Source organism: Aquarana catesbeiana, linkage group LG12 (assembly GCF_042186555.1).
Source record: "Aquarana catesbeiana isolate 2022-GZ linkage group LG12, ASM4218655v1, whole genome shotgun sequence".
In the NCBI taxonomy this organism is placed as follows: Eukaryota; Metazoa; Chordata; class Amphibia; order Anura; family Ranidae; genus Aquarana; species Aquarana catesbeiana.
In genome coordinates, this window is record NC_133335.1 from 34638700 (window position 1) to 35053699 (window position 415000).

Sequence of the window (415000 nt, forward strand, 5' to 3'; positions counted from 1 at the left end):
TTATTCTACTCTGTTTAGTTTGTTTCTAACTTCTCGACTGTAACTTCTGCTGTTCTGATGTAGATAACATAAGCACATCTGGCTCACGCTATAACCGATGTGACTTTGTCAAGGAGTGTTTGTGTTGCGTTTTATCTCGATCGTCAACAGACGAGACGTATGCTTCTCAGTTCTCTCCTGTGACTAAATGTCCTTGAAAAGATATGTCTGAACTTCAATTAGAAAATCTAACAAAAACAACCACCAGGCACTGCAGGCAGGCAACAGTGATTGTGCTGATACAGAAGATGAGACCCCAGCTGGGCTAAAGAGTCCTGTGTGACTGTGTATATTCTCCAATCGCTAAGGTGCTGCTGCAGCTGTCTTTTTCTCTTAATATTCAACTGGGTGTGGTGGACTGGTCTGGACACATGTTGTATGTATGTACATCTATAGAGAAAACAAAACGAGAGCGCACACTGTCATCCGCCTTTTAAAAACACTTGCAGCTAATGCACTCACTGACATTTAAAAGGCAACGAATCAAACAGTTTTTTTTTTTTTTTAAGTCACATAATAAACCTGGACTAGGTAACACAGTTAACCCCTGCCCTTGATCGCCCCCTAGTACTCTTTCCCCTATTTTGTAGACGCTATAACTTTTGCGCAAACCAATCAAGATACGCTTATTGCAATTTTTATTACCAAAAATATGTAGAAGAATACACATCGGCCTAAACTGAGGAAAAAAATTTAGCTTTTTTAAAAAAAAAATTATAGCAAAAAGTACAAAATATTGTTTTTGTCAAAATTGTTTTTTATTTTTTGCACTATAAAAAAAAACGCAGAGATGATCAAATAACACCAAAAGAAAGTTCTATTTGTGGGAAAAAAAAGGATGTCAATTTTGTTTGGGTACAACCATTGCACAACTGAACAATTGTCAGTTAAAGCGACGCAGTGCCGTATTGCAAAACATGGCCTGGTCATGGAGCAGCCAAATCTTCCGGGGCTGAAGTGGTTAATTAGGGACAGACCTGTACTAGTACTTTATTTCACTTTGAAAAAATAGACCTGAAACAGGTGTATCACAGTATGCTTAGATAATGTGGCCCAAGCAACTTTTGATGTTTTCCTGCAACCTTATAATGGTGCAGGAAGTTTTATTATTTGCCCACATTATGTGTACTCAGATTATTTTGGATAATTACAATGTCAGCATAGACTACAATTATTTAAAATTGCAGGGAGAGAGGGAAAACAGTATGATCAAGAATTGTAGTTTTGTTACCCAGAGAAAAAACTAAATTAAAATGGCACCATTACCTTGGGTTAAAGCGTGTGACTGGCTATATAAACCTGCAGAACAAACAAACCATGCACAGACATGAAGTGATAGCTGGGTCAATAATGATTCTATTGTTCTGTAAATGACTAGAATGAGAAGAAGTACTTTTAAAGAATGAGATCAAGTTTGTTTGTACCTGGTATATGACAAGCCGATTGAAGCAGCTGAAACTGAAAAGTTTCTCATAGGCAGACTGCGCGCAGCCAGTCACTGCAGTCAGTGTTTGCCAGCGCTCTCGAGTAAGCGTGGTTCCGCCCACGCACAGGCGCACTCTCTGCTCTGCTGACTGACGTCAGTTCCGATATCGGCGCCATATGCATTCCACGCTGGTTCCCAGCGGCGGTTCCCGGCTGCTTTTCCTCTGATCAGCCTGTTCAGGCTATATTAAAAAATCGAGATAATCCAGACTGTAGATCGCGGGGGGGGGGGGGGGGGGGGGCGGGCGAATCGAAATCGCGATTCTATGTACGATTAATCGTGCAGCTCTAATATATATAGTAAGGTTTTATCAGCCACTTTACAGTACAGTTGATTAAAAAAAGTTTAAAATTCAGTTATATTTGCATTTTAAAGAAATGAATGACTTTGACCTTCGCTAATGTGCAAAAGTTTAAATTCAGTTATATTTGCATTTTAAAGAAATGAATGACTTTGCCCTTCGCTAATGTGCAAATGAGTGCATAAAAACTCCCCGCCTCATCTAAAAAATAGTGTGTAGTCTATGAAATACTTATGCAAACAAATGTGTATAGTGAACAAACCTTTGTATTAAAACTCCTTGTCTAGCTGCTGAATCTAATACATTATTGTTGCTTTTATACTACATTTATTTTAAAGTGACCAGCACTCAGACTTTTTCTTACAGTAATGTCATTTAAAGTGCTTAAATAATGTTCCACATCAACAAGATTTATAACGTGCACCAAAGCTCTTAGGTATAAACATTAAAAGAGTAAACTGCACATCAATGTGCTTTATAAAGTGCTCTGCAGTGCAAGAACAATGTCCAAAATCACCTCAACAGTGTCCATAGAAAAGTGTCCCACTTTCTTATGGTGGATGGTGTGTTGAATCTTCAGCCCTTCAAAGCTGTGCCCTTCACACTTTCCCCAAAAAAAGTGACCACTCGCCAGAATTATTTGACCCGATACTAAAGTCTATATATATATATATTTTTTTTTTTTAAATAACAGACATGTTATACTTTTTGGGTCTCTCACAGGAGCTCCTTGCCCCTCCCTCCTGTTGAGTGCCCCCACAGCAAGCTGCTTGCTATGGGGGCATCCGAGCCGCAGCTCCGTCCTCCCCCCCCCCCCCCTACTTTTTCCTGATTGGCTAACTGACTTTGACAGCAGCAGGAGCCAATGGTGGCGAGCCATTTGTGGACATCACTGGATAGAAATGGGGCTCAGGTAAGTATTAGAGGGGGCTGCTGCGCACAAGTTTTTTTATCTTAATGCATAGAATGTATTAAGATTAAACAAACCTTCTGCATCTACAACCACTTTAATAAGAAGGTCAAACAGCGCTTAATTCAAACCAAAGTTTCCTCCAATTCCTTCTCCAGACAACACAGGAGATACACTAGATAGCTTAAATTTTCTTTAGGATGTACTTTTAAGCCTCGTAGGACATATGGGACACAAAATCGGATCATCGTATACCTCTTTATTAAAACACATCAATAGATGCATTTAAAGTGGTTTTAAACCCTGTTCATGAAATCTGACCTGGGCACATATTGGGCAAATGAGTGCTATTTGTCTCTGGTGCTCCGTTCATCTGCTATCAGCATGATAACTTTTGACAAGTTCTCCGACACATGAGCTAGCAGCAGCTGAAAATTTGTTTCAGGGAGGGAGCTTAGAGGTAGATTAGTAGGGATGAGCTTTAAGTTCAGGTCGAACATGAGTTCGATTAAAAACATTGGCTGTTCGCCGAACAGTGAACTATTTGGGGTGTTCACGGCAAATTCAGGTCTGGTATGCATTTTAAGGGGAACCCCGTGCCCCCCCAAAATCCATACCAGACCCTTATCCAAGCACGCAACCTGGCAGGCTGAAGGAAAAGAGGGGGGGACAAGAGAGCGCCCACCCTGAACCGTACCAGGCCACATGCCCTCAACATTGGGAGGGTGCTTTGGGGTAGCCTCCCAAAGCACCTTGTCCCCATGTTGATGGGGAAAAGGGCCTCATCCCCACAACCCTTGCCCGGTGGTTGTGGGGGTCTGCGGGCGGGGGTCTTATCGGAATCTGGAAGCCACCTTTAACAAGGGGACCCCCAGATCCCGCCCCCCCATGTGAATTGGTAATGGGGTACATTTGTACCCCTACCATTTCACACAAAGAGTGTCAAAAAGGTTAAAAAACACAAAAGACTGTTTTTGACAAGTCTTTTATTAATTTCTTCTTCTTTCTGCTTCTTCCATCTTCTTTCTTCTGTTCTTTCTTCGGTGTTCTTCCTCTTCTTCTCCATCTTCTTCTTCCTCCGCTCTTCTCGTCCCACATCTTCCTCCGGCTTCTTCTCCGCTCCGTCCGCACGATCTGCCTCAGTGGGAGTCTTCCGCCGTGTGACACTTCGGTTCTTCTGACACTTCTTATATAACAGAGGGCGGAGCCACCCAGTGACCCTACCCTCCTTTGATGCACGGGGACTTCCCTTTGGCTTTCCCCATGTTGTCAGAGGGGGCGGGGTCACCCGTTTACATATCCGGGTGACCCTACCCCCCTTTTAATAACCCCTTAATAGCCATACCAGACCTATGGATTTTGAGGGGGACCCCCCACACCATTTTTTTTAAATTTTGGCGCAGGGTTCCCCTTAATATCCAATATTAATATAGGTCTGTTGAAAAAGGGGCACGGCTTGCTAACCATCCAAGCGCGCATGCCAGGAAACGCGTCCACTGCTGATGACGTCATCCCCCTGCAGCCAGCAGTCTCATATGCTCCAAGCCTCGTTCTGAGGCCACTCCTCTGTGTATGAAGCCGGCCTATTATACCCGGAAGAGCTGTCTATACCACCACGGCAGAGACTGTCTACAGGCACAGGACTGGAAGCGCCATCCTTGACATTTACTACCATGCTTGTTTTTACTACTAAAATGTGAGTTTACCTTTGTTTTATTAAAGCATTTTTATTCATAAAAACGACTGCACCCAGAGGCGCCTCTCCACTTGTTGTCTTTCAGCCTCGAATATGGTTTCTTTCTCATCATGATGGCAGCCCTGCTTGCTCCTTCTGGACGTTTTTACCCCATACCCCATTTCATAGCAATACATAGACCATAGGTTTGTGCTTGCCATATGGATTGTCATTTTTTTCCTTTTTATTTATCGAATTACTTTTGATACATTATTGGTGTAGATCTGATCCTGTGGACTTTCTGAGTTATTGCACCTATACTTGCCCCCTTAATATCCATAACTGGTATGGAATTTAGGGGGACCCCCACGCATTTTTTTTCTTTAATTTTGGTTTGGGGTTCCCCTGTGGGAAATTCCATGCCGTTTTTATCAATTAACTTTTATGTGTATTGCCAGACCGACAATTCATTATAGCCGGCGCTAGCGATAGTAGTTTTACATGACTTTTTTTCCTTTAGAAATGTCATTTTGCTGTCAGGCTGTTCTAAACATGTGCCCCTTTACAGGCATACTATAGACACCCCCCAGGTATGAAATTTAAAGGAATATTACACTTTTATTGTTTCACTTTAAGCATTATTAAAATCACTGCTCCCGAAAAAATGTCTGTTTTTAAAACTTCTTTTTGCATTGATACATGTCCCCTGGGGCAGGACCCAGGTCCCCAAACACTTTTTATGACAATAACTTGCGAATAAGCCTTTAAAATGAGCACTTTTGATTATTCATGTTCGTGTCCCATAGACTTTAGCGGTGTTCGCGTGTTCGAACAAATTTTTTGCTTGTTCACATGTTCTGGATGCGAACCGAACCAGGGGGTGTTTGGCTCATCCCTATAGATTAGCAGAGAGCTTGTCTATTCAGACTACAGCTCTGCATTTTCCTTCGTTCCTCTGCCTATGTCAGTGGTTCTCAACTCCTGTGCTCAGGACCCACTAACAAGCCAGATTTTAAGTATTACCTTGGGAGGTGCAGACTAGAATACTGCAATCACTGAGCAGCAAATGCCCAGACTCCCCTCCCACTCCTAAATGAGGAAGAAAGATTTCTAACACGATCTGCACTTTTCAAAGCGTATATAAAAGGGAAGACTGTAGATTACAATTAAAATTAATGTAGGATGATTTGTTTAATCTCTATGTATCATCTAAGGCTTTAAAACAAATGTAGTATATTTGCATTTTAGTAACTCAGTGCAGCTTTGTATTAAGTAGGGAACACAGGCACCAAATTGTGTGTTTTCGGTGGCACTGAGCATTCAGAGATCACGCTATAATGACCCAAACATTGCTTGTAACTTTTGCATTGTGCAGGTCCATTAATTTTCGTCGCTTCCAACCCCTGGAAGGCCCCCCTTCCTCAGCACAGGCCAAACAGAGCCTGCAAAACATGAGTGCAGGATGCCCTGCTAGCCATCAAGCCATTTTTTGTGATGGCTTTGTTTGCCTTTAGTTAGTGATACTGCAAAGATCATTGTATGTCTCATCCCAGAACTTCTGATTGCAACTCATCTGCCCAAGCTTGCTTCTTTACGGACAGATGTGCTTAGTTTCTCTGGAATCTGGCTTAGATTAGTCACAATTTTCATTATCAGTACTCCTAGAACAGCTAAAACGTGTTTATTATACTCTGCAGAGCACAAACTGATTGCAGCATTCATTAAACCTTAATAAAACAAACACTTTGAATGAAAGTCAAGAAAATGTGCAGCTGGGTGTAAATTTCATGGCGTATCTGTAAAAACAAAAGAGGTGTTAAAAGGAGCTGGGAAGTTGCATCTTGAACTTCTCAAGCACAGCAAACTTTTTCCTAGACATGAAAAGAGATGGATAGCCCAAATATTAAGGTCTTATTTATAAAAATAAATTGGAATGATCCTTTAGATCTTATTTTTGCAGAATTTTTAATGGACTGTGGATACATTTTTTAATGTGTTTTTAAAATATTTTATACAAAGTTATTTTTTTTTTCTTTTTTTGCAGGAAGTAGGAACTAAATTACCTTTTAGAATTTTTCTTCAAGGGAAATACTGGAAGGATGAGGTGGATGGAAACTGTTGTTCAGGATTATACCACCACATATTACTACCATTACTCTGTACTGTAAACTCTTGAGACCTTTTAATATCTACTCATGAATGTTGGTAAAACCTATTTTATGTAAACCATCAGGTAACTGAGTGGTGAACAGAGAATTTGAAGGCCCTACTGTTGTTTTTAGAGGGAAGAGATTGGTCATTGTGGATAATTTTGCCAGAACAATTCTTGGAGTACTACATAATTTCTTGTAATAGTTATATTTTTTTGGTTAAATGTACAAATGTCTTTTATTGATTGATTGCAGGAGGGGACAGATGTTGCTTTTGTGACAAAGCAAATAATGTATTCAGGCTTCATTGACCTATATTGATCAACAGTTTTGGGACAGTTACTAGCTTCCATCCTCTCCACCCTTGCTGCTGTTGAGTCCATGGGCTTAGAACCAGGCATATGCATGTTTTCACCTAATATCCATAAAAATAACTCATCAAGGTCCAAGTGTGTGGTAATGTACCGGTAATTAAATATGAAGGAAATAGGAGGAGTCACTGGAAGAATATATAGAATGCACACTCTAAGAAAAAGAATGATTCCATCTATATAAAAAAAATGACATACTTTACTAATTTATTAGTTAAAATTGAAAATAAAAATAAAAAATCTTGACAAAGAGAACACATATATTCCAACATGTGGGCACTGAAACCTTTTACACCCAAAATACTTAATGGTGTATAAATATTAAAATTCACATGGGTACAAAAAATGTATAGTATATTCCATATCAATGCTACATAGCAAATATAGTGGATATAGTCCTCTAATTTCTGGAGTTTATGGGCTTAACACCAGCCGCTATATACTTTTCCAGAATATCAACCAGAGGTAAATGGTATCGGTGTATACAAGATCCAAGGTTTCCAAAAGAATAGGGCTTGTTTCAGGCTGGATCGTTTTTCAGTTCCTCTAGTGTACTGGCTAGAACACCACAAGATATGGAGACTGGCTCTGCACTATTATGTTTAGATAAATGCCCAAACAGTTGGATGATCCTGGTTTTGGCTATGGCATTCTCCTTGTCTGTGTATCCACCTGCAAGGTGATTGATGTAGTCAGTCTCTGGGTGGCGACCAAGCCTGATATAAGCCAGCCAAGCCTGGAGTCTCATGCTTGTGATAGCATGTCTACTACCTGCTCAGGCTACCAGTTTGTGTCAGTTTGTGCATGCCCTGGCGTGATACCTGGGCACTGTAGCATTGTGTATAAGTCCTAAGGGCAACCAAAACCTGGTAGGCATGCTTGCCTGAAAGGGAAAGGGGGCTGCTATAGGTGAAGAACACAGAAGCCAGATATATAGTCTGGCCACCTGTGTTAGGGGTAAGCGTGGCACCGAGAATAATATCAGAACAATACGTGTACCTAGTGAAAAACCAAGAGCTGTTATGCTTGTCCATGACTAACTGTGGTGGAGCCAAGCCCGGAATATCCAACCATTTTTGCCAAACCAAATGAAATTTACAAATTTACACCAAATTTACAAATATACAGCAACATTTTCAAATTTGGTGACGATAGGCAAGTTTTACCCGCAATATTATTTAGTTAACATAGTCTACCCATTAACATAACATATGGATGAAATTTCCTCTATGCATAGTACATTTAGGACATATAGGCGTGTCTCTTACCCCACCTAAACAATTTATCAGGGGTCCTTTTAGACCGAATGAAGCATAAACAATTGGGTGAGCTTATGTTGAGACTGACAATGAAATTAAGAGGATGGATTCTAAAGCCATGTCCCATTGATCTCCATTAATCTCTCCTATAGCATCTGTACTTTGCGCCCTAAATTTAAGTGTATAGTACAAAGTAAATGTATATAGTGTATTGGCAATGTTTATACCTCACTTAAATGATTAACGATAAAAAAAATAAGTGATTAAACCTTTGTCTATATGTGGATAAAAACGAACGTTAACAGTGCGAAAAGATTAACAATTACATTTATTTATACAGAAAAGAAACGTTAGAATAATTAGAACTTATCAAATATCTCAAGTGATGTTACAGGTACAGTGTTGCCTAGGCTGCAAAGATAATTTAGGCCAAACTCAGACATGGTTACATTGGGCATACACAGGCTGTCAATATTTTAAGACAAATCCTACGATAGAAAAGGTTAGGGAAAAAGTAGAGAGATAAGGGAATACTTAACATAGACATCCTGTTGTCTCGATGGTCTGGAGTTGAATAGAGAGAGAACAGTTAGCTCTCCCCCTATTTTATATGCATTCCCCATCAATCAACAGATGCAACACATTAATTGGTTCAGAGTTGCATCAAATTCTGATTGGCTACCTCTGAAGCCTAATGTTCATTGGTTCACAGTTGCCTCAAATTTTGATTGGCTACCTCTGAAGCTTCCTAAATGTTCATGCTCAGGTTTTAAAGTTCTGGTGCCATTAAGTCTATGAATTAATGAACAATTCCCTTTGATCCCCAGCCCAAACAGTTCTGACATTTGCATGTCAACGGCCCCCTGGTGAGGTGGAGCCTTGATGTCTGCAAAGACTCTTTGTAAAACACAAGGGATTCAATTAACACCTGGGGACATTCAATAGTTCCCTCGAGACAGGAGATAAAGGATTTTTAAAAGGTAAGCTGGGCCCTTATTTTATCATGATATCACAACCTATATATATCATCTTCCTGTAAAAATATCTACCTACATACACACACATATATATATATATATATATGTATACACACGCATATATATATACATACATCCAATGGGGCATGGCAATTTAATTAGAGTCCTTGCAATGGTTCCCTTGGAGCTCCTTGATATAAATATGGATTTCAAAATCTCCACCACAGTCCTCCCTGAAGTTCATTCTTGAACTTATGTCCTCCTTCTATGATTTTGTACCCACCCACAACAGCTCAGAAGCCCTGACCCTTCCCCACCACCACCACGGCCTCCTCTTCCTTTCTTGAACACGCCGGAACTCCTCAAGGTAGGCTTGAGACAGTAAAGAAATCCTGGTGCCTTTGAGACTTCACATCCAAACCACGAGTGTCTGTACTGCAATGTTTCACCTGCCCTCTGCCTTGGTAGAGCGGAACGCCAACATTGATGGCGGGATCCTGGCATATCTAGTCCTATAACTTGGTAAGACCGTGTAATGGTTGCACCAATTGGATCGGACCACGAGACAGCACTTCTCAGCATGGTGAAGGAAAGTTCAGGAGAGTCTTATTCATGGCACATTTGTCTCAAGAAATGACTTGGTTGTCTTCCAGTGGTGGTTGGGCTGGCCTCCGGATAGTCGTGCATGAATACAAAAAAGAGACAGGAGAACGTCAGTGTACAGTTATTGGAGGAATGCCAGACAGGAGCAGCGGTGTGGCCATTAAAGCTAAATACTTATAAGGGGTGTAATGTGGACGAGTAAAGTGGGATCCCTACAGAGTCCGAGCAACAGCCAGTATCATCCATGGCCCTTGATGGTAGGGATAGTCTACACTGCCTGCTATTGCCAGGTCCCTGGGTTCACCACACCTGCTCACGGGGCTCGGGTTAAAGCAGTAGGTGGACTAGGGGAGGTAGAATTACATTAAGACATCATTATCTTGAGGAGATAGATGATAGAAACCAAAAGAAAAACTTAGCATAATATTAGAGAAGGAAAAGGAACGGAAGAGAGGTGAGTAATGAAAATGAACAAGAAAAAAACAGTAAAAATAATAATGAAAAAAAAAAACTACAGATTTAATGCTGCTCCAACCAAGACTGTTAAAGAGCATTGAATCTATTCAAAAATAAAAATAGAATACATTAGTTGCCCTAAAAACTATTGCTGACAGTTACAAACGAAAGAAAAAAAAAAAAATATATATAATGGTACACAGCTATTAACAAAGAGAGAGTAAAAAATGATTGAAACTTTTAGAATTTAGGTAAACCCGACTGCACGTTATTACACAAATTGTTATAGGCTTCTCCCCAAAACAACAAAAAGTTAAAAAATATAGTTCTAGGGTCCGCTTTTAAATGTGCACAATACTCTACCTTGGTCTCTTAATAGTTACCCACATCGGGGCAGCAACAGGGTGGAGTTTACTAAAGCTGTAGCCCTTGACTGTACCTAAATGAACTTTTACCATTAAGAAACCCTAGCTTGAGATATTTGGATTAACCTCTTTTGATCTTGAGATCACCCAAATTGTCCACTTCACTCCTCCTAAGACCTCCTGATTTCCAGCTCCCTTGTTACCTCCTCCCATGCTCAACCTCAGGACTGCTCCAGAACCTCTGGAACTCCCCACCCCAATATGCCAAGCCAGGCCCTACCCTATCCCTAAAAAAAACTTATTCCGGGAAGCCTACCTCACCTCCACCTAAAATGTTACCTCAGCCAGCTCCATATTCCCAGCCGCTATTATTTTTGTACCACCCTCCTCCCCTTAGATCATAAACAGGGCCCTTCTATTCACGCCCTGCACAAACTGTTGGCACTATCTACCTGTTGCCCAAACTACCCAACTTTTAACTCCTCCCCGAATCCCAACAGAAGTTTCAGTAGGTGTAAAGGGATGTCAGGTTTGCTATAAAACCTTTCCTCAGGGGTGATCGGGGTACAACCCGATGTTCCTGCTATATCCATGCCAAGGGCAAGAGGAGATGTTCAATAAACTCCCCGAGGTAGTGTACCCTGCTAAGTACAACTTAACCTGATGCTGAAAACAGTGCATCATTAGACATGTGATACCAGCACCAGTACCCTGGTCTCAGGTCTCAAGTATTTTTAACTTTGTTTAGGACCAGTTGGAACACTACCCCGGCATCCATTAGACATGACCCCCTCCTGTGCCAGCATTGTTGTCTTTTCCCATAGCACAACACCTTCCTTTCTCCAGCACTCATCAGTACCAGTCATCTGAGGCTGTCCAGACTCAAACCACAGAACAAGATGGACTCCAGGGTGTAACACAGTGGAGTCTGATAGGATAGTACCCAGATTGACCGTGATATCTGCACAATGTTCCATCCCTGCCATTAGGGGTGAGAACAGTGCAAGTTCGATTTTGACGATCCTGGAACTGAGTCATCCACCAATCTATTACGACTCATAAGCAACATGGATACTACCCCCACCTGCCTGTCTTTGCAAAGTGATGCTGGACAGAGCAAGCTGGCTTTCCTAACCCCTTCCCTAATATGTAGCACAAGACCTCCCAATGTGGTCCTGAGTATCTCCAGCTCCATAGTGTTTTAAGGTACCCAGTGCCCCACCTCCAGCTCCAACGGCAGACTTCATTAAGCCCCTCTTTATCCGAAGTATGGGAAATAGTCTGAATACCTGGATTGAAAACTACTTGCCAACAGGTACACTCAATTCTTTATAGAGGCTGCACACCTTCTCCCTCCTTTATCAATTTGGTAATCAGACCATGTTATCCTTCACCCATACAAAATAAACTGCCTACACTCTTCAGACAGGACTCACATGAATGACGGGCATAGTGTAGCACTGGGTCTTCCTGGCATGCAGAACACAGACAACTAGTTAAGGTACACAAGGAGTCTAGGACAGGAAGGACACCTATGGGTATTAACTGAGGAGAATACAGCATGCCCACACATATATCGGAAGTGACGGCCCTTGGAACAGACAAGAGCTGGGAACACCCTATACAATCTTCCTGCACAACTTTTCTCCAGACTCAACCAAAACTATACAATATGAGGCCAGACCTATACACTCTCAACTCGTATGCCATCAGGCAGGCCCTCGTACTACACATCTGAAGGTAAATCTAAAGGAAACTGAACAACAAAAAAATTGCATAATGTGTATCCAGCTAGAGGAACTGCTGCTACCAGACACAACTGGCCAACAGGCCAAGAAAAATCCCTTGCAGCACTGAAGCGCCGGGATCACGGAACAGTAGGGGGTACAATTCGAGCCGACCGGTGTGCCCTTGAAACCCACAGATATTAGTGACAGATACGCCACATAAAAACAGACAAACCGGAAACTCTAGGAGAAAATAGGATTGCGTGGTGACACGGAAGGAAACACATGTGAACTACACTTGGGGACACACAGATAGCTAGGCACATTAACAGACCTTAGCCTAAGGCAAAGAGCCATGCTTGAAGAGAAAGCACTGGCTGGGCGTGTATTGGATCAGAACATACAACACACACTTAGGTAGTCCAAAATACAGCCAAATGGGCTGACAATCAGAAGCACCAACTAGGTAATGGCGCTGAAACCAGAAAAAAAAAAATTGTCTATGGAGGTTGTGACATCCTTTTGTTCTGAAACCCAATTATCGAATCTGAGGGATAAAACACCAATAAAATTTTAATAATAAACATTACATTTTTCCTCCTAGAAACAAAATAAACCAATGGTTATATACCTGTAACAATACATTAGCATATTAAACAAATATACATTACATTAACGGTGCACTTTTTAAAAATACCAAAAATTGTTGAGATCAACTTATTATTATGTATTACTTAATACATATTAATAACACGTGGATTTTTGTTTTATGGTATACCAATTATTCCCCCCAAAAAATGTATGCACCTTCTCAGGATTTTGGAATGGGACCCCTGACCCAGGTGGTCCATACTTCTTACACCTAGGCCATGTGACGAAGCGTGCAGAGTACACTTCAAAATCACATCTTGTGGTCCTATATGGATTATGTTTACCGACTTTTTCACTGGAACTGGATAGACAGAACCTCGCGATGTGATCTTATCTAAAGTGGTACAACATCTCCTAACAAACAGCTTTGTTTTAGACGACTGAGTGTGTTTGATGGCTACAACTGGCTTAATAGCTGGCTGTTTACAATATATAGGGGCAATTTTTAAAGAACTCTTACCTTCCAGGGATTTATTCTTGGTACATACCTTAGGTGTGGAGGATGTCCCCCTGAGTTCAGACATCAGTTACTCTGTTATCTCCTCTTTCTGAAAACTGAGCAAACGGCTCCTGGCAGCCGACAAATAATGATTTTGTTTCACCTTCTGCATCCTTCAGTCTTTTTCCCAACTGATGAACGTCCTCCTGTAATCTTTTGTTTTCTAGTACTAATTGCTGGTGGATAGCCTCAGAATTTGCACTGTTCAACTGATCAGTGACAATGCAGATCCTTTGAGGTTTCTGTTACTCCCAATCTGCTATATTCCTTTCAATAGCAGTTGCAAGTGACAACAAAGAGGAGAGGGGCTTATCTCTCCAGTCTGGATTTGCAGTCATCAATTTTTCTCTGATGTTTCCTCTCAACCTGGTAATGAAGCTATGTATCAGTACGGGTGATAGGGCACTCTTAGTAATGTCCTCACTAGCTGATTCCACGGCTTGTTTAAAGTGATTGTAGTATGTCATACAATCTTCCTGTGGACCTTGGATCACTCCTGACACCTTGGCCCAAGACTGGGGAGGATAGACTGTTTTAATCAACTGCGCCAATTGCTTAGTGAGTATATCTCCTAGATGGCTGGAGTCAACATACAGGGTCCGTGGAATATAAGTTTTACTGAGGATTTCATCCAAGTCTCCATCTCCACAAACCCTTTTCATTGTTTGAAGCATATCACCCCAGTTTGCATTGTAGCTTGCCTGGATGTCCAGCAGCTCTTTGGCAAATTTAATGGGGTCTGTCCTTGGATGGGGAATAACACTCAGAAATCCCTTCATCTCGGAGGGAGTCCACGGCACATGATGTGTCATCTTTCCAGTGGATCTCCCACAGTTGTCATAAACCACCTGTTCTCTTACAGGATAGACAGATATGTCATCTGAAAAAGATATCAGTTGTGGATTGGTCTTTTGGGATTCTGTCACAGAATCCCAATAAGACTGGGGAAGATTGTTGCTGCCAGGTGGGGGCACTTTATCCAACTGCAAAGTGCCCTGGAGGGTGGCATTAACAGTTCTTTGGTACACAGGTGTGCCCACATTGGGTGATATACTTTCTACCTTAGACTGACATCACACAAGTCCTTGCTGTGGGGAGCTAGTTACTTGGGGGTCTAAAGGTACATAGGCCGTGTACTTTGTAGCAGAACTGCCGTATTGCTTATAGCAGCAGAATTGCTAGTTAACTGCTGTCTAGGGGAGAATGCTGGCTCGCAGCAGGTAAATGGGGGATTACTATATTCGGGAAGTTCTAACATCAGAGGGGATGAAAGTATCCCTTTTTATGGTATATGGTCTCGGGAACTGGGGAGACTTTTCTCCCTTGATTCCAGCATTCCCTTCTCTTTCCTTTCAATGCTTCACCGGAAGAGTTTTTATGTGATTCATTGGGGGTTTTAAATGGGGTGTTAAACTTGGCAGCAAGTTGTGGCTTCCCCTTTTTGTCATCTGCTGATAGATGACAATTCCTCATAATCAGCTTCTGAGTATCTTGCCAACAAGGAACGGGCGACTGTATAAGGCCCCAATCCTGACAATTCTTCATCGTCCCCCTGTTCATCACTGTCACTACTCTGGGGATGTGGCTCTAGTGGCTGTCCCTGCTTGTCCCTACTTCTCCACATTTGGTGTGTTTTCTCCTTAAAAATATTCACATATTCTACCATCCATGCACTCCACGCATTTCTTTCGTTTTTTTTGTGTCCTCTTCCCGCAGTGATTGTACCACAGGGCTCTTAAAAGTACCTCTTTTGGAATACTTTTTCCCAGTCCAGCGATCCCAATCTTGATTTCACAACCCAAGACCCATATTTACTATAGACCTTGAACTGATTCCCCAACCTCTTATAGGTTGCTTTCCCCCACAGGTAGCTACTCTCTGGCCAATGATTGGGTTGACGGGTCCCGCCCCTGTCAATGTTGCTGCTTTTTTTTCACTACTTGCCAGAACAATATTTTCCCTGTACTGGCTATAGTCCTTCAAAAAATTAGCCTGGAGATTTCCCAAACTAAATAATAGTTCAATCCCCCCGTGGACTTTTCTGAAGTATTCTAAAAGAAATGCTTAACGAAGGGCTATTACTTCTGTTATCTCAAGAATGATTAGCACAAATTTGGATAATCAGGACCCTATGCGTGCTTGTAGTACAGGAGGCAGTTAACTGATGAACACCTAATTGCAATATGATTTGTAGCAGTTACAATATAGCCAGTGTTTACAGATCTAATAACAAAGCTTACAATCCCCAGTTAGTAGTATACACAGAAAGAGAGATTCATACACTTCAAGCTTAGTGTGACCTAGGCCCACAGGTGCATTTCAATCTCAAATATTGGGTAGCGTCTTGACCTAGACTCATGCAAGGGTCAACCAGAAGTGCTTGTTGGCAGAAAGTCCCAGATCCTAATTCTTTTCACTGCCTTCAAGCATCCAATCAGAGCCCATATCATTCACGCTGACACCCTCCTGCAATTTTGGCCCAACCGAGCAGGATGTCTTCTCATACATTCTCAGTACAATTTTATTTCACTTATACTGTTCATATGAGTCTCATCAAAGTATTAGTACAGACAAAAGGTTTTATATATAAACAATGTTCAAAGAAGCTTGCTAGTTTGGGTGTTCAGACAGGGGAGGCAGACATACAAACAAGGACATAAAAATGCTTACCGTTTTTGGAGTTAGACTTGTCCTCCACACACAAAATCACAAATTGCCTAAACATCAAGCTTCCTCACACGGGGCACCATATGTGTTGGCAATGTTTATACCTCACTTAAATGATTAACAATACAAAAAATAAGCGATTAAACCTTTGTCTATATAAGAATAAAAACGAACGATAACAGTGCGAAAAGATTAACAATTACATTTATTTATACAGAAAAGAAACGTTAGAATAATTAGAACTTATCAAATATCTCAAGTGATGTTACAGGTACAGTGTTGCTTAGGCTGCAAAGATAATTTAGGCCAAACATGGTTACAATGGGCATACACAGGCTATCGATATTTTAAGACAAATCCTAGGATAGAAAAGGTTAAGGGAAAAGTAGAGAGATAAGGGAATACTTAACACAGACATCCTGTCGTCTCGATGGTCTGGAGTTGAATAGAGAGAGAACAGTTAGCTCTCCCCCTATTTTATATGCATTCTCCACCAATCAACAGATGCAACACATTCATTGGTTCACAGTTGCCTCAAATTCTGATTGGCTACCTCTGAAGCTTCCTAAATGTTCACGCTCAGGTTTTAAAGTTCTGGTGACATTAAGTCTATGAATTAATGAACAATTCCCTTTGATCTCCAGCCCAAACAGTTCTGACATTTGCATGTCATCGGCCCCCTGGTGAGGTGGAGCCTTGACATCTGCAAAGGCTCTTTGTAAAACACAAGGGATTCAATTAACACCTGGGGACATTCAATAGTCCCAAGGAGACCGGAGATAAAGGATTTTTAAATGGTAAGCTGGGCCCTTATTTTATCATGATATCACAACCTATATATATCATCTTCCTGTAAAAACATCTACCTACATACACACGCGCGTATATATATATATATATATATATATATATATATATATACATATATACATCCAATGTATGGCATGGCAATTTAGAGTCCTTGCAATGGTTCTCTTGGAGCTCCTTGATATAAATATGGATTTCAAAATCTCCACCACAATAGATACAAGAAATCTATAAAGCTGGGTCCTCATTTTGGGATTTTTAGGGCAATTCAAATGTTTTCAATAAAAGCATATTTGTTTAATATCTTAAGAAGTAGCATATAGTACAAACATTGATTCAAAGGTGATCAGAAAATACATCATATATATGTGACATAAATTACACAAAGTTGTTTGGAGCAAGTGACATATTGAGATATGCAAAGGTGTTATCCCCCAACTACTTGCTTCTGAAGAACCACCTTGGTGGTGGACTGATTGATAAATCCAGTAGTTGGGGTATTTGTGATCACCTTTGAATTATTTTTTGTACTATATGCTACTTCTTAAGATATTTAATAAATATGTTTTTTATTGAAAACAATGTTTGAATTGCCTTAAAAATCTCAGAACGAGGACCCAGCTTTCTAAATGTTTAAGGGATGATGGCAATTACACCCACAACCATGTAAGCTTCCTTTGTTAGATACAAGAAATCAACCCCTTCCTAACCTGCATAACTTCTTTGACAAGCGGAAAATTTGTTTTACATAGGGTAGAAGTGTGTTGAAAAGGGTAAATGTTATGGTCATCATATTAAAATAAATGACTGTCAAGCCATAGCCATGCACTGGAAAAAAAGTTGCACGTCATCGTCGTCTTTTTTTTTTTTTTTTTTGAAGCAGCATTCAAACAGCATCATTCTACTGTTTTTATCAAGCCACTTATGAGAGTTGCGTTTGCCCTAATTTCTAAAAGTTTGGGGCCCCTGGGGAGATGCACATTTTTGGCTATAGCTGTGTATTTGTAACTGGACCATTTCCAAAGTGAGATTAGACCTCTGCACCAGCTGTACTTTCTGTGATATGTGAACTAGCTGGGCTACCTACCCAGGTTAACACCTAGCAGACATGAAACCGTCAAATGCTGGAATTTATATTTGTTTACCTTTCTTTTAACCAAGTGGCTGTTTAATGGTTGCCCCTGCACACCTATACTGCTAATATCTTTATCATATGCAGTACCTCTGTGACCATGTTGTATTTTGGTAGTTTCCCCCTGAACCCTTTTTCCTCTCCTTTCTATCCACCCCTTAACACACACCCCATCCTAATGTTCCTTCTCTTTCTTCCTCTTATTGGTAGGCTTATTAAGTGTAATAGTTCTTATTTGTGTTTAACGACCTTTTATTCTTTGACTGTTCTGGTATTACATAGAGCCATGCTATGTGACTGGCTATGGGGACTTTGTTATGTCTTTTTTTTTGTACTCTGAAAACACTTCAATAGGAAGAATAGGAAAATAATTAGGTACTGTCTGTTGTATAAATACGTCTCGGAGATGTAATATCTTTCTGGTTCAGCGAAGGCACCAATTACTAGGATTAAAACATTATTTTTCCATCTCCTCATTTTCACGTAAGCCATTATCTCTGAAACTTTCAAAATTCCAATTAGAATCTATTCATCAGAACCTTTGGAACACAGTGGTCTGTCTAATCAGAAATGTTTGAAATGCCTGCTCTACATGTTGTATGTGTAGATATATATTTAAGTGACTTGGGAAGGGGTGCCTAACACATGTCAGAAACTTAAAGAAAAAATAAGATGCTTAATACAAAAAATAAGTTAAATTACAAAAAAGCCAGACCTAGTAATAATTACTGTGCAAAATCTGCATGACAGATGTCATTAAATGCGAAGATGGCCTTAAAGCAGAACTAAGCACACCAATTTAACTGTTTTTGAAAACAGTTACATTCGTGGAATTTCTCTGGTGATAATTTTCACAGTTCTAGAGTACTTATGTCAGCTCTCAGCCAAATTATCAAGCCGTCAAATGGCTGGTGTTCTAGCTGATCATGTGCACTACCATAGCAACTGAAGATCAAACTGAGGTGGCAACTGAAGATCAAACTGAGGCTAAGATCGTAGCTTCATTGCCTGTAAACCATAGGAGGGTTTAGTTTCACTTTAAGTAACAAACCTTTTCCACTAAAATATTGTTTGTGGAGGTGATTTATAATAAAAAGATCCACAGCAGCCTTGCAGTTCCAGGTGTGATTTTTGTTTTTCCTAACGAAGAATGAAAATTACATTTTTTGCTGTTACATCACCACTGTGGCAACAATGAGGAGAGAGACCTAGTGGATTTTGTAAAATGACAAACAGCAGCGGTAGACTGGAGCTTCCATAAATTGGCTTTACCTGTTACATATAACATACAGAGAAAGGGAGGTCTAGGTCTTCTAAACTTTGACATCACGTGTATACCTGTTAAATATGATGCACTGAGGTTCATATGAAGCGTTGGCCGACGTGGTGTTTAGAGGGTCCAAGTCGCCTTATGTTTTAACTACATCTATGAGGTTGGTTCTACGTGCATGGGGTAACTGCCCATGGGGAGGAATTTGGGGGTCCCTTCCCACTCTCGCTCCATGGTCCTCTGTGGAGAAATCCTAATCTGCCCCACTTTTTTGTTTTTGAAGATCCAGTTGTCTGGACGAAATTTGGGATTAAAAAGATTAGTGATATCACCACAAATGGGTAGTTAAAATCTTTTGACGAACTGAAATCTCTATACCAGCTACCAAATAAGCATTATTTTCATTATATATAGTTAAGACATGCATGCTAAGCACAATTTGAACACTCTTCAGCTCCATTCTCGGTTTCCACTCTCAAATTCATGTTAAGGGAGGTTGATCTTCACAAGCCTCTATCTACCATTTATAAGTTCCTCTTCCCTGAGACTGATCGACTCATGAGTGTGTGTAGGTCTAAGCGGGTGTCAGTGGTCCCTGATTTGGACACGGAGGATTGGGAGGATGTCTGGGATGCACCCTTTAACAGATTAATTTCAGCACGTGACCAACTGATCCATTACAAATTTCTCCACTGTGTATGTATACCCCCCAGCGAAGATAGCAAATATTTTTGGCCTGGTCACCTCTTCTTGCCTGCAGGCTTCATGCATATCTTCTGGGAATGTCCTGGTATACATAGTTATTGGAAGGATATTTTGTTGTGTGTAAAGGAGGTAACTACCATGCCTTTAAAGTGGTTGTAAACCCACTAAAAAAAACAAAACAAACCTGCAAGACAAAGGCATAATGGGCTAGTATGCATAGCATACTAGTTCATTATGAAATACTCACCTTAGATCGAAGCCCCCGCAGTGGTCCCGCCACACTGCTCTGCCCGGCGTCATGTCTCCCGGAGTTATTTCCGGGTATCACGGGCTCCAGCTGTGACTGGCTGGTCGATGACGTCACTCCCGCCACATATTTGAATAGAGGGGAGCTACTAAGGTTTGATAAGGTTTTGGGGGGTGGCTTCTCCTCTCACGGTTACAGACTAGCTTTAGATATGTTTAGTGCTATCTTCTCTTATATATGAGATTTTGATATCTACCTCCATTGACTCTGTTTGGGCAGGTCAACTGTATTCCTGCAATAAAAATGATTGCACCCCGCAGCATACATTCCTTGAAGGGTGTGGGTCATTCTCTATAGCGGACCATTCATTTTGCCTAGTTATGTGTGGGGAGGTTTGTGTCTTAACTGAGGGAGCTGTATGGGTCAAGGTGCCATATTCACGGGCATTGTTCACGCTCAATGTAATGCACTTCTTTTTTGTGTCATTCTTATTTTTGTTTAAATTTTTCTTTTGAGGACGACTTGCTGTATTGTGGTTGGCGGCCCTTTTTTTTTTTTTTTTTTTCTTTTGTGTAGTATTGTGCCTGTTTCTTGGAAATAAAAATAATTTTCCCTCAAACATATTTAATGCACTGAAAGCAGGAATGCCAGGTATTTGTACAATTTGACACCACTAGTGTTCCTTTGCACAACATGTCTCTCTTAATTTACAGTAAAGTTTTAGCTGATGAGTAGGTCAAACAAGGTGAAGCCAAAGGAACGAGTGCTCAAATAAATCAGATGGGGCAGTGCCTGTGTCCAAAAGACTGCTCCATACCATGATGAACTTAAAGCGGAAGTAAAGCCTTTGAAAAGACAAAGGCATAATGAGCTAGTATGCATAGCATACTGGTTCATTATGAATTACTTACCTGAGATCGAAGCCCCTGCACCGGTCCTCGTTTGCCTCCGACGACATCGCCATCTATCCCGGAGTGACTTCCGGGTATCGCGGTTCCGGCGCTGTGACTGGGCGGAGCCACGATGACGTCACTCCCGCTGCCACTAACGGCATGATTGCAGTTAGAAACGGCACGCCCAGTGCACCTGCGCCCGATGGCTACGGCACATGTGCCGTAGATATCAGTGCCGCTATTTCTGCAAATATCTCCTAAACCTTTTAGGTTTGGGAGATATTTCTTGCACCTACAGGTAAGCCTTAATCTAGGCTTACCTGTAGGTTAAAGTGGTTGTAATGGGTTTACAACCACTTTAAGCTGGGGTGTTTAGTGAAAGGTCAAAGTGAGCCAACACATTTCAGGGATCTGCATCCTCTTCATGAATAAATAAACATAACTTGACGCTGTTATAGAAGGGATACCTCAGTAATTAGAACTTTTGTAGATAGAGGCGCGAGCATCTATGCATAAAAACATCTAGTGGTGCTGTAGATGCTGTGGTAGGTGCGTTTGTACAGTGAGTCCACTTCAGACAAGAACTATAGTGAAGGACCTGGTAACCCATTTTTATTAAAAAGAAAATACAAAGTTTGTTAACATGCCTACGCAGGGATTCTTCTCTAGCAAATACTAATAATGAAAGGAAATACCAAGCTACCTGCCCCTTAAGGCTCACTCCGCCTCGGTTGCAGTGCCTCGCTGCACTGGCCCACTCCTGGCCTCCAAACAGGGTTCCCCCACCCCCCTGGGTTTGCTTGCTCTCTCAGGCTTCCAGACTTTCTCCAGCCCCCTGGACCCACTAGCTGCCTCAGCTTTCTCAACCTCCCAGACCCTCTCTTGGTCTCCTAGGCCCGCATAGCTGTCCTGACTTTCCCAAGACGTACCCCTCACAAGAGATGCATTCTCTGATAGAAACATCCAGGTCTCCTGACAGGGCTCTGTCTCCAAACGGCAGCAACTGCCCTTAAGATCTCACCAGACCATCATTATAAGGGCTGTGTGCATCTGGATACACAACTGCAAAGAAAACACACACGGAGGGAGGGGGGCGCATAAGCCTAGTGCATTACCCACAATTTAATAAACAAAGAAAACAAAAAGCAAATGATTACTCACAAGAAGTGACAGGCATGGCAACAAATCTGCTGGTCAACCAGTGTGGCAACAGGTCACCAGACTGTGGCAATGTGTGGATACTGATGCATTTCGGGGATGCATCCCCTTCCTCCGAGCTCTTCTGTCCTTTGTGCCTTTGTAAGTATTCATTCATCTTTTTGGTTTCTTTGATCAATACATTTTGGGTAATGCACTAGGCATTTGTGCCCCCATGTGTGTTTTTTTTTTTTTGCAGTTTAGTTTTGTATTCCTTAGTCTGAGAAGGGAAGCATTTCACCAAAGGAAGCACAGACTCCACACAGTATCTTGAGTCCTTTTGCGTGCCGGAGCAGTTGTTTGTTTTTCTATGTGTGCACCCCTCCCAAGACCCTTTGAAATCTTCAAACTATGGAGCCCAATCCAGGACTACCAAAATCCAGGGAAAGTTTTTATTTTCTGCTCATAATATATACTCTGGAGTCCTACATGCTCCACAGATGCAAACCCAATGTCCCTTTTCCAACCATTTTCTAATCTCACAACATGGCAGGGCCTCACAATGTCACAATGCTTACCCACAAAATGTGTGTGTTCCATTTAACATTAAAAAAAAAAAAAATCAATTGAAATGAATTGAAAAATAACTACCCGCAGTTCAGTGACTCTATACATGCGATTAAATATCAAAACAGTCAGTTTTTTGAAGAATCCTTACAAAATATACAAAGGTTACACCAAAAATGAATGTTTAAAGCTCAGTTCCACCTAAACCCCAACCCCCAGGATTTATTTTATTTAAAAAATTGCTTTATATGTATTTTTCTGTTCAAGGGGTTTTCAGTCCATTCACATGACTTCCTCTGACAGTAGGCAGGCTTTCATGATGAAGAAAATATTGCTCACATAGTGATGTGATCGCTGTTCGCTACTAGATTTTCTTCTGAGCTCAGGTCCACTTGATGACTCATAGGGGGTGGACCCTTGTCAATCTGAGCTCACTGGAAGTGAACCGGAAGAGAACTGTTTGCTTAAAGCGGAACTTCAGTCATTTCTTCTCATTCAAGTTTTTTTATTATCATCATTGAAAAAATAGTACAGTATAATCAGCATAACAAAAAATCAGTACAATATATTTCACAGCGAATTCAAAATATGTGATCACAGTCTATTATTATTATTTATTATTATTATACAGTATCTATTGGTTGTCTTATTACTGTGGTGAACAGCACTAACAATATAAGGAAATAAAGTATAAGTAATATAATGTAAACTCTTAACTTTGACTATTTCAGTCATTTTTTCATCTTTCCATCTATTAAATCTTCTGCCCTTGTTGTTTTAACTTTGGATAGTAAAACTTTTTTTTTCTGCCAGTAAATACCTTATACAGGCCACTTCCTGTTTCTTGTCTGATACAAAGCCTAGACTTCTCACATCAAGCACAGCTCTCTCTCTCACTCTTGTGAGAGTTTGCCAGGAGGGGGGGTGAGTCAAACGAGGGCCAATGAGAGCTGCAGAGCTGGAGGTGAGCCTCTGTGTAAATCCAGAATGTGAACAGACAGCAGCTTCAGCTGCCCACAGTTAAAATGGTTACAGCCAGACTCCGTAGAGGGAGATTTCTGCAGAATATTTGGGAAGTACAGAATCAGAGTATATATAAAATATGCAAAGTGGTTGGTGGGAAGCTTCAGAATGGTAAAGATGTTTCTTTCTCGGACATCACGGGACACAGAGCCACAGTAATAATGATGGGTTATGTAGGTACCACTAGGTATTGGACACTGGTCACACCCTAATCAGGAAGTTCAACCCCCTATATAATCCCTCCCCTTCCAGGGATTTCTCAGTTTTTACGCCAGTGTCTTAGGTGTTGGACGTGTAAAGATGTCCTGTGCTGAAGCTCCAAAGGGAATATCCTGATATCCTATACTGGGGCAAGCCAGGCGAAGCGGATCCATTCAAAGTGTCCTTTCATGGCCGAATTGGATGGTACCCGGGCCTCGTGTCCGAAGAAACAAGGTTTTACCTGTAACGCTTCTCTTTTTAGAGAGCTGGACCCCACAGATCAGAAAATGGCTTTAAACCTCCTCATTTCTGGCTGGGTGCTTTACAGGGCCAGAACTGTGGATCCCCCTATTCATAGGGGGCCCCAGTCTCTGGCGGTTTTTTTCAAACGGAGCCCACCGTGAGAGGTGAAGATTGGGTCTGTGTATACAGAATCCTGCGGCTGGATAAGGTAAGAGGAGATTCCACAGAATTTTTGAATTCTAGTGGGTTTTCTCCTTTAAGGTAAATGCATGCTATGCCTATTGTGACCACCGTGGGCTGCCAAGAGCACATACCTTCTCATGCTGTTTTCTGTCTCAGCATTCGACGCTGCACAGGCTCTTTCAACCGGCTCCAGGTAGGATGGATGGGGGGTTTTCTCATCTGAGATTTTCCCCCCAGGCTAGGGGGAGGCTACAGGTGTGCTGTAAGGCAGTTTTACACCGCACTGACACCGCCGCCAGGCCGCCATTGCAATGCAGGCCCCATCACTGCCGGCCTCCTCCTTCTTCCTCCATCCCCAGCCTTCCTCCATGCTTGTCCAGGAAGGGTTGGCTCGCGCGGGAAGCGCTCGTTTTTTGAAAACGAGGGGGGGGGGCGGGGAGTCAGCTCAGCGTGCTCAGACGCCCACAGTGCCAGAAAGCATGGCTATTTAAAGCACACTTTACAGGTGCTCTGAGCCTTGGAGGGACACAGAGCTGACAGTCGCATGTAAGGTGGGACACAGGCATTCTCCTAGGCTGCATTTACTAAGGTAACACCAGACTGGGCATTTGGTAGCAAGGCTTTGCCGGACTACATTGCTCAGCAGTCAGTGTTCATTTTTTTTTTTTTTGGATACCTCACACCTTGTTGCTTTGCACTATGGGTAGAAGAGGTTCAAGTACCCCCAGAACCAGAGACACTAGGGGATCTCGGTCAGGTTCTGAGGACCCCCTGTCTGCTACACCCTCCCCCCCTGAGGGGCCAGGGAGAGCCGTTGGGGTCAGTGGCTGTACCTGCTTTCGGCACTTCAGCCCCTGTATACATTACACAAGAGGTTTTTTCCTCAATACTGGGTTAGAGGAAAGATTAATGGCCGTGATTACAGCTTCACTCAGTGGAAGAAAACGTACTAGGCCTTCCTCTCTTTCCCAAGACCCTCAGACAGAGGAGCTCTGGGATAAAAGGAGATGAATCCCCTTCAGAGGATCAGGATGGGATGGATGATTCCTCTTCGGAGGAATCAGGTGGAGAGGGACCCTCTTCGACTTCCCAAGAGGAGAAAGTCTTAGTACAGATCCTTACTGGATTGGTCCTCTCCACATTTAAGTTGCCCGTACCTGAATCTTCATCTTCTTTGGGGTCGCTGAAACCTTCTCAAACAGCACATGCTTTTCCTGTTCATAATTTACTTGAAAAGCTCCTTTATTCTGAGTGGAATCACCCAGATAAGCGATTTCTTACGCCGAAAAAGTTTTCAACACTTTATCCTATGGAAGAAAAATTTATTAAGATGTGGGGGATGCCGGCCATTGATGCGGCCATTTCCTCTATAAATAGTAGTCTGACTTGTCCTGTAGACAACGCTCAGATGCTCAGGGATCCTGTAGATAAAAAGATGGAATCCTTATTAAAGGATGTTTTTTCCTTAGCAGGATCAGTGGCCCAACTTAAGAGACCATGTTAAGCAGGTCATCAAAGTATTACCTGAACAACAGGCCCAGGGGTTTGCTAACCTTCCAGCGGCCTTATGTTATGTTGTTGACGCCATCAGAGATTCTATCATGCAAACCGCTCGCCTTTCACTTGGGTTGGTGCATATGCGTAGAATCTTATGGTTGAAAAATTGGTCAGCCGAAGCACCATGTAAGAAGCTCTTGGCTGGGTTTCCTTTTCGTGGTGCAAGGTTGTTTGGAGAAGACTTGGATAACTATATCAAGAGAATTTCTTGTGGGAAAAGCACTTTCTTACCTGTTAAGAAGAAGAGTAAGCGTCCCTCTTTCAAACTGACTCTTTCCCCAGCGCCAGGGGCATCAGCCTCCAGGCAGTCACGACCGTCTCCTCCGTCTGGGGCAAGAAACAAGAGTCAACCCCAGGGACAAAAGAAGTCCTGGGGGAAGAAGTCTTCTAGACAAGACACTAAGGCCTCTTCATGAAGGGGCGCCCCCGCTCGCTCGAGTGGGGGGAAGACTGCTGCAGTTCTCAAGGCTCTGGCAGGAGGACTTCCAGGACAGATGGGTAATATCCATGGTAACCTTAGGGTACAGGCTGGAGTTCCAAGAATTTCCCTCTCCTCGTTTCCTCAGATCAAGTGTTCCCAGAGACCCAGAGAAGAAGCAGTCGCTCCTTCTAACGTTAGAGCGACTTTTGTCGCAAGAGGTCATTATGGTGGTTCCCACAAAGGATCAAGGATTGGGCTTCTATTCAACCTTTTTACGGTCCAAAAACCAAATGGGGGTGTCAGACCCATTATGGAATTAAGGGATCTGAATCGATTCCTAAGAATTCAGTCCTTCCGCATGGAATCAATTCAGACAGTAGTCTCCATCCTGCAGGGAGGAGAATTTTTGGCATCGATAGACATCAGAGATGCATATCTACATGTGCCCATTTTTCCTGCTCATCAGAAGTTTCTACGCTTCGAGATAGGAGGGCGCCATTTCCAGTTTTTGGCTCTGCCCTTCGGGATAGCCACTGCACCTCGAGTGTTCACGAAGATCTTGGCTCCTCCTCTGGCCAGCTTAAGGGCTCAGGGTATAACTGTCATAGCATACCTAGACGACCTGCTCTTGATAGACCGGTCGGTAGCTTCCTTGAACGGGAACTTGAGGACCACGGTCAAGTATCTGGAACATCTAGGTTGGATCCTCAACCTAGAAAAATCTTTCCTCAAACCAGTAAGAAGACTGGAGTATTTGGGTCTGATCATCGATACAAGCCAGGAGAAAGTTTTTCTTCCTCAGGCAAAGATTACTGCTTTAAGGGAACTGATTCTGACAATCAGGACCAAGAAGGGTCCTTCTGTCCGCCTTTTGTATGAGGCTGCTGGGGAGGATGGTGTCTTCATTCGATGCAGTTCCCTATGCTCAGTTCCATTCAAGACTACTGCAACGCAGTATTCTGTCAGCCTGGAACAAGAAGGTTCAGGCATTAGACTTTCCGATGCACCTATCGCATGCGGTGCGTCAGAGCCTCAATTGGTGGCTCATACCCGAAAACCTGCAGAAGGGGAAATTCTTTCTACCGGTTACCTGGACGGTGGTAACAACAGATGCCAGTCTGTCAGGTTGGGGAGCAGTTCTGGAACAGTCTGTGATCCAGGGGCTATGGTCCAAGACTGAGAGGACCTTACCCATCAACATTCTGGAGACCCGGGCGGTATACCTAGCCCTAAAAGCCTGGACTATCAAGCTACAAGGTTGCCCGGTCAGGATCCAGTCCGACAATGCCACAGCAGTGGCTTATGTCAATCATCAGGGAGGCACCCGGAGCCGAGCTGCTCAAAAGGAGGTGAACCAGATCTTAGTCTGGGCAGAGATGCATGTGCCATGCATATCAGCAGTTTTCATTCCAGGGATAGAGAACTGGCAGGCGGACTATCTAAGCCGCCAGCAGTTACTCCCAGGGGAATGGTCTCTGCACCCCAACATCTTTTTGGGCCATATGCCAAAGATGGGGGGTCCCAGATGTAGATCTCTTTGCATCCCGATTCAACAAAAAGATAGACAGATTTGTGGCAAGGACGAGGGATCCTCTTGCATGCGGGACGGATGCGTTGGTGATTCCGTGGCATCGGTTCTCACTGATTTATGCATTCCCGCCTATTCTGCTACTGCCATGACTCCTTCGCAGGATCAGGCAGGAAAGGAAGTTAGTACTTCTGGTGGCCCCCGCTTGGCCCAGAGGGACTTGGTATGCAGAAATAGTAAGGATGATGGTGGGTTCCCCGTGGACCCTACCGGTACGCCCAGACCTGTTATCTCAAAGTCCAGTGTTCCATCCTGCCTTACAAACGCTAAATTTGACGGTTTGGCTATTGATACCCACGTTCTGAAGAGTTGTGGGCTTTCCGGTCCTGTCATATCTACCTTGGTCAATGCAAGGAAGCCAGCTTCCAGAATGATTTATCATAGAGTCTGGAAAGCTTATGTATCCTGGTGTGAATCCAGAGGTTGGCATCCCAAAAAATATGCGATAGGTAGAATTCTTGATTTTCTACAATTAGGATCAGAGATGAAGCTGGCCTTGAGTACCATCAAGGGCCAGGTCTCGGCCTTATGAGTATTGTTTCAACGGCCACTTGCTTCGCATTCTTTGGTCCGAAACTTTATGCAGGGGGTGATGCGTCTTAATCCTCCGGTTAAAGCGCCCCTAAACCCCTGGGACTTGAACTTGGTTCTGTTGGTGTTACAGAAACAGCCTTTTGAACCAATACGTCAGATTCGTTTGGTGTTGCTGACAAGGAAACTAATTTTTCTGGTAGCCATCTCTTCTGCTAGAAGAGTATCAGAATTAGCAGCTCTTTCCTGTAAAGAGCCTTATTTGATTGTACACAAGGATAGAGTGGTATTGCGCCCTCATCCTAGTTTTTTACCGAAGGTGGTTTCAGATTTTCATCTAAACCAAGACATTGTTCTGCCTTCCTTTTTTCCAGATCCCTGTTCTTCGGAAGAGAGATCGCTACATTCTTTGGATGTAGTAAGAGCAGTCAAAACCTATCTGGAAACAACTGCTCAAATTCGCAAAACGGATGTTTTGTTCGTGCTGCCAGAGGGTCCCAATAGAGGACAGGCAGCGTCAAAAGCGACCATTTCTAAATGGATTCGACAATTGATTATTCAAGCTTACGGTTTGAAACAGAAGATTCCTCCGTTTCAGATCAAGGCACATTCCACAAGGGCTATTAGTGCTTCTTGGGCAGTGCATCACCGGGCCTCTATGGCTCAGATCTGCAAGGCCGCAACCTGGTCTTCAGTCCATACATTCACCAGATTCTATCAGGTGGATGTGAGAAGGCATGAGGATATCGCCTTTGGGCGTAGTGTGCTGCAGACAGCGGTACAGGGTCCTCAGGTCTGATTGCACCCTACTTGGTTGTGATTCCTCCCGCCTCAGTTGGCATTGCTTTGGGACATCCCATCAGTTATTACTGTGGCTCTGTGTCCCGTGATGTCCGAGAAAGAAAATAGGATTTTTTATAACAGCTTACCTGTAAAATCCTTTTCTTTTGATGGACATCACGGGACACAGAGGTCCCGCCCCTCTTCTAATACACTTATATTGCTTTGCTACAAAACTGAGGTATCCCTGGAAGGGGAGGGATTATATAGGGGGTTGAACTTCCTGATTAGGGTGTGACCAGTGTCCAATACCTAGTGGTACCTACATAACCCATCAGTTATTACTGTGGCTCTGTGTCCCGTGATGTCCATCGAAAGAAAAGGATTTTACAGGTAAGCTGTTATAAAAATCCTATTTTTTATTACAAATTATATGAGCAGACTGCAGTTCCTCTTTAAGGTCTGCTTACTGCTTTGCAGTGCTTACACAGTGGTTGTGCTTAAGGCTTCATGTACACGGGACGTTTTTACAACCTCTCCTGAACTATTTAACTTAACAGATAGTAACCAACATTTAAAACTTCAGTTTTGCCATATTTAGCGGCGTTTTGCCGCGTTTGCGTTTAGAAGCGGTTTTTAATTTTTGGCTATTTGAAAAAAAATAAAACGCCTATACACAAAATGCGGCTAACTGTGAGTTACCGCGTTTGGCGCTTGAAATGCCTGTAAACTCATCTTCTGAATGTATTCTTTTACTTTCCAAAAAATGCCTCTAAACTCAACTGCCTAGAAACTACTATAAACTACCCTGTGTACATGGGCAGATAAGATAACACAGAGGAGAGTTCAGGGACAGCTGAAAAAAGAAACCCCAGCTGCTCCTAAACGTCCGTTTAGCAGCAGCGGTGTACATGAGGCCTTACTGCTTCGAGTCAGCTTAATGAAAACCATGCACTTCCTGTGTGGCTGATTTCTTATCTCAGCCATGGTTAAAAGTGAGACAAATTATATTCACTCCAGAGTTTTCTTCAATGTGTTATCTACAAACCTTTACACTTAGTAGAATAAACACATGAGAGAGCAAGTATGTAAAAACAATTTAAAAGTAAAAAAAAAACAATATTGTAATAATGTGTATTTTGCCTTTAAAAGCTACAACCAAGCATTACCAAAATTTACTCCCAAACTTCATTAAAGCCCTCTAGAGCAGTAGTTGTCAATCTCAGTCCTCAAGTACCCCTAACAGGCCATGTTTTAAATCGGTGTCAGTGGCTTGGTGTTTATGGTAGCTACTTTATTTAAGGAAAATTCCCAAAATAGGCCTGTTGGAGGTAACAACGCTGCGCTAAAGCATATCCCACAATTTTTTTGCTTTTATCATATTCTTGTTTTGGAAAACGCTTTTATTGCTCTTTAGTTTTATCAACAACCTTGTACAATTGTTTCGACTGGGAGCTCAGTTACTAATGGCATAGGCAAAGCCCCTAGAACTAATCTCCCAAGCGCTCTTTTTTTCTGCACACAGTGTGTGGGGGCAGGCTTTTGGGATTCAAGCAGGTGCCTGTTCTACTTGTAATTTAATGTTCCAAATATTGTAATGTGCAGTATGCCACACCTGTCGTGGATATTCCACTATACGCTTGCGTAGGGGTGCAACGGATCAAAAAACTCACAGTTCGGATCGTTCCTCGGATCAGGAGTCACGGATTGGATCATTTTCGGATCCACAAAAAAAAAAAGAAAAGTTAATTGAATTTACAAAAACCTGTGAGAATTCCACCACCATATAGTCCCCACTGTAATATCCACGTCATCTCCCCACTGTAAAATCCACGTCATCTCCCCCACTGTAATATCCACATCATCTCCTCCACTGTAATATACACGTCATCTCCCCACTGTAATATGCATGTCATCTCCCCACTGTAATAGACATTTCCTCCACTGTAATATCCACATCTCCCCCCACTGTAATATCCACATCTCCCCCACTGTAACATCCACATCTCCCCCACTAATAGCCACATCTCCCCCCACTGTAATATCCACATCTCCGCTACGATTGTCTGCTTGCTTGCAGTTGAGGCGGGTGATGATGACGTCAGCGCGCCGCTCACCTAGGCTGCCACAGGGGTATACCAAGATGGTTGCCGCTCCAGAGCTAGGCCGAAGCCGCGGCCTGTCCTAAGGCCGAGGCAGCGGAGCGCTCCGCAGATCGCATGTGTGCCAATCCGAACAGGGTGAACCGTTCGGATCACGGATCGGTGATGATCCGTTGCACCCCTACTCTTGCGCTATTAAACGCCCTTTCAGCATAATGGTATAATGCATCTTTAAACAACCCATGTCTTCCTTTTTCCCCAAGTAAACAGACATAGTCACTGTCTTAGCTCCATCGCTCCTCCAACTGCCTGCCCAGCAGTGCACTGGTTCTTTTATTCAAAGATAACAAAAGCGGAAGCCCTGGCCCCAACAGCCAATCGCTTTCTTCACAGGATATGACCTCACAGAATATGACCAGACAGACAGGATATGACCTGGCAGGATATGAGTTTACACAACAGCCAATGACTACCGTTTCTGCTGATCAGGGATTATCTGCAGGTGTATGCCATGGCACCCCAAATATGTTGATCAGGCATACAGGGGTGACATGAGCGCACATCCGCCTAACCGACAATGTCTTTGCAGAGCGAACACATCCCCCCCAGACAGACGTCTGTGCATTGCACAGGAGCCCTTTCGCCGGCGGACATATCCTCACTCTGCAAACACCTCTCTTCAACCTCAGGAAGTTTTCCACTACCAGACGGATCTCAACCAGCGTCAGTCTGCCCCACTCAGCTCTTTAGAGCGGGTTGGGGGAGAACTAACACTGGGAGACACTATGACTATACATATTAAAATACATCTTCATAAAATTTCCACAACACTCCTGATTTTAGAATGTGCTGTTATGCATCTGGCATAGCTGCTGACAAGTCGCTGTTCTAATTTATTATCCTACAAAAGACTATTAACTTTAAACTGGGTTATCAATACATAATGAACCCCATTACCATCTTTCATCATATGATGAAAAGAATTTGCAATGGTGATAAATGTTTCCCAATCACCTAAAATCCCATCAGAGATAAGCAAGAGATGTTGATTTGCCTTTACTTAATATATCTTGCGGCCAGATACTTCAAACACGCAGCACTTTCAAATCCTCTTTAAAATCGGGAACTCTGTAGACCCAGTAAAAGAAGAATTTCCCATCCTTTTCAATTTGTGGGAAACCAAACTATTTCCATCAAGATCCTCACAAGCAACTACAAAGAGAGTCTGTGGAATTAACGTCTTTGCAAGTTTATATAACTTCCTGGGAGAGAGACTATAACCTAGCCTGTAAAAATTTACAGAGAGAACCAGAACAATTAGTCCAATTCTGCTTGTTATCTTGCCACTTCTGACGTCTGAAGTGAACCTCTGAATAAAATAGTAAAGAATAACCACTTTTGTTGAGAAAAAAAAAACATTCCCCTCTGGGTGCTCAATGTACATTGCAGGTATTTTAACAAACTTTGTTGCAGATTCCCACCTTTTGTTATTCTGAAGAAATCCCTGTGTGTTTCTCTGTGCCCATGAGCAAGTCTAATGGGAGTGGTTTCATAATTATCAATCAGGTGCTTCCCTTGCAGGCTCTAATGAGAACAATTGCAGGGTCTGCATCCCTTACATTTTTGTTGCAGGGATGCCAAGAATCTGACTTTAATCTTAACGCAGACTTTTGGGACAAATGGTGAGCCAATCACACAAGCTGGAAATTATGTTTTCTGAGGGGCTTTCTGTGTACAGAACACTTCCAGGTAGCCATATTGTATTGCATTTTACAGAAAATGACAGAGCTCCAGTTTGAAAAGGAAATGTCATGTTTAATAGCAGTCAATTACAATATGACTTGTGTCTCAATTGTATATACTATATTATTTTTTTTTTATTTGCTTTTTTCCCATGAAAGTTGGGTTACCCCCTTTAAATACTGTAAATACAATGTTTCACAATGTTTAGGGGGTGATGTCAGCAAATTATAGATCAGTTTACAATTATAATTTTTTTTATGCACTCCCAAATTTAGAGGCAAACTGTGTATCTCTTATCTTTTAAAGCAGGAAGGAACTGTTTTCATCTGTCAAGTAGCCTATAGCTTCTGGAGTACATTGTCAGCTGTTGATGTATGCTGAGTAAAGCTATAACACATTTAACCACTTGCCCACTGGGCACTTAAACCCCCTTCCTAACCAGACCAATTTTCAGCTTTCAGTGCTCTCACACCTTGAATGACAATTACTCAGTCATGCAACATTGTACCCATGTGAAATTTTTGTCCTTTTTTTCCCCACACAAATAGAGAATTCTTTTGGTGGTATTTGATCACCACTGGGTTTTTTTTTTTGTGTGTTATAAATGAAAAAAGACCGAACATTTTGTAAAAAAAAAATCATTTTTCTTCGTTTCGGTTATAAAATTTAGCAAATTTGTAATTTTTCTTCATAAATGTTGGCCAAAATGTATACTGCTACATATCTTTGGCAAAAATAACCAAAATAATTATATTATTTGGTCTTTGTAAACGTTATAGAGTCTACAAACTATGGTGCCAATCTCTGAAAATTGATCGCACCTGATGCACTGACGGCCTCTATCTCCTTTCTTGAGACACTCAAGCCAGGACAGTACAAATACCCCCCAAATGACCCCTTTTTGGAAAGTAGACATCCCAAGTATTTTAGTAAGAGACATGGGGAGTTTTTTGAAGTTGTCACTTTTTCCCACAATTCTTTGCAAAATGAAGATTTTTTTTTTCACACAATTGTAATAATAACAAGTTATTTCTCACACACATGGCATATGCATACTTCCAATTACACCCCATAATGCATTCTACTATTCCTCCTGAGTATGGCAATACCACATGTGTGAGACTTTTACACAGTCTGGCCACATACAGAGCCCCAACATGCAGGGAGCACCATCAGGCGTTCTAGGGGCATAAATTACACATTTAAAGCAGAACTTCAGTAATTGTTTTCATCTTTCCATCTATTAAATCTTCTGCCCTTGTTGTTTTAACTTTGGATAGTAAACCATTGTTTTTCTGCCAGTAAATACCTTATACAGGTTCTTGTCTGGAAAAAAGCCTAGGCTTATGACATCATGCAAAGCTCTCTCTCTCTCACTCTCGTGAGAGTTTGCCAGGAAGGGAGGGGGTGAGTCATAAGAGGGCCAATGAGAGCTGCCGAGCTGGAGGTGTGCCCCTGTGTAAATCCAGGAAGTGAACAGGCAGCAGCTTCAGCTGCCCACAGTTAAAATGATTGCAACCAGACTTATGGAGGGAGATTTCTGCAGCATATTTGGTAAGTACAGAATCACAGTATATTTAAAAGAATATGCAAAGTGGTTGGAGGGAAGCTTCAAAATGGCAAAGATGTTTTTATTACAAATTATGCAGACTGCAGTTCCTCTTTAATTTCTTGACTACCTCTTACACTTTTGAAGGCTCTGGAGCACCAGGACAATGGAAACGTTCCACAAGTTTTTGGAAAATGTGGAAAGAAAATGAAAACGTATTTTTATTTTTTTTTTAACAAAAAGTTGTCCATTTATAATAAGATATTTCTAACACAAGCATGTACATAGTAAAAATTACACCCCAAAATACATTCTGCTACTCCTCCCGAGTATGGCGATACCACATATGTGAGACTTTTACACAGCCTGGCCACATACAGAGGCCCAACATGCAGGGAGCACCATCAGGTGTTCTAGGAGCATAAATTAAACATCTAATTTGACTACCTATTACACTTTTGTGAGAAACTGATGGGCATTGTAGTGGCATGGATGTGGCACGGATGAGTACTGATGTGGCACGGATGAGTACTGATGTGGCACAGATGAGTACTGATGTGGCACGGATGAGTACTGATGTGGCACGGATGAGTACTGATGTGGCACGGATGAGTACTGACGTGGCACGGATGAGTACTGACGTGGCACGGATGAGTACTGACGTGGCACGGATGAGCACTGATGTGGCATGAATGATCACTGGTTTTGCACGGATGATGACTGATGTGGCGCATATGAGCACTGATGTGGCATGGATGGGCACAGATATATATGGCATTTTTATAATTTTTTTTTTTTTTTTTTTTTTTTTTTTACTAGTAATGGCGTGATCAGCGATTTTTAGGGGACTGCGACATTGCTGCGGACAGATTGGACACTTTTGACACTTGTTTTGGACCATTGACATTTGTACTGCGATCAGTGCTATAAATAGCCTCTGATTACTGTTTAAATGTCAATGGCAGGGAAGCGGTTAACACTAGGGGACGATCAAGGGGTTAAATGTTCCCTAGGGAAGTGTGGGGGGAATGGACTGACAGGGAGTATAGAGAGATCACTGTTCCTGATTACTAGGAACAGCAGATTTCTCTCACTACTTCCCTGACAGAATGGGGATCTGTCTGTTTACATTGACATATCTTCGTTCTGGCTCTGAGGAACAATCGCGGTTCGCCGGCGGATATCGCAGCCGCTGGCCACACGCATTGGCTCCGGCGTCGTCCTGCACGCATGCCCTCTATAGCTCTTAGGCTTGGTTACTGCCAGAGCTGCTAAGTCAATAAATCACTTAAATAGAAGCTGTCTGACAAACGTTAAAATATTTTAAAAAGCTACACATTATGCTGCGATCTAAAGAAATGAAAGAACAGATGAGAAACTAGAAAAGGTACAATTTCTGGGGAAATTGTGAAAGTGTTCTTGCCTCTACAACTGGAGTGGGCGGAGTAACTGGGTGGAGTGGCTTGAGTAACTGTTGTGTGGTTGGAGTGGCTGGAGTAACTGTGAAAAGTGTTAAAAAGCTTAATATTTTAAAAAGTATAAATAGTAGTAAAAAAGTTGAAGTCTCATCATTAGCTGAAAGAGCTGAACATTTTTTTCAAAAATTATGATTTTTTTTTTCAAAAATGATTTTTTTTTTTTCAAAAATATTTTTTTTTTCAAAAATATTTTTTTTTTTTCAAAAATATTTTTTTTTTCAAAAACGATTTTATTTTTTTCAAAAATTATTTTTTTTTTTTTCAAAAATTATTATTTTTTTTCAAAAATATATTTTTTTTTACATGGGGCGGTCATAATGTTTTGGCTGATCATGGGGTTGTCAGCTTTTGTCACCTCCCACTCTAGTTTTGAACATTTCGCCATTCATTCCTATGGGACCAATTTCGCCGCAAAAACGTCATTTCGTGGACCATTCGGCGAAACATTCCACAAAGTAATAACACACCAATCGGGAACAATCCGCTCGTTTCGGTATATTACTTGTCTCTGTAGAGTAAAAACTGTGGGAGGAGTCTACAAGCATTATCAAGTCTAGCAGATGAAGTCACATGCATTTGGGGTGTCTCAGCATCTTGTGTTTACAACCACTGTTTCCTAGCAACGCTCATGCCCTGTTTATGCTTCCCAAATACTACTTCATCAAAACTGCCCCATCAGAATTACCCCATCAAAACTGCCCCATCATATTCCTCTATTATAAATCAGTACATGGTGTGTCTGTCCCCTCCCCCGGGCTCTGTAATCAGAGCTGAGATGCTCCAGCCACCTCCCCCCTGTGTATAACAGAAGCTTTGGTAACCATGGCAACAAAACAAACACAGTACATGCTGATTAATGGCTAAAATTTCCTGAAATGACCTCTAAACAAATGGCCGTATTTTAAAAACTATACATCCTACAGCGAAGATCTTTATATTGTGAGAATCACAAGACCCAGACCTAGATTTTGATACATAGTATGTCTCTGAAATATTAAAATTGAAGGCACTGTCGCAGTTTAGAAATTGCCCTTCAAATTTGAAGGGGCTAGAGTGTAGTTTCAATGAATGTCAATGGACGGCGTGAGTTGCAAACAAATGGTCATATTGTGAAAACTATCAGGACTATGGCTTAGCCGTGGACATGTTTAGTGGCAGCAGGGATAGCTGAACGTTTTGATATAAGATTTGTGTAGGTGGGCTTAAAAATGAGGGAGTGGCGGCAGTTTAGAAATCATGTTCTGATTTTCCAGCTTTTGTCACCTCCCACTCTAGTTTCCCCATTCATTCCTATGGGACCAATTTCGCCGCAAAAATGACGATATTTCGTGAACCATTCGGCGAAACGTTCCACAAAGTAATAGCACACCATTCGGGAACAATCCGCACGTTTCGGTATATTACTTGTCTATGTAGTGTAAAAACTGTGGGAGGAGTTAGGGTGGTAAATTTGGCTATAATAATAATATATATGTGAGATAACAGTAATTAAGTGTTCTTGCATAGCAAGACCACTTACTGTTATCTCACATATATATTATTCTTATTATTATAGCCAAATTTACCACCCTAACTCCTCCCACAGTTTTTACACTACATAGACAAGTAATATACCGAAACGTGCGGATTGTTCCCGAATGGTGTGCTATTACTTTGTGGAACGTTTCGCCGAATGGTTCACGAAATATCGTCGTTTTTGCGGCGAAATTGGTCCCATAGGAATGAATGGGGAAACTAGAGTGGGAGATGACAAAAGCTGGAAAATCAGAACATGATTTCTAAACTGCCGCCACTCCCTCATTTTCAAGCCCACCTACACAAATCTTATATCAAAACGTTCAGCTATCCCTGCTGCCACTAAACATGTCCACGGCTAAGCCATAGTCCTGATAGTTTTCACAATATGACCATTTGTTTGCAACTCACGCCGTCCATTGACATTCATTGAAACTACACTCTAGCCCCCTCCAAATTTGAAGGGCAATTTCTAAACTGCGACTGTGCCTTCATTTTTAATATTTCAGAGACATACTATACATCAAAATCTAGGTCTGGGTCTTGTGATTCTCACAATATAAAGATCTTCGCTGTAGGATGTATAGTTTTTAAAATACGGCCATTTGTTTAGAGGTCATTTCAGGAAATTTTAGCCATTAATCAGAGTGTACTGTTAGTGTTTGTTTTGTTGCCATGGTTACCAAAGCTTCTGTTATACACAGGGGGGAGGTGGCTGGAGCATCTCAGCTCTGATTACAGAGCCCGGGGGAGGGGACAGACACACCATGTACTGATTTATAATAGAGGAATATGATGGGGCAGTTTTGATGGGGTAATTCTGATGGGGCAGTTTTGATGGGGTAATTCTGATGGGGCAGTTTTGATGAAGCAGTATTTGGGAAGCATAAACAGGGCATGAGCGTTGCTAGGAAACAGTGGTTGTAAACACAAGATGCTGAGACACTCCAAATGCATGTGACTTCATCTGCTAGACTTGATAATGCTTGTAGACTCCTCCCACAGTTTTCACACTACAGAGACAAATAATATACCGAAACGAGCGGATTGTTCCCGATTGGTGTGTTATTACTTTGTGGAATGTTTTGCCGAATGGTCCACGAAATGACGTTTTTGCGGCGAAATTGGTCCCATAGGAATGAATGGCGAAATGTTCAAAACTAGAGTGGGAAGTGACAAAAGCTGACAACCCCATGATCAGCCAAAACATTATGACCACCCCATGATCAGCCAAAACATTATGACCGCCCCATGTAAAAAAAAAAAATATTTTTGAAAAAAAAAAAATATTTTTGAAAAAAGTAAAAAAATAATTTTTGAAAAAAAAAATCATTTTTGAAAAAAAAAAATATATATTTTTGAAAAAAAAATATTTTTGAAGAAAAAAAAATTATTTTTGAAAAAAAAAAATATTTTTGAAAAAAAAATTTCTTTTTAAAAAAAAAATATTTTTGAAAAAAAAATATATTTGAAAAAAAAAATATTTTTGAAAAAAAAAAAATATTTTTGAAAAAAAAATTATTTTTGAAATAAAAAAATTCATTTTTGAAAAAAAAAATTACCTTTGAAAAAAAAAATTACTTTTGAAAAAAAAATCATTTTTGAAGAAAAAAAAATCATTTTTGATTAAAAAAAATTCATTTTTGAAAAAAAAAAATTACTTTTGAAAAAAATGTTCAGCTCTTTCAGCGAATGATGGAACTTTTTTACTACTATTTATACTTTTTAAAGTATTAAGCTTTTTAACACTTTTCACAGTTACTCAAGCCACTCCACCCCACCCAGTTACTCCGCCCACTCCAGTTGTAGAGGCAAGAACACTTTCACAATTTCCCCAGAAATTGTACCTTTTCTAGGTGGTCTTGCTATGCAAGAACACTTAATAAAGTAATTAATATGTATCAGTCTGGAAAGGGTTACAAAGCCATTTTCAAATAACTGCCGACTTCAGTTAAAAAATTTCTGTTGACTGATAAGACAAGAGTTTAACTTTTTTGAAGGCTTGTGTCCCGTTACATCTGTAACAAAGTTTTTCATAAAAAGAACACCATAACAACATTTTAACATGGTGGTGGTAGTGTGATGGTCTGGGGCTGTTATGCAGCTTCAGGACCTGACGACATGCCATAATTAATGGAAACAGAATTCTGCAATCTACCAGAAAATCCTAAGGCTGCATTTACACCTGAGCGTATCGTTTTTGCTGCGATTTTGTACAGGTCAAAAGGTCACCATTGTAAAAAGCAGAAAAACGCCTGTAATCTGCCTAAAAAGAACTCATGTACTTTTCTGAGCTTCCAGCATTTTGCTATGGGCGACAGATGTGAACAGGGGCCATTTAAATTAATGGGATTTTGCTTGTTGGGCATTTTGGAACTTTTGAGATTTTATGAGCTGAAAAGGCTCGGGTGTGAATGGGCCCTTAACCACCTCCCACCCAGCCACTGCACATAAACGGCCGGGTTGGCGCTTCCTCCTTCTGAGTGGACGTTCCTGTTTCCCTGGACACGCCGCATCTCGAATCTTCAGGAGGGCACTGTGATTGCCCTCCTGATCGCACGATGGCTGTGTGTAATCACCCGGGGGGGGGGGGCGGGGTGTTGGGGGGTGGTGATGTCAGAAACAGAAATTTGCCTGTGCCGACAGGGCAGCACTGCACAGCAGGAGGGCTCTGTGATTGGCCCTCCTGATCACATGACAGCTGTGTCCTATCACAGCTGTCATGTAATATAAATATAAAGACGTTGTAACGGCTCTCATCTCTTTTTCTTCTCACATAGAGCCTGTCAGTGAGGAGAGGAAGAGAGATCTGTGCTGCAGTCGGAGGAGCAGTGAGTTTTTTAGCTGTTTATCTGCTTTTTACCCACTGATCACCCAGCTAGTGTCCCCAAACACAGTGAAAACACCTGTCCCAGGTCCCATCATCTGGCACAGCTGTCCGTCATCATCTGGCACAGCTGTCCATCATCTGGCACATCTGTGTCATCATCTGGCACATCTGCCCGTAATAATCTGCCACAACTGTCCATGATCATCTGGTGCACATCTGCCACATTCCCAGTTATCAACATCTGCCTGTGAACATTACTAGAGGATAGGCCAGATGCTAGCAACAGGGTGTCACATCCACAACGAGTCAGGGTCCCACACTAGCATCCCAGACCTTCTACTGTATCCAACATGGATGCCCAATACTTCAGTAGAACCTGTAATTCCCCCTTTTACAGCGCAGCCAGGCCCTCAAATACAATCGGAAAATGTAACACCAATTTATTAACATTTATTTTTTACTGATGATCTCCTAAATTACATTGTGGAGCAGTGTAATCTGTATGACATGCCAACATATAGCAAACAATCCAGATTCCTCTTATGCTCATCCTTTTGTTTGGAAACCCCTCACTGTGGAAGAATTGAAAACTTTCGTCATCTTGGTGTGCAGCCACTCCTTCCTTTTTACAAAATTCCTTTATAGAATGGTTCTCTAATTTTGTGATCTGCCCTACTACTGAGCCAATAGCAGAACTTTCATACTATTCCCATTAAAACACTTGGGAGTGCCAAGTTGCATTGCATGGGAAGAAAGCTATTCCAATATTAGTATCAAACCTCTTCATTTAAAAAAAGCTAAATGTAATGCCAAAAAAGAACCCTTTGGTTATGTTCTGAACCAACTCCATACCCAATGTCGTAGATTTTCAAAAAAGTGAAGGGAAGGAAAACATTTTGAATTCAGTGATGACTTTACAACACTCGGGCCCATAAAACAAAATGGAATTGAGAGTTTAAGACACCTAATAATTCAAGCACAGCAAAGGGAAAATTTATAGTTTTATTATTGTTTCTATCCTCAAAACTTTGGAATTAGCTTTCCTTTGTCTGTCTTTGTTACACGTTAGTAGAGAACATCTGGTCCATATTTGGTTGATGCGGATTTTTCATCCTTCTTTCTTTGGAGACTGAATTGTAAACTTTTTTTCAGGAAATTCTTTTGACCCTGCACCATTGTCCTAGTAAGTCTGGTGTAAAGCCTCATTCCAAGCATCATTGGGTAATTGTGGTCCCCAGTGGCTCATTTCACAAACTTTTACTTTATGGCACATGTGACACTTTTGCCATTGTAGGGCACAACCCTTCATAAATAACACACGCCTCTAGTGCAGAGCAGCGGAACTAATTTTTGAGACAATGGCGGTGATAGTTAAAGGTTAACTTTTGTGTTATTAATGTCTACTAATTATCTGTGCACAGATTTACAACTTGCTTTTTCTTAAATGTGTACTAGATCAGTGTACAACCACAGAAACGTTTATCCTACTGCTTCCGGCAGCATTTTTGGAGTGCACCGCTGTAGTGTTCTAGAATTCATTCTCTAAAGCTTTACTGGAGCATGCCTTTTTGCTCCTTTTGTGTATTTTTTTTTTATACTATATTTTTGGTGACAATATAAAGAATTTGCACAGAGAAAGAGCTGTCATCCAGTCAACAACAATGATGTTTGTATTAAGAAGTTGCATAGTACAACTACTCCAGAGTGTCATTTCAGACAACTATAAAGGAGCATAGAGGAATGTGTTACTTCAAGGAGCAACTGCCTGGGGTGGGATCTTCTGTCACAGATCTACGAAAGGGGGATGACCAGTGCCATCTAAAAGATGAATGCATGTTGCTGACATCGATGCTAAGGGCCTTCTGTCAAGTTTTTTGTTTTTAAGAAAAAACTTAGAAAAGTGAAAAACAGGGGAGTAGAGAAGAGAAGGAGAGGAAACTGAAGAGAAGAGGGAAAAAAGGGGGGTGATGGGTTAATGGGAATTACCCACTTGATCTAGTACAGCCTCAATTGGTAGTGTCGCGCTTGAGGAGTTCTTTATAACTATCAGAGAAAGTGAATTGGGTCCAGTGGAACCATGTCTTTTTGAACGGGCCTTTTGTTTCCTCAGAGAGGAGGTAAGTTCCTCCATCTGCATACTGTCATTAACTTATTTCAGCCATTGGCCCACAGTAAGGGGTGTGGTTGATTTCCAGTGTACTAGGATACAGGCCCTGGCTGCATTGACCAAGTGCCGCACTAAAGAGTGGCAATATTTCTGCTTAGAAAGCGAACCAAGATGCAGTAGGCAGGTAGCTTGATCCTGGTCCAAATCTGGGTCCGTAAGGTCCTGAGTCACGGCAAAGACATCTTGCCAAAGGGGGCTGATTCGTAGACATGACCAGAAAACATGGAGTAGCGTGCCTTGTGACGTCCCGCACCACCAACAATTTTTGGATCTACATTCGGAAACGTGCTTTGCAGTCTCACTGGGAGCCTGTACCATTGGGTTAGGAACTTATAGCCAGATAGAGGACTTACAGTATCTTACAAAAGTGAGTACACCCTTCACATTTTTATAAATATTTTATTATATCTTTTCATGTGACAACACTGAAGAAATGACACTTTGCTACAATGTAAAGTAGCGAGTGTACAGCTTGTATAACAGCGTAAATTTGCTGTCCCCTCAAATTAACGCAACACACAGCCATTATTGTCTAAACTGCTGGCAACAAAAGTGACTGCACCCCTAAGTGAAAATATCCAAATTGGGCCCAAAGTGCCAATATTTTATGTGGTCACCATTATTTTCCAGCACTGCCTTAAACCTCTTGGAGGGTCACCAGAGCCACTGTAGTCCTTTTCCATTCCTCCATGAGGACTTTACGGAGCTGGTGGATGTTAGAGACCTTCCACCTTCTGTTTGAGGATGCCCCACAGATGCTCAATAGGTCTGGAAACATGCTTGGCCAGTCTATCACCTTTACCCTCAGCTTCTTAAGCAAAGCAGTGGTCGCATTGGAGGTGTGTTTGGGGTCGTTCTCATGTTGGAATCCTGCCCTGCAGCCCAGTCTCTGAAGGGAGGGGATCATGCTCTGCTCTGCTTCAGTATGTCACAGTACATGTTGGGATTCATGGTTCCCTCCATGAACTGTAGCTTCCCTGGTCTGGCAGCACTCATCAGGCCCCAGACCATGACACTAACACCACCATGCTTGACTGTAGGCAAAACACACTTGTCTTTGCACTCCTCACCTGGTTGCTGCCACTTACGCTTGACAACATCTGAACCAAATAAGTTTATCTTGGTCTCATCAGACCACAGGACATGGTTGCAGTAATCCATGTCCTTAAGCCTCATACACACGATCGGATTTTTCGACGGGAATTGTGTGATGACAGGCTGTTGGCGGAAAATCCGACTGACTGTATGCTCCATCGGACAATTGTTGGATTTTCTGCGGACAAATGTATAGCAGGTTTTAAAATTTTCCACAGACAAATGTCTGTTGCCGGATTTTCCGAGCGTGTGTACACAAGTCCGTCGGACAAAAGTCCAAAGTACAAACACGCATGCTGGGAAGCAAGGACGAGCCAGAAGCGGTCAGTCTTGTAAAGTAGTATTCATAATGGAGAATTAACATTTGTGACGTGGCAAATTATGAAATCTCGAAATGCAGCGCATATTCTCTTCTTCTTTAATGGGATAATAATGAAGCTGCTTTGCTGGTGATACTGATGGAGTTATTGCAAACACATTTTCAAAGGCTTTTTTTTTCTAGTAATATCAGGAATAATAATATTATGCTTTTTTTTTTTTTTTTTTTTTTTTTGGGCAAGTTACCACAACCCTATTATCCCATAGCTTTTAAGATCAAAGACTATGTTGGTGTCCCTTGTCAATTTTACATTTTATTTTTTTAAATGTAACTGTCTACTACCAAACTGTCATTTGAAGTAAAACACATAGTCAAGTATTATTCTCCACAATTTTTTATTGTGCATTAAAAAAAGAAAACAAATAAAATTAGACATGCTATCTGCCAATAGAACTTAACCAAAAAGTGCATTCTATGCATCCAAAAATATAGAAAATTAAACAAATCAAATCAAATCATTATTCAACCAAAAAATAAAATAAAAGCCTCATGCATGTGCCCTGCTTTTAATATAAGGGGTCAACAATGCCAAGAGTTGGTGAAAGCAGGGGTCCGTCATCCGGAGATAATTCTGACAAACATCTGGATTATTCTAGTGGAGCTCCCTCAGCAAAGGCATATGACATAATTGCGCACGATTAATAAAGCAACCAATTTTTGGTCCAAGAAATCCTCCTCCTCCTCCTGTTCCTGGACTCGACTTGGGTCAAAGCAATAACTCCAAGGCCAATAATAAATAACACGTTATCTCCTCCGATTCTGCAACATGTCTGGTTGACGAACGGCCGTTCAGAAACTAAATGAAAAGCTTGAACTGAAAAGCACAAAATGAAAAGCGCGAATCAACACTCACCAAACTTCTACTAACACGAAATTAACAGAAGGAGCCCAAAGGGTGGTGCTAAAGAGCTGAAAAACCACATAGTACGTTAGTACATTCGTGTTTGTTGACCGACAATTCCTTGCCGTTTTTGTATGCAAGACAAAAACCAGGCACACGCCTTCGGACAAGGTTTTGTCTGCGGAAAATCCCATCGTGTGTACGAGGCTTTAGTCTGCTTGTCTTCAGCAAACTGTTTGCTGGCTTTCTTGTGCATAATCTTTAGAAGAGGCTTCCTTCTGGGACGACAGCCATGCAGACCAATTTGATGCAGTTTGTGGCATATATTCTGAGCACCTGACAGGCTGACCCCCCCACCCCTTCAACCTCTGCAACAATGCTGGCAACACTCATACGTCTATTTTCCAAAGACAACCTCTGGATATGACGTTAAGCACGTGCACTCAACTTCTTTGGTCGAGCATGGCGAGGCCTGTTCTGAGTGGAACCTGTCCTGTTAATCCGCTGTATGGTCTTGGCCACCATGAGCCCAGTTAGCATTATAGAAAAGCTGTGCTGTCAGATCAGACCTTCCTCCTGCTGACTTCATGTCACTACTTTCTCCTGCAGTGACATAGGTCAGCAAAAGGAAATGGGAGATGCAAGAGAATATGGGCATGGATTCTCTTTGTAGTGTCTATTTCCACATAGACATGGTGAAATCATTTGTAGTGAATGAAGCGGTGAAGGTGGCTTGAGGAGTAAGTATTCTTTTTTTTTTTTTTTTTATTTAAAGGTATGACTTTGGTTGAAAGAAAATGAGTATGTGACAGGGTTCCTTTTAAATTTTTAACATTGACATATACTGTATAGAGGTTTAGAACTGCAGCAACTCTTTTAAAGAGATGGATCTCTGGGTGTAACATTTTGTGGAGTCTGACATTAATCTGGCTAGTATTTTCCAGAAGGGGGATTTATCTTTTTACCTTTTTGTATGGGAGTCATTAACCCAAGGGCTTTATTTGCTGTGCTTCTTGTCATTGGTGTTGCAGAGTAAGAGGCTTGTTTGTATTACAATTTCAGTGGGATGAGCCCTCTGGGGTTTTACTTGGCAATCGGAATGAGCGATTGTAGTTTTAAAACATTGACTGCCTGACCTTCTGCTCACCCGCGACTTAATAAATCACCTCCTCTGGGTGTTAACACTCATTTTACTGAATAACTGGACACTTCAAAGGCAGAGGTGGACCCCCAGCTTCAGGCTAGCCTGAGAGAAGGAGGTAGAGCCACACACAGCCTATAATCTATGTAATGGACTGCACAGTCAATCTTCCAAGCAGCTCCTTTTTCTTTTTAATAATTTGTGAGTTCAACGTGCACCATTTTCTTATATTATATTCTGCTTTGCTGTAATCAAATTGTTTTCTTCTTTAAAGAGACTCTGTAACATCTGTAGGACTTTTATGAAGTATTGCACAATAATGACCCTCCTGAAATCTCCAACCAATTACCGTATTTGCAATAATTCAGCTGGTAAAGGTTATATTTTTACCTTTTATTGTTGACTAAATTGATAAGTGTAGCAAAGCAAGTGAATTTGATTACATTTGATACATTTTTGTAGGCTTGCGCATGGTTGTGTAAGGGTTGTCATATATGGCCTGACCAGGGCCGTCTTTAATATTGATTGGACCCTGGGCAAAAAAATTTTTGGGCCCCCCCCTCCATCCAGTTTTGCTCTCCACCTGCTTTGAGGCATGCAATAAATAGCAGCTAGACTCAAAATCTGTTTATTGAATCAGATCAGGCAGCGATTGCGATTGGTTGCCAGAGGTTACAGTGTATCGTTACCGATCACTGATTAGTTGCTAGAGGTTATAGCACATGATTTATGCTTTGGTTGCTAGAGATTACTGTACATCAATACTGCTCACTGATTGGTTGCTAGAGGTTACTGCACATCATTACTGATAACTGATTGGTTGCTAGAGGTTACAGCACATCATCTCCTCACTGCCTGTACACCATGGACTGAGGAGGTGAGGGGACCCATCAATAGCCAGAAAACTTGAGATCCTAGGACTCCTGGGATCGAGCTACGAATAAGCATCCAAATGATGTGAAACGCGTTAGCAGTCTACCACCCTGTACGTCTCTGCTATTGACTGTATGTTTTGGATTTTATTGAAATAAAGATGTCCTTATCCCAGAGTGCAACTATCCAGGATTTCTTTCTACCTCTCTGCAAACCAGCAAAGCCAGCACCTGGAACCAGTTCTTACTAGGGCGGTGTGATTCCAGAGCAAGAGTGTGTTTGAGCTGCATCTCCTGTTTTCCACTCCTGGGATCAGTGGCAGAGCTGGGGGGAGGGGTGGGTGTGATTAATTTCCAGCATGCCCCTTTATCTCCCCAGTGGCAGCATTCCGTATAGGTAATGGTGGATATGACCTCAGGGGGCATGATATACATATGAATACTGCTTCTATTTACATATGAATGCTGCCGGTCCGCTGCTATTTACATATGAAGGCAGCCGCTATTTACATACCAATGCTGGTATTTACATGTAAACACACAGTCTACAGGTGAGTCATCTGTACACAACAATAGGGAAGAGCTGGGCAGCATTAGTAACAGAACTTCACACTGAGATATCAGACACAGCACTGGACTAAAACCTCAAGGGACGAGGGAATTTAAACTGGGATAGTTGGCAAGTATGGGGCAGCTGCTTTGGGCCCCACAATAATGACAGGGCCCAGGGCAGCTGCCCCTTCTGCCCTGCCTTAAAGATGGCCCTGGGCCCGACATGCATGCGATACAACCAATTCAGACATTGCTTGTGATAGGAGGGGTAACAAAGCAATTAGGACCACTTCCAGTTGTTGGAAAAACGTATTACATTATGCAGTTTTTACGATTTATTGGAAAATCTTTAACTGATTGCCATTTCTTCTTTTTTTTTTTCTTATTGGAAAGGAAAAATAATTTTGTATTGTGCATGTAAATGAGTCAAGAAGAAAATTTGTGGAGGCGTCTGATTTGGCAGGGACAGGCGGATTGCTCACCACCCAATTGTTCTCATTAACAGATGCCGTCTGTAACCATCTATTGTATCATACTGAGCTGCTGTTGAAGTCTTGGGCAGGTCTAGCTCATGTGTTTTGTAATGTATTATAAACTTTAAAGCTGGGTGGCTTGCTCTGTTGTGAAGTCTTTTAGTCTTTCATAAGGTTTGATTCATATAGCTTGCACTGCATTTAGTGTGCGTTAACTTACGCCAAACACACTTGAGTTGACGTGCATTGATTTAATGTGTTTTTTTTTTGTTCACATTCTTAAAGCGGAGGTCCAGCTGAAAAAAAAATAAATAAAAGTCAGCAGCTACAAACACTGTAGCTGCTGACTTTTAATAAGCACACTTACCTGTCCAGGGTGCCCGCGATGTCGGCCGCCCGAGGCCAATCCGTCCATTGGATCAGTTCCCGGCGTCACCATTCGAACTAAGGGAAACAGGCAGTGGAGCTTTGCGGCTTCACTGTCCGTTTCCTACTGCGCATACGCGAGTCGCGCGGCGCTTTGTGAATGGCCGGCTGTGTTCTGGGACACACACAGTTCCCAGAACACAGCGCGCCCCATTCCCCAGAAGACAACGCGAGGAGGAGAAGAATGAAGATCACTGAGGAGTAGGAAGTGGCAGATTAGGACGATCTGCCTAGCAACAGCCATTTCTGGTAAGTAAAAAAAATTTTTTTTTCAGATTTTTAGGAGCATTTTTATGTAACTTTTTTTTTTTTTTTTTTTTTTTTTTTTTAGGGTGGACCTCTACTTTAAAGCAGGACTTCATCTAAAAGAGGAAGGTCCGCTTATCCTCCTCCCTCTTCCTTCATATTTGGCACTTTATTATTTTAGGTGGAATAGTGGTTACTTGGTTTTGACAGGTACCTTCCCCCCCACTTCTATTCTGATTACCGTGGTGATCTGAGCGGAAGTTCAGCCCCCCTTCTCCCCCCCCCCGCAGCCTTATGGGACACATCACAGATTCCAGTAGACTGCAGGACCATTCAAAAAAGCTAATCGCTGCTTGCGTGTTTCCCTTAGTTAAGATGCTGGCGCCTTGACCCAAATTCGATTGAAGAATTGGCTTGGGTGAGGACAGTGTTTGTAGCTGCTGACTTTTAATTTTTTGGGGAGAGCTCCTCTTTAATTTTTCTTTTCTTAACAAGCACTGCAGTATGCTGTGACATGTTGGAATTCATTACATTGCAATGTATTTAAATGCAGCCTATTCCATTTTCACCCAGCGTGCAATATAGCAGTGCATTGATGTGACCTAAGCCTATTGGAAACCGTCGATTTTTAAATCATCATTGCATTAGACCTGCATTGAGCAACACAACATTTGGGCTCTTAAAGTAGAACAATAGCAAAACTTTTTTTTTTTTTTTTTTGTTTGGATGGAGTAAAGGAGGGTTATAATCCCTGTCAGATTTTTTTTTTTTTTTGCCATCTGTATACCACTGGGAAAATTTACCTTTGCTTCCTGTTGCATAGCCAAAACAGAAAGTGGGAGGAAATTCCTTAAAATTAAGGGACCCCCCAGGTCACCAGAACTAGTGTCCCCATTGGAAGATTTTCCCTCTATTACTTTTCTGGGGACAACCCAAAAGTTGTGATTTTTCCTTTATGTTCATTTTCAACTATAATGGTATCCAGGACAAATAGAGAGGATGAATCTTAACCACTTCAATACAGGGCACTTCCTGCCCAGACCAATTTCCAGCTTTCAGTGCTCTCACACTTTGAATGGCAATTACTCAGTCATGCAACACTGTACCCAAACAAAATGTTTATATATTTTTTTTTCACACAAATAGAGCTTTCTTTTGGTGGTATTTAATCACCACTGGGTTTTTTCTTTTTTGCGAAATAAGTGAAAAAAGAGCAGAAAAATGTTTCTATGATAAAATTTTGCAAATAAGTAATTTTTGTTCATAGATTTGGGCCAAACTTTATACTGCTACATATCTTTGGTAAAAAATAACCCAAATACGTGTATATTATTTGGGCTGTGTGAAAGTTATAGTGTAGATGGTACAAATCAATGAAAATTGATCACACCTGATGCACTGATGGCCTATCTCATTTCTTGATATCACTGGGAATTACAGACCAGTTAGCCTAACATCAATAGTATGCAAGCTCCTGGAGGGGGTGATGAGGGATTATATACAAGATTTTAGTAAAGAAAACAATATTATTAGCAATAATCACCATTGATTCATGAAGAATCGTTCTTGCCAAATTAACCTTCTATGAGGAGGTGAGCTGCCATCTATATAAAGGAAAGCCGTAGACATGGAGTATCTGGATTTTGCAAAAGCATTTGACACAGTTACCCATAAACGTTTACTGTTAAAAATAAGGTCTGTTGGCATGGACCATAGGGTGAGTACATGGATTAAAAACTGGCTACAAGGGCAAGTTCAGAGGGTAGTGATAAATGGGGGAGTATTCGGAATGGTCAGGGGTGGAAAGTGAGGTCCCCCAGGGTTCTGTACTGGGACCAATCCTATTTATTCATAAATTGACCTGGAGGATGGGATAAAAGTTCAATCTCTCACACATTACCAACTTACTAGCAGAAATACCTGGATGTCACATCACTTCCTCAAATCAACCTATCCAAAACTGAGCTCATGATATTTCCTCCCTCAGGTGCCACTTCCCCTGATTACTCAGTCAATATCAACAGCTCAACTATCAACCCATCCCCCCACGCCAAGGTCCTAGGTGTAATCCTGGACACTAAACTAACCTTTCGGCCCCACATTCTATCACTATCCAAAATTTGCCGCCTCAACCTCTGCAACATCTCCAAGATACGCCCCTACCTAACCAATGTCACCACAAAGCTTCTAATCCACTCCCTGGTCATTTCCCGCCTCGACTACTGCAACTCCCTCCTCATTGGCTTACCTCTAAATAGGCTATCCCCACTTCAGTCCATCATGAACGCTGCTGCCTGGCTCATCCACCTCACAAACCGCTCAGTGTCTGCTATACCCCTCTGCCAATCCCTCTATTGGCTGCCACTAAATTCAAGATACTAACTATAACTTACAAAGCCATCCACAACCTGGCCCCCAGCTACATCTCTAACCTAGTCTCAAAATACCAACCTAATCGTTCTTTTCGCTCCTCCCAAGACCTCCTGCTCTCAAACTCTTATGTCACCTCATCCCATGCTCGACTTCAGGACTTCTCCAGAGCCTCTCCCATCCTTTGGAATGCTCTACCCCAATCCGTCCGATTTTCTCCTACTTTATCCACTTTCAGACGATCCCTGAAAACTCATCTCTTCAAGGAAGCCTATCTGGCCCCCACCTAACAACTGTACATTTACAGTGGAGAAAAAAGTATTTAGTCAGCCACCAATTGTGCAAGTTCTCCCACTTAAAAAGATGAGAGAGGCCTGTAATTGTCTTCATAGGTATACCTCAACTATGAGAGACAAAATGTGGAAATAAATCCAGACAATCACATTTGTCTGATTTTTGAAAGAATTTATTTGCAAATTATGGTGGAAAATAAGTATTTGGTCACCTACAAACAAGCAAGATTTCGGTCTCTCACAGACCTGTATCTTCTTCTTTAAGAGGCTCCTCTGTCCTCCACTCATTTCCCGTATTAATGGCACCTGTTTGAACTTGTCATCAGTATAAAAGACACCTGTCCACAACCTCAAACAGTCACACTCCAAACTCCACCATGGTGAAGACCAAAGAGCTGTCGAAGGACACCAGAAACAAAATTGTAGACCTGCACCAGGCTGGGAAGACTGAATCTGCAATAGGCAAGCAGCTTGGTGTGAAGAAATCAACTGTGGGAGCAATAACTAGAAAATAGTAGACATACAAGACCACTGATAATCTCCCTCGATCTGGGGCTCCATGCAAGATCTCACCCCGTGGGGTCAAAATAACAGGAACGGTGAGCAAAAATCCCAGAACCACACGGGGGGACCTAGTGAATGACCTGCAGAGAGCTGGGACCAACGTAACAAAGGCTACCATCAGTAACACACTACGCCGCCAGGGACTCAGATCCTGCAGTGCCAGACGTGTCCCCCTGCTTAAGCCAGTACATGTCCGGGCCCATCTGAGGTTTGCTAGAGAGCATTTGGATGATCCAGAAGAGGATTGGGAGAATGTCATATGGTCGGATGAAACCAAAGTAGCACTATTTGGTAGAAAAACAAATCGTCGTGTTTGGAGGAGAGAGAATGCTGAGTTGCAACCAAAGAACACCATACCTACTGTGAAGCATGGGGGTGGCTACATCATGCTTTGGGGCTGTTTCTCTGCAAAGGGAACAGGACGACTGATCCGTGTACATGAAAGAATGAATGGGGCCATGTATCATGAGATTTTTAGTGCAAACCTCCTCCCATCAGCAAGGGCATTGAAGTTGAAACGTGGCTGGGTTTTTCAGCATGACAATGATCCCTAACACACCGCCTGAGCAACGAAGGAGTGACTTCGTAAGAAGCATTTCAAGGTCCTGGAATGGCCTAACCAGTCTCCAGATCTCAACCCCATAGAAAACCTTTGGAGGTTTGAAAGTCTGTGTTGCCCAGCGACAGCCCCAAAACATCACTGCTCTAGAGGAGATCTTCATGGGGGGAATGGGCCAACATACCAGCAACAGTGTGTGACAACCTTGTAAAGACTTACAGAAAACGTTTGACCTCTATCATTGCCAACAAAGGATATATAACAAAGTATTGAGATGAACTTTTGATATTGACAAAATACTTATTTTCCACCATAATTTGCAAATAAATTCTTTCAAAAATCAGACCATGTGATTGTCTGGATTTGTTTCCACATTTTGTCTCCCATAGTTGAGGTATACCTATGATGACAATTACAGGCCACTCTCATCTTTTTAAGTGGGAGAACTTGCACAATTGGTGGCTGACTAAATACTTTTTTGCCCCACTGTATCTACTCAATCAGCACATCACCCACAGTTATTACCTCTTGTATCTCTTGACCTTTCTTCTTAGATTGTAAGCTCTAAGGAGCAGGGCCCTCTGATTCCTACTGTATTAAAGCGGGGTTCCACTAAAATTTTTAACTTAATCTTACCCCCTTCAGTTAATTGCATAGATGTTGAAATGCCGCACGACAAAAAATTTTATCACTGTAATTACCTTTATATTGTACTTTATTGTGGCACTTTCTGTCTCTCCACCCATGGGAGTAGGCGTGTTTATTGCCTTTCTCCGGCGCCACACTGTCTCCTGCGAACTTAGTGTCAGGCTTACCAAGATTCAGTGCGGAAACAATGATCATGCGCGTGAACAAGCTGTGAATGAACAGCATTCACCGCATCCAGGAAATCAATGCCTGTGGGCTTCACATGCCCACAAGCAAGATGGAAACAGCCAGCATCACATTTTTTAAGTTACACTTCAGTACGAAAACAGACAGAGGCGGAAATATTACACCCAAACTGTGAGTATTATTTTGGGATTAGCAAAGTGTCTCAATGACCCAAAAAAAAAAAAAAAGATTGGTCGCCGGACTCCCGCTTTAAAGTGTATTGTATTTGTACTGTCTACCCTCAAGTTGTAAAGTGCTACGTAAACTGTTGCCGCTATATAAATCCTGTATAATGATAATAATCTCTGTATTTGCGGATGATACTGAGCTAAGCAGAGCAATAACTTCTCCGCAGGATGTGGAAACCTTGCAAGAAGATCTGAACAAATTAATGGAGTGGGTTACTACATGGCAAATGAGGTTTAATGTGGTAAAATAATGCATTTGGGTGGCAAAAATATGAATGCAATCTACTCTCTAGGGGGAGAACCTCTAGGGGAATCTAGGATGGAAAAGGACCTGGGGGTCCTAGTAGATGACAGACTCAGCAATGGCATGCAATGCCAAGCTGCTGCTAACAAAGCAAACAGAATATTGGCATGCATTAAAAAGAGGATTAACTCCAGAGATAAAGCGATAATTCTCCCACTCTAAAAGACTCTGGTCCGGTCTCACCTGGAGTATGCTGTCCAGTTCTGGGCACCAGTCCTCAGGAAGGATGTACTGGAAATGAAGCAAGTACAGAGAAGGGCAACAAAGCTAATAAAGGGACTGGATGATATTTGTTATGAAGAAAGGTTGCAAGCACTGAACTTATTCTTTCTGGAGAAGAGATGCTTGAGAGACCTATCACATTTTTGAAGGCCCTGGAGCACCAGGGACAATGGAATTACCCACAAAATGACTCCATTTTGGAAAGCATACACCCCAACGTAGATTCTTTGAGGCATAATGAGTCTTTTGAACGCTTACTTTTTTTCCACAAGTCTTCGGAAAGCTTGCAAAGAAAATTAAATTACACCCCAAAATACATTCTGCTATTCGTCCCGAGTATGGCGATACCACATGTGTGAGACTGTTACACAGCCTGGCCACATAGAGTGGTCAAACATGCAGGGAACACCATCAGGCATTCTAGGAGCATAAATTAAAAATAAAATTTCCTAACAACCTATTACACTTTTGAAGGCCCTGGAGCAGGGGTCTTAAACTGGTGGCCCTCCAGCTGTTGTGAAACTACAAGTCCCATCATGCCTCTGTCTCTGGGAGTCATGCTTGTAACTGTCAGCCTTGCAATGCCTCCTGGGTCTTGTAGTTTTCCAACAGCTGGAGGGCCACCAGTTTGAGACCCCTGCCCTAGAGCAACAGGACAGTGGAATTACCCACAAAATTACCCCATTTTGGAAAGCAAACACCCCAAGGTATATTGTATGTGGCATAATGAATCTTTTGAACATTTCATTTTTTGGGGAAAACGTGAAAAGAAAATAACGTTTTTTTTTTTTTTTTTACACAAAGCTGTCAATTTATTTGATTTTTCTAGCACACAACATGTACATGAAACAGGCAGAGAAAGATCACCATGACCCCTCTGTAGATGCACAGCATAACAAAGTCTTTTTGTTTGTTAAAATGATACCCGGAAGCATCATCAATATATAATTTTAGAATGATTAATGGCAAGTAAGCATTTTGTGTTTTAATATCACTTTTATCTGGCTTACCACCTCTCCGAAGATTTGATCAAGCCTTCAGTGGTGAAATATGTTAAAGTTTATGCAAATGTTTTATTTTCCTGAAAGAGTTTGGCTTCACCCCTTCCTGTCTCTCTGTTGTTCCTTTAATGTGCTGGACAGTCTTCCAGATCAGTAAGGACACTTTTATAAGAACAGCGAGAGGCTGTGAAAAAAAACAAAAAACTATTGAATAATTTGGCCATCCTTTTAAAAAGGTCCTTATAGATAGCTTCACTCCCAAACAGCCAATATACAAGAGCATATGTTTATTTGGAAACGCACAAATCCTACTCAGTTGCTCATTTATCCAACAAGCCCATCTACTTATCAATATATGTCTGACAACCCTCCTGTTGCTTTCTGTATTGCCTGTGACAGCTGTTGGAAGGTGTGGGTAGCCTCTGAACCAAGGAAGCTGGGTTAATACATGCATACCAGTGCATCCTGTGATTTGAGGCACCCAGGGTCCTGAATAGGGTTACTGAAGCAATGTGCCTACACCTAGAGATACCTACCATGTAATCCAACACTTCCACCTAACAAAATTGACTTATTTGCACATTTCACTAATGGTGTTTGGAAGAAAGAGGTCCCTGAAGTAAATAGCGAAGTGGTTGCAAGAGCAAGATTAGTGTTTTTTACTCTTTTGTGATGTAATGGATAGGGTCATCACCTAGAGATGGATGTGCCATTTTTTGTAGAATATGTTTTTTAATGGCCCATACACATGACCCGAAAATCGGACGACAGATCGTCCGACTTTTTTCGCTTAATAGTTGCAAGTAGAAATTGAATAGGTTACTAAAGTCACGACAATTCTCGTACGACAAAAAAAAAAAAATTGTAAGTGATGGCATGTGTTGTAATGTATTTGTATTGTACTTTCGGATGACAACTGTACTGACTAACGAAAATCGTACGATCTGGTATCATACGAGGAAAAATTTTGTGATTGTCCGATCGAATAATATCCAATGAATTGTCGTGATCGGCTCAGGAAAGCTCTGTACTAACGATCCGATCACCGTACGATCGCGTCGAAAGCGGTATTTTTGTCCGATTTTGGGATCGTGTGTACGGGCCATTAGGTGGAGTCAGCTTTTTGTATTCATAAGAATGAAATTAGAAACTGGCTCACTCCTCTTGCCAACAACAATAAGGTACATATTATGTGACTGTACAATGTTTTCTATAGCAGTGACTTAATTTGCTCTCTGACATTGTGACGATGCACAGTGTACCCGTAGGAAAACCACCACCATTTCCTTCAGTCATACGCTCTTATGTTATATTACAGACTTGGAGCATTAGGAAATATTTGTAATACTTGAAATCCAGGTGAAGAAATTCAGGACCCAGAAGCTCCACTTTATTGATCAGGAGATAGTTTTAGGGAAAGATAAGAGCCAAGCTATTAAGATTTTTGTGGTATCGTATAAGGAACATTTTTGTGCTTGTCCGATCGAATAATATCCAATGAATTGTAGTGATTGGCTCTGGAAAGCTCTATACTAACGATCCGATTACTGTACGATCGCGTCGAAAGCAGTATTTTTGTCCAATTTTGGGATCGTGTGTACGGGCCATTAGGTGGAGTCAGCTTTTTGTATTCATAAGAATGAAATTAGAAACTGGCTCACTCATCTTGCCCACAACAATAAGGTACATATTACATGACTGTACAATGTTTTTTTATAGCAGTGACTTAATTTGTGTTCTGACATTATGACGATGCACAGTGTACCCGTAGGAAAACCACCACCATTTCCTTCAGTCATACGCTCTTATGTTATATTACATACTTGGAGCATTAGGAAATATTTGTAATACTTGAAATCCAGGTGAAGAATTTCAGGACCCAGAAACTCCACTTTATTGGTCAGGAGATAGTTTTAGGGAAAGATAAAAGAGCCAAGCTATTTAGATTTTTGTTTATTTAAAGGACAAGTTCACCTTTTCAGAAAAAGGTTTAAAAAAGTGCTTTTTTTCCAGCAGATCGCGGGTACAATCTCAGTCTCCTGCAGACTCTCAGCATAGCTGTCTGCTCGTACCTCATACGGACAGGCAGTTACCTGAGAGGAGGAAGAATTAATGGACTATCAGACCACTCACCAGTGCACTGGTAGCTCATTGAGCCCTACAAGCTATCAACCGCAATGGCTGATGGAACTTGTAGGCATTCATTTACAGTAAAATGTGAATGAACGACATGGCCATGTGGGCAGAGAACCCCTGCCAGCTGTTACAGGGAGAGGGGGATGAGGGGAAAGAGCTGTGGGAGCTGGAACATGTTGCATGTTCTACCCTAAAAATGGGTGGAGCATGTAACATGCTATGAAAGTGAACTTTAACAAATTTTCCATATTGTTTAAAGTGACACTAAACTCTGGTTTAAAAAAAATAGATTCAAGTATTTATTCTTTATCAAAAAAAGTACCGTCTTTTGCTCTCAGCCTTCTCCAAATCTCAAAGTTCCTTTTTTTGTTGTAATGCTTCTGTGGTCTGACTTGCTGTTGATCGGTGGCTACCTTCTCCATGGTCCCACTGTATGTAGGAATGTATCCACCCTCTCTTGCTCGTTCTCAAGATGAACTAGGACCAATGGGATTTGTAGTGTGCATAGAGTAGTGCACATGACCACAACTGATAAGCATTGGCTGTGAGGGAGAAGTTCAGGAGCTTAATGAGGATGTTACAACGAGGCAGAACCCAGTAAGAAATGACTTCATGAAGAATCAATTACAGGGCCATTCAGTAGTGGATGTGTATAGATTATTTTTGAAGAATATGGATGTCGTTTAGTGTCACTTTAAGTTTCTGAAGATGGGAAGGATGCTGATATTCAAAAAGGCTGATTTCACAGTTAGCTGGTAAGGTTGAGGCTGCATTCATACCTGAGTGTTTCAAAGTTGCGCGTTTTTACCGTGATTTTGCCTCGTTTTTGCTGTGATTTTGTACAGGTCAACAATGTGAAAAGCAAAAAAATGCCTGTAATCTGCCCCAAAGAAGCTCATGTTCTTTTTTGAGCTTAGGGTGTTTTTCAGGCGTTTTGCTTCAGGTGACAAAACAATCAAATGTGAACAGGTGTCATTGAAATTGATGGGATTTTGCTTGTTAGGCGTTTTACGAGCTGAAAACGCTTAGGTATGAATGCGGCCTGAATAAAGACACCGGTTCATCCAGTTAAACCTGAGTTTTTGTGTGTCTTCTATATCCCTGTACATTATGTTCAAAAAACATAGTGAACGCATCTACACACTCTTCTGACACCACCAACTGCGGAAGGGAGCCCTGCATCCTTACCATCCTAGCAGTACAGATCCCCTTACGCAGTTTCATATTGAACTGCTTCTCATCCAGCTTCATTGTGTGACCGCATGTCTTTTTTAAAGACCTAAGATTAAATAGTTTTCTCCCAATGCTAGTCACCATTCAAAGATTTGTATACTGCATTAAAGTGGTTGTAAACCCACTAAAAAAAAACAAAATAAAAAACCTGCAAGACAAAGGCATAATGAGCTAGTATGCATTCGTGCTCTCCAGCCATATGAATAGCCAGGCCAAGATGGTGTCACTCACTCACATTTGCATGTGCGCTGGTAACAACACTGGCCGCTACACCTGTGAATATCTCCTAAACAGTGAGACTTATTATAGGCTTTCATGTCGGTCAAGGTCATAAAGCGGAGTTTACTGCCAGGAATAAAAATAATAACACAGTTTAATAAAATAATATAAAATTACAATTGTATTGCAAGTAGCTAAAATATACTGCAGGCTAGTTAGGCGGTGGTCAATGAAGACACTAATCTCAACATTGACAAGAATTTTAGAATAGAATATAAATATCATATGCAACTACATTTTTTCTGAAATTGCACTGGAGTCAAGGGGTCTGTTTAGACACTAATAATGTTTACTAAAAGATAGTTTCATAGTAGGTAAGGTTGAATAAAGACAATAGTCCATCCAGTTCAACCTGTGTAGGTGTACGTGTGTCAGTGTCTATAATTATTTCCCATATCCCTGTATGAGACTGAATAGATTTTTCCTATGCTGGGATCGTCATTGAGGTATCTGTAAATCGCCATCACATCTCCTCTCAAGTGTCTCTTCTCCAACAAGAATACATTTAGTGTTTGCAGTCAATCCTCGTAATTGAGGTCCTCCAGTCCCCTTATTAGTTTTGTTGCCCTTCTGTGGACTCTCCCCAGTTCCAGCACATCCCTTCTGAGGACTGGTGACCAGAACTGGACAGAATACTCTGATCAATTCAGAGCTGTAGATAAAAATAATAATTTAGTCCATAGTTTGTAGATATCTCCTTAAAGCACACCTGTGATTGCAATAAAACAATGAATCTGACACAATCTATAGCGGTTGCCTACAATCCTAGAGGAACACCTAAAAAAACCCAGAAAAAACAATATACAGTGGGGAAAATAATTATTTGATCCCCTGCAGATTTTGTAAATTGGCCCAATATTATAAAGAAATCAAGGGTCTATAATTTGTATCATAGGTGTATTTTAAATGCTAGAGACAGAATATCAACCAAAAATGCAGAGAAAACACATGATACAAGTGTTATAAATTGAGTTGAAATTCAGTGAGTAAAAAAAGTATTTGATCCCCAAGCAAAACATGACTTAGTACTTGGTGGAGAAACCCCTTCTGGCAAGCACAGAGGTAAGATGTTTCTTGTAGTTGGTTACCAGGTTTGCACACATCTCAGGAGGGATATTGGTCCACTCTTCTTTACAGATCTTCTCTAAATCCTTAAGGTTTCTTGGCTGTCACTTGGCAACTCGAAGTTCCAGCTCCCTCCATAAATTTTCTGTAGGATTTCTGACTAGGCCACTCCATGACCTTAATGCGCTTTTTCTTGAGCCACTCCTTTGTTGCCTAGGTGGTATGTTTTAGGTCCTTGTCACGCTGGAAGACCAATCCACCCTCAATCAGTGTTCTGGCTGAGCGAAGAAGGTTCCCATCCAAGATTTTACAATACATGGCCCTGTCCATTGGCCCCTCAATGTGGCAAAGTCGACCTGAACCTTTGGCAGAGAAGCTGCCCCAAAGCATAATGTTTCCACCTCCGTGCTTGACTGTAGGGATAGTGTTCTTAGGATCATAGTCAGCATTTTTCTTCCTCCAAATGCCGCGAGTCAAGTTAATGCCAAAGAGCTCAATTTTGGTCTCATCTGACCACAGCACTTTCTCCCAATCCTTCCCTGAATCATTTAGATGTTCATTGGCAAACTTCAGATGGGCCTGTAAATGTACCTTCTTGAGGAAGGGGACCTTGTGGGTGCTGCAGGATTTTAATACATGGCGGCGTATTGTGTTACCAAGGGTTTGTTTGGTGACTTTGGTCTCAACTGCCTTGAGATCATTCACAATCTCATCCCGTGTACTTCAGGGCTGATCCCTCACTTTTCTCTTGTATTTCTTCCATTTGCGAATAATCGCTCTAACAGTTATCTCCTTCTCACGAAGCTTCTTGCTGATGGTCTTGTAGCCCATTCCAGCCTTGTGCAGGTCTACAATCTTGTCCTTGACATCCTTTGACAGCTCTTTGGTCTTGCCCATGATGGTGAGGTTTGAATGTAAGAAATAGATTCTGTGGACAGGTGTCTTTTATACACATAACGAGTTGTTGTTAGGAGCACCTTCTTAAATTGACAGGACTAATCTGTGGGAGACAAAACTATTGTTGGTTGGTAGGGGATCAAATACGTATTTTACTGATCTGCAACTTAATTTTTAACATTTGTATTGTGTTTTTTCTGCATTTTTGGTTGATATTCTGTGTCTATCGTTTAAAATACATCTATGATAAAAATTATAGATTCCGGGCAAACTTACAAAATCTGCAGGGGATCAAATAACTATTTTTCCCACTGTATATAGTGCATTTGGTGTTTGAAAACAACATAGTATTAGCTAGCATGGACTTCCAACAGGCAGAGTCTATTGCCTAGAGGAAAACCATAGCAGAAGAATAGCACATTGGACATGGGTCACGTAGACAGGCTGTACTATGTGTAGACTCCAGCAGATGTTGTTATGTTAGTTTTCAGAGCCAGAGCGAGAGGAATTAATCACAACCTCTTTCTGGACACACACATTTCACCAAGAATAAATCTTTCCCGTTCTGTTATTTAGCCATCACTGTAACATTCGTTACAGTGATGAGAATAATCATCTGATTATAGAACAGAAAAATATTGTCTCCTCTTTCCTAAACAACCCACAGTCATGCAAACTGCAGTAAATTGTACAGATGTCTGCGTTCTCTCAGCCGTCACAAACTCAAGAAAAGGAAATGACAAAACTGCATTCTCTGGAGAAAGAAAAATCACAACAATAAAATGATAGAGCTGCTCCATATTGTAGAGGTCTTTAGATTATATGCATTATCCTTTCCCCTGTTCCTTACATAGACAGACCTGCAGATGTATTGTGTGAGAACTGACACGCTTCTGCTCCCAGGTGCTGCTTTGTAGTTGCTCAGTTAATGACCAATAACCAGTTCGATTGGAACAGAAGTGTTCCAGCTCCTAAACTACTCACCTGAAGATCTATGAACCAGGGGCGTGGATGTTCTACATAATCACACTAACCATGCCGTGATCCAAATAATCTGGAGTACCTGTATTTTAGAGGTATAAAAATTGGATTTATAAATATATTTCAACATACTAGACTTGATAATAAACCTTTGTGTCATCATCATAAAAACAGATCCTCATTGTAAGGGTGGACAGACTTTTTGAAGGGGGTGGGTGATGGGTGAATATTAACTTTTAACTGATCCATTGCCTTAACTGAGTGTCTCATTCCGGTTATTGTCATTTTCAAGCAGCTGCCCTGCTACTTTAATTCCTGCGTTTATTCTCATCTTCTGACTAGCACCTGTTTAGACCTTAAAGTATACATAAAGGCAAAACTTTCTATTTAGTTTTGGATGGAGTGGAGAGGCATTAGAACACTTGTCAGTTTTTTTTTCATAAAAATGTTAGTGTAAGCATGCTTGGGGCACAATATAAGAGAAAAGCACTCACACAATATTCTGATGCACAATATCCACAAAACTCATTAGTACAAATGCAGAACTAATTCCCAGTCAAATATAGACAGCATGTGCTTAACCCAAGTTTATATAAATTCAAACAAAAGCAAAAGTTCAAGTTCATACAACTATGAGAAAAAAAATCAAAAAAAATTCTTGTGCAGGTGTAATCAAAAAAATTATAAGTGTGAATTCTTCCAAGTGATGTTCACACCACCTCTGTGATAAAAAAGTGAACGCTTACCAGACTTTGTGAGTGGTCATGAACCGCATAAAAGGTATGTCATCATAGAGGACCCACTAGGAGAAATACAGGACTCCACCAGTATCCACAAGCAGCATAGAAGGTATGTGACCACAAGGGCTCCACAGTAGACATAGGGCTCCACCGACATCCACACAGAAAGGTTTTTTGAAAGGAATTGTTTGCTGCTCCAAATTGCAGTGGGAATTTGGATATGTGTGCACAAGGTTCTGCTTACCACTTAATGAATTAAGATTTGGCACAACCAAAACAGTCTCACTCAATAATATATATGACATCCGGGCAACACAGGCAACCCATAAGAGGAACACTGTATGGAAACTATTAAGAACATGTCCAGTTGGCTTCAGATATTCTTCAATTTGTATTTCAGAGTGCTTAGTAATGAAGGAGATGAGCTTACTCGCTAAAAGAGAGGACTAGTATGACAAGCATTTTTACTCATTTGGCAAAGGGTACAGCAAAAAAGCTTTTACTGGAGCAGTATTTTGTTTCACAGGAGTCCTAAGGAAACGGAATATTGCTTCCACAGGTTTTTCTCTAGCAGATATATCCTTTGATGATCTTAGAGTGTTTACTACCTCTGAGGTTTCTTGATGTACCCATTACTTTGCTGAATCAATAAATGTGAGTTCTAGTCTGCTGTCATTGTTCTACTGACTGTTCCTGCCTTGGTGGCTGTTTGGTTTGTGGATATCAGGCATGGTGAGCCTTGCTGCATTTCTGTGAGCTGAACCCAAAATGTATATCCAGGTGGGCAGCTCTTATTGTCCAATCTTTATTATCCTTTTGTGACCAATTTTAGTAAGCGAAAAACTTGTTTTACACAATTATGCCAATACAGAAAACATTTCAAGCCAAGAAAGAGAGATAAAAGGACATTCAAAGCAATAAGCTATGTTGATGACTTCCCAAGTAAGATACTGTGATAAACATTTATAGACTTTCTCCAAACAGGACCATCTAGTACAGAAGATTACCTGTATTTTTTAAAGCCCTCTGCTATAATCTAAAGATGTATGTTGTAGATCTGACCCAAAGCTTGCCAATACTTATTCTGTCACATTTGTTTAATTGTGACTGAAAAAATCCACAAGGTAAGTGTGCCACTTTACCACCATCAATAAATCTGTTATGTAATAAGTATTCTCATAAGAACCATTTTCTAAACCCCAAAACAGATGTGTTGGCCAAATCAGGTTTTTTTGGGGGCTTTTTTTCCCCTTTATTATATTGTGCTGATCCCGCCAGTAACACACTTAAAGGAGACAAAAAAACCCATACATAATCATCTATGTGGCTGCAGTATCGATCAAATGCTACAGCTGTTCCCCCGCAAACTCTAAGACTGAGAACCGAGCAATCCCGTGACTCCTGAGCACTCAGTTCTCTGTCTTGACTGAGCAGAGAGCCACAAACCAGCATAGCACACTCCAAATCCCAGATTTCAATGTCCAGTGTCAAAAGCTTCAGTAAAATTCAATCAAATCAGGAGGGTAACTATACAGGATCCTGCAGCTTCCGAAGTAGATCTTTGATGATCCAATGCAGCTCAAGCAACAAGAAAACCGGAGGATAGGATCCTCATTAGTAAGACCGTAATAATTTATTCTAAGAAAAAAAAGCACACTTGTAGTTAAAATTCTTACCATTGAGCACGAGAGGTAAGATCACCGAGATGGAGACACCCCAAGGCTGTGTGTGTGTGAACTGGCAGTTCTCGATCTCCTTGCTGGCATCAAGGAGAATCACTTTGATAGCTGTCAAAAGCCTCCAAAAAGCAGGGTCCAGCACCATTACCCACTGCCTCCTGGCAACCCCTACGTGCTGATGGAAAGAGGGGGCGGTACAGGGGGTGGTAACACGTTTTAAAGGAAAATTCTTCTTTCTTATACCAACATTTATATAAAGCTGAAGTTTATACTGCCTAAATTTTGCCCTCCTTTGTTCCCCCTCCTCTCTCAACATGCTAATGAAATGTTTAAATAAAACCTTTCCATTTTCATCACATACCTTTAATTGAAACCAAGTGTTGTCATCACTGGATCTGCGTGCTTCTCTCTCTCTGCAATGCAGCTAGACCATGGCTTGTGAAAGGGACCTGCAGAGTGCCGTACATAGCTTCCTGAAAACATTATTATTATATAGGATTTATATAGCACCAACAGCTTACACAGCGCTTTGCAATATAATGGGGACAGTACGATTACAATACAGTTCAATGCAGAAGGAATAGGAGGGCCCTACTCATGGAGCTTACAATCTAGGGGGAGGTGGTACAAAAGGTAATGGCTGCAGTGGATGATCTGATGAAGGTTACCTGGGTACAGTTCTTATGGTGGAGGTGGTGTAGGCTTCCCTGAATAAGTGAGTTTTCAAGGATCGCTTAAAGGCGGACAGGGTAGGAGCTGAGCCGACATACTGGGGCAGGGAGTTCCAGATGATGGGAGAGGCTCTGGAGGCCTGGAGGCAAGCATGGGAGGCGGAAACAAGGGAGCTAAAGTGCAGGAGGTCTTGGAGGGAGTGGTGAGCATCACAGCACCTTTGCCTAAGTACTCCTCTCAAGAACCCTCAGCCTTGATGCAAGCAGACAAAAAGGGAGCAAATAAGAGGAGTTCTATGTTAGAGTTTAGATACACTTTAATTTACTCTAACTGGACTACTCTAACTGGACTATAGTTCTCGTTAGAGATATTGAAATGAAAACACAGCGCTGTGTATTTAATCAAGTTGTAGGTCAAGGTAATGTCATACTCGTAAATATGCATGATACAGCATGTTCCTAAAAAAAAATCATCTTTGTGGAAACATTTTCTTTCAAATAAACACAACATTTTACTTTTCACCCTGATAATGTTTTATGTTCTTCATTATATGCCTATTATGTAAGTTGCAGGGTGACAGATGAAACAGTACCCCCCAAACCGATGTTTCAAGAATGATAGATGTTGCTTAGTTGTATCACCCACTGGTTTCTTATGTGTTTCAGAAAATGATATTGTGACATTTCTCCTCCAGAATTCTGGTCCTTCAACTTCCTCCATTCCATTTGCTGCTTTGTCTACAGAAAAAATTGTAAACGTAAATTGCAAAGGTTCCTATTGGGAAGCTGGTAACTGATGCAGACTTTGGAATCCCCATCAGATGTTAGGAGACTAAACAAAACATCTATCCAACACTGAAATACCAACTTTTGCAGAATTTAAAACTTTAAAGCTAAACTTTAGGTAAACTGATAAATTTGCCATTGAAGCATGTGTAAGCCAGTTTACCTGCCAAAGTGTTTGTATTTGCATTCATCTAGTCCCAAGGTCTACTTAGCTCTGCCATACAGCACAACCAGCCTCAGTTCATAAGTCCGCATCAAGTCAGTTTGATCTAGAAGGCTCCTTTTAATGACAGCAGAAACAAGTCTGTTTTTAGCATTCATATTTGATTTTTTTTTATTATTGTACAGTATATTGATATAAATTAGTGTCTCTGTCTTAATGCCCATCTCCAGTGACATCTCTGCAACATTCTATTTTTATCCCAGGCTAGCTAAATGGGGCATCCCTAGATGGTGGGGTTGTGACAGCCAGGGTGCACATAAAATGAGTTGACTGGTACTGGCTGTCACATACATCCATTTATGATTACCTGCTGCATCATTGTTTTTCTTCCTTTTCCTATAGGCTATAAGTTCGGTGGTCTGGAGACTTGTCTTTCATCCGGTGGAACTTTTTAGTCTTGCAATAGGCCGGAGTCTCCGAAACATCATGAAAGAGATACCCAGCCAATGGCAGCTCCCAGTTTTCTTGCTGTTGTCGCTGATTTGCATCAGTGTGTTGGTCGCAGCCTACACCAAGAGGAAGAACCCAACAGCTGAACCACACCGGACTAGACCAGCTATCATTGGGCCCAACAGTGTTCAGGGTGCAGAGACCTCTACTACTGTTACCACTCTCCGAAAAAACAAAAGAACTAAATCTACAGAATAAGAACATTACCTACAGATTCATTTTGGAGGCCAGATATGTTTGTTTTCCAGTATTTTGTGTTTTATACAGGCAGGTAAAGTCATGTTTTACACATTCAGGAAACAATTACTTCAAATATGAGTTTAACTGAATTTTTTTACTCAAGGCCAAAAAAGTAAAATGTTTAATGACATGTATAGTGTATTTGCCAACAGAGATACAGTTTTACGGAACTGTACCAAGTGCCACCAGACATTGACTAAAATAAGCAGAATTTTTAACTTGTCAGACTGGCATTTTCTCTGGAAATGACCTTTGATTTGTATTAAGCAGAAATTTTTAACTTGTCAGACTGGCATTTTGCCTGGAAATGACTTTTGATTTGTATAAGGTGATAGTCCAGCAGATGGAATATTTAGCATTGTGGCTTTGGCAGCTGGTTTGTAATTCTGATTTATCCTAAAGGATAAGTATTTTAACATTTATTAAGCAAGCTTGTTCTTCTTGTATTAGTGGAAGCCATTGTATGGTGTATAATATATACTTGGTGTAACATGAGAGTACAATATACTACCTTAGAGGTTAGCACTTCTGCCTTGCAGCACTAGGGTCATTGGTTTAAATCTCAACCACGACACAGCCTGCATGGAGTTTGTAGGTTTTCTCTGTGCTTGCGTGGGTTTCCTCAGGTTTCTCCCACAATCAAAGACATGCTGGAAGGTTAATTGGCTCTTGTCTAAAATGACCCTAGTGTGTATGTATGCATGCATGTGAGGTAGGGACCTTAGATTGTAAGCTCCTTTTGAATATACAATATATGTGAAGTACTGTGTAAAGTGTCAGCACTATATAAATACCTGTAATAAAAAAATTAAAAAACTTCGCAAACACCCAGTGGCGGCTGGTGCTCAAAATTTTTGGGGGGGGCACAAACAAACGGAAAAATTCTGAAATAAACATCAATTGCAGCCTCACTATGCCATCAAATGCAGCCACTGTGCGCATAAAATGCAGCCACTGTGCCATCAATTGCAGCCACTGTGCCATCAATTGCAGCCACTGTGCCCATTAAATGCAGTCACTGTGCCCCATAAAATGCAGTCACTGTGCCCCATAAAATGCAGCCACTGTGCCCCATAAAATGCAGCCACTGTGCCCCATAAAATGCAGCCACTGTGCCCCATAAAATGCAGCCACTGTGCTCCATGAAATGTAGCCACTGTGCCATAAATTAGAGCCACTGTGCCCCATCAAATTCAGCCACTGTGCCCCATCAAATGCAGCCACTGTGCCCCATCAAATGCAGTCACTATGCCTGTCAAATGCAGCTACTCTGCCCATCATATGCAGTCACTGTGCCATCACATGCAGCTTTTGCCAATCACATGCAGCCTCTGTGTCCATCACATGCAACCTCTGGGTCCATCAGATGCAACCTCTGTGTCCATCACATGCAGCCTCTGTGTCCATCACATGCAGCCTCTGTGTCCATCACATGCAGCCTCTGTGTCCATCACATGCAGCCTCTGTGTCCATCACATGCCGCCTCTGTGTCCATCACATGCCGCCTCTGTGTCCATCACATGCCGCCTCTGTGTCCAACACATGCCGCCTCTGTGTCCAACACATGCCGCCTCTGTGTCCAACACATGCCGCCTCTGTGTCCATCACATGCAGCCTGTGTGCCCATCACATGCAGCCTGAGTGCCCATCACATGTAGCCTGTGTGCATATCACATGTAGCTTGTGCGCCCATCATATGTAGCCTGTGCGCTCATCATATGTAGCCTCTGTGCCCATCATCATAACCCACCCCCCCCCCCGCCCGCATGCCGCCTGACCAAAAAAATGGCACCCCAGTGATCTTTGATCTCTACCATGTTGTCCAGGTAGATCTCTACCTTTCAAAGGTTGCCTATCCTTGCTTTAGTGTATTGCCAGGACACAAGTCCCCTTTAAGTAGTGGTTTAGTATTAGGAGGTAATAGTTGGTGAAGAGGGTTCATTGTGTAAAATTCATAATTGTATTTTGTGCTAAGAGCCTTGCACCCAGTTGTCCTGCACCTGATTTCCAGAATTGAAGATTAACACAGAAGATAGATCTTATGGAGACAATTTCTGTTAGACATATTACTTGTGTCTGCATCTTGACAGGAATTAGTAGGTGCAGTTCAAGCTGAATCAAACTGGAACATTTCTCATGCGTAGATATTGTAAAACAATTCTTAGAATTTGATGATGATGTATCTTTTACAATCCGATGATAATGGGGAAATAGAGGTCTAATGGAAAATTCCTGTTCTGTAGCTTCAAAGAATCCCTTTTATGTGCAGAATGATGAACATGACGTCCTTTTAAAGTGTCTTTTGATCATTTATTATCCTAGATGTTTTGCTCAATTCAGGCACAGGATTGTTTTTACTTTTATTAATATAACTTTTGATAAGTGCTATGAACTTAGAGTTAACAATACTATGCAGTGTGGAGAGGGGTTATGAGATTCCAATATCATTTTCGGTTTTAGGTACAGGAGGTAATGAGATGGGCTGCTGGGGTTGTTTTTTTGTTTTTTTTTTAGCTGAACTCCAGAAGAGACTTTTTCTTCTTGCCTTCAGTAAGGGTTCGAACCTAAAAACTCAATCAGATGTTTGATGCTTTCTCTGCCCATATTGGAGAGATTTGCTATCACTTGCGGAGAGTGAACATGCTTCCAATGAGACAATAAAGTAGTGTATGGCTGGCATGCAGTCAACAAAAGCCCGCAATTTGTATCTAAATGTTAGAAATAGTTTATAATTAGATTCTTTGTGCCGACTAGCTAGATCTACCATTTGGGTAATTTTTTGGATGGCCGTTAGTCCCAATAATACATAAAGAGCTGTTAGATCCCATTAGGGAAATCTCTGAGTTCTTGTTCTGATGGTCATTAAATAAGTAATATAAAGAAATGACTAAGGCCTTATAGGCTGAAACACGTCAACTGTTCTTATTTGCGTTTGGTCACTGTGGCTTGTCAATAAATATTATACTTCTTAAGAGCAATCACCGGAGTGCGGATCATCTTTTCCTCATTTACCTACTCAGCCAGCGACTGTGGATCAAGCACCTGGGATCTCTGCTTTCTATGTGATGTATGGGTAGTAGCACTGACTTTTTTGTTTATATACAAGCTTAATACCCCTCCATATATTTGAGTAATGATTGAAGCGAGAAAGGGTATGTCTCACAATAGATATTACTGTGACCCCATGTAGTGCTCTTTAGTTATTTTAGGGCAACTTTTGGCCCGTGAAGGCCAGCATGGTTTAAAAAAAAAAAAACCTTTAATGAACAACAGTTTCACAATATGTTTGACACCTTCCTCCTGAAGTGTTGAGTTATGTACATGCCTAGAAATACTGGATGAACCCTTTGCACACTGCTATACCCTTTCTATTTTTTATTTATTTATTTCAGGTACTTATATAGCGCCGTCAATTTACGCAGCGCTTTTACATATACATTATACATTCACATCAGTCCCTACACCCTCAAGGAGCTTACAATCTAAGGTCCCTAACTCACATTCATACATACTAGGGACAATTTAGACAGGATCCAATTAACCTACCAGCATGTCTTTGGAGTGTGGGAGGAAACCGGAGTACCCGGAGGAAACCCACGCAGACACAGGGAGAACATGCAAACTCCAGGCAGGTAGTGTCGTGGTTGGGTTCGAACCAGCGACCCTTCTTACTGCTAGGCGAGAGTGCTACCCACTACACCACTGTGCTGCCCTTTTAGCAAACTTTGCAATACAAAATAGGGTTATTTAGTTCATACATATTGCAATGCATGTTTAAGCTAGCCAACTGCATCAAATAATCCCTCCTAAGTCCTTCTGTGCTCTGCCACTGCAAATGCTACTGTGGACACAATGCCAACATGGGACAAACAGACACAAAATCGGGAGAGCTACAAGGTTTAGGTCTGCCCACTGACCTGCAGTACAACAGAAACAAGATATACTTGTGCTCAGATCCCAATAGCTTGTACATGCATATGATCTACCAGGTGCTAAAGTGTTTTTAGTGTTAATATGTGCTCACACCCCTTTAGCACCTGGTAGATTACATGCATGTGCAAGCTATTGGGATCTGACCACAGATGTATCTTGTTTTTTCCGTATATGCCTGGGGCGCAGGTTTGTCATCCTGGTTGTGGTGTTTTCCATGCCCTCTCCAATCATGCCAGGATCAGCCATATCATTGGTTTACCGTTGTTGTGTACTAACCAGTGTGGACACTTCCATACCCGTCACATGTAAGACCAGATTTGTAGTTCCTGTTCCCCTCTAATCCAACTGTCTTATTCTGCCCCCATCTAAAGCTGGGTACACACAGATCGAAATTTGTCTGGCTTAGCAGGGCCCGGCCATATTTAGATCTGTGTGCAGCCCTCCCTGTTCGACAGAAGCTGATTGTTAGTCTATTGAACATACCCACTGAAAAACTTCAATTGGTGGCTGCAGCACCAACAAGAATTAACAGACTGGTGAGGGGCAGCAGCAGGGAGCATCAAGCCCAATGGCACTGGCAAGCAAGGTGAAAGCCTCACCCCTATACTCACAGGGCATCCTTCTTATCCACCTCTGGCCCCTGTTCACAACATTCCTCCCCACTGACCTCACCCCTGCTCATAGTACATCCTCCCAGCATACAGTATTAAGAGAGTCAACTCTTTTCTATCATGATCATCACATTCACTCCATCAGTGCAGACAGCTTCATGAGTGTCTCCTTCGCTGCCTCAGTCCCCTGTGACCTGCACACTATAGTCCATTCCAACAACTTAGCTCTTCAAACTTGCTGACATTTAAGGCAGTGGAGCTGTGCCCCAGATGTGTGCGCAACTTAACATTGTTCACACCAGAGCATTTCCCTTCCTGCATCAGGAGACAGAGTGTCAAACTTTCCTATTAGTTCTGGAATATTTCTAAGCCTGATAAAGGGCATTTTCTGTTTTTCAATGGAAAATGTGCTCTTTCAACTTAAATATAAATGAGAGAGGCATATTATCAAAATAGTATTTAATTGAAGATTTTGTACTTTAAGCCCAACTCTGGGCAAATTTTTTTTTTTCCATGCAGTGAGGCTGTGCTTGCACTGCACGGGTTACCTGCTCATTTTTTCTAGGGGAGAGGAGAGAGGAGATATACTTAATCCTCCAAGCACAAAATGGTCAGGCACCCCCGAGCCCCAGCGGTCTTGCATAGTGGACTGTTCCTGACATCATTATGCCCAGAGCAGGCTCCATAGACCAGGAAGAGTCCACCACTGGACCGTGGGGGAGCACCATTTTCCAGAGGATTGAAGGATCGGATGAGTATAAGCTTTCTGCTCACCCCTAGACAAAATTAGCAGTTGGCCCATGTAGTGCGGACACAGCCCCACTACATAGGAAAAATCTTTTTTTTTTGCCTGGAATTTGGCTGTAAGGGGTGTCAAATATTAGATGTTGCACACTTCGTTTCCAACATTCTGGCTAATATTGGGCACTAGATATATAGGGACACTATGGAAACAGAGTTGTGTTCAGATTCTTTTTATTTTTCATAACGGGTAAAGACTTTGGTTCTTGGCAAAAGTTTTTTTTTTTTTTTATTATTTATGTTCAATAACACTTGCTACTCTTGCTACACTTGACAAACAAAGACCTATTACGGTATGTTCGTATATTGTCGTTATCATCGTTCCCACAACTTTTTCTACAAACATCTCTCATCCAGATATTTACTTAGGCCTCCTTACAGGCTGAATTGTTTGTGTTAGGAAAGTCACAGAACAGCTTTGTGGATACAGTTGCATCAGGTTGGAAGAACTGGGCAGCAGCTAATGACAACAAAAAATATACATTCTTTCTTGTAAATATACAGGCCTGATTAAAAAAAAAAGTGATCCAAGTTGTGAAAGTTGCCTGAGATAAACTGAACTGATTAAGTTATGTGTAAAAACACTGTTGCAACTTTATATTCAAGTGAAAAAAGTTTTAACAATTCTAAATTGAAATTTATAAAACATTAAATATTTGTACAATCTTTCACTACAAATAGTTTTGGAAATGGCATATTAAATGTGCTGTTGCTCTGCTGGTGAAATTTAGGTTGCAAAAAGAGTATACTGTATGCCTTTGAAGACCCTCCTGACCATGTGTAAAGTGGGTTTTTACTTTTCAATTGATTCTATTTTTTATCTCAATCTAATGTATAAAGTGATTTGTGAAGATAGAAAGAATTTATGCACTTGTTGGATGCAAAAAACACACAAAGTAACAATTATATATATAGGAAAATGGTGTTTGCAACGTATATGGAATTATTTTGGAAAGTATATGCACTTAAGTTTGTTATGATGGTTAAGTTGTTCAAACTCACAAAAGCTAACAGAAAAGAGATTGGGATATGTGACTCACAAGGTAAAATATTGGGAAATAGAGCCGGGATAAGGTACGAATTAGATATAAATTTAGTTTTTTTAATAGATATTCCTTACAACTTTTTATATATTTCCCATCTCTATATGCAAGCTGAAACAATTAATATAGGATCCTGGAATGCTAGGGGGTTGGGGACTACGGCTAAAAAAGTGGCAGTATTCTCCATGCTGGAGAGTTATGGGGTAAAGCTGGTCTGTCTACAGGAAACACACCTATCTAAATATACTGTATATCAATTATAGAATAAAAAATACCAATGTCACTACCACTCGGTATACTCTTCCTATAGCAGGGGGGTAAGTATCATGGTGAGAAATGGGGTGAATTTTTCCTCTAGACAGACCAGCATTGATGAAAATGGCCGTTATATCTTCCTGCACTGTTCAATTGATAATAGCATGTATATTGTGGCAAATATCTATATTCCTCCACCATTTAAAATGGATGTTATGTTTAAACTACATGAATTTCTGCTAGACAAAGAGGAAGTACCGATCATTGTAGTGGGGGACTTCAATGAGGTACTAGATAGAAAACTGGACAGGTTTCCTGTACGAACCCTCTGAGTCCATGGAGAAGGGCCGATTGAGTCAATTTCTTGAACAAGTTGGGTCTAATAGATATACGGAGGGCCGAAATCCGGGAGTCCAGCAATATTCTTGCTATTCAGCCTCGTACTCCACTCTCTCTAGGATAGATATGGCCTTGGGAAATGATAGAGCTTTACAGATTACAGAAAAGACTGTATATTGGCCAAGAGGGATATCAGACCACTCTCCATTAGTGATCACATTGAATTTAGGGGGGAAAAGAACCCAGAGAGAATGGAAAATAAACCCATACTGGTTTGAATTAATAAAAAAAACGGACAGGGTCCTCCCTAAATTGAGAGAATTTATAGAATTTAAGGTACTGTGGCGGCTGGGATACTATGGGACACCTTGAAGGCTTTTCTTAGAGGTGTCCTAATACAACAGGTGGCCAAATATAATAAAGACGCTAGGATATGGGAGGCAAAAATCCGAAGGGAGGTGTTAGAGGCCGAAAATAATTATACAATAGATCCAACACCCGGGAGAGAAAAAATGTGGTCAGATAAACAACAAGACTATAAGATAGCAATTAAGCAAAAAGTCAAGAGTAGAAGACTCCTTCAACGGCAGTCTTCTTTTGCAGAGGGGAAGAGTGTAGAAAGGATGCTGGCGCAGTTGGTGAAGTCCAACTCCCCACCATCTACTATCCTCTCCATCAGGTTTCCTGGAGGAGAGATTATATCTAGTACCACAAATATAGTGCAATTATTTAGGACTTATTATAAAAAACCTCTATACAGCACAGAAAAGGGGTGTAGAGGGTGTAATGGAGGATTTCCTGGGAAACTTGGAAATTCCGGCCATTACACAGGAGGAAAGAGAGGATTTGGAAACCCCAATAACACTTGTAGAACTCCAGCAGGCAGTAGCTAGTATGGCAAACCTAAAATCACCCGGTCCAGATGGGCTTCCGATTGAAGTGTATAAATACTATGGAGATATATTAATCCTGGAACTGCTAAAAACACTGGGTCGGGCAGCTAGGGAGGGACGATTGCCCGCCTCAATGTTAGAGGCAACTATTATAGTCTTACAGAAAGAAGGGAAGGATCCTTTAGACGTAACCGCATATAGGCCTATTTCTCTCTTATGCTCTGACGCCAAAATCTTGGCTAAGGTTTTGGCTACTAGGCTTAATATATTCCAAAACTGATCCACCCAGATCAGGCTGGATTTATATCCAACAGATCCACAAGTATGAATATTAGAAGGGCATTTTTAAACTTACAGACCCCAATGGAGAAAGAGGGATCAAGAGCTGTATTATCACTGGATGTGACTAAAGCTTTTGATAGCGTGGGGATATATTTGGAGGGTGTTGGAGAAATATGGATTCTGTCCCTCCTTCACCGGTTGGATAAAAATGCTCTTTAAAAGGCCCAGTGCTAGACTTAAAATTAATAATGAACTTTCAGATAAGATAGAACTGGAGAGGGGAACGAGACAGGGGTGCCCACTGTCACCACTGCTCTTTGCGTTAGCAATGGAACCTTTGGCTATCTCCATAAGAACGAGCTCTGAGATAAAGGGCTTTCAGAGGAAAACGGGGGAAGAAAGAATCGCGTTATACGAGGACGATATTTTGCTCTTCCTGGGAGATACAGGGCATTCACTGATAAAAGCAATGAGCATAGTGGAGGAATTTGGTAGTTTTACAGGGTTAGAGATAAACTGGGAGAAATCTGAGCTTCTACCAGTAGACCCCATTAGTGATCCAGTGATTCCAGGAATACCCCAATTGGCGGTTGTGGATACATTGAAATACCTGGGGATTGCTCTTTCGAAAGACCCTAACCAATATATTACTAAAATTCTTATTTCTCTGTTGGCCAAATTTAAACAAAAATTGGGCATTTGGAAATGGTTTCCACTGTCAGTAGCAGGAAGATGTAGTTTAATAAAAATGATATGGATGCCACAATTGCTGTACATACGACATAACTCCCCTGTTTGGATATCCAAGAACTGGTTTAATAAAATCAAGAGCCTTTTTAGGGAGCTAATATGGAAAGGGGGGACAAGCCAGGATCCGACTCCGTACACTTCAACTCCCAGTGGGGGAAGGTGGATTTGCGCTACCCCACCTGAGCGTTATTTTTTGTCATCACAGTTGCAGCAGTTAATGGGCTGTGCTGTCCCGAATGGAGGTACCCCAATGGAAGAATAATACTAACAGGTGCTCTACATAATACAATAATTGAAGCATTAGAGGCGGATTCCTTCTGCTATAGATATCCAACAATTAAAATGATAATTAAAATATGGAAAACGGTTAAAAAGCAGATGAGATATAATGGGTTTACTGAATACACAACCCTTTGGTGCAATAATAATCTGCAGGAAATCCTCCAGATAGGAAAAGTCAGAGAATGGGAAAAAGGAGGTATCAAAAGGCTAAGACAACTCTGTGGGTAATATTTTTAAAAAATTCCCGGAACTGAAAAGTGAATTCAACATACCGCAGTCCACATTCTTCACCTACTTACAGCTTAGGCATACCCTTGAAGCCCAATTCCGGATACAATCCTTGGAATGGAAAGAAACACCCCTTTTTCAAAGTATACTTCAGGTAGGCTCTGCTAAGGGTCTAACATCTGAAATATATGGGCAAATAAGTAAAAAAGCTAACGGGAGGGGAAACTCCACACTGTAAGAATAAGATGGGAAGAGGACATAGGGGCAATAACATGGGAGCAGTGGAGGAGAATCCTAGAAATGGGACCAGTGGTATCGGTCTCTCCCCCGCAGAAGATATCTCACCTGATGTAGAGCTTATTATACCCCCAAGCGGCTGTTTAAATTTGGGAAAAGATCTGATAATAAATGCCCCAGATGTCAGGGGACTGGCGATCTTGTACATATGTTGTGGAGATGCCCCAAGCTGTTCCGAAATTGGGAAGGAGTGATCAACATCATGAAAGATATATTCAGAACCACATTAGAGATGGAGCCCATAGTATGTATACTGGGGTATAGGAGGGAACGGGGAGAGAGGAAGAGTACTTCTATAGCAATTTTGAAATGTTTGTTTCAAGCTAGGAAAATGATTGCATTGGGATGGCAATCGAAGGCTCCCCCTACAGTTAGAGACTGGATCGGGCAATAAATGAGACCCTATGTAGAGAAAGAGTAGTGTATACAAAGAGAGGTAATTTAATGGAATTTGACAGGATGTGGAGGCCCTAGCTGTAAAAAATAGGTCCCCCCATATAAAGTGTAAAAAGTATAACAGAGTTGAAAAACAACCAGAATAGATAAAACAATAGGAAAGGGAAATGTTAGATAGTGTGGAATTAAAGAGATAACTAATTTTAATAAGGTATAATAATTTTAATAAGGTAAACCACGCGAAAGGCAATAGTTGATAAACCCAATATAGGAGTTTAGACATAAGCTCACTTAAAGGGGAGGGGGAGGGTTGGAAAATAGGGGTGGAATTAAGGTTTAATAATTGTGGGAAGTGGGTGAGGATGGGGGGTGAGGTTGTTCCCTTGCCCAGGTGGTTTTTATTTATCTATTTGTCTTCTCTTAGTATAATGTAGTCCCATTCTTGCTTATTTATTTATCTTACTATGTAGATAAGATTAGGCCTATTTGTATCCTTTCTTCTCTCCTTTTATTTTTACTGAAATGTTAAAGTTTTGAAAATTGAATAAAGAATAAAAGAAAAAAAAAAAAAAAAAGAAGATAGAAAGAATTTGATCGGAGCATATCACAGCACCATAAAACCACTTCAGCCCCCCCCCCGAAAGATTTGGCTGCTCAATGACCAGAGCAATTTTTACAATTTGGCACTGCGCTGCTTTAACTGGTAATTGCACGGTCATGTTATGTTGCACCCAAACAAAATAGAGCTTTCTTTTGATGGTATTTGATTGCCTCTGCGATTTTTATTTTTTGCGATATTAACGGAAAAAGATCGAAAATTTTGAAAAAAAAAAAGATATTTTCTACTTTTTGTTATAAAAAAATCCAATAAACTTAATTTTAGTCATACATTTAGGCCAAATGTATTCAGCCACATGTCTTTGGTAAAAAAAATGTCAATAGTTATAGCGTCTACAAACTAGGGTACATTTTCTGGAATTTACGCAGCTTTTAGTTTGACTGCCTATCTCATTTCTTGAGTTGCTAAAATGGCAGGGCAGTACAACCCCCCCCCCCCCAAATGACCCCATTTTTGAAAGTAGACACCCCAAGGAAATTGCTGAGAGGCATGTTGAGCACATTGAATATTTTTTTTTTTTTTTTGTCACAAGTGATTGAAAAATGACAAAAAAATTACACAAAGTTGTCACTAAATGATATATTGCTCACACATGCCATGGTTATATGTGGAATTACACCCCAAAATACATTGTACTGATTCTGAGTACGGGGATACCACATGTGTAAGACTTTTTGGGAGCCTATCTGCGTACAGGACCCCGAAAACCAATCGCCGCCTTCAGGCTTTCTAAGGGCGTAACTATTTGATTTCACTCCTCACTACCTATCACAGTTTGAGGCCATGAAATGCCCAGATAGCACAACCCCCCCACCCCAAAATGACCCCATTTTAGAAAGTAGACACCCCAAGCTATTTGCTGAGAGGCATGTTGAGTCCATGGAATATTTTATATTTTGCCACAATTTGCGGGAAAATTACAAACTTTTTTTCTTTTTTTTCCACAAAGTTGTCACTAAATGATATATTGCTCAAACATGTCATGGGCATATGTGAAATTACTCCCCAAAATACATTGTGCTGCTTTTCTTAAGTATGGGGATACCACATGTGTGGGACTTTTTGGCAGTCTAACCATGTACAGGACCCCGAAAACCAATCAGTGCCTTCAGGCTTTCTAAGGGCGTAACTATTTGATTTCACTCCTCACTACCTATCACAGTTTTGGAGGCCATGAAATGCCCAGATAGCACAACCCCCATCCCCCCCAAATGACCCAATTTTGGAAAGTGGACACCCCAAGCTATTTGCTGAGAGGCATGTTGAGTATTTTGCAGATCTCACTTTTTGTCACAAAGTTTTGAAAATTGAAAAAAGGAAAAAAAAAGTGAGAACTGCAAAATACTCACCATGCCTCTTATCAAATACCTGGTGGTATCTACTTTCCAAAATGGGATCATATGGGGGGCTTTGTGCTATCTGCACATTTCAGGGCCTCTGTAACTGTGATAGATAGTGAGCCTTTAGAAAGCGTGAAGGTGGTACTTGGTTTTTGGGGTCCTGTACACTGCTAGGCTCCCAAAAAGTCTCACACATGTGGTATCCCCATACTCAAGAGAAGAAGCAGAATGTATTTCTGGGTGTAATTTCACATATAACAATGCCACAATATATATATATATATATATATATATATATATATATATATATATATATATATATATATATATATATATATATATATATGAAGGCCAGTATGGTGGCCTGAATTTATGGGAGGAGCCCGGGGGGTATTTAAGCAGCCCGCTCACCTGTGGTGCTTGTCGGTTTCCTGTGCGCGATATACGTCACTAGGCCGACGATTCGAATGCCAGCGTCCGCTAGTTCTTGTCTCGCAAGTTCCCGTTTTCGCAAATTTCCGTGCTCGAGAGTTTCGAAGTCCGTGTTACCGATTCGTAGTTCGTACCGCGCGTCTGGCTTGGCTGTCGCAGGTAGGGTCCCGTCGGACTTTGTTTTTACACATTGTTAGATATCATGTCACTAAACCGTGATATCAAACTTACGAGTCACTCGCAATTTTCAAACGTAACCGCATGCAGACCACTAGCACTTTCGTTATGTTACCATTTCTCGTAATTTGAAAAAACCACCGCGACATAGACGTCGCTTCATTTCAGGCATGTCTAAATTATTACCAGGCGTCAGCAAAACAGCCGCAGCGATTCGCAATTTCTTATCGAACCACGTCGGTTCGATACCAATCATTTTTCATTTTTTGAACATTTCTAAATACATTTCTAACATTTCAAACCATTTCAATCATTTCTCATTTCAGTCACGTACCGCGCTCCGGTTCGAATCCAGTCGCATCTAAAGATGCACCGATTCGCTCCGGTGTGCCCCAGTAGTTACGGCCTCATTTCAGTACATGCTCCAGAGTCACGTCATTGTCAGTCGCTTTCGACTCACCGAGTCGTACCTCTGTCATGGTTTTCATGCCACGTATCACGCTCCGTTACGAATTCAGTCGCATGGAAATGCACCGATTCGTCCCGGCGTGCCCCAGGTATTGGCCACATTTCAGTACATGCTCCAGAGTCCGATTCGCAGTCAGTCGCTATAGCGGCATGATCGATTCGCGCCTCTGTCATGGCAACAAATGTTACACCTGCACTTACCGCGCTCCGGTTCGAATCCAGTCGCATCTTCGATGCACCGATTCGTTACGGCGTGCCCCAGGGCCCGGCCTCATTTCTGGACATGCTCCAGAGTCCGTTCGTTGTCAGTCGTAGTTTGCGGCTCACCGATTCGTGCCTCTGTCATGGGAATCATTTCAACTGTCACGAATCACGCTTCGATTCGAATCCAGTCGCATCCATGATGCAACGATTCGTCCCAGCGTGCCCCAGGTTTTTTCGGCCACATTTCAGTACATGCTCCGGAGTCCGGTCGTTGTCAGTTGCAGTCGCGACATGATCGACTCGTGCCTCCGTCATGGCACGTGCCTTTACCATGACAAATCATTTCATTCATTTCATCATTTCAATCATTTCTCTGTCACGTACCGCGCCCCGATTCGAATCCAGTAGCATCCGAGATGCACCGTGTCGTCCCGGCGCGCCCCAGTTGTCTTGGCCTCATTTCATTCGTACTCCACAGTCTGACTAGCCATCTGGTGCAGCCGAAAAAAAAAAGAAAAAAAAAAAAAAAAAAAGAGAGAGAAAAAAAAAATATATATATGTATGTGAATATATATATATATATATATATATATATATATATATATATATATATATATATATATATACAAAAAAAAAAAAAAGGTGTGTGTGTGTATATATATATATATATATATAAATAAAGTAGTATAAATTAAACGTTTTCGGCCCCAGCCAACACCTGCATCAGGACTTGGTTAGCTATTAGTTGCGGCATAACCAATTCGTGCCTTTGCCAGGACAAACATTTCACGGTTACATACCACACTCCAATTCAAATCCAGTCGCATCCGTGATGCACCAATTTATTCCGGCATGCACCAGCGTTTCTTTGCCTCATTTCAGTACATGCTCCAGAGTCCGGGCCGCAGTCAGTCGCAGCTGCGGCACGACCGATTCGTGCCTCTGTCATGGCGAAACCTTTTTCATTCATTTCACTCTAAGGCATACATTTCATTTTTTTTGCCGCACCCCGATTCAAATTCAGGGCATCTGTCAGACATCGATTCATCCTGGCAAGCCCCAGTTGGCGCAGCCTCATTTGCGCAGTCATGGCACACCGATTCGTGCCTTTGTCATGGCACAAACAGTTCACTCATATATTTAATACCATGCACCTGTCGCTTAAACATGTTACAATGACCTTTCAAACCAGGTAGTCAAACATTCCACCGGTTCTCATCTGTCATTTCCTCTAGGTCAGTCGACAAAAAAAAAAAAAAAAAAAAGGGGGGGGGGCCACACCCCGTCTTCCTTCGAAGCTCAGTCATGGTCCCGATTTCATTCGTTGAACCCTTCGCCTCGCAACTATACCCCCTCATAGTCACTGCACATCCAAGTATAAACTTCTTGCAATCATCGCAAATACGCATCCAAACACAACTTCTTGCATGTTATTGCAAGCTTGCAATTGTTGCAAGCACACATCCCATCATGACTTCTTGCAATCGTTGCAAGTACGCATCCAAACAGAACGTCTTGCAATCGTTGCTAGCACACATCCTAGCACAATTTCTTGCAATCATTTCAAACTCGCATCCGGTCACAAAACTTCTCGCAAACGTTGCAGGCATGCATTCAAGCATAACTTCTTGCAATCGTCGCAAGTACGCATCCAATTACAAACTTCTCGCAGCCATTGCAAGCACACATCCAAGCTTAACGCTTGCAGTCTTGCAAGCACATGCAGCAATACGAACTTTTCACAGTCACCACAAACACATCTCCACCGACAGGAACTCCCTTGCAATCATTGCAAGCACACATTCAAGCACAATCTTACAATCATTACAAGACACGCATGTCAGCATAACTTCTTGCAATCATTGCAAGCACGCATCCAGTCGCAACTTCTCGCAAATGTTGCAGGGACACACCCAAGCACAACTTCTTGCAATCATGGCAAGCACGCATCCAAACACAACTTTATAATCATTGCAAAACACGCATCCAAGTATAACTCCTTGCAGCCCGTGCAAGCACATGCAGTAATACGGACTTCTTGCAGTCACGGCAAACACATCTCCATTGACACAAACTCCCTGGCAATTCTTGCAAACACGTATTAAGCACAACTCTTGCAATCATTGCAGGGTTCGCATCTTAGCATGACTTCTTGCAGTCAGTACACATTTCCAGTGGCACACAATCAGTCACACATCAATCTTCAGTGGCACTTAATCGGCCACTTATCTCCGGTGGCATTTCATACGAGCCACTCATCAATTTCTGTATCATTTCTCGCTTAGGTCAGTTGAGTTCAGGTTCCACCCCGCACTAGGTATCGTATTGCCACACACAGCTGGCTCCGCATAACATCATCAGGCTATACCTAGCCAACATCCAGCATTTCTCGCCCTCACAGGACCCCAGAGAGTCATCCGTGTTTACGGCTCATACAGTAGAATCCTTTCTATATGGCGTCCAGAAGCATCAGACCACAGCTAACGGCAAACGTTGCCCATCACAACTGCCATCTTCAGGGACATGTCAAAACCTCAGACATTCCCCAGTCTAGTCAAGCAGCCATCTACCGGGCCCTCTGAGCTTCTACGGCCTAACAATTCACTTTTACTGGCACAGGCAGCCAGGTACTACGTACACACAACTTGACTCGCTGGTAATACCATTATGTCCTTCAGCTTGTAGTCTCTAAAAATTCAATAAACCGGAACCAAGGTCTACAATAACCTCCTCCGAATTAACGAACATCACGCAGGCCAGCCTCCCCCTTGACAAACTGACCCGTATCAGGTTAGTTCCCCAAGACTTCTCCCATATACGGGTGTGTACTAACAAGTAGCTGCAGTCTTTCCTAAGAACGCGGACCTATCAATGTCGGAAGGTCCCGTACTACGTGGATCGGTGTATCGATGGTTATACCTTAAACTCTAGGGTCTTATCACCTACGTCGCCCTTGTCACCCCAGGTAGCAACAGATGCCACAACCACCACAGGCATCGCGGCAATTTTTGGCCATCATAGGTTTACAAGTACATGGCCCCCAGAGACACTCCTAAACCCCGGGTTTACCCGGACTTCCTCCCTCTTCAAATTACACCCAGTCATGGCAACCGCTTAACTCTAGGGTCTTATCTGGACAGGACAGGTCGTGGCTTTGCCACCGACATCCGGTCCGAGGCGAGCCTCTTAATGAAGCCAGGTCCGCATCGCTCTGTTAGGTCCTTCTTGCGCAGGCTGGTGTAATTAGCTTGGTAACACCAGTTTAATGTCCACTGCACGTTCGTTCCAGGCTGCCATCTTCTGGGACATGTCTAATATATTAACCAGTTCACTGTTGGGCCTTCTCCCCAGTTTGGTCATACAAGCAGCCATTTACTCGGCCTACCACGGCTTCTGGCGGCCCAGAAAGTTCACCCGCAGCAATCCCGCAGGCCAAGTTCTGTGTAGTTGGCTCGCTGCCAAAACCATTTCATCCTCCACCCTGCAGTGTCCAAACCCAGCAATCAGCTCCAGGACAGTCATCCATCTCCATAAAGTAAACAACGTCCGGTGGCCAGTAACCATACTCGACCGCCTACTGTCACTCCTACCGGAACACCCAACCTCTAGTCCCCTATTACCTTTCCGGGCAACCCTCGAGTGCCTGCCAGTTCATCAAACACCTGGGGGTTCTTCTACGCTGCCTACACCTCGACCCCAGTCAGCACTCCAGTCACTCTTTAGTATTGGGGCAGCCTTGGCAGCATTTCGGCATGGGTCCCAGACCACGTCATCTAGAGACTCAGCAGGTGAAACTCTGCCTACCTCGCCTGTAGGTCCCCACTCCTTAGGTGGAAACGACACAAGCATTCACCAAACTTGCTCAAATAAATAAAGCCAAAACTAATATAACCACACCCCTACCTGGATGTTTTTGCCCCCTTATTCTGGCATACCGACCAGCAGACCAAGGCACACTTTCAGGTCCATTTCATATGATGAGTCCACACTTCCAGGTCTATTTCCGATGGTAAGTTGTGTGTTAACTACAAATGTTATCTATGTCCATATCGGACATAGGGCTCCACCCATAAGTAGGAAGGCCAGTATGGTGGCCTGAATTTATGGGAGGAGCCCGGGGGGTATTTAAGCAGCCCGCTCACCTGTGGTGCTTGTCGGTTTCCTGTGCGCGATACCCACTCTCCCATCCCCATTTCAAGGCATTCATTTCATTCATTCATTTCATTCATTTCTCTCTACAGAATAATCATTTCTTTAACTAGGGTATGCCCCCTTATTCTGGCATACCGACCAGCAGACCAAGGCACACTTTCAGGTCCATTTCATATGATGAGTCCACACTTCCAGGTCTATTTCCGATGGTAAGTTGTGTGTTAACTACAAATGTTATCTATGTCCATATCGGACATAGGGCTCCACCCATACATATATATATATATATATATTTGAACAATATATCATTTAGTGACAACTTTGTGTAAAAAAAAAAATTGTAATTTTCCCGAAACTCGTGGCAAAATAGAAAATATTCCATGGACACAACATGCCTCTCAGCAAATAGCTTGAAGTGTCTACTTTCCAAAATGGGGTCATTTGTGGGGGTTTTGTGCTATCTTGACATTTCATGGCCTCCGAAACTATGATAGGCAGTGAGGAAGTGAAATTGCCATTTTACGCCCTTCGAAAGCCTGAAGGCGGTGATTGGTTTTCGGGGTCCTGTACATGGCTAGGCTCCCGAAAGTCTCACACATCTCAAATCTGGATCTCGAATTATAGAGATCAATTGCGCTCATGCAAGTGTCAGCCAACACGGATAATCCTCTCCCCAGACTCCTCCAAACACTGCTCCTCTCCAATGTGCCTGGGCTGTTAAAATAAAGGATCTCACAAGGATATAGATCATCTGTCTCTGGGTTGTCTCAGGTACATAGGATAATGGAAGAAAGAGGCTTCATGGTGTAGTACTTCAAACGTATATTTATTAAAAGATATGTAGCACTTACAGTATCCCACAAACGTGAGTACACCCCTCACATTTTTGTAAATATATTATTATATCTTGTCCTGTGACAACACTGAAGAAATTACACTTTGCTACAATGTAAAGTAGTGAGTGTACAGCTTGTATAACAGTGTAAATTTGCTGTCCCCTGTTATCGCTCTCACTCTCTCATACTGGTCACTGGAAGCTCCACATGGCACCTCAAAACTCTGAGGATCTGAAAAAAGAATTGTTGCTCTACATAAAGATGGCCTTGGCTATAAGAAAATTGGCTAGACCCTGAAACTGAGCTGCAGCACGGTGGCCAAGACTAGCGGTTTAACAGGACAGGTTCCACTCAGAACAGGTCGACCGAAGAAGTTGAGTGCACGTGTTCAGCGTTATATCCAGAGGTTGTCTTTGGGAAATAGATGTATGAGTGCTGCCAGCATTGCTGCAGAGTTTGAAGGGGTGGGGGGGGTCAGCCTGTCAGTGCTCAGACCATACTCCACACACTTCATCAAATTGGTCTGCATGGCTGTCGTCCCAGAAGGAAGCCTCTTCTAAAGATGATGCACAAGAAAGCCTGCAGTTTGCTGAAGACAAGTAGACTAAGGACATGGATTACTGGAACCATTTCCTGTGGTCTGATGATACCAAGATAAACTTATTTGGTTCAGATGGTGTCAAGCGTGTGTGGCGGCAACCAGGTGAGGAGCCAGCACTGGGGAGCTACAGTTCATTGAAGGAACCATGAATGCCAATATGTACTGTGGCATACTGAAGCAGAGCATGATTCCCTCCCTTCCGACACTGGGCGGCAGGGCAGTATTCGAACATAACGACCCCAAACACACCTCCAAGATGACCACTGCCTTGCTAAAGAAGCTGAGGGTAAAGGTGATGGACTGGCCAAGCATATCTCCAGACCGGAACCCTATTGAGCATCTGTGGGGCATCCTCAAATGGAAGGCGGTGGAGCGCAAGGTCTCTAACATCCACCAGCTCTGTAATTTTGTCATGGAGGAGGGGAAGAGGACTCCAGTGGCAACCTGTGAAGCTCTCATGAACTCCACGCCCAAGAGAGTTAAAGCAATGCTGGAAAATAATGGTGGCCACACAAAATATTGACATTTGGACATTTTCACTTAGGGGTGTACTCACTTTTGTTGCCAGCAGTGTAGACATTAATGGCTGTGTTGAATTATTTTGAGGGGACAGCAAATTTACACTGTTATACAAGAGGTACACTCACTACTTTACATTGTAGCAAAGTGTCATTTCTTCAGTGTTGTCACATGAAAAGATAGAATAAAATATTTACTAAAATGTGAGGGGTGTACTAACTTTTGTGAGATACTGTACTAAAAAACGTTGAAAATCACAGTGGTAATGCAGCCATGGCTCTTGCCAACAGGCTGATACGTGGTGACTTCAAGGAATGCTGCTCCACCCAGGGTTGCAGTGCAGCGATGCAGCATTTATAGAGTTAATGCAGGCAGTGAGGAGGTGACACATCGCTGGATCCCTTTACAAAGGGGCGGCAAGAGCTGACACACGTCTAAACTTGGCCGTGTTATTTGGAGTAGTGAGCCGCTTTGCAAATGCTATATAACCTATTTATCTCTACCTCTTCTGTGTGGCTAAAGCCAGTATCAGCATTGTTTTCTTATATTCATCTTATTTCTGTCTGCACCCCTTCATGTAAAACACAGCCTCCTGGGAAACTTGAGGATCTCAAATCTTGTGAGAATGCATTCGTGTGATATCACCGGCACCTAGACAAATTGGGGTCTGTGATAAGTTTTTCTAGGTACTACTGTCTATTTTTTTGTTAACTTTTTAGCTAGTGAGTTTACATGGGGGGAGGGGGATAATAATAAAGGTCTAGTGATAGCTGGCTTTAACAACTTGACCTCTGGAAGGTTTTAACCCCTTCAGAGCCAGGGCATTTTTTGCTATTCAGCACTGCGCTTCTTTAGGTGCCAATTGCTTGTTCATGCAACACTGTACCCAAATTATATTTGTTTTATTTTTTTTTCACACACGTTTTATGCAGAGATTTTGGAAGTGAATTTTTTATTGTGCAAATAAATCTTTCTTATGCCCTGTACACAGTGACACGACCAGTTTTTGAAGGTTTTTCCGACGGCATTCCGCTGAAACTGTCTTGCATACACACGATCAAACCAAAGTCTGACCGTCAAGAACGCAGTGACGTACACCACATACAACGGGACTATAAAACGGAAGTTCAATAGCCAGAGCGCCACCCTTTGGGCTCCTTCTGCTAATTTTGTGTTGATCTCGTGTTAGTAGAAGTTTGGTGAGAGACGATTTGCGCTTTTCAGACTTGTGTTTTTTTAGATCGTTTAACTGCTGTTCAGTTTGTGCTTGTGGGGTTTGTATCTGCTTTTCAGTGCGTGTAGTCAGTTTGCATTTGTTTTTTAATTGCGTTCTTGTCCGCTCATTGTTGATTTTCAGCTCGCTCTTCACAGGCCTTGCTGTTCTTCAGTGCGTTCTGTTAAGTTCATTCTGACCAGCCGACCGTTTTGATGTCATGTTGCGGGTATGTACTCGTCATAGAGTTTGTGCTATGCTGGGGTTTGGTGTTGGGGTTGCTCCAGCGTGACCAATTCTCTCACATGCCTTTGCTTCGTGAGTTCCGTGAGAATAACCCTGATGATTTCAGGAACTTTCTCTGGATGACAGACCCCATTTTTTCACTGTTTGTTGGCTTTGCTGACCCCTTATATCAGCAGGCAGGATACCTGCATGAGGCAAGCCATCACTCCGGAGCAGAGGCTAGTCGCCACATTCCGGTACTTCGCAACTGGGAGAAGCCTACAGGACCTCAAGCTCTCAACAGGCATCTCCACCCAGGCTCTGGGGATCATTATCCCAGAGACCTGTTCTGCTATTATTCAGGTCCTGCAGAAGGACTATATTAAGGTAAGTTTTCTCCTTTAACATCACATTCTATGTATTTAATGTTTGCTAATGTATAGTATTTCTTTCATCATTCCCTAATTACCATGATTGTAATATGTCGTGAATGTCCCCTTTGTTCTCATGCATGCTGTAATCTTTTAATGCTCCTTTTTTGTCCTTCATGCATATTTGCCTTCACTAACCTCCCCAGCATGCTATCCTGGGCCCAAATACACCTAGCCGAGTCACTTAACAATGTATATTGTCAGCTCCATTGTAGTGCTTTACCCTAAACACCCCCTAAAATGTGTCCAATTGTTATGTGTCCTTAAATTAATTTCTAAGCCCCCCCCCTAAAATGGGTCCAAATGTTGTGTGTCCTTAAATTAATTTATAAGCCCCCCCCCCTAAAATGTTATCAATGGGCCATCAGAGGGGAGGAGGAATCTGATAAGTGGGCCTTATATTTTTGTCTTTAACCTCTTCAGATCCGCGCTATTGCCAAATGACGGCAACAGCGTGGACCTACATTGCCCGGACTATGTCTATTGACATTGTCCTGTGCATGAGCGGCCTGCGTGCCCCCAGCAGGGCACGCGCGGTGATCAGCGAGTCTATGAGACTCGCCTGATCAGAGTAAGGGGTCGGTCCTGACCCCTTACCACATGATCAGCTGTCAGCCAATGACAGCTGATCATGTGATGTAAACAGAGCCGGTAATCGGCTATTTTTTCTCCTCACGCTAACAGCGTGAGGAGGAAAAAAAAGGCGATCACCGGCGGCCGTGAGAGGGACATCAGTCCCGATCACGGCGATCATCTGCCCCCTGCCAGTGACACCTAGCAATAGGCAGTGCCGCCTACCAGTGCCCACCAGCGTCACCCATCAATGCCCACAGTGCCATCCATCAGTGCCCACAGTGCCACCCATCAGCGCCCACATCAGTGCCAGAACAACAGTACTGCACATCAGTGCCACCTATCAGTGCCCATCAGTGTCACCTACCAGTGCCCATCAGTACTGCCCATCAGTGTCACCCATCAGTGCCCCCCATCAGTGGCACCTATCCGTGCCACCCATCAGTGGCCATCAGTGCCGCCTTATCTGTGCCATCAGTACCGCCTTATCCGTCCCCATCAGTGCTGCCTTAACTGTGCCTATCAGTGCCCACCAGTGCCGCCTCATCAGCGCATATCAATGAAGGATAAAAATTACCTGTTTGCAAAATTTTATAACAAACTATGAAACATGATTTTTTTTTTTTTTTTCAAAATTTTCCATCTTTTTTTGTTTAGCAAAAAATAAAAATCCCAACTGTGATTAAATACCGTTAGTGAAATTATACATGTCAAATAATAATCAGGTGATATTAATCATAATAAATGAAAGGAGAATGCATGAAAAAGTCCCATCACACTTAGTGCAAATAAAAAGAAAAAAGTCCATAAGCATAATAAAGAAGCTGATCCAAAAATCGTGATGAAAAGAATCCAATCTCCCAATAGTTAAATGCACCCGAGTGAGTAATGAGGCTCCTTACCGACTCAAAAGACCACACCGGTGGTCTAACCAAGCATAGGGGATATTAAGGTCTCCCACCAACCTATACCGGCATCTGTATATTCGGCATGAACAAACGGCAATTGGGATATCACGGCGTCTCCACAGGCTTCCCACTGTGCACAAACTTCCCATCAATCTCGGCAAAGGAGAACAACGTAGTGACGTCAGCGTCACAGGCCTACGCGTTTCGTCACTATAGGATGAATATATGTGCAAAACGATAGTTCGCTTCGGAAGGCAGAGAAAGATTGGAGGAGTGTCCGTGTTTGTCATGACTGGTCTCGTGTGTGATTGCGTCATGGTGTTCCTGCTGGTGGCTCACAGGGGCTGAGCGAACTCCATAGGAAAGAAGAACTGCTGGTGAAATCCCACCACAAACTCAATGTGCATTCCACCTCCTTCATCACCTGGCACAGCAGGGTTGTTTGGTGGCTAAACCAATTTGTGTCTGACCCCTCCCCCTATCCTCCCTCAACTCCCGGAGGGGGAGATGTTTGTGGGACCTGTGAGGGGATCCATCTGAGGCCCTATGCTGCACACATTTGGAGGATATGTTTGATTATATCTACATCTATATCGTTTTGCACATATGTTCGTCCTATAGTGACAAAACGCGTAGGGCGTGGCCTGTGACGCTGACGTCACTACGCTGTTCTCCTTTGCCGAGATTGATGGGAAGTTTGTGCACAGTGGGAAGCCTGTGGAGACGCCGTGACATCCCAATTGCCGTTTGTTCATGCCTATCTGATTGGATTCCCTTGTAAGTGTACTCCTTTATTTATTAAACTCTCTGCTTGGAACGATTACACTATGGGAGCCTTCTTTGTTTATATTTCCTGAGTTATGCAGATTTAGCCGAATACACAGATGCCGGTATAGGTTGGTGGGAGACCTTAATATCCCCTATGCTTGGTTAGACCACCGGTGTGGTCTTTTGAGCCGGTAAGGAGCCTCATTACTCACTCGGGTGCATTTAACTATTGGGAGATTGGATTCTTTTCATCACCATTTTTGGATCAGCTTCTTTATTATGCTTATGGACTTTTTTCTTTTTATTTGCACTAAGTGTGATGGGACTTTTTCATGCATTCTCCTTTCATTTATTATGATTAATATCACCTGATTATTATTTGACATGTATAATTTCACTAATTGTATACTTGGATTGTTTTGGTGAACTACATAATTTTTTGTGGCACTGATTAATGACACATTGCGTTTTGTATTTATTTTCAGATTTTTATTTGTTCTGTAAGCTTTTTTATAGTTTTTCACATGATTTTTCACATTATTGCTCATCTTTAGCGCTGCATCATTTTTTATTATTTGTATCTGGAGTTTTTGTGTCTGACTCTTTGATGCTGGCTGCTTTTGTGTTATCGGGTTAATTCTCAATTTAATATAGTACTCATTATTTTTAATTAGGCTTCTAGTGCAGCGTTAACCCTTGTTGGTTTTTATACATATCTGATTAAATACCACCAAAAGAAAGCTCTATTTGTGGGGAAAAAAATTATAAAAATTTCATTTGGGTACAGTGTTGTATGACCGCGCATTTGTCATTCAAAGTGCGACAGCTCTGAAAGCTGAAAATTGGTCTGGGCAGGAGGGGGGTTTAAGTGCCCAGTAAGCAAGTGGTTAAATACTCCTTATAATAAATGTTATACTGATGTTGGCCAAGAATGTTTGTGTCTAATCTGCTTGCAATGTTATGTGCAAATGTACTTTATAATTTTTTTTCTTGTTTGACTCCACAGTTTCCTTCAACGCCACAGGAATGGCAGGCTGTGGCCTCCCATTTTGCCGACCGTTGGGACTTTCCCAACTGTGGAGGGACTATAGATGGGAAGCACGTCCACATTGTGCTACCACCCCATTCGGGGTATTACTATTATAACTATAAAGGGGTTTAATAGTGTAGTGTTAATGGCGGTGGTGTCAGCACAATATGAATTCCTGTATGTGGACGTGGGGAAGAATGGCCAGATGGAGGAGTCTTCGCCCAGACGGAATTTTACCAGCGTCTGCAGAGTGGTGGCCTGGGATTGCCACCTAATGCGGATAACGTGGAAGGACTCCCCTTCGTCTTCATTGCAGATGAAGCCTTCGGTCTGGGCAAGCTCCTGATGAGGCCATTCCCCTAAAGGACTCTCACCCCGGAGAGGAGGGTTTTTAACTACCGGCTGGCCAGAGTGAGAAGAGTTGTTGAGAATGCCTTCGGGATAATGGCCAGCCAGTTCCGCCTGTTTCTGACAGCAATCTATATGGCGGACTACAAACTCAATCATATCCTATCATGCTGCATACTACACAATTATTTAAGAAAAAAATTTCCACAAATTATACAGCCTCAGTTGGGCCTGAGGCCAGACTTATTACCGAGAATCCTCTGACGGGCCTGGATACTGGCCGTACTGGCTTGGCCCCCCAAAGCGCCCGTGAAGTTCGGGAGAAATATATTCATTATTTTACGGGTAGGGGGGCCATTGCTATGCCAGACGATATGTAAAACTTTTTATAATAAAACCAAAACAAAATCTGTTAAAATCTCTAATTTTCTTTATTGCCTGTGTTTGTTTTTGGCTGTATCCTAGGTTCTCCTAGTGCACTTGTAGTGCCAAGTGGATTTTCCTTTAGTAAATAAGCCCCATTGTCACTGTAAAGGCAAAATTACTTAAAAAATGTTATTGAGCATTGAAAGAAGAAGCCATACATTGTTGATTATCACATTTTTTACTGTGTGCACATTCACACATGTGCGTTATAAAATTTTGGTTGACAACATTTTTTTTGTTCAATTTTTTTTATTTTTGTTCTAAATAGGCATGTTTAATAACATAACATACAAAACTCTGGAACTTACAAAGTTCAACGTAGAAAAACAGAAGGCACTATCAGACATTCTCGTGTCCAAAGTGTCTTGATATTGCCTTCATCAGATGGGGTGATGTCACCCCTGTAAAAGCCACATTTTGAATATGCACACAAATTGGGATTCAAAGTGGGTTTTTCCCTCCTGATCCCATGCCTAATGTCAACATGTGCTATCTCCCATCATGGGGATCAATGGATGTGTTTTGGGGGTGCAACCCCTTCCTCTCATCTACTTCATTTGGGAGGAAGGGGTTGCACCCACCAAACGCATACATTGATCTCCCCTGATGGCAGATAGGACATGTTGACACACTGTGTGCATCTTCAAAATTTGGCTTTTAATAATTATCAAAAAATATTTTTTTGAAAAAAAATTATTAAAATGGTTGCATTATGAAGATTTTTTTTAATTCTCCCCAACACATCAATCATGTTCTTCATTTGTTGCTCCATAAAATGTAGTTTATTTCTTATGATGTCAATTTCATGATTCCATGCCATGATGTCGTGGATGAGCCTTTGTGCACTGTCACTTGTGAAATGTTGAGCTTGCTCTTCCACAACCAGCAAATCACCTTAAAAATTTGGAAAAAACATGTATTATAAATATGCAGGCATACATATATTACCTGAAGCTGGGCTGTCAGACACTCACCTGTTGTGATGACAAGTTCACCAAGTTCCTCCGCCTCTCCTTCCTCCAGATCCTCAGGGTGTGGTATTTTTTGGAGTTCCCCTTCTTTGTCAGGTGGGGGGTTCCTGGTGACCTCTGTTGAGTGGTGTCCTCCGAGGCTTTGTTCCCCTATGAGAAGGAAACAAAAGGTATACTTTGGCACGCAGAGATTTAGGCATGACCAAATGTGTTTAACCTGTATCTGCCCAAAACATTGTATTTAATGAGCGAACGATGTTTACTACGTACGATTACTGCGCCCAATAACCTGAAACTTGCCATTTTAAAATGTCTTACAGTAAAGAAATTCACATGGCGCAGCATGCAAGTAATAATAATAAGAAGAAGAACACATGACAAGTACTTACTTTTTCAAAGCACTTTCTTGATCCTTCTATACTGATCCTGCGCTCTCAGTTTCAGGTCTGACCAGCGTTTCCTCAATTGCTCCTTGGATCGTCGTACCCCAAAATTCTTCTGCAGACTCTTCACAAGTTTAATCATGATCTTGGCCTTTCTTACATTAGGGTTTAGATATGTCCACCATCTCCACCATCTCTACTAAGGACATATTTGAGGCCTTAAATCTCCTCCGGGATCGTGACGTTTCTGGCTCCGGGCTTTTCTCCTCTTTACTGGAATTACTAATAACAGACACCTGCTCCATCTCTGCCATGTTGCTCCTACTGCGAGCCGAAGAGAAGGGGCAGGGAATACACTAGAAAGAACGTCAGGGGAGGGCAACGCATGCGCAGTGTATATAAAGTACATGCGTGTGTCGTACGTACGTTCGGTGTGCCGAGGAAGGAGGACGAATCAGTGGCCTATACTGCTTAAAGATTGAAGCCTATATTGGGATAAGATTATGAGAGTTTAGGCTGACAGAGTTTTTGTCTTGTCTTACAGAAAAAATTAATCAGTTTAAGGACCCATAATTTCCAGTTTCATTGACAAGTACTGGGAGATGAGGAATCTGTGGGAGGTCAAACACAGTTTATATTACAATAAACAAGTAAGGAAGGCAACGCTGGAGAAACTTCTGGGATTTGTGACGACTCGGATCCCAGGTGCAACCATCAAGTTTTTGGAAAGTGAAATTGGGATCTTGAGGAACATGTATAAGACGGAGCTTAATAAGATCCAGGCTTCCCTGAGATCAGGAGCAGCAGCAGATGATGTGTATGTACCCAGGCTATGGTACTTCAACAAACTGCGGTTTCTGGATGACCAGACTGAAGCCAGGGAATCTCTTTCGACCCTTCCCTCCACCCCAGCAGAGGCTGACGAGGAACAACCTGAGCCTTCCATCCTGGAAGAAGTGGATGCACCCAGCTGGAGCCAGGTATATTATTTTTCTACATATTTATTGTCCTAATATTAATGATGTTAACTAGATGTGATAATTGATTATATATTGATTTGATCCAAAAAATTATGTATACATATCAATTGACAGTGGTGGCCAAAAATGTGTGTGACCAGCTTGAAAAATGCTGGGGTCAGAATGATAGTCTTTTATATGTATTAACATTGAATTTGCAAGTCATGAGCTGAAAATTGTGTGTGATTGATGAACCAAAAACTAAAACTATGTCCCTTTTTTATACACGGGATGAGCTCAGCCAGGAGGAGGGTCTGGAAAGTGGCAGGTAGGAGGAGGCCGGGTCCAGTGACAGCCAGGAGGTGGCTGGGCCCAGTGGGAGCCTCACTGAAATCCCAGGTGCCTCCCCTCCACTTTCAAACAAAAAGGCCCAGGAAGGTGACGATGACGGATGAGGCAGCACTGGGCCTCATTAGGGAAGCAACTGATGTCCTCAGGAGCCCCCCCCCCCGACTCTGAAGAGGCCTATGGCTGCTATCTAGCAACAAGATTAATGGAATTGGAGAAGGGCCAATGCCTCCTCTGTGAGGGAATTTTTACTGAGGCCCTTCAGAAGGGGCTGAGGGGCCAGCTGACTGGGAATAGCCACATATATGATCTCACCCATCCTCCTCCTCCTGCCACCAGTCCACCACCAAAGCCACGGCCTCCAAGGAAGGCTGCAGGGCAGCGTGGAGGGAAGGCTGCAGCAAAGAGAAGAAAGTAATGGCCTGGGTTCAGTCTGGTCTGACAGAAGACGCAGGCTGGTGTAGTACCACAGCCTGGGGACATGTATGTCATCTGCTGCTGGTCCTGATCTCTGGGATTCCTGGACCAGATTTGCTCCCTATTATATGGACTCCTCAAGATCCCAATGTTCTTTTCCACAGACTTGATGTGTGCCCTAGGGGTCAAAAGGCTTCGCAAATTCCTAAAGTTTTTCCAGTGTTGCCTTCATCTTTATTTTGTTACCCAGAATAAATGGATATTTTATTTTCAGAAAATACTTGCCTATGTGTTTTTCTTCAAAAAGGACAGTTTGTGAGTAGGCAGGTACATTTCAAAAAGACAATGTCAAATTAACAAGGGACACCAACCAGCCTCCTTGAGGTTCAAACAAAAAAAGATAATGTTATTGTGGTAACTTGACACACACAAGAAAATAATTTTTAAATAATCCTAAAAAAAGATCTTGATAAAATAAAAATAATAAAAGATGACCATAAAAAAAAATTGGAAACATTATTATTTAGATCGGGCTTTTAAAAAATACAATATTATTCATGAGATCAGGAGAAATAATCCAGAAATCAGTTTGTGAATATGAGCAGCAAAACAACTTCATTCTTCTAACATAAAGAAGAAAAGAATGCGCTGCATTAAAAGATCACAGAATTTGCAGCGTGAGGAATGTGCTAGCTCCAATACGAACACTAGTTTTACCACACCGAGCGCTTCCGTCTCGTATTTGCTTCAGAGCATGCGTTGTTTTTGGTCCGTCGGAACAGCATACAGACGAGCGGTTTTCCTGATAGGAATTGGTTCCATCGGAAATATTTAGAACATGTTCCATTTCTAGGTCCATCAGAATTTTCGAAAATAAGTCCGATGAGGCATACACATGATCGGAATAGACGATGAAAAGCTTCCGTCTAACTTTTTCTGACTGACATTCCGCTCGTGTGTACGCAGCATTACAATACTTCACTATGAGTACTCTTTTCTTTCATTGAGCCTGGTGAATATTCTGGCTGCCCCAAACAGCAGCATTTTGGAGACCTCATTAAGGAAGCCAAAGAGACCTGGTATTCCCAACACCAGATATATGCGTGCTTGACCCCCAGACTGAAAAGTTGAGGGTCCATTTTCTCTGGTGAGTGGGGATACAAGAGGAGAGAGTGGGACACTGCTCGACATGTTTACTTGAAGCACTTCAGCCCTTTTTCTAAGGATTTTGGAGCACTGAGCACTTTATATGTGATTTTTTTTTTGAAGAATTAGGACTTTTTTTTTTTCATGTGTTTTCACTGTTAGTCACTGTTATCTATTTTGGACTGTGAGCGCTATATTATTGATATTTGATTTATGAGTGACTTAGCACTTTGTGAACAGCAGCTGCAGGGTTTTGTATTTTATTAGTTTATCAGTTTTTTCACATTGCGCGAGTATATATATATATATATATATATATATATATATATTTTCCTATTTGATCACCACTGGGGTTTCTATTTTTTTGCTATATAAACCAAAAAATACTGAAAATATTGACATATGAATGGTGTGGCGGTGGTAAGGGATACTGACTGGTGACACTGCACTACTCTGGTGGGGGTGATCTGGGATTTTTTTTTTACACTGGGATTGCTTGTTACCGTGATGATTACTGTAAAGTCAGTCGTTTGAACTGTCATGAATGGCTTTCATCAATGACTCACTATTTACTATTGTGATACTGTGATTGGCCCACAGCTATCACATGGTACAGGGTGCTGTGATTGGCCCAGGTACAATGTTATCACTGGTGACCAATCACATACCGTAGTAAAGTAAAATCACATAATTGGATTCCTTTCACACAGTGTACATGTACACAGCAATGTATTGGTACGTCGCTGGGCCTTGGGGGTACATTTACTGCTGGTGGTTGGCAACTGGATAAAGTGATTGTAAATCCTTTTTATTTTTTATAACAAACATGTTATACTTACCTTCTCTGTGCAAAGGTTTTGCACAGAGCATCCCTGATTCTCATCTTCTCGGGTCCCCCACTGGCACTTCTGGCTCCCCCCTGCTGAGTGCCCACTATAACAAGCTGCTTGCAAAGGGGCTCGCTCATGAGCCAACTCTGTGTGTCCATAGGCACACAGAGCGTGGCTCAGCCCCCATTTCCTCCTCACTGGCCAATGGCCCCTGCTGCTGTTTCTGAGCCAATGAGAAGGAGGAGATACGAGAGAGCTGCTTGAAATTGGACTCAGATAAGTAAAGGGGAGGGGGCTGCGCTCAGAAGGTTTTTAACCTTTACACAGAGCATGCATTAAAGAGAAACTGCAGTCTGCTTACATAATTTGTAATAAAACCATCTTTGCCACTCTGAAGCTCCAACCACTTTGCATATTATTTTACAGTATCTCACAAAAGTTGAGTACACCCCTCACATTTTTGTAAATATTTTATTAAATCTTTTCATGTGACAACACTGAACAAATGACACTGATACAATGTAAAGTAGTGAGTGTACAGCTTGTATAACTTGTAAGTTTGTTGTCCCCTCAAAATAACTCAACACACAGCCATTAATGTTTAAACCGCTGGCAACAAAAGTGAGTACACCCCAGAGTGTCAATATTTTGTGAGGCCACCATTATTTTCCAGCACTGCCTTAACCCCCTTGGGCATGGAGTTCACCAGAGCTTCACAGGTTGCCACTGGAGTCCTCTTCCACTCATCCATGATAACATCACGGAGCTTGTGGATGTTAGAGACCTTGCTCTCCTCCACCTTCCATTTGAGGATGCCCCACAGATGCTCAATAGGGTTTAGGTCTGGAGACATGCTTAGCCAGTCCATCACCTTTACCCTCAGCTTCTTTAGCAAGGCAGTGGTCATCCTGGAGGTGTGTTTGGGGTCATTATCATGTTGGGATACTGCCCTGCAGCCCAGTCTCCACAGGGAGAGGGATCATGCTCTGCTTCAGTATGTCACAGTTCATGTTGCCATTCATAGTTCCCTCAATGAACTATAGCTCCCCAGTGCTGGCAGCACTCATGCAGCCCCAGACCATGACACTCCCACCACCATGCTTGACTGTAGGCAAGACACACTTGTCTTTGTACTCCTCACCTGGTTGCCACCACACACACTTGACACCATCTGAACCAAATACATTTATCTTGGTCTCATCAGACCACAGGACATAGTTTCAGTAATCCACGTCCTTAGTCTGCTTGTCTTCAGCAAACTGTTTGCAGGCTTTCTTGTGCATCATCTTTAGAAGAGGCTTCCTTCTAGGATGACAGCCTTGCAGACCAATTTGATGCAGTATGCAGCGTATGGTCTGAGCACTGACAGGCTGACCCTCCACATCTTCAACCTCTGCAGCAATCATATGTCTATTTCCCAAAGACAACCTCTGGATATGACGCTGAGCACGTGCACTCAACCTCTTTGGTCGACCATGGCGAGGTCTGTTCTGAGTGGAACCTGTCCCGTTAAACCGCTGTATGGTCTTGGCCACCATGCTGCTGCTCTGGCAATCTTCTTATAGCATAGGCCATATTTATGTAGAGCAACAATTCTTTTTTTCAGATCCTGAGTTTTTTGCCATGAGGTGCCATGTTAAATTTCCAGTGACCAGTATGAGAGAGTGAAAGCGATAACACCAAATTTAACACACCTGCTCCCCATTCACACCTGAGACCTTGTAACACTAATGAGTCACAAGACACCGGAGAGGAAAAATGGTTAATTTTGCCCAACTTGGACATTTTCACTCATTTTTGTTGCCAGCAGTTTAGACATTAATGGCTGTGTGTTGAGTTATTTTGAGGGGAAAGCAAATGTACACTGTTATACAAGATGTACACTCAATACCTTACATTGTATCAAAGTGTCAATTCTTCAGTGTTGTCAAATGAAAAGATATAATAAAATATTTACAAAAATGTAAGGGGTGTACTCACTTTTGTGAGATACTGTATATATACTGTGTAAAAATAATATAGTAGCGCTGATTAATAAACACATCAATAAAGTGCTAAATACGCAACAAATAAATAAAAATAAATCTCTCCAAGAGCAACTCATTAAGAGTAACTCATAAATAATGTTCAATATAAAACCTTAAAAAGTGCATCCTATCAAAATTGTGTACAGATAATGTTTGATAAATAAAGTCAAATAGTGTTTACCATTAAACAAGGCTTTAAAATAAAATAATTTCATTAAAAAATCAAATCATAATAAAAAGCATCCAAAAAATCAGGTGATTTGGAGAGATAATAAGTCTCTAATTCAAAGTGTGAAAAAAGGTAATCCTATGTGGACAAATTCAGAGTGTAGAGAAAGGTGATCCTATGTGGACAAATAAAGATGAGGGGGAAAGGGACAAATGTGGGAGTCCAATTTACAGATATAGGATGGTGGTGGTGAATTTCTAGAATCCTCCCCCAGTGGTACTAGCCTCTCACCTTATGGATAGACCCCAACGGGTCTAATGATGCATCGATAAAGACTGTTGCTGAATCTTCCTCACTGGATCCAAAGAATCATTGCAGCTTTTCTCCAGTCTCCACGATCATTTCCTAGAGGTAAGTATCTCCCAACCTGCGGGATTAAAGGCAAAAAAGAAGACTCTCCATAGTGTAGTAGATTAAAAAATATGTTTTTTGTATTTATTTAAAAAAAGATCTTTAACAGTAAAGATGATCTTTCAGCAATTAAAAATGGCATAGACAAGCCAGGCACCAGAAAAATGTGTCAAACAATGTAAGGACTTCCGGTCACAGCTGTAACCGGAAGTGACGTCACCAAGCTACACCCGACGCGTTGTATCACAACACACGTGACTTCATCAAGGGTAAAGGTGCTGGGTGACGATGGTGAACTTAAATAACAATAGTATTCATGGCCGCAGCCTTATAATAGGTTAAAATTAGAATATATGTAGATAAGACAAAGGAGCAGAGGGATCTGGGAAAATCAGAATAATAAATCAATTGAAAACTCACACTAATCTGATTTCATGATAAAAAGACAATGGTATAAAAGCAAACAATGGAGGACCAGAAGATCAAAAAGTAATAGATTATGAGACAATAAAAGTAAAATAATATTATAAAACAAAATAAAGATAAAAATAAATGAAAATAAAAATAAAGCTAAAGATAGAGATAAAGATAAGGATAAAAAGAAAAATAGAAATAAAAAGAAAAAAAAATGAAAATAAAAATAGAAATGGATAGAAATAGAGAAAAAAAACAAAAAACATCTTGCATCCAAAATTTTCAATAATCGGAAATAAAACAATTCAAGTCAAACTCAATGTTAAGACCCAGGGGAGCAAGAGATTGCATTTCTAATATCCATCGAGATTCTGATTTGCTAAGAGTAATTACTTTGTTGCTTCCTCTCCAACGAGGCCTGTATTTTTCTTGTACAGTGGGTTTTTATTGAATATAAAGATCAACAAGAAATAATGGTGGACACACCATGTTGACGTATTTGCAAAAATTTCGGAGTACAGAGAATATGATAGTACTTGACACGACAATTTATACACTTTCCTGAAGGTTCAGGGGTGGTCGGATGCGGCTTACAGATTTTAATAATATGATAGCACAATTAAGTGCACTTATGTGTGCTTAAGCTTACAGAGAGAATCGTAGTGCGTTGGTCGGTAAATAAACTTAAAATACAACATATCAAATTAAGCTGCATGGGGTTAGGTAACACATTCTCTTATGTAATAAAAGCATTTGCTCAACATGTATCCAGTCTCCACAGGGACTGGGCTGTGGGTTGAAAAATCAGAAAAGAAGAATATAAGAGGTGGGTGTATGAAGAGGGAAGGCTAAGAAAGGAGCAGAAGGAATGATACAGGGGAAAAAAGAGGAGTAAGGGGGGGGTCCCCGGGGTGGGGGGAATGGAGGCACCTCAGAGCGAAAGTAGTGCTGGGTCGAATCTAGAGGGATGGACATGGGTCACCCAGGGTTGCCATGTCCGGAGGAATTTGTCATGTGTATCGGATAGCATGGCTGTTAACTTTTCATCAACCATGATATCATTTACACGATTTTTGACTGCTTTAAAGCTGAGAGCCAGCTTTCCATGCTTTTGCTATGGTCAACTTAGTTGCAGTTAAAAATGTGCGACGCCAATTCACGCTCAGATCATAGTAGCTCCGTAATCGGTTTCCCAAGAAGGGTTTCAATACCCAAAAAAATAAATATATACTGTGATTCTGTATTTGCGAAATATGCTGCAGAAATCTCCCTCCACTGAGTCTGGCTGCAATAATTTTAACTGTGGGCAGCTGAAGCTGCTTCCTGTTCACTTCCTGGATTGACACAGGGGCACACCTCCAGCTCTGCAGCTCTCATTGGCCTTCTTATGACTCACCCCCCTCCCTCCCTGGCAAACTCTCATGAGAGTGAGAGAGCGAGCTGTGCATGATGTCATAAGCCTAGTCTTTTTTCCAGACAAGAAACAGGAAGTGGGCTGTATAAGGTATTTACTGGCAGAAAAAAAAAATTTACTATCCAAAGTTAAAACAACAAGGGCATAAGATTTAATAGATGGAAAGTTGAAAAAAGTTCCGCTTTAAGGTAAAAACCTTCAGCCTTCAGAACCACTTTAATTAAATGTCTTCAAGCCTTCAGCCAAGAAAGTTTTATTTATTTATTTTTTATTTGCATGTATTTGTATTTTCTGTGTATGTTTTAGAACCTCTTTTGAGCTTTTGTTGCTGTTAGGGAGATTTCCCTTCACGTAAGCTGTCCATAACCTGTAGATCTCTTTTTAACAGACTCCTCCATCTATGCCAAATAGCGTGTGCATAAATCCCTCTGCTGGGATATTGTATTCTGACAGTTGCCACTGGGGACAACAAACATCTCGTTTTATAAACAACGCTTGGTGTTTTTTCTTGGACAAAAAAAAAATGTTGGTTTTCTGTTACAAATAGAATATATTAATATTTTTCTTTGGGTTTGGTTGTAGAAGGAATGTATTTATTAATGCTGTTCAAAGACCATTATGTGGAATGCTATACAGACAGCCCCTCGGGTATTTGCTTTCAGAGATGTTTGACATCCGTATGTTTACAGTCCTCACAAGACCATGACTGGCTTTCTAAACACTCTTTAGAAATATTAGAAGCTTGTGTTACTATTGATTATTGTGAACACTATATCACATTGCCTTTTTCACGATATTCTGGTTATGTGTGGAGATTCTAAAGATCCTGGAGTCAATGCAACTCATCTCTCTGGATAAAATTTGCACACTCCAAAGTGAGATGATGGCAACACAGTTTTGCGTTGCTCCCAGTTGAAGGATGAAGTGTCATGAGCAGCTAGCGGTCTTATTATTTAGGCACTCGCTGCATTCAAACTGCCCATTATATCATCAATTCAGACAGTATCTTCAATTTATCCAAGGAAACATGACTATCCTTACATCCCTGGAAAAACGTGATGCATCTCTGTCGAGCAGTCACAGAAATTTTAATAATTTTTCTCCAAGGAATTACTCAATTTTTTTCATGTCATATAGGCCAAATTCTCTCTTGCCTTGCTTCAAAAGAATTTGTTGTCTTCCTCCAAGAACAGCAGTGAAAATTCCTAAATGAAGCAGCTATTAATTTATTTGCATCAGTGTAGGGTTTGCATAATGATTGCCCCACTGGGACAAAGAAGCCGTTGGGTTAATCTGGCCTGGGGGACTTGAATGCTTTGTGAGAATTTTGTCAGAATTTTGTGAGAACTTTGATCTATGTAGATTGTTCCCCAGTGATACAAATGTATCATTCTGGTCTGATGCATTTTAAGGTGTTAATCAAAAAAAAAGTAATGTTTTCTATGCACAGATGTTCTTCCTGGTTATTTTACAGCTGTGATCTTAACTGTCTTCTCTAAACCTGAAGCCTTTGCTGATCATGAGGTGAATAGTAAGTAGAGTATCTTTTTTAGCAGGTAATGCACGGTTTGCCCACAATGAACAATTTCCATTTTGTAACGAAGTAGTATAGCTAATGAAAGTTTAGAAAGAATAGCATGGATACACAGAAAAGATATTAACCACTTCAGCCCCGGAAGGATTTACCCCCTTCCTGACCAGAGCATTTTTTGCAATTTGGCACTGCGTCGCTTTAGCTGACAATTGCACGGTCGTGCGACCTTGTACCCAAACAAAATTGACGTCCTTTTTTTCCCACAAATAGAGTTTTCTTTTGGTGGTATTTGATGCGTTTTTTATTTTTTGCACTATAAACAAAAAAAGCGACAATTTTGAAAAACAAAAGGAATATTTTTTACTTTTTGCTGTAATAAGTATTCCCAAAAAATATATTAAAAAACACAAATTTTTTCTTCAGTTTAGGCTGATATGTATTCTTCTACATATTTTTGGTCAAAAAAATCACAATAAGCATATATTGATTGGTTTGCGCAAAAGTTATAGCGTCTACAAAATAGGGGATAGATTTATGGCATTTTTATTATTAATTTTGTTTTTACTAGTAATGGCAGCGATCTGCGATTTTTATCAGGACTGTGACGTGGCGGACACATCGGACACTTCTGACACTATTTTGGGACCATTGTCATTTATACAGTGATCAGTGCTACAAATGGCCAATGATTACTGCGATTAAGAGTTTAAGTGTGTCCTAGGGAGTGATTCTAACTGTAGGGGGGGATGGGCTCACTACCACATGACAGAGATCATTGCTCCCGATGACAGGGAGCAGTAGATCCCTGTCATGTCACTAGGCAGAACAGGGAAATGCCTTGTTTACATAGACATCTCCCTGTTCTGCCTCTCCGTCTCACGTTCGCAGGCTGCCGGCGAACATCGAGTTTGCGGGACCCGCAGGCATGCTCCGTCGGCGGTGTGCGCCCACAAGGCTGCAAATTCAAAGGGACATACGGGACATACGGGTATACCCATTTGCCTGTACAAGCCATTCTGCCGACGTATATGTGTGTACGGCAGTTGGTAAGTGGTTAAGTAAGCCGAATTGGACATTTTTTAGCCACGTATTGGCAAGATGGCTACTGGCTTGGTTCAGGAAACCTTAAAGTGTTACTAAACCTAAAAACTTTTTTCAACTTAATGCATTGCTTGCATTAAGATAAAAAACGTTTTTAGTTTCTTTGTGCTCCACCTTCCCTGTGTGAAGGGGAAGAGAGGGGAGAAGAGATCAGCGCTGGGCAGGACTGCATCTTTTCTCCCCTTATTTCCTCGTTACACAGCATTAGAGTGGCAGCAGTAACCATTGGCTCTCACTGCTGTCAATCAGAGGAAGTGGAGGGCGGGCCTAAGTCCCGCTGTGTAAGTCTATGGAGTGCGGCTCTGTAGACACACAGCTCAGGAGCACGGGGTCTACCCCTCCCCATAGCCAGTGGCTGGCTATGGTAGTCCTGCAAAAGAAGAGGAGGAGCCAAGATCACTGCTGGGGACCCCAGATGAGGAGGATACCACTGCACAGAGCAGGTAAGTATAACATGTTATTTTAATAATAAAAAAATATATAGTTGAGTAACACTTTAACAAAGAATGTGCTGTTGTGATCCTTAACAAAAAACTGTCAGATTCCAGGTTTCATGCTCCTGGTGATAGCTCAAGATGACAACTAAAGTCCCACTGTAGGCACATATGGACTTAGGGTCAAAAGATTTCATCAGCACAAAACCATAATCTGGCTGGTTGCTCATATCTACAGTACTGTGCAAAAGTTTTAGGCAAGTGTGAAGAAATGCTGTAAAGTGAGAATGCTTTGAAAAATATGTATTGTAATTGTTTATTTTCATCAATAAACAAAATGTGAACAGAAGAAAACAAAATCAAACCAATAGTTGGGGTAAATACCCTTTGGCTTCAAACCATTATCAATTCTTTTGCTTGCACACGTGCACAAAGTCAGGGATTTTGTAGGATTAGAATCAGGTGTATGGTTAACTAATTATACCAACCAGGTGCTAATGATCATCATCAATTTCAGATGCAGGTTGAAGTCATTAACTGAAACAGAAATAGCTGTGTAGGAGTCATAAAACTGGGCGAGGAACAGCCAAACTCTGATACTAAGGTGAGGTTGTGGAAGACAGTTTCATGTCACAGCAGATGGAAGACACATCATGCTTACTTTCCTTCAACATGGGAAGATGTCCAGCCATGCCATCAGCACAGAACTGGCAGTAACCAATGAGACCCATGTACACCCATCTACTGTCCAGAGAAGTCTGACCAGAAGTGGTTTTCATGTAAGAATTGAAGCCAAAAAGCCATACTTCCAATGTGGAAACAAGGCTAAGCAACTCAACTGTGCATGACAACATAGAAACTGGGATGCAGAAAATTGGCAGCAGGTGCTCTGGACTAATTGGTCAAAATGTAAAATATTTGGCTGTAGCAGGAGGCAGTTTGTTTGCCAAAGGACTGGAGAGCGCTACAATAATGAGTGTCTGCAGACAACAGTGAAGCATGGTGGAAGTTCCTTGCAAGTTTGGGGCTGCATTTCTGCAAATGGAGTTGTAGATATGGTCAGGATCAATGTGTCCCTCAATGCTGAGAAATACAGGCAGATACTTATCCATCGTGCCATACTATCAGGGAGGCGTGTGATTGGCCCCAAATTTATTCTGAAGCAGGACAACGACCCCAAACATACAGCCAATGTAATTAAGAACTATCTTTAGCGTAAAGAAGAACAAGGAGTCCTGGAAGTGGTGGTTACATAGTTAAATAGTCAGGTTGAAAAAAGTCACAAGTCCATCTAGCTCAACCATAAAATGGGAAAAAAAAAATTATACAATCCTTCAGTATATACACAATAGTATACCCACAGTTGATCCAGAGGAAGGCAAAAAACCACCAAAGCATGATCCAATTTGCTCCAACAGGGGGAAAAAAATCCTTCCTGATCCCCCAAGAGGCAATTGGAAATTTCCTGGATCAACTTTACCTATAAATTAGTATTCAGTTATACTACGTACATTTAGGAAAGAATCCAGGCCTTTTTTAAAGCAATCTACTGAGCTGGACAGAAGCAGCTCTTGAGGGAATATATTCCACATTTTCACAGTTACTGTGGAGAAAACTTTCCGGATTTTGAGCTATAATCTCCTTTCGTCCAGACATAAAAAATGCCCTCTTGTCCTCTGTGATGACCTTAAAGTGAATAACTACACTGAATTAAAGTGGTTGTAAACCCTTACAGACCACTTTTACTTATTAGTATTATTTATTTGTAACAACCTACCTGCCGAATTCCTTCAAAAACTGTGCAAGTATATCTAGAATTGATGCTGCTTTGAATGCAAAGGGTGGTCACACCCAGGGGCGGACTGACCATTCGGTCACTCGGTCGCCGACCGAGGGCCCAACGTCAGGAGGGGCCCAATGAGCGGCTCAGTCAGCAGCGGAAAAAAGCCGCCCGCCGCACCACACGAAAACTCCGTCCTCCCAGATTATAACAGCTCCCGGCGCCGCGGCCAGCCCGCTGCCTGAGCAGACCTTAGGCTGAGAGAGGCTCTGTCAGCAGGGGGAGGGCGGGGCAGGGAGCTCCACTGACGCTCTGACCCTGCCCTGCCCCGCCCCTCCTCATGTAGTCTGAGTCTGTTCCTAATTAGAGCGTCTCTCCTGCACTTCTGAGAGCTCCGCTCTGGACCACAAAGATCACCGCCCCTACCGACGAAAGCTCCGCCCCCTAACGACAAACGCTCCGCCCCTACCGACAAAAGCTCCGCCCCCTACCGACAAAAAGCTCCGCCCCTGGACCTCTGAGAGCGGGAGGTGAGCCCGACTGGTCAGGTAGGTCCTTCTGCCTACCGTATATACACGGCCTGTAGACCCCTTTTTTTCCCCTAAACCATCCCTGGAAATGTTGTTTAACCCCCTGTATAGCTGTGCATTGCTGAAAGTTTAAATTTTAAAACTTGCTACCTGGTTATTTCTTGTAGTCGCATTCGCAGTCTCTGGTTATCTCCTGTAGTCGCATTCGCAGTCTGGTTATTTCCTGTAGTCGCGTTCACAGTCTGGTCATTTCCTGTAGTCGCATCCCCAGTCTCTGGTTATTTCCTGTAGTCGCATTCGCAGTCTGGTCATCTCCTATAGTCGCATTCACAGTCTGGTCATTTCCTGTAGTCGCATTCGCAGTCTGGTTATTTCCTGTAGTCGCATTCGCAGTCTGGTTATTTCCTGTAGTAGCATACGCAGTCTCTGGTTATTACCTGTAGTAGCATTCGCAGTCTCTGGTCATTTCATGTAGTCGCATCCCCAGTCTCTGGTTATTTCCTGTAGTTGCATTCGCAGTCTGGTCATTTCCTGTAGTCGCATTCGCAGTCTGGTCATCTCCTATAGTCGCATTCACAGTCTGGTTATTTCTTGTAGTCGCATTCGCAGTATCTGGTTATCTCCTGTAGTCGCATTCACAGTCTGGTTATTTCTTGTAGTCGCATTCGCAGTCTCTGGTTATCTCCTGTAGTCGTATCCCCAGTCTCTGGTCATCTCCTGTAGTCGCATCCCCAGTCTCTGGTCATCTCCTGTAGTCGCATTCGCAGTCTCTGGTTATCTCCTGTAGTCACATCCCCAGTCTCTGGTTATTTCCTGTAGTCGCATTCGCAGTCTGGTTATTTCCTGTAGTTGCATTCGCAGTCTCTGGTTATTTCCTGTAGTCGCATTCGCAGTCTGGTTATTTCCTGTAGTAGCATACGCAGTCTCTGGTTATTACCTGTAGTAGCATTCGCAGTCTCTGGTCATTTCCTGTAGTCGCATCCCCAGTCTCTGGTTATTTCCTGTAGTCGCATTCGCAGTCTGGTCATTTCCTGTAGTCGCATTCGCAGTCTGGTCATCTCCTATAGTCGCATTCACAGTCTGGTCATCTCCTATAGTCGCATTCACAGTCTGGTTATTTCTTGTAGTCGCATTCGCAGTCTCTGGTTATCTCCTGTAGTCGCATTTGCAGTCTGGTTATTTCCTGTAGTCGCATCCCCAGTCTCTGGTCATCTCCTGTAGTCGCATTCGCAGTCTGGTTATTTCCTGTAGTCGCATCCCCAGTCTCTGGTTATTTCCTGTAGTCGCATTCGCAGTCTGGTCATTTCCTGTAGTCGCATCCCCAGTCTCTGGTTATTTCCTGTAGTCGCATTCGCAGTCTGGTCATTTCCTATAGTCGCATTCACAGTCTGGTCATTTCCTGTAGTCGCATTCGCAGTCTGGTTATCTCCTGTAGTCACATTCGCAGTCTGGTCATCTCCTATAGTCGCATTCACAGTCTGGTTATTTCTTGTAGTCGCATTCGCAGTGTCTGGTTATCTCCTGTAGTCGCATTCACAGTCTGGTTATCTCCTGTAGTCGCATTCGCAGTCTGGTCATTTCCTGTAGTCGCATTCGCAGTCTCTGGTTATTTCCTGTAGTCGCATTCGCAGTCTGGTCATTTCCTGTAGTCGCATTCGCAGTCTCTGGTTATCTCCTGTAGTCACATTTGCAGTCTGGTCATCTCCTATAGTCGCATTCACAGTCTGGTTATTTCTTGTAGTCGCATTCGCAGTCTCTGGTTATCTCCTGTAGTCGCATCCCCAGTCTCTGGTCATCTCTTGTAGTCGCATCCCCAGTCTCTGGTCATCTCCTGTAGTCGCATTCGCAGTCTCTGGTTATCTCCTGTAGTCACATCCCCAGTCTCTGGTTATTTCCTGTAGTCGCATTCGCAGTCTGGTTATTTCCTGTAGTTGCATTCGCAGTCTCTGGTTATTTCCTGTAGTCGCATTCGCAGTCTGGTTATTTCCTGTAGTAGCATACGCAGTCTCTGGTTATTACCTGTAGTAGCATTCGCAGTCTCTGGTCATTTCCTGTAGTCGCATCCCCAGTCTCTGGTTATTTCCTGTAGTCGCATTCGCAGTCTGGTCATTTCCTGTAGTCGCATTCGCAGTCTGGTCATCTCCTATAGTCGCATTCACAGTCTGGTCATCTCCTATAGTCGCATTCACAGTCTGGTTATTTCTTGTAGTCGCATTCGCAGTCTCTGGTTATCTCCTGTAGTCGCATTTGCAGTCTGGTTATCTCCTGTAGTCGCATCCCCAGTTTTTGGTCATCTCCTGTAGTCGCATTCGCAGTCTGGTTATTTCCTGTAGTCGCATCCCCAGTCTCTGGTTATTTCCTGTAGTCGCATTCGCAGTCTGGTCATTTCCTGTAGTCGCATCACCAGTCTCTGGTTATTTCCTGTAGTCGCATTTGCAGTCTGGTCATTTCCTATAGTCGCATTCACAGTCTGGTCATTTCCTGTAGTCGCATTCGCAGTCTCTGGTTATCTCCTGTAGTCACATTTGCAGTCTGGTCATCTCCTATAGTCGCATTCACAGTCTGGTTATTTCTTGTAGTCGCATCCCCAGTCTCTGGTCATCTCCTGTAGTCGCATCCCCAGTCTCTGGTCATCTCCTGTAGTCGCATTCGCAGTCTCTGGTTATCTCCTGTAGTCACATTCGCAGTCTGGTTATTTCCTGTAGTCGCATTCGCAGTCTCTGGTTATTTCCTGTAGTCGCATTCGCAGTCTGGTTATTTCCTGTAGTCACATCCCCAGTCTCTGGTCATCTCCTGTAGTCGCATTCGCAGTCTCTGGTCATCTCCCGTAGTCGCATCCCTAGTCTCTGGTTATTTCCTGTAGTCGCATTCGCAGTCTGGTTATTTCCTGTAGTAGCATTCGCAGTCTGGTTATTTCCTGTAGTAGCATTCGCAGTCTCTGGTTATTTCCTGTAGTAGCATTCGCAGTCTCTGGTTATTTCCTGTAGTAGCATTCGCAGTCTCTGGTTATTTCCTGTAGTAGCATTCGCAGTCTCTGGTCATCTCCTGTAGTCGCATCCCCAGTCTGGTCATCTCCTCCTGTAGTCGCATTCGCAGTCTCTGGTTATCTCCTGTAGTCGCATTCGCAGTCTGGTTATTTCCTGTAGTCGCATTCGCGGTCTCTGGTTATTTCCTGTAGTCGCATTCGCAGTCTGGTTATCTCCTGTAATCGCATCCCCAGTCTCTGGTTATCTCCTGTAGTCGCGTCCCCAGTCTCTGGTTATCTCCTGTAGTTGCATTCGCAGTCTCTGGTTATTTCCTGTAGTCGCATTCGCAGTCTGGTTATTTCCTGTAGTCGCATTTGCAGTCTTTGGTCATCTCCTGTAGTTGCATCCGTAGTCTCTGGTTATCTCCTGTAGTCATTTATGATGTCTATGGCTATGCATATTTATTGAATCCATATTAAGCACTATATTTGATTGGCTGTTTGCTTCTGCTTAGGCCTGGCAAACACGCACAATCGCACATGATGATGACTTCATCATCATGTGCGTGATTGTGATTGTGCATGTGTGCCAAGCAGAAGCAGCCAAATATAGTGCTCAATATGGATTAAATAAATAGTGGGAAGAATGCCCCTTACATTGGTGGTCAGTGAGAAGAATGTTTCTTACATTGGTGATCAATGGGAAGAATGTTCCTTACATTGGTGGTCAGTGAGAAGAATGTTCCTTACATTGGTGGTCAGTGAAAATTATATAAAGTTAATAAAAATAATTTAAAAAAATAATGTAAAGCACCCCCATGATCCCCGCACATGCTCTATTTGAAAAGCTTTATGTAGGATGAGCACATGTATGTAAACATGTGTCTATAGACGCAAATGCTGGACTCGGGAGCCCACTTGCAAGGTAACCCCCCCCCCCCCCCCCCCCCCGGAGAGCGCTTCTCCTAGGGAGTTATCTGATGTGGGGAGGAGCTGCGAGAGCCACCCCCAGATGTCGAGGTTCAGGGCCACTCTGTGCGAAATGAGCTGCACAGTGAAGGTAAGTATGATATGTTTGTTATTTAAAAAAAAAAAAAACGAGCCTTTACAATCACTTTAAGTCCTCATGCACACGGACGTTTTTACAGCTGCTTTTTTGAGCTTTTTTCGCAGCTTAAAAAGGCCTGTCTATGTTAGTCTATGGCTTCATGTCCACCTAGGCATTTTTTAGCTGCAAGTGGCATAGGCGTTTTTAAGCTGTAAAAAAAACCCAGGACCAGTGGGTTCTGAGAGACGTTTTTCAGCTGTAAAAACGCTCAAAAATGTCATTCACCAACGTTTTTTAACGTTTTTGATCCATTGAAAAAAAAAAAAAAAAAAAATTTGAAAGAAAAAAAAAAACGCTAAAAAACGCTAACGCGGAAAAACGCTAAAAAATGCTATTGCAAAAACGCTGAAAAAAGCTGAAAAAAGTTTAAAAAAATCACTGCAAAGATACTGGCGTTTTCATAACGTTATTTTAACAGCCTGTGTGCATGAGGGCTAATTTTGGAAAGGTACCGTTGTTGCACTTTCTTTAATGTAATTCTGTGACGAACGCATGTAGTGTGGGCAGTGCAAAATGTAGGTGGTGATTTGTGTGGGTGTGGCTTGAGTGTGGGTGGGAACACATGAGCGGGGACAGGGGGCCCCAGGATCTCCTACTGCCCGGGGGCCCCATGAGTTGTCAGTCCGCCCCTGGTCACACCAAATATTGATTTGATTTGGATTCTACTTCTGTTCATTTACTTTCCATTTTGTCAATTGATAAAAATAAACTATTAACACTTCTATTTCTGAAAGCATTCTTAATTTACAGCATTTTTTCACACCTGCCTAAAACCTTTTCACAGTACCGTATGTAAAATTGTAGCTGATTTGGAGAGTGGCAAAATCTCCTGTGATCCACGTTTCTCTGACTTTAAAACATTCAATCTAGAACCAGTTAGTTAGGAAGGCTATGCTATTTAGCTTTGATTAATCTGCAGAAACTACTCAGCATGGGTGTGCATCTCACCAAGGAAAAAAAAAAAAGACATTACATTATTCATAATTTGTTGTTATAGAAGCCCTTCAAGTAAAACTTCTAGTAGCAAGTACGTCTGGTATTTTGTTATTTCTTCAGCTTTGGGTACCTTTATTGTCTTGAGCTTGCTCTTCCTTTCTGTAACTTTTATAATATACATGGGCTTCATTCTCTCCTCTATAATCATGAATTTATTCAGTTTCCTAAATGGTAAACCTTAGGAAAATGCATGAGTTTTTAATTATGTTATGTTAATAAAATTGTGCTTCATTTTACCTGATAAAAGTCGATCCTGTCTTCATGTATTTGGCACCGCAAAAATCCCCTTATTCTCTCCTGCTGCATATATCTTTGTTGGGATGAGGTGTCTAACCTAGGGGTGTTGTATCATCAACCGGACCAACTCCATATTTTATGAATTTATTCAGTTTCCTAAATGGTAAATCTAATGCCGCGTACACACGGTCGGACTTTTCGTCTACAAAAGTCCAACGGACGCCGACGGACTAAAGCTGGCTGGTAATCCGATCGTGTGTGGGCTTCTCCGGACTTTCAGCAGACTTTTTCAGCCTCAAATCCGACGGACTTTAGATTTGAAACATGCTTCAAATCTTTACGTCGTAACTACGACGGACCCCGAAATCCGCTCGTCTGTGTGCTAGTCCGACGGACAAAAACCCATGCTAGGGCAGCTATTGGCTACTGGCTATGAACTTCCTTATTTTAGTCCGGTGTACGTCATCACGTACGAATCCGTCGGACTTTTGTGTGGTCGTGTGTAGGCAAGTCCGTTCGTTAGAAAGTCTGCTGCAAGTCCGCCGAAAGTCCGCAGGAAGTCTGTCGGACAGGCTGTCGGACTTTTGTAGACGAAAAGTCCGACCGTGTGTACGCGGCATTAGGAAAATGCATGAGTTTGAACAAGTCAACGATATTGATACCCTGAATCATACAGGGCTGTGTTTATAGAACATAAACACTATACTAGATTGACTTTGGTAGCTCTCTTTTTGCAGAGGTGTGGAATATGCTGTTATAAAGTATAACACATATATATTTTTACATGTCTCTTGTATTTTTGGTAAAAAATAAAAAAGTGTTTTTATTGCTAACAGCAGAGAAAGGGCATACGGTGGTATGGAATGAAACTTTGCTCAGCACCAATGCATCTGAAAACATAGATGCATCCTGAAGGTAAGTGCAACTCAAGCTTGGAATGATTTGCTTTATAAGGTAAGCTGCATAATTTCTTGCCATAATACTTAACCCTTTCATGACTAAGCCTATTTTTGACATTTGGTGTTTACACGTTTAAATCCGTATTTTTTTGCTAGAAAATTACTTAGAGCCCCCCAAACATATATATTGTTGCAATATTTTATGTCACACATTATTTGTGCAACGGTGCTTTAAACGCAATTTTTTGGGAAAAGGGACACTTTCATGAATTTTTAAAAAACGAAACAGTAAAGTTAGCCCGATTTTTTGTATAATGTGAAAGATGATGTTACCCCGAGTAAATAAATACCAAACATGTCACACTTTATAATTGCACACACTTGTGGAATGGCGACAAACTACGGTACCTAAAAATCTCCATAGGCAACGCTTTAAATTTTTTTTATGGTTACCAGGTTAGAGTTACAGAGGAGGTCTAGTGCGAGAATTATTTCTCTCGTTCTGACGATCACAGCGATACCTCACATGTGTGATTTGAACACCGTTTACATATGTGGGCATGACTTCCGTATGCGTTTTCTTTGCTGCGCGAGCTCGCAGCGACAGGGGCGCTTTAAAAAAAAAATTTTTTCTTATTTTATTTATTTTAATGTTAATAAATTGTTTAAAAAAAAAAATTTGACCCCCGAACCCTCCTTTGCACTTCAAAGTATTCAGATCGCCGTTTTCGGCGATTCTAAATGCTGTATATGTTTATTAAACCGGCACCATTGGCAGCCGAGTAAACGTTTACAATTAGGAGGCTGGAATGAAGCCGCTTACGACTTCGTTCCAGACTGTCACTAGCCGCTGGAGGCGGCGGATTGTTGATCGGGCCTCCTGGTGGAACGGGAGCCCTGGTACAAGCGGCGGGATGGGGGGCATCCCCTCCCGCTCCTCCGGTATAACAGCCGAGTGGCTTTTAGCCACATCGGTTGTTATCGCTGGAAAGCCGATCGCCGGCTTTAAAAAAAACAGTACCGGGATGATGCCTGCAGCTGCGGGCATCATCCCGGTATAACCCCCGAAAGCCGAGTACGCACATCTGTGTACGTTAGGTGGCAAGGGGTTAAAGTGGTTGCAAAGGTTGTATGGTGCCAGCCATTATCTCTGATTGCCGCCAGAGCAGTACAATGTCACCAGACAAGTGTTGTCAGTCAGTGTCCTCTATCACCGCAGTCCACTTGGTGTGCCTGATCACCGCAGTCCACTCACAGTGTCTCTGATTACCGCCAACCAGCCATATTGTTCCTGATCACCGCCAACCAGTCTTATTGTCCCCAATCACCGCCACACCAGTCATATTGTCCCTGATCACCACCATACCATGTACATAATCTGTTAAGACAGCAAAAAAGTCTCTCAACTGTGGTATCGACATATTCAGGAGAAGTAACAGAATGTGTTTTGGGGTGTAATTCTAAGTATGCCCATGTTATTAAATTGGCAACTTTGGCAAAAATAATTTTCTTTTTCTTTCCGCATTTTCCAAAAACTTGTGGCAATAAAGTTAAGTCTTCAAAAGGCTCACCGTGCCTTTTAAAAGATCCTTGGGGTGCTTAACCTCCAAAATGTGGTAATTTTGTGAGTGTTTCTACTGTCCTGGTGCTTCAGAGCCTCCAAATATTTGATAAATAGTCAGGAAATTAGATGTAGTTTATGCCCCTAGAACACCTGAAGGTGTTTCCTTGTGGATTTTGGGCCCCTCTTAATGGCTAGGCTGTGTAAAAGTCTCACATGTGATATAACCATATAGCATTAGCTGAATGTATTTTGGGGTATAATTCTAAATATGCATATGTGTGTTAGAAATATTTTATTAATTATCAACATTGTGTAAAAAAAATGCATTTTCATTTTCTTTCCTGCCTTTTCCAAAACCTTGTGGTGAAAAATGATTGAAAAGACTCAATATGCCTTTCTGAAAATACCTTGGAGTGTTTGCTTTCCAAAACAGGGTAATTTGTGGGTGTTTCCAATGTCCTGGTGCTCCAGGGCATCCAAAAATTTGATAGGTGGTCAAAAAATTATATGCGTAATTTAGGTTCCTTGAAAGCCCAAAGGTGCTCTTTGGATTTTGGGCCCCTCTATGCATCTAGTCTGTGAAAAAGTCTCACACATTTGGTACCCCCATACTTGGGAGGCAAAGCAGAATGTGTTTTTGGATGTAATTATAAGTATGCCCATGCCGAGTGTGAGAAACAACTTGTTAAAATAGCAACTTTGTGAAAAAAAAAAAAATTTCCACTGGACTCGCTGATGGGCTCCCCCTCTGTCAAATCAGTGTGCGTGCCCCCAGTGTCTATTGCACGAAGTGATGTACAGGGACGTTGTCTCGCGAAATAAAGCCGACCTGCTGCGGTATATCTGCGGTAGGTGGTCGGCAAGTGGTTAATTTAATTTTTTTAAGAAAAACATTTTTTTTTGTGGAGGGGGGGGGGAGTTTTATATGTCTCTTAAAAAAAATGTAAAAATGTAATTTGTTGCATGACTAATTGTCATTCAAATTGTGACAGATTTCAGAGCTAAAATCTGAAAATTGGCCTGGGTAGGAAGCGTGTGAAAGTGTTTGGTACTAGCCTAGGTTCACATTTGTGCGAACACAGACATCGCATGTGATTTGCACCCACATTGCGGGGCCGATCACATGCGATGTCTGTGCAATGCCAGTTCGGCCATACAGTTGTATGGCTGAACTCGCATTGAATTCTCACAAAAAAGGTGCAGGGACTTTTTTCCCCCCACAATGAAATCGGATCACACGGGTGTTCTTACCTATGCAATCCAATTCCTGTACGAGTTCGCACTGCAACCTGTGAACCTATCAGGGGGTGTCATTAACAATGTATTGACACCTTCAGTGGTTCGCAGAGGACAGTGTGAACTGCCTGTGGGGGAGATACGATGCGGGAACTGCCACTGTAATCGCGTCGGTTCCCGCATTGCACAAGTGTGAACATAGGCTAAATGATCTATTGGCAGGTAAAACTGTTTCCTTATATGTATTGTAGTTCATGTGTGTGTTTAGCTTTACAGGAAACATACTCTAAGAGGAAACGGATGGATGAATCCCACTGCTGGGATATTGTATTCTGACAACTGCCAATGGGGACATCAAATATCTTGTTTTATAAACAATGCTTGGTATTTTTTCTTGGACTCTTTCTTGGGCTCCTGTTACAAATAATATTAAAGTGGGTGTTAACCCACTAAGTAAAATGTACAGTATCCTCTCTGTTTATTCATGTAATCTGCTCCTGTGTCTGGGCAAAAAAATGCAGCTATATACCTGTTTTCAGATCGCCGATCAGTGCTCACATGACCTGCCGCCTCTCTCGGCCTGACAACTGCAGCAGGCGGGACTGAGGATCCCCCGCTGCAGCTGTCAGGCCAGGAGAGGAGAGAGGCGGCGGGTCACGTGAGAACACTGAAAACAGATATATAGCTGCATTTTTTTTATAAGACATAGACACAGGAGCAGATTACATTAATAAACAGGGTACTGTAAAATTTAACAGCAGGAGGGGAGGGGGCGGGCATGGACATGGAGATGGCAGGCGGGGGGAGGGGGAGGAGAGCACAGAGGAGGACAGAGGTGAGAGCCGATGACGGAGGCATGTAAACTGACCATGGTGTCAGGGCTCAGCAGCCATGATAAACTGTTGTCAGTTTTACATAGGGGATGGCAGAACCAGGCAGGATCAGACAGGTATTTCAAGTGTTACGGGGGGGGGGGGGGGGGGGGGCCTGTTCTGTGTAACATGTTTTAAAGGAACAGGATCTTTATTTTTATTTTTTTTAGGTAAACAAACACTTTAATATTTTTCTTTGGGTATGGTTGAAGAAAGATTTTTTTTTAAATAATGCTGTTCAAAGACCATTACATATACATTTTGTAGAAGGCTATTTAGACAGCCCCTTGGGTGTTTGCTTTCAGAGATATTTGACATCCGTATGTGTACAGTTCTCACAAAACCCTAACTGTCTTTCTAAACTCTCTATAGAAATATTAGAAAGCTGTATTATTATTGAATATTGTGAACACTATATCACATTGTCTTTTTCACAATATTCTGGTTATGTATGGAGATTCTAAAGATCCTGGAGTCAATGCAACTAATTTCTCTAGAAAAAATATCAACGCTCCAAAGTGAGATCTGTATATCGGCAATGCAGTTTTGCATTGCTCCCAGTTAAAGTGAAGTGTCATAATTAGCAAGCGGTCTTATTATTTAGGCGTTTACAGCGTTCAGACAGCATCTCCAATTTATCCAAGGAAATATGACTATCCTTGCATCCCTGTAAAAAGTGTCTTCATGTCATACGGGCCGAGTTCTCTTTCTAGGTCTTGATCTGCTTCAAAAGAATTTGTTGTCTTACTCCTAGACAAGCAGTGAAAATTCCTAAATGAAGCAGCTATTAATTTATTTGCATTGGTGTAGCTCAGAGCATGATGATTGTCCCACTGGGAGGAGGAAGCCATTGGGTTAATCTGGCCTGAGGGACTTGAATGCTTTTTACAGAGTCTTGTGGGAACAAATGTATCATTCCTGTCTGATGCATTTCAAGGTGTTAATAACATTAATGTTTTATATGCACAGATGTTCTTCCTGGTTATTTTACAGCTGTGGTCTTAACTGTCTTCTCTAAACCAGAAACCTTTGATGATCAAGAGGGGGTAATGTATCATTTTGATAAGGCCGTTTAGTAACGAAGTAGCATAGCTAATGGAAGTTTAACAAGAATAGCATGGATGAACAGAAGAGATATTAAGCGAGCCAAATTAGAAATTTTTAGCCACTTGTTGGCAAGATGGCTACTGGCTTGGTTAAAGCGGAGTTCCGCTTTAACTGCTTTGTTTTTTAAAAGTCAGCAGCTACAAATACTGCAGCTGCTGACTTTTAAAATACCTGTCCAGGGTGCCCGCGATATCCTTACCCAAAGCCGATCTGTCCCTCGGCTCTCGGGTGGAAGCGCCGCCATCTTCTGTAAGGGGATCAGGAAGTGAAGCCTTGCGCTTTCACAGCCTGGTTTCCTACTGCGCATGTGCGAGTCACGCTGTGTGTCCTCACTGGTCCCTGCTGTCTTCTGGAACCTGTGTGTCTCCCAGAAGACAGCAGGGGGGAGGAGGGGCCGGACATGATCGGAAGTGGGAGCAAATACCTGGATTATACAGGTATATGCTCCCCCACCCCCCCTGAAAGGTGCCAAATGTGACACCGGAGGAGGGGAGGAGTCCGATCAGCGGAAGTTCCATTTTTGGGTGGAACTCCACTTTAAGGAAACCTTAGCAAATAATGTGCAGCTGTTGCCCTTTAAATAACCTGTCAGATTCCAGGTTTCATGCTCCTGGTGATAGTTCTAGATGAAAACCAAAGTCCCACTGTAGGCGTATGTGGACTTGGAGTCAAAAGAGTTTATCAACACAAAGCCCTCATCTGGCTGAGTTCTCTATAGTATGTCACATTCTAGCTGATTTTGAGTGTGGAAATATATCCTGTGAACCACATTTCTCTGCATTTAACACCACCTCACTAAAGGATAAAAAAATGACTTTTTTCATATATTCTTGTTAAAGTGATACTAAAGTCTCATTTTTTTCATTTAAAAATAACAAACATGTCATACTTACCTGCTCTGTGCAGTAGTTTTGCACAGAGCAGCCCCGATCATCCTTATCTCGGGTCCCTCTCCGGCACTCCTGGCCCCTCACTCCTGCCAAGTTCCCCCACAGAAAGCAGCTTGCTACGAGGACACCCGAGCCCAGCTGTTGCTCTGTGTGTCTATTCAGACATAGAGCCATGGCTCGGTCCCGCCCCTCTCTCTTCTGATTGGCTCACTGACTTTGACAGCAGCGGGAGCCAATGGTGCCCCACCACTGTCTCAGCCAATGAGGAGAGAGAGTCCCGGACAGCTGAGACTCTTGTGCAACATCGCTGGATCGAGATGGGGCTCAGGTAAGTATTAGGGGAGCTGCTGCACGCAGAAGGCTTTTTATCCTAATGCATAGAATGCATTAGGATTAAAAAAAAACCTGGATAAGGGAATCTCTTTTCTTACACGTATGGTTTTATATTTTGAAATTGACAAGCACTGTCTTTTTTTATTTTTTCTGATATTTCTCTTAATTCTTATATTTTTGATCTAATATAAATGGCATATGTAATCTATGATTGGAATACCTAGACCCCCTTATGTCTTTTTTGCAATATTTAAAATGATTTTGGTGTAAATATTCCCGATTTATACAGCTTTGCCCCCACCCATTCACAGTTTGTGCCCATCAGGGGTGGATGGGTGGTCTGGAGGCATGTTTCATTAAATACACCAACGTTTTTGGGGTTCTAATGTTGGCTATTTAAGTGAATCTATATTATTATAAGTCTTATTTTCAGATAAAATTCCTGTTGAACATACAATGACTTATATACTCATTTTTTTTATTATTCAAGATTTGACTGTTTCCCATGTATAAGCCTACAGATTGTTATGTATATCTCATGTAGACCTTAATAAAAATATTGAACGAGGATAAAAAAACCTTTTGACTTTAGAACCAATTTAAGAAGTAAAACTTAGTTGAGTAGTTGAGAGGATTTCTATTATTTTGTTATTTCTTAAAATTTGGGTGCCTTTATCGTCTCCAGCATGCTCCTTTATGTAACTTTTATGAAATGCATAGGTTCATTTACTAGAGGAGTAGAGGCTGTTCACCTTGCAAAGTAAATGTTAGTAAATGAGGTAAATCTGTGTTCATGTTGAATATTCAGTGATTTGCAAGGGAAATTATAGAACAAAAAAATAAACAGGTTTTTTTTTTCTAGCACATGACTGGGTGTTCAAAATTAACACAGCTTCACATATTTTAACTAACAGTCACTCCCTGTTAACCAACCTATTTTTTAATACACATGTATAAATTCCAAAAGGTACACATTTTTTTAAGTGTTGTTCTTTGCAATTTATCTTGGATACAGCTTTGCTGTGCAAGTAGGATTTAATTGTATTCTAGTACAACTTTGTGTTTTTTCCAAGAGGAATAATACACCTCTAAAATAACTGGCAAATCGCATTTCCCCGATTTGTGTAACAGTCACACAGCCCACAGACTAGTTTGCCAAGTTGTTTAATGTTTTAATTGCTTACCACATTCTCTCCTCTGTAATCATGAATTTATTCACACACTCCTAAATAATAAACCTTATTCTTACTCATGCATTATTAAATACATGAGTCTGAATGAACCATAAATATTGCCGCCCTGAAGCATACCGAGCTGTGTGTATAGAACATACTTGCCATCTAATTTGTTAATGTGTTTTCAGCACACAAATGCTGGATTGACTTTTCTAGCTCTCTTTGTGCAGAGGTGTGGAATATGTTGTTCTACAGTATAACACGTAGGGGTTTATTTACTTAAAGTGGAGTTCCACCCAAAAGTGGAACTTCCACTCATCAGATTCCTCCCCCCCTCCGGTGACACAGTTGGCACCTTTCAGGGGGAGGGGGGTACAGATACCTGTATATTACAGGTATCTGTACCCACTTCCGGCATAGATAGCCGCAGAATCTGCGGTTATTTACGCCACTTCCTGCTCCCTCCCCGCTGCCTGCTGGGAAACACACGGGTCCCAGAGGCAGCAGGGAGCATCTGTATTGCGCGGCGCGACTCGCGCATGAGCAGTAGGGAACCGGGAAGTGAAGCCGCACGGCTTCACTTCCTGATTCCCTTACCGAAGATGGAGGCGGCAGCACCCGAGGACGGAGAGACGCTTCGGCCTCGGGTGCCGACATCGCGGGCGCCCTGGACAGGTAAGTGTCCATGTTTTAAAAGTCAGCAGCTGCAGTATTTGTAGCTGCTGACTTTTAAAAAGATTTTTTTCGGCGGCGCTCCGCTTTAAGGCAAATCCACTTTAAACTATAAGTGCACTTGAAAGTGCAGTTGCTTTAGATCTGAGGGGAAGATCTGAAATAAAGGGAAGCTCTGCTGATTTTATCATCCAATCATGTACAAGCAAACATTTTTATTTTTTTTTCCTTGTATGTCCATATCAGATCTACATCAACTGCACTTCCAAGTGTGCTTGCAAAGTGGATTTGCCTTTAGTAAATAAACCCCTTAGTTTTACATGTCTCTTGTCTTTTTGGTTAAAAAGACATGCGAAAGGTAACCGGGCATACAGTGGTATGAAATGGAACTTGCTTAGGATTGATGCATCTGATAACAAAGAACCATCCTGAAAGTAAGTGCAACTCGAGCTCGGAATGCTTTTGTCAATAAGGTAAGCTGCAGTATTTCTTGCCATAATGCTTCATTTTTTTATTTTTAGTGATGTCATCATGTAGCTATCATCATAGACCATCTGAATTCATCTGGGTGGGGTGACAATGATCTCAAGTGTGTGGATAGTAGTAACTCATATTAATTGCCTTTTGGACCTCTCACCTTATATTGGGGGGTCAGGTTCAGATGCGTACCCAGCACCATGTACTCAGAGATTCATCATCACAGTGTGTATGTTGTGTAAAGCATTTATGTAGACAAAGGTGTGTTTTGCAATCTGATTTTCTAAGTTCTTTGTTCATATTTGGCATCAGGGCCCAGGAATGTCGGGGGTTGACTTTAGCTTGTACTAAGGCTTGTATGAAAAATCTACTCTTTATGAGTCCTTGTAATAAAGCAGACCTCCAGGCAGACTTAAAAGATGTGAATTAAAGTGGTTGTAAAGGCTCAAGGTTTTTTTATTTTCATGAATTATTGGCATGAAGGTAGAAAACCTGTGTGCAGCAGCCCCCTAATACCTGAGCCTCATCTCGATCCAGAGATGTGCACAAGAGCAGCAGCTCCCCTGGGCCTCTTTCTCATTGGCTGAGACAGCAGTGGGAGCCGTTGGCTCACGCTACTGTCAATCACAGTCAGTGAGCCAATGAGAAGAGAGTGGGGGCAGGGCCTAGCCACACTCCATTTCTGAATGGACACACAGAGCAGCTGTCCGGGAGCGAGTTTGCTTGGGTGCCCCCATAGCAAGCTGCTTTCTATGGGGGCAGGAGGGAGGGGACAGGAGCACCAGCGGGTGACCGGAGAAGAAGAGGATTGTGGCTGCTCTGAGCAAAACCACTGCACAGAGCAGGTAAGTATGACATGTTTGTTATTTTTATTTTTTTTTTTTATCTGCCTTTAATATCACTTTAAAGTGATTTGTAAAGTCTTTTTTTCTTTTGTTAAAATAATAAACATGTTATACTTACCTGCTCTGTGCAGTGTATTTGCACAGGGCAGCCTGTATCCTCCTCTTTTCGGGTCCCTCTTTGGCTCTCCTGGCCCCTCCCTCCTGATGAGTGCCCTAACAGCAAGCAGCTTGCTATGGGCGCACCTGAGCCAAGCTGCAGCTCTGTGTATCCATTCAGACACAGCGCTGAGGCCCGGCCCCGTCCTCTTTCTCTCCTCATTGGATGACTGACTGTGATTGACAGCAGCAGGAGCTAATGGTGCCACGCTGCTGTTTCAGCCAATGAGGAGGGGAGTCTCGGGTAGCTGAGACAATCCTACAACATCGCTGGATAGAGAGGGGGCTCCAGTAAGTATGAGGGGGGCTGTTACACACAGAAGGCTTTTTATCTGCATTATCATAGAATGCATTAAGATAAAAAAACTTCTGACTTTAAAACCACTTTAATGTAGTTCTGTAATTATTAATTCATCCCTAAATGTATTTTTAATGTAAGTACCCAAAATGTATTTGGTACCAGTTCCTGGCTGAGATTGTCTGAGGAAAAAGCAGTACAAGGAGCCAATCAGTCAATGTCAAATCACAATTTGGGGGGGTTGAACAATACCAGTCAGATTTATTGAACTCCAACAGAGAAAGTCAGGTCAGGAAGGTCTGTACTGTAAAGGGAGGTAGAGCTACAGATGGTGAATCTCAGAACTGGATGGACAGATTAACCACTTTCCGCCCAGCCAATGTATATATATGGTTGAGGGAATGCTCTCTAGTGCCAGGACGACGTACCCATACACCCTCCCAGCAGCATGGCATGATCTGTGATCGCTGTGGCTGATGGGACACAATGGATCATCGATCATGCTATCGGGCCGCCATGACCACATTGATCAGAATTACAGTAGTAAACAAGTCTGTCATTATTATTATTGTTATACAGGATTTATATAGCGCCGACAGTTTACGCAGCGCTTTACAACATTAGGGCAGACAGTACAAGTACAATACAATTCAATACAGGAGGAATCAGAGGGCCCTGCTCGTTAGAGCTTACAATCCAAGAGGGAGGGTCAAGTGATACAAAAGGGTAATAGCTGTGGGGGATGAGCTAATGGAGAAAATAGTGCAGTTGTTAGATGGAGGCAGGATAGGCTTCTCTGAAGAGGAAAGTTTTCAGGGATCGCCTAAAAGTGGATAAAGTTGGAGACAGTCTGACAGATTGGGGTAGGAAATTCCAGAGGATGGGCGAGGCTCGGGAGAAGTCCTGGAGGCGGATATGGGAGGAGGTGATGAGGGAGCTAGAGAGCAGGAGGTCTTGGGAGGAACGGAAATGGCGATTAGGTTGGTATTTTGAGACTAGGTTAGTGATGTAGCTGGGGGCAGAGTTGTGGATGGCTTTGTAACTTATTGTTAGTATTTTGAATTTAATTCGTTGGGCGAGTGGTAGCCAATGGAGGGATTGGCAGAGAGGGGTAGCAGACACTGAGCGGTTTGTAAGGTGGATGAGTCTGGCAGCAGCATTCATGATGGACTGAAGGGGGGATAGCCTGTTTAAAGGTAAGCCAATGAGGAGCGAGTTGCAGTAGTCTAGGCGAGAGATAACCACGGAGTGAATCAGGAGCTTTGTGGTTTCATTGGTTAGAAAGGGACGTAGTTTAGAGATGTTGCGGAGGTTGAGGCGGCAAGCTTTGGAAAGTGATTGGATGTGGGGCTGAAAGGAGAGTTCAGAATCCAGGATAACACCTAGTACCCTGACATGTGGGGACGGGTGGATGGTTTTGCCATTGCTCTTGACAGAGAAGTCGGGGGAAGAGGAACGTGGGGGAGGAAATATTATAAGCTCAGTTTTGGACAAGTTGAGTTTGAGGAAGTGGTGTGACATCCATACAGATATGTCGGTTAGTAAGTTAGTGATGCGTGAGGAGACTGATGGAGTGAGTTGAGGGGTGGAGAGATAGATTTGTGTGTCATCAGCATAGAAATGATATTGAAAGCCGTGAGAGGCTATCAGCTGACCCAGGGAAGAAGTGTAGATTGAAAATAAGAGGTCCAAGAACAGAACCTTGGGGGACCCCGACAGAGAAGGGAAGAGGAGTGGAGGAAGTAGAATTGTAAGAGACACTGAAGGTGCGTTGGGATAGGTAGGATGAGAGCCACTGAAGAGCACAGTCACGGAGACCGAGGGAGTAAAGTTTTTTGAGGAGGAGGGGGTGGTCAACCGTGTCAAAGGCAGCTGAAAGATCCAGAAGTAGGAGTACAGAATAGTGTCCATTGGTTTTTGCAGTTAGTAGGTCATTTGTGAGTTTTAAAAGAGCAGTTTCTGTGGAGTGTTGAGGGCGAAATCCAGATTGAAGGGGATCAAGAAGGTTGTTTTTAATGAGGTGGTCACTCAGTTGGTTGTAAACCAGGCATTCAAGGAGTTTAGAGGAAAAGGGGAGCAAGGAGATTGGGCGTAGGTTGTTAAGATTGGTAGGGTCCAAGGACGGCTTTTTGAGTATGGGGGTGACCAGTGCATGTTTTAGAGCATCGGGGAAGATGCCAGAGGTGAGGGAGAGATTGAAGATGTGGGTTAGAGAGTGTAGGATGGGGTCATTCATGATGCCTTGCTTACTAATGTGTGATCTCATGTGATAGTTGTGACCAATCACAGGAGTAAATGAAGAGACAAAGTATGTACAGTATAGTGTAAAACCGTGTATGTATGTATAGTGTAGATCAGGGGTCTCCAAACCTCAGCCTGATTGTGTGTTTTGGTCGCCCCACAGCTCACCCAGACTGCCAACATAGCATTGCCGATCTGCTGCCTTTTCAAAGCAGCTGTTATTGGCAGTATGTCTGGCAGGTCTTGCAAATAAAGCCGCTCCCCCCACACCCTCCCATGCTGCCGCTGTGCTGAGGATTAGCTTCCGGGGCCGCCGATGTCCTAGCAACCAATGACTTCATCAGCGCAGCACCTCCTGGCTTCCAGCCCGCTGTTGGTATTAGAGATACTTCTGTGTGTGTAGCAGTAGGTAGGAGTCGGGAGGTGTAGGAAAGCTGAAGTCTGCTTGGGGCAAATGGGCATAAATGTACTAAAGACATGTACAGGAGACTCTGCTGGAGACACTGATGATGGGGAGACTCTGCTGGAGACACTGATGATGGGGAGACTCTGCTGGAGACACTGATGATGGGGAGACTCTGCTGGGGACACTGATGATGGGGAGACTCTGCTGGGGACACTGATGATGGTGACACTCTGCTGGGTACACTGCTGATGGTGAGACAGAGCTGTGGAAAGGCTCTGATGGGGACACAGACATGTGGAAAGGCTCTGATGGGGACACAGACATGTGGAAAGGCTCTGATGGGGACACAGACATGTGGAAAGGCTCTGATGGGGACACAGACATGTGGAAAGGCTCTGATGGGGACACAGACATGTGGAAAGGCTCTGATGGGGACACAGACATGTGGAAAGGCTCTGATGGGGACACAGACATGTGGAAAGGCTCTGATAGGGACACAGATGTGCAAAAACAATCCATGTAAAATATATTCATTTATTAAAATTTTATTAATTCATTTATACATAACTGATTTTTTTTCGGCCCCGAATACTTGTAAAATCTACAATGTAGCCCTTGTGTTAAAAAGTTTGGAGACCCCTGGTGTAGGTGATAAAATCGCCAGTACAGAGCCATAAAACACATTCACGTGGAAAATACAAACTGGGACACAAATCGGTGGCCATTTTAATGAGTCCGGACTTGTTTGTTTGTATTTTCCATGTGGATGCATTTTATGGTTCCGTACTGGCGATTTTATCATTACAATACTAGACTATACATACTTTATCTCTGGGCTCCGTGTGGTTACCTTTCCTATTTAGGACCTCATTCTGGCTATTAGAGGTTGGATTATAGCGGTAGATCCCATGGACATCTGGGCTTAGCTATTATACTATGTATATTAGCTGTCTGGTGAAAGCATACAAGTGGAGGATTTTTGCACATTTGGTGACGGAGTGGGGGGTGCCTTTTCTGCACTTGGGGAAATCAATTTGTAGTACTTTGAGAAGATTTGTGAATATACAGATTATGGGACATTTAATTTTGTACTAGATAGATATAGATATATATATATATATCTATATCTATCAAAAACAAAATGTGCATGGAATGCACACAGGGGTCGCCCCTTAGGGTGATTCGTAGAAAAGATATAAAAAAATACAAATATAAATACAGTTAACAATATACATGTGCGTTTACAATACACATATCAAATTATACGAAGTCGATATGTCAACCCAGTACTTACACCCCGTAGCCTATATCTTTAAAGGTCAAACGGATGATTTTACAGCACATATCCCGACATGTTTCGGAAATTGGTATGTATTATTCCTTCATCAAGGGATTTACAGTTGGGTGATCAATCTTTATCTGCAATATAGATTTAAACATAGTAAAATAGCAACGTAGTGTATGAGGCTACTACAGAATATTGGTTACTTCAAAACTCTTTTGAAATGTTTGGGCAGTTATACTTACATAGAAGGTTCATGAAAATTAGAACATAGCAAAACAAAGCAAAAAACAAAGGATTGGAACAGGCTGGCTGGAAAGTCCACAGACACGCAGGGTGGGCAGCTTCGAGTGCAGGGCTGAATGCTGACACACATTCACAAGAGGCACCTGATAGAAGTCTACATAGTAAAAATCATTTTTACTATGTAGACTTCTATCAGGCGCCTCTTGTGAATGTGTGTCAGCATTTTTACTATGTAGACTTCTATCAGGCGCCTCTTGTGAATGTGTGTCAGCATTCAGCCCTGCACTCAAAGCTGCCCACCCTGCGTGTCTGTGGACTTTCCAGCCAGCCTGTTCCAATCCTTTGTTTTTTGCTTTGTTTTGCTATGTTCTAATTGTCATGAACCTTCTATGTAAGTATAACTGCCCAAACATTTCAAAAGAGTTTTGAAGTAACCAATATTCTGTAGTAGCCTCATACACTACGCTGCTATTTTACTATGTTTAAATCTATATTGCAGATAAAGATTGATCACCCAACTGTAAAACCCTTGATGAAGGAATAATACATACCAATTTCCGAAACATGTCGGGATATGTGCAGTAAAATCATTCGTTTGACCTTTAAAGATATAGGCTATGGGGTGTAAGCACTGGGTTGACATATCGACTTTCTATAATTTGATATGTGTATTTTAAACGCAATGTATATTGTTAACTGTATTTATATATTTTTATATCTTTTCTACGAATTTAATAAAAATAGCACTTCTGTGCATTTTATACATATTTATTCTCTATACCCTACTCCATTTTTGCCTTTAAAGTCCTAAGGGGCGACCCCATGCACATTTCACTTTTGATATTTAATTAAGGATGTTTGCAGTATTTTATACATAATCAATGCTCATTGCATTCTCTATTCTATATATATATATATATATATATATATATATATATATATATATATATATATATAATTTATTTATTAGTAGAATTTTTAGCACACTTATGTTTTTACATATATTATGCTTTATTAACCAAGACTGGCAGTGTTGCCTGTACTAACCCTGGCCTGTTTATTGACTTGCTGCCTGGACTGATCCTTTCTCTGTTTGCTGAATATGTCTCTGTTGGCCAGAATTGATACATCTGTACATCCCGCTGACTACGTTCCTGCGAGACACCAGGCCAGTGAACATGGCATTTCTGGGGGCAGTCATGTACCAGTAGGCTAGGTTTGCTTGGTTTATAGCAGGGGTAGGCAACCTTTCAGAGGCTTAGATCTCCCTGGACAATAAAAACACAGCATAGTGTCCTGTGATCCCCCACAGTAATGTCCTCTGCACCTATTCACATCATTCCTCCCACAGTAGTGTCCTCTGCCTCTTCCCCATACAGTAGTATCTTCTTCATCCACATACCTGTGTCCTGCACCCCTTCACATAGTGCCCCCCCCTCTAGTGTTCTCTGCTCACCCCCCCTCATAGCAGTGTCTTCTGCCCCATTCACATCACCCCCCCACCCCTGCCTGCCCCTCCAGCTCTAGCAGTGTACTGTGCCCCTGAAAGCAGTGTCATAGCCTGTGATGTGTGTTAGAAATATCTTATTTAGGCCCCTTTCACACTGGGGCGGTAGGGGGCGTCGGCGGTAAAACAGCGCTATTTTTAGCGCTGTTTTACCGCTGTATTCGGCCGCTAGCGGTGTGGTTTTAACCCCCCGCTGGCAGCCGAAAAAGGGTTAAAACCACTCGTATAGTGCGGCTATAGCTGCGGTATTGCCGCGGTATAGCCGCGCTGTCCCATTGATTTCAATGGGCAGGAGCGGTTTAGGAGCGGTGAATACACCGCTCCTTCACCGCTCCAAAGATGCCCCTGGCAGGAGATTTTTTCTTCTCCTGCCAGCGCACCGCTTCAGTGTGAAAGCCCTCGGGTTTTCACACTGAACAAACAGCGGAGGCTGTTTTGGGGCGGTTTGCAGGCGGTATTTTTAGCGCAATAACACCTGCAAACCGCCCCAGTGTGAAAGGGGTCTAATTGACAACTTTGTGTTTAAAAATTAAATACATTTTTATTCCTGCATTTTCAAAGAACCTTTGGTTAAAAATTACAATTTCTTACTTACTGTGCCTTTCAGAAAATACCTAGGAGTGTTTGCTTTGCAAGATATGGTCCCTCATTGGGTGTTTCCACTGTCCTGATGCTCCAGGACCTCCAAAAATGAGTTGGGTAGGCATGAAATTAGATGCATAATTAATGCGTAATTTGGGGCTCCTTGAAAGTCCTAATGTGCTCTTTAGATTTTTGGTCCCTCTATGCATCTAGGTTGTGAAAAAGTCTCACATACAGTACTGTGCAAAAGTTTTAGGCAGGTGTGAAAAAATGCTGTACATTAAGAATGCTTAGAAGTGTTTAGTTTATTTTTTCAGTTAACAAAATGGAAAGTAAATGAGCAGAAGAGAAATGCAAATCAAATCAATATTTGGTGTGAGCACCCTTTGGATTCAAAACTGCAATAATTCTTCTATGTACCCACAGTGCTTGTGCACACAGTTTTTGAAAGAAATCAGCAGGTAGGTTGTTTCAAACATCTTGAACTACCCACAGATCTTCTGTGAATGTGAGCTGCCTTAAATCCTTCTGTCTCTTCATGTAATCTAAGACAGACTCGCTGTTTTGAGATCAGGGCACTGTGGGGGCCAAACCATCCCTTCCAGGACTGCTTGTTGTTCTTTACGCTGAAGATAGTTCCTAATGACATTGGCTGTATGTTTGGGGTCATTTGCCCTGCTGCTGAATAAATTTGAGGGCCAATCACACGCCTCCCTGAGGTTATGGCATGATGGCTAAGTATCTGCCTGTATTTCTCAGAGCATTGAGAACAGCAATGATTGAGGAAGTTGAGGCAGTGGTTGGCCAAGGATGCTTAAAGCGGAATTTCACACAAAAGGTTCCATTCTCTCCCCCCCCCCCTCCTCTTTTACACTTGACACTTTTTTTGTGCGGGGGGGGGGGGAGCGGGTACCTGATTTCGGCAGGTACCCACTCCCCTACTTTCAAACAGATTGCTGCAGCAATCTGAGAGGTAGCCCCCCCCCCCACTCCTTCTACTGTCAGTTTTCCTTAGTGAAGATCCTGGCTCCTGCACCCGGAGCCGATGGAAGAATCGGTTCGGGTGAGGGCAGCGCTGGATCCAAGGGCAGGTAAAGTGTCCTTGTAGCTGCTGAATTTTACATTTTGGGGGGGAAGACTGGATCTTTTTTTTAATGCAGCAAATGAAAGACACATCATGCTTTTATTTCCCTGCGACATCAGAATCTGACCCACTGTCTCTTCCTCCAGTTAGATTTTTATATATCTAATGTGCAAAGTATCTTACATAGCTCTTATTGTAGCAATAATAAACTATTTACTCTCCTATTAGGGTAGAAATACAAAATATTAGGCCTCTTATTTGTGGCCTATAATTATAGAGTTATTATACAGTTCTTGAAATGTATCCATTAATTTACAATGTGCACATTTTCCTTCCAGCTGCACAGGGGACATGACTACTTTCAGTGTTGTCTGCAGCCAGGTCAATAATATCATGGACATCTTTGTTTTTGGAAGATTGTTGCCGTTCCATTGCTCATTCTGGATTTATTGAGCTTACCATAAATTCGTCTCCGGACCCTCATGGGGCCTTATAAACAAACGCCGCAGGCAATCGTTTTATGATTATATTTAGCCCAGATTTTAGAGGCTTCATCTCCGGTCACATCAACCGGATAGATTTTGTAGAATTAAGAGCAGCTATTTTTCTAATAAAATTACAAATGTATTATTCTATCCTTGTGTGGAGCATTATCACAAAATCCCAAACAGAATAAAAATAATACAGAGTACCTTGATGCACTTCCAGTGGCCTTAGAGAAAGCGGAAAAGCAGAATTTTCCCATCAATGAAAAGTGTACTTGGCAGAGGAAGATGCTGGAAGCTTTTTGGCTAACAGAAGCCCTGTGCTGACATTTTTGATTTTTCATGAAACTGCAAGTGGCTGTTATGGCTTCAAAACTTTCTAAGTCACTGACCTGGAACAAATATATGTAGAACAGGACTCGTCTTATCACTTGGTTTCGCTCTGCACATCCTTGATTTAGGATTGAAGCCAGGCACCTAGCATTTTCAGGAAGTCATCAGCAATGTCAGCCTCTAAGTTTCATTACAGGTTTTTAAGATAATAAAAAAATCTCCCGCAATAAGGAGTCTGTATGTTGCCTATAATTAAGCATAATTATGTATTTTGTAATGCAGGTATTGTTGTTCATCTATGTAGCCTGCACAACATCAGCAAACCTAAAGTAGAAGTTTAGGCATTATAACATCTACCTTGTAAATGTTGTCCCCATCACAATGCATACAACAAATCATAAGGTACGTGTCTTTTTTTTTGCTTAAATTTCTATGCAAACATGACTGCGAAGCCCTGACCCCTCTGTGTAATATGCAGGGCCAACAACATGGCAGAATTTCCTGCAGCAGAAACATCACCCACTGACATCTACTGTTCCAGGCATTGTCGATGGAGGAGATAGTTTCCCCCCTACCCAGCCACGCATCACATAGGCATTAAACCCTTCCTGCCCAGCCCCAGCGTCCCTTTAATATGGTCTGTATGGCCGGAGGACGGGAAGGATTGGCAATCATGTAACCACTGTGATTGGCTGTCACCGTGGTCACATAATCGGGAGACGGTCCTGCTGCCAACCGATTTTAAGTGGGGACCAAGGGCTGTCTTGGCAATAAATGCACTCTCAGCATTGAAACATCAGCCACCCAGTGATGCGTATGTGCAGCCTGCGGGCGTTAAAGCCCATTTTTTTACTTCTGCACATAGGTGTTACCCAAGCAGCAAAGGTTAATGCTCTCAGCTCACAGGTTGTTACAGGATGATTTTTATTCATTTAATTTAATTTTCATTTATTTTGTAACAATAGCTTCCAGCATCCTGTGCATTTTTTACATTTTTTATTATTGAAAATGCCTGAAAGCAAATTCTTTTGCTATTTTATAGGAGTGTCTGACACTTTTCAGCTTCAGCAGCCTGATATTTCTAGACTTTATATACACTATAATACTACTAAAACAGCCAGCAGGTTGTTTATAAACGGGCCCCCAAGTTTCATAACACCAACTACATTTTCCTTGTGTTAGACTCAAGCATAAGACAGAGCCAGCTCAATTGCTTTATAACAAAAATCGTCAAATTTTAATAGATATTTTATATATAAAGATTTTCTTACTAAAAAAAAAAAAAAAGTCCAGACACAATGCAGTATTAGAAGAGGATTTTTTCCGCAATAAATAGTCCACATAGTAACTGTCCAGAGCAAATGCTGTGGATAGGAGGCAGATATACAGTGATTGCATGAAAACATATAGAAGGCTTGGTGCTAGAATAACTTATACCTCATTAGAATATAACTTTATTTTTTTGGCAAATAACTTTTTACTTCATGGCAGTTTAAGGCACTTTATACAAGTCACAGTGAAAAGCAAGTCACTTTGAAGAACAACTCCAGTCAGAGCAGAAGTGAGCTTTTTTTATCACATTGCCTGAAAGAAAGGCTGTCTGTGTTGCCCACAGCAATCAATCAGGTTAAGAAAAAAATGGAAGGTGGATGCTGATTGCTATGGGCAACACGGCTCTTCTAGTCAGATTTTTGTTTTAATTTTCTGATTTGCCGTTGACATGTGAACTGGAAAATCTGATTGGTTGGTAGAGGCCAGCCAGCTTTCCTATCAGTCACTCATAGACATGAGACGCCATGACACCTACATGTGAAATAAGAAACTTTTCTGGATTGCAGCTGCTATCCAGAGTGTAAGATAGAAAAAAAAGCAGCTGAGACTGAGTAACTATGGACAACATAGGCACTTTACTTTGCTTTACCTTTCATGCAGTCATTTTTATTTATTTAATAATAAATAGATAGCATTATTATTTGTCTGTTATTCAGTTCATAAATGGTATTTTTGGAAGAAAGGCAAATGCACAGTGACCAATCTTTTTCTAGTTAACCACAGTCACTGAACCAATGGAGCTCTGGTTTCTAAGGGGCTGATGTATCAACAATGGAGAGAATCCAAATTTTATTTTTCCACATATGGGGAAATGATAATAGGAAGCTGGTTGCTGAGGGCAACAAAGAACTTTTCCTATAGCACACTTTTCATGTTTGCACAATGCACGTTCCCTTATTGCTTCATATAGCTTATACAAGGGCATTTTGGGACTTGGTAGTTAATTTATATTAGATTTGGTTCAGATGGGTGCTGAGAGCCCTCGGATCTGGGTACAGCTGTCAATCATTGTAAATAGGTGTTTTTACATCAGTTGAATGGAGAGGGTTTCCAGGGGCCCCTTGGTGACTCTGTCCACTGCTGGTCCAATACCTGGTTTGTACAAGCCCCAGCAGATGTATATGTAGAAATCAATGTGGACCTGCAAGGGTCCTCTCCTTATATGTCCAAAATTAGGTGGTCTGATTCTGTAGAAGAAAGTCAGCTACTAAGATGCAGTTGATAGAACAGGCTTCTGTAGTATGTAGGGTTCTGGACTGCATATTGGATGCTGTTCTGTTACAGCAATTAGTGAATGTACAAGTGTCAATGTGGATTGTTTCTAAAGAACAAGTTCCTCTTGAAAGTGTGGAATAAACTTCAATGCACATAGCCTGAATAAAAGCTTTCAGGGTTTGAGTTCTGCTGCAGTCTTTACCCCAGCAGAACTCTGGTCAGAGTAGAATTTAGGTCACAAACAATAAAGTCATGGCAATGAGTAAGGATTTTTTTTTCATTCTAAGAACACAGTTATCCCGAGATTCAACGTTTAATGCCACAAATGTATTTGTTCTGAATGAAAATAGGAAACACATGTTTGTTGTACAGAATCTGGAAAATATACAGATAATTTTTTTTTAAATGACTTCTGATTATTCCTCATTTAACTCTTTATGCAGGAGGGACAGGAGCACTGCTGCTTCTGAATGCTTTGAAAGGTAAGTTAGACCTACATTTTTTGGGTTCACAGTTTACATAACAGTGGATGCTGTTATTTGCACATACCTGTATGTAACATGAACATGTGGCTACAGGAGATGGCAAAAAACATTTGCACATGTAAGTGGATTGTGGCTTGGTTGCAGGGTCCATTGTACATATTCAGGTATACTAACAATTGAAAGTGATTTTGTCACTTGATCTTAAAAGGCCACCCCCTTCACAGGTTAGTATCTTCATCTATCTCCCCTTCTGCCCTGTTCTAACCCATGTGTAGGCGCCATGTGAGTCTGCAATGCACATGAGTAGGTAGCAGAATGTTTAAAACTTGGGCTTGGAGCACTTAATGGTAGTTTGCATGATCTAGATGGATGGCGATTCTATGTTGCTTACACTGCAGAGGCGCCTGAGATGGAGGACTTATTCATGGAAATCCTTCTTTAAAAGCTAGTATGTATGAAGTAAAAAGCTGGGTTTTATATTTATGGATAGATATGTACCTTTTCTGATGTCCTGAATTCTATGTATATGAGAATAGTGGGAGCCTTATTTATTTTCTGTCCAGTAATGTCACTGTGTTCCATGTTTCCGTCTCATATGGTTAGTAACATGGAGGAATAGGATGTACTTAAAGAAATCAGCAAGGTTTGAAGGAGCGAGCCCCCACATCTCATCATTCTCACCCTGGCTTCATTACATATCCAATCCATGTCCCAGAACAAGGATGTAGTTGGTAAACTGAACACTCCAAATCGCATACTTTTCCAGATCTGGCTCACTGTTGAAGCAAGGGTGAGGATAACAGCTCCAGGTTCTGCACATTCAAAAACAAGGTAGCCCATATTTCTATTCTGACAGGTCCCATTTTAGTTTTGTAGCAAGTGTTAATACAAAGCTCCCATCACCATACCTTGTGGGGTCCCACTCACTATAGATGTTACATTCACCAGATCTAAGTATAAATCATGCCTTAGAATCAACCAGTTTGTCAAGCTGAAATCCTCCTCTGATCAGCTTCAACCGGTATCCACTACACCATGGGTAGGCAACCTTGGCCCTCCAGCTGTGGTGAAACTACAAATCCCATCATGCCTCTGCCTCTAGGAGTCATGCCTGTGATTGTCAGGGTCTTGCAATGTCTCATGGGACTTGTAGTTTCAAAACGGCTGGAGGGTCGAGGTTGCCAACCCCTGCACTACACCTTAAGCATAGGGAACCTCTCCCACAGGAGTCCGATGTAGAAGGACCCTCCCGTCGTCAGAAGTACCCAACAATAGAAACAAACAGTCTCATAGCGTAACTCTGTAAATTTATCGATCCCACGAATCCCCCTTCAAGTAATCCCCCCTTACAATGTTAAAATTCTTTAAAAGCATGTAACACTTTGGATCATTGCTCAGTCTGAGTGTGAGGCTCTCAGCGCTCATAGAGTGACTGATCCCAGGTTGAGCAACACTCTCACTGACCAGCACTGTAGCTCCGTGGTCACACCCTAACGCACATCATCATCAGAGGGCGCCCGATCAGAGGAGAATGCCCGGCTGGACTAAGTGGTTGATTCTCAGGCGTGATTTAAACTTAGATCTGGTGAGTGTAACATCTATAGGGAGTGGGACCCCATGAGGTGTGGTGATGGGATCTTTGAAACAACTATGATCATCGTTTCCTGCCCTATATAAGAGTTGAAATTAACTCTTTGGACTCACTTGGATGAAAGGAATCATGTGACTTTGTGTTTGAGATTTATTATTGCAGCGCTGCTAAAGCTTTTTCTATTTTGGTAGACAAAGCACATTGTATGGTTTTATGTGAAATCTATTAGGAGCCGCTACTCATATTACTATCTTTATTGATAAATGTGCACTAAGGGAAGTGATAGTGTACACATATTTATGTGACATAATTGCTTTTGTTTTATTAAATGTTAATACAATCTAAACTATCTGAATAATCCAGGCATGGTAACATTTTATAAAATATTTGTATATCAGTAAAGTAATTCTGTTGTGAGAGATGCATGGGGGGCCGACACTACTGGCCTACTGAACATGCTTGATGTCTGGATCCTTCTACCGTGTTTCCCTGAAAATAAGACATGTTCATTTTGGCTACAAAAGACGCATTAGGGCTTATTTTCAGGGGATGTCTTATTTACCTGGTTGATCCTGCCAGTGCCGGTGTCCCCCTGTCTTCTCTCCCTGTCTGTCAGCTCAGGAGTCTGTAGCATTAGCATTAAGAAATCCTGTAATTCGCTCTGTTACAGGATTATATAATGTGCAATATGTGTGTTTGAGTAAACCCGCCGGAGCTCTCTTCCCCACTCCGAGCACTGCAGAGGAAGGGCCGAGATCCCCCACTGACATCAGCCAAAGAGGAGAGAAGGAGAGCAGCGGGAGGTCACGTGAGCGCCCAGCAGTGCTGTAAATAAGGTATTTTGTACAATAATTTTACGCAAACACACACTGCACGTTCTATAATCCTGTAACAGAGCGGATTACAGGATTTCTTATGACTTTACAACCACTTTTACTGGGGCTTATTTTAGGGGTAGGGCTTATATTACAATCATCCTGAAAAATCATGCTAGGTCTTATTTTCAGGGAAATACAGTAACTAATCCTCTGATTCCAGTACTTTGAGGGTCACTAACTCGGAACATACAGATAATTTCTATATCACTTCACTATCTAAGGTAATGATTCTCAGTACCACAGCCAGAGGGTCTGTATAAAAGGCAGGCAGCTAGCCTTTCAAGATAGTCAGCAATAGCAACCTTGGTTTCTCCAATAGATGGGTTGTATGTATAAGAACTAATGAAGCAAAACTTGCACTCTGAGTTTATGGGTCTATTAGAGCATTTAAACAGGGGTAGATAAGGTATAAATTGAAAACAAGTCAGTCCTATCAAGGAGCCAGCAGGAAAATAATAAAAGGAGGTTCTCATAGGTTACACATTCCCTTTTTAAATGTTTTAATTAAAAGATGCCCTTTATCTGCATTATCTTATACCTATAGCTCACTCCTGAAGGAAATCACATCCTATTGATTAACCAAAAAAGGAATTCTAATCCTGCGCTATTCAACCTGGAAATCCACTGATTAAATGAGGTTCACTAGGTTTAGGTTAGGTTTAGCTGCTCTCCCAGAAGATTGGCAACAAGGTCTGGGCTGCAATCTGTAACAGAAGATAGGAAGGGAAAAGACAAGGGAAGCACTCCCCTAGTGTAAGACTTCCTTTATTGATAATACAATGAAAAGGATAACAAGATGAACTCACATGGTTCCAGTGAAAACATGCCTGTCACAGAAATTGTAAGCCAGAGTAATCTCATCCACCGAGCCAGAGGGCTGCTGCATGATGTAATGCTGCATGCAGCCTGGGGCTCTGAGCCAAGAGCTGCTGTGGGAGTCAGGACAGAGACACTCAACCCACTAGAGCCTGTGGTGGTAGCGATGGAAAACCAGGATGGCTATGAACACCGGACCTAATGTGCCGAGGTTCCCTCTCAGCCTTCTATAATCAATTACCATTGATTATTAATCTATTATCTACCATAGGTACCCCCAAGGTATAGCTGCTCCTGATGAGTGGAAACAATCAACAAAAGGCATCAAACTTTTCCTATTGTTATAATGTTATGCCACATTAACCATGTGTCTACTATGGGTTTGATTTGTTTGGTAATGAACCTGCAGTACACTCACAAGTGTATAAAAATAGTAACAAATATAAAATTGATTGATGATTCAACAATGCTACTATATTATGAATTTTATTGTGCCATGTTTTTATCATGCCTAATAATTCTGCCAATTGCATATTGATCTACTATTAATGTTATCTATTGCACTACACTCTTTTGTGTTTATAATAAACCATTCTGAATGTATTGATTGATTCAATCTACCCAAGTTTTTTTTTTTCATATAATGTCCCAGTGTCCCCTCTTTTCCCCCTTTCCCCTTTCTTACCAATGTGCCAAGGGGGTCACGGAACACAAGTCCGTGTACTCTGAGTTACTGAAGGAGGACACGCCCTAGGAAAGACATTGCAGTAGTCTTAGGCTGCTTTCACACTGGGGTGGTAGGGGGCGTCGGCGGTAAAACAGCGCTATTTTTAGCGATGTTTTACCACGGTATTCGGCCGCTAGCGGTGCGGTTTTAACCCCCCACTGGCGGCCGAAAAAGGGTTAAAACCACTCGTGTAGCGCGGCTATAGCTGCGGTATAGCCGCGCTGTCCCATTGATTTCAATGGGCAGGAGCGGTTTAGGAGCGGTGAGTACACCGCTCCTTCACCGCTCCAAAGATGCGGCTTGCAGGAGATTTTTTCTTCTCCTGCCAGCGCACCGCTTCAGTATGAAAGCCCTCGGGCTTTCACACTGAACAAACAGCGGAGGCTGTTTTGGGGCGGTTTGCAGGCGGTATTTTTAGCGCAATAACGCCTGCAAACCGCCCCAGTGTGAAAGGGGTCTTAGTAACTCGGAGTACACAGACTTGTGTTCTTTGATCCCCTCGGCACATTAGGTCCGGTGTTCATAGCCGTCCCAGTATTCCATCGATACCGCCACAGGCTCTAGTGGGTTGAGTGTCTCTGTCCCGACTCCTGCGGCAGCTCTTGGCTCAGAGCCCGGGGCTGCATGCAGCATTACATCATGGAGAAGCCATCTGGCTCAGTGGATGGGATTACTCTGGCTTACAATTTCTGTGACAGTCATGTTTTCACTGGAACCATGTGAGTACATCCTGTTATCCTTTTCACTGTGTTATTAAAAAAGGAAGTTTTACACTAGGGGAGCGCTTCCCTTGTCTTTTCCCTTCCTATTCTATTGATTGTCTATTCTGCAACAGTGTATGTGGGCAGTATCAGCCTGGCACAGTGGAATTGCCCATTCTTTCATCATCTCTGCTAGTTACAGGTCTGTGATTCCTCACATACCCATAATAAATTACAGGGGACAGATTGCTTGTGCCTTTAGAACCAGTCATGAGGAAGGTTGGGTTGTGTGAGGCAGATCAGGCTACAAATCTTCAGATAAATATAAATGTGTGTAATGAATTTTAGCTCCTGTTTTATTTGGTTAAAATTTTACAGTCTGCTGGTTTTGCCATGTTTCTTTTGTTTAAATTAGCCTGGTATTTTGAGGCACTACCCCTCAGGGAACTGGAAACATGAGTGTCTCTGAACTACAAAGGCTCCAACAATATATACACCAGCTGTTTGTTTTTTTTTTTTTAAGGCTCATTTAGCTTCTGGGATTTGTCCAGCCCTACTAAAGTGGGCAGTATCTCTAAAACAATCTGCAGTGTATTAGAACCAAAGACTCTACTGGGGCAGACTACAAGGTAGCTGTAATGTCATGCTCTTATGTGTCTACATGGCAGACGGCGTGGCTCTCTTCTTGGGTACTGAGTGGTCCACACTGAGCAATAAGTCTTTCTGATTCTATGTTCAATAGAAGACAGGTTTTGGTTGCGTGACTGACAAGCTCTCCTGCTATTTAGCCTTAAAGGAATCATGCCAATAGCAGTCACTTTTCAGTGCGACACCTAATTGTTTAGATTTGTTCAACCACATTGTGCACGGTACACCAGAGCAAACAAACTACACTTTACTGAAATCAGACCTCTGAACAGTGACTTCTGCTTAGTTGCTTCTGGGTTACTTGACAATTCCCCTTTACCGTGTTGCATAAGTCAGTTCATGTCAGATATAGAGAACTGATGGGTGATAGTTTGGCATTTTTCAGCACGGTGGAATGTAACCTAAAGTTGCGATTGTTCATTTTTGTAGTCCTTTGAGGTTTTTTCCAATGATCGGGGCACTGTGTGCTAGGAAAATTATTTTCCTCTTCGGGTGACTTTTAAACTGCAAGGTTGTATATGGTCCAGATTTCCATTTCTTCTGATGCTGAAATGATAGTTGCAGTTCTAATGCGTTCCAGCTGAGAACAAGGTCATTTTAAACAAATCCATCAAGATGAGTTGTTTGTTGTTCACACTGTAGTGATTGTAGGATAACTGTGTCACTCAGTCTCGAATGCAAACACTCAGAGGATCGGGATATGGCTGGCTGATTTAGCAAAGCTTTCCTATGCATAATTAATCTCTTTAAAAGCTATGCAGTAAATTTAACACAGATTCTCAGCAATACAAATACAATACAAGAGGCTTGTTTGGTATATTGGCTTTACATGTCATAAAAGGTTAACCCCACTAAATGCCTTTCAGTAGATGGGGGTGAGGTAAAAAATGTGCATATAAATTTTTACTTCGTTGTCCCCTACTGGTTGAATTCCTCACTCCAGACAGTCCAGCTTTTTCCTGAGCTGCAGCCCCCTTTGTTTTCATGACCTGGAGCCTTAGATGCCCAACCAAAGGGAAGTTCCTAGCATGTGACTGTCAAAGGACCCTGTCAGGACAGCTGAGGCTTCCAGTCTCCCTGAATAGTTGGGAGTTGTGAAGAAGGTGCTGCAGAGGTGGGTGGGCCTAGAACAAGCACTGTATTCTGGGGGTTAGCCAATGGCACCCTCAGATGTGACAGATAAACTTAACTGCCATTCTTCAATTACTGGGTTAATGTTATATTACTTACAGAGTACATATGCACCGTGTATATAGTTACTATTTTGAGTGGAACTACCACCAAGACATTGACACTTTTCCCCTCCAGGTAGCTTAACACGTTGTAGGTTTTAATTGGATTAATCCTTTGAGACATATTTCTCTGGAGCTCTCAATATCTCGCTTAAACTTCTCTCATTCTATATGAAACCTTTAATCTTAAGAGAGTTTTGTAATTTTTCTCTGCCAAATCACAAGGGTCCTCCCTCCACCCAATCCTCAGAGAAGACTGGTCAGGATGGCATGTATGAAATCACTTTTTGTAACAAGGATGTAAGAGATACTCCCGGTCTCTTTCCATCATCCGTTCAGTAGCTCTCACTGTGAGCTTGATTTAATATTATAAGTGCTTTGAGAGGGTAATGATGGGAAGCAAATCCTTCTTTAAATGAAGCAGCAAATTAACTTTATTAAGGTTTCAAAGTACATGGACTACATGGATGCTTTTAGGGCAACGCCCCAGGTGATATATAGCACACCCGCGTCACCCCACACCCACTGAAAAGCAAAGTGAATTAGCCCTTTTCTCTTGTTTTGCAGGTCTGCAGCACATTGCATTGTGCACCTCTACTGGTGCTGGCAGTGGACTGTTGGACTCTCTACGGACAATTCCCTCCAGTGTTGTAGGACGTACCCACTGTCGTTCTTCACTTCTCTACACAAAGACTGGATATGAGGTAAGGACAATTCTTTAGAATGTAAAATGCTTAGTGTCACTTGTGCCTGAATGGGTGACACTTTTAACGGGCGGCTGTGTCCGCTATCTGGTTGTCGACCTATAAGCAACAAGTCATTAATCAAGAAGTGTCTCCGAAACTCACTTGTCCTAAATGACATCTTCAAACCTAGAGAGAGGAGATAAATCATTACAATTATTCAAAATGTAGTCGTAATGGATTAGCAATACCTGTAAAATATATATATTTTTCACTTGTAGATCAAATTACTTATAATACCAGATTGGAGGGGTAGAGCAGCGTTTCTCAACTCCAGTCCTCAAGGCGCCCCAACAGGTCATGTTTTCAGGCTCTCCATTATTTTGCACAGGTGATTTGATCAGTTTCACTGCCTTAGTAATTACCACAGCTGTTTTATCTGAGGTCAATCCTGAAAACATGACCTGTTTGGGTGCCTTGAGGACTGGAGTTGAAAAACACTGGGGTAGAGCATTCAAAACATGGAAGAGTGATGGCAAAATAAGATCAACCAAATGGTACATCAGTTCTGCCCCTCCAATTCTGCTCTGAAAGAACGGCACCCATGGGCTGTTCCTTCAGAGCGCATGCACCAGTGATTTCCAGTACATGCAGCTGGTGGCATATCTCCTAAACTGTACAGGTTTAAGAGATATTTTCAATACCTATAGGTAAAAGTTTGCAGAGGAAGTTTACTTCCTCTTTAATTTCTGAAATGATTTGTTTTGGTTTTTTTGTATGTATGCATGGGTTGTTACTGACATGGTAAAAATTTTATGTCGATAGCACCTAGAAAAATGGTGACGTGTTTAATACCTATTTTACCCGCTGTATGTCTCAAGCATGTTTGAATCCACCTACCATTACAAGCATCAAATACTCTTTGGGTAAAATAATACTTCCTAAGATTCATTTTGAACTTTCCTCCTGCTACTATGGAGGTCAAGTCCCTGTGTTCTTGGTCTTCATATTAAAAATATTGCCCACCAGAACCATATTCACAGCCTTCATGTATGAAAGGTTTCAGTCATGTCTCCCCCTTTCCCTTCTTTCCTCCAAACTGTATATACTGTATAGTCTCTCCTGATATACTTTATCCCCCAGGCCTTGTTTGATACAACAGGTCTATATGTAGTTATCGCTGCCCAACAGTAACCCCTCAGCCGTGTTTGACTGCATTTATCTCTTTCAAGTGTGTGTATATAAAGTCCTAATTGGGTAATATTTGCACATTTGTTAATTAAATTGATTTGTATAATCTATGACCCCTTGATGTAAGTATTTTTAGACTGTAGTGCAATCAAACACACCCTGCACACAAATGATGCTGATTGCCAACCTTCCCATCTGCAGCTATACTACTCATTCCAATAGTGTTGGGTGGCCTGGAGGACATCCAGCAAAGAACTTTTAGAGGTCAGATGTGTTGAGATGACTGGAAAAGGAATCTATAGAACTTTAGGACCCAAACGGATATATGTTAATAGTAATACACTTTAACGCACCACTACAGTAGTGGCAATGTACATATTGTGTGTTCACAAAAAAATAAAATAAAAGGTTCATGTCTGTTTTTGCCTTGGCATGTGTTAACAAGCTGCATTTGTGCATTTTTTCCTTTATTAATTTTAATTGTGCTCAGCTTGCTTTATCATTCCAAATCGAGTGCAATGTACGTTATTAAACACATTGCTGCACTTTATAAAAGGCCCATTTACACCTGAACTGTTTTTTTTTTTTTTTTTTTGATAGGTTGAGAAGTTCATTGCAGCATTCCACATGCTGTAGTGTGTATGGGCCCTAAATGTGTTTTAAAATTGCATCCCATAGTGTGAATATATCCCTAACCCCTTATCTACTAAGGTAAGTTTATAAACACCCTGGTATACAAGGGTTTAAACAAGCTCACGTAAGCTTTGGTATTCATTATTTCAGTCAGCAATCTGTTTCAAAGTAAAAGTGAACAGGGTGGCTCTAGAGTTGCCCAATCACTTTTACAGAACCATTATTGTAGCGCCTGCAGTTATTGGTCTCTCCCAGTCTCCTGGTGAGCTTGGGGGTCACAGTAAAATGCCCCAACATTGACAGCAGCATGAGCTTGGAGCACATATTCCCCCCAGCCCCCCCCCCCCCCACCTCTGTGACGAATGAACCCAGGAGCGATGTGTATTCCATCATTCCCCGGTTACTGCAGTTGTGAGAGCAGCAAACAAGCATGATCTGTGCTTGATGCAGTGGAGGGCAGAGGTTGCATTAGGGTTCTAATAGATCCCAGATGTTACCAGCCCATGCTATCACATAAGGGCCCTTTGTGGTAGCAACAAAGTTAAATGAAGTAAAATTACCGTGTCAAAAAAAAAAAAAAAGAAATTAAAACGTAAAAGCACCCCTGTTGCCTGTGCACACACACCCATAGGTAGACAAAGATAAATTATTTCAGAACTTTTTCCACCTTTAACCACCTCACTTACACCCCCTTCCTTCCCAGGCCATTTTTCAGCTTTCAGCGCTGTCACACTTTGAATGACAATTGTGTGGACATGCTACACTGTAACCATGTGACATTTTTTATCATTTTATTCACACAAATAGAGCTTTCTTTTGGTGGTATTTAATCACCCCTGGGTTTTTTATTTTTTCCTAAAAAAAAAAAAAAAAAAAGACCAAAAATTAAGAAAAAAAAAAAAAGGATTTCTTAGTTTCTGTCAGTAAATTTTGTAAATAAGTAATTTTTCTCCTTCACTGATGGGCGCTGATGAGGTGGCACTGATTAGGAGGCACGAATATGCCGCACTTATGGGCACTGATAGGTGGCACTGTTGAGCACTGATAGGCGGCATTGGGCACAGATAGGCGGCACTGATGGGCATTGATGGGGAGCACTGACTGGCATCACTGATTGCTGGCACTGATTGCTGGCAGTGGTGGGCTTACATTGCTGGCACTTAATTGTAATCAGGGCACTGATGATCAGTGCCCTGATTACATACCTAGATGTCCTCTGTGAGGAGATGCCGCTGTTCGGCTCTCCTCTACTCACACTCTGTCAGTGTGAGGCGAGGAGCGCCGATTACCGGCATCTCTGTGTTTACATGTGACCGACTGTGATTTGACACAACCGATCACATGGTTAAAGAGCCGCGGCGCGCCATGTCCTAGCAACACAGCGCGGCTGCGTGCCCCCCGGAGGCGCTTGGAGGGCTCTCTTCAGATAACCCCACAGATTCTTAATCGGATTCAGGTCATGGCTCTGACTGGGCCATTCCAAAACTTTAATCTTCTTCTGGTGAAGCTGTTACTTTGTTGATTTAGATGTATGCTTTGGGTTGTTGTAATGCTGAAAGACGAATTTCCTCTTCATGTTCAGCTTTCTAGCAGCAGCCTGAAGGTTTTGTGCCAATATTGACTGGTATTTGGAACTGTTCATAATTCCCTCCACCTTTACTAAGGCCCCTGTTGCAGCTGAAGAAAAACAACCTCAAAGCATGATGCTGTTACCACCATGCTTCAGGGTGGGTATGGTGTTCTTTTGGTGATGTGCAGCGTTTTTGCGCCAAACATATCTTTTGGAATTATGGCCAAAAATTTGAACCTTGGTTTCATCAGACAGACCACAACTCATTTTCCCACATGCTTTTTGGGGGCTTCAGATGCGTTTTTGCAAAATTTACCTGGGCTTGGATGTTTTTCTTCATAAGAAAAGGCTTCCATCTTACCACTTTACCCCATAGCCCAGACATATGAAGAATACGGGAGAATGTTGTCACATGTACCACACAGCCAGATATTCCTGCAGCTCCTTTATGTTGCTGTAGGCCTCTTGGCAGCCTCCCTAACCAGTTTTCTTCTCATCTTTTCATCAATTTTGGAGTGACCTCCAGTTCTTGGTAATGTCACTGTTGTGCCATAATTGTAGGCTATGACTAAAAAAAGGTCAGGAAAGACCTACTAGAACAGCTGACCTTTATTTGGGGTTAATCAGAGGCGCTTTAACCACTTCCCTTCCCGCGTATTGTCATGACATCCGCAAGGTGGCACTCATCCCGGGCGGGTGTCACCAAGAGCTGATGCACGTGCCCAGTGGCCGCGATGTCTGCCGGGCACACGCGATTGCTCATGACAGAGCAGAAATGTGGATCTATGTGTGTAAACACACAGATCCACATTCTCTCAGGGGAGAGGAGACAGATTGTGTGTTCCTTGTTTTTAGGAACACCGATCGGTCTCCTCCCCTAGTCAGTCCCATCCCCCCACAGTTAGAACACACAGTTAGGGAACACCTTTAACCCCTTGATCGCCCCCTAGTGCTCACCCCTTCACTGCCAGTAACATTTACACAGTAATCAATGGCTATTTATAGCACTGATCGCTGTATAAATGTCAATGGTTTCAAAAAAGTGTCCTATCTGTCTGCTGCAATGTCGCAGTCACGATAAAAATCGCAGATCACCGCCATTACTAGTAAAAAAATAATAATATTAATAAAAATGCCATAAATCCAATAACCTATTTTGTAGACGCTATAACTTTTGCGCAAACCAATCAATATACGCTTATTGCGATTTTTTTTTTTTTTTTTTACCAAAACTATGTAGAAGAATAAATATTGGCCAAAACTGAGGGGAAAAAAAATTGTTTAACCACTTCAATACCGGACATTTTCACCCCCTTCCTGCCCAGGCCAATTTTCAGTGCTGTCGCATTTAGAATGACAATTGCACGGTCATGCAACACTGCACTCAAATGAAATTTTTATCATACCTCGAGATGGGAGGAGAGGACGTGAGGACGTAGTGTCTGTCACGGAGGGAGGAGTTCCAGAGTGCTAGCCAGCCGCCGAAGCGGAGAGAGACGCCGAAGCCGCGGGAGGCCCGCAGACAAACAGCGGGATGAGATACACGGTTCCCCCGCAGGAGGAACGATAGTGGTACCCGGCTCAAAGCTCTGCAGGCCGGAACGCTGAAAGAAGAGCAACTAGAAAGCGGCTGAAATAGAGCGCCAAGGAACGACAACAGACATGGCGAGATACTGAACCCCCCCCGCCTTACTGGAACCCCTGCTCGTCCCCCCGCCCGGCTGAATAAAAACCCCCCCAAAAGGCTGTAAGTACCTCTTGATCAATGAGAGGGGAAGGAACACAACAAAGAAGGGCAGAAATCAAAGGTAACCATTATAGGTCTAATAATACAGTGATGACATGCTTGTGCTTGTAACAGTCGGGTCCTCTCTGAAACACAGCCATGCATTCGGTATACATCTGATTACTAAGGTATGAGCCTTTAAACATATGATACTGAACAGAAATATAAGTCTGGAGGAACAGTGATCAAAGAAGCTATAATAGTGATCAAAGACGGTGTCAGTAACATGTGTGTGTTTGCCTAAAATAGTTTGGATATAGAAAAGTGGTTTAAACGGCACTAAGGGGAGAGGTTCAGTCAACTGGATGGAATTCTAGAGACGCTAGTTGTATAGATTGGAGACAAGGTGTGATCGGTGGGTGCATGGACTGGAGTACTAATATACACAAAGCTGGAGGAGAGACTGAGCAAGAGCGGTAATAGAGAAATCTAAGTAATATATAGGACTGGGTTAGAAGGAACAGTAGACTGGCAGGCACACTCACAAATTGTGACCAAGCAGACGTATAAAAAAAAAATAGAGGAAGAGCCAAGCAATAGCGATAATAAAGAAGTCACAACCTAAAGTAAAAGGGAACAACATACTGACTACCAGAAATAAACAGGAGAAACGGAGAGGTTGGGCAAGAATCTGGAGGTTTTTTCAAAGTGGACTAAAATCGTAACCGATAAAATAGCATCTGAACCTAGATTAAAGGGCCGGTAATCGGATAGGGGAGAAAATCAAACAGGAGAAAGACATTTGAAAAGATTGGGGTGCATGTTATCCCCAGGCACTACACTCTCCCTCTCGCCGCCCCCCCCCATACTCTATATATATTCCTCCCTACCTGGACTAAAGATCCATGTCCCCCCACTGAAGTGGAGGGAAGATTGGAAATCAAGACTGGGGAAGCGAATAAGAGGGACAAGAAAGAGAGATAAAACGAGCAAAAGTTTAACTAAAGTAACAAGGGGGAACCCCCCTAAGTCCCCGAAAGATGAACCAGCGGTCAGTACATTAAAACAATACATGACACAAGGAGTTAGCCCAAGGATTACGGACACTGAAAGACAAGGTCAAAATAAAGTAGAAAAAAAAAAGGGGGGGACCGACAAAAAAACAGGAGAGACCCCGGAACATTCTAGAGAAGATTTGTCTACAGACGGAGACCAGGATCTCAGTGGAGCTGAAGGTGGTCCATCTGGGACACCCCCACTAACCAAGGGAGAGATGAGCGAGATGCTTCTGTGAATGGAAAATTCGATAAAGAAAGAATTTCAAAATCTGAGAGGAGACCTGGGACACATATTAGAAAGAGTGGAGATTACGGAAAAAATTACAGAAGAACAAAAACAAGAATTAGAAACTCTCAGACAGCAAGTTAAAAGAACACAACAAAATCAAAAGATAATATTATACAGGTTGGAAGACCAGGAGAACAGGAGTAGACGAAAGAACATCAGGATTCGCTCAGCTCCAGAAAAAGAAGGGGAAGATCTGAAGAAAATGATTAATACAATATTTGGGCCCTTGTTAGATAGAGGAGGGGAGGACTGCTTAAAGATAGAGAGGGTACACCAAGTGGGATATGCCCGCAACTCGAGGACAGAACGACAGGGATATTGTTGTTAGATTTAGATTCTATGAAGACAAATGGGAAATCTGGAAGAACCCGAGAGGAAAACCACCTATAGTGATCGAGGGAGCGGAAATTCAGATCTATGTGGATTTAGCTCAAGAAACCTTATCAAGAAGAAGACTACTTAAGCCATTACTGGATACAATGAGAATACAAAATATTAAATATAATTGGGGATTCCCGGCCTGTCTGAATGGACATAAGGGAGGGAGATCTGCTAGACTACGTTTTCCGGAAGACCTAGAAGAATTCTGCAAAAGATTGGACATACAGGTCCCAGAACTACCAGGCTGGACGACAGAGGACTAAGGGGCCTATTGTAGGAGGCTAGCCCATATAGGATTGGGTTATAGTAAAAATAAATAAATAAATAAAAAGGGTTTTCCGCTGGGGAAGGGGGGGGGGGGGGATTGTAAAAAAAAAATGAGGCCGTAATAAAGAGTATATAGGGACCGGCTGGACCACCCCGCTCTAATAGCCAACTTGAGTAGGGGTGGAGAGGAACACTCGGAACTCCACCTTAGGACAGTGTTTCTCAACTCCAGTCCTCAAGGCGCACCAACAGGTCATGTTTTCAGGATTTCCACTATTTTGCACAGGTGATTTGATCAGTTTCACTGCCTTAGTAATTACCACAGCCATTTCATGTGAGGGAAATCCTGAAAACATGACCTGTTGGTGTGCCTTGAGGACTGGAGTTGAGAAACACTGCCTTAGGATATAGGGATTCAGAGAGGGCTCGGATGGAGACCCTTGATGACCTTAGGGGCCCTGAGGGGCCAATATGGGTAGGGGGGGAGGAGAAGGGGGGGGGGGAAGGGGGGGTGGGAATACAAGGTGCAAGCAGAAAATAAAAATATGGGGAATAACTCGACATAAGCTAGAGAGGCGTAATAAACAGGAATCTGACAAAAATGACAACACTTAAATTTTTGACATACAATGTAAAAGGTCTGAACTCACCCTCTAAAAGATACAAAATACTAAAAGAATTGAAGGGATATGGGGCAGGAGTAGTATTATTACAAGAAACCCACCTGACACATAAGTCGAATATTAGATTGTGGTCTAAGGATTTCCCGACGTGGTATTATGGAGACACAATTTCCAATAGATCAAGAGGAGTGGCAATAGGATTGGCAAGTGATGTACAATTCAAACTAGAAGGAAGAATGCATGACACGGAGGGGAGATTCCTTTTTTTAAAGGGGACACTGGGAGAATTAGAATGCACTATTGCAAGTATATATGCTCCTAATAAAAATACAGCAAAATTTCTGTTAGGTACACTGGAAAAATTATTAAATTTTAGGAAAGGGGGATTGATTGTAATGGGAGACCTCAATGTATGTCTAGAGCCTGTAGTGGATAGTACATCCGGTGTGCAGGGGACGAACAACGAACAGCTAAGAAGGGTTAGACAGAAGCTCTATGAGAACCAATTGGTAGACATTTGGAGGATTAGGAATGGTAAATCAAAAGACTATACGTTTTACTCCCCTGTACACCGGACGTACTCTAGGTTGGACTACATATTGTTAGAACATGGTTTATTGGAAAGGGTAGTAGACACAAAAATAGGAATTACTACACTATCAGACCATTCCCCCGTAGAAATGGAAATGCGAATTGCACAATTACAGAGACAAGCACCCCAATGGAGAATAAATGAGGATCTATTATTAGACGAGGGTGTGACCCAAAGGGTGGAAGAGGAACTTAAACAATATTTCAAGACAAATGAAACAGGAGATGTCTCGGGGGGTGTGGTTTGGGAGGCCCATAAGGTGTACATAAGGGGAATACTAATAAAAGAAGGAGCTAGGAAAAAAAAAAGAAAGGAAAGATAAAATGGGAATCCTTTCGACAGAAATATTTAACATTGAACAAGAAGACAAAAAACAGAGAGGACTCCATAAGGAAATATACCAAAGGTTGACAGAGAAGAGGGAAGAACTGAAAAGCTTGATAGACCAAGAAACAAAGGAGAAATTCTTCCTAACAGCGAAAGAGAGATATCACTGGGGGGATAAAACAGGGAAACATTTAGCCAGAATGCTCAGGGAAAAAAAAATCTCGTAATTTCATTGGCAAGATACAGTCAAAACAGGGTTTAATGGTACATGAGACAAAAGAAATAGGGGAAACTTTTAAAAACTATTATAAAGATCTGTATACAGGGGATCAAAACGGGGGGCAAACAAAAGGAAAAGAAAAGGTAAGGAAATTCTTAAAGAACGCTGGGATACCTAGGATCCAGGAGAACGATAGGGAGACCTTAGAGAAATCAATCTCGGAAGAAGAAGTAAAGGAAGCATTATTAGATACAGCACAAGGGAAAAGCCCAGGGCCAGACGGATTTACCGCATATTATTATAAAAAATTTAAAGATATTCTGATACCGAAGATGTGCCAGTATATGAATGGGCTGGGAAAGGAATTCGAGCTGAGTAGGGAAGCGCAAACGGCTACGATCACGGTTATCCCAAAGGAAGGAAAGGATGTGACCCTTTGCTCTAGCTACAGACCAATATCGCTATTAAATGCAGATACGAAGATCTATGCAAAAATATTAGCAAAAAGGATGAAAGGACTAATGAACACAATAGTTCACCCGGACCAAGTAGGGTTTGTAGCGGGAAGGGAAGGGAAGGACCACGGGGTGAGAACCTTGCTTATACTCCAAAAGATAAAGGAGGACGGGGCCCCCGGTCTACTTCTGTCGAGCGATGCCGAGAAGGCGTTCGACAGAGTGGACTGGGGGTTCATGTTTCAAACACTAGAAAAAATGGGAATAGGTCCAAAGATGTTGAAAAGAATAAAAAGTCTATATAGTCAACCAAGAGCAGCAATTAAGATTAATGGAGTTCTCTCGGATTTCTTTGAGATGAAGAGAGGGACAAGACAAGGGTGCCCGTTGTCCCCACTCCTTTTTATTCTATCCCTAGAGCCGCTCCTCGCAACAATTCGCAACGATCCCGATATTAAAGGATTTAAGGTGGGTAATGAAGAGCACAAGTTATCGGCATTTGCCGACGGCGTGCTCTTTTATATACCGTGTTTATCGGCGTATAACACGCACAGGCGTATAACACGCACATTCATTTTAAGAGGGAAGTTTCAGGAAAAAAACTTAAATTTTTAATAAGGAACTTTGAAGCAAAATAAGGGTCAGTGCCCATCTGCAGTCTCGCCATTGTCATCAATGCAGCCTGATCAATGCCCATCTGTAGCCTCACAAGTCCCATCAATGCAGCCTCATTAGTCTACATCAATGCAGCCTCACCGTTGCCATCAATGCAGCAGCCTCGCCATTACCATCAATGCAGCAGCCTCACCACTGCCATCAATGCAGCCTGATCGATGCCCATCTGCAGCCTAGAGGGGACAGGGTAGGGGGCGGGACAAGTGCCGACCGATTACATACAGTGAGAATCTCCTATGATAGACAGAACAGTGGTCCAATGGCGGCCCAGGAAACGGGACTTTCTATTATAGAGGCCGCCAAGTAAACAGGAGATTCTCACTGTATTTAATCTGACGGCGCTCATCCCGCCCCCCTCCCTGTCCCCTCAGAGGCAGCTAAAATTGAAGTATTGGCGTATAACACGCACACGCTATTTGCACCCGATTTTCATGGTGAAAAAGTGAGTGTTATACGCCAATAAATACAGTAACTAAACCTGAGAGTACACTGCCAAAGCTGATTAGAACATTTAAGCAATACGGAGAGTTGGCAAATTTTAAAATTAATATGGGAAAATCTGAAATCCTAAATATAAATTTAAGAAAAACAGAAGAGGAAAAGCTGAAGAAGGAGTTCCAATTTATATGGAAAAAAGAAATAAAATATTTAGGAATAAAAATTAGCTAATTCCCTAGAGAAAATATATAAAAGAAATTATATCCCCCTACTGGACGAAATTAGGAAAGAAGGAAGAAAGTTACAGAGCAGGTCAATATACTGGATAGGACGTATAAATGCTATTAAAATGACTTTGCTTCCAAAAATTACGTATAAATTCCAAATGTAACCTATTGGACTACCATCGTACTTCCTCAGAAAGCTCAAAACAATGCTAACAAACATTATATGGAAAAACAAAAAGCCGAGAGTCTCCTTTAAGACACTAAGACAAGAGAAAAAAAAGAGAGGGTCTGGCAGTGCCGGATGTTTTAACATACTACAAAGCTATAATCTCGTCACGAGCGATAGAATGGGCAAGGGATAATCAAGAAAAAAGATGGGTGAATATAGAAAAATTTTATAGTAAGGCACAGTTAGGGGTAATTATTTGGAATCCCCCCCAACACAGAACGATAGATGAAAAAACACATTTGTTAACACGGGTAGTATTAAGGATATGGGACACAATTTATAAGCAGTTAAACAAAATTTACAACTCACCGTTATTAAGATTAAAAGATAATGAGTTTTTTTGCACTTGGGAAAATAAGTATAGGGGGGAATTGGATAAAGAAAGACAAGGTGGAGCTTAGGGAGATAGTAAACAAAAGGAAAATTAGGACACTTCACGAGTTAGAACAGAACACAGAAACATGGGTGATTAATGGATGGAGGTACTCACAATTAGAAAGGTTTGTTAAAAAGTTACCACAGCCAATAAGGTCAGGAGAAGAACTGACGGGGTTGGAAAAATTATGCACCTCAGAAATCACAAAAAAATACTATCTCAAAATTATGCAAATTAATATTAGTAGAAGATGAAATAGAGATACCCACATTCATTAAACAATGGGTAAAGGAGCTGGGGACACAGACAGAGTTAAACACGATTAAAAAGATTCTGAACCTTACCCATAGCTCGGCAACAGACACAAAAACAGCGGAGACGAACTACAAGTGCTTAGTGAGGTGGTACGTAACACCAGATAGGACCAGTAAATATCAAAAAGAGGTGTCGGCAAACTGTTGGAGGGGATGTAAGGAGGCGGGGACAATGGCACATTTATGGTGGAGGTGTCCGATAATTCAAGAATATTGGGAACAGGTATTAAGCACTGTCAAAGAGATTACTGGGAGAGAGGTGAAAAAAGATCCATGGTTGGTGCTCTTCCACGGCATTGATGGGAATGAGAAACAATATAAGGCATCGTTGGTGCCACACTTAATTAACGCAGCAAAAAAGTTAATCCCTAATAATTGGAGGAAAAAAGAAAGCCCGCAGATATGGGAATGGATAAATGCCGTGGAAGAAACCTATAGCATGGACAGGATTTATGGTAATAGGGAAGAAATGTCTGAGGGGAGAAAAGACAAATGGAAGTGTTGGAGAGAGTTTAAGAGATCATGGAGTTACACAGAGAAAATCAGGATCTAGCTGAGTTATTTATGGAAGGGTTATTGCACGAGGGGGGGGGGGGGGGGGGGAATAGAGTAAAAAAATTAGGGGATATGGGGAACTGAGATAATATAATAAAGGTTGAATTTTTAAATACTAATCCTAGAAGAGAGAAGGAAGGAGAGGGGTTATATAAGGATAAGGGACTATAATATATGTTGGGAACTGTACCCTTTCCATCCCTTGTATTTTTTTATATTGATGTGAAAATTAGCCACAGTGGTGTGAAAAATGGAATAATAGAGACGTATATGAACGGAAAAGTTGATTGTTGTCTCGCATTCAAGAAACTGAGTAGCAACAAAAAAAAAAAAAAAATGAAATTTTTATCATTTTTTTTTCCCCCCACAAATAGAGCTTTCTTTTGGTGGTATTTGATCACCTCTGCGTTTTTTTGTTCTTGCGCTATAAACAAGAGTGACAAGTTTGAATATTTTTTACTTTGCGTTCCTCAGTTTAGGCCGATATGTATTCTTCTACATATTTTGTTAAAAAAAAAAAAAAATCGCAATAAGTTATAGCATCTACAAAATGTGGGATAGATTTAACGCATTTTTATTATTATTTATTTTTTACTAGTAATGGCGGTGATCTGCGATTTTTATCGTGACTGTGACATTGCGGCGGAGACACATCAACTTTCAGCGCTGACGCACTTTGAATGACCATTGTGCGATCATACAACACTGTACCCAAATAAAATTTTTATCATTTTTTTTCACACAAATAGAGCTTTCTTTTGGTGGTATTTAATTTTTAATTTTTGGTGGGATTTTTATTTTTTGCTAAACAAAAAAAGATGGAAAATTTTGAAAAAAAAAAAAAATCATGTTTCATAGTTTGTTATAAAATTTTGCAAACCGGTAATTTTTCTCCTTCATTGATATGGGCTAAAGAGGCGGCACTGATGGGCACAGTTAAGGCGGCACTGATGGGCACAGTTAAGGCGGCACTGATGGGCACAGTTAAGGCGGCACTGATGGGCACAGATAAGGCGGTACTGATGGGCACAGATAAGATGGTCCTGATGGGTGTCACTTATGGGTGGCACTGTTGATGAGGGACTGATGGGTGGCACTGTTGTCTATTGTTAGGTGGCACAGTTGGGCACTGAGGAGCTGGCGGCAGCTCTCTGATCGGGACCGATGTCCCTCTCATGGCCGCCAGTGATCACGCTGTCAGCACGAGGAGAAAAAATAGCCGATTACCGGCTCTTTTTACATCACATGATCAGCTGTCATTGGCTAACAGCTGATCAAGTGGTAAGGGGTCGGGATCGACCCTTTACTCCGATCTGTGATCCAGCGAGTCTCATAGACTCGCTGATCACAGAGTGCGCCACACGCCCTGCAGGGAGCGCTCGGGCACGGAAGGACATCAATAGACGTTTCCCGGCAAAGCAGGTCCACGCTGTAGCCGTCATTAGGCTATAGCGCGGATCTGAAGTAGTTGAAGGTGGAAAAAGTTCTGAAAGGATTTATCTTTGTCTCATTTTTTTTTACATCACAGAAACCTGACATTTTAACAGGGGTGTGTAGACTTTATATCCACTGTGTGTATATATCTATATATATTATACACACAGACAAATTGCACCACACGTTAGCTATTGTCCTTAATGACAGAGTGAAAGCAGTAATTCTTGGGCCATTGTTAAAGGTTAAGGGTGCATTCACATCTACAAATGCACCCTGCCTGCAATTGGATGTAATACTCCCAGAGGGGGTTCCCGCAATTAGGCAGCCCCACTAAAAACAATGGGAAGCTGTCAGCACCCACTACTAATCACGCCCACTTGTATGTAAGAGCTCATGTAGCAATCACATGTGAGTGAACAACCCTGGACGTGGACTGATTGTGTCCAGGGCCGATCACTGCTTGAGAGATTACACGCGGGTGGGCAAAGTTAGCTGCGAGAGCTCACAACCTTTAATTGCTTTCAATGGGGCTGCCTACTTGCAACTAATCAAGGGGAACCCACTGGGTTTCTCGCATCTAAAACTCTAAACGGATAACCTGTATGGGCTTTTAAAAGTGTTGCATATGGACAATTTTGAGTACCCTCATTTTTTTTATATTTAAAAAAAAAAAAATGGGTATTGTATTGTGTTTGCACTAAAATTCATTTTATTTTATTTGTCTCTGAAAATATGTGTTTGATACAGTAGCACAAATAATGTGCAACATAACAAATTGCAACTGCCAATCAAAAGCTATACAATTGTTTTTGAGAGTTAAAGTAATTTCCAGAAAGATGTTAAAGTGTGTGTGTGTAAAATTGCTCCGGTTAGTTTAATAGATATACAGTACTGTACAGCATTTCTTCACACCTGCCTAAAACTTTTGCAAAGTAAGAATGCTTTCAGAAATAGAAGTGGTAAGTTTATTTTTACTAATTAACAAAATGGAAAGTAAATGAACAGAAGAGAAATCCAAATCAATATTTGCTGTGAACACCCTTTGGCTTCAAACCAGCATCAATTCTTCTGTGTATACTGGGTATAAATGGCACACCATTTTTAAAGGAACTCGGCAGGTAGGTTGTTGTAAACATCTTGGAGAACTAACCACATATCTTCTGTGGATGTAGGCTGCCTCAAATACTTCTGTCTCTTCATGTAATCCCAGACAGACTCCATTATGTTGTGATCAGGGCTCTGAGGGAGCCAAACCATCACTTCCAGCACTCCTTGGTCTTCTTTATGTTGAAGATAGTTCTTAATGACTTGACTGTATGTTTGGGGTCGTTGTCCTGCTGCAGAATACATTTGGGGCCAATCGTAAGCCTCTCTGATGGTATGGCATGATGCAAAAGTATCTGCCTGTATTTCTCAGCATTGAAGACACCATTGATCCTGGCCAAATCTCCAACTCTATTTGCAGAGATGCAGCCCCAAACTTGCGAGGAACCTACACTATGCTTCACCGTTGCCTGCAACTCATTTACTCCAGAGCACCTGCTGCCATTTCTCTACACCTAAGTTTCTATGTTTTCATGCATAGTTGAGTTGCTTAGCCTTGTTTCCACATCGGAGGTATGGCTTTTTGGCCACAATTCTTCCATGAAGCCAACTTCTGGCCTGACTTCTCCAGACAGTAGATTGGTGTACCTGGGTCCCAATGGTATCCTCCAGTTCTGTGCTGATGGACATCTTCTGATGTCGGAGAAGCATAATGTGTCTTTCATCTGCTGCATTAAGTTTCCTTGGCCAACCACTACACCTATGGTCCTCAGTGTTGCCAGTTTCTTTGTGGCCTTTCAAAAGAGCTTGAGAAGCCCATCTTGAAACTCCTAGTCTGCTTTGATATTTTTGGCTGGGAGAGACCTTGCTGATGCAGTAAAACTAGCTTGTGTTGTTGCAGTTCTCAGTCCTGCCCTAGTGTATGACCTATGGCATGAAACTGTCTTCCGTAACCTCACCTTAGTATCAGAGTTTGGCTGTTCCTCACCCAGTTTAAGCCACCTACCTTCCAAGACACCTTGTTCTTCTATTCACTTAAATGACATTGACTGTATGTTTGGGGTCAGTCGTTGTCCTGCTGTAGAATGATTTTTGCGGCCAATCACACACCTCCTGTATGATGGATAAATCTCTGCCTGTATTTCTCAGCATTGAGGACACTATTGATCCTGACCAAATCTCCAACTCCATTTGCAGAAATGCTGCCCCAAACTTGCAAGGAACCTCCACCATGCTGTTGCCTGCAGACACTCTCTTAGACAATATTTCACATTTTGAGTCATCAGTATTCTGCACCCCCAGTTCCTATGTTTTTATTTTTTAGTCACTTCGCCTTATTTCCACGTTGGAGGTATGGCTTTTTTTTTTTTGCAATTTTTCCATGAAGACCAATTCTAGCCAGACTTCTCCGGGCAGCAGATGGGTGTACCTGGGTCCCACTGGTTTTAGCCAGTTCTGTGCTGATGGCACTGCTGGACATCTTCTGATATTGAAGGGAGTAAGCATGATGTGCCTTTCATTAAGTTTCCTTGGCTGATCAGTGCATTTACGGTCCTCAATGTTGCCTGATCAATGGTGTCCTCAATGCTGAGAAATACAGGCAGATACTTTTTCATCATGCCATACCATCAGGGAGGGGTGTAATTGACCCCAAATTGATTTTGCAGCAGAACAATGACCCCAAACTTACAACCAATGTCATTAAGAAATTTCTTTAGTGTAAAGAAGAACCAAGAGTCCTGGAAGTGATGGTTTGGCCCCCGCAGAACCCTGATCTCAACATCATCGAGTCTGTTGGGATTACATGAAGAGACAGAAGGATTTGAGGCAGCTTACATCCACAGAAGATCTATGGCTAGTTCTCCAAGACGTTTGGAACAACCTACCTGCCAAGTTCCTTCAAAAACTAAATGTACCTCAAAGAATTGATGTTGGTTGAAGGCTGGTCACACCAAATATTAAATTTGATTTGGACTTCTGTTTGCTCACCTTACACTTTATAAATTGGTCAAAATAAACAATTAAAGTATTTTTGAAAGCATTTTTACTTTATAGTATTTCTTCAAACCTGCATTAAACCTTTGCACAGTATTGTATATGTGAATGGAATGAGCTTGGCATAGTGCATGGCATAAAATATATATATATATATATATATATATATATATATATATATATATATATATATATATATATATATATAAAAAGACTTGTTTGGAATATAAATGTCCAAAGAATGGGTATAGGCTTCAGGAGTCCATAAACTAGACAAGAAAAGATGTGACAACAAAGGGGGTTTATTACATGTGGACATAACTACTACATGAAATAAGGTCAGCACAGCAGTCTGTTCTGTGTGCAGAATAAGGAAAAATCTCTAAAATGTCTTTTCATCTTTTGAATTGTTCTTTTACTACAGATAACCACTTTATGTTCCCATGCGATATTTGCTAATTAATTGATATTTTTTTTCCCATTTCACTTAACGTCTATTGCTCACACTTATGAAATGTACAGCCTGTAAGTTATTGATTTTTGTGTTGTTCTGTGTGTGAAAAGTCTATTTATAAAAATGATTACTTGCCATAATACAAGTTATCACTGTAACTGAGTGCCTGAAGCACTCTAATGATTGATCTTCACATGGGCTTGTACAAAGAGATCAGGAAAACATGACAGTTTAGTGGCTTCTGATGACTGGTGTGGGAAATGGCCCAAAGAACTGGTTGCACAGGAAAAAAATTCTCCAGGTAAAAACTGTGGATTTTATTACAGCTACTTTTATTTGATTTGCCGCTAACTTGTACTTGAGCATTTCTGGTCTGTTAATAAGGGAAAGATGATCTGCATGGAGATCCTGAAATGACCTGTATAGCTGCATTGACCTTGTAACTGGACCCTATTCATTATATGCCAGGTGTGTGTATCCAGGGAGTCATACCTGATGTGCTGCAGGCCTCACCCCAGTGGCTGGCCTTCATGCTGCTGCACGCATCCTTGTCTGTTTTATTCTGATATTTCTCTGTCTTCTGCGGACTGAAGGCCTACAACGAGCAAAAGAGAAGAAAGATGTGTTGTGAGACTATGCTGTATTTTTTCCAGTCTGTGGGTCAGCACTTACATACAGTTACTTAAAGTTAATTGCAGCTGTTGCAGCCCTAAGCTTGTCTTAACTCCTATGACGGCTGCAACATAACACCTAAGTCATTGATTATCTATTCTAGAAGAATGCTGACCACTACATCATTGCCAGTTAAAGGGTTAAATGTTCCAGTGCAGATCCTTCATTTGTCACGGTCTTTGCAGACTGCATACAATGCTAAACATACGGCCTCCTCAGTCTGCACCTCACGGCTTCTTTTTACATCCTGCTGTGCTAGATGGAGCACCTAGGTTACAGTAGATAGGTTGCCCAACCTCCCAAAACTGGGAAGTTGTTTTTAATACAGCAGCAAAAAAATGTGAGCCTTTGTACAATTTTGTATTTACTGTGTGTTCATACTGGGAAGATTTCTTCTCACTTTGTGCCTTCCAGTCCAAGTGATAATTGCTACTTGTGTAAGGCCTCATGCATACTGGAAGTTGTAAAAAAAAAAAAAAAAACAGTAACATTAGCTGTAGAGTGAATTTTTCTGCTTTTTTTTGGCATTTTTTAGCTGTAGCGTTTATTAGCAAAACTATACTATACAAGAAAAGCTTATGGCTCAAAAGACTCTGAACTCTCCTTTTGGCCCCACATCCAATCACTTTCCAAAGCTTGCCGCCTCAACCTCCGCAACATCTCTAAACTATGTCCCTTTTTAACCAATGAAACCACAAAGCTCCTGACTCACTCCCTGGTTATCTCTCGTCTTGACTACTGCAACTCCCTCCTCATTGGCTTACCTTTAAATAGACTATCCCCCCTTCAGTCCATGAGGAATGCTGCTGCCAGACTCATCCACCTTACAAACCGCTCAGTGTCTGCTACCCCCCTCTGCCATTCCCTCCATTGGCTGCCACTTGCCCAACAAATTAAATTAAAAATACTGACAATAAGTTACAAAGCCATCCACAACTCCCAGCTACATAACTAGCCTAGTCTCAAAATACCAACCTAATCGCCCTCTTCGTTCCTCCCAAGACCTCCTGCTCTCTATCTCCCTCATCACCTCCTCCTATATCCGCCACCAGGACTTCTCCCGAGCCTCGCCCATCCTCTGGAATTCCCTACCCCAATCTGTCAGACTGTCTCCAAATGTATCCACTTTTAGGCGATCCCTGAAAACTTTCCTCTTCAGAGAAGCCTATCCTGCCTCAATCTAACAACTGCACTCCATTAGCTCATCCCCCACAGCTATTACCCTTTTGTATAACTTGACCCTCCCTCCTAGATTGTAAGCTCTAACGAGCAGGGCTCTCTGATTCCCCCTGTATTGAATTGTATTGTAATTGTACTGTCTGACCTAATGTTGTAAAGCACTGCGCAAACTGTCGGCGCTATGTAAATCCTGTATAATAATAATAAAAAACGCTGATAAACGCAGAATAGTCTGTGGTTTTTCATGCCAGAAAATGCCCCTGCCAAAAACTGCTGATAACAGCCTATGTGTGCATGGACACATACATGCTGTGGAGTTTCTTGGTTGTAGAAAAAAACGTCTAAAGCCAAAAACAGCAGCTGTAAAAATGTGCAGTATGCATGAGCAAGTGGCTGAAGAGCTGGTCTAGTAAGGAGGGGTTTGGGTTCCTGGAGGACTGGGCCGACTTCTCAGTCAATAACCAGTACTATAGAAGGGATGGACTGCACCTAAATGAGGAGGGTGCAGAGCAGCTGGGAATGAAGATAGCCAAAAAGTTAGAGGGGTTTTTAAACTAGGCGATGGGGAGGGTCCAGAGTTAGAGATAGTCAGCACGGAACATAGTCCAGAGGGTAGTATTGGGGGCATTAGTGGTAGGTTGACCAAAGCACATAAACCCAAGGTAAGTATAGTAGAAAGTCCTAGTTGCAATCTCGGAACACCCAATAAGAGGATAATATGCAACCGGTCTAAACTACGTGGCATGTTCACCAATGCCAGGAGCCTGGCGGACAAGATGGGTGAACTAAAGATACCGTAATACGAGGAGGATTTGGATTTTGTGGGAATTTCAGACGTGGTTCAACGGCTCTCACGATTGGCTGGCAAACATTCAAGGGTATACCCTTTGTCGCAAGGATAGAGAGGTTAAAGGGGGAGGGGTATGCCTATATATCAAGAATAATGTACAAGTGAATGTGAGAGATGACATCACTAAGGGAGCTAGGGAGGAGGTGGAATCCTTATGGGTAGAGCTCCAAAGGGATGAAGCTAAGGGGTAAATAATACTGGGAGTATGCTATAGGCCCCCTAACCTGAGGGAGGAAGGGGAGACAGATCACCTATCACAATTTGGATTAGCAGCAAGGATGGGAAGTGTTATCATAATGGGGGATTTTAATTATCCAGACAGACTGGGCGGAGGGAACCGCGCATTCATCTAAGGCTCGCCAATTCCTATATGTCTTGCAGGACAATTTTATGGGTCAGATGGTAGATGCACCAACTAGAAATAAAGCGTTACTGGATCTACTGATTACCAACAACACAGACCTGATCACGGATGTGGAAATGCAGGGCAATTTAGGTAACAGTGATCACAGGTCAATTGGCTTCAGTGTAAATCACACGAATAGGAAACATAAGGGGAATACAAAGACACTGAATTTCAAAAGAGTCAACTTCCCTAAACTACAATCCTTGCTAGAAGGCATAAATTGGGATAAAATCTTAGGAACAAGGAACACGGAGGAGAGGTGGGTTTGGGTTAAGAGCATATTAAATAAGGGCGAACAAAAGTCCTTGCTGGCTTAACTCCAAAGTAAAAATGCATATAAAAGCAAAGGAGAAGGCCTTCAAAAAATACAGGGTTGAGGGATCATCATCAGCATTCATACTTTATAAAGAATGCAACAAGAAATGTAAGGGTGCAATAAGGACGGCTAAGATAGAACATGAAAGACACATAGCGGAGGAGAGCAAGAAAAATCCCAAGAAATTCTTTGAGTATGTAAACAGTAAAAAAGGGAGGACAGACCATATTGGTCCCATAAAGAATGAGGAAGGACATCTGGTTACGAAGGTATTGAATTTCAAGAAAAAGCAGAAACCCCCCCATGGGTGGGTGGGACTCTAAAAGTGACCAAGAAAAAGAAATTATATTGAAAATATATTTATTTAATCACATGTAAAAAGACTTCAAATTATGAAGCGGCAAAGAAATACATCAATAGAAAATAAAGGAATTGGGCTCATCCTAATTTAGCCTACATGTGTCTGTATATCACTATGTAATATAATTCCTTATTTCCTATTGATGTATTTCTTTGACGCTTCATCATTTGAAGTCTTTTTACATGTGATTAAATTAAATATATTTTTGATAAAGTTTCTTGTTCTTGGTCACTTTTAAATTCCCACCCACCCATGGGAGTTTCTGCTTTTTCTACCAATTTGGGATGCGGTGACCTTGAACCTATGACTCCACAGATTTTGGAATTCTCTTTTTTTAAGGTATTGAATTTATTTTTCTCCTCAGTCTTCACGAGGGAATCGGGGGGCTTCAGTTACCAAAACTGCAGTGTTTATCCTCATGACACATCAAGAAGCACCTCCATGGTTAACAGAGGACAGAATTAAAATTAGACTTGGGAAATAAATCACCAGGGCCAGATGGCTTGCACCCAAGGGTACTTGGGGAACTCAGTCAAGTAATTGCCAGACCATTGTTCCTAATTTTTACTGACAGTCTACTGACTGGAATGGTACCAGCTGATTGGAGAAAAGCCAATGTAGCACCAATATTTAAAAAGGGCCCAAAATACATCCCTGGGATTTACAGACCAGTTAGCCTAACATCAATAGTATGTAAACTCTTGGAGGGGATGAGAAGGGACTATATACAAGATTTTAGTAATGAGAACAGTATCATTAGCAATAATCAGCATGGATTCATGAAGAATCATTCTTTCCAAACCAATCTATTAACCTTCTATGAGGAGGTGTGTTGCCATCTAGATAAAGGAAGTAGGGCTGCTGAAATTAATCGCAGCATCGATGCATCGCGATTCGGGTGTCCCCGATGCGGCATCGATGCATGCGACCCGAAAAATCGATGTCTGGCCCCGCCCTCTCCCGGGAGAGCGCTCCGTACGTAAAGCTGTTACTAGTGTGTGTATTTTCCGCTCATGTGACTCTCGGCCGCGCCTCCCTCCTCTGAGTCCCCTGATTTCAGCCCCGCCCACTGACTGGAGCTATCAGGTCAGAAGAGAGGCGGGCGGGGCTGACATCAGGAGAGACGTGAGAGGAGGGAGGCGCGGCCGAGAGTCACATGAGCGGAAAATACACACACTAGTAAAAGCTTTACGTACGGAGCGCTCTCCCGGGAGAATTCCCTGCTCAGGAAAGATGTGACAACCGGCAGAACACCGGCGGCTGGAGTGGAGATCGGGGGGAGATGGTGAGCAGGCAGATCGCCCTGCTCATTACAGGTTGCCACCAGCACCGGCGGAGCAGCATGTAAGTACAGAGGGGGAGGGGGGGCGCTGTGACACAAGTCCATATCATACAATTGTCTTCTATGTGCATTCATCACACCACAACTCTGCATTATTGTCCCCAGTCTGTGACCATCTCCTGTGCCATGTCCCCAGTCTGTGACCATCTCCTGTGCCATGTCCCCAGTCTGTGACCAACTCCTGTGCCATGTCCCCAGTCTGTGACCAACTCCTGTGCCATGTCCCCAGTCTGTGACCAACTCCTGTGCCATGTCCCCAGTCTGTGACCATCTCCTGTAGCATGTCCGCAGTCTCTGATCATCTCCTGTAGCATGTCCGCAGTCTCTGACCATCTCCTGTAGCATGTCCGCAGTCTCTGATCATCTCCTGTAGCATGTCCGCAGTCTCTGATCATCTCCTGTAGCATGTCCGCAGTCTCTGATCATCTCCTGTAGCATGTCCGCAGTCTCTGATCATCTCCTGTAGCATGTCCGCAGTCTCTGATCATCTCCTGTAGCATGTCCGCAGTCTCTGATCATCTCCTGTAGCATGTCCGCAGTCTCTGACCATTTCCTGTAGCATGTCCGCAGTCTCTGATCATCTCCTGTAGCATGTCCGCAGTCTCTGATCATCTCCTGTAGCATGTCCGCAGTCTCTGATCATCTCCTGTAGCATGTCCGCAGTCTCTGATCATCTCCTGTAGCATGTCCGCAGTCTCTGATCATCTCCTGTAGCATGTCCGCAGTCTCTGATCATCTCCTGTAGCATGTCCGCAGTCTCTGACCATCTCCTGTAGCATGTCCGCAGTCTCTGACCATCTCCTGTAGCATGTCCGCAGTCTCTGATCATCTCCTGTAGCATGTCTGCAGTCTCTGATCATCTCCTGTAGTCATTTGGGGGCAGTCTGGAGCTCCTCTTTAAGTTGTCTGCACTGTTTACACTTTGCTACATGCAAGGAGTGTTGTCTTTTTTTTAAGAACAGATAAAATTTAAAAAATGGAGTTCTTCTGACTACTTAAATTTTTTGGATGAAAACCGCGCGCAGTAATCGTGATGCATCGTTAATCGTGGACCTGATAATCGTAATCGAATCGAATCGTGAGGCCAGTGAAGATGCGCACCCCTAAAAGGAAGGCCCCTAGACGTGGTGTATCTGGATTTTGCAAAAGCATTTGACACAGTTCCCCATAAACGTTTACTGTACAAAATAAGGTCCATTGGCATGGACCATAGGGCGAGTTCAGAGGGTGGTGATAAATGGGGAGTACTCGGAATGGTCAGGGGTGGGTAGTGGGGTCCCCCAGGGTTCTGTGCTGGGACCAATCCTGTTTAGTTTGTTCATAAAAGACCTGGAGGATGGGGTGAACAGTTCAATCTCTGTATTTGCAGAAGATACTAAGCTAAGCAGGGCAATAACTTCTCCGCAGAATGTGGAAACCTTGCAAAAAGATCTGAACAAATTAATGGGGTAGGCAACTACATGGCAAATGAGGTTCAATGTAAAATAATGCATCTGGGTGGCAAAAATATGAATGCAATCTATACACTGGGGGGAGAACCTCTGGGGGAATCTAGGATGGAAAAAGGACCTGGAGGTCCTAGTAGAGGATAGGCTCAGCAATGTCATGCAATGCCAAGCTGCTGCTAACAAAGCAAACAGAATATTGGCATGCATTAAAAGGGGATTAATTCCAGAGATGAAACAATAATTCTCCCGCTCTACAAGACTCTGGTCCGGCTGCACCTAATTGAAAAAATAAAAAAACAAAAAGATCTCCACACACCTGCATGCGTTAAACTACAATTGTTTATTTGCCTAAAAAAGCATAATACATAGAAAAAACACCAATCCCTATGTCCCCCTATAATTTTGGCCAGAGGGAAAAAACCCCAAAAAAGGGGTTCTCCCCTATGGTCAACCCCTGCCCAACAACTAAAAACACACAAACTGCCTAAGTGATGTGAATGGAAAAGACCCCCTCACAAAAGGAGGGGGGGGGGACACATGATCACACAGTCTGCAGACCTAATCCCTCCCCTAATATAAAAACACCCCCTTTATATATACCTAAAAAACACATTGATCACCCATAGGATCAAGCTCATGCTAATAATTCCTAACGTGGAGCAGTGTGTTCCCGGAAAAGCGGGTTGTATGTTACTGCCCCACACTGGAATGGAGCACAGCCTGAGATACACTGGATGATGTCCACCCTAGAGACTCCCCATCATCAGTCAGTCAAGTAGTTGAATGCATGTATGATACATCCTGCTAATAGTCTTATCCTGTTGGGTAGTGTGTAGTTAAAGAAGAGGATGCGTATTCAAATACTCTTTTTTGAGGGGGTCTTTTCCATTCACATCACTTATGCAGTTTGTGTATTATTAGTTGTTGGGCAGGGGTAGACCATAGGGGAGAACCCCCCCCCCCCCCTTTTTTTCCCTTTTCTGGGTTTTTTTTCCCTCTGGCCAAAATTATAGGGGGACATAGGGATGGGTGTTTTTTCTATGTATTATGCTTTTTTAGGCAAATAAAAAATTTTAGTTAAACTCATGCAGGTGTGTGGAGATCTTTTCGTTTTTTATTTTTTCAATGTTGATGCAGTCTAATTTTTGATCACACCTCCCGAAATTCATTCGGTGAGTGCTACTATCTTGAATAGGTGGGATTCCCATCTGTGCTCTCTTTTTTGTACGCACCTGGAGTATGCTGTCCAGTTCTGGGCACCAGTCCTCAGGAAGGATGTACTGGAAATGGAGCGAGTACAAAGAAGGGCAACAAAGCTAATAAAGGGTCTGGAGCGTATTAGTTATGAAGAAAGGTTGTGAGCACTGAACTTATTCTCGCTGGAGAAGAGACGCTTGAGAGGGGATAGGATTTCTATATACAAATACCGTACTGGTGACCCCACAATAGGGATAAAACTTTTGCAGAAGGGAGTTTAACAAGACTCGTGGCCACTCATTAAAATTAGAAGAAAAAGAGGTTTAACCTTAAACTACGTAGAGGGTTCTTTACTGTAAGAGCGGCAAGGATGTTGAATTCCCTTCCACAGGCGGTGGTCTCAGCGGGGGGCATCGATAGTTTCAAAAAACTATTAGATAAGCACCTGAACGACCACAACATACAGGGATATACAATGTAATACTGAAATATAATCACACACACACACACACAGGTTGGACTTGATGAACGTGTGTCTGTTTTCAACCTCACCTACTATGTAACTATGAGGCCTGAATTACTGGGGCAGAAGAGGAAATTCTCCCCAGTGAGGTTTTTAACCCTTCCCCACTCTAGCCAAACCCACGGCTCCCTTTACATCTGTGCAGTCATGTCTGTTAATATGATTGGGTTGTAAACAAACATATCACCTGCACTATTTTTTTTAATGCAGTGCACCACATCACACAGTCGTGCGTTATCTTGTGCTGCTGTACACTGCAACACTGGTTCTTTAGTGCGCCATTCAAAATGAATAACAATTTGGTATGTGCAATGTAAGTGTGGTTACTGTAACACACGGGTGCAGTTGGCCTTTTTTCCATCTTGCATTAGCCAAATAAGCTCACTGTAGTAGTGGCTGAGAGCATCTTCACAGCAGGATGCAGGACACACTGATCTTATAAGGTGCAAGTTATCTATTAACGTACCATGGAAACACTGGCACCCAAACATTCAGGATAATTGACCCCATATTTGTGCTCAGCCTTTCAAAAATGCTCTTAAATAATTGAAATAATGAGTAGGATTTCTGGGAACCAGCTTCTGTGCGCATCCATCAGGGGGCCACATGTGAGCACTGATAAAAGGAGTATATTATATTAAAACAAACAGCACTGAGTAAGAACACACTTGCTCACTGTCATCTGATCCTCCTTGTATCCCCCTGGCCGTGGTCCATGTCTAGGTGAATACATGCCTTTTTATCTCTGATCAGTCCCACATGGCCACCTTCACCTGGAAAGCTGCACAATACAAAGTGACAAGAGCTTGTTGTAATCACGCTCAGATTCCTGAGAAGGGCACAGAGGGCACCCGGTATCCTGCAGATCCAGGCTAGATGCTTTAATTTGAACTCCAGGCAAAGATATACACTTTAGTTATGCATTTATTTAAAATTTCAAAGGAAGTTAAAACAAAAAGGTATTGCTAGTATTGTTGCCTGAAATTGTATTATTGTGCCAAAATCTGCAGCAGAAATCAGACTTTTTGGCTCTTGGTGCATAGACTTGTTTTCAAGGACTAGGTTGGGGGCTTATTCATAAGGAAGTACAACAGCTAAAGTAACCAGGAGAGAATACCATTTATCAAAGCTGCCATTCCTGACTCTTCAAGGTTATATAATCCTGTGTTACATACCTAGTGAGCGACTAACCCAAAACAAGCAAGAAACATGTCAACAATGATGTCCTGTACTACCTACCCCCTGCTCACTTTAAAAGAAAAGTTCAGGATTTAAAAAAACAAAACAAATATACTCACCTATGTGCATCGATCCAATGCTGCATCTGTCCCCATGCCGCCTTTGCAGTGAGTACTAAGCGATCAAACTGTTGGGGCTAAAAAAAACCCTGTGTAATAACAATAATCAAACGCCGCAGATCACTCCGCGTACACACAAGCGGGCTTCTCGTCGGACTGAACTCCGAAGTTCAATAGCCAGTAGCCAATAGCTGCTCTTGCGTCTTTTTCGGTCCGTTGGACTAGCATACAGACGACCGTTTTTTTCAATAGGAATCAAGTCTGTCGGAAAGATTTGAAACATGTTCTAGTTCTAAGGTCCGTCAGATTTTGAGACAGAAAAGGTCCGATGAAGCCCACACACGATCGGATTGTCTGCCGGATTCGTTCCTTCGGGCCTTTGCCGACGGAAAGTCCGCTCGTGTGTAGGCGGCATTAGTCTCCTCTGCTCTGAGCAGAGAGCCAAGACTGTCAGTCGCGGCTCTCTGCTATCCCTTGCAGCGATCACTGGTGCACTGGGCTGCGGGAGGGGCTGACTCAGGGCACTCATAATACATTGACACTTCTTACATTGAGTTCTTCAACTAAAACCCCATACAGAGTTACAGGGAGAGAGCTGGAGGGAGAGATTTCAGGAGCCTGACATTGCACCTACAATCCACGGATCGTGGATACAATCCTTGCAGGCTCCTGAAAAAAACTGGATCAAGCTCAAGCCATCAACTTGCCATTTTGCCAAGCTAACTTTCTATGCTTTATTTGATATACGAATAAAAGAGCTTTTTTTGAATGGCAATTTTGAAGTCTTGTTGCAGGCCAATTTTTATTGTAAATGCTATTTTGGTATCTTAAAAATGTTTGAGATAAAGAATTATCTAAGGGTGAAGCTCCTTCTTACCTGTTTGTGGTCTCTGTGCAGAAGCTGACACATTGTGGATCGCTGGGTTTGGAACATGTACACCGGGGATGTGACTGGGACTGCACTGGACTCTTCTCTACTGCTCGCTTTTTCCGTACATTTCTTCTGTAACTGGAGAGTCCGTATGGCACTATTTGCCTGCAAAACACAGAAAGAAGAGGTAAGGTGGGTGACAACAGCTCTTACAACAAGCAAAAACTTTGTTTTTTTTAGTTCTGAATAGACAGTACCTTTGACACAAGTTGTCCTGTAAGGCATGCCGCCGCATCACAACCCCCCCACCCCCCGAGTGCTGCCCGCCTGGGCCAATACTTGCTCCTGTAACATCAGTTTTTACTGTGCCACCCTGTCTGGGGTGCACAACTTTTTTTTCCAAAAGCATCCCAGATGTCTTTATCCTGTACAAGCACACTGTGGACTCAATATTATGGAGAGTCATACTTTGCAAGTCTGCTGGAAGCTGCCATGTGTACAACTCCTCATAGGAATGAATGGGGCTGCAGTATGCATGCATGCATGCATGTACAGGATGAAGAGAACTCAATGGGCACCAATTTGGGGAAAAAAGGCTGTGTTGCTCTGATCATTGCTTGGGGAAAGAAGAGGCAAGTATTGGACCAGGCAGGCTGCAAGCACAGAGTATGCCTTAAATTATAACTTTTAAAATGAAAATAAAAGTAGTTAAAAATCATTTGCACGGTTAGCAGATTTGTCACCTCTGACATGCACCACTTTTGGATGACCTAATGGCTTAAGAGAGCTTTACATACGTCCATAAGATTGTAGAAAGCATTCAGTATTCGCAGTTTTTCATTCTTTTATGAAAAGTTGGAATAGATTAAATGTTTCCAATGCAAGCTTTGTCGCTTACTGGAATATTTCCCCCCTCTTCTTCTGTTCTAGTGAGAATGAAGCAGGGCAATAACTTCTCTGCAGGATGTAGAAACCTTGCAAGAATATCTGAACAAATTAATGGGGTGGGCAGCTACATAGCAAATGAGGTTTAATGTAGAAAAATGTAAACTAATGCATTTGGGTGGCAAAAATACGAATGCAATCTATGCACTGGGGGGAGAACCGCTGGGGGGATCTAGGATGGAAAAGGACCTGGGGGTCCTAGTAGATGATAGGCTCAGCAATGTCATGCAATGCCAAGCTGCTGCTAACAAAGCAAACAGAATATTGGCATGCATTAAAAAAGGGATTAACTCCAGGGATAAATCGATAATTCTCCCGCTCTACAAGACTCTGGTCCAGCCTCACCTGGAGTGTGCTGTCCAGTTCTGGGCACCAGTCCTCAGGAGGGATGTACTGGAAATGGAGCGAGTACAAAGAAGGGCAACAAAGCTAATAAAGTGTCTGGAGGATGTTAGTTATGAAGAAAGGTTGCGAGCACTGAACTTATTCTCTCTGGAGAAGAGACGCTTGAGAGGGGATATGATTTCAATGTACAAATACCGTACTGGTGACCCCACAATAGGGATAAAACTTTTTTGCGGAAGGGAGTTTAAGACGACACGTGGCCACTCACTAAAATTAGAATAAAAAAGATTTAAACTTAAAGTGATACTAAAGGCTCGTTTTTTTTTTCTTCTAATCCTGTTCCGTTAATGTAGTGTACTGTGTGTTCACTTACTTTTTCCTTCATTTTCGTTTGTAAACGCTTCTTTTTCGTGTCTGTTTTTGCCACTTCTCGTCTTAGAAGGTTGCCCCATCAGCAGAGACATTCTGTATGGGGTTTACCTTGCGTCCCCTCCACTGGGACTATATCCCTGCGGGGAGACGTGATCTGCGTTCACAGGCATGGGAGCTGCGGGCGTGTCTAAGACGTTGCAGCTCTGCCTCCCATGCCATTTTATTGAAATGAGAATCAGGATCTCATTAGCACAGCCCCGCCTTTACTCGTTTTTTTTTTTTTAAAGAAGTGAAAGTGTCTCTAGTCTGCAGTTCGTCGGTTGCAGACTTTCAGAGAATGTCAGCAGCAGCTGCAACAACCTACAAAGGCAATTTTTAGCAAAAACAAATTGTAATTATTTATTCTTTTATTTACATAGTAAATATGTTATGCGGGGATGGGCGTGGCTGCTGGGAGGTGTCTGTGCACCGAAGGCTGTATTACACTTTGAGAACAAGGCTGTTCTCGTTCATGCAGCCATCTAAAAAGTGGCACTGCGCATGCCGCCAAGCATAAAAGGGAAATGTAGTTCCCATTAACATATGACGTAGCAGCAGGGAGCGCGCTCCAACAACCAGAGGCTAAGACAGTCGAACGAGACTGTAAAGGAGGAAGTGCCAAAAATAGGCATCAATAAAACAGGTATAATATACATTTTGGCTAAAATAATATATAGATTACCGATCTATGCAGCATATAGATCAGATATATGAAAAAATATAGGTACCTTTACAACCCCTTTAAACTGCACAGAGGGTTCTTTACTGTAAGAGCGGCAAGGATGTGGAATTCCCTTCCACAGGCGGTGGTCTCAGCGAAGAGCATCGATAATTTCAAAAAACTATTAGATAAGCACCTGAACGATCACAACATACAGGGATATACAATGTAATACTGACATATAATCACACACATAGTTTGGACTTGATGGACTTGTGTCTTTTTTCAACCTCACCTATTACTATGTAACTGTAAAATGTGGATTTTTCCCATCATTTTCTGTCCCACTGACAAAGTTCTGGTTTGAGATTCACTTGACGGAATCAATTTTTTTGTTTTTAACACAAATATTTTTCAGTTAATACATAACTCGATTGAATGGCTTTTCTGTCTGCCTGAAGTCTAAGTGGTTCTATACCCAAAATGATTTTACCATAACGCATTCACTGCATTAACCCCTTCCCGCCGCCTCACGCCCCTTTAAGCTTCTAAATGCCCAGAGGCAGACATTCGCGTAATGTGACCACTGTGATTTGTTGTCACAGCAGTCACATGATCAGAACGCTCCCGATCGCAAGTATGCATCGGGAGCTTACTTGTCACCATCTGTGACTGTGCTTAGAGCAGTGTTTCTCAACTCCAGTCCTCAAGGTGCCCCAACAGGTCATGTTTTCAGGATTTCCCTCAGATGACATGGCTGTGGTAATTACTAAGGCAGTGGAACTGAACAAATCACATGTGCAAAATAATAGAAATCCTGAAAACGTGACCTGTTGGGGCGCCTTGAGGACTGGAGTTGAGAAACACTGGCTTAGAGTGCATGCTTCTCACCCACTGAGGAACCACATATATGCGTACCATCGGCAAGAAGAGGTTAATGTAAAAAAATTGTGTACATCTTGCTGTCCTCCCCCACCTCCCCAAATATTTGATCCTCAATTGATCCAGTGCTATGCATGGCTGCATCTCACCCCCCCCCTTTCCTCTTCACACAGGGACTGGGCCAATGGCTCCTGCCAATCAAATGCTGTGAGGAGGAAGCAGGGGCAGGGCCAAGCCCCGCAATGTGTGTCAATGGAGCACGGCTCCATCGACACACACAACTCTGTAGCAAGCATGCACTGTGTGCCCCCATAGCAAGCAGCTTGTTATGGGGGCACACAGAGAAGAGGAGCCGCCCAGATCACAGCAGGGGGAACCCAGAAGAGGAGGTTTGAGGGGCCACTGTGCAAAACGAGAGCAGGTAAACATAACACGTTTTTCTTATTTTGATATAAAAACATTTTTGCCTTTTATTATTACATTCAGGTTTAGGTCTCCAAGGTACCCGCTGCTCCCACACCTGTGTTGTATTATTGGACACTGCTTTTTATACATTAGGCTTTCTACACAATTTTGTAAAAATTCTTCTTAGTGTGATGAGGACAGAATGCCAATCATTTACTCATTCAGTTTCAGTGACCTGCTGAAAATGCTAAACAAAAGCAGATGTGGCTGTTGATAGCAGAGATAAATGGTAGTGGTGGAGAGACGGACCAAACAAATTTATCAGCTTCACTCTTTAACTAGGACAATCCATCTCTTTAAATATTAAGTCTGTCTTAACAGAACAGCTCGTCTTCACCACTCTGTAAAAGGGCCAATTCACACCACAATTTTGTGTTTCTGCATGCATGTTTGTGATGCATTTTTTAAGCGTTCCAGTGCGTTTTTTCTCTTTTTTTGGGGTGAAAGTTTTGGGGGTTCTTTGATTTAATGCACTCTGAAGTATTGCCGCATTCCTTACACAAAAAAGTGCAACGTGTTCTACTTTTGTTGACTGCATTAGAACACATTGCACTGGTGTGAACTTGGGCCATTGGAATCCGTGTTTAAAGTGGAGTTCCACTGGTGTTTCTGTTTATTAAAAGGCAGAAGCTACACTTTTTGTAAACACACACTCACCTGTCCCACGGACCAGCGATGCGAACCCTCGGTTCTCTCTCCATCATCACTAGTTTGGGCACCCGGCTGTGACAGCTTGCGGCTTCACAGCCGTGTGCGCACTGCGCATCCTGAATGGCAGAGCAATCTTCTGGGACCTGTGATGTGTCCTGGAAGACTGCAGGGAGGGAGAGGGAGAGGAGGAGTCGCCTAGGCGGTGCTAGCCGAAGTGGGTACCTGTAAAAACTAGGTACCCAACCCCCCCCCAAAAAAAAAAATGAGATGCCAAATGTGGCATGTCAGGGGGTTAGGGGTCCTTAAAATGGAGTTCCACCCAAAAGTAGAACTTCCGTTTTAACTACTGTTCATGCGTTTTTTGATGCAGATTAAAAACGCACTGGACTGCATGTGGTGTGAACTGCCCTAACATTACCACCCTTCGCTGCAGCTTGGTCTATATACAGCTCTTTGCTAAGGCTACCAGTCTCTTATGAGCAGTTCCAAATGCGTTCAAATTAAACACATTAAAGTGGAAGGCAAGTCGAAACCTAACTAGGCATAAATCTACTCCCACCCCCATTCTAAGCCTATCCTGTAAAAGCAAATATGTCTATACTAAACTATTCTGAAGCCACTCCAGTCTGGTCATGTGATCAGGTCCCAGCGCTGGCTTCAGTGTAGAGGAGGGACAGCTGACAACAGATGCCCTGTTGTAAGTCTATAGGTGATATCAGCGCCCTGGCTCTGCAGCTGTTGTCAGAGATTTCTCCTCTACAATGAGGCTAGAGAGATCATGTGACTGGACCAGAGCGACTTTAGAATAGGCAAATATAGGCATCTCTCCTTTTACTGGGTAGATACAATAGTAATGGTGGCCATACACTAGATGGAAAAATCTATCATTTGGACAGTTTGTTTATCGTCTAGTTAATGGGCACATATCCAAAATCAGTTGTGATATTTTTTATCTGAAAGATCTAAGGAAAAGTTTGGAAAACTTCAGCCAAACGGACGATAAATTGAAAGGTTAACCACGTCAATACAGTGCACTGTCACCCCCTTCCTGCCCAAGCCATTTTTCAGCTTTCAGCGCTGTCACACTTTGAATGACAATTGCGCTGTCATGCAACGCTGCACCCAGATGAAATTATTTTTTTCCCCACAAATAGAGCTTTCTTTTGTTGGTATTTGATCATCTCTGCGTTTTTTATTTTTTGCGCTATAAACAAAAGAAGAGTGACACGTTTGAAAAAAAACACAATATTTTTTACTTTTTGCTATAATATATATCCAATTTTTTTTTTTAAATAAATTTTGTCCTCAATTTAGGCCAATATGTATTCTTCTACATATTTTTGGTAAAAAAAAAAAAAAAATAATAATAATCGCAATTTGCACAAAAGTTATAGCTTCTACAAAATAGGGGATAGATTTATAGCAATTTTTTTTTTTTTTTACTAGTAATGGCGGCGATCTGCAATTTTTATCGTGACAATATTGCGGCGGACATATCAGACACTTTTGACACATTTTTGGGACCATTCACATTTATACAGCGATCCGTACTATAAAATTGCACTGATTGCTGTATAAATGTGACTGGCAGGGAAGGGGTTAACACTAGGGGGTGATCGAGGGGTTAATTAGGTTTCCTAGGGAATGATTCTAATTGTATGGGGTGGGGACTCACAAGGGGAGGAGACCGATCGGTGTTTCTCTGTACTGAGAACACACATCGGTCTCCTCTCCTCTGACAAGACGTGGATCTGTGTGTTTACACACACAGATCCACGGTCCTGCTATGTTACCAGGCAATCGCGGGTGCCTGGCAGACATCGTGGCCGCCGGGCATGCACTTTGGGTCCCCAGTGACACGGCAGGCGCGCGCAAGTGGGCCAGGAAGACGAGGGCATCATATGATGCCCTCCCAGAACGACAGCCGCGCCGCCGCCTGGCCATCATATGACAGCTGGCGGGCAGCAAGCGATTAATCGCCTGAACAGTTTGCTCTGGGCTTATGTGACAAAGCGAATGAAAGATTGATTCATTTATGTCATCTGAATGATTTATCGACCATATTTCGGTCATTACATGATGGCAAAATCGTTTGCTCTCACGACCATGTGTTCGTTTTTGGAAAACTCGAACGATTTTTCGACAGGTATGTCTAGCATTAGCATGAGGATGGGAGTAGATTTAAGCTTAAGCTGGCTATAGATGGACTGAAATTTGGCCAGTTCAACGGGGACAAGCCAAATTTCGATCTATCTATGAGCAGGTTGGATGTACAGAAGTCAATTTAAAACTAGCATGTTGGGTTTTTTCTTCCCCAATTAGTGCCTCCAGCTATAGCCAGCAACACTGACATGCCAGGTGGGGAAAACTCCTTGCCAGCCGAATACAATAGTGCTGTGTGCGGCACTTTTTTTTCATTAAATCCGCAGGTTGAACAAAAGATAAAATAAAAAATTTGTATGGACTTGCCATCCACTTTTAAAAAATTACAGACCTAGACCTTAGAGATTGACTGTTATTGAAATACAGGCAGACTGTTATAAGCTTTGTTTTCCATGTGATTCACATAACATGGCTTTTTGGATGAACAGAGAAGGAAGCAAGTCCAGACACCCCCCGTGTTGACAAATCTGAGGGTCCTTTCACAAAAGCGTTTCATCTGTCCACTTTTCATAAATCCGTTGACGGATGAAAAACGGACATCAAAACATTCCTATGGGCAAACGGATGTAAACAGATGACCATCTGTTTAGGTCTGTTTTTTTAAACGGAACAAGTCTCTATTTTTAACAAGAAAAAAAAACGCGCTAGGTCAAAAGTATATACATTGAAACATATGTGAAAATAAATTAAAAATTCACAATAACTGTAAGACAAAAATGTAGTCCAAAAAGCAGCAGCTCGATATGTGTTAACACAAATAAACTGTATAGAGGGAAGAAAGCTGCGCTATTAAATGGAAAGTCCATACAATTGCTCTTGGATGAACGGTGACCAATTCAATCTAATGACGAACACCAAGGTGAATAACACGATATATCACACGTGCCACCACCTTAAGGAAAACCTGTTTACCAGCTGGCAGGTAAATCAGGCAGTTGATGATTGGATGATTAGATTGAATACCAGACCACTCCTGACACCACACGACCTTACATAAAGGTGAACACAGGAGGAAAGTAGTTGTGACAGTATCACGCTATGGATGGCTTTTCTTCCTCTATATATGGCTGGGTCTCGTGGTCTATGTAAGGTCGTGTGGTGCCAGGAGTGGTCTGGGTATTCAATCCAATCATCCAACCTCCAGTCCATCAGCGGACCTCACTTATGAGTAAAGGCCCTGGCTGGGTATAAGCCAACTGCCCGATTTACCTGCCAGCTGGTAAGCAGGTTTTCCTTAAGGTGGTGGCACGTGTGATATGGGCCTAATTAGCCATTTTCCCTCCCCGGTGTCATGTGACTCATTAGTGTTACAATGTCTCAGGTGTGAATGGGGAGCAGGTGTTAAATTTGTGGTTATCTCTCTCACATCGGTCACTGGAAGTTCAACATGGCACCTCATGGCAAAAAACTGAGGATCTGAAAAAAAGAATTGTTGCTCTACATAAAGATGGCCTAGGCTATAAGAAGATTGCCAAGACCCTGAAACTGAGCTGTAGCACAGTCGCCAAGACCATACAGCGGTTTAACAGGACAGGCTCCACTCAGAACAGGCCTCACCATGGTCGACCAAAGAAGTGGAGTGCACGTGCTCAGCTTCATATTCAGAGGTTGTCTTTCAAAATAGACGTATGAGTGCTGCCAGCATTGGTTGAAGGGGTGGGTTGGTCAGTGCTCAGACCATATGCCTCACACTGCGTCAAATTGGTCTGCATGGGTGTCGTCCCACAAGGAAGCCTCTTCTAAAGATGATGCACAAGAAAGACCGCAATCAGTTTGCTGAAGACAAGCAGACTAAGGACATGGATTACTGGAACCATGTCCTATGGTCTGATGAGACCAAGATAAACGTATTTGGTTCAGATGGTGTCAAGTGTGTGTAGCGGCAACCAGGTGAGGAGTACAAAGACAAGTGTGTCTTGCCTACAGTCAAGCATGGTGGTGGGAGTGTCATGGTCTGGGGCTGCATGAGTGCTGCTGCCACTGAGGAGCTACAGTTCATTGAGGGAACCATGAATGCCAACATGTACTGTGACATACTAAAGCAGAGCATGATGATCCCCTCCCTTGGGAGACTGGACCACAGGGCATCTGTGGACCATTCTCAAACTGAAGGTGGAAGAGCCCAAGTTCTCTAACATCCACCAGCTCTGTGATGTCATCATGGAGGAGTGGAAGAGGGCTCCAGTGGCAACCTGTGAAGCTCTGGTGAACTCCATGCACAAAAGGGTTGGAAAATAAAGGTGGCCACACAAAATATTGACACTTTGGGCCCAATTTGGACATTTTTACTTGTACTCACTTTTGGTGCCAGCGGTTTAGACATTAATGGCTGTGTGTTGAGTTATTTTGAGGGGACAGCAAATCTACACTGTTACACAAGCTGTACACTCACTACTTTACATTGTAGCAAAGTGTAATTTTTTCAGTGTTGTCACATGAAAAGATAGAATAAAATATTTACAAAACTGTGAGGGTGTACTGTACTCACCTTTGTGAGATACTGTATATATCTCTCTATCTATCTACACACACCATTGATTGTAGACTCTATAATATGCACTGATTTGGGTTATTTTTTACCAAGGATACGTAGCAGAATACATTTTGGCCTAAGTTTATGAAGAAAGATTATTTGTTTGTAAACTTTTATAACAGAAACTAAGAAAAACATGTGTCTTTTTTTGTTTATAGAGCAAAAATAAAAAAACCCAATTGTGATTAGATACCACCAAAAGGAAAAAATTGGAAAAAAAATTATATAAAATTTAGTACAGTGTTGCATGGCTGAGCAATTTCCAGTTGAATAAATAGCCAAAAATGCCCTGGTCATGAAGGGGGTAAAACCTTCTGGTGGTTAAGAAAATGATGTATGGAGGAGTTGTCGGACCAGGAAAATGTAACCAACTGCACCTCTTTCCAATTTAGGCTTTTTTTTTTTTTTTTTTTTTAATAGACTGCTGCACCAAATAGTTCTGACACACGTATAAAGTGATATTCCAACACCACTTCCTGCATTTTTCTCTGCATTTTTGTAGATTTATTAGCATAGCTAATTTTACAAAATCCATTTGTTCTAGTTGAATAAGTCATTGTGCCTGAACAAACATTCTTGTTTGCTTTCCTACAATTATGGAAAGATCTGAAGTGACCTCCATTCTCTGATCCAGGCCAAGAAGGGCTGAAGCTTTATAGCAGTCTATTATACCATGAACAAGCATTAATTAGAGCCATAAAAAAAAAAAATTCAATACAAACTCTTTGCCTTTGGTACAAATTCATCTGCTGTTTCAATTAAAGTTTCTGGCCAGATGTTAGCACAAATATCGCACAGAGATTTTACATGTACAAAGAACTGTATACGAGAGACCTGTGATGATGGAAATGATTCACAGGTTGTTAATGTTTATTCTGCATGAGCTGGAATCCTTCATAGAGGGACAGGTATACCAGAGCAAGTCACGTGTTGTAGAACAGAGAAAAAACATTCGTTTTACATTACACTTCAGACAAATGTGAAAATTCTGAATTCAAAGCATTTTTCGTTAATATAAACTGCTTCAATACTTGCACCTGTACTCCCCCGATGGACCACAGCAACTTTTGAACTCTGATGCCGCGTACACACGGTCGGACTTTTCGGCTACAAAAGTCCGACAGCCTGTCCGACAGACTTTCGACGGACTTTTGGCGGACTTGCGGCAGACTTTCTAACGAACGGACTTCCCTACACACGATCACACAAAAGTCAGACGGATTCGTACGTGATGACATACACCGGACTAAAATAAGGAAGTTGATAGCCAGTAGCCAATAGCTGCCCTAGCGTGGGTTTTTGTCCGTCGGACTAGCATACAGACGAGCAGATTTCTGGGTCCGGCGCAGTTACGGCGTAAAGATTTTAAGCATGTTCCAAATCTAAAGTCCGTCAGATTTGCGGCTGGAAAAGTCCGCTGAAAGTCCGGGGAAGCCCACATACGATCAGACTGTCAGCCATATTTTGTCCATCGGCGTCAGTCTGACTTTTGTATATGAAAAGTCCGACCGTGTGTACGCGGTATAAGAGTTTTTTGTGTGTGTGTGTGTATATGTGTTATATATATATATAATGAAGCTTGAGCATTAATTTACATGAGAGCTGGTCCAGCAGCTCCTAGGACAGAGGGGGGATCCAGTCACCCCCCTTAAGTACACCTAACATAAAAAAAAAATGTTTTACACACATCCAAAAGGTCTATAAGTGGTTAATGTAGACATAAACCTGACTAAAATGTAGCCACATTTCTTTACTTCTCTAAATGACTTGCATTATTTGAAATAAAATAGTTGCTTTCATCCTTTGTTACATCTCAGTACTGCTGATCTTATGCAGCCCGCCAGTGTTGGCCACATGCCATTTCTCAGGGCGGATTTCATGGTGGCGACAATAGAGGCCCATACCTTCTCAGTCTCCATCAGTATCTCATGTGACAGATGACAATGGAATGGAAATTTTGGTATCAAAATTGCAGGATGCACTTTGCCTAAAACTACAGTTTTAAGAAATATTTATATTTTTATAGATACAATTATATTCGACTTTTTAATTAATATCATAAATTTAAATTAATATGAATTTATTGTTGGCTATTATTGGCACCTTTAGTGCAAGAAAGGTCAAGAAAAATGCAGTCTGCAGTCTCTAACCAGACATTATACAAGAGATCAATGCAGGATCACCAGTGTCCATGAAATGCGGCTTCACCAGTGCCTGTTAGAAGCAGCCTGCCTGTGCCCGTCAGATGCCACCAATTCTCACATGTAAAATTTTTTTTTTTACTAGAAAATGATTTAGACACAAACACTATATAATACCCAATGTTTTCAGAAAAACATAAAAGACAAAGTCACACCGAGTAAATAGATATCAAACATGTCACACTTTAAAACTGTGTACACCTGTAGAATGGCACCAAACTACGGTACCTAAAAATCTCCATAGGATGTACAAAAATAGGATGGCAGCACTCCCATATTGGATGCAAAAATAGCAACTTTTGAGTAGATAAAATCCTGAGACAAAAAGCAATGACATAGGCAAGGGCAGGGGCAAATCAAGGGAGTGCTGCCATCCTATTTTTGTATATCGTCTGCTGCAGTGACAGGGCATGCACCCCATCTGATGTGTGTTCATTCATCGGCAGTTCAGCTATCCACAGCTGGAGCAGTTACTTCATTTTTTTAAAAATCTCCATAGGCAACGCTTTAAAAGCTTTTACAGGTTACCAGTTTAGAGTTACACAGGAGGTCTGGAGCTAGAATTATTGCTCCTGTTCCGACGTTCTCATCGATATCTCATGTGTGGTGCGATCGCCGTGTACATTGCGTGCGGGACTGACACACGCATTTGCTTGCAAGCATGGAGGGATGGGGACAAGTTTTTTTTATTTATTTATTTTCATTTTTGCACTGTAATTTTTTTTAAATCACTTTTATTGCTATCATTGCTTGTGATAGCATGGGCTATGACAGCATCTGATCAAACGGAGATCGGTTTGATCAGATGCTTGTACAAGCAAGTAACTGTTTGTCAAAAACAAACCAAAACTGGAAGTGACCAAATCCTTGTCACTTCCAGTTTCAGACATCAAACAGTGGGAGGAACAACATCAATTCCTCTCACCGTGTCCCAGGAACCAGACGCCACCGGTCACAACCTTACCGAGCCCCCTTGATCACTCAGTAGAGTCCGGTAAAGGCGGGGGGGGGGGGGGAGAACCGCCTTTCGCTGCCTGTAGAAGTAATCCAGCGGCTGCTCTCAGATTACTTTTATTTTGTTCAAAATTGCTGGCTCTAAAAGATGATATCTTGGTCATTGCTGCAGCGATGACCGAGATATCACCCTTGCAATCCTTGGTTGGCAAAGGTAAAGTACTGAATTAACCACTTGCCGCCCTCCCCCAGTATATTTACAGCAGCAGGAGAACATTAATAAACCTGCATTATCACCCTGTCACATGTACACACTGAACTAGAGCAGCCATGCAACATGTTCCACTGTGACAGCATTGGAAAGCCAGACTTCAGAAATGTCATGCAGTCCTCGCCAAAGTACATGTAGACTGAGGCTGCAGGAGATCAGCAGCACCGAGACAGGCACAAAGGATGAACACGAGACGAAAGCAGGATATGGCGATTGTTTATGATACTGCTTTAGCAAACTAGATGTCATTCAGTTACAGTTTTATCTCCATTTAAAATTGTTCTTATATTGTAATAATCCTCCCTGAACCCTTTTTCGGCTCTCCCCAGATCCCCTCATCTACAATGACTTTTTTTCTTCTTCCTACAATCTAGGGGTGCTAGTCCATGGATAAGAAGTTTCATCCAAAGCCGTAATTATTCAGTGAGGGATGAAATGTCAGTTACACAATAGTCTGCTGATACTGCTACAATCAAGTCAAAGTGTATGTAAAGCAAAACCACTTTCTTCATATTTGGATAGAATAGTAAAAGGATTAGAGACCTTTGTTAGGTTTTAATTGCGGTCTGTGCCACACCAGATATTTAATTCACCTTCTCTTTTTGTCCAGGTGGTTTTTGTCACCAGAACAAGAGGTGAGGTTAGATCTTTCAATGGAAACACCTGTCCAGGTGACAGTGATCTAAGAGGGGAGATTTTTTGGTGTATAGAGGAATGGGGGCATATGAGGATCTTCCTGCTCCAACCAGGGCGATAATCAAAATATGGATTGCGGCTCGGCGCAGGTTTTCCCAGGTAGACCGCTGGTCTCTGGTCCAGCCTTTCTGGGGAAACCCTAATCTACCCCATTTTAGGTCGATGCCAAATCCTCAGGTATGGGCAAGATTCGGCATCAAGACATTAAGAGATATCATGCCTACAGTTATCTTGCTGACATTCTCCCAACTCGGAATTATGCTCTACCTGGATGGATGTTTTTCCTTTATGCCCAACTTTGTCATGCGGCTAGGGACCAAATTCCTACACCTCCAATTTTGCAACTAGACCCAGTAGAGGACCTCCTGTCCTGTGGTGATCTGAGGAAGCCTCTCTGCTCTCTATGGTACCCTGCTTCCCATGGATACCCTAAAAATGGACAGGCTCTGGGAAAAGTGGAAAGCTGATATCCCGGCACTGGAGAGGGATGACTGGGAGGACTGTTTAGATCAAGGCCCCAAGCTGGTCATTTCTGCAGGGGACAAACTCATACAAAGTAAGTGTCTCCACAGGGTATATTTTACCCTGGTACGTATGTCTAGAATATATCCTGATAGAGACCCACACTGTCCTAGATGTCTGGCGCACCTGGGCACCTATTTGCATATGTTCTGGGACTGCCCCAGGTTATCGACCTTTTGGACAGGGGTATTTGAACAACTGAATGTTCGTCTTGAACTGGCTGTCCCTATTACGCCTGAACTAGCTTTGCTGGGTATTCATGATGATGTCCAAAGATTGCATCATAGTAAATTGCTGATCTCTCATTTGCTTTTCTATGCCAAAAAAGAGATATTATGCAAATGGACCTCCTCTGCCCCCCCCCCCCCCCGATGTATCCACCTGGGAATACAAAGTTAATGCTGCCCTTCCTCTCTATGAATTGACATACATTTGTTGTGGATGCCCCTGGAAATTCAACAAAGTATGGTTGCCATGGACAGCAATTTAATCAACTGGGTGTAGCGATCCGTGACCCTGCAGCCTCCCCCCTTCCTTTACCCCTATTTCCCCCCCCCTTCCTTTACCCCCATTTCCCCCCCTTCCTTTACCCCCTCCGCGTCGGTTCCCCTCCCCCTTTTCATGGGATCCAATACCTGAACATAGGTTTAAGAAGTGTATCTTTTCCTGTATTCCTCTACGGTTCACACTGCTAACTATATATTGCATATGTACCATGTGAAATGATTACACTGCTGTTATATACTGTATTCCTTTTATTCCACAAACTGAATGTATTCCTGCTATATTGTACTGTATACTTTCCTTCAATAAAGCACTCCTGATTTTTTTTTTTTTTTTTTAACAAAGAAGAAGAGGGGAGATTTTCTTTCACTTCCTGCTAGGTCTCTTGGTAGGAAAATCTGAGAGACAGACCACAAAAAAACACAAGTATTACTACTTTAGCCAAAGATATATACGTACTCTTGAATAGGTTGGCAGGGTTAGGACTGCTCCTGGGGAGGCAATAAAAGAGAGCTTCTAAGGTCAGATGTGCTCACGAATGGAAAGGCAGACGTCTCTCCAGCCCATTATATGTCCATGTATATTCTCATCTTTCATAAAGAAATTTAAAATAACTCAAGAAAATATCAAAGCAGTTTAAGCTCAGCAGAAAATCAAATAGAAAAAAGTTTCCTTAACAGCAAAAATGCAGTCTGAAATTTAGACAGTCACGCTATATTCTGCAATAATATAAAATGAACAATAGCTACCAGGCATGAGCTCTAGCTATTTTCAAACAATGACCCTAATATAGGGTCCTAAATAGAATGTTTAATTTTTTGGGGGGTTTTGGCACACACATTGGTTAACTAGATCCTGGGAGGAAGCCAGCCCTGTCCAAAATGTAAAACAAAGGTTGTCAGCAGTAGAAGAGAATCTAGTGGGGGATTCAATTTAAGGCTGAATTCCAGGAATTCAGCTCTTCGAAGGCACACTTTGAGTTAAGTTCAACATGGTGCATGACATCTCATGGGCCCAAGGATACACTCCAGACTGTGAGAGGAGAGAAGCACACAGAGCAGCCATACCTGCCCCCCACTCTGCTGCCCATTCACAGAAGCAGGAAGGGGGAAGAGGTGAGCAACCCTACTGTTGAAAATTCTGAAAAGGTCCAGCGTTAGGCTCCTGGAACAACAGCAATAGCTGTATCCTGGGAGTTGCATAAAGCAAATGTATATAATAGAGATAAGTCCAGGAGAGGTCATGCACCTAGCTGGACTCAACTCCTAGTGTGCTTTCACTTTTTACAAAGGATCTGAATTCCTGGAGTTCAGCTTTAACAAAAACAGAAAAGGCACACTTGTGTGGGCTAGTGTGGCACGTAGGTATGTTAGATTGCCCCCTACAATTGTTCCTCTTGATATGCACTATTGTCAAACCCGCTTATAAGGAACACGACTCACACTTGCAGCTTTGAGCCTCACCAGTTTTCTAGTGGAGTGCCCTTGTAAAGCTTCCAGCAAACTGGGAAAGAAACTATTGAAACCTGCATACAAGACTAGGGGAGGAGTTAGGAAAAGCTGGGGAAAGAAATTTCAGACAAGGCCAATGAGGTAAGCAAGAGAATTGTTTAAAACTGTAAATGGCTATCACAGGAAAAGCCTTTTATTACAAGTACTATAATTGATTATTTTCCTTCATTCTCTACTTTACAACTGGAACTAGAACAATAGAATAATTAAAGAACCATTAAAAAAATACAATGTAATCTCTAATACTGTGAAACAACTGTATGGAACAGCACACTCCATCACTGAACAAGCGTAGTAATAAAGCGATTATTTAATACCAGAACAAGTTAGGTCAAATGTCTTCAAAAATAAGCAAGCACCAAATCATAAACCCATCCTTAGCCTGGAAACTGTAAGAGGTCCAGATCTTTCCATGTATTCATTATGCTTAACTAAAAAAAACTAGGCATCCATGTGTGCTTGCCTTGGAGTGATGCATGTTATTATAAAGTGCTGCTCAGATGTTTACAGTTCTGTTTTAAGCTTCATCATATGGACAAGGTTAAGAACCGACAAATTCCATCCTGGTGCTATAATGCCAATCATCAGAGTGGAATTATGCACATTCTTTGATCAGGGGATAAAAGACACCTTAACCCTATCTAGAGCAAATAAGTACCAGGAGAAGTGGAGAAACATTCATATGAACTCCATGTTATAACTGTATTCTCTGTCTACTTACTGCTAGGAATACAATGAAAACTGTCCAGATCGAATGTTTCACAATAAATCCTTAACAGTTACCTTCACCCATAATAAGAACAATGTTTACCCTTACCTTTTGCATGTTAACTGCATATTAAATAATTTTTAAATATCTCTTGTAATAAAATAATGGGGAGATGCAGAAATGTGTTAGTCATCAGTTTAAATGGGAGGAAGCAGGGGAATACTGTGGATGTACAGAATTGTTGACAAGCAATACAGCAGCTCCACATTCATTCCTGTTATGATCGCGACATGTTCAGTGGCTCATTGGTTAACCTTAAACCTTTAAGGTTTTGCTGAAATATTATTTACCACTCAATATTCCCCAGACTGACCAATTTATAAATAAAATAAAAAAATTATGTAAATGTATTTTGAGTCCTTCAACAATTCCCTGTACATCAGGGGTTGCAGAAGTCAATGAGGGCTCTTGAAGGGAAAAAAGGAAGGGTTGACGTGTCATCCGTGGCCTGCGGAGAGGTTAATAGGGAAACAGAACAGGGAGGTATAGTAATCATGTAGACACACATTTGGACCCACGGATAAAAGCCCGTCAAGTACAAACATTTGATATTACATATACCAGTGCCAAGACCACTCACCTATTCAAGAGGGGATGAACAAAAATCTGCAAAGAACATTTCAGATCTAACATCAAAACACTCTCTAGATACGTCACCAGAGTTAACCAACTCTTAAGGTAGATGCATATATCCATAAAATAACATTAACTATTATAATAGACAGAGGCATATCAACCAATCAAACCAAGAGGCAAAGAGGGGAGGAAAGGGAAGTAGGAATGAAATAGGAGGGGGGAAGAAAAGAAAAGGGGGGGGGGTTAATGAAAAGGGGAAATAGAAAATAGAGGGGAAAAGAAAACAGGAGGGATGAGGGAAAGAATAAGAAGAGGGATGGAAAGAAATAGAAAAACTATTTATCACTCATTAACAACTTGTCATCCTACCACCTTCAACTCTCTACTTCGTCTTCCACTGCTTCCACCCACAAGATCACCACTCTCTGCAAACATAAGACCGACACAATTTGTGAGGAGATCTCTGCTGTAGAGATACCTTCCCCACTTAACACTCCATGACCACAGGTACAATCATTCTAGGTGTAATCTTGGACTCTGAACTATCCTTTCGGCCCCGCATATAATTACTGTCCAAATCTTGCTGCCTCAACCTCCGCAACCAGTGTTAATTTTGTCGACTAAAACATTTTAGTCGACTAAATGAATACTATTTTAGTCGCCTAAAATATGACTAAAACTAAAACAATTGAGATGACTAAAATAGGACTAAAACTAAAATGGCATTTTAGTCAAAAGACTAAAACTAAATTGAAATTTTACTTCAAAATTAACACTGGTCTGTAATGCATGTTCATACCTCAATACCTTAAATAATAACATATGAGGTTTATCGCTCAAGCAGTATATAATAAGTTTGCAAATTGTAGACAAATGTTAACTAATGCATTACAATGTAATTACACCTATTAGATTTTAGACGACTAAAATTAGTTTTAGTCAACTAAAATGTACTGGAGATTTAGTCGACTAAATACAACTAAATCTAACACAATTGCAGAAGACTAAAATGGGACTAAAACTAAAATGCCATTTTAGTCCTGAGACTAAAACTAAATCGAAATTTGCTGCCAAAATTAACACCGTCCACAACATCTCCAAAATACGCCCCTTTCTAACCAATGACACCCAAAGCTCCTAGTTCACTCCCTGGTTATCTCTTGCTTTGACTGCTGCAACTCCCTTCTCATTGGCTTACCTCTACATAGAATATCCCCCTTAAGTCCATCATGAATGCTGCTGCAAAGCTCATCCACCTTATCAACCTCTCAGTTTCTGCTACCCCTCTCTGCCAATCCTTCCACTGGCTTCTGCTCACCCAACAGATTAAATTAAAAATACTAACAACAACTTACAAAGCCATCCACAACTTGGCCCCCAACTACATCAATAGCCTAGTCTCAAAATACCAACGTAATTGTTCTCTTCGTTCCTCCCAAGACCTACTCTCTAGCACCATCATCACCTCCTCCCATGCTCCCCTCCAGGACTTTTCCTGATTCTCTCCCAATCTGTCTGACTATCTCTTACTCCTCTTCAGAGAAGCCTATTGTGCCCACACCTAACAACTGTACTTTTATTTTCTTCATCAGCTCGTCCCCCAGAGTTATTGCCTTTTGTGTCACTTGACTCACCCTCCTGGATTGTAAGCTCTAATGAGCAGGGCCCTCTGATTCCCCCTGTATTGTATTGAATTGTATTGTATCTGTACCCTCATGTTGTAAAGTGCTGAACAAACGGTTGGCGCTATATAAATACCATAGAATAATAATAAAAACTAGTATGTCCACAAGAGACACACACAAAAATGGGGGGGGGGGATGCCTCCCCAGCCCTCGTCAAAGAATAGCCATCTTTTCAGGTGAGAACAATGCCTTCTAAGCCAGTTTCAAATGTTTTTAAATAGATTCCAATTACAGGAAGACCACTGGTACACCTCGGTGTGTGCCCCAAGGGGGATATATGTCTTCATAAACAGGGTTTACCAACAGGACTTATAACCAAAAAAGTATTAGGTAGAAACTATACAGTCACCAACCCATCTCAAAAATGCCATCACACAGAACCACCAACCCATGGGTCCCAGTTCCCACATACCAAATGCCATATTTTTTTTTTTTCTTTTCTTCCATTTAGTTTTTGAGTTTTTGTTCTTTTAATGGCCAGAACTAACTTGTGTGGTTGTTTGATTAAATTCTGTATGTTATGCATATGCTTGCCTATATGTTTTTATGTTATCTAATGATCTGTTCTCAGATTTTTAGAATTGAGAGAAAGTCTTGCACAAAATAGATCATATACAAACAAACACAGTCCTGAGGAAGCAGTCTGTGACTGCGAAATGCGTTGACCATGTAATATGTGACATTTGTATATAAAACAAGGAATTGTTCATCTTTAATTGTCAAGTGATACATTTTGTCTATTATACCCATTTACTGGGAAACTTTTTATACTATGTTCTTAATAAATGATGATTTTTCAATTTGTTAGTTATTATTGATTACCAATGAGCCATTCTAGACCACCCATTTTTGCAATTTTTCTTCTGTGCCTAGATCACAAGACTGACTACATAAAATTGCTAATCCTATTGTTAGGTAAAACATTTCACATATATACATTTGGAACTGGATTTCAGTTCAAAGTATCTGAAGGAAGAACTATACTTGCCCCACACACTGGCTAGATTTATTTTTCACTTACATGCATTGAAAAAAAGGTGAGGGGGGGGGGGGGTCCACCTGGATACACAATGAAACGAGAAACATTTTTTGTCATGAGGAGCAATGTTCAGTGAAGCAGACTTCCAATGCACCTAGGTGCATGGAACAAATACACAGGTTTACCGGTGCTCAACACCGGCTTAAAACTATTAAACTGTCATAAAACATAGTCCAAGGAGATATTTGAAAAACACAAAATTAAATTGTGTGTTTGTGTATATATACATACATACATATACACACACACACACTGTATATATTAGACTTTTTTTCTGAGATGCTTTGGGATGTGGGAGGGAAAATTTCCCAAAATGTGCAGAACTTCACTCCTAAATAAAACCAGAGCTGATGTCCCCATTGAAAACTCTCACCTCTTGAGGTGACAGCTCTACAAGTTTGTACTTCCCCTTCATTTCTGTCTTGGTGACAAAAAAAAACAAAAAACAAGAGAACACATAAACAGCAATATCAATATAAAGTTCATAGAGGGTTTAAACCTACTCTATCCAAAACTAAAAAAGAAGGGTTTGCCTTTGCACACAATTTCGATATCTAGAACAAATGAAAAGTAACTGTCCAGAACTCAGCCTAGTTGGAAATAAGCTCGTCATACAACTGACACTCCAACGAAAAACATGTGGACTTCATAAGAAAAAAAAAAAATTCCGATACCTTGTCCCATTAATGTTCTCCATAAATGTGGATGATAACAGGAGGAGGTCAGTGCAACAGACATTCCAAGATCAAGTTATATTAGCCTTGAGGCTTCTTCATGGTCTCTTACCTCAGGGCAACATTCTTTACACTTCCTGTTACTCTCACTATTGTTTTCCCTCTCTCACTGAATATGTAAAATTATATAATCTGTGGTGTAAATCAGAGCCACCTAAAAAAAAAAATGTTTGCATTGATTTTCTTCTATTAGAATTATCAGTGGTATTTGCAAACCTTTTATTTTAAGGTTATGTGCAGTGAAATGCATGTAATCCGACTTAAGGCGCAATATTACAATCAGTTTCAGTAAATTGTTTATTCCATCAACTTTATGATTTTTCTTCAAATGGCTAAGATGTCACTGGGATTGATTTGCTAAAGGCAAACTACAACTACAAGTGCACTTGCTCCAGAGCTTAGTAAAAGAGGTAAAACTTCACTTTGCAAAGAATACTAAATTACATTGCAGTAAAATAAAAAACAGAATTTTTGTTTGTACATGATTGGATTATAGAAACCAGCAGAGCTTCGCCTCAGATCTAGATCAACTGCAATTAAAGCGGAGTTTCAGTCCCCCAAATACTTTATTTAACCTCTTCTTGTCCGTGCTATAGCCGAAAGATGGCTACAGCGTGGACCTACTTTGCCGTGAGGGCATCCATAGACGTGCTCCCCCTGCAGCGCACGCATCGCGCGATCTGTGATAAGCGAATCTATGAGACTCGGCTGATCACAGATCCGACCCATTACCACAACCAATGACAGCTGATCATGTGATGTAAACAGAGCCGGTAATCAGCTATTTTTTCTCCTCGAGAAAAAAAAAAAGCAGATCACCGGCGGCTGTGAGAGGGACATAAGTCCCAATCGTGGAGAGTCTCTGCAGAGGCTTCTGAGCCACCTACCACTGCCCACAGTACCACCCATCAGTGCCCACAGTGTCACCTATAAATGTCACCAATCAGTGCTTCATCACCAGTGCTGCCTATCAATACCACCCACCATTGCCCCCCACCAGTGTCCATCAGTGTCACCTACCAGTGAGTAGTGACATCTATCAGTGCCACCCATCAGTGCAGCCTCATCAGCGAATATCAATGAAGGAGAAAAATTACCCATTTGCAAAATTTTATAACAAACTATGAAACGTTTTTTTTTTTTGTTTTGTTTTTTTTTAATGTCTTTTTTTTGTTTAGCAAAAAATAAAAACCAAAGTGGCGCTTAAATAACACCAAAAGAAAGCTCTATTTGTGTAAAAAAAAAATGATAAACATTTCATTTGTGTACAGTGTAGCATGAACACGCAATTGTCCCAGATCTCGGAAGCAGACAGGTACCATGTCATCTATGGACATCTGAAGCCCTCTTCCCTTGATTTCCGGGATTCGGTGCAGCTGGCTACCCAGCATGCACCTCCCAATCTCACGTTTGCACACTGAGCATTTCTCTCTCATCCCGAGAGGTTGCCATAGCAATGGTGGCATCAGCAAATGTTCCTGCCCCGTTGCTAAAGCAACCTGTCAGTCATGACATCCCGGTCTTCCTGTTCGCATCATTTCCAGTCTGGAAATAAAGCGAGATTTTGACACTAGGGGATTCACAAGGACCTGGGATAGCGGCCTCATGTATCCCAGGAGCCCTTGCAAATCGCCTAGTGACGTAATCCCCTAGGCGGCCACAGCTGGAAGTGCTGCATAACAAAAGTGAAAAAAAGTTATTTACAAAAGGAAAAAAAAAAAAATCTATTGCCATTTATTACAGCATTCAGGATGGACATGACAGTAATTGAGCCTTCAAAAAACGGGTGGAACTCGCTTTCCAGTGTACAGTATACTGCATTTGCCTTCAGTAAATCAACCTCATTATATTGCTATAAGTCAGAGCTGGAAATGTCAATTCAATCCTTTTATGCATCAAATACAATGAAAACAGACACCAGACTAGCTTCAGATATTGCACACAAACATTGAAATCTTACACCCACATGGATGAGCATAAAAGCACCACAAATCATAACAAAATGACAAACACCACACAGTTAAAGTGCACATATTAAAGGATTACTTCTTAATTGAATGTGTTTCTAAACTGTTGGTTTCTATTGTTTTAGATCCTGTTTTCCCATACAGTGAGCAGTAAGCATCAAGTGTAACTATCTCAGAGTAAAGAGTATTTTCACCATGGACTGGCATTTGATTGAAAGATCTGCTCCTATCTAAAGCAATTTCTACATTGGGAGCCTGAGTAAACCACATTGGAGATTTCTTAGTTTATCAGTTGTCAGCTTATCATCACAGTTGTTTTATAGTATTCCTTGCTAGACCTCCAGGCTTATTTGACAAGCAGTCCCGTGCAGTCAACAAACCAATCAGAATCCTTCTACTACGAGTTTGACTTTACCAAACTTAATGCCTACTGGGTACTAGGGTTACTGTACCTTGCACATATTATTCTAAAAAAAATCGATGTCATTCTGTAATTCTCCTATTGATACTTTCTTATCTAACACTGTAATGCTAAGGCAGGCCACACATTATACAATTTTCTTGTATAATTTTGCATTAGACCTCATATTATATGGTTTTGGTAAATCTAAACACTTTCAATTTGTATGCAATCAGGCAGCCCCTGGCACTACATAGTTCAAGGTAAATCTAAAAGAAATTGAACATGAAAATTGATATAATTTATGACCAGCTTTACACTGTAATTAAAATTTTCTTATGTTTTGCTGTTTTTCCCCTTCCTCTTCATAACGTTAATGAATGATGTTATAATTTAAAGATGAAGTCAGTGTATTGGTAGTTTTGTGTAGTTACCTGTGTGATCTCTCTGGAAGCTGGAAATTATTGTAGTAGGTACCCCTACTACCTAACAATGATCTCCACATTCTTCCAGGTCTCATACCAAGCAGCTGCTCTGCTGCTTACTGAACACAGGAGGTCACTTGCTCTGCATTGGCGCCATTCAGAGAATGTTTTCCATTCTTTCAATGAATGCAAAGCATTCTCTTATTGCATGAGGTAGAGAGGCAAAGCAGAAAAGTCACAATCTCTACTTCATCCAATCAGAGAACACTTTGTATTCATTGAGAAAATGCAAAGTGTTCTGTGAATGGTGCTTGGGCTAAGTGGCAATCTCCAGTGTTCAGTAGGAAGCAGGGCAGCCACTCAGCATGGGGCCTTTTTTCTGGAAACAGCTGGATCAAGTAAAAGGGGTTTACGAAGGATCCGGCCTGGAAATTCACAGAAGTTTCCGACACATATTGAACAGGAGGTATCCACGTTTTTGAGGACACAGTAGAGGCCTGGAAGTAGGATCCTAGCGACTGCCTGCTGTTTAGCCCCTTGTGTGACTGCATCAGTGTTGCTGAATTTGGGGTTTACCAAAAGAGAGGTTTCCCTGAAAATCATAAACTGATCAGAGTGTGTCCTCCGATTTTCACACTAAATTTAGAGTATCCCAAATCTTCCCTGCACCTCAACCAGCATTAAAGTGTAAAAAGACATCCCTGACCTGGTCATCTGGCTGCCTGTATACCTTAACTGGAAGTGAACCAGGGGCAAATCAGCAGGACCTGTTAGGGATCTGCGATACATTTACTTTATATGTACTTAGCTTTTCATATTACAGTAAGGCCACAATAAACAGATATAAACATATCAGCCTCTGTGAAATGCGGAACAGCCTGCTTTCAACTGTATGGCACTTACTTGTGTAAAAAGTCCTAAGAGAAAAATACTGAGAAAATGTACAGGAATGAGAATTGGGCAATTGGGGGACAAGATGTTTGGAAGTACAACAGAGAGTAAACCATTTAATTAACACTGTCTCTCTCTCTCTCGCCTATGCAAAGCCACATTTACATAAAAAGGCCTCCACCCAAACGAATTTGAGTTTGGCTGGTAGGATGATGGGAGCAGCCTGTGTTTAAAGTGCAAATGCCTTGCATTGCAGCTCAGCCATATAGAACCCTATCGTCATCCCTCACTCTTCAGGATCATCAACAGCATACCAGGTCTGAGATGAGGATGTCTCATCTGCTCACACATGGGGTTTGCACCCTGTCACATTCTAGCTCAACTCCAGTACTGTAAACATTTACCACGGCTGGCCCCAGACTTAGGAAGCAATTGTTTTATTCTTTGTCATAAGAGAAATATGGGGGTTTCCTTCTGAAAATACTAATCAACTGGCTGTGAACTCAACCTGAATGTTTTAAATTTCTGATCTTTAAAAATAATACGTTCATGGGCAAGTCCAACACAACCTCTAACACACCGGAACTGCTGGGAAGTTCATTTTACCTTCTCCTGGGATCACTTCAATGCGGAGAGCTGATCAGGTTAGTCAACTTATGACTGAGAAAGCTGGAGTAAGAGATAGAACACAGGAAGCTGCATTGCTCAGCCAGAAAATATATATATATATGCATAACCTGTCTGGCTGTGCAGCGTGACAGCAATGTGTAAATCACAGGACTGGCTGAACAAAATTACAAATCTTTTTAAAGTTAATTCTGTATACAATAAATGTTTCAACTGAGCCTGGAACTCCAAAGCTGTCTGGTCTGTGGGATTACCTTTAATGACTGCAAATGTGGCTCAAGGCCATGCAGACTCTACAGAAGGACCACATGCGATTCTCGTAGGCAATCCATAACCAAGAATCCCATCACTGTCATACTCTGGTCAGTTTACCACCCCAATAATCCTGGCTCAAGTTTCCACTTGTGGGCACAGAGCTGAATGACAAGTGTGTATAATGAGCTGTCACTGTATTGGAGATGTTGTTTCATTTCCACCTCACTTTACATCCCCAGAGCAGACATGGAACATGAGATGACAGATGAACTGACCTGTGACACTGCCTCTGCAAGCTATGAAAATATATACAGTGGGAGATTGTAACGTTATTTGAAATAAGACAGGGTGCTAACAAACTAACATAGCGATCCTTGTCAGGTTGTGTAAAACTAATGTGTCTGCTGCTGCTGCGCTTACTGTCCCTTCTCTGCACACTTGGTTCTCAACCCAAAGCAGGCCAAATGTCTCCCTCCATACAACTCTGGGAGAAAGATTTACAAGTTAACTTTTCGCCAGAACAATGCCAATAAACATTTTAAAGTTTAGAATATGTACCAAACTCCAGGAAACCAACTAAAAAATAATTTCCTAATGGTGCAGAACTTCAGCAGCTAACCACAAATGTTACCCAACTGTCCTTGGTAAATACTGGTGATGCAATTCAGCCAAAGGCTCAATCCTTCATATGTTTTGGTCCTGTCCAAAACTCAGACCCTTCTGGGGAGTTCCCTATTCCAGATGATCAGGCCTGTGTTCTACTGAACTATTCTACCATCCCCACTAAAACTTAAGAAGTCCACTTTTCATCTCCGGAATGCTGCCAAATCTTCCATCGCCTTGAGATGGAGAGATCCCTTTTCTCCCTAGTATCCCTGTGGATATGCATAGGATTCCTTTCTTCTCAAAACAGACGTGGCCTGTCCTGAAATATGTTGTACTATTGGATTGTTTTAATAGGCCGGTAAAGCCCTTCTTCATGAAAAATCCTGATCCATTGCAATGCACCTTAGTGCCCGCCTGAGAAAACCTAGACAAACCCTCACCCCCCACACTTTGTCTTCCACACCAGGTCTTTTCCCCACCTCACCCCTTTTGCTTCCTCTCTATAACCTTCTTCCCCTAGCCACCCATATATCTATCCTGAGACCCCTTAATACCCTTCCCCACTTACCACCCTCCCATCTCCCCCTCTTCTTCCTCACTTACCTACTCCCCATTCCGAAAATAAATGGATTAAGAATTTTGTTGCCCTCCCATAATATCTGTAGACAGAGTATTACATCATAACAAGTCTCTCCAGGTAGCCCATGGGACAGCAAAACCAAGACAGCATTGCCTTTTTTTCCTTTTTAAATGTTCTATGTTGAGTACACTGATTGCCATTTTGCACCCTGTTTCTATGTAAAGTAGTGACTTTAGTAGTAACATTTACAAAAAGAATAATAATAATAATAATAATATTGTATAAAAGAATTGTGACCAGGCTTCCACACTCTCCCAAGAATAAGATGAGAACCCGATTGTTATACGACGCATGTTTTTTTTTTTTGTAACTAAAACCAGTTTTTGTTTTTTTGGGATAGAACATGGAAGGTTAGGTTTCTATTGCTTTAGGGAATTTCTCACTCAAGCAGCTCAATTTCCTGCTCTACATGAAATCATTACAAAGGTGAAGATACCCAATAAAGGGACCCATCTGTATATAGAAGCATGAGGGTCCAGGGAAAACTTAGTCACGCACCTGGAAAAAGCACCATCATATGCTGTATCCCAATAGTTCCCTAGTTTGTTCCAGGTCAAGGACTTCTAAAAATTGTGAAAAAAGGATTAGGATGAAGGCCTAGAAGCCTTCACCTTCAAAAACTGTCAGCAATTATAGTGCGGCTGGGACAACTTACAACCATCACAAGCTCATGTATGAATTAAAAAATATATATATAAAATGTCTCTCATAATATTAAGACCTAATTAATGTCTACAGTAATAAGATAATCATATTCTATTGTTTTATATGTCATGACTATTGGTGTTAATGATACGGTTGTGCTCCTCAAAAGTTTGCATGCCCTTGGAGAATTGGTAATTATAAAATGTACCATTTTTAAAGCAGACCATCCATCATGTTTTCAACTTTCCATCTATGAAATCTTCTGCCCTTGTTTTAACTTTGGATAGTAAAACATTTTTTTTTCTGCCAGTAAATACCTTATACAGCCCACTTCCTGTTTGACTGGTCATTAGCCTTTTGACATGCACAGCTCTATCCCTCTCATGAGAGTTTGGCAAGAAGGGAGGGGGGATGAGTCATAAGTAGGCCAATGAGAGTTGCAGAGCTGGAGGTGCGTCCGTGTGTCTGTGCAAATCCAGGAAGTGAACGGGCGGCAGCTTCAGCCGCCCACAGTTAAAATAGCTGCAGCTAGACTCAGTGGAGAGAGGTCTCTGCAGCATATTTGGCAAGTAAAGACTCACAGTATACAGTGGGGACGGAAAGTATTCAGACCCCCTTACATTTTTCACTCTTTGTTATATTGCAGCCATTTGCTAAAATCATTTAAGTTCATTTTTCCCCCTCATTAATGTACACACAGCACCCCATATTGACAGAAAAACACAGAATTGTTGACATTTTTGCAGATTTATTAAAAAAGAAAAACTGAAATATCACATGGTCTTAAGTATTCAGACCCTTTGCTCAGTATTTAGTAGAAGCTCCCTTTTAATCTAATACAGCCATGAGTCTTTTTGGGAAAGATGCAACAAGTTTTTCACACCTGGATTTGGGGATCCTCTGCCATTCCTCCTTGCAGATCCTCTCCAGTTCTGTCAGGTTGGATGGTAAATGTTGGTGAACAGCCATTTTTAGGTCTCTCCAGAGATGCTCAATTGGGTTTAAATCAGGGCTCTGGCTGGGCCATTCAAGAACAGTCAGAGTTGTTGTGAAGCCACTCCTTCATTATTTTAGCTGTGTGCTTAGGGTCATTGTCTTGTTGGGAGGTAAGCCTCTGGCCCAGTCTGAGGTCCTGAGCACTCTGGAGAAGGTTTTCACCCAGGATATCCCTGTACTTGGCCACATTCATCTTTCCCTCAATTGCAACCAGTCGTCCTGTCCCTGCAGCTGAAAAACACCCCCACAGCATGATGCTGCCACCACTGTTGGGACTGTATTGGACAAGTGATGAGCAGTGCCTGGTTTTCTCCACGCATACTGCTTAGAATTAAGGCCACAAAATTCTATCTTGGTCTCATCAGACCATAGAATCTTATTTCTCTCCATCTTGGAGTCCTTCAGGTGTTTTTTAGCAAACTCAATGCGGGCTTTCATGTGTCTTGCACTGAGGAGAGGCTTCCGTCGGGCCACTCTGCCATAAAGCCCCGACTGGTGGAGGGCTGCAGTGATGGTTGACTTTCTACAACTTTCTACCATTTCCTGACTGCATCTCTGGAGCTCAGCCAGAGTGATCTTTGGGTTCTTCTTTACCTCTCTCACCAAGGCTCTTCTCCCCCGATAGCTCAGTTTGGCCAGCCCTAGGAAGCGTTCTGGTCATCCCAAACGTCTTCCATTTAAGGATTATGGAGGCCACTGTGCTCTTAGGAACCTTAAGTGCAGCAGAAATGTTTTTGTAACCTTGGCCAGATCTGTGCCTTGCCACAATTCTGTGTCTGAGCTCTTCAGGCAGTTCCTTTGACCTCATGATTCTCATTTGCTCTGACATGCACTGTGAGCTGTAAGGTCTTATATAGAGAGGTGTGTGGCTTTCCTAATCAAGTCCAATCAGTATTATCAAACACAGCTGGACTCAAATGAAGGTGTAGAACCATCTCAAGGATGATCAGAAGAAATGGACAGCACCTGAGTTAAATATATGAGTGTCACAGCAAAGGGTCTGAATACTTAAGACCATGTGATATTTCAGTTTTTCTTTTTTAATAAATCTGCAAAAATGTCAACAATTCTGTGTTTTTCTGTCAATATGGGGTGCTGTGTGTACATTAATGAGGAAAAAAATGATTTTAGCAAATGGCTGCAATATAACAAAGAGTGAAAAATGTAAGGGGGTCTGAATACTTTCCGTCCCTACTGTATATAAAATATGCAAAGTGGTTGGAGGGAAGCTTCAGAATGGCAAAGCTGTTTTTATTACAAATTGTTTGAGCAGACTGCAGTTCCTCTTTAAAGAAAACATGAGTGAGCAGGCAAAACACATTTCTTTTATTTCTTATAGGATTCATATTCAACTGTAGATCATAGCAGAATGGCACAATCATAAAACAAAACATGGCAACAAGTAAACAAATAAAATGCCCCCTGTTCAAAAGTCTGCATCACCTTTGTTCTTAATACTATGTATTTCTCCCTTTAGCGTTAATGACAGCATGCAGTCTTTTATAGTAGTTGTCTATAATGCTCTGAATTCTTGCAGGTGGTATAGCTGCCCATTCATTTTGGCAAAATGCCTCAAAGTCATGGAAAGTCTTTGGTCGTCTTGCATGAATCGTACGTTTGAGATCTCCCCAGGGTGACTTGATGATGTTAGGTTTAGGAGACTGTGATGCAGACTTTCCAGCATGATAATGACCCTACGCACAAGGCCAAGTTGACCCTCCAGTGGTTGCAGCAGAAAAAGGTTGAACAGAGCTGACTTGTTGATTCAAGGCTTTGGATATATTTTATATCCTTTTCCATCTTTATAAAGTTCCATTACCTTGTTATACAGGTCTTTTTACAGTTTTTTTCTGCTCCCCATGGCTCAGTATCTAGCCTGCTCAGCTAACAAACTAATTGACTATTTATACATAGACACTATTGGCAATTTTAAAAGCCACACATATGGGAAATGAACCTTTAACTTGTGTGTCTGTACCAAGGCCAAACATACCAGGGCATGTAACTTTTGATCAGGGTCATTTGGGTGATTTCTGTTAGGAGCCAAACGAATAAATGGCTTCATATGATCACTATCCTTAACCGCTTCCCACTCGGCCACTGTACATAAACGGTCGGGTGCCAGTTTTGCCGTTCTGACTAGACCTACCCGTACATCATGTCAGAACCGGGGCCACGCAGCCAAACAATGTAAAAATAAAAATAAATAACAAAAGCGCCCCATCCCCCCATGCTCATGAGCAAAGATGAATGTATGCATTGGTCCCGTACGAATACGTAAACTGCAGCTTACATGTGAGGTAATGCCATGAACGTCAAAGTGAGAGCAATAATTCTAGCACCAAACTGCCTCTAACTCCAAACTGGTAACCCATAAAGGCTTATAAAGCATCATCTATGGAGATATTTTAAATACCAAAGTTTGGCACCATTTCAAAAGTGTGCTCAATTTTAAAGCATGATATGTTTGGTATCTATTTACTAAGAGAAACACCATATTTAAAATTTTACCAAAAAATGGGTTTTATATGGTTTGTGTACATTAAAATTAAAGGATTTTTGCCATAGTGTATAAAACTGCGTTTGAAAAACTTCTGCGCAAATACCGTGTGACATCAAATATTGCAAACCCACCATTTTATTCTCTATGGCTTCTGCTAAAAAAAAATATTATATTTTATATATATATATATATATATATATATATATATATATATGTTTGGGGGGGGGGGTTCTACGTAATTTTGCTAGCAAAAATACTGATTTTTATTTGTAAACGAAAAGCGTTAGAGAAAAGCAAGTCTTTACCACTTGGAAGATTTACCCCCTTCATGACCAGGCCATTTTTTTTCAATATGGCACCAATTTACTTTAACTGACAACTGCGTGGTCATGTGACACTGTACCCAAATAAAAATTTATGTCCTTTTTTTTCCAAATTTTTTTCCCCAAATAGAGCTTTCAAAAAAGACCGACAATTTTGAAAAAAAAATAAATTTTTTAGCTTTCTGCTAGAAAACATGTCCAATAAAAAAAATGTAAAATAAACTAATTTCTTCTTTAATTTAATCCAAAAGTATTCTGCTACATATTTTTGGTAAAAAAAAATCCCAAGCAGCGTATATTGATTGGTTTGCGCAAAAGTTATAGCGTCTACAAACTATGATATATATTCTGGCACTCTGCTCCTACATGTAAAAATCATCATTTTTTTGGTAGAAAATTACTCAAAACCCCCAAACATTATATTTTTTAGCAAAGATGCTAGGGAATAAAATGGTGGTCATTTCATGAATTGAAAAAAAAACAAAACATTAAAAAGTTTTCCCAATTTGTTTGTATAATGTGAAAGATGATGTTACTCCAAGTCAAGATACTCTTTAAAATTGCGCACACTCGTGGAATGGCACCAAACTTCAGTACTTCAAAATCTCCATAGGCCGTGCTTTAAAAATGTTTACAGGTTACCAGTTTAGAGTTACAGCGGAGGTCTTGGGATTGAATTGTTGCTCTAACATTAGTGGCGATACCTTGCATGTATGGATTGTACGTCGTTTACATATGTGGGCGTGACGTACGTTTGCGTCTGTGTGCGAGCATGCGGGGATGGGGGCACTTTAAATTTTATTTATTTATTTTTTTATTGGTACACTTTCCCTTAAATTTTTTTTATCACTTTTATTCCTATTACAAGGAATGTAAACATCCCTTGTATTACGAATAGCATGACAGGTCCTCTTTATAGAGAGATCTGGAGTCAATAACCCACATCTCTCTTCCAGGCTGAAAAGCCTGAGATAAAAAAAAAAAAAACAAACACACACAACGATCTCAGCTTTCCAACCGAGTACACGGCAATATTTACAACTGCCAGGCCGGACATGACGTCATAACGTTGTGCCCGGGTCTCCAAAAGTCATAGAGACTGTCGGGGACCACCTGGTCACCGGTATTCTTCTTTGGTTCACTGATCGCATGGGCAAGCCGGTAGAATCACCGGGGGGGGGGGGGGGGGGGCGCGTCCCCTCCCGCCGCCTGTAAGAAAAATCAAGCTGAACAGCCGCTATGATTGTTCTTATAGTGCAGGGAATCGCTGGCTGAAATGATCAATACCGGGATGATCCCTGTAGGTGGAGGCATCATGCCGATATAACCACTAAAACTGGGGGACGTCCATGTATGCCCTCCTGGTGGGAAGTGGTTAAATACCACCAAAAGTAAGCTCTATGGGTCTCAAAAAAATTATAAAAATTTCATATGGGTGCAGTGTTGCATGACTAATTGTCATTCAAATTGTGACAGCGCTGAAAGCTGCAAAATTGGCCTGGGCAGGAAGGGGGTGAAAGTGTCCAGTATTGAGGTGGTTAAAGCGGGGGTCCACCTATCTATCGTTTTTTTTTTTTTGAGTTCATTCACAAACTTTTCTTCTCAGCATTACATACTCACATATTGTGTGTAATATGTCCGCCTGTCTCAGATTTCGTCGGAAAGAATAACTTATATTATTCACTGCAGGCGGTTTCCATCTTCATTGTGGGCATTTGAAGCCCACAAGCATTTATTTCCTGGATGTGGTGAATGCTGTGCTCCCAGCATTCACCGCTCGTTCCTGCACATGCTCAGTGGCATCCTGGGAAGCCTGAGACTAGCTCCCAGGATTCTGTGCGGAGTCTAGGAGAGGCTAGAAACACGCCTACTCCCACGGGAGGAGAACCAGGAAGTGCAAAGAAGAATAGAAAAATAAAAGGTAATTACGGCGATTTAAATTTTTTTAAACGGCATGTCAGCATCTAGGCAAGGAAGAGAATACATACAGATATTGTTCAAAATTTGGGTGGAACCCCGCTTTAAATAAAAAACAGTTTTTGGCATGATCAGTCAAATTTTCAATATCAATGCCAAAATTTAACGATTTATACCAGGGTGTGCAAACTTTTGAGCACAACTGTATACTGAATACTCATTCTGTTGGAGCAACCAAGAAAGACATTTGCTGCTTTTTAAACAATTCTTTTTCTAATTTTGTTTTTTCTTTTTATAAGAAATTTATGTAAAAACTGAACTCTGTGTTCAAATAAGGATTCCTGCCAAAAAGTCAGCAATAGCAGCTCCTTCATTTTAGCTACACTGGTGCCACTTAAATAACCATTTTGCAATGCAATACTTGCTTCCAAACTGCCAAAGACCACAACACAATATCATTTCAGAACTCTTTTCCAGGTCTCTACCTTTCAGTAAGTGACTGGCTCTGTTTATTTTAAATAGATCCCCACTATAAAATAACATCCTGCTCTTCCAACCCCAAGGGGGGGTGATTTACTAAAATGCAATAAATACCCACATTAAGTGTAAGGGGTAAAATAAAAAAAAAAAAAACATTTTTGCTCGTGCATGACTGGATGATAGAAGTCAAAAGAGCTTCACCACATTCACTAAGCTAAAGGAAACTTCCCTTGCAAAGTGAACAACAGATTTGCCTTTAATAAATCAACCCCTAGGTGTCCTTTTAGCAGCTTACTAAACCCATGCATACTTTGTTCAGATGGTATTTATTTAAAAAAGTGTACAATGTGCCGTCCACATTAGCCACAGTTGGGAGAACATGACATATTTCAGACAGGTTGGGAAGGATCTGCTTGGGAGGACTGACTCCGTTTTATAAACCATTTTACTATGCTCTTATTCAGGGTTTATATTAGTAATGTGCATCGGCTTCTCTACCTTCACATTCCTGCAATAATTTATAAAAAAAAAAAAAAAGACCTTAACGACTTACATGTAGCGCCTGAGGAAATTTCACACCCCTGCGTGCACAGATACAGAGAATGTTCCCTACAGCAAGACAAGAAGCAGAATCTGTATAATTAGGATTCTTTGTACTCATTTACTAAGAAGGTGATGTTCATCTTCACCTCCCGGGAACCACCGATGTTGCCCACATAAACACTCAGTTCAAATACAACTAGAATTTCCAAAACGTCTTTCAGGACAGCACCCGAGAGATCATGGCTCCTCCTCCCACAGGAAACACCTCATCAATTAAGTCTTTAAATTGGAGCCCTCCACGTTGCCTCGTCAGTTTTTTGTGTTTCCTCCAGCTGGAGGAACACCTCTGGTGGGAGCCATGATCTCTCAGGTTTATCCTGGGAGACACAGGTTCTCACCTGTTAGGTCTTTTTATGGCTAGGAGAGTGAGCCTCCCACTTGCCTCTCAGATGGATGGTCCCGTGGGCTCCCTCTCCCTCTTCCGTGCTCGGGGAGAGCCTGTACGTCTGGGAGTGCTGCCTCCAAATTTTTTGGCCAGACAGGCGGCCGCCTCTGTTCCCTGCGGGCTGCATTGGAGGAACGAGCGGTGGCGGCCGCCATGTTTCTGGTGGCAGAAGAGCGCTTCAGCCACGTCCTGTAATGGGAGGAGGCAGCACTTCCGGGTCGGCTCGCGCGTCATTTCCGGTCGCAAAGCGCAGTGGGAGAGGGCAGGGTCACCTGGTGCCTTATTTCCGGTTCCAGGTCAGCGCAGCGGCGTTTTCGAATCTGGAACCGGTCGTTTCACCACGCACCGCAGACAGCTATGGATAGCGATGCAGCGGATAAGGGGGCAAGCCAAGGCGCCAGCAAGGCTAAGGTAAGGGACTGTGTCCTCTATTACCCGGGGCCGTTTTCTCCTGTGGGGGGGTTACTCACCCTTTCCCCCCCCTTCCCCCACCACCCCCCCCCCATGGGAATATATGTTGCAGTGGCTAGATTTAGTATATCTGCCCTACAACAGGGGATTAGGTGGTGGTGGCTTGCTGGGCACATGGAAAGTGAGATGTTATCTTCCTTAGTGCACCTGGGTGTCTTATTTGCGCTGTATTGCAGCCTTTTAAGCGTGGTTCCATGTCTCTTTTCTGTTTGTCCAGGCCAAAGGTTCTGCCCAACCAGTCAAGAAAAGGTGCCCTGTCTGCAAAGAGAAATTAAGCGATGCTTGGACCAAAACGCTTTGTGCAGAGTGCATTACAAATTTGGTCAGAGAGGAGACTCCATCCGTATGTGGCGACTTGGTTTCAATAATAAAGGATGAGCTCCGGGCCACCTTTCAAGCTGTTAGGTCTAACCTAAGGGAGGAACCAGGTCCCTCTAGGGATTCTTTGGTTCCCGCAGCCATCTTCAGAACTCCAGGGCGGCTCTCAAATAATTTTTGGGGGTCCGATATTCCAGGACGCTTCCCAAGGGTCCGTTTCCCTCGCTCCAGATGATACAGATTCTGAGGAGGGGGAAAATGAATCAGATGCTGCTTCTAAATACAAATTGTCACTAGAAGAGGTGGGAGGACTCCTGAAGGTAATCCATGCCACTTTGGGGATAGAAGAGGAAAAGAAGGAACTCTCCCTGCATGACCGCATGTATGCTGGTTTAGGAGATTCAAAAGGCCGTTCTTTTCCAGTCCATTCAGTTATCACTGATATGATTTAAAAAGAGTGGCTGGAACCTGAGAAAAAGCCTTTCTTTTCCCGGGCTCACAAAAAAAGATTTCCATTTGAGGAAAATCCAGATTCTATATGGAATAAGGTTCCAAAATTGGACTCTGCCTTTTCTCAGGTCTCTAAGTCTACGGACCTCGCCTTTGAGGATATGGGCACTCTGAAGGAGCCTATGGACAAAAGGATGGATCTGCTTCTTAAAAGAACCTGGCAATCAGCGATGCACAATCTGAAACCAGCAATGGCAACAACCTGTGTTGCAAGGAACTTAGATCACTGGGTTAACCAGTTGAAAGCCCATGTCATAGCAGATTCCTCAAAACAGGAGATTCTAGACTCTTTTTCAACCCTGTCTGCAGCAATATCATATATTGCGGATGCGTCTGTGGAATCTATCCGCATGTCAGCAAGGTCAGCAGCTTTAACTAATTCTGCCAGAAGGGCCTTATGGCTGAAGACGTGGCCAGGGGATGCTGCATCTAAAAATAGACTGTGTGGTATTCCGTTTGCAGGTGATCTGCTATTTGGTTCAGAGCTAGAGTCCATTCTTGACCGTACGGCAGATAAGAAAAAGTCGTTTCCGGTTAAGAAAAAGCAGGTGCAAACCCGTAAGCGTTTCTTTCGGCCCCAAAAGGTCAGCAGGAAGGAAAAACGCAGGGCAAGAGGAAATCATGGTCTTCTCAGAAGCCCAAAGGTAGGGGTGGAGTCCTCTTCAATCCTCCTGCGGCCTCCGCAAAACCACAATGACTCCTTCAAGGTCGGGGGAAGACTCCAGGAGTTTCTTCCTCAGTGGAGAGCCATTTCTTCAAATCAGTTCATTGTAAATATGCTCTCCCAGGGGTATGTGATAGAATTCACGGAAGAACCTCCAAAAAGATTCCTGGTGACAAACGTCCCAAGGGATGCAGTCAAGGCTTTCGCCATGAAGTCCCTAATTCAGGAACTGAAAAATCAGAAAGTCATTGTTCCGGTCCCGGCAGGGGAGTTCTTCCAGGGGTTCTACTCACATGTTTTTCTGGTTCAGAAACCTTCAGGAAAGTTCCGTCTTATCCTGAATCTCAAAATGCTGAACAAATCAGTAGAGTACAGAAGGTTTCGGATGGATTCAATATTTTCAGTAAGAAACCTCCTGTATCAAGGGTGTTATATGGCATCAATAGATTTACAAGATGCCTACCTCCACATTCCTATTGCCGCCAGGTCACAGAAATATCTGAGGTTAGCACTGAAAGAAGGGAAGAAGGTGGTACATCTACAATTCAGAGCACTCCCGTTTGGTCTGTCATCATCCCCAAGGGTCTTCACGAAAATAATGGCCGAAGCTCTGGCGCCTCTGCGTCTAGCGGGGATCTCAGTTATTCCTTATCTGGACGACCTGCTGTTTTTCGCCCAGACCAGAGAAGGTCTTCAAGAAAACTTGCTCAGAGCCCGTGTTCACCTAGAATCCATAGGGTGGATTTTAAACCTTCAAAAATCAAATCTGATTCCCTCACAGGAAGTGTTATTCCTGGGTTTCCGTATCAACTCTTTGGAACAAAAAATTTTTCTTCCAGAGGAAAAACAGAAAAAGTTGGTACAAGTGGTGTCACTGCTACAGTCCAATCAATTTCTGTCCATCAGGAAGGTCATGTCAGCATTGGGAACCCTGACCTCTTCCATACCGGCCATCCAGTGGGCAAAGCTCCACTTCAGACCTCTGCAAAGTTTCCTGTTAAAAACCTGGAATCACCAGCAGGATTCACTAGATTAGTGAAGATCCCTACTTCAGTAAAAAGAAGTCTTTGGTGGTGGAAGAACCAGACAAGGTATTCAGAGGGTCTGTTATGGTCCTTCCCAACTCAGGTGAGGTTGACAACCGATGCCAGTTCCTGGGGTTGGGGGGCTCATATGAGCGGCCGGTGGGCCCAGGGCTCGTGGGCCACAAAAGATGCACTGTGGTCCTCAAATTGGAGGGAACTAAACGCTATAGAGATGGCCTTACTGACCTTTGTGAAAGAAGTCCAGGGGCAGCATACTCAGATCCTGTCAGACAACGCCACGGCGGTGGCTTACATAAACAGACAGGGGGGAACCAGAAGCAAAGTTCTGCAAAGCCTGGCAAAAGGCATTCTGAGTTGGGCAGAGCTCCATACTCTATCCTTATCCGCGGTCCATTTAAAAGGGACCCTAAACAGAGTAGCGGACTTCCTAAGCAGGAACCAGATATTGGAAGCGGAGTGGCAATTGAATCCAGAAGTCTTCCATTTAATGCAGAAATGGGGGCGCCCAAGAGTGGATCTCTTTGCCACCCAGGAAAACTCGCAAATGTCTCGCTTCTTCTCCCTGAACAGGAACGAGGCATCACTGGGAGTGGATGCTCTGGCGCACGATTGGAAATTTCACCTCTGTTATGCATTTCCCCCGTTTCAGCTTATCCCTCGGGTCATAGCAAAAATCAGGAAGGAGGATACAATCGTGATCCTCATCACGCCCTTCTGGCCAAAAAGGCCTTGGTTTTCATCCCTTCTTCAGATGCAACTAAAACCATACTGGCACCTTCCGTTAAGAAAAGACCTTCTGTTACAAGGTCCTCTGCTTCACCAGGAAGTAGCAAAACTAAAGCTCACGGCCTGGCTACTGAGGAACAGCTCTTGAAGAGAAAAGGTTTCTCGGATAGTTTGGTAGCTACCCTCCTACCCAGTAGAAAGAAGGTTACAAGAGCAATATATTCCAAAGTTTGGAAAATCTTCAACTCCTGGTGCACAGCATCTGACAGATCACCAAAACAAACTTCTTCTGTTCTTGAGTTCCTGCAAGAAGGGGCGGACAAGGGCCTAGCGGTCAGCACCCTCAAGGTTCAAGTTGCTGCGCTGGGGGTATTCCTGGAAAAATCCATTTCATCAGAACCCCTAGTAATAAGATTCTTCAAAGCTCTTACCCGGTCTAGACCAGTGGTAATCAAAAGCTGTCCAGCATGGGACTTATCGGTTGTTCTACAGGCCCTGACCAAGGAACCTTTTGAACCCATGAATTTAGCCTCCCTGAAATTAATTACTTTGAAAACAGTTTTTTTAGTGGCTGTTACAACAGCTCGAAGAGTCAGTGAGCTGCAAGCCTTATCAATCAGGGAGCCTTTCTTTTCCATTTTTTCAGACCGAATTGTTCTGAAGACGGATCCTAATTTTTTGCCGAAAGTCGCTTCGATCCAGAATCGAACTCAGGAAATAATACTTCCTACCTTTTGTTCTAATCCATCGTGTAAGAAGGAAGAAGAATTCCATACCCTGGATGTTAAAAGAGCAGTCTTGAGTTACTTGGAAAACACTAAAGACTTTAGATGTTCAGATGCTCTATTTGTTTTATTTTCCGGTAATAACAAAGGAAGACAAGCTTCTAGAGGAACCATTGCCAGATGGTTGAGAATGGCTATCTCAGAAGCCTATTCCCTTACAGGTCAAGAGAGTCCAATGAATGTCCGGGCTCATTCTACAAGAGCTTCGGCGGTGAGTTGGGCAGAAAAAGCTGGCGCCACCCCCGAACAAATCTGTAAGGCAGCTACTTGGACAAGTCTGACAACCTTTGCCCGTCATTATAGGTTAGACCTCATGACGGCTGGAGACCAGGCTTTTGGAAGGAAAGTCTTACAGGCTGTTGTCCTACCCTAAATGGAGTAAGTCTCGATTATCCTCTCGGGTGCTGTCCTGAAAGACGTTTTGGAAAATTGCAAGTTAGACTTACCGGTAACTTGTTTTCCAATAGGCTTTCAGGACAGCAGTAACCCGCCCTTTTTTTATGTTAATGCTGTAATACTATGATATAACTGTCGCTTATGTGTTGCAGCTGGGGCTGGAGTTCTCTACAAACAACTGACGAGGCAACGTGGAGGGCTCCAATTTAAAGACTTAATTGATGAGGTGTTTCCTGTGGGAGGAGGAGCCATGATCTCTCGGGTGCTGTCCTGAAAGCCTATTGGAAAACAAGTTACCGGTAAGTCTAACTTGCAATTTTTCAATTGTATTTAAACACTTTTTTTTAATGGTGCCACAGAATTGGTTTACAACAAATGTTCAGCTTATTGTTTCTTGGTGTAAAAGATTGCTTGAACAAAATGGTTTGAGGCTTAAGAGTATGTTATAATCAAAAAAGACAATGGCCTCCTTTCAAAAGAAAATAACAGAAAGTTATCCAACACTACCCTCATGGTTTGACTTTTCATACATTTGATTGGATTGTCAAACATTTTGTCTTGTGTCTGTGCCACTGAATGGAGAAATGTCATTAGCACACCAAGGAATCCTCAGAGGGGTCCAAAGATTTATTTACATGGTACACATCCAGCCACGTTTTGGAGCCACGCAGGGCCCCTTCATTAGGCACTTACTTGACGAAGGGGCCCCTGCATGGCTCCGAAACATTGACTGATGTGTACCGTGCGACCATGTAAATAAAGCTTTGGACCCTTCTGAGGAATCCTTGGTGTGCTAATGACATTTCTCCATTCAGATTGTCTGTGGTTTCCAGCCGATGGTCATTACAGCACCCAGCATCCTTACAGCCATTTCCATGAATCTTGCATAGGGAATATTGCAACTGGACTTGTTATCTGTGCCACTGAGGTACAGGTTTTCCACACTATCAGTTAGAATACATTCCCACCAGGTGAGTTCAGCTGCATCGATTACCGAAGGCTCAGTGCAAGGAAACATAAAAAAACAATTGTTCTCACTATTCACAAAATGTATTGATTGTCATAATGGACTGGTTTTATCAGTAACTTCTGCAGTGGGGCAGGTCCCCTGTGATCCAGGTCTGATTTGTGTAAATAAAAGCAAGCTTTTCAGTCCCTAATCCTCCACGTTGCACTAAAGGCCCTCTCTGACATGCGCCAGGACAAGCTAGCATCTCATATTGAGCCACCTCCAGCCTGTGGTATATCCCCAACACCCAGTAGTGAATAAACAATATATTCTTTAATCAATTGTAGGGTTTTCTTACATCCTTACCCCACCTGCCAGTGGTTGCTTGACCAGGACAAAGACAAACTTACAAGGACAAAATGAAAACAAAGCAAAAATAAATAGTGATGGCGGGAGGAAAAATAATAATGCAGGACAAGAAGACAGGGACTCCCCCCAAGCATCTCATGCCACAATCTCACTGGAGAATGAAGGGGTGAGGAAAAAAAGGGAAGGAGGAAAAAGGTCACTCTAGCAAGGTTCACCACCTAGCACGTTCATGTGACAACACCTGTAGGTCTGTCTGTAGTTTGGGTAAGGCAAGCAGCTTATGGGGAAATGATTCAACATTTCATTTTGCCGCTGCCTGCTCTTCCACCTGGCTGTAGAATTCAAACCTGATGGGGTGAAGCTCTTGTATTTGAGCCAAGCTAAATTGAAAAGTAAAAGTAAAAAAAAAAAATACATACAGCTTAAATGCATCTCCAACGCATGTAATCTAAAAGGACTGGGTTTTTTTTTTCCAGGCCTTGAAGTCCCATTAAAAGGACTGTATTCCTCCTGTACTGTATTTTTATATACAGTATATACAGTGGGAAAAATTATTTGATCCCCTGCAGATTTTGCAAGTTTGCCCACTTACAAAGAAATGAAGGGTCTATAATTGTTATTGTAGATGTATTTTAAAGGGGTTGTAAAGGTAAAAGTTTTTTCACCTTAATGCATTCTATGCATTAAGGTGAAAAAACTTCTGACAGAACCGCCGCCCCCAGCCCCCCCGTTTTACTTACCTGACGCCTCGAAAGTCAGCTTCGCGTTCCCGACATCTGTTCCTCCGCTCACCCTGGCCGCTGATTGGCTGCAGTGGATGGATTGAAAGCAGCGCAGCCATTGGCTCGCGCTGCTGTCAATCACATCCGATGACGCGGCGCGCCGGGGGGCGGGGCCGAGTGATACAGCGAGCGGCTATAGCCGCCGGCTGTATCACGGGAGCGCGCCCGCAAGCACTCACCACCGTGCGAGAGAGCTCGCATGAAGGTGGTAAATGCTTGCGGGGAGGAGCTGAGACAGCCGCCGAGGGACCCCAGAAGACCAGGTTCGGGGCCACTCTGTGCAGAACGAGCTGCACAGTGAAGGTAAGTATGACATGTTTGTTATTTTTTAAAAAAAAAAAAAACACCTTTACAACCCCTTTAACTGATACAGACAGAAAATCAACCAAAAATCCAGAAAAAAGCGCATGATACAAATGTTATATATTGAGTTGCAGTTCAGAGAGTAAAATAAGTATTTGATCCCCTACCAACCAACAATAATTCTGGCTCCCACAGACTGGCTACAGCAGGGATATGCAATTAGCTGACCTTCAGCTGTTGCAAAACTACAAGTCCCATCATGCCTCTGCCTCTGGGTGTCTTGCTATGCCTCATGGGAATTGTAATCCTGCAACAGCTGGAGGTCCACTAATTGCATATCCCTGGGCAACAGTATGTGCTCATGTGGTGCACAGATTAGTCCTGTCAATTTAAGGTGCTCCTAACGACAACTCGTTATGTGTATAAAAGACACCTGTCTACAGAATCTTATTCTTCCATTCAAACCTCTCCATCATGGGCAAGACCAAAGAGCTGTCAAAGGACGTCAGGGACAAGATTGTAGACCTGCATAAGGCTGGAATGGGCTACAAGGCCATCAGCAAGAAGCTTGGTGAGGAGGTGACAACTGTTGGAGTGATTATTTGCAAATGGAAGAAATACAAAATAACCATCAATCATCAGGATGATCATGAGATAAGTAAGGGATCAGCCCAGAACTACACGGGATGAGCTTGGGAATGATCTCAAGGCAGTTGGGACCACAGTCACCAAACAAACCATTTGTAACACATTACGGATTGAACTCCTGTAGCGTTCCCAAGGTCCCCCTCCTCAAGAAGGCACATGTACAGGCCCATCTGAAGATTGACAACGAACATCTACAGTAAATGATTCAGAGACGGATTGGGAGAAAGTGCTGTGGTCACGTGAGACCAAAATTAAGCTCTTTGGCATTAACACAACTCGCCGCATTTGGAGGAAGAAAAATGCTTACTAAGACCTTAAGAACACTATCCCTACAGTCAAGCATGGAGATGGAAACATGCTTTGGAACAGTTTCTCTGTTAAAGCTACAGGCCAACTTTGCCGCATTAAGGGGCCAATGGACAGGGCCATGAATTGTAAAATCTTGGATGAGAACCTTCTTCCCTCAGGGAGAAGATGGGTCTTCCAGCATGACAACCACCCAAACCATGCCACCAAGGCAACAAAGGATGGCTCAAGAAGAAGCACATTAAGGTCATGGAGTGGCCTAGCCAGTCTCCAGACCTACACTGTTTTTTACATTCAGCTGTCAGCAGGGAACCCAGCTGACAGCTGATGACTCATTGGTTAAGGACACATCGGCCGGCTTCCTGGACCGCTCCTTAGCAACCAGCTTTATACAGTGTTTTTAAAGGTGAAAAAAAGCATCAAAAACGCAACACTTGCATTTTTGGTCTGACTCCATTGAAGTCAAGTACGTGCAAAACGCAATCTGCTGCGGGAAAAAAGTCCCTGACCCTTTCCAAAAAAGAAAAATTCAGCACTGCAAAATGTAAAGATGTGAACTACATCCATAGGAAGCCATGTTAAATGGAATGTGGTACGTTTCTACAAAATGCAGAAAGCTCATAAGAACGTAGGGTAAGTTCAGGTTTTGCAGATTTTAAGCAGGATTCAACAACCCCTATGCAAATCGAACCAGTGCAGAATCACTCATTGCTAGCTACTAGTGCCAAGAGTTTTATATGTTAATTTTCATTAAATCAGATTTTACTTATTGTGGTGGTTACGACAATGATATCACCAGTTTACTCGCTGTCAGTGTAAAGTACATTTTTTTCCCCCTTCCTTAGATATGTACTCCACCTGCCACAAGATTAACTGTAAGCATCTCACAAAGTAGTTTTTTTTTAATAGCATAGGGAAGGGTCAAAACCCCTGTCAATTTTTTGAATACAGTGCCTTGAAAAAGTATTCATACCCCTTGATAATCTTCCACATTTTGTCATGTTACAACCAAAAACAAATGAATTTTATTGGGATTGTATGTGATACACCAACACAATGTGGAACTTGTGAAGTGGAAGGAAAATGATAAATGGTTTTCAATATTTTTTACAAATAAATATGAGAAGTGTGGTGTGTATTTGTATTCACCCCCCCCCCCTTACTTTGTTACCCCTAACTAAATCTAGTGGAACCAATTGCCTTCAGAAGTCACCTAATTAGTAAATAGAGTCCACTTGTTTGTCATTTAATCTCAATAAAAATACAGCTGTTCTGTGAAGCCCTCAGATGTTTGTTAGAGAACCTTGGTGAACAAACAGCATCACGGAGGCCAAGAAACACACCAGACAGGTCAGGGATAAAGTTGTGGAGAAGTTTAAAGCAGGGTTAGGTTATAAAAAATATCCCAAGCCTTGAATATCTCACAGAGCACTGTTCAATCCATCATCGGAAAATGGAAAGAGTATGGCACAGCTGCAAAACTACCAAGACATGGCCGCCCACCTAAACTGACAGGCCGGTAAGGAGAGCATTGCATGCATCAGAGAAGCAGCCAAGAGGCCCATGGTAACTCTGGAGAAGCTGCAGCAATCCACAGCTCAGGTGGGAGAATCTGTCCACAGGACAACTATTAGTTGTGCACTCCACAAATCTGGCCTTTATGGAAGAGTGGTAAGAAGAAAGTCATTGTTGAAAGAAAGCCATAAGAAGTCCTGTTTGAAGTTTGCGAGAAGCCATGTGGGGGACACAGCAAACATGTGGAAGAAGGGTTCTGGTCGGATGAGACCAAAATTGAACGTTTTGGCCTAAAAGCAAATCGCTATGTGTGGCGGAAAACGAACACTGCACATCACCCTGAACACACCATCCCCACTGTGAAACATGGTGGTGGCAGCATCATGTTGTGGGGATGCTTTTCTTCAGTAGGGACAGGGAAGCTGGTCAGAGTTGATGGGAAGATGGATGGAGCCAAAAACAAGGCAATCTTAGAAGAAAATATATATGTGCTCACTGTGCTAATGAAAAACACTTGTTTGTGCTGCCACTTAATATTCAATAAACATGCAAATGTGGTGAAACAAATGTCAATGTAAAAAAGACAACTAATTACACAGTAGCGCACCAATTAATCTACAAACCTCCCAAATAACAACATTGTGAAATGGTAAATATAAAACACCCATACATAATAAAAAGTGTCCATATGGTATATCCAAAAAATATATATGCTCCAACATATGCAAATCAATATGGTAATACAGTCCAACTTAACCACTTCAGCCGCGAAAGGATTTACCCACTTAATGACCAGGCCATTTTTTGCGATGCGGCCCAGCGTAGATTTAAATGAAAATTGTGCGGTCATGCGACGCTGTACACAAACAAAATTGATGCCTTTTTTTTCCCAAGAAAAGAGCCTTCTTTTGGTGGTATTTGATCATCTCTGCAGGTTTTATTTTTTCGCTATAAACAAAAAAAAAGAGTGCCAATTTTGGAAAAAAAAAACAATATATCTTTTACTTTTTGCTATAATAAATATCCCAAAAAAGTAGATTAAAAAAAATGTCTTCATCTGCTTAGGTCTATGTATTCTTCCACATATTTTTGGCAAAAAAAAAAAAAATCACAATATATTGATTGGTTTGCACAAAAGTTATAGCGTCTACAAAATAGGGGATATATTTATGGCATTTTTATTATTCATTTTATTTTTACTAGTAATAGGGGTGATCAGCAATTTTTTGCGGGACTGCGACGTTGCAGCGGATACATCAGACACTTTGTTGGGATCTTTGACGTTTATACAGCGATCTCCTCATAGCTTCCTTCGTACACATGGAGTCACCATCTTAGTGTTGCCGTGTAGCCATGCCCTGACGAGTTTCGTCACATTAAGTCGGAAGTGATGAGACGTGGCTGCAGGGCAACGCTCAGACTGACTCCATGTATACAAAGGAAGCTATGAGGAGATTGCAATACTGAGTCACCTGGCATGTTTGGAATTTTAACAAGGCAATTTTTAATCTTTTATGATGCAAGTGCATTACTTTTAATAAACCGATAACCTTAAGGTGTTTTTACACTATTGGAGGCTCTGTCTCAATTTCTATCCCCATATGTGGAGAGTGTCTTTATTGATCTGGATGGAGATTGGCGTGTATAAGCGGCTCTTCAATAACATCTAATAAGGCGATATTTGCAAGATTCGATAGTGAATGGCAACAGCATCTGGTGAGCTTTATTCTTAAGGAAATGGAATTGACACACATCACTTTGGTGAAGGATTTTTGTGGCTCAACAAGATTTTGTTTCACAATTTTTTCATCACTTTAAGTTTACCATATTGATTTGCATATATTGGAGCATATATATATTTTTTTGTATATAACATATGGACACTTTTTATTACGTATGGGTGTTTTATGTTGACCATTTCACAATGTTATTATTTAGGAGACTTGTAGATTAATTAGTGCTCTACTGTGGAATTATTTGTCTCTTTTTTACATTGCAAATGAGGTGAAACAAATGTCAATCTTAGAAGAAAACCTGTTAGAGTCTGCAAAAGACTTGAGACTGGGGCGGAGGTTCGCCTTCCAGCAGGACAACAACCCTAAACATACAGCCAGAGCTACAATGGAATGGTTTAGATCAAAGCAGATTCATGTATTAGAATAGTCCAGTCAAAGTCCAGACCTAAATCCGATTGAGAATCTGTGGCAAAACTTGAAAATTGCTGTCCACAGACGCTCTCCATACAACCTGACAGAGCTTGAGTTATTTTGAAAAGAAGAATGGGCAAAAATGGCACTCTCCAAGTGAAACAAAGCTGATAGAGACATCACCAAAGAGACTTGCAGCTGTAATTGCAGGGAAAGGTGGTTCTACAAAGTATTGACTCAGGGGGGCTGAATACAAATGCACGCCACGCTTTTCACATATTTTATAAAAATGTTGATAACCATTTATCATTTTCCTTCTACTTCACAATTACCGTATGTGCCACTTTGTGTTGGTCTATCACATAAAATCCTAATAAAATACATTTACGTTTTTGGTTGTGACATGACAAAATGTGGAAAGTTTCAATGGGTATGAATACTTTTTTAAGGCACTGTATATCCTTGCTGGACAGATTCACCCTCTGTTTGCCCCAGTGACCATTATTTGTTTTTACTCTCTTTATTGTTATCCATCACATCTCAACAAATACAGTTCAGTACAAATTCGTTAGTGACAGACTTTCTTATATCAACATTAGCCGTAGTCAGCAAGTTTATATTTAACAAGAATAAAATAAAATAAAGTATAAGGAGGAGGGGGAGGATAGTCTAGGGCTGTGTTAAAATTTCCTGTTGAGACCGTGAGGACTGATCTCGTGGTTGGTACCAGTATATGCTACATTGAGGTTTACAGGTCCCCGGGGGCGGCGACCAGCAGTAGCCCCCGCCCGCCGAAGACCCTCCAACCTGAGCAAAAATGATCCTCCGGACCAGGGAGAGGTAAGCCGCGGACCGCCCGGGTCCCACCACTGGGCTCGTCTTCCGGAGGAGGGGGGCACGGGGCCTCCACCTGTCCTCCCCCGGCGTGCCCTCGGGACCGCGGGCCCGTCCCCGCCCACTCGGTCCCCCCGGCCAGGAGAGCAGCCTTTCCTCAATTTTAACCGGTAGGTTATGTTGGGAGACTATATTCTTATACGATCAACAAGCAGTACCGTATATAATATCACTTGATAGGGTAAGAGAGGTAGGGGTAAGAAGAGGAAAGAATAGAAAGTGGGGGGGGGGGGGAGTATTAGGGAAAGTGGGTGGGGTAAGGAGGGGTAAATAGGGTCAAACCTTAATCGCTCGTGCTTCTCCGATCGCCAACTCCGGACCATCCGCCCCCAGGCAGCCCCTTGGTTCGGGCAAAGGCATCTGAGTCCATGTGCGGTCTACCTTTCAGTCCTAAGGAGAAACCGTGGTGGGAGCTGTTCAGGGTGGGCTCAGTGGCCCAATGTGGGATCCGCCAATTTTAGTAGGGAAATGTCCAGGCTAGAGGGTACATAGGAAGTATCATGGAAGTGTTCTTGCCATATTGACCATATGGCTGTGTGCTTAACTGTAGTGTTTTTGCCCACTGCTACCCATTCCTCTGCTTCCCTTATTGCATTTACCCTGCATATCCATTCCTCTTTGCTCGGAATCTGCTCTTTCTTCCAGAAGATAGGCAGTAGGCGCTTAGCTGCGTTGAGCAAATGGGGTAGTGCGCTTTTTTTGTAGCGACTAACTGGTATAGGGGGGACATGCAGGAGGAAATGTTCCGGGTAAAAGGGGATCTCTATCCCGAGGATATCTTTGATCTGGTCCTTAATCATCAGCCAATAAGTCGTTATTCGTGGGCACTCCCACCACAAATGCAGGAGGGTACCTCGGCCTCCGCATCCCCGCCAACACCGATCCGAGCTAGCAGGGTAAATCTGCGCCAGGTCAGATGGGACTCTGTACCAACGTGTTAGTAATTTGTAATTTGTCTCTTGCATTTTAGAGTCCAGCGAGCTGGAGTGTGTGAATTGGTACATACATGTTAGTTGGGACTCGGAGAACCCCTTCCCAAGGTCTGTCTCCCATGCTCTTATATAGGTAGGTTTAGAGGCCGAGGCCGAGGACCCCAGTAATTGATAAAGTTCAGAAATCATGTGCGGGACCGGTTCTTCCAGTATGAACAGTCCCTCAAAAGGTGAGAGTGTTGTGATGTCTCTAATAGTGTTGCCGTGTACTGCAAAAAAGTGGTGCAGTTGTCTGTACTTCCAGAAATTTAGATGTGGGCTACCTGATCTATTTCCCAGAGACTCAAAGGGCAGAAGCTTCCCACCTCTTAGTAGCTTGCCACAGCTGGCATTCTTGTCATCTACCCAGGCCTCAAAGAAACCTGCGCGTTCCCCCGGTGCAAACCAGAGGAATCCGCCCAATGGGGCCAACGGGGACACAGGGGGGGCTAAATTCAACCTTCTGTTTACTTCGTCCCATGTGTCAAGCGTAGATATCGTTAATGGGGACGTAGAATCTGATAGTCCCCTGTGTTCCCGTGAGAGCCACCAGTGACCATTATTAATGAGACAGAAAGTGATGGGGAAGCCACACTTTTGGAGTGGTCACTAAAAACGAGAGGAATAGGCAATTCATCCAATGGGGGTAGATGTTCGCAATGGTATAAGATGGGAATTCCCCTTACTTTGGTGACATTTCCTCTCATTTTCTATTGCATTTCCAGAACAAGTGAAAGGTAATTTTACCCAGTAGGACACAGACATTGAAAAATAATCTGACAGGGGAGGTAGGTTAATCATTCTCTTTTTCTATCCAAAACGTAAAAAAATAAATAAAAGTGGCTACACATGGAATTTGATTTGGATTTCATTAACAAAAATGGTAAAATTGCAAAAGTCAATACTTAGGCCGACCAGAGACGGTTCGAATCTCGGCCAGCTTAGGAAGAAGCGGCCGAGATTCGAACTGTGTGTGTGCAGGCTGAATGTACCAAGTTGATTGATTGCTCAACCAGACAACCAGTCTGCCGGATTCACTTGCAATTATCGCTAGTGGCTTCTATAGCCGCTAGCAATAATCACTGTCTTCTCCCGATGGGATTCCTCTGTCAGCACTGTCTGTGTTAATGGGGGAATCGTGCAAATTTCTTTCTTATCCGTGGTTGCAGGAAAGAAATGTGCACCGTCCATAGCCTGCCTTAGTAGAAACTCTGTTGGCTGCAATTACAACTTTGCGCATCTGGATACTACCCTTTTTCCTTGAAAAATTGCTCAGGTTGTTAAATCAGTATTATATATAGTTGCCCGCTCCTTCCCATGTACATATTTACATTAAGCTTATCTCTTTCACAAGTATATCTAAGAAGCATTTAAAAATCGGAACTCTGAGATCCATCACTCGTCCCGTCTCTCCAATGCTCCAGGTTGTGGGTGGGCCACTGTAAGACCGCTTAAGTGTCTGAGAGAAGAAGTTTCAGTGATGGTCAAACATGGAGGAAAGTTACCATAGCAAGGAATACTCACAGATACCATAACAGATCAGCACCACGCCAAGCCTGCAGTATCAGTCTCCCAGGTTTACACTCTGTATTCAGTGGCAGAGATAGAGAAAATCTCACATACATGTACCACCGCACACTGAGGTCTACCTCTATGATTAAGCCCAATGTGGGTGAAACATGTCACAGAGGAGTGAGGTATTTGAGCTAAAGCTCATCTTTCATTTATCTTATACTGGAGTTGTATACAGTGTGCAGCGGTACCTGTATGTTATATTATTATGAATGGGATATATTACACCCAATTCGTCCACCCCTAAACTTAAAGAAGAACTGCAGTCTGCTCACATTTATTTTTATTTTATTTATTTAAGGTACTTATATAGCGCTGTCAATTTACACAGCGCTTTACATATAACATAACATAATTTGTAATTAAAACATCTTTGCCATTTTGAAGCTTCCCTCCAACCACTTTGCATATTCTTTATATATACTGTGATTCTGTGAATTTGCTGCAGAAACCTCCCTCTGCTGAGTCTGGCTGCATCCATTTAAACTGTGGGCAGCTGAAGCTGTCTATTCACTTCCTGGATTCACACAGAGGCACACCTCCAGCTCTCCGGCTCTCATTGGCCCTCTTATGACTCATCCCCCTCCCTTCCTGGCAAACTCTCACGAGAGTGAGAGAGAGAGCTGTGCATGATGTCATAAGCCTAGGCTAATGACCAGACAAGAAACAGGAATTGGGCTGTATAAGGTATTTACCGGCAAAAAAAAAATATGTTTTACTATTAAAAGTTAAAACAACAAGGGCAGAAGATTTAAATAGATGGAAAGATGAAAAAATGACTGAAGTTCTGCTTTAAGCATTTAACTTGCAGTACAGGGGGCTCCCACTGCAAAAGCATATTTGTCTGGTGCCCAGAGTGGTGCTTTATTGATACTTCATATTGCTACAGAAAAATAATTATTCCTCGTGTGACCCTGGTAGTTCTGCCACTGGTGTATTTATTTTTTTTAATTAAAAAAAAAAAATTCAGAAGCCCCGTTTGGGGGGCTTTGGTGGAATATCAGGGGTCTAAACAGACCTCTGATGTTTCACCTTTGAGACATAGAAAGGAGATAGAGGACACCTCAATCTCCATCTCTGCAGCCTCAGCAGGACAGAATGAATGAACAAGACTAGCTCTGTACAGAGCTTGCCATTCATTCATAAACCAAAGCATAGTAAAAACTACTTACTATGCCTCAGCTATGAATGATAAAGAAAAAAAAAAAAAAAAAAACAGTCCATGATCATTGACCGATCACTGACTCTAGTCATTAAGACAAGGAAGGGACCGGTAAATGATACCCCCATCCTGACAGCATCTCCCACAGCAGCCGGTGGGAGGGGGAAACCCGGCAGAGTTGCGGGGGGGGGTGGAGTTGGATGGGGCCAGGGGAGCACACAGGGGCCCGGAGCAACAGGACAGGGATAGGGAGGGGGCGTCCTTCCTATCCAGGTGTACTGGGGGGCCACATGGGCCCCCCATAGAGCATGGGGCCGGGTCGTAATCGCGACCCCTGCACGTATGCCCCTGTATAGCAGTGTTAAGTAAGTAAAATAATTAACAGGGTAGAGTGGACTCTAAACATTAATGTAGGACATTTGTTATTTATTTAGTTTTGCATAGAGCAGGAAGAGTACTGTTGGATTTTTATTGTTGAGACTGAAAGAAGAAAGTCAAAAATGTTAACGGCTCCCAATAAAGTTGCAAGAGGAGGGAAATACCTGTCAGTAGTGGGAATTTTCCACATTATGAAGATAGCCCCTTTCATAGCCTATCATGTTTTGGTGACAGAAATTAGTAAAAACCCCAAATTGGATATTAATAAAAAGCTGGCTTTGTTTTGTCTAAGATTCCATGTTAATAGCAATATGAAGTCTTTTAAGTTACTAATACAGATCTAAACTATGGAATTAAATGTTGGGCAGCTGTGTAGAATACATTAATATTCAAGTAAATAAGCCCGGAGCATTGCTGATGTACTACAAGCTCCCCATGCAGACATGAAATTTAATAATTCAACCAAAAAAGCAGATTTCACTGTATACTTTGTAACACCATGGTTATGACACCTGGCCTACAAGTTTACAGCCACCATGACTAATATACAGTATCTCACAAAAGTGACTATGGTGTGGGTAAGCCGGTGTTCTGTCAAAATAGCCAACTCATCAAAATCTCCAACTACAGTATCTCACAAAAGCGAGTACACCCCTCACGTTTCTGTAAATATTTTATTCTATCTTTTCATGTGACAACACTGAAGAAATTACACTTTGCTACAATGTAAAGTAGTGAGTGTACAGCTTGTATAACAGTGTACATTTGCTGTCCCTTCAAAATAACTCAACACAGCCATTAATGTCTAAACCACTGGCAATAAAAGCGGGTACACCCCCTAAGTGAAAATGTCCAAATTGGACCCAATTAGCCATTTTCCCTCCCCGGTGTCATGTGACTCGTTAGTGTTACAAGGTCTCAGGTGTGAATGGGGAGCACCTGCTTACATTTGCACCTGTGTTAAATTTGGTGTTATCACTCTCACTCTCTCATACTGGTCACTGGAAGTCCAACATGGCACCTCATGGCAAAGAAATCGGAGGATCTAAAAAAAGAATTGTTGCTCTACATAAAGATGGCCTAGGCTATAAGAAGATTGCCAAGACCCTGAAACTGAGCTGCAGCACGGTGGCCAAGACCATACAGCAGTTTAACAGGACAGGTTCCACTCAGAACAGGCCTCTCCATGGTCGACCAAAGAACTTGAGTGCACGTGCTCAGCGTCATATCCAGAGGTTGTCTTTGGGAAATAGATGTATGAGTGCTGCCAGTATTGCTGCAGAGGTTGAAGGGGTTAGCCTGTCAGTGCTCAGACCATACGCCGCACACTGAATCAAATTGGTCTGCATGGCTGTCATCCCAGAAGGAAGCCTCTTCTAAAAATGATGCACAAGAAAGCCCGCAAACAGTTTGCTGAAGACAAGCAGACTAAGGACATGGATTACCAGAAACCAGGTCCTGTGGTATGATGAGCCCAAGATAAACGTATTTGGTTCAGATGGTGTCAAGCGTGTGTGGCGGCAAACAGGTGAGGAGTACAAAGGCAAGTGTGTCTTGCCTACAGTCAAGCATGGTGGTGGGAGTGTCATGATCTGGGGCTGCATGAGTGCTGCCAGCACTGGGGAGCTACAGTTCATTGAGGGAATCATGAATGCCAACATGTACTGTGACATACTGAAGCAGAGCATGATCCCCTCCCTTTGGAGACTGGGCCGCAGGGCAGTATTCCAACATGATAACCACCCCAAACACACCTCCAAGACGACTACTGCCTTTCTAAAGAAGCTGAGGGTAAAGGTAATAGATTGGCCAAGCATGTCTCCAGACCTAAACCCTATTGAGCATCTGTGGGGCATCCTCAAACGGAAGGTGGAGGTGCGCAAGGTCTCTAATATCCACAAGCTCCGTGATGTCGTCATGGAGGAGTGGAAGAGGACTCCAGTGGCAACTTGTGATCCTCTGGTGAACTCCATGCCCAAGGGGGTTAAGGCAGTGCTGGAAAATAATGGTGACCACACAAAATATTGACACTTTGGGCACAATTTGGACATTTTCACTTAGGGGTGTACTCACTTTTGTTGCCAGTGGTTTAGACATTAATGGCTGTGTGTTGAGTTATTTTGAGGGGACAGCAAATTTACACTGTTAGACAAGCTGTACACTCACTACTTTATATTGTAGAAAAGTGTCATTTCTTCAGTGTTGTCACATGAAAAGAATAAATGAAAATGAATACAATATTTACAAAAATGTGAGGGGTGTACTTACTTCTGTGAGATACTGTAACAGTAATGATCACTGTTGTAAGCAATCATTTTTATAAATAGCATCCATTCATTCATAGCCATTTATTGTGTACTATTGTGAAAGCTTCTTATGGTCTACATTGTAGCAAAGTGTTGTTTCTTCAGTGTTGTCACATTAAAAGATATAATAAAATATTTACAAAAATGTGAGGGGTGTACTCACTTTTGTGAGATACTGTACCAAACTATTCTACAAAACCATTAACTGACTGTAAGGGATTTTTTTTTCTTGAGGGTAACCTCAGCCAATATAATAACCAACTTCCTTTTTAAAATTACTGTAAGGTTGTGCCTTGCTCTGTCACCATAGGTGTGCGCAGCCCATTGCATTAGGGTGTGCACCACAAAGCTCAAACACACACTACTGATCACTCACTGTGTTTATTCAGAATGGCCTCTTCCTCCATTCACCCTAAAACATCCCCACAGCAACAGCCGCCAGGAGAGGAGAGGAGGGAAGCCAGCAGCGGTGCAGGAGGAAGTGGGGGGAGGCTAGGGCAGTAGGGGAATCTATGCTGCACAGAGTGATTAGGGTGTGCCTGGGCACACCTGGCACACCCTGTGCGCACGCCTATGTCTGTCACCTACAAAGACTGAGCCCAATTAGAAGAACAATCAGTAGGTGGAGAGGCAGACTGAAGCTTGAATTCTACAGAAAAATTCTCGCTGTTCAGCTCTCTATAGCTCTAGATCTATTCATTTGAATAATTTTTTTTCTTTACGGTAGCCTATGCTTATGCATTTTTTCCATCATAGGTTGAGTAGGAATTGCCCAGGTTTATGACCTTTAGGAGTCAGCAAGAGCCACATAGAGTCTGACCCTCCTCCATCAAATTTGTAGACACAGGAAGGAAAGATCCTGTTATTTAATGCAAAACAGTCATGAAAAAATAAGCCTGCTGCCAATGTTGACTTCTTGTTAAGCAGGCATAGGTACATTGTGATTTTTGTCAGTTCAGCAAGTAGTAAACTAAGCAAGATGGCCTTAAAATATGCACTTTCAAAGAAAAGTTAGCAATGGCCATTCCTGTGTTGGGGGTGATTTCTGCTCATCATTTTGAGCTGCTAACCTAGGACAAGCTGAAATTTTCCACATTTTGTCATGTTACAACCAAAAACGTAAATGTATTTTATTGGAATTTATCTGATAGACCAAAACAAAATGGCACACAAATTGTGAAGTGGAAAGAAAATGATAAATGGTTTTCAATTTTTTTTTTACAAATAAATAAGTGAAAAGTGTGATGTGCATTTGTAATCACCCCCCTTTACTCTGATACCGTTAACTAAAATCTAGTGGAACCAATTGCCTTCAGAAGTCACCTAATGGAAAAAAAAAAAAAAATCTCAAGCTTTGAACATCTGAAAAGAGTATGGCACAACTGGAAACCTGCCAAGACATGGCCGCCACCTAAACTGACAGGCCGGGCAAGGAGAGCATTAATCAGAGAAGCAGCCAAGAGGCCCATGGAAACTCTGGAGGAGCTACAGAGATCCATAGCTCAGGTAGGAGAATCTGTCCACAGGACAACTATTAGTTGTGTACTCCACAAATCTGGCCTTTATGAAAGAAAGGCAAGAAGGAAGCCATTGTTGAAAGAAAACCATAAGAAGTCCTGTTTGCAGTTTGCGAGAAGCCATGTGGGGGACACAGCAAAAATGTGGGAGAAGGTGCTCTGGTCAAATGAGACCAAGATGGAACATTTGGCCTAAAAGCAAAATGCTGTGTGTGTCAGAAAACTAACACTGCACATTGCCTTGAACACACCATGCCCGCCGTGAAACATGGTGGTGGCAGCATCATGTGGGGATACTTTACTTCAGCAGGGACAGGGAAGCTTGTCAGAGTTGATGGGAAGATAGATGGAGCCAAATACAGGGCAATCTTAGAAGAAAACCTGTTAGAGTCTGCAAAACACTTGAGACTGGGGTGGAGGTTCACCTTCTAGCAGGACAACGACCCCAAGCATACAGCCAGAGCTACAATGGAATGGCAAAGCATAGTCATGTGTTAGAACGGCCCAGTCAAAGTCCAGGCCAAAATCCAGTTGGGAATCTGTGGCAAGACTTGAAAATTGCTGTTCACAGATGCTCTCTATATGTGCAAAGCTGGTAGAGACATATCCAAGACATGCAGCTGTAATTGCAGCGAAAGGTAGTTTTCTACAAAGTATTGATTCGGAGGGGGGGGGGGGGAATACAAATGCACCCAACACTTTTCAGATATTTGTAAAACATTTTGAAAACCATTTATCATTTTCCTTCCACTTCACAATTATGTGCTACTTTGTGTTGGTCTATCACATAAAAGCCCCAAAATACATTTACATTTTTTGGTTGTTAACATGACACAATGAGGAAAATATCAAGGGGTATGAATTATTTTTCAAGGCACTGTATTATCTATAGGCAGATGGATACATTTGTAAAAGCAAAAAAAAAAAAAAAAAAAAACACATACACACACACATACACACACACATACACACACACACACACACACACACACACACACACACACACACACATTGCTTTCGGAAATAATGAAACAAATATTTTTTTTTTATCAATAAATAACCTACAAGGCACATAAACTGAAAAATCTCTAAAATCACAAATTGGTGCTTTCAGGTTTCCTATAGCCACTTAAAGCGGGGTTCCAACCAGAAATGGAACTTCCCCTGAAATGATTCCTCCCCCCACCGGTGCCACATTTGGCACCTTTCAGGGGGGAGGGGGAAGCAGATACATGTCAAATCCAGGTATCTGCTCCCACTTCCAGGCATAGATCGCCACACTTTGTACGGCAAACTATGCAATGTCCGGCCACTCCTCCTTCCCCCTCTGCTGTCTTCTGGGAGACACACAGGTCCCAGAAGACATCAGGGACCATTCAGATTGCACAGCGTGACTCTCGCATGTGCAGTAGGATACAGGCTGTGAAGCCGCAAGGCTTCACTTCCCGTTTCCCATAGTAAGGATGTTGGCACCTGCACCCGGAGCCGAGGGATGGGCCGACTTCATGTGAGGACATTGCGGGCTCCCTGGATAGGTAAGTGTCCTTATATTAAAAGTCAGCAGCTGCAGTATTTGTAGCTGCTGACTTAATTTTTTTTCCCCCCAGGCGGAACTCCACTTTAAGGACCAGAAGGATTTACCTTCTTAATGACCAGGCCATTTTTTGCGATATGGCACTGCTTCGCTTTAACTGACAATTGCGACATTGTACCCAAACAAAATGTATGCTTTTTTTTCCCACAAATAGAGCTTTCTTTTGGTAGTATTTGATCACCTCTGCGTTTTTTATTTTTTGTTCTATAAACAAAGAAAGAGGGCCAATTTTGAAAAAAAAAACCCCAAAAAACACAGTATTTTTCACTTTTTGCTCTAATAAATATCCCCAAACAATATAAAATAAAAAAACAAAATTTCTTCCTCAGTTTAGGCCAATATACATTATTCTACATATTTTTGTTAAAAAAAAAAAAAAAAAAAACGCAATAAGCGTATATCGATTGGTTTGCGCAAAAGTTATAGTGTCTAAAAAATAGGGAAAAGATTTGTGGCATTTTTATTTTTTAATTTTTTTACTAGTAATGGCGATCTGAGATTCTTAGCGTGACTGCGACATTGCGGCGGACATATCGGACACCTGACATTTTTTGGGAACCAGTGACATTATTACAGCAGTCAGTGCTAAAATATGCACTGTTATTGTACTGACACTGGCAGGAAAGGGGTTAACATCAGTGGCAATCAAGGGGTTAAATGTGTTCCCTGCAGGTGTGTTCTAACTGTATGGGGGGTGGGCTGCCTAGGGAACCACACAGATCCATCTTCCTGCATAGCAGAAAGACAGGATCTGTGTGATCTCCCTTGTCAGAACTGAGATCTGCCTTGTTTATACAGGCAGATCCCCGTTCTGTCACTCCGCCCCACCTGCTGATTTGCTCCCCCACTGGCCAGTGGGTGCACAGATGCGCCCACAACATAGAGTTCCCAAGCTGACATACAATGAGGGCGATTTGCGGGAACGAGCTGACTTGCTGTAGTACAATGACAGCAGCTGGTCGGCAAGTAGTTAAAATAGCATAATTCCTCTCTAGTATGGATGGGCCGAACTGACCCCTGTTCGGTTCGCACCAGAACTTTCGAACACTGCAAAAGTTCGGACCCGAATAATGAACCCCATTAAAGGCAATGGGACCTGAACGTCAAAAATCAAAAGTGCCCATTTTGAAGGCTTATATGCAAGTAATTGGGCATACAATGGTTATAGGGGTCTGGGTCCTGCCCTGGGGAACATGTATCAATAGAAAAAAAGTTTGTGAAAAACTATTTTTGAATGAGCAGTGTTTTTTTTATTTTTAAAGTGAAATCCTAAAAATGAAAAATTCCTTCCAATATAGTGCCTGGGGGGGTCCCCTTAGTCTACCTGTAATGTGGCAGATCTGTACCATGTCTAGAATCTGCTGTAGCTATAATTGCATTTATGAAGCCAAAAAAGAAAAAATGACATTTTCCCTGCAAGCTGCCTTTATTTTGCTCAGCAAGAGCTGGGGAGTCAGTGTGTATGATGAGGCCACAATGTAGAGATTTTTGGATAAATTCTGGTGCCACTTTGAGTTTGGATAGAAGTAACGGGTGCGTAAAAATTGGTCTTTGGGTGTCGGTGGCGCCTTCCCTCCGTAACCCTATAGAGGTTAATCCCAGACAGATTTAACGGTGTTGAGAACAAGGTTCCATAGGGGACATGCCATCTTTTTCCTGGACTGTTTTTTTTTTTTTTCCTGAAGAGAGTTAATGACTTATACTCTATGTTTGGGATCACTGCCATGCTGCCGAATTATATGGGACCATCCAGGCATCTCACTGGTGGCACTGCATAATGAAGTATCTTCCTGTAATATTCAGCATTAAGGAGACTGTTACTTCTGTCCAACTCCATGTACAGACATGTAGGCTAAAACCTGCAAGGAACCTCCATTATGCTTAAATATTCCCTGCAGAAACCCAACTTTGACTTTTTTTTTTTTTCAAACTCTTTCAGCAAAATGCCTTCGGTCACATTCAAATATTACATAATAGCATATATCAGTGCAGAATCCCTGCAGACATTTTTCTGCACACTGTTTTTTGTTTTTGTACATAGGCAAGTCAACTGGCCTTGTTTCCACATCAAGGGGGTGGCTTTTAGCCAAAAGTCTTCCATGGACCCAGTTCTGACAAACATGCCACTCGACTAAGTCTGAGCCAACATGCCACTGGACATCTGATTGTGAAGAGAAGTCTGCATGATGTGTGTCTTTCATCTGCTCCAAAATTTCCTTGGCCAACTACTGCATGTTTGGTCCTCAATATTGCCTTTTTCTTTGTGCTTGCACAGTAGAACTTACACAACACAAACTATAAACACCTCTCTTCCTTGAAGATCACTGCAGGTGAGAGACAGAGTTGATGCTGTAATACCACCCTGTGTCTGTTTCTGGGCGCAGACTTGCCATTGTGAAAGATTTTTTTACATTGAATGGTCTTCAGCAATCTGGTTTCTGTCAATTTGTTAGTAGAGTATGGCTTCTCTCCAAACAATTTAATTCCCCCCCCCTACAAAGCAATTTTGTTTTCTTTTTCTGTATTTGTATGTTATTTATCAATAACCTTGTACGTTAATATTTAAAAGACAAAACTATTCAGATCATTATTTTGGTGAGCATTCTTGTTTACAATAATATAATATAAAATTATATTATATATATATATATATATATATATATAAAAAATATACACATACACACACACACACACACACACACACACACACACACACACACACACATACATACATACATACATATATACTACATACTAGCGATTGGTCCTGGAAGGCAAGTATGTTACCCAATTATTTGGGTTGTGGTCCCTTTACAAAGGAGACAATTTGAGTAAGGTTTGGCGTACTCAGGGTTTCTCACCCGTGCAAGGTGATGGGTACTGGTTAGAAAGGGGAAAACTGACTTGCACTTTTCCAAAACTGTTAACTCATTGCATGAGATCCAGAATTTTGAGGGTCAGAGAGACTTTGGGTGGAAACGAGCCTCCAACCCTGATTACAGGGACTTGATCTTAACAGGGTTAACCTTCTTGCAGGAGAGGTCTGAAAAGGAAGCAGTCAGCAGGTGTCTGTGAGGTGGAGTGTGAATCAGGACATACATATGAGAAAGAGTGGAGGACTTGGTTGTGACTGTGCTAAGCATCTTGCCTTTGGACCCCTGAGGCCAGCGGAGACGCAACCCTGTTTAGGAATACGTTTTCCAGCAGTTAGCCAAACGTTTGATTTGTACCAAGAGTATGGAATGTTTTGTTTGTTTTCTACTGCAATTAAGCTTGTCTGATGATCCCAGGTTCCCCAATATTATATACCGGTATACATATACACACACCCTTGTATATATTTTCTAACCATACATAAAAGTACACATATTACTTAGAAAATCAGCTCAGACATCCATAATTAAAAAGCCATTTGTTATACACAGATAATTTGCTTTCAAATAAGGAACACTATACGATGTAGTAATGCTTATCATTAAAATCCTTGCACACGATTTATTAACACATAAAATATATTCAATGAGGTTTATTATGACAGCTAAAGCCTCATAAACCATTCACAAACCCTAGAATCAATGCCGTAATCCTATATTAGGAGAAGGGTCATATAAATGTATGCATTCCGTCTCTACAAAGTAAAAGTACAGAGGTTCACATTTCAGTCAGGTTTAAATTTCTCTGCCCCGGCGGTCTGGAGGAAACCTCTCCATAAAGCTTCTGCTCTGCCTATTCATGCTGCGCATGTTGGAGCTGTAAAATCGCACGTAGTGCAAAGTATACTGTTACTGCATTTTTTAGGGCTTCCATCATTTTGTCTAAATCCTTTCATTCCACACTACAGAATATCAAGGAATTAACACTTAAGATGTTAGGTCCAATGTATAAGAAAAAAAAGTGTGTACTTCCTCAAACAACTATATTTCAGCTGGCATTGTTCTACTAGAATCCACAAAAGAAAAACAAACAGCCCATTGGTTGCTCTAAAGTACAACTCCAGTTTCCAAGAAAAAAAAGCAGCAAAAACTGAAAACGCTTTTGCTACAATACTCACCTTTAGTCTGGCAATGTCTAGCAGGTAAAAAAAAAAACAACCAGTCTCAATTAACTCTCTTCTTTAGAGTCTAGACTGCCAAAGCTCACTTCCTAGGGGTCATAACACCAACCTGGCCTCGGGTACTACTAGTAGTGAACGCTCCTCACACATGACCATACAATGCAGGATTAAGAACTGCACACTGCCAGCTCTTGAAGGAACTAGAATGACTCATGACGTCACCAGACCAGCCAGAAGAACCTTGGGAAGTAAAGTATATACAAATTTCCTAATTTTAATTGTGGGAGCATAATAAAAGCTGGAGGTCTACTTTAAACAAGCAATGATTTCCAAAAATAGACACACCATTAGTGCTCAAGTGTAAGAGATGTGTCAGAATCCATGAAATCAAACCGAGGCAGAAGTACAGTTAAATCATACTTGTTAAATAATTAAAAGTAAATAGAACAAATGTAGTCAAAACATAGCCAGAGTTCAGGAACCAGAACGGATAGTGAAACAAGCTAAGCATCAGGGAGCCAGAGACGAGCTTAGTAAAACAGCAAGCAGGATCTGGAGCCAGAAGGGATGTCAGCCAAGCAAGTCTTTTAACAGGAATGCAGAAGAGCGTCTCTGTGATGTTGACCAGGCGAAGGCAGAGATCCTCTGGGCTGGACAGCTTAAGTAGGCAGGACTGACGAGCAGGATATCATCAACAGCTGAGTAACTGTGGAGAGATAGGAGCTACAATTAGCCGACAGCTGAGCGGCCAGTTCTGAGAAGGAAGGGCTGAGCCCAGCCCTGACAAGATGCTAGGCTAAAAAAGCCTCTCATACACTATATTACCAAAAGTATTGTGATGCCTGCCTTTACACGCACATGATCTTTAATGGCATCCCAGTCTTAGTCCATAGGGTTCAATAGTAAGTTGGCCCACCCTTTGCAGCTATATGAGCTTCAACTCTTCCAGGAAGGCTGTTCACAAGATTTAGGAGTGTGTCTAAGAGAAAGTTTGACCGTTCTTCCAGAAGCACATTTGTGGGGTCAGGCACTAATTTTGGAGAGAAGGCCTGGATTGCAGCCTGCTCATCTAACTCATCCCAAAAGTGTTTGATTGGGTTGGGGTCAGGACTCTGTGCAGGCCAGTCAAGTTCGTCCACCACAAACTCGCTCATCCATGTCTTTATGAACCTTGCTTTGTGCACTGGTGCGGAGTCAAGTTGGAACAGGAAGGGGCCATCCCCAAACTGTTCCCACAAAGTTGGGAGCATGAAATTGTCCAAAATGTCTTGATATGCTAGACGCCTTAAGAGTTCCCTTCACTGGAATGAAGGGACCAAGCCTAACCCCTGAAAAAACAACCCCACACCATAATCCCCCTCCACCAAATGATTTGGACCAGTGCACGGAGCAAAATCCATAAAGACATGGAGGAGGGAGTTTAGGGTTGAGGAACATGATTGGCTTGCCTTAACCTGACCTCAACCCGATAGAACACCTTTGGGATGAATTACAGCACAGACTGTGAGCCAGGCCTGTTCTCCAACATCAGTGCCTGACCTCACAAATGCACTTCTGAAAGAAGGTCAAACATTCCCTAAACCTTGTGGACAGCCTTCCCAGAAGAGTTGAAGCTGTTATACCTGCAAAGGGTGGGCCAACTCAATATTGAACCCTACAGACTAAGACTGGAATGCCATTAAAGTTCATGTGCATGTAAAGGCATCCCAATACATTTGGTAATATATAGGGTTGTCCCGATACCACTTTTTTAGGACCGAGTACAAGTACCGATACTTTTTTTCAAGTACTCGCCGATACCGATTACCGATACTTTTTTTTTAATGTCACGTGACAGGTTTTTTTTTGCAATTTTTTTTTGGGGGGGGGTGAACGTTGTATGTGTGTGTGTTTTTTTTGTTTTTTTTTACAATTTTTATTTTTTACAATAATATTTTTTTATTCTTTATTGTTTTTTTTTTTTTTTTTTTTTTTTTAATCAGCCCTGTTGGGGGGCTTTGGTGAGATATCAGGGGTCTTAACAGACCTCTGATATCTCCCCCTTGAGACAGAGAAAGAGACAGAGGATAGAGATTCCCCAGTCCCTTTCTCTGCAGCTTCAGCTGCACTGAGAATGAATGGAGAGAAGACAGTGGCTTCTCTCCATTCATAAACTGACACATCGTAATCACAGAAGATTACAATGTTTCAGTTATGTGAATGGACAGAGTCAGCTGACTCTATCCATACACAAAGGAAGGAGGGGGAGGATGGAGGAACTGAGGGGGAGAACAGAGGGGACAGATAAGGAGAGAGGAATGCAGGGGACAGCGGAGAGGCACAGAGGAACGGAGGGGGCATGGAGGAGGATGCAGTGACAGTCAGCTGTGAGCGATCACCGCTGTATGTCACTAAAGCTGGTGAAAGCCGCTGGGGGAGAATCTTGTAACTCCCCCACGCGCCGATCACAGCTGACTTCCAGGTATCGGGGGAAGCATCGGGAGCATTTGCCCGAGTACAAGTACTCGGGCAAATGCTCGGTATCTGTGCCGATACCGATACTAGTATCGGTATCGGGACAACCCTAGTAATATAGTGTATGTTTATCCAATTTTTGTGATGCCCATAGATTTTCTACGGGCTTGCAGCTCCTATTAGACCAGGAAAGTCTTTAATTCCAAAAGAAAGAGTGTGCCGGCCTAGTGCCATACCCTCTTACACCACCTAAATGCTAAAGGTTTCTTAAAATAGTAACAAGTATTAAAATCATAGGCTAGCAGACTTGCACCTATTGCATTCTGCTGCGAGTGCTAAAAAGGTGTCAGCATCCCCCCTTACCCCCCCTCTTTACTTACCTCATTAAATCCAGCGCTGTGCTCGTCTGCAGCTCTTCTCTTACCTCTCTTCCGGGTCTCACTGCCATTGGCTCCCAGTGTGTCAATCAAACCCAGGGACGAGGGAGCGAGGGTCAGGGCCGAGTCCCGCTGTCTGTCAATAAACACAGCAGCGGGACTCGGGTGCGAGAGCCCGCATGGGAAGCAGCTTGCCAGCAGGGCACTGGACAGAGAGGAGGGGCCAGGAGCGCCAGCGGGGGACCCAAAAAAAAGAGGTTCGTGGCCGTCCTATGCAATTCCATTGCACAGAGCAGGTAATAGACATGTCTGTTATTTTTTTTATTCACCAATATAATCACTTTAATGTAAAAAATGTTTAGGCATCAGTATTTCCCCTCACCCCTCCATTTACTCTGAGCCCTCATTCAATCCAGCGCTGTGCACATCTGTAGATCTTCTTTCCTCTTGTTTCCTGATCTCATTGGCTTTGCTGGGGCCAATCTGCTGACAGCCTTAAAGATTTACTGCTGCTTAGGGTCTCTGGGCTTCAGCAAAATGGCAGCCTCCAGCAGGAAAAAAAAAAAACAATGCTGGAGGCAATTTACAGCACACACTAAGTTTGGTACCATAAGTTTTAATGTGGAATGCATATTTCTTGCTAAAAAACATTTTTTATTAAGTAATGGGCAACGTTCCACTTTAAGCACCAATTTCCTCCCACTGTAAAGCACCCTTGTGTGTTTTTCAGCTTCAATAGGAGACACAGACCAGGAGCTTTTGACCTGAAAAGCAAACTTGGGCTAGACAGACCTTGTACCCTGTGACCTATATATGGTCACAGGGTACAACATCAATGCAATTTTTTTTAATAAAGCTGTGCTCTAGTTATGAGACTAGCACTACAGGGATCCTGGAGCAGCATTATCCCCAGGAAGGGTTAGTGTTTCAACCCCTGCATTGCTCAATTATCTATCTCAGCAAGACAGTTTATACATTTAAGCATAGATATGCCTTAAAGTGGAATTAAATCCAGCTTGCCGTATTTTCTCTACTGGGTTAAGCCATGGGCAGAATAGAATCTATGTAAGATAGAAATAGAGCCTCTGACCCATACAGATCCCACTCCAGGCATAGACCAGAAGTATAGAAGAAGAGGACAGATAGTGAATTAAAGGTCCTGCCCACCAGGTAAATATTTTAGAGGGCTTAATGGTACCTTTGTATTGGGACGAGCAAAAGTGAAGGAAGAGTAAAACTGAGTTTAGCTTCCACCTTAATATACATCTGACAGAAATGCAACACCTATAACAAAACACTTGGTGCCTGATGTGTGCATGATAGCGCTGGACCAATAGAAGTGAAAGTTGGTTCTAATGGATCTATTGTATAAGATCTATTGTAAGCAGATCCATGGTCGAAATATACTATAGGTGGACCCTGTTCTGGTTCTAGGCTGCTACCTCACTAATAGCTATAAAGGAAGCGCTCACTAGTCAGTAGCAAGGGAGTGCACACCAGTTAGTTTTTTATCAAGCCTCAACACAGTTCCTCTAGTTTATTCCGCCATGGTTTTATTAAAGGAGTTGTAAAGGCAGAAGTTTTTTTTTTTTTTCTATCTGAATGCATTCTATGCATGAGATGTGACTCGGCTCAGGTGTCCCCCATAGCAAGCAGCTGGGGGCTGCTCTATGCAAAACCACTGCAATAGAGCAGGTAAGTATAACATGTTTGTTTTTTTTTAAACAAGACTTTACAATCACTTTAAAACTGGAAACCCAACTTTCTTTTTTTTAAATAGCAAACATTGACTTGCCTACCCTGTGCATTAGTTTTGCACAGGACAGCCTCGATCCTCCTCTCCTTCGGTCCCCCACCGGCACTCCTGGCTCCTTCTCTTCTTGGTGTGCCACCATAGGAAGCCGCTTCCTATTGTAGCACACCTGTGGACTCGATCCTGAGCCATGGTGTCTGTGTCTATTGACATAGGCAGTGCGGCTTGGCCCTGTCCGTGCTCCTATGTCACAGAATTTGACAGCAGCAGGAGCCAATGGTTCCCGCTGCTATCAATCTGCCCTGTGAAGAGACAGCGGAGAGAACCACTGCTCTCCGACACAGCGCTGGATCGAGTTCGGGCTCAGGTAAGCATAAGGGGGGGGAGCTGCACATAGTTTTTTTTTTTTTTTACCTCAATGCATACAATGCCATAAAGGGTAAAAAAAAAAAAAATATTTGCATCTTTACAAACACTTTAAGCCCTGAAAAAGGGGGAGACTTTTTTTCCTCTGAAACGTGTTGCCTGTTTTTGATGCTCTTAACCATTAAAGGTTTCAAAAACTTTCAAGTGAGAAGAACTTTTGTACCAGGCGTTCCTCCATGCACATCCATTAAAAAAACTCAGTCAGCATGCATGCATATGTATGTATTGACAAAAGATAAAAAGCAAAGTGATGGTCTCATCAGTAGTATCCTGTGTGACAGACAGCGTCAAACCCTGGCCATCCTCACCCACTTGTGACAAATGGCTGGTCAAACTCACGACAATGACACACTCAGCCTCACCCTGCACAAAGATTTTCCAACTTGCAGGATCACAATCTAAGTGCCAGCAGATACAATCACTAGGTTTAAATTTATCACACTGCCACCAGATTGGGTGTTCACAATAGTAGTGATAACACTTATGACTTAAACGTCTAACACACACTGTCACCACAGTCAGGTATAGCTGGAGATTTACACTATGGTAGTTCTCTTCAAAGAATCAGGGATTAAGTTCTGCGTTGGTGCATTAGAGACAATATTAACACTTATCAAAATATTTTTTAACCACTTGAGCTCCAGAAGATTTTACCCCCTAATGACCAAGTCATTTTTGCCAATCAGCACTGCGCTACTTTAACTGGTGATTGCTCGTTCATGCATCGTTGTACCCAAACAAAATTTTTATCTTTTTTTCACACAAACAGAGCTGTCTTTTGGTGGTATTTGGTCACCACTGGGGTTTTTGGGTTTTTTTGCGATATAAAAGACAGCAAATTTTGAAGAAAAAAAACAAAAAACAAAAAAAAAAAAACTAGTATAAACAAACAATATTTTTTACTTTGTTATAAAACATAACCAATTAAAAAAACCTCAACTTTCTTCAAAAATGTTGGCCAAAATGTATTCTGCTACATGTCTTTGATGAAAAACAAAAAAAAAACAATAAGTGTATACTGATTGGTTTGTGTGAAAGTTATAGCACCTACAAAACTATGCTATATATACACTGGATTTTTCTTTTATACTACTGTCAGTGATCAGCAACTTCTAATGGGACTGCGAGGGTGGAAGGCAATCTGACACTAACTGCCACTGACATCACCAGTGACATATTACAGTAATCGGTGAGAATACTATACACTGTCACTGTACTAATGACACTGGCTGGGAAGGGGTTAACATCTATGGCGATCAAGGGGTTATATGTGTGCTGCTTTTACTACTAGATCTTTCAGCTTCTTATCCCTGCTTTGTAGATCGCTCCCTTTGTACAGAGTTCTGTGTTGTCTATCAACATAGAGCTATGGGCTATGATTGCACACAGGCTATCAGCAGGTCCCAGTCAATGGCCGGGACCTGCTGACAGGCTCTCACTGTGTACAATCACAGCGGGTGCTGAGCCAGGGGTGCACATGCTCGTCCACAGTACATCGCAGGCGGGCAGCACGTGGTTAATAATAGAAAAGGTATAAGGTTGCAAACAATATATGTACATAAAAAGGGCATTAGGAAGGAAAAAAGACAGTAATACAACAGCAAAACAAAAAGGTTTTAAGAATGAAAATACTTACCAGAGTCCTGCTTTGCGTGTTCAGCAGAGTCCAATTTAAAAAAAGCATAAGATTGGTCAGTGGCTCTCATAGATCTTAGCTGATGTTCCTTGTTTGATGTTAAAGGAGAGCCCCAGACTGCTAATTCAGCCTCTTTTCTGGTCTATGAGGAGGGTGTTGACAGAAATTATCTGACCAAATAAGGAGGTCTAAGGAGTGGCCGATGGCAGGTCACAGGTTTATGACCATACAGCTGCCCTCCCACTGATACTGTTTTCTATAGGTATTATTATCCTTAAATACCTACAACTTACCGTCTTGTATATTATTGTCCAGCATTAAATTTCCTTTTGAATGAATACAAATATGATGGGTATCAGATGGCTATTTCATCTATGAGAGATAATGGGCCTAATCTGCTCTTGGTACCTCCTCCTAGGATAGTGGTGATTGGATTTACAATGCTGCTAATTAACTGATACAGGTAAATATATTCCTATTCTGGTTGTAGAATTATAAACTCAGGAGTTATGAAATGGACTAAAGTTTGGATTCTTTGGCTAAGAACAGCCAGTCAGGAATGCCTAGTTGGCCATTACACCAGCCGTACCATTTATGATAGGTGATGATTCTGAGTCCAGGACAGATATCCGTTAAGATTCTAGTTACTCAAGCTTTAAAGCTTGACAGTTTTATGATGGCCATTATAGTAAGATTAGGTTGTGGATTGTCCTGTTAATGGGGTGTAGAACTCGTAAGGTTATCTGGTTGCCCTGCTTTGTTTTGATGTTAATTAATAGCGTTGAGAGGGTCTGCAATGTCCTCTCAATGGACGGATAAGAATGGTTTTGGGATGTAGCTGAGAGTTTGTTAATTGTTTATGTAGCCAGGTCCTGAAGAGGGGGGGTCACTACTACAAAAAAATAAAATAAAAAATGTAATGACTGACTATGATTTTCAAACAACATGGCTGCCCCTGGCCTGCTCAAACAGCTTTTTGGGGTGCCCACTCTACATTAGCATCACATCCTTCTCCTCATGAATGATCTAAACTATTATTTTTCAACATTTAGGCTGCATTAACACCTGAGCATCGCGGGATTGGGTCTTTTGTTGCACATTTTTATGAGCACTTTTGTACAGCATTTTTTAACCTGTTTGGAGTTTTGCCATTTTTGTATTAGCCAATAGAGAAAAACTATAATCTGTTACATCATTTGTTATGAGTTTCTGCTTTCAACTGATTCAAACATGCATCAATTTGCCCGAATCAAGCTACAAAAGTAGCTCTACAACTGGTAAAACTTGAGCCTGGGAGAGTGCATTAAACTGACTTGATGAAAATAATTTTACATCAGAAGCTCCCTTTTGCATCAGACCCTCCTATTACAAGAGAGCCCCTCCATTACATCCGAGTCATCACCAATCACACAGTCACCCCATCACACCAGAGCCCTACCTTTCTGCTCCAGCATAGCAGCAGAGGGCAGGAGGTGGATGAGGCCTGGAGGAGGCCAACTTCCATCTTCCCCTGAATACTGGGAGCAGCCCTGCATGCCGTCTGTCCTGGATCAGTCATGGGTTGCCATGGTGTGGATGAGCCGGTGTTCTGTCAAAATAGCCAACTCATCAAAACCTCCAACTACATTATCTCACAAAAGTGAGTAAACTCCTCACATTTCTGTAAATATTTTATTACATCTTTTCATGTGGCAACACTGAAGAAATGACACTTTGCTACAATGTAAAGTAGTGAGTGTACAGCTTGTATAACAGTGTAAATTAGCTGTCCCCTCAAAATAACTCAACACACAGCCATTAATGTCTAAACCGCTGGCAACAAAAGTGAGTACACCCCTAAGTAAAAAATGTCCAAATTGGGCCCAATTAGCCATTTTCCTTCCCCGGTGTTGTGACTCGTTAGTGTTACAAGGTCTCAGGTGTGAATGGGAAACAGGTGTGTTAAATTTGGTGTTATCGCTCTCACTCTCTCATACTGGTCACTTGGAAGTTCAACATGGCACCTCATGGCAAAGAACTCTGAGGATCTGAAAAAAAGAATTGTTGCTTTACATAAAGATGGCCTAGGCTATAAGAAGATTGCCAAGACCCTGAAACTTGTCTGGAGCACGGTGGCCAAGACCATACAGCGGTTTAACAAGACAGGTTCCACTCAGAACAGGCCTCGCCACGGTCGACCAAAAAAGTTGAGTGCACGTACTCAGCGTCATATACAGAGGTTGTCTTTAGGAAAAAGACGTAAGAGTGCTACCAGCATTGCTGCACAGGTTGAAGGGGGGGGGGGGGTCAGCCTGTCAGCGCTCAGACCATACGTCGCACACTGAATCAAATTGGTCTGCATGGCTGTTGCCCCAGAAGGAAGTTTCCTAAAGATGATGCACAAGAAAGCCTGCAAACAGTCTGTTGAAGACAAGCAGACTAAGGACATGGATTACTGGAACCATGTCCTGTGGTCTGATGAGACCAAGATAAACTTATTTGGTTCAGATGGTGTCAAGCATGTGTGGCTGCAACCAGGTGAGGAGTACAAAGACAAGTGTGTCTTGCCTACAGTCAAGCATGGTGGTGGGAGTGTCATGGTCTGGGGCTGCATGAGTGCTGCCGGCACTGGGGAGCTACAGTTCATTGAGGGAACCATGAATGCCAACATGTACTGTGACATACTGAAGCAGAGCATGATCCCCCCTCCCTTTGGAGACTGGGCCACAGGGCAGTATTCCAACATGATAACGACCCCAAACACACCTCCAAGACGGCCACTTCCTTGCTAAAGAAGCTGAGGGTAAAGGTGATGGACTGGCCAAGCATGTCTCCAGACCTAAACCCTATTGAGCATCTGTGGGCATCCTCAAAACGGAAGGTGAAGGAATGAAAGGTCTCTAACATCCATGATGTCGTCATAGAGGAGTGGAAGAGGACTCCAGTGGCAATCTGTGATCCTCTGGTGAACTTCATGCCCAAGAGGGTTAAGACAGTGCTGGAAAATAATGGTGGCCACACAATATATTGACACTTTGGGACCAATTTGGACATTTTCACTTAGGGGTGTACTCACTTTTGTTGCCAGCGGTTTAGACATTAATGGCTGTGTGTTGAGTTATTTTGAGGGGATAGCAAATTTACACTGTTATACAAGCTGTGCACTCACTGCTTTACAGTGTAGCAAAGTGTAATTTCTTCAGTGTTGTCACATGAAAATATATAAAATATTTACAAAAATGTCAGGGGTGTATTCACTTTTGTGAGATACTGCATGTCACTTTCGGTGGCCATTCGTGCATTTGCACCCGGCAGAATAACAGAAACCCCCAGCAGCTGCTGGAGAACTTGAGAAGTTTTCAAAAAAGGTTAGTGACCTACCTTGCGCATGCACACTGTGGCGATTCGTAGATTAGAGAAAAACTCGTTGAGTTCTCCAATAGCTGCCGATGGTTGTACATTTTTTCGAGTTGGCTATTTCGACAGAACACTGGCCACCATCACCATAGCAACAAGTTATGCCATGCAAGTTGGTTCTGGGGCATCATGGTTGTTATGATGCTGACAGCTGGTAAAACAAGTAAAACTGGGTCCCCTGCTCATAGAACCCTGGGTTGAAAAACACTGATCCAAAGAGCGGTCTGGTGAGGTGTTCTTGACTAAACTATGGTACCACAGCAAAGGTGAAGGACTTGACTGTGCTTTCGGATAAGGGTGCATACGCATAGTTCACAAAACTGCCTGCTCAGAATTAAAAAAACATTTACTTGAGTTCAGCTTTAACATGTCAGCACAAGCGCCATATAATAGTAATTAGACCATTAATGCTACAAATAACGCAACACTTTGTCATAAAGTTCTCAATTAAAAAGGATGAAAAACTTATTATGTTTTCTAATGATCAGAAGGACTGCCAATTTGCCAAACAGTGTGTGTTTAAACAAGAAATATTTCACCCGAGCCATGTTTCATTTTACACAAACATACATGTATATGTGGTGAAAAATGATTTTAGTGAGTAGAACTGCTTTCACAAATCTGTGCCTTACCTACAACATCTCTTTTAAAAAGATTTTTTTTTTCTTGATTCATACCTACCTAGGTAGACTGATGCTGCATCTTACCCCCCGGCGCCTCTACACTGAAAACTAAGCAATCAAATACTGCTGATCGCTCAACTCAGTCACAGCTCTCTGCTCTTCTCCCTCCTTGCTCACTGGAGCACTGGGCTGTGGAGGGGGCGGGAGCGGACAGCTCAGGCTCTTAACGGCTCACCGAGAGGCTGAGCCAGGTGTCGGTCCAGGGATCTAGGCAGATCCCGATTTCGTGGTCATAATGAAGCGGAGCCTGGACCGACTCTATGATGTCAGCAGAGAGCAGACTTCACCGATGGGCAATGATAGGCAGCACTGGTGGGCACTGATAGGCGGCACTGATAAGTGACACTGAAGAGGCACTGATGGGCACTGATTGGCAGCACTGATGGGCACTGATATTAGGAGTAGATGGTGATGGAGTGCCCGCATATGAAAACGATGGTCAAACCACACATGTGAGGTATCGCCGCAATCGTTAGAGCGAGAGCAATAATTCTAGCCCTAGACCTCCTCTGTAACGCAAAACATGCAACCTGTAGAATTTTTTAAACGTCGCCTATGGAGATTTGAGGGTAAAAGTTTGACGCCATTCCACGAGCGGGCGAAATTTTGAAGTGTGACATGATGGCAGGTCCCTAAAAACAGCAGTACATTGCCCAAAACATCAAACTGCCTCGGTCAACTTTCCTTCTTCCCACAGTGCACCCTGGTGCCCTCTCCCACAGGCAAGCAATGCATACACTCTGCACACGCTCAGTTTGGCATGTATTGCTAGAGAGTTTTTTCTTCTTGGGAGGGTGCATGTAATCATAGGACAGTCACAGGAGAATGAAAACTCCTCCTACAAGCTTTAACCAGACACTGATAGAAGTCACAAGACTGCTATATACTGCTGATGAAAAAAAGGTATTTAGTAGTGTTTATGTACTAAAATGCTTGCATTTCCATGTTCTGTGTACTGTGGGAGACCAGATATAGTGAATGCAATTTTCAGGCTTAAAATGTGCATTTTACCATGTGTGTGAAAAATTAATAATATACCTTGGCAGCAAAATGATTATTACTGCAGGTTCTCATTTAATATACAGTACCTTGCAAAAGTATTCAACCCCCTTGGCTCTTTACCCATTTTGTTACATTACAGCCTTTAGTTCAATGTTTTTTTAATCTGAATTATATGTGATGGATCAGAACACAATAGTCTAAGTTGGTGAAGTAAAATTAGAAAAATATATACATTAGGCCTCTTTCACACGGGGCAGATCAGTCATGATCCGCCCCGTGAACATCCGCTTGCTCAGCGGGGATAGCTCCGCCGATCCCCGCTGAGCAGGAAGATGACAGGTGCATCGCTGCACGCTGTGCAGCGATGCACCTGTCAGAGCGCCGCTCTCCCCTATGGGGGGATCGGATGATGACGGTCCGTAGTGTCCGTCGTCATCCGATCCGATCCGAAAACGGAGGAAAAAGTAGGTTTTTCCTCCGTTACACTTTTCGGATCGGAGCGGGTCGGATGTCAGCGGACATGTCACCGCTGACATCCGACGCTCCATAGGGATACATGTATGTCCGTTTTTCATCCGAAAACGGAAGGATGAAAAACGGACATACGGATCCCTCGTGTGAAAGAGGCCTAAAACTATTTTTCAGAAATAAAAAACTGATAATTGGCATGTGCGTATGTATTCACCTCCTTTGTTAAGAAGCCCATAAAAAGCTCTGGTGCAACCAATTACCTTCAGAAATCACATAATTCGTGAAATGATGTCCACCTGTGTGCAATCTAAGTGTCACATGATCTGTCATTACATATACACACACCTTTTTGAAGGGCCCCAGAGGCTGCAACACCTAAGCAAGAGGTACCACTAACCAAACACTGCCATGAAGACCAAGGAACTCTCCAAACAAGTAAGGGACAATGTTGTTGAGACGTGCAAGTCAGGGTTAGGTTATAAAAAACTATCTAAATCTTTGATGATCCCTAGGAGCACCATCAAATCTATCATAACCTAATGGAAAGAACATGGCACAACAGCAAACCTGCCAAGAGACGGCCACACACCAAAACTCACGGACTGGGCAAGGAGGGCATTAATCAGAGAGACAGCACAGAGACCTAAAGTAACCTTGGAGGAGCTGAAGAGTTCCACAGCAGAGACTGGAGTATCTGTACATAGGACTACAATAAGCCATACACTACATAGAGTTGGGCTTTATGGCAGAGTGGCCAGAAGAAAGTCATTACTTTCAGCAAAACACAAAATGGCACATTTTGAGTTTGCGAAAAGGTATGTGGGAGACTCCCAAAATGTATGAAGGAAGGTGCTCTGGTCTGATGAGACTAAAATTTAATTTTTTGGCCAAAGAAAACGCTATTTCAGGCGCAAAACCAACAAATCACATCACTCAAAAAACACCATCCCGACAGTGAAAAATGGTGGTGGCAGCATCATGCTGTGGGGATGTTTTTCAGCAGTCAGGACTGGGAAACCGGTCAGAGTTGAGGGAAAGATGGATGGTGCTAAATACAGGGATATTCTTGTAGCAAAACCTGTATCACTCTGTGTGTGATTTGAGGCTAGGACGGAGGTTCACCTTCGAGAAGGACAATGACCCCAAACACACTGCTAAAGCAACACTTGAGTGGTTTAAGGGGAAACATGTAAATGTGTTGGAATGGCCTAGTCAAAGCCCAGACCTCAATCCAATAGGAAATCTGTGGTCAGACTTAAAGATTGCTGTTCACAAGCGCAAACCATCCAACTTGAAGGAGCTGGAGCAGTTTTGCGAGCAGGAATGGGCAAAAATCCCAGTGGTAAGATGTGGCAAGCTCAAAGAGACTTATCCAAAGTGACTTGGAGTTGTGATAGCCACAAAAGGGGGCTCTACAAAGTATTGACTTTAGAGGGGTGAACAGTTATGCACACTTTTTCTGTTATTTTGTCCTATTTGTTATTTGCTTCACAATAAAAAAAAAAAAACAACATCTTCAAGTTGTGGGCATGTTCTGTAAATTGAATGATGCAAATCCTCAAACAATCCATGTTAATTCCAAGTTGTGAGGCAACAAATCACGAAAAATGCCAAGGGGGTGAAAACTTTTGCAAGGCACTGTATGATATGATATCTACCTAAACTTTGAAAGCGTGCCAGATTTCAGAAAGTGCGTATTTGCATGGACATTGTATGTTGGGGCTACAGGAGCGTTTACTATAATATCACAGCAGTATACATTTCTCTTTAAGGAAGAGAAGGTATGTCTACATCAGCCCAGGGGGTTGATCTAAACAGTGCATATAGTATACACATGAATATTTATGAAAAACAGGCAATTAATAGAATTAGTTTGTACCCTGCAGCAAAATGTTGATTTCTTGTAGTGGAGACAACCATCTGTTCTGCATTAATGGTGATGCTAAAATGTTTGGACGTCGAAGATAACCTTTTCTGATCAAGTGTCAGCTCTATTCAGCCAATAGTTCTCTTATCAACATAAAACAGATGTTTTCTGATTTGTAAAATCAGCCTGAAGTTTTTAGTAGAATTTTCGCATTACAGTTGTAACAAACAAAGGTTTCGGGTTAAGATAAGACATCTCTTCTCGCTGCCATCCAAAACATCTTAGACACAATGTAGGTCATCCCTGAAATAATTTTCTTAGTAAATTACCACATACAGCTGTCAACAAGAAAGCCGCACCTAAACAAAATACGCCCACCGCTTGTCTTCATAGATTTTTATGCAAGTGTAAATATGAATTCTTGGAATCTGTTTACTCACGTACACTACATAAATAAGATTGCCATGACCCTTGGCTTGGATCCTTCATTCATAAAGGAGTTACATTTTTTTTTTCTACATAGTTACTTGAGCGCTAACAGTCTGTCAATACATTCCTTGCCTGGGGTTGTTAAACATGCAGTCATGTTTTAGATTCGGATTATCTCCAAACAAAAACAAGCAAATCACTAAAGAGGTCTGCAATGCTTGCATAGTACCAGATGAACCACTGGATTATCTGTCCTATTTGACCAGACCAGGAGCCCAAGTAGAGTCCAGAGGAAAATGCCTTGGTCCTATGATTTCCTCAAACCCATTAGTATGTTGCACCTATTGGCTTTGTCATTGCTTCTTTCATGCACACCAAGAACATCATACACATCAGTACAGGATGATGATGATGATGACTTAGCACACACCTCGTAGGAGCTGCAGATGTCAGGGTTTCCCACTGCTGCACAGCCAAGCACACCAAGTCACAGAAAACAGTCCTTGAGCTTTGTTTTTGTTGTTTTATTAGGGGTTAATAACTCGGATGGGAATAGAAAATTTATGGGATGCCCACTTGACTGTGACAAGAAAAAAACAGGGACAACTCCTTATTTACAGTTCCACTTCTGAAGAAAACGCTAGCCCACCTGGCCACCTCTTCACCAGCCCACCTGCCTGACTCTCTCTCTCTCTACACCAGTGCACCTGACTGACTCTGGAAATCTCCCAGGGCAAGGCCAAAGACTTAAAGAGGAGCTCCAGGCGCCATCAGAAAAAGTAAAAGTCAGCAGCTACAAATACTGTAGCTACTGACTTTTAATATTAGGACTCTTACCTGTCCCTGGATCCAGCGGGGTCTTCACACCAGCCAAATTCTTAATCAGCTCTTGGGCACTGCCGCCGCCATTTCTTGTAAGGGAAACCAGCAGTAAAGCCTTGCGGCTTTGCAGCCAGCTCTCTACTGCACATGCGTGAGGCGCACTGCACTTTGTGAATGGCCCGGCGGTGGGTTAAGGAGGAAAGGGGGCCGAACTCGCACGTGACTTCTGGCTGATCTCGTCGTGGAGAAGTGGGAGCGAGTACCTGTCAAAACCAGGCAAACAAGCACAGCCTCCCCTTTTCGGTGGAGCTCCGCTTTAAGCACACCACTGTCCTCAAGGGAGACTTGCTACATGTGGCAGTCTCCCCCTTCCCTTTTCAGCCCTGCACAGTGCTGAATTACTCACTTTGTCCTCTTGCCTCCAGCTTCTTCTGTGGTATAGTCCTTTCCTGGCCAGCACCTGAGCCTCGGCCTGAGGCAGAGCACCCCCCAGACTAGGGGTTCACCCCAAGGGCCACTGACAGACTCCTCATTACTGCATCTCCAGCTTCCACTCAACTCCCCTGGATGGCATGGCTCATCCATTTTTAAGGGTTGGCTTAGTCCCCCGCCAAGTCAACCACCCAGGGATTGACTGAGCTCTCTGAATCATGCAGGACAGCCCTCCTAGCCTCCGCCCACTAACTTCTAGAAGATTCTTCAAACTTCCAGATCCAGGGGGAGGTACTAGAAAGCTGCATGTACAAGTACCCACCTCTGAATTCTAATAATCTTGACCAAATTAAGACTCACAGATTTACAGCATGAGTCAGAGTTAGATTTTCCTACACTACACTACTAGTAGCACACACTAGAGGGTGCTACACATGTAAAGCGGTTGTGTTTACTACAACATGAGGCATTTGCAGACATAGAACTAAGATAGCTAAGAAAGTACCAAGGTATATTACTTTTCACTCCTACCCACTCAATCCCCAAAGGGCACTTCTATTCCAAAAATTCCACAGTAGGTCCAATAATATGCTAACATTCTCTGTTGGCCATTTTCCACTGGACTATGTAGTCTAATGACAATTCTATAAGAGATAACATGCCACCTCCATTAGTACATTCTACCTTCAATTCATAATAGCAATAATTCATTCATAAAACATTAGCATTTGTTTGTTGTGACTTAAGACGTACGCATTGATGGGACAGGATGGCATTTAGGTAATTGTAATTCCAGAAGAAGGTTGTCCTTTGTGTTGGGGAAGGTGGGGAGGGGCGTGGCAGTGGCGGAATCTGAGTGATAAAAGTGGTGTGGTGTGGTCTGTACATAAAAAACATTGCTATTCACATACAAGCATGATCTCTTAATACAACCCTATATACAAGGGGAGACCATTTTGTCAAAACCAACAAAACCTTGCATAAAGTGACAATCACTGTGGTACCGTATAATGGGAAACCATGGAGAAAAAGTGCTGGAATGAAAACAGATAATCCACTAGTGTGGAAAATTTCTAGAAATTTCATTCCGGTTGTGGTACGACAAACCTTTCTCTGCCATCTACAAGAGCACCCTCTCTCAACCAGGGTTCCTCCATAGGTTGCTATGGGTTTTGAGAAAAGAGCAATTTAGGTCTCTCACATTGGTAACCAGTGAAACCAATTATCTTTTTAGTGATCTGTAACGGAGGGGGGGAATCTTCCCATTGATCACCAATGTAATTCTTTCCACCGACCATCACGCTAGTGTATTATAAGCTGTAGATATACTGTAGTAATTATTACCAGGGGTTTCCCCGAGTCTAGAAAGTTATTTTATGGTAAAAAAGTTAAGAAAGGCTGTACTAGAGGGTGCTAAGTAATCATACTTAAGCAAAATATGTTCCACAGCCAGGGTTCCTTTAAGTGAAGGCTATAACTCCACAACAAGATTTGACAGGCAAGTTGTGTCCAGAGAGGAGAAGACTATATGGAAAAAGTACCTAGAATTACACATAAACATTTTGTTGGTTACATTTAAAGGCCAACACCACATCAGGTTTCAGGTTACACCCATAGAATGTAATATGAAGTATGGTCACATATAACACCCCCCTTACCTGAATGCTGGGGTCCTTCTTGATGTAGCTCCTTGAGATTTACCCTCAGTTACATAGTAGGTGAGGTTGAAAAAAGACACAAGTCCATCAAGTCCAACCTATGTGTGTGATTAGATGTCAGTATTACATTGTATATCCCTGTATGTTGCGGTTGTTCAGGTATGGACCTGGGCCTGGGGATGAATATTGCAGAACAGAATCGAGGGTGCAACGCTCTGCAGGCTGCATTGCAAAAATTTAGTAAATGCACATTTTTTAATAGATCAATGTTGCAGAATTTACAACATTTTGTATAACAGTGAACTTAGCTTTTAAAGTAGACTTCATAATTATACGTTTTCTTACTTTGAAACAAAACCCTGCTGTTCCTAATCTCCCTCTCATTATTATGACTAAAGAATGACTGCACTGTGCAGTGAAGAAGATCCTGATTGGCTTAGAGTGCTATACACCCTTCCCCCCAGTTTGAATCCCCCCCTTTTTTTTTTTGAAAAGTAATCCTTTTCTGAGCGAGTCAATCATGTATACATATCAGAAAATTGAAATGTCTTTATTTGCATTGTATTTCTCCCCCCCAAAAAGATCCAAGGACTACAAGAAGTGAATATTAAAACATTTAGGTGCTTACACTAGTTGAGAAGCTGAAAACATTATTTAATTCATTTTTAATAAATATTCACAGCAAACCCCCCATCCATCCATGTCTCCATGCTTTATTATGTTGAGAAATCACTTTGAAAAAACAACCCCCTATCATCTCTAGCTGCGGCCACCTCAAGAAAGGGCAGATAATCCATGTAACATTTACTTCTTGGAAGCTATGAGCCCTTAGCTCAGGTATGCAGGCAGGAGGGTGTACATAGCTGTCTACGCCAGAAATCGGAAACTAAAAATATGTTAAAAAAAAAAAAAAGCTACTAAAGTTAGTAGCTTAAATGATAAGTTCACCTTTCATAACGAGTTACATGTTACACCCATATTCAGGGTATAACATGTTAGTAATGCACTGCCCCTGCGAATCCCCGCTGTGACAGCAGACCAAGGAACTTCTTCCCTCCCTCGTTTATTGTAAAGCGTTGCCTAACCTGTTGGCGCTATATAAATCCTGTAAAATAATAACTACTGTGCTAGTGAGAAATACACAGTGGTTTACTTTTAAGTTCATGTAACTCCAGTTTAATCCTCTACTTGTTTATAAGAGTTGAAAAGGTGCTTTTTTTTTTTTTTTAATCTAAGTTAAAAGAAAAGAAAAAAAAAATAGCATCTCAATGGCTGATCAGGACATGAAAGGTCTTTGCATTAGGGGCCCAAATTCAAGTTCTGCAACAGTGTAGCTATCGATTTCATTGTGCCTTGGCCTGCGGGCTGCACTATATTAAGTTTTGTTAGCAGCATCTGGTGCTGCACCGCTATTATAGCAAACACAGTGGTTCCTTTTATGTGAATAAGGGTTGAAGGATTATTCATGGGTTCCACATGATTTATAAAATATCTGTCACATATCATGCGCTTTTTTTTTTTTTTCCAATAAAACCTGGGCATCTCAGATTTTATTAATCACAGCTTTCACAACCAATGCTTTCATTGGTTTCTGAATACCCATAACTTACAACGTAAAAAACACAAGAAAACAGAGGTCTAAAAAGTAGATATTTCAAAGTTGACCTCCAGGGAGACACAGAAAAATGTGATTTCAAATATAGCAAGTGTAAATACCCAGATCTGTGTTGATAGGCTCCTGAAATCTCTCGATCATTGGCACTCAGATTGGGAGAGGGTGGGGCAGCGCAGTAAGCCAATCAGCACCCTATTCTTTGCACAGTGATGGCAGTCTAACCCTGTAATCACACTTACAGGAAGTGAGAGAAAATAGATTAGCTCGGTGTGTTGTGTCATCATTATCCAATCAGAAGGTGGGGGTGTGTCCTTGACCAAACTGTACTGTTTAATTGAACTGCAGTTTAGGGACTTGCTTTGCTGACTTATAGGCACTTGCAGGACAGAATCATAAACAAGTAAGACAGTTCACATATGCCCTCATATCTTAACTGTTTCAGTTGATTGCCTGCAATTTAGATGAATTATCACTGTCACAAGCAAAATTTGTTGTTTTTATTTGCCCCCCTTTCCATTAGTTTAAACTTTACTATGTCCTGCCACATTTTTCAAGTTTTACCAGTGGAACATCTCCCAAATAACCAAGGGAGATGTTCCGCTCTTCTGCTACCTATCCTGCCTACTCTGTGAAGGTAAGTACTGTATACTTAACTTTTTTCAGTCGGCTCTGGTCACGTGATCTTGCAGCTCCGTCTACCCTGTGTCAGTGAGCGGCAGCTGAAGGGGAGAGGAGGGAGCACCAACAATTATGAGAGCCTATAAGTGATATCACCACTCCCAGAAATCTCACCTGTTTATGAGCACTCCCTGACACAGGATAGCCAGTGCTGCAAGTTTGACCAGACGGGAGTGAACTGTAAAGTGATTGTAAAGTCAATTTTTTATTTTTATTTTTTTAATTACAAGCTTGTCGTATCAGCTCTATGGAATGGTTTTGCAAAGAGGGGACCGAACCCCCTCTTCTTGGGTCCCCTGCCGGTGCTCCTTGCTCCTACTTTTCTCAATGGTACCCCATAGGAAGAAGGTGCCCATGGGGTACCACCTGTGGGCCACTTCCTTGTCACAGAATCCATAAAGGCGTCTTGAACATCTGGTTAATAGAAGCTAATTACAAGATCACGTCTCCTTGGTACATAGTTGCAGCCAGAATATCTAAAATAAATCTCCTTTAGATGCTTTAGAGCATGGGTCTTTAAACTATGGCCCTCCAGTTATTCAGGAACTACAATTCCCATCATGCCTAGTCATATCTGTGAATATCAGAGTTTTACAATGCCTCATGGGATGTATAGTTCTGCAACAGCTGGAGGACCGTAGTTTGAAGATCCCTGCTTTAGAGGCTGTGGCCCGGAGGACTCAATGGTAGACATGGTGGATCTATCCCAAACCTATCCCAAGGTGCTTCTGGACGAGGGTGCACACGGTAACTATGATTAAAACCCAAAAGTGGAACATCCGCTTATCGGATTCCTCCCCCCCTCCGGTGTCACAATTGGCACCTTTCAGGGGGGAGGGGGGTGCAGATACCTGTATAATACAGGTATTTGCACCCACTTCCGGCATAGCTATCCACAGAATCTGCGGGTATTTACGCCACTTACCGTCCCCCCCGCCCCCCGCTGTCTGCTGGGAAACACACGGGTCCCAGAGACAGCAGGGACCATCCGTATTGTGCTGCGCGATTCGCTCATGCGCAGTAGGGAACTGGGAAGTGAAGCCACAAGCCTTCACTTCCTGATTCCCTTACTGAAGATGGAGGCGGCAGCACCCGAGGACCAAGAGACGGTTCAGCCTCGGGTCCCGACATCGCAGGCGCCCTGGACAGGTAAGTGTCCATGTTTTAAAAGTCAGCAGCTGCAGTATTTGTAGCTGCTGACTTTTAAAAAAGAAAAATTTTGGCAGAGCTCCACTTTAATATGTCAAAAAAGGTACTAGTAACTCTTGAACGAACCTATTAATAATAGTCTCAAAAATACACAAACGTTGATTTTTTTACATGTTCCTGGCAGATAAAATATATTTCGCAACTGCCTGAAAGATCCTGGGTGTAGACATATTTGATAAGGCGTAAACTTGCTTAGATTATGTTAATCGAAAAACTGTTTACTGTAGGACAAAAAGACAAATTTGAAGGAGTTTGGGATCTTTGGCTTTGCTACTCACAAGCCCCATCCTCATAAGCACTGATTAGTGAGCAGGAGGGGGGGGGGGGGGTTAGGGGCAGCTCTGGTTGTCTTAATTTCTTAGATTGTAAAATCTAATGAGCAGTGCCCTCTAATCCTTTTTCGTGGTAGGGAGTTTAACAAGACACGTGGCCACTCATTAAAATGAGAAGAAAAGAGGTTTAACCTTAAACTATGTAGAGGGTTATTTACTGTAAGAGCGGCAAGGATGTGGAATTCCCTTCCATAGGCAGTGGTCTCAGCGGGGAGCATCTATAGTTTCAAAAAACTATTAGATAAGCACCTGAACGACCACAACATACAGGGATATACAATGTAATACTGACATATAATCACACACATAGGTAGGACTTGATGGACTTGTGTCTTTTCAACCTCATCTACTATGTAATACCGCCTGTATTGAATTGTATTGTAACTGTACTGTCTGCCCTCATGTTGTAAAGCGCTGCGCATACTGTTGGCGCTCTATAAATCCTAGCAATAAATTACACTCTTTCTTGCTTCCTTTCTGTTTTCTCTTTATTTTTGTGTATACATATTTTACACAGTGCCTACTTCGGCCTTAGTTATTAGACAGTAAACAATATACTAACACTGTTAGCAATTCTCTACCTCATGTTTGGATAGAAAACTTTGGTCTCTGTGCAAACGTTCATCAGATAGCTTGAACCCTTGGTGTGGTCCTTTTCAGGACATGGTATAATCTGTCTACTATGTTTATAGAGCGTATCCTGTTATATAATGCTCTTGTATGACCTTTTTTATATTTTTTGTATCTGGAATACATTCCGACACCCCATGGGCGATGTGTAGGACATGTTCTATACTTAGGATTGTACTTTTATTAAGAAAAAAAAAGAACATTTCAATAAAAAATTATTGAAAGAAGGATATTTCTAATACATATCATGGGCACACTAATGCCGCGTACACCCGGTCGGACTTTGACCGGACTTGTCCTACGGACGCCGACTGACCAAATCCGGCGAACAATCCGATCGTGTGTGGGCTTCCCCGGACCTCCAGCGTACTTCTCCAGTCGCAAATCTGACGGACTTTAGATTTGGAACATGCTTCAAATCTTTACGTCGTAACTCTGCCGGACCCACAAATCCGCTCGTCTGTATGCTAGTCCGACGGACAAAAACCCACGCTAGGGCAGCTATTGGCTACTGGCTATCAACTTCCTTATTTTAGTCCAGTGTACATCATCACGTACGAATCCATCGGACTTTGGTGTGATCGTGTGTAGGCAAGTCCGGTCGTTAGAAAGTCTGTTGAAAGTCTGCCAAAAGTCCGTCGAAATTCTGTCGGACGGGCTGTCGGACTTTTGTAGCTGAAAAGTCCAACCGTGTGTACGCGGCATTAGAATTACATCCCAAAAACACATTCTGCTACGCTTTCTGAATAAGGTGATATCACATGTGAGACTTTCACAGCTTAGCCACATAGAGGGGCCCAAAATCCAAGGATCACCTTCAGGCGTTCCAATTAATAAATTACACATCTAATTTTCTGACTACTTATCACATTTTTGGAGACCCTGGAGCATCAGGACATAGGAAACACCCACAAAATGACCACATTTTGGAAAGCAAACACCCCACGGTATTTTCTAAGAGGCCTGATAAGTCTTTTGAAGACTTCAGTTTTTGCCATAGGTTTTTGGAGAACGCAGAATATTTTTTTTCTCCTTTACACAATTAAAAAAAATGTCAATTAAATAGGATGATATTTCCCACATAAGTATGGGTATACTTAGAACATATCCCAAGTATGGCGATACCTGTGAGTGTGTGAGTCTTTTTAAATGTATGGACTGATTATGTATCAAAGATTGTATCTTCTGTATCATAAAAATCAGCCACCACTGTATAGAAAAAAATGTACTGTAATGATCGCCTTTGTAGAAGTAGTCAGGGAATATAGTTTAGTGTAGTGTCACCTATAGCAGTCCCTGTTCCTATAAGCCAAGCATGCCTAACCTACTGTTACGTGGCTGCCCCCAGGAATGCCATGTTCACTGGCCAGGATGTACAGGAATCTGAAAAAAGGAAGAACAAAAGAGACCCTGTTGCAAGATAGTAGTAAGTGGGACGTGCAGGTGGGTCAGTTGAGGCGGAAGGCACAGACATGGTCAGCAAACAAGCAAAGGATCAGTCCAGGCAGCAGGCAGAAACGTGGTGAAACAGTCCATGGTCAGTGCAGGTGAGAGGCAAAGGCAACACTTCACTGGTGTTCATTGGTCTTCACTCTCCCCCCACCAGAATACACTGATCAGCACTTTCAGCCATTGACTGATTCTAGCTACATAGATCTTGCAACACTGACTGATGTCGTGGTGATCAGAGACACTGACTGACTGCACTGTTGAGGCATGTTCATACATTAGGTTGGGGGAGCAGAAAACTTTGAAGCAGCGGCTAAGGGTGTACATCTGCCAATGACCAGGGACACCGAGAATTAGGTTGGGGGAGCAGAAAACTTTGAAGCAGCGGCTAAGGGTGTACATCTGCCAATGACCAGGGACACCGAGACTGGATCGGCAGTGATCAGGGACACCGAGACTGGAGCAGCACTGATCAGGGACGCCGGGACTGGGGCGGCACCGATCAGGGACACTGGGACTGGGGAAGCACTGATCAGGGACACTGGGACCGGGGCGGCACTGATCAGGGACACCGGGATTGGAGTGGCACTGATCAAGGACACCGGGATTGGAGTGGCACTGATCAAGGACACCGGGACTGGAGCGATCACAGTAGTAAACAATGGCTGTATGACAGTAATCACTGATTGGCCACAACAATCACATTGTATAGAGCCAATGACAGTGGCCCTGTACCCCAATCTGTGATGCGCTGTGTACAAAAGTGCGCATGCAGAAGGCCGTACCTATACGTCCTCCCAGAATGGTGTTTATTCTGCTCAGCAACAAATGTACAGTGGCTGGGCAGGAGGTGGTTAAATTTTAAATGCAAACATGAACTTAAGCTTTAGGCTCCATGTGACTGCGCTGACCAATTAAAATCCATCTGGTCTGTCCTGGCAGCAATGAACAGAGGAGAAAAAGCAGCTTGGATTTCAAGTTCTTGGACCAGTGGAGTGGCTTTTGGGAGCCCTGACAGCTCAGAATCGTGGGAGGTAAGTACAGCAGGGACTGGGGGTGGGGAGGGTTCCAGTGTTAGGTCAACTTCACAGATTTCTTGTAAAAGGTGAACACTTAAAAAAAAAAAAAAAGCAGGAATCGCAATGTGTTTTAGGAATGCATTGATGCACACAGCAGCACTTATTTACAATGCACACGAGTGCACGAGCATTATGCTCAATTGTGTGTTGTGAATGATCCCTTAACCACTTGCGGACCGCCCTATAGCAGTTTTACTGCTAGGGTGGCCACATTGCGCATACTTCTGGGTATCGGGCGCGAGGGTCTTTACACATCGGGAGTTGGTCAGCATGTCCCGCTGACCCATTGTCTGCCGGAACCTGCTGATCATGCTGTACTCAGGCAGAATGAAATGAAAGCGTCAAAAGTATCAGTTAGGTGTCCAATTTGTCTGCTGCAATATCACAGTCACGCTAGAAGTCGTTGATCGCCGCCACTATTAGTGGAGAGAAAAGAAAAAATTCCATTAAAATATCCCCTAGTTTGTAGATACTATAATTTTTGTGAAAACCAATCAATATACGCTTATTGGGATTTTTTTTTTTTTTTACCTAAAATATGTAGAAGAATATATATTGGCCTAAATTGATGAAGAAATTAGAGAAAATATAGTTTATTTTTTCCATAATTCCCAATTCTTTTTTGTTTATAGTGCAAAAAATAAAAACCACAGGGGGTGAACGCATACCACCAAAAGAAAGCTCTATTTGTGGGGAAAAAAGGACACCAATTTGCATATAAAAACAAAGGAGAAGGCCTTCAAAAAATACAAGGTTGAGGGATCATCGTGAGCATTCAGACTTTATAAAGAATGCAACAAGAAATGTAAGGGTGCAATTAGGGCGGCTAAAATAGAGCACGAAAGACACAAAGCGGAGGAAAGCAAAAAAAGAAAAAACCCAAGAAATTCTTTAAAGGGGTTGTAAAGGTAAACATTTTTTCACCTTAATGCATTCTATGCATTAAGGTGAAAAAACTTCTGACAATACCGCCGCCCCCAGCCCCCCCGTTTTACTTACCTGACGCCTCGAAAGTCAGCTTCGCGTTCCCGACATCTATACCTCCGCTCACCCTGGCCGCTGATTGGCTACAGTGGATGGATTGGAAGCAGCGCAGCCATTGGCTTGCGCTGCTGTCAATCACATCCAATGACGTGGCGCGCTGGGGGGCGGGGCCGAGTGATACAGTGAGCAGCTATAGCCGCCGGCTGTATCACGGGAGCGCGCCCACAAGCACTAACCACCATGCGAGGGAGCTTGCATTAAGGTGGTTAATGCTTGCGGGGAGGAGCTGAAACAGCCGCCGAGGGACCCCAGAAGACCAGGTTTGGGGCCACTCTGTGCAGAACGAGCTGCACAGTGAAGGTAAGTATAACATGTTTGTTATTTTTAAGAAAAAAAAAATTACCTTTACAACCCCTTTAAGTATGTACACAGTAAAAAAGGGAGGACAGACCATATTGGCCCCATAAAGAATGAGGAAGGACATCTGGTCACAAAAGATGGGGAGATGTCAAAAGGTATTGAATTTATTCTTCTCCTCAGTCTTCACAAGGGAATTGGGGGCTTCAGTAAACAAAACTGCAGTGTTTATCCTCATGACACATAACAGGAAGCACCTCCATGGTTAACAGAAGACAGAATTAAAGTTAGACTTGGGAAACGTAACATTAGTAAATCATCGGGGACCGGATGGCTTGCACCCGAGGGACCAATCCTGTTTAATTTGTTCATAAACAACCTGGAGGATGGGGTAAACAGTTCAATCTCTGTATTTGCGGACGATACTAAGCTAAGCAGGGCAATAACTTCTACGCAGGATGTGGAAACCTGAATAAATTCATGGGGTGGGCTACTACCTGGCAAATGAGGTTTAATGTAGAAAAATGTAAAAAAATGCATTTAGGTGGCAAAAATATGAATGCAATCTATACACTGGGGGGAGAACCTCTGGGAGAATCTAGGATGGAAAAGGACCTAGGGGTCCTAGTAGATGATAGGCTCAGCAAAGGGCATGCAATGCCAAGCTGCTGCGAACAAAGCAAACAGAATATTGGCATGCATTAAAAAGGGGATCAACTCCAGAGATAAAACGATAATTCTCCGCTCTACAAGTCTCTGGTCCGGCAGCACCTAGAGTATGCTGTCCAGTTCTGGGCACCAGTCCTCAGGAAGGATGTCCTGGAAATTGAGTGAGTACAAAGAAGGGCAACAAAGCTAATAAAGGGTCTGGAGGATATTCGTTATGAAGAAAGGTTGCGAGCACTGAACTTATTCTCTCTGGAGAAGAGACACTTGAGAGGGGATATGATTTCAATTTACAAATACAGTACTGGTGACCCCACAATAGGGATAAAACTTTTTTGCGGAAGGGAGTTTAATAAGACACATGGCCACTCACTAAAATTAGAAGAAAAGAGGTTTAACCGTAAACTACGTAGAGGGTTCTTTACTGTAAGAGCGGCAAGGATGTGGAATTCCCTTCCACAGGCGGTGGTATCAGCGGGGAGCATTGATAGTTTCAAAAAACTATTAGATAAGCACCTGAACGGCCGCAACATACAGGGATATACAATATAATTACACACATAGGTTGGACTTGATGGACTTTTGTCTTTTTTCAACCTCACCTACTATGTAACTATCAATTTTATTTGGGTACAGCTTCGCCCCGCGCAATTGTCAGTTAAAGTAACGTATTGCAAAAAATGGCCTGGTCAGGAAGGGGGTTAAATCTTCCAGAGCTGAAGTAGTTAAAGGTGATCTGTTGATTTTCAAAGTTTAAAATATTCATGTGAAAAGAATCGGCTTAATATAAACTATCATTGTACTCTAATGAACATAAACCTTTTTTCTCTGCAAAATTTAAATCAGAGATCCACTTTAAAAGCTGGTTATCCATGGATTTAATCAGAAATCAGCCAAAATCTGCCTCCTGCCCGCCATCCCTCCATAAAAAAAAAAAAAAAAAAAAAATCGAAGGAGTCAGGTGGAAAAAAAATTTGATGGCAAAAAAAAAAAAAAAAAAAATTGTGAAAATCCATACCAGACCCTTATCCGAGCATGCCGCCCAGAAGGTCAGGAAAGAGAGGGGAGGTGGGTGCTCTGGGGCAAGGGGAGCTCGGGGCCCCCCCACCCCAAAGCACCTTGCCCCCATGTTGATGAGGACATGGGGCCTCTTCCCGACAACCCTAGACGGCGGTTGTCAGGTTGTTTTTAGCCTGCAGGCTGAACACAGAAAAATCTATATGTATGGCCAGATTAAATAAAAAAATAAATAAATTAAAAAAAAAAAACAATCTGGATCGAAAGAGTTAGCATTAATGCACGGATGATAGCTAAAGAGCACTGCTGGACACACCCTAAGTAACTATAATTAAGCATGGAACACAATAATTAACTACAGATTAATTCCATTCATTTAATTATAGATCACAATCTCAGCTGAATCTGGAATGCTACAACACAGTGTGATAAATTCAAGCTCCCCTAAGGATACACAACATGTTTCCTAATTAAAGTGGTGCTTTTACCCTTCACATTCCATCCCATCAATGTACAGAACACACACATGGAAGTGTTGGATAAAGCAGCTTCTACTGCGGTTGTAAAACACAGGGGAGCGGAACACAGCGCACATGGAAACGATGACCATTTTACTGTAACCAGATCTCCAGTGTAAGAAGTATATGCGAGCTAATACAAGCAGTATTATTAAACACTAATCATCTGCATTTAAAAAAAAACGTATCACCTACTAAAACTTCAGAGAAGAACAGAAAAAATCTGCACTTAGGTGCTAAAAAAACAAAAAAAAAAAAAACGTTGGGTGAATAGCAGTTTGCACTATGTCCTGATACAAGACATTTAAATAGGCAATTTCTTCGTATAAACGAAAAAAAGACCCAACATTTTGAAAAAAACACTAATATTCTCTACTATGAAAAAAATATCCAATATTTTTTTTAATGGTGGTGATCAGCAACTTAAAGTGGGACTATGATAGGGTCAGATTGCCCACTACACTAATTGAGGCTGGGGGGGGGACTGGCTAACTGACACAGGTACAGTGATTAGTGCTAAAAAAAATAAAATATACACCATCACTGTACCTTTAAAAGCAATTAAATAATATACCTGCATGCCATTGGTATGTCAGAATAAAGCAAAGAAAGTATGAAGAGAGAGAAATGCTTGCTCACTGTACAAAGATATTTTAAAATGGCCTGGACAGATTTGTTGGTATATACCAGGGGTATGCAATTAGCGGACCTCCAGCTGTTGAAAACTACAAGTCCCATCATGCCTCTGGATGTCATGCCTTTGGCTGTCTTGCTATGCCTCATGGGATTTGTAGTTCTGCAACAGCTGGAGGTCCGCTAATTGCATATCCCTGGTATATACTGTACAAATGATTATAAATCAGTGGATAGTAGGGATATTTCAAACAAATTATTTTTACTACAAGCTTCCAGCGACACTACACTCAGATGTGAACAGGCACAACTGAAAACAGTGGGAATTGTGGATGTTGAGCATTTTGGAGCTTCATTCTACAAAAACACTCAAGTGTGAATGGGGCCCTAAATGTTTTTTGTAATCAGTATCACAAGTCTTCAATCTTGTAACAAGTCAGTCAGCTTGTTTGAATTGAGAAAAGAAGAAGAAAGCAGAGTTTTCTGAGAAGATCAGAAATAAAATTATAGACCAGCATATCAAGGGTAAACGCTAAGGCACCTTTTCTAAATATTCTAAAGGTGTTTAAGATGGGAGTGAAGCCAAGCACCCTGGACGTGACCTCAAAGAAAATCAACCTCAGATTGAAAAGAGTGGAAAACTTCTAAAGCGGTACAAGCTGAACTCCAAGGTCAAGGTACCTCAGTGTCTGATCGCACCATCAGTCACTTTTTGAGCAGCAGGGGCTCAAAAGAAGACAGAGGATGACTCCATTATTTAAAGAAAAAGTATAAAGACAATAAAACCAACACAGAAACTAAGGGAAGACAACGAAACCACTAGAGATGAGCTCTCCAGCAATCTGTGGGATCTATGAGATAACCAACTGAATTAAAAAAAAAAAAAATCTACAGACTGCCTATCTGCAGCGTACGAATGCTACCAGTGGTTTTCTGCAAAATACACAGCTTTCTTTAAGGACTCTAATATAGAAGGCTCTTTAGCAGAACGGACTAAGACAGATGAACTAAACCAGCAAAGAGATCTTAGTGCAAAATGCAAAGGATAAGGCAGAACATCGCATTGCTCAACTGCAGGAGACCAGGTCTCATAAATCCACATCTACTAAGCTCACAGCACGATCTTCTCGCTCCAGAAGGTCAACTTAAAGTGACAAGCTTATAGAGGCCCGCGCAAGTCTGGAAGAAAATAAAGTTCCTTTGCCAGAAAGGAAGTTGAAATGGAAGCTCAGAACAAAAGCTTGCCAAGCAGAGATGGAAGCTCAGAGCAAAGCTCACCAAGCAAAGGTGGAATCCCAATAAAGATTCTGCAAACGGAAAGGGAGGAAGCAGCTATCCTAGCAAGGCTGAAGGTCCTTGAGCAAGCAATAAATGATAGTACTAATTCAGACTATTCTATTACAGCAGAAATGGAAGATCCAATTAAACGCGCCAGTAAATATGTGCTAAGGCATAGTGTTTGCAATGATACAGAATCAACTCCTGTACCACCTACTAACATTACGGTTTTGTTAACACAGAGACCTCCAACCCACACGAGCCTGAGCCTCTTCAAGTCCACAAAGCCAGTGCATTCAAACAGCTAACCACTTCACCTCCTTCCAACTTTAAGGTGACTGCCAGCGATAAGTCACAGTTCAAGCAGCCTTCAAAACCAAGCTAAATGCTCTTGCAACATCCTTTTATCCTGGTAAACCTCACCCTTATTCACCAGAGAACTTTCACACCCAAGGGGTCCCACAAGTTACTTTTGCACCAAAGAGTGAGAGATCAGACCTGTCTGACTTTGCCAGATATATGATTCGCCGAAAGCTGATTAAAATTAGCCTCGCAAGGTTCGACGACTGTCCAGAGAACTATAGAGCATGGAGATCAACCTTCAAAGCTTCTATTGTTGATCTCAACCTTACTGCCAAGAAGGAACTTGATTTGCTCATAAAGTGGCTAGGACCAGAATCTGCAGATTGTGTCAAAAGACAGAGCAGTACATGTTGACTACCCAGATGCAGGTCTTCCTGCTGCATGTGCAAGACTTGAGAAAACCTATGGTAGTTCTGAAGCCATAGAAAGCGCTCTATTCAACAGACTGCAAAACTTACCAAAAATAGATAGCAAAGATCATTGCAAGCTTCAAGAACTAAGCTACCTACTCATGGAGCTAGAATTGGCAAAGGCAGACCCTCGTCTACCTGGGCTGAGCTACCTGGACACCGCCCATGGTGTGAATCCAGTGGTGACCAAACTGCCATACCACCTACAAGAGAAATTGGCACAGCAGGGCTCAAGATATAAAAAAATATATAATGTAGCTTTCCCTCCATTCTTTTGCAGGTTCATCAGTGAACAAGCCTGGACGACAAATGATCCCAGCTTCAGCATCAGTGAGTCTAGCTTTCCTGCATCAGCATCATGAAGGTATGATAAAGCAGCTAAACAGAGACTTGTATAGAGCAGTATCTGCTAAAAAGACAGACATCTCACCTCCCTTATCCTTTCCCGCTCACCAGAGTGATTCAGGTGCTAGAGATAAAGATCCAAATCGTCAATCGTCAGCCCTATTCACAAAAAAACCTCTAAAGAAATGTTGTGGGCTTAGGGCAAAGACTGTCCAAGAACACATGGAGATTCTCCAGAAACTTGGAATATGCTATAGGTCAGTGATGGTAAACCATGATGCTTATGCACTCTGCAGTGTAGTGGAGCATCATGGGAAATGTAGTTCCAAAACATTTGGGGTGCCAAGGTTCACCATCACTGCTGTGCTTTCTATGTCCATTTTGCTAAAAACTGTAAAGTTGCCATCAGGTGCACAGAGTGCAGTAGTGACAAACATGTTACAGCAATGCATCCCGCTCAACTTCCAGACAGTCCACAGCCATCTACACTGAACCCTGCAACAAATCATGGCGGGGAGCAACAAAGCCATGCTCCAGCCACTACAAACCTCACTTCTTCATGTAATGAAGTCTGGAGAAGGATTAAGACACAAATGCTGTACCAAGGTATGTCTAGTCAAAATATATCCAAAGGATCAACCTAAGAAAGCTACCAGGATGTATGTCATAATAGATAAACAGAGCAACAGATCCCTGGTTGAGCCCAAATTCTCTGAGATCTTTGGCATAAAGGGTCATACAATACCATATACTCACAACACTTGTTCTGGTCATGTAGAAACCTCTGGCATGGGTTCATGGTCTACCATATCAAGGCAAAGAAGGGCATACCCTTGCCAACATTAGCTGTGTGACCAAATACCAGACAACAGAGAAGAAATTCCTACTCCAGAAGCTGCGTATCACCATTCCCATTTGAGGTACCAGATTTCTGATATTTCTCCAATGGACGTGGATAATGAAATCTTAGTCTTGCTGGGAAGAGACATTCTCAGAGTACATAAAGTACGCCAGCAGTGTAATGGATCTGACAAGCCCCATATGCACAAAGACTTGATCTAGGCTGGGTAATTGTGGGCGATGTATGCTTGAATAGACTGCGCACACCATCTGAGATCAACTCCTTCAAAACTCATGTGTCAAGGAATGGGCATGCATCTCAGTTCAAACAATGCCCTCATCATTATGAAGTAAAAGAGAAGCTTCTTGACATCATCCAGGTATCTGATGTTCTTCCCATTCCCTGTGATGACAACTTAGGTAGCACAGTGTTTTGTACTACACATGACGACAACAGAATAGCCTTGTCGGTTGAAGATAGAGAGTTCATCGCAATAATGGACAGTGAATTCTTCAAAGATTAATCTAACAGCTGAGTTGCACCATTACCTGAAGAGAGCCAGTTGCCATAACTGCTGACATTGAACAAATGTTCCATTGCTTTATAATAAGAGAGAACCACAGGAACTTCCTAAGGTTTCTGTGGCATTGTGATAACAACAAACAATGAAGTGATTGAATATCGCATGAAAGTACATGTTTTCGGAAACAGTCCCTTGCCTGATGTTTCAACATATGGTCTACGAAGGACTGCCCTTTATGGTGAAAAGGAGTATGGCGCAGATGCTTGACACTTCGTTGAGGGAGACTTCTATGTGGGCGACGGACTCAAATCCTCACCCACAGATGAAGAAGCTATAGACCTGCACCAAAAAGGACTCAAGGTATGCTTTCTGAGGTCAACCTCAGACTTCATAAGGTTGCCTCAAACTGTGCTGCTGTGATGAAAGCCTTACAGCCTGGCGATCATGCCACAGGATTTAAGGATTTAAGTCTGGGAATGGACATGCCTCCTGTTCAGAGAAGTCTGGGCTTACAGTGGAATCTATTAAAAGGACACTTTTGACTTTCAAGTCAGCTCTGCAGACAAGCCATTTACCAAACATGGTGTTCTGTCAGTGGTGAACAGTCTATATATTCAACTGGGATTTGTGGCTCCCATCACCATACAGGGTAAATCCTTAAGACAGTTATCAGAGACTATTCAAGATTGGGATGCGCCACTATCAGACGAACAGTCAAAGTGGGAGTCCTGGAAACAATCTCTACATTCCTTAGATGGAATTGACATACCACACTGCTACACTTCAGCTTCCCTTGCTACAAGTCAAAGAAAAGATATTCACATCTTCCCAGATGCATCCACTGAGGCCATAGCAGCTGTTGCCTACCTCAAAATAAGAGATTCTCTCAATCAAGCCCACGTAGTGTTTGTGTGGTAAAGCTAAGTTAGCACCTAAGCCTGAGCACACAATTCCCAGGCTTGAACTTTGTGTGACTGTGCTAGCCGTAGAAATTGCAGATTTTATACTGCGTAAGCAAGACATTCAAGTAGATAACATCAAAGTTGTTTTGGGCTACATATACAATCGGACAAAACGCTTTTATGTCTATGTCAGCAACCGTGTAGAAAGAATCAAAATCATCAAGGCCTGAACCATGGCATGTTCCATCGGAGAATAATCCTGCAGATCATGCCACTAGGACAGTATCTGCCAGTGTCTTTGCAAATTCTTCTTGGTTAACAGGACCTGAATTCCTGCTGGATCATACAGGAAAAACTGCAGCTGAGGTCTTCAGTCTTCTAGATCCTGACAACAATCCAGAGATTCGTCCTGAAGTCAAGACTCTTGTCACCAGACCTGAACAAAGATTAACCTTGAATTGTCAATGCTTTGAACGTTTCTCCAAGTGGTATGAAGAAAGAGCGTCTAGATCAAAAAAGTTGAAATACCAAGTAAAAGTACCATCATCCCAAATGTCTAGTACAGAAACAAAGGGCAGGGGGTATGGAGCGGCCGCAGTTAGCTGCTTCTGTCGGCCAGTATCTCAATACCCCATGCATGGAAGAATACGCCCCTGGGGGGGGGGGGGGGGGGACTATTGCGGTACTAGGTATAGTCAAGTGTTCAGTGCAGAAAGAAGGAGATAATAATATAAAAAAATTACATTTTAATAGAAAACATGATTAAAAGATTGTAACAGTGTCACATACAGTTGTAATTAAAAACGGAAGCAGTAAATACAACCAATTGGATTACAACCCATAGTGATAGTGGACACAAATAAAGCTTGGATTCTCGACCGGTTTCGCGGTTATCACCGCTTCCTCAGGAGAGCAATATCTGTGGTACAACATACAATAATTATAATAGATACATAACACAAGAAAAACATTTGTCGATGCAGCAAAAACGTTAAACAATACATTAAACACTTACATACAATTTAAGTAGAAAAAGGATGAGCTCACCCGTTCAGTAATTCTCTGTGGGTGTGTAAGGCCCCAAGTGGTTCCCCCTGCGGCGGACACAGGGGATAACAGACAGCCTCTAGATGGATAAATTTTAGATGGTAGGATTATAGGATTATAAAAATCAATAGACTAGGGAATCAGTCGAAGGGAGAGATAGAATAGGGGGGTGCCAGAAGTGTGCCTCTCAAGTTAAAACCAGTGTGCAAAAAATAGGAAACGAGGAAACAGTGAAGGTAGATAGCGGTGGGGGGAGGGAAACATTATTGCACTTTATACTGACATTATTGCACTTTATACTGACTAAAAACTATTTTACTTTCAACAATCAATTATTTCTACAAATACAAGGTGTTGCAATGGGGACGTCGTGTGCCCCAGCATATGCAAATTTATACCTAGGCGGTTGGGAGCGACATATCCATGCCCATGACCAATATACAGAATTCCTAGACGATATCCTTCTATGGTATCGCTTTATCGATGACCTTTTCATGGTATGGACGGGTCCCAGAGACAAACTTCTACAATTTTTGCGTCAACTGGACAACAATGACCTAAATCTCAAATTCACTTTCAAAATTGAGACTGAACAAATCCCCTTCCTAGATTTACTGATTATGAAACAACCTGACGGAACGCTAGGCACCGACCTGTATAGGAAACCCACGGCTGGTAACACCTTGTTATTTGCCACCAGTGCTCATCCGAATTCCCTGGTACGGAGCATTCCTTATGCCCAATATTTACGGTTACGCAGGAATTGTACACATCATAGTGATTTCATACGCCAGGCTAAAGCATTACGCGAACGCCTCCTACGACGAGGTTATTCTTCCACCAATTTGCGCAAAGCATTTAATAAGGCCCTATCACGTCCACGGACTTCTCTATTATTTAAAGGCAACAAACCTTCTCCCCCCTTAGAAACTGTAAGACTTATCACGACCTATTCTGCACACCACAATATACTCCGTAATATTCTAACTAAACACTGGCATCTCTTGGCTGATCATCACGTACTAACCAAATATATTAGACATACACCGGAAGTGGTCTTCCGTAGAGCGCGGTCACTACGTGACCGACTAACTGCCAGCCATTATAACCCCACCAAACCTACTAGGAGTGGCCCCAATGGCACCTTCCAGTGTGGGGAATGTCCCCGGTGCCCTTGGATCCATGAAAATCAAACTGTGGTTTTACCCAACGGCGAGACTTTGGTCCTACGGACCTTCGCCGACTGCAGTACAAGAGGGGTGGTCTACCTTATGAACTGCGTATGCAAAGCCTTCTACGTGGGCAAAACAATTAGGGAACTTAGGCAGAGAATCGGTGACCACTTATATGACTCAGAAAATGGCAAATTGACAACTATCGGCCGACACATTGGCCTACATCATAGATTCGACAATTCCGTGGTTAAATTTTTGGTACTGGAGGTTGTCCAACCCAATCCCAGGGGTGGCGATTGGGATCGCTCGATACTCCGGAGAGAATCCCTGTGGATTGAGCGACTCAACGCCACCATTCCCCCTGGCCTAAATGAATCAGTGTCCTATAGGGCCTTCCTATGAGGTCTCGATGTGGTTCTTTCCCCTATTCTTTCTTTCCCTCCTTTCCTCTTTTTCTTCCCCTCCCCCTACCCCCCCCCCTTTCCCCCTCCTTATCCTTCTCTCCTTTCCCCCCCCTCCCTTTCCCTTTTCCCCCTCTTCCCTTCCACTGTTTCCCCCCCCCCCTTTTCACCCCATCCATTGGTCACTATCTCCTTCCCCCCTTTTTTCTTTCCCCTCCCTTCCTCCCCCCTTCCTCTTTTTTCCCCCTCCCCCCCCCTGCTTCCCCCTTTTTCCCCCCATAACCCCCCCCCTCTGTTCTTCTCTCCTTCCCCCCTTCCTCCCTCCCCTTTTCCCCCCTTTCACTACTGGGCCCTAATACTTTCTATGATACCTTTCTGCTTAAAGTGAATTCCCCTATGCTGCTGGTATTGACTTTCTGTTGCCTAGATACAACATTATATACCGTTCTTTTTGTTCATTTTTATTATACTGCATTTTGTCTTATGTGATTTGCTGTGCAAGGATGACCTTCCCCATGATCAGGTTTTTGTGGTTCTGTTCCGCCTCGAGTTCTTTTTCTCTGTGGCGGACACATGTTCGCCCTGGCAGCCTCAGAGCTGCTTGTGTCTCCATGTCCGGGAACTTGTTTCCCTTTGACAGGAGCGCGCGCTTGCGCAGTAGCACTTAACACTGCACCTGCGCAGCGCGGACGAACAGATCCGGTGACGTCAGGGACCGCCTCTCGCGCCGTCCCTGACTTCCGGGTTGGGGTGCTCTTATAGCGGCCGGTTATGGCCGCTATGTGAGCCTACAGCTTCCTGACGCTGTGCCAACTGAGGACCACCGCTGTGGGTAAGTGCTATCGCGCCCCCCCCTCCTCCTGTATCTCCCTCGCTCTCAGGCAGACCTTCCTCCCTGTCTGCACCTCTGCTGAATTCAACATCACTGCATGTAACCTGTTTATACAACGCTCCCTGTATATGTATTTATTGTTATACTAGAGTACCTCTCCGATACTCTTGCTATTCTACACTATTTCTAACTTGCAATTTTAACCCTTTCTGGTTGGTTTTTCTTGACTGGTGGGTTAACTTTCCATATTACCCCTGTGATATGGTAATTTCATTACAATTTTTGATTGCAGTTGTCGTTGTGACCTCCCCCTGCATACACCAATATTTCTAGCCCACCTGGGGGGTACCTTTAGTGCCAACCTAACAGCGGCTGGCGACTCTATCTCGCTCGCTACATGATCCTCTGTTATATGGTCCTCATCCATTCCAGCACATGCGTCTACAATATATTAGTACTTTAGGGGTGAGTGCCAGCTCTTTACCTTTGTGTGCAATTCTTCTTAACCTGGTTTTTTTCCCTTTACACCTTTGAGTAGTGGCTTCTCCCTCCACTGACCTCACCGTCCCCCTTTTTCCTTTCCCTTTCTGCCCGTCCTTTCTGTCCCCTTTCCCCCTTCCGTCCCCCTCCCTTCCCCCCCCCCCTATATCCTCCACCTCCTCCTCCTTTCCCCTTCCCCCCTCCCCCCCCCTCTCTCCTCCCCCTTCCCCTCCTTTTCCCCTTTCCCCCCCCCTCTTTTTCCCTCCCTCTTTCTCCTTTCCCCCTCCCCCCCTCCCCCTCCCTCCCCTCCTCCTCTCTCCTTCCCCTCCCTCCTTCCTCCTCCCTTCCCCCTCCCCTCTCCCTCCCCCTCCCTCCCCTTTTCTTCTTCCCTTCCCCCCCTTTTTTTCCCCCCCTTTTTTTTCCCTCCCCCCACCGCTATCTACCTTCACTGTTTCCTCGTTTCCTATTTTTTGCACACTGGTTTAACTTGAGAGGCACACTTCTGGCACCCCCCTATTCTATCTCTCCCTTCGACTGATTCCCTAGTCTATTGATTTTTATAATCCTATAATCCTACCATCTAAAATTTATCCATCTAGAGGCTGTCTGTTATCCCCTGTGTCCGCCGCAGGGGGAACCACTTGGGGCCTTACACACCCACAGAGAATTACTGAACGGGTGAGCTCATCCTTTTTCTACTTAAATTGTATGTAAGTGTTTAATGTATTGTTTAACGTTTTTGCTGCATCGACAAATGTTTTTCTTGTGTTATGTATCTATTATAATTATTGTATGTTGTACCACAGATATTGCTCTCCTGAGGAAGCGGTGATAACCGCGAAACCGGTCGAGAATCCAAGCTTTATTTGTGTCCACTATCACTATGGGTTGTAATCCAATTGGTTGTATTTACTGCTTCCGTTTTTAATTACAACTGTATGTGACACTGTTACAATCTTTTAATCATGTTTTCTATTAAAATGTAATTTTTTTATATTATTATCTCCTTCTTTCTGCACTGAACACTTGACTATACCTAGTACCGCAATAGTCCCCCCCCCCCCCCCCCAGGGGCGTATTCTTCCATGCATGGGGTATTGAGATACTGGCCGACAGAAGCAGCTAACTGCGGCCGCTCCATACCCCCTGCCCTTTGTTTCTGTACTAGACATTTGGGATGATGGTACTTTTACTTGGTATTTCAACTTTTTTGATCTAGACGCTCTTTCTTCATAGTATACACAGGGTGGATAATACACCCACACTTTTTTGTGCCCTTGGGTGAACAGCAACACCCATCGACACATTTCTCTAGCAGCGCCTGTATATACTCGTTGTGATTTTGTTTAACTATTATTATTTGTATTTTCTAGCTTCGACATTTTGTCATTACAACCGACGCTAGGGGTCGCCGTTGGTAGTCAGGTACAATATGGATGTTCTAGGCACAGATTGGTCGGGCTTTATGTCCAACCTTAAAACCGCATGTTTGAATGAACATAAAACTGATGATGATATTTCAACTTTTTTATGCGAATGTCCAAACTCCTTAAACGTAAGTCACACTTACACTGGCATATTGAATACTTTAAATTATACATTAGTGAAAAAATCTGCCCTTTGGGCTTAAGGGGCCAGATTTTTCCCACTCTTAAAGATCCCTCAGTGGACTTTAAGAAAACTTGGGAAGATATCCTAACTAAAAACAGTCTTGAATTGATCGGACTACTTATTACTCAGTATACCCTTGATATGACCTTGCTTGACAGCGACATCAAACGACTCAACACCGAATACTCCCATTTGACTGACAATATGGTTTTCAAAACCAAGTGGAAAGAACTTAGAGAACGCTTGGAAATCATGAATAAGGACATTATCATTAAAAAACAGATTAAATTTGGGAAGGACAAAGCTGCCTTCACTGAGGGCCTGGCCTACCACTGGCCGGGGAGAGGCCGGGGTAGACGAGGCCCTCCTCGCACTAACAATAGAAACTTCACTACTGATATTGAATCAGATTCATCCTTATCCTCCACTGTATCCTCCTTAAGTATCACCCAACCCAATACTTCATCTGCACTCAACTCATCACGCAAGAGACTTCGTTTTGGGGGTAACACCCCACCAACGAACCCTAAAAAAGACAAAAAAGGCCCTAAAGGCCCGAGATCCACTCAAGCACCCCCTACACAAATTTCACACGATACCAACATCTCCGTAGAAGGGGCCACCGGCCACTCCACACTGCACGGCACAATCCCTAAAATTCTAAATTCTACTTTAATGACAAACAAATATACGAAAATCAATGAGGACGCCATTTTTTTAGATCTGAAAAAACAACAGACCAATCTAGATGCTTACGTCCTGAAACCCTCACTGTCCCAACCAAACCCTCCTCTCCAGACCACACCGACCGTAACGTCATAAACCTTACCCCTTATACCTTTAGCAGCGAGGAAATCTCGTTACTACAGTTAGGTCTGGGTTTCTGTCCCCTGGATCCACTCAAGGTCACTGAAACAATTAAAGATTTGTATCTTTTTGCACGCAATTTAACATTCAGGTTTATTTACGATAAGGATCGTGTTAACCTAGGACTGGAACGTGAGCTCGCGGAGCGTACCAAAGGCTTCTCTATGGATGAGTTTAGGGCACTCCGCGATCTGATGCTCTTATTCGATGAAGGTGACACTGGAGACCCCGCGTCCTCACAAGATTGCGGGGCCCCCGATACTGTCCCTTCAAACGAACCCGTAGCAGGGATAATTCCCCCTACCCCCCCTGCATCTAATAGGTCTGGTCTTCCAGTTACCCCCAAACAAATTCCTTTACCCAAGTCCTTCCGTTTACGATCCCGGAGATTCCCTGATCTGAACACCTGCCCTGAGATATGGGCTTTTCTGCGAGCCACCATCAGTGACCTCAAGAAACAAAAATGGCCCGATTTCCCCTCAAACCTTGATCCCAGTCAGATCCGAGCTCTTCGGTCCTTGCAGCAACGCTCCGATGTCGTGGTCAAACAGTCGGACAAGGGTGGAAACATTGTCTTGATGACCAATCACCAATACGAATCTATGTGCCTCGCTATCCTCAGTAACAAACATTGGTATAGACCCATCCCTGCCACACACATTTCCTCCTTTGCACAGGAACTCCGGGCTCTTTGCACTGAGGCCTACATTATAGGCCTCATTGACAAAGACACCCTGGAGTTCCTGGTCCCCAAATTTCCCTGCACCCCTACCTTCTATTCCCTACCCAAGACCCATAAAGCCGCGCGTATCCCACCGGGAAGACCCATAGTGTCTGGGATAGGCTCTCTAACAGACAACGCAAGCAAATTTGTTGACGCTTTTCTAATGCCCCATGTCCGCAGCCTCCCGTCCTATATTAGGGACACTACCGACCTATTGCAACACCTTGAGGGAATCCAGATCCCTCCGGATGCCCTGCTTGTGGCTGTTGATATTGAGGCTCTTTACTCCAGTATCCCCCACGAGCAGGGCGTACGGATGGCTGGTTCCTTCTTAGCCGAACAAGATACAACTACTTGGCCGTTGAATCAGTTCATACTGACATTATTGCACTTTATACTGACTAAAAACTATTTTACTTTCAACAATCAATTATTTCTACAAATACAAGGTGTTGCAATGGGGACGTCGTGTGCCCCAGCATATGCAAATTTATACCTAGGCGGTTGGGAGCGACATATCCATGCCCATGACCAATATACAGAATTCCTAGACGATATCCTTCTATGGTATCGCTTTATCGATGACCTTTTCATGGTATGGACGGGTCCCAGAGACAAACTTCTACAATTTTTGCGTCAACTGGACAACAATGACCTAAATCTCAAATTCACTTTCAAAATTGAGACTGAACAAATCCCCTTCCTAGATTTACTGATTATGAAACAACCTGACGGAACGCTAGGCACCGACCTGTATAGGAAACCCACGGCTGGTAACACCTTGTTATTTGCCACCAGTGCTCATCCGAATTCCCTGGTACGGAGCATTCCTTATGCCCAATATTTACGGTTACGCAGGAATTGTACACATCATAGTGATTTCATACGCCAGGCTAAAGCATTACGCGAACGCCTCCTACGACGAGGTTATTCTTCCACCAATTTGCGCAAAGCATTTAATAAGGCCCTATCACGTCCACGGACTTCTCTATTATTTAAAGGCAACAAACCTTCTCCCCCCTTAGAAACTGTAAGACTTATCACGACCTATTCTGCACACCACAATATACTCCGTAATATTCTAACTAAACACTGGCATCTCTTGGCTGATCATCACGTACTAACCAAATATATTAGACATACACCGGAAGTGGTCTTCCGTAGAGCGCGGTCACAACGTGACCGACTAACTGCCAGCCATTATAACCCCACCAAACCTACTAGGAGTAGCCCCAACGGCACCTTCCAGTGTGGGGAATGTCCCCGGTGCCCTTGGATCCATGAAAATCAAACTGTGGTTTTACCCAACGGCGAGACTTTGGTCCTACGGACCTTCGCCGACTGCAGTACAAGAGGGGTGGTCTACCTTATGAACTGCGTATGCAAAGCCTTCTACGTGGGCAAAACAATTAGGGAACTTAGGCAGAGAATCGGTGACCACTTATATGACTCAGAAAATGGCAAATTGACAACTATCGGCCGACACATTGGCCTACATCATAGATTCGACAATTCCGTGGTTAAATTTTTGGTACTGGAGGTTGTCCAACCCAATCCCAGGGGTGGCGATTGGGATCGCTCGATACTCCAGAGAGAATCCCTGTGGATTGAGCGACTCAACGCCACCATTCCCCCTGGCCTAAATGAATCAGTGTCCTATAGGGCCTTCCTATGAGGTCTCGATGTGGTTCTTTCCCCTATTCTTTCTTTCCCTCCTTTCCTCTTTTTCTTCCCCTCCCCCTACCCCCCCCCCTTTCCCCCTCCTTATCCTTCTCTCCTTTCCCCCCCCTCCCTTTCCCTTTTCCCCCTCTTCCCTTCCACTGTTTCCCCCCCCCCCTTTTCACCCCATCCATTGGTCACTATCTCCTTCCCCCCTTTTTTCTTTCCCCTCCCTTCCTCCCCCCTTCCTCTTTTTTCCCCCTCCCCCCCCCTGCTTCCCCCTTTTTCCCCCCAAAACCCCCCCCCCCTCTGTTCTTCTCTCCTTCCCCCCTTCCTCCCTCCCCTTTTCCCCCCTTTCACTACTGGGCCCTAATACTTTCTATGATACCTTTCTGCTTAAAGTGAATTCCCCTATGCTGCTGGTATTGACTTTCTGTTGCCTAGATACAACATTATATACCGTTCTTTTTGTTCATTTTTATTATACTGCATTTTGTCTTATGTGATTTGCTGTGCAAGGATGACCTTCCCCATGATCAGGTTTTTGTGGTTCTGTTCCGCCTCGAGTTCTTTTTCTCTGTGGCGGACACATGTTCGCCCTGGCAGCCTCAGAGCTGCTTGTGTCTCCATGTCCGGGAACTTGTTTCCCTTTGACAGGAGCGCGCGCTTGCGCAGTAGCACTTAACACTGCACCTGCGCAGCGCGGACGAACAGATCCGGTGACGTCAGGGACCGCCTCTCGCGCCGTCCCTGACTTCCGGGTTGGGGTGCTCTTATAGCGGCCGGTTATGGCCGCTATGTGAGCCTACAGCTTCCTGACGCTGTGCCAACTGAGGACCACCGCTGTGGGTAAGTGCTATCGCGCCCCCCCTCCTCCTGTATCTCCCTCGCTCTCAGGCAGACCTTCCTCCCTGTCTGCACCTCTGCTGAATTCAACATCACTGCATGTAACCTGTTTATACAACGCTCCCTGTATATGTATTTATTGTTATACTAGAGTACCTCTCCGATACTCTTGCTATTCTACACTATTTCTAACTTGCAATTTTAACCCTTTCTGGTTGTTTTTTCTTGACTGGTGGGTTAACTTTCCATATTACCCCTGTGATATGGTAATTTCATTACAATTTTTGATTGCAGTTGTCGTTGTGACCTCCCCCTGCATACACCAATATTTCTAGCCCACCTGGGGGGTACCTTTAGTGCCAACCTAACAGCGGCTGGCGACTCTATCTCGCTCGCTACATGATCCTCTGTTATATGGTCCTCATCCATTCCAGCACATGCGTCTACAATATATTAGTACTTTAGGGGTGAGTGCCAGCTCTTTACCTTTGTGTGCAATTCTTCTTAACCTGGTTTTTTTCCCTTTACACCTTTGAGTAGTGGCTTCTCCCTCCACTGACCTCACCGTCCCCCTTTTTCCTTTCCCTTTCTGCCCGTCCTTTCTGTCCCCTTTCCCCCTTCCGTCCCCCTCCCTTTCCCCCCCCCCCATATCCTCCACCTCCTCCTCCTTTCCCCTTCCCCCCTTCCCCCCCCTCTCTCCTCCCCCTTCCCCTCCTTTTCCCCTTCCCCCCCCCTCTTTTTCCCTCCCTCTTTCTCCTTTCCCCCTCCCCCCCTCCCCCTCCCTCCCCTCCTCCTCTCTCCTTCCCCTCCCTCCTTCCTCCTCCCTTCCCCCTCCCCTCTCCCTCCCCCTCCCTCCCCTTTTCTTCTTCCCTTCCCCCCCCTTTTTTTCCCCCCTTTTTTTTCCCTCCCCCCACCGCTATCTACCTTCACTGTTTCCTCGTTTCCTATTTTTTGCACACTGGTTTTAACTTGAGAGGCACACTTCTGGCACCCCCCTATTCTATCTCTCCCTTCGACTGATTCCCTAGTCTATTGATTTTTATAATCCTATAATCCTACCATCTAAAATTTATCCATCTAGAGGCTGTCTGTTATCCCCTGTGTCCGCCGCAGGGGGAACCACTTGGGGCCTTACACACCCACAGAGAATTACTGAACGGGTGAGCTCATCCTTTTTCTACTTAAATTGTATGTAAGTGTTTAATGTATTGTTTAACGTTTTTGCTGCATCGACAAATGTTTTTCTTGTGTTATGTATCTATTATAATTATTGTATGTTGTACCACAGATATTGCTCTCCTGAGGAAGCGGTGATAACCGCGAAACCGGTCGAGAATCCAAGCTTTATTTGTGTCCACTATCACTATGGGTTGTAATCCAATTGGTTGTATTTACTGCTTCCGTTTTTAATTACAACTGTATGTGACACTGTTACAATCTTTTAATCATGTTTTCTATTAAAATGTAATTTTTTTATATTATTATCTCCTTCTTTCTGCACTGAACACTTGACTATACCTAGTACCGCAATAGTCCCCCCCCCCCCCCCCAGGGGCGTATTCTTCCATGCATGGGGTATTGAGATACTGGCCGACAGAAGCAGCTAACTGCGGCCGCTCCATACCCCCTGCCCTTTGTTTCTCCAAGTGGATAAGGCTTGTACGCACTATTGCAAGTTTAGTCCATATTGCTCACTGCTACTACACCAAGTCCAATGATGCTGATGGTCAAGGCTGGCACTTATGCCAAAAACCTTTTTCTGCAAGGGACATCACTGAAAGTGAATTGATCATAATACATACTGAACAACAGAATGTCTTTAGCACAGAAATGAAATGCATCAGTGACAAGCAGAACATTCCAAAAAAACAATCCAATTGCCAACTTGAACTCATTAATTGATAGTCATGGTATGCTAAGGGTTGGCGGACATTTAAACAAAGCCAAGTTGGGAGAGCAAGAACAAAATCCTCTTATCATACCTGGTCATCCATTATCTCTCCACTTTGCTCATACGGCACTACCATGAAAGGGTTAAGCATCAAAGTAGACATTTCACAGAGGGTGCCATAAGAGCTGCAGGCCTTTGGATTGTTGGAGCAAAATTACAGATTTCAACTATAGTGGACAACTGTGTCCAATGCCGCAAACTAAGAGGGAAACAGCAACAGCAAATGTCAGATTTGCCAGCTGACAGGTTAACCTCCCTGGCAGTATGATTATTTTGGATTTTAGGTGCTGAAAGCGGTACAATTATTTTGCATGGAAATTTGGCGCTTTATATTGTAGGCCTGTAATTCTTAACAATAACACACTTAGATCTGTCCAAACAAGAGTCTAGTAGATATCCCGGGTATGATGAAGTTTGAAACACAAAAACATAAAATATAATAAATAAATATAAATAATTAAAAATAATAATAATATAATAATAAAATAAATTTCCCCACGATTCACTATCGCTCAATTCTGCAAGTGTTCTAATTTACTATCGGCCGCAGACACAGCGGGGGACATCGCAGGATCCTGGGGACAAGGTAAGTAACGCTGCACCAGGATCCTGCAATGTAATCCTGAGTGTGGCTCGGGGTTACCGCTAATGGGACTGAAATTTAACCCCGAGCCACACTCGGGAATACCGTCAGGGAGGTTAAGTACTGACCCACCTTTCACTCACATTGGTCTAGATGTTTTTGGGCCATGGATGGTAACAGCACGCAGAACCCGAGGTGGCCAAGCAAATAGCAAACAATGGGCAGTGCGGTTCACCTGCATGAGTGTGTGTGCGGTACACATTGAAGTAATAGAATCCATGGATGCTTTGAGTTTTATCAATGTTCTAAGGCGGTTCCTTGCCATCAGAGGGCCAGTGAAGTCATTAAGATCTGACTGTGGAACTAACTTTACTGGAGCCTGCCGAGAGTTACAGCTCGATTCTAAGCCAATCCAGGACTTTTTAGCTGAAAAGGGCTGTACATGGGTTTTAAATCCTCCTAAATTTTTCCCACATGGGTGGCTCATGGGAGAGAGTGATAGGCATTACACGTAGGATACTGGACTCTGTTAATGGACTTGAACTACACAAGGCTTACTCATGAAGTGTCTGCCATAATCAGTTCAAGACCACTTGTTCCAGTGTCTACGGATCCAGAATCCCCAATCCTTCTTACTCCAGTTACTCTTCTGTTCCTGTTCCACCTGGAGACTTTAAAACAGGAAACTTATACTGTGAGCAATGGAAGTGAGTACAACACCTCGCCAACTGCTTCTGGAACTGCTCACAGGACTTGTTTTACTCTTTGCCTTTTGGAGACTGAAATTGCTTACCTGGGTTTGTTGGATCCAGTTTCTACCACAAGAAGAATGTGCCTTAAACTTTAAAGTGACACTTCTTGATGTCTTGTTGCAGTTATTGTTGCTGCATATATGCATATTCTTTCTTTTTGACTTTCAGGTCTTCAACACAACTGCAAATTGCACCATTGTTTATTTGCATTTGCATAACTACCATTATGATGTAACATAGTGGTTTTTACAATACCAGATGGGGAGTGTAGGGTGTATTTCCTGTTCCAGCTTCATTATGCTTATGGATAAGAAGAGATGGCCACTTGTCTAGGCCTTTCATGCAATCTGCTCGCATCCGGAAACACATTGCCATGTTTTAACATTCAAATATCGTCTTTCAATCATCTGCCACATCTTGTTGTCTGCTGTACCTCATGCTTGCAATAAAGACCTACGCTGATGGGAAAAAAGACATGTTTTTCAAGCTATCTGATAAAGATTGTCCACGGTGATTATATCTTCTTATGCCAGGCATAGAGGTCTCAGCAAGGAATAAGTCACGATTACAACAGTTGGAGTCAGAATGTGTCTTTATATCAAAAAGCACATATTTCCGAAACATTGTAGCCTTTAATATCACTTTAAACAATGCACCTCCAACAATGTTACATTTTGTGTCTTTATTGTAATGGAGTTGTTACAAAAAGCTGTTACACGTAGCATAGTAAATTCTTATATTGTAAATGAAATAAAAAAGCTGCACTGGGAAAGTACATTTATGAATATTTTATATCCACATACATACAGACACCACCATTCCAAGCAAGTCCCAACGTCCTGCTTTGTGTTGGCCAAGTATGTTTCACTAAACCTGAATTGTTAAGACATGTCTGATGAATGAAGTAGATTTGACACAATATCTGTGTTCATTTAAGAAAGCTGTCAATCTTAGTCAGGACCCACTAAGGCAGGCTATCAACTTGTCATGGGAGATCTTAGAAAGCAACTAGATCACACCAAAAAGTGTCAGGGAGAACAGACAGACAGCCAATGTGCCTCCCCGAGGGACAGCAAGGTAAGGTTGCAGAGCAGAGACATTACCTGTTAAGGGATGAATGTACTTTCTCTGCTTTGAAAACATCACCCTACCAACTGCACAATGTGAACATGTAGGTGCGCAGGGATGAAGACACAGATCTGTCACCTATAGATACAGCTCAGAGTCATCAAGCAAAGTCTGAGCTCTCTCCACTGGGAAAAGGGAATACTTCAAAACCCTGCAGGTAGAGAATGGCACAACATGTAAATAAACAGTTTTAAAAATTTTAATATTTAATTTTCCTTCCATACCCAGACTCAGAATTCCAGAGCCAAAACATGGGTTTGTTTTACTGTAGACAATCCATTTTCAACCATGGTTTTGTGGAACTCCCATTTGATGGTACCTGCTTAGCCCTGGAGCCTATGCCACTTGGCAGAGCCAGCAGCATGACACCAGATTTTTTTTTTGTAATTCCTTTATTTAACCAACAGTTGTATTATACAAATTAGGTATAGTTAAAGCTAGATACAATGTCGTAAGTATGCTAGCAACAAATATTAACTATAAGCATCAACTTCAAAAAGGCAGCTCAACAGGTTTAGAGCATACACAATGTGACAAGTTCCACCACATGCAGAATATTCTTAACTGGGAGGGCGTAATGGTAAGTATCTCCAACGTACCAGAGATCTTTTTACCTATCTGCAATCAAGGCATTTGGACCACTGTAATGGGGGGTAGCCTTCCAACTGTCTGCCAATAAAAGAGGCACTTTTCCCACTGACTTCCAATGAATTGGTTATAACAGCAGTCCCAAGACCTAGAAAGGATTTCAAGGTTTCCACTAGGGTAAAACAATTTAAAAATAAAAAATGATGGCAAGTGAATACTCACAAAAGGCAACATGCAAAAAGGGATGCACAAAGAACCCAAGCAGCAGGGTGGTGAGCTTGAGGATGTGTATCAAGACCAGTGGCGGTTGGTGGTTTTTTTTGGGGGGGGGGGGCAAACAACCACCCATTCCCCCCCTCCCCGAGCAGCACCCACCCTCGCTGTTTGCCGGTCGGTCCAGCACTTACCCCATTGTGGCCGATGGCAGGCAACGTGGTGCAGCGGCTTGGCTTTGAGTGTCCTCCATACCGGCTACCAGCTCCTCCCCTCCTCCTCCTAGGCATCCAATAGGATCACCTGTCCTTTCAGTCAATCGGGTGACCGGTGTCAAACCTCGCTTCCTGATTGGCCGGGAGGAGGATCAGTGTCACAACAGTGAATATTGATTCGCTGTTGTAACACACCTGGGTGGGCTCGGTCGGTGCAAACTCTCTGCGACCTGAGCCCATCCTATATTAAAGCCCATTAGAGCCTCTGGCTCTAATCGGTGCTTCAAAAAAATAGAAAAAAAAAAAAACAGCCCGTCCAGATTGGAATCCATGCCCCCATGTCCTGAAAAGGGCCGGACCCATGGATAGGGGAGGCGGTAGCGATTGATGGGGGGGGTGCCCCTGATCAAGATCCAGGCATCACTCAAAGAATCCAGGAATCAACAAGCTAACGTGTTTCAAGAGCTAAACCCTCTTCTTCAGAGCACAGCTCATCTGTATGCCACATCACCTTTTAAATTGGAACTCTCCAACCAATGCTTGACTCCCAAAACACCAGTACAGCTTCTCGTGTTTGGTCTAGGTCTAATTTTTGTTTTGGTTTTGTTTTTTTTATTTCTAGACCAGCATCTATAGCCTCATTTCAGCTCATTTATTGAAAATTACATGTGTGTTGGGTTCCTTTCCACTGACTAGGAGGGCAGGGAATATTACTCTTCCGGGTGTGACAACTACAATGCGCTCCAAGCTTGTGCTTCAGCGGTCACGAAGGGGCGGGCCTAAGATTTGTCATAGGATGAAAATCAACTGGCACACTTCCGGGTATGAGTCCTGGTACGTGTGCAAAACAGGGTGAGCATACATTTCAACACATCTATTGCTGCTTACCGGTATATACACAGAAAAGGTTCCACACATTTTTTAATTTACAGTCTTAAAAGGGAACTCAATACATATGGTAAGACCACACATGAATCCCTTGTACAACCCCAATTCCAGAGACGTTTTGGACACTTGTGGCTTACCAATACATAAGAATGCATTGTAAGCCTGGTTACCTTAGATGACTTCATACTATAAGAATGCCTTTACAAACTGACCAAATGACCAAATCTCTTCAGAAATCTGTGCTATTTTCATTAAAAGGTAATGTTGCTTTCCAGGGGGTTATGATTGGTCAGTGCTACCAACTACTCCTGTATACTCTACTCCTGTACAGCCAAAACTTGGAATAATAATGTTTCCTGATAGAACTGCGACAAGCACGTGTCTGTCCTGATCATCTGCCAAGACGTTATAGGAGAACAGGCAGGGACTCCCTGGCTTATTCTACCTGCAGCAAAGTTTCTTTATATATTCTGTTGATATTATTATATTTGTTACTTCTGTCACTATATCTGTCATTACCCAATTAAATGTTATATATCTGCAAAAGATTTTTTGTGATCTCTTTGCACATCTTGAAAATAAACCCGAAAGCAAAGTAACAATTGTAAGCTCTTCTGAGCAGGGCCCTCTTAATCCTATTGTATTGTATTGTATTATATTATAACTGTATTGTCTCCCTTTTATATTGTAAAGCGCTGCGTAAACTGTTGGCGCTATATAAATCCTGAATAATAATAATAATAATAATAACAAAGCCGTGTAAAAGCTACATAAAAACAAAAATGTAACGATCTGCAAATCTCATAAAACCATATTTTATTCACAATAGAAAACATATCAAATGTACCATTTTAACCACTTCAGCACCGGAACAATTTACCCCCTTCCTGACCAGAGCGATACGGCACTGCGTCGCTTTAACTGACAATTGCACGGTTGTGGGACGTTGCACCTAAACAAAATTGACATCCTTTTTTTCCCCCTCAAATAGAGCTTCCTTTTGGTGGTATTTGTCCACCTCTGCGGTTTTTATTTTTTGCGCTATAAAACAAAAACGAGCGACAATTTGAAAAAAAAAAAAGCAATATTTTTTACTTTTTGCTATAATAAATATCCCCCAAAAATATATACAAAAAACACATTTTTTCCTCAGTTTAGGCCGATATGTATTCTTCTACATATTTTTGTTAAAAAACAAAAAAAACAAACAAAAAAAAAAAACACCACACAATAAGCGTATAATGGTTTGCGCAAAAGTTAAAAGCATTTTTATTATTTTTTTTTTTTTTTTTTTTTTTTTTAGTAGTAATGGCGGCGATCTGCGATTTGTATTGTGACTGACATTATGGCGGACACATCGGACACTTTTGACACTATTTTGGGACCATCGTCATTTATACTGCGATCAGTGCTATAAAAATGCACCGATTACTGTGTAAATGACACTCACAGGGAACAGGTTAAACACTAGGGGGCGATCAAAGGGTTAAGTGTGTCCTAGGGAGTGATTCTAACTGTGTGTGTGGGGGGGGTATGGGCTTCCACTGACATGACAGCGATCACTGCTCCCGATGACAGGGAGCAGTATATCTCTGTCATGTCACTAGGCAGAACAGGGAAATGCCTTGTTTACATCTCCCAGTTCTACCTCTCCACACCGCAATTGCGGACTGCTGGCGGACATAGAGTTCCCTGGACACGCGGGCAAGCCACAGGCGGTGCACGCGCCCGACAGGCGGCACATTTAAAGGGATGTACAGGTACACCCATTTGCCTGCCTGTGCCATTCTGTGTGCGGTGGTCGGCAAGCGGTTAACAAAAAAAAATATGCTGGCAAAGTAAGTGGTACTAACAAGAAAGAGCTAGAGGAACATTTTGCAACTAATTAGCAACAGGTCAGTAACATGATTGGGTATAAAAGGAACATCTTAGGCTTAATGTGCACAGGACGTTTTTACAACCTCTCCTGAACGATTTAACTTGACAGATAGTAACCCACGTTTAAAACATCCATTTTGCTGCGTTTAGCCGTGTTTGAGTTTAGAAAAAAAAAAAAATTTTTTTTTTTCAAAATAGCCATAAATGAAAAATGCCTGTAAACAAAACGTGGCTAAATGCGAGTTACCGCGTTTTGAAGCATTTGGCGCTTGAAATGCCTCTAAACTCAGTGTCTGAACTAATTTTTTTGCTTTCCAAAAAAGGCCTCTAAACTCAGCTGCCTAGAAACAACTATAAATGACCCTGTGTACATGTACTGATAAGATAACAGAGGAGAGTTCAGGAGCAGTTGAAAAAAATGCCCAGCTGCTCCTAAACATCCGTTTACCAGCAGCAATGTACATGAGGCCTTAATTACTTGCCGACCAGCTCACGCAGATATACTGCGGCAGGTTGGCACTCCTGCATTTTTATAGCACTGATCAATGTAATAATGTCACTGGTCCCCAAAAAGTGTCATTTGAGGTCAGATTTGTCTGCCGCAATGTCGCAGTCCTGTTAAAAATCTAAGATCGTCGCCATTACCAGTAAAAACAATAACAAATAAATAAAAAGTCCCTAAATCTATACCGTAGTTTGTAAACGCGATAACTTTTGCACAAACCAATTTTTTTTTTTTTTACCAAAAATATGTAGAATATACATCGGCCTAAACTGATGAATAAATGTGTTTTTTTATATTTTTTTGGGATATGTATTATAGCAGAAAAACTTTTTTTTTTTTAATATTTTGGTCTTTTTTTGTTTACAGCACAAAAAATAAACACCGCAGAGGTGATCAAATACCACCAAAAGAAAGCTTGATTTGTAGGTAAAAAAAAAACTGGTGTTTTACCTGCTGCTTAGTTGCCATTTGCTGGAGAGCAGTGCCCATGAGCTAAACTTTGCATCTCAGCACCTGTAAGAATATATGGCATTCAGAAATATATTCAGGAAGATAACTTGTCTTTGCTTAACAAGATGATTCAATTTGCTCCAGGGTGTCACTACAGTTGAAAACCATGACGACGTTTAATCCAGGCCTGCAGGTAGTGATGCCAGGACATGCTTTTGAGGTTTCCGGTTATGCCTCCATTTACTTGCAAGTGAATCTCTCCGTTTCTAGAACTTGGGGTAGGAAGGCTGGAGGAGGAGGAGGAGAGGTGCAGTGGTAGAGGCGAGGGTGCAGGAAGTCCAGGAAAGACCTAGTACAGGGGAGATGCTAGAAAGACGCAATACAAGGGGAGCTAGAAAAGGAGGGGAGACACAGTGGAGGGAATGTTGGAGGTGCATCTTAGGAAGGGTGAGGGATTAGGGGAGGTGCAGATTTGCAATGGGGGGGTTGGGGGGTGCTGCAGGGAAATGAGGGACAGGTAAAAGAGAAGCACTACACACTCGCACACACATACTGAATACAAAGTTCATCAGGAAAATAATCAGTTAAATTCTTTCATGTTTTATAAACTGATTCCCAGACAGGAATACAAGGTCACTTCATAGTTTGCTAGCCATACAGCACTGAGATTTGCCTTTTTTTTTTGGCAGAGTATTAATGCCATTTCAAACTTATCATTACTTCACCCATCAGCCACACTCTAATAAGCATGGGAACAGTCATTAGCACATCCTATACAGTTCTTAAAATTCTTTTGAAAATTAAATTACATTTACCTCCATTCATTTCTCTCTGTTTTCTCCCAGGAAATTCCAGCACCGGACAAAAAGCAGACATAATAACTTTCCATGTTCTGGCTTAGAAAAGAAGCTTCAGGAAATGCTACATTACATGTGATGATATGATACAAGTACTTGTTGTAGCTGCACTCATACTGAGCTAAATGAGTTTAAGAAACATTTATGGGGATGCGTGGAACTGATACATCCATTTCAACTTACTACCTAAAATGCATAAGCACTTCCAGTATAAATACTGAACTCACTGAGTGAAATGTTAATCATCTGGAAAGCATTTAACTGCAAAATGTCAACATAATTTTTCTCCGATACGAGTTTACTATAATCTGTGGAAAAGGGTGAGGGAGTGAGAGAGAAGGGGAGTGAGAAATAAAGAGAAATAAGTAAAGAGCATGCGCCAGAGAGAGCCTAGGTTCACATTGCTGTGAGTTAGAAATCATGTGAGTTCAGCTGAACTCGCATGATTTCAAACTGGCAATGCAGTCTGACTTTGGGGGCGATTTGACAGATATCTGTGCGGGTTCATGCACAGATCTCTATTCAAATTACCAAAGTCCCAAAAGTAGTACAGGAAATCGGTAGAGAGAGAGAGAAAGAGAGAGAGAGAGAGAGAGAGACACATACACACGTTTACCCTTGTGAACGAACTTCCGTTTTTTTCACAGAACCCCGCCTGCTTCCACAATCCGCTCCCAGAAAGCAAGCGCGGATGACTGCCAGAGACCTGAGAGTGAGAGCAGCACTGTGCATTACAGGCTAGCCAGGCTGAGGCCTCCTGAGCCCCGATTCCCGATGAGACGACCGCGCACCAGGCGCCCAGAGCAGAGCAGGCTAAGTGTACTGTAATACCAGTGGTACATTACAATTACAGCAGGCCTGAGGCCCCCACCGCCCCCCTCCCCATCAGACCACCGTCCGTCCAGAGCACACTGTGCATTACAGGCCTCCTCTGACCACTGGCAGTGGCTTCCAAGATACTGTGCATTACAGGCCATTACATAACAAATGTGCGGCGCTAAGACCAAACAGTGAATAACTAGATGAAATGCCGTATATACTCAAGTATAAGCCGAGTTTTTCAGCACTTTTTTTGTGCTGAAAATGCCCCCCTCGGCTTATAATCGAGTCAAGCACATTTCTGCAGCATAGAATGACATTTTCCGAACCGACTTTGGGGCCCCGTATCTCTAGACCACTTGGTGCTACCACTTCCACTGGGTTTGCACACCAAATTGGGGTTCCTAGCACCAAGTGGCCCCGAGATATGGGGCCCCAAAGTCGGTTCAGAAAATGTAATTCTCTGCTGCAGAAAAGTGCTTGACTCGAGCATAAGCCGAGGGGGGGCATTTTCAGCACAAAAAAAAAAAAGTGCTGAAAAACTCGGCTTATACTCGAGTATATACAGTAGTTCATCTAGTTATTCACTGTTTGGTCTTAGCGCCGCACATTTGTTATGTAATGGCCTGTAATGCACAGTATCTTGGAAGCCACTGGCAGTGGTCAGAGGAGGCCTGTAATGCACAGTGTGCTCTGGACGGATGGTGGTCTGAGGGGAAGGGGGGCCTCAGGCCTGCTGTAATTGTAATAATATACAACTGGTATAGCAGTACACTCAGTCTGCCAAGCACTTGGTGCTAGGAACCCCAAATTTGGATATGTTGTAATGCTAGTTCCACTGGGTTTTCACACCAAATTTGGGGTTCTTAGCACTAAGTGGCCCCGACATACGGGGCCCCAAAGTCGGTCAACTGTGTCCATCTGCAGCAATGTCATTTCGGGACCCTTTGGGTCCAGAGACCCCAAATTTTTTGCTGCAGCTAGGGGGCATCTAGTAACCCTTAACTACTGAGTTTGAAGTTCAGGGGACCTATGGCTGCAAATGGGCACAGTGGGGCATGCAAATGGGCACAGTGAGGCTGCAAATGGGCATTGTTGACCCTCTTTTCCACTTACAGTAGCTGCGCATTTCTCACCCTAGGCTTATACTCGAGTCAATAAGTTTTCCCAGTTTTTTGTGGTAAAATTAGGTGCCTCGGCTTATATTCGGGTCGGCTTATACTCGAGTATATACGGTAACTATATAAAGAATATTTATTTATGTATATTTTTTTCACAAATCTACTAAAAAATATAATAAATTAATATGTTAAATTAATAAAATATATCCTATGGAACGAATCCAAAAACGTGCAAGTGCTCCGTGTGCTGCACAATATCCTTAATATACATGTTAAATAAAATTCGACAGTCCATCATAAAACCATAGATAAAAGTGATGCTGGTGCCTTCATGCAGTGCACACACAAGCATCATGTACCCCTCCACCAGATGTAACCTCACTTTAAGGGCTTTGTATAAAAGCCTGTCATAAATGTTAACAGCATTAAGAGATCCTCCTGCGATTCCTCCTTCCTGTGGTAACTATTTGGCTTAAAATGCAGATCGAGAACAATGCCTTCCTCCTGGTTACCAGCAACCTCCTCTCATATGTCACATGTAGAAACAAACAACAGTGGCTTGCAATAGTGTGATATTGTTTATAAAAAGATTTATTACAACTTAAACTCCACAAGAATTACACTCACATTTCATGATAAAAAAAAAAAAACACGCATTAGTAAACTCATGTGTGATGGGGTGATAGTGTCACCTAAAACCGGATCTGCAGCCCCGGTCAGCGGCGTTCACCGCGACCTAAGCCTGTGCTCCAGAGCACTTCCTGATTCCTTTCACATCAGCTGATCAAGCTCCTTCTACCTGTTTCATCACATTCTCGTGACTTCTTCTGGGATTCCTCAGACAACCACCACCCAGCACTGTGCAACAATAGAGGCCTCCTCAGACCACCGTCCAGAGAACTGTGCAGCATTACAGGCCTCCTCAGACCGTCCAGAGCAACCAAATCTTTATCTGTGAGTTTGTTCAAACCTTAATACATAAATAACATATTTGATTTTTTTACTCCAGGAGTATATAATGAGTTTGGAAATGCTGGAGAAATGCTTAAATAATGCATTACAATTAAACTAAACACATTCGATTTTAGTTGACTAAAATTATTTTATTTGACTAAAATGTACTGAAGATTTTTTTTTTTTTTTAACAGATAAAAAAAAAATGTACTGGAGATTTTAGTCGACTAAAATACGATGATTAAAATGGGACTAAAACTAAAATGGCATTTTAGTCCTAAGACTAAAGCCTCGTACACACGATTGGATTTCTTCTCGTCTTAGCCCAGGTTCACACTGAGCTGGGGGAATGAAGCAGTGCGAGTTCAGCTGAACTCGCATGATTTCACTCCTGCATGTCAGTCCCGATTTCAGCGGCGATTTCACAGACATCTGTGTCGGTTTCTGCACAGATGTCAATGGAAATCGCAAAGTAGTACAGAAACTACTTTCCTGTCGCATCATGGCAGCATACATTTCGGGTTGTGACTCCGCCCCTCACAACCTGATAGGACCCACCTCAGTATTCTCCTTTTTTTCCCCCCTCACCTGTCCGGGACTGGATGGATCGCTCAGCACCATATGCCGCTCTAGCTCCAGCCAGGTTCAAGCCTTTCCTGGGTGGAAGTCCTTGCCTGTACAGCCTCTAAACAAGCTAGATGGAAGGAACCCCACTGATGGTCTCAGGGGTATGTTGCCTGGTACTGTACAAGCTTTAAATAGGCTTAATATTACTTGCAGTGGTCTCCGTTTTTTCCTTTCTAAACACTTGTGGGTTTCTCTGGTATCTGTAGTCCCACACTGTCATCCCAAAGATGGCCCCTGCTCAGCTAACTAAAGGAGCTGCTCAGGGCATGAAGAAGTCGCTCAACTCAAAGAAGCTGCTCAGATCATAGACAAAACCGCTTTAGGTCACCCTCTCGACACCGTCACTCATACCACAGAAGGTCCTCTCCTCACAGAACATCTTCGACTAACCATCGCTTCTGCCCGACCGCAAATGCTTGTTGGGTCTGTGGCACCAAAGCCCTTCCAGACAAATTGGTCTGCTTCGTGCTTCGATGCAGCTACTGCAGAAAAAGAGACAGATGCCAGAGAGGTGACTGACCTCATTAGAGAATTGGTAAGAGATTCAATTCAACAAATATCAACAGCTGAAGCAGATAAGCTTGCTCAGACTGCCTCAATAGTTACACCCAGCATATCAAAAACAACAGATAGCTCATTTGACACTGAAGAATTAGAGGCCTCAACAGGATTTGACTTTACCCTGATAGAGCCTTTCGTTAAGTCTGTGAAAGAAGCAATCGGATGGGAGGAGCCTAAAGAAGCCCCATGGAAAACAAACAAAATATTTTCCAAACCTGAAGGATACGGAATCATTCCCATTCATTGGTGATTTGGAAGAACTGATCAAAGATGAGTGGCAGAAGCCAGAGAAAAAAAACAACAAACAGTCTCAACAACAGACTGACAAAACTCTACCCACTAAAAGAGCCTAACGTAAATACGTTAGTGTCAGCCCCAGTGGTAGACGCATCACTAATGCGTTTAGCCAGGCATGTAACACTACCTCTCGAGGATGCAGTAACATTCAGGGATGCGTTAGGCTCTTTTTAAAATGGAGGTTGATTTTCCAACTATGTGGCAACAGGCGGAGCTTGTAGGCCTGCTATCGCTTTAGCAGCCGTGGGAAGAGCCATCTTGAGCTGGACGTTTAATGTTGAGGAAACTGATCCTGGAGGTAGCAGAACAGGAAAGAATGATCACAGCTCTTCAGGAACTCAGTCTCACAGGGGACTTTGTGGCAGAGGCCTCGGTGGACACAATCAGGTCCTCCTCAAGGCCAATGCTGGCCTCCGTGACTGCCAGAAGGGCCCTATGGCTTAAATCCTGGACAGCTGATGCTGCTTCAAAAACTGGTGTAAGATCCCATACGATGGAACAAACCTTTTTGGAGAAAAGCTAGACACAGCCATATCCAACGTTATGGGGGAAAATCGTGCCTCATTCCTTCAGACAGGAGACCAAAACAACAGAAACCGCCACAATTCAGGTGTAATCTTCCAGAAAGCTACAGAGAGGCCAAGTCATACAGACCTGGAAAGGAGTTTAGGAAAAATCGGAGGAAAGGAGGTCTGGAGTTCTTAAAATTTCAAAAAACAAAATCCTCCTCTACAGGAGAACAGCAAAAGTCTTTTTGATGGTGCGTCCATTCAGCCTGCGGTGGTAGGAGCCAAGCTCAGGAAGTTCACGAAGGCTTGGGCAGAGAACATAAGAGATCCCTGGATGGCGGCTACCTTTCAGTTTGGTCAAAGGTGGAAATTCAAAAACTGAATTCCTAAGGACCAGTTTTATGCAACCAGACTTCCAGCTTCAAGAGAAGGGAGAATGTTCTTAGTCAAGTACATTCAGGATTTCCTTCAGAAACGGGTGGTAGTAGAAGTTCCATTGCACCAGAGAGGGAAAGGATTCTACTCTCCACTATTTCTAGTAAAGAAAAAAAAAGAGACAGGAGATCTGTGCCCAGTATTAGACCTAAAGAAACTCAACAAGAAAATCATGGTTGAATCTTTCAAGATGAAGGGTCTTCAAATAATCCTTTGCGCGATAAATCTGGAAGACTGGATGCTAGCCATAGACTTATCCGATGCTTATCTTCACATCCCCATACACACTACCTTCCAAAGATTCCTTCGATTCTCAGTAAAACATCAACACTTTCAGTTTCAGAGTCTACCATTCAGAATTTCCACCGCCCCTAGGACTTTCACTAAGGTCCTGCTATGGTGATAGCCCTCCTGAGAGAGAGGGGTCTAATGCCCCGTACACACGATCGGACTTTCCGACAACAAAACCGTGGAATTTTGTCTGAAGGGTGTTGGCTCAAACTTGTCTTGCATACACATAGTCACACAAATGTTGGCCAACAATTACGAACGTAGTGACGTACTATGTGGTTTTTCAGCTCTTTAGCGCCACCCTTTGGGCTCCTTCTGCTAATTTCGTGTTAGTAGAAGTTTGGCGAGTGTTGATTTGCGCTTTTCTTTTTGCATTTTTCATTTAGAGCTTTTCAGTTTGTTTCTGAACGCCCGTTTGTCAACCAGACATGTTGTGGAATCGGAGGAGATAACGTGTTATTTATTATTGGCATTGGAGTTATTGCTTTGACGTTTTTTTTTTTTGGTTGAATAATGATTTGATTTGGTATATAGCATGTCTATGTTTTTTTTTTTTTTTTTTTTTTTTTAATGCACAGTAAAAAAAAAAATTGTAGAGAATAATACTTGGTTATGTGTTTTACTTCAAAATAAGTTTGTATTTTTTTAAATGTAACTGCCTACTCCCAATGTAAAATTGACAAGGGACACCAACCTAGTTGTATCTTTGATCTTAAAAACTATGGGATAATGGTGTTCTGGTAACTTGCACAAATAAAAAAAACAAAACATAATATTATTCTTGACATCACTAGAAAAAAAAAGCCTTTGAAAATTCATTTGCAATAATTCCATCAGTATCACCAGCAAAGCCGCTTCATTATTATCACATTAAAGAAGAAGAGAATTGTGCGCTGCATTTGGAGATTTCATAGTTTGCCACGTCACAAATGTTAATTCTCCATTATGATCGTTAGTTTACAAGACCGACTGCTTCTGAGCATGCGTGTTTGTACTTTGGACTTTTGTCCAACGGACTTGTGTACAAACGATCGGAAAGTCCGACAACACACATTTGTTGGTGAAAAATTTGAGAACATGCTAGCCAACATTTGTTGGAGGAAAGTCCAACAACAATTGTCCAATGGAGCATACACACGGTCGGACTTACCGCCAACAACCTCACATCCAACATTTCCCGTCGGAAAGTCTGATCATGTGTACGGGGCTTAAGGGTTTAATCACTACCTAGACGACATCCTCCTCTTATCAGACAGTCGGGAATCTCTAATTTCTCATTGGGAAACACCGATTGGCAAACTACAAAGTTATCGAATGGTTGATAAACTGGGAAAAGAGCAACCTTCAACCTACGCAGAAGATGATCTTTCTGAGAGCAGAACTAGACACTTGACTTAACAGAGTACAACTTCCAAGAAAAGGTAACTCTCCTAGTCCAGAAAATTAAAAGATTACTGGCAGCATTATCGATTCCAGCCAGAGCATGCCTCAGCGCTCTAGGCTCAATGTCAACAACCATACTAATTGTTCAGTGGGCCCAGTGGCACACAAGGACATTTCAGAATTCATTTCTGAGGCAGTGGAATGGAGTGTTGATGTCTCAACCAATCCTTATTTCCAATCAAGTCAAACAGTCCATATGGTGGTGGACCCACATACACTACCTCAAGAGATTCAGGAACATAGTTTCCCCTCCACAAGAAGTGGTCACTTCCGGCACCAGTATGAAGGGATGGGGAGCCCACTTTGGGGAGCACTTTCGGGACCAGGCAGTCCAGGGTCTCTGGCAGTTCCAAACGTACTGGAATTGAGAGCTGCCTTTCAAGCCCTCTTAGCATTGCATAATATATATATTATATATAAAAAACACAGTGGGGACGGAAAGTATTCTGACCCCCTTAAATTTTTCACTCTTTGTTATATTGCAGCCATTTGCTAAAATGTGTTTTTGTAGAGTGAAGCTCCAAAATGCTCAACATCCACAATTTCTACAGTTTTCAGTTGTGCCTGTTCACACCTGAGTGTAGCGTCGCTGGAAGCTTGTAGTAAAAATAATTTGAATGAAATATCCCTACGATCCACTGAGTTATAATCATTTGTACAGTGGGGACAGAAAGTATTCAGACCCCCTTAAATTTTTCACTCTTTGTTATATTGCAGCCACTTGCTAAAATCATATAAGTTCATTTTTTTTCCTCAATGTACACACAGCACCCCATATTGACAGAAAAACACAGAACTGTTGACAGTTTTGCAGATTTTTAAAAAAAGAAAAACTAAAATATCACATGGTCCTAAGTATTCGGACCCTTTGCTCAGTATTTAGTAGAAACACCCTTTTGATCAAATTCAGCCATGAGTCTATTTGGGAAAGATGCAACAACTTTTTCACACCTGGATTTGGGGATCTTCTGCCATTCCTCCTTGCAGATCCTCTCCAGTTCTGTCAGGTTGGATGGTAAACGTTGGTGGACAGCCATTTTTAGGTCTCTCCAGAGATGCTCAATTGGGTTTAAGTCAGGGCTCTGGCTGGGCCATTCAAGAACAGTCACGGAGTTGTTGTGAAGCCACTCCTTAATTTCAGCTGTGTGCTTAGGGTCATCGTCTTGTTGGAATGTAAACCTTTGGCCCAGTCTGAGGTCCTGAGCACTCTGGAGAAGGTTTTCATCCAGGATATCCCTGTACTTGGCCGCATTCATCTTTCCCTCGATTGCAACCAGTCGTCCTGTCCCTGAAGCTGAAAAACACCCCCACAGCATGATGCTGCCACCACCATGCTTTACTGTTGGGACTATATTGGACAGGTGATGAGCAGTGCCTGGTTTTCTCCACACATACCACTTAGAATTAAGGCCAAAAAGTTCTATCTTGGTCTCATCAGACCAAAGAATCTTATTTCTCACCATCTTGGAGTTCTTCAGGTGTTTTTTAAGCAAACTCCATGCGGGCTTTCATGTGTCTTGCACTGAGCGCCACTCTGCCATAAAGCCCCAACTGGTGGAGGGCTGCAGTGATGGTTGACTTTCTACAACTTTCTCCCATCTCCTGACTGCATCTCTGGAGCTCAGTCACAGTGATCTTTGGGTTCTTCTTTACCTCTCTCACCAAGGCTCTTCTCCCTCGATAGCTCAGTTTGGCCGGACAGCCAGCTCTAGGAAGGGTTCTGGTTGTCCTAAACGTCTTCCATTTAAGGATTATGGAGGCCACTGTGCTCTTAGGAACCTTAAGTGCAGCAGAAATTTTTTAGTAACCTTGGCCAGATCTGTGCCTTGCCACAATTCTGTCTCTGAGCTCTTCAGGCAGTTCCTTTGACCTCATGATTCTCATTTGGTCTGACATGCACTGTGAGCTGTAAGGTCTTATATAGACAGGTGTGTGGCTTTCCTAATCAAGTCCAATCAGTATAATCAAACATAGCTGGACTCAAATGAAGGTGTAGAACCATCTCAAGGATGATCAGAAGAAATGGACAGCACCTGAGTTAAATATATGAGTGTCACAGCAAAGGGTCTGAATACTTAGGACCATGTGATATTTTAGTTTTTCTTTTTTAATAAATCTGCAAAAATGTCAACAATTCTATGTTTTTCTGTCAATATGGGGTTCTGTGTATAAATTAATGAGGAAAAAAATGAACTTAAATGACTTTAGCAAATGGCTGCAATATAACAAAGAGTGAAAAATTTAAGGGGGTCTGAATACTTTCTGTCCCCATTGTATATATACACACACAGATTTTTTTTTTATTATTTATTTATATTAGGTGAGGTCGAAAAAAGACACAAGTCCAACCTATGTGTGTGATTATATGTCATTATTACATTGTATATCCCTGTATGCTGCGGTCGTTCCGGTGCTTATCTAATAGTTTCTTGAAACTACCAATGCCCCCGCTGAGACCACCGCCTGTGGAAGGGAATTCCACATCCTTGCCACTCTTACAGTAAAGAACCCACCACGTAAAAGGTTAAACCTCTTTTCTTCTAATTTTAATGAGTGGCCACGTGTCTTGTTAAACTCCCTTCTGCGAAAACGTTTTATCCCTATTGTGGGGTCACCAGTATGGTATTTGTATATTGAAATCTGTGACAGACCTAGCCGGGAGAGAGAGTTTTGGAGGGGACTGTATGCTAGCCTTGCCTCTCGATCGTGGGCCCTGGCATTTGGGGGAACGGTGATCTTTGTGAGCTATATGCCTGGGGACCCTTGAGGCTGTATTACTGTGGATTCAGGTCCTGGTCCCCCAGGACACACAGACTCTGGGGACCCTGGATTTGCCATATTAGAAATAGTGGCTGATTCATAATGCTTGGACAGATACTGTTAGGAGATGCTGATGTAAATTCCAACACCTGTCTGTCTGTTGTCTGCTAAAATGTGTATTGTAAATAAGTCTACTATGGGATCTAAGAGTCATTAGATCCCCATTGTTGTTTGTGTTAATTAACTCTGCTATTGTGTGAAGAAGAGTCTATGTTGATTGTGTTTTCTGAACTGCAAGACGGCCAGTCTGGCCTAAAGGTCATGTCTGAGTCATCTAGGCTGTCTAAAGGGATTAGTTAATTAGCCCATGTTAATTAGGTTTCTGGTCACAGGTGTATGTTCAGAGTAATATGAGCCGGAGGTATGCACCTCCACTTTTAGTGTATAAAAGGGCCTGTATTTTCCAATAAAAGATTCCTGGTTGAACTTACATACAGCCTGCCTGGTGTTTGTTCTGAGCTATCACAACTGGGTTGGAACGGCACATAGCTGTAGTTCTAATCCCAGAGCATTGGATGACCGAGCAATCAGATGTTGCGATCTGCAATCTGATTCTATAGCAGCAGAGGAGTGTCGGGAGAGTGGAACCGAGCGAGCGAGCAAGGGGCTTGTTACAAAATCATAACCCCTCTCAAGCATCTCTTCTCCAGAGAGAATAAGTTCAGTGCTCACAACCTTTAACTAATATCCTCCAGACTCTTTATTAGCTTTGTTGCCTTTCTTTGTACTCACTCCATTTCCAGTACATCCTTCCTGAGGACTGGTGTGCAGAACTGGACAGCATACTCTAGGTGCGGCCGGACCAGAGTCTTGTAGAGCGGGAGAATTATCATTCTATCTCTGGAATTAATCCCCTTTTTAATGCATGGCAATATTCTGTTTGCTTTGTTAGCAGCAGCTTGACATTACATACCATTGCTGAGCCTATCATCTAATAGGACTCCCAGGTTCTTTTCCAGCCTAGATTCCCTCAGTGGTTCTCCCCCCAGTGTATAGATTGCATTCATATTTTTGCCACCCAAATGCATTATTTTACATTTTTCTACATTGCACCTCATTTGCCATGTAGTTGTCCACCCCATTCATTTGTTCAGATCTTTTTGCAAGGTTTCCACATCCTGTGGAGAAGTTATTGCCCTGCTTAGCTTAGTATCATCCGCAAATACAGAGATTGAACTGTTTACCCCATCCTCCAGATTATTTATAAACAAATTAAACAGGATTGGTCCCAGCACAGAACTCTGGGGGACCCCACTACCCACCCCTGACCACTCCGAGTACTCCCCATTTATCACCACCCTCTGAACTCGCCCTTGTAGCCAGTTTTCAATCCATTTACTCACCCTATGGTCCATGCCAATGGACCTTATTTTGTACAGTAAACGTTTATGGGGAACTGTGTGAAATACCTTTGCAAAATCCAGATACACCACGTCTACGGACCTTCCTTTATCTAGATGGCAACTCACCTCCTCATAGAAGGTTAACCTCCCTGGCGGTATGATTATTTCAGATTTTTGATGCTGAAAGCGGTACAATTATTTTGCAAGGAAATTTGGCATTTTATATCGTAGGCCTGTAATTCTTAGGAATAACTCACTTAAATCTGTCCAAACAAGAGTCTAGTAGACATCCCGGGTATGATAAGGTTTGAAAAACGAAATAATAAATTATAATATAATAACTATAAATTATAACAAATAATATAATAATAAAAATTATTCAATAATGTAATCAAAAACACTAACATTTGCTCAGTTGCAGAATTGTCGCTGTCCTTACTTTCAGTGTTTGATGACGGATTTCCCCACAAATTACTATCGCTCAATTCTGCAAGTGATTCTAATTTATTATCGCTGTTTTCTAGCTGGTCTAAAACCACTTTTGATGTAAAGGGACGGTTTTGGTTGCTATGGACAATCTCCAGTTTCCAGGCAAAAAGAACAGTATTTATAATACAAAACTGCATGCAGGGCACTGGACAGACCACTAGGGACAAAAGGGATGTGAAATAAATTGATAAAGTAATGTAATCTGTAAGATTACAGTGTACTGTATATGTATTGTGTGTTTTACTTTTTGAATTTGTGCGTCGCAGGGAACGGAGCTCAGCTCCGTGATAGATCCAGTGGAGGACGGCTTGCGCACAGTGCGGGGAGACATCGCAGGATCCTGGGGGCAAGGTAAGTAAGCTGTACCTGGAACCTGCCATGCAATCCCGAGCGTGGCTCGGGGTTACCGCTTTTGGTGCTGAAAATCCACCCCGAGCCACACTCAGAATACCGTCAGGGAGGTTAATAGATTGGTTTGGCAAGAACAATTCTTCATGAGTCCATGCCGATTACTGCTAATGATACCGTACTCATTACTTGTATATAGTCCCTTATCATCCCCTCCAAGAGTTTACATACTATTGATGTTAGGCTATTTGGTCTGTAATTCCCAGGGATGTATTTTGGGCCCTTTTTAAATATTGGTGCTACACTGGCTTTTCTCCAATCAGCTGGTACCATTCCAGTCAGTAGCATTCGGTCCCCCTCTTCAGAGGCAAAGAGGTGTTACTACATATGGACAACAAACTGGCAGTAGCTTATGTCAGCAGACAAGGGGGTACCAGGAGTCGCTTTCTTATGGAAGAAGTTCAACCCACCCTCAAATGGGCACAAATATACCTGAAGGATCTGAAGGCGGAGTACGTTCCTGGGGCACAGAATCATCTAGCTGACAACCTAAGCAGAAAATTCTTGACCCGGGGACCACTCATTGGATATCAGGCCTTCTCTCTCATAACCAAAAACTGGGGTATGCCAGACATAGACCTGGCAAGCAACCCTAGAGAACATGAAATGTCAGAGATACCTTTCGAGGGCTGCTTGCCCATCGGCAGAAGGGATAGATTGCCTACAACATCCATGGAACTTCCAGCTGGGCTACATTTTCCCTCCAACTCCTCTGATAGCCAGGTTCCTATTCCGACTCAAGAGATCAACATCAATAGCGATAGCTGTGACTCCCTTCTGGCCAAGGAGGCCATGGTTCACAACACCCATGGGGATGAACACAAAGAATCCTCTGCCTCTTCCAGTCACACCAGATTTAGTCTTTCAGGGCCAATTTCTTCACCCGTCGCCAGAGAAACTACATCTGACAGCATGGAGGCTAAAAGGTCTAGGTTCCTAGATCAGGGTTGTTCCCAAAGAGTGGTAGAAACTCTACTTCAAGCCAGAAAAGTCACTACCAACAACACCTATAAGAGAATCTGGGAAAAATGTATTTCATTCTCACAACAACAATGTAGGGACTCATCACTAGGGGTGGCACAAATCCCTGAATTCCTCCAGTCTGGTCTGGAAAAAGGCCTAGGCTCAAATACCTTAAAAGTTCAGGTCTCAGCACTATCGGCCATGACAGGAGTAAAGTGGGCTCAAGACCCTCTTGTCATGCACTTTCAAAAAGCCTGTCTAAAAATAAGACCTACTTTTCTGGCATGGGATCTATCAATTGTGTTGGAAGCACTGTTCTCACGAACCTTTCTTCCCTTCCAAAGCCATTTCCTTATGGGACTTAGCGCTTAAGGTCACAATCCTCATTGCCATAACCTCAGCGAAAAGGGTCTCAGAGATGCAAGCGCTACTTGCCAAGGAACCTTATTTATTTAGTCATTTATCCAGACAGGGTGGTCCTAAGACCTTCAGGCCGATTCATCCCAAAAGTCGCCTCTTCGTTTCATTTTAACCAAGAGATGAGTCTCCCAGCACTTCTTATAGTTCAAGGTTATCCGCATCCACTGGATGTTAAAGGCAACTTCTCGGCATACCTTACGGCAACTAGTATTTTTAGGAAGACAGATAACCTTCTAGTCATTCCCCACAGCTTCAAAAGGGGACAGGCAGCCTCCTCTCAGACCATAGCTTCTTGGTTGGTGAAGATCATCAAAAAAACCTATTCACTACAGTAAATTCAAATACCTGAGGGCCTAAAAGCTCACTCCACTAGGGAACTTCATGGGCAGTGTACTACAGAGTGTCCGCGTAAACAATATGCAAAGCCGCAATTTGGTCTTCCAAAAACAGCTTTATGACCCACTATAAAGTAGATTCAGCACAGTTGTCCACTGTGGATTTCAGGAGATCATTCAAGCCAATGCATCAATTGTTTGTTAAATAAACTTAATTTCTTCTTGAGCCCACCCATTTGGCGAATTATTTCCCAAATGTATGCTACCATGATGCGACAGGAAAACAGAAAATTGTATACTCACCTTTCCGTATTTTTCCTTTCCTGGCGCATCTTAATGGCAGCATACTGATGTCCACCCTTCTAAGTTCTGAGGTGATAGATACAGAGAATACTGAGGTGGGTCCTGTCTTAAAATTTAGAGCTATTCAGTCCTATCAGGTTGTGAGGGGTGGAGTCACAACCCGAAATGTATGCTGCCATGAAGATGCGTCAGGAAAGGAAAATTCCAGAAAGGTGAGGATTATACAATTTTCCATTTTTTTAAATCGGTGCGGTGCCGCAAATGCGGCATCGCACAGATTAGGACGGTGCCATTGCTGGCAAATGCCGCCGATTTGACATGTCAAATTGTAGGTCAAATTGCACCAGTGTGAACCAGGGCTTAATCTGGTGATCCTTACAGTTTTGTGCAGCCTGAATCAGAGAGTTGACAACACTGCAAGACTGCTGATGAAATTTTAGCAGCATTGCCATCACCTACTTCCCACAGCACAAGCACTTTACGAATTATGCTGGGAGTTGAGGAGGAAGTGACGTGGCAGCACCCTGTAGCACACACCTCTAACCAATAACTAGTGATGGGCAGGGCCATCTTAATAGCTTCATGGGCCCTAGGCAAAATAATGCAGTTGGGCCCTTACCAGCCTGCCCCAATTTATGCACCTACTTTCAAGAAAAAGTATAAAAAGTTGATAGAATTAAACATATATTTATTAGAGCGTTCAATAAAATCAATTTTAGACAATTAAACATGCCATAAGTTAAAGACTAATCAGCACAAAGGGCAAAATACTGGGATCAGGAGGGCACAGTACAGGTTCCAGGAAGCTGCACAGAACACTGCCAATCCCAGGACAGCTTAATAAAAAGCAAGACTGTCCCATCAAATCTGGGACAGTATGCAAGTAGGATATAATACAAGCTTTTCATGGGGCCCCATGCACCTTGGGCCCCTGGGCAGTGCCCAGGGGTGCCCATGCATTAAGACAGCCCTGGTGATGGGGAATGGAACAAGACCACACGAAAACCCCAAAACAATATTTTGACTGCAGTGTTGGATGGATGCTCAGCATGCACTACACCAACATAACTTTTCATAGTAACATTTACTTTGAACTGGACCTAGCATGTATGCCAAAATGTTTCATTTTTGTCACTTTACATTTTTCAGTCCTACCACATCGTTCAGTGACAGTAAGCATTCAGACGTTGTATTCATTCAGAGCAGGCAGACGCGGTGGCCTTTGCTTTTAAGGTTTTATAGCCTTAATTTTAGCGCATGTATTAATGACAAAGGTGGATTTCAACAAATGCTGCATGACATTGCAAAATGATTAGCAAGGAAGAAGTTAAAAAGAGAAAATTGTGTGTCCATGTCCTTTTTTAGAGAACCCTGCTGTTTTATGATGTACACACAGATAAGGAATGTGTTGCTGTCAGGCAGCAGTAGAAAATTGCTCTATAATTAGTAAGCAAACTAAAATGATCCCAAAGGAGCTGCATTCTAGAGCATGTAAAATTTAAATAAAATTTTCTTTAAAAAAAAAAATATATATATACATATATATATATTTTATTATTAATAATAATAATAATAATAATAATAAATAATAATAAATTTTCACCAGCAACTTTAATTAAAAGCAAGAAGCCTCTGGTGTATTTACCTACCCTTTTAACACCTTCTAGAGTATTTCATGAGGTTGGAAAGCAAAGTGCTCAGCTATGCAAATGCTGCCTTTGGCAAGTTAAGGCTAGCAGTAGGGTGTTCACATTTCTCTTAAATCAGCCATGTGGGCTGAATGAGATCAATAACTTGATTCCCCTATCCACACTAAAGAGCATGAATGGAGGAATCTCCCCTGCTGGCTGGCCGAATGCTTGGACAGCGACTGCTTTTGATTGGATGCGATCACGGTTTGGTCGACAATTTTCACCCAGCTCTACATTTGCACGATTCTGGCTAAAATGAGATTCACAATTTTTTTGCTTAGAATAAAGATGACCATTTTTCTCACGATTCTCACGGCGTAACATCATCTTTCACATTATACAAGAATATTGGGCTAACTTTACCGTTTAGTTCTCCTTTAATTAATTGAAGTGTATTTTTTCCCCCTAAAACAAATGTGCTTGAAAAGACTGCTGAGCAAATGCAGTGCGACATAAAATATTGCAACGACCGCTATTTTTTTTTTCCCTAGGGTCTCTGCTAAAATTATATATATATATATATATATATATATATATATATATATATATATATATATATATATATACACACACACACATACATATACAATGTTTGGGGGGTTTTACATTTTCTAGCACAAAATACTGATTTTAAGCAACAAGTGTCAGAAAAAGGTTTAGTCTTTAAGTGGTTAAACTGACCTCATTTACTGACTGAAGTTCATTCCTTTGATCTAAAAGATACTTTGTAGTTATCTCCCAGTGCTGACAATGTTGATAAACATTTGTCCTCTGCACTTAAATGAATGAATCGTGTAAATGCTGCATAGGGATCCTGAGGGAGGTTGAATCAAGATCGCATTTTTTTAATGCCGATGGGGCCACCCACAGCATGAAATTCGAGTTGTGTACAAGAGCTGGCCTGCGTCCTGCTATGGGTACTTTCAGCCTGGGTTCACACTATAGTGATGCGAGAAGCAGCGCGATTCCAGTGTGGGTTCCCGCATCGCATCTCTCACGCAGGCAGTTCACACTGTCCTCTGCAAACCGCTGCGGGTGTCAATACAACGTTAACAGGTTTGTGTTAAGGTTGTTTAACATGTTCATATTAAAAGGTTGAACGCATAAATGTACACTTGGTCTGTTGGGAGATCACAGACCTCCTTTGCATCCTTTTTTTTTGCCACTTTCATATATTGTCTGAAAAGCGGACACAATCTCCTTGCAAATATTTCCAGGTTCCAATTGACTGTCTTCCCTTCTTGTGTGTTACATACTAATGGGGCTGTGATACACCCAGTTTTATGATATCGTGCTGTAATTGCTGCAATAAAACTAAGTCATGGAAATAAAATAATAAAATACTCCCTTTGGCACAAAAACACCGCCTAATAAAAACATTTATCTCTAACTTATTTCTCGGTTTCAAAAAACACAAAAAAGGTGAGCAACCTAAAATATGGTGTGTAGAAAAACTGCTGATAAAAAAAAAAAAAAAAAGAAAATGACAGCTAGGAACAGACAGCTTGATGTGAGCAGCACAAAAATTTGCTGTGATTTTTTTTTCCTCTCTCAAACAAGCCAAGGTTTCATCATGAAAAAAAAAAAAAAATAAATCAATCACAGATTGTTAAGTTACTTAGATCTACTTGACAATACTTCCATGGTCACCAGCCAGCTGCCAACAGTCTGTAAAAAATTGAGAGGACAAAATGGTGGGACGCTGATGTGGTGCTATATTGCACCGAACCATCCTACCTCTAAGATACTGCTGTTTGCAAAAATTTGCAAAAGGAAAATGCCTGAGACAGGCAATATTGTGAAAAAGTTCAATACTGTTACACTCTAATCAGCTAAAAGGTTTCCTGAGCCTTTAAATGCTCTCAGTCTGGTTCAGTAGGTTACACAATCATGGGGAAGACTGCTGACTTGACAGTTGTCCAGAAGACAGTCACTGACACCCTCCACAAAGAGGGTAGGTCACAAAAGGTAATTGCTAAAGAAGCTGTGTCTACAGAGTGCTGTATCCAAGCATATTAATGGGAAGTTGAGTGGAAGGAAAAAAAGTGTTGAAGAAAAAGGTGCACAAGCAACAGGGATAACCGCAGCCATGTTTCAAGCCACTCCTGAACCAGAGACAACTTTATTAGTGTCTTACTATTTGGGCTAAGAAGCAAAAGCACTGGACTGTTGCTCAGTGGTCCTTTTTTCAGATGAAAGAAGATTTTGCATTTCATTTGGACATCAAGGTCCCAGAGTCTAGAAGAAGAGTGGATAGGCACTGATTCCAAGTTGCATGAGGTCCAGTGTGAAGTTTTCACAGTCAGCGATAATTTTCTGAGATACTGAATTCTGGGTTTTCATTAGCTGTAAGCCATAATCATCAAAATTAAAAGAAAGAAATGTTTGAAATATACCATTCTGTGTGTTATGCACCTATATAATATAGGAGTTTCACTTTTTGATTTGATGAAATGAATTAAATTTTTGGTGATATTCTAATTTTTTTGGAGATACACACGCACATAGTATCATTTCATACATACTTGTCCAAGGTGAGAGCATCAGTTTCACCCATGACAGAACTGATGGAAAATTTTTTACAGGGTATAAAACAAGTGTGACATTTACACTCCTGGGTAACAGGGCAGCTCCCAGAGGAGCACGTTTAACATGTGGTCACATTGCTTATCTGATGTACAGATAAGATTAATAGGAGAATAGTGCAATAGGAATAAAGTTCACCTGTGAGATAAAAGTCAGAAGGGTGACAGGCTGTCCAGCTGTTACCCATAACAATAATAAAAGGAAAAGGCGGCATTTTTGTTCTATTCTGTCATTTGCGTCTTAGTAATTAAATTTGCCCAACATCTTCAAACAGCATTTTTAAGCTCAATATCCCCTAATGCCCAGCCACCACTGTCAAACAGCCTCTTTAAGCCTGTGCTAATGGGAATCGGTTCACGTCGGGCACGTTTATCATTCTTATACAAGTCTATGGGAATGCAAAACCCTCTTTCAACAGGTCAGATGTTGGTCAGCTAAGGTTCAGATGTTCTTGTGAATGATTTCTGAATGGTCTCAGAAGCGTCGCAGATGGATGCCATTGACAAACCCAAAAGGCATTGACATGGACCCTTAGGGGTTGATTTACTAAAACTTGAGAGTGCAAAATCTAGTCCAGCTCTGCAGAGAAACCAATCAACTTTCAGGATTTTTTTTTTTTTTTAACCAAAGCTCAACTTTTCGTTGCCAGGTCTGTAGTTCGTATATCGGGGAACTGGGGAATAGAATATTGAGGAACTGGAGAGAATGCAGAGAAGGGCAACCAAACTGATTAGAGGCATGGAGGAGCTCAGCTATGAGGAAAGATTAGAGGAACTGAATTAATTCACTTTTGAGGAGATTAGAAGGGGATATGATCAACATGTATAAATACATAAGTGGTCCATATAGTGAAGTCAGTGTAGTTATTTACCTTAAGGTCATCACAGAGGATAATTTAATCTTCAAATAGGTAAAGGCTTCTTCACAGTAAGAGCTGTGAAAATGTGGAATAGACTCCCTCCAGAGGTGATTCTGGCCAGCTCAATAGATTGCTTTAAAAAAGGCTTGGATTCTTTCCTAAATTCAGATAATATAACTGGATACAAATATATTTTATAGGTAAAGTTGATCCAGGGAGTATTTGATTGCCTGTTGGGAGATCAGGAAATCATTTTTTACCCCGCTGGAGCAAACTGGATCATGCTTTATTGTTTTTGTTTTTTTTTGCCTTCTTCTGGATAGGATTGTATATATGGATTGAGTGTGTGTGTTTTTTTATACTATGTTGCTTGAACTGGATGGACTTTTTTCAACCAGATTAACTATGTAAATATAAGAAGCCGTCTAAGAGTGTTAAAAGAATCCAATTTCCTACAATGCGTAGGAATTGCATGACCTGAAGGCTGAATGATATATAATCCAAACTCGCTGTTCATAGCGCTGCAGCCTCTTGATGACATACAAGCCCCCTTGCATGCTTAGGGGGGTGAAGAGAAGGAGTTGATTATGTAGGGCTTGTACCCAAAAATCAAACGCCGCCCTCCCATTCATGTCCTCCATGCTGTGGAAAAACAGTATAGACATTCCGATTCTATTTTCCTCATGTTGAATCAGGAGTAATATATAGCCCAAGAAAAGCTAGCCACACATCTCACAATCTGCCCACACAATATTCTTTAAAATGTACAGAAGATCAAAATTTTATAATAAAATATAGAATAGATCATATAAATCTGATTGTAATATGTATAGACAGCTTTAGACCAGAGACGCACATAAGAGCGAAGGATGCAAAAGGTGAGAGTCAATCATTTGTACGTCTAATACAAGCTGAAAAGATTTTGCAATCATTGCAAAAAGCAGACATCACTTGGAAATAATCAGTCCAACAGAGATTTTCTGCTATGGTCTTTTTTTTTTACTAAAAGGAAACCTTAATTAGGACAATTTGTACCTTGTCCTCGCTGAACTTTAACCGCTTCAATATACAGGGCATTTTCACCCCCTTCCTTCCCAGACCAATTTTTAGTTTTCAGCGCTGTCGCACTTTGAACGACAATTGTGCGGTCGTGCTGCGTTGTACCCAAACAAAACTGACGTCCTTTTTTCCCCACAAATAGAGCTTTCTTTTGGTGGTATTTGATCACCTCTGCGGTTTTTATTTTTTGCGCTATAAACAAAAGAAGAGCGACAATTTAAAAAAAAAAAAAACACACAATATTTTTTACTTTTCGCTAGAATAAATATCCCAATTTTTTTTTTAAAAAACCCATTTTTTTCCTCAGTTTTGGCCGATACGTATTCTTCTACATATTTTTGGTAAAAAAAAAAAAATCGCAATAAGCGTATATTGATTGGTTTGCGCAAAAGTTATAGCGTCTACAAAATACGGGATAGATTTATGGCATTTTTAAAAAATAATTATTTATTTATTTTTTTTACTAGTAATATCGACGATTGCGATTTTTTTTCGTGACTGCGACATTATGGCGGACACATCGGACACTTTTGACACATTTTTGGCACCATTCACATTTATACAACGATCAGTGCTATAAAATTGCCGGGGGAGGGGACGCACAAGGGGAGGAGACCGATCAGTGTGCCTCTGTACTGGTTACACAGATCGGTCTCCTCTCAACTGACAGGACGTGGATCTGTGTGTTTACACACACAGATCCACGGTCCTGCCCGGTTAACCGGCAATCGCGGGTGCCCGGCGGACATCGCGCCCGCCGGGCACACGCACCGGGTCCCGAGCAACACGGCGGGCGCACGCGCCCCCTAGACGGCCGGGAAGCCCAGGCCATCATATGACGTCCACCCAGGATGGGAGATCCCATCTGTGGACGTCATTTTACTTTACGCCGGTAATGAAGTGGTTAAAGACTAGTTTCACCTTTTTTTTTTCTAAATTCCAGCTCCCCTATGCACCAATATAGCACTCATGTACTTTTTTTGCAAATATATCAAAGCTTTCCATAAAATCTACAGACACTCACCTAATGCCGCGTACACACGGTCGGACTTCTCAGCTACAAAAGTCAGACAGCCCGTCCGACTTTCGATGGACTTTCTAACGACCGGACTTGCCTACACATGATCACACCAAAGTCCGACGGATTCGTACGGGATGACGTACACCGGACTAAAATAAGGAAGTTGATAGCCAGTAGCCAATAGCTGCCCTAGCGTCGGCTTTTGTCTGTCGGACTAGCATACAGACGAGCGGATTTCTGGGTCCGGCAGAGTTACGACGTAAAGATTTGAAGCATGTTCCAAATCTAAAGCAAGATTTGCGACTGGAAAAGTCCGCTGAAGGTCCGGTGAAGCCCACACACAATCGGATTGTTCGCCGGATTTGGTCCGTCAGACAAGTCCGGTCGAAAAGTCCAACCGTGTGTACGCGGCATTACTGTCCTCCATCCATGATTCAAAACGTATCTATTGCTTCTGTCTTGCATCCTTACAGACTTTAGGTTATGACACAGGAAGATAAAGCAGGAGGGTTGGGACTTTGAATGAGGTGAGCAAAGGAGGCCAGGGGGACAGTCAAAAATTGCATAAAACACTTTATTGATACATAGTAGTGCAATGGCACAATTGGAGTTCAAGTATAGATTGTAATGGCAAGTCATATAACAGTCACATCCTAACTGATACATCACAGACATGGTAAACAGCCCCCAAAAGGATGCAAGGCAAATAATCCTAATCTGGAAAAAATATATTCACTGGAGTAACATAGAATCATAAAGTAATAAAAAACTTGTAAGTATATGATTGTCTGGTGCATGGCGTAAGCCCGGGAGCTGAGGGAGGAGCTCAGAGGGAGGGGCCGGGAGAGGCTCAGACACAACACAAGGGTCCCCAGAGAGTAGTGGTTCACACTGGTAATAGGTGGGGATAGGGTCCTGAAGTAATAAGAGTAAAAATGTATAAGGTGTAGCCCCAAACTATGGCTGGGGCCCCTGCTCACAACAAAAAGTACAGAAATATCCCTGTGGAACCCCCCCTTACCTAAGGATGGTGAGAAGTGGCCAACCGGATCTGATCTCACACAGGAAGGAGTTGACCAGCTGGTCTCATTAGCACACACCCAGCATCATCCACCCTCCCATTCCCAGTTGCACGTTTTTTTAAATTCAATCAAATCAGTGATCACCCTTCTCACTAAATAGACAATCAGATTGCATAGTGTATTGCCATTTTTATACAGGTACATAGAAGGAAGGTAACAGAAACACTCAGCTGTCAAACCCCTATTACATCCCTGCATAACGGGAACTTGCATTCCCACATGCGTTTTTTTTTTTTGGGGGGGCAAGGTGGGGAGGGGTTTTGGAGCATTTACACTCATCACGCATAGGGCAGCCTATCCACCTGAATGTGCTGCCCTACACACAGCAATCACCCCAAAGAATCTTCAGAACTTTTTTTTAGAGCAGAGCTTGGTGCATTTTTACTACCATTTTTGGTGCAGCACATTTCTGAAATGCAAGGAAACACACAAATGTGAATGGAGCCTCATTGTTCTTGTGTTATCGCACCAATTTCACTTTCTGGCCCCAGTCACATCTAGCATAGTGGGAACGCACATTTTGTGTCTCGTTTTTCCTTTGACAAGCATAGGGCAGCCCGTTGATTTAAATGGGCTGTGTTATATGTGGTTTATGGGATATGTTTGGCGTTTTGCGAGATGTGATAGGTGACAGCTGAGTGTTTCTGTCCACTCCCTTCTATGTACTTGTATAAAAGATGGCCATACACTATGCAATCTGATTGTATATTGTGTATTTAGAGAGAAGGGTGATCATCACTGATTTGCTTGCATTTCATTTAAAAACATGCAGCTGGGAATGGGAGGGTGGATGATGCAGGGTGTGTGCTAATGAGATCAGCTGGTCAACTCCTTCCTGTGTCATGTCCCAAAGTCTGTAAGGACGCAAGACAGAAACAATAGATATGTCTTGAATCATGGATGAAGAGCAGTGAAGTAAAAAAAAAAAAAAAAAAAAGTACATGAATGCTATATTGGTGCATGGGGGGGCTGGAATTTAGAAAAAAATACAAAATAAAAACGTGAACTTAGCCTTTAAGGCCCCATTCACACATGTGGTTACGGCAACTGTGCAAATACCTGTAGCAAGAATCTTGCTGTGTGATTACATAATAATCCTGTCAGCCTTTTTACAGGCTTCCCAGCTGCAGCTGCCCGGAACTACCTGTGATTCCAGCATCAATAATCCTCCAATTCTCGCTGCAGACATTCACAGGCCAGCCCTACCACACCTATGAATGGGGCTTTAGAAATGCTGATCGCTTGGGTGATTTATTGATCTAAAGAAGACATGAACCTTGAAACAATGCATTAATGTTGTTGAGACTTTACTGTGTAGGTTTGCTCTGGATTAAAGACTTAAAGGCCGCCACGCAATAGCATCATCTAAATTTCTTTTAGTAAAAACTTTATTAAATAAATCTGTGGCAATCTGACTGCACAAGCTCAGAGCTGAACCGGGTAATTGATGCTATAAGCAGTCAGCTTGAACTTATCCCACAGCAATATCCAGCATCCCTGCAGCCTCATATAGAGCTTATGCAAATAGCGACTGTAAGAACATCACTAGTGCATATCCCGATTAGTGCTTCTGGTTCTGAGAGACTGGTAATAGGCCCTGTGCAAAGGATTGTGGGATGAGTGAAGGAGATCAGCACACTTTCCACTACCAAGAAATAGATACAGTTGAAGGGGTGTTCCAGATGGGAGGGGCTATCACTTCCAGATACAGCTTTTTGATTCACATGTGCATTCTGTATCTAGTGTCCACTGTCTTATGTATGTGGTGAGTCAAAGTGCAGATTCTCACTTTACCTCCAGAAGGTACAGCCCTCTATGTACTGTGGCTTTTCTGCATGTGATGAGCCTAACCGTAAGAGAATTCTGTGCGACGCTTGTGCATTACAGTTATGGGGTGCAATGCTAACCTTCCCCTTGGCCTGGAACCGTGTAAAAAGCTCCTGGCAGAAGAATCCTGCTCCATGGGCTCCACTGGGTTTCAAATAGTGTAATATACTTGTAGCGTTACCCCCGTAGGGCCTGCTAAATGTTGTGGCCCACCTGTCACCCTGCCCAGTCCAGCATTCAATTCCCAGACACTCCAAGACAATGAACATTCTGTTGGCTTTGTTTTTTTGTATTTGAGGGAATCGAACTTGGATGGGGTATGGGAAATATGGGATGCCCAGAAGAAATAATAGCAATTCACTTGGGACAACTATGTACAGTCAACAGCTTCGCTCCATTTCTCCTCCTGCACATCACTTCCTCTATAATGTTCCAGGCACAGCTAGAACATGGTGATTAGGCCTGACACTGGCTCAGCCAAGCCTTAGCAAGGGCATTTTGCAGGCAGAGAAAGTAGCAAGTACTGGTGGTAGCTGTCCTATCTTTGGTTACTAAGCCCAGTAACCCATCTTTAGGCCTGCCAACCCTTCTGGCTGCACCTGCCTTTCTCCACTGTCCTTGACAACATAGTCCACTCTACTGGCTCCGCACCCATCCCAGACTGCATGCTCCCAGTCCTCCCGACTGTGCTCGACACTCACCAGCCCTCCTGGCTGCGACCAGTTGTTCCTCTCCTTGAAGACTTGCCCGGCAATGCTATCTCCTGCTGTCCCCTTTGTTCCTCCTTTGTCCCTTGTCCTAGATGCCTTTGTGGTTTTTTGAAAGGCCTCGTCCGCACCCGAGCCCCAGGCCCAAGGTCACCCCCTCCCCCCAGGCTGGGAAGCTCCCTCAAAGGCCCCTACAGCCTTGCATTCCATCTTCAAGCTCTGAACAACTCCAACAACTCCTCCCCAGCTGGGCTGACCCTGGGTATTTAAGGAGGCCTGTCCCCTGCCAATCCAGATTGGGGGATTGGTCAGGGCACCTTAGAACACCCCATGCATCTCCACCTCTCCTCACCTCCTCTTTCTAGTACCTTTCAGAAAGCTCTAGAAAGAAGAGGAAGGTCTTACTGATGTTGCCTGTGAGTCACCATCTGCTATCCTGAGCCACTCCCACAGCCCAGCCAGGCCTGCCTAAATTTTTCAGAGAATATGAAGGATAACACAAAAACATTTTTTTTTTCACTAATGGTTAGTGTAATGGAAATTTGTAAGTTATGTATATAATTGTATTGTATTTTGTATGTATTGCACACTGCCCTCACTGTGCACACAGCACTAATAATGTTTTCAGTACATGTTTACATTCTTTTGAATCCTGATTAGAATTAGCCTGCCTATGTAACGCCCCTTGTTACCATAAACGTACAATTGTAATATTAATGTGATACCTACGTAATCATGTGCATAAAAACCTTCAATTGCGTCATAATAAAGCAGAACAGTTATTTGGAAAGATGCTGAGCGTATCTTTTGTGTCTGTTCCCTACTGCAGTAGTTATTATTAATTTGGAACCACTAATCAATATGAGGATAGGAGTTGCCTATCATCAATTTAACCGAGTCACATATACACACACATACACACACACCTCACAAAAGTGAGTACACCCCTCACATTTTTGTAAATATTTTATTAGATCTTTTCATGTGACAACACTGAAGAAATGACACTTTGCTGCAATGTAAAGTAGTGAGTGTACAGCTTGTATAACAGTGTAAATTTGCTGTCCCCTCAAAATAACTCAACACACAGCCATTAATGTCTAAACCACTGGCAACAAAAGTGAGGCCCAATTAGCCATTTTCCCTCCCCGATGTCATGTGACTCGTTAGTGTTACAAAGTCTCAGGTGTGAATGGGGAGTAGGTGTGTTAAATATGGTGTTCTCGCTCTCATACTGGTCACTGAAAGTTCAACACGGCACCTCATGGCAAAGAACTCTGAGGATCTGAAAAAAAAAATTGTTGCTCTACATAAAAGATGGCCTAGGCTATAAGAAGATTGCCAAGACCCTGAAACTGAGCTGCAGCACGGTGGCCAAGACCATACAGCAGTTTAACAGAAAGGTTCCATTCAGAACAGGTCTCACCATGGTCGACCAAAGAAGTTGAGTGCACGTGCTCAGCGTCATATCCAGAGGTTGTCTTTGGGAAATAGATGTATGAATGCTGCCAGCATTGCTGCAGAGGTTGAAGGGGTGGGGGTGGGGGGGGGGGCAGCCTGTCAGTGCTCAGACCATACGCTGCACGCTGCATCAAATTGATCTGCATGGCTGTCGTCCCAGAAGAATGGCTCTTCTAAAGATGATGCACAAGAAAGCCCACAAACAGTTTGCTGAAGACAAGCAGACTAAGGACATGGATTACTGGAACCACGTCCTGTGGTCTGATGAGACCAAGATAAACTTATTTGGTTCAGATGGTGTCAAGCGTGTGTGGCGGCAACCAGGTGAGGAGTACAAAGACAAGTGTGTCTTGCCTACAGTCAAGTATGGTGGTGGGAGTGTTATGGTCTGGGGCTGCATGAGTGCTGCCGGCACTGGGGAGCTACAGTTCATTGAGGGAACCATGAATGCCAATATGTACTGTGACATACTAAAGCAGAGCACGATCCCCTCCCTTCGGAGACTGGGCCGCAGGGCAGTATTCCAACATGATAACGACCCCAAATACATGTCCAAGACGACCACTGCCTTGCTAAAGAAGCTGAGGGTAAAGTTGATGGACTGGTCAAGCATGTCTCCAGACCGAAATCCTATTAAGCATCTGTGGGGCATCCCCAAACAGAAGGTGCAGGAGCACAAGGTCTCTAACATCCACCAGCTCCATGATATGGTCATGGAGGAGTGGAAGAGGACTCTAGTGGCAACCTGTGAAGCTCTGGTGAACTCTATGCCCAAGCGGGTTAAGGCAGTGCTGGAAAATAATGGTGGCCATACAAAATATTGGGCCCAATTTGGACATTTTCACTTGGGGGTGTACTCATTTTTGTTGCCAGAGGTTTAGACATTAATGGCTGTGTGTTGAGTTATTTTGAGGGGACAGCAAATTTACACTGTTATACCAGCTGTACACTCACTACTTTACATTGTAGCAAAGTGTCATTTCTTCAGTGTTGTCACATGAAAAGATATAATAAAATATTTACAAAAATGTAAGGGGTGTAACTAACTTTTGTGAGATACTGTGTATATATATATATATATATATATATATATATATATATATATATATATATATATATATATATATACATACACACACATACATATACACACACACACACACACACTTTTTTATTTTTTTTTTACAGTATCTCACAAAAGTTATTTGCAAAACAACTGGATAAAGGAATATTCCTGAACTTTGGTTTATCTCATGGTTACTGTGAAATTATGTGAATGCATCAATACAGTGCATTTTATCTTGCAGAGCTTTAATGTATTGAATGAGTTTACAGTCTCATTCTACATAATTAAGCTCCATTTCTTGCTGAATAAACTAAATATTGCATCTTAAATTAAAAAAAAAAAAAAACCCACACTATCTTTTGATAGATTTTTTACTCCAAAAGCATTTTATTCAAATAAATGTAATTGAAAAAAAAAAAATAAATAAATAAATAAAAAAATTTTTTAATTTTTTTTTTTTAAAAAATCATTGATTTATATCCACCCTGACATTTTGTCAGGTTACAACCAAAATCGTAAATGTATCTCATTGGGATTTTTATTGATAGACCAACACAAAGTGGCACATAATTTTAAAGTGAAAGAAATCGATAAATGGTTTTCAATTTTTTTTTAGAAATGAATACCTGAAAAGTGTGGCGTGCATTTGTATTCAACCCCCCCCCCAAGTTTACATACCCTGGTAGAATTTATAATTTCTTGGCCATTTTTCAGAGAATATGAAGGATAACACAAAAACATTTTTTTTTTTCACTAATGGTTAGTGTAATGGAAATTTGTAAGTTATGTATATAATTGTATTGTATTTTGTATGTATTGCACACTGCCCTCACTGTGCACACAGCACTAATAATGTTTTCAGTACATGTTTACATTCTTTTGAATCCTGATTAGAATTAGCCTGCCTATGTAACGCCCCTTGTTACCATAAACGTACAATTGTAATATTAATGTGATACCTACGTAATCATGTGCATAAAAACCTTCAATTGCGTCATAATAAAGCAGAACAGTTATTTGGAAAGATGCTGAGCGTATCTTTTGTGTCTGTTCCCTACTGCAGTAGTTATTATTAATTTGGAACCACTAATCAATATGAGGATAGGAGTTGCCTATCATCAATTTAACCGAGTCAGCATGGCGAGCCAGCCAGGAGGGGATTCCAGGTGACCCTGAGTATCCGAAACGAGGAGCTTGAGACGATCCGGGAATTTCTGATAATCAGCCGGGTGAGGTAAGCCTTTTGCTTACATTTGAGTTATCAGACTTCCTTGATCGGTACGGCGTTTTCGGGACAAAGGGTACCCATTTTACTCCCCTTAATCGAACTGTATTGATTGGTGGTTATATGTTATCTTTGTCCCTGTCTATTGTCCATCGGAGTGTTATAGATAAGAAAGGGAAGAATAGTGCTGTTCACAGGTATATGTAGTACATCTGCTAGATAAAGTAGTTTAGAGACAAGAGGGTATAGGCACAAGTAGAGAAGAGAGAAGACTGGCCAGTCATTATGGGCATTGAATTAAGTAAGGGAATGAAGGGTAAGAGACCCTCAAAAATGCCCAGCGCAAGAGGATCGCTATATATGAACCAAAGGTGCGGTTCCGCCTATGCTGAGCCCCTAGATTAATGGTTAGAGTGGACATGGATCCACAATGGGTAACTGGGTTACCAAAGGCCATAGGGACTAAGAATCATGCAGAGTAAACAGCTAGAGAAACAGCTATCTATGTGAGCAGGATGGATCAAGGGTGACATTAAAACTAGACAGAAAGGGACATTTTCATGTTAAGTTGTGGGATGAATTTGGGGTCAGGCACTACAACTAGTAAAAGTCAGAAACAGAAATGAGAGGTAAAACAGAATACTTTATATGTTGTCAGAGAGGGAAGATGGGATGAGCACTCTGGCTGCCCATCTGATCATAGAAGCTAGATATAAAAGATATCTGAACAAAATAAGGAATGCAGAATTTATGCAGGGAAATATTAATGAGAGTTAAAAGAAAGTGAGAGAATGATATGCATGTGTTGTGCACAAATGGGAAAAATGTAAGTGATTTTAGAGAGATATTGGTGTGTGTGCGAATGCTGGGACCTTTAGTTCTATTGCTTGTGTGTGTCATGTACGCAGATGTGACCCCCTCCTTTGCGCTCTCATGAAAGAAATGTGGCTGAGATGAGAGGTCAGTGATAAGCTGGAAGGACACCATGCCAATTCCAGTTTTTTAGACAAAACATTTATAACAAAATGTGCCGGGTTAACGAATCTAATGGTAAACAATGTGATCACAATTATTTTGAATCTGTTTTCCAGACATGGTAAAATGAAGGTTACATTTAACCGTGTATTACACAAATTGAATATCCTTTGATAGTGGAAACAGTGCATTTAAAAAAGGGAAATTAAGTAAAATTAAGTAATAATGAGTATTAATTTCTAATAGGAGTTTAACAATTTTATTATTAATATAGATATATTGAAACTGGTTTAGACAACCTTTGGTTGGAAATGAAATCCAGGTTATTGGGGAAATTTGTAATGAATGGGATTAGTTTAGATTAAGATAACAATTTTGTACATTTATACAATAAGCCCTTATTGAGAGAAAAAAAAGATTAAGATGAGGTTGTTATTTTGAATAAAGCTGCCATAATATTTAACAAAGCCAAGATGGATGGGATACATAAGAAGTTCTTCTACAAAAATGAAATTTTAAGGTTTTTGATAATAACTTGATGTGTGGTCCATGATGTAAGAGTAATAATAAATAAAATTTAAATATAACAGACCCATCGCATCAAGTCCACACACCCTGTTAGGATAGATGCCACCTGCAGCGAGTTGTTTTATAGTTTTTGATGCTTTCTGGTCCATCATACAGATTGTTGATCCTTTTGTTTTTGTTTATTTTTATTTTTGAAATCCAAAGCAGAATGTGTGGATTGTGAAATGATGTGCCCCTTTTCCTTGTAAGTGCAGTGGTATAAGCAGAAGAATATTTTGGATTTATGGGCATCTCTGCATGACCGCAGGGTAATGTTATCATTTATTATAATATTGCCAGGAAGAAGTTGTCTTTTGAAACATGAAACTGGAGTTCTTACACAAATAGCGTGATAAAACACAAGTCATTGTAATATATTTATGCAAGCTGGACCCAGTAATGAAGGGTTCATCCCGATATATCAGAGCTGCAGCTTTTATGCAAAGGTGCTATTAGACAAAGTTAGATATTGTTTTGGTCAAACATTTAATTTGTAATGGTCCAACATTCTGTGCAGCAAATATACAGCTAACTAAATGTTTGTCTAATGAAAGGTTTAAAATATGAGTTTGTTTATGTACAAATCTAACAATGAAAAATGCGTACATTTGAATCCAGACACCTTATTGCCTCTATTGGAGGAGGCTGGAGACAAAGGAAGACACATGTGTTAAATTGATGGTGTAGGAATCAGCTGCTGTGAGCCCAGTGCAGGACACACTCCCTGAAGACCCAGATATTACATTTTTTGTAGATTTGAGTATGCAGTTTATCACCCAGAAGGATACTCTGTATTCAAAGTCATTGGATCCTTTTTCCCCAGCTCAAGAAGCAGAGCTCCATGTTTTAGCAAAGCCTGTGAGCTATAAAAAGAGTGTATATTTATATAGATAGTCGAGATATAGAGAGCTTTTGGTTCCATTTGAAGGGCCAGAAGTTTGTTTTTACTTCGGCAAGTAAACCAACCAAGCATGCCAAGTTAATTTGATCGGCTGTTTTCAGCCTTCCAGGTTCTTGCTGAGGTAGCCATATTAACTTTCACACATGGAAGCAGACCAGGTGACTAAGGCTGCATTTACAGCCCCGGACACTTGATGGGTCTGTGCAACTCACAGATTCCACCCTAGTTCTGGCCCAGTATAGCTGGGATTAATAATTCAACTTTAAGGACCCCAGAACGAGAAGAACAAGTGGTCCACAGGGGGCAACTTCCTATGAAACAGGACTTTGGAAAAGGTGATCATTTATGTCTGCCAGCCACTCTTTTCCCTCCAGCTTGACACATGGACCGTGTCATCAGTCACAAGCAGTTATGGCTGCCTTAGTAAATGAGCGTGGGATAGAGCCAGGGATCACCACAGTTGTTTTTATAACATACCACTTCTTGTTTTACCTGTTACCAAAGGTGTTACCAAAAGCTGAACATCCCTCCCAGAGATTACAAAAAAGATATATCCAGATGCCCAAGTTAGGATCTTACGAGTATGCATTTTGTCTGTATGGACATGTTTTTTGGATGTCCAGTGGCAAATGCTACTGCAAAGGCCACAGTAAAAAGTGTTATCAGAAGTAGTTTGTAAGTACAGAGTGCCAGAAAGTACAGAGAGTAACAGAGGAAATCATTTTTTATAGGAGAGTCCTTAATAGAAGTTTTGAGGTTTTATTTTTACACCCCTTACTGTCTACAATGTAGCGGACAAAGTAGAGTAAGAAACTAGAAAACTTTTGCCTGAACGTTTTCTTATATTTTATCAAGCCCCTAAGGGGGATGTTGGACTCTCTCCCTATGGGATTTGGTTTGGGAGTGTGTTACTCACTTGCTTATATTTTGTCTCAGCAGCTGAAGTCCTCCATTCGGATCTCAGAGAATGTTGCTGATCTTTTAAGGTTTTTTGACAAACTCATTTATGTGTTTTCTCCCCAATTCCAGATCCTAAAAGTTTGGAAGGATCTAAAACTAAAGCCAGGTGACTTGTGGATTGTTAAGAGACATTTATATATAAGGAAAAGTTTGGAGACTCAATACAGCATCTATTTCATGTACAGTTTTTGCAAAACTTGAAGGAAAAGTCACCTGGATCCACACCAGACACTGCAAAAATGACTAAATTAAAGAAATCTCTGTGTTTGATTTGTTTCCCTCTTGTGATCACAGTCTAGGGGACTTTTTGATTCAATTACTTTAATTGTAAAGGATATATATATATTTGAAAAGTAGTTCAGCCATGTTGAAGTCATATTTGTCTTTTGTACGTCTTCCATTTTATGTAGAATTGTCTGTGTTTACATATGCTGATAAGTCAGCATGCCCACAATTCAGCTAGAAGGCCATTCTGGCCACAGTAGTGTACAGCCAGTACTCTGTAAATATGTCTTATCAATCATTTGTTTTTCACAATGAAAAGTCATTTGGTAATGAAAAAGTTGCTCAGCTATTATTTTCTCCACAATGGAGTTTTTTTGCCTCTTTGGCCAGGACTACCTCCACCTAAGCGTGTGGAGGTTCCAGGTTAAAGGTGATAGCAGGTATGGTTAGTGATCAAAATATTGATCAAAAGAGGGGAGACTGTAATGGAAATTTGTAAGTTATGTATATAATTGTATTGTATTTTGTATGTATTGCACACTGCCCTCACTGTGCACACAGCACTAATAATGTTTTCAGTAAATGTTTACATTCTTTTGAGTCCTGATTAGAATTAGCCTGCCTATGTAACGCCCCTTGTTACCATAAACATACAATTGTAATATTAATGTGATACCTACGTAATCATGTGCATAAAAACCTTCAATTGCGTCATAATAAAGCAGAACGGTTATTTGGAAAGATGCTGAGTGTATCTTTTGTGTCTGTTCCCTACTGCAGTAGTTATTATTAATTTGGAACCACTAATCAATATGAGGATAGGAGTTGCCTATCATCAATTTAACCGAGTCAGTTAGTGTTTGGCTGAAGCCATTTATTATCAATCAGTTGTGTTTACTCTTTAAATCATGACAACATAAATTGGCACAAAGGGGTTTGAATGGCTATTAAAAAGGTAACCATACTCACCTGTGATGTGTTTGCTTGTAATTAGTGTATGTGTATAAAATGTCAATGAGTTTCTGGACTCCTGACAGACCCTTGCATCTTTCATCCAGTGCTGCACTGGATTCTGAGTCATGGGGAAAGCAAAAAGAATTGTCAAAGAATCTGCGGGAAAAGGTAGTTGAACTGTATAAAACAGGAAAGGGGTATAAAAAGGAATTGAGAATGCCAATCAGCAGTGTTGAAACTCTAATCAAGAAGTGGAAAATGAGGGGTTCTGTTGAAACCAGATCATGGTCAGGTAGACCAACTAAAATTTCAGCCACAACTACAAGGAAAATTGCTCGGGATGCAAAGAAAAACCCACAAATAACTTCAGGTGAAATACAGGACTCTCTGAAAACATGTGGTGTGGCCGTTTCAAGATGCACAATAAGGAGGCACTAAGATGGGCTGCATGGTCAAGTCGTCAGAAGAAAGCCATTACTATGCAAATGCCACAAAGTATCCCGCTTACAATACGCCAAACAGCACAGAGACAAGCCTCAAACCTTCTGGCACAAAGTCATTTCGAGTGAAGAGACCAAAATTGAGCTTTTTGGCCACAACCATAAATGCTTTATTTGGAGAGGAATCAACAAGGCCTATGATGAAAGGTACACCATTCCTACTGTAAAACACAGAGGTGGATCGCTGATGTTTTGGGGATGTGTGAGCTACAAAGGCACAGGAAATTTGGTCAAAATTGATGGCAAGATGAATGCAGTATGTTATCAAAAAATACTGGAGGAACATTTGCATTCATCAGCCTGAAAGCTGCGCATGGGACGTACTTGGACATTCCAACATGACAATGATCCAAAACACAAGGCCAAGTCGACCTGTCATTGGCTACAGCAGAATAAAGTGAAGGTTCTGGAGTGGCCATCTCAGTCTATTGTCGCAATATCATTGAGACACTCTGGGGAGATCTCAAACGTGCAGTCCATGCAAGACAGCCCAAGAATTTATGGGAACTGTAGGCTTTTTGCCAAGAGGAATGGACAGATTTACCATCTGAGAAGAGAAAGAGCCTCATCCACAAAAGACTTCAAGCTGTCATTGATGTTACAGGGTATTAAGAACTGGGGTATGTCAACTTTTGATCAGGGTCATTTGTGTAGTTTCTGTTGTCATTATGATTTAAAAAGAGTAAACACAGTTGATTGATAATAAATGGCTTCAGCCAAACACTAACCATGAGTGAAAGAAAAGTTTGTGTGTGTGTCATCATTCACACACACACACACACACATCTAGTAATACCACTTATACGCTGATGACACCCAAACCTATCTATCTGTCTACTCCACACCTCACTCCCTCAGTCTTCTCTCGCATTACTAACTTACTAATTGACATATCAGCATGGATGTCGCACCACTTCCTTAAACTAAATCTCTCTAAAACTGAGCTATTAATACCCCCCTGCCCATCAAAATCAACAATGCAACCATCAGTCCCTCCCCTCACGCCAGGGTACTAGGTGTAATCCTAGACTCTGACTTGTCATTTCAACCTCAAATCCAATCGTTGTCAAAAGTTTGTAGAATTCACCTCCGTAACATCTCTAAAATTCGCCCCTTTTTAACAAATGAAACCACCAAGCTCCTCATTCACTCCCTTTTTATCTCTCACTTTGACTACTGCAACTCCCTTCTCATTGGCCTACCTCTCCATAGGCTATCCCCTCTTCAGTCTATCATGAATGCTGCTGCCAGACTTATCCACCTTACCAACCGCTCAGTGTCTGCCAACCCTCTACTCCAATCCCTACACTGGCTCCCAATCACCCAGCGAATTAAAATTCAAAATACTAACCACAACATACAAAGCCATTCACAACTCTGCCCCGAGCTACATCACTAATCTTGTCTCCAAATATCACCAAAATCGACCTCTCTGCACTTCTCAAGACCTCCTGCTCTCAAGCTCTCTCATCTCCTCCTCCCATGCTCATCTCCAGGATTTCTCCAGAGCCTCTCCCATCCTCTGGAACTCGCTACCTCCATCTATCCGGCTATCCCCCTACTCTTGCTACCTTCAGGCTTTCCCTGAAAACTCATCTCTTCAGGAAAGCCTATCACGTCTCCAACTAATCTACCACTTCCACCAGCTCATTCCCCACAGTTACAACCTTTTGTACCACCTGCCCCACCTTATTAGATTCTAAGCTCTTCTGAGCAGGGCCCTCTTAATCCTCTTGTATTTTATTATATTATAACTGTATTGTCTCCCTTTTAAATTGTAAAGCGCTGCGTAAACTGTTGGCGCTATAGAAATCCTGTATAATAATATAATAATAATAATCTATATCCAGCAGGATTATTGTAGCCCTGCAGCCAAATTCAAGCTTAACTGAACCACCATAGAATAGATTTCTTTATTTTATTCAGTTTTTTTTTTCTTACTTTTTATAATAAAAGTTAAAATAAAGAAAGACATTTTTTTAATGCTCTGTGCTTTTGTTATAGCTTTATTTTACATTGCGTTTCTTGTACATCTGGGCCCCGACCTCAGTCTTGTTTAAAGCTCCATTCACGTTTTGTAGCGCAACTTTGGAGAGTGATCCAATTTTACATTCTCTAGAGCAAAGTTGCACCAAAAGTCGCACCAAAGTAGTGCAGGCGAGTGCCATTGAAAGGAAGGGGCTGCGACTTGTCATGTGACTGATGTCCAAAGTTGCATGACAAGTTGCATAAGTGTGACTAAAGCCTTAGTGTACTGTAGGTTAAGAAATATAAACAAACATTGTATACTTTTACAATTTATTGTCTGAAATATTGTTCAATATATTTAATGGCAAAATAAATTTGTGTGGTTTATTTGTCTTAAGGGTGTGTCAGAGTGGTTGAGATATTCCACGGTTTAAACATTTTAGTTCAAGAAAAATTTATAAAATTAGTGGCTCCTAAGGGAGTGAGCTACAATCCCATTTCAGGGGAAAGGTAGTGGAAGAAGCATCTGTGCCAGCAATGTGAAGCTCCGTTCTTAGCTTTAATGGCAATCTAAACTTCAAATTGAGACGTTCTAGCATTCTCTACAATCTGACATACTCCACAATCAGGTCAAACACAGTGTGCAGAAGAGTATGCACTTAACAAGCGACTGGAACCTCCTTTTGAAAAAAGGCATGACTCATTCTTTCCCACGTGAAAATATGAATAGTGCGTCAGTAGAAGATACATTAAAATTCCCTCTTTATCTAAATGAGGAGAGGTGGTCCATGAGATATAGTGAGCTCATGATACAAAACATAAACCTGAGTGTTTCTAATTATGCGTTGGCCATTTGTCATTAATTATTGCTCTAGACCCCATTACACTGGCGCCAATGTGAACAATTCAAGATTAATGTTAGGAAGATAGGTGGAGCTGTGATACTGTGTTAAAAAATGGAAAAAAGGTGACAAAGACATGCAAGACGTGTAAGGCATCTTTCACAAGAAGGGTCTGATCAGGTCTGCCTGTCTATTCACCCCTTCGAACCAATGGGTGTAAATGCTGTTCATTTTACACCCACCTACCTCCTATCCAATTGAGTCCGCTAAAAAGAAACGGAAGGGGATCTGACCTCCTACATCTAGGCGGATCTGATCAGAGGGTAGATGGGTGTAAATGGACAGTGGAGTTTGTGTACATCCAGCCGCTCATAGGGTTGAGTGGGCTTTTTCCATGTCTGCTCTGAAGATACTGAGCAGATATAGACTTGTCATTCACTTGCTCTGCTCAGCAGGGGATCAGTGGATAGGTCCATCCAACGGATTACACCCGTGTGAAAGGGGCCTTATTGTAGAACTGGATGACACCAGAATAGTAAATGATTCCTGGATAATGCAATGTACAGTACTATATCATGACCAGTATGCTGTGGAATACTTAAAATAAAAAATCTTGTGCTTTTGGCTCTGCCAGGTATAAAAGCCAAATTATACTCAATGCTACTCACCTGCCCTTAGTAGGAAAACTATGGGCCAGTGGCGGCCCGTGCATTAAGGGCTCACGGGCGCCGCCCCCTCTCTCCAGCCACCCCTCTATCACCAATAGGTAAATTCATGCATTGCATGAATCTATGGCCGCTGCTGCCACCCCCTATTCAGGCGCCCCGCCCCTTTTCGGGCGCAGGGTGCCTGAATTACATTGACAGGGAGTGGTTTTGAAGCACCTGATTAGAGCTATAGGTTCTAATAGGCATAAAAAAAGGTGACCTGCGAGCGCCATGCTGGGTGCTCGCAGGTCACTCAGCTGTGTTAGGAAAGCGAACATTCATTCGCTTTTATAACACTAAACCGCCTTTCCAGCAATCAGGTCCTCGGATCTGTTACTCGTCACCTGATTGGCTGAAACGACAGGCGCTGTGATTGGACGCCAGGCGTCCAATCATTTGCACAGGATGGGAAGAGAGGACGGGAGAAAACGAGGAGCTGTCCCACCAAGACAGGTAAGTGCAGACGGCAGGCCGGGGGGCACACTGGCAGCATATGATATTGCACAATGGCTGCGTTTGATGGGCACAGTGGGAGCAGTTGATGGGCACAGTGGCAGCATTTTATGTGGCACAGTGGCGGCATTTGATGGGTTTTTTTTCAGAATTTTTCAGATTGTTTGCGCCCCCCGAAAAATTTTGAGCACCAGCTGCCACTGGTAAAGACACAATGGCCATCTGTATGCATAATTATTACACCATTTATTCTATCTGTAGGAATACAGGATCTTTTTATGTGATGAGAAGAGTGCTGAAATGCAACATTTATGATCTGCATATTGTGCGAGATGTCTCACAATAGAAATAAGTTCTAGACAAGAACCTTGAGAAGAGGAAAAAATCACTTTCAAAGAAGAATTCCTGGGAGGAATTACTACCAGAATGAGAATATAACCTCACTAGGCAATTGTGCTACTCTGTTCAGGTGCCGTACAATTGTATTAGCAAATAGGAAGTTAGATAAAATATGTTAGTGCCCAATTGGGGTATAGCCGGAGAGTTTTGTATGTAGATTACACATGTTTAACAGGACTTGCTGTATTGTACTTCATATTGTAGGTGCCTCAGTCCATAATGAACATATTTCTTCCTACTTACACCAACATTTAGGTCCATTTCACAACACCTCCAACGATGCAACTGTGAGCTCCCCTGTATGTACATGGTGTACCCCTCAACCCTGCACATGGCACACCCCTCAACCCTGCACTCTGTACACAGCTTACCCCTTAACCCTGCCCTCTGTACACTGCTCACCACTCAACCCGGCCCTCTGTACGTGGCACACCACTCAACCCTGCACACAGCTCACCCGCGCACTCTGTATATAGTGCAATCTTCAATCCTGCACTTTGTACATAGTACACCCCTCAACCCTGCCCTCTGTATGTAGCACAACCCTCAGCCCTGCACTCTGTACACAGCTCACCCCTCAGCCCTGCCCTCTGTACACAGCTCACCCCTCAGCCCTGCCCTCTGTACACAGCTCACCCCTCAGCCCTGCCCTCTGTACACAGCTCACCCCTCAGCCCTGCCCTCTGCACACAGCTCACCCCTCAGCCCTGCACTCTCTATATAGTACAAGCTTCAACCTTGCACTCTGTATTTAGGGCACACCTCAACGCTGCATTCTGTACATAGCGCACTCCTGAACATCTGGTATGTAACAATGCCCCACTGCAATTTTGACACATACAATTAGATGCAAAGGGCTGGCCATGCACATTTTCTCTGAGAAAAAATATGCCCTGCCTAAAAAGGTACAAATAAACTTTAATAAGACACACTATAACCCATAGAAGCCAGACCTCACATATCATTCATTTTAATTTCTTATGCGTCAGTGTTCTTTGCTTGCTAAATGAGCCTTCATTTTCAAAAAGGATTTCCCTGTCTTCATCAAAATGTTTCTTTCATCGTGAGCTAGAACCTCAGACTCTCCAGAGAGTTTACTGATTGTAAATCATTTATAGGAAGCTGGTTTCCCAGCACGCAACACTGCATAGAACATATCAACATCACAGTCAATGACATTAGGCTTCATCTGTGGGTTTAAAGAGAAATGATGTATAGCACAGAGAAAGAAAAAGATCAATGGTCTGAATACTTAGATCATGTTCATCTGGGGAACAGCTGACATCTTTAATTACATAAAATTATGTAAAATCAGTTGCTCGAGAAAACCAGTTACAATAGTACTTATGCAACAATCTGAATGTTCAGGACTGTACACCCAGTCACTAAAATCTAATAGTAGACTTAGTTTCTAACGTCAATATTTTTAAATCTTCCGTTTTCATTAGATTACCTGGTGCTCATTTCTGGCCCTTTTTTTTATAGGGAGACAACACTCTGACCTTTTCTTCCAACTGCTTTTCTGTGTTATCATCCGGTCACACATTTTTCCCAATGAGGACTAACCTTTAATGGTACACAATATCACACTAAATGTCATTTAGTTGGATAAGCACTTATTTTAAAGCAAACATTTGTATCATAACCAGTAGATCTGGGTATGGTGGAACATCAGACAGTGCTGTCACAGTGAAGTCCATAGGGGCTGAATTGTATATTGCACCTGCCTTTTTTTTTGCTTTTGGCAGTTGAAAGGCGCTCCGGGAGAGTGAAATGGAGGTCTGTGTTAATATGAACCTGTTCCTCCTAACTTTAATTGTACAGATGTACTGCCTCAAAAATAAAGTGGTTTGAGAAGAGGATGAGCTGCCATTGTATAATTAAACAGATTTGTCGGTTTTACATTGGGAGTAAATTTGTGTTGGAAGTTCACCTGTTCATTAAACAACTCTTGAACTTCAAGAATGCACAAACGTAGATGAATAATGGCATCATCCTTATGCTCCAGCATTTGTTATCAGTCAAACTATGCTAAACAATAGGTAAATATTTTCGACTTAGCTACTAGTACATTCCGTACATTCCACCCTTCCGTAGTCTGTATATATATTTTATCCACTTTACAGGTGGTCTGAAGAAACTGACACAGAACACCATGTTTTCAAGAGCTGACTTATCACCCCCAAAAATCAGACAGTTTCTCAGCACATGCGCTTCTGTACCCAAATCTCAAGCATGTTTTAGCGAGCCCATGAAACTTTGGCAAGCTATCTGAATATTAAGCATGCCGTTCTAGAACAGTCTCTGCTTCCAGAGGGTAACAGCATTCATTGCTTCACATGCCAAGCGTGCCTTCTCCTGCAGCTATAAAACATCAGAAGGCAAGCACCTTGAATCATCTTTTTAAGGGACAGCTGGCTTCCTGTTCTCATGAGTGGACAGCAAAACTGGTACCAAAATAAAGAAACTTCGCTTTGAAGATGTATAGAGTTTGAAAGTCTCAGCAGGAACTCAGACTACTAAACCCTGTCTGCTCATCCTCACAATGAAAACTAGTTATCCCAAAACAAAAATAATCTGAAATATAAATAGCCAGATTGCTGATATTATTCACAAATACCCTTGCCCTAAAATATGAATATTGCAAGCCAGTATCAATCAGCGCCTCCAAAAAAAAAAAAAAAATTTTACAGGAGATGCTGCAATTTACAAAACATTCTGAAACCACTTACATGCATAGACTTTGATAGGAGATACTGCACAATTAGATCAAAATAGACTTCAGTCATCAGTATTGAAACGTCCATATAAAAGCACAGCAAATACGTTTTTATAGACTTCAGCAAATAAAAGATGTAGCCGCTCAGGAAATCACCATAAAAGCACTGTACTTAGCTGAATCAAACATGAGGGCCATTTGAGGGTCAAACATATGCATTCCTCCTAACTGGGCAGCTAGGTGTTTGGACGGGTCTGTTTCTAGTCACAGAAGGAAGAACCAGAACATTCAGAAAGGAACTGGCACCTCCAGATTCTGTACCTGTTTACCTCTTAAAGGGCTCAATATGCACAAAATCAGCACAGCAAAAATAATAAAAACTAGAAGTTAAGAAAACCATAAAACAATTAAAAAAAAAACAAAAACAGTACAACAAACTTACAACAAATCAGAAAATATAAAATAAACCCATAATATATTAAGAAAACACAAAGGAATGTCCAACATACCATACTGTGCTGCTATCCATAATACATATCAAAATTAACAACAAGAAAATATATTCAGAACAAAATTAACTTATCAGAGAAGAGGCTCTAAGAGAACCTAATTTCTGAATGAACTTACATTAATTGATGGTTAAGCCCTGGGGGACGCGTGTATGCAGCTCGTACATCCAATAGGTCTCACTAAAAAGAGTTTATTTTTCCTGTTCTTGCCTCTGACAGCAGGAAAAAAATCTTTCTATTACATGAAAATTTAATCCTGCAGGGCTTCTGAGATGTTCGCTCAATTAATGTTTTGACATGTTAGAAGGGTTATTAAACAGGATTCAAAATGCAGGACAAATGTTCAGCCACTCAATCCTACATATATTTTATGTTCAATCTCAAACATACTGCAAGATAAGCCTTATAATTACGTAATTATGAGAAATTCTTGTACTTCTTTTGGGCATCAGGCTTCTTTTGGGCATCAGGCGTCCTGCGATTTGTGGAGTTTCCGAATCGCGGGCCGAATCACAGCGATTCTGCCCGCAAAATGGAACGCCATGGTGTGAATGGAGCCTAATAAAAATCAAACTATTCTCTTTTTTACTTCCACAAGTCCCCTTATTTAAGCCATGCCTAATTTTTTAGCAGACTTTCTGGGAAAAACATCCCACCCATCAGACAATACCTTGTAATAATACAGGTAAATCTTTACTGTATATTAAATCTCAATTCTAGGCACAGGAAAAAAAAAAAAAACACAACCCTTGCAGTGTAATCTCAATTCTCTCTCTGACAGGCTCCCTCCATCTACATGTCCGGTTTCCTGTAGACTTCTATCTAATACTTGCCCTACCACGGTCGCTTGCTTACCTCCTCGCATACAATGCAGGATTCATATCTCTGCACTGTAGGTGATGACATTTAAGCTTGGTACACACAGAGGTTTTTTGTGATGAAAAAACAACAAAAAAACAAACAAACTGAAGAGCTTGGGAGGAGATGTGGTACTAAAGTGTCCAATGTTAGTACAGCAATCTCCCCCACTGAGCTATTGTGTTGACAAGAGGAAGGCCCTCCCACCAGAACACACCAGCCATTGGCTGAGAGCGCTGATCAAGTGCTGACCGGCAGGCCTTTTTCAGTCATGCCTTCAACAGAATCTGGCTGAGCCGACGGTTTCTGTTGGACCTGCTGCAGTACACACAGGCTGAATGTTGGCCAGTTTCTATTGAACCGGCCATTGCCACCGTATATTCAACCCGTGTGTACGGCCCTTACGGCACAGCCCACAGGCAGGAGCAGTGGAGTGTAGTGGAGGCCACCGAAACGAGGGGTAAGCTATGCAATCTCTTCACCCTAAAGTTGATAAGCATTTAACCCTTGCAGTTTGGGGGGGGGACTGCAAGGGTTTTTTTGATCCTAAAGTTTAGCTTTAGCAACAGATTTATATTACTTACTGTAAGATTTTCAGAAGTGGGGCTGAAATACCCTCTCATCCCACAGATTTTTTTTATCCATTGCGTCTTGTTGGTAGCAGCATCATGCCATGGGGGATGTTTTTCAGCAGCAGGGACTGGGAGACTGGTCAGGGTTGAGGGAAAGCTGAATGGAGCAAAGTACAGAGATATCCTCAATGAAAAACTGTTCCACAGCGCTCAGGACCTAAGACTGGGCCAAAGGTTTACCACATCGATCCTAAGCACACAGCCAAGACACAGGATTGGCTTAGGGACAACTGTGAATGTTCTAAAGTGGCCCAGCCAGAGCCCTGATTTGAACCCTATTGAACATCTCTGGAGAGACCTGAAAATAGCTCTTTACTGACTGTCCCCATCCAACCTGACTGAGCTTGAGAAGATTTGCAAAGAAGAATGGCAGAAGATTCCCCAATTCAGGTGTGCAAAGCTTGTGTCAAAACATTCACATCTGTAATTGCCTCCAAAAAGTTCTTCAACGCCTTTGAGTAAAGGGTCTGAATACTTAAGTACATGTAATATTTCAGTTTTTTCTTTTTAATAAATTCACAGACTTTGCAAAAGTTCTGTTTTTACTTTATGGGGTACTGAATGTAGATTAATGAGAAAACATTTACGTTCAGAGGGATTCTGTTGAAGGAGCATGGCCAAAAAAGTTCTGCCGATCAGCACTCTCAGCCAGTGTGTTCTGGCCTGGGCTGTCCCCCTGTCAGAACACAATAGCTCAGTGGGGAAAAAATTGATGTACTAAAATTGCATAGTTAATACAGTGGCTTCTCCCGAGCTCTTCAGTTTTTTTTGTTTGTTGGGTTGAACAAACAAAAACGAATAGTGTGTACTGGCCTTTAGGAGTCCAAAGGCTTTATTGGTGAATTGGTTACAACAAGCAGGTCAAAAGACAACCAACGCATTTTGTTGACCACACAATCCCCCTTCATCAGGGCATAATGAATATTAAAACAGGCTCAAATATACTCCTAAACAGACTGTTCTGCAGGCAGAGGACGTTATAAACAACAGTCAGTGATGGTGTTCACAGAACACAGTAGCTGGTGTTCTATTGTGAACACAAGTGCTGACTGGTAAATGACAATAAAAAAGAAAAAAAAAAAAAAAAAAACGAAGCATGCCCCATCAAGGCTCTGCACTTCTGGAGATAAAATATATGAATATAGTTTTGCTGTCCAGCATATCAGTCTAGATTAACGAAAAAAAAAACAGTGCCATATCTTATCTCTGACCCAAACCTTTTTTTTTTATACACATGGTTTCTTTGGGTCACATGTAAGGGAAGTGGGAGGTGAATTTTGAAGAAAAAAAAAAAAAGCAGTGTTTCACTGCATTGTTAGATTGTCAACAGGGATCATGTATTGAGAACTCATGTGTTCAAGCTCATACAGCCTCCACCTGTTAACAGCCTGGTCACAGCAAGCATATAGTGCACATGACAGCACAAAGCTCCTACAGACTATATATGCATAACTATGGACCCCGATACATGCACTTTAATGCTTGGAAAAAGATAGTACATACTTTGGTGGAAAATGCAATGCGATTTAAGATGAAGATCTACATTCTCTGGTCAGAAAAGTGGTTTAAACACCAGTGATTTGTGTTTTTACAGCATCCCCTTTTTGGCTGATCTTATTTAGTGTAGTTGTCTGAAATTCATATCTTTTACACGCAAAGAACTAATTTTTGTTGTGATGGAAGAATAAACAGGGATGCTTATTCTCAGAAGGTTAGACGCTATGTGAAAGTAGAAACATCCTTAACCCAGAAGCCACCATACAGCCAATAGCAGCAATCAGACCATTGCACTTTGGCCTTCTTTCAAATACCCTGATGTCTTATCCTACTGCTTTCTCATGCACATTCCAAGAGTCCAGTGTTCAAGATATAGAAGGCAGAATTAACTGGTGAGGAACTTGTGCCAAGTTGGCTCAGTGCCCTGCTTGTCACTCCCATGACTAGCTGACCCAGGCCTGGCCTTAGCGATAAAGAATTTATCCAAAGATCACAACACTTGCTCTGCTCTTTATTCACCTTACCTGATGAACTATGCCTTGCAAGCCTTTCCATGCTATTCACATATTTATTATGCACAAAGCCATATTATTATTATTATTATTTATTATTATAATAATACAGGATTTATATAGCGCCAACAATTTACGCAGCGCTTTACAACATGAGGGTAGACAGTACACTTACAACACAAATCAATACAGGAGGGATCAGAGGGCCCTATATTCATCTGTGTAGTTAGATAACATTTTGAATCAAAGTCAAAGTCAAAATCATTTACTTTTTTTTTTTTACATGATGGTTCTACTGAGTAAAAAGTAATGGAAAACCTAATTGGTTTTGGCTCCTGCTAGTTATATTTCCTATGTTTTTTCCTGAGCATCTCCAAATCCCTCAACGTATTTATACACACACACACACACACACACACACACACACACAGATGTTTTCCAAGCTACTTAAAGCGGGATTCCGGCCGTAAAAAAAAAAAAATAAAATAAAAGTCAGCAGCTACAAATACTGTAGCTGCTGGACTTTAAATAAGTACTTACCTGTCCTGGGTGCCCGCGATGTCGGCCACCCGGGGCCGACACGTCCCTCGGCTCTCGGGTCCCGGCACCGCCATCCTAACTAAGGGAAACAGGCAGTGGAGCCTTACGGCTTCATGGCCCGTTTCCTACTGCACATGCGCGAGTCGCGCAGCACTTTGTGAATGGGACGCGATGTGTTGTGGGACACACACAGTTCCCATAACACACTGCGCCCCATTCCCCAGAAGACAACGCGGGGAGGAGAAGAGACAACATCACCGCGGCGTAGGAAGAGTAAGATTAGGAAGACTGCCTACCAACAGCCATTTCACGTAAGTAAAAAACATTTTTTTTCCCTTTTCCTTCATTTTTTGAGGTATTTTTTTATGCAATTTTTTTTCAGGGTGGACCTCCACTTTAAAAGCAACAGGTTCACTTTAATCCCCCCTTCCCAGCAGTATAATCTCCTTTACTTTGCACCCCCCCCACCCCCATTCACTCAGGTCTGTTCAGCTACTTGGAGTAAGAAAGCCACTTGGTGCAAGCTACAATTTATTCTAGTGATATTTCACACTGGACTAAGGGCTCTAGCCCTGTGAAAGCAATGATGCCTGGTGACTGGTCTAGTGGTGGCACATAGTGTGTCACACTTGTTCACACCTAGAGATCCTGGGTATAGTTTTTTTTGCTAGTTACAACCTAATGGAATGAATAAGAAGTAAAGGAAAGGCAAGTATATTCTACTTGAGAGGGTGGGGGACTTGTTGCTTTGCCTTTGCCAAAGCATGGGTTTTTGTTTAAAACTTAAGCTAAAGGATTTTCTTTATAAAAATGTCTCCCAGCTCAAACTGCAATACTTAGCTTCAATCCGGTGCTTTTATTCTTCAGTCCATTTTCTCCTCTACAAGCTGCTCAGTCTTCCAGGTTGAAGGACATCCAAAGTCATTCAACCTGGAAACTGAGGACATACTGTGAGTGCAGGGTGTCATGAGCCCGTCACTACAGCACTGGGAACTACTAGATTAACAACGTAGAATTAAACAAATCCATATGTTCTCACAGCAGTAAACATACATAGTGTAGTATCAAGGTAGTATCAGAAAGTTCCAAGACTAGTGAGAACAAGAGCAAATGTGAAATTCTGCCTGAACCTGGGCAAATCTGCCACAGAGATGTTTGACATCATTTGGCAAGTTTACGGCGATGCTGCAAGGAGTCGTTTGAGGTGTTTTGATTGGCATGCACGCTTCAAGAGCGGAAGAACATCACTGGAAGATCTTCAACGAGTTCAACCCCTGAAAATGTTGAAACCATTCGGCAACTCGTGCATGATGATTGTTGGAAAACAATCACATGTGCCCAGAAAACACCTTGAAGGCAGAATTTCACGTTTGCTCTTTGTTCTAACTTGCTGTCCACGACGAAATAGCAGACGTGGTAATGCACGTGGTCAGAATTGCACTAATTGCACAGCTTCTGATGTACACGGGACAATATCTTTTGGCACATAGACTTATGAAGGTCGGTGTTCCCTGTTGTGCGTCTCTAAACTTTTTGATACCACCATTAGCTCTTAGTATCTGCAACATTATGGAAAAACACCCAACCAATTAGCGTAACAGGTCTTAAACATTTAGGTTGGGCAGCTATTGTAGCGATAATGGTTCCCACAACCAACTATTCTCTCTGTGAGAAAGAAGTGTAAAATTAAAGAGGAAGTAAACCAAGTGTAAAATTAAAGAGGAAGTAAACCCTGATGGGCTTTACTTCCTCTATTTCCCTGCAAAGGTAAAGTAGCCCATTATGTGTCACCATGCATCGCATAGTAGCCCATTATGTGTCACTTACCTGAAACCGAAGCCTGCGATGTCACCGCTGTCCCCATTAGCAATGAGCGTCCATCTTCACCCCTCTTCCTTCCAGGGCCGCGAACTCCAGCTGTGTGACTGGCCAGAGTCGCGTGATGTCACTCCCGCCAGTCACGGCATGACCACTTTAGAAACGGCCCTTTCTAAAGTGTGCATGCGCCATAGACATCAGCACACAGCTTTATTGTAAAATATCTCCTAAACCGTGGAGGTTTAGGAGATATTTCCAGCACCTACAGGTAAGCCTTAATATAGGCTTACCTGTAGGTAAAAGTGGTTGTACAGTGTGTACAACCACTTTAAATACAAATGATAACAAACATCTTAGGACACGGCTATAGTAGTTTTCACAATAATCGTAATCTACAATAGTGTCCAAAAATGAGCTAATTTATGTTACGAAATAAATACAGCAAGCTGGAAATCAACAGGAGAACATTTGGACAAAGCACTGTGCCATGCGTACTTTATTTTTATAAGCCTGACAATGCACAGCAAAGACTTTAAAATTACCCTGCACAACAGTGCAACATGCAGTTGTGATGAATACATATAAAAAGGATGGCAGAGATGAGAAGGGAAACAAAACGAACATGGCCAAGGCTGTTACTGATACAGATCAAACATAAGCCCCTGTGTCCAACTGTCGTACCAACGGATTACAAAGAACATTTAAACAAATATTTGGGGGACCCATGCATACACATACAGCTGTGCTGTATCGTACTGTAGCATATTAGATCTCAGTTTCTGCTAAAGTTTCCCCATTTTGAGAGTCACCAGAGTCACTAAAGAAAATGGTAAAATGATAAAAAAAATTCAAAAGTCAATTTCAAATTCTGAACATCTGCTCAGTGAACTTGTGTCTTATATAAATCTTTCCAATGCTGCATGGAATCGACACTCAAAAGGGCTTTTGCTGGTACTTCAGTCTCTTGCCAGGTTTTTCTATGTGATATGAACCCTGTCACAAGCATCGTTTTCCAAGGAGTGTGGACTTAAACTATACATGACTGGCTCTCGAAATGTGATCAATGCACCACAGCAGCACTTCAGAAGAGGGAAGCACACATGCTGTCAGGACCAGCAAGGAATACAGGAAACTGGAAGTGACGTTAGAGTGGGCGGGTCTTGTTTCGGAGCATGCTCAGTCGCTCCTTCTTCAAACCAATGGGCGGTGATCCGAAACATGTCCCGCCCACTCTGACATCACTTTGCTTCCTGTATTCCATGCTGGTGCTGACAGCACAGCACTCCATCTGGGATTAGAGACACAGCGTGCTGAGTAGGTCTAATGGGAGTGGTTTCATAATTATCAGTCAGCTGTAGCGCACTAATAAAGAAAGATGCTGGGCCTGCATCCCTTTAGACATGTTCCTATTTGGAGTATCTCACCAAAAGTTAAATTTTTGTTGCAGGAGATGCTTAAAATCTGACTAAAAGGCAGACTTCTGGGAAAATTGGTGAGCCATTCATACAAAGCAGGAAATGATGTTTGTGGGGAGTGGTCAGTACACATTCTGTGTACAGAACAACTCCAGGTAGCCATATTGCTTTGCATTTTCAGAAAATTACAGCAGCTGCAGATTGAAAAGAAAAAGGTAATTTTTAATAACATTCAATTACAATATGACTTGTGTTGCAATTGTATACGCTATATTTTTTCTTTATTTGCCATTTTTTTCATACGAAGGTGGAGTTACCCTTTAAAAAAAAAACTATTATTAACACATCTGCTTACTTGCTTTCCTCTAAAAGCATCAAAAAACGGTATAATCCTACGTAGCTTTCCCCTTGTATTTATGTTCAATTTGTGTATTAAAGTTTTATGCAACATGACAAGAAAATAAAACACAATGTAGGGCAGTAATTGCAATAGGCATAGTCAAAAAAAAAAAATTACGTACAAATCCTCTGACAGTACAGTAAAATGATGACATAAGGAGAAGGAAGACATTGGGGGTTATTTACGAAAGGCAAATCCACTTTGCACTACAAAACATTTTTTTTTTTTATATAAAATATTTTACACATTATTATATATATATACACATACACACATATATACACACACACACACACACACACACATACACACACACACACATTTTTTAAAACTACCATAGTGCCAAAACAGTGAGTTTACTTCACGCCAGACATAGTTTTCAGGGCTTTCCTGCCCACTTTTTTTAAAAAGAAAGTCAAAATTCATACAGATATGTCTTTCCACTCAGGGGGTTTTCACCATGAGTCAAACAAAACATTCAGCCTCCTGGCTCTCTTGTGGCAGCTTTACAGCTCCAAGTACTTCTCCAGGATCCTCCTGACCATCAGTACCTTTTGGTCCTCCTGATCATGAAACACGTCCCAGTGTTTATGTACAGACACTGCACCCTAGATCTGCGTCTTCCTTACAGCTTCCTAGCTGCTCCGTTCCTCAGACTCTCTCTCAGGTTAGAGCCTTGGCCTGTCCCGACCTGGACACCATGGTGCACACCAGCACCTCTCATGGCTCCCTTCACACATGAACCCCCTCAGGCGGGTGGGGCTAGCACACACCTGTGCTATTAGTGTGCTCACATCCTATAAAATCTGGCCTAGACCACCATTTTATCCAGTGGCACGGGGTCACCCTGCTACAAGAGGTAGAGAGGAGAGAAGAGATGAAGCAGTGCACATTGCTGATTCTTCTCCCCCCCTCTTCCCCTTTACATAGTGAAGCGGGAGGGCAGAAAGACATACAACTGCATATATTAAAAAACGTTTTGGCTTTAGAACCATTTTAAAGTCGAATATATAATCCCAGTCTTTTTTCCCCTTTTGGGTGATGTGGTGACATTTTCAGCAATCGCGGACACCAAACATTTTTTTACCTGTCTGCAAGGGGGGACTCCTTCCAATGATCACAAAACGTAAGAAGCATTCTTTCCAGTGACCATCACGCTAATGTACTGTGTGCTGTAGATAAAGCTTATTGGCAAAAGGTTCCCAGAGACTAGAAACATTATTTTAAGGGTTTCTCCATGTAAAAGGAGAAGAAAGGGGGCTTTATTGTCTCTACCACAGTCCAGGAGACACACACACTCCCCTAGTTTGAATAAATGAAAACACAATATTTTTGAATTGTGGAAGGAAATCCAAAATACCAGTAAGTACCGATACAAAACATGTCAAGAAAATCAAAACTTTCTGCAGATGGCTCCCCAGAGGAAAACTAAAAACAGCAACCCAATACCACAAGACATCAGTCTGTGCAAAATATTGTTGGTTAAACCCACAAGTAGTTATTTTCACCACAATGTTATCTTTATATTGGCTTTTAATAAAATAGATTACAACAGCAAATTCAATCATTTACAGGTTGTGTGAAAGGTTTATTGTAGTAATTAACACTTCTGGCAGTTTATTTTATAGAACTCTGTACTTAGACCTCAAAGAGGGACATGACTTGAAGGACAGTTTGGAGCTATGGTTTCAGGCTACTAGGAAGCTCTCCAAAAGAAGCCACCAACATATTCTAACATATTCTATAGCACATCTGTCACAGATATAATTTAGAAAGTTGACACTTGCAAAAAAAAAAAAAGGGAAGGAAGAAGGAAAATCTAATCACAAATATTACAAAACATGTTAAAGAATAATCTACATTAAAAGTGTTACTAACCCACAACAGTAAAATCTGTCTCTATATGCAGAATAGCATGCATGTTCTACTCACTGTGGACTTAACCGCTTTAAGACCAGCCTCCGTCATATGACGGCGGCACAATGGCTCTCCTGCGCAAATCGCCATAGCTGTATGGCAGCTTGTGTAAGCTCAGTTGTGGGCGGGCAGGCGCGCGCCGCCACACGTATCGGGAGTGTGCCCGCGGGTCGGGAGGACTCGATGTCCACCTGCGGCCCAGGATTCACTTGTACACAGGCAGAACGGAGAAATGCCTATGTAAACAAGGCAATTCCTCGTTCTGACAGGCGACATGACAGGGATCTACTGTTCCCAGTGGTCGGGAACAGCGATCTCTGTCATGTCCCAGTAAGCCCATGCCCCCCACAGATAGAAACACTCATATGGAACACAGTTAACCCCTTGATCGCCCCCTAGTGTTAACCCCTTCCCTGCCAGTGACATTTACACAGTACTCAGTGCCTATTTTTAGCTCTGATCGCTCATCGCTGGTCAGTAAGTAAGCTTGTTTTTTTCCTTGGATTTATTCTTGGCCTTGTTTATATCCCATCCTCACTCTCACTTCTCCTACATATCACATATGTGTGAGTTCACCCTTTACTTGTCTGGTGTCCAAATCGAAAACTGGCCCCTCAAGGCACCCATAAGCATGAGATCATCTCCCAACCTGGCCTGCAGCACGTTCTGCATACAAATAAACGCTAGTAATTTAGGAAGGTTTCTATTGCTGTCTGTGTCACCATCAAGATGATTTCTCCTCACAACAGAGCAAAAGTGATAGGAAATATTTTCAACAGGGACACGTGCAAAAAAGTAAACATAAATAAAAATTGAGTGAAGATGGGTGAGAGGTTCTGACAATAACAGCATGCCTTATTTATTGTACAGTCCTCACAGGGAAAGGAAAGAAGAGAAAACCTCCAAAATGGAGGACAGACCAAAAAAAAAGACATAAAATTTTAACTCCTCCATACTTTATCCCAAACAACAAAAAATTTGGTTGGAGTTAGACTTTAATGTAATTTATCAAAGTGCAATTTTAAAGTATTATTCTAAATCATACAAGAAGGATTAACTGATGATATGTGGATTAATGGGCTGATCTGATAACTTATTTGAACTGTTACTTAGTGTAATATCTCTTTTTATGCACCCATTAGTTGCATGGTAAGACTTTTCATTGTTTAATGATAGTAAGTGTCAATCCTTTATCATGATTATTTCTACCAGCTAGAGCTAAACATAAATAAAAAAAGGCTAATAGCAGCGCTTACATAACGATTGGTCATGAACTGAACAATCTAAACCATATATATTACAGTCCGTGTACACATTTAATAGCTAACATGGATGATCCAGGAAAAGAAAGTGTGCCAGTCCTTCTAAAGTCTATGGAACGTAATCATCAAGGATAGTTGTATTCATTCCACAATGTTTCACATCAAACGTGCTCAAAAAAGAGGGGGGGGGGGTGTGCAAGGGGACCCCCTCTTGCAAAAACTCTTACCGGATCCAACCTTGATTTTTAGCGTGTTTGTCATAAACCACAGGAATCACCGTCAATGTTCTCCCTCGGTATGCAATCGAAACAGCTTACAGAATGTTCAGTGTATTTCAAAGTTTTATTAATAAAAATAGAGGAAGGAGATGTCCCCCCTTCAGGGGGGTATCTGATGTTGTCATGAGTGACGAAACGCGTCTGAGTGGAGCCACATGACGTACGTAAACACACCAGGCCGTTCAGGGAAAGCTAGAAGGTTCCTATTGAAAACAGCAGGAGACGCTGCTAGCCTGTTATTGGCTGATGTGATTTGTGAACATCGCTCGTCTATTTTCTATGATTGTAAGTTTACACCCTGAAGTGGGGACATCTCCTTCCTCTTTTTTTATTAATAAAACTTTGAAATATGGGATTACGCTATGTTTTGCTTCTCTCTTTTTGTTTTCAAACACTGAACATTCTGTAAGCTGTTTCGATTGCATATCGAGGGAGAACATTGGCGGTGATTCCTGTGGTTTATGACTAACACGCTAAAGATCAAGGTTGGATCCGGTAAGAGTTTTTGCAAGAAGGGGTTCCCTTGCACACCCCCCTCTTTCTTCGAGCACGTGATTACGTTCCATAGACTTTAGAAGGACTCACACACTTTCTTTTCCGGGATCATCTATGTTAGCTATTAAATGTGTACACGGACTTTAATATATATGGTTTAGATTGTTCAGTTCATGACCAATCGTTATATAAGCGCTGCTATTAGCCTTTTTTATTTACGATCTAACAGTGTTTTTTCTAGTTTTAGAGGCACCATTTTAGGCGGCTGCTGTTGCCATTAATTTTGGTTGTTGATATTCACGCTGCTTATAATATTCATTTCTCCTAAGCGCTCGTTTTAAATGTGACATTAGTCCCTGTCAGATTTATTTTTATTTGTATTAGAGCTAAACATAACTGAATGCCACAAAAATACCACATAAAGTCAAAAGGCATAATTGTAAAAAATACAGCAGACTTGGACATGATTATTGAACTGTTGTATCATTACAAAATGTTAAAGTCAAAGTAAGGGTATAGTACTAAATACAATTTATCACCAACAGCCCCAAGAAAAAATACTAACATAGAAACAAGGATTTAACATTGAACATTTTATTATGCTCTGAGTAATCCAAAAATCATTAAAAGTTTTGTGATACACGGCTGTAACAGCTTTGAACAACCCTCTTTTTCAGGCTCTTGCTGATCCACTGGTCTAGTTGCTAAACTACAGATTCAAACAAAATCATCCAAACACAGTTTGCTGTGCACAACATATGCAAGGGATTTGCTTACATAATCTCTGGGGTCTGCAGGAAACTACAATTCACAGACATAATGAGATCGGAGTTCCTACCCCAGCACTGGCATACTGAGTGCAGAAGCAGCTACAACAGACTAGGAACATTTGCACTGTCTCCAGCAAGGATGGTTGCGGACCTTATTAAAACAATAAGAGTTTTGCACTTGGGAGTGTGACGGGCCACTTGGCACCTAGCCCGGGTGCCTCCATCAAGATACAGCTTCCTCCACTCTGGAACCAGGTATTATATCTGAATATTGCATTTAAGAACTAGAGGACACTAGCTTAGGTACAAACTGGAACTGACTTCATTGCAAACTCACATAGAGGAGATACCACACAAAATCAGATAAGAGCTTGATACATTATCCTAAACAATTAAACAGTAATATCATCAGTACATCTAATGACCAGCTAACAAACATCTCACAACAGTTTGGCAACGAGGTGAAGTGGACACAGTACTAGCAGGCGGATAAACAATAGGTGACTCAATTAACAATGGGAATTCACATCTAGGAGGCACACAATGGGGAATTATACAATGAGAGAAAGATACCTTAATAAACAGTTTACACATAACAGCAGGAGACCTCAGCATCAGGTTGTTTAAAGCCGCTTTTATTCTTCTGCTTAGAGTCTGAGTCTAGGAGGGGGTTGAAGCAATCAATGCTGGTTTGGGTACAGAGGCCCCAAGGAGGTCCTTCAGGCACACACCTTCCAAAGAATAGAGCCCCCTCAAAAGTAAGGGCCTATGGTCAGTAAGCAAGAGGCTACCCTGCAGTCCCCTCCAAAAGCCCCGGCCCGGTTGGGTCTGTCACAGGGAGCCTACATTTTTCTAAATGCTGTCATGGTGTTATAATGTAGGCGCTCTTACCGGGATCATTTAAAGCCCACATCCAGGCGAAAATTTAATTCAAAATAGTGCATTGTGCATCTTTTACCTTACTCCTCAGTCTTGCCCCCCCCCCGACCTTCCTAAGCCACTCTGCAGCGCAATTGATCAAAGTCACAGTTTCATCTATAAACCAAGCCTATTTCCTACCTTGGGGACTAGACATTTCCTTGCTTGATATCTTGAGAATGGATCCCCTCCCTGCCCCACTGAGTTCTCCTTGCCTCTGGAGCCTAAGAGAGAGTACCCCACCACTGCAAGTTTCACCTCCACCAATAGAAGATGTCCACACCATACAGGCAGTGATGTGGACGCCCAAAGAAGTACCCCAGGAAGTAAAGATAAGAGAGAAGGGACATTATGTGGTTATAGTTTCAGATCAGTAAAATGTGCTTTTTTTGTAGTTCAGCATTTTTCTTAAAATTTCGAAAGTGCATACAAAGACCTAATCTCATCAGGCAAGTTATTTCAAATGCATACAAAAGGATACTGAATAGCAAAGATAACAATACAAAAAGGCTTGGTAGCCTTGAAGTCGTAATTTACATAAAAATTTACATAAAACATTTACAACAATGACATTAAAGTCAGGGCAGGAGCGAGGGCCCAATGTGTGCACAAAAGTGAGGCAGGCTATCACAAGATATTAGAGAGGCAAAAGACAGAGGATAATATAGGAGAAGAGGAAAGGTAGAAAAGAGACCTGGAGGAAAAATAGGGGGGGGGGGGGAATAGAGGCAGTCTGGATTATCCCACTCCAAAAAAGCAAACTGTGGCCAAATGGGCATTTTTTATTATTACCAGCGATTAGTTAGGCAGGATGGGAGGGGCTGCTAATATCCTGGAGTTGGGCTTCTCCAATGAGTCTTAGACCGCACGAGATTAAGGCTGAGTTCACACTATTGTGAATTGAATGCGAGTTTCCCCGCATCTAATTTGCATGTCAGGAGATTGTGACTGGCTCACACATCTCCGGGGCAGCCCTGGAGTGAATTTCACAGGAGTCCTGCGTGTCTCCTGGTCCATTTCAGGACCAAATTCAGCCAAAAATTTGGACCAAAAATAGGACCTGAAACGGTGAACAGGGATGCACCAGACCCCTTCTGTGAGCCGTTCTGTACTGCAGTGTGAACTCAGCCTAAAAAAAGGGAAAGGTCCACATTCTTATTCAAAAATGTATTTCCTTCATGATAAAAAAAAAAAAAAAAAAAGTGAAGAGATCCTGTCATTTAAAATATAACCTAGTTCCACAATCCTTACCAGAAACTGAACTGGAATGCTAGTTTAATATTAGAGTATAGAGTATAACACAACATTTATTAGACATTTCCCTAGTATATTCTCTCCTTATTCAATTCTCTTTGTGTAAATAGGCTGCTGGCAAGGAAGTGAAAGCAGCAAAACAAAAATGTAATTATATACAGTGGCAAAATGGTCTATAAAAAGGAGACCGATTAGTACTGTTGCCACTTTTCCTAGAAGTGGGCACCCAGCCAAAATGACTTCCAAAGCACAATGCAGAATCCTCAATGGAGGTAAAGAGGAGCCTACCTAAAGTACCAACTGAAAGGGTTGAAGAGATCAATGGAATTGCAAAACATGCCTTTTCATGAGTCTACCATACCCAAGTCTTTGAATAGGCAGGGTTGTCTGTGGCAGAACACCATGGAAGAAGCTGCTGCTCTCAAAATATAATAAATAAATAAAAAATTGCTACGCACGTGAAGTTTGCCAAAGGGCACCTTGGCAAACCACAATACTATTGGAAAATGTTTTGTGGACTGATGAAACAAAAGTTTAATTGTTCAGTAAAAAAAGCACAGCTTACCAATATCAAAACATCATCCCAACGGTGAAGTATGGTTGAGGGAACATCATGATTTGGGCTTGCTTTGCTGCCTCAGGGCCTGGATCACTTGCCATGATCAAGGGGACAATGCATTCCAAGGTTTACTAAAATCTCCTACAGGAGAATGTCAGGGCGGCCATCCACCAGCTAAAGCTTAATAGATGTTGGGTGATACCACAGGACAATGTTCCTTTTAGAGTGGCCTAGTCAGAGTCCAGACCTTAACCCCAAAGAGATGCTGTGAAATTACGTCAATAGAGCCATTCACACCAAACATCCTACAAACGTATCCTTTTGTAAAGATGAAGAGTCCAAAATTCCTCCTGAACACTGGGCAGCACTGATCCAGAGCTACCAAAAGTGCTAGCTTGAAGTCATTACTGCCAAAAGGAGTTTTGGCCAGCTATTAACTCCAGCATTTGCTTTCTCCTCCAGCACTGTGAATGTTTAATGGATATGTTCAATAAAAGACACAAGACACAGACAATAAAGACACAAAAAGGAGAATGGTTTGTGTGTTATTCGCTTAAGCACATTGTGTTTGTCTACTGTAATGAGGATCACATTTTTTGGCAAATTACTGCAGAAAACCAGTTAATTCCGGAGGGTTCACATATTTTTCTTGCCACTGTATATGTTTAAGTTAACAAATTTTCAATCAGAAAATAGGCTTAATATTTCCCAGATAGTGATTATTACATTGCCATCTTTCATAACATTTCACAACCATGACAGAATATATTAGATAGAGAATATATATATATATATATATATACACACACACACACACACACACACACACACACACACACACACACACACACATATATACACATACACTCTAACATCTGAGTGATTTCATGACTTTTATTACAGATTACCTGACAAGAGAGTGTACAGTTTTTTTTTCCCCCACCTATTTTATTTTTTCTTTACAACCTGTCTAGCCGTGAAAGTTCAAAAACTAAAATTTAACAACTCATGAGTGCAACTCGCAATAATAAAAAACTGCATGTATTAAGGCAAACCTAGGTGTGTGCCGCCTAACTCTTAAAAATGCTTTTTCTTGTCAGTCATCCTGAACTGATAGCGTTCATACTTTGAGTTACTGCTCAGGAGCAGGAAGTCACATCAGTACATTGACATCACTGGCTGCATGCTTGTTCAAGCAGTACAGTACTGGAGCCTGAAACAACCAAGGAACTAAAAAGGACACAATCACCAATGATGAACATCATCACTATAGTTTTTGCTTAGGGAGGGGGGGGGGGACACTGTTCTGCAGTACTACCCAAATGCTAAAGCTTTCTGAAATATCTGAGGATCTCTCATTGGGAACGCAAACCTATTGTGTAATATCTAATCTGTTGTTTGTCTGGAATACAGAGATGAAGATGATTGTCAGATACAAGCTTTACTTCTTGTATTGTGTTCTGCATAGTGTACTCAGAAGTGTGGAGGGATATCGTCATAAGAACCTTAGCCATTGCTAGGCATAATAACAGGATCACTGGAGTGCCACAAGTAGTTGGATATTGGGGAACACACAAGACTCCCCCTTCCTCCACCCAATGCAGAAGGAGCAATTTTCTATAAATGTCCAGAATTTGTATGCACGGACGTGCGCTGCAACAAGTGACTTGAGATGGAAAAATTTACTGCAGAGAACCATAGTGTGAGAGTGCACTTTGACTAGTTTGGAAAATTGTCTGAGATTTCCTTGTGAGTTGCAATTCACCCAAAGCTTTTTTCCCCTTTTTCAAAGGATCAGCCTGCTTTGAGCGTGATGGGCTGACTCACGTGCCAGCTTAGAAGCAACAGGGAACCTTTGTGGCAGGGTTCCCAACTCCATCCACATGTCTCAATAATTACAGGGGTCTCTTAAGCTCCCCGGAAGATTTTTCAAGGCTTCATATTAGCCATGGCAGAGGGTGGAGCCATTTTTGCTAGAAACCACAAGATGTACAAGAAGCCAGATAATTCAGTTTAAAATGAAAGAATGAAAGACACCTCAAGAAATTGGCACATATATACAGTATATCATGATAAAAAAAAAAAAAAAGAAAAAAGAGCTTTGGAAAGAGAATGCTCGACCACCATTAGAAATTGTAAGACACACTTCAAAATTATCTTCAGTATCAAGTACAGTAATTCAATTTTAAAGCAAAAATTGTATATTATTGTTTCCAGAAATTACGACAATTTTTTAAACAGGAGACTCTGCATCATTCATTATCACACATGTGCGTAGATATAGAGTTCATTCTACGTAAGATTTTATTATACCGCATTTTTACAAAGCCAAGGACCCTAAGGGTCATTGTTCAGTATTAAAAGGCATTCAAAAAAGGACATTAGGAACATCAAATAGAAATTAAACATGCTGAATTTAAACTATAAATTTACAAAGGACACAAGAAAAAGATGTCAAAAAGAACTCAGGAGTGTTCTAGAAAAAAAAAACAAAAAAAAAACAAAAAAAAAAACACAACAATCTGCAGAACACGATTTTTGTACAGCAACACAAGCCCCTGGTCTCAGAATACAGAGAAGGCCAATATGAGCATCAGATCTCCAGGGCTGGGCTCAGAAAAGCAGAAAGATGTGAAGAGGAGACAAAATGTGTACCTTTACTTACTCAGGCGTGTTGATCCATATGATATCCAGGTGACAGTAGTACACACATTCTTTGTCCTTGGATGTATAACATGTACAGCGTTTCTCCCTCCTGTGTGAGCCCCCAGAGTCTGGTTCCAAGTGGAAACTGGGACTCATTTGATCATATCCAGGTATTGGGGTTCCCTGGGGTCCAGGGGATGTGGATCCTGGACGTTGGGTAACTCCTGACTGTAGAAAGATAGCTGCCGATTCCTTCTCTCCCCTGCCTGCCTTTCTTCCACCTTCCTTGATTTGGGGGCTCACCTTCCCCCCAGAGAGCTGAGGCAAAAGAGCCAGCACAAACCCTGGAAAAAAGAAAACAAAAATATCTTAGTTATGCAGGTAGCCATGACACCATGTCTGGACAAATCCTATGAGATATACAATAGTGGTATCTAATGTGCCTAAAATCCTCACAGCTGGCCTTTTCTTCCAGGCTTTTCTATAGGTGTCAAAAAGGGAGCACATGTTCCCTGGCTCTTTGGACAAATTAAAACAATATAAAAAAGGCAAAGAAATGTTTTGCCACCCATGACCAACAACGCATTTACAAAACCAGAGTTGACTTATGGCAAACATGGGAAATGCAAAGCTTTTCTCTTTTTCAGTTAAAGGACAAGTCCAACCAAAATCTATTTAGGACATTGACAAATAGGGGTTGGCCAAATCACCCACTGGCTTGCTAGAGCTCTCTGGGTTAATGCCAGCAGCAAGATACTTCCACTAGAGTTTTTCGCTTTTCTCCACGCTGCTGTGAATGATCACATTTCCAGTTGCAGCAAAAAGGAACACTCTTGTCTTGCCTTATGCATTTAGTATACCCTCAAAAAAAAAAAAAAATCACTTTGAACAAGTCCCTCAAATGGTGCAGCAGATGGGTGGACCTCAAACTCATGTGCAGAAGTCTTGTCACCAGAGTTTCCAAGATAAATAAGTAGCGATTCAGTTCAAAAGGTTCCTTGAAATGCCACATTTGGAGATACTGACCCTTTAAAGAAAGCTTATAAAATCAAACATCTGAAAGTGTGCACATTGTCAAACAAATCGTGCATGTTAAGATTTATGACCGTTTACAGAACCAGTCAACTTACTGCAGATAACTTCTGATGTTATACTCTAAATTTCACTAAAGACTGTAGCATTTCATTGCATGCTGTGCAAAAAAATCATTACATGTAGATTCTGGTTAGCCAGGGCAAGAAGGGTCACTGGAACTATAGTGTGCATAGGACTCCCTTAACTCCTTCATTGACTTTACAACAGGAGCCTTACTGTGAATTCAAAAGTAGCATAGGAAGCCTGGGTAAGATATGTATGGGATCAGTCTTAACTTCTGCAGTCAGTCTTGTGATTCCAGCCACCCCAACCAGATTGCATATTCAGGCCTGGGATCTCCACTGTGGCCGTGGGACCTGGACACACCCAGGCTGAAGGGGAATCAGCATGCTGACAAGGTCACCCCTATGCTCTACTCCTGTTAGTAGCTTACCCGACTGGCTTCAAGTGCTAGCCCTTCTTTTACCAATCTGAAGAATGGGGAGCATGAGATTAGGGTTGCACTGATACTAGTATCGGTACCGATACAAAGTATTTGCACAAGTATCGGCACTCGTGCAAATGTACCGATACCTGAAACCGATACTTTTATGCTTGGTTCTTTGAGCTGTCAGTGGGTCTCCCCTGTTGACAGCTGAAGTGTTAAAGAAGTCTGGTAATTGGAGCTGTCAAAAAAAAAAAGGCAGCCGGCAATGTTTATTAACAACATTGCTCAGCCACTGAAACACTAAAATAAAAACAAACATGGTTTCTTTTTGAATCCATTTCTTCATCTGCAGATCAAAGGGATGAACAAATGTTCCTCTGTTTAACCCCTTATAAACCCCTCATTTACTCTAATCAGCCTTAATTAGCTCCCTATTCTCCTCCATTTAATTATTTTCCTGTTTTTTTTTGTTTTTTGTTTTTTTTCCCATGTCTATTTTATAAACGATAAACAATTAAAACTTTTTTTGTTTGCTTGCAAATATTATTACACCTATATATTAACATATATTTACACATTTCACATTGAAAAAGTGCAAAATTAAAAAAAAAAAAAAAAAAAAAAAAAATCTATTTAATTTGTAAATAACTTTTCAATGCTTTGTACCATTGCTGACAGCTGAAGTGAAAACAAAACAGTTGCGGTAGGTATCAGTAATTGGTATCGGCGAGTACTAAAAAAAAAAAAAAAAAAGGTATCGGTGCATCCCTGCATGAGATATCAGAGGCTGATAAATAGACTGTGTTGGGTATTTACACTAACAAAAACCAAATAGATGTGCTGTCCCTTTGAAACATAACCAGACAAATTAGCATAAAAAAAAATAAAACATAAAATATGATAGAAGTGCTCTATCATATTATGAAGTGTCTTTCAATATATTAATCACTCCCTGAAGACACCTCCCCTCCCCCGAGTTCATCAATACTCTGTAGACTAATTCCTGCAAGAATCTTCTATGCAGTTTTTATTACCCTCTGTAGGGCGTTTCTGTCATGGATTGTGCATGATCCTTGCCACAGAAATGTGGTACGTTAGCACGTTTTCAATGGCAGCTTAATAGAAGCTATAAAAAAGGACCCACTCTGAAAAGCCTGCCCTCCATAGCTTTTAGACATGTGCGGTTCATTTTGTTCCAAATTGTAATTGACAAATATTCGTTTTTCGGAAAGTCGGATGTATCCGAATTACACTAGTACCAAATTTAAACTAATACGAAATAACAAAAAAAAAAAATTTGGATGAAATTTGAATAGTTTTCAAAGGGTTTTCGAGGAATTTTTGAATTTCCAAAGAGAATAAAATAGAAAATAAAGAATATAACAGAAAAGGATAGACTAGAATAGCATAAAAAGAATATAACCACCTTCTGAAATTCGAATTTCAAATACATAAGAAAAGAATAGGAAAAAAAAATAAAATAAAAAACACACACAGAATAGAATGAATATAACCATCTTCCGAAACTCGAATAGAAAAGACTAGAATATAAAAAATAAATAAATAATAGAAGAATTAAAAAAAACTAAACAAAAAAAAAAAATAAAAAACCACAATAGGATCAAAAGAATATAACTATTTCCCAAAATTCAAATAGAATAAATTTGAATAGAATAGATTACAATAGGAAGATGGTTATATTCATTCTAATCTGTTTTTTTCTACAGTACTGTGTTATTTATTATTCTACCCTATTCTTTTTCTATTCAATTGATTCTATTTGAATTTTGGAAAATGGTTATATTATTTAATTCTATTCTTTTCTATTTGAATTTCAAAAGATGGTTATAATCTATTTAATTATATTTTCTAATTATATTTTCTATCCTATTTTGTTCTGTTTTACTCTATTATATTCTATTCTCTTTGGAAATTGGAAAACTACTTGAATGCAAAACTTTTCGAATCAATACGAATATTCAAATACAAATAAACAAAACAAATTCCGAAAATGAATTAAACAAATTTAACTAAACAAATTTAAATAATGAATCAAAACTCATTTTTCCGTTCTGCACGTCTAATAGCCTTCTCAAAAAGTACAGTCTCTGATGAACCTTGCCCACCAGATGGGATATATGCCCCGTCCATGACAGGTCCTCCCTAATTATTGTTCCCAGGAAGCGGAACTCCTCTACCCTCTCAACCTCCATCCCATTGATCACCACTGGCTCATAGCGAACATCCTGTACTTTCCTAAAATCAATAAAAATAACCTTTGTCTTTGCTACAATTAAACTGTAATGCCCCGTACACACGGTCGGATTTTCCGATGGGAAATATTCAACGGGAGCTTGTTGTCGGAAATTCCGTCCGTGTGTAGGCTCCATTGGACATTTTCCATCGAAATTTCCGTCACACAAAATTGGAAAACTGGATCTCAAATTTTCCGACAAGAAAATCGATTGTCGTAAATTCCGATCGTGTGTACACAATTCTGACGCACAAAGTTCCATGCATGCTCGGAATCAAGAAGAGCCGCACTGGATATTGAACTTAATTTTTCCTGGCTCGTCATACGTGTTGTACGTCACCGCGTTCTTGACATTTGGAATTTCCGGCAAGATTTGTGTGACCGTGTGTATGCAAGACAAGTTTGAGCCAACATTATATATATATACCGTGTTTCCCCGAAAATAAGACATACCCATAAAATAAGCCATAGCAGGATTTCTAAACATTTGCACAATATAAGCCATACCCCGAAAATAAGACATAGTGATGGGAGTGGCTATGCAGCGTACCGGCGCGGAGCAGTAAAGAAGACGGGCAGCCCTTCTAATCTGCCCCATCGTGACAGTGGCATCTCGGAGGTGACCGGAGAGGTGCGGACAGCCCCATCAACAAGGTCGGCTCCCCCTCTCAGGTCCCGGTCGTTCTGTGCGTGCTGCAAGCTGAGGCATAGAAGGAGAAATAGTAAAAGTCTCAGTGAAGTGAGGAGCAGGACGCTCTGCTTTAGGTATCGTGTGTCCTCAGGGGAAGAAGTAAAGCTGTGGCTGCCGTTTTACTCAGCACTGTGGGTCTCTCTCCCCCTGCACCAACTAGCAACAGTCTGTGGGTCTCTCTCACCCCCCACAAACACCGGTAAAGCTGCTGCTTAATAAAAATAAGACATCCCCTGAAAATAAGCCATAGTGTGTCTTCTTCAGGAAAAATAAATATAAGACGGTGTCTTATTTTCGGGGAAACACGGTATATATATATATATATATATATATATATATATATATATATATATATATATATATATATATATATATATATAAACAACCTGTAGCTTGCTGAATAGTCTTCCACATGGTTCTAGCACTAGTGCATCCCAGATCTCACTCATCTTAAATTCGTACCGTTGCTTAGCCTCCCTAATCCCTACTCTTAATCTTCCTCTTGCCGCCTATATGCCTCTCTATCACCTGATCTAAAGGCCGTATTCCTATCCCTAACCAGTTTCCTAACCTCCCCATCTATCCAGGGTTTCTCATCCATCCGTATGGAAAAACGGATGACAACAGATGATTATTTATATCCGCTTCCGTCAACAACCATTTTTTTGAACGGATGAAATCCCTATTTTTGATCCGTCAAAAAAACAGAACGGATGAAAAACAGATGTTAGCAGACGACATCCGCTTTTTAAACCCCTTTTTTCCCTCCTCTTTAAAACACACTGTAAATTAGCTGGGTTATTAACCGATGAGTAATCAGCTGTCAGCGTGGTTCCCCCCCCGGTACATAACAGGCCCTTCAGGTCTGGATTTGGAGGGGACCCCCCCCCCCACGCCAAAATCAATACCAGACCCTTATCCGAGAATGCAGCCTGGCAGGCCAGGAAAGGGAGGGGACGAGTGAGTGCCGCAAGCCCTTAACATGGGGGGGTGCTTTGGAGGGGGGCTCTGAACCATGTTGATGGGGACAAGGGCCTCTACCCAACAATCCTGGCCAGTGGTTGTCGGGTCTGTGGGCGGGGGGGGGGGCTTATCAGAATCTGGAAGCCCCATTTAACAAGGGGGCCCCCAGATACTGCGCCCCCTATGTGAATGGGTATCAGATACCGGATTTTGACAAGTCCTTTATTAAATTTGCTCTGAACCATCTTCTCCCATGGAGCGGTCTTCTTCCTCACCGCCGGTTACCCGTTAAAAACAAAAAAAGCCACTCTTCGCCTGAGGCTGTCTTACTCAGTTGTGTAGCCATGTGCCCTGGCAATGTGATGGAGTCACAAGGGACAGGCTCTCTGGGTGATGTTATCGGATAACCACGCCCTATGGCTATATAAGATGTCAGACAGCGGGGGACAACACAACGGAAGAAGACAGCCTCAGGAGAAGGGCGGCTTTTTTGTTTTTAGAGGGTAACCAGTGGCGGGCAGAAGACGGCTCAGAGCTGGTCAGGAACCATGAAACAGAGAGAGACAGAAAATGCAGTTAAAAAAATAAATACATTAAAAAAAAAAAAAATCTAATTTTTAAATAAAGTGGTAAAAATAGTACAAATAGTAAAACGTAGTCAAAATATAGCCAGGGTTTGGTAGCCAAATCGGATAGTCAGAACAAGCCAGGAAATCAGGAAGCCAGAGATCAGCGTAGTCGGAGGCAGCAGACAGGATCAGGAACCGGAAGGAACATCAGCCAGGCAAATCTTCAAAACAGGAACACAGCAGAGAGTCTCTAGATATGTTGACCAAGGCGAATGCGCTGAATGAATGAGCCAAACAGTTTAACTAGCCAGAAGGGGCTGGCTGTGGGCTGGACTGAAGAGCAGGAAATGAACACCAGGTGAGCCACCGTGGCCCATTTGGTTGGTTCACATAGCACCTCCACTGCACCATGGATATGCCTGGACCTACAGTTCCCTGGGGAGCTGTGCGTTGTTGGGTGCTTTCGCTGGACAGACCCCCACCACAGCTTCCGACCATGACGCTCCTGGGTGACCCGCGATTCCTAGCATTATACCACCAGTACCAGCTTTTTCTGTAAGTAACATGTGGTAGGGGGTCTCCCCTCTTCCATTATGCTATATGACAGACCATTTAGACCAATTTTCTCATTTTCCTATTATAGATCTATCACGTGCCTGCTCCTAAGGAGTGGTTATACACCATGAAATGCATAAAGCCAATACATGCCGCGTATTGTACCATCATGTGGTCAATTGAACTTTTCACAATCATGCTTATTTATATCAACTCTGACTGGGAATAGCAAGGCCATGGGCCATGCTGGCAGTATCTTGAAATTATGTTGTGTATATACAGTTATGCCCCATACACACGGTCGGACATTGATCGGACATTCCGACAACAAAATCCTAGGATTTTTTCCGATGGATGTTGGCTCAAACTTGTCTTGCATACACACAGGTGTCGGAAAATCCGATCATTCTGAACGCGGTGACGTAAAACACGTACGTCGGGACTATAAACGGGACAGTAGCCAATAGCTTTCATCTCTTTATTTATTCTGAGCATGCGTGGCACTTTGTGCGTCGGATTTGTGTACACACGATCGGAAATTCCGACAACGGATTTTGTTGTCGGAAAATTTTCTAGCAAGCTCTCAAACTTTGTGTGTCGGAAAATCCGATGGAAAATGTGTGATGGAGCCTACACACGGTCGGAATTTCCGACAACAAGGTCCTATCACACATTTTCCATCGGAAAATCAGACCGTGTGTACGGGGCATAATTCTGGTGATTTATTATGTCATGCAATTGACATCCATATTATGATCATGGTTATTATATGGGATTCATTTCCCTATTTCCCTTATATATATTGTGTGTATAATAATGTTTTGTACCAATAAATATCTTCTTACATTACTCAGTCGCTGCTACGTGTTTCATTTAAAGTCCCAACCCCTCTGCCCCTTTTTTCTTGTACCAGTTTGGGGAATATGTAAATTCCCAAGTACCGGTATTTAAAAGAAGTCACTATAGGGACAAGGTAAGGAAGCTCTGCATTCAACCCAGGTGCCTCATCCAGGAACATCAATGCAGTTAATGGTAAGGCCTGAGTTGTGGCCAAAATCTGCAATAAGGGACATTGCGTGAGACAATGAGTTATCCACATCCTCCAGGAAGGGGAGCACATCGTTGGCATAGAGCATTATTTTCTCATGCAATTCACCGTAGTGAAATCCCTTGATTTGTGGACAATCCCGCACCTGGGCAGAGAGAGGCTCAATAGCCAGTGCAAATAGCTGGAGGGACAGGGGGCAGCCCTTACTCATTGGTTGTTAAGGACATGGCAGCCGGCTTCCCAGCCCCCTCCTTAGGAACCAGCTAAATACAGTGTTTGAAGTTCAGTTCAGTCACTTTTTTTTTTGATGATAAAAAAATGGATGAATACTTCATCCATTTTGACGTGACTGAACTGATGAAATGAACAGTCCGTATGTGTGAAAGGGGCCCAATTCTCTTTACAGTTGCTACATCTTCTGTACACTTACTCACATATGCCATTACCACAGTGCAATCAGTGCAATATTTCTCTAAATTGAGCTGATTGCCTGTGGTAGCTGCATCCCTAAACACCTGCCACTCAGTCTGCTCAAAGCAGTCTTGCAAAGTGTCAACTACCCCTTCTGACCACACCTCGACTGTTCTGTATATTGTTTATTTCTTTCTTGATTACTTGTAAGTAAGCTGGTATCATAAAAAGTGATATACGGTCAGATGACCCCAGGTGGGGGTAGGAGATAGTCTTGTACCCACGACGCACATTAGTGCAAACACGGTCCAGGGTACTCTTCCCCCACATTGGGAAGTCCACATGCTGCTGAACTGTAGGCAGTACTGATCTTAGATTTCCCTTGTTAAAATCCCCTGCTACTATGCAAACTCCATCATGGTTTTTTGTCATCTGAGCACTCAGACTCATAAACCAACTGCATGGCAACGCTGTAATTTGCAACAGGCGGAATATATAACGCAAAAATAACCAACGCAAATTCTCTTGGGGGGGTAAAAGGGGCAACATTTGACCAACAAAAGCACGACATCTGATATACATTGCGAATCTACCTTGACCACATTCTGACACCATGCATAATGAACATAAATGCACAGCCCTCTTATGTGATATTAATGTCCTATCAGACCAAAAACATCACCTCCAGGGACACAGCCTCATCAGGTATATTACTGTGAAGCCAAGTATCTGTCGGGATCCACCCAGATGCCTGGACTGGCTGCTGGCTCAGCCTCTCAGCAAGCTGCTTGGAGAATGAGCCAGCCGCTCCAACCCCCTCCACAGCCCGGCGCTCCAGTGTGAACTGGAAGAGCAGAGAGCCGTTGACTGAGTCACAGACCGAGCACTGAGCGATCAGCTGTCTTTGATTGCTCAGCTCTTGGTCTTAGAAGCAGTGGGGGACAGATGTAGCTGGGATCAGTGCCGCATCTACCTAGGCAAGTATAAACCCGAATTTCTCTTTTGACACTACACTGGCACAAATGGGTTACTTCCAGGAGCTGAGATTAGCTCTAGCTGAACTGGCATGATTTAACCAGTTGCTAACTGCCTCACGACGATATACGTTGGCAGAATGGCATGGGCAGGCAGAATCACGTACCTGTACGTGATCTGCCTCCCGCGGGCGGAGGGTCCAATCGGACCCCCCCCCGGTGCCCGAGGCGGTCGGCATTTCTCCCCCGGCAAATGGAGGTGAGGGGGAGGCCATCCCCCCCCCCTCGCGGTCGCTCCCGGCCAATGAGATCATTCCTCTGCTGCTGTATAGTAAACAGCAGCAGAGGAAGTGATGTCATCTCTCCTCAGCTCGGTATTTTCCATTCCGGCGCCGAGGAGAGAAGACATCAATGTGAGTGTAAAACACAACACACACAGTAGAACATGCCAGGCACACTTTACACCCCCGATTACTGCATTGGTGTCAGTTAGTGTGGTAGGGCAGTTAGTGTTAGCCCCCTTTAGGTCTAGGGTACCCCCCTAACAAAGTTTGAACCCATTGATCACCCCCCGTCGCCAGTGTCACTAAGCGATCATTTTTCTGATCGCTGTATTAGTGTCACTGGTGACGCTAATTAGGGAGGTAAACATTTAGGTTCGCCGTCAGCGTTTTATAGCATCAGGGACCCCCATATACTACCTAATAAAGGTTTTAACCCCTTGATTGCCCCCTAGTTAACCCTTTCACCAGTGATCACCGTATAACTGTTACGGGTGACGCTGGTTAGTTCGTTTATTTTTTATAGTGTCAGGGCACCCGCCGTTTATTACCGAATAAAGGTTTAGCCCCCTAATCGCCCGGCGGTGATATGCATCGCCCCAGGCAGCGTCAGGTTAGTGCCAGTAGCGCTAACACCCACGCACACAGCATACGCCTCCCTTAATGGTATAGTATCTGAACGGATCAATAGCTGATCCGATCAGATCTATACTAGCGTCCCCAGCAGTTTAGGGTTCTCAAAAACGCAGTGTTAGCGGGATCAGCCCAGATACCTGCTAGCACCTGCGTTTTTTGCCCCTGTCACTTACAAAACACTAAACACATAACTGCAGCGTTCGCAGAGTCAGGCCTGATCCCTGCGATCGCTAACAGTTTTTTGGTAGCGTTTTGGTGAACTGGCAAGCACCAGCGGCCTAGTACACCCCAGTCATAGTCAAACCAGCACTGCAGTAACACTTGGTGACGTGGCGAGTCCCATAAGTGCAGTTCAAGCTGGTGAGGTGGCAAGCACAAGTCTTGTCCCGCTGCCACCAAGAAGACAAACAGGCCCGTTGTGCCCATAATGCCCTTCCTGCTGCATTCGCCAATCCTAATTGGGAACCCACCACTTCTGCAGCACCCGTACTTCCCCCATTCACATCCCCAACCAAATGCAGTCGGCTGCATGAGAGGCATTTTCTTTATGTCCTCCCGAGTACCCCTACCCAACTAACCCCCCCAAAAAAGATGTTGTGTCTGCAGCAAGTGCGGATATAGGCGTGACACCCGCTATTATTGTCCCTCCTGTCCTGACAATCCTGGTCTTTGCATTGGTGAATGTTTTGAACGCTACCATTCACTAGTTGAGTATTAGCGTAGGGTACAGCATTGCACAGACTAGGCACACTTTCACAGGGTATCCCAAGATGCCATCGCATTTTGAGAGACCCGAACCGAAAAAAAAAAAAAAAAACCCACACATACCACAAAAAATATATAAAACAAAAACAAAAACAAAAAAAAAAATAGTTGTCGTTTCATTGTTCTCTCTCTCTATTGTTCTGCTCTTTTTTACTGTATTCTATTCTGCAATTTTTTATTGTTATTCTGTTTTATCATGTTTGCTATTCAGGAATGCAATTTTTTATACTTTACCGTTTACTGTGTTGTATTATTAACCATTTATTTGTCTTCAGGTACGCCATTCATGACTTTGAGTGGTTATACCAGAATGATGCCTGCAAGTTTAGGTATCATGTTGGTATCATTCTTTTCAGCCAGCGGTCAGCATTCATGTAAAAGCAATCCTAGTGGCTAATTAGCCTCTAGACTGCTTTTACAAGCAGTGGGAGGGAATGCCCCCCCCCCCCCGTCTTCTGTGTTTTTCTCTGGCTCTCCTGTCTCAACAGGGAACCTGAGAATGCAGCCGGCTGACCATAGAGCTGATCAGAGACCAAGGTGGCTCCAAACATCTCTCTGGCCTAAGAAATCGGAAGCTACGAGCATTTCATGACTTATATTTCGCCGGATGTAAACAGCACCATTGGGAAATTGGGAAAGCATTTTATCACACCGATCTTGGTGTGGTCAGATGCTTTGAGGGCAGAGGAGAGATCTAGGGTCTAATAGACCCCAATTTTTTCAAAAAAGGAGTACCTGTCACTATCTATTGCTATCATAGGGGATATTTACATTCCCTGAGACAACAATAAAAATGATTAAAAAAAATAAATAAATAAAAATGAAAAGGAACAGTAAAAAAAAAAAAAAAAAATTAAAAAGCACCCCTGTCCCCCCCTGCTCTCGTGCTAAGGCGAACGCAAGCGTCGGTCTGGCGTCAAATGTAAACAGCAATTGCACCATGCATGTGAGGTATCACCGCAAAGGTCAGATCGAGGGCAGTAATTTTAGCAGTAGACCTCCTCTGTAAATCTAAAGTGGTAACCTGTAAAGGCTTTTAAAAATGTATTTATTTTGTTGCCACTGCACGTTTGTGCGCAATTCTAAAGCATGTCATGTTTTGTATCCATGTACTCGGCCTAAGATCATCTTTTTTATTTCATCAAACATTTGGGCAATAAAATCGCTGCGCAAATACTGTGTAAAAAATAAATAAATGAAACACCCACCATTTTAATCTGTAGGGCATTTGCTTTAAAAAAACATATGTCTGGGGGTTCAAAGTAATTTTCTTGCAAAAAAAAAATAATTTTTTCATGTAAACAAAAAGTGTCAGAAAGGGCTTTGTCTTCAAGTGGTTAGAAGAGTGGGTGATGTGTGACATAAGCTTCTAAATGTTGTGCATAATATGCCAGGACAGGTCAAAACCCCCCAAATGACCCAATTTTGGAAAGTAGACACCTCAAGCTATTTGCTGAGAGGCATGTCGAGTCTATGGAATATTTTATATTGTGACACAAGTTGCGGGAAAAAGACAATTTTTTTTTTTTGCACAAAGTTGTCACTAAATGATATATTGCTCAAACATGCCATGAGAATATGTGAAATTACACCCCAAAATACATTCTGTTGCTTCTCCTGAGTACGGGGATACCACATGTGAGACTTTTTGGGAGCCTAGCCGCATACGGGACCCTGAAAACCAAGCACCGCCTTCAGGCTTTCTAAGGGCGTAAATTTTTGATTTCACTCTTCACTGCCTATCACAGTTTCGGAGGCCATGGAATGCCCAGGTGGCACAACCCCCCCCCCCCCCAAATGGCCCTATTTTGGAAACTAGACACCCCAAGCTATTTGCTGAGAGGTATAGTGAGTATTTTGCAGACCTCACTTTTTGTCACAAAGTTTTAAAAATTGAAAAAAATAAATAAATAAATTTCTGGTCTTTCTTCATTTTCAAAAACAAATGAGAGCTGCAAAATACTCACCATGCCTCTCAGCAAATAGCTTGGGGTGTCTACTTTCCAAAATGGGGTCATTTGGGGGGTTTTGTGTCATCTGGGCATTTTATAGCCTTCAAAACTGTGATAGGTAGTGAGGAGTGAAATAAAAAATTTACGCCCTTAGAAATCCTAAAGGCAGTGATTGGTTTTAGGGGCTCCGTACGCGGCTAGGCTCCCAAAAAGTCTCAAACAAGTGGTATCCCCGTACTCAGAAGCAGCTGAATGTATTTTGGGGTGCAATTCCACATATGCCCATGGCCTGTGTGAGCAATATATCATTTAGTGACAACTTTTTGTAATTTTTTTTTTGTCATTATTCAATCACTTTGGAAGAAAAAAAAAATATTCAATGGGTTCAACATGCCTCTCAGCAATTTCCTTGGGGTGTCTACTTTCCAAAATGGGGTCATTTGGGGGGGGGGGGGGTTGTACTGCCCTGCCATTTTAGCACTTCAAGAAATGACATAGGCAGTCATAAACTAAAAGTTGTGTAAATTCCAGAAAATGTACCCTAGTTTGTAGACGCTATAACTTTTGCGCAAACCAATAAATATACGCTTATTGACATTTTTTTTTTACCAAAGACATGTGGCCGAATACATTTTGGCCTAAATGTATGACTAAAATTGGAGTTTATTGGATTTTTTTTATAACAAAAAGTAGAAAATAACATTTTTCTTCAAAATTTTCGGTCTTTTTCCGTTTATAGCGCAAAAAATAAAAACCGCAGAGGTGATCAAAGTTGAAAAAAGGAGGGGTGTGGAGGCGCCAACTGTGGTAGCTTGTTTATGCAAAAATGAAAGTTAGTGTAACAATTACACTTACTGGTTCACAGGGTGGAGGTGTTTCTTTGAGATGGGAAGTGTCCTGGGATGTGCTGTTATCTTGTTGGTGTGGAGTCTGTAAACAGGCTGAACCGCTGCATCCAGTGCATGGAAAGCTCCACGCTGACCACTCTGGAGCGCGGAAGCGGAAATGACGTCACTGATGCACGGCAAACGTCCAGGCTGGTGTTGGGGATGGTGCAGGGATAGTACAGGCTACGTGCTCGGGGCTCACAGCTCCTTCTACTGGCCTTTTTGCTCCCTGGAGGAGAGCAGCTTGAATATATAGTGGGGGCAATTAGGCAATTAGGTTAAAGTGTATGGGCTGGAGGTCTGTGGCTGTGGAACCACAACAGCCAGCGGACCCACAATCTTCCAAAAAGCACAAAAAAGTTGAAAGTAAAGTATGAAGAATTAAAAATATGATGAATTGGGGGTAAGTTTAATAAATATAAGGATAATAATAGTAAGTGGAATTAGAGTTAAAACATTTATTTAAAAGATGAAAAAAAAAATTATGTGGAAAATTAAAAATAAAATGAAAAATAAAAGTAGGAAAAAAACAATGAAAAATAGAAATAAAAATAAATATAAAAGTAAAAGTAAATATAAAATAAAAATAAGAAATAAAAATGAAACATAAAAATTAAAAATAAAAATAGAAATAGAAAATGGGGAAAAAAATAAAAATAAAAAATGAGATTAAAAAGCACTGGGATACACATTCTGAGGATGAGCTCAGGAGGGACATGAGGGAAGGGGAGGGGAGGGGTGAAGTTGTTATATAGAACGGTGGAGTTGCTATCTGGGTCCATGAGGGGACAGCGGTCCCTCAGGTGACTGGATGATGATGATATGACAGCAAAGGACCATGGGGGTATTTTTATGTTGTAAAAAACTTCTACATGGTTTGTATAACGATGGGCAAGGTGTAATATATATATATATATATATATATTATATAGAAAGAAAGTGAAGAACGAATGTATGATTGGAAAGGGGCGGGGGGGGGGGGAGTAAACTACAACAAAGAATGTGTGTCTAATTCTTCATTGAGTCCCCCTGGCGAGAGAGTACCCAATGAATATATCCAGTAGCCCTCCTGCTGACACAGGCATTTAAAACGTTCCGCAGCAGGAAGACCTCTGGGCATGGCCTCGATGACCCAGACTCTGAGGCCCATGGTAGATTTTTGGTGTTCCTTCAAAAAATGAAGAGGGACACTGTGTTTGTCCCAGCCCTTTTCTATGAAACGCCTGTGTTCGCCAAAACGTTGGCGTAGGGGGCGTATGGTCCTGCCCACATAAAAGAGACCACATGGGCAGGTCAGGCAGTACACCACGTATTCACTGGAGCAATTATAAAAGTCTTTTATGGTGTATGTTTTGTCTTTAACAGTGAAGTTTTTTTGTCCATGGTCAACAAATCTGCACGTTAAGCATAATTTTTTCCGGCATTGGTACATTCCCACTAATGGAATTAGGGGGATGTGTGAGGCTGGAGTGGGTGGGACTTTACGGATTTTACTGGGTGCTAGCTTACTTTTAATATTTTTTGCTCTACGATATGAAACCTTGGGTAGTTGGGTGAGGGAAGAACCTAGAAAGGGGTCTCCAAGCAAGATGCACCAATGTTTGGCTAAGATGTTCTCCATCTTCTTGTGACAATCATGAAACTGGGTAGTGAAACGTGTTGGTTGTGGGTTATCTGAAGTTTTGGGTTTGGGTGAAGGTTTCTTTGCCTGTTGGAGGAAGGCCTTTTGTACCAGATGTGGTGGGTATCCTTTGTCCTGAAATTTGTTGGAAAGGAGTTTACCCTGTATGTGGTAATCTTCGTCCTTGGTGCAATTCCGCCGAATTCTATGGAACTGGCTCTTCGGTATGTTGTTGATCCATGTTGGATGGTGACAGCTCTGGTAGTGAATATAGGAATTCCCAGCGGTGGGTTTGATAAAGTTTGTAGCATGTATTTCAGATTCACTATGAAAAAGTTCTAAGTCCAAGAAGATTAGCTTTTCAGGGTCTATGACATAGGTGAAGGATAACCCTAGGGAGTTGCAGTTGCAATGCTTGACAAAGGACACTATACTCTCTGATGTGCCCTCCCAGATCAAAATGATATCATCGATGTAGCGCCCATAATATATGATATGGGCGGCAAAAGGGTTGTTATGTGAGACGTATTGTAGTTCCCAATAGCCCATAGTCAGGTTGGCGTAGCTTGGGGCAAAGTTGGCACCCATGGCAGTGCCTTGAGTTTTTAGATAGAAGGTGTGGTCAAAACTCAAAGTAGTTGTGTAGCCTCCAGGATGTACTGTGCCTGTCTGGGATTGATGAGGGGGTCCTCGGAGAGAAAATATTCTACTGCTCTGAGGCCTACTGCGTGGGGGATGGAAGTGTATAGAGATGTAACGTCCAAGCATACCCACTGGTAGGTGGGTTCCCAGGTGTAGAAGGAAAGCATCTCCAATAGGTGGGAACTATCTCTAATATAAGATGGGAGGTGTTGCGCAAGGGGTTGAAGGAAATGGTCTATGTACATAGAAAACCCGCTGGTGATGCTCGCCATAGCAGCTACTATGGGACGGCCTGGTGGGCTGGACTGGTCTTTATGGATTTTTTGTAAATGGTAAAAATGGGGAGTTTTGCGAAAACCTTTGATGAGAAATGACAGTTCAGCTTTGGAAATAATACCATCTTCTAGGGCTCTGTGGGCTAATTTTGTGGCTTTCTGGGTGAATTATGGTAAGGGATCATGAGTGAGTTTGGAATAAGTGTTGGTGCCAGATAATAGTCTGAGTGATTCCGCCATGTAGTCTGAACTGTTCTGTATTACAATGCCGCCTCCCTTGTCTGCTGCCTTTATGATGATATTGGGGTTGTTGGTTAACTCATCCAGGGCCTTCTGTTCTGCTTTAGAGAGGTTAGCTCTTTTCTTGGGAGCCGATTTGGACAAGGTCGGTATACATGACTTGATAGAATGCCTGTAGATAGGGGCCTTTTTTACGTACTGGGTTGAAGATGGACTTGGGTTTGAATTTTGTATGTTGAATCGGATGGGATGTTTGGTAGTGTTGAGTGTACAATTCCATATCTGCAAAGGGATATTCTGTATGGAGTACATCTGGGTCCAATATGATGGAGGAATCTGTGTCGGTATCTATTGGGAGGACATCATGGTTAATGGTTTCAATGGGTTCTTGCGAGGGTGGGGGTTTCAGAGAGGATTGGATATTGTAGAATCTTTTCACTGTCAAGTCTCGTATAAATTTATTAAGGTCTTTGAATAGCATGAATGGGTTTGGGCGGATGGTAGGTGCAAAGGTGAGACCTTTGCCCAAGAGTGAGGTCTCTTCCATAGATAATATATGGGTGGATAAGTTGAAAATCTTTATACTTTCCGTATTTTTCCTTTTAAGTTTTCCTCAGCCCCCCCTTCCTCCTCTTTTGCGTAATTTCTTTTGAAGGTGCTGAGTGGGGGGCTGACCTTAAAAAAAATCATCATCCTTGGTTGTTTCTGTGTTGTTGGTCACTGTGGGGCTATAGGATGAAGTAGGAAAAAGGGGGATGACTGGGTTGGACTGTGTATTTGTTATAACCCTGGTGTTGAAGGGAGGAGTACTTGGGCAAAGTGTAGTGGAGTTAGGTTCAACCACTGGGTTTGAAGGTGAATCTGGTGATGGATCTGGATCCACATGAGTATTGTTGACTGGTGTGGGCATTGTTTTTGACTGGGGGTTATGAGTTTTTTTGTTTTTGTCACTCGCTGTGGTTTGGGAATGAGTTGGAGAAGAGGTTGGGGAACAGGGATAGGTGGAGTGTTATAGTGGGAGTGCTGGGTGGTTTTTGTCGGTGAGGGGCCTGTTAAGAGTGACCTAGGTGCAGGTCTCCAGGGTGGTGGAGCAACCAGTTTTTTCTTCCAGCAGAAAACCCTGTTGGTATAATCACCAATGTCCCTCCTGAATTTTCCTAATTTGTTTTGGATAAGGTCATTTTCTTGTCTGATGGTGTTCCCTTTTGGTGAGCAAATACCATCAAAAGAAAGCTCTATTTGTGGGAAGAAAAGGACGCAAATTTTCGTTTGGGTACAAAATTGCATGACCGCGCAATTAGCAGTTAAAGCGACGCAGTGCCAAATTGTAAAAAGTGCTCTGGTCAGGAAGGGGGTAAATCCTTCCGGGGCTGAAGTGGTTAAAAAGAGGGATTTGAGTGATTGGTAGAAAACTTGCCCAAAAACTCTTCTAAAGCCCCTGGGCACATTAGTCATTATCAATTTCAGTTATACACATGCATCCTCGCAAAATACACACAGTTTTATTTACGCTCAATACATGTAGCACTTCCAATTCCTTCTGGGTTCTTCAGGGGTGTCTTGGCAAAATTCTTAAAAATTACCCAAAATTGCATACAAGCCAACGCAGGTGGATCAAGCCTGCCTTTTTGTTACACAAAACCACAGGTTTCCATTGTAATAAAATCTTGGGCACTGCTAACAACCAATTACATCAATAGTTGTTAAAGTGGTACTATATTCACCTTGAATCCAGTGATGCATCATTCCCGGAACTCACTGCTGGCCGCTGGCTAACCTCTGCAGGTGGATGGCTTCCGGGTGTTGATTGCCAGCCACTGTCATTGGCCAGGCCGAGATGAGGTCACTACCGCACATGTGTGGGAGTTGCCTCAGATTCAGCATTGCTGAATTTGTGTAGCGAGTTGTACAGGTGTGGACAGGCAGATAAGTAGATTTAATGCAGAAGAGACAAAAGCATATCTATATCCCATAATATATATATATATATATATATATATATATATATATTTTTTTTTTGCACATACATACATAGTATCTCACAAAAGTGAGTACACCCCTCACATTTTTGTAAATATTTTATTATATCTTTTCATGCAACAACACTGAAGAAATGACACTTTGCTACAATGTAAAGTAGTAGTGTACAGCTTGTATAATAGTGTAAATTTGCTATCCCCTCAAAATAACTCAACACAGCCATTAATGTCTAAACCGCTGGCAACAAAACTGAGTACACCCTTAAGTGAAAATGTCCAAATTGGGCCCAATTAGCCATTTTCCCTCCCTGTGTCATGTGACTCGTTACAGTTGCAAGATCTCGGGTGTAAATGGGGAGCAGGTGTGTTAATTTTGGTGTTAACGCTCTCACTCTCTTACTGGTCACTGGAAGTTCAACACGGCACCTCGTGGCAAAGAACTCTGAGGATCTGAAAAAAAAGTTGTTGCTCTACATAAAGATGGCCTAGGCTATAAGAAGATTGCCAGGACCCTGAAACTGCTGCAGCACAGTGGCCTAGACCATACAGCTGTTTAACAGGACAGGTTCCACTCAGAACAGTGTTCAACGTCATATCCAGAGGCTGTCTTTGGGAAATAGACATATTGTAGCAAAGTGTCATTTCTTCAGTGTTGTCACATGCAGACTAATTTGATGCAGCATATGGTCTGAGCACTGACAGGCTGACCCCCCACCCCCTTCAACCTCTGCAGCAATGCTGGCATCACTCATATGTCTATTTCCCAAAGACAGCCTCTGGATATAATGCTGAGCACATGCACTCAACTTCTGTGGTCGACCATGGCGAGGCCTGTTCCGAGTGGAACCTGTCCTGTTAAATCACTGTATGGTCTTGGCCACCATGCTGCAGCTCAGTTTCAGGGTCTTGGCAATCTTCTTATAGCCTAGACCATCTTTATGTAGAGCAACAACTCTTTTGTTCAGATCCTCAAAGAGTTCTTTGCCATGAGGTGCCATGTTGAACTTCCAGTGACCAGTGAGAGCGATAACACCAAATTTAGCACACCTGCTCCCGATTCACACCTGAGACCTTGTAATACTAACAAGTCACATGACACCGGGGAGGGAAAATGGCTAATTGGGCCCAATTTGTACATTTTCACTTAGGGGTCTACTCACTTTGTTGCCAGCGGTTTAGACATTAATGGCTGTGTGTTGAGTTATTTTGAGGGGACAGCAAAGTGTCATCACATGAAAAGATATAATAAAATATTTACAAAAATGTGAGGGGTGTACTCACTTTTGTGAGATACTGTGTATAATATAATATAAATTAATGAAAGGCGTAGTATAAATGAAGATTAACACAATATCCTATCAAATGTCAAGGGAAGGGGAAGAGAAGCATTTGGCTCATAGATTTTGTCAGAGGATGGTGTCAATTTCTATTTTCTCATTAGGCCCTCCCGGCACTAAAGTATTTAATGTAAATATCCAGCAAGTTTCTCTGTGACATAATTTCTGGAATCTTTTGGCTTGAGAGTCACAGGGCGGGATAGACTCTCACTCAGACTCTTAAGCCTACTGTGGTTTGACTATGACGCGTGAGAAAGTGCCTGGGGATGGCATGTTCTTCTCGCTCCTTAATAAATCTCCTGTGTTCCCTAGAGCAGACCCTCACTGTACAAATGGTGCGCCTACATAGAGGAGACCAGAGGGGCAAGACAAATAGCAGACCACAAATTCAGTGGAGCAACTGAAAAGGTTTTTGATGGGATAGGTCTTGCCAGAGGTATCTTTAAAATGCTTTTGGCGATGATGTACGAACCGACGCATCTTTACAACTAATCTTTTTGCACTGGAAAATACCTGTCAAGTTGCAAGCGATAACAAGAGAATTGGAGGAAGAGAGAATAAGCTCTTCTGTAAATTACCCATCGGCCATAGGAGATACAGATCTACTGTTAGGGATAGGGAGTTGACAATCTTTGAAGGCTTGGTTGACTAGATCAAGATCATATCCCTTGTCTAGAAACCTGTGAGGATCTTACACTGGGTTAGGTAGTCCTCTTCTCGGGTACAGTTTTTTCCTCAGATGGCAAAACTAGCCCTTGGGGATGTTTTGCTTCCACTTCGGGTGATGGCAACTTGTAAAGTGGAGAAAGGAGTTCCCAACAGAGGGCTTAAAATTAGTTTTGGAGATAATGTGGCCCTCTGTGTGGGATAACACCAAATCCAAGAAAACTAAGGATATGGGGCTACACACGTGGGTGAAGGAAATGCCCAATTGGTTGTCATTGCAGTACTGAACAAAGGGAGCAACAGAAGAAGGAGGACCAACTCATATGACAATCACGTCATCAATATATCTACCGTAATAAAAAAAATCTGTGGAGCAAATGGGTTACTTCTCCAGATGCATGGCTCCCCCCACCAGCCCATGGTGAGGAGGTTCATATAACAAGGCGCAAAAAGAGGCACCCATAGTGGTGCCATGCATCTGGAGATGGTAACCCCCTAGGTGCTTGAATTATGCTCCAAACAGAATTGTGTGCCGTCTAGGATAAACGGAGCCCATTTGTGGAGATTGGGGACTAGTGCTAGGAAACATCCAACTGCAGTAAGTCCGTTTTCATGAGGAATTAATGTGTAAAGTGAGGTGACGTCAAGAGAAAGCCAAGTGTAGAACTCCTCCCATGTTAAAGTAAATTTAAGTTTGAAATTTGTTTGAGTGACTAGAGCATATGAGACGGGTGTGAAAGATGGGCAATTATCGCAAGACTGTTCAGCCTGGAGTTCCTCTAGGGCAGGGGCCCTCAAACTTTTTAAACAGGGGGCCAGTTCACTGACCCTCAGACCGTTAGAGGCCGGACTATAGTTAAAAAAAAAAAAAAAAAAAAAAACCCACTATGAACAAATTCCTATGCATACTGCACATATCTTATTTTGAAGTGAAAAAACAAAAAATGGGAACAAATACAATATTTAAAATGAAGAACAAGTAAAGTTAAATCAACAAACTTACCAGTATTTCAATGGGAAAATAACCGGCAATAACTTTGCCCACACAGAGACATACAGACTGCACTGCCATCATCTATGCCCGCCAGCGCAGCCCAATCAGTGCCCGCCAGAGCAGCCCAATCAGTGCTTGCCTCACCATCATTGCAAGCCCCCCTCACAGCCTTACTGTGCCAAACAATGTCTCACCAGTCAGTGTGTGCACAAATCAGGCATCTCCTGCTGCTGTGTCAGGGCTTAGGCTGGATTCACACCTATGCAGTTTTAGTGCTTTTTGCGTTTTGCAGATTTGCACTACAGTCCATTTAACATGGTTTATTATGGAACACGTTCTGTAGTGCAAATCTGCAAAATACAAAAAACTGCAGAGATGTGAATCCAGCTCGCTGTGATAAAAGTCCCGCCCTCCTCCTACCTAGACCAGCTCGTGTGATAGACAGAACACTGCCTCTATCACACGAGCTGGTCTAGGAGGGCGGCGGGACTTTTTATCACAGCGTGCCCGAACTTTTAACAGTGAGTTCCGTGACACAGCAGTCTCCCGCTGTGTTATAACCGGCCCACCCCGAGGCCTGGCCTGTCGGAAATCCGGCCCTGGGTGGGGTGGGCTGGATAAATGTCCTCGGTGGGCCGTAGTTTGAGGACCTCTGCTCTAGGGCCTCCAGCACCTTTAGGTCTTCTTCACTCCAAACTCCATCACTCGTGCTGGTGAGGCAGCGTCTAGAGCAGTGATGGCGAACCTTGGCACCCCAGATGTTTTGGAACTACATTTGCCATGATTCTCAACTACACTGAAGAGTGCATGAGCATCATGGGAAATGTAGTTCCAAAACATCTGGAGTGCCAAGGTTTGCCATCACTGGTCTAGAGGTATCATCATACTGGGAACCATGCTGACTTAACAGCTTCAATACCTTGAGCCTCTGACCCAGAACATTTGTGCAGACCCTACATTGCATCCAACAGCAATACAGACAGAAATAAAAATGCCCTTTGGTTTAGTAGAGTGGGGGGAGGCTAAAAACCCCTGTTGGATTCTTTTTCCTGTCTGTGACTCCATTCAGGATTAATTTCTCTTGCTATGTTTTAACTGGGACAGAAACCAAGAAAAAAAATAAATCTCCCCAATGGAGCCTCTATCCAAAGCTAAGAAAAACAAAAAAGGCATGCAATGCATTTAAGTCATATTCATTTGTATGTGTAGTTTCTAAACAGAGGAAGAATTGCCTTATAAATTAGATTAAAGCAAGGACATTACAATAGCAGATTCTCTTGTTAAGAAACTTTCATTTCATCAGACATTTCTCCCCTCCCCCAAGACATAATCAATCAAGCAAATCAAATGTGACACCGATCCCTGACCGTACAGACAGGATAAGCGATAGCCCTGAAACTAGATCCTGAATCCGAGGAGAAGGCATTGTGTAACAAGCATTGACGTTCTCCATTAATAAACTTACACTTTCAAAGGAATCCTGCTGAAAATATTTTTTTCTGGCTGTCTCTAGAAAAAAAAAAAAAAAAAAAAAGGAAAAGCTAGATTGGCATGGAAGCATTGGCTTGGCTCTCCTGATTTACATGCTTGTTCTGGGTCTCTGCCTATTACACTAATGGATCAGCATAACATCAGGGCAACTACTTTTAGAAGTAGCGGTTAGCAATGATAGCCTTCATAATCTCAACAGGTTTTCCACTCCAAAATTTTTACCCCAACCAAACATATGGACTGCAGTATATTACCAGCAGGGGGTTCCCCTGGTGTCTTGGATAACATTTTCTCTTGCAGTTGCTAGGTTAACTAAACAGCTCAGGGTGAGGCAGAAAAACAACCCAAAAAAAAAAACACCACACACACACAACATCGTACATTGCTGTGGCATACTCCACACTAAACAATTAAAAGTGATTCTAAAGCTTTTTTTTTTAAATAAACATGTTATACTTACCTGCTCCGTGCAATGGTTTTGCACAGAGTGTCTCCAATCTTCTTCTTCTGGGGTCCCTTGCTGGAGTTCTTGCCGCCTCCTCCTCTTTGGCAAGTGTCCCCATAGGAAGGCGCTTCCTATTGGGTCACCCATGTGGGCACGATCCCAAGCTGCGCTGCCTGCATCTATAGAGATAGAGCCGCTGCTCTTGGGCACATCTCTTGATCGAGATCGGGCTAAGGTAAGTATTGGGGGGGGGGGTGATCTTGGTCACAGAAGGTTTTTGATCTTAATGCAGAGAACACATAAAAAAAAAAAAAAAAAAGTTACATCCATTCTGTTGTGCTTCACGGAATGTGTTCATGGTGAAATGATTTACTTTGAATATGCAATGATATACAGAGGAAATAAGGCCTCATGCACACTGGGCATGAAAAGTGCTGCTTAAAAAGGCGTTTGGCAATTTTTTTTTTTTCCTTCAGCCATGGGTATTTCCAGGCATATTTGAAATTTATTTATTTATTTTTATTTATTTCAGGTACTCAATTTACGCAGCGCTTTACATATACATTATACAAACTAAGGTCCCTAACTCACATTCATACATACTAGGGCCAGTTTAGACAGGATCCAATTAACCTACCAGCATGTCTTTGGAGTGTGGGAGGAAACCAGAGTACCCGGAGGAAACCCACGCAGGCACAGGGAGAACATGCAAACTCCAGGCAGGTAGCTTCGTGGTCGGGATTCGAACCAGCGACCCTTCTTACTGCTAGGCGAGAGTGCTACCCACTACACCACTGTGCCGCCCCAATAGGGTATTTACATGCTGGAAAAAAAAAGACACACACACCACAAAACACACACCACACGCATGTTTTTGAGAGAGCTTTCAGGCAAAAAAAAATGATTGCCACTCATAAAACGTAGCATTTACTGTGTAAATTGATCATAGTGAAAAATTAGCACAATATTTTGGGGCAAAATAAATACAAACACACTCGTAAATGCAAACGCACATAAACGCTTATGCAATACAAGCCATTAGGAGCGTTTTTTTTGTTTATGCTTTTTTCTTGGGGGAGTTTGCAGAAGTGACAGTAAACCTACTGTTTTAACAAGTAAGCGCTTTGCAGGCGCTTAGGCAGCGGTGCCCATTCATTTCAGTTCTCCTTCACCGCCCCAAAGATGCTGCTTGCAGGACTTTTTTTTAATATTCTGCCAGCGCATCGCCCCAGTGTGAAAGCACTCTGACTTCCACACTGGGACTGCAGGGGAGGCGTTTTTTTCAGGCGCTATTTTTAGCCCAAAAGCGCCTGAAAAATGCCTCAGTGTGAAAAGGGGTCTAAGTGAGGTCTCCAGAACTGGACACACTATACTGGAGACCCCAGGTGTGCTGCCTTAGTGCACTGGAGTGCCATTCAAAAGGAATGGCATGGCAATGAAGACCCCTTGAACCACCCCATCCTAGGGAAAAGGAGCCTTGACATCTACGAGGGCATCAACCTAAAACAGGAAGGTTAAGTGGCTTCATTAGGATTGCCCATTAAGACATGAGGTGACTGGGTCGAGCCTAATCAGCCTCTTTTTTTGGGGGGGGGCAGGGGGGCGTCAAGGTTTTGGTACATTAGTTGGTCAAAACAAGCCTGTGCTTTTCAGCAGTCATGCCTGAAACATGTGATGCTGCGCATTTCAGTAATCCACTCGTTAAAGCCCAGTGCTACCACATGGCAAGAGTGCAAATGAACCCTGAGCCTGGGTTCACACTGTAGTGATGCGGGAACCAGCGTGATTCCACCATCGCATCTCTCCCGCAGGCAGTTCTCACTCCCCTCTGCGGGTGTCAATACAAATGTTAATGACACCCCCAGATCGGTTCACAGATCGCAGTGCGAACTGTGGATTCGGGCAGGAATTGGATCGCATGGGTGAGATGTCTGTGTTCGCTACAGTGTGAACCCGGGCTAAAGGTTAGTAAACACTTTACTTAAAGAGGAGTTCCCACAAAAAAAAAAAAAAAAAAATTTAAAAAAAGTCAGCAGCTACAAATACTGCAGCTGCTGACTTTTAATGATCGGACACTTACCTGTCCCAGGGTCCAGCAATGCGGGGGGAATCGAAGCACCGCTCATCTCCCCCTCCGTTCAGCGGCGCCGGCATTGCTACTGTGGGCGCTCGGCTGTGGCTTCACAGCCGGGCACCCACTGCGCATGTGGCGCCGCGATTAGCCGCACAATCATATGGGACCTGTCACATGTCCCATATGATTGACAAGAGGGAGGGGGCAGAGCTGAGCCCTTCCTGCACCGAGGGGGAAGTGATGTCACCAGCCCAGGCACTGAAGGAGGCAGACTACGAGGGACCCCCTAGCAACAGGCATTTAGGAGGAGAGTAAAAAAAAAAAAAAAAATAATAATAATTTTTTTCCAAATGTATGTATTTTTATTTTTTTGGGTGGAACACCACTTTAACCAGTACCCCAGTGAATGTATCGGGGCTCATGCACACAGGCTAAGATATAATATGTGCAACTATTGGGCCCCAGCAATAAACAAACACTTTATGCATGTCAGAATTAGGACTGTACACATCAGGGAAATTTAATATTTACGATATACTGAAATTTACAATACTACAGTATATATTCCTTTGGGTCAAAAAGTATGAGTTAGTGCACTGAAAAGCATTGCATTTCCCATGTTTGTGACACTTCCAAGATAGTTACATCTGCCAGCTTCTATTAAAGCAATTTCTTAAAGGGGTTGTAAACCCTTGTGTTTTTTTTCACCTTAATGCATCCTATGCATTAGGGTGTAAAAACACCTGGCAGTCAGCGGCCCCTCAGCCCCCAGTTTTACTTACCTGAGCACTGGAATTTCACCTAGCGTAGACTCGCTCTTCCTCTGCCCGGCTCTCGGCTCTTGATTGGATAGATTGACAGCAGCGGGAGCCAATGGCTGCGCTGCTATCAAATCCAATGATGCGGGCGCCGGGCCAAGTCCGACATTCGTGTCTATAGACGCAAATGCTGGACCGAGGAGCGCGCCCGCAAGGTAACCCCCCGGGAGAGCGCTTCTCCTAGGGGGTTAGCTGATAAGAGAAGGAACCGCGAGAGCCACCGAGGGACCCCAGAAGTCAGCGTTTGGGGCCACTCTGTGCAAAACGAACTGCAGAGCGGAGGCAAGTATGACATGTTTTTTTGTTTGTTTTTTTTTTAAATAACAAACACATATTTTATGATGTAATATAAAACAGTCTTCTATGGTCCTTAAGGAGAATCAGTACACTTAGGTGCCCCCCCCCCTTTCTCCAGTAGAAGACAATCAGCTATACTGTTACTTTATAATGCAAACTTACCTTAGAATGGAGTAATTCAAGGCGATGCTGTGCTTGCTGCTTTTTTCTGTATTTTGTGAGGCTATGTTCACACTTGAGCATAGCATATTAGGGTTAATTTAAGGGCATTTTTTTCTTGCTTTTATTTGGCCACATAAACCATTTATGGGAGCATCCGAAAAGTGCATGCAACGTGGGCTTTTGTACACTTTCTCAGGTGCTCCCCTTGAAATCTATGGATCAAAGAAGCTCCTGGACTTCTCAAGCAACAGGTGCCTCAGCACTCGGATGTGAACAGACACCATTTAAAACAATGGGATTTTATACTGTTGAGAGTTTTATAGCTCCGGGGTTGGTGCTCAGTTGTGAATGGGACCTAAAAGACCAAGAGCCACAACTTTGCTAAACACCTAGCTAGCGCAGTATATAATGTGAGACCAGCAATTTTCAAACAGCATGAGTGAGAACAATTGCACAATTTATATTGTGTAGCACCCTCTAGGTAGGTAGATGTTAGAGATAGGGCTTTGTAGGATAGGTAAATTTAGGCAGGCCTGTTTGTTTTGAACTGGTGTGGGCTGAGAGTGGCTCAGGGTAGCAGCTGGTGACTCACAGGCAGCATCACTGAGATCTCCCTCTTCTTTCCAGAAAGTTCTGGAAAGAGGAGGAGAGGTGGAGCTGCCTGGAGTGTTTTAGGGAGCCCTGATCAATCCCCAACCTAGAATGGCAGGGGGCAGGCCCCCTAAATACCCAGAGTCAGCCCAGCTGGGGAGGAGTTGTCGGGTGGCAGAGGGTGTGGAGGCTTTGAGGAGCTCCCCAGTCGGGGGGGGGGGGGGGGTGACAGTCAGGACCACTTTCAGGAATACATGAAGAGATCCTGGACCGGAGGCACAAGAGAGACCAAGGAGAGGACAGCAGGGGAGAGCACTGCTAAGAGACTCCAGGGGAGGACAACTGGCCACAGCCAGGAGGGCTGGTGAGTGAGGCACAGTCAGGAGGACTGGGGAGGCACGCCTGAGAGGACTGGGAGCTTGCAGTCTGAGATGGGTGCAGAGCCAGAAGTGTGGACTGTGGTGGTAGGGGCAGTGGAAAGAGGCAGCTCCAGCAAGGAGGGCTGGCAGGGCCTGAAGATGGCTTACTGGGCTCAGTAGCCGTACGTAGGACAGCTAGGACCAGAAACTTTCTATTTTGTGCTAGCTGTGCCTGAAGATTAGAGCGGAAGCAATGTGCAGGAGGAGAAACGGAGTGTATATACCAGACTGTATATAGTTGTCCCAAGCAAGTTCTACCAAACTCTACTGGGCATCCCATACTTCCCTTACCCCACCCAAGTTCAATCCCCTCAATAAAACAAAGCGTATGGCCTGTTCTGTGTCTCTGGGTGTCTGAGAGGTGAATGCCGGGCTGGGCAGGGTGACCACAGACCACAGTTCTGTGGTCCCCTACGGGAGTCCTGCTACAATTGTGTGAAACTTCTTGTCATTTATGGAAAAAATGGAGACCTCACTTAGGTAACTTTACACTGTGCTGTTCGGCTTCCAGGCTGCAGTGTAACATTGCTGCATCCATCTACAGAAACTAAACATAATCATATATACAAGTCCAGACATAGCTCCAATGACAGGAGATAATGATAATAAACACGTACATTGTATTGAGGTTAGCGACTATCACACACCTGACACAATTTGCTGGTGTACAGGGTGTCACAACAGGGCTGTGCGGAAATGCTCAAAATGTACAATTATTATTTGCGCTCTTCCCCTGCAGATTTGAAGTTACTTCATCTCTGCTTACAGTGATACTAAGGCTTCGTTCACTCTTGCGGCGTTGCCGGAATGCAGCAAATTACACAAAAACGCTTTTGCTCTTTTACAGACTCCCATGCATCTTGCTAAGGTGCACACACCGCAAAACTCACTGTACTGCGGTACCGTGCACTTTGGTGCAGCTCAATTTTTTTTAAATGTTGCAAACACCTTTTTTGTGCCCTTCTTGCATATAGGGCAGCCCATTGAAATTAGTAGGCTGCCCTAAACACGATGTGCGAATACAAGCAAAAAAGTGTACACGCTTGGTCGCACCTCCGTGGTGTGAATTGCGCCTAAACAATATCGGTATTTTCCAAACACAATCCATGCAAATCCAATACTTAATTGGAACAAGCAGTTAAGCTTTAAGTTAAACTAAGCACATTAGTTGCGGTCACGTGCACCGCTCTATGCACACTACAAATCCCATAGGCCATAGTCCCTACTTCACCTTGGGAGCGAGCAAGGATGGATGGCTAAGTTCCTACATACAGTGGAACCATGGAGAACAAATGTAGCCACCCTCCAACAAAAAGTTGGATCACTAGGAAGCAGATCCAGCATGGGTTTGAGCATGTGCATTTACCATACAAAATTATACAGTACACAGCAATGAGGTTTTTTTGTTTTTTTTAAATATTATCATACAATTGATTAGATGGTTTGAGAAGATCCTCGTTTACCCTGCCCGTGGTATACATAGTTATCATTCTGTCACATTCAGCTGACTTGTCTGTAATACTTAAAGCAGTATAAAACCCCCAAACCAAAAATGTAATATAGTGTAGCTTACCAATCATTAGATGTGGTGGCTGCATTTGTTTTCCTCTTTTCATGCTTTTTCCCCCCTCTCTTTTCACATAGTGATCTAGCCAGTAACACACCTCCTGTATGAAGGCTTATTCGCACCACAACAAATCCATTAACCCATGTTTGTTGTGTTGCTGTGCATTTGTGTGGATTTTACATGCATTGCATTTGTTTTGGGGTTTTTTTTTTTGTCTTGATTTGCCATGAGTATGTTGCATTTATGCTCGTTCGTGCGTACATATAAACGCATGGTGCTGTACTTTGCTGAGAATTAGTGCATGCCACACTTTGTTCCAGTGCTGGATAAATTCAACGCAACTCACTGGTGTGAACTTCATTCATAGGGAACCATTTTTTTGGTTGTCATGCGTTGGGAATGCACTCACAAATGCACCCAAGTACATATCGTGTGAATGAACCCCAAGAATGGCTTCACTATGGATGAAGGAGAACATGGGCACCTTTGAACAGCAGCATTGTTAATCTGGGGGAAAGAGAGCGTTAGGTGTACTAGCAGATTTAAATACACTTACACATTAAGGCCAAATTTTCAGCTCACACTTTATAATCAGTTAGAGCAAACAGTTTTTTTTTTCTTTTGGGATAAAAGTTTTGTATCAATAAATAACAGCTGATCATTGGTAAATGGTTTGTTTCAATCCTCTAACAGCTACATCTACAGGAAGGACAATAAGAAAAAAGCTAAGCACACCAACGCAGGATGGCACTGCGGATGTACAAAAATAACAAAGCGCCACATCCTAACATATTGAGAAATTGAGGAAAATTATAACTGGAAAAATTGACTTTATAGGCACCACTGATAATTTATCAGTGGTGCCTATAAAGTCAAAATTTTTCCAGTTATATTTTTCCTGAATTTCTCTACATCTACAGGACACCTTGTTCTGTTGAAAAACAGACTTACTGGCTGGATCACCTTAGAGGAAAGAAAGCCTACAAAAAGAAAACTGATGCAGCCTAAGAATTGGTAAGCTGCAAAAACATAAAAATGTTCACTTTTGGGTTCCATATCATGTAAAGCCATTACAGAACATATAAAGATGATTTACATAAATCTGATCTATGTGCCTAAAGAAAAAGGGGGGGGGATATAAAAAATAAATAAAACATTGGCCCTGACTTGTGTACGTGTTTGTTGGACTGCTCATAGATTGAATATTTTTTTAATCAATTGGATAAAAATTCTACAAGAAAAAAAACTGGTAATTTTATAAAATCATAAGGACGCTAAACAATCACTATGCAGAAGTCAAAGAAGTTTTCTGAAAATAACTAAAGCATTTGTGAAGTAGCAAACACGTCAACTAAAATATATATAATGACTCACGTCAATCCTTCAAACTGTGGTCATCTGCCAAGACAGACCTTCACCTCCTGTCAGAAACCCAGTTTGTCCTATAGGTTATTTTATGGTTATGAATGGGCCAACTTTGGCCAATTTGTCAGACTGGACACATAATAAATTTCATCTACGACAAGCAGAGGATGGTGGGAAGGAAAGGAGTCAGGAAGCTCTTCTGGAGCAGAGTGGATGACCACAGATTGGGGTTTCCTTTAACTGCGTCATAATGTTGTCACAATATAAACATCTTCAAAAATAATAAAAAATAAAATATTAATAATAATAATAATAATAATAATATTATGCATCATTAAATTACCAGCAAACTATCCGTTCCTTCATTTGATTGTATTCTGAGATGAGTGTCTCTGGCCCTGTTGAACAGTATTCATTGTTTGATGCTGGAATAGGCTTGATGAATATTTTTAACCCTCTATAAAACTTTAAAAAATTTCTACCTTGATTAAAAAATAAAAAAAGTTTAATGGAAGTACAAGCCAGACTGCTCTTACCTAAAACCCGATTTCCATTCACCCCAAACAACGTGATGGACAACCTGCTGCATGTACCCAAAAAAAAAAAAAAATTAATTAAATATAAAAAAGTGTAACAGCCAAACTTTCAAAATACAGGAAGCGAACCCTTTATAAAAATCAATAGGTCCCAGCACAGACCTTCTAGGCGGCATTCTGGGACCTGTAGTCAGACAGTAGATGGAGGACTAGACTAGCCTAGCCTGTTTCCATAAGGTCTCTGCAAATTTCAGACATGCTGGCACTTATAGTTCCCAGCATATTAACCTTCTACCTGGATTGTAGAGTGCCAAGCTGTCCTAGCTCACACACCTTTCCAGAGAGCACTTACCTGTGTTGGATGTGACCAGAAGCCCCAATAGGAGGAGTATTCTCTGCTCCATGAACGCAGGTGTGTGCAGGATACAAAGTATAATCCCAGCTCTGAAAGGTCCTGGATCAGATAATCCGTATCAAACAGCCTAGTCACCGGCTCAGTACCATTCCTGGCACAATGAGAGCTCCTTGCTGAATGCAGGACTTGTCAGAGGCACAGCGCAGACATCCTGCTGATCTGGAGTCATCGGTACAAGCTGATATACAGCTGGTGGAGGACAGGCGCCTCCCACAGGACGCCAGTACCACTACCACTCTGCAGTCCTGGCCAGGAATACCACATAGTGAATATTTTAGGACAGCTATAGACTATGCAAAAAAAAAAAAAAAAAACACATACACGTACCTTTACAGTACTTGGATTCTGGTTTTAACCCCCACCAGGAGGACTCACTGACACCTATGTGTGCATTACATGTACATCTTTATGTGCTGGGGCATGCTGCGTCAATGCAAGCCATTCATACTGAATGGACTAGAAATGCACCTCAACAAGAAAAAAAAATAAAAAATAATCACATCTGCATTATTTTTGTATGTTTAACAATGCAACACAGGCAGCTGCATATTACAATTTCAGCTTTTGCTGATGGTGTGCGGCTTTTCAATTCTAACCCTGCGCAGTCCTTACCCCGCATTATAAGCCTCATCTCCGGGTACTCTATAAACTGACAAGTCAGCAGCGCTTTTCCTATACCCAAAATTCAAACCCTCCAAGAGTCATGCGTTCCCATTTCAGTGGACCAAACCCTAGTCCTGGAAAATTAAAATTATCCCTGCACTGGGGCTTGGCCTATACTGCAAGGGTTAAGGTCTTGGTTTGTCTAGAGTGGGACATACTAAAAGGAATGACAGAATGGAATGCCCATAGACATTAACAGGGAGATGGAATGCCCATAGAGAATAATGGAACAAAGTGGAATGCCCATAGAGAATAATTGAAAAAAAAAAATTCAATTTGTGACAGACTCTTTAGACATATCATTTTTTTTTAAAAACCTACTTTTAAATATCAGTGGCCATATTTAATATTGAGATTAGGTGGGATTATTGTTGTTTTTTTATGGCATGACAGAAGGGGATGCCCATAGAGTATAATGGGAAGTAAAAATCTAAACTCATTTGCAGGCAAATCTGAGAGACATAGCAATTTCACCTTTCTCACAGCTGTTCCTCAAGTAGAATAGCAGATTGTAAGATTGAGATTATTTGGGATTACAGCTTTTTTCTATAGAATGACAGATAAATAATAGAAAGGAATGGCCATAGAGTATAATGGGAAGCAAGATGTGACCTGGAGTCAGAACCATTGCTCATATCAGATCAATCTTTAGCAGACATACTCTCTATGTCCAGTGTTGATGTCCAAATTTGACATTAAGCGGGATTATTATTGTTTTCTATGGAATGACAAACATATGACAGAATGGAATGCCCATAGAGTATAATGGGAAGTAAAATATAAACTCATTTGCAGGCAAATCTGAGAGACATAGCAATTTATCCTTTACCACAGCTGTTCCTCAAGTAGAGTAGCAGATTGTAAGATTGAGATTATTTGGGATTACAGCTGTTTTCTATGGAATGACAGATAAATAATAGAAAGGAATGCCCATAGAGTATAATGGGAAGCAAGATGTGATCTGGAGTCAGAACCATTGCTCATATCAGATCAATCTTTAGCAGACATACTCTTTATGTTCAGTGGTGATGTCCAAATTTCACACTAAGTGGGAATATTATTGTTTTCTATGGAATGACAAACATATGACAGAATGGAATGCCCATAGAGTATAATGGGAAGCAAAATGTGACCTGGAGTCAGAACCATTGCTCATATCAGATCAATCTTTAGCAGACATAATCTCTATGTTCAGCGATGATGTTCAAATTTGACATTAAGTGGGAATATTAATGTTTTCTATGGAATGACCAACATATGACAGAAGGGAATGCCCATAGAGTATAATGGGAAGTAAAATATAAACTCATTTGCAGGCAAATCTGAGAGACATAGCAACTTATCATTTACCACAGCTGTTCTTCAAGTAGAGTATCAGATTATAAGATTGAAATTTTTTGGGATTACAGCTGTTTTCTATGGAATGACAGATAAATAATAGAAAGGAATGCCCATAGATTATAATGGGAAGCAAGATGTGATCTGGAGTCAGAACTATTGGTCATATCAGATCAATCTTTAGCAGACATACTCTCTATGTTCAGTGGTGATGTCCAAATTTCACATTAAGTGGGAATATTATTGTTTTCTACGGAATGACAAACATATGACAGAATGGAATGCCCATAGAGTATAATGGGAAGCAAGATGTGACCTGGAGTCTGAACCATTGCTCATATCAGATCAATCTTTAGCAGACATGCTCTGGAGTCAGAACTATTGGTCATATCAGATCAATCTTTAGTGGTGATGTCCAAATCTGACATTAAGCGGGATTATTATTGTTTTCTATGGAATGACAAATTTGTGACAGAATGGAATGCCCATAGAGTATAATGGGAAGAAAAATATAAACTTGTTTGCAGGCAAATCTGAGAGACATAGCAACTTCACCTTTCCCATAGGTGTTCCTCAAGTAGAGTAGCAGATTCTAAAATTGAGATTATTTGGGATTACAGTTGTTTTCTATGGAATGACAGATAAATGATAAAAAGGAATGGCCATAGACTATAATGGGAAGTAAGATGTGACCCGGAGTCACAACCATTCAACATATCAAATACATTTTTAGCAGATATACTCTCCAAATTCAGTGGCAATATTTAAAATCAAGACAAATTGGGTTATAATTGTTTTCTAAGGAATGAATGAAGGAAATGCCCATAAAGTATAATATATATCAACTCTTTTGCAGGCAAACCTGAAAGATATAGCTATTTAAAAGGGACATATATTCCATCTGAGACAACAGCCTCATTTAAAGGCTTTGCCTTTATTTAAGACAGTTTTTTTTATACACGTGCTGTTTGATGAAGAACATGTTATGGTCGAAACTGTGCAGTCGCTGATCTCAGATTACCTGCAATGTATATGAATATTTCAATTAAAGAGAATATTGCAAAGATTGGGATTGCATCTTCAATTTTTTTGATGTGTGTTTTTTGCAAAATTGAGGAAGTCCCTATTGGATGCAATCTTAAAAGAAGTATTCTGGCTACACTGCATAAGTTTCACACCTTGATTTAACCCTTTAACAATCTCACTATTGCCAAATGATGGCTACAGCGTGGCTCGATAACTTAGGGAGGGCCTACTGTGATGTCCTCCCAGAATCGCAGGCGCACACACAGGAGTATCCATGACCGGACCCGGCGCATCATGGATCACGGCTGACAGCAGCCGTTTGTCACGTGATTGCTCCAACAAAAGACAGAGCAATCACTTGTAAACAAACCAGCGTCATGTCCGGTTTCTCTCTCCCCTCTCTGTACCGAGCGGCACAGTGTGAACGGAGAGGGGAGAGATCGGGTGCAGCAGTGCTGTGGGCTGGATCTTTAGTTCCCACAGCGCTGCTCTGTGCCCATTGCAGCATTCATCCACCCATCCATGCTCAGGCATCCCATCCACCCCCATCCATACTCAGCCATACCCAGCAATACCCAACCATACTCAGCCTTACTAAGCCATCCCATCCATACTCAGCCATACACAGCCCTAACCAGCCATACCCATTCATGCCCAGTCATCCCATCCATTCTCAGGCATCCACATTCATGGCTCAACCATGCTCAGTCATCCCTATCCATGGCTCATCCATCCCCATTCACGCTCATCCATGCCACATCAGTTCTTATCCATGCCACTACAGTGCCTCCCAAAAGTGTAATAGGTAGTCAAATTAGATTTGAAATGTATGCCCCTAGAACACCTGACAGTGCTCCCTGCATGTTGGGCCTCTGTATGTGGCCAGGCTGTGGAAAAGTCTCCCACATGTGGTATCGCCATACTCAGGAGGAGTAGGAGAATCTGTGGTGTTATTTTTGCTATGTGTTAGAAATATTGTATAAACGGACAACTTTGTTAAAAAAAATTTAAAAAATGCGTTTTCGTGTTCTTTCCAAATTTTCAAAAAAAAATGTCACGTTCAAAAGACTTATTATGCCTCTTAGAACATACTTTGGGGTGTTTTCTTTCAAAATTGGGGTTATTTTTGGGGCATTTCCATTGTCCTGGTGCTCCAGGGCCTTTAAAAGTGCATGAGGTAGTCAGGAAATTATGAGTAATTTATGCTCCTATAATGCCTAAAGGTGCTCCCTGCATGTTGGGCCTCTGTATGTGGTCACGCTGTGTAAAAGTCTCACACATGTGGTATCATCATACTTAGAAAGAGTAGCAGAATGTATTTTGGTGTGTGATTTGTGGTATGCATATGCTGTGTTTGATAAATAACATGTTAACAATGTAATTTTGTGAAAAAAGAACTGAAAAAAAAACAACTTGATTTTACAAAGAATTTTGGGAAAAAATTACAACTTCTAAAAACTCACCATGCCTTTTACTAAATATTTTGGACTGTCTATTTTCCAAAAATGGGTCATTTGGGGGGTATTGGTACTGTCTTGGCTTGTTAGGTTCTCAAGAAATGAGATAGGCCATCAGTACATTAGGTGTGATATATTTTTAGAGATTGGTACCATAGCTTGTGTACTCCATAACTTTCACACAGAACTAATTAAATACACCGATTAGGTTTATTTTTACCAAAGATATGCAGCAGTATAAATTTGTGCCAAAATTTATGAAGAAAAATTGCTATCAAAATTTTATAACAGAAACAAAAAAGATACATTTTTTTTAATGACGTGGGTGGTCCCCCTAAATTCCATACCAGACCCTTATCCGAGCATGCAACCTGGCAGGCCACAGGAAAAGAGGGGGGGACGAGAGAACGCCCCCCCCTCCTGAACCGTACCAGGACACATGCCCTCAACATTGGGAGGGTGCTTTGGGGTATGGAATTTAGGGGGACCCCCACGTCTTTTTTTTTTAAATTTTGGCCGGGGTTCCCCTTAATATCCATACCAGACCTGAAGGACCTGGTATGGAATTTAGGGGGACCCCCACCTCATTTTTTTTATTAAATTTTGTTTCGGGGTTCTCCTGTGGGGAATTCCCATGCCATTTTTATCAATGAACTTCTATGTGTATTGTCGGACCGGCAATGCATTAATAGCCGCGAGTAGTTTTAAATGACTTTTTTTCCTTTGAAATGTCATTTTGCTGTCAGACTGTTCTACACACGGGAAACATGCGCCCCTTTACAGGCATACTATAGACACCCCGCAGGTACGAAATTTAAAGGGATATTACACTTTTATTGTTTCACTTTAAGCATTATTAAAATCACTGCTCCCGAAAAAACGTCCGTTTTTAAAACTTTTTTTTGCATTGATCCATGTCCCCTGGGGGAGGACCCAGGTCCCCAAACACTTTTTATGACAATACCATGCATATAAGACTTTAAAATTAGCACTTTTGATTTCTCCCATAGACTTTTAAAGGGTGTTCCGCGGCATTCGAATTTGCCGCGAACACCCCAAATTGTTCGCTGTTCGGCGAACTTGCGAACAGCCGATATTCGAGTCGAACATGTGAGTATGTCTGCTAAAGATTGATCTGATATGACCAATGGTTCTGACTCCAGGTCACATCTTGCTTCCCATTATACTCTATGGGCATTCCATTCTGTCATATGTTTGTCATTTCATAGAAAACAATAATAATCCCACTGGACATAGAGAGTTTGTCTGCTAAAGATTGATCTGATATGACCAATGGTTCTGACTCCAGGTCACATCTTGCTTCCCATTATGCTCTATGGGCATTCCATTCTGTCATATGTTTGTCATTCCGTAGAAAACAGCTGTAATCCCAAATAATCTCAATCTTATAATCTGCTACTCTACTTGAAGAACAGCTGTGGTAAAGGATAAATTGCTATGTCTCTCAGATTTTCCTGCAAATGAGTTTAGATTTTACTTCCCATTATACTCTATGGGCATTCCCTTCTGTCATATGTTGGTCATTCCACAGAAAAAATTAATATTCCCACCTAATGTCAAATTTGAACATCATCACTGGACATAGAGAGTATGTCTGCTAAAGATTGATCTGATATGACCAATGGTTCTGATTCCAGGTCACATCTTGCTTCCCATTATACTCTATGGGCATTCCATTCTGTCATATGTTGGTCATTCCATAGAAAACATTAATGTTCCCAATTAATGTCAAATTTGAACATCATCACTGAACATAGAGAGTATGTCTGCTAAAAATTGATCTGATATGACCAATGGTTCTGACTCCAGGTCACATCGTTCTTCCCATTGTAATCTATGGGCATTCCTTTCTATTATTCATCTGTCATTCCATAGAAAACAGATGTAATCCCAAAAAATTTCAATCTTATAATCTGATACTCTACTTGAAGAACAGCTGTGGTAAAGGATAAATTGCTATGTCTCTCAGATTTGCCTGCAAATGAGTTTAGATTTTACTTACCATTATACTCTATGGCATTCCCTTCTGTCATATGTTGGTCATTCCATAGAAAACATTAATATTTCCACTTAATGTCAAATTTAAACATCATCACTGAACATAGAGAGTATGTCTGCTAAAGATTTATCTGATATGAGCAATGGTTCTGACTCCATGTCACATCTTGCTTCACATTATACTCTATGGGCATTCCATTCTGTCATCTGTTTGTCATTCCATAGAAAACAATAATAATCCCACTTAATGTCAAATTTGAACATCAACACTGGACATAGAGAGTATGTCTGCTAAAGATTGATCTGATATGACCAATGGTTCTGACTGCAGGTCACATCTTGCTTCCCATTATACTCTATGGGCATTCCATTCTGTCATATGTTTGTCATTCCATAGAAAACAATAATAATCCCACTTAATGTGAAATTTGGACATCACCACTGAACATAGAGAGTATGTCTGCTAAAGATTGATCTGATATGACCAATTGTTCTTTCTCCAGATCGCATCTTGCTTCCCATTATACTTTATGGACATTCCATTCTGTCATATGTTTGTCATTCCATAGAAAACAATAATAATCCCGCTTAATGTGGAATTTGGACATCGCCACTGAACATAGAGAGTATGTCTGCTAAAGATTGATCTGATATGGCCAATGGTTCTGACTCCAGATCACATCTTGCTTCCCATTATACTCTATGGGCATTCAATTCTGTCATGTGTTTGTCATTCCATAGAAAACATTAATATTCCCACTTAATGTCAAATTTTAACATCATCACTGAACATAGAGAGTATGTCTGCTAAAAATTGATCTGATATGCGCAATGGTTCTGACTCCAGGTCACATCTTGCTTCCTATTATACTCTATGGGCATTCCATTCTGTCATATGTTTATCATTCCATAGAAAACAGCTGTAATCCCAAATAATCTCAATCGTATAATCTGCTACTTTACTTGAAGAACAGCTGTGGTAAAGGATAAATTGCTATGTCTCTCAGATTTGCCTGCAAATGAGTTTAAATTTTACTTCCCATTATACTCTATGGGAATTCCATTCTGTCATATGTTTGTCATTCCATAGAAAACAATAATAACCCCGCTTAATGTGGAATTTGGACATCACCACTGAACATAGAGAGTATGTCTGCTAAAGATTGATCTGATATGACCATTGGTTCTGACTCCAGATCACATCTTGCTTCCCATTATACTCTATGGGCATTCCATTCTGTCATATGTTTGTCATTCCATAGAAAACAATAATAATCCCACTTATTATGAAATTTGGACATCACCACTGAACATAGAGAGTATGTCTGCTAAAGATTGATCTGATATGCGCAATGGTTCTGACTCCAGGTCACATCTTGCTTCCCATTATAATCTATGGGCATTCCTTTCTATTATTTATCTGTCATTCCATAGAAAACAGCTGTAGTCCCAAATAATCTCAATCGTATAATCTGCTACTTTACTTGAAGAACAGCTGTGGTAAAGGATAAATTGCTATGTCTCTCAGATTTGCCTGCAAATGAGTTTAAATTTTACTTCCCATTATACTCTATGGGAATTCCATTCTGTCATATGTTTGTCATTCCATAGAAAACAATAATAACCCCACTTAATGTGGAATTTGGACATCACCACTGAACATAGAGAGTATGTCTGCTAAGGATTGATCTGATATGACCAATGGTTCTGACTCCAGGTCACATCTTGCTTCCCATTATACTCTATGGGCATTCCATTCTGTCATATGTTTGTCATTCCATAGAAAACATTAATATTCCCACTTAATGTCAAATTTTAACATCATCACTGAACATAGAGAGTATGTCTGCTAAAAATTGATCTGATATGAGCAATGGTTCTGACTCCAGGTCACATCTTGCTTCCCATTATACTCTATGGGCGATCCATTCTGTCATATGTTTGTCATTCCATAGAAAACAATAATAATCCCACTTATTATGATATTTGGACATCACCACTGAACATAGAGAGTATGTCTGCTAAAGATTGATCTGACATGACCAATGGTTCTGACTCCAGGTCACATCTTGCTTCCCATTATAATCTATGGGCATTCCTTTCTATTATTTATCTGTCATTCCATAGAAAACAGCTGTAATCCCAAAAAATCTCAATCTTATAATCTGATACTCTATTTGAAGAACAGCCGTGGTAAAGGATAAATTGCTATGTCTCTCAGATTTGCCTGCAAATGAGTTTAGATTTTACTTCCCATTATACTCTATGGGCATTCCATTCTGTCATATGTTGGTCATTCCATAGAAAACATTAATATTCCCACTTAATGTCAAATTTAAACATCATCACTGAACATAGAGAGTATGTCTGCTAAAGATTTATCTGATATGACCAATGGTTCTGACTCCAGGTCACATCTTGCTTCCCATTATACTCTATGGGCATTCCATTCTGTCATATGTTTGTCGTTCCATAGAAAACAATAATAATCCCGCTTAATGTCAAATTTGAACATCACCACTGAACATAGAGAGTATGTCTGCTAAAGATTGATCTGATATGACCAATGGTTCTGACTCCAGGTCACATCTTGCTTCCCATTATACTCTATGGGCATTCCATTCTGTCATATGTTTGTCATTCCGTAGAAAACAGCGGTGATCCCAAATAATCTCAATCTTATAATCTGCTACTCTACTTGAAGAACAGCTGTGGTAAAGGATAAATTGCTATGTCTCTCAGATTTTCCTGCAAATGAGTTTAGATTTTACTTCCCATTATACTCTATGGGCATTCCCTTCTGTCATATGTTGGTCATTCTATAGAAAACATTAATATTCCCACTTAATGTCAAATTTGAACATCATCACTGGACATAGAGAGTATGTCTGCTAAAGATTGATCTGATATGACCAATGGTTCTGACTCCAGGTCACATCTTGCTTCCCATTATACTCTATGGGCATTCCATTCTGTCATATGTTTGTCATTCCATAGAAAACAATAATAATCCTGCTTCATCTCAATTTTGAACATCATCACTGAACATAGAGAGTATGTCTGCTAAAGATTGATCTGATATGACCAATGGTTCTGACTCCAGGTCACATCTTGCTTCCCATTATACTCTATGGGCATTCCATTCTGTCAAATGTTTGTCATTCCGTAGAAAACAGCTGTAATCCCAAATAATCTCAATCTTATAATCTGTGCTGTGGTAAAGGATAAATTGCTATGTCTCTCAGATTTGCCTGCAAATGAGTTTAGATTTTACTTCCCATTATACTCTATGGGCATTCCATTCTGTCATATGTTTGTCATTCCATAGAAAACATTAATAATCCCACTTAATGTGAAATTTGGACATCACCACTGGACATAGAGAGTATGTCTGCTAAAGATTGATATGATATGACCAATAGTTCTGACTCAAGGTCACATCTTGCTTCCCATTATAATCTATGGGCATTCCAGCTGTAATCCCAAAAAATCTCAATCTTATAATCTGATACTCTACTTGAAGAACAGCTGTATTAAAGGATAAATTGCTATGTCTCTCAGATTTGCCTGCAAATGAGTTTAGATTTTACTTACCATTATACTCTATGGCATTCCCTTCTGTCATATGTTGGTCATTCCATAGAAAACATTAATATTTCCACTTAATGTCAAATTTAAACATCATCACTGAACATAGAGAGTATGTCTGCTAAAGATTTATCTGATATGAGCAATGGTTCTGACTCCATGTCACATCTTGCTTCACATTATACTCTATGGGCATTCCATTCTGTCATCTGTTTGTCATTCCATAGAAAACAATAATAATCCCACTTAATGTCAAATTTGAACATCAACACTGGACATAGAGAGTATGTCTGCTAAAGATTGATCTGATATGACCAATGGTTCTGACTGCAGGTCACATCTTGCTTCCCATTATACTCTATGGGCATTCCATTCTGTCATATGTTTGTCATTCCATAGAAAACAATAATAATCCCACTTAATGTGAAATTTGGACATCACCACTGAACATAGAGAGTATGTCTGCTAAAGATTGATCTGATATGACCAATTGTTCTTTCTCCAGATCGCATCTTGCTTCCCATTATACTTTATGGACATTCCATTCTGTCATATGTTTGTCATTCCATAGAAAACAATAATAATCCCGCTTAATGTGGAATTTGGACATCGCCACTGAACATAGAGAGTATGTCTGCTAAAGATTGATCTGATATGGCCAATGGTTCTGACTCCAGATCACATCTTGCTTCCCATTATACTCTATGGGCATTCAATTCTGTCATGTGTTTGTCATTCCATAGAAAACATTAATATTCCCACTTAATGTCAAATTTTAACATCATCACTGAACATAGAGAGTATGTCTGCTAAAAATTGATCTGATATGCGCAATGGTTCTGACTCCAGGTCACATCTTGCTTCCTATTATACTCTATGGGCATTCCATTCTGTCATATGTTTATCATTCCATAGAAAACAGCTGTAATCCCAAATAATCTCAATCGTATAATCTGCTACTTTACTTGAAGAACAGCTGTGGTAAAGGATAAATTGCTATGTCTCTCAGATTTGCCTGCAAATGAGTTTAAATTTTACTTCCCATTATACTCTATGGGAATTCCATTCTGTCATATGTTTGTCATTCCATAGAAAACAATAATAACCCCGCTTAATGTGGAATTTGGACATCACCACTGAACATAGAGAGTATGTCTGCTAAAGATTGATCTGATATGACCATTGGTTCTGACTCCAGATCACATCTTGCTTCCCATTATACTCTATGGGCATTCCATTCTGTCATATGTTTGTCATTCCATAGAAAACAATAATAATCCCACTTATTATGAAATTTGGACATCACCACTGAACATAGAGAGTATGTCTGCTAAAGATTGATCTGATATGCGCAATGGTTCTGACTCCAGGTCACATCTTGCTTCCCATTATAATCTATGGGCATTCCTTTCTATTATTTATCTGTCATTCCATAGAAAACAGCTGTAGTCCCAAATAATCTCAATCGTATAATCTGCTACTTTACTTGAAGAACAGCTGTGGTAAAGGATAAATTGCTATGTCTCTCAGATTTGCCTGCAAATGAGTTTAAATTTTACTTCCCATTATACTCTATGGGAATTCCATTCTGTCATATGTTTGTCATTCCATAGAAAACAATAATAACCCCACTTAATGTGGAATTTGGACATCACCACTGAACATAGAGAGTATGTCTGCTAAGGATTGATCTGATATGACCAATGGTTCTGACTCCAGGTCACATCTTGCTTCCCATTATACTCTATGGGCATTCCATTCTGTCATATGTTTGTCATTCCATAGAAAACATTAATATTCCCACTTAATGTCAAATTTTAACATCATCACTGAACATAGAGAGTATGTCTGCTAAAAATTGATCTGATATGAGCAATGGTTCTGACTCCAGGTCACATCTTGCTTCCCATTATACTCTATGGGCGATCCATTCTGTCATATGTTTGTCATTCCATAGAAAACAATAATAATCCCACTTATTATGATATTTGGACATCACCACTGAACATAGAGAGTATGTCTGCTAAAGATTGATCTGACATGACCAATGGTTCTGACTCCAGGTCACATCTTGCTTCCCATTATAATCTATGGGCATTCCTTTCTATTATTTATCTGTCATTCCATAGAAAACAGCTGTAATCCCAAAAAATCTCAATCTTATAATCTGATACTCTATTTGAAGAACAGCCGTGGTAAAGGATAAATTGCTATGTCTCTCAGATTTGCCTGCAAATGAGTTTAGATTTTACTTCCCATTATACTCTATGGGCATTCCATTCTGTCATATGTTGGTCATTCCATAGAAAACATTAATATTCCCACTTAATGTCAAATTTAAACATCATCACTGAACATAGAGAGTATGTCTGCTAAAGATTTATCTGATATGACCAATGGTTCTGACTCCAGGTCACATCTTGCTTCCCATTATACTCTATGGGCATTCCATTCTGTCATATGTTTGTCGTTCCATAGAAAACAATAATAATCCCGCTTAATGTCAAATTTGAACATCACCACTGAACATAGAGAGTATGTCTGCTAAAGATTGATCTGATATGACCAATGGTTCTGACTCCAGGTCACATCTTGCTTCCCATTATACTCTATGGGCATTCCATTCTGTCATATGTTTGTCATTCCGTAGAAAACAGCGGTGATCCCAAATAATCTCAATCTTATAATCTGCTACTCTACTTGAAGAACAGCTGTGGTAAAGGATAAATTGCTATGTCTCTCAGATTTTCCTGCAAATGAGTTTAGATTTTACTTCCCATTATACTCTATGGGCATTCCCTTCTGTCATATGTTGGTCATTCTATAGAAAACATTAATATTCCCACTTAATGTCAAATTTGAACATCATCACTGGACATAGAGAGTATGTCTGCTAAAGATTGATCTGATATGACCAATGGTTCTGACTCCAGGTCACATCTTGCTTCCCATTATACTCTATGGGCATTCCATTCTGTCATATGTTTGTCATTCCATAGAAAACAATAATAATCCTGCTTCATCTCAATTTTGAACATCATCACTGAACATAGAGAGTATGTCTGCTAAAGATTGATCTGATATGACCAATGGTTCTGACTCCAGGTCACATCTTGCTTCCCATTATACTCTATGGGCATTCCATTCTGTCAAATGTTTGTCATTCCGTAGAAAACAGCTGTAATCCCAAATAATCTCAATCTTATAATCTGTGCTGTGGTAAAGGATAAATTGCTATGTCTCTCAGATTTGCCTGCAAATGAGTTTAGATTTTACTTCCCATTATACTCTATGGGCATTCCATTCTGTCATATGTTTGTCATTCCATAGAAAACATTAATAATCCCACTTAATGTGAAATTTGGACATCACCACTGGACATAGAGAGTATGTCTGCTAAAGATTGATATGATATGACCAATAGTTCTGACTCAAGGTCACATCTTGCTTCCCATTATAATCTATGGGCATTCCAGCTGTAATCCCAAAAAATCTCAATCTTATAATCTGATACTCTACTTGAAGAACAGCTGTATTAAAGGATAAATTGCTATGCCTCTCAGATTTGCCTGCAAATGAGTTTAGATTTTACTTCTCATTATACTCTATGGGCATTCCTTTCTATTATTTATCTGTCAATCCATAGAAAACAGCTGTAATCCCAAATAATCTCAATCTTACAATCTGCTATTCTACTTGAGGAACAGCTGTGAGAAAGGTGGAATTGCTATGTCTCTCAGATTTGCCTGCAAATGAGTTTAGATTTTACTTCCCATTATACTCTATGGGCATTCCCTTCTGTCATTCACCTGTGTTATGCCATAAAAAACAACAATAATCCCACCTAATCTCAATATTAAACATGGCCACTGATGTTTAAAAGTAGGTTTTAAAAAAAGACATTGGTGATATGTCTAAAGAGTCTGTCAGAAATATAATTTTTTTTCCATTATTCTCTATGGGCATTCCACTTTGTTCCATTACTCTCTATGGGCATTCCATCTTCCTGTTAAAGTCTATGGGCATTCCATTCTGTCATTCCTTTTAGTATGTCCCGTCTAGAGTAGAAGAGTTCCCCCCCGGGCAGATGGCACTTTACGGTAGTGGATTGTTCCTCACTGCTATCACATTCAATGCAGGACTATGGATCCAGCTTTGATCTTGATGATGTCAGGACCCTGGACCACTGGAGTGTGGGAGGCAGAAGAAGTTATGAAGAGGAGTGGAGGAAATCTTTTTTGTTCCCTTAGACCGGGGGTCTCCAAACTTTCTAAAAAAAAAGGGCCAGTTTACTGTCCTTCAGACAGTAAACTGTGGCCTGTGGCCAATGGACCTAGAAAATGCCCTAGCATCAGTAGGGAGAGGAATATTGCCCCATTGGGGGGGGGGGGCAATAGTGCCCCATTGTTGGTTTCAGTTGCAGATTTTATGCACCACTGGTGCCTTATTATTGTTGTCAGTGGGAGGAACAGTCCCCCAAGGGCTGGAAGATGACAAGCAAAGGGCCACATGCAGCTTGGAAAGTACTGCCTTAGGGCCAGTTCACACTGGTCCAACACACGCTCCGACTTCCAGAGCACAAGTCACATGACATGTCAGAATCAATGGTTCCCTACGACAGCCATCTTAACTGGTCCGACTTGTGTTAGTCCGACTTTGAAAATGCCTACTGCACTACTTTGATCCAACTTGGGCACAATTTCAGCCCATTGATTTGAATGGAAGTCAGGATCATCATCCTAACTAATCTGACCTGTGGCATGCAACTTGTGCTCTGAGGATCTTGAGGGAGAAACGCATGCCAAAATTAAAAAAAAAAATTATGGCGTGTGGTCCCCCGCAAGACCCCTCGGTCTAGTATGGATTTTGAGGGGAAATCCCACGCCAAAAAAAAAAAAAATGTATATATGTATAAAACTTCATAGGGCCCCCCCCCCAAAATTCATACCAGACCCTTTGCCTCTGAGCATGCAGCCTGGCAGGCCAGGAAAGAGGGGGACGAGTGAGCGCCCCCCACCCTTTCTGGACCATACCAGGCTACATGCCCTCAACATGGAAGGGTGGGTGCTTTGGGGCACGTTGATGGGGACAAGGGCCTCTTCCCGACAACCCTGGACAGTGGTTGTGGGAGTCTGAGGGGCCAGGGGGCTTATCAGAATCTGGAAGCTCCCTTTAACAAGGGGGTCCCCAGATCCCGACCTCCTCCCACCCCATATGAATTTTAACAGCTAGATGACTGGGTCAGAGAAACTCCGCTCTCATGGGATGTTCCCGGTCCTCAGTGGCCAGGACCTACCAAAAGTGGTCCAAAAAAAAGAAAAAACGGTGAACCTGCAACAGGGTAATGGTTGGCCAAGGCTCATTGATGAATGTGGGGAGTGAAGGCTGGTCTGTATAGTCAAATCCAATAGAAGAAATGCTCAAATTGCTGAAAATGGTAATGCTGGTTGTTACAGAAAGGTGTCAGAGCACACAGTGCATCGCATTTTATTGTGTATGGGGCTGCGTAGCAGCAGACCAGTCTAGGGGCCCCGTGTCCACAGCCAAAAGTGCCTACATGAGCATCAGAACTAAACCAGAGCATGGCCTGGTCTGATGACTTCAAGAATTGTTTGAGGAACACAAAAAGTTTAGGGTGTTGACTTGGCTTCCATTTTCTCTAGATTTCAAACCAATCGAACATCTGTGGGATGTGCTGAAAAAACAAGTTTGATCCATGAATTCCCCACCTTGCAAATTACAGGATCTACTACTGATGGTTTGGTGCCAGATACCATTTCATACCTTCAGAGGTCTAGTGGAGTCTGTGCCTTGACGGCTTATGGTGGGTGGTCATAGTGTTGTGGCTAATTGGTATATATCTCCTTTGAAGTTGCACCACCTAGATCTTTCAGACTCACATTATCAAAATTTTGGGACCGTACATATCTCCTGAACTTTCTTCACTATTCCCCTGAGTGGCCATTCCTGAATATCTTAACACAGATGAGCAGAAAATTTCCCAAAAAAAAGGAACTAAACACCTACCTCTGCGGTTGACAGAATAGGATTCTTGTTACCTGGATTTCAGGTGTCAGAAGGGGTTGAGACTACAATGCAAAAGGAGACCTGGGAAAACATTATAAATACTCAGAACACAGGTATCAAACAACAACTAAATCTATGCTTTTAATTAATCACATGGTAGGCTCTGTACTATAGACTCTTCTAAACCTCACCGCACAATCAGTGCTCATTCTGGGGTGCGTAGGATGAGAGCCAGCACGCCAACGGCTATGGCAACCATGTCCTATTTGGATGAAGGATTTAAATGGTTTGATATCAGTAATGTTGATTCTTCTGATTGTTGCTGTCCTTTTTACTCTCTTTTTTTCTAATTTTTCTGTGCAGCAATTTTTTTATCTGCTCAAAAATTTTGCATACAGACTAATTCCACAAATGCCATACGATGTGTACTACAGTTGTTCAGTATGTCCTAAATCTTTAAATTAAATTACTGATCGCTGCTCTTCAACGTAATCCTAGAACTACTTTATGTGCATTTCTAACACTGCAATAAAATTAACAAAAAGAAAGGAAAAATTTGTCTTTTAAGAGCGGAAACACCACATTTTCCTAGTCATAAATATTTCTCATGTCACAGCTCCCAGGAGGAACAAGAGAGCTTTGAATCACAGAGACAAGGTAGACCAAGAGACATGGGTCACTGACAGTGACTACATAGTTACATAGTTTACTACATAGTTTACTACATAGCCAGACTATAAACAAATAGTAAGGATTGCCAGCAGAGCATGCAAAATCCAATAAAGGACTAAAATTCTGTCAATGAATGTTAAGAAGATCATCAAAAAGACCACAAAACATCAAGTTATGTTCTCTTTAAAATTTTGTTTCATTTTTATGTAAGGCTGTTTACACTTTGCAGCAATCTACCGCAGATTGTTTTCAGAGGTGTTTGACAGGCGGTTAGGAGGTAATATGTTGCCTCTTCACTGCCTGTTTCAACCCTGTAAAGCCCTTAGCACAGTGCTGCAACCAGTTACAGGGCAGTTGTGGTGTGGTCCCGTTCACTTGAATGGGTTGTGTTTGGTAGCACTATGGTCTGTTGAACACGACAGGGGGGGTAGAATTTTTGCTGTTGCTGTGAAGGAAAGTATTACTGCCACAGTACATGTACAACTTTGTCTGCCTTTGCAGCTTAAAAACTAAACTTTTCCAACATGTTTGTAGCGCTTACCCCCACCAGAGGCACTGGTGATGGCGGATCCTCTGTTTTGCCACAACTCTCTTAACTGCTTGATCCCCACTAAGGCTCCATTCACACTAACGCGTTTTTTGATGCATTTTGCATTTTTCAGATTTGCTCTACAGAATGTATTCAATAAGAAACAATGTTAAATGGGCTGCAGTGCAAATCTGCAAAATGCATAAAGCACTAAAAATGCATAGGTGTGAATCAAGCCTAACAAACTTGGTCGTAAACAAAAACTTATTCACACCTGTGTGACCTAAGAGTGAAGCCTGGTACACGCTAGCATTTTTTTTTCGTTCAACCCAGCAGGCTGAACAGAAAAAAACTGAAGAGCTCCCTGCTGAGCTATTGTGTTCAGACGGGGGGACGGCCCCCTACTAGAACACACCCACCGGTCCTCTCAGCCATTGGCGGAGAGCACTGATTGGATGCTGATCAGCAGACCTTTTTCGATCATGGCCCTCGACAGAAGACAGACGTTTGGCCAGCTTCTGTCAGACGGTTTCTAATGAACCAGCCAATACCACATGATATTCGACCCGTGTGTATGGCTCTTTAGTAAGCTACCACTTTATAATCATGCACAGAAATTAGGCTGCAGACTACCGGATGGTAGGTTAAGTAAATGTATTATATCAAAGCAAGTAAACAGTGCATGAATTAGCATCCAACAATAAAACATTTTAAAGCTGCAAAACTAGGTAGAGTGAACACTGGCCTATAACAGTATGAATTAACTGAATTGTGGCAATGTTAAATCAAGTTCTAACTGAGATAACTAGTAGTGAGTGGGATCAGACCCAGTTGATGCAATAATAATGTTCTTGAGTGCACTCTATAACAATACCCCAGATGTGGGTATCTGTAAGTGAATGGGGTACTATTAGAAGGTGACTGAAAGTACCTGGCGCCTGATAGTTAACATTGGCTGGCTTTCGGTGGAGCCCTTCTTCACGTAAACTGTCCCTTTAAGAGTGTTGGTGGTGAATGTAGATGGGCGGCAGTGTAAGAGCAGTCCCTATGGTGTTAGCTGTATCTGACAAGTTAGGTTGTGTAGTACAGCTCAACACTCCTGGTAGGCAACTGGTCTGTTCCCAAAGGCTTGGTGATCAGCAGGTTCCAGAAGTCTGGTACCACAGGGTGCAGTCTCTCAGCTCCAGTTCTAGAGAAGCAACAACCCTCCCTCTCCAGCTAAGTCTCTGGGGCAGCTTTGGCAGACACAGAATGCAGGTGTGTCCTCTTTCCCCAATGTGGGTGGACAGGCACAGCAATAGGTCTGTTTGGCTTCCCTCCTTGGCTCTGGTCCCTCAGACTGAGAGCACAGGCCCTGACTATATGTCCACACTCTTCTCTCTCCTTGCTGGACTGGCACGATCTTGATCAATTTGCCCGGAAAAATGGTGAAGCTCTCCTCTTATGGGTGCAGGGATTTGTGAGAATTAAAGTCCTGTTGTTAGCCTCCATTAACAAGAATGGCACAGCGCCCCTTTAGGATGTACAATGCCCATCATCCATAGGCAGGATTGGGGAGAATTTCACACAGAGCTGCTAACACGAATTTCAACCAAATAGTGCTAAATCTTGTTTAAAAGACAACTGTATATTTATAGTGAAGGCCTGAGCATTGCTGTGCTAAATTTGTGACTCTATTAATGTGACTGTTACACATTTACTTTTACCTATATTTTAACAAAAATATTTCATAAATATCTCTACTTAATTGGCTATTTTCATATCAGGCATTCTGTTTGCAGACCAACTGCTAAAATAACATATTAGTCTGGACAGACTGATAGGGCTGCTATAGATGTGCATTGCGGTGCAGTGCCTATATAATTTAAATTGCACACCAACACACATCTGCAGTGCTGAAATGGACCTGCATAATAGCACACCATAACACACAGATGCATATGCTGAAAAGAAAAAAACAAGAAAATAAAGATACAGGACCTATTTTTCAATTATAGCCTATTCAAAATGAATATGCCGCCTAATGTAAAGTGGCTAAACGCATAGAAACGCACCTGTGTTATGGTGACCAAGCTTAGGTCCTGTAAGAGAACAGTACAGCACTGCTAACCAGGGAGCATAGACTTCAGTTACTAAGCTAATTAAGGATGATCTCCGGCGTGTTCGCACCGCCCATGTGCGGAGCCCACCAGGAGGTCGACACTGCGCTGCGCTAATCACAGGTAGTGAGACATTTCCTGATCTCTGCAGTCGCGCATGGGGACAATGTCTCACTGCCTGTGATTAGCGCAGCGCAGTGCCAACTTCCTGGCGGGCTCTGCACGTGGGCTGTGCGAACACGCCGGAGCTCATCCTTAAAGCTAACCTACCTGCCACCATGAATATTTACCAACAATACATAGAAAAATGATTTTTTAAAACATGAACATACAAGAAAAGAATGTATAGTCATTGCATTGCATTTATGTGATATACCCATGTACGAATACAGAAGTAATAGCCCAACCTAACTTTCAGCATCACCATTTCTGGCTTACAGAAATTCAGGTAATTTAAAGCATCAAACATCGACCTAAGTTTAGGCATACCTGTACTAGATGAAGACAGATTAAATGACATATCTACAGAGAACAGTTAGGTCTCACTTCTATAATGTACCTTACATTTGGAGAGCAGTGGTGTCACACAATGACAGGTGGAATAATCAGTGAGGTTCTGAAAACTGTGTCTAAGGAATGCAGCTGTGCTCTTACCTGGACCTGTACAAAAACAGCCTGATAGCAGACCATGCTGGCTAAAGTGGACTAAACCATATATAATATATTTTGCTGTGCTTCTTTCATAAAATTTTCAAAGATTATAGTTCTAAAAATAAATTATTACATACTATATGGTATATTACAGTTCAGTATAAGACCTAGACCAAAATGTACCCCTCACTTTATGCAAACCAATCATGAATCAAATACAGATGCTGCCATTGCTGATCTCTATTTCTGAAAATGGTAGTGGACTGGTTGTCATGCTGAGCCTCTTGCTTCAATAGCTTGGGTCACCAGCTTGAGAAAAAATATAAGGCAGGCAGGATAGCGGACTCAGAGCGTACTGAAACCACAGAGATAAGACTCAGAGCGTACTGAAACCACAGAGATAAGCGTTCTTTTTAAATGACAGTGCCTGTACTTCCCTCTTGACAGATTTATTTGAATGACTATCCTGCCCATTTACAATGACAAAACAAAAAGCTCTTTAAGACCCCTTTCACACTGGGGCGATTTGCAGGCGCCACAGCACTAAAAATAGCGCCTGCAAGGCGCCCTGAAACACCCGCTGCAGTCTCTCCAATATGAAAGCCCCGAGGGCTTTCACACTGGAGCAGTGCGCTGGCAGGACGCTGAAAAAAGTCCTGCTAGCAGCATCTTTGGAGCCGTGTATACACCACTCCTTCACCGCTCCTACCCATTGAAATTAATGGGGCAGCGCGGCTATACCGCCAGCATAGCGCTGCTGTAGTGGCGCTTTGCGGGCGGATTTAACCTTTTTTCGGCCGCTAGCGGGAGTTAAAACCGCCCTGCTAGCGGCCGAATAGCGCAGCTAAAACGTTGGTAAAGCGGCGCTAAAAATTGTGTGAAAAGGGGCCTTAGGCCTGGTTCACACCTATGCATTTTTTAGCGCGTTTTCAGGTTTTGCAGAAACTCACTATAGTCCATTTAATATGGTTTCCTATGGATGTAGTTCACATCTATGCATTTTATGGAAAGGGCCAGGGACTTGTTTTTTGGTTCCATAGACTTCAATGGATCAGAAGCGTGTATTGAAAAACGCAAAATGCACCTGCATTTAGGTGCGAATCGGGCCTACTTGCGCAGGTTGAGATTTGCATATTGCTGGTGCATTTTGAATTTTTAAATACACATCTTTAAGACTGGATTCACACCTATGCAGTTTTATTGCTTTTTGCACTACAGTCCATTTAACATGGTTTCCTATGGAACACGTTCTGTAGTGCAAATCTGCAAAATGCACTAAAAATACATATGTTTGAATCGAGCCTAAACCATTGAAATCTATGGAACCAAAAAAAACGAAACAAAACCCTGGCCCTTTCAATAAAATGCACAGATGTAGAAAACATGTTAAATGAACTGTAGTATGATTCTGCAAAACTGAAAATGCACTAAAAATGTATAGGTGTGAAATAGGCATGATACATACCCGCCCGGCAAAAAATGCAGTTCAAGGCTTCCGGTTGCCTTTCACATGACCAAATGCCTAGGCATGATCTTGTGATCTAAGCAAAAGGGAAAGGTCAAAGTTGAAACAAAACCTCTAAGGCCTGATTCACACTTATGCATTTTTAGTGCTTTTTGCACATTTGCACTATAGAACGTGTTCCATAGGAAACCATGTTAAATTGACTGTAGTGCAAATCTGCAAAATGCAAAAAGCACTAAAAATGCATAGCTAACTGAGCAGGCCTGTCTGTGCATCAGTCCCCATCAGCTGAGATTATTCAATGGTTGTATAAGACCCCTTTCACACTGGGGAGGTTTGCAGGCGCTATTGCGCTAAAAATAGCGCCTGCAAACTGACCCAAAACAGCCGCTGCTGTGTCTCCAATGTGAAAGCCCCGGGGCTTTCACACTGGAGCGGTGCGCTAGCAGGATGGGAAAAAAGTGTATACACTGCTCCTTCACCGTTCCTGCCCATTGAAATCAATGGGGCAGCGCAGCTTTATTGCCGTCAAAGCGCCTCTGTAGAGGCGCCTTGCGCTTTGCGGTGGTTTTTAACCCTTTCTCGGCCGATGGCGGGGGGTAAAACCGCCCCGCTAGCAACCGAATACTGCTGCTAAAACGACGGTAAAGCACCGCTAACAATAGCGGCGCTTTACCGCAGAGGCCACCCCCACCCCAGTGTGAAAGGGGCCTAAATAGCCACTGTGGAAGCCTGGAGCTGATTTTTCTTATCATGTTGTACTGGCCAAATTGAGGGGAAGTACATTCAGTACTGGTCCGCTTTGATAAAAAATTAAGTGCTTACTGAGTTGCTCTTAGGTTGCTTTCACGCTGCTCTGTTGAAAAAAACGCAATAAAAATGCATATGTGTTTTTCTTTCCAGAGCGGTTGCCCAGCATGCACCTGTAAAACCTGGACATGTGACTCAAATAACGCACCAAAAATGCAAGGCAAGTGCATTTTTGATAGATTTTCTATTCATTTCAATGAGGACCTGCACTTTTGATGTGTTTTTTAAAACCGCACCAAAAAAGCAGTCCTATAGGATTTAAAGGGACTGCATTTTTAACATGGTAAAAATTCAGCAAGAACGCATCAGTCTGCAAGCAGTCTAAATCATGATATCACAGCTGAGGACATTAGAGGAATCTTAAAATGTTTAACGCTGGGCTCAGACATATGTGAATTGGATGCTGATAACATCGCATCCAATTTGCAGAACATTTGAAAAGATGTTCTTTTCAATGGGTCTGGGTCCCATATGCGCATTGCATCCGCACTTCTTATTACACAAAAAACGTGTTTTCTAGGCAGTGTGGTGCTAATTGCAGGCACATAATCTTCAATAGGAGCGCATCTAATTTGCAGATGTGTTCCGTTGTGAACAGGAATTCTCTCTCCCTCCTCACTACACCACCCCCCGCTCCCTGGTCAGCTGATCCGCAGCTACAATGTAGAGGAATCGCTGAATTAGAGCCCTTTCACACTGAAGCTCTTAAAAAATGCCTTAAAACGCCTTAGCGCTATTACTGCATTTTTACTGCGTTTTTGGGGCGCTAGCGCTAATATTAGCACACAGCACTGGCGTTTTAAAGGTGTTTTTCAAGCGTTTATGAAGCATGGGCATCAGGTAACAACCCCACCTCCCTATATCACTTCCTGTGAACTTCTTTGTATCTCATGGAGGTGAGAGAGGGTACAGAGAGAAGATGGAATTTCTGGAGCCTATGTTGTTATTTGTGCTACTCTATTGGGAGAATATCTACCAACAGAGGCAGCAACGTCGCTATTGGGTTCATCCTACCCTCCAAGCACACACCTCAAGAGGACAATTCGCGTTGCTATATGAGGACTTGAGAGTGCACCCTGACAAGTTCAGAAATTACACTCAGATGAGCATTGCAACATAAGTGTCTATATCCCTAATCCCACTAGTCCCAACCCTAACCCTAATCCCACTCCCACTATTCCCAAATCCCTAACCCTAATCCCGTTTCCACTAGTCCCAATCCCTAACCTAGCCCTAATCCCAATCCCACTAGTCTCAAATTCCTAACCCTAATCCCACTTCCACTAGTCCCAAATCCATAACCTTAATCCCACTCCCACTAGTCCCAAATCCTCAACCCTAATCCCACTCCCACTAGTCCCAAATCCCTAACCCTAATCCCACTTCCACTAGTCCCAAATCCCTAACCCTAATTCTGCTTCCACTAGTCCCAAATCCCTAATCCTAATTCCGCTTCCACTAGTCTCAAATCCCTAACCCTAATTCCGCTTCCACTAGTCCCAAATCCCTAACCCCAATTCTGCTTCCACTAGTCCCAAATCCCTAACCCTAATCCCGCATCCACTAGTCCTAAAGCCCTAACCGAACCCTAATCCAGCTTCCACTAGTGCCAAATCCCCAACTCTTAATCCCGCCCCCACAAGTCCCAAATCCTTAACCCAAATCCCGCTCCCACTAGTCCCAAATCCATAACCCTGATCCCGCTCCCACTAGTCCCAATCCCTAACCCTAATCCCAATCCCACTAGTCTCAAATTCCTAACCCTAATCCAACTCCCACTAGTCCCAAATCCATAACCCTAATCCCACTCCCACTAGTCCCAAATCCCCAACCCTAATCCCACTCCCACTAGTCCCAAATCCCTAACCGTAATCCCACTTCCACTAGTCCCAAATCCCTAACCCAAATCCCGCTCCCACTAGTCCCAAATCCCTAACCCTAATTCCGCTTCCACTAGTCCCAAATCCCTAACCCAAATCCCATCCCACTAGTCCCAAATCCATAACCCTAATCCCACTCCCACTAGTCCCAAATCCCCAACCCTAATCCCACTCCCACTAGTCCCAAATTCCTAACCCTAATCCCGCTCCCACTAGTCCCAAATCCCTAACCCAAATCCCATTTCGACTAGTCCCAAATCCCCTAATCCATAGTGTTAACAAATTACCTATTTTCTGTCCCAGATTTGACTTCCTTCTTGATATGTTGATGTCTGCCTTGTTGAGACAGGATACGAACTGCAGGGAAGCAATACCTCCGTGTAAACGTTTACTTATAACACTCAGGTAAGTTTATAAAGGAAGATAAGTAGATAAATCAACAATTTATCAAGTATTAAATAATAGACAACATATTTAAATATATAGATATATATATCTATATATCTATATATAGATAGATATATAGATATCTATCTATATATAGATATATAGATATATATATATATAGAGAGAGAGAGAGAGAGAGAGAGAGAGAGAGAGAGAGAGGAGAGAGAGAGAGAGAGATATCTATATATATATAGATATATAATTTTATTCAATACAGATATTGTTGTACACTCAAAAATTCGAAAAAGTGACAAATAACATTAAACATAGTAATCAGTTATGTGCATTCACTACTTAATATTTTTTATATATAAAAAATTTCTTATTTTAACTTTTTTTTTTAATTCCAAAATTTTGAAAATATAAAAGGTTGAAAAATAAAACAAATTAACAAAGAAAAAAAAATGCATAAATGTGCATACATTTTTTCAAACAATTTAATAAAAAAAACTATACAATTTAGAGGTCATAATATAAAGGAGGGGTGGAATGGGACTCCTCTTGAGGGGGAGGAGCAGTGGTGGCTGGTGCTAAAAATATTTTTGGGGTGGGGGGGGCGCAAACGAACTGAAAATTACTGAAACAAAATCATCATATGCAGCCACTGTGCCCATCATATACAGCCACTGTGCCCATCATATGCAGCCAACTGTGCCCATCATATGCAGCCAACTGTGCCCATCACATGCAGCCAACTGTGCCCATCACATGCAGCCAAATGTGCCCATAATATGCAGCCATCTGTGTTTATCAAATGCAGCCAACTGTGCCCCATTAATTGCAGCCTCTGTGCCCATAATAGGCAGCCACTATGCCCCACAAATGCAGCCAACTGTGCTCCATCAATTTCAGTCTTTGTACCCATAATATGTAGCCATTGTGCCCACCCACTGTCTGCCCAGCACTTACCCAATCGTGGTGGTGGGTCAGGCAACAGGTCAGGCGGCGAGCTGTGGGACATGTAGCGCAGCGATGGATGCTGTGTCCTCCATGCGCGTCTTCTTCCTGTTCTGCACGGTAGCCAATGGGATCGCCTCTACCTTCAGCCAATCAGGCATTACATCCGGGCCTCCTGATTGGCTAAGAGGCGGTTCTGTGTTAGCAAAGCAAATATTGATTTGCTTTGCTAACACCCCTGGGTGCACTGCAAGCTCAATGGATTGTGCACACATTGCATTTTTTTTTTAAGCCTATTAGAGCCTATGGCTCTAACCAGGTGCTTCAAAAACACCCCCCCCCCGCTGCTGTAATTCAGGCACCCGAAAAGGCGCCGGGCACCTGAATGGAGGTGGCTACAGCAGCCGTGGATAGATTTATGCAATGCATGAATCTATCCATAGTACACAGAGGGGGTGGCTGGAGTGAGGGGGTGGCGCCCCGAGCGTCCCTAATGGACGCACCGCCACTGGAGGAGGATGAGGTTGCTGGATTCTATAAATTGGTATGTCATATGCCCCTCCCAGCAACCGTGCAGTCTTGAAGGTGGGAGGAGGCATATTAGAATAACCTTTTAATAGTGTATAGAGAACAATCAGCACCACCCTACCAAAAAAACTATGCAAAATTACAAGTAATAGTCCGCAGCTGCTGTACACTTCTAGTGAATCCACCTCACCATACAGCGTGATAATTATCTAAAATAAGGGCAGCGCTGCCAATAGCTCACGTGAAATGAATATTATTATAAAAAATACAAATTATTAAAACCACTCATGTTAAATCATTGAGAAATACAATACATATAATAAATTATTCTCCTATTAAATACAGTTCATATATAAATAAGTGGAAATAAACTTCTGTGAATCCTTAATTGTTGTGAGTTCTAATCCATGTGTTATCCACCGCTGTGCTTCTCACGTTCTCTGCAGACAATGTTACAATGTGCACACCATCACCAGCCGTTATACCTGCTCACCTCAACAATGAGTCAGGTAGACTCAGAAACAATTCTGTTACTTTCATTCAGCTATGGTCTTCCTTTCTCCACATCCGACCTGCTACTCTGTGTCCACTTTCAAATTAGCAGCTTCCCGGGAGAATCACATGGATCGTGATAATGATCTCTCATATACACATCACCTCTACTCTCCTTCCTCCTCTCCAGCAATAATGCTTAGTATTCCCTCAAGATTGGCTCAAGATTAATGCAATAATAATTAGAGGATACATAGTGCTCTCCATTTGCAATATTAATTAAAATGCCCCAATAAAAACACACTTTCAGGATATTCAATAAAAACATGCTCAATACAATTCAAATGCGTCCGCCTGCTCACCGCTGTGGCTGCGTGCCATCACGGGCTCGGCTTCTCCCCTCTACGCGCGTATCGCTCTCTGATTGAGCTTCCTCAGTAGATGGGTGGGCCACCTCACCCGAGCCCTTAAATAGCTTAATGTTACCAAGGTATCCTCCCGGGTTTCTCCCAGCAGTCTAGAGTGTATGCAGACACACCCACTTCCCGTGGAAGAATTTTCTGCTGCTATAGCCTCTATCAAATCGGGAAAAGCCCCCAGGCCGGATGGTTTCACCGGAGCCTACTATAAGATCTTCCAAGCTATCCTTGCTCCCCATTTTACTAAGGCCTTTAATGCTATTAATGAAGACAAACAATTTCCACCAGACTTGTTACGTGCTAGCATATCAGTCATCCCCAAGCTAGGGAAGGATCCCTTACTGTGTGCAAGTTACAGACCTATATCAATTTTGAACTTTGATGGAAAACTTTTTACTAAAATCCTTGCTACGAGATTGACCGCTCTGTTGCCATGCATTATTTCACTAGACCAGGTGGTCTTTATCTAAACACTGGAGGCCCGGGATAACACCATCCGGACTCTTAACATCATTGATAGAGTAAAACATTCCCACACCCCCCCTGTTAATCCTATCCACCGCTGCCGAAAAGGCGTTTGATAGGGTGGACTGGAACTTTCTTCATGAAACTCTAAGACAAGTGGGCCTTCTGCTTCCAATGTTGTCATGGGTCTCTGCACTATATTCCAATCCCTCCGCTATTGTCCATGTAAACGTGTTTGACTTGGACCCGTTTACAGTATCGAATGGCACAAGGCAGGGCTTTCCCTTGTCGCTATTACTCTTTGTACTTACATTGGAACCGTTCCTTCAGCACATCAAACATAATAGTTCCATTCAGGGTGTGCTATCAGGGACCTACCACCACAAGGTTGCAGCTTATACTGACGACCTCCTGTTCTATGTCACTAGTCCCCTTATTTCTCTACCTTTCCTATTACTAGAACTGAAACAATACGGTTTGCTATCTAACTTTAGGATTAACCTCCAAAAGTCAGAGGCCTTAAATGTTTCCCTTCCAGCTAATGTTGTTGATAGCCTACCCCCTATTTCCCTTTCAAATGGTCCACACAGTTTATACAATATCTAGGGACTAAAATCCCAGTGAACCTTAATGCGATCTTTTCCCTGAACTTCCAGCCTTTCCTCAATGCCCTATGGAGTGACCTGAGGAAATGGGAGTCCCTAGCATTATCATGGTTTGGCCGCTGTAACGTGTTGAAGATGAATGTTATGCCCAGGCTGCTATACTTGCTACAGGCCTTACCACTTAAGCTGCCTCAAGCTTTCTTCCACTCTGTACGTTCAGCTTTCATACAGTTTGTTTGGCATAGTAAACACCCCCGCCTCAACAGAAATCTGTTACTGTGACCTAAACTAAAAGGCAGTATAGGATTTCCTGACCCAGCGCTATACTACACAGCAGTCCAGGTGACTAGAGTAGTGGACTGGTGCAGACACCAAACTCTTAAACTTTGGGTCATGTTGGAACAGAAGGCAGTGGGTGCACCACTTGCAGGGCTGCCGTGGGTAGGTAAACAATATGTATCTCACCTTACCAGTTACCCACTAATAGGCCCTGTCTTAGCCAAAATAGATTTTTTAAATTGGCTTTGTTGGAGAGCTTCCCCTCACCTATGATGCCAATAATAGGACATTCAAGGTTTCTACCCGGACTCACTGATCCATACTTCAGCTCATTATCACCTCAAGGCCCAATGCGCGCCTCTAAACTCCTGGGTACCAATGGCTGGCTTGCGATGAAGACTTTGTTCCCCAGTTCGTCCACCTCTCTGCTGCCTCAATGGAGGGCACTCCAGTTGTCCCATCTCTTGCAATCTTTGCCAAAACATACACTGTTTCCCAGAGAATTGCATGCATTTGAAGAGCCATGTCTGGGAAGGGACCCGATTCGAGGATCTCTTTCTACTTCTTACAAACACCTTCTAGAACTTCATGCTTGTTCCGACCCCCCCTTCCTTGCTAAATGGGAAAGGGAACTAGGGGTGACATTCTCTGGCCCACAAAAGGAGCGTATACTCTTTTTTGTACATAAATCATCCCTGTGTAGCAGATACCAGGAAACCACATACAAGTTAATGACACATTGGTATAGAACCCCATCAGTCCTTGCCTAGTTGTTTCCTCAACAGAGCGATCAATGCTGGCGATGTGGCTCGTCCGAGGGCACTCTCTTACACATTTTCTGGGAGTGTCTTAAGCTCTGCACTTTCTGGCAACCTGTGCTACGACTTATCCACAAATTTACTGACATTTCCTTACATGATAACCCAACCGCAATACTGCTTAATCTCACACCACTATCCAAGAAAAGGTACCACAAATCCCTGCTTAAGCACCTGCTCAACGCAGCTCGAGCTTGCATCCCGGGTATGTGGAAAAAACAATCTGTCCCAACAGTTACACAATGGCTCACAAGGGTGAATGATATCGAGCAACTGGAAGACCTTACCTCAACCCTCCGTGACAAAACTGAAGAGCAAAAGACCAGATAGTTCTATTGGAGTCTCTTTTGTTTCTCTGAGGAATACTTGATCCAAACATTGTTTGGGCCTGCGATCTTCACTGTGGCTCAGTCGTGGCCCTGACTCACTTTTTCCTGGCTCCCCCAGCGGTGGCCTTCTCCTACGCCCCCCCCCCCTTTTTTTTCCCTCTCCTTCTCTTTTTTTCCCACTTCGCCTCTCTTCTTTCGTTTTCCTATTCTCTCTTTATACTATACTAACAGAAAAACTTTTGGATTTGCTCAGATTAAAACACTTATAGCCTTATCTGACTTCTGTACATCTAGATAACCTGAGCATTGGGGTTTCCGAGATATAGGTTTCTATTTTGCAGCATATCCTAAACTCCTGGAGACCTTACTGTTTACTTTCAACTGTAAATCTACCTTGCAAATGTTTCAAAACAACTGTCAGACTCGTTTATACAGTTACAGTGGGGTCAGAAAGTATTCAGACCCCCTTTAAATTTTTCACTCTTTGTTATATTGCAGCCATTTGCTAAAATCATTTAAGTTCATTTTTTCCCCTCATTAATGTACACACAGCACCCCATATTGACAGAAAAACACAGAATTGTTGACATTTTTGAAGATTTATTAAAAGAGAAAAACTGAAATATGACATGGTCCTAAGTATTCAGACCCTTTGCTCAGTATTTAGTAGAAGCACCCTTTTGATCTAATACAGCCATGAGTCTTTTTTGGGAAAGATGCAACAAGTTTTTCACACCTGGATTTGGGGTTCCTCTGCCATTCCTCCTTGCAGACCCTCTCCAGTTCTGTCAGGTTGGATTATAAACGTTGGTGGACAGCCATTTTTAGGTCTCTCCAGAGATGCTCAATTGGGTTTAAGTCAGGGCTCTGGCTGGGCCATTCAAGAACAGTCACAGAGTTGTTGTGAAGCCACTCCTTCATTATTTTAGCTGTGTGCTTAGGGTCATTGTCTTGTTGGAAGGTAAACCTTCTGCCCAGTCTGAGGTCCTGAGCACTCTGGAGAAGGTTTTCGTTCAGGATATCCCTGTACTTGGCCACATTCATCTTTCCCTCGATTGCAACCAGTCGTCCTGTCCCTGCAGCTGAAAAACACCCCCACAGCATTATGCTGCCACCACCATGCTTCACTGTTGGGACTGTATTGGACAGGTGATAAGCAGTGCCTGGTTTTCTCCACACATACCACTTAGAATTGAGGCCAAAAAGTTCTATCTTGGTCTCATCAGACCAGGGAATCTTATTTCTCACCATCTTGGAGTCCTTCAGGTGTTTTTTTTTAGCAAACTCCATGCGGGCTTTCATGTGTCTTGCACTGTGAAGAGGCTTTCGTCGGGCCACTCTGCCATAAAGCCACGACTGGTGGAGGGCTGCAGTGATGGTTGACTTTCTACAACTTTCTCCCATCTCTCGACTGCATCTCTGGAGCTCAGCCACAGTGATCTTTGGGTTCTTCTTTACCTCTCTCACCAAGGCTCTTCTCCCCCAATAGCTCAGTTTGGCCGGACAGCCAGCTCTAGGAAGGGTTCTGGTCATCCCAAATATCTTCCATTTAAGGATTATGGAGGCCACTGTGCTCTTAGGAACCTTAAGTGCAGTAGAATTTTTTTTTGTAACCTTGGCCAGATCTGTGCCTTGCCACAATTCTGTCTCTGAGCTCTCCAGGCAGTTCCTTTGATTTCATGATTCTCATTTGCTCTGACATGCACTGTGAGCTGTAAGGTCTTATATAAACAGGTGTGTGACTTTCCTATACAAGTCCAATCAGTATAATCCAACACAGCTGGACTCAAATGAAGGTGTAGAACCATCTCAAGGATGATCAGAAGAAATGAACAGCACCTGAGTTAAATATATGAGTGTTACAGCAAAGGGTCTGAATACTTAGGACCATGTGATATTTCAGTTTTTCTTTTTTAATAAATTCTGCAAAAATGTCAACAATTCTGTGTTTTTCTGTCAATATGGGGTGCTGTGTGTACATTAATGAGGAAAAAACTTGCCACTTGCCACAACATCACCTGCCACACTTTGCTGATTGTCACTTGCTGCATCCCAGAGTGAAGGCAGGCAGCAGAGAGATAATGTAATCTCTCTGCTGCCTGCGGCTTCACAGTGAGGGCGGAACTGCAGTGATGTAGGGCAGGCAGAGAGAGATGATGTCATCTCTCTGCTCCCCCACCCGCCGGCCCGCTGATTGGCCAGCAAGGCCGCTCACCTGCCGACTGGCCTGCCCGCTCGCTCACCCACTGATTGCTCCACCCCACTGGGCAGCGGCGCCAGGCTCCTTACAGTGGGATAAGCAGTGGAACAGGCAGAACGAGCTGGCTGGTGGGTGGGCGGCAGTTCTGCCACTGCTCTTGGGTGGCAGTTTGCCACCCCCCTGAAAATGCCGCTTGGGACCCATGGTCCCACCAGGTCCCATGGTGGGGCCAGCCCTGGGTGAGGAAAAAGCTGCCTTCATGGCCACTGATAAGGGGGTAGCACCGGTCCTTCTGTATGGGGCCCAGGCTCTAAATATTCAACACGGGGCCCATACAGCTCTTTGGCAGTTTACTAGACCATCAAGGTGGGGAGCAATTACTGGAACTGATCCCCTGTGACTCCCCCTGCATCGCAACCATCTTCTCCTCTTCTCCCTCCTACTTGGCTTCAGCAACTGTGTCCCCCCCCACTGATCACAACCTTCACAATCTACAATCAGACCCTCCTTCACACCTTGTGGCAGGAGCAGGATGGCAATCAGCAGGAGGATGCTGATCTTGCCACAGACTCAAGTTCTCTTCGTAAAAAAAGATCGAAACAGCAGCAATCAGAAGACTAAAAACTCCCTCAATACAATTCTAATGCGTTTGCCTGCTCACTGCTGTGGCTGCGTGATGTCAGGGGCTCGGCTTCTCCCCTCTACACGCGTATCGCCCTCTGATTGGGCTTCCTCGGTATCAGTAGATGGGTGGGCTGCCTCACCCGAGCCCTTAAGTAGCTTAATGTTACCAAGGTAACCTCCCGGACTTCTCCCCGGCAGTCTAGAGTGCATGCGAACACACCCACTTCCCGTGGACCACGGAAGTGTAATTTCTCCAGATCCAAAAATTTTAATGACCCCCAACAAATGATTCAATGCACTATTGGTACGCCACTCTTTCCGCCCCACTCATCCCGACTGCCGTGGTAGCCACCCGGTTACATTCTAAACAAGAAATACAACTTCGATCAACAGTAAATGCATACCTGTCAGAAACCATGAAATCAGACTGAGACAGAAGTAGTTAAATCACACTTGTTTAATAATAAAAGTAAAAAGAACAAACGTAGTCAAAACATAGCCAAAGTTCAGTAACTGGAATGGATAGTCAGCCAAGCCAGAAGTCAGGAATCAAGTAGCGGAAGAGCAAGCAGGACACGGAGCCAGAAGGGATGTCAGCAAAGCCAGTCTTTAAACAGGAACACAGGGGATGTTTTTGTGATGTTGACCAAGGCGAAGGCAGAGCTCCTCTGGACTGGACGGCTTAAGTAGGCAGGACTGACGAGCAGGCTATCAGCTGAGTAACTGTGGAGAGGGATGGGAGCTGGCAATTAGCCGACAGCTGAGTGGCCAGCTCAGAGAAGGAAGGGCTGAGCTCAGCCCTGACAGTACCCCCTCCTCAACGACCCCTCACCCTTGGAGGGCCACCAGGCTTGATAAGAAAACGTCTATGGAAATCATGGAGGAGGACAGGGGCATGTACGTCTGAGGATGAGACCCAAGAGTGTTCCTCCGGACCGTACCCTTTCCTGTGCACCAGGTACTGTATGCGCCCACGGAACCTACGGGAATCAACAATGGACTGTGCTTCATACTCCTCATGGTTCTCAACCTGTACAGGGTGAGGATGTGGCACTGAGGTGGTAAAGCGGTTGCAGACCAAAGGTTTTAATAAGGAGATATGAAATACATTTGAAATATGCATATTAGAAGGAAGGTCTAATGCGTAAGCCACTGGTTTAATCCTGTGAAGAATACAGAAAGGCCCAATAAACCGAGCTGCGAACTTCAGTGAGGAAACACAAAGTCGGAGATTACGAGATGACAGAGATGCTCCTCTAACGCAGGAATAATCTGCACAACAAACAAGTCAGGCAACATGGAAGGTTGTAAACCATAATTCGCCATAAATGGGGACAATCGGGAAGCAGAATTCAAGGCACTGTTGTGAGCAGACTCTGCCCACGGTAATAGGTCTGACCAGTTGTTATGTTGGTCAGAAATATAGCAACATAGGAATTGCTCTAAGGACTGATTGGCTCGTTCTGCAGCCCCATTAGACTGCGGGTGATACGCAGAGGAAAAAGCAAGCTGAATTCTCAACTGTGCACAAAAGGCTCGCCAGAACTGGGACACAAACTGACTACCCCTGTCCGAGACAATCACCTTGGGTAGCTCATGTAAGCGAAAGATCTGCCAATCAAAAATGGAAGCCAGTTCCTTAGAAGTGGAATACAATGACACATCTTTGAGAACCGGTCAACCACCATAAGGATAACTGTGTTGCCCTGAGAGTTGGTTAACTTCACAATAAAATCCATAGACAGGTGGGTCCAGGGCTTCTCTCCCTTAGGTATGGGTTGTAGGAGGCCCACTGGAAGGTGTCGTGGAGTCTTACTCTGAGAACACACGGAACACGCAGCTACAAAGGCAGTTACATCAGCACGTAGAGTAGGCCACCAGAATTGTTGGGAAATGGCCCAAATGAGTTGATTCTTCCCAGGGTGGCCAGCTGCCTTGGGAGAATTGTAAGTCTGGAGCACGGCAGTAAGACTCTCTGGGACAAAGCAGCGGTCACAAGGTTTCTCAGGAGGAGCATGGACCTGAGCAGCAAGAATTTTGTCACCCAAAGGAGAAGTGAGACTGGTGCGAACTGTAGCCAGAATACAATCAGGAGGAATCACAGGAACCGGAACCGACTCCAACTTGGAAGTGGAGGAAAATTGTCGTGACAAGGCGTCAGCCCTTACATTCTTAGTACCGGGTAAGAATGAGACAAGAAAAGAGCCCATCGCGCCCTTCTGGGAGAGAGGCATTTAGCCTCAGACAAGAATGTGAGATTCTTATGGTCAGTAAGAATGAGAATCGGCACAGTGGTACCTTCAAGGAGAGGTCTCCATTCTTGCAGGGCTAAAATGATCACCAACAGCTCTCTGTGACCAATCTCGTAATTACACTCCGCAGGTGACAATTTCTTGGAAAAGTAGCTACAAGGATGCATAGCGCTCTCAGAGGTAGGACGTTGAGACAGAAGGGCGCCAACACCAGTCTCAGAAGCATCAACCTCAAGGATAAACGGTAACATAGGATCAGGATGTGCCAACACATGAGCAGAAACAAAGGCAGCCTTGAGACTCTCAAAGGCCTTAATGGACTCCGGAGACCAACTCTATAGGTTACCATCCTTTCTGGTCATATCAGTCAGGGGCTTGACCAGAGATGAGACGTTACGAATAAACTTCCGATAATAGTTGGCAAAGCCCAGGAAACGCTGCAGAGAACGTAAACCCACGGGACGGGGCCACTGCAGGACTGCCGAAAGTTTCTCTGGGTCCATCTAAAAACCAGCAGTGGAAATGACATAGCCCAGGAATTTTTAACTTGTTCACGATGGAACTCACACTTCTCCAGTTTACAACAATAGAGATTGTTCTCTCTTAGTTTCTGAAGCACATGACAGACATCTGTGTGGGGACTCTCCAGGGACTTGGAAAATATGAGGATATCATCGAGATAAACCACCACACATACCTGCAACAAATCTCTGAGGACATCGTTAATAAATTCCTGGAAAACTGCTGGGTCGTTACAAAGGCCAAAAGGCATTACGAGGTACTCATAATGGCCTGTTCTGTTATTAAGCACAGTTTTCCACTCGTCGCCCTCCTTAATCCTCACGAGAGTGTATGTCCCTCTCAAATAAAGTTTCGTGAAAACAGTTGCTCCCTTGCGGCGGTCAAATAACTCCGTAATCAACAAAATCAGGTAGGCATTCTTAATCCTGAAATGATTGAGACCCCTATAATCAATACAAGGTCTCAGTTCACCACTCTTCTTCTTCACAAAGAAGAAACCAGCAGCAGCAGGAGACAAGGATTTGCGGATGAAACCTCGAGAAAGTGCGCCTGCAACATACTCCTCCATGGCCTTATCCCTCAAGACCGACAAAGGGTAAACACGGCCACGAGGGGGTATGGCACCAGGTTGAAGGTCAATTGCGCAATCATATGGCCGATGTGGAGGCAAACTACTGGCTTGACCTTTGTCAAAGACATTGCTAAAAATCATGGTACTCCTCCAGCAGGGAGGAGAGTGAAGAGGTGCACAGGACCTTGGCTACCTTATGGAAGCATGTCTCACTGCATTGTGGTGACCAGGAGAGAACCTCAGCATGGAGTCAAAAGAGGGGTTGCACCTCTGTAACCAAGGATAACCAATAACCAGCGGAAACTTAGGTGAGGTAATAACATGGAATTGGATTATATCATGGTGAAGAGCCCCTACGGCCATGGACAATGGAACCGTCTCATGAGTCACATGGGCAGGCTGTAGAGGTCTCCCGTCAAGAGCCTCAATGGCAAGTGGAGTGTCACGCAGCTGAAGCAGAATCAAGTGCTTTGATACAAAGGCAGTATCAATGACCAGGCCTGCAGCCCCAAAGTCGATTAGAGCCTGTATCTCAATGGATGACTCAGCCCAAGAAAGGGTGACCGAAACCAGGGGCTTATCCTTCTGGATAACTGGGGATGAAACAACGCCACCTAAGGTCTGTCCGTGACAGGACCTCAAGGTTCGGGCGTTCACTGGACGGGTAGGACAAGACTTCTAAAAGAGTGCAATATAACAAAGAGTGAAAAATGTAAGGGGGTCTGAATACTTTCCGTCTCCACTGTATTTATGGCATTTTTATTTTATTTTTTTTACCAGTAATGGCAGCGATCTACGATTTTTAGTGGGACTGCGACATTGTGGTAGACAGATTGGACAATTTTGACACATTTTTGGGACCACTGACATTTATACAGCGATCTGTGCTATAAAAATGCACTGATTACTGTATAAATGTAACTGGCAGGGAAGGGGTTAACACTAGGGGGCGATTAAGGGGTTAAAAGTGTTCCATGGGAGGTATTTCTAATTGTAGGGGGGATGGGACTGACTGGAGGAGGAGAGAGATTGCTGTTCCTAATCACTAGGAACAGCAGATCTGTCTCTCCTCCCCTGTCAGAATGGGGATGTATCTGTTTACATTGACAGGTCACCGTTGTGGCTCTCTGTGGAGCGGTCCTGAGTGGCCGGTTGACTTTGCGGCCGCCTGCCACGCACCAGTCATTTTATACTCCTATATACATGTATAGAGCCCTGACAGGTCCTTTTATACTCCTCCTATATACATGTATAGAGCCATGACATGTCATCTTTATACTCCTTTATACATGTATAGAGCCATAATAGGTCCTCTTTGTACTCCTATACATGTAAACAACCATGACAGGTCCTCTTTATACTCCTATATACATGTATAGTGCCATGACAGGTCCTCTTTACACTCCTATACATGTAGACCGCCATGAACAGGTGGTCCCCTTTATATTCCTATATACATGTATAGAGCCATAACAAGTCCTTTTACACTCCTATATACATGTATAGAGGCATGACAGGTCCATTTTATACTCCCATATACAGTGCTTTGCAAAAGTATTCACCCCCCCTTGGCTTTTTACCTATTTTGTTACATTACAGCCTTTAGTTTGATGGTTTTTTTAATCTGAATTATATGTGATGAATCAGAACACAATAGTCTAAGTTGGTGAAGTAAAATTAGAAAAATATATACATAAAACTATTCTTCAGAAATAAAAAACTGGCATGTGCGTATGTATTCACCCCCTTTGTTATAAAGCCCATAAAAAGCTCTGGTGCAACCAATTACCTTCAGAAGTCACATAATTAGTGAAATGATGTCCACCTGTGTGCAATCTAAGTGTCACATGATCTGTCATTAGTCATTACATATACACACCTTTTTGAAAGGTCCCAGAGGCTGCAACACCTAAGCAAGAGGCACCACTAACCAAACACTGCCATGAAGACCAAGGAACTCTCCAAACAAGTAAGGGACAATGTTGTTGAGAAGTAAAAGTCACTCTGCAGCTCCTTCATGGTTACCTTAGGTCTCTGTGCTGCCTCTCTGATTAATGCCCTCCTTGCCCGGTCCGTGAGTTTTGATGTGCGGCCGTCTCTTGGCAGGTTTGCTGTTGTGCCATGTTCTTTCAATTCGGTTTTGATGGTGCTCCTAGGGATCATCAAAGATTTGGATATTTTTTTATAACCTAACCCTGACTTGTACTTCTCAACAACATTGTCCCTTACTTGTTTGGAGAGTTCCTTGGTCTTCATGGCAGTGTTTGGTTAGTGGTGCCTCTTGCTTAGGTGTTGCAGCCTCTGGGGCCTATCAAAAAGGTGTGTATATGTAATGACAGATCATGTGACACTTAGATTGCGCACAGGTGGACATCATTTAACTAATTATGTGACTTCTGAAGGTAATTGGTTGTACCAGAGCTTTTTATGGGCTTCATAACAAAGGGGTGAATACATATGCACATGCCAGAGGGTGTAACACATGTCAAATTGATCACTCGTTTATATTGTTTATATTGCATTTTTAAGTTTCATTTTTTTCACCCAAAAGGGTCATAGAAGCACATAGGGTGTATAAGACAAACACATATTTTACGCAGGGGTTGTAGCACAATAAGCAGACCAATTACGAAAAAGTTTTTGGGGAGTCCATATCGCCTATCTTTTGATTCCCACTTCTGACCCACTAGGGATTTTACCACACATTCCTTTCCAACTGGTCTTACCCAGCAGAAGATTTGGTGCTCATTTTTGCATCTGCTATTGCAGGGGGTGCAGTACCTAAGCAGGTATAGACCAAGTTGAACAGTACTTACTCCAATTGGCATATACTGCCATTAATATTCTTCTGCATATCCCTTTTAGGGTATCTTTTTTCTCCTTAGTTGGTTTATATATTCTTGCGTATTGCAGAGAGTATAACACAGCAGGATCATCAGTACAGGTGTAAACCAAATACTTATCATTTAGAACAGCACCACACCTACATTTATTTATCTTCAATCATAGTATACTTCACCCAGGTGATAGCATACCTGTAGGGGCAGCAGTTCATTTATTTAACCCTTTTCTTTTTTCTTTTTGTTCTAAATACCTTGTACTTGAATCCGGTGCACGGATTTACCTATAATTTTTTTCACTCTGTCATAAAGCCCAACTCTATGGAGCGTATGGCTTATTGTCGTCCTATGTACAGATACTCCAGTCTCTGCTGTGGAACTCTGCAGCTCCTCCATGGTTACCTTAGGTCTCTGTGCTGCCTCTCTGATTAATGCCCTCCTTGCCCGGTCCGTGAGTTTTGGTGTGCGGCCGTCTCTTGGCAGGTTTGCTGTTGTGCCATGTTCTTTCAATTCGGTTTTGATGGTGCTCCTAGGGATCATCAAAGATTTGGATATTTTTTTATAACCTAACCCTGACTTGTACTTCTCAACAACATTGTCCCTTACTTGTTTGGAGAGTTCCTTGGTCTTCATGGCAGTGTTTGGTTAGTGGTGCCTCTTGCTTAGGTGTTGCAGCCTCTGGGGCCTATCAAAAAGGTGTAATGACAGATCATGTGACACTTAGATTGCGCACAGGTGGACATCATTTCACTAATTATGTGACTTCTGAAGGTAATTGGTTGCACCAGAGCTTTTTATGGGCTTCATAACAAAGGTGTGAATACATATGCACATGCCAATTATCAATTTTTTTTTTCTGAAGAATAGATAAAAAAGAACCTGCGCTAGTATGTTGATAGTCAATCTACATGGTACACAGAGCGTATACTGAATATATATTCAATAAATATGAGTGACGACGTCTTATTGATGACTAAACGCATAGGGAGGAGGAGCGACGCACTGTCGTCACTGCTACACGTCTAGTCCCAGAAGCTACGGGCTGTTTTCGAGGCCGGCCGGCTGGCCGGCTCGATTTTTATGCTTATTACATCCACTATTTTGTAAGTGTTCACTTGTCTTAAGTACTATTGAATAAATGTAAAGGATTTTATGCTATGTGAGCCTTTATTGTTTTATGGGGAATATATCACCAACCTGAACTGACCCACCTGCGGACCAATTCTATTGAGGCTGAGGAGCCCACTATATGCCAGAGAGATCCCGGGCTGGGGCTACAGCCATCCGCTTGGTGTGGTCCCCTATAATAAGGGACCACCTAGTTTCGATAAGCAGCAGTGTTTTCTGTGGTGGAGGTATTCTCACTTGTCACTGTCTTTGGGAAATCCTACAGTATATCACTATTGAGGAATCACCATTTTCTACACGGATTTTCTTGCTATTTTCATGACACAGTTTTCAGACCTATTCATATGGCTTTCAGCATTATTTATGAACTATCACTCAGTCATATGATTTGCTTATACAGTCTGTTATTTTGATTTTCATGTATTTTTGTCACTGTATGTATTTAAGTGATAGCTTATACTTAGATCGTTTACATCATTATCAATTTCTATTTATTATTTATCATTTCGTTAGTTTATCACGGTATATATTTATTGAATATATATTCAGTATACGCTCTGTGTACCATGTAGATTATTGACTATCACCATACTAGCGCAGCTTCGTTTTTATCTATTTCTGTTGATGTTGTATACCATCTTGAGCTGCAGCTTCTGATTTAACTAATAGCGCAGTTTTTTATTTTTACTATTTCTGAAGAATAGTTTTATGTATATATATTTTTCTAATTTTACTTCACCAACTTAAGACTATTGTGTTCTGATCCATCACATATAATTCAGATTAAAAAAACATTGAACTAAAGGCTATAATGTAACAAATTAGGTAAAAAGGGGTGGAGGGGGGGGGGTGAATACTTTTGCAAGGCACTGTTTATAGGAGTGTAAAGAGGACCTGTCATGCCTCTATACATGTATATAAGAGTATAAAGTGGACCTGTCATGGCACTGTACATGTATATAGGAGTGTAAAAGGACCTTTCATGGCTCTATACATGTATATAGGAATATAAAGAGGACCACCTGTTCTATTATACTCCTATATACATGTGTAGAGCCATGACAGGTCCTCTACTGTACATGTAGACAGCCATGACTGGTCCTCTTTAGTTATCATGATATAAAATTATGAATGTGGGGGCCTTTTGGTGGGTGTGATTTGTTTTTTTTGGTTTTTTTTTGGGGGGGGGGGCAGCATTTCATTCTTGGTCCCAGGCAGCACAATGTCTTGGGACGGCCCTGTCCTCACCTATTTGAATTCAGGTATTTGTATTTGCAGTGATGGCGAACCCTGTCACCCCAGATGTTTTGGAATTACATTTCCCATAATGCTTATGCATTCTGCAGTGTAGTTGAGCATCATGGGAAATGTAGTTCCAAAACATCTGCGGTGCTAAGGTTCGCCATTACTGCATTAGAGCAACGATGGATTGAGGTTCGCTGCCCCATTGCTATCAAATGGCTCATGAGTGAGGCTGTCTCCTAAAGTGCCTGTGCCCATTGCATCAATGGGCAGCGCCACCGAACTGCCGGCATAGCGCCGCTGCAGAGGCGCTTTGCGGGTGGTTTTAACCCTTTTTCGTCCGTTAGCGGAGGTTAAAAGCGCCTCGCTAGCAACCGAAAACCTCCACAAAGACGCCCCTGCAAAGACGCCCCCAGCGATCCAGTGTGGAAGTAGCCTAATATAAAAAAAGGGAATCTTTGGGAAAAGGGGCTTTGTCAGGAGGTTGGTTTCCACCATTGAGAACCCTGTCCTGATTGTGGAGTTTACATTTTCCAAACCCTTAAGATACCTGCCATGAGAGGAATATGAGGGATCTCACTGGTTAACTTATGAAAATACATGTTGCCTAATACTTCTGCATTCCGGACCCAAACATCTTGCATCTTTGGAAGGTCACTGTCCTGCAGATCTTTCCATCTGTTTACAAGATAACCATCTGGACTTTGATAACTGATAAGTAAAATAATAAAGGACATTTAAGGTGTGACAGTAAACAGAATGTACTGAAAGGCAAATGAGATGCAATGATTATGATCAATGGGGAGTGGGACACGTTCCACAGTCGATTACTTTGACAGATTAGGCCAGTTTATGGACATACCATATTCCTTTTAGGAATGGCTGCTCCCTCTTGACTTTCAGATAAATATCATGAAAGAAAGCAGTTTGTTCCCAATTAAACTTCTTGGACTATGTGCCCAAGTTGGCTAGTCCACGGGTAACCAGACCACCATAATCTTGCCAGCACTGACATGACATACAGGGTTGATGTAATCAATAAACATTTGTGAGCCATTTTTGAAGGCCCATTCAAATTTGTGTATTGTGGTAACACATCTGCCTGCTGTGGTGCGCACTGGAGAGTGCAAAATCTTGTGCAGCTGTGCATGGTAGTCAATCAGCTTTTAACTTCAGCTTGTTCAATTAGGCTTTGTCGAAAAAAAAAAACAGAAACTGATTGGTTTCTATGCAGAGATGGACCAGCTTTTTCACTCTCCAGTTTTAGTAAATCAACCCTATGTGTTGTGAAGCGCACCCCAACACAGCGTACAGTAGAGGCCAAGGTACTACAACACACATACCATGCATTGCAGTGTGCTGAGTTGTAAAAAAGAGTTG

At 42.2% G+C, this 415000-nt stretch overlaps 2 protein-coding genes across 3 annotated transcripts in view; one reads left to right on the forward strand and one right to left on the reverse strand.

The window, feature by feature from the left end:
- Nucleotides 1-68020, forward strand: part of LOC141113742 (chloride channel CLIC-like protein 1) — a 327043-nt gene extending 259023 nt beyond the window's left edge. For both annotated transcript variants that reach the window (XM_073607029.1, XM_073607028.1), the window contains exon 6: nt 66237-68020. In XM_073607029.1, the coding sequence (XP_073463130.1) occupies nt 66237-66542 (306 nt within the window). In that variant the 3' untranslated portion in view covers nt 66543-68020. The remainder of the gene's footprint in view (nt 1-66236) is intronic.
- A 70580-nt stretch (nt 68021-138600) lies between these two features.
- Nucleotides 138601-372918, reverse strand: EDN3 (endothelin 3). The gene is made up of 5 exons (XM_073607549.1): nt 372676-372918; nt 341316-341640; nt 168682-168840; nt 158705-158807; nt 138601-141325 (listed from the first exon to the last, which is right to left on the reverse strand). The coding sequence occupies exons 1-4, from the start codon at nt 372725-372727 to the stop codon at nt 158741-158743; spliced, it is 603 nt and encodes a 200-aa protein (XP_073463650.1). The 5' UTR covers nt 372728-372918; the 3' UTR covers nt 138601-141325; nt 158705-158740.
- Nucleotides 372919-415000: the final 42082 nt, after the last annotated feature.

Excerpts from the sequence above, each read along its gene's own strand:
- EDN3 (XM_073607549.1), bottom strand. The coding sequence starts at position 372,727 with ATGGAGCAGAGAATACTCCTCCTATTGGGGCTTCTGGTCACATCCAAC. Across the intron at positions 341,641-372,675 it reads TCTGGTCACATCCAACACAG|GGTTTGTGCTGGCTCTTTTG; the intron begins GTAAGTGCTCTC and ends TCTTTTTTCCAG. Across the intron at positions 158,808-168,681 it reads TGCACAGAGACCACAAACAG|GCCTTCAGTCCGCAGAAGAC; the intron begins GTAAGAAGGAGC and ends TGCTCGTTGTAG.